The sequence below is a fragment of the Oncorhynchus gorbuscha genome, linkage group LG18 (assembly GCF_021184085.1).
Source record: "Oncorhynchus gorbuscha isolate QuinsamMale2020 ecotype Even-year linkage group LG18, OgorEven_v1.0, whole genome shotgun sequence".
In the NCBI taxonomy this organism is placed as follows: domain Eukaryota; kingdom Metazoa; phylum Chordata; class Actinopteri; order Salmoniformes; family Salmonidae; genus Oncorhynchus; species Oncorhynchus gorbuscha.
In genome coordinates, this window is record NC_060190.1 from 52,020,552 (window position 1) to 52,487,991 (window position 467,440).

A 467,440-nucleotide genomic window follows, 5' to 3' on the forward strand; every position below is an offset into this window, starting at 1 on the left:
CTGATTGAATTCGCAAAATCATCAGTCATCAATGTAAGGGAATGTTGTATTTTATTTCACCCAACTTCACAAATCCAATAACATGGTGAAATGTTTGTTGTTTTCATGTTGAATTCACCTTAGTGAACTCAACCAAATGCAAATCAAAACTAGACATTGAACTGAAGTCTGTGCCCAGTGGGATCATGTCATCATCAGTGGTGGAAAGTACTCAAGTTTTTTTTAAGTACTACTTAAGTCGTTTTTTGGGGTATCTGTACTTTACTGTTTATATTTTTTGACAACTTTTACTTCACTACATTCCTAAAAAAAAAGATGTACCTTTTACTCAATACATTTTCCCGACACCCAGAAGTATTCGTTACATTTTGAATGTTTAGCAGGACAGGAAAATGGTCAAATTCACGCACTTATCAAGAGAACATCCCTGGTCACCTGTACTGCCTCTGATCTGGCGACTCACTGAACACACATGCTTTTTTTCTGAATGGATGTGTGAGTGTTGGCGTATGCCCCTGGCTATCCTTACATTTAAAATAAAAAACAGTTGTTCCATCTGGTTTGCTTAATATAAGGAATTTGAAATGATTCATACTTTTACTTTTACATTTTCTTTTGATACTTAAGTATATTTAAAACCAAATACTTTTAGACTTTTACTCAAGTAGTATTTTACTGGGTGACTTTCCCTTTTACTTGAGTGATTTCCTATTAAGGTATCGTTACTTTTACTCAAGTATGACAATTTAGTACTTTTTCCACCACTAATCATCATTACATGGTACAAAACTTCAAAATCACCCATTGTCGTCCATTGAATTAGCTTTTGGAGAATATATTTTTGTGGAATAGATGATTCTGTATTTAGTTGTAATGTTATTAATGTCTCTTATTTATGTGCATTTCCATCATATTCATATAATTATTTTACACCTAGTGACTGGATAGCATGTTATTGTTTGGTTATTATTTAGATATTGTATGAGACACGACCACACATGCATTTTGGTTTGAATATTATTCAACAAATGTGTACTTCTAAAGTACATAACCCAAAATGATGCACGTTAGATCATTTGGTAAACCAGTTCATTTGCAATCCAAGAGGCCCAGTCATGTGCAGTTGTTGACGGCCATAAAAGGACTAGAGATGGTATTCAGGGTAACAACGTCATAATTACGCTGACCACTTTTCTGTGCAATTTTTTAAAAATGAATAGGCACTTTTCACAGTTTGACAGCAAGCAAAATGCATCTTACATGGTGAATCTGCAGTGCGTGATTAACTTAACACTGACATTGATTCCATTGGAAGCGGATACTCTCATGAGGACCCCATGCTCTTTGGGACACCAAGACGAGTTGTTCCTGCTGTAATCGTCTGTGACTCTTCAGTTAGAGACGCTCAGATGACCAGATAATGTACCAGGAAAGAGGTAGAAAGGATCACTTTAAGACAAGGCCTTAAATTAAATTCATTGTATATGTCGCGATCATAAAGAAATTATGATCATGTTTGAAAAGCTGATAATGGCTGCAAATAACACAGTGTGTAAATGCAGTTAACTGTAAAATATACCCAAGCTAAAATATAGCTAAGACTTAAAGGTCCCCTCCGGTGGATTGGACCAGACATTGGGCTTGATGAAAAGACATGACTCAATGGTCTCCCAGAAAGAGTGAACAGCCCATGCCGACTCAGAAAACAGATAGGTGGGTGAACTGACTCCGCGTAGGACCAGTAAGCCAGTTTCACACGTTCAATGGGATAATGTTTTAACCAGAATTTCTTTGCCAAATAGGCATTTTATCAGGCAGATTATTGAGGAGAGGGGGTGCCAAGGAGGCCAGATGAAGCTCCACACTCTCCCATGACGCCAATTAGATTGTCTGTTCTGCTAACATTTGCGTTTCACATCTTGACAGAAACCACCACATTGTCTTCAGTGTGATTTACAAGACATTTTAGAGTTACATTTTAGTAATTTACCTTCTTATCCAGAGCAACTTACATGAGCAATTTGGGTTTAAGTGCCTTGCTCAAGGGCACATTGACAGAATTTTCACCATCCGGCATTCGGTTAGTGGCCCAAAGCCCTTAACCACTAGGCTACCTACCGCTCGGCAATACTATTCCATCCGATTTTCTCTAAGTCTGTGCGCTACAGGAGCTTGAACTGAATCAGGACATCATCGTCGACAGAAAAGGACAGAAATAGATCATTATTCTTTTGGAACATAGTCAAATTTTTGAGGTTCCATATTTTCATAACTTTACTGGAGAAGTATTCAGATCCAAATCCACAGGTCTCTCTATATATGGCCGAGACCTGAAGGCTAAGTTAGTCTCAGTAGAAATAATCCCTGTCATAACCAAAACTCCTCAACCTTGTAGAACTTCTATAGTTTTCAGAGTGATAAACATGTTTAATCAATAACTCCCCACATCAATAAATGTCTGACCATCCCATCAGTTCATTTCAAAGTCTTGAGTCTGACTCAGTCCCCTGCTGTTTTAATTGTCTCTGTCCAGCTACAGTGGTGCCATCCACCCTCTACAGACCCATGGGCCCAACAGAGACAGACAGAGGGGAACTTTGGCTCTCACATGTTGAGGATCAAATGATGTATTTTTCCACAGAATGATCTCTCAGATGGATTCAGTGAGACTAATTGTGTCAGCATGCAAAATGGAAGCTGTTACTTTCATCTTCATTAAACAAAGGACTTGCTTTCTTCCGTTGGCTTTTTCAAAGAGAGGCTTCCTTAACTGATTAAGAGCAAAACACGACTAGTCCATCACATGCTGCTAGGAGTTTGTTGTTGCCTCTGACTGTCGAGCAGATAATGCTAAATGGATACATCCATCTCTAAAACAGCATCAACATCTTTATTAGACCATTTGTAAATGGACATGGTCACATGGCCTTCTGATGTCTTCTGGCATACATGCAGCACATCTTCTGTTTTAGAAACATGTACTTAAGCGCAAAGGCATGAAAAGAACAGATAACACTTTCAATCTATAAACCAAAATGATGTGCTCCGTGAACCACATTGTGAATATAGTGTACAGTTCAACAAATAGACGTGTGCGTGTGCATGTCTGTGCATGTCTGTGTATGTGCATGTCTGTGTGTGTCTGTGTATGTGCATGTGATGTGTGTGCAATATGTGAAAGAACCCTATGCTGTGTCACCATGCTCTGACGTGCATGCCAAATCCTCTCGTCCTCTCTCAAAATCAACCAGCCTTGCTCCGCAGCCTCCCCTCGTCCAGCAGATACAGTGGGGCAAAAAAAGTATTGTCAGCCACCAATTGTGCAAGTTCTCCCACTTAAAAAGATGAGAGAGGCCTGTAATTTTCACCATAGGTACACTTCAACTATGAAAGACAAAATTAGGAAAAAAAATCCAGAAAATCACATTGTAAGATTTTTAATTAATGTATTTGCAAATGATGGTGTAAAATAAGTATTTGGTCAATAACAAAAGTTTATCTCAATACTTTGTTATATACGCTTTGTTGGCAATGACAGAGGTCAAATGTTTTCTGTAAGTCTTCACAAGGTTTTCACACACTGTTGCTGGTATTTTGGCCCATTCCTCCATGCAGATTTCCTCTAGAGCAGTGATGTTTTGGGGCTGTTGCTGGGCAATACAGACTTTCAACTCCCTCCAAAGATTTTCTATGGGGTTGAGATTTGGAGACTGGCTTAGCCACTCCAGGACCTTGAATGCTTCTTACGAAGCCACTCCTCCGTTGCCCTGGCGGTGTGTTTGGGATCATTGTCATGCTGAAAGACCCAGCCACGTTTCATCTTCAATGCCCTTGCTGATGGAAGGAGGTTTTCACTCAAAATTTCACGATACATGGCCCCATTCATTATTTCCTTTACACGGATCAGTCGTCCTGGTCCCTTGCAGAAAAACAGCCCCAAAGCATGATGTTTCCACCCCCATGCTTCACAGTAGGTATGGTGTTCTTTGGATGCAACTCAGCATTCTTTGTCCTCCAAACACGACGAGTTCAGTTTTTACCAAAAAGTTATATTTTGGTTTCATCTGACCATATGACATTCTCCCGATCTTCTTCTGGATCATCCAAATGTTCTCCAGCAATCTTCAGACGGGCCTGGACATGTACTGTTTTAAGCAGGGGGACAAGTCTGGCACTGCAGGATTTGAGTCCCTGGCGGCGTAGTGTGTTACTGATGGTAGGCTTTGTTACTTTGGTCTCAGCTCTCTGCAAGTCATTCACTAGGTCCCCCCGTGTGGTTCTGGGATTTTTGATCGAAGGAGATTATCAGTGGTCTTGTATGCCTTCCATTTCCTAATAATTGCTCCCACAGTTGGTTTCTTCAAACCAAGCTGCTTACCTATTGCAGATTCAGTCTTCCCAGCCTGGTGCAGGTCTACAATTTTGTTTCTGGTGTCCTTTGACAGCTCTTTGGTCTTGGCCATAGTGGAGTTTGGAGTGTGACTGTTTGAGTTTGTGGACAGGTGTCTTTTATACTGATAACAAGTTCAAACAGGTGCCATTAATACAGGTAACGAGTGGAGGATAGGAGAAGCCTCTTAAAGAAGAAGTTACAGGTCTGTGAGAGCCAGAAATCTTGCTTGTTTGTAGGTGACCAAATACTTATTTTCCACCATAATTTGCAAATAAATTCATTAAAAATCCTACAATGTAATTTTCTGGATTTCTTTTCTCATTTTGTCTGTCATAGTTGAAGTGTACCTATGATGAAAATTACAGGCCTCTCTCATCTTTTTTAAGTGGGAGAACTTGCACAATTGGTGGCTGACTAAATACTTTTTTGCCCCACTGTATCTGTGGACCCTGGGATGGTGAGCAGGTCGTGACTCCTGACCCCTGAGGAGAAGTCACAGTGAGTGGACTGTGTTCCCCAAACATAATCCCTTTAACAAGCTGTGACTATGCAGACCAGCTACTCTCTGCACCACTCCAGACTACAGGCACATCTCAGACTAAAGCAGATTAAACTAAAGGGACCATCATGTCCATCTTACCCTTCACAAACCAATGGAGCTCTCATTCACCTCCTGGATAATGGATGTTTCTGTTTTGCTTCATTGAGCTCCATTGAGTTGTGAAGGGTATGACAGACATTTTGGTTTATAGATTGTTGCTTGTTTATCACTGTTGTCTTAATGAAGGTAACTGATGCCAAAGAGGTATGGACAATGTGGGCAATTAGCTTAGTTGACCACTACAGCAGGTTACAGACTGTGGTGAGAGGGAAGTGGAGTTTGATTAGAGTTTCAAATTATACAAAGTATTAATTAGCTAATGCAAAAACCACTCAGGATGTACACTGAGTGTACAAAACATTAGGAACACCCTCTTTGCATCCTCTTTTGCCCTCAGAACAGCCTCAATTCATTGGGCATAGATTCTACAAGGTGTTGAAAGCGTTCTTCAGTGATGCTGGCCCAATGCTTGAGTGTGAAAATCCCAGCATCTTTGCCGTTCTTGACTCAACTCAGTGCGCCTGGAACCTCCTTCCATAACCCATTAAAAGGCACTTAGATATTTGGTCTTGCCCATTCACCCTCTGAATGGCACACAGACACAATCCATGTATCAACTGTCTCAAGACTCAAACATTTTTTAGCCTGTCTCCTCCCCTTCATCTACACTGATTGAAGTGGATTTAACAAGTGACATCAATAAGGGACACAGCGTTCACCTGGATTCACTTGGTCAGTCTATGTCATGGAAAGGGCATGTGTTCCTAAAGTTCTGTACACTGAGTATACGTCTCTTGTATTAATATGCAAAGGGATTTAGTGGAATTTATCAGACATCAACCAAGAGAAATTAATCAAATAGGTTTTAGATTTCCACTTAAATTAGTCACAGAAATATTGTTTGAAATATTCATGCTCACATGCTCTCGGAATGAAATCTCATGCTTGCTCTGATCTTTACTTTGTGTTTTAGCAGTAATATAACTTTAATAAACTAACTCTTACTTGGCAATTATAATGAATTGATGGCCTCTTTAGAGAAGAAATGAAATGGAGATAATAGAATAACACTTTAAATATATACAATATATGGTCTAGGTCAAGATTCCGGGATGTGTTTGCAATCATAAAATGATAGTGTTTACTCATATACAAACCTGCGTCACTATTAAAATAAGGTAATATCTGCTCAATGTTTGACGCTTCCATAAGTTATCTTCAATTAGGCTTTCAGTGATACAACAAAAAACACTTAGACTGACATGGTCCTCCTCTGGTCAGGTTTGTGTCGTCTGGGACTCCTGACAGACAAACCAACCGAGTTGTTATCTCAATGACTCTACAGGCTGTCCTCCTACTCAACACACAGCAGGAACAGCCAGGACTTGTTTTACACCATTTACCTCTTATCTTAATGTTCGTGTGATGGTGTGATGCAAATCATCAAATAATTGTATATATGCAATTAAACAGTTTATGGTAAAATACCTTTCTTTGCAGATCTATGGGGAACAGGCATGATACCTCCACAACACTATACATACAGTGCATTTGGAAAGTATTCAGGCCCCTTGACTTTTTCCACATTTCGTTACGTTACAGCCTTGTTCTAAAATGTATTAAAAAAGATTTCCTCATCAATCTACACACAATACCCCATAATGACAAAGCAAAAACAGGTTTTTAGAATTGTTGGCTAATTTATAAGTACTCTGACCCTTTACTCAGTACTTTGTTTTTGCACCTTTGGATGCAATTACAGTCTTGAGTTTACTTGGCTATGACACTACAAGCTTGGCACTACTATATTTGGGGAGTTTCTTCCATTCTTCTCTGCAGATCCTCTCAAGCTCTGTCAGGTTGGATGGAGAGCGTCGCTGCACAGCTTTTTTCAGTTCTCTCCAGAGATGTTAGATCGGATTCAAGTCCGGGCTCTGGCTGGGCAACTCAAGGACATTCAGAGATTTGTCCCGAAGCCACTCCTATGTTGTCTTGGCTGTGTGCTTAGGGTTGTTGTCCTGTTGGAAGTTAAACCTTTGCCCCAGTTTGAGTTCGTGACCGCTCTGGAGCAGTTTTTTTTTTTAAATCAAGGATCTCTCTGTACTTTGCTCTGTTCATCTTTGCCTTGACCCTGACTAGTCTCCCAGTCCCTGCCGCTGAAAAACATCCCCACAGCATGAGGCTGCCACCACCATGCCTCAAAATAGGGATGGTGACAGGTTTCCTCCAGACGTGACACTTGGCATTCAGGCCAAGGAGTTCAATCTTGGTTTCATCAGACCAGATCATCTTGTTTCTCATGGTCTGAGAGTCTTTAGGTGGCTTTTGGCAAACTCCAAGCGGGCTGTCATGTGTTATTTACTGAGGAATGGTTTCCATCTGGCCACTCTACCATGACGGCCTGATTGGTGGAGTGCTGCAGAAATGGTTGTCCTTCTGGAAGGTTCTCCCATCTCCATGGAGGTACTCTAGAGCTCTGTCAGAGTGACCATTGGGGTTCTTGGTTACCTCCCTGTCCAAGGCCCTACGTTCCGAAGGCCCTGTACACTAACAAAGCACACGCAGACTCTAACTGGAGGGGCTATTTGAAGTGGAGTTGTAATTGACAGTAGAGCGATATTAGGGCAGCATTGGACTGTGTTAGTGTTTAACTGAAGAGGACAGGTAGGCTCTGCCACAATGCAATAAGGACCTTTGGCTATGCCAGGATCAGCTTGTTTGTGCCTCTGTATGTTGTTTTGTGAGAATAAAGGACAGCTATTCCTCTCTTTCTCAGTGGCAGGACGTTAACATCCCACACCTTTCACACACAGATAGGAACACCCAACTATTTTCCAAGTTAAAATGGCCTAAAACAAACTAGTTGGGCAGGCTCTTCATCTCCAATGCTTCTGTCTACTGCCAGTGCCATGTCTACTGTATACCAATCCAGTGAGCTTGTTATGTTATGATACGACAACAGGATTCATGCAATAATGAGCAGTGACAGGATGTCACCCACGCTGCCATGGATCACCCTCCACCCCCTTCATCCCCCACCCACCCATCCAGCTGGGGACACTTGCTGCCTGGCTGATGTCACCTCCACTCCCCCGCTCCTCTCTCCCCCCTCTTGGGGGATAGTGATGGAGTTCACCTGCCCTCCACTCCCCCGCTCCTCTCTCCCCTCCTCTTGGGGGATAGTGATGGAGTTCACCTGCCCTCCACTCCCCCGCTCCTCTCTCCCCTCCTCTTGGGGGATAGTGATGGAGTTCACCTGCCCTCCACTCCCCCGCTCCTCTCTCCCCTCCTCTTGGGGGATAGTGATGGAGTTCACCTGCCCTCCACTCCAATCTGTCATGGTCATGTCTATCTTGTGTGCCTCATTCCCTCCCCCTTATGATGTGCTTTTGATTTTGATATTGACATTGTCCAGTGTCTCCCTGGAGCCTGTGTCTGTCTGTCTGTACTAATGAGATGAGCATCTCTGTGTAGCACCCTCTGATTAATGAAAGCACAAAGTTTAGAAAGCAGCTCTCCTTCCCTCTCACAAGACTGTTTTATAGATATGCTCTCTCTCCGCATCCTGATCAAATAATTCCCATAAGGAAGCAATAAAACATTTGGATAATTCCAAGCAGATGTGAACATGCCTCAGCAAGTTAACAAGATTCCCCTGGACATGCAGAGCAGAGCAGACAGCGTCACAGTGTCAGAGCTGCAGCACCACGTTACGTTCTCTGGAAGTGGGAGGGCTGTCTCCCGAGCCTGGGTCTCCTGCCAGTGCTCTGCAGCAGTCACACCTGTCTGAACACAGACCAGGCCACAGAGGAGAGATAGAGACCCCGCTCTACCGTTCTATCACCTCTATATGGACATGTCATATATTTTTTTTAAGTAACATTGCTGTGTTTTTCTTCAACATGATCGTTTTCAGATACATCAAGTATAGCTCAAAATGAAGGAAACAGTGCATACAAAGTGGGGCCCACAAGCTGCGTGAGACGTCAGAGACTCCAGAGAGAAACAAATAGAGCTTTGTAGTATGAAGGAGTCTTTTCTTATAAGAGTGTAAAATAACAAGAAGCTCTATGATTACTGGTTAACAGCATATCTTGTGTTTTTCCAATTTTGGAGATTGGTCAAGGACCCAAGATTTGCTATTTTTCTTAGTGGGAAACAGTTGAATTGGTAATTCTGTATCCGATTTTGTTTTATGTTGCAAATATATTTTTCTCCTTTGCAGTGGGTAGTGTACACTATACAGTGTACACTTTGTTACAATTCAGTAATGTACACATTTTCACACCAACAAAATGATAAGCATTCCATATTTGCGCTGGAGATAGACGTTTATATGAAAGAGAGAACTGCACTGGGAAAATAGTCATATCTTAGGGAAGTGACACTTGGGAATGAATACTAACAGACGGTAACCCCACAAGATTAAGTGAAGCTTTTCATGCAATACTTGACTTTGTTCAGAAAGATAATGGTTAAATAGGCAATGCCTCTCACCAAAGGTTTTCTTTGTGTACTTCCAACATGAATAGCTAAATATTGTACAAGGCACACTATGAGTTGATGAAGGAGGGAGATAGGATGCCTTGCAGAGAAACAGCAGTATTCACCTATGAGCTAAAAAGAAACTTGGGTAATTGCCATGTCACAAATAATGAGGCTATGTAGCAAAGTGTTTGAAGAACAAACCCCTGATCAAGATAAGATTGGAGACAATATGATAAAATGAGAAGTGTTCTCTGGCTTGTGAATTTCAAAAAGAACAAGTGACAGTCCCTTCTTGGAATCAGATGCAGAGAGAGGGGCTGGATGTGAATACCCCTGATGGTTAACATGTTGTATAGCCTGGAGGACCAGTGTCAATCAACTGTCAAAGGTCACAATGAGACATCTTTCTCTGGACAAATACCCAGCATCCCCCTCCTGTGCTATGGCAGGAGGGCAGACAGAAAGGCTCACCAGAAATTATCCTGCATGTAGTAGTTTGCTGTACTTTCATCAGCCATTCTTTCACCTCGTGAATATAAGAGCACATAGAGAGGTGTTGTAAAGTTACGACATCGTCGCCCACTAGCGGACAGAGATCACCTCATTGATCCGTCACGCGCCTAAAAGTATTGAACTAATCATGCAGCTAAACGAGAACACAACGATGGTGTAAATGATATAGCGCACAATGCTTCATTTTCACTCGCCTAAAAAAAAAGTCTCACGTCTTTTGGTGTCACGAGTTCAGAAAATAATATTTTATGAGAACTCTCAATTTTAGTCATGTGGCTGAATTGTGGTTGTGGATCGCAAATAAATGTATTGAGTGATAATGCATGGCTGGTTATTTCGGTAGTGTAGTCGTTATTTTTACATAGCCCTTATTGGAAACCTAAAAGCAAGTGGAACAGACAAAACACACAATTGTATAAATGATATTGCCTGATAGTGTTGATATTCACATTGTTAAAACTATATTATATGTAGCATTGTTTTAAATAATATGAATCATTGTTATTATCATCATGGTCATCAGCATTTATTTATTTTTGCATTTGATTTAGGACTACACTAAAGAAAGAAGTGTAGATGGAACTAAATGTGAATGTTCACTGTTTATTGATTTTATAGTTCTACAATTAAAATGTTCCATATTATTTTACAGGAATTTCAAAAAAGCAAAGACACAAACTTGAAAGGACACTAAGTAAAAAACATCCTGAAGATGCCTTACATTATCCAGAGGTTCAAAATACACACTGGAGGGAAGGTGATTTACAGACATCTCTTTATCGAGAGATCGAGAGAGAGAGAGAGAGAGAGAGAGAGAGAGAGAGAGAGAGAGAGAGAGAGAGAGAGAGAGAGAGAGAGAGAGAGAGAGAGAGAGAGAGAGAGAGAGTGAGAGAGAGAGAGAGAGAGAGAGAGAGAGAGAGAGAGAGAGAGAGAGAGAGAGAGAGAGAGAGAGAGAGAGAGAGAGAGAGGAGGTACCCAGACCTTGTAGAGGGGCTGCGGAAGTTTCCATCTAAAGAATGTTTTTCTGGAAAACGCTTTTGTTTGGTTTTCAAGTGATTGATGCTTGACTTAATGCTCGGTGAGTCTTCCCAGGAGGGTGAGGCGGGCTCTTTGTGCCTTTTTATCCCATGTGAAGCAAACCAAAGCGGGAGAGTCAGAGTCATAGCTATTCGGCAGGGTACCAGGTCCTCCCCACCGGCGCATCTGCATGTGAAATCGCCATTTCACCCCTCCACACTCCCTAATTGTTGCAAAAATTATTTGTGAAATTGCCTTCCACCAGGAGTGTTTTCCACGGCGATTGTCACACAATTTTCTATGCACGGCAGGCCCACAGAGTTGACACACGCAACTCTTTCTTACTTAAGAATGTAATAGTTTTAACCTATTCATTTTATTACAATTGGCTTTAAGCTATTGCTATTCGAAAGATCCCTCTTGTAAATGTTTTTTTATGCCAACCTGTTGTTATACTACCACAATGGGTGGTGGACTATACCAATAAGCTTGCACGTATTACTAAAACGATTTGACATTCTTGACACGCAATTTTAGGCCTAATGAAAGTTAAAATGTTAACATCCAAAATTACATTTCTTAACCTATATTGTGCTATTGAATTCCACAGATGTATGTGGAGCCTAGGCAAGCCACAGGTGTCATCTGAAACAGAGAACGCTGATAACTAGTAGATCATACTGAATTAGCCTTTGCCAAATTTAAAAAAAATGTGTCTTTAAAAATGTAAGCTGTGCGTCAGATCATGATTTTGAATGATACATTCCTGTGAGCTACTTTCAATAGAAATCACCTCTAATAGCCTACATCTGTAAGTTAACTTTTTTAAATACTTTATTTATATTATATTCCATTTGCATTGTTTGAGTGCGTTGTACATACAATTTCACGTCAGACAATTGTTTCAATTCATTAAATTCCAATTACTTAAATATGCAATTGAAAAGTCGTTGAAACAGATATAAACCAGATAGGCCTTTACTAATCCCGATTATTGGTCATTGCATGCTTTGCAACTCACAGTTAGGCCACTTACGTTTTGCTTGTTGGGCCCCTTTCTACGATTTATGAGGGCATAGTTCCCTTTCAATAAATGAATGCAGCTTATTGGTGTGGTCCGGCGTCATAGCCCGCTGTGCCAGATTTCTTCAAGCTTGCTAAGACACCTCAGTCCCTCAACTTAAAGGTCCAATCCATCCCCATGGTAATGTGGGTAGCGATGCGCGATGGAATAGAGTTGCTTTTGGAGTAGGCCTGATATTTAGTGAACTTTAACCTTCCTTGCCCTTTAAATGTAGTCTTTTTCCCATAGTGTTACACCTCAAATCAATGTCTGATGTTATAAAAAGTTGACCTGAAGAAATCATTTCAACCTGGAATTTAGGCTACTAACGTATGTCTTCTAGACACACACACACACACACACACACACACACACACACACACACACACACACACACACACACACACACACACACACACACACACACACACACACACACACACACACACACACACACACACACACACACACACACACACACACACACACACACACACACACACACATAGGTATACACATACATAAAATGTGCTTTTATGAATATTGATGTAGCCTACAAACACACATGCAGATATGTATTCATAACATTGACACATCTGAATGATTGACTCACGTGTGGACAGAGCAAATGAGTCGTTTTTTCCCCAGGTACAAGGATTACTATCACATCTGTTTAATTTAGTTTCTTTGTTTTGTAAAGTAAAGGTAGTGATGCAATGAATTCAAAACGAAATGTGTGCTTTACGTCCTATGCCGTTGTGTGATTGGTCGGCAGGTCGGTGGCTATACCCACTCTCCCATCATGAATAAAAGAAAGACCGTCGAGCCTATCGGCGGGCTCTACTGTCTCCTCCTACAACGTGCGCCAAAGTTGGCCACTTACACTTTCAACCAGCAAGCAGACGTTATCAAAACTAGCTGTTGACCACTAAGTATATCAAGGCAAAGAATTAAATAACCTTTTGTCCATTTACACATTTGAGTGCAAGGTGTTTCCCCTCCCTTTACACACCACAAACCTCCTCACTATTGGGCTCTTCTTTTACCCCGGCATCTCTGCATGACTAACATCAACAGTTTTTATGTTGGAGGGGTTTTAGTATTTACGAGTTTCTCTGTCTGGGACTACGATTTATAGTTCGATTTTTTAAAATCCTTTTGAGAGAAGACATTTCGTTACATCCTATCCGCAAATACCTACATTTTCTTGTCTGGACTTTGCGCGAGTAAGAATTTGGTACCAGTGCCCACTAGGTGTTTCTCCAGTAGCTAGAATGGCTACTTTACCAGGAACAGTGCCTCGAATGATGCGCCCTGCGCCAGGCCAGAACTACCCCCGCACCGGATTCCCTCTGGAAGGTATGTCATATTTTTTTACTTGGAAAATCTTTCTAGAGAGTTGTAAGAAAAACAAACTCGTCAGCTTGGAGGAAGGTTGTAGATCATCTTTGTGAAATATTAGCCAATTGTGTTTCGATTTGTCTATTGATTTACGCCTACAAAGACATTGAAATTGTTGTTTTATATATCAGAGTAGACAGTCTAACATTGCTTGACAGGCCTACATGTTGATTTTAGAGGTATAGGACTAATTTTAAAGTATAATTTATAATGTTTACTTTATGCAAATGTTCAATGACAGTATGGATAATAAACATTTGACTTCATTTAATTTTTAATACGTAATAGACTATCTTCTTTATTGAAAAGTTACCAAACCAATGGTGACATTGTTGCTAAGATAATTGCATCAGTTAAATTATAAACTATGCAAGGAAATACAAACAATATCTTAGCATATTCGCCGGAAAAATACCAATTTGTATTTGCATGTATTTATGGGAATCGTTCCCAGTCACAGCGAGTTCGTTCGTGCTCAAGAGCTTTTAACATAAATACACAAAACCACGTAGCTTGCATGTTACTGACGCTCCAGGATTTGTTGGAGTATCCTGCTGCTACAAATGGAAATAAAATACACAGCAGCACAGAGATGGCTCAAAGGATCACATCAATATTTGTACAGCATGACTAGGAATAATCAAGGTGGAAAGTGTCACACTCTTTAGTGCCTCTTGAATACGAAATTGGATGCTCGAGTGCTCTATGGCTCTAATTATACATCCTGCAAGACAGGCTGACTGGGAATGAGTTTGTCTGCGTTCTCTAGTGAGAATGGGTGAGCTGTGGGATATGTTTGGAAAGTGCCTACATTATGGTATATTATCATAAACGTCACTGCTATTCGGCACGTCCATACAATTATTATTAGGCTAATGTATTATTATCATGGTTGAGACGACGAAAATGATTATTATTAATATTATAATTATTAAAATCATCATTATTATAGGTGTATGTGAGTAGCCTATTTGAATTGATTGCATTTGATTGTCAATAACTATACAGGCCTAGGACTACTAATTTTGATTTGAATTATTGTCTATGTGAAATAACTTTCAGTAAGATATCAATGAATTATATAGCACCAAACCAATTTCACATATTGAATTGTTTATCATAAGCCTATTTTCACGATGCCCTCTTTGTCATTGCATTGTTGTCTAACTTGATCTCTTTCGCATTAAACTTTAACAATATCAATATCATCAGGACAATATGCAGGACCTGAATATGTTTATTGTGGAACAGTATCAACCCCCCTTGGCCAAGGTCGGGTGAACCAGCTCGGTGGAGTGTTCATCAACGGGAGGCCGCTGCCAAATCATATCAGACACAAGATAGTAGAGATGGCACACCACGGCATCCGACCCTGCGTAATCTCGCGACAGCTACGAGTTTCCCATGGTTGCGTCTCCAAAATCCTCTGTCGGTACCAGGAGACCGGTTCGATTCGTCCTGGGGCTATAGGAGGCAGCAAGCCCAGGGTGAGTGGAGGACTAGTCTCTACATTATTTCACAATCGACAAACTTCAGATACACATTGACCTGCGATCCGTGTCAATGTATCTGTCTTCTTCTTCGTCTTCTTCGTCTTCTTCAGTTATTATGTCACGTGTATTTTACACACCTGCATGAATGCATGAGGCAACATTTTTAACATAGAAACATTAGTTAGGCCTATAGTCTAGAAGTTATGATTATAGGTATTGCATAGAGTAAAACACATGCATTGTTGTGTGGTATGATTTGTAAGGTAGCCTATGAAGACATGAACCATAGGCCTACAACTCGATAACAAAAAAGTCACTATGCTTACAATCAGGAAGTCGTCTATAGGCCTTGGTTTGTAATGTCGAAAGAAGGCATGCGCCTCCATTTCAAACTCCCCCTCAGGGAAACAAGTCTATATATCAGGTTTGTTATGTGTATTTGTATCCATATACATTACAATATCATGTTCTTCATGTGACTTAAAAATTGCTTCGACTTTCCCCTCTCTGTGTTCGGCCGTTGTACATTTTCAAACCCACAGCAGGTAGCAACTCCGGACGTGGAGAAGCGGATTGAAGAGTACAAGCGAGAAAACCCCGGGATGTTCAGTTGGGAAATTCGGGACAAGCTGCTGAAGGACGGGGTGTGCGACAGAAGCACTGTTCCTTCAGGTGAGGCTTCATCTGGTAAGCAACTTTTCCTTCTTATGGTGATTACTGTAAGACTTGTCTGGTATGCACACATTTGGAATGCAGTTTTTACTTATTTTACTTATTTTACTTATTTTTTGAGACTTCAGAATTGTTCACCTTGTCTTGAAATGAACCTATACATTTGAAGAAATATATTATTCACGTATACACAAAAGTACTAGGACTTCAATGTAATCCAAGGCTTGTTTTGTTTTCAGTGAGTTCCATCAGCCGAGTTCTGAGGGCGCGATTCGGCAAGAAAGATGACGACGACGATAGTGATAAGAAGGATGAAGACGGGGAAAAGAAAACAAAGCATAGCATCGATGGCATTCTCGGTGATAAAGGTAGGCCAACAAAGAAAAACGTCAGTTTATTTAGCTTTAAATTGTGACTAAATTGTGTCATTCATTTTTGTGGTATTAAACAATAATACAATGTACGGTAGCCTATACACACACACAATCATTCTCTATCAGGCCCATGATTCATTATTGCAATAGCAACATCATCAACAACCATAATTATTATTGTTGTTGTTATTATTGTTATTATTATTGTTGTTGTTATTATTACTACACTTTAGTAGATCCTGTTCCTATTATACAACGAAGTATTTTTACTCTATTATTTGGATGTTACGTTATTACACCTAATAGTTTAAGATTATCTTTTATCGTTTTCAACTAGGTCAACGATGTATTTAAAATCAAATTCTATATATCTCTTGGGAAATTCTTATACATTTACGGTACATCTGAAGAGCCTCTCACAGATTGGTGCATTCATTCCTGCTTTTAAGTCCCAGCCAGTCCTTACTCAATTACTCAATTATTTATGTGAGCCTGACGGAAGGTATTTAGCTCCAGAAAATTAATTTGTGTAACAAATTCCTCTCGCGCTCTTTTAACGATCCCCTAAACGACAGCTGACAGTTGACCCATTTGACAATCAATGTCAGTTAGAGGCTCTACATCTTCTGTCAGTTAAACTGAGACGAAGAGGGCAACTTCTCTGCAGCCATATTCCTCTAATACTCATGGCAATTACATTAAGGCATGCACACATTCACTAGTTTGTAACACACATTTTTCATACAAACAAACTCTTATTGTGAATATGTTATTTTTAACATTAGCTAATAGGAATGCATGACATTATTGATTTATTTAGCTAGTATTTTAAGATAACTCAGTTTCATTGTTAATTTATATTTTTATATAAGCCTATATGAAACACTTCATTGAGTTAGTAGGTTCGTGCTTTTTGTGCCACTTGTCAGTGCGCTCTCTGTCATTGAGTAACCTATAGGGAGAGAGAGAAATCACAGTGCTTATACAAACCTTTCCTGAAAGAGACAAAGGTCGCCCTTTAAGATGATCAAACATCCTTGAATAGGGTTTAGATAAGAGTTCACAAAAAGCTTTATCCCCATAAAAGGCACTGCCAAACTTCTTGAAACTTGAAGATGAACTTCAGTCGCACAACCTCTCTCATCCATCGACGCGTTTCGAAAGTGAAGATCCCAAGGTACAAAGGTACATCCTAGAAAGCATGGCAGCAAAAGGGTCAGTTCATTCTCATTCAAAAACCCGCAAAGAGAGAGAGATAAAAAAAAGTGTGGACAAAGGGCAGGGTAGATATAAAGGGAAATGAATTATTCAGTACACCCCGCTGGTAGATAGTTTTGTAATATTAAGGAATAGTCTGTTGGAGGAGAAAGCGCATTTGATGGTGCAAAACGGTTCTTTCTTTTTTTAATGGCTTGTGTCCATTTATTCATTTAGAGGTCGGACCATTGTGTTTCTTAGCTCTGTATGGTGTGCTTAATCATGGAAAAATGTTGGTCTTTCCGGTTCTAAACAGATATGCTTAAAACTTCAGACAGATGGACCCATTGTAAAATGTCGGTCTCTGATTTCACCTTGCAATCCAAGGTGAACTGTTGCCGAATGTTTAAGTGCATTCTTAATCTTATTGCTATTTTTTCTGATAATTTGAATCATTCTTATTCGATGCTTTATACACGAATAAAAAAACAGGAGTCTGTTTACCACCTTTTACATCGAACAATTTAATCGGCCTGATTTCTGATATATTAATTCTGAGATATGATTTTGCTTGCAACAGTGTCACATCAGAATGTTGGAAATGATCGCGTCAGATCTTTCCTCAATAGGTTAACTCAGAACACCAAATGTGCTTTTTAATTCATAAAAAGATTCGTCTTCTCCCTAATGCAGTTTACCATCCAAATTGCATTGAATAACGTTAAGACTTATTAGAGCAAGTAGGTCTAATGGAAACGGTGTCTGTTGAATAAGCGGCTGTGTTGGAGAGGGGTGTAATAGCTTGCAGGCATGGTAAGAAATGTATTTATCCCCAATCAGCCCCTCACTCTCTGAGTTTGAAGCACAAACGTTGTGTTGAAGGGTTTTAGAGCAGATTAAATGTAGCCTTTTATTTATTTTCACTTTCATCTCTGAGCGGGGCTCACAGTGACTCACCCTGGGCACACATTCATTACATTTCTGGTTCACTTCAGATATCTTTACATGTATTACACGTATTTATTTGTCTATTCATTTATTTTAGTTTTACATCACAGATTTTCCCTCTGTAATCTGACGTGATAAAACAAGTAGGCTATTTTATTCTGTAAAATGTCAAGCAAGTTGCAATAGGCTAAGACTAAATAAGGGCATGGAGATAGATCGCCATGGTCTGTGGAGATTTTACTAAGTTGTACTGCGCTTCCATGTTTGGAAATGGAACGCAGGCTCATTATCTCATTTTGATAAGAATATTCATCCATATATGCTTTCCACAATTAAAGAGCATCCACCTGCCATCTTCAATAACGCAGAGTGATAGTGAGGGGCTGCGATGACGGTGCCAAGTTTCAATAGGCGACCAACGGGGTGAAGGGGTTCCACAAAACGCCAAACGGCATGTTCTCAGTCTTGGATATATTGTTTGTGGATGACTGGTCAGACCGCCAGGGAAAGAATGAACCCGTTCTTTTAAAAGGGACCATCTGCAATTACTAAACCAACAAACGGTCCTCTGTAGCCAGCATGAATTGGCGAGGTGGAGGCAATGGACACTTCAGAAAATCGTCGGATTACCTGAGGTTCTCAATCTAATCAAACAGAGGCCAGACTGGCTTTCTGGGCGTTGGGAAGGGATAATGAGAGAGAGCATCGCAGAGCCACTGTGGTGTCAGGCAATCCGAGGCTCCGGGCTCGCTTTCTCTGTGCATATTCAATTAAATGACCATGGGTGCCGATTAAGAACATGGATGTTATATACAAAGGGCCAGGAAAGAATCACATCATCTATGAGATAACATAATAATAATAATAATAACATAACATGTGTAGCATTTTTGAAATGACAAACAAACAAAACAAGTTAAAATATGTAAAGACCTAAATAAATAAGTATTACAATTAGTGTCTTCTACGCACGCACGCACGCACGCACGCACTCACTCACTCACTCACTACTCACTCACTCACACACACACACACACACACACACACACACACACACACACACACACACACACACACACACACACACACACACACACACACACACACACACACACACACACACACACACACACACACACACACACACACTCTCTCTCTCTCTCTCTCTCTCTCTCTCTCTCTCTCTCTATGTCTACGGAAATATAATGTAGCTATATTTCGGGGTCTAAAGCCGTGCTGAATGAGAAGGACAGGGAATGAAGCGAGAACCCACTTCAAACAAATCCATCTGGAATAGGCTAGCGTGTGAGAGAGATTTAGTGAAAGTATGGGGAAGTTATTTAGCTATTATTTTTCCTCGGGCATTGAGAGTAACTCCATCTGCACTTTCTTCCAGCTATTTGGCTGGGTTGAAATAGAGGGATACCCAAATGTTGGGCAGAGATAACATACCCATCATAGCCCAGACCCTGCGATGTGCTTCACTGCATTAAACTCGGATTAACCTCCCCTTTCCCCGCAGCCTGCTCTCGACACATTTCACTGAAATTTACATTGGTGGATTTCTTGCACACAGAGGGGGCAAAAGTTTAAAGCCCTCGCTACAGCTAATCATATAATCGATTATGATATTATTGATAACAAAATATATTATAATAATCATATAATTAATAATTGGCCTAATAATAATAATTTCTGATTCTAACCAATATATTAATTCCAACTTGTAGCCTATAAGAAAGCGCATTATTTAGACACTTTAAAAAAATATTTAAAATCAATTATAGCCTACCAAATGTTGTCAAATAATGTAAATTAATTTAATACTAGCGTATATTATTGTAGCGTGTAATTAGCTATTTTATGGAAATGGACAGTCAAAATCACGTTAAAGACCATGTTTTAATCCTGGAACCAATCAAACACAGGAGGTTGGTGGCACCTTAATTGGGGAGGACCGGCTCATGGTAATGGCTGGAGCAAAATTAGTGGAATGGTATCAAATACATCAAACACATGGAAACCCTGTGTTTGATGCCAGTCCATTAACTCCGTTCCAAGCATTATTATGACCCGTCCTCCCATCAGCAGCCTCCACTGCAATCAAATTACCCAAACCAACCACAGTTTTTCATAATTGGAATTTAAACAGGTTTGTTAGGAAAGCTTTTTCTTGATTTTGACAGGACACTGAATTTTGAGTCTCAATACGCGTAAATCAGTTCAATCACTTGCAGGCTAAGATAGAATCCGCGCTCTCTAAAACGTACACAATCCTTTCTCATTTATGTTAAATCGTTTGCAGCGAAGCCGATTTCTTCGACAGTGAACGAAATTTCGCAGGGGTCATGGTTGACAAGCGCTTATACAATTAACAGTACATGGGCCCCTTTAATCATTTAGCCGCCACTATTTTTACTCTTCGTATTTGTATCTGTACACATAGAGATTTATGTCATGGTTTGCTTTTGTCTTCAGTCGTGAAACTTGAAACAAGCTGAGCAATGGCGGAATGGAATGGCATCTGGAGAGCCCCTGGCATTATTTCCAAACAACCACACGTCAACCGATGGTACAGGTTAAACGGATAGATGGCCATTTATACAGACAACCTTTGAACGATTCGTTCTCTCCCCGGGAGGAGCATTAACGCGCAATTATACCCAATGTTTTTGGCGACCTGTGAATTTGAGGAGGACCCCGAATGTTATGTGCAGTATTTTCGTTTTCCGCAGTCATGTTAAAAAGAGACAAATAAGAGAGAGCAATGGAATATAGAAAGTAGCCTAGGCGTGGACAGCTAACTGGAAGAAATGGAGAAGCTTTTGGAATTCCAACATTTTGCTTATCAGAAACATTATTGTGACGGCTCAAACACAATGGTCCCACTGATTGAATCAACGTCATTTCACGTCATTGCAATTAAATTACGTTGAACTAACGTAGAATAGACGTTAAATTGACGTCTGTGCGCAGTGGGGGAGTTCATCATTGCAGACAGCTCTTTCAAGCCTGCCGGTCTATTAATTAAAGCACTGCTTGTCACGTGGGACGCGTCCTATCACGCGCACACTTCTTAGGATAATGGTTTTTCGATCTCTTGTAAATGTGGGATTCTCCATAAGGGACAATCTTTCCTCTCCAGCTACTTAGGGGACATTGAGAAGTGTACAGACGAAGACATGGGGATTTTTATCTAATTTATAAAGACGAGTTCATAATCCTTTCCTGCTTAATAACGTAAAAAAAGGATTCAATTTCCCCTCTCATTTAGGTTTATGATCACACATTGTTATTGGATACAATAGTTTCATTTCAAGGTTAACATTTCATGCTTGAAAAATATTAAAATATTGTCCTATACTGTGTTATAGTTAAAACAATTCCGGACGTTTTAATCCATGCATGTTTTCGTCGTCGTTGTTGATAATGATGACGATTATCTGTTTAATCTACTGTAGACTAACTCGTTTCACATTTCCCTAATGTGGTCAATACTTTGAATGCGTCTTGTTAGCACCACGGTATTTAGTGTGCATGGGGGTCACAGAACCGTTACCGGGCCAAGACATACGGTACAAATTATGAAGGAAGTATATCCCTCAAGGCCCCCGCTCATAGCAGTAGTGTGCAGGATGTTCTTATCATTTCTATCTTATTTAGCCATGTTTTGACTTTAATGTTTGGTGACCCTATCACATGTTCAATGCTGATGATAAGTTGCTGCAGACATATTGAGTCAAGTCCTTTTTTTGTGCAATTCTTTTTCGATACCTTATTGTTCCAACATAATTATGACATAATGGAAAACAGATATAATTTTTATTTTTATTTTTTTTAGCAAAATGCTACTTTGTTCTATATTGCCTGTAACGCTTCAGTTAGCCTATTGCAACAAGTGGGCTGCATGTATTGTACACACGTAGGCCTATAGACTATCGATTACCCTCTATCGACAATCTCCTTATAGTACAATAATGAAATAGTAATCCATTTGATAACATTATACGACAAGTAACTCATGCCAAACTTTCCCAAACTAGTCCCCACAATGCTGCATGTCATATTTCAGTTACATTTTTATTTTTTCGTTTAACTTCAGCATGGCTGGTTTATACACCGCTGTGCAGGTATTTGACTGGTGCAGGGGCCCCTACAAATCCAACTCATTGCGGTTTCCCCTGTAATTCATCTTGGTATCCCAGGGAGAGGGCCCCAGGTACTCAAGGTATCTTAATTCTTTCAGCAAACTTTTCCAATAACTTGTCTCCAACAAAGCCTCCTCTGCAAGAAGGCACTGATTTCAGTTGACCTATCTATCGGCTACAGTGCAAGAAGGCACAGGTTATGTTGAGCTTTTTATAGTTTTTAGCAGTTGTGTGATTATGATGACGGATTACTATAATATATAACAGCTTGTTATAACACGGTTTGATTTCAGCAACGTTACCCATGAAATGTTAAAGGGTGGGGGGAACAAACGAAATATATTTGGTCTAAAGATTTGGTTCGTTTTCTCTTCCTGAGCTAATGTTGAGCAATGCATTGCATTATGTTTGAATTATTTATGGTTATTATCATTATTCATCTTCTTCTTGTTTTTTTTTAATGATTGTTATTCTGATTAAAGGTATCCATTGTTAATTAGCAATAATCGTATTTATCGTTGCATGCCTCTGTGACATCCTTAGCTTTCCGTTTGTTGGAGACTGAGACTACAGAGCGAGGTTGACAGGGTTTGCTAGGGGTCCCCTGTGAGTCTTACTCGGAAATCATAACTTGACCATCTTTTCCTTTTCTGAAACCAACTCGTTGAACTTGTCAGATCTAATCAGGACGTTTAAACGTTCAAGTGTATCGGTGGGAAACAGTAGGTGGTTGGTCAGGGCCAGCAAATGCGGCTTTCGAGCCTTTTTGAGGAGACGGAGAGGGGAATGAGCATGAGGACGCTTGGAAATGGATTGCTCGAAGGAGAGTCTTTTTTTCTCCAGTCTTTTCCCGCTACTGTGTCAATTATATGGCCATCCAGCGGGCTAAACAAGGCAGCCGGCGCATGAACTTTGGCAATGCGTGCCAATTAGCTATTACATTAATTAGAATAGACATCTATTAACTTCTTGAAATTTTGCCATTTTTTTTACACAGTTTAAAAGGTGTAACAGTGGGTTAATGGCTGACAGCCAATATGACATTTTATAGCATCCCCATGATGTGTGCTGCCCATCTAACTGATGTCCTAGAGATCCTTAAACCAAAAAACATACGTTTAATCGTTTTTCTAACCTGTGATAGGATTTTTCTATTTTTAAACAAAAAATATATAAAGTACCAGTCAAAAGTTTGGACACACCTACTCATTCAAGGGTTTTTCTTTATTCTCTTTTTTTTTACTGATTTCTACATTGTAGAATATTAGTGAACACATCTAAACTATGAATTAAAACATATGGAATCATGTTGAAACCAGTAAAGTGTTTAACAAATCAAAATATATTTTATATTTGAGATTATTCAAAGTAGCCACCTTTTGCCTTGATGACAGCTTTGCACACTCTTGGTTCTCTCAACCAGCTTCATCTGGAATGCTTTTCCAACAGGAGTTCCCACATATGCTGAGCACTTGTTGGCTGCTTTTCCTTCATTCTGCGGTCCAACTCATCCCAAACCATCTCAATTGGGTTGAGGTTGGATAATTGTGGAGGCCAGGTCATCTGATGCAGCACTCCATCACTCCCCTTCTTGGTAAAATAACCCTTACACAGCCTGGAGGTGTGTTTTGGGTCATTGTCCTGTTGAAAAACAAATGATTGTCCCACTAAGCGCAAACCAGATGGGATGACGTATCGCTGCAGAATGCTGTGGTAGCATTGCTGGTTAAGTGTGCCTTGAATTCTAAATTAATCACAGACAGTGTCACCTCCACACCGTCACACCTCCTCCTCCATGCTTCATGGTGGGAATCATACATGGGGAGAACATCTATTCACCTACTCTATGTGTCACAAAGACACACGGTTGGAACCAAAAATCTAAAATTTGGACTCATCAATCAAAAGGACAGATTTCCACCAATCTAATGTCCATTGCTTGTGTTTCTTGGCCCAAGCAAGTCTCTTATTATTGGTTTCCTTAAGAAGTGGTTTCTTTGCAGCAATTCGACCACGAAGGCCTGATTCACGCAGTCTCCTCTGAACAGTTGATGTTGAGACGTGTCTGTTACTTGAACTCTGTGAAGCATTTATTTGGGCTGCAATTTCTGAGCCCGGTGACTCTAATTAACTTATCCTCTTAAGCAAAGGTAAATCTGGGTATTCCTTTCCTGTGGCTGTCCTCAAGAGAGCCAGTTTCATCAGAGCGCTTGATGGTTTTTGTGACTGCACTTGAAGAAACGTTCAAAGTTCTTGACATTTTCTGTGTTAACTGACCTTCATGTCTTAAAGTGATGATGGACTGTCATTTCTTTTTGCTTTTTTGAGCTGTTCTTGCCATAATATGGACTTGGTCTTTTACCAAGTAGGGCTATCTTCTGTCTACCAACCTTACCGTGTCACAACACAACGTATAAGCTCAAATGCATTAAGAAGAAAATAAATTCCACAAATGAACTTTTAAGAAGACACACCTGTTCATTGAAATGCATTCCAGGTGACTACCTCATGAAGCTGGTTGAGAGAATGCCAAGAGTGTGCAAAGCTGTCATCAAGGCAAAGGGTGGCTATTTTGAAGAATCTCTAATATAACATATATTTTGATTTGTTTAACACTTTTTTGGTTACTACATGATTCCATATTTGTTATTTCATAGTTTTGATGTCTTCAGTATTATTCTACAATGTAGAAAATAGTAAAAATAAAGAAAAACTCTGGAATGAGTAGGTGTGTCCAAACTTTTGACTGGTGTTGTATGTGTGAAATTTGTTTTGATTTAGAATGGACCACTATCATGCACCTGTCACAATAGGGGCAGCGTAAAATAAAATAAAGTAATCTATGCACTTAAATTGCGAATCGAGGATGCTTTTCTCGTGGTTCATTTTCATGACAGCCAGTTAGGCTATATTCCTTTTGTAAAGATAAGCAATTTTCTTAATATTAGGAAAGTTGAGAAATAAATATAGTAGGCCTAGTCTATAGAATACTGATGGGATCCTCCTCTTTTTAGTAGAGGCCATGACTCTGTTTTCTCATGTAATTGCATAGCCTATAGAAATGTTGCCCAATATGAGCTCATGGGCTCTCATGAAGTGTTTGATTAGATTTTCGATTACATTTCCATTGATGTCAGCGTGATTAGAGCGACAATAGATGGCTGAGTACCAGACAGGCACTTTTTTGTTTACTACATGATTCCTCATGTGTTATTTCATACGTTTGATGTCTTCACTGTTATTCTACAATATAGAAAATAGTAAAAATAAAGACAAATCCTGCAATGAGTAGGTGTGTCCAAATCTTTGACTGGTACTGTAGCTAAAAAAACAAAGGTTTTGCTATTCCTAGTGTGTTTATAAAATTGTTATTTAAAAAATCAAGTGTAGGCTATTTCATGACTGATTACGCCCCACGAGACAAATATATTAACTAAGTTTGTGTATGTGTGTTTGTCTTTTGAGGATAGTTTTGTGTTTTTTTCCATTGAAAAATATACTTTGGACCTTGAATCATCCTCTCTCTGGTTTAGAAGAAGTGGAAATTCAATTGTCTCCATGCCCTTTTTGAAAGAATATTTTCTTTTAATTGAATACCTTTTTTCTTTTATTGGGACTAAACCCCTTCTGATGTCTGACAGCCTAGTCTCTCCATTGTCAGACGCATGAACACTAGAAGGAAGAGAGAAAGAAGAGGGAGGAGAAAAGAACCTTCTGTTATTTTCTATCTTGAGACTCGCTGCATAGGCTATTCAGGCGAGTTGATGAACTCCTCCAAAAAGTTTATTAAGGGGCTGAAAACAATAAGAACTAAAGCCTTTGGGCTCCAGGGCAGACAGTTTATAAACTAGCTGCCATTGTGCCTCAAAGGCAGATGCATGAATACTTTTGAATGGGGCCTTCAAACTGACACGATCAGGCTGGACAGCAACAGTTTAAAAGGAGAGGGTTCTTCTTCTGCAGCTCAGATCTCTCCTTTCCTGCATTAATGTTCATCTGCAGAGAAGAGGCAGGGGGAGAATGATCTGGGCAGGTATTGACTGTCATGGCCAGGGTGACTTTCTCCCTTTACATTTAGATATACATTTTACATGAATAAAAAATTATTCAATTCATTCAACTTAATATGACAAATTGACGATTGCCCTCTCCCAGGAGAAAACACCAGTGCATTTTCCCATTCCTCAGTCAGTTCTGTAAGGAAATTGCAACATAGATTAATGCTAAGACAATCTAATACGCTACATTTTTTTATTTTCTTATTTCCACTGTAAAAAAATAGATCAGCTATTGGTTTTATCTCAAACAGACGAAGTGGGAAGCAATGTGCTGGTTAGTTGTGTTTTAGCTGTGTTTAAAACATTTATTTTCTGTCTTTGCTCTGGTGGAAAGCAATATTTAATTTATCTTCTGTCTGGAACACTATTAATGTTCTTTAAAAAGTTGATAACAGATTACTGAGGAGCTTTTGATTTACTGTCATATTTGGAGAAATAGCACAACAACCTTGTTGTCTACATCTTGACACATTATTCTAATTTCTTTCATTAGAGAAAGGTGTGTCACTTTCTATCCCTCTCTCTATCTTTCACTCTCTTTCTCTGGCCAGCCCTTCTCTTTAGCCCCGTCAGTCTCTGGCTCTCTGCCTCCCAACATCAGAGGGAGTCCTGTGATTTGTGACCCCAGCGACCCATACTTAATCTGGCTAAAGAGGGGGAGCATCCAGCTCGTAGAGCGCAGGGCCCCAAACAGCCCCGGCCTGATCTGGCAGGTGTCAACATTAGCAACACAATCGCTCCCCAGTCCAATGCCCGTACGCTAGCCACAGCGCCAAACTGAACCCAAACTATGTGAGGCCCAGTGAAAGGAGACACATAAAGGGAGTCGGGAGGAGAGGAGAGGGGGAGGACAAGGGAGAGATTAAACTCTCAGACAGCTATTAGCAGGGATGAGGCTTTTCTAAACAAACAAAAAACGAGACAATCAATACTGTGTTAGTTTACCAAGTGGAGTCATGATGGGCTCTGGGGTATTTCTCTCTCTTCTATTGTTTTTCTCAACTTCTCAAACGTCTGTGGTTTGGTTCGTATTGGCAATCCAATTTAGTCTGGAGTCCTTGGAGACCTATTTATTTTGTGGCCAGTGCTTTGTTAATGGTTGGTTTGCTCCAGCCCGTGGCTAGTTCATTCATAGATTTAGAGCTATAATGAATCCTGGTTGGAGGGTATTAACGCTGATAGTGGACAATCACTGGGCTGTCCAGAGGAAAGCAACATTCAGTGATGACAGGACCACTGGCCCTTGGGGACCACAGCCCTTCTCTCTCATTAGACAGAGACAGAGGTGTCGCTTTAAACACATGAGAGGGATTGGAAAGGGAATGAGTTGACATTTGGACTGTTGCCGCTCTTGAGTGGGTATCTGTCTTGACAAGAAAAGCAATGTTTTTTAAGGCCCATTTATTTCTCACTCACTGCTGATTCTAGGCCAAGCCACTAGAAGAGACACGGGTTCTCCTCAGTGGTGGAGATTAGTTGGAAAGGTTTCAGTAGTAGGAGACCTGTAGTATTTGTTTTTGGAAGAGACAACAATCTCATTTAATTGTTTGGTTTGAGATGTCCCCTTGACACCCTCTTCCAGGTCTCTTGAAAAACAAATACAACATAGAGGGTTGTTATACCTGTGTGGTGTGTGTAGCATGTCCTCCACAACTCCCAGGAGGACCCGGTAGTTGTGGTGTTTGTTGGGTGCCATTCGTTGATCCTGCGGTAATGATAAGTCAACACAAACAACCCCCTGGAGAAAAGCTCTTTGGGAAGTTGCTGCAAACGCATCCTTGGCTAAGCCCTCACCATTGGCAGCAATAAACAAGCACACATTAACTCCCCCAATGACCTCCTGAGACATTGGGCGTTGTTGTAATGAAATACCCATCATAGTGTTAGCTAGCAATAAACTGGTGGTACGCGTTCAGGGTATTGAGAGATCACAAACCAGCGAGGAGTAGCCCCTGGTGAGGACATATTAGTCCTAGTAGCACTGCCCTATGAAATGTGTCTTCTGCATATAATCCAACCCCCCTGAGTCAGAGAGGTGGGGGAGGGGGGGTTAACTGCCTTGATAACTGCCTTGATAACTGCCTAGACAGAACAGCAGTTTTTTCCCACCTTGCCGGCTCGAGGATTCGAACCAGCAACCTTTCCAATGGCCCATGAATCTGTACATTTAACATTTAAGTCATTTAGCAGACGCTCTTATCCAGAGCGACTTACAAATTGGTGCATTCACCTTATGACATCCAGTGGAACAGTCACTTTACAATAGTGCATCTAAATCTTAAAGGGGGGGGGGTGAGAGGGAATACTTATCCTATCCTAGGTATTCCTTAAAGAGGTGGGGTTTCAGGTGTCTCCGGAAGGTGGTGATTGACTCCACTGTCCTGGCGTCGTGAGAGAGTTTGTTCCACCATTGGGGGGCCAGAGCAGCGAACAGTTTTGACTGGGCTGAGTGGGAGCTGTACTTCCTCAGTGGTAGGGAGGCGAGCAGGCCAGAGGTGGATGAACGCAGTGCCCTTGTTTGGGTGTAGGGCCTGATCAGAGCCTGGAGGTACTGAGGTGCCGTTCCCCTCACAGCTCCGTAGGCAAGCACCATGGTCTTGTAGCGGATGCGAGCTTCAACTGGAAGCCAGTGGAGAGAACGGAGGAAACGGTCATTGTAATTTGTCGGTCTCTGTTTTTATAGTGTGTCTATGAAGGCCTTACAGATCGTGAGCCGAGCCTAAGCATGCAATGGCCTCTTTGATTTCAGCCATATGATGGCTTCCATCAGATAAAAGACAGTACTATTAAGTATTTATGATCCCATTAGACAAAACACCTGTCTCTGTAACTCTCCCATTGGTTTCTGCTCCATTACCAGTGCTGTGTTACCAGTGTTTTATAGGGTGCATACATTACAGGACTGTGTCAGTAAAACAAGCAGCTTTCCACTTTCCCACTCAATGCCATCCATAGATCTATACTTGGGCTTCACATATGAGCTAGATTTGATGAATACCTAGAAATCTCCTCATCTAGGTTTGCTATTGTTTGTTTGTGATTCAGAGTCATGTCATTTGACTCTATATTCACTGCTACTCCATACATTGTCTCACTCAGTTGAACATATTGAAATATATGTTGTTTTTTTATTTTAAAATTCCAATTTTAGGAGTCTTGTTTTTTGTTGTTGAGGGATTTAGTTTCTTCTGTGTGGTCTATTATGTAGACTGTTTATGTAGATGGTTTGTGCTGCTGAGGAGAACATGTAGTGTAGACCACCACATGACTCCCATGTCTTTCTTATATAGTCATAACAACATATGAAGACAAACAGTGTAATAACTGAAACCACTGGCACAAATACATTTTCCTGGGTGATTAAGCGTTATTATTGAGAGAGTGGCTAGAGTAATGATGAATGTATATGACATATGAATTAATACAGTACAGCAGGCTATCTGGCGTTCTTGGTGGTGTCCTCAGTAAATGATAGATGTTCAGTAGATGTTCAGCTCCTGAGAATTGACTTAAAACACTGTTTCTTCTGATTCGCCTTGGCTGCCAGAATTGTCTGTGTTTGACAGCTGACACAGATCAGGACAGTGCGCTGCATTACACCAATCTGCTGGTTACCACAGAGTGGCATTAGAAAAGACAACAAGCATTTCTGGCTAATTTTATTACAATACAGGAATAGCCTCCATAATGTGCAACAGTAATTACGTTTAGAGCAGTGTGCCCAGCTCTCTTAGTGATGAATGAGAGACATTGACCATGGTCTGCTAGTTTAAAAATCACCATTAGCCTATGCTACTTAGGGCCAGAACATTTCCCATTTTATGCTCCTAATCTGCCTTGCAACTGCAATCTTCATTTGTTTTAATTGTCCATGTGGACATTTTTTGACACGCACAAAGACAATAAACATGTTCCGGTAAGTGTTGCAAATCAGAAATGTGTTTTTTTCCACCCAGTTAAAATGTTATGGAGAGTTGAAACGGTGGGGTGGAGCTGCCGTTCCAGCCTGCAAAATAACAACTTCAAATGGTGCCTGGTCCTCCATTTTCAACTAATGGGCTTATTTCTGCATCCTCTGTCATTCTCTCCTTGGGGAATATGTTCTCTCATTTCAAAAGCTTTGCTTCTTCGTTACATTGTAAAGCCACAATATGGAGTACAGAACTCAGATGTTAATATCAAGCACTGTGACGACTTACTGATGTCCCCATCCAACCCTCCAAACAGGAAATATCAATATATTTTTGGATCCTCAGGAACTATTTGGAGATACACTAGTGTGTGTTCAGTTTGAATTCACTGAATCTGAAAATGAAAGCGTGAATGAAAGAAGACATTTCACTTCTTTAATTCTTGCTTATAATATCATTGGGATGGTCTCTCATTTACCTGTCGGCACAATACATTTACATTTACATTTAAGTCATTTAGCAGACGCTCTTATCCAGACATTTTTGTTTTGTTTATTTATTTATTTGTTCACGTGTTTGTCCACATAGGTTATGACCTCAGTAATCTAGTGACAGAATCATGCTCAGCATCATGAATTGTTTATCTGTCCTAATTAGGCCTTGGGGTTAGCTGGGTCCCATGTGTGTTGTAATAGAGGCATCATTAGTATAGGGTTAAGCCCCAGGCACCATTAGGTAGTTATGGTCAGATTGATGGTGTGTGGTGTAGTGGTATGTCCCTCAAGCAAGACTGCCAACATGTTTTAAAATGATGGACGTTGTTTATGGATTATGGATATTATGTTTGGTGAATTTGCACTCACATAGACTGTGATCAAAAATACTCTTTCAGCTGTCCCCGGCACCATAAAAACCTCTGCACAATGAAAAATGTTTACGGCCTGGCATTGTCCAGAAAATTAGGAAACTTCCCTGGGGCATGAAAAATGGTTCACTGTGCATTCCTATTCTGTGTAAAGTAATCTCTCCTTGGCTTTGTTGAGAAAATGATTTGTTCCTCCCGGAGACCTCCACTCATAGCCCTGAGTTACTGTGTGATTTCCTGGGTAGGTTCTGGAGCCTTTGTTGGGGGACTGGGGCTCTAGTTCCATTGCCAGTTGGCGGGGACCCTGTGGACTCCATTTGCTCTGCGCTGCTTCTTAATTTCATTACTTTTACTGTGACCTCAATTAGCAGGGACCCTAGCCCAGGAAATGACTTTCCATTGGAAAGTGAAGCTGGGCTCAGTCGGCAGAGAGAGGGATACCGCTTTAATGGGAGAGTGCATTTTACTCCTGGCACTTAAAGTTTTTAGTCATTAGTCAGTTCCAAGTTAAAGTTATATAATTTAAATCAGACTTGTTTGTGAAAACTTTCCCAGACATCCTTCAGAATTGAAAGAATATACATTTTTGCTTTCCCTGTTTTGACAAAGAGTGAAGAAATACTCAAACTACAATAACTTTTCCTGTCAAGTTTGCCTTTGTACAAATATCAACAAGTGAAATCTTACGTTTTATAAAGACGTGAATATACCAGTTTACGCGCTTTCTGAGTAACAGTATTTTCTCTTACACAATAAGAAGTTGTTTCTGAAAGTAATACAATCATATTGTTAGTAATATCCCACGTCCAACCGGTAGAATGTATGCATAAAAAAGAAGAATCGCACCCTTCAAGCCCTTCACGGTTTCACACTCAGGCAGAGAGAGCAGAGCATAGGCCTGGGGAGTCAATATGTCAGCATTTATGGATGCCCTGCGGAGCTGCACAGGGCTGTCAGGCCTCTATTCATGCTCTAATGGCCCCCTGAGGAGTCTGTCTCTCTGGGCTGAAAGAGCCGGGAGGCCCAGTGGACGCCCTGTTGTTGAAGGTGAGCGAGCGCTCTCATGGACGCACCGCGCCTTCATCCATATGACAAGAACCATAAAAGAGTAGCGCTTTTCTTCGCTGCTTCTCCCTCTCTGCTCTTCGTTCTCCTCCCTTCGACATTTCTTGCCCGACCTCAAATAAAGAAAAGGGTGCTAATTGTTTGTTGTGAGAGCCAAAGATTATAGAGCTTCCCGTCTTTCTTCCTCCCCTTGCCCTTTTCTCCTATTTTGCAGGAATGGGATTCTATCACAGAGCAGAGCAAAGTAAACTATCAGAATTGTCCTTTGGTATGTTGATCAGAGGGAAAAGAGACTCATTTTGACAGTAGCAATGAGACACAAGAAAACAGTCTAAGGTTGGATTTTGGTTGGATGTGAGGCTCAGGTTTAATTCCAAATGAATGAGGAGGGGGGTCATAGGAAAACGTTACACGCATAGAAATCAAATCAAATTGTATTGGTCACATTGCTTGTGTTTCTAGCTACAGTAGTGCAGTAGTATCTAACAATTCACAACAATACACACATCTAAAAGTAAAATAATGGAATTAAGAAATATTAGGATAAGCAGTGTCGGAGAGGCATTGACTAAAATACAGTAGAATACAGTATATGCATATGAGATGAGTAAAGCAGTATGAAAAACATTATTAAAGTGACTAGTGTTCCATTTTTAAGTGACTAGTGATTCCATGTCTATGTACATAGGGCAGCAGGGTTGAGTATCCAACAGGGTGGTAGCTGGCTAGTGATGGCTATTTAACAGTCTGATGGCCTTGAGGTAGAAGCTGTTTTTCAGTCTCTCGAAAAAGGTTCCAAAAGGGTTCTTCTGCTGTCCCCATAGGAGAAGCCTATTTTGTTTCCACGTAGAACTCTTTTTGGTTCTAGATAGAACCCTTTTGGGTTCCATGTAGAACAGTCTGTTGTTATACCTGGAACCAAAAAGGGTTCTCCTATGGGGACAGCCAAAGATAACACCTTTTTTTCTAAGAGTGTATCGTCCTCTAGATCATAGTACTGACGTGGTGTGAGATGTACACTGGTGAGGTGGTTCCTACTTACTGTTGAGACTCTCGGGAGACACCTGCTTTTGGTCCTTAGACACCAGTTAATCAGTGGACAGAACTGATTTGTACGTTTGAGAGAGGAGGGGAAGTTCAATGCGATGTCATTTAAGAAAATGTATACAGTCAGGGCTTGTTTGAGAGTCCATTGTTGTGGACTCTCAAACACACTTATAATCTAAATTGTGCAATACTGTGACTCAAATGTTTTCATTTACAGTAGACACATGTTACTTTTGTTTATTGCAAGCAGATAACAGTAACCATACTAGAGGTTGCTCATCTCCAGATTCAATTAGTGATAAATGCCAAGCCAGGCTCTGAGAAGGTCACTGGTACCAGGGGAGATGATGATGATTCAAATTGATTTCAGCATACTAACATTAGAGGTTTTTTGGTTGGCGACCTAGGTAACTAACAGATAACTAACAGATTAGATTATTTTTGAAGAATTCTGCAAAATTAACCATTGAGGTTTTAATTTCAGTCTCTGGCTCATTGTCTATCTGAGTGTATAGTTCCTCATGTCCCTTGTTTTCATGGATTACTATAAGATATGTTTTAATGCAGTACTATAAGATTTGTTTTAATGCAGTACTATATGGTTTGTTTTAATGCAGTACTATATGGTTTGTTTTAATGCAGTACTATATGGTTTGTTTTAATGCAGTACTATAAGGCTTGTTTTAATGGAGTACTATCAGGTTTGTTTTAATGCAGTACTATAAGAAATGTTTTAATGCAGTACTATAAGGTTTGTTTTAATGCAGTACTATAAGAAATGTTTTAATGCAGTACTATATGGTTTGTTTTAATGCAGTACTATAAGAAATGTTTTAATGCAGTACTATAAGAAATGTTTTAATGCAGTACTATAAGAAATGTTTTAATGCAGTACTATAAGAAATGTTTTAATGCAGTACTATAAGAAATGTTTTAATGCAGTACTATAAGAAATGTTTTAATGCAGTACTATAAGAAATGTTTTAATGCAGTACTATAAGAAATGTTTTAATAGTACTAGAAATGTTTTAATGCAGTACTATGGTTTGTTTTAATGCAGTACTATAAGGTTTGTTTTAATGCAGTACTATAAGAAATGTTTTAATGCAGTACTATAAGAAATGTTTTTTAATGCAGTACTATATGGTTTGTTTTAATGCAGTACTATATGGTTTGTTTTAATGCAGTACTATTTGTTTTAATGCAGTACTTAAGAAATGTTTTAATGCAGTACTATATGGTTTGTTTTAATGCAGTACTATAAGAAATGTTTTAATGCAGTACTATATGGTTTGTTTTAATGCAGTACTATATGGTTTGTTTTAATGCAGTACTATATAAGATTTGTTTTAATGCTATAAGATTTGTTTTAAGTACTATGGTTTGTTTTAATGGTTTGTTTTAATGCAGTACTATATGGTTTGTTTTAATGGTTTGTTTTAATGCAGTACTATATGGTTTGTTTTAATGCAGTACTATGTTTTAATGGTTTGTTTTAATGCAGTACTATAAGAAATGTTTTAATGCAGTACTATATGGTTTGTTTTAATGCAGTACTATAAGAAATGTTTTAATGCAGTACTATAAGGTTTAATTTTAATGCAGTACTATAAGAAATGTTTTAATGCAGTACTATATGGTTTGTTTTAATGCAGTACTAGAAAGTACTATAAGAAATGTTTTAATGTTTTAATGCAGTACTATAAGAAATGTTTTAATGCAGTACTATAAGAAATGTTTTAATGCAGTACTATAAGAAATGTTTTAATGCAGTACTATAAGGTTTGTTTTAATGCAGTACTATAAGGTTTGTTTTAATGCAGTACTATAAGGTTTGTTTTAATGCAGTATAAGAAATGTTTTAATGCAGTTTAATGCAGTACTATAATGGTTTGTTTTAATGCAGTACTATAAGGTTTGTTTTAATGCAGTACTATAAGATTTGTTTTAATGCAGTACTATATGGTTTGTTTTAATGCAGTACTATATGGTTTGTTTTAATGCAGTACTATAAGATTTGTTTTAATGCAGTACTATATGGTTTGGTTTGTTTTAATGCAGTACTATAAGGTTTGTTTTAATGCAGTACTATAAGATATGTTTTAATGCAGTACTAGGTTTGTTTTAAGATTTGTTTTAATGCAGTACTATATGGTTTGTTTTAACAGTACTATATGGTTTGTTTTAATGCAGTACTATATGGTTTGTTTTAATGCAGTACTATATGGTTTGTTTTAATGCAGTACTATAAGGCTTGTTTTTTAATGGAGTACTATCAGGTTTGTTTTAATGCAGTACTATAAGAAATGTTTTAATGCAGTACTATAAGGTTTGTTTTAATGCAGTACTATAAGAAATGTTTTAATGCAGTACTATATGGTTTGTTTTAATGCAGTACTATAAGAAATGTTTTAATGCAGTACTATAAGAAATGTTTTAATGCAGTACTATAAGAAATGTTTTAATGCAGTACTATAAGAAATGTTTTAATGCAGTACTATAAGGTTTGTTTTAATGCAGTACTATAAGAAATGTTTTAATGCAGTACTATAAGAAATGTTTTAATGCAGTACTATAAGAAATGTTTTAATGCAGTACTATAAGAAATGTTTTAATGCAGTACTATATGGTTTGTTTTAATGCAGTACTAAAAGGTTTGTTTTAATGCAGTACTATAAGAAATGTTTTAATGCAGTACTATATGGTTTGTTTTAATGCAGTACTATAAGAAATGTTTTAATGCAGTACTATATGGTTTGTTTTAATGCAGTACTATAAGGTTTGTTTTAATGCAGTACTATAAGATTTGTTTTAATGCAGTACTATATGGTTTGTTTTAATGCAGTACTATATGGTTTGTTTTAATGCAGTACTATATGGTTTGTTTTAATGCAGTACTATATGGTTTGTTTTAATGCAGTACTATATGGTTTGTTTTAATGCAGTACTATAAGAAATGTTTTAATGCAGTACTATAAGGTTTGTTTTAATGCAGTACTATAAGAAATGTTTTAATGCAGTACTATATGGTTTGTTTTAATGCAGTACTATAAGAAATGTTTTAATGCAGTACTATAAGAAATGTTTTAATGCAGTACTATAAGAAATGTTTTAATGCAGTACTATAAGAAATGTTTTAATGCAGTACTATATGGTTTGTTTTAATGCAGTACTATAAGGTTTGTTTTAATGCAGTACTATAAGAAATGTTTTAATGCAGTACTATATGGTTTGTTTTAATGCAGTACTATAAGGTTTGTTTTAATGCAGTACTATAAGATTTGTTTTAATGCAGTACTATATGGTTTGTTTTAATGCAGTACTATATGGTTTGTTTTAATGCAGTACTATAAGATTTGTTTTAATGCAGTACTATATGGTTTGTTTTAATGCAGTACTATATGGTTTGTTTTAATGCAGTACTATAAGATTTGTTTTAATGCAGTACTATATGGTTTGTTTTAATGCAGTACTATAAGGTTTGTTTTAATGCAGTACTATAAGATATGTTTTAATGCAGTACTATAAGGTTTGTTTTAATGCAGTACTATAAGGTTTGTTTTAATAGAGTACTATAATGTTTCTATGTTAAATCCATCCTTCAGTAACACAACTGAATAATCTCCTATGGCTCTCCTAACTTGGCAAACACTGAGGGACACACAGACAAATGCCGCCTCATTCTCTGAAAAATGCAAATTGGGAAGTTGTCAGCTATTTGATGTTGCTGCATGATCCCCGCCCCCGAAAACATCCCTCTCCAGTACGTGGGGTTGAATCCCATGCAATCCTGGGGACAGGAAGAGATGTTTATATTCAGGCCTGGAGCAGGAGACAGCACAGAGACAGATGGATGTCAGAGATAGCAGATCCCAATCCAGGCGTTTGCTGCTTATCACAGGGCCTGTTTGCATAATTAGGCCTTTTGATATTCCTCCCCTCCGACTGACAAAAAGTATAATTGCAACATCAACTACGACAAAAGGCATGCACAAAATAAACAAGTAAACATAAATAGAAAGAAAAGATGGGCTGTTATTTTTGTCCTGTGGGAATGAAGGGGAAAAAACGACCAATAAACAAAATGTGCTGTCAGTCACAGTCAACTGGTGTGACTGGGTGCTCTGAGGCTGGTCCTGTGAATGCCTGCAGAACACTGAGCGTGAGGCCTGATTGTAATTATGCTGGAACTAATATGCTTTTCAAAATGAGCCATTATGAGCTAATGCTGCACTGCCAGAGCCCTGTCTGTTTTTGTCCCTCTGTCTTGGGTAGTTTGCAAAGGTACAGCTGATATTGAGGCCATTGGTTCCGGTATCAAAAACAGCCTTCATGGGACAGGGTTAGGGATACACACCATAGTGTTGTTGAGCTAATACTGACTCAGAGTTAATCTGAGAGACAAGGAATGATGCTTCCCTTCATCTCATCATGGAGGCTTCTTTATAACTTGTTATCTTTAAATACCTCACAGGTTTTACATGCATAGTCCAAGTATCCATTTCTGATCTATATTTTCTATATTTGACCTAAATATTCACTGACACATTGATGTGATTATATTGGTTAATATTTGACCATATTAGACATCTTGGCATTGTTTAGTTTTTTGATATCATGTGGAAGCGTTGCTACTAGCCTCCCGTGTTGTAGTGTTGTGAGAATCAGTTGCTAGTAGCCTCATGTGTTGTAGTGTTGTGGTGATCAGTTGCTAGTAGCCTCCCGTGTTGTAGTGTTGTGGTGATCAGTTGCTAGTAGCCTCCCGTGTTGTAGTGTTGTGAGAATCAGTTGCTAGTTGCCTCCCGTGTTGTAGTGTTGTGAGAATCAGTTGCTAGCAGCCTCATGTGTTGTAGTGTTGTGAGAATCAGTTGCTAGTAGCCTCATGTGTTGTAGTGTTGTGGTGATCAGTTGCTAGTAGCCTCCCGTGTTGTAGTGTTGTGGTGATCAGTTGCTAGTAGCCTCCCGTGTTGTAGTGTTGTGGTGATCAGTTGCTAGTAGCCTCCTGTGTTGTAGTGTTGTGGTGTTCAGTTGCTAGTAGCCTCCCGTGTTGTAGTGTTGTGGTGATCAGTTGCTAGTAGCCTCCCGTGTTGTAGTGTTGTGGTGATCAGTTGCTAGTAGCCTCCTGTGTTGTGGTGATCAGTTGCTAGTAGGCTCCTGTGTTGTAGTGTTGTGGTGATCAGTTGCTAGTAGGCTCCTGTTTTGTAGTATTGTGGTGATCAGTTGCTAGTAGGCTCCTGTGTTCTAGTGGTGTGGTGATCCGTTGGAATTGATGGTGTTGGAGTGTACCTAGATGCTTTTTTTGTGCGATCATTTTCTGGACTGTGATTGTATGTTGTCTCTGCTATTTTAGGGCTTGACATTATTGTTGCAATGTCCTTGTGGATCACTGGACCCCAGCAGTCTTTATTGACTCTACAGCCTTGGACACCAGTCCATCTATGCCATATTACCTGAGGTTCTCTCCTAGGGAGAACAGAGAGAGTAGGGGCTCCTCAGAAGGAGGATGGGAGGAAGAGAAGAAGACAGTCCATGGGGTTGGCGGGCTGGCTGGGGAGGGGGTATGGAGGGGTCGGGGGTATGGAGGGGTCGGGGTGATGCGTATTCCATCTGCCTGCAGTCTGAGCTCTGAGCAGACCATGGGGTCAGCAGTGAGGAGCATCAGGAGAGAGGGAGGACCATCTTTAAACCTCACACTAAACTCACCGCTAAACTATTAACCAACTGCTAAGCTTCTCAGAGACAAGACCCCTGTTGTTGGTTGTGTTCTGACTTGAGTTGACATTCTGTCTGACTGGATATTATTAGAAATCGCAGTGCTTTGTGAAAAAGCAATGATTTTGATTCTCATAAGTAACAGAGTGCTTAAACAATCTCTTTGGGAAACATATGGTTCCATTCATTAGTAATGATATTCAATTAAAGTATGTTAGTAAAACAATTTGCTCTTTTGGTATAATATGTTTACTTGTTTTCCTTTTTGTGTCCATAAAGGTTACTTGAATCGTAAACAAAACATTTCTAATTTAGAAGACATGGTCAATACCTGGTTAATTTCTGTTTAAGCAAAGCTGTATTTTTAAATCAGTATTGAGTAGGCCCTCAGAGGGCCCTGATGGAGGATACATGGCTGTCTAATCATGCCCACTGGATGTTTGCTACATAATTAGTCTCTAATTGCTATTATAACTGATGAGGCGAGGCACGAGTGCTTTATCAATATCCCCAGAACCTTCCAATGGAATTACAGCCGAGCATTATACCCAGGTCTAATCAGGATGTACCGTATTGTTTTAAAGCAGCGAGAAGTGTTAGAGAGCTGACCTGGATGCCCACAGGGATTGAGTTTATTCCAAGGTAGTAAGCTAATCATCCACCGTTTTGTCCTTTATCAACATTGACAGATTTGTAAACCAAGAAGAAGACATGTGTTATTCAAATTCAAAAGCTTTGTTGTCTTGGAAACAGATAATAAGTGTTTATTCTTCCATAATTTAGGCTGAGAGGCACCGCATCCATAAATATCTAACAACCATTTAAATAAAAAGATTTGTATTCTGTGTAATCCATCCAGTGTCATAATATATGTGTATGTAGATAGTGTTGTCTGCTGAAGGGTTTCGTAGGGTGGCCAAAAGTGCAGTTACAGTAAGATGCGTTAACCATGCAGCCATGCAACTCTGAGAGCAACCATATGTTTGACAGAAATTCTGTTTCTGTCACAACCCATTTTGGTACATGTGGGGGCCCCAGTGTTGTTGATGAAACTTGGCATCCCGTTCGGCAGAATGCTCTGGATAGAGATGAGGTTTGCTTCTCACATCCCTGTTTCCCAAACTCATTACTGAAAGGGCTGTTGACCTTCACCCAGAGCGTGCTGCCTGCTGCTTGTAGTTCGTGCACACAAACAGACGTACGTGTTGGCTGTGTGTGCCATGACACATATGTCACTGTAACCAGGGCTCAGTGACAGGTGGCAGTACATACTCATTAGTCTTGTTTGCCATGCAGTTTGTTTGTACATCCTGCAAAATGCTTAGATCGGAATATAGGGGGATGATTTTGTATTGGAATTTTGGACATAGCGGCTAGACGATATGCCACACTTGCACTTCTTAACCCTCTCACATAGATAAACAAAGGATGAGAAATATGAGCAAAAGAAAATAACTCAAGCCGAATTCTATGTCGTCGTTGAGCAGCCCTCCCCTCTGTCCCCCTGTTCCCCCCTCGCCCCCCTCGTCCCCCCCATAGGACACAGAGGTGACTTTGGAAAGTGATCTATGGACCGCTGTGCCAGTCTCAAGTGTTGTCATGGCTAGTTAGCTGCAAATCGCTCTGCACATCCTCATGAAAACCAACAAAGGGATATGCCATATATGTACATATTCAACTTTGTATGTTCAAGGGTATTCTCTGCAATAGTGGTAGCTAGTGTTGGAGAATCAATCTTTCTTAAAAGGGGTAAGACAAAATAATTGATTTTAATGAATGCGGCCTCATGTCCTGCGGCCGCATGTAATCCGCAGAGAATCGTTGAGCGTGAGCTCAGGGCGACAAAAAGACGTTCTCAGAAGACTCATCGAGTGGCCTGTAATGATAGTCTCCATATAATCCCATAATTCCTTGTTTAATTAAACTCCAGAGCCGGCCTTGAGACCCAGACAGATTTGGTTGCTCTTTTATTCTCACAGTTGTTATTTTGAGGCTATTTGACTTCCGTTTGTCCATGTGGTATGTTGAAACATTCTAGAGGGCATTGTTAAACTGAGTTTAGTTGTGCCCATAGCTATTGCAGGGGATTCACCTGGACTAACTTTCAGAAGACCGTTATGGTTGTCATTATATGGGTAGAAAGGGTTTCTGTAAAGGACAATGAGCTCTCAACAAACGCTCTACTTCTATATCTCTCATGTTTTGGTCTCTACCCTTCACTCCTTCTGGACTGTCTGATGAAATCCAACAAGGCCTGGAGCAACACTGGCTAGTCACACTGGCTTGTCAATGTCTCATTGAGCACATTTGTGAAAATATGAATTTTATAACAGGAAATGAAAAGGGCCATGTAGTTTGAATAGACATGCAGAGGAGGTGAAAATGATGCAATTTCCTCAATTCAGTTATAATGGTAATGCGCTGTGGTAATACATATTCACTGTCAGAAACATTCCTCTTGGCCTGGATTGGATGTCTTTGTGCAGTATCTATATTCCTCAAGCAAAAATGCAGGAGATTAGTTGAATGCCTAAAAGTATTGTAAGATATATTGTAATTCATTTATTGACAGCAGCATCATGGAAATACAGAATATGGGACTGAATGGTTCTGGCGCGATATTGTTGTTATGTTCTGTATATTCTGGCTGTGCTGTTGTTTGAGCAGCAGTGTGCCCTGGGCCATTGTGAGAGAATAGTGTGGTGAGGAACCGCAAGGTGGCCTGGGTAGATTAACCCTTCCACCCAGCACCCCCTCCTCCCCCCTACTGCCTGCAGCCCTCTGCAGCCCTCTGGGGCCTCTCCCTCTCTCTCTCAGGCAGGATTGGGTATCAGGCCTCTTATATTCTGTATAAATATCCACAGATTAAGATAATATTTGCTCTGTTGTGCTCAGAGAGAGGGAAAGCTGTCATTTGAATCCTCTTTGTAGCCTCTCCCCCTCAATAATATGATTCTAGCAAACGACATAGCCTCTGGAGTGGTTCTGCCCCCAAACTACAGAACGTGGCTTGTATGGACCATTTCAGGCTTTCACCCATACTTTTTACTGCCTTTTCAATGACATTGGTTAATCAACTATGTGACTCATTTCTGTCTGATCAGAGGCGTGTGGGTAACAGACAACCGAAGAGATGAATAACTAATAAAATGGACTTCCTTTTCATTGTTGCTAATTTCCACTGTATTATTCAAGTGTAATCCTAATATTAACTGAGCTGGCCTCTCCCTCCCTCCCCATTGGCCCAGGTAATCGTACAGACGAGGGTTCAGACGTGGAGTCGGAGCCGGACCTTCCCTTGAAGAGGAAGCAGCGTCGCAGCCGCACCACCTTCACAGCCGAGCAGCTTGAGGAGCTGGAGAAGGCCTTTGAGAGGACACACTACCCAGACATCTACACCAGGGAAGAGCTGGCCCAGAGGACCAAGCTCACTGAGGCCCGCGTACAGGTTAGTTAGACACACAAACAATCAACACATACACTGTCATGGCTGCTGAGAATTATCCAGGTGTTTATGACGCTGATGTAAAACACTGTTTTCCTGTACTTTGACACATTAGTTATAATATCCTGGTATAGTTTTACATCTAACCAAATCTGAGTTAATGGAGTTTACAGAGTTATTTTAGATACGTTTGGACTTAATGCTTTACATGTAATGTTTTTCAGGAATTTTTTTCAGGAACAGTTTATCAGTAGGCTATGTTCCCTATTAGCTCATCAAATGTAAGACAAACTACTTGTATCGGGGAAAGTTTATTTGGCATCCTTAATGCAATATGCTTCCAGCTGACTATAATGTGGTTTGGATAGATATGTTCCCCCCCCCCAAAAAAAAATCCAATTCATCCCACTTCACTGAAATCGAAGCCATCCATTTGCCATGACATCACTTTGGAGTAAAAAATGCTGCCAATGTATTTGCATAAATACATTTGAATGCATCCATGTCATGCCCAATTGGACCTTATTTTATATTCTTATTTTTCCATTTATCCTCTTCTTGGTCTCCTGCCGCCGTTTGTCACACATGGCGATGATATATTTATTCATCCCAGTGCAGTTATTTTTTCCCCCATATTTCTACCCCCCACCTCACCTCTGTGAGTTCACTGCTATCTGTGAGTTCTCATCTGTTCTAAGAAGGCCTTGACAGGGGATTCTACATTTTTTTCACACCCAAGACTCTACTCCAGAACCTGCCTGACAGCTTGTGTACCATTTGGTTTTATGTAACACTGAAGGAAAATACAGTAGAGTTATAGCGGCAGCTGTTCTGGAGGGAGAAGAGAAAGAGAGAGGGAAAAGAGGAAGAGAGAGAGAAAGAAGAAATAAAGAGAGAGAGACAGAGAGAGAAGAAATGCATTCCTTATGGATTTCTCATTTCGGCCTTTGGCCAGGATCTCTCTCCTATCACTTTCAAGCATGCCTCTGCTTGTAAACCCCTGTGCATATCACATAGGGTCTCTCATCCTCTCCAGGGACCCCATTCCCTGACAACAACATTAATCAATCAGACGTTAGTAAAAAAGGGCCGGGGCAACCCTCTCCTCTTACCACAGCCCCTCGCTCACTCCCCCCTAAACCTCCCAAACTCTGAACCACCCCGCGCGCTAACTGTTCCTCACACTCCAGACATGCGGTTAGGGGTAACTGATTCCACACATGTCTTTGTCTGTCTAGCAAATCCTCCAAACAGAAAGGTGTATGCCAAAATGGTTGATTCAGCACTCAGGATGATGCTGAGAGATTTATTTAATGTGTATTCTCTTGCGATATATTACGTTTTAGAATGTTTCAAATATACTTATGAGGCAAACTTGGAAAGGGAAGTGGGAAGGTCTTTCAGTTATTATTTGATGAATCTCTTTTTCTGACTATTACAGTGTAATGGCGGTGTCATGAAATACATCTGGAAAATACATGCACGTCTCATAGATTCTGAGTAATGACAGACGGGTTCAAATGCTTTCTATTTACAATGCTGTCCATTTGGTTCAATTAGTGTAAATGTAGCATCAATATTAGACCTTGTAGAGTGGAGCTGAATTCTTTGTGAAGCTCATTATGATTGTAGAAGAAAAGATCCAGAAAACCTGTCTCTGATTGGTTGAGCAGGCAGAGTGTCATGTGGGCTAGAGAGCACAGTGTCCTCTGTCTTGTCCATGTTCCAGGCACTTCACAGCCCTATTTGTAGGTCAATTACATTTTAATTTCAGAGAGAATCTCTTCAAGCATTTGCCTCTGGAGTATTTATGGAAACTGATGGTAATTTGAAGTCTAAACGCAAAGAAAAAATACATGGTTGAAAACTGAAAAGAAACTCCTGCAAGATAATAGAGCTTAATTATGTCATGTGAAAACCTGAGGTATTTGAGACAAGGATATAATTTTTTAATGCAGTTTTCCTCATAATCTAATTCTAAAACGCTTTTTAAGTCTCCTAAGGTCAACTCAAACTTAATTTTCTGAGAAGGTCACCCCAAGAAACTGACTCTGGAAGTAAATAATGGACATCAGTCTTCAATGTTGCTCAGTGGTTTGGCAAGTGAGTTGGGAGGAGGATTTAGGATGGACTATGGAGCCCATTGTATAATTGTTTCTTTTTCAAGAGTCGTGTGTTTTTTTCATTGGCTTTGCCAAAGTACTGCCCCATTGCATCTGCACGTCAGGGACTTCCCCTGCTCCTCGTCAGCCTGCTGAAGTACTCAGACACGTCCTAATTGGCCACACTGACCACTGCAGACATGATGATATAACAAAAACGGTAAAGCCTCTTCTCTAAAACTGCTCCCAATTGAATCAATACATTGAAAAAGACATGAGGCCAAAGGCTGGATTTCGATGTGTGAACTTGACAGTTTTAGTGTCCATGCGTTTTGAAGATGTCAGCCAGCTGGGGTTTCACATAGGTGCCCAAATGGCCAATCTCTGGGCTGGACAGAAGGACCTTTGGCCCGAGAGCCGACCTGCTCCAGCACAGCTGCAATGACACATCTTCCAGATGTCAGTGAGTGAGGAGGCGAAGAGGGCAGTAGGGGTGAGTCAGAAACCCAAAGCAGAGGGTCGGTGTTGTAGGATCTTAAAGATCCATCTCTTCTTCAGTAGGATTTGTGGTTGCGGTTACGGCTCACCCTGTTGGTTGTTATTGTAATAATCTGTTAACCCGTGTTTGTGGTTTACACTGCAGGGACACATAGTCAAATTGCTATTGGCGTGAGGGTATATGGGCCCACTCCAAGATGAGAGTTATTATGTGGAATGGTGCTCAAGAGGCCTCCTGGTTTAACGAGAAGTGACAAGTGTTTGGTTTACTGGTGACTCCACAGCCCAAACTCACTGCCCTATAAACTCAGCTAACCCAAAACCCCTCCTCTCCTCACCCCTGCCTGCCATCTTGAATCACACTATCTCATCCATCTTCATCAGGCCCACCACCCCCTAAAACCCAGCTCCCAGCAGCCCCCCCTGGAACCGCTACTGTTTTATCACCCCAACTGACAAATTAGGGGATCTGATCCACATCTTACAGCCATTAGTTCCAGGCTACCTGTCCCTATAAAGCTAGCTAGCTGTCTCCTGATCTGAGCACCCCACTCTCTGTGCTGCCCATTCTGCATCTGAAAAAAAAAACACTCATTCCAAACTGGACCAAGAGTCCTTCCACAGACTATTAAGAACAGAAAAGAGCATCACTTGTGTCTATTCTTCAGAGGTATGGGCCAGGTAGATGGGGGGGGTTCTGTTGAGCGAGGGAGGGCAGAGGCTGTAAATGCTGTAAATCAGTGTAAATCCTCTCCTCCTCACACTTGAAATGAATTACATTCTCTTCTATTTAGGCTGAGGTTTCCACCTCTGCTGAGGAGGCTCATCTGAGCGGCGCTTAGCAAATCTGACACATAGATCCCCTTTCATTCCCAATAAACATTCTAGATGTAGCTATTATAGTTAGAGGAATCTAATAAGGTATAAGCGTATCCTTTTATGCAGCGTAGAAATCAATTTGGCAAGACGTTTTCCTCTCTAACTGGAGAGTGTGCTCAGCGTCCGATGCCAACCACAAAACAGAGAGAAGAGGATCCTGCTTTGTTTGTCTCTGTGGTGCCCTCTCTCTGATCTCTGAGGCCTCTGTGGACACACTGAAAAAAGGAGAGATCCCAGCGCTTCCTTATAGTCCCACAGGAAATATTATTGACACTTTATTATATATATATATATATATATATATAAATGCTATATATGCAAAAGTATGTGGACACCCTTTCAAATTTGTGGATTTGGCTATTTCAGCCACACCCATTGCTGACAGGTGTATAAAATCGAGCACAAAGTCATGCAATCTCCATAGACAAACATTGGCAGTAGATCGGGCTTACTGAAGAGCTCAGTGACTTTCAATGTGACAGTGTCATAGGATGCCACATTTCCAACAAGTCAGTTTGTCAAATTTCTGCCCTATTAGAGCTGCCCTGGTCAACTTCTATGAGCAACTTCGGCTCTTCTGTGAAGTGGTAGGCCACGCAAGCTCACAGAATGGGACCGCCGAGTGCTGAAACGTGTAGCACATAAAAATCGTCTGTGGTCGGTTGCAACACTCACTACCGAGTTCCAAACTGCCTCTGGTAACTTCAGCACAATAACTGTTCATTAGGGGCTTCATGAAATGGGTTTTCATGGCAGAACAGCCACACACAAACCTAAGATCACCATGTGCAATGCCAAGCGTCGGCTGGAGTGGTGTAAAACTCGCCGCCATTGGACTCTGGAGCTGTAGAAACATTCTCTGGAGTCCGATGGACAAATCTGGGTTAGGCAGATGCCAGGACAATGCTATCTGCCCCAATGCATAGTGAAAATAAGGTCCATAGTTTGGTGGAGGAATAATAATGGTCTGGGGCTGTTTTTCATGATTCGGACTAGGCCCCTTAGTTCCAGTGAAGGGACATCTTAATGCTACAGCACACAATGACATTCTAGACAATTCTGTGCTTCCAACTTTGTGGCAACAGTTTGGGGAAGACCCTTTCCCGTTTCAGCATGACAGTGCCCCCATGCACAAAGCGAGGTCAATACAGAAATGGTTTGTAGAGATCGGTGTGGAAGAACTTGACTGGCCTGCAGAGGGCCCTGACCTCAACCCCATCAAACACCTTTGCGATGAATTGGAATGCTGACAGGGAGCCAGACCTAATCGCCCAACATTAGTGCCCAATCTCACTACTGCTCTTGTTGCTTAATGAAAGCAAGTCCCCGCAGCAATGTTCCAACATCTAGTGGAAAGTCTTTCCAGAAGAGTGGAGGCTTTTATAGCAGCAAAGGAGGGACCAACTCCATATTAATGCCCATGAATTTAGAATGAGATGTTCAACAAGCAGGTGTCCACATACTTTTATATATAAATATATAACTCAGGCAGACAGGCATAGAGGCATTCAGTTACTGTTCAATTGAACATTAGAATGGGCCAAACTGGTGACCTAAGCGACTTTGAGCGTGGTATGATCGTCGGTGCCTGGAGCGCCCGTTCCAGTATCTCAGAAACGTCCGGCCTGCTGGGCTTTTCATGCACAACAATGTCTAGGGTTTACTGAGAATGGCGTGACAAGCAAAAAACATCCAGTCAGCTGCAGTTCTGTGGGCAAAAACAGCTCGTTGATGAGAGGTCGAAGGAGAATGGCAAGAATCGTGCAAGCTAACAGGCGGGCCACAAACAGACAAATAACGGTGCAGTATAACAGTAGTGTGCAGAACGGCATCTCAGAATGCACAACTCATTGGTTTTTGTCACAGATGGGCTATTGCAGCAGATGACCACACCGGGTTCCACTCCTGTCAGCTAAAACCAAGAAGAAGCACTGGACAATTGAGGAGTAGAAAAACATTGCCTAGTCCGACGAATGACGGTTCCTGTTGCGTCATGCTGATGGCAGAGTGAGGATTTGGCGTAAGCAGCAGAGTCCATGGCCCTATCCTGCCTGCAGTTCAGGGAGACGGTGGTGGTGTAATGGTGTGGGGAATGTTTTCCTGGCACACGTTAGGTCCCTTGATACCAATTGATCAACGTTTGAACACCACACCTTGTAGAATCCATGCCCTGAAGAATTCAGGCTGTTCTGGAGGCAAAGGAGGGTCCGACTCGGTATTAGATGGCTGTACCTAATACTAACTGGCCACTGAGTGTATATTCCTTTAATTTAGTTTCGGATAAACATAATGACACTATAGAGATGTGAAATAGAGATTTACTAGGTTGTTGTCCTTCTAGGTGATTACCAATGGCAGGAGAGAACGGCATAGTAGGATTCACTAGTAACAATGGCAGAGCCCACCCAATCCAACAGTCATCCATGTTCCCACCAGTCTGGTTTTATGTCGGTTCCATAAAGGAATAAATAGGGGTTATGTAGATTGTGGAGGAGAAATTGTTGCAATACATCTGTGTGAATGTTCTAACAGTTTCTTATTATTAGAAATGAAATGACTTTCCTTCAGTCCCTCTGTATTCCTGATACTTATCGAGCTAATCCCACTCTCCTCTCAAATTCTCACTCCCAGCTACTCTAATTAGCATAGTGCCAGTCTGGCAGGCAGTGAGGCAGGCAGGCATAGAGAGAAACAGCAAGAGCTAGTGAGGGTGGGTAGTACGTGGTATAAAACCGATGAGGATTTCTATGTTGTTTCGCCTCTTTGCACTACTGTGTTCGTTGTCTGTTTGTGGAGTGCGCCATTGAAAAGACATGAGAAGGATGTTCGTCCTTGTTTTTGTGGCGCATTGTTCACTTTGTAGAAGGTGCACATGTGGCACCGTTGGCTTTAGAAACATATCATTCTGACAATAACTCCCTTTCAAAAACGCTCTTCACGATTGTCTTAAATTAAATGAAGACGATTAGATTCTATTTGAGACAAAGGACATTTTAGGAAGGGTTTGAATGCAATGTAATGTCATGCATTGCAGTGTTGTGTTATCAAGGATCAGTGATTACCGAATCAGATCCTCAGCTCTATAGATTCCATTGTGTTATGTTTATTATTGAGTGAGGCCAAGAGAAACGGTGGAATACAGACCCAGGCAAATGCCACTCTCTCAGAGAAGAGATTATATTAAAGGATATGTATATGCCACATCAAAGCTATATCAAAGCAACTGTTGTTAACACCTATCTCTCCCCACCTTCACTTCACTAGACCCGGGGACATGTTTCCAGGACCTTCAACTTGCCTGACATTCGTTCCAACCTTCATGTCCCCCAACCCCCGCTACAGTCCCTGCCACCCCCTCCATGTCTGTGCTCAGCTCAGCTCAGTAGCTCAACCACTTTAAAGCGGGTCTCTTTTTGTCTCCCAGGCTCCAGTAAGCTCTAGTCCTAGGAGATGTGGTGGTTCCCCAGGTTTTCTACCCTCCCCCACCCTCCAACTTCCTCCAGTATCTTGCAGGGATTCACACATAGAGTCCATGTTAGTCCCAGTATAGAGGAAGCCAGGCAACCAGCAAACCTCTTACACTGACAAAACAAAACAGGACTGACATGGATGCTGTAGATGCAGACTTTGAGGTACATATGGAGGGAGACATGGAGGAGGGATGAAGCTCTCTCTCTCTGTAGTGTAGAGGAATTAAACCGGATTGGGGAGAGCAGAGGAGAATCTGTCATCCAAGGTGACTTTGTGATCGGGTTCCAGAGTACAGCTTCAAATCCTCCTCAGCTGCAGGCTGTGTGTGTGTGTGTGTGTGTGTGTGTGTGTGTGTGTGTGTGTGTGTGTGTGTGTGTGTGTGTGTGTGTGTGTGTGTGTGTGTGTGTGTGTGTGTGTGTGTGTGTGTGTGTGTGTGTGTGTGTGTGTGTGTGTGTGTGTGTGTGTGTGTGTGTGTGTGTGTGTGTGTGTGTGTGTGTGTGTGTGTCTGACGCACGCCTGCCTAACAGACCTGGATTGAAATACATGTATATTATGGCATTTGTTTTTTAATACTTAAGGACAGTTCTAAATTCACTGGGGGAGGGTGGTCCAAAATAGGGGAGGGTTGTCAAACTTAATATTTTGCTTTGTGGAATTTCATGTGGTTTTTATTGGACACATGGGAGGGTAGTGCATTTTTTCCCTGGTTTACATTCACTCATCTGCTTGTATTTTCCCTATAAACAATGGCCTGACTTACTTTTGATATTACCTTAATAAAGTTTTTTTTTAATTTCTGAAGATTTGTTATGGTGTGGCTATTATTAGGTTTGAACTACTGCAAGGCAGTCCGCCCCAGCACTCCAAATGACTCCCATAATCTAACAATATAATGCTTATCTTTATACAAAATATTTAGATAGAAAATTGCCTGGAAGGCTAGCATTCCGGAGTCGCCTCTTCACTGTTGACATTGAGACTGGTGTTTTGCGGGTACTATTTAATGAAGCTGCCAGTTGAGGACTTGTGAGGTGTCTGTTTCTCAAACTAGACACTCTAATGTACTTGTCCTCTTGCTCAGTTGTGCACCGGGGCTGTTCACTCCTCTTTCTATTCTGGTTAGAGCCAGTTTGCGCTGTTCTATGAAGGCAGTAGTAAACAGCGTTGTACGAGATCTTCAGTTTCTTGGCAATTTCTCACATGGAATAGCCTTCATTTCTCAGAACAAATATAGACTGACGAGTTTCAGAAGAAAGGTCTTTGTTTCTGGCCATTTTGAGCCTGTAATCGAATCCACAAATGCTTATGCTCCAGATACTCAACTAGTCTAAAGAAGGTCAGTTTTATTGCTTATTTAATCAGGACAACAGTTTTCAGCTGTGCTAACATAATTGCAAAAGGGTTTTCTAATGATCAATTAGCCTTTTAAAATGATACATTTGGATTAGCTAACACAGTGTGCCATTGGAACACAGGAATGATGGTTACTGATAATGGGCCACTGTACGCCTATGTAGATGTTCCATAAAAAATCTGCTGTTTCCAGCTACAATAGTCACTTACAACATTAACAATGTCTACACTGTATTTCTGATCAATTTTGTGTTATTTTAATGGACAACAAATGTGCTTTTCTTTCAAAAACAAGGACATTTCTAAGTGACCCCAAAGTTTTGAACGGTAGTGTGTATTAAAATATTCATATCATACAGTGGACACCTAAGCCTATAGGCCTATGCTTGCAATTCCCTGATACATTTAGTTCCCGGCTCTCCTACAGCTGAACTGTGAGGTGGACAATTATTGTAGCATAAAAAACAAAAAACAAAATTTGCTATAGTTTTGCATATGCTACACACCGACAACACAAGGAATAGTGTTTTTGTCATTTGTTATAGCTGTTATTAAGGACATGTAAATGTGTCTCATTTGGCCAACATCCCTCGTTTTTAATGGCGCTGCCTGCCCCAGGTTGGATCTGAATGCATATGGATGTTCCTTAAATTTCTCAAATATACTGGACATTAAAATCTTCCCTGTCATGTGGTCTAGCGCCAAATCCTCCTAAAGGAAACTCTGATATGGCATATTGTTTACATGATATTCACATGAAAATCTGTCGCCATTTGGATGGAAACCTAACTATAGACACCCTAAAGACTCTGGCAAGTGCGCTAGTCCAGCGTCACTTTGATTATGCCTGCACACCATGGTTTACCAGCAGCCCCAAACATCTAAAGTATACGCTACCAGCTAAACAAGCTTGTAAGAATTGTACTTAAACTCTCCCCTCATACTCATCTGGAGGTTGAGCATGTTTTCGTATCTGTATCTATGTAATTGTATTTATGTAAAAAATAGGGGCCACAATGGAAATAAGTCCCCGACTTTATTGTACAATCTTTGAGTATATATGTATTTTTTAAACTGACAAATAAGTCAATCAATCCAAACTGTGCAGCAGCCAACAACACCAACCAGTTTAATGACATTCAGAGATTGTCAAGCCAAGCCTTTGATACTGGAGAAGCCTACAAGGTGGATGTATTTTCTGTTTGTCTAGATTGACATACTCAATTTATTGTGGTGTTGAAAACACAAACCATGATATTGAAGGGCCTGAAGTTGTATGCTTTGTTTATTGGTTGTGTGGTGCTTTGGCACAGAAACCTGTTGGAGGGGAATTCTTTGCCTATATTTGAAATAATGATCAATATAGCATCAAAATGTTGAGAATCTGATTCCCCCCAGGCTCATCATTGTCTGCAGCCGGCTCTGATCGTAATGTATTGAAACAGGCAGGGAGAGTGAGCTTGTCTGTTGTGGTCGGCAAACACTCAACCTTCTGGCCGTAGCCATGTGTGGCATCGACTGTGCCACAAAAGCATGCTGAAGTGGCAAAGTCCATATCCACGATTAGAAACACAGGGTCGCTACAGTTATTGTAATTTTTGGTCATAAACATTATTTTGAGTTCATTCAATGGGGGGAGGGTGTATATTTTTCAGTACAAGGGGAGGGTCATGTGAATTTGTATTTAAAAAAAATATGACACCTATTGGAAGTATTTTCAAATAATTTTCTTTAAATAGTCTACTACTTGAGTATTTTCAAATACCTGGGGTAAATGCATGGGAGTATATTTGAGTCAGTGTATTTGAGTATTTTCAAATACATTCCAATATATAACGACTTGTCTGTTCAAATGAAAAATATTTAAATGCTTACTTCCAAATGTCTTTGAAAGTAATTAGAAATAGCCTAAGTAGAATTTGGACCCAGGTCTTGTGTGTGTGTTTATCTCAGAGTCTTCTGCTGTAAACCCATGGCTGCTGAAGTAAAACATTCCATCTCCTCTGAAGCAGCACTGACGCATGACCCCCTCTCGCCCAACAATACGGTATTGACCTGGGCACATTGGGCCCAATGTTTGCCAGCTTTAACTCGATAGGGCTGCAGCCTTTGGCATTTTAGTTGACTTGAGTAGATCGGCGTCGCGGCGGGCTCGTTCAAAGCCTCAGAGTAAATTCACTTAGACAGATGCTCTTCACAGGCTCCCCTCTCATTAAGGTAGAAGGGTGGCTATGGAGACAACAGGGCAGGGGAGGGAGATGTTGAGACATCTCCATACACCACTCTTAACTACATCCTATTATGTATTTATATACTGACATGAGGATGAGAGGGACATTCTATCAGGAAATTGTGTGAATTATGTATCTGAGGACTTCATAAGACAAGAGTTTGGTAATGTGTTTTGGTGAGAGAGCAAAATGGAAAAAGAGAGAACAAAACAGAGTATTAGAAAGAGAAAAGTGAAGTGAAGGAAAAAGACAAGAGGAAGTGGCAAAGGCATTTCTGTGTGTTTTGTGTATGTCATGATGGAACACCTCCTGCCTGTGGCTAGGCTGACATAAAAAATAAGGACATTTAAAGAGGGGTGGGGTGAGCTTCAGAGGTTGGAGGTGAGGGTGGCACTGCAGGGCCAGGTGATTGGGCGTCTCTGGAAGGAAGGGGTGTGTCCCCATGCCCATCCCGGGAAGCAGGCAGCTGTTTGTCTAGCCCCAGCGGGAAATCAGCAGCTCCAGCTCAGAACCAGTACCACGCTCCACTACATCCCAATAGCAGTCATATCAGTGGGGGCAGCAGGGTAGCCCTGAGCCCTCGCAGTGCTTTATTTGGTCTGGAAGAGTTTGTTTGTTGAATGGGAAGTGTGAGGAAATGATCTGCTTCCAGAAGAGGCTCCCTGTTGGTTGGGGTTAGAAGTTGAGAGGCTTGATTCATGCGAGTACTTGTACAGTGGGGTATTTTGACATCTCAGTCACTTTTTTATCACACGGGGCGCTCTTGATGAAATTGAAACTAGATGCAGACATGATTAAGGCCTAAGAGATACAGTGCGTTGTATAACGCACAATTCAAACCGAGATCTCTCTTTTTGTGATTGAGAGATCTCTGCGTATGTGAGTTTATGTGTAGCATATGTTTGTGTTCAGGAGAAGGAGAGGCCCCAATAGCAGTGAGTGTGTCCCTGTGTTACTCCCTTGAAAGTTAGGCTCTTTAAGAGCTGTTTAAAAGGGACGCCCCCTCTTTGTGCCCAGTGTTCTGCCTGGCGTATGGAAGCCCTTTTGTCCAATCCTTTCATCTGGCTTCACAATAGGCCAGGCCGTTTGAAACACAACAGCAGATGAACTGCACTGACAGTGTATTAAACTCTGATGAATTGCCAGTGCGAGGCATAGATCAGTGTCCTTCAACCTTTAGCACATACTGGGCCCAGGCCCTGTCTTGGTTAAATGGAACAGGTTGCTGGCTGTATGGCTGCTCTTTTCAAAGGGCCTGATTATATTCATGTTTTGTTGAAGCAGAAGCCTTTTTAAAATGTGTAAATCACTGCAGTTTAAAAGGAGCCTCTTTAGTCTCTCCCATTCAGGGAGTTGACATTGTGAATTCGTGGTTGAAAGTTGATAATGGTGTTGGACATTTTGTGTGCATTTCGGGTACAATTCTACATTTGATTTAGATATCTTAAGAAGACTAAGAACTACAGGATGAGCTATTTACATGCTAGACTCTACAAAGGAATATTCATTTATGTTTTGTGTCGATTACAAATAAACTGCTAAATCCATCCACCTTTTATAATATAATTGAAATAATTGACTTGGTATATATTTGCAATTGCATGTATCTGAGAGAGAGAGAGAGAGAGAGAGAGAGAGAGGGAGGGAGGGAGGGAGAGAGAGAGAGAGAGAGAGAGAGAGAGAGAGAGAGAGAGAGAGAGAGAAGGAGGGAGGGAGGGAGAGAAAGAGAGTAAGAGTGTGTGTACTGTTGTAGTGGCATTCTTTATGGCCTCCCTCCAAATGTCTAATAGGTTCACAAACATACTTGAGATGTCTGATGCTGCTGCTTGTGGCCCCTACCTCTGACCCCTTAATGACTTCTTCCATCTGAAGAGGGCTTAGGGCAGCCTGTTGACACAGATCACAGCTTCAGCCACTTAAGAAGAAAAACAGGGACAGACCACTGAGCCTCCATGCCGGCTCTGGCTCCGGCTCCCACAGGGACTAGCTAGCTTCTCCACCACAACCACCACCACTTCTCACACAGGCAGATGAATCACAGCTGGCAGGACCACACAGTAAATTCATTTGGAGCATTCCGAGAATCATATATTCTAGTATGCACAACCTAGGGTTTGCTGAGAGAGAGTGCTTAGCTCTTACAGATGGTTTATCATAGAGAAGCAAACCTGAGGGGAAGTACCTCTCTCTCTCTCTCTTTCTCTCTCTCTCTGGCTCTCTTGCTCTGCAGTTTGTCCTCTCCATCGTCCTCATCTGTGTTTTTCCCTCCAGGTGTGGTTCAGCAACAGAAGGGCCAGATGGCGCAAGCAGGCAGGAGCCAATCAGCTGGCTGCCTTCAACCACCTGTTACCTGGAGGCTTCCCGCCCACGGGGATGCCCAGTCTACCTACCTACCAGCTACCTGAGTCCTCGTACCCCGGCACTACACTGTCACAGGGTAAGACACGTACACACACATTCGCACACACTCACACACAAGCCTCCACATGTGCTTATCCCTGAGGCTATGCTTCAGGTTCAAATGTTTGTTTATATGGTTGTGTTTTCATCTGATCTAGGTAGCACTTGAGCCATCATATAGCAGTTATATGTAACGTATAGGATCCATACAGGCAGTCGTTAAGTCTTTGTTACATGATGACAGGGAAACAGCCTAAGTTTTTATCGGAGTTTGCTACCAATTACAAGAGCAGAATATTTCTAATCGACATAAAGCACATGAAAAAGACACAAGCCACTAAAACATGACAATTTCAGAAGGTCTTTTTTTGAGCAATTATCTAATGCAACATTTGTATCTCTTTTAGTGGTTAGTTTTGGGGCATAAGTCTCTAAAGGCTGGGGTGTGTAAATCATTTTTCAGGATTGTGAACAAGGCTGAACTTTATGTGTGCAGTGTATTTGGTTGTGGTTCTCTTGTCTCACATCCTCACTCAGTGTTGTTGTTATTGGTTCAGATGGCAGCAGTACGTTGCATCGGCCCCAGCCCCTGCCTCCGTCCTCAATGCACCAGGGAGGACTCTCTGACGGCAGCTCCGCCTACGGCCTCTCGTCCAATCGCCACAGCTTCTCCAGCTACTCAGACAGCTTCATGAGCCAATCAGCGGCCAGCAATCACATGAACCCGGTCAGCAACGGCCTCTCCCCACAGGTCAGTTCAAGGCCAAGGGCACGTCTCCCTATTTCTTCCGTCTCACCTCTTTTGATGAATGAATGATCGAATGACATTTTCTTTGTCTATAAAATCGCCTGTTGGCAACCCATCTCTTACAGGATTAATTGACACATAAACAAACATTACAATGATTCACAGTGATAATTCACATTGATAATTCTTCCGGTGTTCTGTGCAGTGTGAAAATAATGGGTGAAACAAATCCATACATTTGAGTAGATAAGGTTATCCAAGCAGTAACAATAATTGATGTGTACCATAAGCCATGGCCGTGGGAAGATGTTTTGGGTTGGGGGTGCTGAGCAGTATTTATCTCCGCTAATACAGGACTAATACAGGACCAGTTCACTCATTTTGTGGTATATTGTTATTTAAATATTTTTTTTTCACTCATTGTATTTCTTTATTTTTATCAGGGGGCATTGCAGCACCCTCAGCACCCTCATTTCCCGAGGCCTTGCCGTAAGCTACATAAAGTTAAATTTTTACAAAAAAAAATCTGATATAGACATGGTATTACCATCTGACCATTTAAATGATTCAATGACCCAAGATTTAAATGATGTATATAATTGCAATTTGCTGAACCAGAAGCAACTAATAAGTAATAATGTATGTCGATCCATGGTCTTTTCTTCTAGCTTCTAAAGCGCTGGGTTTTCATTGGCTCTTGTAAATTGCTATAATGTTAAAACAATTGGATTAACATCAACAAATTAAAATTATTCTTGATAGAAGCACATCTGCTCCAAAACAGCAGTTTCCACTTTCCTGGGACACCAAAATCTTACTCAGAACATGAGAAACACATGTGAATAAAAGAATTAGCTAAAGCTTAGAAATGTAGGCGCTAAATCTTCTACAAGTAATTGTTTGGAGTTGGTAGATCTTAGTACTAAGTTATTCCATTCATCTTGTACCACTGTTCTTCAGCTCCCAGCCTGTACTGTGTCTATCTGTAGCTACAGAGCTACTGTAGGCTTGTAGAGGAGGGGCTGTGAATATGTGGGTGGTTGTGTAGGGCTACTCTGCTGCCCTCCATGGCCTCCTAACCCTCACAGTCATGCTGCTTCTCCTTCTCTCCTCTCCTCTCCTCTCTGCTCGGCCCTCCACACACAGTGAAAATACTGTGGAGCATTAGGCAGAGTAATTAGATGCGCTGCTGTCCTAATTGGGGTTTGAATCAATAGGAGGCATTAGATTCCCCTCTAACCGAGCAATCCTCCTCTGTCATATAAAATGCAATTGCTTTGCCTGTGTGTGTGTGTGTGTGTGTGTGTGTGTGTGTGTGTGTGTGTGTGTGTGTGTGTGTGTGTGTGTGTGTGTGTGTGTGTGTGTGCGTGTGCGTGTGCGTGTGCGTGTGCGTGTGCGTGTGCGTGTGCGTGTGCGTGTGCGTGTGCGTGTGTGTGTGTGTGCGTGTGTGTGTGTGCGTCTGTGTCTGTGTGTTTGGTTTTTTCACTCAGAAGTCCTCACAAAGATAGTGAAACAAGGAACATTTGTGGGGACATTTCGCCAGTCCCCACAAGGAAAAAGGCAATTTCAGGGTTAGGGGTTAGGTTTAGAATTAGGGTTAGGGGTTAGGGGTTAGGGTTAGGGTTAGGTTTAGAATTAGGGTTAGGGTTAGGGGTTAGGGGTTAGGGGTTAGGGGTTAGGGGTTAGGGTTAGGGTTAGGTTTAGAATTAGGGTTAGGGTTAGGGGTTAGGGTTAGGGTAAGGAGTTAGGTTAGCGTTTAGCGGTTAAGGTTAGGGTTACGGTTTAGGGTTAGGGTTAGGGTTAGGGTTAGGGTTAGGGTTTAGGGTTAGGGCTAGGGTTAGGGTTAGGGTTAGGGTTAGGGTTAGGGTTAGGGTTAGGGTTAGGGTTAGGGTTAGGGTTAGGGTAAGGAGTTAGGTTAGCGTTTAGCGGTTAAGGTTAGGGTTACGGTTTAGGGTTAGGGTTAGGGTTAGGGTTAGGGTTAGGGTTAGGGTTAGGGTAAGGAGTTAGGTTAGCGTTTAGCGGTTAAGGTTAGGGTTACGGTTTAGGGTTAGGGTTAGGGCTAGGGCTAGGGTTAGGGTTAGGGTTAGGGTTAGGGTTAGGGTTAGGGTTAGGGTTAGGGGCTAGGGCTAGGGTTAGGGTTAGGGTTAGGGTTAGGGTTAGGGTTAGGGTTAGGGTTAGGGTTTAGGGTTAGGGTTAGGGTTAGGGTTAGGGTTAGGGTTAGGGTTAGGGTTAGGGCTAGGGTTAGGGTAAGGAGTTAGGTTAGCGTTTAGCGGTTAAGGTTAGGGTTAGGGTTAGGGTTAGGGTTAGGGTTAGGGTTAGGGTTTAGGGTTAGGGTTAGGGTTAGGGTTAGGGTTAGGGTTAGGGTTAGGGCTAGGGTTAGGGTTAGGGTTAGTGGGTTGGGTTAGGGTTAGGGTTAGGGTTAGGGTTAGGGTTAGGGTTAGGGTTAGGGTTAGGGTTAGGGTTAGTGGTTAGTAAAAATGATTTTTAATGGGAATCAATTGTTTTGTCCCTAAAAGGATAGTAAAACAAACATGTGTTTGGTGTGTTTCTGAAAAGCTGGGGATTCCATGTTATCCTCTTTGGGCACCTCCACTAATAAGCATTTAAAACACCACTCTATGGAAGGGGTTGAGCCTTATGTAGCACAGAATTGGAAACATTTGTAGTGATGCAAATCGTGTCTGAGAAGTGAGTTATACACAATTACCCATCAATACTGGCCAGTCTTGCCCACCCTCGCCAACAAGATGTGGTTAACAAGCAGAAAATAAGATTGAAATGGTGTGTAAAGAGTTGAAAATGAATTTCAATGCTGCATTTGTCCACAATTACCCCCTCGTTCAGACGTGTTTTATTAGGATTTTTTTCTTCGTCAAATATTTCTCAAAGCAGATTGGAAACATTCTTGGTATTACCCCTCTTTCTTCAGAGAATAAATAATTAAGGATTTTGGTGACAAAACAGAGATTTCCTCTCCTGCTGGAGCGTCGGAGGATAACATGGAGGCTCACAGCGTGTTTGATTGTTAATCATGGCACAGGGGCTTTAAGTGCTAATGCTCTCACTGCAGACCTGCAGAAAACACCAGGAACATGGAATGCTTTTTCCATTAATGGCTCTCCAGTACTTAATACGGGCTGACGATACAGCAGCTCTCTCCCTTTCTTCCTAGGCATTCCACTATGTGTTTGGATAATACATGTTTCCTGTTTAGCACTGGGGATTAGGACCTTGGATAATCGTAGAAACAGGATTTTCAATATTCAATTAGTCTATAAAGTGGGTCTGAATTTTTCAAAATATTGAACCAGAAGAAAATATATTTTTTGTAGTTAATTTTTAGCTAAATGTGAGTTATTGTATGGTATTAGTTGTTATATATGTGGTAAAGTAAATAGTATGTAGCAGTGATGTTTATAACAGGAAAACATGTGGCTTTTCTATCACTCTTTCACTGTGGGGAGATGGATGTTCTCTGACAGAGGAATCAGAGTTCACACTCCCTCAATGTCCTGCTGATGTAGTAAGTGCACACACACACACACACACACACACACACACACACACACACACACACACACACACACACACACACACACACACACACACACACACACACACACACACACACACACACACACACACACACACACACACACACACACACACACACACACACACACACACACACACACACACACACACACACACACACACACACACACACAACTCAGCCTGTCTAACTCTATCTATCTGTAGTTTAACAGATGTTGTGTCCAGTTCATTCAGGCAACTCATCTGGAATGTTAGAGATTTGTTGTTGACATAGATTTAGTTTGACGTAGATTGAGACTGTGATTTTTTATTAGGTTGTTTATATACTGTATGTTTTCACTATCCTGTCTTCCTCTCCTCTATGTAATGGAAAAACTATACAAATAGACTCTCCATCGTGATGGAAATGAGAATTTTATATTGTGGTTTTTCAGACAGCATCTGTCCGGAGGTGATATGCCTGTGTGTTGGTATGTGTGAGCTATTTTCTCTAGTGTCTGGTATTGATGGGCTACCCTTTACTGGTAAAGATTGACAAAAATTCTGTGATTCCCAGTAAATGGGCTGCGGTGGCCAACTGCCAAGTTTATAATGGAATCCTGCTGCGTTCAGCATTGCCGACAGGTCCTCACACCCATCCCAATCCCATAACCTTTCCCGACAGCGCACATTTTCCCATTACGGCCGCTGGAAAAGCCATCCGCACCGGCACTGGGGTTGTTGTCGTGTGGGATATAAATTTGGTTGGTTTGCGAGAGAGAGGCGCAAGCTATGTCAGGGGTGGGGAGGTGGGTTAAGCTGTGCTTGGCTGGGCTAGAGGTATGAGCACAGAGATGTTGTATTGGTCCTGTTTCATCTAGTGTCACAGCAGGTGTTGGATAGAGGAAAGGCCAGGAGTATGAGGTGGAGGCAGGGAGCAGAAATATCAGCAGTTGCTGAAAGCATTATTATTGCTTTTTTGTTGGAGAAATATTTCTGTGTGTCAATCAACTCGCACTCTTTTGGTTTGAAGACCTGATAGGATTTCTTTCACAACAGATATTTCCCAAACTAATTTCTGAAACATTGTATTTTTGAAGTCTAAATGACCCTAAATACCCACAATAGCTAGGTTTCCATCCAATTGGTGAATATTCTTAAATCATTTATATCTAAAAATCAGCATTTTCCCACCCTGAGATGTTTCCCTCAAATGAAATAGTTGCAGATGAGAAACTGTTCGTGATGACAAAGTGCACATATAATAACTTTGCTTTTAAATTCCCATGGATCTAATAGAAAATGCAAGTTAAATGGGTTTCCATCGCATTTTCCACTCACAATTTTTTTTTGCGTTATATAGCAAGTGTGTCTACTCTTGTATTGGCACGTGCTCTCTAGCCAACAGCTCTATCTGCACACTGTTGGCTAGAGAGCACCTGATCAGATTATTATTATGGAAAAAGGGGCAAGATTATTTTTATTTGTCATCTACATTACTTGCATAAAACAGTTGGATGGAAACTTCGATAGTGACATATAAACAACTAGTTGTTTCAAGATAAATATATAAATCTGTGCTTTTGTCTCCGTAACCAAGTTTTCCATGCTGTGACGAAAGCTTCTGTTGCGATTCCTTTCACAGTGCCTTAAATAACAGTAATTGGGCAAATAGTTAAGGCATGCGATTGAAGAACTCATTACCAACAATTTAGCTCGACACATGTCCTTCTCTCTGCTCTCCATTCCTTAAAAACGAAATTACTTAGAGCACAATAAATACAATTGTACATTTGTCCTCATAAAATGTAGCCTTGTGTTTGTTCTAATTATTCCAGGTTCGAACAGTCGATCTGGTACACATTTTAAGCACAGGTAGTTGCATTGTATTTACAGAGCCTGCTGTACCTGGTTATGGCATGGTGAAACACAGGTAGTTGCATTGTATTTACAGAGCCCGCTGTACCTGGTTATGGCATGGTGAAACACAGGTAGTTGCATTGTATTTACAGAGCCTGCTGTACCTGGTTATGGCATGGTGAAACACAGGTAGTTGCATTGTATTTACAGAGCCTGCTGTACCTGGTTATGGCATGGTGAAACACAGGTAGTTGCATTGTATTTACAGAGCCTGCTGTACCTGGTTATGGCATGATGAAACAAAGGTAGTTGCATTGTATTTACAGAGCCTGCTGTACCTGGTTATGGCATGGTGAAACACAGGTAGTTGCATTGTATTTACAGAGCCTGCTGTACCTGGTTATGGCATGGTGAAACACAGGTAGTTGCATTGTATTTACAGAGCCTGCTGTACCTGGTTATGGCATGGTGAAACACAGGTAGTTGCATTGTATTTACAGAGCCTGCTGTACCTGGTTATGGCATGGTGAAACACAGGTAGTTGCATTGTATTTACAGAGCCTGCTGTACCTGGTTATGGCATGGTGAAACACAGGTAGTTGCATTGTATTTACAGAGCCTGCTGTACCTGGTTATGGCATGGTGAAACACAGGTAGTTGCATTGTATTTACAGAGCCTGCTGTACCTGGTTATGGCATGGTGAAACACAGGTAGTTGCATTGTATTTACAGAGCCTGCTGTACCTGGTTATGGCATGGTGAAACACAGGTAGTTGCATTGTATTTACAGAGCCTGCTGTACCTGGTTATGGCATGGTGAAACACAGGTAGTTGCATTGTATTTACAGAGCCTGCTGTACCTGGTTATGGCATGGTGAAACACAGGTAGTTGCATTGTATTTACAGAGCCTGCTGTACCTGGTTATGGCATGGTGAAACAGCAGCACTGTAAAAGGAAACATATCCAAAGCTGAGGTGGTCTACATCCTCCCCAGAAACAATGTCAGGTCATATACAACTCTATGGCCACTATCTTCAAATAAGCCTTTGAAGCCCTAGTTATTCTTGGGAGATGTGTTCTTTGGCAACCGTTTTGGCTGAATTCCTCTTTGTTGCATGACAGGGACACCTGCTGGGAGAGGGGAGAAAACAACTGCTGGGAGAGAAGAGAAAACAACTGCTGCTCATGAGGCTCCAGCAGTACCAACAGCTAGAGTTCGAGTTTGTGTTCAAACCCTACAAGGGAAGAAGCCCTCTGTAATGAAATACAAACATTGCAACGTTTTTAGACAAATCCCAGGGATATTGAAGTTGAGGATAACACACAGAGGGACACGATGCATCGTCTCAGAGTGAAATAACATACATCCATGTAGGGGAAAACTGCTACAAGTCAGTCTATCAACCACACTCAGGTGTACTGGGCTGTTGATCATAGCACATCTTAAAACCACATTTCTGTACCTCCAACAATTATGACTGTGAATAAATGATGAATTGACATATTGGACCTTTTTGATTAAACCTGGAATGGATCAAACAGGTCCACACACAAGAGAACTGATAGGGAAAAATAAAACTATTAAACATGACATAAAATTCAAGGCTTCTATGTGTTAGGAAGGAGTCTGAGCAATAGCTTGAAAAAAATAACCTACAGTACCAGTCAAAAGTTTGTACACACCTACTCATTCCAGGGTTTTTCTTTATTTTCACTATTTTCTACATTGTAGAATAATAGTGAAGACATCAAAACTATGAAACAACACATATGGAATCATGTAGTAACCAAAAAAGTGTTAAACAAGTTAAACAAATCTAAATATTTTTTATATTTTAGATTATTCAAAGTAGCCACCTTTTGCCTTGATGACAGCTTTGCACACTCTTGGCATTCTCTCAACCAGCTTCACCTGGAATGCTTATCCAACAGTCTTCAAGGAGTTCCCACATATGCTGAGCACTTGTTGGCTGCTTTCCCTTCATTCTGCGGTCTAACTCACCCCAAACCATCTCAATTGGGTTGAGGTTGGGTGAATGTGGGGCCTGGTCATATGATGCAGCACTCCATCGCTCTCCTTTTTGGTCAAATAGCCCTTACACAGCCTGGAGGTGTGTTGGGTCAATGTCCTGTTGAAAAACAAATAATAGTCCCACTAAGTGCAAACCAGATGGGATGGCATATCGTTGCCAAATGCTGTTAAGTGTGCCTTGAATTCTAAATAAATCACTGACAGTGTCACCAGCAAAGCACCCCCACACTATCACACCTCCTCCGCCCTGCTTCACGGTGGGAACGACACATGTGGAGATCCTTCGTTCACCTACTCTGTCTCACAAAGACACAGCGGTAGGATCCACACATGCGGAGATCCTTCGTTCACCTACTCTGTCTCACAAAGACACAGCGGTAGGAACCACACATGTGGAGATCCTTCGTTCACCTACTCTGTCTCACAAAGACACAGCGGTAGGAACCACACATGTGGAGATCCTTCGTTCACCTACTCTGTCTCACAAAGACACAGCGGTAGGAACCACACATGTGGAGATCCTTCGTTCACCTACTCTGTCTCACAAAGACACAGCGGTAGGAACCACACATGTGGAGATCCTTCGTTCACCTACTCTGTCTCACAAAGACACAGCGGTAGGAACCACACATGTGGAGATCCTTCGTTCACCTACTCTGTCTCACAAAGACACAGCGGTAGGAACCACACATGTGGAGATCCTTCGTTCACCTACTCTGTCTCACAAAGACACAGCGGTAGGAACCACACATGTGGAGATCCTTCGTTCACCTACTCTGTCTCACAAAGACACAGCGGTGGGAACCACACATGTGGAGATCCTTCGTTCACCTACTCTGTCTCACAAAGACACAGCGGTAGGAACCAAATATCCCAAATTTGGACTCAGGTGATGTTGAGATGTGTCTGTTACTTGAACTCTGTGAAGCATTTATTTGAGATGCAATTTCTGAGGCTGGTAACTCTAATGAACTTATCCTCTGCAGCAGAAGTAACTCTGGGCCTTCCTTTCCTGTTGTGGTCCTCATGAGAGCCAGTTTCATCATAGCACTTGATGATTTTTGCTACTGCGCTTGAAGAAACTTCCAAAGTTCTTTACATTTTCCGGAATGAGTTACCTTCATGTCTTAAAGTAATGATGGACTGTCATTTCTCTTTGCTTATTTGAGCTGTTTTTGCCATAATATGGACTTGGTCTTTTACCAAATAGGGATATCTTCTGTATACAACCCCTACCTTGTCACAACACAACTGATTTGCTCAAACACATTAAGAAGGAAGGAAATTCCACAAATAAACTTTTAAAAAGGCACACCTGTTAATAGAAATGTATTCCAGGCGACTACCTCATGAAGCTGGATGAGAGAATTCCAAGAGTGTGCAAAGCTGTCATCAAGGCAAAGGATGGCTACCTTGAATAATCTCAAATATAAAATGTATTTAGATTTGTTTAAACCCTTTTTGGTTATTACATTATAGCATATATGTTATTTCATAGTTTTGATGTCTTCACTATTATTCTACAATGTAGAAAATAGAAAATAAGAAAAACCTTGGAATGAGTAGGTCTGTCCAAACTTTTGACTGGTGCTGGATGTTGGATAATAAATCATGGTAGTAAGTTAACTCTCCATCTTTCTCTGTCCTGGAAATGATGTGTGTTTTGGAGTGAGAGGGACCATGGATGCCATGTGTGAGGAGAGCCTGTGGTGCTGTGGAAGTGGGCTGGGCCTACACGCACGCACCCACCCACCCACGCACACACACACACACACACACACACACACACACACACACACACACACACACACACACACACACACACACACACACACACACACACACACACACACACACACACACACACACACACACACACACACACACACACACACACACACACACACACACACACACACACACACACACACACACACACACACACACACACACACACACAGTGGATCAGAGACAGGCAGAGCTGCTCTCACCCTAGCCTCCCTTTGATCCGTGTCCCCAGGCCTGCCTGGCTACCCGCGCTGCTCTGCACCGCACCACGCACGCTGACACCATGCTATGCTCGCCTCGCTAGCGACTCCCCACAACTGTCTGACATAGATAAGCCAGGGGAGACTCCGAGCTGCCGCTGCCACTCTTCTCCTCCATTAGTGAGCACACTGACGCTTCTTTAAGAAACGGGATGAATTCCATTTCAGACGACAACACTAGTCGTTGCCAAAAAGAGGGAAAGGGAAAATATAGGAACAATCTAGAGGCTCTGGCTCCATTTCTCCCCCATCTCTGACTTCTAACAACACATCCTGCACCTGAATACCAATGAGAGAGGGAGATTCATGTAGTCCCCCACATTATTAAAAGTTGGGCATTAAGCCTCTCACCGGGCACCATGTCAGCTGGCAAGCTCTTCTGACAACTAATCAAAGGGGATGAACACATAGCCTGCATTCATAGCTCAGCCTCTCGCAGAGCAAGAGTGGGAATACATAGACGTTAATTAGAACTTCCATTAAAACAAATACTGTTTCAATTTGGCAAGTATAAAAAAATATATAAGTGGCTTTCTAAAAAAAAATTACAAAAAATAAGACCTGCTCTTGGCAGCTGCCAAGAAAATCAAGGGAGTGTAAATCATATCCACTGGCTATATGTTTCTGCATAGATTATTAAGGCTTGCTGCCTGTTTAACACTTCTGAACTCAGAGGAAAGGATTGCTGGTGTCACAAACATACACACATTGGCAATATGGGGCTTTTGAATGTATGTATCTAATTTAAATAGCATTTTTATTGTCTGCTAAGATTGAATAAGGTTTTAGGTGCCTTTAGTGTGTGTATGTTAAATGATGCAAGGGCAAAAGTTTTTCCTAAACAGGCTTTTGATTTCTTAACCAGTTAGTGGGCTCTCAGTGGTTGGTTCCATGCCTGTGTTCTCTATTGCTCAACCTCTAACCCCGCTAGAACAGCTAAGTTAAACCAATATGCTCTTTGCCTTCTTGTTTAACATAAATATCTCTGGATGTGGTTTTTATCTATTTTTCACCTACCAACCTGTCTCCTTTTTTTTGGCAACTCCTGCTAATAGTAGGTCTCTCTCTCTCTCTCTCTCTCTCTGGCTGTCTCTCTCTCTCTCTCTCTCTCTCTCTCTCTCTCTCTGGCTGTCTCTCTCTCGCTCTCTCTCGCTCTCTCTCGCTCTCTCTCTCTCTCTGGCTGTCTCTCTCTCGCTCTCTCTCTCTGGCTGTCTCTCTCTCTCGCTCTCTCTCTCTCTCTCTGGCTGTCTCTCTCGCTCTCTCTCTCTCTCTCTCTGGCTGTCTCTCTCTCTCGCTCTCTCTCTCTCTCTCTGGCTGTCTCTCTCTCTCGCTCTCTCTCTCTGGCTGTCTCTCTCTCTCGCTCTCTCTCGCTCTCTGGCTGTCTCTCTCTCGCTCTCTCTCGCTCTCTCTCGCTCTCTCTCACTCTCTGGCTGTCTCTGTCCCTCGCTCTCTCTTTCTCTCCATCACTCTCTCTCCCCCTGGTGAGGCAGCTCTACTCCCTGCGCCCAGATGAAAGGGTATGGCGACAATAAAAATGCTATTTAAATGCAATGGTGTTTGTGGGTAAAAGATATTTCCTGCAGAAAGTGAGCTGCTGTATCCTGATAAATAGTAAATATAAGGGAATGCGATTTACATTTATCTTGGAGAGGCAGCCAATATACATTTCACTAAATCCTAGAAGATTTAAGTAGGAAATGACTGAGACTGATTCACATGCTGTGTGTCCCACGCAGACAAAATGCCTATAAGATTGAGAATGGTATTGCCTTTATTAAAGTATAGGCACATACATCAATCCTATCTTGAATACCAATTACACACAGGCGTACACTGTGAAACATGCTCAAGACGTTTTTATTCCATAGATTTGTTGCATTATTTTCCATCGCTTAACAATGTTTTTTGCTTCTTCTACTTATTTGGTTCTTCTACTTATTATTATGATTATGATTATTATTATCGGCATCATCATCATCATCAATATTTTGTTTGTTATTATAATTATAATAATAATTATTATTTATTATTAGTATTATGCAGTCTCATACCTTCCATTTGTTGGGGCAGGAAAGGAGGCAGGTGAAGTGTGTGGTGTGTGAGGCATGCGCAGTGTGACCTCTGTGGGAGGGGTCAGGGGTGGCAGAGTCGCAGCAGGGCAGGGCTGCAGTCAACCTGCCCTGCTAGCTGTCCGTCTGGAGGTTTGGGATGTTGTCTGGCTGCATGTGTTTCCTGTTAGTTCCAGATGCCACTCTGACAGGTGCATGGATGTGATTAATACCTCTCTGGTCATCTCCCTCTCTCTCTCTCTCTCTCTCTCTCTCTCTCTCTCTCTCTCTCTCTCTCTCTCTCTCTCTCTCTCTCTCCCTCCCTCCCTCCCTCCCTCCCTCCCTCTCTCTTTCCGAGTCCTTCATTGGCACACTATCCCTGTTGCTCCCCTCCCCCTCCCCCATTCTAACCCTATGGTGCTCAGTGGAGAGATAGACCTAATCCAACACACCACCCACATATCTCAGCTTCCCACCAAAGTGAAATGGAGCCCAGTATTGCTCAGTGTTATATTTTACAGCATCTTTAAAACATTATTCTGATAATCTTGGACATCAAAGCATATTTGTTTTAAGCTTGAAACAAAAATATAATTTTGTTACTTAAGATATTTTTGTAAACATCACATAGAATGTTTCTCACTCACTCACTCACTCACTCACTCACTCACTCACTCACTCACTCACTCACTCACTCACTCACTCACTCACTCACTCACTCACTCACTCACTCTCTCTCTCTCCCTCACTTTCTCCCTTGCTCTCTCTTCCTCTTTCTCGTGGGCCAGTAAAATGAGAATGTGTGATGTGGTTGGGTCCCCAGCTGGTTGTCTGGAGCTGCAGCCCACTCCTCTCAGTCTCCAGCTGAGAGCTATTTCACTATTTATTTACATGTAATTATGGCTATGAGGTGCAAACATTAACACTGTCAAGAACAATTTGACCTGACATTTTTCACTAGGCCTGGCCCCTGCTGTTTTTAGCAAACAAACCCCCCAACTCCCCCCGACTTCCCCGCTCCCCAATACGCCTCTCTGTCCTCTCTGAGCTGCACCCTCCCTCATACACACAGCCCTGCCTCACTGAAACCACTCTGCTGGAATCAGAAAATCTGCCGTTTAATTTGGCAGACGGTGATGGTGATGCGAGGTGAGGAGAGTTGCAGTGTGTGTGTGTGTGTGTGTGTGTGTGTGTGTGTGTGTGTGTGTGTGTGTGTGTGTGTGTGTGTGTGTGTGTGTGTGTGTGTGTGTGTGTGTGTGTGTGTGTGTGTGTGTGTGTGTGTGTGTGTGTGTGTGTGTGTGTGTGTGTGTGTGTGTGCGTGCGTGCGTGCGTGCGTGCGTGCGTGTTTGTGTATTGGAGGGGGTTGCTCTTGTTCCTGGTGGCTGAATCCATCCCACAGTAACTCAAGCATATCACTAGCAGAGAATAGAGGATTGCTCCCCACACGTTCTCCAATTGCAGCCCAATAGACGGCATATTAACCTCTGTTTAGTGAGGGGCCCTGCATGCACTGTTGGATGTTTAGGAGGGAGGGAGACCTTTCTCTGGCTAGTAGCAGGCAGCTGTGCTCCATTGAACACAGGGTTAGAGAAGACGGGTGGGAGCCGGGGAAGAAAATGCATTTTGTCAAAACTATTATTCTCCAATGACATTTAATGAAACATTTTGGAATGAGTATTTATTTAAGATCATGTGGAATTTCATTTGATATTGTGTGTGTTTAGGTCTCGAGTTTAGCTGTTAGATAAAATAGTGCAGTTCAGTGTTTGTGGGGAGAAGTGTTAGAGAGCAGAGTTGAGAGACTGGGGGACACTGTGGTAGTATGGCTAACATGTTGTGAGAAGTGACAGCTTGTTCCAATGCCCGCTAATCGTCCTCATCTGTGCCCGGCTTGTCAATGCCCAGATTCTGTCAGTGCCAATCAGGCACTTAATTGAACACAATTAACCCCCCCCCCCCTCCGCCCGTACAACCCACATGCTTTAAAAACCTATTTCTCTCTCTCCAGTTCCCATCCTCCCTCTCACCCTCTCCTCATCCTGTCTCTGTCTCTCCTCGTCCCATAGCATTGGTGGCGGAAGACACTTTTCACTTTTGATTAACGTGCCGCGGCCAATTAATGCACTGACTCACAGGCCAAGGCCCGTCATCTGCTGCCTGCCACCAACACGTCAGTCTGCGGCACGGCCCCACACAGCTCCCCTACCACTGCCATCACCTCCACCGTGACCAAAACGCTCTAATTCAATTTATGCAATCGCTGTTATTTTTAAATAGTCATTATGTCTGCTCAGATGAGGGGCCTTACTGCCCGCTGGGCTGCTCCTCTCATGTGAGAAGGAGGGCTGAGGGGGGGGGGGGTGGACTCGGGGTTGCACTGGTCCATTGACTCTTTAGAAAAACTCCTTCATCTTTTCTTTTTAATTCTCTTTCCTAGTTGATTTCAAAATGAAGAAGTTGATGCTGTTGTTTATTTGATTTGTGCATAATAATTTTACCCTGCATCCTTCAATGTACAGTATCAGTAAAATGTTTCTACTAGATTTAGAGTAATATGTGCATCACATGTTTTTTTTAAATCAGTTCTCAGAAATAATTTGTAAATATTCAATATTTTATATGGAATATTGCACCCAATTTTAGCCGTTGCGCAAGTTTGAATTATTTCCAATCAACCAAGAAATACAATTCAGTGTACTCATACTTCTTACCTTATAGGTCAGTAAATTCAACAATACATTTACTCTCTGTAATGACACCCTAGGACTGACATTGAAAAAAACATCTACCCAAATTTGGTGTCATCGTCATCCCTGATCTTAAGTCATTCCCAGCTGAGGCGTGTATCAGCCAGGCAGATCTGCCAAGGTGTGCGATGTTATTCTGCGCCCCTCAGATAACTTCCAGACATTTGGAGTGCTTATTTTCTCCTCTCTGCCCCAGTGACCTCTACCGAACTTAAAGGTATGTCTTGGGGGCATTCGATTTGGGCAGAACGGGAGCTATCGGTGACAGGGGAGCTAATCCAGTCTTGCGCAGATTAAGAGAAGTGTTTGTGGAGTGGGGTGTGTTGGCGAGGGCGCTGGCGCCGAGAATGGAACACAGGGCTGTCCTATCAGCTCTCCAGGCAGGCTGGCCCTCAGGCCAACTCAGTCCTACAGGAGTCTTTGTACTTCCCAAAGCCTCTCTCACACACTCTCACTCTCTCTTTCTCTCTTCTCTCTCCTCTCTCCTCTTTCCTCCCCCCTCTCTTTATATCTATATACTCTCTTTATATCTATATACTCTCTTTATATCTATATACTCTCTTTTTTTATTTTCCTTATGCTGTATCACTTTCTTTCAGATGCAAAAACTTTGTCTGTGATTTTTTTTTGAGAACATGAAAAAAACGTATCATGAACATTTTCATCCAAGACTAGTGCGTGTCACTGGGTGAGCAGTGAGCACAGGTGCACTCTGACCTGATGTTGTCATTCAAGGGTTAAGATGAGCATAGCACATTACATGACCGTATATACATCATGTAAGTATTGTTTAGTTATATTGCACTGATTGTGTACTTCATATATAGTGAAAATAAAGGTTAATAAATAACATTGTGGCATAAGGCATCTCTTTGAAGCTGTGGCTTGAATATGTCACTGTAGGGAATTTAGTGAGTATTGTATGTAAGAAATTATGCCATTTTTTTTTTCATTTTTGAAAATATTGCCTTCCGCTTTCTCATTCAGTCAACTTCCTCACAGTAAGTCAAGTTATTTTATTCAGGAAGCAAATCCAACAAAGAGCAAAGGCTCGTCAAACATTTAAGTAGACAAAAAAATATAATTTGACTGTTAAGGAAATTAGCAGGGTATAAAAGAATGTATTTTTGTGTCGCAAATGCTCAATTTATTTTTCTGAAAGGATTCACATTGTATCAACTTCCAGTTCCCTGTTCACTCTGCCGCAGGGCTGGAGGGCTCAGAAGTTGAGAGAATTAATGAGTTTTTTATTATTATTTATAAAGTAATCTATCTGTATAGAGAGAGGCAGGGAACGCCCTGGAGCAGTGTCCTTTAAACTGGTCCTGGCTCACATTATCTCCTCCAACAGCCCTAGCACAAAGTCAAACAACAAACGAACACTGAGGACGCTGTACGGAGAGCGAGAGGGAGAGGGAGGAAGGGGTGTAGTGGAGGACTGTTCTGAAAGGGAGTGAGGGTGTTAAGTGTGTATTGAGTGGTGTTGTTCTGGAGCAGAGCAGGTCTAAAGGCCTGTTGAGGGTGTGTTTTACACCCTGCAGCTGATACTCAGCATCAGCCATATCTCCACCCACATCAGATCATAGGGGGAAGTGGTGAAATGGCATTGATTTTTATTTAGCTGTGTGAAAGCAGTAGGACATTACAGATAGCGAATATGAACCCAGGCTCAATCGAGGAGCTTACCTTTCCCCCCTCCAGCATCAGTTAACCAAAACCTTCTGAACAATTTTAGGAAGGGCATCTCAAGGATACAACCGTCCAGACAATACTGTCTTTTTACAAACTTTTTTGCAATCTTGTGGAAAAAAAATAATTGTCCATGAAAAGTGGCCATCTCTGTTGAGGAACTAGTGAAATCTATGAATAGTAATTAGGCTCAATTTAGCACAGCCCCTGATTGCTGGCCATTTTATTATTTAATGTTTAAATAAGGAAGCGATGTAATCAAGCTTCAATTAACTGATGACTATATCTGGCACCACCCCCTCCAGCTGTCTCCCTGGACCCCCAACTAGCACTTCCTCACACCCAGTCACATGACCAGCACAGCACAGTACACCACAACACAGCCCAGCACAGCACAGTACAGCACAGCCCAGCACAGCAGGGTATAGGAGGTTCCACACTGAGAAGGAGTCTGTTTTCCAGCTCCAGTCCATTTATGAGAGAGCGTCCCATGTGTCCTGCATGCAGAGAGCCATAAATCTCCCTCTTATGGATACATGTCACATGTTCTGTCTGAATAAGTTGTGGGGCTGGTGGATGGTGGGGGGTTTCCATCCTGATAGAATTAACATGAGGAAATCACTAAACAGCCTTTATGTCTGATGTGCCTCAAGTGCTTCATATTTCCTCAGAGACAGTTTTTGCAGAATAGGATTAATTTGTGGAATAAGATACATTTTCCCTATCCGGTGTGTGTGTCTGGCTATGTATTGCTGAGCAGTAGGGCTGCGTATGAATGAGGTGAAGAGGTTCTACAGTATAATGGTTGGATGTCCACTCTGGAGATTGACTGGAGCCCTGTCCTTCTGTAGGATATTTTGCACCACAGCATCAGCTCTGTGAACTGTGTTTAAACCTTGTGTGTGTGTGTGTGTGTGTGTGTGTGTGTGTGTGTGTGTGTGTGTGTGTGTGTGTGTGTGTGTGTGTGTGTGTGTGTGTGTGTGTGTGTGTGTGTGTGTGTGTGTGTGTGTGTGTGTGTGTGTGTGTGTGTGTGTGTGTGTGTGTGTGTGTGTGTGTGTGTGTGTGTGTTTAACCACCTCCATGATGGGCTAATTGGTTTAGCAGCCAAAGCGCCAAAGGCCAGCCCAGCGTAACGAGACAACGTGAACCTGATGTTGGGGAGGATGCTTCCATGCAATATAAGGGAAGCATGTGTGGGACCATTTCCCCCATTCACAATCTCCCCGGCCCTTTCTAGTTTTATAAAAAGGGACATTATAGTCCAATTCTAACGTTTCAATTTAGGCCAGAAGCTCAGTAGAAACCTCCATCTGCATTGCATTGTGGCGATGGTCTGTGCCTCTTGTCTCATGGAGATAATCATATCCATACCACAAGTGTATTATTTGTTAACTCATCATTGTATATTAGATGAGATTACAGAGTATTGAAATAAATGCACTCATGCTGTATAAATAACACCCCTAATACTTACCCTAGCCATAACCCTAACTCACACTAGCAGTAGGCCCTTCAGTGAGGCTAGTGGAGACTATTTCTGTGGGGATGTGATCTAAGAGGATCATTTACTGCTTCCAACGTCATTACTATTCATGAGATGGCTAGGCTAGGGGCTGGGGATTAGGGAGTCCCTCAGTGCTTGTTGTGATGTAGGCCTCAGGCCTCCTCCAACCTCCAGGCTCTGGGACATAGAGGTTCTGTCTGTCAGTGGCTCTATTATCACTCTAAGACCCTTCTGTCCCCACACTGTCCCCACACGGTCTCTGAGTTTAACACTGAACTCACTGGCATCACTAATAAAACAGTATTTTTGTTTCTTCACCTCTCTCACCCCATCTCCCTCTCTCATCCCATCTCTCTCTCATCCCATCTCCCTCTCTCACCTCATCTCCCTCTCTCATCCCATCTCTCTCTCTCATCCCATCTCCCTCCCTCCCTCACCCCATCTCCCTCTCTCACCCCATCCCTCTCTCTCACCCCATCTCCCTCTCTCACCCCATCTCCCTCTCTCACCCCATCTCCCTCTCTCACCTCATCTCCCTCCCTCACCCCATCTCCCTCTCTCACCCCATCTCCCTCTCTCACCCCATCTCCCTCCCTCACTCCATCTCCCTCTCTCACCCCATCTCCCTCTCTCACCTCATCTCCCTCTCTCACCCCATCTCCCTCTCTCACCCCATCTCACTACATCGCTACATCTCCCTACATCTACATCCCCATCCCTCACCCCATCTCCCTCTCTCACCCCATCTCCCTCTCTCACCCCATCTCCCTCTCTCACCCCATCTCCCTCTCTCACCTCATCTCCCTCTCTCACCCCATCTCCCTCTCTCACCCCATCTCCCTACATCCCTACATCTCCCTACATCTACATCTACATCCCCATCCCTCACCCCATCTCCCTACATCCCTACATCTCCCTACATCCCTACATCTCCCTACATCTACATCCACATCCCTCACCCCATCTCCCTCTCTCACCTCATCTCCCTACATCTCCCTACATCCCCACATCTCCCTACATCTACATCCCCATCCCTCACCCCATCTCCCTACATCCCTACATCTCCCTACATCCCTACATCCCTACATCTCCCTACATCTACATCCCAATCCCTCACCCCATCTCCCTACATCTACATCCCTACATCCCTACATCTCCCTACATCTACATCCCCATCCCTCACCCCATCTCCCTACATCCCTACATCTCCCTACATCTACATCCATACATCCCTACATCTCCCTACATCTACATCCCTACATCTCCCTACATCTACATCCCTACATCTCCCTACATCTACATCCCCATCCCTCGCCCCATCTCCCTACATCTAGATCCCTACATCCCTACATCTCCCTACATATACAACCCCATCCCTCACCCCATCTCCCTACATCCCTACATCTCCCTACATCTACATCCCTACACCCCTACATCTCCCTACATCTACATCCCATCCCTCACCCCATCTCCCTACATCCCTACATCTCCCTACATCTACATCCCCATACCTCACCCCATCTCCCTCTCTCACCCCATCTCCCTACATCCCTACATCTCCCTACATCCCTACATCTCCCTACATCTACATCCCCATCCCTCACCCCATCTCCCTACATCCCTACATCTCCCTACATCTACATCCCCATCCCTCACCCCATCTCCCTACATCTCCCTACATCCCTACATCTCCCTACATCTACATCCCCATCCCTCACCCCATCTCCCTACATATCCCTACATCTACATCCCCATCCCTCACCCATCCCCATATCCCTCTCTCACCCCATCTCCCTACATCTACATCCCTACATCCCTACATCTCACTACATCTACATCCCCATCCCTCACCCCATCTCCCTACATCTACATCCCTACATCTCCCTACATCTACATCCCCATCCCTCACCCCATCTCCCTACATCTACATCCCTACATCCCTACATCTCCCTACATCTACATCCCCATCCCTCACCCCATCTCCCTACATCTCCCTACATCCCTACATCTACATCCCTACATCTCCCTACATCTACATCCCCATCCCTCACCCAATCTCCCTACATCTACATCCCTACATCTCCCTACATCTACATCCCCATCCCTCATTCCATCTCCCTACATCCCTACATCTCCCTACATCTACATCCCCATCCCTCACCACATCTCCCTACATCCCTACATCTACATCCCTACATCCCTACATCTCCCTACATCTACATCCCCATCCCTCACCCCATCTCCCTACATCCCTACATCTCCCTACATCTACATCCCCATCCCTCACCCCATCTCCCTACATCCCTACATCTCCCTACATCTACATCCCCATCCCTCACCCCATCTCCCTCTCTCACCCCATCTCCCTCTCTCACCCCATCTCCCTATCTCACCCCATCTCACCCCATCTCCCTCTCTCACCCCATCTCCCTCTCTCACCCCATCTCCCTCTCTCACCCCATCTCCCTACATCCCTACATCTCCCTACATCTACATCCCCATCCCTCACCCCATCTCCCTACATCCCTACATCTCCCTACATCCCTACATCTCCCTACATCTACATCCCCATCCCTCACCCCATCTCCCTACATCCCTACATCTCCCTACATCTACATCCCCATCCCTCACCCCATCTCCCTACATCCCTACATCTCCCTACATCTACATCCCCATCCCTCACCCCATCTCCCTACATCCCTACATCTCCCTACATCTACATCCCCATCCCTCACCCCATCTCCCTACATCCCTACATCTCCCTACATCTACATCCCCATCCCTCACCCCATCTCCCTACATCCCTACATCTCCCTACATCTACATCCCTACATCCCTACATCTCCCTACATCTACATCCCCATCCTTCACCCCATCTCCCTACATCCCTACATCTCCCTACATCTACATCCCCATCCCTCACCCCATCTCCCTACATCCCTACATCTCCCTACCCCTACATCTCCCTACATCTACATCCCCATCCCTCACCCCATCTCCCTACATCCCTACATCTCCCTACATCTACATCCCCATCCCTCACCCCATCTCCCTACATCCCTACATCTCCCTACATCTACATCCCCATCCCTCACCCCATCTCCCTACATCCCTACATCTACATCCCTACATCCCTACATCTCCCTACATCTACATCCCCATCCCTCACCCCATCTCCCTACATCCCTACATCTCCCTACCCCTACATCTCCCTACATCTACATCCCCATCCCTCACCCCATCTCCCTACATCCCTACATCTCCCTACCCCTACATCTCCCTACATCTACATCCCCATCCCTCACCCCATCTCCCTACCCCTACATCTACATCCCTACCCCTACATCTCCCTACATCTATATCCCCATCCCTCACCCCATCTCCCTACATCCCTACATCTACATCCCTACATCTCCCTACATCTACATCCCCATCCCTCATCCCATCTCCCTACCCCTACATCTCCCTACATCTACATCCCTACATCTCCCTACATCTACATCCCTACATCTCCCTACATCTACATCCCTACATCCCTACATCTCCCTACATCTACATCCCTACATCTCCCTACATCTACATCCCTACATCTCCCTACATCTACATCCCTACATCCCTACATCTCCCTACATCTACATCCCCATCCCTCACCCCATCTCCCTACATCCCTACATCTCCCTACATCTACATCCCCATCCCTCATCCCATCTCCCTACATCCCTACATCTCCCTACATCTACATCCCTACATCCCTACATCTCCCTACATCTACATCTCCATCCCTCACACCTTTCATTTCCCCCCCCTTTTTATGTTGGTCCATGTTTCAAGATTAAAAGACAGTTTTTAAGTTGCCTCTGTACAACTCAATAGTGCAGTCACTCAATCTCATCCATGTGTTATTTAGTACCCTAGCCTTTCTAACTCCCCCTCTGTCTCCTCTCTGCCCTCCCTCCCCAGGTGATGAGCATCCTGAGTAACCCCAACGCGGTGCCCTCTCAGTCCCAGCATGACTTCTCCATCTCCCCCCTCCATGGCAGCCTGGAGTCCTCCAACCCCATCTCAGCCAGCTGCAGCCAGCGCTCTGACTCCATCAAGGGGGTGGACAGCCTGGCTTCCTCCCAGTCCTACTGCCCCCCCACCTACAGCGCCACCAGCTACAGTGTGGACCCTGTCACTGCTGGATACCAGTACAGCCAGTATGGACAGAGTAAGTACTGCATCTGCGTTTATGTGTGAATGTGAGAAAGTGTGTGTGTGTGAGTTTGTATATGAGTGGATGTCTTTTGCCTTTCCCATCTGACCTCCTTCCAAGTCTCCTGCATGTCTTCCATCTCATATTACATGGGACCAGTGGTAGTTAGAGGAAATGGTGCCACCACCACCACCTCCCAGGCCGGGCTGCCCCCTGACCTTTGACTCCTGGTCTGTCAGAGCAGACACGTGCTCCTGATAAAGGCCTCTGATTCCCATTCGGTGCTGTCTAGCTTAGTCACACTATGCTCTGCTCTGCTTGGCTGGGAATGAGGACAGGGCCACTTCAAAGGCACTAATACACCCTGAGGGGCCACACTGTCCTCTTAGCCACCCCTTTCTCTCTCTTTCTATCTCACACACACACAAACAAACACACACACACCTCAGGGCAGGAAACAGGCTGATCTATTAGATTAGCATAATTATTGACTGATGCTGTCACAAACCTTCATAAGGGGTAAACTGTAGCACACTTCCCCAGCCAGCCTCCTTTGGTCCCATGTGTATACCTGTGCGTGTTTGTTTAGGTGTGTGTGTGTGTGTGTGTGTGTGTGTGTGTGTGTGTGTGTGTGTGTGTGTGTGTGTGTGTGTGTGTGTGTGTGTGTGTGTGTGTGTGTGTGTGTGTGTGTGTGTGTGTGTGTGTGTGTGTGTGTGTGTGTGTGTGTGTGTGTGTGTGTGTGTGTGTGTGTGTGTGTGTGTGTGTGTGTGTGTGTGCGTGAGTTTGTGTGACAGTAGTGTTATCTGCAGCCAGCTTGCAGAGCAGAGAGACTGATGGCCGTGTGGATGTGATCTGATCTGTGGTTAATTAAGACAGTGATTGAGCACAGTGGCTGGCTAATGAATGGAGGAGAAAAGAGAGAGCTGCTGTCTACTGATGAAAATGATCGGGGAAGGGAAGTGTGGAGGGCATGAAATCAGAGATGCCAAGTGTAATGAAGACTGGCACACACAATACACTCTGGGACCATGCTGAGTGACAGCATGGAGACACTATGAGGTGGCACATGCCCGTGCCAAGTCTATGCCAACCTCAAACAGGGCATGAGAAAGAGATTGTTTTGTTTTCAAATTATTTCTCATTTTACTCCACTGGTTCTGTCAGAACTGATTTAGAACAGAGTCAGACAGAGAGATGAAATGAACAACAGTGACCAACAGGGACATAAGGGTTGGCCGTGTGTGTGTGTGTGTGTGTGTGTGTGTGTGTGTGTGTGTGTGTGTGTGTGTGTGTGTGTGTGTGTGTGTGTGTGTGTGTGTGTGTGTGTGTGTGTGTGTGTGTGTGTGTGTGTGTGTGTGTGTGTGTGTGTATCCCTCACATGCAAATGTGTGAATCTTTGTGTGTCTGTTCTCTCCAGCTGCAGTTGACTACCTGGCTAAGAACGTGAGTCTGTCCACCCAGAGGAGGATGAAGCTGGGAGACCACTCTGCTGTCCTGGGACTGCTGCAGGTGGAGACGGGACAGGCCTACTGAAACACCCAGCCTCTGCCTGACTCCACCCAGTCTAAACTCAACACCCCCCTACAGTACATACATCACGCTACTGCTGCCGCCCACCCTGCAGCCCATCCACTGCACCAGCACACATTCTCTCTCTCCTCACCCAGCAGGCAGTCAGGCAGTCAGGCTGTGTAAACCTTGGCTCTGCCCCTCCCCTGTACCATCCTCACCCCTGATTGGCTCTGTCCAGACATCCCAGAGACATTGGCTCCAGCCAGCATGGAGAACTGGCCCCTGGCTGCAGTCCAGTCCACACTCAGAGCCATTTCCAAATGTACATTGACCTTGTTGTTTATAGTAGTTCACTAAGCCAATGTCATTCAAATGATAATCCCTCTTGTTTTATATCAATATTGTTTATATTATTATTGCTGTTATGATTATGATTCATGTGATTTTGTTTTTTATTCTCTTCATGGCTCTTTTTTCTGTCAGTGTGATGCTAGCAGATGACTGAGGTGATACAGTGTAGTGTGGTGCAGAGTGTGTCTGTGTGTGTGTGTGGATGTGTGCGTACGTTCATGCGTGTGGCGGCCCAGTCAGAGAGAGATGCTCCCACATGAGAAAATACTACAGTTTACTATAGAATAATACAGTGCTTACTATCAAATTCTATAGTAAATTGTAGTATCTTGTAGAATACTATACTACACACTGTAGTATCCCTCGACCATGTATAGTACTTACTATTGAATGTTGTAGTATACTGTAGAACCCCCCCCAGACACACACACAAATCGTAATTTGTGCCACCCATAAATGGAAACCTACATGCCAAGTATAGAAAACATGTTTTGTCCCCTACAGGTTATAGAAGGGAACAGACTCTCTGAACTACGGCTCAGACCCTAGATCTACGTACCTACCTACATACAAGGAGAAAGCTTCCACTTCTAAACTATACAGTATTCTACAGTTCCCAAAACCACAACATTTATTCATGCAGTATATACTTTTTTTCTTACTACAGTACTATAGTTATCTGTAATATCTACAGTATACTTCAGTAAATATTACAGTAGATGCTACAGTAAAGTCCACAAAAACCCTACAGTGAATACTATAGTATTTTTACCATAGTGTACAATACCTGATTGTTTCCCAGACTGCTGTTCCTCTGCCTGTTCCCTGAGCTCTAATCTTAGTAAGCGTTTTGACCTTCTCACTTTCATATACAACTTGACATTCCTAAAGAACTTGGCCACTCTGTGGGAAGTCTGGCTGGGCGGATTCAACTGGGAATTGGCAGCGGTTTGGCGGCCAATGGCTTTCCCCCTCCCAACATCTATCCCATCCTTAGCTGTACTTCATGTGGAGGAGGGCATTGTTTGTAAAAACAGGATTGGGGAAATTCATTTTTGTCTGTTTAGAAATATGGACTTTGCCAATGAGGACTGAACCCCCTATCCCCCAAACCCCATCTACCACAGAGCTCTATGTGACTTTAAGAGAGGAAAGGAGATTAAATGACACAAACATACTGTCAAAGCTAATTCATAATTACCGTTCTCATTACCAGCCACCTTTAATATTCTCTTAGGATAATTAAGACATTTTCTAAAGGCACATGCAGCTGTTTACCACTTTGGTGTGGACCAAGTCCGCATTCCTGTGAAACATTCCTCCAGGATGGTTGAATAACTCAAGTCACATTCCTTTTCTGCTCATGATGAGATTAAGAGTACACAAGCTGTGCCAGTCACATGCACTTTGGCAAATCAAATAATCCAGTCAATTGTGAAAGGGCACAGGTAACAGCCCTGGCTGGCCCCCTCTCTGGCTTTGACTGGATACTCCCTCCTCCTAGTCCCCTGGACATTCAACTCCTGCTTTGACCGACACACTCACAGAAATGTACTAAAACAAACCATTTTTTTTTAGAATAGCAAATATGAAACATCTGTGTAGCACTCGTAGTTGACATTTAACACAATCTATTTTGGGCTGAATTCTAACTTGAGATATGTTTGCATAACTCCCTTTAACATCAGTGTGTGATTGTTCTGCTAGAGTTGGAGTGAGTTAGGTATGCATATTTCAAGTCAGTGTTTAGTCCGTAGTCGCGTATACATGGACATGATACAGTAGACGGGTAGATTGTGAATTGTTTGATTATAAAAAGTATGTTTTATACTAAAACAAGAACAATGTTCAGTGGTAGTTAAAGCAAGAGATCTGCGGAAGTCAGTGTATTTTTTATTTACTGGTTTCCTTCTGTTGTTTTTGGTTGTGTTATATTGTATTGATTTCTTTCAACAAAATGCAGTGTTTTGCGCCCAGCTAAGTAAGGAATTCTGTATATTAAATTAGGAAAAAATTCCAATAAATTTCCTCGATTTAATAATTGTATAAAAGAGGTTGAAACTCAACTGAGTGGATTTAAGTTAGTAGACAGAGAGAGAGAGAGAGAGAGAGAGAGAGAGAGAGAGAGAGAGAGAGAGAGAGAGAGAGAGAGAGAGAGAGAGAGAGAGAGAGAGAGAGAGAGAGAGAGTCTCTGACCAATGTGTTTTGATGGTGACCAGATGGAACCTATTATACCACACCTGTGCAGCCAGGAGCATTGGAAGGTGTATTCCAGCACTTGATCTTATGGACTCATGATCTGAGTGCAGACCTTACCGTGGACCATACATATCTATCTGACCTCTGACCTCTCAGTGTGAAACATTGTCGAGGGGCTCAGCAGCACAGCTTTGATGCCATGAAGGATGGTGACCTCTCCTTTCTGGGAAAGAGGTTAGAATAGAATGGTGGACAGACCAGTGTGTTCTCTGGCTATGTGTGTGTACAGCCAGGCTCCAGTGGAGAACACCTCACTGAAAGTAATGACTCTGAAGCACTGAACCCAGACTGGTCTAAAATATCTGTTTAAAAATGCCACATTATTGTGTATATAAAAAAATGTTTTTTTAAATGCTTTTAGTGTATCAAATCCATTTCTAACACCTGCGTTAATCGACATTTGGATATTTAAATCATTATGACTCTTCCTCTCCCCACCTTCTCTCTGACCCCTAACCTGTTTACTTGCTTTATGGCATCTGTGTTTTTCTTTTTTCCCTTCCTGTTCCGCATGTGTGGATATTACCATGGTATAATTTATTCTGCTGTATGAAGTATTAGAGTAGTGGGAACTTGTATTGGTATTTACTACCTTCAGCCTGTTGGTGTGTTTACTGTAACACTGGCGTAACTGTTATCAATTAAAGCTCTAAAACAGATCCAGCGCTGTGCTTTGTCCTTTTTGAGCTTTCGTATCAAAATACAATAATACAACATAAAGTCACATAGACTCCAAATTGGTCATTTTTTTTATGTATGAAAAATGTGTATCATGAGTATTCAGCCTGATGGGGATTCATCTGAACTTTTCACCTCTCTTTTCCCTACAATGCCCACTTGCTCTGTGTAGTGTAGTACACACGTGTGCATACATGGACACGTGCACATGTGTATTACATTCTATGAGTTTCAGGGAACATGTCTGTTTCCATCACAGTGAGCATTGTCTGAGAGAGAGAGCAAGAGAGAGCTGAGCAGTCCCAGAAAGAGGTACACCCTGGGGGAGCTGCACAGGACTGTTGCAGAGCACAGCTGTAGGAAGTCATTCATTCTGTACATTGTCCAGCAATGATCTCCTGTCTGTCTGTCTGTCTGTCTGTCTGTCTGTCTGTCTGTCTGTCTGTCTGTCTGTCTGTCTGTCTGTCTGTCTGTCTGTCTGTCTGTCTGTCTGTCTGTCTGTCTGTCTGTCTGTCTGTCTGTCTGTCTGTCTGTCTGTCTGTCTGTCTGTCTGCCTGCCTGCCTGCCTGCCTGCCTGCCTGCCTGCCTGCCTGCCTGCCTGCCTGCCTGCCTGCCTGTCTGCCTGTCTGTCTGTCTGTCTGTCTGTCTGTCTGTCTGTCTGTCTGTCTGTCTGTCTGTCTGTCTGTCTGTCTGTCTGTCTGTCTGTCTGTCTGTCTGGCTAGGGCCCATGTGCTCTGGAATGGTGTTTGTTAATGTTTGCATACAGTCACAGCAAATCTCAGTGGTATGCTAAGAGCATTGAGGAATCTGTCCAGTGTGGCATTGGGACTGTCATCTGTGCTGTATATTACAGTAGCAAAGCTCCTCTTACCATTCCCACTGTTAAATGGCATGGGGATACCGCTTTAGGTATGTCCACAATGAAACACATTCATTTTAAAACACTTGCACATTTCAGCAGTCCATTACTGAAATGTATTATATAGTTTTATTGATGGAGACAGATGGGAAATGAATGACAAGGGCAATGAAAGGGACATACTGTAGTGAGTAAAGTGATGAACTCTGTGATTGAACCTTTGTCTCCCGGGGTGATGTGTGGTCTGTAACTGGCAGTGCTGACACTACATCAAACTCTCTTACACAACACGTTTAATATATTGATTGAAAATGAACTGTCCACTATACCTTTTTCCAAAGGCATTAACACGGGTAAAGCAGTTGCAGTCTCCTTAAATGATCCTACTGATCAAACATTAACAAAGTGTTTTAGTTTTTTTAGAAATACAGCATACAATTGCCTACTTCTTTATAATACATCATACTGTCATTTATGCAAACAATGAAATGAATGACGAGGTATTTATACTCAGCAGGGATCCTGTGTATTTTATGTATTTACAATTAAAACACATACTTATCCTTCATATCTTGATTGTCCTCAAACAATAAAAAGTCAATGTTACACAACAGCAAAATATCATATTGCTGCACAGTAAATAAGCTATGTCATTGGGACCAAATATTGTCCATTTCAAAATCTATTTCAGAAAAAGAGTTTGATTCTGAAGTGAGAGAATTGAAGGAGTTGGTAGAGGAATTGGAAATGATCTTTTAATTTATTTGATAGAATTTGTTAAAATCTAAAATCATCTAATGTAATTGGACTGAAAAGAGTTGTGTGAGAAAATGGTGCTATGATTTGAGAACTGAAATACTGGTGGTTGTTACTGCATATCCTTGGACATTCAGCAAATAATTGGCTGTTGAGACTGTTCTGTAATTGTTTTTTCCCCATTGCAATTCACTACAAAACTGTATTCTTGTGTTGATTTTTTAAAAGAACTGTCATATATGCCAACGGACCTCTGCGGCTTTGTCCTGACATTGTTCCAATGTGCATTGTTATCAGGATCGTTCCTCAGTGTGTCATGGTAAACCCCATCCTTCTAAAGTGTGTGTGGGTGTCCAGATGAAACCCATGCATGTGTTCTAGTTGTCCTCTCTGGTCTGACGTGGTCCTGAAGCCCCAGCCTGGGACTGTTGTTTTCCTCTGGGCTGCTGTCACTCAGACAGGGACGAGGGCCGGGGTGGCAGCCCCAGCCAGCGGTGTATGGGTGAAGCTTTGTGACACTTCACTCTTCTCCTCCTTTGATCCCCTAATTGATTGACTACAGGAGCAGGGGATAAACAGAGCCCACAAGAGCCGATTCCCCTCGCCTCTCTGGAATGGTTTAGATAAAGTGCAGAGGGCCTGTCTATATAGTTCTCCTATACGGACGTAGGGCCATTGAAGGTGGCTGTGCGGTGTGCCACGGTGGCTTAGCTCTGGGCTGTGTCAGTCATTCAGCGAGTCAGTCCTGGGCCCAGGGCTTGTGTCCTGCCTGGTGCAGAGCTACGTGGCTGCTAGAGGTAATGGGTTTGTTTAGATCACAGGGATGGAAATGAAACTCCTGAGCCTCAGAGTGGAGAGAGAAGACCAAGGGGCCCTATCACTCAGGAGGCAGGGATGGACAGACGGAGAAGTCAGTGCTACAGTATAGCCAACCAGCCAGCCGCACACTTCCAGAGTGAGTCATAAAGGCTGTGATTCAGATCTAATTGAGGACCTTGGCCATGCTGTAATGTAAAACCTGCAATTGAAGAGCGGGCGATTGAGAGGCGTGGAGAATGAGGAGGAAAGGTAGGAAGGAAACAACCAGTGAGAGTTCTCCCTCACGAGGAAACCTGCTGCCTGTAATAACTCTAAAAGTTGATGGGACCAAAAGAATCATCAAAACATCATCTAAATATATAGTAAGAAGATGTTGAGGGGCATTTCAAAACTCCACAATGATAAGTGATGAATCCGGAATATGCTAATAGTTTTCTAATAGTATTCTCTGCAGGGGTTCAAAGCAGTGTGTATGTACATGCTGAGGAATGATTAAGACAGGCTTTAGGAAGACTGGGTTTTATTCTTTGAGCTTATGTGTCATGTGGACTAAAAAAGCTCCCAGCTGTCGCCATGAAAGCACTTACAGTATAATAATCCCCCAAATCCTGTAATTATTCCAGCATAGGCTGTGTACCTGAGCCGCAGATTTTTGCTCGACACCTCTAGGATCCCCCCGCCTACACACACACACACACACACACACACACACACACACACACACACACACACACACACACACACACACACACACACACACACACACACACACACACACACACACACACACACACACACACACACACACACACACACACACACACACACACACACACCTCCCCCTGAAGTAGTTTGAAAGGGAGATGAGGGAGAAAAAAAGGCCAAGTGAAGTTGTAAATCTAAGAGAGTGAGATAAAATCACTGTGAAGCCCAGCTTGATTTACATTTCAAATCTGTGCTGTGCTCTCAGACTAATTAATATTAATAACAAAAATGGAAATGAGTGCAGACAGTGGTGGCCCCTAAGTAAAGAACAAACTCGGTTCATTCAGTCAGGAGATATATACATAAGTCCTTTCTCAGGAGAAGTGGGCTCCTAACAGGCGTGACGCCTGGGCATAGACCGCCATAGACAGAGACAATTTTTCTAGATAATAGCCTATCACGCAGGATACAATTTAAATTAAAAAATGCAATTTTCACCTTGAAATGAACAAATGATTACAATTTCTATACAAATTAAGGCATCCAGGCTGTGCCTCAGTACTGTGCCAGGGCCATGAAACTTGACATAATTACCATGAAATACATTTTCAAATATTTGTATTTTGTCCATCGCTTTAAAACATGCAACTCTGCCTTCTGTGGGTTTGTGATCTCACCTTCTGGGGGAAATACATAAAAAAGAGAGAAAATCATCAGAGATGAAAAGCTCTTCAACCCCAGAGATAAAAACATACACAAGTAAGTCAGTAGTGTGGCTCTGCACAGCGGCCCCCGGAGCTATCTCTAAAAGCCAAATTACGGTTCCTTATCAAGGGAATCATATCTACTAGCTATCTGCTCCTGCATGAGATAGGCTCCTCTCTCTCTCTCTCTCTCTCTTTCCTCCAGCTCTGCTCTGCGCTCATTGCCACAAATGCTGTTTATTTGTGATTACAGACACCCTTTGAATAAATATGTTTTGTGTTTGAGATCCAAAGTTTCGGGAGATTCTGAACCCAAGAGATTCTTGAGAGAGGAGGGTTTCGCATTGAGCAGGCACCTTATTTGGGCAGTGGTGCTGGAAGTGGTCTGGGGAGGAAAATAGAAAGAAAGAGAGAGAGAGATAGAGAGGGGGGGGGGGGATGAAAGTCTAGCCCATGGGAAATATGAGACCTTAGACTGTTATGATGTTTGTATCATATAAGTGCTTTCTTAGAGGATTCATACAAAGATTGAGCGTTTAATTGAGAATAGATTAAGAAGTTGAGAAACAAAGTTTATGATTTTATTTGTAAAAGAAAATCCTTATACAACTGGCCATTTTATGTTGCAGACTGAGTGTTATTATTTTGACGGTAGTGAGAGCTAGGGTTTCATTTTTGCAGACCGTTGTGGTACATCTTTCAGCCAGCAGCATACCACCCTGCATCCCACTACTGAATTGCCTCAGAAGCTAATTAGGGTTGGTCCTGGATGGGAGACCAGATGCTGTTGGAAGTGGTGTTGGAGGGCCAGTAGGAAGCACTCTTTCCTCTGGTATAAAAAAATATCCCAGTGCCCCAGTGCAGTGATTGGGGAAATTGCCCTGTATAGGGTGCCGTCTTTCAGATTGGATGTTAAATGGGTGACCTGACTCTCTGTGATCACTAAAGATCCCATTGCACTTATGGTAAGGGTAGGGGTGTTAATCCTGGTGTTCTGGCTAAATTCCCAATCTGATAATCATGACCACCTGATCAACCCAGCTTCTAATTGGCTCATTCATCCCCCTTCCTCTCCCTTGTAACTATTTCCCAGGTTGTTGTTGTAAATTATAATTTGTTCTCAAACTAACTTGGATGTGGAAATAAGTGATGGCTCCATTGTGGTCAATCAATGCAGTTGTTGCCTATTTGTAGGATAGGGTGGAAGACCCCAGCCCTAGAGAAGTTCACTTGTAAATAGATTCTGTCCTTCCCCTCCCTGGCCAGTCAAGGCTCAGACAGTGATCACCTCTTTCTCCATCCTTCTCTCCTTTTCCCCTCAATATCTTAGACTCCCTCAGCCAGAAAGGCACACATCAGATTGAAATAGTTGACCTCTTAATACTGGGGTCAGCGTCGCACCAGCAGCAATTTCACACTCAAGATGGAAGGGAAATGAACAGTGAGGATGCTAGGGGTGACATGGAACCCTGACCACCCCAGTGGATGCCACTCTGACCTCTTTACCAAGCTAGACTGGGCAGGACAGGGTATATATAGAGAGAGTGGTACAGGAGCACACACCTGAGAAACTGGCACCCAACTGCCCTCTGATCCCGCAAAAAAACACTAGAGGGACAAGGAACTGACTTACAATCACTGCTACTGACAAACTGACCCCAAAGGTGGAAAGCTACAAGCTCCACTTAACCACAGCCAGAGTCTAATTGAGAGTTAGACTGACGCGTTGCTTTAAAAGACCCACCGTATCAGAGAAGGTGTAGATGTATCACTTCTCAATGTCACTGCTCCTGGGCATAAAAAATGTGTCTTTTTCTGTCTGTAATTTAAACAATCATAGGAAATGAAAAAACATTCAATCAAAATGTAAGAATTTGTATGTTATAATTATTAAAAATGTATGTTATCTGTTTCGAGTATGAATGTCCTTTATGTGTCAGTTTTGTGAATGAACACAGAGAAAATGATGACAGTTTGGTTACCCAGCCTCTGGGTTTGAGCTCCTCTGAGTAATGTATTGCTAAGTGGCTGTCAGGTTCATGAAGGAGGGGGGAAAGTGTGCAAATAGAGTGTCAGATCAGCACCCCAGGGAACAGAGGTGAGGAGAGAGTGTGTGTGTGTGTGTGTGTGTGTGTGTGTGTGTGTGTGTGTGTGTGTGTGTGTGTGTGTGTGTGTGTGTGTGTGTGTGTGTGTGTGTGTGTGTGTGTGTGTGTGTGTGTGTGTGTGTGTGTGTGTGTGTGTGTGCGTGTGCGTGCGTGCGTGCGTGCGTGCGTGCGTGTGTGTGTGTGTGTGTGTGATGACTGTTCAACCCACCTCACCAGTCTCAGGAGCCCTCTGCCCCCCTGTCTGTCCTCGCCCCTCCTCTGGTTTCCCGGCCCTGGCTGTCTCTCTGCCTCCCCCTGTCTGTCAAATCAAATCAAATCAAATCAAATTTATTTATATAGCCCTTCGTACATCAGCTGATATCTCAAAGTGCTGTACAGAAACCCAGCCTAAAACCCCAAACAGCAAACAATGCAGGTGTAAAAGCACGGTGGCTAGGAAAAACTCCCTAGAAAAAACTAGGAAGAAACCTAGAAAGGCCGGGTAGAGATTATAAAAACATGACCAAGATGTTCAAATGTTCATAAATGACCAGCATGGTCAAATAATAATAAGGCAGAACAGTTGAAACTGGAGCAGCAGCACAGTCAGGTGGACTGGGGACAGCAAAGCCATCATGTCAGGTAGTCCTGGGGCACGGAAGGTCCTCCGAGAGAGAGAAAGAAAGAGAGAATTAGAGAGAGCATATGTGGGGTGGCCAGTCCTCTTCTGGCTGTGCCGGGTGGAGATTATAACAGAACGTGGCCAAGATGTTCAAATGTTCATAAATGACCAGCATGGTTGAATAATAGTAAGGCAGAACAGTTGAAACTGGAGCAGGAGCATGGCCAGGTGGACTGGGGACAGCAAGGAGTCCTCATGTCAGGTAGTCCTGGGACATGGTCCTAGGGCCCAGGCCAGTTGAAACTGGAGCAGCAGCATGGCCAGGTGGACTGGGGACAGCAAGGAGTCATCATGTCAGGTAGTCCTGGGGCATGGTCCTAGGGCTCAGGTCCTCCGAGAGAGAGAAAGAAAGAGAGAAGGAGAGAATTAGAGAACGCACACTTAGATTTACACAGGACACCGAATAGGACAGGAGAAGTACTCCAGATAAACAAACTGACCCTAGCCCCCCGACACATAAACTACTGCAGCATAAATACTGGAGGCTGAGACAGGAGGGGTCAGGAGACACTGTGGCCCCATCCGAGGACACCCCGGACAGGGCCAAACAGGAAGGATATAACCCCACCCACTTTGCCAAAGCACAGCCCCCACACCACTAGAGGGAAATCTTCAACCACCAACTTACCATCCTGAGACAAGGCCGAGTATAGCCCACAAAGATCTCCGACACGGTACAACCCAAGGGGGGGGGGAGGAAACCCAGACAGGCCGACCACAGCAGTGAATCAACCCACCCAGGTGACGCACCCCCAGGGACGGCACGAGAGAGCCCCAGCAAGCCAGTGACTCAGCCCCCGTAACAGGGTTAGAGGCAGAGAATCCCAGTGGAAAAAGGGGAACCGGCCAGGCAGAGACAGCAAGGGCGGTTCGTTGCTCCAGAGCCTTTCCGTTCACCTTCCCACTCCTGGGCCAGACTACACTCAATCATATGACCCACTGAAGAGATGAGTCTTCAGTAAAGACTTAAAGGTTGAGACCGAGTTTGCGTCTCTGACATGGGTAGGCAGACCGTTCCATAAAAATGGAGCTCTATAGGAGAAAGCCCTGCCTCCAGCTGTTTGCTTAGAAATTCTAGGGACAATTAGGAGGCCTGCGTCTTGTGACCGTAGCGTACGTGTAGGTATGTACGGCAGGACCAAATCAGAGAGGTAGAAAATAGGTTGGCAACAAAACGCACAGCAATTCGAAAACAAGCCTGCAAGCTGTCCTCTCCTCTCCTCTGGTTTCCCGGCCCTGGCTGTCTCTCTGCCTCCCCCTGTCTGTCCTCTCCTCTCCTCTCCTCTGGTTTCCCGGCCCTGGCTGTCTCTCTGCCTCCCCCTGTCTGTCCTCTCCTCTCCTCTGGTTTCCCGGCCCTGGCTGTCTCTGCCTCCCCCTGTCTGTCCTCTCCTCTCCTCTGGTTTCCCTGCTCTGGCTGTCTCTCTGCCTCCCCCTGTCTGTCCTCTCCTCTCCTCTGGTTTCCCGGCCCTGGCTGTCTTTCTGCCTCCCCCTGTCTGTCCTCTCCTCTCCTCTGGTTTCCCTGCCCTGGCTGTCTCTCTGCCTCCCCCTGTCTGTCCTCTCCTCTCCTCTGGTTTCCCTGCCCTGGCTGTCTCTCTGCCTCCCCCTGTCTGTCCTCTCCTCTCCTCTGGTTTCCCGGCCCTGGCTGTCTCTCTGCCTCCCCCTGTCTGTCCTCTCCTCTCCTCTGGTTTCCCTGCTCTGGCTGTCTCTCTGCCTCCCCCTGTCTGTCCTCTCCTCTCCTCTGGTTTCCCTGCTCTGGCTGTCTTTCTGCCTCCCCCAGTCTGTCCTCTCCTCTCCTCTGGTTTCCCGGCCCTGACTGTCTCTCTGCCTCTCCCTGTCTGTCCTCTCCTCTCCTCTGGTTTCCCGGCCCTGTCTGTCTCTCTGCCTCCCCCTGTCTGCTCCTCACTGCTCCCGACTGGGCACAGCTGGAGAGCGGTTCCTTATTCATTCATGAGAGAAGCACCGGATAAATAAAAAGGTTCATTACCGCGCTAAAGTGTTACTAATGACATGTACCTGCCACCAAGCACCTCTGAAAATCTAATGTGACACACTAGAAAATGGAAAATCTATTCCGCTGCACTAGGGCCTCCAGTGATGCCGCCACATATTCAATGGAAATTTACCTCCGCATGCCCCCCATTTGTGTCTCTCTAAAACTAATATTTACAATCCCATAGCCATTATGTCCTACCAGGCCCTGTTCACCCGCTGTCACGACCTCCATATTAACTGAATATTGGACTCTGAGAACTTAGCATGGGAGGAGAGCCTCCTCTTTTGAATGAGAAGGGCAGCACCAGAGAACCCCCCCCCCCCCCCCCCCCCAAAAGATGAATACCGCCTTTCCCCCCTCTCCCCCGAACCCACCGCATCACACAACATTCCATCATTTGACAATCCAACATCAATACGCATGCGGGGCGGCAGGGTAGCCTAGTGGTTAGAGTGTTGGACTAGTAACCAGAAGGTTGCATGTTCAAACCCCCGAGCTGACAAGGTACAAATCTGTCGTTCTGCCCCTGAACAGGCAGTTAACCCACTGCTCCTAGGCCGTCATTGAAAATAAGAATTTGTTCTTAACTGACTTGCCTAGTTAAGTAAAGATTCTTTTTAAATGGTGATATGAAGTATAACCTACAAATGGCACATAACTACCTCCACCATGTAGTATATTCACAAATAAAAATGTGTTAATCAACTGGTGGACTTTTCTTTAAGTTCATGTAAATAGGCCTCCTCGCCCCGTGTTGAACAGCAGCCAGGATGTATGCTATTGTAATGATCTAATGAAGACTGTTAAATGCCTACTCCAACTTCTGTTACACAAGCAGTGCTGCATTGAGAAAGCTGTGTGGCTGCCATGGTAACGGGGCTTAAGAGTTTTTTTAAGGTGCACAAGAGAAATGGTGCATCAGGCCATGGTAATATTATCTTCTGATGGATGCTTGACATCCTCACAGCTAGTGAATGCAATTTTAATACATTTTCAGAAAATCGCAGTATGCAGATATTGTAGAATCTGATAACAAATATTACCCACATCGGTAAAAGGGAAATGTTGCACCAGATCAAGTTCTCTATCCAAAGCTGCATTACATGATCGTTTTCTTATACAAACTGTGAAATAATGATCGTAATTTATGTCAAAATACTAAGAAAGTGGACATGACCTGTGGAAATAATCAATGAGACTAAACAGAAATGAAGTAATGGACAATACACAGACACATTGCCTTCAGAAAGTAGTCACACACCTTGATGTATGTGTTACAGCCTGAATTCAAAATGGATCAAACAAAATACAAATCTCACCCATCTACATACAATAACCTATAATGACAAAGTGAAAACATGTTTTTATAAATGTTTGTACATTTGTTGACAATGAAGTACAGAAATATTTAATTTACATAAGTATTCACATCCCTGAGTCAATACATGTTGGAATCACCTTTGGCAGCGATTACAGCTGTGGGTCTTTCTGAGTAAGTCTCTAAGAGCTTTGCATGCCTGGATTGTACAATATCAGTCATAGATTGTTTTCTCTGCTACCGCACGGCAAGCGGTACCGGAGTGCCAAGTCTAGTATTGTGGCATAACTACAATGTTGTTGATTCTTCCTCAGTTTTCTCCTATCACAGCCATTAAACTCTGTAACTGTAAACTCTGTAACTGTGAAATCCCTGAACGGTTTCCTTCCTTTCCGGAAACTAAGTTAGGAACGATGTCTGCATCTTTGTAGTGACTGGATGTATTGATACACCACACAAAGTGTAATTAATAACTTTACCATGCTCTGAGGGATATTAAATGTCTGTTTTTATTTTTTTAAATTTTAGTTTAGTTTTTGTTTACCCATCTACCTTCCTTTGTTAGGTATTGGAAAACCTCCCTGGTCTTTGTGGTTGAATCTGTGTTTGAAATTCACTGCTTGACTGAAGAAACGTACAGATAATTAATTGTATGTGTGGGGTACAGAGATGAGGTAGTCATTCATGTTAAACACTATTATTGCACACAGAGTGAGTCCATGCAGTCATTATGTGACTTGTTAAGTTTTGCTGCAGCACCCTCAGCACCCCTACTTCCTGTGGATATGACTAAATATATTCCCTGTTGATATCAACGTCATTCTTAAGGGTATGTTTAACAGAGCAAATGAAATGTAACCATACCTTATACGTGATCTATCATAAATTATGCTATTTGGGCCTAAATAGCATTTGCAAAGTCATCAACAGCTATTGTTTAAATTCAACCCAGGGTTCAACTACAACTAGACAATACATATATGCCTTGGGTTTCAAGCTTTGTTTGATTTGACATTTCATTTTCAAGTTAATAATTAATAACTTGGATTCATGTCTCCATCTCAACCAAAAATATAAATTAAAGAATAGGACTAAATCAAATCAAACTTTAAATGCACTTGACATAAAAATGTATTTCGATTTAGTCCTGTACTTTAACTTCGATTCTTGGTTGAGATGCAGACGTGAATCCAACATATGTGGGGAGGCAGGTGGCCTAGTGGTTAGAGTGTTGGACTAGGAACTGAAAGGTTGCAAGATCAAATCCCAGAGCTGGCAAAGTAAACATCTGTCATTCTGCCCCTGAACAGACAGTTAACTCACTGTTTCTAGGCCGTCATTGAAAATAAGAATTTGTTCTTAACTAACTACTATTGCCTAGTTAAATAAATGTTTAAAAAAATGAATTATTACTTTGAAGACAAACTGGAATTAAAGTCAAGGGCACAAAATATATATCTCCTTCAAAATTGTATATTTGGTTGCGTTGACAACCAAACACAGTTTAATATCACTTTTGCAATACAGTAAATAGCCTATTAACAAATTATATGTTGGATTCAAGTCTCCAACTAAACCAACATTAAAGTTAAAGAATAGGATTAAGCCAGTGGCTCAGATGAAACTATACAAGCATTAGATATCCTTTAAATGTTTATATTTGGTTGCATTGACAACCAAACACAATTCAATACTACTTTTGTAATACCTTACAAACTACTGTCACAGTGTTTATTCAACCTTAAAATGAGTAACACATCCATGGCCACAGGTTAGCCTACAGTGACTATACCCGTATTCTAATGTCATCATAGAAAGAGTGCATGTTCAAGATAGCATGCAAATATCACAGGTCGGTGGAGAGCTTCACAAAAATCTTCACAAGTTCTTATAATAATCTGTGCAGAATCTCGAACAGCATTGCTCACTTGCACTATGTACTTTTAATGACATCCCAACCGCAATCCAGGTCATTTGGTTGTGCTATTATATGAAGCACAGTGATAATACATTAAGTTGTTGTATAAATACAACATATCTGACATTGTGTTCCCATTTGAACTTTGTTGTGCTATTAAATAGTGAAAACAGTGATAACACATTTAGATAACAGCTAAACCAAAAATCAGACATTGTTTTTCCACTTTGGTTGTGCTTTTATAGTAGATGGTTGAAAGCATACATAGTTGCATTGGGAATTCAACAAACCTCTGACTGTCTTTTTGAGTGGGTAGATAAAGGTTTTGATAAACTTCTCTACCAAATATTACCCACATTTCCACATTAAATTGACTTGGTGTACCCACTGTGCAGTCTTCATCCACCAATACATCATTATGTGTTTTATTTATAATTTCATGATATGAAACAGTAATGAATTCATAATTAAGCCCAATATTATTTCATTTAAAATGGTAAAGCATATGCAGCTCCTGCTGCTATCAACAATCAAATAATAAGTGATATGCAGCTCCTGCTGCTATCAACAATCAAATAATAAGTGATATGCAGCTCCTGCTGCTATCAACAATCAAATAATAAGTGATATGCAGCTCCTGCTGCTATCAACAATCAAATAATAAGTGATATGCAGCTCCTGCTGCTATCAACAATCAAATAATAAGTGATATGCAGCTCCTGCTGCTATCAACAATCAAATAATAAGTGATATGCAGCTCCTGCTGCTATCAACAATCAAATAATAAGTGATATGCAGCTCCTGCTGCTATCAACAATCAAATAATAAGTGATATGCAGCTCCTGCTGCTATCAACAATCAAATAATAAGTGATATGCAGCTCCTGCTGCTATCAACAATCAAATAATAAGTGATATGCAGCGAGTGTCCTGGAACATACAGTATGGTGCTCCTCGCCTGTCAGTCTGCATTAGGTTCCCCTGGTAGCCAGCTGCATATTGTTGTCCCCTCCGCGGCCCTCCCAGCCTAGAAGACCTGTTGGTTGAGTCTTAAGGACCCTCTAATTAAATCAGTGGCCCCATCAGCGTCTCAGCAGAGACTCAAATTACTGTTTGCTCAACATGTCTGCCATTTTGACTGATTAATTCATATGACGCCAAACCAAATGTTCTGCCTTGTTTGTCATATTACAACCCAGCTCTGCACTCTCCTCCCCAGCTATTTAATGTTTTCTGGCTCTGAGACTGTCTACATGAAATATTTCTAGAAATTTGTTAAATCAAGTTTAGGATGAATCAAGAAGACTCCTACCTAAAAGTTGCTAATTGAAGAATGTTATAAGACCACTAAAGGAAACATCATTTCTTAGAGTAGATTAGCTGGTAATTGCAGCTATTTGAAATACTACCAGGGAGAGATTAGGATGAGGTTGTTAATGTGAACATATGAATATCAGATAACCCACTTAAGTTAGAATAGTATCAACATATCCTCTCTTGCCTAACATGCAGACATGCATGGAATACTGTGTGGCAGGCCTGGCCATCCTATTCATGCATGGCCCTCCAAACACCTTGTGTAGAAGATACAGGTACGCCGAGCCTCTCGTCCTCTGTCTCTGTGTTGTGTATTTATTTTGGACATGTTCTTACACCATCCTATTCATGTATGGTCCTCCAAACACCTTCTATAAAAGGTACGCAGATACAGTATACAGTATAAAGAATAAAAGTACAAATAACGGTACTTTGCAAAATGACCTATTAAATTAAAACCAAAACAAAAGTCATATTATAGTTTGTTTTATTGCTTTGGTACTATTTTCATAGGTATGTGGTCAAATGTTCACAATACTTAGTACAAAACTCAAAACAGATCATCAAAGACTGTTTTTTCAAAACTTTAAGCACATTTGCAATTGACTAAGCACAACACACAAACTATCACAATAACTTTTTTCACTAAACCTAATCATTGTTTAACCTGGTGAACAAAAATGTTTGTTTGTAAAGTATAAAAATCTAAATGACATGTATAATACATGAGAACCATTAATAATGACTACTTGTTATGACTACCAGGCTGTAATACAACCGGACGTGATTGGGAGTACCATAGGGCAGCCCACAATTGGCCCAGGTTTTGGCCGTCATTGTAAATAAGAATTTGTTCTTAACAGACTTGCCAAGTTAAATAAAGGTTAAAATAAAATTAAAAATGTCTAATTCATTTCACATAGTGGTAACCACAATTGGTCGTCATATAAAAGGGGAGGTGTGGAAACTTGACATTTCTTTCAACATGGAGCAGGATAGACAGCAAGGGAGAGGAAGAACTCAAAGAGCTTGTGGACAAGGGGCTGGCAGAGAGGTCAAAGAGGTGGGCATGGGCCACGTCAAAGAGTTCAAAGAGGTGGGCATGGGCCACATCAAAGAGTTCAAAGAGGTGGGCATGGGTCACGTCAAAGAGTTCAAAGAGGTGGGCATGGGCCACATCAAAGAGTTCAAAGAGGTGGGCATGGGCCACATCAAAGAGTTCAAAGAGGTGGGCATGGGCCACATCAAAGAGTTCAAAGAGGTGGGCATGGGCCACGTCAAAGAGTTCAAAGAGGTGGGCATGGGCCACATCAAAGAGTTCAAAGAGGTGGGCATGGGCCACCTCAAAAGGGTTCAAAGAGGTGGGCATGGGCCACGTCAAAGAGTTCAAAGAGGTGGGCATGGGCCCCGTCAAAGAGTTCAAAGAGGTGGGCATGGGCCCCGTCAAAGAGTTCAAAGAGGTGGGCATGGGCCCCGTCAAAGAGTTCAAAGAGGTGGGCATGGGCCCCGTCAAAGAGTTCAAAGAGGTGGGCATGGGCCACATCAAAGAGTTCAAAGAGGTGGGCATGGGCCACCTCAAAAGGGTTCAAAGAGGTGGGCATGGGCCACGTCAAAGAGTTCAAAGAGGTGGGCATGGGCCCCGTCAAAGAGTTCAAAGAGGTGGGCATGGGCCCCGTCAAAGAGTTCAAAGAGGTGGGCATGGGCCCCGTCAAAGAGTTCAAAGAGGTGGGCATGGGCCCCGTCAAAGAGTTCAAAGAGGTGGGCATGGGCCACGTCAAAGAGTTCAAAGAGGTGGGCATGGGCCACATCAAAGAGTTCAAAGAGGTGGGCATGGGCCACATCAAAGAGTTCAAAGAGGTGGGCATGGGCCACGTCAAAGAGTTCAAAGAGGTGGGCATGGGCCACATCAAAGAGTTCAAAGAGGTGGGCATGGGCCACGTCAAAGAGTTCAAAGAGGTGGGCATGGGCCACATCAAAGAGTTCAAAGAGGTGGGCATGGGCCACCTCAAAAGGGTTCAAAGAGGTGGGCATGGGCCACGTCAAAGAGTTCAAAGAGGTGGGCATAGGCCCCGTCAAAGAGTTCAAAGAGGTGGGCATGGGCCCCGTCAAAGAGTTCAAAGAGGTGGGCATGGGCCCCGTCAAAGAGTTCAAAGAGGTGGGCATGGGCCCCGTCAAAGAGTTCAAAGAGGTGGGCATGGGCCCCGTCAAAGAGTTCAAAGAGGTGGGCATGGGCCCCGTCAAAGAGTTCAAAGAGGTGGGCATGGGCCCCGTCAAAGAGTTCAAAGAGGTGGGCATGGGCCCCGTCAAAGAGTTCAAAGAGGTGGGCATGGGCCCCGTCAAAGAGTTCAAAGAGGTGGGCATGGGCCCCGTCAAAGAGTTCAAAGAGGTGGGCATGGGCCCCGTCAAAGAGTTCAAAGAGGTGGGCATGGGCCCCGTCAAAGAGTTCAAAGAGGTGGGCATGGGCCCCGTCAAAGAGTTCAAAGAGGTGGGCATGGGCCCCGTCAAAGAGTTCAAAGAGGTGGGCATGGGCCCCGTCAAAGAGTTCAAAGAGGTGGGCATGGGCCCCGTCAAAGAGTTCAAAGAGGTGGGCATGGGCCCCGTCAAAGAGTTCAAAGAGGTGGGCATGGGCCCCGTCAAAGAGTTCAAAGAGGTGGGCATGGGCCCCGTCAAAGAGTTCAAAGAGGTGGGCATGGGCCCCGTCAAAGAGTTCAAAGAGGTGGGCATGGGCCCCGTCAAAGAGTTCAAAGAGGTGGGCATGGGCCACGTCAAAGAGTTCAAAAAGGTGGGCATGGGCCCCGTCAAAGAGTTCAAAAAGGTGGGCATGGGCCCCGTCAAAGAGTTCAAAGAGGTGGGCATGGGCCACGTCAAAGAGTTCAAAAAGGTGGGCATGGGCCCCGTCAAAGAGTTCAAAAAGGTGGGCATGGGCCCCGTCAAAGAGTTCAAAGAGGTGGGCATGGGCCACGTCAAAGAAGTGGACATCAGAGAGCGGGAGGCAGAGGACAGGGAACTGTCTGATGAAGTCCAGGACATCGTAGTTGACCATGTCAATTTGATCATGAGAACATTTCGCCAAGAATATGCACTATGCTTTACCATTACATTTACAGTAAATTACATTTTGTAATGCATGCAAATTGACCAAACATGTTACAGTACGATATATTGACAGTTTACCCCATGGTGGTGGCCGTGGTAGTGTGCTGACCAACCAGCAGGACTGGGCATGGGTGGAATGGTGGGGGCCTGGAATGACATCCACCATGCATAGATGGTTCAGGCATTGTTCCGGGCCCATCCCCCATATTTTTTTTCTGCCCCCTAATATCGCCATCCCCATGAGCGTGCCACCCTCCTTCTGGCTATGGATGAGGCATGCGATGACTTCAATGCAGACCAATGTCAAGCTTGGATTCGCCATGTCAAAAGCTTTTTCCCGTCGATGCATGAATGGGGACATTCACTGTGATGTGGATGAAAATGTATGGCCAAATGCTCAAGACAGGCTTGATGCAAATGAATGCGTGCTAAACATTATGTTTACTTTCATTGATTTAAGTTGTTTCATTTAATTTCTTACATTTGATTACAGACAGTACACCTGTGTTGCAATTATCTGAAAGATCGAATGTATTTCTTTGCATGAATGATTGTAGAGGACTTGTTCATTGATCACACATGGGATAGATACAGTATTATGGAAATTGTAGATTTTCTATACATTTTGTTGGGTAATGTAAGTGTATTGATTATTGTGATTTATTATTATGTAATTTACAGTATTGTAGCATATTACTTTCATCACTTCTAAGGGTGATTTGAAACACGTATCTTGCATTGTTTGCTATTGGATGAACTGGTAGTTAAAACTACTAAATTGAAAATATATAATTAAGTTGTGTTTTAAAGGTGAGTAAACCAATGTTCTCATTACATTTCAGTATAAATGTAAATGTTTAATCAATAGTAAGGTGAGAGATGTTTACAATCCAAAGGAATGCACAATGACAGGTTTTGAATCGTGACCAGTTTTGTACTGAAAATAGCACCAAAGCAATTTTAAAAACGGTATTTATTGTAGGTGTGTTACCATTACAGGCATGTTGGTACATACAAGTAATTGTCCAAAGCGAAAGAGATAACTGTGGCGTAATAGAAGGATTGCCGATTGGTCATACAATTATCAACACCTTCTGGCTCAAACATCTTTTTTTTTACTGTAATATGTAGACTTACAGTAAAATAACTCTCAAGGCTAAATAATATTTATGCACATCTCTTACTCCTACCTAAATGTGAGAGGATGTTTTCAACACTCTCAGATGAGTGATTTCCTCCTGGTATTGGATTCCCACCCTCCCTCGCTACACTAAGAGGGGACAACATCAAAAGCCTCTTTTCAGCAGCCTGGCACCCCAGGTCCCTAATTATGCCCATAATGGAAGGTAACTGTGCTCTGTGCTGTGGTTGCCAGTCTCTGCCAGGGGGGGAATATCCACTCCCCTCCCCGCTGCTGTGCCCGGGACCATGAGTGTATTTAGGGGTGAGTGCGTGTTTATGTGTGTGTATGTATGTATGTGTGCGTGCGTGTGTGTGTGTGTGTGTGTGTGTGTGTGTGTGTGTGTGTGTGTGTGTGTGTGTGTGTGTGTGTGTGTGTGTGTGTGTGTGTGTGTGTGTGTGTGTGTGTGTGTGTGTGTGTGTGTGTGTGTGTGTGTGTGTGTGAGAGAGAGAGAGAGAGAGAGAGAGAGAGAGAGAGAGAGAGAGAGAGAGAGAGAGAGAGAGAGAGAGAGAGAGAGAGAGAGAGAGAGAGAGAGAGAGGAGCCAATTGCTTGGCCAACTCTTCTCTACTTGGCCAACAGGCACAATAAGAAGATCAGTAGGAGAATGAGAAATGCTCAGTGTTGGTTAAACGCTCTGTGTGTTGTAAGATCGCAGGCCTTAAATGACAGCCATGGAAAAGAGCTTCCCTACGGTCCTATAAACCACATTAGCCACTAGCCAGGCAGTTGATTTAGGCTTATGTGAGGAGACCTCCCCTGAACACCAAACTGCAGTGCATCTGTGAATGAGGGATGGGAAAATGTTCTCCTATGAGTGGTCTGGTCGCTAGGAGAGTCGAGCATAGACATTGAGACTTATTAAACACACACTTCAGCATGTATGAATTTGTTAACTCCATTAACATGTTACTTTGCACTTGGTGATGTCTGTATATAGCGTTCATGGGATATGTAGGCCATCATTTATTTTTTATTGTCAGGCACAATCCTAATTTACATCATTATTCAATTCTGGATATTAGGAAATTAATTTAAACCTATCTTCTTCTGAGGTTAATGAATTGCCCATAAGAAGCTTTGACTACGCATGTGGTTGTTAACAGTAGCCCTTTAACCTTCTGCCCAAAGGTCAGTCTTCTACCTCACACTCCACACTGACGGGCTTCCTCAGTACATTCAGTTGAGAACGGAGTCCATGACAAATCCCTTACTCTCAGCAGATAAAGGAGGAGGGCTTAAACCTGTTACAGTCAGCTTCTCACCTGGATCATAAGAGCTCCCACTCAGGCCATGCAAACCAATCCCCTCTCTTTCTTTCCCCAGCCGTCTAGAATCCTCCAGGATGGTCCCTCACAAAGACCTGGTATAAAGTCCCCTGCGTATTCGCTTATTGAGTTACCTGCAGCTAAGCTCTGAGCGAGCACACACAATGCCAGGCGGTGATGACGGCGACAGGTCCTAACCCCTCGTCCCCGGCCTTTCCCCTGCCTCATTTCCTTGCGGCGGCTGCCATTTCACAGCTGTTAGCCAGCAACTCTCTTTGTCATGATTAGTGACAAATGAATAGATGCCTCCTGGTAATCAGCTTTCATTAGGCCTGTCAAAGCCTCAACGCCGTTCGCACACCGCCACTGGACACGGGGCGATCACCTCACCACCCTTAGACACTACAGTGGACGAGCGGCACGAGGCAGCACTGTCCAGTGCTCTCCACTGCTGTGTCCATGGTGGGGCTAAAGTGTTGGTAACCAGGGCATTAGCACGCTCCTCATTGGCCCAAGGGTTAGTTAGCAGTGCTCCGTGTGGCACTGCTAGATGGTGGTCATTGTGGGAATGGTATAAAAACTGGTCTTTCTGCTGGGGTGTAATTGGGCCTAGCATGCTCCAAATGGACTGTGAAATGTATGGGGGGGGTGTAAAATAATTGATTTTCCTCCAAATGCAGAATCCAGGGTAGGGCTGTTTAGTGAGTCATTTACAAGAGCAGTTCAACCCTGGCTGGGCTGACTGACAGGCATGTCTGTGGATGGTTTGTTCCCAGGGGCTCAGACAGAGATAACACACACCTGAGACCCCGGAGCAGAAGACCAGGTCAGACCCTTTACTACGGACAAGACTGCAAAGATATACTGCATGTGAAATGCATGAATGCACAAACTCTCTCTCTCTTTATCTCTCTCGCTGCAACACTCACATTAGCAGTAAGAATATTTTCCGTCTCAAATACAGAAACACTAACCTACGGTGAATGGAACGGCCATGAAAGTGATGAAAAAAAGGTCAGGACTCTATTGAATCATTCTGACTTTTGAATAATTCTGACTCAAATATTTGGCCTATTCAGTTTGTTTAAATTGCAGTACCCGAAATGAACCAACTCATCTCTCTTCCAGTAAGTTAGTGTGACAGACAATAGAAGTCGTCATTTCAAGATGCAGATTAGCCACTGTGGTCCTGTTGCGTAGTGCATGACCACCCCCACCTGCTGGAGAGACAGAGAGGGTTGGGATCGGATGGATGGGATGGTGGGATGGTGGAATGGATGGGATGGTGGGATGAATGGGATGGTGGGATGAATGGGATGGTGGGATGGTGGGATAGGGATGAAATGTGGAAGTCTGTAAAACAGGATATAGTCTCACCCTCCACATATTTAGTGATTTCTCTCCACTGGTGCCTGAGGCCACTCAAACAATAGCTGTACGTTAGCCAGCCTAATCTAACATACACTGACCAATGTTACAACAAAAAAGCATTTCATTCACTGTGCCAACATTGGGCTCAAAATACACACACAAGCTCATTGGAATGATCCCATGGCTAACCTATCTTTATGGAGAAAATTTGTTTCACCTCCGATTTGAAGAATTTCATGTCAAGCAAAAAACTAAACCAATTGCATTTACATACGGGACTCACAAATACTTTTTACTGCTTGTTTTTTTAGCTTTCTCAAGGCATGCATGCCAGCACAAATCGTGGTTGGTGGTCCACCTTAATCCAAGTGAATATTGCACATTGCAACAGTATGTTACAAATTGCATCAAACAATTTTCAAGATTTATTTTACCATCAAGACAATGGCCACAAATTCCATTTATTCAAACCCATATTGTGTAAGAGAGGGCCCTGTGTTTACATGAAGGTAATTACAGTGGGATTTGATGTAGTGATGTGCCCAGAATACCCCGGCTTTAGATCAGAGCTGGCTGCTCAACCCCATTAATACCATATGGAAACCCAGCTGTGATCACAATTGGAAGAGCGAGAGGGGAAATCGATTTCATTTGCAGGATTATTGGTGGAACCGAGATGCTGTTGGTATGAAACATAAAGTCTCATTTCAGACGTTAGGGACAGAAGTAGATCGAGTAGTCTCGAGTGTTTGTTTTATTCAATGAAACATTCATGAAATTGAGAAGACTGTATATAATATTTTTCCCCCCCTGCTTTGCACCTTAGAAAACCTTAGGAGAGATTTGTAATGCTTCAACATTGAACATGATTATTTATCAGTATATTGCAATAAACCATCATTTTCAGTTACCTGAAAGCTTATGTTACACATTTGGATTGAATCATGGATAAATATTAATGTGTTGTTGTTTATTTTATTTATATTTTACCTAGGCCATTAAACGTTATCTAAGTTAGCCATTTTATATGAGATAGCCATTTTATATGAGATAGCCATTTTATATGAGATAGCCATTTTATATGAGATAGCCATTTTATATGAGATAGCCATTTTATATGAGATAGCCATTTTATATGAGATAGCCATTTTATATGAAATAGCCATTTTATATAAGATAGCCATTTTATCTGAGATAGCCATTTTATATGAGATAGCCATTTTATATGAGATAGCCATTTTATATGAGATAGCCATTTTATCTGAGATAGCCATTTTATCTGAGATAGCCATTTTGGCAATGAGGAGAGAATTGCCATGTCCCTCCTCTCCCTTGTTCTCCGCCTGTTAACATGGGTGTTAGGAAGTATTCAGGCTGGTGTAGTAGAGAGGTGTTACTGTTCACTATACATGAAAAACTACAGTATCTGGACCTGCATGGCAAGACGAAAGAGAGAAGGAAGATTTTCCCAGGGTTCTGACAGCACAACAGCTGGGTCTCTCCACTCTACCCTCTCCTTTCTTCCCTCCATCGCCTCTCTCTCTCTCTCTCTCTCTCTCTCTCTCTCTCTCTCTCTCTCTCTCTCTCTCTCTCTCTCTCTCTCTCTCTCTCTCTCTCTCTCTCTCTCTCCCCCTCTCTCCCTCTCTCTCTCTCTATCCCTCTCTCTCTCCCTCTCTCTCTCTCTCTCCCCCCTCTCTCCTCTCTCTCTCTCTCTCCCTCTCTCTCCCCCCTCTCTCTCTCTCTCTCTCTCTCTCTCTCTCTCTCTCTCTCTCTCTCTCTCTCTCTCTCTCTCTCTCTCTCTCTCTCTCTCTATCCCTCTCTCTCTCCCTCTCTCTCTCTCTGCCCCCCCCTCTCTCCCTCTCTCTCTCTCTCTCCTCTCTCCCCCCCTCTCTCTCTCTCTCTCTCTCTCTCTCTCTCTCTCTCTCTCTCTCTCTCTCTCTCTCTCTCTCTCTCTCTCTCTCTCTCTCTCTCTCTCTCTCTCTCTCTCTCTCTCTATCCCTCTCTCTCTGTGCCCAGTGCCAGCTCTGTATTTCCCACATGTTTGAGACAGAAGTAGGAGTGATGCCATGCCAGGTGGGTATAGCTTTGCAGTTGTGACAGCAAGGGTTTGACACAGCACAGCCCTACAGGCAGATGAGACCATTTTGAAATAAGAAAGTTGAGAGCCATTCTTCTAGACAGAACTTTCTCTGAAGTGCCTATATACTTTTTACAGGTCCAATACTCTCAGTGTAAAGGTAGCCTCTCGTAACATATGAATCAACTAGCTGGCTAGTCAGCATACAAGATTTGGTTCTGGGTGCCAAGATTAGTATGAAGGTACTATACCTGTAAAGTATGTAAACACCTCATAGAAAGTGCTCTTTGTACGAATGCCTGTTAAGTTGCTCAATTCATAATAGTCCCATCTGTGATGTTCTACTGTTGAGGTTGTGGAGAGGTCCAGAAAGGTGTGAGGTTAACATTGGTAGCGAGGGTTAAGTGATACTTGTTTTTTTTGGGGGTCTTTCTTCCTGATTTCTTTTCCTTTGTTGAGAGCAGATGTTGTGTGTTCCAGTGTCCGTGTAAAAGCAAGCCTACACATGTTACTGTCACTGTACCATTCCAGCTGGAGAAGGACGTTATGTCATCAAGGGACAGCTGGCTCCAATATACACAACGGTGAGAAAGTGTGTGAGCTGCTCGGGGTGTAAAACCATCACTCCTTTTTTGTTGTTGCACATTTTCCTCTTCTTCCTGAACCTTGAGTGGGACACAGTTGAGCCCACACATGCATTCACAGACAGACGCAGATACACATACACACCATAAAGGCATGCACGCACGCACACACTAAGTGTTTCTAGTAATTGGTCCCACTGCTTTCCAGTGGGAGTGATTATTAATGATTATTAATGACTATTATTGATTATTGGTTCAGCCAACTACAAATAGGCTTGTTGATGATGATAACGGAAGATAAAGGAAATTGTAGAATTCCAGCATGCAGGCTCTGTATTTTTTGAGAGAGCCAAGTGAAAAAAAGAGGGTCTGTCTGGGAAAAAGAGCTGAAGCTCCGTATTGGGGCTTAAGTCTCCATCCATCTTAATAATAAGCAACTAAACAGCCCCCTCCCACTCTCTCTGCGTCTGGTCCTGGGAGTTACCTGGAGGCCCTACACAGAGCCCATTTAATAATGCTCTCCTCCATGTGCTTTGCTGTGGCATGGACTGCTGTCTGGAGAGGGCCTGGGGCTGCACTGGTGCACTCTGGGAAGAAAGAGGACCGTACCGGGCTTAAGGCAGTGTTGTGGAGGGTTAAATGTATCCGTCTTAACAGCCAACATATATATTCATAATTCAGATTTCATGAGTCATATTTCAGTATATTGATCCCCCCCACCTCTATTGATATTCAATTGCAGTTAAATGCAGTACAACTAAGTTTCAATAAATAATATAACCACCGTAAGTAGTCACCAATTCTGTTCTGCTTACACCTTGATGTGAATGGGAGGGCCACTTACACATTTACATTTACATTTAAGTCATTTAGCAGACGCTCTTATCCAGAGCGACTTACACTTGTTCTGATGTTGTCACTGTTTAACTGTAATGAAAAGTAGCATCCCTATTTGCTTTGCCTCCTGTTTGTTTGCAGATAATGCAGACAATCAATAGGGAGGGTAGTTAAGTGTATTATACATTACAGAGAGCCACCTCGGTCCTGGCCTTGATCCTGCTACTGCCACTATGGGTTATGTTCAGAGTAAAGTACTTTAACCAGGGATCATGGAGCACAACAGACTGCAGACATACTTTGCATATAAAGTCAACAGCAGCATAATATGGGGAGCCTTAGCCGAACTTGACGGCTGTACTGTACACACTTTGACATGTCCAATCACTTGAATTTACTACAGGTGGACTCCAATCAAGTTGTAGAAACATCTCAAGGATGATCAATGGAAACAGGATGCACCTGAGCTCAATTTCGAGTCTCATAGCAAAGGGTCTGAATACTTGTGTAAATAAGGTATTTCTATTTTTTATTTGTTCTAAATTAGCAAAACTTTCTAAAAATCTGTTTTCGCTTTGTCATTTTGGAGCCATTTTAGAATAAGGCTGTAACATAACAAAATGTGGAAAAGGTCAAGGGGTCTGAATACTTTCTGAATGCACTGTATTGTCTGAGGTCCACGTTACATGTATAGCCTACCTTAATGTCAACAACCATATACAAAAAATATACAATTATTAGTTTAATTGTATTGTTTTATAAAATACAGGAAGACTTAAATAATACAGGAAAATTCCACATATTGTTGGAGAGAACGGAATATTCAATGCTTAAACGCTTTGTTAAGGTTCGCTCTTCCATGTCCTCAAGCCTTAAGGTGAAGATCCATTACTTTCATTTTCATCTCAAAGCGTCTCAGAGCCCAGCAAACAAACTGTTGTATGGATGTACCATTGATTTCACATTCACACGTCCAGACTTAAAGGGACTATGGGATTGCCCATGAATCCCAAATCTGTGTGCAACCAACCCACAGCCTATCAAGTCGACATCCACTCTCTTCTGTAAACTGGCAAGATTATTCACTCAACAGGATCTCCCCCCTTTCATCCTGCAAACTACAGGCCAATCCGGCCGCTGACAGCCCAGTGATAGCATACAGATGGAAATGAAATGGTGGAGTGGAGTGGTTCTGTTTGTCAGAAACAGCAGGGCTGGCTGGCTGACTGGCTGCAGAGTCTGAATCCTCGCAGTACTGTACAATGCTGGGAAATGTACAGCCGGCGTGGCTTCTGATGAACTACTGCTCATCACTCAAAACAATGTACACCACACCGCTGCACGTGGCACACACTGTAACATAACTCATTATCTAAACATCCATATGGGCCTACTGTGACCATAAAAGTATCACTCCCACTCCTATACTGTACACCTCACTACATAACATCTCATGGAATGGCGGGGACAGTGAGGGGACACACACACAAACAAACACAAACAAACACAAACACACTCTAACACACACGTTATTTTTTGTTGTTGTATTGTTTTGTATTATTATATAAAACAAAATGTTTGTATTGTTTGTATATCGTAGTATTTTAAATGTCATGTTTTGTGTTTTTTTTTCTTCTGGAACCCAGGGAGAATAGCTGCTGCCTCTGCAAAAGCTAATGGGGATATAATAAACTAATAAACACCTCACAGAGTGAAAAGTGAACATATATGTTGAAATTGAAATCATTTCTGAACGATACACCATCCTGCCTTGTTAACAACATGAACAAGCGACACAGATGAGGCCTACTGTTCGAGTTGAGAAAGGCACTCCTCCCTCACCTCTTTTGCCTGTTCACGTCATGGGCCATAAACTGGTGCACCGTGGTTAATTTGAATCAAACTCCCTCAGCTCTCTTGCCTGTTCACGTCATGGGCCATAAACTGGTGCACCGTGGTTAATTTGAATCAACCTCCCTCAGCTCTCTTGCCTGTTCACGTCATGGGCCATAGACCGGTGCACCGTGGTTCATTTGAATCAAACTCCCTCAGCTCTCTTGCACGTCAACATCACACACGGTCTGAAGGACAGTGTATCGTTTTCTATGTAATGCATCTCAATAGAAAAATAGTGCTTTTACATCATGTAGAAACCTAATATTCCACAAATTACATTTTCATTTCAATGATAGGTATTTGTTTGAAATATTTTTGCTTTTTCTAATAAACAAATGTATTTACATTTACATTTACATTTAAGTCATTTAGCAGACGCTCTTATCCAGAGCGACTTACAAATTGGTGCATTCACCTTATGACATCCAGTGGAACAGTCACTTTACAATAGTGCATCTAAATCTTAAAGGGGGGTGAGAGGGATTACTTATCCTATCCTAGGTATTCCTTAAAGAGGTGGGGTTTCAGGTGTCTCCGGAAGGTGGTGATTGACTCCCCTGTCCTGGCGTCGTGAGGGAGTTTGTTCCACAATTGGGGGGCCAGAGCAGCGAACAGTTTTGACTGGGCTGAGCGGGAGCTGTGCTTCCTCAGTGGTAGGGAGGCGAGCAGGCCAGAGGTGGATGAATGCAGTGCCCTTGTTTGGGTGTAGGGCCTGATCAGAGCCTATTTACATGGTTATATATGACTTTCTAGGGCACATCATGCGCTTCAGAAGTAGCTAGAATTCATATAGGCAATATTGTATCTCAGTGGAAGTTAAAACATCTTATTTTCTGGTGCTCCTACATTTTATGTTGTGCTCCTAACTTTTAAAAATTGTGCTTCAGTAGCACCAGTGCTACCAATGAAACATTTTTATTTAGACTACACTACATTTTGAAGTGAAAAGTGAAATAGCAGAGATGGAAAACGCAAAAGGGCCAGTTGACCTTTGATTGACCATAGAATTAGAACACATTTTGAAACCCTCTGTATGTCCTATCTATAGCAACAATCTATGTATTGGTTTTCGTTGAGCACTCCATATTGTAACATGTTTTCTTATCTGTGTAGTTATCAGTTTTATTAGGAAAGACCTTATTGACCAATATGAGGAATATCTTCCTTCCATTTATAGTCATTATTATTCCAGTGCCCATCAGATTGCACCATTGGTGAAGCAATCACATCGACCATCACTGAATAATCCCAAAATGATTTAGGTCTATTCGCAAGTTCTCTCCTCCCTCTTATCAGCAAACAGAGTGTTTTTCTCTTTTCTTAGGGGTCGAATGAAAGGCCCCATCTCTTTTCTTGTGAATCAAGGCGGAGGAGAGGCCTGGTCCTGGACTGATTCATGTCCGCACACTGGCAGGATGTTATGCATGGATAATTGATTGTGGGAGCAGCATGGCCACCGTTGGATCTCGATGGTGCTGCCGAAATGTCACTTTACTGATGTTACAGCGGTGCAGATATTAAAGGCACTGCTCTCAAAGGCTTCCATCCCAGCCTCATCCTCTCCCACTGTGTCTGGGAAGACAGCGCTCTTCTGTTTGTCAGGGTTTCATTTCAGACAGGCACATCTCGCATGCCCAGCCTTATCTGCACCGGACAGCGCACCCCCTTCAAGAAGAGGCATTGAACATTTCCAATCATAGGAATATATCACCTTTCTCTTTTAAGTGGAAATCAAAAGTATGTGAATAGAAAGAGAAAAGCGGACATAATTAAGATACCACTGTATCTGTCCATAGGTACTTTATATCCAAATGCCAGGAAAATTACACTCCAAGCTGAAAGTGTCCATTCCAACAATAATAAAAAAGGGCATTCATTTCAGGAAAATATTTTCATGCTAGTTTTGAGAAGTTGTTGAGGGAAAATTGTTTGGAAATGTTTTAGACATTGAAGTCACATTTACTATAAAAAGTGTGGGAATAAATGTGAGGAATCCGGTTAATTTGAGCTGGAGTTAGTGGATAGAATAGCAAAAGCATACCAGGGACAGGTAAACTATGTTAATCTACAAGGTTTATACGGGTAAAAAGAGAATAAACCTGCATGCCTCTTCGCTTGCACAAAGCCCCTGGTTGATGCCAATTATTTACAAATACAAAGAAAGTAAGAAACAATACTTTACCTCCAAATTTCAGCCCTTATCAATAATAGAACCAAGCATCTCACTGGGCACAGACGTCAACATCTCGTTTTAATTTACATTTGGTCGAGTTGTCAACTAATGTGAATTCAACGTTAAATCAACAAAACATTTCAAATCATTGGATTTAGTTGAACATTTGGGTGAAAAAAAGACAACATTCCATTACGTTGATAACTTTTTGCAAATCTAATCAGTTTTCTACGTTGATTCAATATCATCACATGTAATTTTTTTAATGAAATGACGTGGAAACAACGTTGATTCAACCAGTTTTTGCCCAGTGGGATGCTACTCAATGAGGTAATAAAGTTATCTCGAAAAGTATTGGGACAGTGGCACATTATTTGTTGTTTTGGCTCTGTACTCCAGGACTTTGAATTGTGATTAAATGGCAGACTATCATCTTTAATTTGAGGGTATTTTCATCCAGGTGAACCGTGTAAAATGTGCAGAACTTTTTGAACATAGTCCCAACATTTTAGGAGACCAAAAGTATCAGGAAAAATGTACTTATATGTGTTTTAAAGTAGTACAAATTTCAGTATTTGGTCCCATATTCCTAGTGCGCAATGATCGCATCAAGCTTGTGACTCTACAAACTTGTTGGATGCATTTGCTGTTTGTTTTGTTTGTGTTACAGATTATTTTCTGCCCCGTAGAAATGAATGGTAAATCATGCATTGTGTCATTTTGGAGTCACATTTATTGTAAATTATAATAGAATTTGTTTCTAAACCCTTCTACATTAATGTGGATGCTACCATGATTACGAATAGTCCTGTATAAACTGTGAGTAATGATGAGTCGGAGAGGGGTATGATATTTGTGCCTCTGTAACCTTCTCAATTATCATTACTCACGATTTCATTCAGGATTATTCATAATTTCTAAACGTTTCACCCGAGATGGATGAAAATACCCTCCAATGAAAGCTGACAGTGGGCACTTTAATCTCACAGTCATTGCATTATGTATTATTTAAAATCCAAAGTGCTGGAGTACAGAGCCAAAACAAACCAAAAATGTGTCATTGTCCCAATACTTTTGGAGTTCCCTGTATGTATCATACTTTAGTGTGATCTAAATGATCATACAGTCAATCTTTAGTGTAGTTCTTTATGCTCTGTGGATCTGATAAGAAATAAGGAGTGGGAGTGAATTGAGGCCTCTGTTTCTCTGCCTTACCAATATATTTCAATCAACATTTAGAAGCATCGGCTTTCCATATAATCAAGTGTGAATGAACATGTAAGCTTAGCCAAGTATTAACAGAATTTGGCCTTTCCTCCACACACAGTGGGCCTTGCTGGCGTGTGAATCCACACTAGCGTGACTAAGGTAAAAGGCAAAAAGCTTGAGGAGGGGAAAGGACCTGAAACAGACAGGCGGGAGAGACCATAATGGGGTTTTGTATTGAAGAAGGGAGAACATTGATAGTCACCATATGTCTGTAGTGCATAGACTGGGGGTCTACAGTAAATTACATTACCCAAGCCACAACGTGAGCCAACCAAGAGATGTGCGTAACGTGGTCTGAGATAGCTATCGTGTGAAAAGTGGGCCGCTGTGTGTGAGAGCCATGCCCTGATCGGTCATGCTGTGTTTTTGGGGAGTGACAGAGGAAGCAGCAGCTGCATGGTTCACCTGTCCTGTCCTGTACACGGCTCTCCATCAACACTGGCTCTTCCCGTTTCATAGGCCGGCATCTTCCCTTGTGTACAATCAAAAGAATCTCACATGTAACACATATCTAATGTGACAACATTTACAAGATCCCAGTCCCACTGTTCTGCAGACATGTAGAATGATAGGGTTTTCCATTTGTTTAAGTCCACAGTGATTTAAGAATGATACGCATAAACATAGGCCCCATGACCTCCAGTCACCAGGTCACCAGCAAACAGATATGTACTTCAACTATATGTAAAGCCTAATACGGACATTTTTTAAACTGCACATTAATTCAAACATGCTTTCTCATTGCACAGGAAGAATGTTGTCAGAAAACCTGGAGAATCTTGCGAATGGAGAATTCAATTGTTTTCACATACAGTACATTTACTTGGTTAAGGGTAGATACTCACAGTACTTAAGCCACTTAAGACCACTGTCACTCTGTGCTTATCTAATGTGAATATTATGAATGCAGCCACTCAGAGTCTATCAGCGAGCCACAGAGCACCCTGTGAGAGAGGAGAGAGAGCGGACCAGAGGGAAGCACAGGCAGAGGAGACCTCAGCAGAGCAGAGCAGGGTCGGGGAGCGGCCCGTGGGCATGGCCTCTCTCTCTGTCACCACTTCGTTAGGCACGAAACACTAATCCTGCTAGTGTCTTTATTACCCTCTCTGTGGAGGAGCTAGGGGGGTACCGCTGCAGGGACCAGTCATCAGCATTAGTGTTTGAAGATAGGCCATGCTGCATGGCATTAGGGGATCTAATGGAGGCAGAGAGAGATATATAGACACTAACAGAAAGAGAGACTGCATACAAAATGGGATAGAAAGAGAGAGAGGGGGGGTGGGAGACAGGCAGTGTCACTTGTACCCCCCTCAAAATAGTTTGGGAGGGGGCATAGTCTGAGGGCAGGGAGATTACTGCAACCATAAATGGCTCTAGGGCAATTGTGTGTTTGAGTCGTTACACACACTCTAATCAAAACAGCACATTCATGAGCTGCTGCTTCAATTTGCAACATTGTCTCTGTTGGATGTAAACAACATGTTCTCAACTGGATTTACATGGATATCTTTGAGCACATAAAAACTTGGAAAATAAGTTGTGTGAGTGGTACAATTTTATTCTGTTTGACTTGATGATAAGTATTATGTTGTTTCTAACTTTTGTTAGACCAAGGGAGTGAAATTAGTTTTCTTTTATGGTATCCACTGGACTGCAAACACCGACAATATGGAAGTTCGGAAATCTAAGTTCCCTGAAATCGAGGTTCCTTGTTGAAAGTTGAAGTTACTGAGCTGGCGCCACCTTGTGTCTGTTGAATGGCCATCTGCTAATCCAGGTGTTTAACATTCACTCACTGTCACCTTGTTCCCCAGATCCCTCCACACACAGGCCTCCAGCTGTCACCTGAGCACTTGGTAGCATAAGGTAATATCATCGAGATGCAATCAAGATTATATGCTTGCCACTCATCGCCTGCTCTTGGAGGCTCACAATGCGTGAAAAAGACACAAGATAAAGCTTATGCACAGATCGGCAGATAAAATGTCACTAAATATTCATCCCATATTCAACTGTAGTGGTACAGGCTCTACCTGAGTGGGAGGAAAAACCCAACCAAGAGTAGTTACCATAGAGTAGTGGATGTATGATTTGAATCACACCACCACACTATGACTGAAATGTAGGAATTCAATGTATTTTCAAAACTCTCCTCAAATGTTTTAATCTCTCCCCATAGAGCCAATTTTACTGTGACCATATTGAGTAGTGGCACCTCTTTCCTGAGTTTCTGAAGCAGGGTTTGCTGCTGTGTATCTTAACCCAACAGGGCCTTTGCATGTACATTCATGTCGCAAAAACGAGTTTATTTCCATGTTTACACCGTTTCATATTCAGAGCAATGGTAACAGGATTACTTTGTGACAAACGGTAATTGGTGGAATTCCCTCATTTCAGTCAGTGGATTTTTTTTTTCTTTCTGAAAATGATTCTGTAGTGTAGAATCCCCAGTGGTTGGATTCCAGAAGCCCTTCAGGTTTATGAGTAGACCTCTGTGGTGTGCCAGATAAAGCAGAGCAGAGGGAAGGCCTGGCATGCAGGAGGCAGAACTCGCTGGGGAAAATAATAAGCTAGAGTTCACTGATCAACACTCATGCTCCTGCTCCTCTAACAGACATAGGCATGAAGTTATCATCTGTGGCCCAATGAGCAGAGAGAGAAATCTCAACAACAACAAACAAATGAATATGATATATACACAGAACAAAAATATAAGCGCTACATGTAAAGTGTTGGTCCTATGTTTCATGATCTGAAAAAAAATATCTCCGCAATGTTCCATATGCATAAAAAGCTTATTTATCTCAAACTTTGTGTACAAATTTGTTTACATCCCTGTTAGTGAGCATTTCTCTTTGGCCAAGACAATCCATCTACCTGACAGGTGTGGCATATCGTCTGAGACCAGCCACCCGGACAACAGATGAAACTGTGAGTTTGCACAACCGAAGAATTTCTGCACAAACTGTCAGAAACCATCTCAGGGAAGTTCATCTGTGTGCTCGTTGTCCTCACCAGGATCTTGACCTGACTTCAGTTTGGCTTCGTAACTGAATTCAGTGGGCAAATGCTCATCTTTGTTGGTCACTAGCATGCTGAAGAGATGGCAGACAACATGTATGGCATCATTTGGGTGAGCAGTTTGCTGATGTCAACTTTGTGAACAGAGTGCCCCATGGTGGAGGATGGGTTATGGTATGGGCAGGCATAAGCTACGGACAATGAACACAATTGCATTTTATAGATGGTCATTTGAATGCACAGTTACGAGGTCCTCAGGCCCATTGTTGTGACATTCATCCGCTGACATCACCTCATGTTTCAACATGATAATGCACAGTTACGAGATCCTCAGGCCCATTGTTGTGACATTCATCCGCTGACATCACCTCATGATAATGCACAGTTACGAGATCCTCAGGCCCATTGTTGTGACATTCATCCGCTGACATCACCTCATGTTTCAACATGATAATGCCCAGTTACGAGATCCTCAGGCCCATTGTTGTGACATTCATCCGCTGACATCACCTCATGTTTCAACATGATAATGCACAGTTACGAGATCCTCAGGCCCATTGTTGAGACATTCAGCCGCTGACATCACCTCATGTTTCAACATGATAATGCACAGCCCCATTTTGCAAGGATCTGTATGCAATTCCTGGAAGCTGAAAATGGCCCAGGGCCTGCATACTCACCATTGAGTATGTTTGGAATTCTCTGGATCGACAGGTACGACAGCGTGTTCCAGTTCCTGCCAATATTCAGCAACTTTGCACAGCCATTGAAGAGGAGTGGGACAACATTCCACAGGCCACAATCAACAGCCTGATGAACTCTATGCGAAGGAGATGTGTCTCACTGCAAGTGGCAAATGGTGTTCACACCAGATACTGACTGGTTTCTGATCCACACCCCTACCTTTTTTAAAGGTATCTGGGACCAACAGATGCATATCTGTATTCCCAGTCATGTGAAATCAATAGATTAGGGCCTAATGCATTTATTTGGATTGACTGATTTCCTTCTATGAACTGTAACTCAGTAAAATCTTTGAAATTGTTGCATGTTGAGTTTACATTTTTGTTTAGTGTACAGTCGTGGCCAAAAGTTTTGAGAATGACACGAATATTAATTTTCACAAAGTCTGCTGCCTCAGTTTGTATGATGGCAATTTGCATATACTCCAGAATGTTATGAAAAGTGATCAGATGAATTGCAATTAATTGCAAAGTTCCTCTTTGCCATGCAAATGAACGGAATCCCCCCAAAACATTTCCACTGCATATCAGCCCTGCCACAAAAGGACCAGCTGACATCATGTCAGTGATTCTCTTGTTAACACAGGTGTGAGTGTTGACGAGGACAAGGCTGGAGATCACCCGGTCAAGCTGATTGAGTTCGAGTAACAGACTGGAAGCTTCAAAAAAAGGGTGGTGCTTGGAATCAGTGTTCTTCCTCTGTCAGCCATGGTTACCTGCAAGGAAACACGTGCCATCATCATTGCTTTGCACAAAAAGGGCTTCACGGGCAAGGATAATGCTGTCAGTAAGATTCTACCTAAATCAACCATTTATCGGATCATCAAGAACTTCAAGGAGAGCGGTTCAATTGTTGTGAAGAAGGCTTCAGGGCGCCCAAGAAAGTCCAGCAAGCGCCAGGACCGTATCCTACAGTTGATTCAGCTGCGGGATCGGGGCACCACCAGTACAGAGCTTGCTGAGGAACGGCAGCAGGCAGGTGTGAGTGCATCTGCACGCACAATGAGGCAAATACTTTTTTAGGATGGCCTGGTGTCAAGAAGGGCTGCAAAGAAGACACTTCTCTCCAGGAAAAACATCAGGGACAGACTGATATTCTGCAAAAGGTACAGGGATTAGACTGCTGAGGACTGGGGTAAAGTCATTTTACTTGATGAATCCCCTTTCCGATTGTTTGGGGCATCCGGAGAAAAGCTTGTCCGGAGAAGACAAGGTGAGTACTACCATCAGTCCTGTGTCATGCCAACAGTAAAGCATCCTGAGACCATTCATGTATGGGGTTGCTTCTCAGCCAAGGGAGTGGGCTCACTCACAATTTTGCCTAAGAACACAGCCATGAATAAAGAATGGTACCAACACATCCTCTGAAAGCAACTTCTCCCAACCATCCAGGAACAGTTTGGTGACGAACAATGCCTTTTCCTGCATGATGGAGCACCTTGCTATAAGGCAAAAGTAATAATTAAGTGGCTCGGGGAACAAAACATTGATATTTTGGGTCCATGGCCAGGAAACTCCCCAGACCTTAATCCCATTGAGAACTTGTCTTCAATCCTCAAGAGGCGGGTGGACAAACAAAAACCCACAAATTCTGACGAACTCCAAGCATTGATTATGCAAGAATGGGCTGCCATCAGTCAGGATGTGGCCCAGAAGTTAATTGACAGTATGCCAGGGCAGATTGCAGAAGTCTTGAAAAAGAAGGGTCAACCCTGCAAATATTGACTCTTTGCATCAACTTCATGTAATTGTCAATAAAAGCTGTTGACACTTATGAAACGCTTGTAATTATACTTCAGTATTCCATAGTAACATCTGACAAAAATATCTAGAGACACTGAAGCAGCAAACTTTGTGAAAATTAATATTTGTGTCATTATCAAAACGTTTGGCCACGACTGTATATACACTACCGTTCAAAAGTTTGGCATCACTTTGAAATGTCCTTGTTTTTGAAAGAAAATTTAAAAAATTGTCCAATGAAATAACATCAATTTGATCAGAAATACAGTGTAGACATTGTTAATGTTGTAAGTGACTCTGGAAGCGGATGGTTTTTAATGGAATATCTACATAGGCGAACAGAGGCCCATTATCAGCAACCATCACTCCTGTGTTCCAATGGCACGTTCTTTAGACTAATTGAGTATCTGGAGTATCAGAATTTGTGGGTTTGAATTCAGGCTCAAAATGGCTAGAAACAAAGACATTTCTTCTGAAATTCATCAGTCTATTCTTGTTCTGAGAAATGAAGGCTATTCCATGTGAGAAATTGCCAAGAAACTGAAGATCTGGTACAACGCTGTTTACTACTCCCTTCATAGAACTGCGCAAACTGGCTCTAACCAGAATAGAAAGAGGAGTGGGAAGCCCCGGTGCACAACTGAGCAAAAGGACAAGTACATTAGAGTGTCTAGTTTGAGAAACAGACTCCTCACTTCCTCATCTGGCAGATTCATTAAATAGTACTCGCAAAACACCAGTCTCAACGTCAACAGTGAAGAGATTGACCCCCGGAATGCTGGCCTTCTTATATTTGGCAAAATATCTCTCTATTAAACAACAAAGGATTACTTCATAAAGTTATAAAATTCAGGAAAGATGTGTCTGCTCTGCAATATTTGAGTAGTTGTGGTCTTGCACAGATGGCTCAGAGACTGAATTTGCATTGTCAGTGTATCAGCCTAATCCACTTTCTTACCAGGTTACCTGGTTTTCAAATCACTAACAGGCGTTTCCTGAGTTTGATCATAAACATACCATGAGCTCCTTCTGTAAAGAAATGAGTAAATGGATAAATAAATCCATGTTTTAGGCAAATGAGCTGGTGTACCACTGTGGGTCTGGCTCAGTTGATCCCAGCTGCATTTGTCGGTAATCACCGGTGCCTTTTGGATTGGCTCAAAGGCACGCAACAAAAAAAATCCGCCAGCACCCCCTACACTTTGCCTAATCTGTTGTTTCACTGGGATCTTGTTCTTCGCACAAATGTGAAAGTGAATCTCTGCGGCAGAATGCACAGTTGCACATTAAACTGGGAAGAGTGTCGGCACACTAAAGCCCCAGACATTAAATCTGGGATTTACACTGGAAAATAATTCCCTGAGGTTCCTTAAGAGATGTCTTCTTCAATTGAGAGGGATTTGATGCAGAAGTTCTTCGACCGAGCTTCAAGTTTTTAGTTACCTTCATTTCCTCATTTCAGAAAATCTTGAGAAAATCACATATTAGTTTGAACTAGTTTTCTTTCAGATCTTTTAACCACTGTATAATAAACATTAGGGTTTTAAATAATGTATTTCATAATATAAACCTCAATTGCATTTATGTTTGGGCAAACACATGCTCGAAATTGATGGCTTGTTTTATAAACACCTATATTTACAGTAGTTTTATTGACAATTTATGGGTGAATGCCTCCCCCTGGTGGATATACTTGAACCTACCAGTGCAGATATGTTGCATTTTAAAGTGAATTATGTTGCATCATATCTAAATCAAAATGTATTATCGTATACTCCGCATAATAAATTACGTAGGACTACAAATATGCTACGGTGTATAGAAATGGTCTTATAAATTCTGTGATATTCTTTGATAAATTCATCCAAGCGTATTGTTTGTCACCACAGCGAATCCGTAGCTGTAACTTACGTGTATGAGTGTTCCTGCCAAGATAAAAGTCCCCTCACAAACAGTTGGTTTCCTGTTGCTGACAGTCACACACCCACTCTCTCAAGAATGGCAGGGAAAACGGCATTAGTAATCCTCTCTAAAGGTGCAGAAGAGATGGAAACAGTTATACCTGTGGACGTAATGCGTAGAGCTGGGGTTAGTAAACTTATCAAGTTAGCTAAATGGGTTGCGCACACTAAACACTGATATAGTTAAGTTGAGATTGTGCTAACGCTGGCTGGCTCAATTTAGCTTGCTAAAAGCTGCTTTTTAATTAGCTAGTATTTTAGCAGATATTTTATTTACCAAGCCACAGTCAAGTTGAAGCTGCAGTCCAAGTTCGACACGCATACATATCTCCTTTTTTGTTGCACTAAGTAGCTAACGTTACCTACCTTGCTAGAATACAGCTATAACACGTCTAGCAAGCTAACTTTATGTTGTACTACTTAACTATTATCTACCTTAGCTGGCCAAATATAACAGACATGATGAACAACGGCAGTTGTATCCATGGTTAGTTAGCTAATGTGTTGTCATTGTGTTAGCTAGCTAGCTAGTGTGTTGGCACATTCCAAACATGTAAGGTGAGTAAAAGGCCACTGCAAATGTCAACGGTGACTGCACTGTAACTACTGTAGGATAGGAAAAGTCCCATACTCCTTTGATTATTGGGAATTTATGGTTAAGGGGCAATGTCTGCTGATGGTCATTGAAGTAGTTGTGCTTTTGTTTGTGTCCACATCCTGCAGATTGCTGTGATGTTGGCAGGGTTAACGGGCAAAGAGCCTGTGCAGTGCAGCAGAGATGTCTACCTTGTTCCTGATGCCAGCCTGGAGGATGCCCGCAAGCAGGTCAGGTCCTGCCTCCAGACCCTGCAGTCATATTAGTCTACACAGCATGCTGTTCTCTGACTGCATAATGTTTACAATGCATTCTGAATCAAATGTTTTCCCACTTTAAAACTTTATTCATTGATTTAATGTACAAGGTTGATGCATCGGAAATTGGTACTATAAATGTGTTATCCGTGACCTTGTATCTTTTGATGCAGGGTCCGTATGATGTGGTTTTTCTGCCAGGGGGAGCTCTCGGTGCCCAGCACCTGTCAGAGGTAGGGATGCCGTTAATGTTTGGCATTCATTGCAAAAACTTTTAGCCGCATATTAATCTCTCCTGTGTGTCCCTAGCATTGGCAATATAATGTTGCAGGTAGATACTGTAACATTTGTCTCTTCATGTTTTGGTTAAAAAACAATAAATATATTTTCATGAACTCTTTTTCCTAAATTTTAAATATAATTTAATTTGTATGCTCTTGAGATTATTCTTGTTTATAAAAACAAGCAAATATATAGTGACTATATGATGCTTAATTAATGTTATGGTTTTAGCCCTTACAACTACAAGCTCTGAAAGTTGTTTCTCAATAACTTTAAATTGATTTTCAATCTTGCTGGAAACATTGACTCATCTATTGCCCTCAATATTTATCAGACTGTCCACTTACTGAAAACTCAGTGTTATAACACACATTCTGTATAGTGACTCAACTCTCTGTATGTGGCCTCCATGTTCTCTTGTAGTCGCCTGCTGTGAAAGAGGTGTTGAAGGACCAGGAGGACAGGAAAGGGCTGATTGCTGCCATCTGTGCAGGTACTGTTCCTTCTGCGAGAATGTACAAATCCACCTCTAGATTATGGCTCACACACTCTAGGATGTATCTGTGCCAATGACCACAGCTGGGGCAAGATTGCTTAGATTTAATCTCGAGTTAAATATGTAACCAGTGATTTCTGTCAGACAGGGAGTGTAGTATAAGGCTGTCACCTTTCCGTTATTAGTAAGCAGGAAATCAATACACAATGAGATTATGATAGAACGAGATATTAGTGCCACTGACAAAGCCCACTACCTCGGAGATTTTCTGCCTGCCTGTGCTGATGAAGGGCACTGAAAGGATGTTGTCAGAGCAGAGTAAAGGGCATCCTAGAAAACATCTGTTCCCACAGGAATATATAATGATCCTGCCAAATGGATGACCAGCAGCAGTGTCACATTGTGCTCTGCTTAAGTGAAAATAATGCTTTCTATTTCTAGTGTGAAAAGTGCTTTACTCAATTACTCCATGTATAGCAGGTAATGTCATAGACCCTCGGGTCTCCCATTTCATACTCCTCTTTCTAAAAGTGAAAAGACTAGAAGACTATAAGTTTGTGCATAATAATCTTCATTGTCATCTGAGAGAGGGATGCACTGCCTCCTGCTGTCCCAGCCCTGGCCAGGCACTCTCTCTGGAGACGGCCGTTTGTACAGCCTGGTGTCCTCAGAACGGAGCGGAGGCAGGAATGTAACAGGAGGAGCAGGGCTCTACTTAACTGGCAGGCACCTGCTCTGCCTTCCAGAGAGGAGTCTAATCTTTAGACTGCATGGGAAGGCAGCCAAGGACCATGATCAATAGCTTTCTATTTATTAAGTCGGAGGATGAGCTTACTGCAGTGCTAGGACATTGCCAATGTTAATGCAGCAGACACAAACTCCATTATTTTTAGTCTGTTTTCTCCCTTCCTCTAAATATGGTGTGCAGAGGTGGATTGAAACCGTATACGCTATGTGGTTAATTTTAGATCCTATTTTATGGTAGTGTGATGTCTATTAATGAGTCTGGCTTTTAGTTGGGATGTCACCTCAATGTAACATGCAAACAAAGGTTAAGGTGTATTGATTGTGACACCTCTGGGTTTTTGAGAAGGAATAATTTGACACATTTTGTTGTCCAGTGAGTGCCATGTCTGTTTTGAACAGTTTGAATTGAATACAGAGACAGATATTGGTCTAACTCCTGTTCCCTCCTCACCTCAGGTCCCACGGCGCTCCTGGCACACGGTATTGCCTATGGCAGCACAGTCACCACCCACCCTGGTGCCAAGGACAAAATGATGACTGGTGGTAAAGCTACACAAACCGCCTGGCTGTCACAGGGCTAAGGTTCAGGTTAGGGTTGCAAATGGCCAGAACCTTTCTGGGAAATTCCGGAAATTTTCCATGGGTAGTTAAGCCTAGGAATTTGGAATTTTGCTTAAATTCATTAAAAAAAGTTATCTTATAACAGTGAACCTTGTGTATCCCACAAAAAAAGGCAATTCTAGATCTTGTGGCATATTTTGGTGAAACTATCCTGAATTCGATGGAATTGCAACCCTCGCATGTGCAGTGCCGTCACGTGTGCAGTGCACTCTTCCGTCACGTGTGCAGTGCACTCTTCCGTCACGTGTGCAGTGCACTCTTCCGTCACGTGTGCAGTGCACTCTTCCGTCACGTGTGCAGTGCACTCTTCCGTCACGTGTGCAGTGCACTCTTCCGTCACGTGTGCAGTGCACTCACGTGTGCAGTGCACTCTTCCGTCACGTGTGCAGCACTCTTCCGTCACGTGCAGTGCACTCTTCCGTCACGTGTGCAGTGCACTCTTTCCGTGTGCAGTGCACTCTTCCGTCACGTGTGCAGTGCACTCTTCCGTCACGTGTGCAGTGCACTCTTCCGTCACGTGTGCAGTGCACTCTTCCGTCACGTGTGCAGTGCACTCTTCCGTCACGTGTGCAGTGCACTCTTTCCAGTGCACTCTTCACGTGTGCAGTGCACTCTTCCGTCACGTGTGCAGTGCACTCTTCCGTCACGTGTGCAGTGCACTCTTCCGTCACGTGTGCAGTGCACTCTTCCGTCACGTGTGCAGTGCACTCTTCCGTCACGTGTGCAGTGCACTCTTCCGTCACGTGTGCAGTGCACTCTTCCGTCACGTGTGCAGTGCACTCTTCTTCCGTCACGTGTGCAGTGCACTCTTCCGTCACGTGTGCAGTGCACTCTTCCGTCACGTGTGCAGTGCACTCTTCCGTCACGTGCACTCTTCCGTCACGTGTGCAGTGCACTCTTCCGTCACGTGTGCAGTGCACTCTTCCGTCACGTGTGCAGTGCACTCTTCCGTCACGTGTGCAGTGCACTCTTCCGTCACGTGTGCAGTGCACTCTTCCGTCACGTGTGCAGTGCACTCTTCCGTCACGTGTGCAGTGCACTCTTCCGTCACGTGCAGTGCACTCTTTCCGCACTCTTCACGTGTGCAGTGCACTCTTCCGTCACGTGTGCAGTGCACTCTTCCGTCACGTGTGCAGTGCACTCTTCAGTGCACGTGTGCAGTGCACTCTTCCGTCACGTGTGCAGTGCACTCTTCCGTCACGTGTGCAGTGCACTCTTCCGTCACGTGCACTCTTGCAGTGCACTCTTCCGTCACGTGTGCAGTGCACTCTTCCGTCACGTGTGCAGTGCACTCTTCCGTCACGTGTGCAGTGCACTCTTCCGTCACGTGTGCAGTGCACTCTTCCGTCACGTGTGCAGTGCACTCTTCCGTCACGTGTGCAGTGCACTCTTCCGTCACGTGTGCAGTGCACTCTTCCGTCACGTGTGCAGTGCACTCTTCCGTCACGTGTGCAGTGCACTCTTCCGTCACGTGTGCAGTGCACTCTTCCGTCACGTGTGCAGTGCACTCTTCCGTCACGTGTGCAGTGCACTCTTCCGTCACGTGTGCAGTGCACTCTTCCGTCACGTGTGCAGTGCACTCTTCCGTCACGTGTGCAGTGTCTGAGCAAAGGACTACATGCTTTCTGGTAAGTTTTGATCACAATACTGGATGGGGTGAAAATATTTTATGACATTATTTTTTGTTAACTAGTAAATAGTAGCCTACAGCAACGTGTGTTTAAATCCTTTCTAACTTGTTAACAATTCCTGCTAGTTTTTGCTACAATGTGGGTTTTTAGCTTGCAATTCAATTCATAAACATTTATCTTACAAAGGAGCTGTTTAATCTAACTGCTTAACTATTTATCTGTACATGGAATTGTATTTGTTTTTTTTACAAAAGAAAATCTCAATCTTTACAGGAAAATGCCACGGGCACTGCACTATCTGATGTGTGGAGACATTTCACTGCAGCTCATGTAGAAGGAAAAGCTGTGTACATTTGCAAATACTGTGCCAAATCATATGTGAATGCAACAAAGATGCAGAATCATCTGGCAAAGTGCATAAAGTTCCCTCCGTGCTCACAACAAGCAAACTCTGACAAAAGTCCCTTTACTTCTAGTTGAGGTGAAAATGATGAATCAGACACCTTTATCGATAGCAACGGCTAATGGTCCTCCTGGAATCAGATTTTGTTTTGTTGACACAATGGCGGAACGTAGTCAGATGAATGCTGGTGAATGTCTTGCTTGAGCTGTGTATACAACTGGTTCACCTCTGCTCACAGCCGATGTGTATTGGAAGAGATTTCTGAATGTTCTTCACCTAGCATACACCCCTCATTCAACCAGACATACTTTATCTACTTATTTGCTGGAGTTCAAGTGGAGGTCAAGCAAATCATAGAGAAAGCAGACTGTATTGCAATAATCTCTGATGGATGGTTGAATGTTCATGGGCAAGGAATAATTAACTACATCATCTCCACCCCTCAACCAGTATTCTACAAGCGCACAGACACAAGGGACAACAGACACACCATTCTCTACATTGCAGATGAGCTGAAGGCAGTCATCAATGACCTTGGACCACAGAAGGTATTAACACTGACAGACAATGCAGCGAGCATGAAGGCTGCTTGGTCTAAAGTGGAGGAGTCCTACTCTCACATCACACCCATTGGCTGTGCTGCTCATGCATTGAATCTGCTCCTCAAGGATATGGCACTGAAAACAATGGATGCACTCTACAAGAGCCAAGGAAATGGTTAGGTATGTGAAGGGTCATTAAGTTATAGCAACAATCTACCTCACCAAGCAAAGTGAGAAGAATAAGAGCACCACATTGAAGCTGCCCAGCAACACCCGTTGGGGTGGTGATGTCATCATGTTTGACTACTGCAGGGGAAGGAGTCTCCAATAAATGGCCACATCACAGTCTGACGATATGGACAGCCCCATCAAGAGGATCCTCCTGGATGATGTATTTTGGGAGAGAGTGGTAAGCCTGAAACTCTTAACCTATAGCAGTAGCCATTGCATGGATTGAGGGAGACAATCCAATCCTGTCTGATGTTCAGACTCTGCTTGCAGATGTAAGAGAAGAAATCCGTACTGCCCTGCCCACTTCACTGTTGCTCCAAGCAGAGGAAACTGCAGTTCTGAAATATATCAAAAGCGTGAAGAGTTCTGCCTGAAGCCCATACACGCTGCAGCATACATGTTGGACCCCATGTGTGCTGGCAAGAGCATCCTGTCTGGTGCAACGATCAACAAGGCATATGGTGTCATCACTACTGTGTCTCGCCACTTTGACCTGGATGAGGGCAAGGTTCTTGGCAGTCTGACGAAGTACACTTCCAAGCAAGGGCTTTCGATGGAGATGCTTTGTCAGTCGTGCCAGCGTATCATCAGGACTTTGGATCTGACGCTCTTTCCCCTGTTGCCTCCATCCTCCAAATACCACCAACATCCGCTGCCTCAGAGCACAACTGGTCCTTGTTTGGGAACACACATCAAAGCATGCAACAGGCTGACCAATACGAGGGTTGAACAATTGGTGGCCATCTGGGCAAATCTGAAGCTTTTTGAGCTCGACAACAAGCCATCAACAAGGTTTGAAAGTGACCGTGAAGATGGGGCCTCAGATTCTGATGTTCAAGAGGTGGACATTGAGGTCCAGGGAGAATAGATGGAAGCCTCAGAGGAAGACAACCAAAGCTTTAGTTTCTAGATCATTATACAGATGTATTTTGAAAACATATTTGGGAGATGCGATAGATCATTGGGGATCATTCAATATTCCCTTTATTTTGTTCTGTGAAATCCTCCCATGTGAAGAGTGAACTCATTTAAATAAAGTTAAATTTAACTAAAATGTTTTTCTTAATTTCTGTTGGAAATAATTTGCAATTGTATACTTAGAAACAATCCTTTTACCTTAATGTCTCCATATGATATTGTAAATATCAGGCTGTGTGGCAGAAAATGCAGCACAAGATCCCAAGTACTACTGAACAGTGGTGACAAACGATTGTGGTCCTTTGTGTCCAGCAGAGGGTGCTGTAACAATTTTCTTACTTTATGATAGTCATCAATACAAGGTCATTATGCACCAGCATTTGATCAGATTCAATCAGTAAACACTAACATAAATAATTCAAAGAAAGACTGCATATACACAAGTTAAATTACGTAATAAATGCAAGAAGGTTAAACCAATGAATAACTTGATTTGAACAAGTGGTACTAAATAATCCCCATTTGCAGAGTATTACACAATGGTGTTTCTCTCTCTTCACCACTGTTCCTCTCCACTCCCTAGGCCACTACAAGTATTCTGATGCTCGAGTCCAGAAGGATGGCCATCTGATTACCAGCCGCGGGCCAGGAACCAGCTTTGAGTTTGCCCTGGCCATTGTAGAGGAGCTCATGGGGGCTGAAGTTGCTGCTACTGTCAAAGCACCCCTGGTTCTGAAAGACTGAGTGGGGTTGAGCCTTTCAAACTAAAGCACTGTCAACTAAACCCTAAGTACTCTGCACTGTTCATCATGGTACAAATGCCAATTATTGTGAACAAAGAATAATTATTTACAGGATAATGTGCAATAGTAAGAACATGCATTTTTATTATTCTCTTCTATCCTTCCCTGGGACATGTTGCCCCTGCACTTTAAGCATCAGTGATTTGGGATTGTTATTGCTTTTGTATAGGAATATCACCAATGTTAAATTGTATTGATTTAAATATCAAATATATTGCTGTCTTCACTGTCCAAAAGCACTGATGTAGCTTCATCATTAAAGTCCACTGAGCCCCCTTCAGACTCTCGGTACAGTGACGGTATGTGTATATTTATAACAATGACACTGGAGGTAATATGAGAGTATGCATTCGACACGAGTCAGAAATAACAAGAGCAGTAGTTACTGCCCTTCGCTTTCGTTAGAATTATCATCAAGCCATCAACAATGTAGCCGCAGCATGAAATCAAAGTTATATTTGTGTTTCATCACACAAATAAATGGCTACCGATCAGGTTATGGCTGAATAATCTTACTGAATCGACAGTGCTGCAGGCGAAACAACAGATATGACTGATTGCAGTAAAATGGATTACGAAACAGGTGGGCGTGGGAAGCCTAGCTGCTAAATTGATTGACAACGAGTATAGCCAATGAAAAGCTTTACATGGTGGTGTGTAAATAGCCAATGAAAGCATTGCCCCAAATAAACCGGAGTGGGTCTGTAGCAGCGCATGGTGAGTGTCAACGCGGTAAAAACAAAGGGCTGGTGGTTCAGCATGATGAGCAGAGGATTTTAAACTAAATACAAAGGTAAACGCTAACTAATTGACGAGCAGAGGATTTTTGACAAAATACAAAGGTAAATGCACTACTGTATACGGTACCAAATCACGTTGTCGCTGTGCAATGTCACGAATGTTGTAATGTAGTATTGTTCACTCAGCCATTTCAACCAGTTAACCTCCAGAATACACGTTCTCAAGCAAATTAGTGGGCTAGTTAGCTAGCCAGCCAACTCGATGCTGGATAAACTAGTAGTTGTCTACAATGTAATATTGTATTAATTAACTAACAGCAATTTAACATTGTAAATCGGTATACAAAACATTACTTGTGCTTTGACTCGGGGTGTTTCGCTAGTCAGCTACAGAACAGTGACGTTATGTGCCACCACGACACGCTTTACAAAATAATAACTGCACGAGAGATTGGCATAAGGTTACACAAAATCTCTTTTAATGGATGCCTTTTTGATTTTGGGTCCGTACGGTAATCGCAGTCAACTAGTGATTGATTTTTCAATGCAAACGTGACCGCTCACGAAGCAGAGCCTTGTATGCCATTATGGGTTGTCTTGAGTCGGAACCAAAGTCTTCAGATTCACTTTGTAGAATCAATATTTTTTTTCACCGAGATAATATTTGTTTTATATTGAATATATTCGGTTTTCCCTCGTCGATAGTTATTCAATTAAGCATGCCATGACTGAATATTGTATATTCTGAATCGGGGATCGATGGAGAACTACAAACACCTTAAAACAAAATCATAGGCATTAATATGGAATAGGTCCCCCTTGACTTCTACAACAGCCTCCACTAATGGGATGGCTGTCCACTCGATGTTGGAACATTGCCATGGGGACTTGCTTCCATTCAGCCACAAGAATTAGAGGTCGGGCGCTGCTTTATTTTATTTATATATTTAACTAGGCAAGTCAGTTAAGACATTCTTATTTACAATGATGGCCAATGGTGTGCCGCCCAATGGGACTCAAAATCACGGCCGGATGTGATGCAGCTGATGTTGGGCGATTTTAGGCCTGATTCGCAGTTGCCGTACCAATTCATCCCAAATGTGTTCGATTGAGTTAAATTCACGGCTCTGTGCAGGCCAGTCAAGTTCTTCCACACCGATCTCAACAAACCATTTCTGTATGGACCTCGCTTTGTGCACGGGGGCATTGTCATGCTGAAACAGGAAAGGGCTTCCCACAAACTGTTGCCACAAAGTTGGAAGCATAGAATTGTCTAGCATGTCATTGCATGAATTAAAGTTAGGATTTCCCTATACTGAAACTAATGGGCCTAGCACGAACCATGAAAAACGTCCACAGACCATTATCCACCAAACTTTATATTTGGCACTATGCATTGGGACAGTTAGCGTTCTCCTGGCATCCGTTCTTAACTGACTTAACCTAGTTAAATAAAGGTTAAATGTAAACTTTTTTTTTTAAACAAAAAATTGGTAAATTGTGATTCATCACTCCAGAGAACGCTTTTCCAATTGCGGTGAGCTTTACACCACTCCAGCATACGCTTGGCATTGCGTGTGGTGGTCTTAGGTTTGTGTGTGGCTGCTCGACCATGTGCTGACGTTGCTTCCAGGGGCAGTTTGGAGTGTTGCAACTGAAACAGACTATTTCTACACGCTTCAGCTCTCGGCGGTACCATTCTGTCAGCTTGTTTGGCCTACCACTCCGCAGCTGAGCTGTTTCTCCTATATGTTTCCACTTCACAATAACAGAACTTATAGTTGACCTGAAAAGCTCTAGCAGGGCAGAAATTTGAGGAACTAACTTGTTGGAAAGGTGCCACCCTATGATGGTGCCACATTGAATGTCACTGAGCTCTGCAGTAAGGCTATTCTACTGCTAATGTTTGTCTATGGAGATTACATGGCTTTGTGCTTGATTTTATACACATGTCAGCAAAAGGTGTGGCAGAAGTAGCTGAATCCACCAATTTGAAGAGGTGTCCACCTACATTTGTATATAATGTATAGAGGTTGACCGATTCCAAGCCTTTTTGGACACAGATTATGGCAGATTACATTGCAATCCACAAGGAGACTGCGTTGCAGGCTGACCCTGTTACGTGAGTGCAGCGTCAAAAGGACCTTGTGGCTGCAAGGAGCTAACATAAGTTGCTAGCTAGCATTAAACTTCGTATAAAAAAAACTTTACAATCACTAGTTAACTACACATGATATTACTAGGTTAACTAGCTTGTCCTGCGTTGCATATAACCAATGCAGTGCCTTTTAATTTATCATCGAATCACAGCCTACTTCAACTTCGCAAACGGGTGATTTAACAAAAGTGCATTGCAGAAAAAAGCACAATTTTTGCACAAATGTTTGCCTAAACATCAATGCCTTTCTTAATATCAATACATACACATATTTTTTTACAACTGCATATTTAGTTAAAAGAAATGCATGTTAGAAGGCAATATAAACTAGGGAAATTATCACTTCTCTTGAGTTCAGTGCAAGCAGAGTCAGGGTATTTGCAACAGTTTGGGCCGCCTGGCTCGTTGCAAACTGGGAACCAATTTGCCAGAATTTTACATAATTATGACATTGAAGGTTGTGCAATGTAACAGCACTATTTAGATTTAGGGTTGCCACCCATTTGCTAAAATACGGAATGGTTCTCTATTTCACTGAAAGAATACACGTCTTGTTTTTGAAATGATAGTTTCTGGATTTGACCATATTAATGACGTAAGGCTCGTATTTCTGTGTGTTTTATAATTAAGTCTATGATTTCATAGAGCAGTCTGAGCGGTGGTAGGCAGCAGCAGGCTCATGAGCATTAATTCAAACCACACTTTCCTGCATTTGCAAGCAGCTCTTAGCAGTGCTTGAAGCACAGAGCTGTTTATGACTTCAAGCCTATCAACCTCCGAGATTAGGCTGACAATACCATAGTGCCTATAAAAACATACAATAGTCAAAGTACAAATGGTATAGAGAGAAAGTCTGCGTCATTATTCCAATAAACTACAACCTAAAACTTAACGGGGAATATTGAACCACCAGCTTTCATATGTTCTCATGTTCTGAGCAAGGAATTTAAATGTTACGTGGCACATATTGCACTTTTACTTCTCCAACATGGTTATTTAAGCCAAATTGAACATGTTGCATTATTTATTTGAGACTAAATAGTTTTTATTTATGCATTATATTAAGTTGGAGTAAGTGTTCATTCAGTATTGTTGTAGTTGTCATTGTTTAGTTGTCGTGTGTGTATATGTGTATATATATATATGAATGAAAATTGGGATATTAATTGGTATCGGCTTTTTTGGTCCTACAATAATCGGTATCGGCATTGAAAAATCATAATTGGTCCACCTCTAAATTTCCAGTCAAACGTTTGGACACCTACACACCTTCCAAGGTTTATTTTTGCTATTTTATACATTGTAAAATAATAGTGAAGACATCAAAACTACAAACTAACACATGGAATCATGTAGTAACCAAAACAAAATCAAATATATAATTGAGATTCTTCAATGTAGCTACCCGTTGCCTTGATGATAGTTTTGCACACTTTTGGCATTCTCTCTAACTGCTTCATCAGGTAGTCAGCTGGGATGGTTTCAGTTAACAAGTGTGCCTTGTTAAAAGTTCATTTGTAGAATTTATTTAGTTCTTAATGCCTATGAGCCTAGTTGTGTTGTGACAAGGTATGGGTGGTATACAGAAGAGAGCCCTATTTGGTAAAAGACCCAAGTCCATATTATGGCAAGAACAGTTAAAATAAGCAAAGACAAACAAACAGTCCATCATTACTTTAAGACATGAAGGTTAGTTCTTGAAATTTTCCAGATTGACTTTCAAAGTTTCTTAAAGTGTAGTTGCAAAAACCATCAAGCTCTAATGAAACTGGCTCTCATGAGGACCACCACAGGAAAGGAAGACTCAGTGTTCATTAGTTAACTGCACCTCAGATTGCATCCCAAATAAATGCTTCAGAGTTCAAGTAACAGACACATTTCAACTGTTCAGAATGAATCAGGCCTTTGCGGTTGAATTCCTGCAAAGAAACCACTTCTAAAGGATACCAGTAATAAGACACTTGCTTGGGCCAAGAAACACATGCAATGGACATTAGACTGGTGGACATCTGTCCTTTTGGTCTGATTATTCCAAATCTGAGATTTTTTGTTTGTTCCAACCGCTGTTTTTGCAAGACGCCGAGTAAGTAAACGGATGATCTCTGCATGTGTGGTTCCCACCGTGAACCATCGACAAGGAGTTCTGTTGTAACCAGCATGGCTACAACAACATTTTTCAGCATTACACCATCTCATCTGGTTTGCACTTAGTGGGACTCATCATTTGATTTTCCACAGGACAATGACAAAAAAAAACACCTCCAGCCTATGTTAGGGCTATTTGACCAAGAAGGAGGGTGATGGCGTGCTGCATCAGATGACCTAGTCGCCACAATCACCCGACCTCAACCCAATTGAGATGGCTTGGGATGTGTTGGACTGCAGAGTGAAGGAAAAGCAGCCAACAAGTGCTCAGCATATGCGGGAACTCCTTCAAGACTGTTGGAAAAGCATTTCAGGTGAAGCTGGTTGAGAGAATACAGTGTGCAAAGGTTGTCTACTTTGAAAAATCTAAAATTTATTGTGATTTAACCCTTTTGGTTACCACATGATTCCAAATGTTATTTCATAGTTTTGATGTCTTCCCTATTATTATTCTACAATGTAGAAAATAAACAAAAAACAGTGTGTGAAACATCCCTTTTTCAGGACTGTCTTTCAAAGATAATTTGTAAAAATCCAAAGAACTATACATGTCTTCATTGTAAAGGGTTTAAACACTGTTTCCCATGCTTGTTCAGTGAACCATAAACAATTCATGAACATGCACCTGTGGAACGGTCGTTACGAAACTAACAGCTTACAGACGATAGGCAATTAAGGTCACAGTTATGAAAACTTAGGACACTAAAGAGGCCTTTCTACTGACTCTGTAAAACACCAAAAGAAAGATGCCCAGGGTTCCTGCTCATCTGCGTGAACGTGCCTTAGGCATGCTGCAAGGAGGCATGAGGACTGCAGACGTGGCCAGAGCAATAAATTGCAATGTCCGTACTGTGAGATGCCTAAGACAACGCGACAGGAGGGACAGCTGATTGTCCTCGCAGTGGCAGACCACGTGTAACACCTGCACAGGATTGGTACATGAGGAACATTACACCTGCAGGACAGGTACAGGATGGCAACAACTGCCCGAGTTACACCAGGAACACACAATCCCTCCATCAGTGCTCACACTGTCCGCAATAGGCTGAGAGAGGTTGGAATGAGGGCTTGTAAGCAATGAGTGTTACACTGAGGCCTGTACTCTGGAGCAGGATAGAGGTGGAGGCTCCATCATGGTCTTCGGCGGTGTGTCACAGCATCAACGGACTGAGCTTGTCACTGCAGGCAATCTCAACACTGTGGGTTACAGGGAAGACATCATCCTCCCTCATGTGGTAACCTTCCTGCAGGCTCATCCTGACATGACCCTCCAGCATAACAATGCCACCATGCACAGAACGAGCAGTATAGCGGATTTCTGCAAGACAGGAATGTCAGTGTTCTGCTTGCGACCCCCCTTGTTCACGGACACATTATTCAATTTCTGTTAGTCACATGTCTGTGGAACTTGTTCAGTTTGTCTCAGTTGTTGAGCAAACATGTTAAGTTTGCTGAAAATAAACACAATTGACAGTGATAGGACTTAAAATGTACATACAAACCTGGTCGCTTTTTCTTTTTTTTCTTTGAGTAAGGGAGCTCAGTGCTTTCTGTGGTGGGGCAAGCCAGCGGAAAATACAGTGACTGGCTCCGTGTTCTGTCACTCATGGGGACACTACGTCACCCCCAAGTTTAAGGGTAGATATCTAAAATTCTAGCCCCTTGGGTGCTGCCATAGTTACATTAGAAGTGCCCATCCAAGAAGGGCTCAAGGTCATTGACCACAGATAAAATGACCTCAAATCACATTATACCTACAGTAGCTTTGATTGAACGTCATACTTTCTAAATCTTAGCTAGCAGTAATCATAGACACAAACACCAATTTTCTAAGTCGCTCTGGATAAGAGCGTCTGCTAAATGACTTAAATGTAATGTAAATGTAAACTGTTGCGTGTGGAAAAACACAGCAGCATTGCGGTTCTTGACACACTCAAACTGGTGCGCCAGGCACCTACTACCATACCCCGTTCACAAACACTTAAATATTTTGTTTTGCCAATTCACCCTCTGAATGGCACACATACACACTCCATGTTTCAATTGTATCAAGGTTTAAACATCCTTATTTAACCTGTCCTCCCCTTCATCTACTCTGATGGAAGTAGATTTAACAGGTGTCTCTAGCGTTCACCTGGTCAGTCTGTCACGGTAAGAACTGGTGTTCCTGTTTTGTGCACTCAGTGTACATCTATACTATAGCATTACAAAATCATAGTGTGCTATAAGCCTATACATAAATGATGCTGTATGTTATTCAAGCTTAGCCTACTGTCGTATTCATGTCACTACGCAGTCATCCTCTTTGATAGCTTATTTCTGTCATGTTAACATTTAGGGCTGTACAGTAGAGCAATGGAGGCCTGTATGCCTTCCATTTTCTGGATGGGTTGTTGCGGGCCAGGGTGAAGTCACGCCGACTCATTGGTTAAATGATGCAATTATGGAAGTCCTCTATTTTAAGTAAGTAAATATATTTTGAAGATGGCTACATGAACATTGTGTGCAGGCTAACTCAAATGATCTGCCAAGGTAATATTAGCATAACAGCTAAACTGGGAATTTATCAGACTTACCAGTGATGAAATGATTGGAGCAGACCCTAGGTCATCCTCCAGATCTTGATGGGCAAAACCATTTTTCCCCTTCTCTTGTCTGACAGGTCTTGAGTCATATCTCCTTGGTGTTTCAGCCTTGTTAGAGCAGCCAAATACTGCACAGAAGTTGACTGGCAATGAGACATCTAGTTTTAGGCATTTTTATCATTCAGCTTGGGTTAATCACTGTGTCAATAATTGATGCAGTGGTCTTCCAATATATCTGCCACGAGGTGTTGTACGTCAACTGGCAACCCTCTGTTTGTCAATCCAGATATACATATATGAGAGCCAATTGGTTCCAGGTGAAGACTGTCTTCGTACAGAAATGCAGGGAAATGCAACTTTAACAGGGTAGTGAGTGAGCGGGTAAAATGAATGGGTGGGTTTATTTATATACAGTTGAAGTCAGTTTACATACACCTTAGCCAAATGCATTTAAACTAAGCTTTTCACAATTCCTGACATTTAATCTGAGTAAAAATTCCCTGAATTAGGTCTGTTAGGATCACCGATTATTCTGACATTTCACCTTCTTAAAATAAAGTGTAGAGAATTATTTCTTTCTTTCATCACATTCCCAGTAGGTCAGAAGTTTACATGCACTCAATTAGTATTTGGTAGCATTGCCTTTAAATGGTTTAACTTAGCTCCACAAGCTTCCCACAATAAGTTGGGTGCATTTTGGCCCATTCCTCCTGACAGAGCTGGTGTAACTGAGTCAGGTTTGTAGACCTCCTTGCTTGCACACACTTTCAGATCTGCCCACAAATTTTCTATAGGATTGAGGTCAGGGCTTTGTGATGGCCACTCCAATACCTTGACTTTGTTGTCCTTAAGCCATTTTTCCACAACTTTGGAAGTGTGCTTAGGGTCATTGTCCATTTGAAAGACTCATTTGCAACCAAGCTTTAACTTCCTGACTGATGTCTTGAGATGTAGCTTCAAAATAGATGGCATCATGTGGATATATTGAAGTGCACTAAGCCCTCCTGCAGCAAAGCACCCCCACAACATGATGCTGCCACCCTCTTGCTTCACGGTTGGGATGGTGTTCTGCGTCTTGCAAGCATCCCCCTTTTCCCTTCAAACACAACGATGGTCATTATGGCCAAACAGTTCTATTTTTGTTTCATCAGACCAGAGGATATTTCTCCAAAAAGTACAATCTTTGTCCCCATGTGCAGTTGCAATCCGTAGTCTGGCTTTTTTATGGCGGTTTTGGAGCAGTGGCTTCTTCCTTGCTGAGTGGCCTTTCAGCTTATGTCTATATAGGACTCGTTTTGCTGTGGATATAGATGCTTTTGTACCTGTTTCCTCCAGCATCTTCACAAAGTCCTTTGCTGTAGTCCTGGGATTGATTTACACTTTTCGCACAAGTACGTTCATCTCTAGGGGACAACGTGTCTCCTTCCTGAGCGGTATGACTGCTGTGTGGTCCCATGGTGTTTATACTTGCGTACTACTGTTTTTACAGATGAACATGGTACCTTCAGGCGTTTGGAAATTGCTCCCAAGGATGAAGCAGACTTGTGGAGGTCTTGGCTGATTTCTTTTGATTTTCCCATGATGTCAATCGAAGAGGCACTGAGTTTGAAGGGAGGCCTTGAAATACATCCACAGGAACACCTGCAATTGAATCAAATGTTGTATGTAAATTAGGCTATCAGAAGCTTCTAAAGCCATGACATAATTTTCTGAAATGTTCCAAGCTGTTTAAAGGCACAGCCAACTTAGTGTATGTAAACTACTGACACACTGGAATTGTGATACAGTGAATTGATCTGTCTGTAAACAATTGTTGGAAGAATGACTTGTCATGCACAAAGTAGGATTTCCTAACTGACTTGCCAAAACTATAGTTTGTTAATTAAAAACCTCTCATGGCTGCGATCCCTGTACAGGGATCAACATCAGGGGAAATTTCAGAGTGACAACTAAAAATACAACATCGTAACATTAAACATTCTTGAAAATGCAAGTGTCTTACATCCTTCAAAAGATTAGTCTTGGTAATCAACCTACATTTTCCTATTTAAAATAGCTATTACAGAGAACAAATACCATGCTTTTGTTTGAGAAGAGCAATCAACAACAAACATTTTCCGCCATGACAGTTTTTACACATTCACATCTGAAGGTAAAATGATGACTTAAATTCTGATATCTTGCTCTTATCTCTTCCTGAGGTTCCCAGTGATCAAATAAAGTGATGTTTTCTTTGATAAAAATCCATTTTTATAGCCTAAATCGAAACATTTTGTTAACCATTTGTGCCGTGAATTCCATCTCTATAGATTTTTTTTATTTTTACGGAGCATTGGACGCAATTACACACCGTAAACCATCTTTTATCTAGTCATGGTTGGTTTCAGTGCATTACTCTGGATGTTTGCAACACGGCCAAACGTCATAGTTTTTTTTTGCGGGGAGTATTGACCGAAATTAACTGATTTGAAGACTACGAGCAATTACTTCCTTGCGCACCAATAATTTTAGCGACGCTTCATTGATTGACTATTTCTGCCCTATGACCACTGATCTTCTTGAAATCTAGCTGGGTATTTTAGCCAATGAGCTGATATAAACGCCAGTATGTAATGGCTTTGGGTTGGACCACCATTCCTTGTTTGTAAATGCACGCGTAAGGAACTCCATTCTCACCTTGACTATCAGAGGACTTGCTGTCACTCTTGTTATGCGCAGCAGTATTTCGGAAAGTTGTATTTTCAACGATTTCATTGAAGATATCATGGCGAATAAATCAGGAAACACGAAGTCAAAGTCTAAAGTGATGAAAGTGAGATTTTTTTTGTTTGAGGAATCTTTGAGTGTTATGATTCAAACAGGAACTGAGGAGCTGTTTCTGCAAGGACAGTACGTACTTCTGGAGGGGTAAGTGATAATGCCGTTTTATGAAGTGTGTATATAATATATATATATATATATATATTTTTTTAAATCAATGGTGTGTGGGTGATATATATATATATTCCATGTCCAATATACACTGCTCAAAAAGTGAACAGTTAAACAACACAATGTAACTCTAAGTCAATCACACTTCTACGAAATCAAACTGTCCACTTAGGAAGCAGCACTGATTGACAATACATTTCACATGCTGTTGTGCAAATGGAATCGACAACAGGTGGAAATTATAGGCAATTAGCAAGACACCCTCAATAAAGGAGTGTTTCTGCAGGTGATGACCACAGACCACTTCTCAGTTCCTATGCTTCCTGGCTGATGTTTTGGTCACTTTTGAATGCTGGCGATGCTCTCACTCTAGTGGTAGCATGAGACTGAGTCTACAACCCACACAAGTGGCTCAGGTAGTGCAGCTCATCCAGGATGGCACATCAATGCGAGCTGTGGCAAGAAGGTTTGCTGTGTCTGTAAGCGTAGTGTCCAGAGCATGAAGGCTCTACCAGGAGACAGGCCAGTACATCAGGAGACGTGGAGGAGGCCGTAGGAGGGCAACAACCCAGTAGCAGGACCGCTACCACTGCCTTTGTGCAAGGAGGAGCAGGAGGAGCACTGCCAGAGCCCTGCAAAATGACCTCAGCAGGCCACAAATGTGCATGTGTCTGCTCAAACGGTCAGAAACAGACTCCATGAGGGTGGTATGAGGGTCCGACATCCACAGGTGGGGGTTGTGCTTACAGCCCAACACCGTGCAGGACGTTTGGCATTTGCCAGAGAACACCAAGATTGGCAAATTCGCCACTGGCGCCCTGTGCTCTTCGCAGGTTCACACTGAGCACATGTGACAGTCTGGAGACGCCGTGGAGAACGTTCTGCTGCCTGCAACATCCTCCAGCATGACTGGTTTGGCGGTGGGTCAGTCATGGTGTGGGGTGGCATTTCTTTGGGTGGCCGCACAGCCCTCCATGTGCTCGCCAGAGGTAGCCTGACTGCCATTAGGTACCGAGATGAGATCCTCAGACCCCTTGTGAGAACATATGCTGGTGTGGTTGGCCCTGGGTTCCTCCTAATGCTAGACCTCATGTGGCTGGAGTGTGTCAGCAGTTCCTGCAAGAGGAAGGCTTTGATGCTATGGACTGGCCCGCCCGTTCCCCAGACCTGAATCCAATTGAGCACATCTGGCACATCGTGTCTCGCTCCATCCACCAACGCCACGTTGCACCACAGACTGTCCAGGAGTTGGCAGATGCTTTAGTCCAGGTCTGGGAGGAGATCCCTCAGGAGACCATCTGCCACCTCATCAGGAGCATGCCCAGGCGTTGTAGGGAGGTCATACAGGCACGTGGAGGCCACACACACACTACTGAGCCTCATTTTGACTTGTTCTAAGGACATTACATCAAAGTTGGATCAGCCTGTAGTGTGGTTTTCCACTTTAATTTTGAGTGTGACTCCAAATGCAGACCTCCATGGGTTGATACATTTGATTTCCATTGATAATTTTTGACTTTTTTGTCAGCACATTTAATAAGAATATAAGAATATTTCATTCATTCAGATCTAGGATGTGTTATTTTAGTGTTCCCTTTATTTTTTTGAGCAGTGTATATATTCATTTTTTTTAAATTCAACTGGAATGGAGTAGAACAGCAAACACACATGGCCGCTGCTGCGCCTGCTACTCCTGCTACTCCTCTCCATTTCCATATGAAATAGCCATTGGGTGCTGTTCAGGGGAGGGCAGGCCCACAACAATGGCCGGAGTTGAATGGAACAGCACTTCACCTTGGTGACTGTTCCCTCTGCTCTATACAATACATATGTTTATTTTATGTGATGATAAAAGGCTCATACAATACAATTTAAAAAAATGTTTTCTTTCACAGTGATAGTGACTCTGACTGGGAGCCCCCGGTGCCAAGCTGCCCGTTTTACCTCCATTGGTGTTCATTACTGCAGGCATGACTGCCTCAGGGCCAAAAGGGCATAGCATGGAGGTGTCGTTGTGTTCTGTGTCACATGAGCTGCACCACTTCTTCAGCTTGCTATGGGACATGGCACAGGCAGCAAAATATTGTGTAGAGGACTTCCAAAGGGTGTACTGTTAAACATTTTAGTTTTTTTTGTTTTTTGTGTGTGTTTAGAATTGCTTTTTGATATGTTGTATATAGTTATTTGCACTAATGTATATAGTTATAGGTCATTTCACCAATTTGGCCACTTGGGTACATTTGGGCAACTTGTGTGGGACACCTGGGTGACTTTATGCTAAATGCCATTCCTGAAGTTATCAGTCTGAAACTTTGCACACCTACAGTTGCCCTTGTGTTATCCATCAAAATTATCTCCAGCATCCTATCTGACTGTGGCTATTTACATTTACATTTAAGTCATTTAGCAGACGCTCTTATCCATATGAAAGATGCTGCTACAACAATAAAAAAACAATGTATTTTCTAACACCAGATCTACTGTGTTATATTCTCCTACATTCAATTAACATTTCCACAAACTTAAAGAATGTTTCCTTTCAAATGATACCAAGAATATGCATATCCTTGCCTCTGGGGCTGAGCTACAGGCAGTTAGATTAGGGTATGTCTTCAGGTGGAAATTGAGAACCAGGGATGCAGCCATAAGGTTAACAAGAGATTTGTGGAGTGGTTGAAAAATAAGTTTTAATGACTCCAGCCCTTCCAACTTCAACTGTGTGTGTATATGTGCCCAGTTGGTAGTGAGGAGGGCAAACACTTAAATGCCTGTCAGGGACAGGAGCACAGATGGTGCCCAGAACACCCTTATGTCATTGCCTGGCTCTGATCCAGAGGAGAACATCCTAATACACTTCAGACTCTCACTCTGGACATACAGCGCATACTCACCTGGGAACTGTGATCATGTTAATAATGGAAAAGGGTTTGAAGAAGCCCAAGCTGCATTCCAGTGGTCCTTCAACTTCCAATGGAGAGACATGGCATTTATGCCCCCTAGTCTTCTGTCTGTGGGACCCTGCTGGGACATGTGACAAGGGTTGACGCGAGGTGGTACAGCTGGCACAGAAGCTGGAGAAATGTTACCCCTAGCCCGATACTGCCACACAGCTCCCCTGGGACTGTGATGGATGCGATTTTAACTTCACTACACTTTCTAGAGCAGCGGTCACCAACCAGTCGATCTCCAAAGCATGCCTAGACGATCGATAAATATTTCTGCAAAAAAAAACAATGATAAAGCTTTCTTTCTTTTAGTGGTAGGTGCACCCAATTTCAGGTGCCCTGCACATGTGGTAGGCAAACTGCCATTTTTAACCATTTCATGTGGCTGAAGGCACAAACTCTGCCTCCTCGGCGGGATCGGAGAGCATATCAAGTGCACTATTATGCCTTCCACTGGCCAATTGGATGGCTCAGATTAGAGGTCGACCGATTTTATGATTTTCAACACATTATTGTAGGACCTAAAAAAGATGATACCAATTTAATTGGCCGATTTTATATTGTAATTATTTTTTATATATAATGACCATTACACCAATACTGAATGAACACCTTTATAATAATATAATACATCAATAAAATCAATTTAGTCTCAAATAAATAATGAAACATTTTCATTTTGGTTTAAATAATGCAAAAACAAAGTGTTCGAGAAAGTAAAAGTGCAATATGTAAGAAAGCCAACGTTTAAGTTCCTTGCTCAGAACATGAGAACATATGAAATCTGGTGGTTCGTTTTAACATGAGTCTTCAATATTCCCAGGTAAGAAGTTTTAGGTTGTAGTTATTATAGGACTATTTCTCTCTCTACCATTTGCATTTCATATACCTTTAACTAATGGAAATTCTTATAGGAACTATAGTATTGCGAGCCTAATCTTGGGAGTTGATAGTCTAGTCATAAACAGCACAATGCTTGAAGCACAGCGAAGTGCTGCTGGCAAATGCAGGAGTGCTGTTTGAATGAATGCTATCAAATCATAGACTTAATTATAATATAACACAGAAATACGAGCCTTACGTAGTTAATATGGTCAAATCCGGAAACACTAATTTAGAAAACAAAACGTTTATTCTTTCAGTGAAATACGGAACCATTCCGTGTTTTATCTAATGGGTGGCATCCCTGAGTCTAAATATTGCTGTTACATTGCACAACCTTCAATGTTATGTCCATAATTATGTACAATTCTGTCAAATTAATTCAAGTCTTTGTTCGGAATAAATGGTCTTCACACAGTTCGCACCGAGCCAGGCAGCCCAAACTGCTGCATATACCCTGACTCTGCTTGCACATAACGCAAGAAGTGACACAATTTCCCTAGTTAAAAGAAATTCATTTTAGCAGGCAATATTAACTAAATATGCAAGTTTAAAAATGGGTATTGATTTTAAGGAAAGGCATTGATGTTTATAGTTAGGTACACGTTTTGTGCAACGATAGTGATTTTTTTCGCGAATGCGCTTGTTAAATCATCACCCATTTGGCGAAGTAGGCTATGATTCGATGATAAATTAACAGGCATCGATTATATGCAACGCAGGAAAAGCTAGATAAACTACTAATATCATCAACCATGTGTAGTTAACTAGTGATTATGTGAATATTGATTGTGTTTTATAAAGATAAGTTTAATGCTAGCTAGCTACTTAACTTGGCTCCTTGCGGCACTCATAACAGGTGGTCAGCCTGCCACGCAGTCTCCTCGCGGAGTGCAATGTAATCGGCCATAATCGGTGTCCATAAATGCTGATTATCGATTGCTATGAAAACTTGAAATCAGTACTAATTAATTGGCCATTCTGATTAATCGGTCAACCTCTAGCTCAGATTACCATGTCTGCAGTAACGTAGCAGGTATAATGGAAAGCTACAGCAAAGTTGATACTGTAAGGTTTTAAAACATTTAAAACTGACTAGAGACTTTCAACGAATACAACAAAGCACTTCTGTTTGAGTGAGTTCATGTTTAGTGCTGAGTAAGAACTTGTCAACACTTTGTATTAAACACTTTTATAAGCCATAAATGCACGTTCCTATTTCTACTCAGAGCTACAACAAGCACGGGCAGCCTTAATGAATGAGAAGGAAAGTGTATGGATAGGCTTGAGTTGGTGTTATTAGCGGCTTGGGTATTAATATCTAGGAATATTTCACTTTCTCTGTTCATAGGAGTAAGAGCTTTAATTTATGCATGACGCAGAAGTAATGCGGTGCGACTCGAGTTTTGTGATCAGTGTCCTTTTTTAGTCCGTGGAGGAAAGGGAGAGCAGAGGGGTGTTCAGTCTGCGGCTCTCTCCCACACCTGAGACTGACCACCAGATGCAGGCACCATCAGCCCAGTAAAATAAAAAGCTAATGATTTTAATGTATGCTCACTCAGCTGTGCTTCACAAGTAATACAACGGATCTTTTAGCGGTGCGATCATATAGCCTACATAAAAAATATTACAAAAACGAACAATCCATTGGCAGAGCAATTCAAGCAAAGCCAATATGCAGTGATAATGTATTGGGCCAATAGGTTACGTCACAAACCTCATTGCTACAGTACTGTTTTTAATTGATTAATGTTTCATAGGCTTATTTTTTAAAGTCATGTTAAGAAAAATATCTGAGTGAAGGATCTCTGCTTGATCTTGACTCAGAAAAGGTTGGTGACCACTGTTCTAGAGTTTTCCCTGTTAACACTATCAACGTTTCCCTTTACTGTGGCAATTGTGTTTGAATCAACGCAATATTAGACACTTTCAATGCGACATACTGAAACAAAACCAACTATGCAAGAGATTTTGTTGTAGGCAGAACGCATAGGAGTAGGATTCTATTCCATTGACAGACACACAACTCCACCCATACACACAGACTGGTGCAGCATAACCAATCAGAGCTACATTAGGCCTATATACAAATGGATCATTGCCATATGGATCTGTGCCATTTACTTTAAACGGTACTGTGTTACAGCACGAGCAATAGTGAGTAGATGCACTTGTTTTGAGATCAAAGCCTTGCAGAGCAAGGGGAATAACTACTCCAAGTCTCAGAGCTAGTGACATTTGAAACACTATTAGCGCGCACCCTGCTAACTAGCTAGCCAGTTCACATCGGTTACACCAGCCATTAGGCTGATAGGCTTGAAGTCATAAACAGCGCTGTGCTTGCGAAGAGCTGCTGACAAAACGCACAAAAGTGCTGTTTGAATGAATGCTTACGAGCCTGCTGCTGCCTACCATCGCTCAGTCAGACTGCTCTATCAAAACATAGACTTAGTTATAACACACAGAAATACGAGCCTTTGGTCATTAATATGGTCGAATCCGGAAACTATTATTTCGAAAACAAAACGTTTATTATTTCGGTGAAATACAGAACCGTTCGGTATTTTATCTAACGGGTGGCATCCCTAAGTCTAAATATTCTTGTTACATTTCACAACCTTCAATGTTATGTCAAAATAGTTCGCAATGAGCCAGGCTGCCCAAACTGTTGCATATACCCTGACTCCGCATTCGCTTAACAGGCAGTCTCCTTGTGGAGAGCAATGAGAGGCAGGTGGTTGTAGCGTTGGACTAGTTAACTGTAAGGTTGCAAGATTGGATCCCCCGAGCTGACAAGGTGAAAATCTGTCGTTCTGCCCCTGAACAAGGCAGTTAACCCACCGTTCCTAGGCTGTCATTGAAAATAAGAATGTGTTCTTAACTGACTTGCCTAGTTAAATAAACGTATATAAAAAAAAATAATTGCCGCCCAAAAATACAGATTTCCTATTGTTATGAAAACATGTAATCGGCCTTAATTAATCAGCCATTCTGATTAATCGGTAGGCCTCTGGTTTATATTGTCATTCAGCCATGACTCCTTGAAGCATTAGATGTTCCTTTTTAATATTCCGTTGGTTGTTTTATCTTCCGTTTAACTTGTCAATTTTATTCTCCAAGGATTGCATGTTTGATGGCATGTTTTTTTTTCCGGATCGCCTTCTGAGAAAAAAGATTCTACTAGTCCGTGGTGAGTAATTGCAGTCCTGATGTCTAGAAGTTATTTTCGGGCATAAGAGACTGTAGTGGCAACGTTATGTACAAAATAAGTAAACTTATAAACAACGCAAATGAACGAACAAAAAACGCAATCGGCTGGGGGCACGTAAAACGCCTGGCGCCTTCTCCAGCAACAGCTTACACAATAATTAATAATAATAATAATAAATGTACTGAGTAAGAACAAACGTATCTAGCTAACATAATTAGTTATACAGCCTGATAATATTAGTGATGGTGTAGACCTAAATCAGCATGTTTGTGCAACAGTATCTAAAGAGGAATATGCAAAGCAAGAACAGCTACATGAAGTAGCTAAGAGAACATGCAATGCAGCCAAAGCTTATAGGGTCCCCTAGGAAACACTTAGCAACACTTTAGTTCCGACCCTGTCAAAATAACTCCTCACTGGCATTTTAATTCGTTGTCATCTCAAACACTGTATTCAAAGTTCCCACTATTCTAACTATAGAATTAGATTAGTCATATTTCCATTCCAACAGTTTTGCTCTAATTCGCAAGTCAAATTGCAACTGCAGCATTTGGTTAAAAAAATCCTAGATTATTTGCCCATATCATGCAAATATATATTTTTGATAACTTTTATTTCACTATATTCCTAAAGAAAATACTGTACATTTTACTCCATACATTTTCCCTGACACCTAAAAGTACTAGTTACATTTTGAATACAAATGCTTTGTGCATGTGTCTGCTCAAACGGTCAGAAACAGACTCCATGAGGGTGGTATGAGGGCCTGACGTCCACAGGTGGAGGTTGTGCTTTACAGCCCAACACCGTGCAGGACGTTTGGCATTTGCCAGAGAACGCTTCACAGATGAAAGCAGGTTCACACTGAGCATGTGACAGACGTGACAGAGTCTGGAGACGCCGTGGAGAACGTTCTGCTGCCTGCAACGTCCTCCAGCATGATCGGTTTGGCGGTGGGTCAGTCATGGTGTGGGGTGGCATTTCTTTGGGGGGGCCGCACAGCCCTCCATGTGCTCTCCAGAGGTAGCCTGACTGCCATTAGGTACCGAGATGAGATCCTCAGACCCCTTGTGAGACCATATGCTGGTGTGGTTGGCCCTGGGTTCCTCCTAATGCAAGACATTTACATTTAAGTCATTTAGCAGACGCTCTTATCCAGAGCGACTTACAAGACCATGCTGGACCTCATGTGGCTGGAATGTGTCAGCAGTTCCTGCAAGAGGATGGCATTGATGCTATGGACTGGCCCGCCCGTTCCCCAGACCTGAATCCAATTGAGCACATCTGGGACATCGTGTCTCGCTCCATCCACCAACGCCACGTTGCACCACAGACTGTCCAGGAGTTGACGGATGCTTTAGTCCAGGTCTGGGAGGAGATCCCTCAGGAGACCATCCGCCACCTCATCAGGAGCATGCCCAGGCGTTGTAGGGAGGTCCATACAGGCACCTGGAGGCCACACACACTACTGAGCCTCATTTTGACTTGTTTTAAGGACATTACATCAAAGTTGGATCAGCCTGTAGTGTGGTTTTCCACTTTAATTTAGAGTGTGACTCCAAATCCAGACCTCCATGGGTTGATAAATTTGATTTCCATTGATCATTTTTGTGTGACTTTGTTGACATTCAACTATGTAAAGAAAAAAGTATTTAATAAGAATATTTCATTCATTCAGATCTAGGATGTGTTATTTTAGTGTTCCGTTTATTTTTTGAGCAGTGTGTTTTTAGACCTGCATATTTAGCTAAAAGAAAGTTTAGCAGGCAATATTAACCAGGTGAAATTGTGTCACTTCTCTTGGGTTCATTGCACGCAAAGTCAGGGTATATGCAACAGTTTGGTTCTCCTGGCTCATTGCGAACTAATTTGTCAGAATTTTACGTAACCGCAATATATAGACTTAGGGATGCCATCCGTTAGATACAATACGGAACGGTTTTACTGGAACCAGTACTTCTGGCGCCGACAGAGATGGCCACTTCGCAGTCCTAGGAAACTATGCAGTCTTTTGTATTTTTTTACGTGTTATTTCTTACATTAGTACCCCAGGTCATCTTAGGTTTCATTACATACAGTCGAGAAGAACTACTGAACATAAGAGCAGCGTCAACTCACCATCAGTACGACCAAGAATATGACTTTCGCGAAGCGGATCCTGTGTTCTGCCTTTCACCCAGGACAACGGAATGGTTCCCAGCCTGCGACCCAAAACAAAGACGTCGTAAAAGGGAGAAACGGAGCGGTCTTCTGGTCAGACTCCGGAGACGGGCACATCGTGCACCACTCCCTAGCATTCTTCTCGCCAATGTCCAGTCTATTGACAACAAGGTTGATGAAATCCAAGCAAGGGTAGCATTCCAGAGGGACATCAGAGACTGTAACGTTCTTTGCTTCACGGAAACATGGCTCACTGGAGAGACTCAATCGGAAGCGGTGCAGCCAGCTGGTTTCTCCACGCATCGCACCGACAGAAACAAACATCTTTCTGGTAAGAAGAGGGGCGGGGGCGGGGCGTATGCTTCATGGTTAACGTGACGTGGTGTGATCATATCAACATACAGGTACTCAAGTCCTTCTGTTCACCTGATTTAGAATTCCTCACAATCAAATGTCGACCGTATTATCTTCCAAGGGAATTCTCTTCGATTATAATCACAGCCGTATATATTCCCCCCCAAGCAGACACATCGATGGCTCTGAACGAACTTTATTTGACTTTGCAAACTGGAATCCATTTATCCGGAGGCTGCATTCATTGTAGCTGGGGATTTTAACAAGGCTAATCTGAAATCAATACTCCCTAAATTTTATCAGCATATTGATTGCGCAACCAGGGTTGGAAAAACTTTGGATCACTGCTATTCTAACTTCCGCGACGCATATAAGGCCCTGCCCCGCCCTCCTTTCGGAAAAGCTGACCACGACTCCATTTTGTTGATCCCTGCCTACAGACAGAAACTAAAGCAAGAAGCACCCGCGCTAAGGTCTGTTCAACTGATTCCACACTCCAAGACTGCTTCCATCATGTGGACTGGGATATGTTTCGTATTGCGTCAGTCAACAACATTGACGAATACGCTGATTCGGTGAGCGAGTTCATTAGAATGTGCGTTGAAGATGTCGTTCCCATAGCAACGATTAAAACATTCCCAAACCAGAAACCGTGGATTGATGGCAGCATTTGCGTGAAACTGAAAGCCCGAACCACTGCTTTTAATCAGGGCAAGGTGACCGGAAACATGACCGAATACAAACAGTGTAACTATTCCCTCCGCAAGGCAATCAAACAAGCTAAGCGTCAGTATAGAGACTAAGTAGAATCTCAATTCAACGGCTCAGACACGAGGTATGTGGCAGGGTCTACAGTCAATCACGGATTACAAAAAGAAAACCAGCCCAGTCACGGACCAGGATGTCTTGCTCCCAGGCAGATGAAATAACTTTTTTGCCCGCTTTGAGGACAATACAGTGCCACTGACACGGCCCGCAACTAAAACATGCGGACTCTCCTTCACTGCAGCCGACGTGAGGAAAACATTTAAACGTGTCAACCCTCGCAAGGCTGCAGGCCCAGATGGCATCCCCAGCCGCGCCCTCAGAGCATGCGCAAACCAGCTGGCTGGTGTGTTTACGGACATATTCAATCAATCCCTATCCCAGTCTGTTGTTCCCACATGCTTTAAGAGGGCCACCATTGTTCCTGTGCCCAAGAAAGCTAACTGAGCTAAACGACTATCGCCCCGTAGCACTCACTTCCGTCATCATGAAGTGCTTTGAGAGACTAGTCAAGTACCATATCACCTCCACCCTACCTGACACCCTAGACCCACTCCAATTTGCTTAACGCCCAAATAGGTCCACAGACGATGCAATCTCAACCACACTGCACACTGCCCTAACCCATCTGGACAAGAGGAATACCTATGTGAGAATGCTGTTCAGCTCGACATTTAACACCATAGTGCCCTCCAAGCTCGTCATCAAGCTCGTACCCTGGGTCTCGACCCCGCCCTGTGCAACTGGGTACTGGACTTCCTGACGGGCCACCCCCAGGTAGTGAGGGTAGGCAACAACATTTCCACCCCGCTGATCCTCAACATTGGGGCACCACAACGACGAGACGGCCTACAGGGAGGAGGTGAGGGCCCTCGGAGTGTGGTGTCAGGAAAATAACCTCCCACTCAACGTCAACAAAACTTAAGGAGATGATTGTGGACTTCAGGAACAGCAGAGGGAACACCCCCCTATCCACATTGATGGGACAGTAGTGGAGAGGGTAGTAAGTTTTAAGTTCCTCAGCGTACACATCACAGACAAACTGAATTGGTCCACCCACACATACAGAATCGTGAAGAAGGCGCAGCAGCGCCTCTTCAACCTCAGGAGGCTGAAGAAATTCGGCTTGTCACCAAAAGCACTCACAAACTTCTACAGATGCACAATCGAGAGCATCCTGTCGGGCTGTATCACCGCCTGGTACGGCAACTGCTCCGCCCACAACCGTAAGGCTCTCCAGAGGGTAGTGAGGTCTGCACAACGCATCACCGGGGGCAAACTACCTGCCCTCCAGGACACCTACACCACCCGATGTCACAGGAAGGCCATGAAGATCATCAAGGACAACAACCACCCGAGCCACTGCCTGTTCACCCCGCTATCATCCAGAAGGCGAGGTCAGTACAGGTGCATCAAAGCTGGGACCGAGAGACTGAAAAACAGCTTCTATCTCAAGGCCATCAGACTGTTAAACAGCCACCACTAACATTGAGTGGCTGCTGCCAACACACTGACTCAACTCCAGCTACTTTAATAATGGGAATTGATGGGAAATGATGTAAAATATATCACTAGCCACTTTAAACAATGCTACCTAATATAATGTTTACATACCCTACATTATTCATCTCATATGTATATGTATATACTGTACTCTATATCATCTACTGCATCTTTATGTAATACATGTATGACTAGCCACTTTAACTATGCCACTTTGTTTACATGCTCATCTCATATGTATATACTGTACTCAATACCATCTACTGTATCTTGCCTATGCCGCTCTGTACCATCACTCACTCATATCTTTATGTACATATTCTTATCCCCTTACACTTGTGTCTATAAGGTAGTAGTTTTGGAATTGTTAGCTAGATTACTTGTTGGTTATTACTGCATTGTCGGAACTAGAAGCACAAGCATTTCGCTACACTCGCATTAACATCTGCTAACCATGAGTATGTGACAAATAAAATTTGATTTGAAAGAATAAACGATTTTGTTTTCTAAATTATATTTTCCAGATTCGACCATATTAATGACCTAAAGCTCGTATTGCTGTGTGTAATCAAGTCTATGATTTGATAGAGCCGTCTGACTGAGCGATGATAGGCAGCAGCAGGCTCGTAAGCGTTCATTCAAACAGCACTTTTGTGCATTTTGCCAGCAGCTCTTCGCAATGCTTCAAGCATTGCACTGTTTATGACTTCAAGCCTATCAACTCTCGAAATTACGCTGGTGTAACCAATGTGAAATGGCTAGCTAGTTAGTGGGGTGCGTGCTAATAGCGTTTCAAACATCACTCGCTCTGAGACTTGGAGTAGGCCTTCCCCTTGCTCTGCATGGGTAACGCTGCTTCAATGGTGGCTGTTGTCATTGTGTTCCTGGTTCGAGCCCAGGTAGCGGCGAGGAGAGGGACGGAAGCTATACTGTTACACTGGCAATACTATAGTGCCTATAAGAACATCCAATAGTCAACGGTGTATGAAATACAAATCTTATAGAGAGAAATAGTCCTATAATAACAACAGCCTAAAACTTCTTACCTGGGAAAATTGAAGACTCATGTTAAAAGGAACCAACAGCTTTCATATGTTTTCATGTTCTGAGCAAGGAACTTAAACATTTGCTTTCTTCCATGGCACTTTTACTTTCTTCTCCAACACTTTCTTTTTGCATTATTTAAACCAAATTGAACAGGTTTCATTATTTATTTGAGGCTAAATTGATTTTATTGATGTATTATATTAAGTTAAAAGAAGTGTTCATTCAGTAATTTTAATTGTCATTATTACAAAAAAAAATAAAAAGTCGGCCGATCAATCGGTATCCGCTTTTTGGGGGGGGGGGTCCTCCAATAATCGGTATCGGTGTTGAAAAATCATAATCGGTCGACCTCTAATGCCTACCACTGTTGTCATGGGAGAACAGGGAGTGCAGGAGGCGGCTGAGCACGCAACCCTGTGGGGCCCCTGTGTTGAGGATCAGTGTGGCGGAGGTGTTGTTGCCTACCTTCACCGCTTGGGGTCGGCCTGTCAGGAAGTCCAGGACCCAGTTGCACATTGATGGGTTCAGACCCAGGGCCCTGAGCTTAGTGATAAGCTTGGAGGGTACTATGGTGTTGAAGTCTGAGCTGTAGTTGATGAACAGCATTCTTACATTAGGTATATCTCTTGTCAGGGTGGGATAGGGCAGTGTACGGTGTGATTGTGATTGCTTAAGTCCTTGGATCTGTTGGTGATATGAAAATTGTAGTAGGTCTAGGGTGTCGTGTAAGTTGGAGGTAATATGGTCCTTAACAAGCCTCTCAAAGTATTTTATGATGAGACGTGAGTGCTATGGGGCGATAGGCTTTTTAGTTCAGTTACCTTCGCTTTCTTGGTTATCAGAACAATGGTGGACATCTTGAAGCAAGTGGGACCAACAGACTGGGAAATTGAGAAATTGAGTATGTCCATAAACACTCCAGCCAGCTGGGCTGCACATGCTCTGATGATGCGGCTTGGGATGCCCTCTGGGCCGGCAGCCTTGCGAGGGTTAATACACTTAAATGACTTTCTCATGTCGGCCACTGAGAACAAAGGCACACAGTGCTTGTGGGGGAGCCCGCATTAGTGGCCCGCCATTGTTTTCCTCGAAGCGGGTGAAGGAGGTGTTCAGCTTATCTGGAATCGAGGCATCGGTGTCTGCGATGTGGCTGGCTTGCCTTTTTTATAATCCATGACTATCTGGAGTCCCTGCCACATACACATCGGTGTCTGAGCAGTTGAATTGCGACTCCTCCTCTTTTTCCCTGTACTGTCGTTTTGCCTCTGATTGCCTTTCTGATGTCATAGTCAGTCTGTTTTGTACACATCCATGCATATTCCCAGTCACCATGCCATGGTTAAATGTGGTGTTTTTGGTTTGGATGAGTTCTAATCATCACAGTAGGAACAACATTGTCTATGCACTTCCTGATGAACGCAGTTATCGAGTCAGTGTACACCGCTACTATTATACCCCTCAAACCAGATGCCAAAAAGGATTGCGTAGTTTGCAGCCCTTGTACTCCGTCTAATACAAGATTTCATGTAATGCTTTGAGAAGAAAGGCAGTCAGATTGTGTAGCCTAATTGCTGTGTTTTCTCTCTGGAAAAAGGGAAAAATAATGTGGTGTCAGCCAGGCTTTGAACCCACTCAAGGCTTTTTTGTGCTTCAGTGATGAGCTACAAGCCTTGCCCTTGTCTCTGAGAAAATGGTTCCCTGCCATTGTCTCCGTTCTCTCCAATCATCGCTTTAATTCATTAATATTGGACAAAGCCGATTCCCGCTTCCTTTTTTTATTTTTATCACACTCGATCCGTTTCTTGCTCTCTCCCCCTGTCCCCCCGCATGCTCACTCCAGTGCTGCTGACAGTGCAAAAGGAGGTGTGAGGGAAGTAGGGGGTGCCTTTTAATGCATCTGTTCTCAGGGACTCTCACTGACTCGCAAGGTTCACTCATCACACACACATTCATTCTCTCTCCCTCTCTCTATCTCTCCCGGTCTCTTTCTAGCTGTCTCATGCTCATTCTCTCCGTCACTCAGTAACATAACCACTGACACAGGGACGCATACTAGAGGGGAGCCATCCACCAGTCCTGTCTCATTCATCCACTCTCTTGTCTCTCTCTCCTTCTTCTTGGAATCTTGCTATACCGTTCCTGCTCTGCTCTACCTCCATCCCTACGTCAGGAGGATCAGATCGCTGCCTGAGCAGAGGTAGGTGTTAGACTACAGCATCGTGGCTGAGGCGCCGCTCTCCATCTCTTTCCCTTTCTCTTATCTCATTCCCTCAGTGTGTGTGCTTGTAGCACAGCAGATGACATACAATTTGTCAGTAATTAGCATCGTATGGATCTAGTCTTTGGTTTGTTGCTCTTGCTTCACTGAGAGGCGTCTGTGCATACCATATGACACTGAGTGTATTTCTGCTCTGTCTCCCCACTCTCTCTCTCGGTCTGTCTCATTTTTTATGCATGACCTGTCCTCTTAAATTAATCCCGGGACTGGCCATGCTGTGGGATTTATAGAGAACCACCTTAAAATAGCTTTGCTGTGAGGGTACACGCACAACACAAATGCACACAGTCTGTGGTGAGTTTTGAGCCGGAACCCTTACCTGCTTCTGTCAATGCTGCAGTGCCCATCTGTTGCAGACTATGTCGTCTTTATGCAACACACCCCAGCAAGACATGTAAATAACCTGATTTGTGATGTTTGCAGTCCAGCGGTTGTGACAGTTGGCTGTGGCAGGCTGGCTGGCTGTGGGTTATTCCATCACCTTCTCATGCTGGGGCTGTAGCAGCTGACAGTGGCGTTGAGGCTTCTTCTGGGCTCTTGTCCAAGGCTGGGGTGAGCAGCGCAGGAGAGGCTCGCTGCAGGGGTTTGGTGCAGTAAGTTGTTGCATGTAGCCAGCAGCAGCAGAGAACGGAGAGCAAGGCAGATCTCTGTTTTGATACTGAATATCCTTAGGTGAGTTTTTACACCAGCCTTGCAGAAAGTGGTTGTCAGTTATACAGTTAGTATGACAGCAATGTTATGACAATTTCGTTAATGTTTTGTGCGCGGTTATAAATCTATTGAGATGACAGACTATGTGATGCATTTAGCCAACATTAACACTGTAAAGCTGTGATGTTCGGTCTGCCTTGACGAGCCCTTCTATAGGACATTGGAGAGGAACACTGGGTGTAATTGGAAGTAGATGTGTTATAGCTGATCTTTGTAGTCTTCAGAGACCGACGTACTGTGCAGCAGACTGCTGAGGGATGACCAGGCTGATGTACAGTACTCCCACAGAGGAGAACTTCCTGGATGCTCATGAGGGAGATTTCCCGAAACAGAGCTCTGTAATAATCCTCTTGTTGAGAGGTAGTGGCCTGTCTCATTAGCGCTCTTCATGGGCCACACATACATACATGCATACATACATGCATACATACATGCATACATACATACATGCATACATGCATACATGCATACATACATACATACATACATACATACATACATACATACATACATACATACATACATACATACATACATACATACATACATACATACATACATACATACATACATGCATGCATACATGCATGCATACATACATACATACATACATACATACATACATACATACATACATGCATACATGCATACATACATACATACATACATACATACATACATACATACATACATACATACATACATACATACATACATACATACATACATACATACATACATACATACATACATACATACATACACACATACATACATGCACACATACATACATGCACACATACATGCATACGTACGTACGTACGTACGTACGTGTGTATATATATATATATATATATATATGTATATGTATGTATGTGTGTGTGTATTGTCACACATCTGCCCAGCAGGTGTGTTTTCTTCCTCAGCCCTCTGTGGCTGTGATGCATAGTAGTCTTAACAGCAACCCACTGTGGGAGGGGTTTATATGTCCCTCTTAGGTGTAACGTGTACTCTGAAGTGTTCAGCAGAGCTGTATACCTTGACAGTTATACAGCAAACTTAATGCAACTCAATGACCCTCTTGCTCTGTCAGTGCTACGTACTGCCTTCTGTGCATCTTAACCAGTACATCTTAACAACACCACTCTGTATTTCCTCATATTGGTCACCTATATTCTAGTTGATTTGGTGAGAGTGGGTAAAATACCAATGACCTGCAGTTGACTTTTCTCTGTCCTCACTGAGGATTCCGCTAGCTAGCCTCAGCTCGGTTCCAGCTCTGTTGGATTAGTGTGATGTGATTACTGTGTTCTTTCAGAGGGCGACATACAGCCTCACACTGGTTTGGCTCTGTGACGATACTGTTGGTTGTTTCCCAGGAAACGGAGTCCACACGGCCAGAAAAGAACGGCTTCCCCAGAGGAAGCTTCCTCCTGGTGTTCTTCTGAGGATGCCTATAGCTAGGCTGTGTTAATCCTGCTATGAATTTTCACTGACTAAAAAGTGCCATGATACTAGGCCTATTGAGTACATTGCTTCGTCAAGTTTCTACAGAATGCGTCTTCCAGTGCTGGATTCGCTGTAGGGTTTGGTCCCCGAGTGGCCTAGAGGGCCCTTACTGCTGTCGTCATAATGCTGTGCCAGCGCCTCACACTCCATGCTGTGTGGCTGGACTCTGTCTTCATAGGTTTTCAAATCACCCTGATGACAGTGAGCCAAGCACTAAAATATAGCCGTTCAGTGGAAGCAGGAGGATGTCGTGGCTAATAAAAGGCTTAATTGATTCCCAGTGATAAAGTGCTTAGTGTAGACGTAGCTGCTGGATGGACTCCGCTCCACTCAACAGTTTTGGCACCTTGGACTGGGTCCTGACTGAAACAAGTAATGCAAGGTAAGGCCAAAATGAACCTTGAGCAATGGTAAATACTTTCTCAGTTCAGATGCATTACTAACACACTTTTCTGAATTGAATTGTCTGACTGAACTCTTAATGAGAATGTAGAAGCTCTGCATGGCCAATTGCCAAATGAATGACCTCCGTGGTAAAGTCATTCTGATGTTTTCTGGGGTGGTGTAGTAATCTCAACCTCCCACTCAGACACTGACGGAGCTGATCAGAATTGGAAGTGTTCACACCTCACAGGGGGCCTAGCTGTATATCGCACTGCAGCAGACCCTGGCCCAGCCCTGCACACAGCAGTCATCTCTCCACACTTCCACTTTCACAAGTCACAGAAATGACATTCATTCTCAGAATTTCCTACCCAGATTTTCACATGTGATAATGACTAACTTGTCTGTTCCAATGCAGAAAGTGCAATGTTTGACTTGGGATCCAATAGTAGGTACTTTCTGACTAGTAGCCTATATGAATAAATTCACATAGCCTAAGTGATATGTGAATTAGCCTAAGTGATATGTGAATTAGACTATTGACTACAGTGTATATAAAAGCCATGTGAATTCTGCCGTGTGTACAGTATACTTTAAACACCGTGGTACTTCTTTATACAGGGTGTGCTGGTCCTGCCTGGTCAAGTACAGCTGCTAGGCAATATTTTGTGACGCTGAATGATGATCTAACGTGGGTTAGACACGTCACTTATGTGACAATGGCATTTTGTGATGTGAGTTATAAGGGAAATGTCTGCTCCTGACACGGTGGCTTCAGATTGATTAGAACAGCTCAGTGTGGGCTGTGGATTCTACGTCTCTACTGTATGTGTGCTCTCTGGGTCTGTTCTAGGATCAGGTCCGTCCATGTAATCATTGATCTAAAAGACAAAACTGTTCCTAAATCAGCCCTACTACTCTGAGATGCTTGAAATATATATTAATATATATATATATGTGTGTGTGTGTGTGTGTGTGTGTGTGTGTGTGTGTGTGTGTGTGTGTGTGTGTGTGTGTGTGTGTGTTGCAGAGTTTCTTACTGGTCCTTACTGGTCCTTCTGTAGCTCAGTTGGTAGAGCATGGCGCTTGTAACGCCAGGGTAGTGGGTTCGATTCCCGGGACCACCCATACGTAGAATGTATGCACACATGACTGTAAGTCGCTTTGGATAAAAGCGTCTGCTAAATGGCATTTATTATTATATTATTATTATTATTATTATTACTTGCAATTCCGAGGTGGATGACCGTTCAAAATGTTTTTTTCAGTCAGAAACACTTATTTTTTTTTGTCTTCAGAATCAGTTGAGGCTTCATATGAATCGGAAAGGATCACCTATGCCCCACCCAGTGACCTTTTTGTGTTGTTTTGGGCTAACATTAGCTAAGTAGATAGCATTTAGAACATCTTTAGAGTAAACTTGAGTAGGTCTACACCTACGTTATCCTATAAACTGAAGAGTCACCTGAAGCTTGAGAGCAATGGGAGATACAGTAGTGGAATGCAGTGATGAGGCAGAGGGCTCATAATGAAGACGACTGGCTATTACTCTGAACTGTATGCGGTGAGCTTTCTGGCGCCTATAGCTGCTGAGGCATCACCCAAGCGGGTGCCATACATTGACATTTCTTGACACATTTTTACGGTGTTACTTTGGTGCCTTGTTGCAAACAGGGTGCATGGTTTGAACATTTCTATTCTGTACAGGCTTCCTTTTCACTCTGTAAACTAGGTTAGTATTGTGGAGTAACTAAAATGTTGATCCATGTTCAGTTTTCTCCTATCACAGCCATTAAACTGTAACTGTTTTAATGTCACCATTGGCCTCACGGGGATATCCCTGAGCGGTTTCCTTCCTCTCCGGCAACTGAGTTAGGAAGGATGCCTGTATATTTGTAGTATCTGGGTGTATGGATACACCATTCAAAGTGTAATTAATAACTTCACCATGCGCAAAGTGATATTCAATGTTGGCTTTTCAATGTTGACATATAAACCCCTTTGCGAGACATTTGAAAACCCCTCTGGTTGTGATTCTGTTTTTTGAAGTGGACTGTTTGACTGAGGGAACTTACAATTATCTGTATGTGTGGGGTACAGAGATAGTCACTCAAAGATCATGTTAACCACTATTGCACACAGTGAGTCTGTGCAATTTATTATGTGACTTGTTAAGAAAATGTTTACTCTTGGACTTCCATAAGAGGTTGAATACTTAATGTCTTTTTTATTTCAGCTTTCCAGTTTGAATTCATTTGTAAACATTTCTAAAAGCATAATTTCACTTTGATATTCTGGGGTATGTAGGCCAGTGACACAAAATCTCTTATTTAATCAACTTTAAATTCAGGCTATAACACAGCAAAATTTGGGAAATGTCAAGGGGTTTGAATACTTTCTGAAGGCACTATAGCAAGCTAAAGGCACGGCAGGCAGTAGATCTGTTTTCAAAGATGTAACGTTATGATGAAATAGTCCATTTTAAGGAGAACAAAAACGACTTCCATTTGAACACCACTGCCGACACTTTGCTTTTCGCCGTCTTCCAAATTGTTTACTTGATCTAGCTATCAAAAACTCACAGCCCCCCTCTTCTAATGCGTTGTGGCTGTGAAATTCTACCTGATGAAAAGACGAAATTGGTTTAACATCCTGGCATTTAACACACACGATTTTAGAAAATTCATACTATAAAACGTTATTTTTTTCTCATACTGAGAATGTGTCATGCGCAATTGCGTTGTTTCCTGCCATTTGTTGATTTCGGTAGCGCATCTTATCTAATTGATCAGCTGTTGTCATAGCTGAAATGACTACTGTATGACATCTGGTCATAGTGGTCATCTGGTCACTATTCTTGATTTTTGAAATGTCACATACATACTATTAAAGGCCTTACAATTTACGACGCAAGTATGTGAATTTGGACACGGCCACTGTCCCAGTATACAGGAAAGGCTGTCGGACATTTACAGCCAGAAGTGTGAAGGAGAATTCCACGATGGAGGGCTCACAGAATTACTGTAGGGCTCACAGATCTACTGTCTGCTCTGCTGCAGTGTGAGCTGTGCATAGGGTTACAACACCAGAGCTGGCAGAACACAGGGAGGGAGAAATGAGAGACAACACTTCAAGTTAGAAGGAAAGCAAGCGTAGATATAAACAAAGGGAGGCTTTGTGGAGAAGGGCGGGGCAGCGCTACTTTATTGCTGAGTAAAGCTATAGCTTACTGCTCTGCGGCTGGTCTCTGACCAATCATTGCAGAGCTGCATGACAACTCACCAATGGGCTGGGCCTGCCTGTTTGTTCTGTTACGTGGAGGACAGCGTGTGTGTTTGATGTGTGACCCACACCACCTTGGCTCTGTGCTGTCTCATGGATTTGGGGACTGCCAGCCAGGTCCAGTAAGGGGGAGAGATAGAGGACACATTGAAACTGTAGCTCAGTGGCACTGGCAGCCGCAGGCTGCGGACTCAGACTCTCAGCAGGACATGTGGAACACAGCCTGACATCACAGAGGATGTCTCACTGATGTTCACACTGATAGTCATACACTGATGGATACACACAGATACTGTCTTTATACAAACAGAAATATGCAGAGTGGCTTACTTTCTGTACACAGATGCAATTCACTATCATGCAATAGCCTGTTTTGTGTCCTTTGTAAAACGGACTCTCACCAATTCACTTTGACTTACACATTTTTTTCACATTAGAAAATATCTGAGAACAGTGCGGCATTCACATTGATCATAAAGATGTTCCATTCACATTGATCAGAAAGATGTTCCATTCACATTGATCAGAAAGATGTTCCATTCACATTGATCAGAAAGATGTTCCATTCACATTGATGCACCTCAACTCTTTGTCCAACATGGGGTACATTTGAAGTGTTTGACGTCTAGTCCTGTTACCCTATACTGTTTGACTGTAACACAGAACAGTGGTCTATTCTCTTATTGTGAAACACAGACTTGCACACTCTAGCAGTAGTCATGTTCTAACACTACAGCCCAGAAATAGACTGGGAAACAAGCACTTGCCAGGCCCCACACATTGATTGTCTGTGACACAGGTTACAGCCAGGCCTCAGGCATGTGGCCACAAACACGATGATGATGTTAGTCCCCAAGGAAGAATTCCATTTCCTCTCCTCTCGTCATGGACCATGACACACACACACTGTGCTGCTCGGGGTACCTGCTCGGGGTACCTGCTCGGGGTACCTGTTCGGGGTACCTGCTTGGGGTACCTGCTTGGGGTACCTGCTAGGGGTACCCGCTTGGCTTTCAGTTGGCAACATGCACTTGCAGCGTACATCAAAGCGCTCTTTGTACATGTTCCTTTTATACAGCAGGCTGAAAGATGAACCTGTTCACTTCCTATGCTAAATGGATTGTGTTGGACGTAGTGAGTCAGAGGGGTGTCTTATTAAAAAGAGCAGTGGGAGCCTGGCCTGTCCTGCGGTGGTGGGGTGTATGTGGAAAGTGACCCTGCGATGGCATCTGTTAGCGCGTGAGTCAGATGTGTGGACATGTATCAAATCAGACAGATGGAACCCAACAGTGTTTTTATTGTGTGTGCACTTGAGGATTTTGTTAAGTGTGTGTGTTTCTGGGACATGGCTGCCTGTGCTGTACCGTCTCACAGCTGATCCAGGAACAACTTCCCTCTGAGCTGCCTGCCTGCCATGTAGAGACCATTTGAATCAGATGGTCTGTGTCAGAGGCAGATTGTCAGTGCACTCAGGAATAGCCCGTGTATACTGAAAAAATATATAATCTGAACATGAAACCATTTCAAACATTTTACTGAGTTACAGTTCATATAAGGAAATCAGTCAATTTAAATCAATTCATTAGGCCCTAATCTATGGATTTAACATGACTTGGAATACAGATATGCATCTGTTGGTCAGATGGCCTTAAAAAAAAGAGAGGTGTGGATCTGAAACCCAGTCAGTATCTGGTGTGACCACCATTTGCCTCATGCAGCACGACGTCTCCTTCGCATAGAGTTGATCAGGATGTTGATTGTGGAATGTTGTCCCTTTAATGGCTGTGCGAAGTTGCTGGATGTTGGCGGGGACTGGAATGCGTTTTAGTACACAATCCCAGAGGATCTCAAACCTACTCAATGGGTGACATGTCTGCTGAGTATGCAGACATGTCAGAGTGCCACCATGGGGCACTCTGTTCACAACGTTGACATCAGCACACCTCTCGCCCACACGATGCCATACATGTGGTCTGCGGTTCTGAGGCCAGTTGGACGTACTAGCTCTAAAATGACTTGAGACAGCTTATTGTAGAGAAATTAACATTCCATTCTCTGGCAACAGCTGTTGCCTCAACTTGAGACCTCTGTGGCATTGTGTTGTGATGACAAAATTGCACATTTTCCAATGGCCTTTTATTGTCCCCAGCATAAGGTGCACCTTTGTAATGATCATGCCGTTTGATGAGCTTCTTGATTTGCCTCACCTGTCAGGTGGATGGATTATCTTGGCAAAGGAGAAATGGTCACCAACAGGGATGTAAATACATTTGTGCTGAACATTTGAGAGAGAAATGGATTTTTGTGCTTTATTGAACATTTCTGGGTTCTTCTATTTCGGCTTATGAAACATGGGACTAACACTTGTGTTTTTATTCAGTGTACATAGTACAATTTACATAGGGCTGGGAATTGCCAGTGACCTCATGATACGATATCATAATACGATATGTATTGCGACTCACAATTTGTATATGTATTGCGTTTCAATACTGTAATTTTATTGCCATTCTGTTCCAAACATATTGCTCAGCGTATGTCTGCTGTAGAGGGACAAGAGAAACAGTTCTGATCAGTCATGGAAATAAGTGCTGAAAACAAATTGCCTCCCTATTTGAAAAGATTGAGAACAAGCAATGGGAAAAATACATACTGGATATGCATAACCCCCCCCCCCCACCACCACCACCACTGTCACAAGTGTTTTAGATGTGTATGTATGTTGGTGTACTGAACTATGGATCTCTTTCCACTGGGAGACTGAGTGGGACTGTAGTGACGCATGGAGCCCAGAGGGAGTAGAGCGAGGTGAGGTGTGCCCAGGAGACACACAGGAGGGAGAGATGCATGGCCCTAGCCTGCCTGTGTGTGTTTGTAAAGCCATGCTGTAGCAGCACAGGGCTTCCCTCCAGACCACGCTGCTCTCTCATCCCTACGCAGAACAGCTGGCTGGGCAGGCAAGCTCCCTTCAACTGCAGTTTACAAAACCCCAAAAACATTATTCTCTCCCATTCATTTTTGTATCTTTCTCCTCCTGTTTTCCCCCTGGACTGTTCCCTTCACTAGGTGTGTGTTGGCCAGTCGCCGCAGGCTGGAAATATCTTCTGGGGGAGCTTGGTTCAGTTGGTCTGAACTTCCCGGGCACCGGCTGCATTGGCTGCAGATTTCATTTTGAATTCTGGACCATTCTGCTTTCCCCCATCTCAGTTAACAATGGCATCCATCAGAGTGGTTGTGGCGAAGTACTAGCAACCTGAGGGAAGAATATTCCATCCCTCCCTCCTCACTGGCAGCGCCGGTGGCTTATGCCGAGTTGAGGAAAGCAACAGGACGAAGATGTATAAAGAGCTGCTCCTGTGTGAATCATTTAGGAGGGCTGTGTTTCTAAGACGACGGTGGAGAACAGAAGGTGTGTTTCTTTTGAGCGCCTCGTTATCTGCTGCAGTGACTTTCTCTCTGCTCTCACAGGATCCTTCCCTCACTTCACAAAAGCTAAAACCAACCAGCAGGCAAGTTAAACAATAACGCTGTCCTGAATGTCAGAACCACTCTCCACATCTCCCAAGTTTGTTTGGCCTGGCCTGAGGCACTCAGGTTCTTATATAACAGGGCAGTGGCAGTGTTCACAGGCTGTATGTGCCCAGCCCTATGGGCACAGGACCAGCCCAGAAACCACAGCTCTCTGGCACTAAACAAGGGCTTTTACAATCACCTTCTCCCCTTGACCCCCCCCTCCCCCCTCTGGTTGTCAGTGTTCCATTTCATTCGACATTGTTTGTTCAGCTCAAATCTCTGTGCCCTCTGGCTAGAATAAAAATGAGGTATGTAATGTCAGGGGTCTGATTTGCAGAAGTGTGTGTAATACAGTCTGATACAGGTTTAATCTTAGGAATATAGTCAGTGTTTTGTTGTTGTTGAGGAGATGAACCATGTATGCTCGTATTCACTGCTATATCACTGTCCTCTCCGCTGGGCTCTTCTGGTTTCCATCTGATTGATCTGCTCTCCTCCACCATATCTGTTTGCAGCAGATATTTTTATGTCACCTCTGACTGTGCATTTTGCACACGTATGCAGAGATCTTATATCTTCAGTCTGTCTCCTCTGCTCTGCCCTCTCTCCCTTGCTGCAGTATGTGGTAGTTGGTGGTACTGTAAGGTGTGTGTGTGTGTGTGTGTGTGTGTGTGTGTGTGTGTGTGTGTGTGTGTGTGTGTGTGTGTGTGTGTGTGTGTGTGTGTGTGTGTGTGTGTGTGTGTGTGTGTGTGTGTGTGTGTGTGTGTGTGTGTGTGTGTGTGTGTGTGTGTGTGTGTGTGTGTGTGTGTGTGTGTGCGAGAAATAAGAATGAAGTCAAAATAAGTTTGAAATGGAAGACACTGTTGGCAACCTATGGACTTAAATGAGTGGAGTAGGAGTATGGTGGCTAGGTAGGCGGATGCCTCACTGAGGGAAACAAGGTTACAGTCTCTTAAACATTACTTCCCTTTGTCCCCTGTACAGTGACCGATCACACGCCATGTGTGAAGCTGGACTGCCACTATGGAACACTATCTAATATCGCACCTTTGGTTTGGTGAGAGGGAGAATGGTTGGTCTGAGGTTAGCCATACATTTTAGTACTGCTCCATAACCAATGGAGAAAGCAGCTCTCACCAGCCACTGATGGCCACTAGGGCTGGGAATTGTCAGGGACCTCCCAATACGATATCTATTGCGATTCTCACACTTCTATATTTGTTGCGATTCGATACTGTGATTTTAGTACGATTTGATGTTCCAAACATATTGCTCAGCGTATGTCTGCTGCAGAGGGACAAGAGACATGAGAAAACGAGTGTGACTCGCTATTTTAGAAAGAGCTATAATGGATAAATACTGGCGTTTTGGTGCATGTCCAGCCAATTAGTGTGAAAACAATATTGCGATATTCTCAAAAGAATATGATATATTGTAAATAATATCCCGATTATGTAACTGTTTTTAAAAAGGGAGCCAATTTGTTTTAAGCACTTTTTAAAAATTTCCATCACAAATAAAACTTGTTTTTTCATGGCTGTCTCTTGTCCTTCTGAAGCAGACCTATAGTGATCAATGTTTGCAACATCAAATCGCAGTATCAAATCGCAATACATATAGAATCGCAATACGATATGATATATGTATTTTGAGGTCCCTGGCAATTCCCAGCCCCAAGAACATAGTGTGTGGGCTGTCTTGCACATAGTACACATGGCATGCGGTGGTTTGTGTGTTGTAACTAACACGTTACATGTGAGCGATTTGCCAATAGCCCATCACAGAAGCAGAATGAGGTGCTGAGGATTGGTGAGTCGTCATCTTTGGCCTGTGACTGTTCATCACTCAGGCAGCACATTGGCTTTACCACTGGAGATGGTTTACTGGACATTATGATCGTTCTTCAGACCTCTCTGCTGTACACCCTACAGCGCTGGTCTGTAGCATGGTGGTTATGAAGCCAAACCATTATGGAGTTTATGCTAAGCAGCAAAGCTGAAGTAGATGCTAACAACATGAAGTGTTCCCTTTGATCCATTCATGATGCCATATTGAAGATCATTTTCCAAACTCTTTGTTTTGTATGGTTTAATTAATCTACAAAGTTGCTATCCTGAATGTAGGCCTCCATTAATGGTGCCTGACAGTGAGGCTCATGGATGTGCTTTTAACCCCAAACAGGGAGCAGATTGGTGTCAGACGTTTTCTGCAAAAATAGGCTACTTATGCAAATTATTTTCATGAGCATTTTTTTCCCCTCTGGCAGCGACTGACCTGTACTGCTTCTGTAATCAAGTGCTCTCTGCAATGCATGAAAAAGGAGGCAATTTTCACACTGCTGTGCCTGTTACAGCTCATCCGTCTGCTGATGATGATGAGACTAGGATGCAGTGACAAAGACAACTTTTCATAATTTATCAAATAATTATGAGAACCGTGACATGAATATAGCCGTTTTTGAATCCTCTGATTCTCCTTCTGGACTTTATTTAGATCCATATTGAGATCTCTTCAGTATTGTTATTTACCTGTCTGTCCTCTCTTCCAGTGCCATCTGGTGGCATCCATGTGTGTTTCCTGCTACTAACACTCTACTGTACATTCCAGGCCAGGACTGCTCTGCTGCCTACTTATATAAGCCCCGTCTCAAGAGGAATCTCTCTCAGGCTGGGTGTAGGTGTGGTTGGCTGGAGCCTATGGAAAAGCATAATCGTTTGCCTTTGACTCCATGTTGCCTTTTGTTGGACAGGAATGAAGGTAGCATTATGTAGGTTCCAGTATGTAAGACTGGCTAAACACTAAACAGGCAATACTAAGGCATTTGTTCTATTTGTCTTTATTCCAACCCCTCTACTTAAATCCGTCTCCACCCGGTCTCGTTGGGCCATCCTCCTCCTTCACACGACTTCTGTCATTTAGTCTGCCTGTCCTGATGTGTTTGGATCAGCATATGGTGGTGTTGGGCCTAGAGGGTGGTTCTGATCCGATAAGGGTCTGTCGAGCACCTCTGTCTCCCTGCCTGCAGTTTTAATCTGCAGAGTGCACCTTGGCCCATTAGAGCAGTAAATCTGAGCTCAACTCTCCAACTGTGAAGTGCTGCCAGGACGAGTCTGTACCGCAGTGCTGCAGTAAGTGTCTCGCTCTTTCCTACTGCAGCACAGCCGTCCAGTGTATATGCTTCTACCACACACAGAGGACTTTGATGCACCAATAGTAAACTGTCAAGGCAAAGGGAAAAACACTCAGCCTAACCTAACGGTGTGCTGAGGGCATAACACTTAACTGACTGAGACTGTAGGTCTCCTGAACAGGATAGGCTGAACAGGATGGGCTAAACACCATTTACTAACACTTTAGCCTTTGCTCCAGCCATTCAAGAATACAGTGTTGAGGTCTGGTACCACGAAACCATGCAGCCTCTTAAAGGAAGGGCCCCCAAATCCAACATGACAGCCCCTGCGTCCTCTGTTAGTGATCAGGGAGTCGGTGGCATTAGATATATATATATAGAATTTGTTGTTTTTAATAAATGACTCTCGAGCCAGGTGGAGTCCTCTAGAATCCCCTCAGTCCGTTTAGATCTACAACACAGCCCAGCTTCATCTAGTCATGATGCCATCATCACCTTGTAGGAGAAGGGACCAGGCAGGGGCGTTTGTTCCGTCCTGCCTGGCATGATTGAAGTGGTGAGGCCATCGAGCGTTAAATTAGTTTTTGAAAAGGGGACACCTTATTTTCTGTGATTGGTGTGAGGAGAAAGTCACCTTCACGTCATTAACAGCAGACCAGCGACTGCTTACGGCTGGCTCGCTCACATGATTTCAGTGTGTAGTGAAATAGAGGCTGATCAGGCTGAGATGCCTGTCAGGCAGCCGGTAAAAGACCTCGGTCTCTACTCCTGCACATACACACAGGGGTAGTTACTGTAGCAATGCTGTCCTATGCGAACTATAATGTAAAGGGAAATGGAACACAGAGTACAGTACAGCTTAATGCAGTTGTGATTTTTTTTGTTCACCAGGCCCTCTGTAGTCCTGATGGTGTCATGATAGGGGCTGCACCAAATGTTTGATGTATTATAATAATTGATTATGCTTATGTTGTATTAATAGAAGGGGAGGGGCTATTGGACCCCTCTACATGTATTGGGTCCTGAAAGTATTCAGCCCCCTCGAACTTTGCGACCTTTTGCCACATTTCAGGCTTCAAACATAAAGATATAAAAATGTATTTTTTTGTGAAGAATCAACAACAAGTGGGACACAATCATGAAGTGGAACGACATGTATTGGATATTTCAAACTTTTTTAACAAATCAAAAACGGAAAAATTGGGCGTGCAAAATTATTCAGCCCCTTTACTTTCAGTGCAGCAAACTCTCTCCAGAAGTTCAGTGGGGAGCTGTGAATGATCCAATGTTGACCTAAATGACTAATGATGATAAATACAATCCACCTGTGTGTAATCAAGTCTCCGTATAAATGCACCGGCACTGTGATAGTCTCAGAGGTCCGTTAAAAGCGCAGAGAGCATCATGAAGAACAAGGAACACACCAGGCAGGTCCGAGATACTGTTGTGAAGAAGTTTAAAGCCGGATTTGGATACACAAAGATTTCCCAAGCTTTAAACATCCCAAGGAGCACTGTGCAAGCGATAATATTGAAATGGAAGGAGTATCAGACCACTGCAAATCTACCAAGACCTGGCCGTCCCTCTAAACTTTCAGCTCATACAAGGAGAAGACTAATCAGAGATGCAGCCAAGAGGCCCATGATCACTCTGGATGAACTGCAGAGATCTACAGCTGAGGTGGGAGACTCTGTCCATAGGACAACAATCAGTCGTATATTGCACAAATCTGGCCTTTATGGAAGAGTGGCAAGAAGAAAGCCATTTCTTAAAGATATCCATAAAAAGTGTTGTTTAATGTTTGCCACAAGCCACCTGGGAGACACACCAAACATTTGGAAGAAGGTGCTCTGGTCAGATGAAACCAAAATTGAACTTTTTGGCAACAATGCAAAACGTTATGTTTGGCGTAAAAGCAACACAGCTCATCACCCTGACCACACCATCCCCACTGTCAAACATGGTGGTGGCAGCATCATGGTTTGGGCCTGCTTTTCTTCAGCAGGGACAGGGAAGATGGTTAAAATTGATGGGAAGATGGATGGAGCCAAATACAGGACCATTCTGGAAGAAAACCTGATGGAGTCTGCAAAAGACCTGAGACTGGGATGGAGATTTGTCTTCCAACAAGACAATGATCCAAAACATAAAGCAAAATCTACAATGGAATGGTTAAAAAATAAACATATCCAGGTGTTAGAATTGCCAAGTCAAAGTCCAGACCTGAATCCAATCGAGAATCTGTGGAAAGAACTGAAAACTGCTGTTCACAAATGTTCTCCATCCAACCTCACTGAGCTCGAGCTGTTTTGCAAGGAGGAATGGGAAAAAATTTCAGTCTCTCGATGTGCAAAACTGATAGAGACATACCCCAAGCGACTTACAGCTGTAATCGCAGCAAAAGGTGGCGCTACAAAGTATTAACTTAAGGGGGCTGAATAATTTTGCACGCCCAATTTTTCCGTTTTTGATTTGTTAAAAAAGTTTGAAATATCCAATAAATGTCGTTCCACTTCATGATTGTGTCCCACTTGTTGTTGAGTCTTCACAAGAAAATACAGTTTTATATCTTTGTTTGAAGCCTGAAATGTGGCAAAAGGTCGCAAAGTTCAAGGGGGCCAAATACTTTCGCAAGGCACTGTATATGTATGTATGTATATATATATATATGTTTTAAAATTGTTCCACAGTCTTTTCTAAGTCTTTGCCTCTTATGAAGAAATGTGTGAATTATTGCATGGGGTCTGTGAGAAAGCACTTCAAAGTTAAGCTTAGAGCCCTGCAGGGGAGTAAAATAGATGAGGCTAGTCCGACATACCTAAAATGAACTTGGGGGAGTGGACATTTACTGCTGAGGTTTTAGAAAACCCTGGAACTATTGTATCTCTCTTGCAAGTTTGTATAGCTGTGTATGCATGGGCTTGGTCTGACTGGTAGCAGGTAATGATGTATGCAGTGACATCACTGGGGCTGGACCTCGAGCTTAATAAAATAACTTGGGACTTTTCCTATGGGGCAGAACTCATGAGAGACATCAGTTGTATGTGTGTTGTTTGATATTTGACTTTTGTCTACAGCTGTATTTTGATTAAAATGGTTGATTTACAAGTGTACATTTTGAGTCTTCCTAATTTAAGTAAATAAAACGAAGCACAGAAAAACAGAACCCTCCCCTCCTCCCCTTGTCTCCCAGCTCTCCTCTCTCTTGTTATAGCCCCTTACTTTAGCAGTGCTCTTCCTGGGTGAAAACTGTTTAATTATTCATCAAAACTAGTCGTTCTGAGCGCACACACAGCAAGGGCAGGATGGGGAGGTATGAGGACGTCCATGACTTTGTAAATGTGTGTGGTTGGTCTGTGCATGTGGTGTAGTATATAAGGATGTTGTTGTAGTACAGGGCTTTGACATCATGTGGCTGCAGAGACCATAGCTCTGACTGGGCAATTTTTTTCCCCGTAGTTTGCAAAAAGAAAGAGTTAACATTCCCAGTTAGAGCCCACTGAGCCCAGAGAAGGCAGTCTTATTGGTTTGATATGCATTGAAGCTGCTGCCTGTGGTAACTGTGGAAATGGTGCCATCTAGTGACTGGTGAATAGTAGTGATATTCTATGATCTCTGAAATGAATATTTGACAAAAACAATTGAATTAGTAATGTATATAAGTTGTCTTCCTCGAGATCACTATAACCATCCAGACAGTATACAGACTGACTGTGTTTGCTCTGTCCCGTCCAGAATCCCAGTTTGGTGAGAGACAGTCCCCTGTCTTCCCGGTGTGAGAGACCCCTTCTGCAGGCTGGCCACATCCCCACCCTCCCGCCTCCATGTATCCTGAATCTACCACAGACTCACCTGCCCGCCTCTCCCGACAAACTGGCTCACCTGGCATGATCTACAAGTAAGTCCACAAATACGTACAGACTGTGTCCGAATACCCATACTTGCATTCTAAATAGTAGGCTTTTTGGTTATGCAAAATTATAATGTTTTATACCATGTGAAATTTCAAGACTTTTGCATGCTTTAAATGCAAGGATGTTATACTCATTTCTACTTTTCATCTTGTTGAATTTGCTGCATGCTATTCAGGAAGAGAATCGTCTTTTCACAGCCACATGTTTGAACACCGTTGATAATCAGAATAGGGGAGGGAGGCACTCAACACATTTGAGAATGGCGGGAAACAAGCGCGATAAATCCTCAGTATGTTGCGATTTATTGTTACTGCATACGTTTTTACTAAGCATTACGTTCTAAATATTAGTTTAGTATGTAGTAGGCAGGACAGATTTCGGACATGGCCACACACACACACACACACACACACACACACACACACACACACACACACACACACACACACACACACACACACACACACACACACACACACACACACACTCGGGTTGGTCTGATGGTGCATACAGTTAATTTGTCAAGCCTGATTAATAAAACAAATCATCCATACTTCATGCCACTTCCATTCTATTCAGGATTCTCACAGCAAGCAGTCGTGTGCCATCCAGTCCTTCTGTTTGTAGTGGAAACACTCATTTCTGTTCTAGCACATCCCCTTTCCTGCTTTTCCACATGCCACCAGCATGTGGTGCCAGAGAACCATTTTTCTTAGTGTTACGTGTCCCATTTCTGGTCTTTCTGTGTGCAGCATTTTTAGTTTATTTACTTTCCAAAACAATTGTCCACCTCCCAGTTCAGCTGTCGTAGATGAAAGTGTTAAATGTGTCAGGGCATTGCGTGCATAAAGGCCTATAAGCCTTGACGATAATACATGACAATAATACAAAATATAGAAATATAAAGAAAGAGAAACGTGGAAAGAACGAGGGGCAGCATGTTCCAACACCGAAATGCATTTTTGCTCTTGTCAGATAGGCTACCGCTATACAGATAACATTGAATGTACAAAACATTAGGAACACCTTCCTAATATTGAGTTGCACCTGCTTTTGCCCTCAGAACAGCCTCAATTCGTCAGAGCATGGATTCTGCAATGTGTCTATAGCGTTCCACAGGGACGCTAGCCTATGTTGACTCCAATGCTTCCCACAGTTTTGTCAAGTTGGGTGGGTGTGCTTTGGGTGGTGGACCATTGTAGATACACACGGGAAACTGTTGAGCGTGATAAACCCAGCAGTGTAGTTCTTGACAATCAAACTGATACCTACTACCATACCCTCTTCAAAGGTACTTAAATCTTAAAAATCCTTCTTTAACCTGTCACCTCCCCTTCATCTACACTGACTTGAAGTGGATTTAATAAGTGACATCAATAAGGATCATAGCTTTCACCTCGTCAGTCTGTCATGGAAACAGCAGGTGTTTTGTACACTTAGTGTATAGGCGTAGCCTACAGAAGGAGGCTCATTTGAAAATTTTCAGTCAGGAAGAAAAAAGATGATCATTATAATGTTAGAGTTAAAGGAGCTGGCCTTACACTGGTAGGCATTTAATGTTAGAGTTAAAGGAGCTGGCCTTACACTGGTAGGCATTATAATGTTAGTTAAAGGAGCTGGCCTTACACTGGTAGGCATTATAATGTTAGAGTTAAAGGAGCTGGCCTTACTCTGGTAGGCATTATAATGTTAGAGTTAAAGGAGCTGGCCTTACTCTGGTAGGCATTATAATGTTAGAGTTAAAGGAGCTGGCCTTACACTGGTAGGCATTATAATGTTAGTTAAAGGAGCTGGCCTTACACTGGTAGGCATTATAATGTTAGAGTTAAAGGAGCTGGCCTTACTCTGGTAGGCATTATAATGTTAGAGTTAAAGAAGCTGGCCTTACACTGGTAGGCCTAAAACGTTCTTCCTCAAGTTCAACTGCCCACTGCCTTCATTAGCCTGCAGTACATAAAGCTTGATTAGGGTAATATCAAAAGTAATTCAAGCAATTGTTTATAGAGAATATACGAACAACTTATAATATTGTGGTTTATTTTGAGGTTATTTTTGCATCCCTGCCTACTTGGTTTAACCTTTTTCATGGTTATTTTACTTCAATTTCTTAACTTTTATTTTACTTCTCACACGTTCTGTCTCCTCACCAGCAGGCACACGAGAGGTGAGCGGTCGGAACAAGTTTCAGCTGTCCCTAATCGATACGTTTTATTGAGTGTCAATTGGCTGACACTGATAACAAGCTCCTGCCGTTTTCACCTCACCCATTCAATTAACAGAGGCCGAGTCCAGTCAATAAATCACACATACCCAAGACCTGTGGCAGTTATATCAGATTTGAGATTTTTAAAAGTCCATTTAGGACCCAGACCCGCTCGGGTCCCGGTTCGGATCTGGGAATTTCGGGTCTAGTGTGGTGTCTATGTTCACCTCTAGTGTGGTGTCTATGTTCACCTCTAGTGTGGTGTCTATGTTCACCTCTCGTGTGGTGTCTATGTTCACCCCTCGTGTGGTGTCTATGTTCACCCCTCGTGTGGTGTCTATGTTCACCCCTCGTGTGGTGTCTATGTTCACCCCTCGTGTGGTGTCTATGTTCACCCCTCGTGTGGTGTCTATGTTCACCCCTCGTGTGGTGTCTATGTTCACCCCTCGTGTGGTGTCTATGTTCACCCCTCGTGTGGTGTCTATGTTCACCCCTCGTGTGGTGTCTATGTTCACCCCTCGTGTGGTGTCTATGTTCACCCTCGTGTGGTGTCTATGTTCACCCCTCGTGTGGTGTCTCGTGTGGTGTCTATGTTCACCCTCGTGTGGTGTCTATGTTCACCCCTCGTGTGGTGTCTATGTTCACCCCTCGTGTGGTGTCTATGTTCACCCCTCGTGTGGTGTCTATGTTCACCCTCGTGTGGTGTCTATGTTCACCCCTCGTGTGGTGTCTATGTTCACCCTCGTGTGGTGTCTATGTTCATGTTCCCCTCGTGTGGTGTCTATGTTCACCCCTCGTGTGGTGTCTATGTTCACCCTCGTGTGGTGTCTATGTTCACCCCTCGTGTGGTGTCTATGTTCACCCCTCGTGTGGTGTCTATGTTCACCCCTCGTGTGGTGTCTATGTTCACCCCTCGTGTGGTGTCTATGTTCACCCCTCGTGTGGTGTCTATGTTCACCCCTCGTGTGGTGTCTATGTTCACCCCGTGTGGTGTCTATGTCGTGGTGTCTATGTTCACCCCTCGTGTGGTGTCTATGTTCACCCCTCGTGTGGTGTCTATGTTCACCCCTCGTGTGGTGTCTATGTTCACCCCTCGTGTGGTGTCTATGTTCACCCCTCGTGTGGTGTCTATGTTCACCCCTCGTGTGGTGTCTATGTTCACCCCTCGTGTGGTGTCTGAGTGTCAGTGAATGACATTCAGGGTCCAGTTATTCACAAGGAATAGGTAAACGTAGTGTAACTAGGCTTTCCTCTCACATGCTGCATGTGTTCTACGTTATTCCCCTTTCTCTCTTGTAGCTTGCTGTTCCCTCCTCCCTCTGCTACATGTTAATCTAAGCTGTACTCTCTCCTCCTCTCTTCCCTCTTCGCTCTCTCTTAATCTCTTCCGCTTGCCTCAGCGCACGCTATGGGAGCCCCAAACGACAGCTGCAGTTCTACAGGTACCACTCTCTGTCTCTCTCTGTGTGTGTTTACAGTGGAACACGGCTCGGACTGCTGCCTCATACTTCTGTCAGTCTGAATCATCCTCTGCACTGATGGAATTTTTTCTAGTCACCGTTTGGCTAATTAGCAGTCAGATTTAGTCTCTGCTGGACACCCAATTGTACTGTTTGCAATGTTGTTCAAATGCTATGTTGTAGTCTGCATTGCACTCTGCCAAAGACTTTCAAATAGTTATTAAAGTGTTGCATGTAAAAATGACCTCATACTTCAGTTTAAAGTCTGTACTGTACTCGGCCCTGCCCAGTAGTGTGGTATCCGGGTTGTTGGTCTTGCTGTTTCAGGGAGGCATCATGTTTTATGGGCTGAGAGATGAAGTCTTATTCTGCTGATCTGGTTATAAAAAAATCATGACGCTGTGTATGCAGGGTAATGAGCTCTGTATCGGATTTTGATCTCCGAGCCTTCTCTTGCACATTTCTGTCCTTTTTTAAAAGTGCAATGAGTCCCGCTGCTACCCTTGCACAGAGAGAGGATCGATCACTGCTTCACTCTCTGTCAGTCTCACACAGACTGGCTAGAAGTGTAATGGGAAGGGCAGTTTACCACTTTTCAATCATTTCATCATTCTACACTAAATGGACGTGGCAGTTATTTTTCCGGGAATGTGTTGACCCGATGTAATGTGAGAGTATTTTGCATGGCACATTTGAGTGTGTGTGTGAAGCTCCCGACGGACAGTTCTTCTGGTGTCGTTGCTTCCAGAGGCAGTTTTCAGAAAAGAAATGTACCTTTTTCAGAAGCCTGTCTTTCAAAGATAACAGATCTTCATTGTAAAGGGTTTAAACACCGTTTCCCATGCTTGTTCAATGAACCGTAAATAATGATCATGCACCTGTGGAACGGTTAAGGCACTAACAGCTTACAGACGGTAGGCAATTAAGGTCACAGTTATGAAAACTTAAGACACTAAAAAGGTCTTTCTACTGACTCTGGAAAAACACCAAAATAAAGGTGCCCAGGGTCCCTGCTCATCTGCGTGAACATTCCTTAGGCATGCTGCAAGGAGGCCTGAGGACTGCAGATGCAATAAATTGCAACGTCCGTACTGTGAGACGCCTAAGACAGCGCTACAGGACGGACAGTTGATCGTCCTCGCAGTGGCAGACCACGTGTAACAACACCTGCACAGCATCGGTACATCCGAACATTACAACTGCGGTACAGGATGGCAACAACAACTGCCTGAGTTACACCAGGAACGCACAATCCCTCCATCAGTGCTCAGACTGTCCGCAATAGGCTGAGAGAGGCTGAACTGAGGGCTTGTAGGCCTGTTGTAAGGCAGGTCCTCACTAGACATCACTGGCAACAACGTTGCCTATGGGCACAAACCCAGCGTCACTGGACCAGACAGGCCTGGCAAAAAGTGCTCTTCACTGACGAGTCGCAGTGTTGTCTCACCAGGGGTGATGGTCGGATTTGCGGTTATCGTCAAAGGAATGCGCGTCACACCGAGGCCTGTACTCTGGAGCGGGATCAATTTGGAGGTGGAGAGTCCATCGTGGTCTGGGCGGTGTGTCACAGCATCATCGGATTGAGCTTGTCATTGCAGGCAATCGCAACGCTGTGTGTTACAGGGAAGACATCTTCCTCCCTCATGTGGTACCCTTACTGCAGGCTCATCCTGGCATGACAATGTCACCAGCCATACTGCTTGTTCTGTGAGTGATTTCCTGCAAAACCGGAATGTCAGTGTTCTGCCATGGCCAGCGAAGAGCCCGGATCTCAATCCCATTGGGCACATCTGGGACAGGACCTGTTGGGTCGGTGGGTGAGGGCTAGGGCCATTCCCCCCAGAAATGTCTGGGAACTTGCAGGTGCCATGGAAGAGTGTGATAACATCTCACAGCAAGAACTGGCAAATCTGGTGCAGTCCATGAGGAGGAGATGCACAGCAGTACTTAATGCAGCTGGTGGCCACACCAGATGCTGACTTACTTTTGATTTTGACCCCCCCTTTTTTCAGGGACACATTATTACATTTCTGTTAGACACATGTCTGTGGAACTTGTTCAGTTTGTCTCAGTTGTTGAATCTTATGTTCATACAAATATTTACACATGCTAAGTTTACTGAAAATAAACGCAGTTGACAGTGAGAGGACGTTTCTTTTTTTGCTCCGTGTGTGTGTGTGTGTGTGTGTGTGTGTGTGTGTGTGTGTGTGTGTGTGTGTGTGTGTGTGTGTGTGTGTGTGTGTGTGTGTGTGTGTGTGTGTGTGTGTGTGTGTGTGTGTGTGTGTGTCAAAATTGGTCAAGCTCAGTAAATTTCGTTGGAATTCATTATTGACTGCAATACTGTCTCTATTCAGGAGTGAGACTGGACCCCCTCAGAAACACTCAACACATTTTGTAAAGCCATTCTGGTGTGTCTTTGGCAATACGATTTGTGTACATGTCCCACTATACTAGGGTTAGGTTTTCTTCTAACCAGTAAAAAGCATACCCTTAACATGATGCTGCAAACACAATACTTGAAAATACATTGGGTATCACTTTGATGTGTTGTATTGGCTTTGACCAAAACCTGAAGTTTTTTTGTTTTAAGCCAAAAAGTTTATATCGTTGTCTTGCAGTATTATTTCAGGACCTTGTTTTGAACAGATAATTCAAAAATAGTTTTTTTTAACAAAGGCTTCCTTTTCACTTTGTCATACAGACCAGTAATGTTAAGGGAATGCAATTTTATGAAACCCTCTGTATTTTCAAGTATTGTGTTGATCATGTTATGGAATGCTTGTCACCAGCAGGGACTGGGAGGTTTGTCAGGATCAAAATAAATATCAGAGGAGCAAAGCCCAGGTAAAAAGTTTGAGGAAAACCTGCCTCAGCCATTCTGGGTTAGGTATTGAGAAGACTGACTTTAAATTCGCTTAAATCATGGCTTTCCATCAATGAGTCCCAACTAAATTTACTGAGCTTGAGCAATTTTCACAAAAACAATGGAAATGTTGACCTAAGCTGTGCAGAGTTGGTAGAATCTAATTCACAATCCAATGTAATCACTTTTTAGATTTAATTTTAAGGCAGCAAAACTTGACAGCTGTGCAAGGGGTGTATAGCCTAGACTTTCCCTATGCACTGTATCTCAGTCTGTGATGTAGTCTGGTCGGTGGTATTGCAGTCAAGAGATGGCCATTTAATGTTTACAATTTTACACAACAAGGCTTTTAGTATTTCCGGCTCTGACCCTCCTTAACCCTTTTACTATGTCCAGGGGAATGAGGGTGTTCCTGTCAAGGGTAGTCCCTCAACCCCAAACTTCTCATGTTGGCTACTCTGTCTGTCACTCTGGTATTTAGTGAGAAAAATACATTTTTTCAAATGTAGGCTCTTTGAATTTGATACTTCATCGTACTGTTTGGTTTGCACAAGGCTCATGGTTTTCCTCTACATATTTTTTTATTTGACCTTTTATTTAACTAGGAAAGTCAGTTAAGAACAAATTCTTATTTTCAATGATGCCTTGTTCAGGACAGATTTCTACCTTGTCAGCTCGGGGATTCGATCTTGCAACCTTTCTGTTACAAGTCCAACGCTCTAACCACTAGGCTACCTGCCACTCAAACATTTATGGACTAGGTACTGTGTAGTGATCTGGGTGTTTCTGTGAACTTCTTTTCCTGTTTTTACATGTCAGTTATAGGCTGACGTGTAGCCCAGCAGATGTATGATGACTGCTAGACATGTGCACGTACTTGACTGTACACACAATCATTATGTTCTGACTGGCTCTTGGTAGTCTTTCCTGTGGAACAACAGAGGCTTTTAGCACAAAAGCTTTTGTGAATAATTCAGGCCTGATATTATTTGCTGATGTTAGCAGAAGCAAGACGAGGCACTAAATGACATAAATGGATTTCCTCCATGAGATCTAACAGGGAAGGGGGGTATTGTTGCTGATGGTATAGGGCAGAGTGGTGGGAAGGCACTTTCTCATCCACTAATTGGTTTAGACACTTAAGACACTCCCAGTTTGGGTGGACACGCTGCAACGCTGCAGGCAGTGTGTGTTTATAAGAGCCGGCTGGCACTTTACCACCCTCTCATGAGCTGGCCTCCTAGAAATCATCAGGTGAGTTTGAGCAAAGACCATTGACCACTGCTTGTATATGTTTGAGTGCACTGTGTGTGAGGTTGTGGCTGGATGTGTATGTGTAGTTTGGAGCAGATGCATGCTGCCTGGCTTGGAACCCCTCTCCCTCTTTCTCTATGGGCGGTGGAGCCCACTGGCCTGGAAGGACAGGGGAAGCTGGAGAACTGGAAGACACCTACGCCCTTGATGGCAAACATGGAAAGACTTTTATCTAGCTTTTTTGTCAGTTGATTCTAAGCTGAGCAGGACATTAGATGAAGGCTGTGCTTTGTGGCAGGGTTAATACCACAGCTTTCCTTCAGCAGACTGGGAGAGAAACAAAGTGCTGTTCAAGTGTCTGCATCAGTCAATGTACTTTAGGGATCAATAGCAGTTTATTGTCTTCGGACTTCCGTTGTAGATCTACTGGGTAAAATGTCCTGAGTCCCAGGTGCTGTAAAGCTAAATGTTATTGTTTTCACTACAAAGGCAATGATGACAGGCTGACATAACTCCCAGCCTGAAAAGTGCTAATTTGTCCAAAATGGGCACAAGAACATTTTTGTAAGGTTCTTGTTCAGTGTTTCACCAGAGCGAGGATGGATGTTTTAAAATCGTAATTTGGAACATTTCAGGTGCTTTACTGGCACTTTTTGTTTAGCTATAGGCTACTAATAAAGTATTCAATCTGAGCTGAATTGTCACACTAGCAAAGACCATGTCAGAATCTGACATACTACTGAACATCGGCTTTTGAAAATGGCCATGGTATTTCTCTATTTTTCTACTGTGTTTTAGCTAAGCTATTTGTTGGACTAATTGTAATAGTTTATGTGAAATATGTTGCTTGATATTACAATTCAAGTTATGCTGTAATCCGTGTCAGATCATGCAATAATCTGTAGGCTAGCCCATTTTAAGATCTGTTTAGTCTTTTGTCTCGTTACTGAGGACATACACCGAGTGTACAAAACATTATGCTCTTTCCATGAGACTGACCAGGTGAAAGCTATGATCCGCTATTGATGTCACTTCAATCAGTGTAGGTGACGTTGAGACCGGTTAAAGGATTTTTAAGCCTTTAGACAATTGAGACATGGATTGTGTGTGTGCCATTCAGAAGGTGAATGTGCAAGACTAAAGATGTGCGCCTTTTTGAACGGGGTACAACTGCTGCTAGGTTTTTCAAGCTCAACAGTTTCTTGTGTTAATCAAGAATGGACTGACATTCAGCCAACTTGACACAACTGTAGGAAGCATTGGAGTCAACATGGGCCAGCATCCCTGTGGAACGCTTTTGACAACGCTTTTGAGTTCATGCCCTGACGAATTGAGGCTGTTCTGGGGGCAAGGGGGGAGCGGAGCAACTCAATGTTAGGAATGTGTTCTTAATGTTTTGTACATTCAGTGTATATTCTGCATAGCATTATCAAAGGGAAATAAGCTGTGCAGAAGTATTGTCTATTACAATACCTTTAACACTGCTGCCCACTAGTGACAGGATTGAGCACAGCGCTTTCCATACAGCATTGCTGATTGTAAAATAACGGTCTCATGGCCCGTTCGTGGTGCACGGGTCAACTATTTGTGCATCCGTCCACAATTGCTAATAACCCATCTGCAACCGCCTGAGTATGTGATAAAGTGTCAATCTGAGGCCCACTCCCGACCTAAACCCGCTAGTATAGAAAATGCACTGTAGGCTACAGACACTTTAAAAAAAAATGCAGTATTATTATTTATTGTGCCTGATTTTAGATATGTTTCTACCTATAATTTGCAACATTTTAGTAGGCTATTTGTGTCAATAATAATTATTTGTCTATAATTAGTTACATAAAGCTTTCTTCTGTCATATGCTGGCCTAGAAGACTAAATAAACACTTGCTCAACAGAATGTCATAAATCAATACACTGAATGCTTCAATCGAGTTGACATCAGTAAAGTGTTCTGTCATCTCTGCTTCTTTTGCAGAACAATGACGTTTAGGGACCAGGGAGAAAATGCAATTACTCAAAAAAACTGGGAAGATTTTCTGTGCGTTATGTCCAAATGGCTTGACAAAGGAAATAGCAAGCCGTGCAAACATGACACGTTTCTGATAAGAGTTCCGTTTTCCTTGGATGCATATTTTAGTTGGTTGAAATACTTACAGCTTTCATGATGCTGATAAAGATAGCACTCTCTACAGACGGTCCCTGACTGCACATTCGCATTCTCTCAAGATGCTTAAAGAAATAATTAATGTTTCTCCACTCCTGTTCCCGCTTCATTTATTTTTTTGCCTACATTTGGTGTATTTTTTTAGTGGAAGAAATGCTAAATTCTGCAGGAGTTAATATTAAGGCTACGTGTGAGGTTATAGACCAACAGTCAGTGTCCAGATATCAGTTTCACCCATCTGAACAGTAGGCAACAGTTCCCTTGACATGTCAAAGGCCTATTCCCCGTCTTGTGAATGTATAGTATAGTGATTCACAATCATCACACACATTATCACTGCTATCATTCTCTTTTAGCGCTTCACCAAATCTTTTCCAAACATGACTTTTCTGGCCCTCCCTTTCAGCTCTCCATTTAGCAGATTTTCTCTTATTGAATTAAACTTGGACATTTTTCCTTTTTGCTTCCATGGATCAATATTTTTTTTGTTGCCCTTTCCCAAATGCATTTGGCGATTGTTGTGGAGGCTATTTGGCATGTGTATAGTTAAGCCCTAAAGCTTAGGCATACGCACTAATGCCAGACAGCCTAAAATAATGATAGAAATGTAGCCTATAGATATAAATTGCGCTAGAATTATAAATGTATGGATTTAAGGTATTTTTTTATCAACAAGAGTGGATTTGATGTCTGATTGAACTGAGATTGAACTGTCTGACCTGAATGCCAAGCATCATGTCTGGAGGAAACCTGGCACCATCCCTACGTTGAAGCATGGTGATGGGAGGGTCATGCTGTGGTGATGTCTTTTAGCTGCACGGACTGGGAGACTAGTCAGGATCTAGGGAAAGATGAACTGTGCAAAGTACAGCGAGATCCTTGATGAAAACCTGTTCAGGACCTCAGACTGGGGTGAAGGTTCACTTTCCAACAGGACAATGCCCCTAAGTACACAGCCAAGAGTGGCCCAGCCAGAGCCCAGACTTGAACCTGATCTCACATCTTTGGAGAGACCTGAAAATATCTGTGCAGCGACGCTCCCCATCCAACCTGACAGTGTTTGAGTAGAATGGGACAAACTCCCCAAATACATGTGTGCCAAGCTTGTAGCGTCATAGCCAAGAAGACTCAAGGCTGTAATCGCTGCCAACGGTGCTTCAACAAATATCTGAGTAAAGGGATGCTGAATTACTTAAGTAAATGTGATATTTCCTTTTTCTCCCCTAATTTCGTCACATCAAATTACGATCTTGTCTCATTGCTGCAACTTCCAAACAGGCTCGGAAGAGGCAAAGGTCGAGTAACACCCACCCTCATAACCCGGAAGCCAGCCGCACCAATGTGTTGGAGGAAACACTGTTCAACTGATGACCGAAGTCAGTCTGCATGCGCCCGGCCCACCACAAGGAGTTGTTAAAGCGTGATGAGCCAACTAATGCCCCCTCGCCAAACCCTCACCCGGACGACGTTGGGCGAAACGGGAGGCCTCTTATTTATTTCTAAACCTGTTTTTTTCTTTGATGTTATTGGGTATTGTGTGTAGATTGATGGGGGAGGGGGGGGAACTGTTTATCCATTTTAGAATAAGGCTGTAACGTTACAAAATGTGGAAAAGGTCAAGTGGTCTAAATACGTTCCTGTGCGCACACAGTGGCAAGAAAAAGTATGTGAACCCCTTGACTTCTTGACTTCTGCATAAATTGGTCATAAAATTTGATCTGATTTTCAAGTCAGTTAAGAACAAATTCTTATTTTCCAATGACGGCCTACCGTGGCCAAACCCGAACGACGCTGGGCCAATTGTGCGCAGCCCTATGAGACTCCCAATCACGGCCGGATGTGATGCAGCCTGAATTCGAACCAGGTACACAACAGAGGCAGGGATGCCTCTTGCACTGGGATGCAGTGTCTTAGACAACTGCACCACTCGGGAGCCCATTTAAGTCACGACAATAGACAAACATAATAAACTATAAACTAATAACACACAAACAATACGTTTTCATGTCTTAAATTCAACAAACAGTGTAATCATTCACAGTGCAAGGTGGGAAAAGTATGTGAATCCTTGTATTTAATAACTGGTTGAACCTCCTTTGGCAGCAATAACCTCAACCAAATGTTGAGGATCAGACCTGCACAATGTCAAGAGGAATTTTGGACCGTTCCTCTTTACAAAACTTTCAGTTCAACAATATTCTTGGGATGTCTGGTGTGAACTGCGCTCTTGAGGTCATGTCACAGCATCTCAATCAGCTTGAGTTTTGGGTCGTTGTCCTGTTGCATCACCCAACTTATGTTGAGCCTCAATGCCTATTTGTTAGCTAAACATTTATTTTTATTTTTTTATTATTAATTTATTATCCAATAGGCCACTAACTTACCCACCCCCCTTTTGATACCTGGCTCAGCCCAGGTAACAACCTTATATACCCTAAATAATGACTTGGGGAGGATTAGTAAATTATCCTTATTTTCTGACATTATCATGTCAGCGCCGGATGTACTTCCGGCGCCGACAGAGATGGCCGCCTCGCTTCGCGTTCCTAGGAAACTATGCAGTTTTTTTTTTTTTTTTCCGTGTTATTTCTTACATTAATACCCCAGGTCATCTTAGGTTTCATTACATACAGTCGAGAAGAACTACTGAATATAAGATCAGCGTCAACTCACCATCAGTACGACCAAGAATATGTTTTCCGCGACGCGGATCCTGTGTTACAAACAGGTCAACGGAACTGATTCCATGCAGCGACTCCCAAAAAAAAGACTTCGTAAAAGAGGGAAACGTAGCGGTCTTCTGGTCAGACTCAGGACACGGGCACATCGCGCACCACTCCCTAGCATTCTTCTTCCAGTCTCTTGACAACAAGGTTGATGAAATCCGAGCAAGGGTAGCATTCCAGAGGGACATCAGAGACTGTAACGTCCTCTGCTTCACGGAAACATGGCTCACTGGGAAGACGCTATCCGGGGCGGTGCAGCCAACGGGTTTCTCCACGCATCACGCCGACAGAAACAAACATCTTTGTGGTAAGAAGAGTGGCGGGGGCGTATGCCTCATGACTAACGAGACATGGTTTGATGAAAGAAACATACAGGAACTCAAATCCTTCTGTTCACCTGATTTAGAAGTCCTCACAATCAAATGTAGACCGCATGATCTACCAAGAGAATTCTCTTCGATTATAATCACAGCCGTATATATCCCCCCCCAAGCAGACACATCGATGGCTCTGAACGAACTTTATTTAACTCTTTGCAAACTGGAAACCATTTATCCGGAGAATGCTGTTCATCGACTACAGCTCGGCATTCAACACCATAGTACCCTCCAAGCTCGTCATCAAGCTCGAGACCCTGGGTCTCGACAACCGCCCTGTGCAACTGGGTACTGGACTTCCTGACGGGCCGCCCCCAGGTGGTGAGGGTAGGCAACAACATCTCCTCCCCGCTGATCCTCAACACGGGGGCCCCACAAGGGTGCGTTCTGAGCCCTCTCCTGTACTCCCTGTTCACCCACGACTGCGTGGCCACGCACGCCTCCAACTCAATCATCAAGTTTGCGGACGACACAACAGTGGTAGGCTTGATTACCAACAACGACGAGACGGCCTACAGGGAGGAGGTGAGGGCCCTCGGAGTGTGGTGTCAGGAAAATAACCTCACACTCAATGTCAACAAAACTAAGGAGATGATTGTGGACTTCAGGAAACAGCAGAGGGAACACCCCCCTATCCACATCGATGGAACAGTAGTGGAGAGGGTAGCAAGTTTTAAGTTCCTCGGCATATACATCACAGACAAACTGAATTGGTCCACTCACACTGACAGCGTCGTGAAGAAGGCGCAGCAGCACCTCTTCAACCTCAGGAGGCTGAAGAAATTCGGCTTGTCACCAAAAGCACTCACAAACTTCTACAGATGCACAATCGAGAGCATCCTGGCGGGCTGTATCACCGCCTGGTACGGCAACTGCTCCGCCCTCAACCGTAAGGCTCTCCAGAGGGTAGTGAGGTCTGCACAACGCATCACCGGGGGCAAACTACCTGCCCTCCAGGACACCTACACCACCCGATGTTACAGGAAGGCCATAAAGATCATCAAGGACATCAACCACCCGAGCCACTGCCTGTTCACCCCGCTATCATCCAGAAGGCGAGGTCAGTACAGGTGCATCAAAGCTGGGACCGAGAGACTGAAAAACAGGTTCTATCTCAAGGCCATCAGACTGTTAAACAGCCACCACTAACATTGAGTGGCTGCTGCCAACACACTGTCATTGACACTGACCCAACTCCAGCCACTTTAAAAATGGGAATTGATGGGAAATGATGTAAATATATCACTAGCCACTTTAAACAATGCTACCTTATATAATGTTACTTACCCTACATTATTCATCTCATATGCATACGTATATACTGTACTCTATATCATCGACTGCATCCTTATGTAATACATGTATCACTAGCCACTTTAACTATGCCACTTTGTTTACTTTGTCTACATACTCTTCTCATATGTATATACTGTACTCGATACCATCTACTGTATGCTGCCCTGTACCATCACTCATTCATATATCCTTATGTACATATTCTTTATCCCCTTACACTGTGTATAAGACAGTAGTTTTGGAATTGTTAGTTAGATTACTTGTTGGTTATCACTGCATTGTCGGAACTAGAAGCACAAGCATTTCGCTACACCTGCATTAACATCTGCTAACCATGTGTATGTGACAAATAAAATTTGATTTGATGTCCAATTCTCCCTTGGGCATCCATTAATATCAATCCTGTATCAATTCTCTGTCAAGTGTCTTATCTAGTTTAAGAAGTATCTGTGCTATTTATATATGTTCTTAAATATATATATTTACCGATTTAAACAGTAATTCCTTTCTCTCCTGTCTCTCAAAATGCCACTAAGCGTCTCACTGTTTGACTATCTAAAATCATTGATTTTAGAAAAAACATATCTATAAGTGGCAATCTCTAAAGTCCTTACATTTCCTTAATCAATCTATCTTAATCCTTACAATAATCCTAAATCATCACAGATATCCTATATTCCTGTTAAATTTAATACTATTTAAAAAAACTCCTAATAGTCAAACAGTCAAACAGAGCCAAAATAATAATAATATCAAAATCCTTCCTACACTTACAAGCTCTTTCCTTCAGGGATCCTCAGTATTCTATCTGACAATAACATGAATTTAATATGTTGCATAGTGTGGAATACCTTATCTACAGTAATTTATCACCCCTAAGAACTGAAACTTACATATTTTAGATAACTTCCAGCCGTCCCGGAATAAGGATTCCTACTTAAACACACCAAAATACAATTTTTAATTAAGTTAAATCAAACCCTAAAATTGACCATAACCAGTAACCAAATAAACAAACCACTTTTATCAGCAAAAAACAAACTGTACAAAAACTCACTACGATAATGCTTCAGATGACAAAATTACTCAGACTCACGTTTACATCTCAATGAAACAAATCATCATCTGCATGTTCCTCAAAAAACAACTTGCCCCTGTTACAGATGTCTACGTATCAGAGGAAAAGTTGCAATTATGTTTTACTATAGAGGTTGCTTTTCAACATTAATACCCTAACATACCCTAACATTGTTCCACATTCAGTGCACAAATTCACTGGTGTGACATAAACAATCAAACCATTTTCCTTCTAAAAGACAAACAATTTTCTCATTGTTTGTGGCGAAAATAGTGTCTTGCGAGTGATGTCATCAACAAGCGCTCAACCTCGACCCAATCCACAATGACTTTCAATGAATTGTAAATAATTGTTGGCTGTCTGCAGCCACAGTAGTACGGGTTCGATAAACCAAGCCTAATTTATCACATCTGTTGAATCCTGAATTAGAATTTACAACATCAATCAATATCTCTCATCTCCCAATTCGCAAAATTTATAAGAATATTTCGATGGGCATAAATCACAATTGTCTCTTCGTTATAATTTAGAATTAATTTTGATTTAAGTAACTGTCTAGTCTTTGACTTTGCATTTTAATTACGACTCTATTCCCAATACATTATTCACTTGTCTAACTCCTAATAATCCATATGTGAGTGTATCGCTTTAAGATATCTTGTCTCTGGGAACAGGGAAATCCCCTTAACCCAAACTTTTACTACAACGAAACCTAATAATTATGATAATCCCTTCACAACATTTGTTTTAAATCCCTCGATGTTTCATGTAACTCATTCAGTCTATCTTCAAATTGTCGTCCCAAAATATTTTATACACTGCCATACACTCAAACCACTGTGATAAACGTGCACTGTCCCTTTAAGATAAGACATTTACTTGTTCCCCGTAATGAAAACAGATCATGTTTTTAGAATATGTTAACTTCTTGTTCGAATTCACTGGCGTTACCTAACCAAAAATCAATACTCGGGAAAACGATCACAACTTTTTACGATTCAACTATTCTTACCTATTTTATAGTCCAAAGGGGTGCACTATATAGCCCAATTGAATGCCTAGCAATTCCGTTGCTAGCTGTAGCATCTTTTCAGACTATCCTTACGATATTTAGCTCCTTTAAAAAAATGTATTTGGAACTTTTAGCCACTTTTGGAAATTAACTCTAAGCTATAATGCACGCATTTTCCCTCTAAATGCCACAACCCATTTTCTCTGTTTAAATTTGAGGAACGGTGTTGTCAAGGTAAACCGAAGCCGCAAGTCAGCCTGCCTCTGTAAAATATATATTCCATATTCAGATTGAGTTCTGCTTTAAATTCTATCAACAAAGTAAAACCAACCAAACTTCTCAACTTTCTATACCCTAACATGTAAACGTACCATGTTCTGTGCTAAATTTATCGTATGTCCGTCGATTCATAAAAAATATAACATCCTGGTTATCGTATCTCTCAGTTATTCCCTACATTTAACTTTAGGTGACTTTCTCTTCTATAATACATTTATTTAGATATGACTCCCATCTCAATACATTATTCTAGCAGATCATTTTGGGCAAAATAGCGTATTACATCGATTGTCTCGACATTATTTTGAATGACTTTTTTTCAATTCAATCGAAACAACATATTAACCGTTCAGTTCATATCTTATACAAACTCTAGCGACCGTATTCTTCAGGCAAAACATACAAATAGATGAATTACAATCTAAAATCAATTTTAGTCTTATCGGTTTCAAAGCTGAAATACGAACCTTGGTGTCCCGCTGTTAAAATGATTGAGTTTCCCCGCCAATAACTATATTATTATAATGTCTGTAGTCGCAAACTTCAACACAGAGAATTCTCAGAAAATCATCCTAATTTAAAACCCTTCCTGACTATATTAGTAATATCAGCTTCTATTCAGGTTCTTTGTTTGAGTCAGATTTTGGACGCCTCCCTTCCATTCTCTTTGTTCTCCTACAACGGTAATCTCCCGTTAGTTCCGGCACTTCCTTTGAGGAATTTCTACCCATCCTTAATCCTTACCGTTACTAGAAGCTATGGTATTTAATCACTTATCTATGCCTTTCTATATTTAATTTGACCTTCTATGTGCATGTATTTCTATGAATCTGCTATTTACCATTACTTAGTTACTTTAGTTGCTTTTCTGTCTGACGATGTGTGTGTCTCTTTAATGATAATCAGTATTTCTCCTTCCTGGAAACCTCACCTATAGATCACTTTTAATCGGACATTATATTTCACCCGTAGGATATTTTCCTTGGGACTTTCAACGTTAATATCTCATATCTCACTACTCTAGACTAAATTCCCCTCTCCTCCCCTTAGATATTAATTTCTTTCAGCATTGCACAGGTTAAATTATTCTGTTCGCCTAGAATTACCCTGCCTTCTCAACAAGCCTAATTTATCCTCACCTGTTTTAATATATCTATCTGCTACTTCTTCATAGTCAGACTACTTCCCATATACAGATAGGCTACTCAGGTTAAAACTTTATTTAGGTATGTTTTTTTAAATTAATGGCTATCCTATTTGTACGGAACAAGCGTCCTATTACTCAATGTGTACTATATCTCTCCTTAATAATCTTCCGGCTTGCAAAACCAGGATTTATTAAACTCTAGTTTATTTATGGTAGTGCACCTTACCACAGGTCAATTTCAGACCTGTTTCCTTCCTATTGATTTTGGTTAAAACACAAAGTAGAAACCCATTGTATTTGTTCAGAATATTCAAGCACCTATCATTGATTAAATCCAAACTCCTTTAGAACATTCAATCAAAAATATCCCAAATAATCCCTCCCAAATTCGAGAATAAAGGCTACTGACCTTGCTGCCGACTGGGAAAAGCACTGTTCGTTTGGATCTAGTCACCGTCCCTGTGGTCTGGGGTGTACATCGGCCTAGTCTTTCCCTCAATTCAGAGGCCAGGTATTAAATAACGGAACCAGACCCGCTCGTGCACGATTTATTCGGCGTACGACCTCCAGATGGCAGGGACGGATATTTAGATCCCGGTTCGAAGGACCAATTGTTACAGGAATTAAATTGCTCTATGTTTTAACACCCAATTAAAATTAAATACTCTGTCAATTCATAAGGATTTGTAAGACCCTTATTTTATAGTAATGGACAGAGCCCAGTGTTAAAGTCAAACAGCATAATTTATTCACGAGAGTACTGACCACGATACAGTTTACCACAGGTTATAAACTGAAAATGACGCCATTAGTTTTCAAACTGTCCCGTCTCTTCTCCCACCCTGGTACAAAGGCAGTATCTCAAGCCTTCCCACATAGTCTCCCTACCAATTTAATATAATTTATGACTGAGCCAAGGTCTTCCTGTGTAGATAAGCATTCTAGCCAGTCTGATGATAAGTTCATTCGTTTCTACCAAGGAACAGACAGTCATTGTTCTAATTCTTGATTATATTTACACACATTATATTCGTACTAGGATTGAAAAGAAAATTCATACATGTACAGTAACATAATAGTATTCTGATTAGTACATCCTGATTGAAATGTATACATAATTAGTCATTATTGATAAAAATTCCCATAACAGTATCGTAGACTTGTCAACAGAGATGTTCGCATGTTCCAGCGATTCCTGTAAGTCTTTAGCTGACACTCTAGGATTCCTCTTAACATCACTAAGCGTTCTGCACTGTGCTCTTGCAGTCATCTTTGCAGGACGGCCACTCCTAGGGAGAGCAGCAACAGTGCTGAACTTTCTCCCTTTATAGACAATTTGTCTTACCTTGGACTGATGAACATCAAGGCTTTTAGAGATACTTTTGTAACCCATTCCAGTTTTATGCAAGTCAACAATTCTTAATCTTGGGTCTTCTGAAATCTCTTGTTTGAGGCATGGTTCACATTGGACAATGCTTCTTGTGAATAGCAAACTTTTTATTTTTTATAAGGCAGGGCAGCCCTAACAACATCTCCAATCTCATCTCAATGATTGTACTCCAGGTTAGCAATTAGCTTTTGGAGATGTCATTAGCCTTGGGGTTCACATACTTTCCTCAACATACACTGTAAATGTTCAAATGATGTATTCAATATAGACTAGAAAAATACAATAATGTGTGTTAGTAGTTTAAGCAGACTGTGTTTGTCTTGTGACTTAAAATTAGATCTGATCTTCATCTAAAACCAATTTATGCAGAATTCCAGAGAATTCCTACGGGTTCACATACTTTTTCTTGCCACTCTACACTACTGGTCAAACGTTTTAGGACATCTACTCATCCAAGAGTTTCTCTTTATTTTTTACTCTTTTCTACATTGTAGAATAATAGTGAAGACGTCCAAACTATGAAATAACGCATATGGAATCATGTGGTAACCAAAAGTGTTAAACAAATCTAAATAGATTTTAGATTATTCAAATAGCCACCCTTTGCCTTGACAGCTTTGCACACTCTTGGTATTCTCTCAACCAGCTTCATGAGGTAGTCGACAGGAATGCATTTAAATTAACAGGTGTGCCTTATTAAAAGTCAATTTGTGGAATTGATTTTATTAATGTGTTTGAGCCAATCAGTTGTTGTGACATGTTGGGAGGTAATACAGAAGATAGCCCTATTTGGTAAAATACCAAGTCCATATTATGGCAAGAACAGCTTAAATAAGCAAAGAGAAACGACAGTCCATTACTTTAAGACATGAAGGTCAGTCAATACAGGGCAGCAGGGTAGCCTAGTGGTTAGAGCGTTGGACTAGTAACCGAAAGGTTCGAATCCCCGAGCTGACAAGGTACAAATCTGTCGTTCTTCCCCTGAACAGGCAGTTAACCCACTGTTCTTAGGCCGTCATTGAAAATAAGAATTTGTTCTTAACTGACTTGCCTAGTAAAATAAAGGTAATAAAGGTAAAAATTTTTTTAAATCATGAACTTAAAGTTTTATTCAAGTACAGTCACAAAAACTATCAAGCGCTATGATGAAACTGACTCTAATGAGGACTGCCACAGGAAAGGAAGACCAGAGTTACCTCTGCAGCAGAGGATGAGTTACCAGCCTCAGAAATTGCAGTCCAAATAGACTGCGTAAATCAGGCCTTCATGGTCGAATTGCTGCAAAGAAACCACTACTAAAGGACACCAATAAGAAGTAACTTACTTGGGCCAAGAAACATGAATAATGGACATTCGACCGGTGAAAATTTGTCCTTTGGTCTGGAGACCAAATTGGAGATTGGTGGTTCCAACCGCTGTGACTTTGTGAGACCACATACTGAAGGAAAGGCAGCCAACAAGTGCTCAACAAATGTGGGAACTCCTTTAAGACTGTTGGAAAAGCATTCCAGGTGAAACTGGTTGAGACAATGCCAAGAGTGTGCAAAGCTGTCATCAAGGCATAGGGTGGCATTTTGAAGAATCTCAAATATAAACAAATCAAAATATATTTTAACACTTCTGGTTGCTACATGAGTTTTGATGTCTTAACTATTATTCTACAATGTAGAAAATGGTAATAAAAAAATACAAAACTCTGAGTAGGTGTTCTAAAACTTTTGACATGTAGTGTATTTTTTTAATCTATTTTTTTTTATGGCAAATGAGACAACGGTCTGATTCATGCTAATCCATTGCGGCGGCTGAGACTAATCCTTTGCTGAGAAAGTAGAGAAAATCGAATTAGCTCAACCTTTGGTCAGATCCACGCGCAGTACAAATTGTGTTCACTGATGCCTTTTGGTGCATGTATTTTTAAAAAACTAAATTTTTTTACCATAACTTGAAGCTTTAACAGGGTTTTGGGTGCTGGCTAGTTGTCAGAAGGTTTGTCTCTTGGCTCTCCCCCTACATCCAAGTAGAAAACCTAGAATGGTGTCTGCCTGCCCTGGCCCTGCCCTGGCCCTACCCTGGCCCTGGCCCATGTCTGAATGTCTCCTCCTGCTGTCCCCAATGCACCTATGCCTCTTGCATGGTCCTGCTCCTTAGTTAACCACAAGGTGGTCAGCTGAATGCACCCTATCAGTGTAACCCTGCCATTGTGTGTCTTTCCTGGGGGGTGGTGCCGTGACTCTGATTACACGATGCATGGCTGTGTGTAGCTCAGTTGGTAGAGCTACACACAGCTCTACCAACTGAGCTACACAGCTCTACTACCCTGTAACGCCAGGGTAGTGGGTTCGATCCCCGGGACCACCCATACGTAGAATGTGTGCACACATGACTGTAAGTCGCTTTGGATAAAAGCGTCTGCTAAATGGCATATATGGCATATATTTATATATTGATGCTCTGCTCGGGGGCAGCAGTAAGAGAGCTCTTATGGGAGTAGTCCAGCGCTATTTAAGGAGGTGGCTGTGTCCTGCTGGCTCCTAGCTCCTGTCTCAGACCCACTTTTCGCTCTCACTGAGTGGTGGGTCGCTGCGGCGACAGCAAGAGTAGGGGGGGATGTTTGCGGGAGGGTTGTCAGGGGGTCATCCTCCCTGGGCGGCAGTGAGGCGTCAATCCATGTACGCTCATTCCGAAAACCTACAGATCCCCAAACCAGGCGGGCCGGGCAGTGGGATACGGAAAAGCAGCAGCAGCGGCAGTGGCAAGATGCTGTCCATGTCATACAGCGAGAGCATGCGGAGTGGCATTAGCCGCTACCACTCGGACCAGGGCCTGAACCAGCCACGGCCCACCGACCCAGGGGAACTGCAGCGCCTCAGGGAGCAGAGGCATGCCGCTCAGGTCAAGAACATGGAGGACTTCCTGAAGATGAATGGCCTGGCCCTGGAGGAGTGTGTGTCCTACCAGACTGGCATGAAGTACAGGTAAGGTCGGGGCTTACCTGGGGCTTGGTAGGTGAGACCTAATGATTGGCTTAATGGGCAGGTGAGACTTGAAGACAGGCTGCTGCTGACCAGGTAGAGTATACTGTATGGGTACAGGCAAGAGGAGTGGGTGTGAAGGTTCTGTAGACCACCTGAGGCTCAGGCAGATTATAATTGTCTACTTTGTGCTATGTATACTGCCCACCTTGCTCTGTCATTTTTTTTACAGGCTAAGGAGCTGCTTATTTACCTGTTCTGGGGGAAGTCTTTGACATAATGAATCACAGTGCTGATTAAATGTATGGATTAATGCCAACGTATAAGTATGAATAGAGCTGTTTCACTAGTGGTATGAAGCTGTGCAGTGTTGGACTCTCCTCTGGCCAGACTGTTCTTTATGGTACTTGCTCTCGTTGTATTTTAATCATCTAGGTCGCTGGCATATTTGCCCAACAAGATGGGAAGGACACACTGTTCCATAAGGATTTACCTGACCCTGTTTCCCCCCCTCCTTTTTCCCCCTGATCAGCCAGAGTGAAGATTCTCCCTGTCACTCTGGCCCCACATCACCACTCTGTCTGAGTAGTCAAATGGTAAATGGTAGACATGTTGTCGTGTTCTGAGAGGTTAGGTAACATACTGTACATTAACTATGTGATAACATGCGACTCTTGCAGTGTGGTTTGCGCATGGCTAACCCTAATCTGTTAACCCTAAATTAAAGTTTTGCGTAATTGGTCAGATGCTCGAGTGAGTTCTGGGTCCGTACTTGTTAAGCGAAGCGATAGAACGAGGATCCGAACCAGAATGAAGAGCTCTACCCTCTCTTTGCGGGAAAGTCTATGGGCCAAATGTCCCATTCCTTTCCGAAATTCAATAGATGCTAACACCTGTGAAATCGTTATTTGTCCAATTTAACCAGTGATGAAAAACCCAAACACTGGAACTAATGCTGCTCGATCTCGCACATCCTGTTGTATCATGACAGATCTATGGTACCATGAATGTTTACGTAGTCTATCAACGAGAGATTCATCTAACCCCTAACTTTCACCCCCAACCTAAACCAGAATGATGCAGTTCAATAAGGCTTCAAACTCAGTACTGTCTGGTATAATGTGTGCAGTTTGGTATTAACTGTAGTGTGGTCCACAACCTCACATTCTTGGGGCGGCAGGATAGCCTAGTGGTTAGTGGTTGGACTAGTAACCGAAAGGTTGCAAGTTCAAATCCCAGAGCTGACAAGGTACAAATCTGTCATTCTGCCCCTGAACAGACAGTTAACCCACTGTTCCTAGGCTGTCATTGAAAATAACTTCTTAACTGACTTGCCTAGTTAAATAAAGGTAAAAAATAAATAAAAATGTGTGTAGTACAGCCATGACTGCATCGTCACTAATGGCAGGGGTAGCCTACCTGCTGCTGTTTTAACCCAGTGCAGGGATGGTTGCTTTGTCTGAAGATGAGCCAGCTGTTTGGATGATGAGCAGGGAGTCCGGGAATACTGTTGTTGTTTTGAATAAGGCCATTATTGATGTCAATTGGTAAATCGGTGTAGATGAATGGGGGGGGGAGACGGGTTAAAGAAGGGTTTTTAAGCTTTGAGACAATTGAAACATGGATTGTTTGTGTGCCCTTCAGAGGGTGAAACAAAAGTTAAGTGCTTTTGAAAGGGTTATGGTAGTAGGTGCCAGACGCACCGGCACCGGATTGTGTCAAAAACGGCAACGCTGCTGGGTAATTCTCACTCCAGTTTTCCGTACGCATCAAGAATGTTCCGCCACCCAAAGGACATCCAGCCAACTTGACACAATTGTGGGAAGCATTGTAGTCAACATGGGCTAGCATCCCTGTGGAATGCTGTCGACACCTTGTGGAGTTCATGACCTGACGAATTGAGGATTTAAGTTATTTTCTCTTTATTCAACCCTTTGTTTATCAACAAGAGGAGTGGATTTGATAGCAAATAGACCAGTAATTACATAGTTAACCACTTAAGTACTGTGCATTTGGAAATACTTTTTCCACATTTTGTTACGTGACAGCCTTATTCTAAAATTGATGAGTAAAGTGTTTATTTAATCCATCTACACACAATACCCCATAATGACAAAGCGAAACAGGTTTGTAGAAATGTTTGCAAATTTCTATTTAAAAAAAGATCCCTTATTTACATAAGTATTCAGACACTTTGCTATGAGACTCAAAATTGAGATCAGGTGCATCCTGTTTCCATTGATCCTCCATTGATGTTTCAACAACTTGATTGGAGTCCACGTGGTAAATTCAATTGATTGGACATCATTTGGAAAGGTACACACATGTCTATATAAGGTCCCACAGTTGATGTTGCATGTCTGAGTAAAAATCAGGCCAGGATGTCGAAGCAATTGCCTGTAGAGCTCCGAGACAGGATTGGATTGAGAGGCAGATCTGGGGAAGGGTACCAGAACAATTCTGCAGTATTGAAGGTCCCCAAGAACACCGTGGCCCCATCATTCTTGAATAGAAGAAGTTTGGAACAACCAAGACTCTTTCTAGAGCTGCCTGCCCTGCCAAACTGAGCAATCTGGGTAGAAGGGCATTGGATGGGGAGGTGACCAAGAACCCGATGGTCACTCTGACAGAGCTCCAGACTTCCTCTGGAGATGGGAGAACCTTCCAGAAGGACAACCATCTCTGCAGCACTCCACAAATCAGGCCTTTGTGGTAGAATGGCCAGATGGAAGACACTCTTCAGTAAAAGGCACACGATGGCCCTCTTGGAGTTTGCCTAAAGGACTGACCATGAGAAACAAGTTTTCTGCTCTGATGAAACCAAGATTGAACTCTTTGGCCTGAATGCCAAGTGGCAAGTCTGGAGCTATCCCTAAAGTGCTGTGGGGATGTTTTTCAGCGGCAGGGACTGGGAGACTAGTCAGGATTGAGGAGAAAGGTGAACTGAGCAAAGTACAGAGATCCTTGATGATAACCTGTTCCAGAGCGCTCAGGTCCTCGGACTGGGGCAAAGGTTCACCTTCCAACAGGACAACGACTCTAAGCACACAGCCAAGACGATGCCGGAGTGGCTTCGGGACAAGTGTCTGAATGTCCTTGAGTGGCCCAGCCAGAGCCCGGACTTTAACCCGATTGAACATCTCTGGAGAGACCTGAAAATAGCTGTGCAACAACGCTCCCCATCCATCCTGAGATGATCTGCAGAGTAGAAAAATGGGAGAAACTCCCCAAATACAGTGTTCCAAGCTTGTAGAGTCATACCCAAGAAGACTCAGTGCTGTAATCGCTGCCAAAGGTGCTTCAACAAATTACTGAGTCTGAATATTTATGCAAATGTGTTCAGTTTTGAAAAATAAATTAGCAAAAATGTCAACTTGTTTTTGCTTTGTCATTATGTTGAATTGTGTGTAGATTGAGGGGGGAAAACAAATCAATTATAAAATGGGTGTTCGGAAATTCAATCTTGAGTGCCAGAATGCGTTCAGTTGTCAGATTGTTCTTTTGTAAATTCAGAGCGCTTCGCTCTCGGCTCGTTCAGAGCACACACTGGACGCTCTGGCCGAGGAGTAGGGTTTATCCGAGCGTTCTGACCACACAACTGGCTAACGTTGGCTAGCTTGCTACCTGCATCCAGAAACAAATGAGAGAACACCTCACACTGACCATTTTACTCACCCTAGCAGAGCTGGTTAGGTTGTTTTAATTACACTTTTTTTGCCCATGTTTACGGACACCGGCCATAGTCAATGGGTGTTGAACGTTCGTAAATTCCTCAGTTATTCTGCGCTCTGGCACACTCAGACGAGAGAGCTCTGAAATCCAAGTTGATAGCCAGAGTGAATTTACGAAGACACCCTTGATGACTGTTAGCTTGAATAACACAAAGCAGTCTGTAAAAAGAAACTTATTTTCAGCGGTTGTGTCACAGGTCTCAAATGTTTCATATAAAAGGTTATACATTGCCTCGTAGTCCTAGTCTATGGTTGACACGAAATACTGACATGTATAGGCCTAAGCTTACTTGGGTCTTGAGTGGTGGAGAAGGGAAAGTTGTCCAGTGCAGAGGGATAGGCATAAGGGGATGAGGTAAAGGAGCCATCCCTGATAGAATAGATTTGGTGCTAGTCAGTCGGTCTACATTTCTGAAAACATTACAATACATTTACAACAGATTTCACAACATATTAAGTGTGTGCCCTCAGGCCCCTACTCTACTACCTCGTACAGTATCTTCCAACACAAAATCCATGTGTTTGTATGCGTGTCTGTCTGTGCCTATGTTTGTTGCTTCACAGTCCCTGCTGATGTGTGTATTTGTATCTGTTTTTGAAATCAAATTTTACTGCTTGCATGACTTACTTGATGTGGAATAGATTTCTATGTAGTACTGTGCGCCTCCCATAGTCTGTTCTGGACTTGGGGACTGTGAAGAAACCTCTGGTGACATGTCTTGTGGGGTATGCATGGGTGTCTGAGCTGTGTGTTAGTAGTTCAACCGACAGCTTGATACATTCAACATGTCATTGACCTCATCAATACTTGTATTTGTAAGCGGTAATCTCTCCCACTTTGAGCCGGGAGAGATTGACATGAATATTATTCATGTTAGCGCTCTGTGTACATCCAAGGGCTAGCCGTGTTGCCCTGTTCTGAGCCAATTGCAACTTTCCTAAATCCCTCTGTGGCGACTGAACAGTAGTCCAGGTGCGACGAAACTCGGGCCTGTCCTACCTGCCTTGTTGATAGTGCTGTTAAGAATGCAGAATAGTGCTTTATTATGGCCAGACTTTTCCCCATCCCAGCTACTGTTGTATCAATATGTTTTGACCTTGACAGTTTACAATCCAGGGTTACTCCAAGCAGTTTAGTCTCAACTTGCTAAATTACCACATTTATTTATTACAAGATTTAGTTTAGGGTTTAGTGAATGATTTGTCCCAAATACAATGCTTTTAGTTTTTGAAATATTTAGGACTAACTTATTCCTTGCCACCTATTCTGAAACTGACTGCAGCGCCGTAAGTGTTGCGGTCATTTCAGTCGCTGTTGGTAGCTGACGTGTATAGTGTTGAGTCAGCCGCATATATAGACACACTGGCTTTACCCAGAGCAAGTGGCATGTTGTTAGTAAAGATTGAAAAAAGTAAGGGGCATAGACAGCTGCCCTGGGGAATTCCTGATTCTACCTGGATTTTGTCGGAGAGGCTTCCATCAAAGAACATTCTCTGTGTTATGTTAGACAGGTAACTATTTACCCACAATATATAGCAGGGGTTGTAAGGCCATAACACAAGTTTTTGAAGCAACTGACTATAATCGATAATGTAGCCGCACTGAAGTCAAAAAGATTGTGGGGGCTGTTTCGTTAATCATCAATTTCTCTCAGCCAATCGTCAGTCATTTGTGTGTGTGCTGTGCTTGTTGAATATCCTTCCCTATAAGCGTGCTGAAAGTCTTATCAATTTGTTTTACTGTAAAATAGCATTGTATCTACTCAAACACCATTTTTTCTAAAAGTTTACGAAGGGTTGTCAACAGGCTGATTGGTCGGCTATTTGAGCCAGTAAAGGGGGCTTTACTATCTTTAGGTAGGGGAATAACTTTTGCTTTCCTCCAGGCCTGAGGGCACACACTTGCTTGTAGGCTTAAATTGAAGATTTGGCAAATAGGAGTGGCAATATCGTCCGCTATTATCCTCCAGTAATTTTCCATCCAAGTTGTGACATGTAGGCCTATATTTGCTGCAGCATAGCCTATGCTACAGTAATATAAAGACCGAATGCGCGTCTACTCCATCTGGATTTAGGGGCTCACCTTGATCTTTTAATTGTTAAGGTTATACTTTTTTTAAATTGCAGCTGCAGAGTTTTTTAAAAACAGTCTGACTCAATATAATTGCTTTAAATCCGTCCACGCGTGAGCACTCTCTCGCAGTCTTTTACTTTCTCCAACTCCATTGAAATTCCATCCCAAATTAATAATCCTGTTCTAAATTGTTATATAGCCCTATATATAGATAGATATCTATCAATATTTCTATATGTCCTAGCCTACCGCTTTCTAATTTATTTATAATGGGTTATGCGTGATAAGCTTCTAATTTATAGCCTCTTTCTCCTGTGCAATACACAAGCAGCTTTTAGAGTCCCATGCAGGAAAAAGCTAGACAAGAATAGCTCTCTGAAAACAATTTTTTTCATCTTTCTTAAAGGTGATTCACCTTCCAGAATTGAATGTTCTCTTCTGCTTTGCCATAGTTTGAATGATGTGTGTAATTTCAGTCCGTATAATGCAGTACAGTAATACAGTTCACACTCAAATATTAGCCTTAGATTTACTTGAGCATATAGCTAGCTACATCTGTGGGCTTATGTTTTTCTGTCGTACGTAATGTGCAGTAGCCTATATGTATTGGATAATGGCACAATCATTTGGGATTTTGGGGGCTTTTGCTCATTAAATGTTAATGTAGGGATCATAAAATGTATTTAATATGTGGCTCATCAGGCTCCGGTAGCATCAGGTTAGAATTTTCATGCTAATCAAAGCGCTAATCAAAACCAGACACATGTATATGCTCTATAATGCTTTTGAATGGGAAATACCAGGTTACCTGAGAGAAGTGATTTATTCTCAGGATGGAACATTTGTAAAATACTGGGAAAATATTCAGACCTACTAGGGATATGGTTAGTACATAGTTAAAATGTTAATGATAGTCCATCTGTAGATGCTCTACAGACTATCCAAATAGTGTTACTATGGGAATTACTGAATTGGCCTCTTTTTCAACTGTATTTTTCATTCATTTCATGTTTCTTGTTTCTTGAAATGACAATGATTGACAATTATGCCTATTTGTAAAAAGTGAATTCTCAAATTTGAGTATGTCGTCACCTAATGGATGTAGTTGTTACAGCCTCCCAGACTGTAGAGTGCAGACTGGATGCTCTCGAGGCTCATGTCTCAGCAAACGGAGGTCTGAGCATGATATTGATCTCTTAATAATACTTGTTTTACTAAATGCAGATGCATATCATGGGTAGTGCATAGGCCTAACCAGAGTGCGACTTGCACCCTGGCTTTCGGGGGATCTTTGTATTTTTTTTGTAATGGTCCTAATAATGACGGAATTTAAACAGTAAGAATATATTACATTTTAATGTGGCATGAACACAACCAGTAATATTTTAATCTGATTTGTCAAACAAATCACTTAAAGTATCCGTTCTTCCACTCGAAAATAATTCCAGCATTCAAACTGCATGTATAGACTACTAGATCCATTTGATGAATGGAAATAGACATCTGCTGCAAACCACCAAAAGGTGTGAGTCATGACTAAGCGATTGCCATTGATTAGGCCTACATTAATTGACGTGTCTTGCTGACAAATGGACCTTTTTTGTAGCCTGAAAACTCGGGACACCTGCGATGGGGCTGAAACTGTCGTAGGAAAAACAGGATGGTCACCCTAACACACAAGGTACGTTAATGAGACTAGGCTACAGTGTGTATTCCCATGAACTTCAAATAGACCTACCTGGGATGTAGTGTTTAAATAAATAGGTGCATGGGTAAACTGATTGCCGGTCACTGTGAAAAAAAGTAATGCTCCCTATACTTTAAGTGCATTTTTTTTAAGGTGGGTAAATCGCATTTACTTACATTTACCCTTCACTGAGCCTAACCACTGCTGGTAGCCTACCCTCTCAGCCAAGGCAATTTTAAACACATGAACACACAGAATAGGTAGCCTACATTCAATTTAATACATGAGTTGAATTTTACACTAGTTCATGAGTTGGCCATAATTCAATAGTTAATGCTTGAAGTCTACACAGATTGTGTCATGTTGCCAATATTTTTCTTGAGTTGTAATGGGAGTTGTTGACCACTAGGTGGTAGAGATGTTCCACCTCCGATTTGGTCTGCTGTATTCTATCCTGCACCTCTGCAGTACTTAGGGCTGTCATCTCATTTCAGGGCTAATGGTTTGTAAGTAGCCATCTGTGATAATGGCTTACTGCAGAGTGCGAATTATACCGTGACATAGTAAAAACATGTATTTTAACTGTAAAGATGTATTGCCTTGTGGCATGAGCACAACCATATTAAACACATCACTTAAAGGCTACCAAATAATTCCAGTATCTAGCTGTGCACCTGCCATTTTGACGAATGGAAAGAGAGCTGTTAGAAAACAGTGTAACGACATTAGGTCATTGTTATTAAGTATACAGTCGTGGCCAAAAGTTTTGAGAATGACACAAATATTAATTTTCACAAAGTTTGCTGCTTCAGTGTCTCTAGATATTTTTGTCAGATGTTACTATGGAATACTGAAGTATAATTACATGCGTTTCATAAGTGTCAAAGGCTTTTATTGACAATTACATGAAGTTGATGCAAAGAGTCAATATTTGTAGTGTTGACCCTTCTTTTTCAAGACTTCTGCAATCTGCCCTGACATACTGTCAATTAACTTCTGGGCCACATCATGACTGATGGCAGCTAATTCTTGCATAATCATGCTTGGAGTTTGTGGGTTTTTGTTTGTCCACCCGCCACTTGAGGATTGACCACAAGTTCCCAATGGGATTAAGGTCTGGGGAGTTTCCTGGCCATGTACCCGAAATATTAATGTTTTGTTCCCCGAGCCACTTAGTTATCACTTTTGCCTTATGGCAAGGTGCTCCATCATGCTGGAAAAGGCATTGTTCGTCACCAAACTGTTCCTGGATGGTTGGGAGAAGTTGCTTTCAGAGGATGTGTTGGTACCATTCTGTATTCATGGCTGTGTTCTTAGGCAAAATTGTGAGTGAGCCCACTCCCTTGGCTGATAAGCAACCCCACACATGAATGATCTCAGGATGCTTTACTGTTGGCATGACACAGGACCGATGACCACGCGCTCACTGTGTTTTCTCCGGATAAGTCCTCAGCGGTCCAAACCCTGTACCCTTTGCTGAATGTCTGTCCCTGATGTTTTTCCTGGAGAGAAGTGGCTTCTTTGCTTCCCTTCTTGACACCAGGCCGTCTTCCAAAAGTCTTCGCCTCACTGAGCGTACAGATGCACTCACACCTGCCTGCTGCCATTCCTGAGCAAACTCTGTACTGGTGGTGCCCCGATCCCACAGCTGAATCAATTTTAGGAGACGGTCCTGGCACTTGCTGGACTTTCTTGGGCACCCTGAAGCCTTCTTCACAACAATTGAACCACTCTCCTTGAAGTTCTTGATGATTCATTTAGGTGCAATTTTACTGGCAGCAATATTCTTGCCTGTGAAGCCCTTTTTGTGCAAAGCAATGATGACTGCACATGTTTCCTTGCAGGTAACCATGGCTGACAGAGGAAGAACAATGATTCCAAGCACCACCCTCCTTTTGAAGCTTCCAGTCTGTTATTTGAACTCAATCAGCATGACCGAGTGATCTCCAGCCTTGTCTTCGTCAACACTCACACCTGTGTTAACAAGATAATCGCTGACATGATGTCAGCTGGTCCTTTTGTGGAAGGGCTGAAATGCAGTGGAAATGTTTTTTGGGGATCCCATTCATTTGCATGGTAAAGAGGGTATTTGCAAATAGCCTTCATACAAACTGAGGCAGCATACTTTGTGAAAATTAATATTCGTGTCATTCTCAACTTTTGGCCACGACTGTACGCTCCTGTAGCCTGTACTCCTGTAGTTTGCTGCAGGGAAATGACATTACTATGTGTAAACTGGAGTGATGGAGAAGTAGCTCCTCTTCCCAGCCTATAAGATGCACCCAATGCAGAGTAAGTTAACATTGGTCCAAATTGTTTCTTTCAGTTCTGCATGTTTTGGGCTACAATATAGGTCTAAAAGGGGCCTAAAATGGCCACATTCATCATGATTTTCTCAAATGGTTTGTGATACAAATGTAAAAAAACATGTTAAATATCATTCCTCCCTATAGACTGGTTGGTTTTTTAGCAACAAAACCAACTCGTGCACAACTATGGGGCAAGACAGACTGTTGGCTTAGATTGTTGACAGCATGTTAACTATATTTTGTCTGCAAATGTTTTTTGAAAACAAATACATTTGCACAATTAGCACTTGTTGTCTCTCAAATACGTCGTTACAGTTGTTGATTATCTAGCTAGCAAGTTTTTTGCCATATTAGCATAGACATGACACGAGTCAAAACACCTCAAAACAAGACATGGTATCAAAACACCTACGATTCCCCAGGTGGCAGCTTCATGTCATTGTTGCTTGCTATCTGACCATTCAGAATCATAACACATGGCCTTCTGCCTCATCGACATGTGCGCTTCAATTTCGTGACGTTATCAGCCAACAATCTGTCAAAGTTTTCAGGCCATTCTTTTTTTCCCCTTTGTCCTCTCTCAATCCCAACACCCCCACTCTGTCGGGCTTATGACCATAGAGCCCTTTTTTCTGCTCTACTTGCCCCTTTTGCCCATGTATTATTAAAGTCTCCCAAACCCTCCAGGGAGAATACAATGGATCCAGTCTAGCAGAAGCCACTTCTCCAGGCCTTGCGTAACTTGACAAATGTTTTAAAATAAATTCCACAATGCAGTGCCCACTCCTCCTACCTCGTATTGTGTGGGCCCAAACTCATCCTCCCTCTCCCTCACAGCCCCCCCTCAGATCCAGCCAACAAGGCTGTTGCCATACAGTCCTTTGCAGTGCTTTGCTTTTTTCCCTCCGTCGGCCCCAGAGTTATTTAAAGGCCTTGTGTCAGTGTCATTAAGCCTTGGGACCCTTAGCAGTACCACCAAAGTAGACCAAGCCACACTGAGACGCTGAGGAAGGTCAAAATTTTACTGGGTAACTATATAGCTGAGTGGGTAACAGTATAGCTGGGTATCAATCCAGCAGCACCCTCATCATGTGAGCAGAGTATATATTCCATTGCTGGACTTGTGACATTGGGTACCTGATGTCACAAGTCCACCCTAGAGATGTCAGAGGGTTACCCTATCAACAGCTGTGTATGGGAGAGCCAGCTGTCTCAACTTCAACTCTAATCTGTGTGTCGACACTCTCCAAGACCAGAGATAAATACACCAAAACTGGTCAACATAAGCTACACATTGCCCTACATTGGTTAGAGGGACTGGTGGTCACACCCGCCTGAGTGTGACACTCCAGATGGTTTCTCTTTTACGAGAGTAGCTTACCTTCAAGAGTTCAACACAAACTTTTAACTGATGTTGTCTTGGGTAGGACACTGACATTGTTAGGCACTTTGTAAGTAAAACTGAATTATAACTCGCTGCACTGTGATTATGAAACTCTTTAAGTGGCTTTAAAAAAACATAGGGTCTTACCTAGGGTTGAATGGCGGGAACCTGGTTACCAGGATTTACCGCCCAAATCTTTTCCCTGGATAAATAACTGCGAGAAACCGGAAAATTATAATAAATGTTTTATATGAACAGCATGGCGTAAAATGTAACTTTTTAAAATGATATGATGTGTCTAAATCTGGCTTCTCTACCTTCTGATGAATCAATGCTCAGGGTGGTGCCGACAGCCTGTCTCAGTATGGACTGCAGTTCACAATGCATGTAGTTTTCTTGTGACATGTAGGCCTATGTTTGCTGCAGCATAGCCTATGCCAGACGCTTTCTGTCTCCTAGAGTTGAACGTACTTTGGTGCGAAGAGTGCAAATCAATCCCAGAACAACAGCAAAGGACTTGGTGAAGATGCTGGAGGAAACGGGTACAAAGTATCTATATCCACAGTAAAACGAGTCCTCTATCGACATAACCTGAAAGGCCACTCAGCAAGAAAGAAGCCGCTGCTCCAAAACCGCCATCAAAAAGCCAGCCTATGGTTTGCAACTTCACATGGGGACAAAGATCATACTTTTTGGGGAAATGTCCTCTGGTCTGATGAAACAATAATATAACTGTTTGGCTATAATGGCCATCGTTATGTTTGAAGGAATAAGAGGGAGGCTTGCAAGCCGAAGAACACCATCCAACCGTGAAGCAAGGGGGTGGCAGCATCATGTTGTGGGGGGACTTTGCTGCAGGAGGGACAAGTGCACTTCACAAAATAGATGGCATCATGAGGAAAGGAAAACTGTGGATATATTGAAGCAGCATCTCAAGATGCTGTCAGTCAGGAAGTTAAAGCTTGGTCTCAAATGGGTCTTCCAAATGGACAATGACCCCAAGCATGCTTCCAAAGTTGTGGCTAAATGGCTTCAGGACAACAAAGTCAAAGTATTGGAGTGGCCATCACAACGACCTGACCTCAATCCTATAGAACATTTGTGGGCAGAACTGAAAAAGCATGTGCAAGCAAGGAGACCTACAAACCTGACTCAGTTACACCAGCTCTGTCAAGAGGAACGGGCCATATATTCACCCAACCTATTGTGGTGGGATGCTTGTGGAAGGCTACCTGAAACGTTTGACCCAAGTTAAACAATTTTAAAGGCAATGCTACCAAATACTAATAGTGTATGTAAACTTCTGACCCACTGGGAATGTGATGAAAGAAATTTAAAGCTGAACTAAATTATTTTCTTTATTATTCTGACATTTCACATTCTTAAATAAAGTGGTGATCCTAACTGACCTAAGGCAAGGAACTTTTACTAGGATTAAATGTCAGGAATTGTGAAACTGAGTTTACATACACCTTAGCCAAATACATTTAAACTTCCGACTTCCAACTGTAGATGTCCTAGCCTACCTCTATCAGGTAATGCATTCAATGCAGTATTAGCCTTTATATTTAGTTAATGAATGATGGGTAATGCGTTAAACTGAACTTATAGCCTCTCTCTCTTGTTAATGAATGATGGGTAATGCGTTAAACTGAACTTATAGCCTCTCTCTCTTGTTAATGAATGATGGGTAATGTGTTAAACTGAACTTATAGCCTCTCTCTCTCTTGTTAATGAATGATGGGTAATGCGTTAAACTGAACTTATAGCCTCTCTCTCTTGTTAATGAATGATGGGTAATGCGTTAAACTGAACTTATAGCCTCTCTCTCTTGTTAATGAATGATGGGTAATGCGTTAAACTGAACTTATAGCCTCTCTCTCTTGTTAATGAATGATGGGTAATGCGTTAAACTGAACTTATAGCCTCTCTCTCTTGCGCAATTGACACGCATCTGTGCTCCTTAAACATTCCTTATCTCGTAGTCCTATGCAGGAAAAGCTAGACTAGAATGGCTTGCTAGACTTTTTTTGTGCATTTCTTATACCAATAGACTATTCGAAGAGGGCTCTTTTTTCCCTGAATGTTAAATACAGCATCCAATTGAACTCACAGGTAATTTGAAAGAAACGTGAACGCGCAATGGCAGTAGGCTATAGCAGTTATGTATTCAGACCCATAACCATTCAGTCTTTGAAGAGAAGTGAAGTCCTTGTTATTAGAATGATGACGTTAAGGACAACGAAACATTTTTAATTTAACTGTTGAAAGGAAGGAATGAAGCAACAATAGAGAAAGAGGTAGGCTAATAACATTATGGGAAATATAATGAACTGTGTGTGTGCATATCCGTCAGCTGACTAGTTATACAAATAGGCCCTAATTTATTTATATTCCTAAATTAAAATCAAATTCGCTAGCCTATAATTTGTGGACCGCACGTGCTGCACCAGAATCACATGTTCTCTTCTTTATCATGGTTTGAGCGATGTGCAAAATTCCAGTCCATAATAGTAATAGTCATGTATTCAGCTTGCGCTGCACGCATGCATGCCAGTAGCAACCTGGCAATATACTGGTCTTGTAGTTTTAAACCATTTTACATGCCAGTAGCAACCTGGCAATATACTGGTCTTGTAGTATTAAACCATTTTACATGCCAGTAGTAACCTGGCAATGTACAGGTCTTGTAGTTTTAAACCATTTGTCAGCTGTGTAGCCACCGCTTCATGCTGTCTGGCCTCAATGGTTGATTATTCAGGGTACAGCAAAGACTACTTTCCACACCGGCAGCCCGTAAATTGAGTCCTTTTTTAAGCACTCTGGTCAAAGGGCGCATTCCATCACACCGGCATAATGTCTGTGCTCACGTGGGTGTGGTTACTGACTGGATAAAACTTTATATGAAATACAATTTGTCATTTAGAAGGCTAAAATCACATTGCTATCTTTTCACAAATAGTTTCATATTTAATAATATAATAATAATAATATATGCCATTTAACAGACGCTTTTATTAATCATTATGTTTTACAATATTTAGATGAAACTAACGGAAACATGGCAACTTTAAGAGCTTTCACAATGTAGATGTCTGTGTCTTAATGATATCACCAAACAATAAATTATCTGACATGATTGTTCTTGAAGTCCCCCCTGACCATTTCCCACATTTTTTGTGTTAGGAATATTGTTTCATTCTCCACTTTTGGATGTTGTAGTTTTGGCAGGAAGAATCTTCTTGTAACAAAAGGGTTATTTCCCCTCAATACTGCATGGCCATGGAGAGACAGTTCCTGCCAGGTATTTACGACGGTCATTAAACTTGCCAACCCCCTGGAGAGGAGGGTTTTGAAACCAAACCTTTGGTTAGCCGGCACCTTTGATCTACATCCAAGACGGCAAGTCATGACATGCCTAAAGAACTCTGTCCTTACGGTGCCTTTTGGCAAACTCCAAGGAGTTGCTTTCGTCTGGCCACTCTACCGTAAAGGCCGGATTGGTGGAGTGCTGCAGAGGAACTCTTGTACAACGCTGTGCACTACTCCCTTCACAGAACAGTGCAAACTGGCTCTAACCAGAATGGAAATAGTGGTAGGCTCCTGTGCACAACTGAGCAAGAGGACAAGTACATTAGAATGTCTAGTTTGAGAAACAGACACCTCACATGTCCTCAACTGGCAGCTCAATTAAATAGTACCAGCAAAACACCAGTCTTAACGTAACAGTGAAGAGGCGACTCCGGGATGCTGACCTTCTAAGCAGAGTTGCAAAGGAAAAGCCATATTTCAGACTGGCCAATAAAAATAAAAGACTATGATGGGCAAGAGAACACACACTGGACAGAGGAACTCTGTCCTTCAACCGATAGTGTGTGGACTCCTATTACCACAGTGTTGACTGTGACCTTCCACTATTATTATATTAAGCCAAGCTCCTCCACTCCCACTGAACACTGCAATTGTCTGACAGACTCCTATTAAGCAGAGCTTAATAGGAGTCCACACACTATCGGTTGAAGGAGTGAGGAGACCGTAGACGCACACGTTACAAGGAATCTAATACTGAACCTTGTCTAACCAGGCCCATACATCTAGTTGGTTCTGCTGGGAGAGAATTCAAAAGATGTTGTGATGAACAAACAGGCAGTAATGCAGTGTGGAGAAACAACTTCCATCAAAAGAATCCAGCAGACAAAGCTGCAACAAACTGACAGGCCTATTCTTAGAACCCTGAACTTTTGTTCACCATGACTTAAATAGAATCTGGGGGAGAAAAAGTGCACAATTTTGGATTTCACTGTACTGCTCCTTCTACAAAACACTCATCATTCAAACTGTAACTCCCAGCAACAGCTGTAGACACATCACATGGAGACCATTGAGCCCTTAATTTACACCCTCAGTCATGCTCGGTGCAACAGGGTCGTATGGTTGTTCTCAAGGTTCTGGTCAGGGTGCCTGACTGGAGGGCAGGGTGCTGGGGGAGCTCTCTCCTCTCATGGTAGTCCAGCAGAGTGTGAGAATGGGGAGCACACACACACACACGCACGCACGCAGCTCTTCTCCACCAAAAGCTGCGGAAATTTGAATGCACGTGGAGCTGTGCTCCAGGAGAATCAAGGAAGAGGCCGGGACCAGGGGACAGTGGCGCAGGGTGTCCAGATAGTGTCAACATGTAATCCACACCAGCCTACTCCAACACTTTAATGTGTTTTTGCCCCATTAAACTAGACGAGTGTTTCCCAATTCCTGGTTCTAGGGACGCAAAGGGGTGCACATGTTTTTGTTTTTGTCTTAGCACCAACGCACCTGTTTTCAAATCATTTGTTGAATAAATTGTAGTAGTGCTGGGCAATACTATGGTACCCCTATGGGTCCCCAGGACCAGTATTAAGAAACACTGGACTAGGCTATTGCAGACATGTGGAGGAAGGAAAGAAAGTGGGGGAGCGCCGCAGCAGAGACTGGGTGACAGGAACCATAGCATAATGAGCAGGGTGACTCTCCGCTTATGGTGTCTCACATTTAGCACGCTTGTCTCTGAGAGTTGAGGGTTGAATGGAAAAACAAGTCTGTTGGAATAAATATGTATGCCCACACAGGGGGTGAGCTCATCTCAATAGTCCAACTTGGCTTCTTCTTCTTGTCTCCACATTCTGGACGGAACACCCACAGCAGAGATCAGACCTGGGCAACCGCCACAAAGAAGCAACCGTCCATCACCACTTCCTAGTCTGCTGTTCCAACACATAGGCCTAATGACAATGCCTCTTCTCTCCACTCCTGGACCTCATATTACCTGGGCCTTGTAAGCAGCGAACTAAATCAACAATATGGGACTTAAAACAAATAAGTTTGTCATTTACAGTAATACTCTTATCCAGAGTTACTTACAGTAGTGAGTGTATACTTCTTCGTACTGGTCAATCTTGGGAATCAAACCCTACAACCCTGGCATTGCAAGCGCCATGCTCTACCAACTGAGCCACACGGGACAAACGGATAGGCAGGGGGATGTGCTTTGGGCTTCATTTGAAAAACATTAATTTAAGGATCGAGCCTTTTAGGTGTTGCTGTATTACACAATAATAATTAGAATGGTTATATCATACTCTAGCCATGCATACCCCACAAGACATGCCACCAGAGGTCAGTCCCCAAATCCAGAAAAGACTATGGGAGGCCCACAGTACTATAAAGAGACGTGACTACTTGGAACTATATTCCGCATCAAGTAACTCATTGAACCAATAACATTTGATAAAAATACATCTTATGGAACAACGGGGGACTGTGAAGCAACAAACCGACACATGCATATAAACACATGATAACATACGCCCTATACGCACGTACACATGGATTTTGTGTTGTAGATATGTGGTAGTAGAGTAGGGGCCTGAGGGGGCACACAATCTGTTGTGAATGTAATGTTTTTAAAATTGTTAAACTGCCTTAATTGCGCTGGATCCGAGTAAGGCAGCAGCTAATGAGCATCCATAAGAAATAAAAATACAATCTTGAGAGTACTGGCACTGCAGGCCTGTAGATTTAACAATCAAATATTTATTTCTGAAAACCTCCTTTGTCCTACCAAGAGTTTGATGGGCTTGCTTAGGAATACATGTCTTCCCTAGATATTTTAATCTTAGGATAAAGCACACCGTTGTGGTGGGAGATATAGACCTATCATCCTTACCATAAATAATGAATCAACAATTTATTCTATTGTTGGTAGAGGTGAAGGGAAGGTCTTGATGTCATTTGATTTTCTATGTCTATCAGCAGTTCAACAAAGCTCCTAACTAAAGAAAGAAATACATGATCTCCCTTCCCACATCCCCATTCTCCCTTATGTTGTGCTCTCTGCGTTCTCTCTTTGATTAAGAGCCCAACCAGAATTTATCCCAAATCTATTACGCTGCTACAATCCCTCCTGGACACTCAATCATTCTGAAGGGGTGCGGTGTGCTGATAGGGCCCACTCACTGAGAGTGGGAGGAAGAGGAGAGCGAGAGAGAGGAGCTTGAGAGGCAGTGACTAGGACAACGGTGCACACAGATTTCACTGATCACGACTACAGCACAGCGGCTAGGCTATAGTCCATACGTTCTTAGCGGCACAGCGATGAAGAGCTCTACAACCGAACACATTTCACAGCTAAAAATATACAATAGTAATGTGTAGAATCTCGCTCTCTGACCAACTACAGCCACTCAACATGGACAAACCCACCCAGCTGACAAATAAGTGTCTCTGGCCTGTCCTCCTTCACACTCCTGTCCTGGGCAGCAGGGAGCTTAGCCAATCGATGATACAGCCATATCATAATGACGCCTCTGGGAAGTCACTCCGCAACAACAACCTGTGCTGCTGACACGGACCCTGTAGAGCTGGAAATAGACCTGGCTAGTAGCCCGCTAAGATTGCATGATTATTATACAGCAAAAGCTATGCTACAGTACATAACATTATCTAACTGCCTAGCCTACTCTCAAGCATGCACTTCTTATAAACACAGGAGGAATAAAATAATAGGCACCACAGAACTACTGTGAGAACAATGTACTGAAAGGGACATTATCATTAAAAGTTGATAGACAAGTTTTTCGGTCTTTCTGGCACGCTTAATTTGTTCTCTGGGGTTGTAGCTAGCTGCATCACTGACAGCTACCACTGCAGGGGGCCAGCAAGGCCTGTGTGTGCACAGTAGCTCTGCCTGCCTGCCAGGCAGTCTGTGATGACTACTGACTACTGCACCGATCATCAGACGCAGATAAGAGGGATGCCTTTGAAGCCTGTAATCAAATTGGGGTATCATTGTCTTAAAATAACTTCTACTGAGTTTGGTATAACACTAAACATAGAACTCCCTCCCACTGTCTCATTCTGTGTCTCTTTCTCTCCATTCAAAATTCTTAGCTCATTGAGACAGTGTGAGGTATGGCTAGTCCGTGTTTGTTACTGCAGTGTGGAGCATAGTAGCGAGACATTGTTGCCATGTTAATGTTGGTCAGCTGGCCGAGAGTTTAATTGAAAAGCATTAGAGAGGATTGCAATAATTGAGTGAGAGGGTGTGATGGCAGGGAGGCTGTCTGAGATAGACATAACAGGGGAGGGGACACTGAGGCAGGGAATAGGGATATATTAGGTTAAGGTCCACCACTGCAAACCATGCGAGCATAGAGTGAAGCCAGCCAGATCAACTAGGGGTCATCTTTTGCAAAACCAAAATAAGAATAATGCTACAACTGTCTTAGCCTGGCAACATCTTGTAGAAAGGCAGAGTGTTGGGTTGAACACTGGATCTGTTACTTATCATTCCTAGTCCTTGGGACCCGGTTACTGCTTCCCTAACCACAGGAAATACCATTGCCCCTCTTCTCAAGGGACATCAGGGGTGTCATGCTAATCATTAGCATAGCTTACTGTTGTCAATCAGGATTTCTTCATTAGGAAAAATATCACCAGGAAAAAGTATATGTCAGTTGTGTTCAATGACTCTGAAAGCCACTGATCCTCATGAGATTGTGCCATACACAGCCCCTCAACTGGCCCTGCAGCCAAGTGGAGCAGAACAGAGAGAAGACCGTAGGAGGGGAGAGGGAGGCCTGCTTACGTAACGTGGCTGTATTGGTGCTGTGTCAGGGCACTGGTCCCTAGGGCTGGATAGGAGTGTATGAGAGAGACAGGCCACTACAGCTTCATCCCAGCAGAGAGGACATGAGAGTTGACAGACCTGCGGAGCATTCAGCGTGAAGCCTCACGTAACAAGGTGTGCAGCGCTGAACTCAACTGAACTACACAGGCCGGGGAATACGTCTGGTGCTAATCCAAGGGTAGAAAAGAAAGGGACAGGAATAATCTGTCCCTTCCCCGCAGAACATACCCTCTTCTGCCTGCTTGTGTTTAGCATCACTGAGGCTCCTCCAGGGTAAGACTAGGGTTGAATATTTTCCTGGTATTTTACAAATGTTCCATCCCGAGAATAAATCACTTTATCACAGGTAACCCGGGTATTTCCCACCAAAACCGGAAGTGTCATTCAAAAGCATTATAAAGCATATACAGTGCATTCGAAAAGTATTCAGCCCCCTTGACTTTTTCCACATTTTGTTACATTACAGCCTTATTGTAAAATGTAATAAAATAATTTCCTCATCAATCTACACACAATATCCCATATTGACAAAGTGAAAACGTGTTTTTAGAAATACCTTACATACATACACTACCGTCCAAAAGTTTGGGGTCACTTAGAAATTTCCTTGTTATCCATGAATATATTAATTTCAAAATTAATAGGAAATATAGTCAAGATGTTGACAGGGTTATAAATAATGAGTTTTAAAAAATTGAAACAATTGTGTACTCCAAACTTTACTTTCATCAAAGAATCCTCCATTTACAGCAATTACAGCCTTGCAGGCCTTTGGCATTCTAGTTGTCAGTTTGTTGAGGTAATCTGAAGAGATTTCACCCCATTCTTCCTGAAGCACCTCCCACAAGTTGGATTGGCTTGATGAGCGCTTCTTACGTACCATACGGTCAAGCTGCTCCCACATCAGCTCAATAGGGTTGAGATCCTGTGACTGTGCTGGCCACTCCATTATAGACTGAATACCAGCTGACTGCTTATTCCCTAAATAGTTCTTGCATAGTTTGGAGCTGTGCTTTGGGTCATTGCCTTGTTGAGGAGGAAATTGGCTCCAATAATTCAGCGCCGTCCACAGGGTATGGCATGTTGTTGCAAAATGGAGTGCTAGCCTTCCTTCTTCAAGATCCCCTTTACCCTGTACAAATCGCCCACTTTACCACCACCAAAGCACCCCCAGACCATCACATTGCCTCCACCATGCTTGACAGATGTCGTCAAGCACTCCTCCAGCATATTTTCATGTTTTTCTCCGTATCACAAATGTTCTTCCTTGTGATCCAAACACCTCAAACTTAGATTTGTCTGCCCATAACACTTTTTTCCAATCTTCCTCTGTCCATTGTCTGTGTTCTTTTGCCAATCTTAATATTTTATTTTTATTGGCCAGTCTGAGATATGGCTTTTTCTTTGCAACTCCATCATCCTGGAGTCGTCTCTTCACTGTTGACGTTGAGACTGGTGTTTTGCTGGTACTATCTAATGAAGCTGCCAGTTGAGGATTTGTGAAGTGTCTGTTTTTCAAACTAGACACTCTAATGTACTTGTCCTCTTGCTCAGTTGTACACAGGGGCCTCCCACTCTTTCTATTCTGGCCAGTTTGCACTGTTCTTTGAAGGGAGCAGTACAGTGTTGTATGAGATCTTCAGGTTCTTGGCAATTTCTCACGGGGAATAGCCTTCATTTCTCAGAACAAGAATAGACTGACAAATTTCAGAAGAAAGTTCTTTGTCTCTAGCCATTTTGAGCCTGTAATCGAACCCACAAATGCTGATGCTCAACTAGTCTAAAGATGGCCAGTTTTATTGCTTCTTTAATCAGAACAACAGTTTTCAGTTGTGCTAACATAATTGCAAAAGGGTTTTATAATGATCAAATTAGCCTTTTATAATGATAAACTTGGATTAGGTAACACAGCGTGCCATTGGAACACAAGAGTGATGGTTGCTGATAATGGGCCTCTGTACTCCTATGTAGATATTCCAGACAAAATCTGCCATTTCCAGCTACAATAGTCATTTACAACATTAACCATGTCTACACTGTATTTTTGATCAATTTGATGTTATTTTAATGGACAAAAAATGTGCTTTTCTTTCAAAAGCAAGGACATTTCTAAGTGACCCCAAACTTTTGAACAGGTGTGTGTGTGTGTGTGTGTGTGTGTGTGTGTGTGTGTGTGTGTGTGTGTGTGTGTGTGTGTGTGTGTGTGTGTGTGTGTGTGTGTGTGTGTGTGTGTGTGTGTGTGTGTGTGTGTGTGTGTGTGTGTGTGTGTGTGTGTGTGCGTGCGTGCACATACATACATACACACACAGTTGAAGTTGGAAGTGTACATACACCTTAGCCGAATACATTTAAACTCCACACAAATAGTGAGTGTATGTGAAAATACACTTTTAAAAATGTCTACCAATCGATTGGTCGAAAGAACAGACTACTTTCGGGTCAACCATTTTTGGGGGGGAGTTATACTGATTTTCATGCCATCATACCGTTCTTCTGCCAACTCGGGATTTACGGTATTAACTGCATAGCACACAAGGGAGCGCTAAGACAACAACAAAAATGATCCTCTTGGACGTCTTATTACCAGAATGCTCAACATGGAGAGACTCACCGATAAATGTAGAACTCTATGGACTTCACAATGAACACATGATTGGCTGCTGTTCTGGGGAACTACGGTGAGCTTCATAGTGAAGAATAATGTGACAGACTAAATGAAAAGCAGATAGCGGTTTATCTCCTAACGTATTGCAAAAGTCGTCTGCAGATATTTAATTAAAAAGTAGCTCAAAATATTCCAATGTATTCAAAAACGTCAAATGGTTTCAGCGGTATTGACGGTATATGAAAACCATCCCGTGGTTATTTCAAAATACCCCGGTTATAGATCAATAAGAGTTCCAAACCTCTGCCAATAACGGCTAGTTTCCCCCTCCCCACTCAGACCACTCACAGACAGTCCTAGTAAAAGTTGCTTGGGATAGTTTTTTTGTTACATTTCTTGCCCATTTTAATGGCAGTCTATTGCAGTAAGGTACTTAATTGTTACCCAGAAATGATTTGATATAAGTATAAAAACAACTGCATTGGGCCTGTAACACCTCATGTAGGCAGTAATTGAATACAGGCTATGTAGGCAGTAATTGAATACAGGCTATGTAGGCAGTAATTGAATACAGGCTATGTAGGCAGTAATTGAATACAGGCTATGTAGGCAGTAATTGAATACAGGCTATGTAGGCAGTAATTGAATACAGGCTATGTAGGCAGTAATTGAATACAGGCTATGTAAGCAGTAATTGAATACAGGCTATGTAGGCAGTAATTGAATACAGGCTATGTAGGCAGTAATTGAATACAGGCTATGTAAGCAGTAATTGAATACAGGCTATGTAGGCAGTAATTGAATACAGGCTATGTAAGCAGTAATTGAATACAGGCTATGTAGGCAGTAATTGAATACAGGCTATGTAGGCAGTAATTGAATACAGGCTATGTAGGCAGTAATTGAATACAGGCTATGTAGGCAGTAATTGAATACAGGCTATGTAGGCAGTAATTGAATACAGGCTATGTAAGCAGTAATTGAATACAGGCTATGTAGGCAGTAATTGAATACAGGCTATGTAAGCAGTAATTGAATACAGGCTATGTTCTATCTCTGTATTGTTATTCATTCTTACTGATGTAATGAAATGATTCAAATGAATAAATATGCCCAGAATAATTTATTTTCAGTTAATGGCGGTTGTCATGTTTGAGTGGGATCTGGGGAGAGACAACAATGCAGCGAACTCGGCTGTAATTCGCCTGTGACACTCCTGGCTTAGACATGCATCAGGGCAGATAAAGTTACATAATAAATATTTCATGCCCCATTGCCCAACCCATGTGAGAGCAGTCCCCTGGTCTGGGGCCAGTAGCCATTCTGCAGCACTGAGCATTCAGCCTACTCCTGAGCCTCGCTCATCTGACTCGACCAAGTTTAACTACTTGCCGCTCACTGAACTACCGGACTTGACTGGATCACACTGGACCTGAGCTGGACAACCCTAAACCTGACTGGACTTGACTGAGTCACACTGAACCTGGACCACGCTGGACCACCATGAAGTAGGCCTACACTCTGCCATAGTGACTTAGCCATGCTGGAGCAGGGAAGTAGATGAGAAGTGGATTAACAATACACTAGCCAGCCTCTCTTATGACAGCAGCTGTAGACACTGAGAGTCTCCCTCTCTTGGCCCCCTCATCTCTTCACCGTCTATCTCTCCTGCACTCGCTACTGTAGCTCTCTCAATATTCCTCTCGATAGCATCTCTCCATATCCCTCCCTCCCTTTCTCTTTCTCCTCTTCTCCTCCCTGTGCTCACTGCCTCTTTGCCGTGCGCGAGGCATACACATGTAAGTTTAATCCGGGAGGGATGGGAGTCTGAATGAGAGGTTGCCCTCTGATTGACACACAGATCTGCTGAGTTTTCACACAACCAGGACAGCTGTTGCTGGGAACTTATTGTAAAGGAACAGAATTTTACCTCCTGGAATAGTTCATATCCTCCTGCCTCTGTCTCTTTGTGCTGATGTCTCCAGTCTCAGATCTTTGCAGCGCGAGGTGTTATCTGTAGCACTGTGCTCCAGATTAAAAGGAAATTGCAGGACGACTAAATCTGCCTGTCAGCCTCTGATTCCTACAGAAAGCGTAAGGGATACAGACGGATGAGTCGAGGATAAGCCAGTCGGGACTGCAAAGGAAGATTCATTAAACTGCTTCACTCTTCATGGTACTTCTTTTTTGGAGAGTGCATCTTCGTCTGTTTTTGTGTCTGTGCCGGGACCGGGACGGTGTTCATGTGCCTGCAGTCTACAGCGGCCGGGTGTTGTTTTCTGAAGAAGACAGAGCACACAGGCTGAGGCAGTGTTGAAGCAGGACACCCTCTGTAGGAGACAACTCTCCTCGCTCCTCTCCTTTTCTCTTTTCTCTGCAGACATAACTGCCCACCCTGACACTGACAGCTGGGGGTGTTGGTGTGCTCTGTGCACAGATAGCTTGACCTGACCAACAGACTGTCCAGACGTCTTGTCGAGGCATCTTGTCGTACAGACTGACCCACCACAAGCTCTAACCAGAGCACCTTAAGCCATTCCAGGTGGCTCCCAGTCCCAGCCAGGATGCAGGTGTCGTTAGTGTGTACGGATCACAATCGTGGAGGGGTGAGCCGCAGTACAGAGGAACGGCTTAACCACCGCCAGAATGCCAACAGCCCCAACACAGGCACCCGCAGCAAGTTCAGGGCTGTGGCCATGGTGGCCCGTAGCCTTGGACAGGTCACTGTCCAGAGCCAGCCCACGTCCAGCGACCAGAGCATACGCACCGGCATGAAGTATAGGTAGGACAGACTGAATGACTTATAGGTAGGACAGACTGAATGACGTATAGGTAGGACATACTGAATGACGTATAGGTAGGACAGACTGAATGACGTATAGGTAGGACAGACTGAATGACGTATAGGTAGGACATACTGAATGACGTATAGGTAGGACATACTGAATGACGTATAGGTAGGACAGACTGCATGACGTATAGGTAGGACAGACTGCATGACGTATAGGTAGGACAGACTGAATGACGTATAGGTAGGACAGACTGAATGACGTATAGGTATGACAGACTGAATGACGTATAGGTAGGACAGACTGAATGACGTATAGGTAGGAATGACATAGGTAGAACAGACTGAATGACGTATAGGTAGGACAGACTGAATGACGTATAGGTAGGACAGACTGAATGACGTATAGGTAGGACAGACTGAATGACGTATAGTTAGGACAGACTGAATGCGTATAGGTAGGACAGACTGAATGACGTATAGGTAGGACAGACTGAATGACGTATAGGTAGGACAGACTGAATGACGTATAGGTAGGACAGACTGAATGACGTATAGGTAGGACAGACTGCATGACGTATAGGTAGGACAGACTGAATGACGTATAGGTAGGACAGACTGAATGAAGGTAGGACATATTGAATGACGTATAGGTAGGACAGACTGAATGACGTATAGGTAGGACAGACTGAATGACGTATAGGTAGGACAGACTGAATGACGTATAGGTAGGACAGACTGAATGACGTATAGGTAGGACAGACTGAATGACGTATAGGTAGGACAGACTGAATGACGTATAGGTAGGACAGACTGAATGACGTATAGGTAGGACAGACTGAATGACGTATAGGTATGACAGACTGCATGACGTATAGGTAGGACATATTGAATGACGTATAGGTAGGACAGACTGAATGACGTATAGGTAGGACAGACTGAATGACGTATAGGTAGGACAGACTGAATGACGTATAGGTAGGACAGACTGAATGACGTATAGGTAGGACAGACTGAATGACGTATAGGTAGGACAGACTGAATGACGTATAGGTAGGACAGACTGAATGACGTATAGGTAGGACAGACTGAATGACCTATAGGTAGGACAGACTGCATGACGTATAGGTAGGACAGACTGCATGACGTATAGGTAGGACAGACTGCATGACGTATAGGTAGGACAGACTGCATGACGTATAGGTAGGACAGACTGAATGACGTATAGGTAGGACATACTGAATGACGTATAGGTAGGACATACTGAATGACGTATAGGTAGGACAGACTGAATGACGTATAGGTAGGACAGACTGAATGACGTATAGGTAGGACAGACTGAATGACGTATAGGTAGGACAGACTGAATGACGTATAGGTAGGACAGACTGAATGACGTATAGGTAGGACAGACTGAATGACGTATAGGTAGGACAGACTGAATGACGTATAGGTAGGACAGACTGCATGACGTGTATGTAGGACAGACCAGATGAATTATTGGTAGGACAGACCAGATGAATTATTGGTAGGACAGACCGAATGACGTATACTGCAGGTAGGAAAGACTGTATGAAGTATACTGCAGGTAGGAAAGACTGTATGAAGTATAGGTAGGACTAGGGTTGCAAAGGGAGGGTATATTATTTTCAACTTTAAGTTTACCAGTGAACTACAAGAATTTTGGTATCACCTCTAGTGGCCCTTTTGGGTACTTCAGACAAGTGTCTAATTATCTCTGGCCCTCAGTGTGGCTTTATCACATGTAAAATATGAAACAATTAAATAAGATGATTTAAAAATAAACAAATAGAATGACAAAGCTGTAAAACATTATCCTAAATATAAACCACAAACTTAGAGAATATCTTTGGTGTTCAATATGAGGGTTTCAGCATGAAGTGTGTGTGTACACACTTTTATTTATTATACCTGAAAACTTCAATTAAATGCAGTCTCAAATAGCCGCCTGTCCCTTTTTAAATGCCTGGCAAAGGGATACACTTCTGAAAATAAACGCGCGTTTCAAATAATCGTCTGGTCTAAATGAATTATTTACGAGATTACCATGAATTGTTTGAGGTTTAATGTTTGATTTGTTACATTAAATAATTCAGTAATGAATAAGAAAAAATTAGGCCGATCATTTTTATCGCCAGTAAGAGACTGCTCGCCACTGGCTGTTAACAGCTGAGAACTGCTGGCTAATTGACAGGCACAAAAACAGTTCGGAGAACTTCGGGAGAACAGAGCCTGATGCACAAAAGTTCATTTTCCCCTTAAAGTTTCCTTAACTTTAAGTCAGTAGCACAAAACATTTTAATGCAAATTTCCTTCTTAAATTAAGTGAAAGTTAAGGGTGCCCATGAGGTCCCTTAAAGCTTTTTGGGCAACCCGACCAAATGCACATAGATATGCCATTCTCATTGAAAGTAAGTCTAGGAAGCGGTAGTTCTGTTCTATGTGCGCTGTTGCTATGCTCCCTGTTCTTAATTTTGGTTTTTGCGTCTTACTTTCGGTTTTGTACACCAGCTTCAAACAGCTGAAAATACTATATTTTTGGTTATGGAAAATATATTTCACAGCGGTTTAGATGGTACAATGATTCTCTACACCAGGCCTTGGCAATTCCAGTCCTCCGAGGCCTGCTTGTTGTCACACTTTTCTCCCATCCCTAGCAAACACACCTGATATAAACTAATTGCATTTTTAACTGAAGATCACGATTAGTTGATTATTGGAGTCAGGTGTGTTAGCTGGGGCTGGGTAAGCTTGTTTTGTCACATAGATACTGACATTAGGCATACTATTCGATTTTTTTACAACCAGGAAATGGCAGAACGATTTCTGCTTGGTGCATCTAAATTCAGTATGGATATAAATCTAAACTGCTTTTGTGGTGAATGTTGCTTTCCTCTGGTTTTGGTTTAAAAGGACAACAGCCAGCTACTTAGCTAAACAATGGAAGGTGCACAATCCATGGCTATAAAGCTAGCTAACTACCTACTCTAAGTTAGCATGACGTGCTAGAAAGTAATAGAAACAAGTTGAGTAGAAAATTACTAAAATAAATGCAATTCATTATCTTCTGAATCAATTTGTTTCTCCTGTTTTAAATGTAAAAGTTATATCTTGTGTTCTACCAAAATAAATGCGATCTCTGACAAATGTTCAGTCTGAATCAGGTCGTCTCCATGGTAACCAGAGATTCTTTCTGCGGTATATACTTTCAAACTACCGCAAAACCCTTAAATTATACCATTACCTAAAGAAATGTTAAAGGGGCTCTATGCAACACCCTTAAACAATTCCCTTAGGTAAGGGAAATTATTCCTTAAAGTAAACCCTTAAGGGAAACATTTCAGATGTTTTATGAAACCGGGCCCAGACCCCTAGAAATCGGCAGTAGCGAAATTAGCTGGCGAAAGTAAGATTGCTGAAAATACACAGTCAAAGAGGAGAATAATTATTCTGTCAAGGAAAAGTTTGCACATGAAACATTTTTATAGAGCCATACTAAGACAAAATAACCATGACTCATTGTTTAAATGATACACAGTGTGGGAAATTAAGATATGTATTAAACAATTAACTATACAAATGAGCAAAAGCTATGTGCATTAAGGAAATAAACGCCTGGCTAAAATAGAAGCCTGTCTTTAATAAGCACCTGTTGTGTTGAGTGAATTAAGAAATTAATTGAAGTTTTACGTTATGTCAATATATATATTTTTTTTGTCATTGTTTTGGCGTCAAACTGGTGCCAGTTGTGGGAAAAGTTCATATTTGGGAGAGTTACACAGTTAGTTGGGGTGGCAGGGTAGCCTTGTGGTTAGAGTGTTGGACTAGCAACTTAAAGGTTGCTCAAATCCCCGAGCTGACAAGGTACAAATCGGTCGTTCTGCCCCTGAACAGGCAGTTAACCCCCCCCCCTCCCAGGCCATCATTGAAAATAAGAATTTGTTCTTGCCTGACTTGCCTTGTTAAATAAAGGTACAGTGGGGCAAAAAAGTATTTAGTCAGCCACCAATTGTGCAAGTTCTCCCACTTAAAAAGATGAGAGGCCTGTAATTTTCATCATAGGTACACTTCAACTATGACAGACAAAATGAGGGGGGGGAATCCAGAAAATCACATTGTAGGATTTTTAATGAATTTATTTGCAAATTATGGTGGAAAATAAGTATTTGGTCACCTACAAACATGCAAGAGTTATGGCTCTCTTAAACATGCTTTCAATTCTATATAAATCGCAGACAGTATCACCAGCAAAGCACCATCACACCACCCCCTCCATGCTTCACGGTCACCTACTCTTCGTCTCACAAAGACACAGCAGTGGGAACCAAAAATCTCAAATTTGGACTCATCAGACCACAGGACAGATTTCCACCGGTCTAATGTCCATTGCTCGTGTTTCTTGGCCCAAGCAGGTCTCTTCTTCTTATTGGTGTCCTTTAGTAGTGGTTTCTTTGCATATATTCAACCATTATGGTCTGATTCACGCAGTCTCCTCAGTTGATGTCTGTTACTTGAACTCTGAAGCATTTATTTGGGTTGCAATCTGAGGTGCAGTTAATTGCCTGAGGTTGGTAACTCTAATGGACTTATCCTCAGCAGCAGAGGTAACTCTGGGTCTTCCTTTCCTCTGGCGGTCCTCATGAGAGCCAGTTTTATCATAGCACCTTATGGTTTTTGTGACAGTTTTTGCGACAGCATTTGAAGAAACTTTCAAAGTTCTTAAAATGTTCCAGATTGACTGACCTTTATGCCTTAAAGTGATGATGGACTGTCATTTCTCTTTGCTTATTTGAACTGTTCTTACCATAATATGGACTTGGTCTTTTACCAAGTAGGGCTATCTTCTGTATACCTGTATACCACCGCTACCTTGTCACAACACAACTGATTGGCTCAAAAGAAATTCCACAAATTAACTTTTAATAAGGCACACCTGTTAATTGAAATGCATTCCAGGTGACTACCTCATGAAGCTGGTTGAGAGAATGCCAAAAGTGCACAAAACTGTCATCAAGGCAAAGGGTGGCAACATTGAAGAATCTCAAATATAACATATTTTGATTTGTTTAACAACATTTTAGGTTATTACATGATTCCGTATGTGTTATTTCATAGTTTTGATGTCTTAACTATTATTCTACAATATAGAAAATAGTAAAAATAAAGACAAACCTTTGAATGAGTAGGTGTGTCCAAATGTTTGACTGGTACTGTATATGAATACATTTTTTACAAGTTATTTAAGTATAAATTACCAAGTTACGATAGATTGACAGATTTTCTGTTAAATACCAAACATACTAAAGGTTCCGGTAACTTTGGGCAATTACCGGTAGCTTTGCAACCCTAGGAAGGACAGACCATAGACCACAGGTGTCAAACTAATTCCACGGAGGGCCAAGTGTCTGCAGATTTTCTCTCCTCTCTACTTGATTTATGAATTAGTCACTAATTAGTAACTAACTCCCCACACCTGGTTGTCTACAGCTTAATTTAAATGAAAAAACAAAAACCTGCAAACACTATGCCCTCCATGGAATGAGTCTGACACCCCTGCCATAGGCACAGACCATAATCACTGTAGACCTGATACAGAGAATGTGGGTAATGACATTAGGATAGACTTAATTACTGGGTGAAAGCACAGTATGGAAGATCGAAACCTGGATATCTGATGGTGATTTAACGAAAATGGGACTATGGTATATAGATAATATATGTTTACTGGTATCAGATTGCATACAGGAAGAAGGGTTTCATGCTGAGTTCCCCCCCCCCCTTTACTGCTCCTTTTGCATAATTATTAATAGATTACATGCCATCCTCTAAATGTTGTATGGATATGATTGATGTGAATTGGAATTGCTCAGACATATTTGAATTGATGGATATGCATAACACAGCACAAATCATTCATATTGTTATGTTTCTGGTCTGTTCTGTATTTGGCAGTAAGCAGTATATGAAAATCAGGCTTGTCGGTACAATTATTCTTCAAACAGCTCCTTACTCTAAAATGTCATGTGCTGCCTTCTAACGCTTTAATAGTTTGGGATTGATGGTAGTTGTTCTCTTAAATGATTATAACCTAATTTTCCCCTGGCAACTATTAATAATTATTCTGTGCGCAGTGGACTGCAGCCTGAACCTCTCAGTAAAGATCAGTCCATCATCAGCAACTCTCTGTTCTAGTGGTTTGAATAAGATGTAAAAAATATTTTCAACGCATCAACTGACACCTACACTCCATTAGTTATGTTCTATGTTAGGCTGTATTTAAGACTCAAAAAGGAAGCTGAGCTGTGTTTCTATTATAACAGAACAGAGCCACGAATGAACCTATTTAGTACAAATGTCTACTGTGTTCTTAAAAAAAAATAGATGGCAAACTATTCACATTTTAAAGGTGGTATTTACTTGAATAAACACATGGCAAATGGTTTGTGTGAGGTGAATAATTAGTCATTACAGCTTCTTCATATAAGCTGACAGTACTTGGAAAGCTAGGGGGGGTGGTTGTCAAATGAAATGCCTTAAACCCACAGTCTAGGCTAAATGTCTATGGCTTCCTTAAGTTAAATTGATCTGGGATTGATCTGCATTGCCAGTGAAAGAGCATCGCTTTTGCATTGCTGCAGCACTCAGATAAACTGCAGATGTTTGCAGGAACAGGAGGAGTCTTTGTTAAGCTCAGTGTTTCAGGATATTCTTATTTACCAATCCTCAACTTCCACTCTAGCTGCTTCTGAATATCAGTCCACTGTTTAGCAATTGCTTTCACTGCAATTAAGATGGGAGGGTGCACTGAAAACTTATATGAACGGGCCAGATGTTGAATGGACCCGATTTTCAAAGTCTGAATGTGCAGAAGCAGCACTCTTATCTGATATGCTGGCGGCTGCTTAGTCATATTGACCAACACCATGATAATCGGGTTGAAAGGCCAAGTCAAAAACGTGATTTTCCTGTGTTTTATAAATATATCCACACTGAGGTTGGAATAATAATGTGCAGTTGTGAAAATTATGCTAATTCCATTTTAGTGTAAGAGCTATTTTGGTGGGATGGAGTTTTGGCCTTCCATGGTGACATCACCATGCAGTAAATTAGTTAATAGACCAATAAGAAAGAGTTCCTAACCTCTGCCAATAACAGTTCATTCAGTTTTCCCCTCCCTACTCAGACCACTCCCAGACAGTCTTAGCTAAATTCTTGCTTGCCCTTATCTTCTAAGAATATATTTTTTGTTTGTTTCAAATTAAATGGTCAAAAATAATAACAGTAAGGTAATTGTTATCCAGAAATTATTTGATATTGAAATTGTTTTCTTTTTAAATGGCTGCATTGGACCTTTTGATGATATTGAATGAGTGGACATGGGCTCAGCTCAAGGCAAAAACTAATTGTGTGTGTGTGCGCACGTGTTGAGCATTTCCTGGCTGTGAACATGTTTTTGATTGTGTATGTGTGTATGTGTGCGTGTGTGTAGCGTAGCGTAGTGTTAGCCCTGTGCCCAGGAGGGTGCAGGCTGGGCTACTCTGTGCTCTTGTCAGTGTGCATTTCCTTGACGTAAACTCTCCAGTGCTACAGAGCAGAGAACTGGGCCACTACACTCTCCAATTTCACATTTCAGCACAGGACCCAATGTACATGGGAGACCCCTCGCTCTGTGTTACAACATAGAATAGCAGGCGTATGGGTCACACTGCAGCTAATTTAAATTCTGTTTAATTTGTATTTTCCTTCTGCAAAATCATCTCACAGTGGATCAAACAGAGCCTCACTACTCAATCTTCTAAAAGAAACACAAGCTTTCCAAGCATAATGAAATTCTGTTTCTACTCATTAAGAGTTTCTACTCATTAAGAGTTGAATGTGTATTGTGGGGGGACAGACAGGTGTGCTGATGGAGACCCAGGCCAGGTGAAATTAAACCATAAAGATGGAGGAAGAACAGCTTTATAGTATTGTCCGGCTAACCTGTGCTTGACCTTGACCAGGAAGTCCCAAGGAGAGATTTCGGAAAAACCTTGTAGATATTGCTGCCTGCTCATTATGACTGGAGAAGAATCCCACCGTACCTTCTCCGCTGTGCAATCCGGTTTCCGAGCTGGTCACAGGTGCAGCTCAGCCACGCTCAAGGTACTAAACGATATCGTAACCGCCATCGCTAAAAGACAGTACTGTGCAGCAATCTTCATCGACCTGGCCAAGGCTTTCGACTCTGTCAATCACTGTATTCTTATCGGCAAATTCAATAGCCTTGGTTTCTCAAATGACTGCCTCGCCTGGATCACCAACTACTTCGCAGACAGAGTTCAGTGTGTCAAATCGGAGGGCCTGTTGTCCGGAACTCTGGCAATCTCTATGGGGGTACCACAGGGTTCAATTCTCGAGCTGTATATGTCAATAATGTCGCTCTTGCTGCGGGTGATTCCCTGATCCACCTCTACGCAGACGACACCATTCTGTATACATCTGGTCCTTTGGTCACTGTGTTAACTAACCTCCAAACAAGCTTCAATATCATACAACACTCCTTCCGTGGCCTCCAACTGCTCTTAAACGCTAGTAAAACCAAATGCATGCTTTTTAACCGTTCGCTGCCCGCACCTGCCCGACTAGCATCACTACCCTGGACGGTACTGACCTAGAATATGTAGACAACTACAAATACCTAGGTGTCTGGCTAGACTGTAAACTCTCCTTCCAGATTCATATTAAACATCTCCAATGCAAAATGAAATCTAGAATCAGCTTTCTATTTCGCAACAAAGCCTCCTTCACTCACACTGCCAAACTTACCCTAGTAAAACTGACTATCCTACGGATCCTCAACTTCTGCGACGTCATCTACAAAATAGCTTCCAATACTCTACTCAGCAAACTGGATGCAGTCTATCACAGTGCCATCCGTTTTGTTACCAAAGCCCCTTATACCACCCACCACTGTGACCTGTATGCTCTAGTTGGCTGGCCCTCGCTACATATTCGTTGCCAGACCCACTGGCTCCAGGTCATCTACAAGTTTATGCTAGATAAAGCTCCGCCTTATCTCAGCTCACTGGTCACGATAACAGCACCCACCCGTAGCACGCGCTCCAGCAGGTATATCTCACTGGTCATCCCCAAAGCCAACACCTCGTTTGGCCGCCTTTCCTTCCAGTTCTCTGTTGCCAGTGACTGGAACGAATTGCATAAATCGCTGAAGCTGGAGACTTTTATATTACCCTCACTAACTTTAAACATCAGCTATCTGAGCAGCTAACCGATCGCTGCAGCTGTACATAGTCCATCTGTTAATAGTCCATCTGTTAATAGTCCACCCAATCTACCTACCTCATCCTCATGTTTTATTTACTTTTCTGCTCTTTTGCAAACCTGTATCTACTTGCACATCATCTGCTAATTTTTCACTCCAGTGTTAATCTGCTAAATTGTAATTACTTCACTACTATGGCCCATTTATTTCCTACCTCCTCACGCACACACTGTATATATACTTTTTTTCTATTGTGTTATTGACTGTACGCTTGTTTATTCCATGTGTAACTCCGTGTTGTTGTTTGCTTCCCACTGCTTTGCTTTATTTTGGCCAGATCGCAGTTGTAAATGAGAACTGGTTCTCAACTAGCCTACCGGGTTAAACAAAAATAAAATTTTAATTAAAAAATGCCGTGATCTGAAGATAACAAATCCATCCCTGGGGGCAGCAGGCTGTTCACTTGAGGTTGACCTCCCCATAGACATGGAATTAATAAGTCAATGATGGCATAATGGGTGAATTAGCAGCTATTTTGAGTGTACCCATGTCAGGGAGTAAAAGACTGAAGTGTACCCTTCAATCTGTTCTGTGATTTGATTTGAGTCAACTCAAGACATTTCCAAAAATTAATTCCATTGCATGAGCCACATGAGTTAGAATCATTTTAATTAACATTCCAAAATACCATGGACGTTATTGTGTCACAATACCAGGTGAGGATGATGTCTCCGATGTAACGCACAGCGTTGAGATTGCCTGCAATGACAACAAACTCAGACCGCCCCAGATCATGACGGACCCTCCACCTCCAAATTGATCCTGCTCCAGAGTACAGGCCTCAGTGTTATGCTCATTCCTCCGATGATAAACGCAAATCCGACCAACTCCTCTGGTGAGACAAAACCGCGACTCGTCAGCAAAGAGCACTTTTTGCCAGTCCTGTCTGGTCCAGCGACGGTGGGTTTGTGTCCATAGGCGACGCTGTTGCCGGTGATGTCTGGTGAGGATCTGCCTTACAACAGGCTTACAAGCCCTCAGTCCAGCCTCTCTCAGCCTATTGCGGACAGTCTGAGCACTGATGGAGGGATTGTGCGTTCCTGGTGTAACTCGGGCAGTTGTTGTTGCCATCCTGTACCTGTCCCGCAGGTGTGATGTTCAGATGTACCGATCCTGTGCAGGTGTTGTTACACGTGGTCTACCATTGCGAGGACAATCAGCTGTCTGTCCTGTCTCCATGTTGCGCTGTCTTAGACGTCTCACAGTATGGCCATTGCAATTTATTGTCCTGACCACATCTGCAGTCCTCATGCCTCCTTGCAGCATGCCTAAGGCATGTTCACACAGATGAGCAGGGACCCTGGGCATCTTTCTTTTGGTGTTTTTCAGAGTCAGTAGAAAGGCCTCTTTAGTGTCCTGAGTTTTCATAACTGTGACCTTAATTGCCTACCGTCTGTAAGCTGTTAGTTTCTAAACGACCGTATCTTGGAAAGACAGGGTTCTGAAAAGGGGATGTTTCTTTTTTTGATGAGTTTATGTCACCTAGTTGCTAGAGGGAGTATTCAGCATTGAGTGTGTGAACTGGTGTTGTTAGCATCTCTGCCTTTTAGTTTCATATGGATTGATTTGAGACGGGTACAGCCAGCAAGCAGACTCTACCTAGCTAACTTTCATGCGCATTTCGAACTTCATAAATACGGATTCAACCGGCACAGAACACCTTAGCTAGCTAGTGAAGACTTGCTCATGGGAAAAAAGTCAATATTAGCTACAGGTTTAAGGTTTTGGTAAGATTAACTCGGACTCTTTTGAGGATGAATGGTGGTTCAGTAGATGATGTCACCTTTGGTAACATTTTCGAATGTTAAGACCGTATATTGTTGCCAAACTTTATTTTTAGCTATCCCATGAGTGTTTGTGAGTTATCAGACAGATCTGATTTGATACAATGGAGTGTACCCATGAGTTTATCAGTCAAATTGTCATGGTTAGATGCTTCCAAGCACATTCTATTCATTATTTTTCTATGGATCTCCTTCTCCCTTGCCCACAAGGCCAAGCAAAGCATCCAAGTGCAACACGGTTCACCAGAGTCTGAGCTTCTCCCTTATGTGACAGTGGGCCTGTATGACATGACTGGTTAATATCTCCACCTCCCCTCACTACTATCCAGCCTGTGTCTCATCCTCCTCCTCCCAATGGCTTTAGTCAGGACTGAATGAACACAAAATGGCTTACGATTATGTAAAGCAGCTGTCTCCACTTCTCAGGGAAACTCTAGAATATCCGACTGGCTGGCAGGGCAGGTAGGTAGTCCGTCCTATAAGATCTAGAGGCCCACTTTTCTCAGCCCAGCTCCATATGTTTCTCTCTTTTCTCGGCCCAGCTTCATCTGTTTCTCTCTTTTCTCAGCCCAGCTCCATGTTTTTCTCTTTTCTCAGTCCAGCTCCATATGTTTCTCTCTTTTCTCAGCCCAGCTTCATCTGTTTCTCTCTTTTCTCAGCCCAGCTCCATGTTTCTCTCTTTTCTCAGTCCAGCTCCATATGTTTCTCTCTTTTCTCAGCCCAGCTCCATATGTTTCTCTCTTTTCTCAGCCCAGCTTCATCTGTTTCTCTCTTTTCTCAGCCCAGCTTCATCTGTTTCTCTCTTTTCTCAGCCCAGCTTCATCTGTTTCTCTCTTTTCTCAGCCCAGCTCCATGTTTTTCTCTCTTTTCTCAGTCCAGCTCCATATGTTTCTCTCTTTTAATAATAATAATAATAATAATATATGCCATTTAGCAGACGCTTTTATCCAAAGCGACTTACAGTCACGTGTGCATACATTCTACGTATGGGTGGTCCCGGGGATCGAACCCACTACCCCGGCATTACAAGCGCCATGCTATACCAACTGAGCTACACAGGACCACAGTCCAGCTCAGTCCAGCTCCATATGTTTCTCTCTTTTCTCAGCCCAGCTTCATCTGTTTCTCTCTTTTCTCAGCCCAGCTTCATCAAGTTTCTCTCTTTTCTCAGTCCAGTTCCATATGTTTCTCTCTTTTCTCAGCCCAGCTTCATCTGTTTCTCTCTTTTCTCAGCCCAGCTTCATCTGTTTCTCTCTTTTCTCAGCCCAGCTCCATGTTTCTCTCTTTTCTCAGTCCAGCTCCATATGTTTCTCTCTTTTCTCAGCCCAGCTTCATCTGTTTCTCTCTTTTCTCAGCCCAGCTCCATGTTTCTCTCTTTTCTCAGTCCAGCTCCATATGTTTCTCTCTTTTCTCAGCCCAGCTCCATATGTTTCTCTCTTTTCTCAGCCCAGCTTCATCTGTTTCTCTCTTTTCTCAGCCCAGCTTCATCTGTTTCTCTCTTTTCTCAGCCCAGCTTCATCTGTTTCTCTCTTTTCTCAGCCCAGCTCCATGTTTCTCTCTTTTCTCAGTCCAGCTCCATATGTTTCTCTCTTTTAATAATAATAATAATAATAATATATGCCATTTAGCAGACACTTTTATCCAAAGCGACTTACAGTCACGTGTGCATACATTCTACGTATGGGTGGTCCCGGGGATCGAACCCACTACCCCGGCATTACAAGCGCCATGCTATACCAACTGAGCTACACAGGACCACAGTCCAGCTCAGTCCAGCTCCATATGTTTCTCTCTTTTCTCAGCCCAGCTTCATCTGTTTCTCTCTTTTCTCAGCCCAGCTCCAAGTTTCTCTCTTTTCTCAGTCCAGTTCCATATGTTTCTCTCTTTTCTGAGCCCAGCTTCATCTGTTTCTCTCTTTTCTCAGCCCAGCTTCATCTGTTTCTCTCTTTTCTCAGTCCAGCTCCATCTGTTTCTCTCTTTTCTCAGCCCAGCTTCATCTGTTTCTCTCTTTTCTCAGCCCAGCTTCTTTTTTTCTCTCTATTTTCTCAGCCCAGCTTCATCTGTTTCTCTCTTTTCTCAGCCCAGCTTCATCTGTTTCTCTCTTTTCTCAGTCCAGCTCCATATGTTTCTCTCTTTTCTCAGCCCAGCTTCATCTGTTTCTCTCTTTTCTCAGCCCAGCTCCAAGTTTCTCTCTTTTCTCAGTCCAGTTCCATATGTTTCTCTCTTTTCTGAGCCCAGCTTCATCTGTTTCTCTCTTTTCTCAGCCCAGCTTCATCTGTTTCTCTCTTTTCTCAGTCCAGCTCCATCTGTTTCTCTCTTTTCTCAGCCCAGCTTCATCTGTTTCTCTCTTTTCTCAGCCCAGCTTCTTTTTTTCTCTCTATTTTCTCAGCCCAGCTTCATCTGTTTCTCTCTTTTCTCAGTCCAGCTCCATATGTTTCTCTCTTTTCTCAGCCCAGCTTCATCTGTTTCTCTCTTTTCTCAGCCCAGCTTCATTTTTTCTCTCTATTTTCTCAGCCCAGCTTCATCTGTTTCTCTCTTTTCTCAGGCTAGCTTCATTTGTTTCTCTCGCTTTTCTCATCCCAGCTTCATTTGTTTCTCTCGCTTTTCTCAGCCCAGCATAATTTGTTTCTCTCTCTTTTTTCAGCCCAGCTTCATTTGTTTCTCTCTCCTTTCTCATCCCAGCTTCATCTGTTTCTCTCTCTTTTCTCAGCCCAGCTTCATTTGTTTCTCTCTCTCTACTCTGGCCACCATTCCCTGGAGGCTAGGCTTAGAACAGCCCAATGAACAGCAAAGAGGCTGGGACTGAATATCCACAGCCAGACAATGGACCGTTCATTATGTGTTTAAACTCTTGAGTTGACTTTAAGTGGAGGCTATTTGAAGCTGTTTTCTGAAATACAATAAGGTATTTGTGACTTGGGTTTGGATAGGCAAGCAGTAGAGGCTTGTCCCTGTTTTTACATAATTTACTGCAGTGGCCATGTAAATGTGAGGAGGAGCTGACTTGCTTTTCCCTGGATATACAGGATATACAGTGGGGAGAACAAGTATTTGATACACTGCCGATTTTGCAGGTTTTCCTAATTACAAAGCATGTAAAGTCTGTAATTTTTATCATAGGTACACTTCAACTGTGAGAGACGGAATCTAAAACAAAAATCCAGAAAATCACATTGTATGATTTTTAATTTTTAATTAATTTGCATTTTATTGCATGACAAGATCCTTCAGGTTTCGGGGCTGTCACTGGGCAATACGGACTTTCAGCTCCCTCCAAAGGTTTTCTATTGGGTTCAGGTCTGGAGACTGGCTAGGCCACTCCAGGACCTTGAGATGCTTCTTACAGAGTCACTCCTTAGTTGCCCTGGCTGTGTGTTTCGGGTCGTTGTCATGCTGGAAGACCCAGCCACGACCCATCTCCAATGCTCTTACTGAGGGAAGGAGGTTGTTGGCCAAGATCTCGCGATACATGGCCCCATCCATCCTCCCCTCAATACGGTGCAGTCGTCCTGTCCCCTTTGCAGAAAAGCATCCCCAAAGAATGATGTTTCCACCTCCATGCTTCACGGTTGGGATGTTGTTCTTGGGGTTGTACTCATCCTTCTTCTCTTCCAAACACGGCGAGTGGAGTTTAGACCAAAAAGCTCTATTTTTCTCTCATCAGACCACACGACCTTCTCCCATTCCTCCTCTGGATCATCCAGATGGTCATTGGCAAACTTCAGACGGGCCTGGACATGCGCTGGCTTGAGCAGGGGGACCTTGCGTGCGCTGCAGGATTTTAATCCATGACAGCGTAGTGTGTTACTAAAGGTTTTATTTGAGACTGTGGTCCCAGCTCTCTTCAGGTCATTGACCAGGTCCTGCTGTGTAGTTCTGGGCTGATCCCTCACCTTCCTCCTGATCATTGATGCCCCATGAGATGAGATCTTGCATGGAGCCCCAGACCGAGGGTGATTGACCGTCATCTTGAACTTCTTCCATTTTCTAATAATTGCGCCAACAGTTGCTGCCTTCTCACCAAGCTGCTTGCCTATTGTCCTGTAGCCCATCTCAGCCTTGTGCAGGTCTACAATTTTATCCCTGATGTCTTACACAGCTTTCTGGTTTTGGCTATTGTGGAGAGGTTGGAGTCTGTTTGATTGAGTGTGTGGACAGGTGTCTTTTATACAGGTAACGGGTTCAAACAGGTGCAGTTAATTTTTATTTATTTTTTCACCTTTATTTAACCAGGTAGGTTAGTTGAGAACAAGTTCTCATTTGCAACTGCGACCTGGCCAAGATAAAGCATAGCAGTGTGAACAGACAACACAGAGTTACACATGGAGTAAACAATTAACAAGTCAATAACACAGTAGAAAAAAAGGGAGTCTATATACATTGTGTGAAAAACGCATGAGGAGGTAGGCGAATAATTACAATTTTGCAGATTAACACTGGAGTGATAAATGATCAGATGGTCATGTACAGGTAGAGATATTGGTGTGCAAAAGAGCAGAAAAGTAAATAAATAAAAACAGTATGGGGATGAGGTAAGTCGCTCTGGATAAGAGCGTCTGCTAAATGACTTAAATGTAAATGTAGGTAGGTAAAAATGGGTAGGCTATTTACCAATAGACTATGTACAGCTGCAGCGATCGGTTAGCTGCTCAGATAGCAGATGTTTGAAGTTGGTGAGGGAGATAAAAGTCTCCAACTTCAGCGATTTTTGCCATTCGTTCCAGTCACAGGCAGCAGAGAACTGGAACGAAAGGCGACCAAATGAGGTGTTGGCTTTAGGGATGATCAGTGAGATACACCTGCTGGAGCGCGTGCTACGGGTGGGTGTTGCCATTGAGCATAGAGCATACAGGTCGCAGTGGTGGGTGGTATAAGGTGCTTTAGTGACAAAACGGATGGCACTGTGATAAACTGCATCCAGTTTGCTGAGTAGAGTGTTGGAAGCAATTTTGTAGATGACATCGCCGAAGTCGAGTGAAGGAGGCTTTGTTGCGGAATAGAAAGCCGACTCTAGATTTGATTTCCGATTGGAGATGTTTGATATGAGTCTGGAAGGAGAGTTTGCAGTCTAGCCAGACACCTAGGTACTTATAGATGTCCACATATTCAAGGTCGGAACCATCCAGGGTGGTGATGCTAGTCAGGCGTGCGGGTGCAGGCAGCGAACGGTTGAAAAGCATGCATTTGGTTTTACTAGCGTTTAAGAGCAGTTGGAGGCCACGGAAGGAGTGTTGTATGGCATTGAAGCTCGTTTGGAGGTTAGATAGCACAGTGTACAAGGACGGGCCGGAAGTATATAGAATGGTGTCGTCTGCGTAGAGGTGGATCAGGGAATTGCCCGCAGCAAGAACAACATCATTGATATATAGAGAGAAAATAGTCGGCCTGAGAATTGAACCCTGTGGCACCCCCATAGAGAATGCCAGAGGACCGGACAGCATGCCCTCCGATTTGACACACTGAACTCTGTCTGCAAAGTAGTTGGTGAACCAGGCAAGGCAGTCATCAGAAAAACCGAGGCTACTGAGTCTGCTGATAAGAATATGGTGATTGACAGAGTCGAAAGCCTTGGCAAGGTCGATGAAGACGGCTGCACAGTACTGTCTTTTATCGATGGCGGTTATGATATCGTTTAGTACCTTGAGCGTGGCTGATACAGGTAATGAGTGGAGAACAGGAGGGCTTATTAAAGAAAAACTAATAGGTCTGTGAGAGTCAGAATTCTTACTGGTTGGTAGGTGATCAAATACTTATGTCATGCAATAAAATGCAAATGAATTACTTAAAAATCATACAATGTGATTTTCTGGATTTTTGTTTTAGATTCCTTCTCTCACAGTTGAAGTGTACCTATGATAAAAATTACAGACCTCTACATGCTTTGTAAGTGGGAAAACCTGCAAAATCGGCAGTGTATCAAATACTTGTTCTCCCCACTGTAGTTAAAGATTAATTGGCTGCCAGGAATTAAGACTGCTGACGGGCTCTGGACACCCAGTGTTATAGTTGTAAAGTTGAAACTGAATCAGTGCCCAGTATAACTGACGGGCAGAGTCTGTGTGAACTAAGCAGATGGTGTTTAAATCAAACTGCTGTGTTCAGGTGTGAGCTAGCTATCAGAGATGGAGACGCAACACCACCCTGCTTCCACCAACCTATAAAACTGATTCAGCAGTCCATCTGCATTGGCTGTTTTACTTTAAAGTATTGTCATTTTTAGACTGTACCTGAGCAGATGGCAGTGTGGTATTTGTGACAAAAGGAGTGGGTGTGTGTGATTTGGGTGTCCTAACATAAGGACTTCATATTGCACTCCGAGAGGCTCTGCATGGGCTTTACTCCTACTTCAAATCTGTCTCTTTAGAGAGGAACACAGAGCAGGATACTTAGGCCTGTTGTACTGTAGCCACTCTACTCCAGTACCAACACTGATAGGACTGTATACTGCAGCAGCCTCAGCTACATACATAGGCTGGTGTTTAAAGTAAGTGGCTATCTTTAATGCACAAGAAAATAACACTTGCATCTGTTTGCTAGGGGCATGTTAGGGTGAATTGCCAAACCGTAGAGTAGTCAATTTATTGATGTGTTTGTGTGTGTCTCTCTATATGCATAGAGTTTGTGTCTGAGTAAGTACACTGTGTGGATGTGTGTGTGAGATGTGCACTGATGGGAGCATGTTTAGGTGAATGGGGAGAGAGCTGTTTTCTCCTTGCCTGACTGAGACAGTTTAATTAGAGCCTGTGCTGCTCTGAGCTGAGCTGCGTGTTTTTGCGTTAGCAGCACTCTGCTCTCATTTCATCCTCTCTCTAAGCGTGTTATTGTATTTATTAAACATACTGGAAATAGATGTATTAATCCATCCTGCTATGTGCTGCAAGGAATAGACATTTAGCTTTCATATCCGTCAGCAAATAGTGTCACATGCCAATCGCCTTTTCGCTTTCAAATATGTTTGTTGACAAAGACATCTGTTTCTTAGGCTACATCCCACTAAAGCACATCTGTATATGTTTATTTTATTTAAATTGATTTTACTAGGCAAGTCAGTTAAGAACAAATTCTTATTTTCAATGACGGCCTAGGAACAGTGGGTTAACTGCCTGTTCAGGGGCAGAACGACAGATTTGTACCTTGTCAGCTCGGGGATTCGAACTTGCAACCTTTCGGTTACTAGTCCAACACTCTAACCACTAGGCTACCCCGCCGCCCATATGTGCCAATATCTAAGCTGATGAAGGAAACAAAGATAGAATTATGTCATGTTTTCCACATTGTGTGAATAAACTGTTTAGAAAGACCATCTATGTTGGATGATGTTATATACAGTGCAGCGGCTTACATTTGTAAATTATTAGTGACATTTTTATATTGTTTGAGGATAGTATGTCAGTTATGTTGACAATCATTTTGTGTTACTCTCTGTAACATGCCTTTAAACCATCCATGTGACATGATTAGTGTTAAATGAATTGGTGCAGAATGGTTTAATAATATAGCATACCATGGGGAGGTACTTAGAGGCTTTATTTCTGTAGCTCAGTTGGTAGAGCATGGCGCTTGTAACGCCAGGGTAGTGGGTTCGATTCCCGGGACCACCCATACGTAGAATGTATGCACACATGACTGTAAGTCGCTTTGGATAAAAGCGTCTGCTAAATGGCATATATATTATTATTATTATTATATTTATTTAACCACAGGAAACGGAATGTAAAGGACAATGGACTGTAAATAGCACATTAAAGGCCCAGTGCAGTAAGAATTATGGTTTTGTATCATATTGTACAACATCTGATTTAACTTGCACTGTAAAAGTATGCAACATGTTTGTGTTATTTCCTGATAGTTGAACATACTTAGGGGTGTACTCACTTTTGTTGCAAGCAGTTTAGACATTAATGTCTGTGTGTTGAGTTATTTTGAGGGGACAGCAAATTTACACTGTTATACAAACTGTACACTCACTACTTTACATAGTATCAAAGTATAATTTCTTCAGTGTTGTCACATGAAAAGATATACTCAAATATTTACAAAAATTTGAGGGGTGTACTCACTTTTGTGATATGCTGTATATATCCAAGAAAGGAGAGTGATGGAGTGCTACATCAGATGACCTGGCCTCCACATACACCCAACCTCAACCCAATTGAAATGGTTTGGGATGAGTGGGACCGCAGAGTGAAGGAAATGCAGCCAACAAGTTCTCAGCATATGTGAGAACTCCTTCAAGACTGTTGGAAAAGCATTCCTGCTGTAGCTGGTTGAGAGAATGCCAAGAGTGTGCAAAGCTGTCATCAAGGCAAAGGGTGGCTACTTTGAAGAATCTCAAATATAAAATATATTTTTGATGTAACAATTTTTAGGTTACTACATGATTCCATGTGTTATTTGTGTGTGTGTGTGTGTGTGTGTGTGTGTGTGTGTGTGTGTGTGTGTGTGTGTGTGTGTGTGTGTGTGTGTGTGTGTGTGTGTGTGTGTGTGTGTGTGTGTGTGTGTAAAATTGTATTTATTTTAACTCAGTCGGGGTCTCGACTTACTGTTGAAATTATTTGATATTGAGATAAAAACTGCATTGGGCCTTAAAGTATACATATAAGATGATGTATGGTTATCTGTGTTATGAATATTTTTGTTCTACTCTACTGTAAATAGTGTCATATGGCACTAAATGATGCAGTGTGGTCATGATCTGTGCTCTAGTGAGTAAGCTTTTCTGCACCAGTTTTCTTTAGCGTATACAGTTAATCCCATGAATGATCCACCCCTCTCCTGCCTAGGATTGATCCATTTCCACCCCTATGGGCACCTTAACTCAGCCTCTTGAAGTGCCCAGCCCCAGGCAAAGGACAAATCCAGCCTTGGGAATGGAAAGCCTTCTGTGCCTGCAATCTGTTAATTTCCATGTACCCATCACTACTACATCAGGACGATAGAGACGGGGCGTATAGGTTTGCATTCAGACCCAGGGTGCATTCTCAGGTAGGATGCTGCTGTTTTTATGCTTGATGTAGGTGGTGTACTCGATGCTCATACAGGCTGAATTGATATTACATAAACACACATACAGCACAAGTCAAAAGTTTGGACACACCTATTCATTCAAGGGTTTTTCTTTATTTGACTATTTTCTACATTGTAGAATAATAGTGAAGACATCAAACTATGAAATAACACATATGGAAACATGTAGTAACCAAAAAAGTCACACACACAAAAAAAGTCAACAAATCAAAATATATCTTATATTTGAGATTCTTCAAAGTAGCCACCCTTTGCACACTGATGGCATTCTCTCAACCAGCTTCACCTGGAATGCTTTTCAATTAACAGGTGTGCCTTATTAAAAGTTCACTTGTGGAATTTCTTTCCTAAATGCGTTTGAGCCAGGCAGTTGTGGTATACAGAAGATGGTCCTATTTGGTAAAAGACCAAGTCCGTATTATGGCAAGAACAGCTCACATAAGCAAAGAGAAACGACAGAGGAGGCTGTGTGAATCAGGCCTTCATGGTCAAATTTCTGCAAAGAAACCACTACTAAAGGACACCAATAAGAAGAAGAGACCCGTTTGGGCCAATAGACACAAGTAATGGACATTAGACCGGTGGAAATCTGTCCTTTGGTCTGATGAGTCCATATTTGCGATTTTTGGTTCCAACCGCCGTGTCTTTGTGAGACACCGAGTTGGTGAACAGATGATCTCCGCATGTGTGGTTCCCACAATTAAGCATGGAGGAGGAGGTGTGGGGGTGCTGTGCTGTTGACACTGTCGGTGATTTATTTAGAATTCAAGGCACATTTAACCAGCATGGCTGCCACAGCATTCTGCAGCGATACACCCTCCCATCTGATGTGCGCTGAGTGGGACTATCATTTGTTTTTCAACAGGACAATGACCCAACACACCTCCAGGCTGTGTAAAAGCTATTTGACCAAGAAGGAGAGTGATGGAGTGCTGGATCAGATAACCTGGCCTCCACAATCACCCGACCTCAACCCAATTGAGACGGTTTGGGATGAGTTGGACCGCAGAGTGAAGGAAAAGCAGCCAACAAGTGCTGAGCATATGTGGGAACTCCTTTAAGACTGTTGGAGAAGCTGGTTGAGAGAATGCCAAGCGTGCGCAAAGCTATCATCGAGGTGGCTACATTGAATAATCTAAAATATCTTTTGATTTGTTTAACTTTTTTTTTGTTTGCTACATAATTCCGTATGTGTTATTTCATAGTTTTGATGTCTTCACTATTATTATACAATGTAGAAAATAGTAAAAATAAAAACCCTTGAATGAGTAGGTGTGTCAATTTTTTTCCTATTTTGTTGCCTTACAACCTGGAATTAAAATAGATTTTGAGAGGGTTTGTATCATTTGATTTACACAACATGCCTACCACTTTGAAGATGCAAAATATTTATTGTTTCACAATAAAAAATAAGACAAAAAAACTGAACTTGAGTGTGCATAACTTTTGCATCAATTACAGTTGCAAGTCTCTTGGGATATGTCTCTCTAGGCTTGGCACATCTAGCCACTGGACATTTTGCCCATTCTTCAAGGCAAAACTGCTCCAGCTCCTTCAAGTTGGATGGGTCCCTGCTGGTGTACAGCAATCTTTAAATCATACCACATATTCTCAATTGGATTGAGGTCTGGGCTTTGACTAGGCCATTCCAAGACATTTAAATGTTTCCCCTTAAACCACTCGAGTGTTGCTTTAGCAGTATGCTTAGGGTCATTGTCCTGCTCTCAAGAATTTCCCTGTATTTAGCGCCATCCATCGTTCTTTCAATTCTAACCAGTTTCCCAGTCCCTGCCAATGAAAAACATCCCCACAGCAGGATGCTGCCACTACCATGCTTCACTGTGGGATGGTGTTCTCAGGGTTTGTAGTCTCATCTGACCAGAGTACCTTCTTCCTTATGTTTGGGGAGTCTCGCACATGCCTGTTGGCGAACACCAAACATGTTGCTAATTTTTTTCTTGAAGCAATGGCACTTTTTCTGGCCACTCTTCTTTAAAGCCCAACTCTGTGGAGTGTACCGCTTAAAGTGGGCCTATGGACAGATACTACAATCTCCGCTGTGGAGCTTTGCAGCTCCTTCAGAGTTATCTTTGGTCTCTGTGTTGTCTCTGATTAATGCCCTCCTTGCCAGGTCTGTGAGTTTCGGTGGGCGGCCCTCTATTGGCAGGCTTGTTATGGTGCCATATTCTTTCCATTTTTAAAAATAATGGATTTAATGGTGCTCCGTGAGATGTTTCTGATATTTTTTAATAACCCAACCCTGATATTTACTTCTCCACAACTTTATTCCTGACCTGTTTGGAGAGCTCCTTGATAGTTCCACTTGCTTGATGGTGCCCCTTGCTTAGTGGTGTTGCAGACTCTTATGCCTTTCAGAACAGGTGTGTGTGTACTGAGATCATGTGACACTTAGATTGCACACAGGTGGACTTTATTTAATCAATTATGTGACTTCTGAGGTAATTGGTTGCACCAGATCTTATTACGGGCTTCATAGCAAAGGGGGTGTATACATATGCACGCACCACTTTTCCATTTTTTTTTTTAAATTATTTTTTTTTAAACAAGTTATTCATTTCACTTTACCAATGTGGACTTTTTTGTGTGTCCATTACATGAAATCCAATAAAAATCAATATAAATGACAGATTGTAATGCAACAAAATAGGAAAAACACCGAAGGGGTGAATACCTTTGCAAGGCTCTGTTTCTACTCCTAATATTGTACAATCTGTATGTCGCTTCATTGGCCTGGGCTATTATTTGTTTGAATTCAAGACTTGATTGATCTCAGTTTGTCAGTGTCAGAGTAGCCACTCATTTCATTCATTTGTGTGGTATTACAAAAGATTCAGCTCATGTCTCCTGTCATGTAAATGACATAGAATTGCATGAAATGCAGTTTTTTAAAAGGCTGATTCTTGAGGGGGATGCCCTGATTTTTTTTTTTTTTTTTTTTTAATCTGTAGAAATCCTAAAAACGCTTTTGCTCAACTTTTATTTCATTTAACAATGCCCCGGGGCCTATGATTTCTTAATCCGGCCCTGCATGAGGCCACTAGTACAAATGGCCCGGAGGCTCTGACTTGTCTCATTTACAGCCAGTAAAATAACTTTCACACAGTCAGTGGTCATTGAGTCCACTCACAATGTGTTGAGGCTACTCCTACTCCTGACTGTAGTGTAATGCAGTGTGCGTCGGTAGTCCATAATTGAACAGGGTAAGAGATGTAGGTGACCTTACTCTTCCGGTCTGTGTCCAGGGAGGTGTAGCAGCAAACTGACCCCAGATCAAACCAGCCTGCTACAGTACTGCTACCAGATTCCTGCAGGGGAGGGCATAGAGGTGAATGATAGCCCAGAGCCAACATGCAGTATCAACAGCCAGACTGATAAAATATTTTGCACTACACAGAAATGATAAAGGGCTGTATCATCTCTAGGTGAACAATGACATAGACCAGACTGGGTGTGTGAACTGTCGGTTAATTTTGTGAAGAACCTAACTCAAATTAACACCTGTCCTGCACTTGTAGTTGAACAATACTGTGATTCTGGAATAACAATTTATGGCGATTTGTTGTGACTGTAGTCCAGAAGCATGCTTCCCCATTTATCTGGGCTAACAGCTTTACTGTTTGCACGGAGTGTGTGTGAAGGCCATGTGCACCGTTCTTTTAATCTTATTAAGCATTTGTGTTTTAATGTATAATACCTCAAGCCATGACAACAGTCCTCACCCAATCGTTTCATCGACCACCTGATTCAGTGTCTACAGATGAAAAACAACAAATTGGCTACTGTACATACAGTAGAGAATATATATATATATATAAATAATAAAAACAATTATATTAAAGATTCAAAAAAGTTCTTCCACACCAATCTCGACAAACCATTTCTGTATGGACCTCGCTTTTTGCATGGGGGCATTGTCATGCTGAAACAGGAAAGGGCCTTCCCCAAACTGTTAACAAAAGTTAGAAGCACAGAATGTGCACAGAAACTAATAGGCCTAGCCCGAACCATGAAACCAGCCCCAGACCATTTATTCCTCCTCCACCACCAAACTTTATGTATGCAGGTAGGCTGCTCGGCCATGGTAACACATTTCATGAAGCTCCTGACGTTGTTTCCACAGGCAGTTTGGAACTTTGTAGTGAGTGTTGCAACCAAGGAAATATGATTTTCTATGCGCTTCAGCACTCGGCGGTCCCGTTCTGTGAGCTTGTGTGGCCTACCACTTCGCTGCTGAGCTGTTGTTGCTCCTAGACGTTTCCACTTCACAATGACAGCACTTACAATTGACCGGGGCAGCTGTAGCAGGGCATAAATTTGACTAACTGACTTGTTGGAAAGGTGGCATCATATAACGGTGCCATGTTGAAAGTTACTGAGCTCTTCTGTATGGCCATTCTACTGGCAATGTTTGTCTATGGAGATTGCATGGCGGTGTGCTTGATTTTATACACCTGACTGCAACGTGTGGCTGAAATAGCCAAATCCACAAATTTGAAGGGTTGTCCACATACTTTTGTGTATCTATTTGTCTTTATCTATCTTGATCACAGGTATTCGTGCCTGAATTTACAATTATTTAGTGTAGTTAGCCTCGTGAGACACAAACGTTAGCTAGCTAGCAAGCAAACAATCTGGTATATCGTTAATGTTATACTGGTTTCATCACCTGTATGTCTTCATCTGTCAATTCTTTCTTAATTTAGCAAACTTATCGGTGGCACCTTTTGCAAGTTTACTGTTCCATCTTCCTGCCATTGTTTTGAAAAGGCAACTTTCATTTTTATTTGCTGGAAAAATCCAGAAGTTGCCTTTCAAAAGTTGGACCAGCCAATGGACCAGACTGTGTGTCTGTGTACTGTATTGCACCAAATATTATTGTGTATACTTAGAAGATGCTGGAGTCTCTGCACTAACAATGGGAATGAATGGCTGCAAAGGCAGAAGGCAGGCGGGAGGAAGCGTGAACATTCTAGCCAATGAGATGGCAGATTCGGATGTGAACAACAGACACAACTACGGTATAAAATCTATTTTTGCAAAGTTGGCGCTATGTCAAGAACGTCCACTTATATTAGTACATTTGTTACAACCTTAGCGTTACGAAACTTCTATTCGATTATATAGGCCACACGTAGCAAGTTAGCAAATACATTTAATTTTGGACCAAATTCGATACTCTCATTGACCCCGGAACAAAAAATCCCCATGTCCATGCTTTATTTTCACACAGGTCGGAGTCGGCCTTCTCGCTTCGCCTCTTTCTCTCTTAGTGCGCTGGACTTGCATATAACACATGGTAAGATATCACGAGAGACCCTAAAGGACCCGACATTTGAAGAGAGAATCACCATTAACAAGTGCATATGCTTGTTAATGGTGCTGGTTTATTTTGAATCTCAGTCCGCATGTAAAGTGGGCTTTTTGGATACCCTTGCTTTTTCAGAGCAACATAAATGAAATGTTTTGTTCTTAGTCACCACAGCAATGTAGAAAACCTCCATGGTTTCACAAGACACCCACACACTCATAATCCTACACACACACACACACACACACACACACACACACACACACACACACACACACACACACACACACACACACACACACACACACACACACACACACACACACACACACACACACACACACACACACACACACACACACCCAGCCATGGCTACACTCTCATACATAAACACAGTAAGTGCGAAAATGTATTATCCAATAATAACCACATGCACACAATCATACTCCTACAAAATTAGACAGACCCCCCACATATACCACCTACACACTCTTCCTCCCACAACAGCCATTACATCATTCCATATCCCACACATCTTACTTACCTCCAGCAGAAGGCAACTCGAGGTTCTCTACTCATGGTTTTTAGTTGGTATGGTTCATTGTGTTTTGAGATAAGGTCACCTGCTTTAAGGATCTTTGGATTGGATTCTTCGTATTGAGAAGGAAGGAAGGAACAAGGTACATTGTGTAACCCATAGAAATACATGAAATGGTTTTACTTATTTCTGTGGTGTACCCGTTATGACAAGTGCAGCATTTAAGGTTGTAGCCTAGCGCCGCCTCAAATCGTCCTCTGTGGTTCGCTGTTCTGTGTTGCCTTGACAATGTTTTTTAAGTTATTGGCCATGACAAAGCTGCCCTGGTGAAATTATATTAGCCTGTTAAATGCACCGCACAGAAAGCTATGCAACCTTGAGGCTTTCGATCTTTTGAATACTGCCCAAATTAATAATTGAATGTGCTTGAAATGTTGATGGAGAAAATAAATATGCTTTTTGCGCCCCTGAATTTCTAACACTAGAATAAGCCTGTTACCTACTGCAGGTTTTCCCAGTGTATTATTTATTTTACCTGTGACTTTTTAGACTGAAAGGTAAAAGAGAACTTAACCAAACCTGTGTATGTCTGTCAGCAGTGGAGTCTGTGTCTGAGCTGCGATTTTTCTAGGGACTGGGATTTGCTATAGGGGTTTGAGCTGGAGTCGAAGCTTGTGATTGGCTATAGGGGATTGAGGCGTGGCCCTAGGCTTCCTGGTGTCAACTGAGATCTTCCACAGAATGTCATGCTGGGCCAGATTAACACACACTTCTTTTGTCAGCCCTCCTGTGGAATCACACATGGCCAGGCACATGCACACACAAAGTCACATAATCCTACTGTCTGCATCCGTGTTCCTGGTGGGCATCTGTGAGCCTGCTCCCCTCCATCTGCATCCAGAGTACAGAGAGACAACATGTTATTTTGTGAGCTGTCATGGTTGTCAACTGCCATAGTTGTTGCATCCTCCCAGTAGTCTGTGTCAGTGGAGACACAGATACATTAATTGTCATGAAGCACTTTAAACAAAGCTTGACTATATAAAAAACCTACAGCACTAAAAAGCACAGTGCAAGTATGAACACCATATTAAGGATCATGTTTTCTCTGTATTCTGACAGAAACCTTGGGAAGTCTGGCCTGAGGGTGTCCTGCCTTGGACTAGGTGAGTGTGAGGGGGGGTGTCGGAGGGGCTAGGAGACAAAAATGTGTTAGAGGTGACCCAGACTGCTGTTGTTTTCACTAGAAATACACAAAGTGAACCACAGAGGGAATTTATTTCACACCAAATAATTTTCCTAGCAGATATCTTGGAGAGTGAAGATATGCCAGAAATGCAAGCTGAGACCTCCATCTGTTGACTAACACTGTTATGGCAAACTCTGCCAAAGCCTCATCTCTTCCAACTATAATTAAAAAGCTACAGTAGTCAGTGTGTGGCATCACTGCCTCTTCAACACTGCTCTCTCTATGTATCTCTAGTCTGATAGACTACTAACACAGTCTCCCTGTCGTCTCTCTGTAGGAACATGGGTGACGTTCGGAGGGCAGATAACGGATGAGGTGAGAGCAGATGGATTGTGTTTTTTCTATCAGTCAGTCAACACTCCAATTTCACAACTATCTACATGCTTCTGCAGTCCACTGCTTACACTCTGAACATATTGACACACAGAGGGCCAGAGAAGCAACACGCGTGCCATCGCACGGAAGGTTACAACCCCATGCAGACCGGGTTTTAATAGTTGAAAACACTTAAGCGCCGATCAGTGATCTCTCGACCACCTCCCTTCCTCTTTCTTTCCTCTCCCTCGCTCCACTCTCCGGCCAACAGATGGCAGAGCAGCTGTTGTGTCTGGCCTACGAGAACGGCATCAATCTGTTTGACACAGCAGAGGTCTACGCCGCAGGGAAGTGAGTATCATCCAGACTGTCCACATCACATCTTCATGCAGACATCACTTAGATATCAATGACTGCTGAATCACAGGATCATACCACACAAAGCCACATAGCCAAACAAAGCATGGGCTAACACATGTACTATAGTGTGTTTGAATGAGCGCTGACCTAACAGGTGGCAATGAATGTATGAGTGTGTTAATTAATGAGATGGGGGACTCATCTAAATGATATGGTGTAGACTCACATTTAGTACCAATGAAGCTGGTGCTGGTCTCCAGTCCTTCCAGTGTGGTCGTGATGATTTAGCCGACAGCACGTTGAGGGAGTCTCCCAGGCCATCACACATCTTTAGAGAACTCATTCAATTTGATTAAACCTCTGGTTTGGTGGGTCAGAGGCTCAGATGAAACGCTCACTGATGCACTTACCATGAGTCTGTGCGCCTCTGCGGCCTCCCGCGTAGGTAGTTGGCAGGCATGTTTGCAAATACAAGGCCTTACAATTTTATCCACACGTGCCTTGGACAAGCCTGCAAAACAGTTTACATAAACATGAGTGATTAATTGCTCTGTAGCCTTGAGCTCCAGACCTGGGGGAGAAACACCTCATTTATAACATTCATCATACTGAGTTCTAGGGGTATTTTTGATGAGAGGTCAAGGGTCGATCATTCATGATGGCTTGAATACCAGTAGAACCCAAACAGTGATATTTTGCAAACTCTAACCTTTGTAGGGCTTCATAACATCTCCTCAGACAGTTGTATACACCATCCTGGATTAATGGATCTTTGTTGTGAGGAAGGATGAACTCCTTTCCAACAGTACCTCAGATTAACAGACTCTAAGTCTTCTCTAAATCCTCCCCAAGGAAATACTGGTCTCTCATTGTGGCGATATGGTCAGGCATATTTCCCAAGGTGTTAATATTATGTAAAATACTTTTTTTTGTTCATTGACCAACGTCGGATCAATTATTTTAATTCCATTGTTTGTTTGTTTTTAGCTCAATGCGCACATTGCGCTGCAGTTTCTCTACAGTTAAATCAGATCGCACCCGAACTGTATTTGGGAGTTGTCATTTCCAGCAGGCCAGTGTTCTACATAGTTTAGCGCAGAAAATGTGACAATTAACTACCATCATCTATTGCGCGCCTACTTATCCGTTCTGTGTTTCTTTGACTCCTGCTACATAAGAAACAGAAGAATGCGCGATCAATAGGGATACATAGAGAGCAGTTGCTTCGCAAGGATTTTTTTAAAAACTTGACTTAAAAAACATAAGCCTAAGGACCATTAACCAATTATAAACAGTACTGTAGCAGTAAAGTTTGTGCAGTAAAGTTTAGGCCCACTGTACGTTATCGCAGCATATTGGCTTTGCTTGAATTGCCCTGTCAATGCATTGTTGTTCAGGCCATTTAAAAACATGTATTTATGATCACACCGGTAATAGATCCGTTGTTGTATTACACCGGTAATAGATCCGTTGTTGTATTACACCGGTAATAGATCCGTTGTTGTATTACACCGGTAATAGATCCGTTGTTGTATTACACCGGTAATAGATCCGTTGTTGTATTACACCGGTAATAGATCCGTTGTTGTATTACACCGGTAATAGATCCGTTGTTGTATTACACCGGTAATAGATCCGTTGTTGTATTACACCGGTAATAGATCCGTTGTTGTATTACACCGGTAATAGATCCGTTGTTGTATTACACCGGTAATAGATCCGTTGTTGTATTACACCGGTAATAGATCCGTTGTTGTATCACACCGGTAATAGATCCGTTGTTGTATTACACCGGTAATAGATCCGTTGTTGTATTACACCGGTAATAGATCCGTTGTTGTATTACTTGTGAAGCACAGCTGAGTGAACATACATTTACATACTTTTATCTAAGTTATTGATAGTTGGTATTCAGCAGTTATAAATGTATGCCTTATTTACTTTGAAGAACTACTAAAATAGTGTATTTTGTCAGACACCATAGGTAGTAGCTCTATAGAGATGAGATGGTGACTTGGAATGAAGTAATAGTCATCAAATGAAACAAATGTAATACACACAACAACTGACATATTGTACTAAGTAGTAATGTAAATAAATAATGGTTAATAAGTGATAAGCAGTAATGGGCAGTCACTACCATCATAAGACTTTTATTCATTGTTTTATTCTGTGTTATTACAGCGTTCAACCTACATAGTGCATTTCATGTTTTGTTTTTTTACCGAAACCGAAAATTGTGAATACTTTTTAATAATCTATCCGAAACAGACCCAATCTCAAAAAGCGCTAATCACTCAGCACTATTTTGAATATTTACCTACATGTGGCTTCTGTAGCTGAGCTTTGGAAAGGAGATGATGTAGCAAACTGCAACATAAGGTAGTGGTGGCAGACTTGAAGGACAAGGGAAATAAAGTTGACCTTTACCATCATCATTCCACACAATGGTGACATTAGAACTGGCAGATCAACAGAGTGACAGATCTGTGTGCCATGCAAATGGACCTGACAGTCTGTCAGAACCCTGAATGTCTTCTTTGGGTGCTAATCCTGACAGCCTATAGCCTACTGCAAACTGCAGCACTGAGAGGCTTTACACGAGGTGCAGCACACACACCAGAAGAGAGGGACATCAATGCAGACAGAGGAGCACATATCTACCACGTTTCACACGGTCTCTGTGAAGCACCTGCTCTAGTAATATCAGGACCTCGTCAGTCAAACAGTAAAGTGGACTGAGTCTAGATATGGGTATAATTATGTGTTAGTGGCCTCACTGTTGATTTTGCCACAAAGTCAACATTTTGGTTTTGTAGAGTGGATAGAGAGCGGGAGAGAGGCTCCCAACTGCAGCCCCGCTACAGCTAAGGGCCTGGTTCTGTGGGTTAGTACGTGTGTGTTTGTTCCCTGGCACTATGACCAACGTACTGAAACATATTGACAGGCAAACACTGTACAGTACATCGACTGACAGCTAGCGTGTTGATCAACACACGCTTACAAACACACTGTAGTGTAGGTGTAGACCCATTTAGGTTTGACAATCCACTTCTTTACACCAATGTTCCCTCCACAAAAAATCAGCACTGAGCTAATTTCAGGTCTGCTAAATTCTGTGCAACTTCTAGCGCATTTACTGTGATCACTGAGGCTGTACCTGCTTTATGTTAGTTTTAACAGTGGCCAAGTAGGTTACTGTGGCTATTTGATCATAATGTAGGCCTACCAGGGTGGCCTACCATCAAAAACAATGGAGAAAATGCATCCCATAACATTTTAACATGGACATATCTGTTCTATCATTCAGCCTACAGTGGCAGCCAATATGTGGTGTTAAATGTAGGTCTACATTCCATGAGACTTTTGGGGGGGAAAAGCATGCAGGGCTGGACATTAACCTGTTTATCCACTTTTCCTTCAGACAAGGAGGTGACTGGAAATGTTGTGGTGTTGTTTGATGTTTAGATGCAAGAAATCACTTCACAAAATAGAATGCATTATTATTCCCATACCATTATTACAGAGAATCAGACAGATTATGCTCCCCTCTGCCTATTGGCTACTTGGCTTATTCAAGCCCGTCTCAAAATACAGCACTACCCCTTTACCTGACTCGCTTTTCAAAAATATCTAGAAATGTACATGTTTTGTGCTCTTGTGGGAAGTAATCACTCCCTTATTGCTGACTAAAAATGAGCTATAACTGGGCTAATAACTCACCAACTAGCAAAGGATATGAACTAAATGTGCACACGTGGTTAAATGCAGCTCTGTCTTTGATCTCAAAACAAGCGCATCTACTCACGACTGCTCATGCAGTAAACACAGTCCAGTTCAAAGTAAATGGCACAGATATAAGCCTACTGCAGCTCTGATTGTTTATGCTGCACCGGTCTATGTAGAGTACGAGCTGAGTAGTGCATGTCAATGCAAAAGAATCCTACTCCGATGCATGCCGACAACAAAATCTCTTGTGTCGTTTGTTTTGTTTCGGTATGTTGCTTTGAAAGTGGCTAATATCGTGTTGATTCGATCACAATTGCCACAGTAAAGGCAAACTCTAGAACAGTGAGTGAGCACAGCTGAGTGAGCATACATTTACATACTTTTGGGGGGGGGGGGGTGCTTCTTGTGCCTGATGGTCAGTCTCAGATGTGGGAAAGAGCATTAGACTGAGGGTCCACATCTCAACATCCCTCCACTCTCCCTTTCCTCCACTGACATTGACCAAAAAGTGACACAGTCTTCCAGATGATGGCGAAACTCAAGTTACACCGCATCGTGCACAAATTCGTGTTACTCCTATGAACAGAGAAAGTGAAATATTCCTTGACATTAAAAAAGACCACAAGCCGCTAATAATAACAACTCAAGCCTATAGATACACTTTCCTACTCATTCATTACTGCTGCACTGCTTGTTGTAGCTCTGAGTATAAATAAAATAACATTTTATTTGTCACATACACATGGTTAGCAGATGTTAATGCGAGTGTAGCGAAATGCTTGTGCTTCTAGTTCCGACAATGCAGTAATAACCAACAAGTAATCTAGCTAACAATTCCAAAACTACTACCTTATAGACACAAGTGTGAGGGGACAAAGAATATGTACATAAAGATATATGAGTGAGTGATGGTACAGAGCAGCATAGGCAAGATACAGTAGATGGTATTGAGTGCAGTATATACATATGAGATGAGTATGTAAACAAAGTGGCATAGTTAAAGTGGCTAGTGATACATGTATTACATAAAGATGCAGTAGATGATATAGAGTACAGTATATACATATGAGATGAATAATGTAGGGTATGTAAACATTATATTAGGTAGCATTGTTTAAAGTGGCTAGTGATATATTTTACATAATTTCCCATCAATTCCCATTATTAAAGTGGCTGGAGTTGAGTCAGTGTGTTGGCAGCAGCCACTCAATGTTGGCTGTTTAACAGTCTGATGGCCTTGAGATAGAAGCTGTTTTTCAGTCTCTCGGTCCTAGCTTTGATGCACCTGTACTGACCTCGCCTTCTGGATGATAGCGGGGTGAACATGCAGTGGCTCGGGTGGTTGTTGTCCTTGATGGTCTTTATGGCCTTCCTATGACATCGGGTGGTGTAGGTGTCCTGGAGGGCAGGTAGTTTGCCCCCGGTGATGCGTTGTGCAGACCTCACTACCCTCTGGAGAGCCTTACGGTTGTGGGCGGAGCAGTTGCCGTACCAGGCGGTGATACAGCCCGACAGGATGCTCTCGATTGTGCATCTGTAGAAGTTTGTGAGTGCTTTTGGTGACAAGCCGAATTTCTTCAGCCTCCTGAGGTTGAAGAGGCGCTGCTGCGCCTTCTTCACGATGCTGTCTGTGTGGGTGGACCAATTCAGTTTGTCTGTGATGTGTACGTCGAGGAACATAAAACTTACTACCCTCTCCACTACTGTTCCATCAATGTGGATAGGGGGATGTTCCCTCTGATGTTTCCTGAAGTCCACAATCATCTCCTTAGTTTTGTTGATGTTGAGTGTGAGGTTATTTTCCTGACACCACACTCCGAGGGCCCTCACCTCCTCCCTGTAGGCCGTCTCGTCGATGTTGGTAATCAAGCCTACCACTGTTGTGTCGTCCGCAAACTTGATGATTGAGTTGGAGGCGTGCGTGGCCACGCAGTCGTGGGTGAACAGGGAGTACAGGAGAGGGCTCAGAACGCACCCTTGTGGGGCCCCAGTGTTGAGGATCAGCGGGGTGGAAATGTTGTTGCCTACCCTCACCACCTGGGGGAGACTCAGGGTCTCGAGCTTGATGACGAGCTTGGAGGGCACTATGGTGTTAAATGTCGAACTGTAGTCGATGAACAGCATTCTCACATAGGTATTCCTCTTGTCCAGATGGGTTAGGGCAGTGTGCAGTGTGGTTGAGATTGCGTCGTCTGTGGATCTATTTGGGCGGTAAGCAAATTGGAGTGGGTCTAGGGTGTCAGGTAGGGTGGAGGTGATATGGTCCTTGACTAGTCTCAAAGCACTTCATGATGACGGAAGTGAGTGCTACGGGGCGGTAGTCGCTTAGCTCAGTTACCTTAGCTTTCTTGGGAACAGGAACAATGGTGGCCCTCTTGAAGCATGTGGGAACAATAGACTGGGATAGGGATTGGTTGAATATGTCCGTAAACACACCAGCCAGCTGGTCTGCGCATGCTCTGAGGGCGCGGCTGGGGATGCCGTCTGGGCCTGCAGCCTTGCGAGTGGTTGACACGTTTAAATGTTTTCCTCATGTCGGCTGCAGTGAAGGAGAGTCCGCATGTTTTAGTTTTGGGCCGTGTCAGTGGCACTTTATTGTCCTCAAAGCGGGCAAAAAAAGTTATTTAGTCTGCCTGGGAGCAAGACATCCTGGTCCGTGCCTGGGCTGGTTTTCTTTTTGTAATCCGTGATTGACTGTAGACCCTGCCACATATCTCTTGTGTCTGAGCCGTTGAATTGAGATTCTACTTTGTCTCTATACTGACGCTTAGCTTGTTTGATTGCCTTGCGGAGGGAATAGTTACACTGTTTGTATTCGGTCATGTTTCCGGTCACCTTTCCCTGATTAAAAGCAGTGGTTCGGGCTTTCAGTTTCACGCGAATGCTGTCATCAATCCACGGTTTCTGGTTTGGGAATGTTTTAATCGTTGCTATGGGAACGACACATCTTCAACACACGTTCTAATGAACTCGCTCACCGAATCAGCGTATTCGTCAATGTTGTTGTCTGACGCAATACGAAACAAATCCCAATCCACGTGAGGGAAGCAGTCTTGGAGTGTGGAATCAGATTGGTCGGACTAGCGTTGAACAGACCTCAGCGCGGGAGCTGAGGAAGAGCTGAGGAAATAGGAAGAACTCGCATTTTATGGTTTGTAAAAGTGTTGAATACAAAGTGTTGACAGTGCTGAGTAAGATCTTAAACATGAACTCACTCATAAAGTTGACAGTTTCTCTCTCTAATCATGGTTTTAAACATTTTGAAATCAACTTTTCTGTAGCTTTCTTTTATGCCTGCTACGTTACTGCAGAAACGGTCATCTGAGCCATCTGATTGGCCAGCGGTAGGGATATAAGTCAGTTTGTACCTTCAGACACATGAAATAGTTGAAAATGGCAACAGATGGCCTAACCAGCACGCAGGGCAGCTGAATCGGGTGCACCTACAGCAAACAGCCTAAGACGAATAATAATAATTTCTTTAAAGTAGGAACACAAGGCTATGTCGTTGGGTTTTTTACAGAAATGTTTGGCGATCGACTAGGAATGACTTGGACATCGACCAGTCGATCGTGATTGACCCGTTGGTGACCACTGCTCTATACTGTATTTTTATGTATATCCTTTTTTTACCCTGTACCCCGTTACCCTGTTCTCCCCAATTTTGTGGTATCCATTTGGTAGTTAGTCTTGTCTCATCACTGCAAAATCCTGTACAGTCTTGGGAGAGGCGAAGGTCCATAGCCGTGCGTCCTCCGAAACACAACCCAACCAAGCCACACTGCTTCTTGGAACAATGCCCACTTAACCCAGAAGCCAGCCACACCAATGTGTCTGAGAAAACACCGTGCACCTGGCGACTGTACTGTGCCACAGGAGTCGCTAGTGCGCGATGGGACAAGGACATCCCTGCCGGGCCAAACCCTCCCTTAACCCGGACGACGCTGGGCCAATTGTGCGCCACCCCATGGGTCTCCTGGTCACGGCCGGCTGAGAAAGAGCCTGGACTCAAACCCAGAATCTTTAGTGAGCCACTAGGGAGGCCTGCTCTAGAAAGTTGAGTGAAGTTCAATCTCGTTCTTCTCTCTGTGGGCTGATATTTTTGCACGGCAGACCCAAGGAGCAGCATGGCAGTCTCGGTGCTACTGAGTGTTTGCACAGCTTAGAGGGAACATTGATGGCATTAGCCTTCCAGAAATTACCCTCCCTCTCCCTCTCCGCTCCCTCTGCTCAAACCAGCAGGCTGCGCACACAGGCAGAGAGAGATCTGATTGGGAGGGGGAGAGAGGGATAAGGGAAAGAGAAGCAGAGAGAGGGGAAGAGGGGGTACAGAGAGGGGGAGTTCAGCCACTTTGTGCTTGCCGTACACAGAATTCACATTATAGGAAAACATGGAATTTGTTAGCCTTGTAGACCGGCGCTCCCTTCCTCCCTCGCAGTGACAGGAGTCATCCCAGCCCTAATGGAGGCCATGTTGGGCCTAATTGGCACCCCCACTGCTGCTAATGACTGATTGACATGGAGCCTGTTACACACTAGCCATACCAGCCAGTTCACTGAGTTTAACTGAGTCCACACACTGCAGGAGGGCTTTGTTATAAGTCTATAGAGACACTGGTGAGGGTTGTAAGAGTTACCACCACACTTTGTGATATCTTCTTTTTCAAGGGCTGATCTGTTTTCTTTTGCATCATGGTATGTGTAGTTGTTAGTTGACCATGCCCATTATCTGATCTCTCTCTCTCTCTCTCAGGGCTGAGGTTGTGCTGGGGAACGTCATAAAGAAGAAAGGATGGAGGTATGTTCGTACGGAGGTTACTCTCATAATGAGCCATGTTTCATTTCTGCGCCGTCACTCTCCCTCTCCTGATAACCGCTCTACCTTATTGGAAGGTAAGTGAGCAGTGTGGTGTACTCCACTGTGCACCGGCAGGCAGGCAGAGAGAGATAAAAGATCAGTCAGGCAGGCAGAGAGAGATAAAAGATCAGTCAGGCAGGCAGAGAGAGATAAAAGATCAGTCAGGCAGGCAGAGAGAGATAAAAAATCAGTCAGGCAGGCAGAGAGAGATAAAAGATCAGTCAGGCAGGCAGAGAGAGATAAAAGATCAGTCAGGCAGGCAGAGAGAGAGAGATAAAAGATCAGTCAGGCAGGCAGAGAGGGAGAGATAAAAGATCAGTCAGGCAGGCAGAGAGAGAGAGATAAAAGATCAGTCAGGCAGGCAGAGAGAGAGAGATAAAAGATCAGTCAGGCAGGCAGAGAGAGAGAGATAAAAGATCAGTCAGGCAGGCAGAGAGAGATAAAAGATCAGTCAGGCAGGCAGAGAGAGATAAAAGATCAGGCAGGCAGGCAGCAGAGCCATGGCTGTGCTCCTGCTCTTGTGTCCCTCAAAGCGACTGAATAATGGAATGAAAGTGTCTCCTTTACCCACTCTTTTACCTCATCAACCCGTGTGTGTGCACACTGTACTGTACTGTACTGGTTTGACAGTGATGTTGTGATGTCAACCAGTGAACCTTGGAACACCCTCTCTGTCATGTCAACCAGAGAACCTTGGAACACCCTCGCTGTGATGTCAACCAGAGAACCTTGGAACACCCTCTCTGTAATGTCAACCAGAGAACCTTGGAACACCCTCGCTGTGATGCCAACCAGAGAACCTTGGAACACCCTCGCTGTGATGTCAACCAGAGAACCTTGGAACACCCTCGCTGTGATGTCAACCAGAGAACCTTGGAACACCCTCGCTGTGATGTCAACCAGAGAACCTTGGAACACCCTCGCTGTGATGTCAACCAGAGAACCTTGGAACACCCTCGCTGTGATGTCAACCAGAGAACCTTGGAACACCCTCTCTGTAATGTCAACCAGAGAACCTTGGAACACCCTCTCTGTAATGTCAACCAGAGAACCTTGGAACACCCTCTCTGTGATGTCAACCAGAGAACCTTGGAACACCCTCGCTGTGATGTCAACCAGAGAACCTTGGAACACCCTCGCTGTGATGTCAACCAGAGAACCTTGGAACACCCTCGCTGTGATGTCAACCAGAGAACCTTGGAACACCCTCTCTGTGATGTCAACCAGAGAACCTTGGAACACCCTCTCTGTAATGTCAACCAGAGAACCTTGGAACACCCTCGCTGTCATGTCAACCAGAGAACCTTGGAACACTTTCTCTGTGCTTCATTGTCTATATATGTTTTGTGTGGTCTCACATGTAATGGGTTTTCTCCCTCTTCTCATGTAGACGTTCCAGTCTGGTGATCACAACAAAGATCTTCTGGGGTGGAAAGTATGTTGTCTCTTCTCTGGTTGTGTGTCTGAATGAGAAATATGCTGCTCTTTGTAATGTGTCTGGGGCTGTGAGTGATTGGCACTGTCATAGAGTATATATGTAATGCCATGCAGAGAATTCCTCCCTCCCAGTGGCCCTCTGGTTAATGTGATAATGTGTAGTCCATGCTGATGTTATTATCAAGCAATAAGGCCCGACGGGGTGTGTTATATTGGTCATATACCACAAACCCCTGAGGTGCCTTATTTGCTTTTATAAACTGGTTACCAAAGTAATTAGAGCAGTAAAAAGACATGGTTTGTCATACCTGTGATATACGGTCTGATATATCACAGCTGTCGGCCAATCAGCATTTAGGGCTCGAACCACCCAGTTTATAATGGGCTTTTAGTCAAGCTGAAATGTATATATTGGGATGTTACTGTGATGGACTGAATGATATGATGAAAATAAAATAAAGCCTTGCTGTGGCTCTGCTGTAATTAAACTGATTCTGAAATGTGTTTTTGATCCATAGAGCAGAGACTGAAAGAGGATTGTCCCGAAAACACATTATAGAAGGTAAGCTCATCCTGTCCTTGATCACGCAGAGCAAGGGCAGAATGAAAAATTAAATGCTGACATTGCATCAGACAACATCCTGATTAGTTATTTTGGCTCCAGGGAGAAGAGACTCCAATTTGATAATTGTGGACTCTCTTGGGGGATAGGAGTCTTGCTGAGAAAGATCCTAGTTCCTCTTTTCTCTGAAAAATAACACCTTATTAGAGTCACATTATTTGAAATTTCTACCTGTAATATTGAGCACTGCCTCGCAATTAGAGCCCAGGGGGGGCAAAAGGGAATGTCATGTTTATCTGAACACTTGCAGCCATTCTGACGATGCCATTCATGTCACAATGTAATAAAGCAACATTTAAGCCATATTTCTTTGACAATTGCTCTTTGGATTGGCTATTGTTAGGTTTTGTCCCCCAAAAACTGTTAATTGGCATCAGACCCAAAAAAACATCAGTTGGGCTGTACTCGCAATAGTACACTCAATAAGATATGACTGCAACCATGTCCCTGAACAATAATAGTGTGTGTAACTGTGGCTGTGATGCATGTCGTTGTAGGTTTAAAGGCCTCACTGGAGAGACTGCAGCTGGAGTATGTGGACGTGGTGTTTGCAAACAGACCGGACCCCAACACTCCCATGGAAGGTAAGGAGGAACATCTTGGTCCGCCTCTATCACTGGCTTCTGCTGTCTGCCTCTTCTCTATTCTCCTGCTGGGTTCTCTCCATCCCATGAGCTTCTCTTGACATGCCTACGTCCATTCTAACTCACTAGGCTACATGTTTCTGTGTAGTGCATGAAACTATGTCCTCATTTCACCCCATCCTTCCCTACTGGCTTGCTTCCCAATGCCCTGGGGAATGTTAAATATGAGTGAAAACTGCTGGAGCATAAAATAACACCATTAAAAAAGAATAATAATAATATATGTTTTATTGTCACATGCTGTACACCGGATAGGTGCAGTGAAATGTGTTGTTTTACAACACATTGTTTTTAAAACCGGAACTGCACGATCCTATAGAATGTTGGAGACAAGTCTGCAGAAGAGCTTTAAATGACAGAGTACTCTGTGTGTTCTCCCGTTGTCATAGAGTATTCATCTGTCCCCTATGGGCCATGCTACAGTAGGAAGGTTACAACACCCTCAGACTGTCCCTGTTACTGTTACTCTGCCCTGACACAGACCATCTCCGCTGTTGTTGTACCTAACATTGCTCCTGTCATTCTATTTCTGCCTCTCTTGAACCAGGGATAGCTGGTATGTAAAAAAAAAAAAAAGCATGAGCTTTGGATTTGTCCATTTCTTATGTTTTACCCATCTGCCCTTTTTAGGAGTTCAACAGTTGATAAACTGCAGTAGTTCACAGGGAAAGGTTTGAACCTGTACCTGAAGAAGTACTTTGGCCATCTGGTGCACCTCTCTGTCACTAGCCTGAGGACAGCACAGAGAGAGGGAGAGAGTGGTGCTGCTGCTGTGTTAATGTTACAGGCTCTCCTAATCACTCTTTTACTCTCTCTCTTTCTCTCTCATCCTCATTGTGTTTGCGCTTTCTGTTTTTGTTGCACACAAGCTCAAACATGGCCATCGGGCAAACTGTAAATCACTTGCTCATGTCTAACTGACTTGCTCTACTTTGGATCAGAACAGTTTGCTACACAGCATTTGTCTCTCTGCTCATTGTAGTGTGTGCGTGTGTATTGTTTTATTTTTGATTGACAGAGACGGTGCGGGCGATGACCCATGTGATCAACCAGGGCATGGCCATGTACTGGGGCACGTCCCGCTGGAGCCCCATGGAGATCATGGTGAGACAAACACACACAAACAGCCTCCTCTCCTTCCGGTCATCATTCTGCCCAGACCCAGTCTCAGCACCGGCAATGACATGACACCACTATAACATCCTCTCACTGACTGTGACATATTCTGATCATGACTTCCATAATATTGATTGATTGGCGTCACAACCATGGGACCAACATGTAAAGTGTTGGTCTCATGTTCCTTGAGCTGAAATAAAATATCCCTGAAATTGTTCATGCTTTGATTAGCCAATGCCTACTGTATAGTACTCTTCAGGCTAACCACTGCTGTTCCCTGTGTGTCCTGTAGGAGGCGTACTCTGTGGCGCGGCAGTTCAACCAGATCCCTCCCATCTGTGAGCAGGCAGAGTATCACATGTTCCAGAGGGAGAAGGTGGAGGTGCAGCTGCCAGAGCTCTTCCATAAGATAGGTGAGTGGAGCTGGTCTGGACACTGAGATAGCTATTAAAGGTAGACTCAGCAATATGACGTAGATGAACAAAGTAAACAGCATAGTGAGTCAATTTCTGCAACAACTAGGAGCCTTAAAACGCAAAGTTAAAATGAAACAAGCTCCTGCACATGCGCAGATACTGTGTGTGACTTTGTCTTGCTTCTTGCTCATCACAATATCTGCGGTGCTGCTCGTAGCAAATGTCATTTAGCTGAGTCTACCTTTTTAAATGATTACGAACAAAAATATAAACACAACATGTAAAGTGTTGGTCCCATGTTTCATGAGCTGAAATAAAAAATACCTGAAATTGTTCAAATGCACAAAAAGCTTATTTCTCTAAAACGTTGTGCACAAATTTGTTTCCAGCCCTGTTAGTAAGCAATTCTCCTTTGCCAAGATGATACATCCACATGACAGGTGTGGTATATGAAGAAGCTGATTAAACAGCATGATCATTGCATGGGTGCACCTCGTGCTGGGGACAATAAAAGGCCACTTTAAAATGTGCAGTTTTGTCACACAACACAATGCCACAGATGTTTCAAGTTGTGAGGCAGTGTGCAATTGACATGCTGACTGCAGGAATGTCCACCAGAGCTGTTGCCAGAGAATTGCATGATCATTTCTCTACCATAAGGTGCCTACAATGTTGTATTATCGAATTTGGCTGAATTTGGCGGTACGTTCCACATGTGGGCCTATGCCATCCCAGGCCCACCCATGACTGCACCCCTACCCAGTCATGGGAAATCCATAGATTAGGGCCTAATGAATTTAATTTGACTGATTTCCTTGTATGAACTGTAACTCTTATACGAACTGTAACTCTTATACGAACTGTAACTCTTATACGAACTGTAACTCTCTTATACGAACTGTAACTCTTATATGAACTGTAACTCTTATACGAACTGTAACTTGAAATTGTTTCATGTTGCTTTTATATTTCTGTTCAGTATAGATAGTATCATTATTATACAGTTATCGGAAGCTTTCATACACTTTAGTTGGAGTCATTAAAACTTGTTTTTCAACCACTCCACAAATTTCTTGTTAACAACTATAGTTTTGACATGTCCGTAAGGACATCTACTTTGTGCATGACACAAGTCATTTTTCCAACATTTGTTGACAGATAGATTATTTAACTTATAATTCACTGTATCACAAATCAGCCAAGACCTCAGAAAAAAAATTGTAGACCTCCACAAGTTTGGTTCATCCTTGGGAGCAATTTCCAAACCCCTGAAGGTACCACGTTCATCTGTACAAACAATCGTACGCAAGTATAAACACCATGGGACCACGTAGCCGTCATACCACTCAGGAAGGAGACTCTTTCTGTCCCATAGAAGTGAACGTACTTTGGTGCGAAAAGAGCAAATCATTTTCAGAACAACAGCAAAGGACCTTGTGAAGATGCTGGAGGAAACCGGTACAAAAGTATCAGTATCCACAGTAAAACTTCCAGCGGCATATCACCCTACATACCACTGCTGGCTTGCTTCTGAAGCTAAGCAGGGCTGGTCCTGGTCAGTTCCTGGATGGGAGACCAGATGAGTTCTATATATAACCTGAAAGGTCGCTCAGCAAGGAAGAAGCCACTGCTCCAAAACCGCCATAAAGAAAGCCAGACTACGGTTTGCAACTGCAATTGGGGACAAAGATCGTACAAAAATGGAACTGTTTGGCCATAAAGACCATTGTTATAGTTGGAGGAAAAAGGGGGAGGCTTGCAAGCCGAAGAACATCATCCCAAACGTGAAGCACGTGGGTGGCAGCATCATGTTGTGGGGGTGCTTTGCTGTACGAGGGACTGGTGCACGTCACAAAATAGATGGCATCATGAGGCATGAAAATTGTGGATATATTGAAGCATCATCTCAAGACATCAGTCAGGAAGTTAAAGCTTGGTCGCAAATGGGTCTTTCAAATGGACAATGACCCCAAGCATGCATCACAAAGCCTTGACCTCAATCCCATAGAAAATTTGTGGTCAGAACTGAAAAAGCTTGTGCAAGCAAGGAGGCCTACAAACCTGAATCAGTTGCACCAGCTCTGTCAGGGGGAATGGGCCAAAATTGTTATTATTGTGGGAAGCTTGTGGAAGGCTAGCCGAAACGTTTGACCTAAGTTAAACAATTTGAAGGCAATGCTACCAAATACTAATTGAGTGTATGTACATTTCTGTATGTATGCTGCCTCTACCAAAGGTTTCTTTATCAATTTTGTGTTTTTCTTGGTAAATACCGGATGCTGTCCTGTCTTCTATTTTCGGGCGACTTAGTATAGACGGAACAGCATATTTGGACTGAGTGGTGATGGTGACGGCGCTGACCCAATGTTCCCATGTTTTCAGGTGTGGGGGCGATGACATGGTCACCGCTGGCCTGTGGGATCATCTCAGGGAAATACGACAGTGGGGTACCACCTTACTCCCGCGCCTCTCTTAAGGTAGCGTTACCCACACCCCTCTCCTGCCCCCCCTGTTCACCTCTTTTGTTTCTCCTTTGGTCTCATGTAAACCCCTCTTCTCCCTCAGCCCTCTTCTTATCCTGGCTGGTTCCTGTCTTAATGGCTGTTTTCTGTGTCTTTCAGGTTCTAGAACTTGATGTCTCCTAGATGCGTTTGTTTTTGAGTCCCCTGTGACGGCATACTCTGTGTACCAACTCTGTGTATCCATTCTGTTTACCAGCTCTGTAGCAACTCTACCACCAGCAGTTATTTGGTGGTGTCAACACAAGCAACTTATCTCACATTTCACACACACACAGAGGCATGTGCATGCACACACACTCACTCACACGCGCACACACACTCACTCACATGCGCACACACACACACACAGAGGCACGTGCATGCACACTCACACGCGCACACACACAGATCAAATGACAACAATATGCATATACTGCATCACCAATTCAGCAACTAGGGCTTACTCTGTGCCTGTGTTGTTGCAGAAGTATGCAGGGTTGCTATGGTCTTTTAACCCTGTACAGTTAAGGAAACCATTTCTCCATCTAACTACGTGGATAATGTTCTCCTGAGTAGAGCTTTGCATACGGATCATTAATACGTATGTTGTGGTGTTGGCGCCTGATCAACGACAGTGTAGTTGGCTGATCCAATCACTGATGGGTTGCTTGTTCCTGATCTTGTCATTGGATTACACAGGCTATTACACAGGAAATTAAATCCCTTTGTCAAGGTTGCTTTTAGCCTGTTGAAATATGTTGACTGTACATTCATATTTAGAAGGAATTATACACAATCGCAACAATAATTATACATTTAGATCCTGGAACAAATGTGTGTTTGCACTGTATGTGTGTGAAACATGAGAGATGAGCCAGAGAGGGTCCTCCTTTTCTCTGCCTGCTGGAGGCTGTACAATAGAAGAGTGTTGACAACCAGACCCTGGTCTACCAAACAGAGTCACGTGTTTAAAAGCAGGCCCTGGTCTACCAAACAGAGTCACGTGTTTAAAAGCAGGCCCTGGTCTACCAAACAGAGTCATGTGTTTAAAAGCAGGCCCTGGTCTACCAAACAGTGTCACGTGTTTAAAAGCAGGCCCTGGTCTACCAAACAGAGTCATGTGTTTAAAAGCAGGCCCTGGTCTACCAAACAGAGTCACGTGTTTAAAAGCAGGCCTTGGTCTACGAAACAGAGTCACGTGTTTAAAAGCAGGCCCTGGTCTACCAAACAGAGTCATGTGTTTAAAAGCAGGCCCTGGTCTACCAAAAACAGTGTTTCAGGCCCGTAAAAGCAGGCCCTGGAAACAGAGTCACGTGTTTAAAAGCAGGCCCTGGTCTACCAAAAAGTCATGTGTTTAAAAGAGTCATGTGTTTAAAAGCAGGCAAACAGAGTCTGGTCTGGTCTACCAAACAGAGTCACGTGTTTAAAAGCAGGCCCTGGTCTACCAAACAGAGTCACGTGTTTAAAAGCAGGCCCTGGTCTACCAAACAGAGTCACGTGTTTAAAAGCAGGCCCTGGTCTACCAAACAGAGTCACGTGTTTAAAAGCAGGCCCTGGTCTACCAAACAGAGTCACGTGTTTAAAAGCAGGCCCTGCTCGACACAGGTGGTGCAGTGCCTCAGTGTTGGGCAGGGCTGTGTTTTTGAGCAGGCTGTTTCAACAGGGCTACCAGTGGTTGAAGGACAAGATCTTGAGCGAAGAGGGCCGGCGTCAGCAGGCGAAGTTGAAAGAGCTGCAGGCAATCGCAGAGCGGCTGGGCTGCACTCTGCCCCAGCTCGCCATCGGTACGCCGACACACACTGCCGCTCTCTCTCTCTCTGTCTGTCTGTCCGTTCCTCGTCCCTCTGGTGGTTATCAACTGTTGGTTTGTGTGTGAGAATGTTTGTCTGTATTATGTTGTATGTCTGTTTGTGGTAATCTAGTTCTTAGACGCTAGAGCAGCCAGGATTCTTTTCCTAATCCCAAGTCAGCCTTATCAAGCCAGTGGTAAAAACTTGCTACTGATTCTGTTGGTGAGTTTACTGTCGCGTGCACTGGTGTGTGTATATACGATGAGCAAGTGTCCCTATGCCCCACGTCAGCAGTAACATGGAATGGCAGACATAAATCTGAGCCGACTGGAGCGAGGGGGAAGGAGCCTGTTGACAGATTCCCAGCTCTGTGGAGGGCTATTAAAGCGTGGCAGATGAAAGAGGGAGACTGTCCCGGGATCACAATTCTATGTCACCCGAGAGTCACTACATTGGAAAAAAATGTATCCGTTAGTTACCTAGAGCCTGTTATTTTACACACTTGATAGCCTAGCTTTAGGGCTGTTGTATGTTTAAAGTAGCTGTGTGACGTCATAGATGGCATTGGCCTAAGGTGCGTTTGCTACATTGCGGAACAGTTTGTACTAAACGACACCTTTCCCCAAAACGTTCTGGGATGATCTTGAACAGACTTTGAGTTACATTTCTCCTGTTTGGTGGGTGTGGCGAGATGTGGCTTGAAGTAATGAGGGACATATTTAAAGGGGGCAGTGGCTATGCTGACAACCCACAACGCAACCCCTCCTCGTTTTTCAACTGGTCGTTCAGTACTGAATTGTTTTCGTTGAATTGAACGTTCCAGAACATAAAAACGCAGCCTTGGCCAGTGAGTGAATAATCCCTGTCATCTGTTTGACATATATACAGTGGGGCAAAAAAGTATTTAGTCAGCCACCAATTGTGCAAGTTCTCCCACTTAAAAAGATGAGAGAGGCCTGTAATTTTCATCATAGGTACACTTCAACTATGAAAGACAAAATGAGAAGAAAAAAATCCAGCAAATCACATTGTAGGATTTTTAATTAATGTATTTGCAAATTATGGTGGAAAATATGTATTTGGTCAATAACAAAAGTTTATCTCAATACTTTGTTATATACCCTTTGTTGGCAATGACAGAGGTCAAACGTTTTCTGTAAGTTTTCTGTAAGGTTTTCACACACTGTTGCTGGTATTTTGGCCCATTCCTCCATGCAGATCTCCTCTAGAGCAGTGATGTTTTGGGGCTGTTGCTGGGCAACACGGACTTTCAACTCCCTCCAAAGATTTTCTATGGGGTTGAGATCTGGAGACTGGCTAGGCCACTCCAGGACCTTGAAATGCTTCTTACGAAGCCACTCCTTCGTTGCCCGGGCGGTGTGTTTGGGATCATTGTCATGCTGAAATGACCCAGCCACGTTTCATCTTCAATGCCCTTGCTGATGGAAGGAGGTTTTCACTCAAAATCTCACGATACATGGTCCCATTCATTCTTTCCTTTACACGGATCAGTCGTCCTGGTCCCTTGCAGAAAAACAGCCCCAAAGCATGATGTTTCCACCCCCATGCTTCACAGTAGGTATGGTGTTCTTTGGATGCAACTCAGCATTCTTTGTCCTCCAAACACGACGAGTTGAGTTTTTACCAAAAAGTTATATATTGGTTTCATCTGACCATATGACATTCTCCCAATCTTCTTCTGGATCATCCAAATGCTCTCTAGCAAACTTCAGACGGGCCTGGACATGTACTGGCTTAAGCAGGGGACACGTCTGGCACTGCAGAATTTGAGTCCCTGGCGGCGTAGTGTGTTACTGATGGTAGGCTTTGTTACTTTGGTCCCAGCTCTCTGCAGGTCATTCACTAGGTCCCCCCACGTGGTTCTTGTGATCATTTTGACCCCATGGGGTGAGATCTTGTGTGGAGCCCCAGATCAAGGGAGATTATCAGTGGTCTTGTATGTCTTCCATTTCCTAATAATTTCTCCCACAGTTGATTTCTTCAAACCAAGCTGCTTACCTATTGCAGATTTAGTCTTCCCAGCCTGGTGCAGGTCTACAATGTTGTTTCTGGTGTCCTTTGACAGCTCTTTGGTCTTGGCCATAGTGGAGTTTGGAGTGTGACTGTTCGAGGTTGTGGACAGGTGTCTTTTATACTGATAACAAGTTCAAACAGGTGCCATTAATACAGGTAACGAGTGGAGGACAGAGGAGCCTCTTAAAGAAGAAGTTACAGGTCTGTGAGAGCCAGAAATCTTGCTTGTTTGTAGGTGACAAAATACTTATTTTCCACCATAATTTGCAAATTAATTCATTAATTAATTTGGATTTTGTGTACCTATGATGAAAATTACAGGCCTCTCTCATATTTTTAAGTGGGAGAACTTGCACAATTGGTTGCTGACTAAATACATTTTTTGCCCCACTGTATGTAATCTACTACACCCATCCTGTCCTGAGGATCCTTGGTTTTTAAATTAAATCCTGGGAAAGCCTGAGATTTGGTGGGTTAGATCTGTTCCTGGAAGTGGACTCTGTCTCATCATCACCAGTGTGTCTGGAGGTTCTAATCCCACACCGTGTTTGAACACAGTGGCATAAGGTCTCCGTACAGAAGTACACTAATCCTTTTAGACAATATCACATCTCCAGATCAAGATTAGTGAATACAGGTGGGGTAGGTAATGTTTATTGTGTGTGGTGTTGTATCTGGGGTGCATGTCTAGGAGTTATATTTTGTGGAGAGACATGATTAGGTGTTTGTGACACGTATGAGGCAGTGTTATACAGTACATGTGTCTAGCATGTTTGTGTTAGGAGGTCTATATGTGTTTAGTATGTTTGAGGCACTGGTGGGGAGGGACAGGGTTATGTGGGAGAGAAAGACTTGTGTAGTATATTGGGGTGTCATTGGTGTTTACCCGTCCCCTACAGCGTGGTGCCTACGAAACGAAGGGGTGAGCTCCGTCTTATTGGGGGCGTCCAGCACCGACCAGCTGATGGAGAATATAGGAGCAATACAGGTGAGACCACACAGTGAGGGTCCAAGTGAGACCACACAGTGAGGGTCCAGGTGGGTGTGTCTGAGCAAGCGAAAGTGTATAGATTTGCATAATTTGTCAATTAGTTTTGATAATCAATCAACATGTTTAATTGGTTCAAAATGCCACCCCCTTCGAGTCCATAACAATGATGTCACATTCCTAAAATGGCTCTCCCTTATGGCCCTTTTTATAAAGCAAAACATTTCAAATTTCAGTCGAAGTGGGATTTGTGAACCAGAACCTTCTGTGTTCTTATTTATTATGTACAACATTCAGTGTGGCATTGTGTTCAAAAGCTGTAACGGCTGTACTTTGTGTGTGTGGGCGTGGGCTTTTGCATGTGTGTGTTCAGCATATGTGTGGTCTCCCTCAGTGCATTTGATATTTAGTTTCCAAATGTTATGTCCACATTACCAGGGGCAACATATAGTACTATATATACAAATGGTACAAAGTATGTGTAATCTTTACAAGTGAACCACTACCTCTTGCCTTCTCTTGTTTCCTTCAATGCATCTGTACTTTCTCCTGCAGGTTCTTCCCAAACTATCCTCCTCCATCACGCACGAGGTAGATAGCATCCTGGGGAACAAGCCGTACAGTAAAAAGGACTACCGTTCCTAACGCTTCGCCAGTCAGCCAGGACTGCTCCAGGGCTGCTCCAGGGCTGCTCCAGGACTGCTCTAGGGCTGCTCTAGGGCTGCTCTAGGGCTGCTCCAGGGCTGCTCCAGGACTGCTCCAGGACTGCTCCAGGACTGCTCCAGGGCTGCTCCAGGACTGCTCTAGGGCTGCTCTAGGGCTGCTCTAGGGCTGCTCTAGGGCTGCTCCACGGCTGCTCCAGGACTGCTCCAGGGCTGCTCCAGGACTGCTCCAGGACTGCAGCGCAGGTCTATGCCCCACCTTTGCCTGATCCTCTGTTTGCTTGAGCTTTACTGAATGAGACCCCGGCGCATGAGTCTGGCCCCACCTTGGCCACCCTGGGGAGCATCATTTAGACTTACAGGGAAAAGAAAAGGATGATAAATAGATACGTGACCTCCGCAATGGAAGGAAGGATAGGTAGAAAAAATACAGAGAACAGGGGGTTAACTAGATGAATCCGTTATACATACAATTCAGCCGAAGCTGCAGTTTAAAAACCGAAGAAAATATTATTTCTAAAAAATAAAATAAAAAGCACACGCTTGCTTGGCAGACAGATATAATTGTATTTTTGGTGGAATAAAATCTAAATACTGAATGCTTACCAATGGAATTTAAGTTTATACAAATATACAACAAATACTCTGTTGCACATGTATAGCAACACATTTGTTTTGGGGAGTTCTGTTTCCAATTGCCTGTACATGTCCATAACAGTTTCTCTTAAACATCTGTTTTATTTGTGTGGTCTACATAATCTGTGTACTAGCCTCCTTGCAGGCAGAACAATCAGCACTTTAGTATTGTACAGTTCAGTCATTGAGAGGTTGTTGAACATTGTGAGAGGATGAAATAATTAAACAGTCTCACACATGGTCAGTCATTTCAGTGTAGAATCAGAATCTCCTCTCCTGTTTCAGTTTCCTATCTGTTCCCCTCAGTCAATCTGGTCTCCACAGTGCTGGTTCTGCCAGGCAGACTAACCCCTAGTCTGAGTCCCACCTCTGAGCTGCACTAACTGCACCAGCCAGGTGGAGCAGGGTGTAGGACTGCCCCCTAGTGGAAGGATTTAGCTCTGCTCTGAGCTCTGCTTCTCTCGTGCGCCTGTTCTGTCATCTGTCAATAAGAACCTTGAGCAGGCTAGTTGATTGCCATAGAAAAGGTTAATTACTGGCCATGTAAAATTATGGCTGTATCTGTATTTACCTTTGTGTGGCAGTGTTACTTTCTGAAGTTTTACTCTAACTGCATCAGACGTAATGGTCTTAATTGTGCTACTCAGTCAGTTTTACAGAACTCTTTATTAGTCATTTTAGAGCAAATTCTCATGAAAATGGCACATTACCTAAATTGTGCTCAATGTGTGTGTGTGTGTGTTGCCTTATTTAGGCTCATTTTGAGCTGTGCTGGGCTGAGACAGCAGGCCCATAGCTGCCATTGGCCGTCAGGGCACAGACTGGTCTTGAGCCCCGTTTATGCCTCGTTCGGATATAAATCCTTTGTCCTGATCTTGTCCACATTCTGATTGTGCCTACATTTTCAGACCGGTGTAGATGACTCAAAGACATATTGTGATCTTCCTGATCTACTCCGGAGGTAGTGAGGCACGCATTGTGTCTGGTGACATCGACCTACGGCATCAATATGTGTTTTAAAATGAATACATATTATTTTGAAAGAATAACTGTCAAATAATTTGCATGCAGGGAGGGACCAGGAAATCTGTGGACACAGTAGACTGATATGAGACACATTCTAATACCATGTTTAGATCTATTTCAGAAAATGTGGACACAATCAGATCATGGACAAGATCAGCACAACGGGCGCAAGTTATGAACAGGGCTTGAGACAGTAGTCCCTGGTATATGGAAAGACTCATTAGTTTTAGTGGCAGCTGTTCCTGCCCAAACAGAGTGAAGACTGTCGTGTGACATATGCGTGCGAGGCTTGCTAGGAAGAAAGGGCTGGTTTGTGTCAGCAGCTCAGGAATTTGGAACAGGGAATGTGTGTACTTGTTTGTATACCTGGTTAGTAAGATGTATTTAATGTGTACGTCTTTCTTTCACGTGTGGATGGGGACCTGTCCAATGTCCAATCGAGACATTTTCACGTGGCTTGAGCCAAAGATATTCCAACATCTTTCAGCGACACATCTAAGTGTCTTGTCGCTTGTTTGGAAGAGTATAGCGACCGACTTAAAATGCGTACTATCTAGCTTATTATCTATGGACTCTCTTCATGTGTACCGCATAATCACTTGACCATGCTGTTCTATGCTTATACCCACATATACAGTACACATGCATTGTACACTACTTATGGAATGATCCGTTTATTTTCAGTTGGCAGATGATAATCTATACATTTTCAATAATCGTATACATTGCACACTGAAGACATCTGACGCTGCCCTGGATCAGTATTCACTCTCAAGCTGTTGGGTCCTCTTACTGTGAGACAAAGTGGAGAGCATGTGATGCATACATCCTCCAGCATGAGCCCTCGTCCCCCAGCCTATGGGGATTATTCTGACAAGCAAGGGCATGCTTACAAGTGGAAATATAAGGAATACTCACTACCATCTCATTCTCAGATTCAATGATTACAGTTGTATAGTACTGTAGTGTCAGTGAGTATGACAAAATGTAATGGTGGGTGAGGTTTGGATGCTTCTCAGGCAAAGTGAAGAGGTGTGTATGCTTTGCTAGACCCTCTGGTCGGACAACAAATGCTCAAATGCTCCTTTTGTTTTTAGCATCTATGAGTTAAATATAAAATGTGCACATTTGATTTACTGTGTCTGGCAATGTATGTCTAAGTGAATTAGTAGAAAAGGCCAATGTGGTTTTCTCCAAAAAAATAGAACTCTGTTTAATATTTGTTCATGATTTTCTGTCTTATTGTCTTCAGCAGGGAAATTAGTGAAAAATATTCAGCACAGATGTTTAATAAATAAAATAGCTCAAAGGCATTGCCACAACCATGAGTGTTTTCCATTGACATATTTTGGTGGTCTGTGTCACAATATCAATTGAATTTGACATGTACATGCACAGAGCTGTGCACTGATTTGCCTGGTGATAGTTGTAATGGTGTTGAGTGCACCTCTAGGCTGCCCTGTAGAGGTTGATGAGAACCACAGAGCTCATCAATTTTCTGGCTTGCTCCTTACTGGCATATTGGGCTAGGAAAGCAGTATGAGTACTAGTAAAGCACTATGGATTTTTATTGCAGAATTTGATCTGAATATAGTAGTGTGTTTGACTTTAAACAGCATTGATACACCACACATGATGAACTACTGTCCGTATAGGTTTGCTGCATTGTGTCCACAGTAGAACTGGCATTCCTTGGGCTGCTCCTACCATCTCCTGGTCCATTCAAGCCTTTCCAGGAGTACCTGCTTGTCACCCTTGGTGGTCTAGGACCTGTGTGTGTGCGTGTGTGTGCAAGTCAGGCTGTTTAGTGAGTAGACTCATCATTGCAGGGTTAGGGTCTCTGTGTCCCAGTGTGTTTTGATCCCCTGTCCAGTAACCCCTCCACACAGCCACTGTAACATATTATAGTATTGATGTTACTATCAGCTCCGATCGCTATGACATCAGACCTGCAGATTAATGACGCTCATCTCACAGAATGCTGTATGTTAGAGATCATTTGTTTATGTTCTGGCCTTTCTTTCACCGTGCTGCATTTTCCTCTGTTAATATTGCATCAATGTAAATATTGACAAAAATAAGCAATTTGTTTGTATTGCGTATGCATTGTCTTATCTCTTGTATGTACATAGTTTGACCTTTGTGTATATAGTTATGGTTGTGATCACCTCTGCCTTTTCATTCTTTTTTTCTTTTCATTTGCGGTCATTGCTAACTGCACTGTGCTTGAATCTGAATTTAGACTAAATGTACAGGTTGGGTCTTTAATAAAATGACAATGGAAAAAATATGAATTTGAAAAACAACACTTCCATGTGTCTGTTTCATTCATTGGTTGTTTTTATCTTATGGGTTATTAACTGGGTGCCCTGATTTTAAAAATCCTGTCCATTGTCTTGACCTGTATACATTATATACTACAGAAATATAAATATATGTAAGAGCACTTTATACATGTAAAAACAAAGTACTGTATAATATTACCGGGATGAGCCAACTATCTACTCAGGTCATATGGTTCCTGATTCACTGCAATCCAAAGAGGTGAACTAAACGTTGAGGATATGGATCAAAATTGCCCAATCAAACACTGTAGTAAACAAATGTACTGAACAGAATGTAGTTAATCTACTGGTCAACATACAGTAGATTAAAGCACAATAGCACCAACGTGTATAACAAGTCAATTCATATACTGTACATCAAACATAACTACTGCATTTACTGAAAATATCTCTGGTGGACAGACTACGAACATCTGAGCGGATTAAACAAGATTAACTTGCAATAGACATATTATACGGGACTGGATTTATAAAGCACTTTTTCAGGAGCTCAAAGCGCTTTGCATTGTATGATATGGATTCATCATCTTCTACACTATATAGATACATGGATTTGTTTTGATGAGGAATGTATTGCCTTTGATGGCTTTGTAAGAGCAGATGACATACAAATGAAAAAATGACTGTATATGATGTAAAAACTAAACACATTTGTATAGTGATTGCTCTGACAAAAATGCCAAACATATACAGTGCCTTGCAATAGTATTCATCCCCCTTGGCGTTTTTCCTATTTTGTTGCATTACAACCTGTAATTGAAATGGATTTTAATTTGGATTTCAAATCCAATTTTATTTGTCACATACACATGGTTAGCAGATGTTAATGCGAGTGTAGCGAAATGCTTGTGCTTCTAGTTCTGACAATGCAGTAATGGACATATGGACATAATTGTAATGGGCCAAATTGGTTAAGTGAAATTACTTCTTTTTTTTTAAAGTGGTGCGTGCATATGTATTTCGCCCCTAAATAAGATCTGGTGCAACCAATTACCTTCAAAAGTCACGTAATTAGTTCAAATCCACCGGTGTGCAAGCTAAGTGTCACATGATCTCCGTATATATTCAGTTGAAGTCGGAAGTTTACATACACTTAGGTTGGAGTCATTAAAACTCATTTTTCAACCACCACAAATTTCTTGTTAACAAACTATAATTTTGGCAAGTCAGTTAGGACATCTACTTTGTGCATGACACAAGTAATTTTTCTAACAATTGTTTACAGAAAGATTATTTCACTTATAATTCACTGTATCACAATCCCAGTGGGTCAGAAGTTTACATACACTAAGTTGACTGTGCCTTTAAACAGCTTAGGAAATTCCAGAAAATTATGTCATGGATTTAGAAGCTTCTGATAGGCTAATTGACATCATTTCAGGCAATTGGAGGTGTACCTGTGGATGTATTTCAAGGCCTACCTTCAAACTCAGTGCCTCTTTGCTTAATATCATGGGAAAATCAAAAGAAATGAGCCAAGACCACAAAAAATATTGTAGACCTCCACAAGTCTGGTTCATCCTTGGGAGCAATTTACAAATGCCTGAAGGTACCACGTTCATCAGTACAAACGATAGTACGCAAGTATAAAAACCATGGGACCACGCAGCCGTCATACCGCTCAGGAAGGAGATGCGTTCTGTCTCCTAGAGATGAACGTACTTTGGTTTGAAAAGTGCAAATCAATCTCAGAACAACAGCAAATAGAACTGTTTGATCATAATGACCATCGTTATGTTTGGAAGAAAAACGGTGAGGCTCGCAAACCGAAGAACACCATCCCAACCATGAAGCACAGGGGTGGCAGCATCATGTTGTGGGGCTGCTTTGCTGCACGAGGGACTGGTGCACGTCACAAAATAGATGTCATCATGATAAATGAAAATTATGTGGATATATTGAAGCTACATCTCAAAACATCACTCAGGAAGTTAAAGCTTGGTCGCAAATGGGTCTTCCAAATGGACAATGACCCCAAGCATACTTCCAAAGTTGTGGCAAAATTGCTTACGGACAACAAAGTCAAGGTATTGGATTGGCCATCACGAAGGCCTGACCTCAATCCTATAGAAAATGTGTGGGTAAAACTGAAAAAGTGTGTGCGAGCAAGGAGGCCTACAAACCTGACTCAGTTACACCAGCTCTGGCAAGAGGAATGGGCCAAAATTCACCCAACTTATTGTGGGAAGCTTGTGGAAGGCGACCTGAAATGTTTGACCCAAGTTAAACAATTTAAAGGCAATGCTACCAAATACTAATTGAGTGTATGTAAACTTCTGACCCACTGGGAATGTGATGAAAGAAATAAAAGCTGAAATAAATCATTATCTTTATCATACTGCTAAAGCAACACTCGAGTGGTGTAAGGAGAAACATTTAAATGTCTTGGAATGGCCTCGTCAAAGTCCAGACCTCAATCCAATTGAGAATCTGTGGTATGACTTAAAGATTGCTGTATACCAGCGGAACCCATCCAACTTGAAGGAGCTGGAGCAGTTTTGCCTTGAAGAATGAGCAAAAAACCCAGTGTCTAGATGTGCCAAGCTTATAGAGACATACCCTAAGAGACTTGCAGCTGTAATTGCTGCAAAGGGTGGCTCTACAGAGTATTGACTTTGCAGGGGTATATAGTTATGCACGCTCAAGTCCTCTGTTTTTTGTGTTATTTCTTGTTCCACAATAAAAAATATTTTGCATCTTCAAAGTGAAGGGCAGGTTGTATAAATCAAATGATACAACCCCCCCCCAAAAAAAATCTACTTTAATTCCAGTTTGTAAGGCAACAAAATAGGACAAATTCCACGGGGGTGAATACCTTCACAAGCCACTGTATATGGTATATGCACGAATTCCATCAAAATTCCAGGGGGAAATTACAAAAAAAAAAAACATTAAATATTTTAACGTTGCCAAGTATACAAAACAAATATCTCAAGAACAGCAGAGTGAATCAGTGGATCTCTGAAATCAAGAATGTGTTAGTGTTGGACATCTCCACACACCGTAGACCCTGGTTCTATATACCGTAGGTTCTTTGTCCAGGATAGGAGTGTGCAGAGGAGGGTAGTCCTGGTAACACCTGACCTCCCTCTAACTACCAGAAGGAGGTCACAACATCCAGGACCTCAACACTGATGAGTCAGGCCATGCCTGAGTGGGCACCGTACATATATACTACACACACAATGAAAAGCCCTTCACTGTTCAAAACACAGATACGCACGCACACCAAAGCATTATCCACCCCAGAGCAAACTTCCCCTGAGAGTCTATTTCTCCATGTCTGTCATCCAGCTCCTGTGGGTGCAGCAATATGCTCCCCTGTTGGGGTGTGTATGTCTGAAATAATAATATCCACACTTTCAATCCACTTCAGTTCGGCTTCAGTGAAGCTTGTGCTGCTGCCTCAGTCTCATTGAGGGGATTGGAGCCTTCAACCAAAAGGGGGAGCTATAATGCGTTATTGTCCAGATGTGAGTTATCCTCCCTCCTGCTTCTGTAGGGGAGGCGTGGAGGCCCACCTGAGGACAGGACACACACAGAGGAGCTGTCAGTTTACTCTTTATCTCAGCACACATTCATTATAGACAAACAGCACCACGGAGGAGGAATGCAACCTCAACAATTCTGTGCAATTTCACTACAGACAAAACACCTTGTCAGCACTATAATAAGTTGTTCATTATAAACATGTCAGTTCCAGTCAACTTTTCTCTCCAGTCCACCTTCATTATACCCAGTCTTGTACTGTGTTGTAAGTGTGGTGTGTGTGTTGGGGAGTCACTATTACCTTCCTGACAGGTGAGTCCGATCCAGCTATTGAGACAGGTGCAGCGGCCGTTCCGATGGTCACAATAAGCCCCGTTGTCACACTCACACCTCTCTGTGCAGTCTGGCCCATAGCGGTTTGCTTTGCAGTCTGACAATAAACACACATGCAGGTAAGACAGACACAAGAATATAATTGGAAATAGGCTCAGATGGGGAATATTGGGTTGGCACTTGCTGCACTACCATCACACCGAATTTACTGAATGCTTCCAATTAAACATACAGTATTACTGGCTCTTACCAATGTCACATCTGGGTCCAGTCTTCCCTGAGGTGCACAGACACCTGCCACTCACAGGGTCACAGGGTGTGCCCTCCACACAGTCACATGATTTGGCACAGTTCACACCAAACCTGCCCTGGTGACACTCTGAAAGTTGACATGATGGAGAGCAACAACATATTTAGTCTTTCTTCTATAGATCCTGCAATTGGTGGTTGATCGTACATAGTATGAGGTCAGTTATGTGGCAGATGTCTCACCTCTGTGGCAGCGGGAGCTGTGGTACCCAGGGGGACACACACAGAGGCCTGTGGAGGGGTGGCAGGAAGCCCCATTCAGACAGTCACACTGGAGCTGGCACAGAGGGCCATGGAGACCAGGGGGGCATGCTGAGGACAGGCACAGGACACTTTTGATAGAGGATGCAATGCCAGTGGCTTTCACTGTTCTGACTGAGTGCTGACGTGTGTGTCACTCACCATTTTCACACTGACGTCCGTAGTATCCTGGGATACACAGGCAGCTTCCTGTCAATCTGTCACAGGTTCCGTTGTTCCGGCAGTCACACTTCAGCTGGCAGTTAGCTCCAAAAGTCCCTGGAGGACATTCTATCACACAAGCAGACAGACACGGTGAGACAGCAGTTAAACCCATCTCATCTCCTGGATGAGTTAGCCATTTCGTATGATTTTGCATAGGTGTACTTATTGTACAGTATCGCTCACCTGTATCACAGTGAGGCCCGGTCCAGCCCAGACCACAGATACAGCTTCCAGAGACAGAGTCACACAGTCCTCCGTTACTGCAGTTACAGTGCTGAGCACAGTCCCCTCCAAACCATCCAGGAGCACAGCCTGCCAATACACAGAAACTACACATTACAAACACACACATATTACAAAAATCTCTTTACCTTATAGACAGACAGAGACGCAAACAATCATATTGGTGTTGTAAAAATAATTCCGCACTGTGATCTGTTCAACTCGATTCAGTAGGAACCGTACCTTGTCCACAGTCCTCTCCTCTTTGTCCAGAACTGCAGTGACATATACCAGTGACAGGATCATTCTGTGCCCCCTCTCCACACAGCACCACGCGGGCACAATCATGCCCATAACGTCCCGCTAGGCATGCTGTAAAAAGAGTACAGGGCATTAGGGACCATAGTGTTAATGCAGATACTATGCTATTACTGCATATACATAAAGTGATTTAAAAAGCTGAGTATGAACTCACTGATGTTGCAGTGTGCTCCGATGAACCCTGCTGTACATTCACAGGTGCCAGTGGTGGAGCTGCACTTCCCCCCATTTTGACACTGACACTCTCGTTCGCAGTTGGGACCATACCGACCTTCCACACACCCTAGGAGCCAAAACAAAGCATTTGACCAACACACTAAAAGAGAGAAAAAAAATACTAAAATATTCCCTAGACCAATGACATCCCCTATGGAAGGTTATGAAGGTGTCATTACCAACAGAGGGTAAAGTAAGTAAGTGCACGAGCCTTGGCGTGTGTGAGCCGGAACTACTCAAAGGAGCCTATCTCCCGTTTCTGTAGTGTGAGGTAGCTTGCTGTACAAGTACACGATTGGAGGCTCCTCAGAGGAGGAAGGGGAGGACCATCCTCCTCAGTGAATTTCATAAAAATGTCAATTGTAGAACATTTAAGTTATCCCTTTTAGATAAAATTATACTAAATATAATCATGTCACCAAATAACTGATTAAAACACAATATTCAGTAGCAAGGTCTACAGTAGCCTCAGCAGCACTCTGTAGGGTAGCACCATGGTGTAGCCAGAGGACAGCTAGCTTCTGTCCTCCTCTGGGTACATTGTCTTCAATACAAAACCTAGTAGGCTCTTGTTTCTCACCCCCTTCCAAAGACTTACACGGTAATTATGATAACTTCCGGAGGACGTCTTCCAACCTATCAGAGCTCTTGCAGCATGACATGTCATGTTGTCCACCCAATCAAAATGAATCATAAACTACAGCTCGCTAGCACTGCAATGTATAAAATGTGTTGAGTAGTTGAATCAAAGAGAGAAAGACAATAGTTGAACAGAATTGAACAAATTAATTTCTTCCAAAATGAAGGTGAAGCAAGAGAGAAATAGAGATTGTCATTTTTTTTTCCATTTCAGTTTCACTTACTTAGCTAGCAAATGCATCTAGCTAGTTTAGCCTACATAAAAGACCCTGCTCAAAGAGAGGGATGCTATGTTAGCCAGCCGGCTATGGCTTTCCAACACAACACTGGAACTCTTCCAAGTCAAGGTATACTTTTGGTATCACAAATGTATTGCCACCGGGGCCCGCCAGTGTAACTGCTTACTGACTCTACACTCTAACGTTACCGCATGATTGTAGCAGGCTTACTAACGTGTTAGTTCTATTAATTATGCTGACTATGATGTTACTTTAGCTAATATGGTGACAACGATGTAGGCTGTTTGTAGAGGTTTGGCATGGAAAGGTTTTTTCTCCTGGTCACATACAGCTGATGTGTTGTGTGTTGAAGTCCACAAGCGAAGGGAAGAGCAGGAATACAACGTGGCTGTTTAGAGAGTGAACTCTTTTACGTGTGATCAGGGGAGTATTCATTCCGACGATTCTGTTTCTTAAAAGGAAGCAAACACGGGCATAAACATACTTGATTTTTTACCTTTATTTAACAAGGCAAGTCAGTTAAGAACAAATTCTTATTTTCAATGACGGCCTAGGAAGAGTGGGTTAACTGCCTGTTCAGGGGCAGAACGACAGATGTGTACCTTGTCAGCTCGGAGGGTTTGAACTTGCAAACTTCCGGTTACTAATCCAACGCTCTAACCACTAGGCTACCCTGCTGCCCCAATTTGTCCAATAGAACCTATTGTTTGCAACTGTTGGACTAATGATTACACCCTATATCAGCTAAATGCAGGCAGGATTATGCAGGGCGGTATTGAATGTCACTGTCTGGCACCTCAAATTTGTCTCTCAACGTGTGTGCACCTTAATTCTCTTTGATTGGGTGGACAACATGACAGTTCATGCTACAAGAGGGGGCTGTAGTTTCTGGGGGCTCCCAGGTGGTGCAGCAGTCTAAGACACTGCATCTCAGTGCTAGAGGTGTCACTACAGACCCTGGTTCGATTCCAGTCTGTATCACAACCGTCCATGATTGGGAGTCCCATAGGGTGGCGCACAATTGGCCCAGAGTCTTCGGGGTAGGCCATCATTGTAAATGAGAATTTGTTCTTAACTGACTTGCCTAGTTGAAAAAAATGTACCTTAATGCCTAGAGACACATCAGGTCCCTTTTTTCAGTGTTTGGTATGACTTGACCAGGGATCAAACTCCCAACCTTCCAATCTCAGGGTGGATACTCTAACAACAAGGCCTCTGAGTTGACCAGCAGAGGGTGGTAGTGTATAATATACATACCCTGGTTACATTTTGGACCATGGAAGCCTGGGGCGCAGTAACAAAACCCAGTCACTGGGTGGCAGAGCTGGTTGGTCTCAGAACACTGGCACACCTGGTTACAGTTTAGCCCATATGTCCCTGATAGACAGGCTGGTGGGGTAGACAGACAGACAGACAGACAGACAGACAGACAGACAGAGGTAAGCAACATGAAAAAGGAGACATTACAGCTGAAAGTCCAGATTGACAGAGAGGAGAAGAGCTGAGAGGGTAGTACAGTCCTCACTTTGTTCACAGCCATTGCCAGTGAATCCAGGGGGACAGCCACACTCCCCAGAGACATGGTGACAGGAAGTACCCTGGGGACAGGTGCAGCGTTGCACACAGCCCTTGCCATGGGTACCAGGAAGACAGGCTGGAGGTGAAAAGGAGTGGCAGTAAAAACCCTGAACATGTATGGCTGAAACTCCTTTCAGTGATAACCAGTGTGCAACAGGCTATGACAATATAAAAAGTTGTTGTCATTAAAACTAGGCTACCTTTGTCACAAAGGGGTCCCCTCCAACCCGGTGGACACAGGCAGTGCCCGGTGACGTGGTGACAGGGGGCTTTATTTTCACACTGACAGCTCTCTTCACAGCTAGCTCCAAACAGGCCTGACCCACAGGCTGAGGGGGAGGAAAACGAGAGAGGAGGAACTCAGAGACTGGATGAGAGAACATTCACTCACAAGAGGGTGCTGTGTTCACTGCTGTGTTCACTGCACCCAACATTGATGATCACAAAGACAGTAAATGTCCGCTTCTCTGTCTCTCTCTCTCACCTTTTTCACAGCGCTTTCCGACCCAGCCAGGACTACAGGTGCACTTGCCCGTCTGTTTGTCACACTGTCCCCCGTTCGCACACTGACACTGCTGCTGGCAGTCGGCCCCAAACTGCTCCGCTCCACACTCTGTAACGTCAACACACCATCCTGACATCACATCAGAGCAGTGAAACCAACCACAGGCTAACAGGGAAACCTATAGTATTTCTGCTGAGGACAGCAATACCTTCTCCAAACCCGGTGGTTTGACCTAGCAGAAAGTTGGCTCAAGGAAGTGATAACTAGCCACAGAGTGGAGTTGCTAGATAACACAGCAGCCGCATTAGAGGTTTCCTGTGCCTGGAGTGGAATAAGGGGCCTGGGGCTGAGTTTGGCATGGACGACCCATGGAAAGGTTTATATGGGTGCTATGGGAGGATAGTGTGTGATGTAGAGTAGAGTAGGGTGGTGAAATAGAGCCTCTGCGTTGGGTCTAGAGTGAGATGTTTACAGGGCAGACAGGAGACTGTGAGGTCTAGCAGACTGTCTGCGGTCTGAGGAGCAGCTCTGTGTCACACACACTGCCAGGGAACAGCACCAGGCAAAAACAAATGAGCTAAACCAGGACAAATTAGGATGGAGACTCATTTGTTTCCAGAATACAGTAAAACAAACCACAAGGCCAATGTTCTAAATGGTTTCTACCATTTCAGGTAATGCTATTCTTAGGCATGTCTGTCCAGACGACTCCAGACAGAGCCTTGATGCTTTTCCATAGCCTGCATTTCTAGTAACTGACTGGTACTGAATGGGGAACAATTATCTTGACTGGATAAATGCTTTAGGTCAACAGTCAAAGAACATGATATTATATGGTAGTAAGGCATGAGTATGGTGACTTAGGGTCATGGTGACTCCATGGCTGTTTCAGTACCACTCACCTAGCTCACAGGCTGCGCCCATCCACCCGCTGGCACACATACACTGCCCACTGATTCGGTCACACGTGGCTCCATTCTGGCACAGGCAACGCTGGCAGCAGTCTGTTCCATAGAAGCCTACTGGGCATTCTAGGGGGGAAAATGGTAGACCCATGTTCATTACTTTATAGCCCTACAAATATTTACAAATATATACAGGACACATGCAATGTATTGTGGATACATGCAATGTATTGTGGATAGTAAGATAGGAGTAGTGATCTGATCCTATTCTCCCTGTCCACACTCACCCTGTAAGCAGCTTGGCCCTGTCCAGCCTGGTGTACACACACACTGCCCGCTCGCCGGGTGGCAGCTACCATTGTTATGGCAACCGCAGGTTTGGCTGCAGCTCTCCCCGTAGAAACCAGCCTGGCATGCTGCAAGAAAAAGATAAGAAACTGTTTACTTCTAAAGAACAAATCATATCAATGTTAAACACATATCTGATATGACATGTTTTATATTGTAGGCTGTCTGAAGTGTGGGAAGTCCAATACTAACTCAGGTTGCAGGTAGGACCAATCCACCCTGCAGGACACACACACACCCCAGTGACATGGCTGCAGTGACCTCCGTTCACACACACACACTTCTCCTGGCAGTCCAACCCATAGAAGCCCTGGGGACAGGCTAAAACACACACACACACACACACACACACACACACACACACACACACACACACACACACACACACACACACACACACACACACACACACACACACACACACACACACACACACACACACAGAGAGCCTTTACTTCTCAGCAAACAATAAAGCATATCAATCCACAATGTTAATAACTCAATGATTCCTATAGGCTAATTGAACATAATTACAGATACAGTTCAGTCTATGGATACTATTTATAGTTTGGGTTCTGGATAAGGTTTAGAGAGATCTTGGGAGGTTCTCTTACGTTTCTCACAGAAGGTTCCAGTCCAGCCCACCAGACAGGTGCAGGCTCCGCTCACATGGTCACATGTCCCCTTGTTGTCACACTGACAGTGATGCAGACAGCCTAGCCCAAAATAGCCCGCTGGACACTCTGAGACACAGATTAACACAAGTACAGTAGGGAGTGATAGGTGTGTGTTCTGAGATAGTCTGCTAGTACTAAGACTAGACTGAAAGGAAACAACCCACAAACACCTGATATCAGATATTTTGGTTGAGGACTCTGACACACATACTGTCATAGCATTGTGTCCCGGTGTAGCCGGCCTCACAGTTACACTGGCCCGTCGCCGCATCACAGCTCCCATCACCATCCTTACAGTCACATTTCTCAGCACAGTCCACCCCCCAGTGCCTGGCATCACAGGCTGCCATGGAAACAAACAAACAGGAGACATTTTAATTTAACAGTTTACATTCAGTGAGCATAAGCTATATTTATTTATTTTGTATTCCTTCGAGACTGTGTTCAATGCCACACCCACTCTACCTTTCCTGCAGTTGTGTCCAGCCCAGCCAGGGGCACAGGTGCAACGGCCCGTGACAGGGTGGCAGCGCCCGCTGTTTTCACACAGGCAGCGCAGCTGGCATCCAACACCAAACCGTCCCGTCGGACATGCTACAGCACACAAACATACTGTATGATAGCACTGTGAGCCAAAGAGTCACGCATACTCTACATACTGTGAATACACATATTGGAATACCGTACGGTAAGTTCCCATGACACTGGTCGAAATGACATGCGAGCATCTGACGGCATTTAACAAGAAAACCGCTGGTTACACAAGAATAACATTTTCCTTCTCTGTGAAAACACGGCTGATGAAAACAGTGTTTATGACCTGTCTGTGCCTCAGACGGAGGGGAATGTGGCGTGGTTGATGTTTTAATGACCCACAACAAGCTCATCAATCTTTTAACGTCTCTTTCTAAAAATTAAACCACAACTACCACAATAATCTTTGATCACAGTTCTTCCATTGACTCACTCATACTCACAGTTCTTCCATTGACTCACTCATACTCACAGTTCTTCCATGGACTCACTCATACTCACAGTTCTTCCATTGACTCACTCATACTCACAGTTCTGACAGAGCCTGCCCATGTACCCAGGAGGGCAGGAACACGTCCCGTTGTGTTTGTCACACACTCCTCCATTCTCACAGGCTGGACAGGCCTCACGGCATCCCGCACCCCAGAAGCCCTTCACACACACTATAGCACAAATAAAGAGTATGAGTTAGCGTCATCATCAATATATCACAATGTTTTGACTTAGTTGTCGGGTGACATGATAAAATAAACTCAACTTAATGATCCGATTGTTCTCTTACCATTCTCACAGTGTTTTCCTGATGTTCCTGCAGGACACTGGCACTGGCCACTCACTCTGTCACATGGAGCCCCTGAGCAGTCACAGGCCTGAGTGCAACTTCGCCCAAACCTCCCCTCTGGACAGTCTAAAGGAGAGGACGGAGAGACAATGGTAGTCTTACTAAGAGAGGCTGCATACGATATTCCTACATAGTGACCCCTTGACGTCAGAGAATTATGCCCCTCCCATATGACCAACAGGACAACCTACCTTGATCACAGTTGTCTCCACGGCGACCAACCGGGCACAGGCGTTGGCACTGCCCGGTCACATGATCACAAGACACTCTGAGCGGGCACTCACATTTGTTCTCACAGCCTGGACCAAACGTGCCTGGGTCACACTCTGAGGAGGGGGCGGAGGAGAGGAAAGTTAGACACATAAATCCCTACAAAAGGGCTGCATCCACAGCTACAGCACAGTGTGTGATGTAAAGGGCTGCATCCACAGCTACAGAACAGTGTGTGATGTAAAGGGCTGCATCCACCGCTACAGAACAGTGTGTGATGTAAAGGGCTGCATCCACAGCTACAGAACAGTGTGTGTGCATCCACAGCTACAGAACAGTGTGTGATGGGCTGCATCCACAGCTACAGAACAGTGTGTGATGTAAAGGGCTGCATCCACAGCTACAGAACAGTGTGTGTGTGCTTGTACAGAACAAGGGCTGCATCCACAGCTACAGAACAGTGTGTGATGTAAAAGGCTGCATCCACAGCTACAGAACAGTGTGTGATGTAAAGGGCTGCATCCACAGCTACAGAACAGTGTGTGATGTAAAGGGCTGCATCCACAGCTACAGAACAGTGTGTGATGTAAAGGGCTGCATCCACAGCTACAGAACAGTGTGTGATGTAAAGGGCTGCATCCACAGCTACAGAACAGTGTGTGATGTAAAGGGCTGCATCCACAGCTACAGAACAGTGTGTGATGTAAAGGGCTGCATCCACAGCTACAGAACAGTGTGTGATGTAAAGGGCTGCATCCACAGCTACAGAACAGTGTGTGATGTAAAGGGCTGCATCCACAGCTACAGAACAGTGTGTGATGTAAAGGGCTGCATCCACAGCTACAGAACAGTGTGTGATGTAAAGGGCTGCATCCACAGCTACAGAACAGTGTGTGATGTCAAGGGCTGCATCCACAGCTACAGAACAGTGTGTGATGTAAAGGGCTGCATCCACAGCTACAGAACAGTGTGTGATGTAAAGGGCTGCATCCACAGCTACAGAACAGTGTGTGACAGGGCTGCATCCACAGAACAGTGTGTGATGTAAAGGGCTGCATCCACAGCTACAGAACAGTGTGTGATGTAAAGCATCCACAGCTACAGAACAGTGTGTGATGTCAAGGGCTGCATCCACAGCTACAGAACAGTGTGTGATGTAAAGGGCTGCATCCACAGCTACAGAACAGTGTGTGATGTAAGAAGATGATCATAACTTTTTCCTGCCACTAACCTTCCCTGCACGCGTTGCCTTGCCAACCGGGCTTGCAGACGCAGGTGCCGTGGCGACGGTGACACTCCAGAGTGTTCTGCTGGACACACTCACACTCCTCTGAACAGCCCGGTCCAAAGGCCCACTTGGGACACACTGGATAGGGAAGGAGATAACATGAAAAATATTGAATAAGACCTGAATGTTATCGATATACACTGAGTATACAAAACATGCTCTTTCCATGACATTTACTGACCAAGTTAATCCAGGTGAAAGCTATGATCCCTTATTGATGTCACCTGTTAAATCCACTTCAAGCAATCAATCAAATGTATTTATCAGCTGATGTCACAAAGGGCTGTAGAGAAACCCAGCCTAAAACCCCAAACAGCAAGCAATGCAGATGTAGAAGCATGGTGGCTAGGAAAAACTCACTAGAAGGGCCGGAACCTAGGAAGAAACCGAGAGAAGAACTATGACTGGTGGCCAGTCCTCTTCTGCCTGTGCCAGGTGAATATTATAACAGAACATGGCCAAGATGTTCAAATGTTCATAGATGACTAGCAGGATGTAGATGAAGGGGAGGAGACAGGTTAAAGAAGGATTTTTAAGCCTTGAGACAATTGAGACATGGATTGTGTATGTGTGCCATTCAGAGGGTGAATGGGCAAGACAAAAGATTTAAGTGCCTATGAACGGGGTATGGCAGTAGTTGCCAGGCGCATCGGCTTGTGTCAAGAACTTCAACACTGCCGGGTTTTTCACGCTCAACACTTGCATTGGAGTCAACATGGGCCAGCATCCCTGTGGAACGCTTTCAACACTTCGCAGAGTTCATGCTCAGATGAATTGATGCTGTTCAGAGGGAAAAAGGAGGTGTGCAACTCAATATTAGGAAGGTGTTGTGAATGTTTTGTACACTCAGTGTAGGTAGAGATTAGAGGTGAGGGGTCAGCAGTGTGAGTGACTCACGTAGATGGCAGAACCTCCCGTAGAGTCCAGGGTCACACAGACAGGCTCCGTAGGTGCGGTGGCAGCATCCGTTATTGGCACAGTTGCACTTCTTATTGCACTGTTTCCCATAGAAGCCCTTAGGACAGCCTACAGACAAAAATATATTGTTATCAGGCAACTGAACGTTTCAATAGCGTGTGAATAACTGAGAATGTTTTTTGTATGTACAGTATCTGTTAGCCAGTAGTGACTCACCATCCTGGCACATGTCTCCACTGACCCCAGGTGGGCAGCGACAGTTCCCATTGACAGGGTCACAGGTGGCTCCGTTCTTACACTTACAGGGGAATGAGCAGTTCTTGCCGAAGGATCCCTCGGAACAAGCTGTTCCGAGTAGAATAAAACGTTATATATTTATCCATTATACAGAGAGAGACGTGTTATTCCACAGAGAAACACAGACATAAGATTGATCAGATTACTGATGTACTGTGTTGAGAGTGCAGTGTCTGTGTACACTGTGTGTATATACTGACTCTGGTTGCAGATGAGGCCTGTCCATCCATCGGGACAGTGACATCCATCTCTCCCTGGGCCACACAGCCCTCCGTTAGAGCAGTCCTCACAGGTCAGGCTGCAGTCATGGCCAAACGTGTTGTTCAGACACACTGCACACAGGACAGAAGAGATTCCCGACTATAACGTTCTAGAAACATTCTGCTTGTGGTTAGGGATTTGCAAATCTTCAACTAAATTCTTCCTAGCAACCCCTGGTGAGATTACCTTAAATAATACAATACTGATTACTGTTTTCAAATTAATAAATCAAGGAACAACACAAAACACATCCTATGGCTCTCTGCCACAGCCCCCTGCCACAGTCTATAAGCTTCCCCATTACTACAGAGGTATACAAAAAACAGCCTCAGAATATGAGGCTCACCAATTTGCCACCTGCTGTGGGGTATTCAATTGCCCAGTAACTAGTAAGCAAATAAGGAGGTCTGGCAGTCTACCTCCTGTTGCTCAGACACAGAGGCAATAAGATACAGGCCCAAAGTGTCTGTGTTCGAGTTCAGTGGCTCACCAAATTTCTCTGCTAGCGTGCTCTCAGCCAGCAGCTCTCCAGCATCATCATCTTCATAGTCATCATAGCGCTCTAGCGGCTGGTTGTAGTCCTGCAGCAGGGCGAGCTGGGGCTGAGCCAGGGTCCCCACAATATCCTGGCCCCCACTAGACAGGGTCTCAACTGTGTTCCCCAGCACTGCAGAGTAAGAGAGTAAGAGAGTAGAGAGAGAGAGAGAGAGAGTAACAGGTTACCAGGATGTCCACATGGAGTGTGATGGTGCTGTGGCCCTAGGCAACAACATTTCATTTGATTGGTGTAACTCACGTTCACAGGAGCGTCGGTCCTCGCCCAGACGGAAGCCCTGGCGGCAGAAACACTGGAAGGAGCCGGCGGTGTTCTGACATGTGTGATCACAGCCACCGTTGGCCGCCAGACACTCATCCACATCTACACAATACACACACACAGAGTCCAGAGTCCAGTCACTTTACAAAAACACTGCTCCTCAGTCATGTTAATTGATATAAATGGCAAATTTAGAGTTGAATAAATGTTGTTATGTAATAAACAATGAACAGAAAATCAAAGAATACACTTCATTTTCAACAAACAAGCATTTCACTGTAACCTGTAACCTGTTGTATTTGGTGCACGTGACAAACTTTGATTTGATTTGAAACATGACTAAAATGTTACAGCGTCATGCACATATTGTAAGTTCAACTGGAAGCATTCCAGGTTCAACAGTTATATTGTATAATGAGTGCCCCACTAGATCACTATTCTAAGGTTATAGAGGGTGAACATACCATCACAGCTACATCCATCTGAGTTGAGGCGGTAGCCCGCTGTGCAGTAACACTCATAGCCCCCAGGGTAGTTGGTACAGTCCTGCTCGCAGCATGAACTTCCCTCTCCACACTCGTCCAGGTCTGCCAAACAAAACACACACAATGAAAAGCATTACTCGGATGATCATGATGTTGTGATATGTTACAAACCAGGCACATGTTAAACTGACCTGAGTTAAAGGGTAAAGATTCATCTCTAGACTGACCAACACCAATCTGAGCTGAATGGTCTCTAGATTGAATGGTAAAGGTTAGTCTCTAGACCAAAAGGTAAAGGTTAGTCTCTAGATTGAATTGTAAAGGTTAGTCTCTAGGCTGAATGGTAAAGTTAGTCTCTAGATTGAATGGTAAATGTTAGTCTCTAGATTGAATGGTAAAGGTTAGTCTCTAGACCGAATGGTAAAGGTTAGTCTCTAGATTGAATGGTAAAGGTTAGTCTCTAGATTGAATGGTAAAGGTTAGTCTCTAGACCAAATGGTAAAGGTTAGTCTCTAGATTGAATGGTAAAGGTTAGTCTCTAGATTGAATGGTAAAGGTTAGTCTCTAGATTGAATGGTAACGGTTAGTCTATAGACTGAACTGTAAAGGTTAAGACTGAACTGTAAAGGTTAGTCTCTAGACTGAATGATAAAGGTTCGTCTCTAGACTCAATGATAAAGGTTAGTCTCTAGACTGAATGATAAAGGTTAGTCTCTAGATTGAATGGTAAAGGTTAGTCTCTAGATTGAATGGTAAAGGTTAGTCTCTAGATTGAATGGTAAAGGTCGGTCTCTAGACCGAATGTTAAAGGTCAGTCCCTAGACTGACTGATAAAGGTTAGTCTCTAGACTGAATGATAAAGGTTCGTTCTAGACTGAATGATAAAGGATCGTTTCTAGACTGAATGGCAAAGGACTGATCTGAGCGGTAAAGGTTCAGCTCTGAATGATAAAGGTTAGTCTCTAGACTGATCTTAGCTGAGCTGAATGGTGAAGGTTAATCTCTGAATGGTAAAGGTTAGTCTCTAGACTGATTTTAGCTGAGCTGAATGGTGAAGGTTAATCTCTGAATGGTAAAGGTTAGTCTCTAGACTGATCTTAGCTGAGCTGAATGGTGAAGGTTAATCTCTGAATGGTAAAGGTTAGTCTCTAGACTGATCTTAGCTGAGCTGAATGGTGAAGGTTAATCTCTGAATGGTAAAGGTTAGTCTCTAGACTGATCTTAGCTGAGCTGAATGGTGAAGGTTAATCTCTGAATGGTAAAGGTTAGTCTCTAGACTGATCTTAGCTGAGCTGAATGGTGAAGGTTAATCTCTGAATGGTAAAGGTTAGTCTCTAGACTGATCTTAGCTGAGCTGAATGGTGAAGGTTAATCTCTGAATGGTAAAGGTTAGTCTCTAGACTGATCTTAGATGAGCTGAATGGGGAAGGTTAATCTCTGAATGGTAAAGGTTAGTCTCTAGACTGACCGACACAGGTCTTGAGGTCATCCTCCAGTCGGTAACCCTGGTTACAGCTGCAGACAGGGCCACCAGTGGAGTGCTGGCAGTGATGGGAGCAGCCTCCGTTGTTGCTCTCACAGCTGTTGACGATCTCCATCTCAATCCCTGTCACAGAAACACAAGATGACTCTCCCATTACTTCTGATTGAAACATTTTGTACATTACAGATCATTTCAAACAGGCAAAAGAGATGATGATGATTATAGGAGCCAAACTCACGGTAGCACTGGCGTCCGTCTGCTCCCAGCTCGTAGGCAGTGTCACACACACAGGCGAAGGAGCCCGGGATGTTGTGGCAGCCATGAGCACATCCCGTCTGTTCAGACTCACACTCATCAATATCTGAAACAGATAAACAAAGAATATATACGGAACTATTCTAGAACTTAAATACAGAGACATGATTGACACTGTATGAACAGTAGTGCAGTAGTCAACAGGTGGACATCTTACCCTCACAGGTCTTCCTGTCCTCTGCCAGCTTGTACCCATTTCTACAGTCACAGTTTGTCTTGTCACCATCAACAAGACAGTCTTGCTGGCAGCCGCCATTCTTATCATGACATGGATTCCCCACTTTAACATAGGAGACGCACAATGTTTAATGTTGACAGCACTTTATCTTGAAAAATATTTAACATTTCTCACAAATATAATTGAAAGGCGGCGCACAATTGGCCCAGTGTCGTCCGGGCTGGGCCGAAGTAGGCTGTCATTGTAAATAAGAATTTGTTCTTAACTGACTTGCCTAATGACATAAAGGTTCAATTTAAAAAATCAGTGGGAAGGGGGAGGACATTTATCTAAAATGCAGTTTACTTTGAATACACACTGACACAACTACTCAAGACAAAGGTCCCAACTCTACACTGGGCTGAGTATTTTTCTGCACATTTAAGTGCGTTTAACTTGTGTCTGCCTGTCCTGTACACTACAGCAGCTGGAGTGAGAAGCTTCAGCACTGCAGAAATTAGAGGAAGCTGGTCCTGGCCAACCATTACAATGTAAAAGCATCTAAAAGACAGTAATTATTCTAAAATTATAATCTTCCTTCCCTCAGAGAAAACTAGTCTACCTCAGCGCTGAGAGAGAGAGAGAGAGAGAGAGAGAGAGAGAGAGAGAGAGAGAGAGAGAGAGAGAGAGGAGAGAGAGAGAGAGAGAGAGAGGAGAGAGAGAGAGAGAGAGAGAGAGATGAGGGCCTTGGGATGTCAGAGTATTATGATAAATAACATCATAATGTTGAGAAAACAGGAAAGATGAATGAACACTTCAAATCAGGGTCGTATTCACACTAATTTAACGCCTCATCAATTCCAACTTACCCTTCCTCCGATATTTTGTTGGACATGAACTATTGGCAGCTATGAATTTATAGTGTTATGACACACCTTTCAAAAGGACACCTTAGATTCACAAATACCCTTCCCTCAACTCCCTAGATGCTGTCATTCTTTTATCATGCCTACACTCTCCCCTCTCCATCTATCCATTACTTAGACATGTTGCAACTGTATAGTTACAGCTTAAAGCTCCTGCAAGCATGGTTATCCACAGTTAGTTTCATGTCTGTATCAGGCTGCTTTCTCTCTTAGCTGCCTGTCACTCAACATGCACAGAAAGCTGCTCTCTCTCTCTGCACTTGTGGTTACTTTAGCCAAAGACAGTATGCATTCACGATCAGTAATGTAGCCTATATTTGTGTTGAATAAGAGAAAACCATATGTTTACAATAAAATGTGACATCACACTCTGTCAACTTGCCCGCTATGCAGTCTTTCTACTAAACATACTTCCTCTGCAGTTTCCCATGTCAGACCTGAGATCCAACGATACACTGGGAGAGTGAAAGGAAACGCCATTAAATGTGACGTGGGAGCTTATTTCTCATTTGTATTTAATTGGTTGAAATGTTATTTTCACATGGAGGGCATTTCAGTAATTGGCAAGTGCTCGGATAGATTAGTCATCTGTGAGTTAGTATGTGAGTGCTGTTGGGTGCATAGTAGTGTAGAAAGACCAGAGGATGGGTGCACTCACATTTGCAGTGCTTTCCATCGTCAGCAAGCACGTAGTTGGCTCTACAGCGGCAGCGGAAGGCAGTAGGGGACTGCTGTACACAGAAATGCTCACATCCTCCATTACTGATGCCACATGATTGGACAGCTGGACACAGACAGACAGATACAATACATTTGTGTTATATTGTCTGGAGGAGAACCATTCCATTGTCACAGTGACCCTTCTACCTTTTACTCTGCATCCTTTGCTCTTTCTGAAAGGCTGCAAGCTCAGAAGTGCTACCAACACAAACACTGTGCTAAACACCTCAGTGGTTTGTTCTACTTTGACCCAGTAAAGAGCCATCAACAGGCCTGAAGGGCCAATAATCACACAGACAGCGGAAGGAAGGTCCTCAGTGGTGAAGGAAACTCTGAGATGATGAGTTGAAGCCAGAGCCAGCTCACTGACTGATCTCTGCTTTCTACGTCTCTTTGTCTCTCCCATGCAGCCATAGCATGTCTCTGCTTGACCTGGTTCTCTGGGAGAACATTAAGTAGAGGTTTTAACAGCAGGTGTTGTTTAATGGTGTTTTGATAAAGCGAGGGACAGACCAGAGCCTATCCACCATCTGAAACTCTTAGATCCCTCCATCAACTACACTGGCTGGACACATTATGCATCCATCTGCTTGATTAGGTGGACCTCTCCTGGAAAGCCATGAACTGGATGTAACAAAATGCCTGATATGTTGAATTGATATGGGAAGACATCTGGGGTTCCTTTCCTCTCCTGTGTATGTGGCTATTGGTATGCATCTCTCTCTCTCTCTCTCTCTCTCTCTCGCGCAAGAGAGGGATGTACAGTATCCATCCCATCCAGTGGTAGAGCACAGCTCCCAGACCTCTGTCAGGAGAAAGTTATGCAGACTCACAGATAAGCATCACCCCTGAGACAGTCCACATGTGCATTGTGATTATTAGTGCAATCAGTCATCATCCCCTGTGCTCCACACTGCAGCCATCACATAACTCAGTGACACTAGGGTTCCCCTATCTATCCTGTTTCATTCCTATACTCATATCATATCCATTCTGCCAAAGCCAAGAAAAGCAGCATACATTTCCATTCTCAATGTCAGAGAAGGCGCCCTGTGTACATTCCTTGCTGTGTGCATTGAGATTGAGTTTATACTCATGTGCTAACAGCTGTTTTTAAAAGCCTTAGGGCTGTACACTGAGTCGTGCATCTCGGCGATGATAGAGACAAGTTACAGGTACAACGTAAACACACAGGCGGGAGAGCTGGAGAGTAAGTGGATCTTACACAGAGTTAGGCCAGCGGCCTCTATGATATTGCCTAAGACTTTAAATACCACACTGACAGAATGAAATGTAGAGAAGTATTGGCTTTTCAACTAAACTGAGACCTTTCTATACTGCAGTTCCTCAGGCCTATACTAACTCCCACCTGGCTCTGGGTTTTCCAAAAGCTTCCACTGACTAGAATGACACAATATGTTTGTGGTTTGTATATCATGATGATGTTGTATAACATAAGGTTATCAGGTTAATTGTCCACTGGGTGCTGTTGTTACTCACCGATGCAGGTGCGTCCATCCACATGGAGTCGAGAGCCTGGGTTGCATTCACAGTGATAGGAGCCCCTGGTGTTCACGCATCTGTGCTGGCAGCCCCCGTTATAGACCTGGCACTCATCAATATCTGCAGGGTCACGCACCACACACACACACACAGAGCGAGGAAGGGAATTTATAGCAATTGTCCTAAAGGTTGTCTCATTATCAGAAAGGTACCACTGAAGAATCAGCTCCAGAATGCTTCCATGTGCTGAGACAGGAATTTAGACTCAGCTTTAGGAGAAAGATACGCTCCTACATTTTTCATTTGCCATTTTATAGACTCTCTTATCCAGAGCGACTTACAAGAGCATTTGGGGTTAAGTGTAGGGCCGGTACGATACCAGTATCTTGATACTCGTTAGTATCATGGCAAGGAAATAAAACACAAAACGGATTTAACTTCTTCAGGAAAACAGCCTGTGTTCGTGTTTTAATTTTGACATGGAAACATTTTTGCAATACTGGTATCGTCCCAGCCCTAGTTAAGTGCCTTGCTCAAGGGCACATCGACAGATTCTTTCCCCTAGTCAGCTCAGGGTTTCAAACCAGGAACCTTTCGGTTACTGGCCCAATGCACTTAACCGCAAGGTTACCTGCCACCCTCCAAGAGGAAGGAGTAAGATGGATGAGGGTACAAGTACTCTGCCAGAGCACCAGTGCCCAAACAAACAAATCCTCCATGTGGTAACAACTACTGAACAGTTAAATCCAAATTAAAATTCCTGTACTCTGTCTATCGATCTCAGGGACATGTCACAGGAGCATTTGAAAACCCAAATCGAAGTACACAAAACATAGACATTCCACCAAACCAAATGCTGAGATTATAAACAAATTAAGACAGATGTTCTTTATCAGGGAGACTTAACACGGGAATAAAATACTACTTGTCCTTTCTGCAATGTCATTTCAAAATGTTAAAAACTCATTTCCAGTTTATAGCTCATGCAAGGGGTTAACAAATAATCGTAGGCCAGCCATAACTGACCCCCAGTGAGATCAGAGGTGAACCATTCTGTTTTGACTGGTAACATTCAGTATGTCGGAAGTTTCATACAGTCCTTATATTAGGCTTGTGAATCACTATGATGTGAACAGTTTCCGGCTAATCTGACTGTCTGTACAATAAGTAACACACCATTAAATGACTGATGGTTGGGGCCAGTTTAAATAACTACGGCAGAGTGAGTTATGTGCCACTCAGAGGAGTTCAGTAAGTCCACTCACAGAGAATTTATCTTCAAGAAGAAACTATTTGAAGAATTCAGCTTAACCTCTGTGAAAAAATGTGTTTTTTAAACAAGAGGAAAGATAGGGAAGACTTAGTAGACAAGTTTCTATAATATCATCCTCTTCCCATTGTTTAGTTCTTGTTATACAATGGGTCTAATCCTGGATGCTGATTGGTTAAAACTGCACTGGGGTTGCTGGATCGAATCCCTGAGCTGACAAGGTAAAAATCTGTCATTCTGCCCCTGAACAAGGCAGTTAACCCACTGTTCCCCGGTAGGCCGTCATTGTAAAATAAGAATTTGTTCTTAATTAACTGACTTGCCTAGTTAAATAAAGGTTAAAAAATATAAATATAATAATAATAATTCCAGCTGCTGTCTATTCCACAAGTTACCACTGGCTAGTTATGACGTTGAAATGCCTATCTACTCTGTTCCATCTGACAGCTCAATCCACTGTCTCATCAGCCCAGCCAGACCATTTATAAACTTTATCTCCACTATAAAAAGCATCTAGAGTCTAGATTCTAGACATTATCTTCCATTTCTTTTAGACTTGCAATTGGTTTTAAATAGCGAAGATTTGTATAAACCTTGCAGTCTGTCTCTCTGACATTTGCAAATTTGTTGGCTCCTAAGTGGCGCTGCAGTCTAAAGCACTGCTTCTCAGTGCTTGATGCGTCACTACAGACACCCTTGTTCGAATCCAGGCTGTATCACAACTGGCTGTGATTGGGAGTCCCATAGGGAGGTGCACAATTGGCCCAGCATCATTCAGGTTTGACTGGTGTAGGCCGTCATTGTAAATAAGAATTTGTTCTTAACTGACTTGCCTAGTTAAATAAAGGCAAAAAAAAAAAAAAAATGGTTTCAGAATTGAAATTTGATTTCCAGCTGTCCCAAAGAAATGAAGGTGTCGGGATGAAACAGACAGGTAGGCAGTTTTTCTCAGCCAGTTGAAATCATGAGTCAACATAATTGTTATGGATATACACAAAGAAATGTCAAATGAAACGAAGTGCCGCTAGTTTGCAGTCTTCCCAGCTTCAGTTTGAGGTGTTGTGTTAGCTGTGATGTTGGCTAGCTCCTCTGAACAACAGAGGACATTTTCTATGCCAGGTGTATTCTATTGATGTATCCAAATAAATGTCACCAGAAACCAGCTAATTTGTTGTTATTCTGGCTGCACTGTTTGACGTGACTATAAGTTAGCCGTAGTTGGCTAGCTAACAAGAAATGGACAAGAACGTTGCCAGCCAGTATGGCAATAGAACATTTAGAATGAAGGACTGGGTACCATCCATATACATAGAAAAAAAAGACTTAATGACTGAGTCGCAACTCGATAGAGAACGAACAACCAGCCAGCATGGGTAGCAACCCTAGATTTTTGTCAGGACTATATCTTGTGGAAGGATGAATAAATTATCGAAATAAAAATAATATGAATGAATTCATCAAAATATTTTTTTCTATGAAAATAGAAAATATATAAATCATTATTTGAATGTGTTGGTAACCCGTTGTATAAAAGTGATAATGCCTTCGAAGCTGGTGTTTGGAGGATATATCAGCACAGTTTGCCAGGCTTCGACATTGTCATGGGCCTAAAAACACCCGTACCAATATATCCTCCAAACACTGTCTTCGAGGGCATTATCACTTAATTATGTCATTGTGTTGTGCTTTGCATTGTGAACAATATGCAATTGTAAAGTCATGTGTTATGCACTACTCGAGTTATTGAAGGCAAATCCCAAATCCTTTGTAATATTCAGCAATAATAAACATTCATCACACATAAAAACCCTCATAACAATAATAAACTCCTCAATTGGAACAATAATGTAGTCATTGTGTGCTAATGTCATTACACTGTCATGCTGGCACATCCCCTTTTTTCAGTGGTGACTTAACTGTGCCTAACATGATCAATCATTCTCTTTTCATGCACTTGGAGCCATGGAGGGGGAAATGAGTTCCAGAGGCACAGTACCAGAAGGAGAGAGCCCAGATAACCCCCTCCCTGTCACGTTCTGTCCATCGTTCGTATGTGTTTTCCTTATTTTAGTGTTGGTCAGGACGTGAGCTGGGTGGGCATTCTATGTTGTGTGTCTGGTTTGTCTATTTCTATGTTTGGCCTGATATGGTTCTCAATCAGAGGCAGGTGTTAGTCATTGTCTCTGATTGGGAACCATGTTTAGGTAGCCTGTTTTGTGTTGGGTTTTGTGGGTGATTGTTCCTGTCTCTGTGTTTGCACCAGATAGGACTGTTTAGGTTTTCACTTTTCTTGTTTTGTATAGTTTGTTCATGTATAGTCGTCTTTATTAAAAACATGAATAACCACCACGCTGCATTTTGGTCCGCCTCTCTTTCACCAGAAGAAAACCCTTACAGAATCACCCACCAACCAAGGACCAAGCGGCGTGGTAAACAGAGGCAGCAGCAACAGCAGGAGAAGTGACAGGTGCAGCAGGAGCAACAGCAGCAGCAGCAAAGGCAGCAGCAGGAGAAGCAACAGAGGCAGCAGCAGCAGTGGGAGAGGCTGCACTATTTGGATAAATGGACTTGGGAGGAGATCCTTGACGGAAAAGGACCCTGGGCAGAGCCGGGGGAATATTGCCGCCCCAAAGCCGAGCTGGAGGCAGCGAAAGCAGAGAGGCGGCATTATGAGGAGCTAGCACGGCAGAGCGGCTGGAAGCCCGAGAGGCACCCCCAAAAATGTATTGGAGGGGGGGGCACAGGGAGAGTGTGGCAGAGTCAGGAGTCAGACCTGAGCCAACTCCCCCTGTTTACCGTAAGGAGCCATGGATGGAATTGGAGCTGTCGGCGAAGCAGAGTGCTGAGTCTGAGAGTGTGGAGGATGTATTGGACAGAGTAGAAAGAAAGCTGTTGGTTTGGCATAGTATGCACGGCATGCCAGTGCCAGCACCACGCATCAGGCCTACACAGCTGCAGTCCAGCGCAGCCAGAGTCTCCTGCCTGTGCCAGTGCCAGGCGCCAGGCCCTCATTCCAGAGGCACCAGTGCTCCTCAGTCCAGCGCTGCCTACCCGGGTAGCGTCTGAGCTACCCGTCTGCCCAACGCCGTCTGAGCTACCAGTCTGCCCAGCGCCGCCAGTCTGCCCAACGCCGCCAGTGCCGCCAGTCTGCCCAGTGCCGCCAGTCTGCCCAGGGCCGCCACTGCCGCCAGTCTGCCCAGCGCCGCCAGATCCGCCAGTCAGCCAGGATCCGCCAGAACTGCCAGTCGGCCAGGATCTGCCAGAACTACCAGTCAGCCAGGATCCGCCAGAACTGCCAGTCTGCCAGGATCCGCCAGTCTGCCAGGATCCGCCAGTCTGCCAGGATCCGCCAGGATCCTGCCAGTCGGCCAGGATCTGCCAGTCGGCCAGGATCTGCCAGTCGGCCAGGATCCTCCAGTCGGCCAGGATCTGCCAGTCAGCCAGGATCTGCCAGTCAGCCAGGATCAGTTAGATCCGCCATTCAGCCAGGATCCGCCAGTCTGCCAGGATCCACCAGTCAGCCAGGATCCGCCATAAGTGCCAGTCAGCCAGGATCTGCCAGGATCCGCCAGTCGGCCAGGATCCGCCAGTCATCCAGGATCTGCCAGTCATCCAGGATCCGCCAGTCGGCCAGGATCCGCCAGTCGGCCAGGATCCGCCAGTCGGCCAGGATCCGCCAGTCGGCCAGGATCCGCCAGTTGGCCAGGATCGGCCAGGATCTGCCAGTCGGCCAGGATCAGTTAGATCCGCCATTCAGCCAGGATCCGCCAGTCTGCCAGGATCCACCAGTCAGCCAGGATCCGCCAGAAGTGCCAGTCAGCCAGGATCTGCCAGATCCGCTAGTCAGCCAGGATCCGCCAGTCAGCCAGGATCTGCCAGTCAGCCAGGATCTGCCGGAACCACCAGCCAGCCAGGATCTGGTAGATCCATCAACCTGCCTGAGCTTCCTCTCACTCCCGAGCTTCCCCTCGGTCCCGAGCTTCCCCTCGGTCCCGAGCTTCCCCCCGGTCCCGAGCTTCCCCCCGGTCCCGAGCTTCCCCTCGGTCCTGAGCTACCTCCGTCCAGTGGGGCCCGTTGTTAGGTTTCCTAGGCCAAGGTTAGCGGTCGAGGGTCGCCACTCAAGGGACACTAAGGAGGTGGACTAAGACAATTATGGAGTGGGGTCCACATCCAGCGCCAGAGCCGCCACTGCGGACAGATGCCCACCCAGACCCTCCCCTATATGTTTAGGTTGTGCGTTCGGAGTCCGCACCTTGGGGCGGGGGGGGTTTCTGACACGTTCTGTCCATCGTTCGTATGTGTTTTCCTTGTTTTAGTGTTGGTCAGGACGTGAGCTGGGTGGGCATGCTATGTTGTGTGTCTGGTTTGTCTATTTCTATGTTTGGCCTGATATGGTTCTCAATCAGAGGCAGGTGTTATTCATTGTCTCTGATTGGGAACCATATTTAGGTAGACTGTTTTGTGTTGGGTTTTGTGGGTGATTGTTCCTTTCTCTGTGTTTGCACCACATAGGGCTGTTTAGGTTTTCACTTTTCTTGTTTTGTATAGTTTGTTCATGTATAGTCGTCTTTATTAAAAACATGAATAACCACTACGCTGCATTTTGGTCCGCCTCTCTTTCACTCCCCTTCCAGAGCCCTGGTGGCTGGTGGCACGCTATGTGGGATCTGGACTGGCACAGCTGAGCTCCATTGCCGTCATTACACGGCACCCCAACGATATCTATCTGACATGAAAGCAGCCTGATAGACACTAACAACCTGTAACCACATCCAGAACAAAATGTATCACAGTGGATTCTGAGAGGGAACAGAAGCCCTCCCCTGAGGGTTACAATACCTACACAATGGAGGGGGAGATTTTATGAATATTTATTTTCGGCCTTGCTGCTTGTAACCCCAACAGAACAGATTTAAATACTGTATAGTCAGAAACACTTAGCCAAGCCATATTGTACACTGTGCCGTTGGTTAGAGAAGCATGCAACCATTTCAATCCTTACTGTTCTGTATATCCTACACCACCAGTATTCCTCATCTCTAGTTCTGTCCATAGATGAACCCATTCACTCGTATTGGAGGCATCTTTTAAGATGGTGTTTTGGGACAGAGTACATCCTCTACACATTATACCAATTTAGCTCCAAACTGCTGCCAAACTTCAGCTCAGTTCCATCCAGGAAAGCTGGCAGGCAGATGGGTTCTCTCTTTTCTGTCCATGCAGCATGTTTGTGTTTGGTTTTTAATGAAATCACTCCAAAGATGTGGCGCTGTTTCCCTGTGGACCATGGCATACTGTAAAAGCCCTCTAGGCTGGTTTCCCTGTGGACCATGGCATACTGTAAAAGCCCTCTAGGCTGGTTTCCCTGTGGACCAAGGCATACTGTAAAAGCCCTCTAGGCTGGTTTCCCTGTGGACCATGGCATACTGTAAAAGCCCTCTAGGCTGGTTTCCCTGTGGACCATGGCATACTGTAAAAGCCCTCTAGGCTGGTTTCCCTGTGGACCATGGCATACTGTAAAAGCCCTCTAGGCTGGTTTCCCTGTGGACCATGGCATACTGTAAAAGCCCTCTAGGCTGGTTTCCCTGTGGACCATGGCATACTGTAAAAGCCCTCTAGGCTGGTTTCCCTGTGGACCATGGCATACTGTAAAAGCCCTCTAGGCTGGTTTCCCTGTGGACCATGGCATACTGTAAAAGCCCTCTAGGCTGGTTTCCCTGTGGACCATGGCATACTGTAAAAGCCCTCTAGGCTGGTTTCCCTGTGGACCATGGCATACTGTAAAAGCCCTCTAGGCTGGTTTCCCTGTGGACCATGGCATACTGTAAAAGCCCTCTAGGCTGGTTTCCCTGTGGACCATGGCATACTGTAAAAGCCCTCTAGGCTGGTTTCCATGTCTAGAACATGATTCCACAGAGCATGGTCCCAAAGCCTCAGCAGCCACAGGCTTACAGCAGCCATAAGGCCAGGAGCCATTAGGCCAGTTTTCACTATTCATGGAAAAATAGTTTAGCTTTGGTATTTATGGCTGCTGCAAGCATGACATCTACATGGATTTCTAGCTTGTTCTCAGTTGTGTGGTTTGAATACAAATTAGGATGCATCTGACTCATGCAGCCAGTTATAGGACAATGTACTGCATGTAAGATATTGGAACCCATTCACATAAACCAGAGTTTGACTATCTTCCAGAGCTGCACTAAAGTAACTCTCAAACTTAGTAACTCTCAAACTGAAAGTGTTTAGTCATTTTTTATAGTGACAAGACCTGTTATGTTTACAACTGGAGTCATGTCATATTTATGTTAGCATTACTAAACATGGGTTTCTACATGCATTATTTCTCTACTGATAAGTGGAAGCCTCCACTTCTACTGGAGTTATGTGGGCAGTACCGGGCTACACACAAGGGCACCAGTCCATCTCCATAGTAGGAGTAGACTGATAACACTGAGACTTCCTCTGCATTGCTGACATAACATAAAACACGATCCTACTAGAGTGCACGATAGTACACCTGTCATCCAACTGAAAGTGATGGGAAGAGTTGTTCAGGCTTGGTCTAATGATCTGGATGAAAATATTATATAGGGGAAAGCTTGACCCAGATGACCTCTTAATCATAAGGTATATTTTCATTCAGTTAAAATTACTCAAAACCAACAATAGTGTAACAGGCTTTTCCATATATGCCATAAACCCACTGAGATTTCATTTATAGGCAGTATTGCCCATGCAAGGGTAAATATAACAACAGAAGTGTGGAGAGTACTGTAGCACTCACCTGGCCCATGATATCCCTTGTTGTACCCATTGTAGCCATTATATCCATGGAAGCAGTCAGGCATATAGCAAATCCTTCTATGATAGCGGTGGTACAGATTGTTAGCACCCAAGACTGGATATATATGAGCCCCAAAACACCCCACGAGGAGCGTCAACCATCCTGACAATGCCATGTCCAAGAACTAGCCTACTATATATTCTCACAGATAGAAAAAATGTATTTATGGCCAAAACGACAACTACAATACTGTTTGAGATATGTTAAAACAAGACATGAATATACAAAATATCTAAACCCTGCTTTGATTTTTCATTTCAGTCACATCTTGTGTAAAGGCAGAACAACTTCTTGCTCCCTCTGATTTCTCCCCACTCTATATATCTCTCTTTTTAGTCTCTCCCTCTCTCAGTCTGCCTGCCTCCTCCACCATGTCTGTCTCCCATGTCCTGGACATTTAAGGCCCTCCCCCTCCTCCTCCTCCTCCTCCTCTCCTCCACACTCTCCTCCAAGTAGCCCATATGCTCAAGCCTATGATCACACATGCTACTATAATGTACCATTGGAATAATGATATCGTATTTGACAGAAATTACATTATTGTGAGTGTTAAAAAGCCAATATTTAAAAAGATAGTGATTTAGGACTATAGTTGGCAATGCTTTCCCTGCCACTTCAAAGGCTGATGTATGTAAAAAAATGTGATTGATTTATGGGATATGGCATGCAGGTACTAGAAGGAATGTTAAAAGAAGATTTATTATAAAATAGCTCAACTTTTCTTTTGATATAGAAATGTAAGAAATAACTGCCAAAGTACAATATAGCCAGATCTGTGCCAAGGGTACAATTTTATATTTCGAAACCAAACATCGGAGAAAAGAATGACCCCATCTACTCAGGAGCTCAGTGCAGTCTCTCATCCCTTGCCAACACATACATTTAAACAGTGGAGGCTGAACCATGACAGGTCTTCATTGGGTTGAAAAATAATGCATGAACGTGGTCAAAAACGATTGTCACAATTTGTACAAAAATGGCTCATATAAAGAACTCTGAAGCTGGTATGGGGCTATTTTCTACTTAAACATTCTCATTTAGAACCCAATCCCACCACTGGTGTGCGTGGCCAAACAGCTCTATTTTCATGTCATCTGACCATAGCACCCGTTCCAATCAAAGTGCAAATGTCATTTAGCAAATCCAGGCGTTTCCATTTGTTGGATAACATGACAATAGAGCTCTTGGGCCACGCACACCAGTGGTGGGATTGGGCCCTAAATGAGAAAAAGACTTACAGTAAAACATGGTGGTGGATCTTTGATGTTATTGGGCTACATTTCTGCTTCCACTGGTCCTGGGGCCCTTGTTAAAGTCAACGCCGTCATGAACTTTACTCAGTACCAGGACATTTTAGCCAAAAACCTGGTTGCCTCTGCCAAGAGGCTGAAACTTGGCCGCAAGTGGATCTTCCATCAAGACAATATCCCCAAGCACACGTAAAATCCACAAAGAAATGGTTTGCCAAAATCATAATTTGCCAATTGCCATCTCAGTCTCCAAACTTGAACCCCATTGAAAACCTGTGGTTTGTTTGTTTGTTTGTTTTGAAGAGGACAGTCCATAAGTGGAAGGATATCAAGGATCTCGAAAGACTCCGTATGGAGGAATGGTCTAAGATCCTTCCTAATGTGTTCTCCAATCTCATAAAACATTTTAGAAAAAGTCTTAGTGCTGTTATCCTCACAAGTTGAGGTATTACTTCTGGGTTTTTAGTTGAGATGGACAGGCCTGTAGGCCTGCCACATCTCAGACAGCTCAGCACTGTCTACAGAGACTGTCAGTCATACAGTAGGAATGCACTCACCATCCCTATGCTGTTAGACATACCATACACATACTGTATCTTCCTACATCCATTACAGTGCTGTCCACACAGGCACTGAAAGCAGGCTTCTTAGGTTTTTAAGTTCAGTAAATATTATGAACTTATTAATGAGCTGATATGTTTTTGTCCATTAGACATCAGAGCAGATGTCCATAGAGAGTGGTATTACCCACAGCTGTGATAACATGCCTATTAGCAGTCTTAATAACCAAAACATAAAGTCTTTCAAAAACATTTCAAAAATGGTTATTCAGCAGTCCCCATTGATGAACTGTTTATGGTTCCATGTAGAACCCTCTGTGGAAAGGGTCCTACGTGAAACCCAAAAGGGTTCTACCTGGAACCAAAAATGGTTCTTCAAAGGAGTATCCTATGGCAACAGCCAAATAACCCTTTTAGGTTCTAGATAGCACAAGTTTTTTCAAAAAGTGTGTCATTATTGTCTCCTTCAGTTAGCATTCATGCTGCACATCATTCCAAACAGGCTTCTCCTCAGGGCTGGGTATAGCTACATATTGAACTTATCACTGCCATGTATTCAACGAATTACAGACATTCTCCAATGGAAAACATCAAGCTGAGCAAAAACAAAAACAAAAAAGTGGAATTTTAGATATGTGTGGCTTATTTGTCTATTAGACTTGGGTTCAAGCAGTATTCTCTTTCTTTCTTTCCTTTGGAGGTAGTGGTGGTGATGGTGGTAGTGGTGGTGTTGGTGAGGGTGGGGGTGATGGTGGTAGTGGTGGTAATGGTGATGGTAGTGATGGTGGTAGTGGTTATGGTAGTGGTAGTGATGGTTGTGGTAGTGATGGTGGAGGGAGTGGTGGTAATAGTAGTAGAGGTGATGGTGGTGGTAGTGGTGGTGATGGTGGTAGTGGTGCTGATGGTGGTAGTGGTGTTGATGATGGTAGTGGTGGTGATGGTGTTGGTAGTGATGGTGGTGGTAGTAGTGGTGGTGATGATGGTAGTGGTTATGGTAGTGGTAGTAATGGTAGTGGTAGTGATGGTGGAGGTAGTGGTGGTGATAGCAGTAGTGGTGATGGTGGTGGTAGTGTCAATGGTATTGATTATAGTAGTGATGATCAAATCAAAATCAAATCAAATTTATTTATATATGGTACATTGATATCTCAAATTACCCAGCCTAAAACCCCAAACAGCAAACAATGCAGGTGTAAAAGCATGGTGGTAGTAGTGGTGTTAGTATTTATGATGGTAGTGGTGATGTGGTGGTAGTGGTGGTAGTGGTGATGGTGGCAGTTGCAATGATGGTGGTAGTGGTGGTGTTAGTATTGATTATAGTAGTATTGGTAGTGGTGATGGTGGTACTGGAGGTGATGGTGGTAGTGGTGGTGATGGTGGTACTGGAGGTGATGGTGGTAGTGGTGGTGATGATGGTAGTAGTGGTGATGGTGGTACTGGAGGTGAAGGTGGTAGTGGTGGTGATGGTGGTACTGGAGGTGATGGTGGTACTGGAGGTGATGGTGGTAGTGGTGGTGATGGTGGTACTGGAGGTGATGGTGGTAGTGGTGGTGATGATGGTAGTAGTGGTGATGGTGGTACTGGAGGTGAAGGTGGTAGTGGTGGTGATGGTGGTAGTTGTGGTGATGGTGGTATTGGAGGTGATGGTGGTGATGGTGGTAGTGGTGGTGATGGTGGTAGTAGCAGTGATGGTGGTAGTGGTGGTGATGGTGGTAGTGGTGGTGTTAGTATTGATGATAGTAGTAGTGGTAGTGGTGATGATGGTAGTAGTGGTGATGGTCATACTGGAGGTGGTGGTGGTAGTGGTAGTGATGGTGGTAGTGGTGGTATTAGTAGTGCTGGTAGTGATGGTGGTGGTATTAGTAGTATTGTTAGTGGTGGTGATGGTGGTAGTGGGGGTGTTAGTATTGATGGTAGTAGTATTGGTAGTGGTGATGATAGTAGGAGTGGTGATTGTGGTACTGGAGGTGATGTTGGCAGTGGTGGTGATGGTGGTAGTAGCATTGATGGTGGTAGTGGTGGTGATGGTGGTAGTAGTGGTGATGGTGGTAGTGGTGGTGTTAGTATTGATGATAGTAGTATTGGTAGTGGTGGTGATGGTGGTGGTGGTGGTATTAGTAGTGCTGATGGTGATGGTGGTAGTGGTGGTATTAGTAGTATTGGTAGTGGTGATGTGGTAGTGGTGTTGATGGTGGTAGTAGCAGTGATGGTGGTAGTGGTGGTGTTAGTATTGATGATAGTAGTATTGGTAGTGGTGATGGAGTACTGGAGGTGATGGTGGTAGTGATGGTGGTGGTGGTGGTATTAGTAGTGCTGATGGTGATGGTGGTATTAGTAGTATTGGTAGTGGTGATGTGGTAGTGGTGGTGATGGTGGTAGTAGCAGTGATGGTGGTAGTGGTGGTGTTAGTATTGATGATAGTAGTATTGGTAGTGGTGATGGAGTACTGGAGGTGATGGTGGTAGTGATGGTGGTAGTGGCGGTAGAGGAGGTGAGGAGGACTTACCTTGGCAGGTCTTGCCGTCGTCCTTCAGCTGCTGACCAGAGGGACAACTGCAGTAGAAGCTGCCGATGGTGTTGCAGCACAGAGCCTCACAGCCTCCGTTAGTCTCCTCACACTCATTAACATCTGACAGGGACAGACAGACGGATCAGTCTCACAGTAGCATACTTAATGGTACCAATGTTACAGAAACATCAATAGAGTACAATACTGTAGGAGACAGTGCTTCTAAATGACAGAGCCACAGTCATGACAAATAACCATGAATGAATTCATTAGCATCATGATTGCTGAGGAAATAAGATTGAAGAATGAGAAATAACCTACAAGAAATGAAAGCAGTGTTTGTTGTTATTCTTGAAATGAGAAAATATCTGATGGGTTAAGTGTTTCCTTTTGTTTAACTAAATTGGAAAATTACACACAACATCCATCATTATGTTCTCCCCCTAACGGGACATGCAAGAACTGCCAGAACACCAGCTAGTCACTTGGTAGAGCCAGTGATGAACTAACTTCCCTCAACCACAAAAGTAGAAAAAAAGCTTTCTCTTTCATTACATGTCAGATAGAGTTCAACTCCAATGTCTTCCAGGGATGAGTTTGGGTCTGGTTTGTGAGGTTTGGAAGAGCTGCTTTAAAGCTTACAGAAAGTCATGACAACACTTATCAGGCCAGTTTCCATCTTTAGGCAACATATTCAATCTCCAATGTAAGAAAACTGACTCTCTCTGTAATCCAATGTGGCACGTCAGATTTGTTTAAACAATTATTTATAATATTAGCCTAATATGTCTAGTTTGACTTACCAACCTTACTGTGAGTTTTCATGTAACTCAACTCTCTGAGATGTGTTTCAAATATATAGTCATAGTTTGAATGTAACCACAAGCTTTCAAGAAACCATCTTGGTAACCATAAAACCCCTGCCAGCGCCTTCATCAGCACATGAATAAAGCACACTGGTCAGATGAGAGAAACTCAGAATTTCAGCCAATAGAAACCAGACAACCAGATAGTCTGCCAATCACATAATGGCAATGCAATGCGCCCTTAAAAAGCAACCATGTTTCCATCTCATCTATATCCCTTACACAGCCTGTCAGAGATGTCATTCAACTGACCACATGTATTCTCTCTCCACTTCACTGTATACACACACGGACCGGATCAGGTACTGACAGAAACCCAATCTATCTTTAGCTGGAAAAGTGAACCTCCAAAGGTCATACAAATACAGTACAATCAGGGTATTGATGACTGTAAAGTAATATAACTGTCTTCAACAGGACTGCTTTTCTTTCTTCATACCATTGATGGAATGCTACAGTGCTGTGAAAGAACGGATGAGTGGGTGATGAGAAAGAAAGGGGGAGGAGGAGGAGGGTACTTGCTTGGCACTACTAATACTTTTATAGCCCACTCTATGTCCATAAACAGAGGAGAGTCATGGAGTGATTCTGGGACTGCCAGAGGAAATGGTGGTGAGTTGTTTTCCTGTTTCAATGTATTTTTAGTGCATTCAGCCACCGCCAGCACTAACCAGCCAATTACAGACCTGGTATTTCTCAACCAGTTTACAACGTCTGGACATGTAAATGCCAAAACACTGGGCTTTATATTCCCCATTCACCAAATATCAAAACAAATGCCTCTTCTGTAGTTCTACTAAGCATATACGGTGAGGATGATTTTCCACTCAGAGTAAAATTCCAGGGGAATAACACATTCCTGTCTCCTGCCTGTCAACAGAATGTGACCTGAACGTGACCTGCAGATTAAGGACCTGACTCCGGGGCCCTGGGGAAGTCCTGGCTGTTTTCATGTCCGTTTCTACGGGGTCAGGAAGAGTGGGGCTGGGGGGCTGCATCCTCCCCCTGAGGACACACACCTGAGTGGCTCCCAGGTTTCAAGCTGGGTTAGAGTCTCGCTAATGTGTCATTCTGCTCAATGGGAAGGAATGCTGAATTGCCATGGATCAAGTCCCACAAGGTCACAAGCTTTCCTGTCCTCACAGTGAAGGCAGAATGGAGAGGGGAAATGCTAAATAGATACTAACTAGAGTATGCTAAACAAAAATGAAAGATATTTCCTAATTGTGAAAGGAAAATGAGAGAAGGGAGAAGCCAAGATGTGTCTATGGGAGAGTTTGTAACCCTACGCCGAGACATATATTATTACTATTCATCATCAAGAACAATGATAAAGACTCCCTCGGTGTCAAAACAGGTTCCCACGATGATTAACCCAGTGACCTCTGAAATTATGAGTGGGTCGCCTGGTGATTGGTGCACAGGCTATACCCTCACCTGACTCCAAGCGACAGCAGTGGGATGCTCTTGTCTCCAGTGCTGGTACAGGTAACCTTAATCCACATTGAACCCACATTACATCTACATTGTCCCCCAACCCCTTCTTCCGTGTCCCCCAACCCCTTCATGGAAGAAGAAAACTCAAACGCAATGGACTACTGTCCTGCACATTTTCTGACCTTTTAATATCAAGAGTTAAGTTGAAGACTCAAGCTACTTTTTCTATACCCCTGATATCTGTCATGGGGGTACAGTATTTATCATTTCTCCAGATGAGTTACTCTGATGTTGGTGTGAGTTGAAGTAAACTCTGATCCCCAAGTAAAATGTCAATATCCTTCCATCCAGTCCAGTCCCTACCACTGTGTGGACCTCCATAGAGTCAGAGCCACCAGTCACACATAGCCTCACTCTATTATATTACTGTAGGACAAGCTGCCAATGTAAAGGAAAGGGCTACATTTGCTTTATTACTCTTTTCTCTCAGGAGGTAATTGGAACGGTTCATTGTACATATCATGAACACAGAGCCAACATAATTTGACCCTGAATCTGCTCCTATAACCACTACTCATAGTTTTATTACTGATGAACCACAGCTACTTCTACTACAATCACTGTATCTCTACGTTCTGTAAGACAAAGCAGGCTGTCTGAGGGCCCAAAGGCCTAGCCAAGCTTGCCCATGCTCCAGGTCAGGGTTAGAGGAGGCCTACAGAGCTCGACTCACCAAGCAGGCAGGGAAGAATACACAGCTATAATTACACGTGATGGATATCTGTGTATAGGGGTAGCTTGTAGCGTAATGACAGAGTGACATGAAATCTGGACACCAATACCCAATAGTTAACCCCAGTTTCAAAACATCCAGTTTGTTTAGTCAGAGGATTCTGAATGCTCAGAAGACCAGCCCACTGTCCAGAAGGGTATCAATAACCCTCAGTTTCTGATGCACAGAAGCACATGAATGTGTGTATGTCCACACGTACACACACACACACACAAACATACACATACACAAAGGCCTGTGTTCTCTGCTCTAGCTGTCTATTTAGCTGGTTCTGATCAGAGCTATCCCTACACAGTGAGAAGGCCTCAGTGAACTGTCCATCCTATGGTCCATACAATATAACATTTTAACAGGCCACCAACTGGACCTTCAGTGAGTCTGTCCTCCAATATATTCATGGCCCATTTATTCTTACTGCCAGTTAACGACTGCTGGCACTCACCCAGACACACACAGCAGCCCCCAGAAAAATATCATATCACTGAACATCTGCCCCTTCACTGTGTCCAACTCAGGGGGATATCTATACATTATACATATATAAAATCACAAGCCAGGACTCACATTATGTGCTGCTTTGTCAATTACTACTAAAGTGAAAACACACCAGACAAATATAAATTGTGTATTTCCCAGGAGTGGACATTCTGTTCCTAAATAAATAGTAAAAAAGAACAGAAAACAAACACTCTTTAACTAATAGCTACATTCAAAAGTGATTTGTTATGAACTCTGCCACATGTAAGAACTGGGTTACATTCGTGGGCTGTATTGTGTGACCTCCTGTGATAAGTATTACCGCCACTGTTCCTGTGGGGCCTGGGTTAATGTCTGAGTAGGACTGTAGGGGTCTAACACTAACACTGCACCGTACTGCAGCCTGATCATATCTTGGTCACTGCCCGGAACATTAGAACATTGATCAAGAGGAAGCCACAGATAGCCCTGGTCTGTTTCCTCTTATGGTCCAGATCTAAAAACATGCTGCTTTCATCTGCCTGACTGGGGTCCCCTCCTTGTTTGCCAGAGCTGCATTCACCAGGGGACAAGCTAAGGTGAAGCCTGGGACACCAGCTCATAGGCCTCAAAAAGGAAAGGTCTGAGAGGCAGGATATTAAAACTGATGATAACTTGAGGATATGGGAGAGTTATCCCTGGACTAGGTCAAGTATTTCAACAAGGTGGATTAGAAATACATGTTGTTAGATCATTAGATATGACCATAACTAGACCCTCAGACGAACCATCAAACAGGTAAAGCGTCAATACAGGACTAAGATTGAATCCTACTACACCGTCTCTGATGCTCGTCAGATGTGGCAAGGCGCAAAACTACCAGATGAGCTAAATGTCTTTTATGCTCGCTTTGAGGCAAGCAATAATGATGCATGCATGAGTGCACCAACTGTTCTGGACGACTGTGTGATCACGCTCTCTGTAACTGATGTGAGCAAGACCTTTAAACAGGTCAACATTCACAAAGCCATGGGGCCAGACGGATTACCAGGACGTGTACTCAAAGAATGCGCGGACCTACTGGCAGGAGTCTTCACTGACATGTTCAACCTCTCCCTGGCCAAGTCTGTAATACCTACATGTTTCAAACAGACCACCATAGTCTCTGTGCCCAAGATAGCGAAGGTAACCTGCCCAAATTATTACTGTCCCGTAGCACTCACGTCGGTAGCCATGAAGCGCTTTGAAAGGCTGGTCATGGCTCACATCAACACCATCATGCCAGAAACTCTAGACCCATTCCAATTTGCATACCTCTGATGCAATCTCAATCGCACTCCACACTGCCCTTTCCCACCTGAACAAAAGGAACACCTATGTGAGAATGCTGTTCATTGACTACAGCTCAGCGTTCAACACCATTGTGCCCACAAAGCTCATCACTAGGGTTGCACATTTTGGTGAATATTTAGAGGGGGAAACTTTCCATGGGAATTAACGGGAATATATGGGAATTAATGGGAATATATGGGAATTAACGGGAATATATGGGAATTAACGGAAATATATGAGAATTAATATTACTACCATTTAAATGTAGATGTTTCTTGCATTGGATATATTTACCATATCATATGGAAACAGAAACATATGTGAATGAACATGTTGTTGTGTTCGTTGATGCAAGAAACCACTTATTATTCCTGTACCATTATCACAGAGAATCAGATCAATTATGCTCCCTTCTGCCTATTGGCTACTTGGCTTATTCAAGCCCGTCTCAAAATACAGCACTGCCCCTTTAAGACAAAAAAAAGCTCTTCGCCTGACTTGTTTTTCATAATATCTAGAAATGTACACATTTGGTGCTCTTATAGGAAGCAATCACTGCCCTATTGTTGACTACAAATGATCTATAACTGGGCCAATAACTCACTAACTAGAAAAGGATATGAACAAAATGTTCACACGTTGCTACATGCAGCTCTTGCTTTGATCTCAGAACAAGTGCATCTACTGAAGAACACAGCTATAAACACAGTCCAGTTCTAAGTAAATGGCACAGATCCATATGTGGCCATGGTCTATTTGTGTATAGGCCTACTACAGCTCTGATTGGTGATGCCACACCGGTCTGTGTAGAGTTCTGGCTGAGTCTTGCTCAATATGATTGTGTTAATTAACTGTTAAGACTCAGTCCTGGGGGAGCTGCACGGCAGTCAAGGCTGCAGCTTAGAGGGAACCTTGTTCATGACTAACTATTACTTTTTTTCGTTTACTGACAAGGTCATATTCAGCGGGTCTTGCGCGTTCATAAATTCATCAGTTACTCTGCGCTCTGGCACACTCTCTTACCAAAAACGTTTGCAGACAGAGTGCAGTATAACTGTAGTACACTGAAGTGTAACTGTAGTTAAAGTAGAGTAAACAGTGGCTTGCGAAAGTATTCTCCACTCTTGGCAATTTTCCTATTTTGTTGCCTTACAACCTGGAATTAAAATGTATTTTTGGGGGGTTTGTATCATTTGATTTACACAACATGCCTACCACTTTGAAGTTGCAAAATATTTGTTATTGTAAAACAAACAACTTAAAACTTAGCCAAAAATATTTAAACTCCGTTTTCCACAATTCCTGACATTTAATCCTGGTAAAAATTCTCTGTCTTAGGATCACCACTTTATTTTAAGAATGTGAAATGTAGAATAATAGAAGAGATAATTATTTATTTCAGCTTTTATTTCTTTCATAACATTTCCAGTGGGTCAGAAATTTACATGCACTCAATTAGTATTTGGTAGCATTGCCTTTAAATTATTTAACTTGGGTCAAACGTTTCAGGTAGCCTTCCACAAGCTTCCCACAATGAGTTTGGGTGAATTTTGGCCCATTCCTCCTGACAGAGCTGGTGTAACTGAGTCAGGTTTGTAGGCCTACTTACTCGCACGCGCTTTTTCAGTTTTGCCCACAAATGTTTTATAGGATTGAAGTCAGGGCTTTGTGATGGCCACTCCAATACCTTGACTTTGTTGTTCTTAAGCCATTTTGCCACAACTTCAGAAGTATGCTTGGGGTCATTGTCCATTTGGAAGACCCATTTGCGACCAAACTTTAACTTCCTGACTGATGTCTTGTGATGTTGCTTTAATATATCCACATACATTTCCATCCTTATGATGCCATCAATTTTGTGAAGTGCACCAGTCCCTCCTGCAGAAAAGCACCCCCACAACATGATGCTGCCACCCCCACGGTTGGGATGGTGTTCTTCGGCTTGCAAGCATCCCCCTTTTTTCCTCCAAAGATAATGATGGTCTTTATGGCCAAACAGTTCTATTTATGTTTCATCTGACCAGAGGACATTTCTCCAAAAAGTACAATCTTTGTCCCCATATGCAGTTGCAAACCGTAGTCTGGCTTTTCTATGGCGGTTTTGGAGCAGTGGCTTCTTCCTTGCAGAGCGACCTTTAACTTATGTCGATATAGGACTCGTTTTACTGTGGATACAGATACTTTTGTACCTGTTTCCTCCAGCATCTTCACAAGGTCCTTTGCTGTTGTTATGGGATTGATTTTCACTTTTTGACCCAAAGAATGCTCATCTCTAGGAGACAGAACGCATCTCCTTCCTGAGCGGTATGATGGCTGAGTGGAGCCATGGTGTTTATACTTGCGTACTATTGTTTGTACAGATGAACGTGGTACCTTCAGGTGTTTGGAAATTGCTCCCAAGTACGAACCAGACTTGTGGAGGTCTACAATATTATTTCTGAGGTCTTGGCTGATTTCTTTTGAGTTTCCCATGATGTCAAGCAAAGAGGCACTGAGTTTGAAGGAAGGCATTGAAATACATCCACAGGTACACCTCCAATTGACTCAAATTATGTCAATTAGCCTATCAGAAGCTTCTAAAGCCATGACATCATTTTCTGGAATTTTCCAAGCTGTTTAAAGGCACAGTCAACTTAGTGTATGTAAACTTCTGACCCACTGGAATTGTGATAGTGAATTTTAATTGAAAATGAAAACAATTGTTCAGAAATTACTTGTGTCATGCACAATGTAGATGTTCTAACCAACTTGCCAAAACTATAGTATGTTAACAAGACATTTGTGGAGTGGTTGAAAAACAAGTTTTAATGACTCCAACCTAATTGTATGTAAACTTACGACTTCAACTCTAACTATTCACCTACCCCAAAGCCAATACTCTGTAGAGCCACCTTTTGCAGCAATTACAGCTGCAAGTCTCTTGGGCTTGGCACATCTAGCCACTGGGATTTTTGCCCATTCTTCAAGGCACAACTGCTCCAGCTCCTTCAAGTTGGATGGGTTCCGCTGGTATCCAGCAATCTTTAAGTCATACCACAGATTCTCAATTGGATTGAGGTCTGGGCTTTGACGAGGCCATTCGAAGACATGTAAATGTTTCCCCTGAAACCACTCGAGTGTTACTTTAGCAGTATGTTTAGGGTCATTGTCCTGCTGGAAGGTGAACCTCCGTCCCAGTCTCAAATCTCTGGAAGACAGAAACAGGTTTCTCTCAAGAATTTCTCTGTATTTAGCGCCATTCATCATTCCTTCAATTCTGACCAGTTTCCCTGATGATGAAAAACATCCCCACAGCATGATGCTCCCACCACCATTGTGTTCTCGGGGTGATGAGAGGTGTTGGGTTTGCGCCAGACATAGTGTTTTCCTTGATGGCCAAAAAGCTCAATTTTAGTCTCATCTACCAGTACCTTCTTCCATATGTTTGGGGAGTCTCCCACATGCCTTTTGGCAAACACCAAACATGTTGCTTATTTTTTTCTTTAAGCAATGCCATTTTTCTGGCCATTCTTTCGAAAAGCCTTGCTCTGTGGATTGTATGGCTTAAAGTGGTCCTATGGACAGATACTCTAATCTCCGCTGTGGAACTTTGCAGCACCTTCAGGGTTATCTTTGGTCTATTTGTTGCCTCTCTGATCAATGCCCTCCTTGCCTGGTCCGTGAGTTTTGGTGGGCGGCCCTCTGTCGGCAGGTTTGCTGTGGTGCCGTATTCTTTCAATGTCTGAATAATGGATTTGATGGTGCTCCGTGGGATGTTCAAAGTTTCGGATATTTTTTTATAACCCAACCCTGATCTGTACTTCTCCACAACTTTGTCCCTGAACTGTTTGGAGAGCTCCTTGGTCTTCATGGTGCCACTTGCTTGGTGGTGCCCCTTGCTTAGTGATGTTGCAGACTCTGGGGCCTTTCAGAACTGAGTCACTCACCGACTCCTGCAATGACATGACATCCTCCTAGCAACTAGCTAACTATCTGGCTAACATTATGCTTTTTGTTTTTAGCTAGCTACATAAATAAATACTCTAGCATATTAGCCACATTATGACTGACTTGTGATCATTACCCTTGCTAGTGTGGTTGTATTGACATTCCCAGCCTTAGTTACATTCGTCCGTTTTTGTACAAAATACTGAGTCATTGAAACTGAAACAGTGCATCCCGAATGGAGGCAGAAAACAATGTACCAGGCCAGCTGTGATTTACAACCTGATAGCAATATTTTCTGGTCTACCAAGAAATGTATTAGTGAATTATATTAATCATGCACTGAACTGCATCCATATATCCTGCCAACAATGTATATCATGGAATATTGAGTCAAATATAACCTCCCTTACAAAAAAAGATTGCAGTTTTGAAACTGCAGTAAAAGTGCAGTAACTGCAGTTGACTGTAGTCTTTTGGATGAAGCAATGGCAGAATAACTGAACTAGAGGTCGACCAATTAATCGGCATGGATTAATTAGGGGCGAATTGAAGTTTTCATAACAATTGGTAATCAGCCTTTTTGGGTGCCGATTATGGCCGATTACAATGCAATCCACGAGGAGACTGCTTGGCAGGCTGACAACCTGTCACGTGAGAGCAGCATCAAATGAACCTTGTGGCTGCAAGGAGCTAAGGTAAGTTGCTAGCTAGCATTAAACTTATCTTATAAAAAACAATCAATCTTCACATAAACACTAGTTAACTAAACATGGTTGATGATATTACTAGGTTATTCTGCGTTGCATATAATCAATGTGGTGCTTGTTAATTTATCATTGAATCACAGCCTGATGATTTAACAAAAGCACATTTGCGAAAAAAATCACAATCGTTGCACAAATGTACCTAACCGTAAACATCAATGCCTTTCTTAAAACCAATACACAAGTATATATTTTTTTTAACTGCATATTTTGTTAAAATAAATTAATGTTAGCAGGCAATATCAACTAGGGAAACTGGGACACTTTTTTACTTAACCTTTATTTAACTAGGCAAGTCAGTTAAGAACACATTCTTATTTACAATGAAGGCCAAGGAACAGTGGGTTAACTGCCTTGTTCAGGCGCAGAATGACAGATTTTTACCTTTTTCGGTTACTGGCCAAACGCAAGGCTACCTGCCACCCCGCTTCTCTTGCGTTCAGTGCAAGCAGAGTCAGGGTATATGCAGCTATTTGGGCCGCCTGGCTCGTTGCGAACTGTGTGAAGACCATTTCTTCCTAACAAAGGCTGTGATTAGTTTGCCTGAATTTTACATAATTATGACATAACATTGAAGGTTGTGCAATGTAACAGCAATATTTAGACTTAGGGTTGCCGATAAAGTACGGAACGGTTCCGTATTTCACTGAAAGAATAAACATTTTGTTTTTCGAAATGATGGTTTCTGCATTTTACCATATTAATGACCAAAGGCTCGTATTTCTGTGTGTTTATTTAATTATAATTAAGTCTGTGATTTGATATTTGATAGAGCAGTCTGACTGAGCAGTGGTGGCAGCAGCAGGCTCATAAGCATTCATTCAAACAGCACTTTACTACTCTTAGCCATGCTTGTTGCACAGTGCTGGCAATACTTAAGTGCCTATAAGAACATCCAATAGTCAAAGGTATATAAAATACAAATGTTATAGAGAGAAATAGTCAATGTGTCATAATTGTTATAATAACTACAACCTAAAACTTCTTACCTGGGAATATTGAAGACTCATGTTAAAAGGAACCACCAGCTTTCATATGTTCTCATGTTCTGAGCAAGGAACATAAACGTTAGCTTTTTACATGGCACATATTGCACTATTACTTTCTACACCAAAACAGTGTTTTTGCATTATTTAAACCAAATTGAACATGTATCATTATTTATTTGAGACTACATATATTTTATTTATGTATTATATTAAGTTAAAATAAAAGTGTTTGTTCATTCATTGTTCATTCAGTATTGTTGTAATTGTCATTATTACAAATATATATATATAAAAATCGTCCGATTTATCGGTATCAGCTTTTTTGGTCATCCAATAATCGGTATTGGCGTAGAAAAATCATAATCAGTTGACCTCTGAACTGTACTGCAGTTGACCTGCAGTTATTCTGCACTGTAACTGCAGTTACACTGCATAATTACATAATTAGGTGCAATGATCTGTAAGCTGCTCTGACAGCTGATGCTTAAAGTTAGTGAGGGAGACATGAGGCTCCAGATTCAGTGATTTTTTAAAATTTGTTCCAGTGATTGGCAGCAGAGAACTGGAAGGAAAGGCGGCCAAAGAGGAATTGGCTTTGGGGGTGACCAGTGAAATATACCTGCTGGAGCACGTGCTACGGGTGGGTGCTGCTATGGTGACCAGTGAGCTCAGATAAGGGGCTTTACCTAGCAAAGACTTATAGATGACCTGGAGCTAGTGGGTTTGGTGACAAATATGAAGCGAGGGCCAGCCAACGCAAGCATACAGGTCACAGTGGTGGGTAGTAAATGGGGCTTTGGTGACAAAACGGATGGCACTGTGACAGACTGCATCCAATTTTCTGAGTAGAGTGTTGGGGGCTATTTTGTAGACGACATTGCCGAAGTCAAGAATTGATAGGATAGTCAGTTTTACGAGGGTATGTTTGGCAGCATGTTCGACGAGCAGGTGTCCACATACTGTAGGTGTAACCGACCATCAGTTCTTGAGTTGACCTTGCTTCCAGAGGCAGTTTGGAACTCGGTAGTGAGGGTTTGCCTCCGAGGACAGACCGTCCGGTTCTGTGAGCTTGTGCGGCCTAATACTTCACGGCTGAGCCTTTGTTGCTTCTAGACATTTCAATTTCACAATAATAGCACTTACAGTTGACCGGGGCAGCTCTAGCAGGGCAGATATTTTACGAACTGCCAATGGTTCCATTGATCTCTTTACCGCATGTATTCCACGTAGTCCACAGGAACTGAGTGACAACTAACCTAAATGGTTTAGCAGGACACCCATTATGACCGTTGACCTCCGTTATAAGTGACCCTGAACTGTTTATTGTAGAAGACAGGTTTCCTTTTCCTATCCAACAGTGTCAAAAGGTAGTGTAACAAAAATTCAGATAAATATTATGAACTTCTTAGAACTTCACAGTCATCAAACAAGCTCAACCTTCACAAACTCAGCAGATGTCAATATATAGAAGTTGCCTACAATAGGACCTCATCATGAACCAATTCAAAACATATACGTATCCTAGTCCTTTAGTGTCCCAGTACAGACGAGCCTATATCAGTACTATTCCATGTTTCAATAGTGTCTTTGTTAGACGTGTTATGACAATCCATTTTGTTTGAATGCTTCCTTGTAACACCGCCCTGCCAGACTGCTGTCTCGCTGCTATCGAAATATTTGGAGAGAAAGCTCAGCCAAAGCATACAGACAAAATACCAGAAGACCTAAAGGGCGCAGGAAGACCCTCTCACCTTCCGTTTCCATGGACACTCATATACAGGTGAGTCCAGAGCTGATACTTTGGCCAAGGATGGATGACAGTGTTTTGATACTGATCATCACGTTCACACCAGCTAAACCAAACTGACCCACTGTTACTAACCGGTGTAGACGAGATGATTCATGAATGTCTGTAATACAGTAAGAATGGAAAGAGAAGTAATCCACTGGGCAAAGACGTCAATTCAACATCTCTTCCACGTTGGTACAATGTTATTTCATTGAAATGACGTGGAAACAACATTGAATCAACCAGTGTGTGCCCTGTGGGAAGAGATCGAGAAAAGAGTTTGCTCTGCATTTCTGATCAGCATGGATGTATGGCTACCAATTCCATTTAATAAGATAGAATAAACTCTGATAGAATAAGCTATGCATTGCATTGTACAATTCAGAAGAGGTGAAACACTGCCCCCTGCTGCTGGTCTCGCCACATGTCTGTGGGTGAAAATGTCTTCCTAGCCTTGCAAGCCGCTTGATCTCGCAAACTTACATGATGTTCACTACACTGATATCAGCGGTAATCAGTCTGGTAATTACGAGGCTAGTGTCTTTCTGCAGTGGTGTTCAACTGGAAAATCCACAGTCAGCATAGTCATTTGGAGGTGGCATATCCTGGTCCTAATCTTAACTGCCATCTTTGTTATTCTATTCGCATGCTTTGATAAGGAATTCAGTGCAGAGAAACTACTGTTTGTTTGGGTGTGTGTACTCCAAAAGTACTTTCCATAACTCATTCAGGATGGAAAAATGATAAATTAACTACATAAGTCGGGCAAGTATAGAATAGATACTTAATTTGTTAACTCCTCATTCATCTTTACAGAACAATACAGCTATTGACTAGATAGCTGCATATCATTCTCTTAAAACTAAACACATAGAATGATGTCATGGGCCCCATACCTGTCAAAGAACCAAAAAATTGAATCTTTCGACTAAATGTTCCTGTAATTGATTATATAAATTTATGTTTTCAGCGCTTTCAGAAGACAGAATCACATTTCATGCATTTCATTTAACTGAACATAATTGGAACACAGCTGCCACAACACAATTTATCTTCAAAGTAGACCACACTCCCTATTCAAAGAGATAAGTGAAGTAAATGTCTTTCACTTAGGTTAACCATGTTGGGTTCGACTGACATGTATAAAACGTATGATCACACAGGACAGCTAGAAAGCTCCCATCTAATGGTATGTGATGACTTCCGAGTGGCACTTCTGGCTGTGTGTTCCCACTGAGGGCCTTCTAATAGTGGCTGGTTCGGCAGCTGAGCTGTTGCTGGGTAGCACTGCCACTTGGATGTGGTGTAGCAAGCCTCTGATCCTTTGCCTTTTTCCCCAACAGAGCAGTTTAAAAATGGCCCGTTTACAGTAGGGAACTCACCACACACAGCAAACAGTCCTATGTGATACACATCTGAATCTACTCTCAAGGACCACTTAATCTTCCACGAAGCCATCAAAGCTCTTGATGACATTAGGGTTTGGTTAGTTGGTTACTGGTTGACATATGCTTGGTGGTAGTTTGACAGACATCAATAAAATGGAGATACCCTTAAGAAAAAAAGATTGCCGTTAGTGTGCAGTATAACTGCAGTTAGTGTGCAGTATAACTGCAGTTCGAGTGCAGTATAACTGCAGTTCGAGTGCAGTATAACTGCAGTTTGAGTGCAGTATAACTGCAGTTAGTGTGCAGTATAACTGCAGTTAGTGTGCAGTATAACTGCAGTTAGTGTGCAGTATAACTGCAGTTCGAGTGCAGTATAACTGCAGTTAGTGTGCAGTATAACTGCAGTTTGAGTGCAGTATAACTGCAGTTCGAGTGCAGTATAACTGCAGTTCGAGTGCAGTATAACCGCAGTTATTCTGCAATGACTGCGTCCAAAATACTACAGTCGACTGCAGTTACTACACTTTTACTGCAGTTTCAAAACTGAAATCTTTTCTTGTAAGCGTATAAGCAGAGAAAGTAGAAACATTGAGTTTACATTACCTTTACCTGTGGTTTAAAAAAATCTAAAATCACTGATCGTGTTACAGCTCACATTGATGTCCTTGTCAAACATGTAACAAGCATATTGATCAACATCTGATGGATCAAATATTACTGTGATTATTGTCATATTAGCTCTGATGGATTGTTGGGTCATGTATTTCTCATGTGAAAGTTCAGATGGACAGAGTGCACTTAAATTCTCCACATACAGTTGAAGTCGGAGGTTTACATACACCTTAGCCAAATACATTTAAACTCAGTTTTTCACAATTCCTGACATTTAATCCTAGTAAAAAATAAATAATAATAATGAATAATAGTAGAGAGAGAATTATTTATTTCAGCTTTTATTTCTATCATCACATTCCCAGTGTGTCAGTTTACAGACACTCAATTAGTATTTGGTAGCATTGCCTTTAAATTGTTTAACTTGGGTCAAGCGTTTCGGGTAGCCTTCCACAAGCTTCCCACAATAAGTTGGTGTAACTGAGTCAGGTTTGTAGGCCTCCTTGCTCGCACACGCTTTTTCAGTTCTGCCCACAAATATTCTATAGGATTGAGGTTATGGATTTGTGATGGCCACTCCAATACCTTGACTTTGTTGTCCTTAAGCCATTTTGCCACAACTTTGGAAGTATGCTTGGGGTCATTGTCCACTTGAAGACCCATTTGCAACCAAGCTTTAACTTCCTGACTGATGTCTTGAGATGTTGTTTCAATATATCCACATAATTTTTATTCCTCATGATGCCATCTATTTTGTGAAGTGCACCAGTACCTCCTGCAGAAAAAAAGTACAATCTTTGTCCCCATGTGCAGTTGTAAACCGTAGGCTGGCTTTTTTATGGCGGTTTTGGAGCAGTGGCTTCTTCCTTGCAGTAAAACGAGTCCAATATCGACCGCTCAATAAGGCCGCTCACATTTCAGGTTATGTCGATATATGACTCGTTTTACTGTGGATATAGATACTTTTGTTTCCTCCAACATCTTCACAAGGTCCTTTTCTGTTGTTCTGGGATTGATTTGCACTTTTCACACCAAAGTACGTTCATCTCTAGGAGACAGAACGCGTCTCCTTCCTGAGCGGTATGACGGCTGCGTTGTCCCATGGTGTTTATACTTGCGTACTATCATTTGTACAGATGAACGTGGTACCTTCAGGCATTTGGAAATTGCTCCCAAGAATGAACCAGACTACAATTGTATTTTCCCATGATGTCAAGCAAAGAGGCACTGAGTTTGAAGGTAGGCCTTGAAATACATCCACAGGTGCACCTCCAATTTACTCAAATGATGTCAATTAGCCTATCAGAAGCTTCTAAAGCAATGACATCATCATTTTCTGGAATTTTCCAAGCTGTTTAAAGGCACAGTCAACTTAGTGTAAGTAAACGTCTGACCCACTGGAATTGTGATACAATGAATTATAAGTGCAATACGTGAAATAATCTGTCTGTAAACAATAGTTGGAAAAATTACTTGTGTCATGCACAATGTAGATGTCCTAACTGACTTGCTTAAACTATAGAAATGTGTGGAATTGTTGAAAAACAAGTTTTAATGACCCAAGTGTATGTAAACTTCAGACTCCAACTGTATCTGCCTTTTCAAACAGCTGTCTTTTGTTTGGATACAATCGTCTTCCCAAGGCATATGTGTTGACAAGACACTGCAGACAAATAAGTGAGCCTCATCCAGGGGCTGAGAAGGACTCCCAACAGTTGTGACTGCTGCTGCACAGAGGGAATCTGAGAAACTGATTGTTCTCCTTTCAGAGGATATCAATCAACAGTCTTGGCAGCCAGCATTTGTCTCTATCCTATTACTGGAGCCATTAAGTTTGAAGTAGCCTACTCATATGTAACCAGTAACTACTTTGGGTTTATGTGACATGATGTAAGACATGACATGCTAATATTTTAGTTTGATTTCTGAACAATCTGAACAATCTGAATCCTGCATAGAATCCTAGATGTTTCCTCCACTCACCCATCTTAGCAGCTCCACAAGCCAGTGCCTACGCCCCAGTCACAGTGGGGTGCTCCTCTCGCCCCTTCCTCCCCTGAGACAGAGCTAAGCAGCACTAGGTTGCCGGTCACAGGGCTATGCCCCTGGGAACCAGAGGGGGAGATCTCCAGGAGATCCACAGCACCAGGCCCAGTGTTTTAGCTGAGACAATACTGAGATTCTTCCAGGGCATTGAAGCCTGGCGAAGGGCGGTCTGACTCCACAGTGGTAACATAATGAAGGAGGTCTGACAGAGCTATGCTAAGCCTTAGAGTCACCAGACATAACTCCCTGGCTGCCCAAGGCTTCTGTATGTATAATATTTAAGCCTTCACTCTTATCCAGAGTGACTTACAGTAGTGAGTGAATACATTTTCATACTGGGCCCCGTGGGAATCAAACCCACAATTCGGGCATCGCAAGCGCCATGCTCTACTAACTGAGCCACATGGGACCATATCTCGCTCAGTCTCCCATCCACATCCTATTCTCTAGCCCCTCTTCTCAGTCACGGGGCCTAGGCTATAGACAAAAGTAGGCCACCTTTATGACTGCAGATGTTTGGCTCTCTCATTAACATGTGTTTTTTGGTCTATAGGGAGTAAATGTAGACGAAATATGCCCCAGAGGGTAATGCCCTGTGCCCTTTAGCATGTGCTGTGTCTGTATGCTACCGCTTTGGGCCTGACGGTTTGACCCCTGACCTGGAAAGGGTTTGACCGGGAGCTCTGGGACAACATGGAGTTGCCACAAGGAAATGACTGTTATGGTTGTCAATGTGCCTCCCTCTTAGTACGTGTGCAATGTGCAGCGGCATGTGTCCAAGTCCACAGAAGTTGAAAAATGCCATGAACCATTGCCCTATAGAGGGAAAGACACAGCTCTATGTGGGTATAGAATGGCATGTCAGTGAATATTCCAGAGTATATTCTAATAATTAGGATTGACTGTAATTTAAGGGTGGGGACACAATGTCTCCTGACAATCACTGGCAAGATGACCCTGTTAAATTATGTTTCAATCCAATTTACTTCACTCCTTCACACCTCAGCACACATCTGCAAAACATGGGCTCAGAGCTAATCTGGTTGAGTAAATTCCCCTCAGGGACTAGACGGATTCCACACGAAGACACAGGGCAGAGATACTACAGGTGAACAGACAGGCCTACAGGAATCAGTGAGGCAAGGATATATAAAACAGAAGATAAGGACAAACAGTGCCAGATAAGATGAATCTGGGGAAACTAAAGTCAATAAACTGTGGTTAAAGTGAGGTAAGGAGAGGTAAGGAGAGAAGAAGTAAGGAGAAGTAGGGAGAGGAGAGGTTATGTAAGGAGAGGTGGGGTAAGGAGAGGTAAGGTAAGGAGAGATAAGGTAAGGAGAGATGAGGTAAGGAGAGGTGAGGTAAGGAGAGGAGAGGTGAGCTAAGGAGAGGAGAAGTAAGGAGAGTTAGGGAGAGGAGAGGTGAGGTAAGGAGAGGTAAGGAGAGAAGAAGTAAGGAGAAGTAGGGAGAGGAGAGGTGAGGTAAGGAGAGGTAAGGTAAGGAGAGATAAGGTAAGGAGAGTTGAGGTAAGGAGAGGAGAGGTGAGCTAAGGAGAGGAGAAGTAAGGAGAGTTAGGAGAGGAGAGGTGAGGTAAGGAGAGGTAAGGAGAGAAGAAGTAAGGAGAAGTAGGGAGAGGAGAGGTGAGGTAAGGAGAGGTAAGGTAAGGAGAGATAAGGTAAGGAGAGGTGAGGTAAGGAGAGGAGAGGTGAGCTAAGGAGAGGAGAAGTAAGGAGAGTTAGGGAGAGGAGAGGTGAGGTAAGGAGAGGTAAGGAGAGGAGAAGTAAGGAGAAGTAGGGAGAGGAGAGGTTATGTAAGGAGAGGTAAGGTAAGGAGAGATGAGGTAAGGAGAGGTGAGGTAAGGAGAGGAGAGGTGAGCTAAGGAGAGGAGAAGTAAGGAGAGTTAGGGAGAGGAGAGGTGAGGTAAGGAGAGGTAAGGAGAGGAGAGGTGAGGTAAGGAGAGTAGAAGTAAGGAGAGGTAGGGAGAGGAGGGGTGAGGTAAGGAGAGGAGAGGTAAGGGGAGGAAAGGTAAGGAGAGATAAGGAGAGGAGAAGTAAGGGGAGGAAAGGTGAGGAGCGATAAGGAGGGGCAGACAAGGAGAGGAGAGGAGATGAAGATTGAAAGTGTATTTTTTTTACCCACAGCACAACCGTTCATCAGGGCAGCGGTAAAGAGTCTAATGAGCAAGGCTGTGAGTCGATACCCAGCCAAGACTTTTCATTAGTACCCCTCTCATTAGAGATGGCACTCCTGATTGGACAAACGTAAGGGATGCTCACCATTGCCTGGGTGACACTCTGGACTTGACACCTCCTCCAGGATGTGCAGACACATAGAGGAAGGAAGAGGAAAGCCAGTTCCTGAGGGGAACAGGGATTCCCAGTTTGTCCCGAAATTGGGGGTAAAACAACATGCCAGTCAGAGGCACAACACAAACATGAGAGTCGGCGTCTCTTCCCTTCCCATCCTGACTGACTGCTGGTTTCTTCCTGGGCAGATTTAAGAGGGATTAGATCCCTTATCACAATGAAACAGACCCTGCTGGTTAGCTACAGTCAGGAATGTACAGAACAAGAGAGAGGGAGGGAGAGAGTGATGGAGTGAAGGAAGAGAGAGAGAAAATAGGGATTGGAGAAAGGCCACAGAGGCATTCAGGGAGATGTCTGAGCAGTGAATGCAGGGAGGCGGGTAAGGGAGAGCTAAGGGAGAAGGAGGAGAGGGGAAAAGTGTGAGAAATCTCTAAATAGGAACTCCCGAGACTGTTTCATTCTCTCCATGTACTCCTCTGCAGCCAATGTGCTTAAGATCACGGTACACTGAATGCTGCTCACAAAAAGGGATTAAATCTCCACATCATACAATGGGAAACATGTTATTACAAAGTAAATGGGCCATCTATTGAAATTCTGTGAAAGAAAATGTGGTATGCAACAAAAGCCAACAAGACAAGGGATAATATTAGAACATGATATTGGGGTGTGTTATTACCTGGCCTTAAAGTACTGGAGAGCCCACACTTCTTTCCTCAGACAGAGACAGACGCGTGGACAAAAACCATATACTGAGGCCATGCACACATGTGATGCGTATTATGCTTTTTACAGTAGAAGCGAATAGAAATGTATGCCTGTGTCATTCATCCATGTGGTCATTATGCCATAGTGTGAGATTCAGTTATTTCAGATTTGAAGCTTAATCAAAATTGTCCTAATGCAGTATGGAATTGTCAAAGCCAAAGTGCTATGTCTGTCACTGTGTGTAGAATGCTGTTTCTCATTCTCATGTGGTTCTCAAAAGCCCAGCCGGGCGGCTAGGGACTGAGAGGCCTCACACCTGCAGCCCCTGCTGGCTCTCATTGCTCCACAGTACATCCATGGGAGAGAACAATAACACTATCCACTATACTACCTGACTGTAGCAGCACTGTTGCTTCACTTAATACTGGAGTAATTAGCCTACTGTACTAATACTAAAGCAATACAGAGGCAATCTTGGTATCAACAAACAGAATGACAAGCACTGAAATGTTTGACAGACAACCACATTGGGAAACAAATCATTAAACAGGCGCACAAATCATTTCAAGGGAGTTTTTAAGTGCTCCATTTTTGGAAAGGTCTTTCCAACTCTTCCTCTGTTCTTCTTCTCTCAAAGTTAAAGCTCATCAACAGGACTCAGTACTCAAGCATTTATTTTTACAGTACCAAAGGTCCTGAGGCCAAAACACTCAGAACACCTCTTTCCTTGTTTTACATTCCTCAGTGCAGCGAAACACGGAGAGGGCAGTTATATATATATATATAGCAGAGGGAACAAAAAGCATCAAAGACTTTTCATGTCAGTCAACTGTCAGTCAAAGTCCTACCTGTCAGGGCTAGAGCATGGAATGGTTTATCCTCACAGTCAAAGTCCTACCTGTCAGGGCTAGAGCATGGAATGGTTTATCCTCACAGTCAAAGTCCTACCTGTCAGGGCTAGAGCATGGAATGGTTTATCCTCACAGTCAAAGTCCTACCTGTCAGGGCTAGAGCATGGAATGGTTTATCCTCACAGTCAAAGTCCTACCTGTCAGGGCTAGAGCATGGAATGGTTTATCCTCACAGTCAAAGTCCTACCTGTCAGGGCTAGAGCATGGAATGGTTTATCCTCACAGTCAAAGTCCTACCTGTCAGGGCTAGAGCATGGAATGGTTTATCCTCACAGTCAAAGTCCTACCTGTCAGGACTAGAGCATGGAATGGTTTATCAGTCAAAGTCCTACCTGTCAGTCAAAGTCCTAACCTAGCTGTCAGGGCTAGAGCATGGAATGGTTTATCCTCACAGTCAAAGTCCTACCTGTCAGGGCTAGAGCATGGAATGGTTTATCCTCACAGTCAAAGTCCTACCTGTCAGGACTAGAGCATGGAATGGTTTAACCTCACAGTCAAAGTCCTATCTGCCAGGGCTATAGCATGGAATGGTTTATCCTCACAGTCAAAGTCCTACCTGTCAGGACTAGAGCATGGAATGGTTTATCCTCACAGTAAAAGTCCTACCTGCCAGGGCTAGAGCATGGAATGGTTTATCCTCACAGTCAAAGTCCTACCTGTCAGGACTAGAGCATGGAATGGTTTATCCTCACAGTAAAAGTCCTACCTGCCAGGGCTAGAGCATGGAATGGTTTATCCTCACAGTCAAAGTCCTACCTGTCAGGACTAGAGCATGGAATGGTTTATCCTCACAGTAAAAGTCCTACCTGCCAGGGCTAGAGCATGGAATGGTTTATCCTCACAGTCAGTCAGATTATTTTTTTATCTCTCCGTCTCCACAACAGGAGCCAAGACCTTGACAGAACAGCAACATGTTTGTTACTGCTGCTCTCTCACATCACCTCTCAATGGCACAATGAACGTGGCAATAATAGTTCATCCATGTCCACAAACAGGGTGACAGGGCATGTAACAAACATTCCTGCCTTTATTACATGTGAGGCCATCCATGGTAAACTGCAGCTCGCCCTCAGACCTATAGGTTGGGTCCGCATGCCAGGTTCACCTCTGACCTCTCCGCTCCCCTGCCATCCTCACAGACAGCAGGGGGCCACACAAATATTTAATGGTATTTCTTTTTACATTTTTATTTAACTAGGCAAGTCAGTTAAGAACAAATTCTTATTTACAATGACAGCCTACTGTCATTGTAGCTGTCATCAAGGCAAAGGGTGGCTTCTTTGAAGAATCTCATATAAATTATATTTTGATTTGTTTAACACTTTTTGGTTTCTACATGATTCCATATGTGTTATTTCATAGTTTTGATGTCTTCACTATTATTCTACGATGTAGAAAACAGTCTAAATAAATAAAAATCTGTCACGATCTGACCTTTATTTCCTTTGTTTTGTCATTATTTAGTATGGTCAGGGTGTGAGTTGGGGTGGGCAGTCTATGTTTGTTTTTCTATGTTTTGGGTATTTCTATGTTTCGGCCTAGTATGGTTCTCAATCAGAGGCAGGTGTCATTAGTTGTCTCTGATTGAGAATCATACTTAGGTAGCCTGGGTTTCACTGTGTGTTTGTGGGTGATTGTTCCTGTCTCTGTGTTTTGCGCCAGATAGTGCTGTTTTTGGTTTTCCACGTTTATTGTTTTGTAGTGTTCGTGTTTATCTTTTTTTATTAAACATGAATCAATATAATCACGCTGCGTTTTGGTCCGCCTCTACTTCACCACAGGAATACCGTTACAAAATCATGCAATGAGTAGGTGTGTCCAAACTTTTGACTGGTACTGTACTGTATGCGTACTGCCAGCATCATCTAGACAAAGTCGCATCATTCCTTTGAGAGGTAGGACAGAGGTCAATCGTTCAGGACGGGTACATTTATAGGAGCAATTGCACTTGATTCAGTCAAGGGGGCCTTTCCTGTGACACATGCATGTGATCTGGATGTGGTACACAGTCACCCTGACTAAGTGTTAAACACTGCTCACTTATGGCCTGTTCATGTTCACATTGACATTATTGTCAGAAGCTATGCCCCAGAGGGAGCAACCCCCTGTAATGAAGCTCATTAAAGACTCTTATCCCACTGCAGTGGAACTCCCTGACGGTAGTGGGTTCTGTTTACCAGAGACTCCCTAAGCACTATCCCAGAACCGCTTCAAACACCCAGAACGATTTATACAGTATGTTGATCAAAACAGAACTTTGACTTCTTGTTTTCAAAAAGTGCAGGTTGTATCAAAGATAAACAAATAAATGCATGAAAACATGCTTGCTTAGAAGTGTGATTTATTGAACTGAAGGACCATCATTTATAACATCATTTACATACCAGATAATGTAAATATGTGGTATTTTCACAGAGAATATTCAAATCATATGGTAGGGACAGCAAAGGTTATTAAGTTGTAGTAATATAGACCAGCCTAAAGACAACATCAAAGTTCTGGCAGTGACAGAAGGTGCTACGGCCACATGACAGTTGAGAGACAGGTTCTGAAAAGCTACTTTGAGGAGAGGCCTCTATCAACTGGAGGTAATTGTAGAGTTCACCCACAGCTAATGGTTGGCAAACAGAGGAGATGATACACTTATTAACCTTGTAACATCTGGAATAACTCTGACTGACTACAGTTCTGCTATCCAGGTAACCACTCCTGCAACACACTGCAACACCAGAATATAATGCTTTTTCTTGAAGAACGTCGCTCTCAATAGACAATAAAAGTTAGAAATGGAAAGGCCATTATCCCAGCTGCAGAAAGACATATCTGAGAGGTACCAGAATTCACAAAGAAATCCAAATAAAATCTGGATAATTGTAAAACAAATATCTTGTGCTGCGTTCAGCACTATGATAGTCAAAGATCAAGTGTTCTTCAGTAATAACAAAAGCTTTAGATTAACAGAATATGAACATAAGACAACTAGGGCGAAGGCCAGTGCCAGGTTGTACAAGCATTGTCAAACCAGCGCTCTGTTCTCTACTGAGAATAATAGCTGTTGTTAACAGGAAAGTCCCTAGCTTCTCCTCTCTCTTTGTGTCGTCCTACTCATCCCTCTCCTACACATAGCCAAGAGGCCGTCTATCTTTTCAAACAGCAAATGTCATGACGACATGAGAAAAGCTAGCAGACTAACTGACAGACAGACACAGCTCCCCTCTCCTGTAACCTGTTAAGTGTCTCTCTTCTCTTCCTAGTCTGATCTTGAGCTTTATCGCTCTTCCCTAATTTTCATCATGCATAATCTGTGTAAAAGGAACCAGAGGCAAGTTCTCCTGGAGGTCACTATGACTGTATATGTGGTAGGGAAAAGGAGCATTCCTGTTCAACAAGGAGATGCACAGAGGTCATATAAATGAACACTGCAGCTACATTGATCTCTGTTGAATACTAAACAGATTCACTCGATGCACCGGTCTGTATGGCTGACATCTGTGAAACAGATCTCTCTGCGTGATGGAGGTTAGTGTGTGTGTGTGTGTGTGTGTGTGTGTGCGTGCGTGCGTGCGTGTGTGTGGTCTGTACCTAGTATCTGTGCGGCTGTGTGTGGTTTGTGTAACAGTAGTCCAAGACTGATGTACTGTTAGAGGGGCTCCAGGCGATGACCCAGATAACCTGCAGTAAAACTGAACCGACAACAGGGCAGAGACCACTCCGTTGGTCCCCATCTCTACAGCTAAACCGCTACCCCACCACTACCTCCCTCTACTTCACACATCCACAAGACCATGCTATAGGCTTATACACCTCCATTGAAACCCATTTTCCTCTGAAAGTGTGACCCTGCTAGATTCTGAGTCTGTCTAACCACTCTGTGCTGCTTATGGAGCATCTGATGGAGCGTGGTGTCCTCTCTGTCTTGCACATCTCAGTGAGCTGCTACTGTGACTGTCTGTTCCATCCCACAGGAGCCTGGCCACTGGACTGTGGAGGCCAGCATCAGCCTAACACTCTGTGCACTTATTCTCTGAGTCTGAGCAGCGCCATAGGCATAATTGACCCAACTGTTCCAAAGCAATGATTCGTTGTTTATGAGCCTACTGTAATGTTCAATACTTAAGTGTTACGGTTTTGTCACAGACCTGCTCAATATTGCATTACAAAGTACAGCATGTACTCATCGATTCCTTATTTCTAAGTAATGATATATATCCTATCTATTCTCTCAAACTGAACATCTTCTATCATTGTCATTACTGACCACTCCAATCAGTCCCTTTCGTCCTGTTATAAGTGTAGTGGTCCGGCCTCCTGTTATAAGTGTAGTAGTCCAGCCTCCTGTTATAAGTGTAGTGGTCTGGCCTCCTGTTATCAGTGTAGTAGTTCAGCCTCCTGTTATAAGTGTAGTGGCCCGGCCTCCTGTTATAAGTGTAGTAGTCCAGCTTCCTGTTATAAGTGTAGTGGTCTGGCCTCCTCTTATAAGTGTAGTGGTCTGGCCTCCTGTTATAAGTGTAGTGGTCTGGCCTCCTGTTATAAGTGTAGTGGTCTGGCCTCCTCTTATAAGTGTAGTGGTCTGGCCTCCTGTTATAAGTGTAGTGGTCTGGCCTCCTGTTATAAGTGTAGTGGTCTGGCCTCCTGTTATAAGTGTAGTGTTCTGGCCTCCTGTTATAAGTGTAGTGGTCCGGCCTCCTGTTATACGTGTAGTAGTCCAGCCTCCTGTTATAAGTGTAGTGGCCCGGCCTCCTGTTATAAGTGTAGTAGTCCAGCCTCCTGTTATAAGTGTAGTGGTCTGGCCTCCTGTTATAAGTGTAGTAGTCCGCCTCCTGTTATAATTGTAGTGGTCTGGCCTCTTGTTATATGTGTAGTGGTCCGGCCTCCTGTTATAATTGTAGTGGTCTGGCCTCCTGTTATAAGTGTAGTGGTCTGGCCTCCTGTTATAAGTGTAGTGGTTCGGCCTCCTGTTATAATTGTAGTGGTCTGGCCTCCTGTTATAAGTGTAGTGGTCCGGCCTCCTGTTATAATTGTAGTGGTCTGGCCTCCTGTTATAAGTGTAGTGGTCTGGCCTCCTGTTATAATTGTAGTGGTCTGACCTCCTGTTATAAGTGTAGTAGTCTGCCTCCTGTTATAATTGTAGTGGTCTGGCCTCCTGTTATAAGTGTAGTGGTCCGGCCTCCTGTTATAATTGTAGTGGTCAGGCCTCCTGTTATGAGTGTAGTAGTCCAGCCTCCTGTTATAAGTGTAGTGGCCCGGCCTCCTGTTATAAGTGTAGTGGTCTGACCTCCTGTTATAAGTGTAGTAGTCTGCCTCCTGTTATAATTGTAGTGGTCTGGCCTCCTGTTATAAGTGTAGTGGTCCAGCCTCCTGTTATAAGTGTAGTGGTCTGGCCTCCTGTTATAAGTGTAGTGGTCCGGCCTCCTGTTATAATTGTAGTGGTCTGGCCTCCTGTTATAACTGTAGTGGTCTGGCCTCCTGTTATAAGTGTAGTGGTCTGGCCTCCTGTTATAAGTGTAGTGGTCTGGCATCCTGATATAAGTGTAGTGGTCTGGCCTCCTCTTATAAGTGTAGTGGTCTGGCCTCCTGTTATAAGTGTAGTGGTCTGACCTCCTGTTATAAGTGTACTAGTCCGCCTCCTGTTATAATTGTAGTGGTCTTGCGTCCTGTTATAAGTGTAGTGGTCCGACCTCCTGTTATAAGTGTAGTGGTCTGGCCTCCTGTTATAAGTGTAACCTCCTGTTATAAGTGTAGTTGTCTTGAGTCCTGTTATAAGTGTAGTGGTCCGACCTCCTGTTATAAGTGTAGTTGTCTTGAGTCCTGTTATAAGTGTAGTGGTCCGACCTCCTGTTATAAGTTTAGTGGTCTGGCCTCCTGTTATAAGTGTAGTGGTCTGGCATCCTGATATAAATGTAGTGGTCTGGCATCCTGATTTAAGTGTAGTGGTCTGGCATCCTGTTATAAGTGGAGTGGTCTGGCCTCCTGTTATAAGTGTAGTGGTCCGGCCTCCTGTTATAAGTGTAGTGGTCTGGCCTCCTGTTATAAGTGTAGTGGTTCGGCCTCCTGTTATAAGTGTAGTAGTCCGCCTCCTGTTATAATTGTAGTGGTCTGGCCTCCTGTTATAAGTGTAGTGGTCCGGCCTCCTGTTATAATTGTAGTGGTCTGGCCTCCTGTTATAAGTGTAGTAGTCCGCCTCCTGTTATAATTGTAGTGGTCTGGCCTCCTGTTATAAGTGTAGTGGTCCGGCCTCCTGTTATAATTGTAGTGGTCTGGCCTCCTGTTATAAGTGTAGTGGTCTGGCCTCCTGTTATAAGTGTAGTGGTTCGGCCTCCTGTTATAAGTGTAGTAGTCCGCCTCCTGTTATAATTGTAGTGGTCTGGCCTCCTGTTATAAGTGTAGTGGTCCGGCCTCCTGTTATAATTGTAGTGGTCTGGCCTCCTGTTATAAGTGTAGTGGTCTGGCCTCCTGTTATAATTGTAGTGGTCTGACCTCCTGTTATAAGTGTAGTAGTCTGCCTCCTGTTATAATTGTAGTGGTCTGGCCTCCTGTTATAAGTGTAGTGGTCCGGCCTCCTGTTATAATTGTAGTGGTCAGGCCTCCTGTTATGAGTGTAGTAGTCCAGCCTCCTGTTATAAGTGTAGTGGCCCGGCCTCCTGTTATAAGTGTAGTAGTCCAGCCTCCTGTTATAAGTGTAGTTGTCTGACCTCCTGTTATAAGTGTAGTGGTCCGGCCTCCTGTAATAATTGTAGTGGTCTGGCCTCCTGTTATAAGTGTAGTGGTCCGGCCTCCTGTTATAATTGTAGTGGTCTGGCCTCCTGTTATAAGTGTAGTGGTCTGGCCTCCTGTTATAAGTGTAGTGGTCTGACCTCCTGTTATAAGTGTAGTAGTCCGCCTCCTGTTATAATTGTAGTGGTCTGGCCTCCTGTTATAAGTGTAGTGGTCCAGCCTCCTGTTATAAGTGTAGTGGTCTGGCCTCCTGTTATAAGTGTAGTGGTCCGGCCTCCTGTTATAATTGTAGTGGTCTGGCCTCCTGTTATAACTGTAGTGGTCTGGCCTCCTGTTATAAGTGTAGTGGTCTGGCCTCCTGTTATAAGTGTAGTGGTCTGGCCTCCTGTTATAAGTGTAGTGGTCTGGCCTCCTCTTATAAGTGTAGTGGTCTGGCCTCCTGTTATAAGTGTAGTGGTCTGGCCTCCTGTTATAAGTGTAGTGGTCTGGCCTCCTGTTATAAGTGTAGTGGTCTGGCCTTCTGTTATAAGTGTAGTGGTCCGACCTCCTGTTATAAGTGTAGTTGTCTTGCGTCCTGTTATAAGTGTAGTGGTCCGACCTCCTGTTATAAGTGTAGTTGTCTTGCATCCTGTTATAAGTGTGGTGGTCCGACCTCCTGTTATAAGTGTAGTTGTCTTGCGTCCTGTTATAAGTGTAGTGGTCCGACCTCCTGTTATAAGTGTAGTTGTCTTGCATCCTGTTATAAGTGTGGTGGTCCGACCTCCTGTTATAAGTGTAGTTGTCTTGCATCCTGTTATAAGTGTAGTGGTCCGACCTCCTGTTATAAGTGTAGTGGTCCGACCTCCTGTTATAAGTGTAGTGGTCCGACCTCCTGTTATAAGTGTAGTAGTCTGGCCTCCTGTTATAAGTGTAGTGGTCCGGCCTCCTGTTATAAGTGTAGTAGTCTGGCCTCCTGTTATAAGTGTAGTAGTCTGGCCTCCTGTTATAAGTGTAGTGGTCCGGCCTCCTGTTATAATTGTAGTGGTCTGGCCTCCTGTTATAAGTGTAGTGGTCTGGCCTCCTGTTATAATTGTAGTGGTCTGACCTCCTGTTATAAGTGTAGTAGTCTGCCTCCTGTTATAATTGTAGTGGTCTGGCCTCCTGTTATAAGTGTAGTGGTCCGGCCTCCTGTTATAAGTGTAGTGGTCCAGCCTCCTGTTATAAGTGTAGTGGTCTGGCCTCCTGTTATAAGTGTAGTGGTCCGGCCTCCTGTTATAATTGTAGTGGTCTGGCCTCCTGTTATAAGTGTAGTGGTCTGGCCTCCTGTTATAAGTGTAGTGGTCTGGCATCCTGATATAAGTGTAGTGGTCTGGCCTCCTCTTATAAGTGTAGTGGTCTGGCCTCCTGTTATAAGTGTAGTGGTCTGACCTCCTGTTATAAGTGTACTAGTCCGCCTCCTGTTATAATTGTAGTGGTCTTGCGTCCTGTTATAAGTGTAGTGGTCCGACCTCCTGTTAGAAGTGTAGTGGTCTGGCCTCCTGTTATAAGTGTAGTGGTCCGACCTCCTGTTATAAGTGTAGTTGTCTTGAGTCCTGTTATAAGTGTAGTGGTCCGACCTCCTGTTATAAGTGTAGTTGTCTTGAGTCCTGTTATAAGTGTAGTGGTCCGACCTCCTGTTATAAGTTTAGTGGTCTGGCCTCCTGTTATAAGTGTAGTGGTCTGGCATCCTGATATAAATGTAGTGGTCTGGCATCCTGATTTAAGTGTAGTGGTCTGGCATCCTGTTATAAGTGGAGTGGTCTGGCCTCCTGTTATAAGTGTAGTGGTCCGGCCTCCTGTTATAAGTGTAGTGGTCTGGCCTCCTGTTATAAGTGTAGTGGTTCGGCCTCCTGTTATAAGTGTAGTAGTCCGCCTCCTGTTATAATTGTAGTGGTCTGGCCTCCTGTTATTAGTGTAGTGGTCCGGCCTCCTGTTATAATTGTAGTGGTCTGGCCTCCTGTTATAAGTGTAGTAGTCCGCCTCCTGTTATAATTGTAGTGGTCTGGCCTCCTGTTATAAGTGTAGTGGTCCGGCCTCCTGTTATAATTGTAGTGGTCTGGCCTCCTGTTATAAGTGTAGTGGTCTGGCCTCCTGTTATAAGTGTAGTGGTTCGGCCTCCTGTTATAAGTGTAGTAGTCCGCCTCCTGTTATAATTGTAGTGGTCTGGCCTCCTGTTATAAGTGTAGTGGTCCGGCCTCCTGTTATAATTGTAGTGGTCTGGCCTCCTGTTATAAGTGTAGTGGTCTGGCCTCCTGTTATCAGTGTAGTTGTCTTGAGTCCTGTTATAAGTGTAGTGGTCCGACCTCCTGTTATAAGTGTAGTTGTCTTGAGTCCTGTTATAAGTGTAGTGGTCCGACCTCCTGTTATAAGTTTAGTGGTCTGGCCTCCTGTTATAAGTGTAGTGGTCTGGCATCCTGATATAAATGTAGTGGTCTGGCATCCTGATTTAAGTGTAGTGGTCTGGCATCCTGTTATAAGTGGAGTGGTCTGGCCTCCTGTTATAAGTGTAGTGGTCCGGCCTCCTGTTATAAGTGTAGTGGTCTGGCCTCCTGTTATAAGTGTAGTGGTTCGGCCTCCTGTTATAAGTGTAGTAGTCCGCCTCCTGTTATAATTGTAGTGGTCTGGCCTCCTGTTATAAGTGTAGTGGTCCGGCCTCCTGTTATAATTGTAGTGGTCTGGCCTCCTGTTATAAGTGTAGTAGTCCGCCTCCTGTTATAATTGTAGTGGTCTGGCCTCCTGTTATAAGTGTAGTGGTCCGGCCTCCTGTTATAATTGTAGTGGTCTGGCCTCCTGTTATAAGTGTAGTGGTCTGGCCTCCTGTTATAAGTGTAGTGGTTCGGCCTCCTGTTATAAGTGTAGTAGTCCGCCTCCTGTTATAATTGTAGTGGTCTGGCCTCCTGTTATAAGTGTAGTGGTCCGGCCTCCTGTTATAATTGTAGTGGTCTGGCCTCCTGTTATAAGTGTAGTGGTCTGGCCTCCTGTTATAATTGTAGTGGTCTGACCTCCTGTTATAAGTGTAGTAGTCTGCCTCCTGTTATAATTGTAGTGGTCTGGCCTCCTGTTATAAGTGTAGTGGTCCGGCCTCCTGTTATAATTGTAGTGGTCAGGCCTCCTGTTATGAGTGTAGTAGTCCAGCCTCCTGTTATAAGTGTAGTGGCCCGGCCTCCTGTTATAAGTGTAGTAGTCCAGCCTCCTGTTATAAGTGTAGTTGTCTGACCTCCTGTTATAAGTGTAGTGGTCCGGCCTCCTGTAATAATTGTAGTGGTCTGGCCTCCTGTTATAAGTGTAGTGGTCCGGCCTCCTGTTATAATTGTAGTGGTCTGGCCTCCTGTTATAAGTGTAGTGGTCTGGCCTCCTGTTATAAGTGTAGTGGTCTGACCTCCTGTTATAAGTGTAGTAGTCCGCCTCCTGTTATAATTGTAGTGGTCTGGCCTCCTGTTATAAGTGTAGTGGTCCAGCCTCCTGTTATAAGTGTAGTGGTCTGGCCTCCTGTTATAAGTGTAGTGGTCCGGCCTCCTGTTATAATTGTAGTGGTCTGGCCTCCTGTTATAACTGTAGTGGTCTGGCCTCCTGTTATAAGTGTAGTGGTCTGGCCTCCTGTTATAAGTGTAGTAGTCTGGCCTCCTGTTATAAGTGTAGTAGTCCGCCTCCTGTTATAATTGTAGTGGTCTGGCCTCCTGTTATAAGTGTAGTGGTCCAGCCTCCTGTTATAAGTGTAGTGGTCTGGCCTCCTGTTATAAGTGTAGTGGTCCGGCCTCCTGTTATAATTGTAGTGGTCTGGCCTCCTGTTATAACTGTAGTGGTCTGGCCTCCTGTTATAAGTGTAGTGGTCCGGCCTCCTGTTATAAGTGTAGTAGTCTGGCCTCCTGTTATAAGTGTAGTAGTCTGGCCTCCTGTTATAAGTGTAGTGGTCCGGCCTCCTGTTATAATTGTAGTGGTCTGGCCTCCTGTTATAAGTGTAGTGGTCTGGCCTCCTGTTATAATTGTAGTGGTCTGACCTCCTGTTATAAGTGTAGTAGTCTGCCTCCTGTTATAATTGTAGTGGTCTGGCCTCCTGTTATAAGTGTAGTGGTCCGGCCTCCTGTTATAATTGTAGTGGTCTGGCCTCCTGTTATAAGTGTAGTGGTCCAGCCTCCTGTTATAAGTGTAGTGGTCTGGCCTCCTGTTATAAGTGTAGTGGTCCGGCCTCCTGTTATAATTGTAGTGGTCTGGCCTCCTGTTATAAGTGTAGTGGTCTGGCCTCCTGTTATAAGTGTAGTGGTCTGGCATCCTGATATAAGTGTAGTGGTCTGGCCTCCTCTTATAAGTGTAGTGGTCTGGCCTCCTGTTATAAGTGTAGTGGTCTGACCTCCTGTTATAAGTGTACTAGTCCGCCTCCTGTTATAATTGTAGTGGTCTTGCGTCCTGTTATAAGTGTAGTGGTCCGACCTCCTGTTAGAAGTGTAGTGGTCTGGCCTCCTGTTATAAGTGTAGTGGTCCGACCTCCTGTTATAAGTGTAGTTGTCTTGAGTCCTGTTATAAGTGTAGTGGTCCGACCTCCTGTTATAAGTGTAGTTGTCTTGAGTCCTGTTATAAGTGTAGTGGTCCGACCTCCTGTTATAAGTTTAGTGGTCTGGCCTCCTGTTATAAGTGTAGTGGTCTGGCATCCTGATATAAATGTAGTGGTCTGGCATCCTGATTTAAGTGTAGTGGTCTGGCATCCTGTTATAAGTGGAGTGGTCTGGCCTCCTGTTATAAGTGTAGTGGTCCGGCCTCCTGTTATAAGTGTAGTGGTCTGGCCTCCTGTTATAAGTGTAGTGGTTCGGCCTCCTGTTATAAGTGTAGTAGTCCGCCTCCTGTTATAATTGTAGTGGTCTGGCCTCCTGTTATAAGTGTAGTGGTCCGGCCTCCTGTTATAATTGTAGTGGTCTGGCCTCCTGTTATAAGTGTAGTAGTCCGCCTCCTGTTATAATTGTAGTGGTCTGGCCTCCTGTTATAAGTGTAGTGGTCCGGCCTCCTGTTATAATTGTAGTGGTCTGGCCTCCTGTTATAAGTGTAGTGGTCTGGCCTCCTGTTATAAGTGTAGTGGTTCGGCCTCCTGTTATAAGTGTAGTAGTCCGCCTCCTGTTATAATTGTAGTGGTCTGGCCTCCTGTTATAAGTGTAGTGGTCCGGCCTCCTGTTATAATTGTAGTGGTCTGGCCTCCTGTTATAAGTGTAGTGGTCTGGCCTCCTGTTATCAGTGTAGTTGTCTTGAGTCCTGTTATAAGTGTAGTGGTCCGACCTCCTGTTATAAGTGTAGTTGTCTTGAGTCCTGTTATAAGTGTAGTGGTCCGACCTCCTGTTATAAGTTTAGTGGTCTGGCCTCCTGTTATAAGTGTAGTGGTCTGGCATCCTGATATAAATGTAGTGGTCTGGCATCCTGATTTAAGTGTAGTGGTCTGGCATCCTGTTATAAGAGTGGAGTGGTCTGGCCTCCTGTTATAAGTGTAGTGGTCCGGCCTCCTGTTATAAGTGTAGTGGTCTGGCCTCCTGTTATAAGTGTAGTGGTTCGGCCTCCTGTTATAAGTGTAGTAGTCCGCCTCCTGTTATAATTGTAGTGGTCTGGCCTCCTGTTATAAGTGTAGTGGTCCGGCCTCCTGTTATAATTGTAGTGGTCTGGCCTCCTGTTATAAGTGTAGTAGTCCGCCTCCTGTTATAATTGTAGTGGTCTGGCCTCCTGTTATAAGTGTAGTGGTCCGGCCTCCTGTTATAATTGTAGTGGTCTGGCCTCCTGTTATAAGTGTAGTGGTCTGGCCTCCTGTTATAAGTGTAGTGGTTCGGCCTCCTGTTATAAGTGTAGTAGTCCGCCTCCTGTTATAATTGTAGTGGTCTGGCCTCCTGTTATAAGTGTAGTGGTCCGGCCTCCTGTTATAATTGTAGTGGTCTGGCCTCCTGTTATAAGTGTAGTGGTCTGGCCTCCTGTTATAATTGTAGTGGTCTGACCTCCTGTTATAAGTGTAGTAGTCTGCCTCCTGTTATAATTGTAGTGGTCTGGCCTCCTGTTATAAGTGTAGTGGTCCGGCCTCCTGTTATAATTGTAGTGGTCAGGCCTCCTGTTATGAGTGTAGTAGTCCAGCCTCCTGTTATAAGTGTAGTGGCCCGGCCTCCTGTTATAAGTGTAGTAGTCCAGCCTCCTGTTATAAGTGTAGTTGTCTGACCTCCTGTTATAAGTGTAGTAGTCCGGCCTCCTGTTATAAGTGTAGTGGTCTGGCCTCCTGTTATAAGTGTAGTGGTCCGGCCTCCTGTTATAATTGTAGTGGTCTGGCCTCCTGTTATAAGTGTAGTGGTCTGGCCTCCTGTTATAAGTGTAGTGGTCTGCCTCCTGTTATAAGTGTAGTAGTCCGCCTCCTGTTATAGTCTGGCCTCCTGTTATAAGTGTAGTGGTCCAGCCTCCTGTTATAAGTGTAGTGGCCTCCTGTTATAAGTGTAGTAGTCCAGCCTCCTGTTATAAGTGTAGTGGTCTGGCCTCCTGTTATAAGTGTAGTAGTTCAGCCTCCTGTTATAAGTGTAGTGGTCTGGCCTCCTCTTATAAGTGTAGTGGTCTGGCCTCCTGTTATAAGTGTAGTGGTCTGACCTCCTGTTATAAGTGTAGTAGTCCGCCTCCTGTTATAATTGTAGTGGTCTGGCCTCCTGTTATAAGTGTAGTGGTCCAGCCTCCTGTTATAAGTGTAGTGGTCTGGCCTCCTGTTATAAGTGTAGTGGTCCGGCCTCCTGTTATAATTGTAGTGGTCTGGCCTCCTGTTATAACTGTAGTGGTCTGGCCTCCTGTTATAAGTGTAGTGGTCTGGCCTCCTGTTATAAGTGTAGTGGTCTGGCCTCCTGTTATAAGTGTAGTGGTCTGGCCTCCTCTTATAAGTGTAGTGGTCTGGCCTCCTGTTATAAGTGTAGTGGTCTGGCCTCCTGTTATAAGTGTAGTGGTCCGACCTCCTGTTATAAGTGTAGTGGTCTGGCCTCCTGTTATAAGTGTAGTGGTCCGACCTCCTGTTATAAGTGTAGTTGTCTTGAGTCCTGTTATAAGTGTAGTGGTCCGACCTCCTGTTATAAGTGTAGTTGTCTTGAGTCCTGTTATAAGTGTAGTGGTCCGACCTCCTGTTATAAGTTTAGTGGTCTGGCCTCCTGTTATAAGTGTAGTGGTCTGGCATCCTGATATAAATGTAGTGGTCTGGCATCCTGATTTAAGTGTAGTGGTCTGGCATCCTGTTATAAGCGGAGTGGTCTGGCCTCCTGTTATAAGTGTAGTGGTCCGGCCTCCTGTTATAAGTGTAGTGGTCTGGCCTCCTGTTATAAGTGTAGTGGTCTGGCCTCCTGTTATAATTGTAGTGGTCTGACCTCCTGTTATAAGTGTAGTAGTCCGCCTCCTGTTATAATTGTAGTGGTCTTGCGTCCTGTTATAAGTGTAGTGGTCCGACCTCCTGTTATAAGTGTAGTTGTCTTGAGTCCTGTTATAAGTGTAGTGGTCCGACCTCCTGTTATAAGTGTAGTTGTCTTGAGTCCTGTTATAAGTGTAGTGGTCCGACCTCCTGTTATAAGTTTAGTGGTCTGGCCTCCTGTTATAAGTGTAGTGGTCTGGCATCCTGATATAAATGTAGTGGTCTGGCATCCTGATTTAAGTGTAGTGGTCTGGCATCCTGTTATAAGTGGAGTGGTCTGGCATCCTGTTATAAGTGGAGTGGTCTGGCCTGGTCATCAAGTTCCACTTCTAATGACATCATGCCAGTCTTGTGCCCTTAAATCTATGACCAGTCAATAACAGGGGTGCAATGCATGCCTGGCGTGCTTTGATGCATAGCTATGTTACAGAAAGATGATAATGATGATCGCCATACCCAGAGAGACTTGTCTTGAGTGATGTTTGGAACTGACTGGCACGCTTGGCATTACAATGACCCCAAGCTCAGCCAAGACATGAGATCATGGTCCAGAAATAATTTACACACAAAGGCAAAAAACATAATTATTGATCAATGAAAGAAGGATTTCACTGGGGCATTTGACAGTTAGGGGCTATAACATGATCTACAGACAGAGAGATAACAAACATTTAGCTGGCTTTTAACAGCCGTGTGATCTGGATCTCTAGATAGTATGTTGGCTCCTATTGGTTGTTTCTTTGGGCCAATCTCCTCGTCACCGCTATGTGTCGATCCTCTTTGAAATCCTCCTACAGTGGCATCACAGTATACACTTTCCCTATTAACAACACTAATATATTTTGTGAGTTTTCAAGATGACTAATGTTACCTTTCACCCCAGAGAATGGCAGCTCAAGTAGCACTTAAAAGGCTGTTAAAGTATGATGGTGTTTTTATAGGACATAGAGCGTTACTGTGTGTTCAGAGGCCAGATGTTGGCCTTTGATGAAGTTGTCTGCCAGGAGTCTAAAAGACCTGGAAGCTCTATATGTTTCCCAAAGGACACCACTTGCCTGGCGTTGACAGGCTTGGCAGCGTGTATACACAAATCAAAATGAAATCAAAATGTATTTCTCACATGCGCCGATGTAGACTTGGTTTAGACTTCGCTGTGAAATGCTTGCTTATGAGCCCTTTCCAGAGTTATGCAGAGTTAAACAAATAAGAAAAATAACAATAGTAATACAAGAGGAATAGAATACACAAGGATGAATCTATATACAGGGAGTACTAGTACTATATCGCTGTGCAGGGGTATGAGGTATTTGAGGTAGATACCGTATGTACAGTGGGGCAAAAAAGTATTTAGTCAGCCACCAATTGTGCAAGTTCTCCCACTTAAAAAGATGAGAAAGGTAGACAAACAAATGAGAGAAAAAAAATCCAGAAAATGACATTGTAGGATTTTTTATGAATTTATTTGCAAATTATGGTGGAAAATAAGTATTTGGTCATCTTCAAACAAGCAAGATTTCTGGCTCTCACAGACCTGTAACTTCTTCTTTAAGAGGCTCCTCTGTCCTCCACTCGTTACCTGTATTAATGGCACCTGTCCACAACCTCAAACAGTTACACTCCAAACTCCACTATGGCCAAGACCAAAGAGCTGTCAAAGGACACCAGAAACAAAATTGTAGACCTGCACCAGGCTGGGAACACTGAATCTGCAATAGGTAAGCAGCTTGGTTTGAAGAAATCAACTGTGGGAGCAATTATTAGGAAATAGAAGACATACAAGACCACTGATAATCTCCCTCGATCTGGGGCTCCACGCAAGATCTCGCCCCGTGGGGTCAAAATGATCACAAGAACGGTGAGCAAAAATCCCAGAACCACACGGGGGGACCTAGTGAATGACCTGCAGAGAGCTGGGACCAAAGTAACAAAGCCTACCATCAGTAACACACTACGCCGCCAGGGACTCAAATCCTGCAGTGCCAGATGTGTCCCCCTGCTTAAGCCAGTACATGTCCAGGCCCGTCTGAAGTTTGCTAGAGAGCATTTGGATGATCCAGAAGAAGATTGGGAGAATGTCATATGGTCAGATGAAACCAAAATATAACTTTTTGGTAAAAACTCAACTCGTCGTGTTTGGAGGACAAAGAATGCTGAGTTGCATCCCAAGAACAACATACCTACTGTGAAGCATGGGGGTGGAAACATCATGCTTTGGGGCTGTTTTTCTGCAAAGGGACCAGGACGACTGATCCGTGTAAAGGAAAGAATGAATGGGGCAATGTATCGTGAGATTTTGAGTGAAAACCTCCTTCCATTCCACGTTTGACCTCTGTCATTGCCAACAAAGGGTATATAACAAAATATTGAGATACATTTTTGTTATTGACCAAATACTTATTTTCCACCATAATTTGCAGATAAATTAATTAAAAATCCTACAATGTGATTTTCTGGAGAAAAAAAATATAATTTTGTCTGTCATAGTGTACCTATGATGAAAATTACAGGCCTCTCTCATCTTTTTAAGTGGGAGAACTTGCACAATTGGTGGCTGACTAAATACTTTTTTGCCCCACTGTACATACAGGCAAGGTAAAGTGGCTAGGCATCAGAATAGATCATACAAGTAAAATAAAGAACAGATGAGCAGCAGCATATGATGAGTGTGTGTGTGTGCGTGTGTGCGCATGCTCTAGAGTGGCACAAGAGTCTAAGGCCCTGCATCTTTGTGCTGGAGGTGATATTACAGAGACTGATTCCAGGCGGTATCACAACCGGATGTGATTGGGAGTCCCATAGGGCGGTGCACAATTGGCCCAGCGTCGTCCGAGTTAGGGTTTAGTTGGACTAGGCTGTCATTGTAAATAAGAATTTGTTCTTAACTGCCTAGTTAAATAAAGGTAAAATAAACAGTGTGTGTGTGCTTATAGTATGTGTTTGTGTGAGAGTCAGCATACTGTATCTGTGAGTTAGTGTATATATAGTCTTGTGGTACAGTGGGCACACATACTGCACCAACTGACACAATCCCACAGGGGATATAGGGTTTAGGGTGGGGCATAATCTGACTGACTGAAGAGTTAGATAGCACTCCTATCTCTAAATATTTTCAGCTGAGAACTTTTAATGTCTGTTCATGGCCAATGGTCTAAGTATGACAAAACAAGGTCAATTCTTGATTAAAGAGACAAATGGTGGTTTCACTACAAGACTTAAGTCCATATAGCTGGCAGGTCAACAAGTGATGGAAACTAACATAAATGGTTATGACATGTATGTTTATGTTAGCTTTATGTGGTATGTATGTTTTTAATTTTACCAGGCAAGTTAGTTAAGAACAAATTCTTATTTTCAATGACGGCCTAGGAACAGTGGGTTAACTGCCTGTTCAGGGGCAGAACGACAGATTTGTACCTTGTCAGCACGGAGGTTTGAACTCGCAACCTTCCGGTTACTAGTCCAACGCTCTAACCACTAGGCTACCCTGCCACCCCTATAAATAAAGATATGTGCTTAATGTACATGTTTAGTGTGAAAATTACTATGATGAATGCCACTGCCAAATGGGGTGGCAGGGTAGAGCATTGGACTTGTAACCGGAAGGTTGCAAGTTCAAACCCCCAAGCTGACAAGGTACAGATCTGTCCTTCTGCCCCTGAACAGGCAGTTAACCCACTGTTCCTAGGCCATCATTGAAAATAAGAATTAGTTCTTAACTGACTTGCCTGGTTAAATAAAGGTAAAATAAAAAATATATATTAAAAAAGAATCCCTAAGGCAAAGTTACACTGAAGGACAATAGAAGTGAATAGAAAAACACACATCTGTTACAGCACACTTGTACTGAGAGTGGAACACTACTAATTATGAACACAACACTGATATTTTTCCACAAACACAGCAGAATCACATACCATAGCATGCCAAAGGAAGGAATGCACAGAGAGACAGCTGAGAGGAACAGACCAGAGTAATTAAACAATGAGGGGTATGCATGAGGAAGCACAGCACTCGTATCCAGCTACACAGTTTCCTCAGCTTATTTGTGAACATGTGATGACATGACAGAAAGCGCACCAGTCTGACAGTTCTGAGAAGGCACGTTATAATATAATAATAATATATGCCATTTAGCAGACGCTTTTATCCAAAGCGACTTACAGTCATGTGTGCATACATTCTACGTATGGGACGTTGACCACAACAGAAACTGGAATCATAATAACAGTCTACAAACACGACACAGGACAGGATCCACACAAGCGCCATGGCGCCTCTTTCTGTTTTGTAGTGGATGCCCGTCCTGGAATGTGCCAGAGTTACTTTTAAAAAACAAGTTCCTGAACTGTAGGTGGTGGACTCTTCATGAGGGAAGTACAAAGAGAGATCAGCCATTATTAAACAGAGGCATCTGCTCTAGAATGGATCACACTGTCTTTGTCCTCTAGGCCTGTAGCTGTCATTAGGACCTGTAAAAAAAACAGTGGTGAACTACAAAGGCCAACTCAGAGGTTGTCAGTGTCCACGTGTAACTCCCGGCACTGGAGGCGTTGCTTCAGGTCAGCCAGAACCAATACCTGCCCACACCCTAGACCAGTGGCCAATCAGTGCCAATCACATGACACTATAACTGCCACACCATTCATAGGATAATAGCCTGACAATGGGGAGAAGGTGCTGGGTCTTTATGTGTGAAGGGGAGGAGGGATAGCTAGCTGCTGGGTTCTTCTCTGACATTAAACAGACAGGCTAACAGAAACAAAGACAGAGAGCAGCAGGGGACCCCAGTGAGTCTCTGTGAATGGCAGAAGTTGATCATTTCCTGACGGTTAACCTCACTCTGTCCTTCAAAATATGGCTCAGCATGGGCAAGGAGAGCAACATGCTGCTTTCCATCAGGCTAGACATTTACTCATACATCCAACACACAAAGTACACACTCTCTGGTCTTCTGAGGGCCCCTGACAGTTTGCAAGCTTGTTCTCAGTGCTGAAGAGTAAAGAAAGGTCTAGCCACCACAGGAGAGACACGAAGCAATGGGTGTATTCCAGTGAGATCACAGAACATGGCTTAGCTCAGAGTAGCTTGATCAAACAAAGAGACTGAATTGGTTGAAAGATGGGATTTGGATTGCCTTATCCAGGGTCATTTTCTTCAGCATCAGGCTCCCCTTTCTCTGTCAGGTGGCTGTGGAGTGAGAGCCCTGGGATGAAGGGAGCAGGGCCAGAGGAGGGCTAGGTCCTCGAATCCACACTTCATCCCATCTTCATCCAGAATCAAAATAACACACTGACTTCTGCCCCATGGAGGCGTGCAGATCGTTTTTGTGACGTTGTTAGTTAACCCATCTCTATCAGTAATGGACCTGCCCCTACAGAGGAAAGCCCTGTGTTTAACATCTTGTGGAAAAGCTGGGAGATCAGACAGACTGAGCTGGGTCTTGTAACTTCATAAAGGGGACACCTATTGTTCCTGTACCTTTTAACTTAATGGAGCGCCGTTGTCGGTTACCAGTCTATGCTGTCTGAGAAGACCTTGACTGTATGAGAGACAGGCGACTCTGGTGAAAGGCAAACACTTGGAGGAATTTCCTGTCGTGTGTAGTTATCAAAAAAACAACGACATCCTCCACTCTAACGCACTGCTTCACCCGGCTTGACTTCCACAACGACTGCTGATAACATTCTTGGGCTCATGGCAACTGTTGATGTGAGGAGATTCACATTCATTCGTAGGGAAATGTGATCACTAAAGTTGAGTTCAGTGAGAATGCGAAGAGATTGGGTTGATATAATAGAGACATTATCTGAGGTAAAATAGCCAGAAATGTGTTTTTAATCAACTGACAAACTGCTATCCGTTTCAATTGATTCATCAACATTGAAGTGTTTTTGGTTTCCCTGTTCATAAGCTGTCTACTCTACTGCCTATTCATTCACAGTGTGAGGTAGTGTTATTATAGCACAATGTGATACTGTACATGATGTCTGCAAGTGATAAGGTAGAAGAAGTTTAACAGGGCTTGTACAATGTAAGTACATGGAGGGGGCCAGAGATACATGGATTGTTCCACAAAATGAGTGCCTTTTGAATCATTTGGATATTTTGAGAAGAAATTATGCACAAATATATAAGAGCGTCTGCTAAATGACTTAAATGTAAATGTTAATGGGTGGAGGAAACCAACAACAGCGGTGTCAACTGCATATTAATAGAAAATGTTTGGGCTGCGCCAGAGGCTTGACAATTGTTTGTGTAGCGTGTGTACAGTATCGGTGAATGTACGCAACCTTTAAGGGCTTCCGTATTCACCGTTCTACTGTAGATGTAGAGATGGTGGAATTAAACTTCACTTTTGAGTACGGTCGACTAAACCATTCCAACGTTTCTGCAACTACCTGTCATGACGTTGCCCTCTTTGGGTATAGCAAGCCCCATCCCCCTCTCCCTGCCTCCCCCTTTCCTCCTTCAACTAGGCTGCTGTGGTCAGAGAGACGTTGTAAATTCCTGAGGCTAGAGAGAGTAAATTTTGATGGAGAACAAAGGAATTTCTCCCACCTCACAGAACTCGATGTTCGAACAAATTTCATGTTCCGGAGAAAGTATAAAAGATCTGTGAAGAATCCAGCTACGAACTGGTCCATTTGTTACAACTTGACGAAGCTCATGGGAGACGGTGTGGCCACATTACCATAACGCTGTTTATATAATAGCCTCAGATATGAGGTTTACATCTAATTTTTGTATAAGATGAATGAGTGAGCATGACACTGTTTGTAAAATTGTGTAATATGATTTTGGACTGTTTAATGAAGGAAAATACAATTCCCTTTTGATATTAACTAAATCAGAGGACCGCCCCTGAGCCCAGTTAGGGTCAGGCATCCTGGGACAGCCCTTTTCTGCAATTCCGAATAAAACCCAACTTTGAGAAATTATAACCAGACCATGTTTTTCTCCATTAGGAGAGGACAGAGGTTGTAGACCATTACTGAATCTTTTAACCATACCACATGGTTAAATCCTAGACTATCGATACCGACAGAATAAGAACAAGTCTTTGATATTAATTACTAGTCTGCAGCTAGGAATTTGGTATCATTGAACGTGAAGAACGACAACCGCCAAAACATCCATTCTATAGCAAATTAATGAATGTCACTCTGAACTATCCCCTCTAACCAAGACAGAGAAAGAGAGAGAGAGAGAGAGAGAGAGTGGACTAAATCTCCAACAGAAACTTTGCAATTGTTCCCGAATGAGTGAGCGTTCATGTGCAAAGGATTAGCATTTCAATTGTTATAATTATCACTCTGTAGTGACTTCATAGTCGACCCCCACATCCCCTTTTGTCTAACAAGCCGACATGCAGGTTTAGCCCACTAGGGCACATTTAAGACATTTACATTTAAGTCATTTAGCAGACGCTCTTATCCAGAGCGACTTACAAATTGGTGCATTCACCTTATGACGTCCAGTGGAACAGCCACTTTACAATAGTGCATCTAAATCTCAGACATTCTCCTATCATTTCTTGTATCCACTTGTCATTCCAATCTCCTTTGCATTAGCGTAGCCTCATCTGTAGCCTGTCAACTATGTGTCTGTCTATCCCTGTTCTCTCCTCTCTGCACAGACCATACAAACGCTCCACACCGCGTGGCCGCGGCCACCCTAATCTGGTGGTCCCAGCGCGCACGACCCACGTGGAGTTCCAGGTCTCCGGTAGCCTCTGGAACTGCCGATCTGCGGCCAACAAGGCAGAGTTCATCTCAGCCTATGCCTCCCTCCAGTCCCTCGACTTCTTGGCACTGACGGAAACATGGATCACCACAGACAACACTGCTACTCCTACTGCTCTCTCTTCGTCCGCCCACGTGTTCTCGCACACCCGAGAGCTTCTGGTCAGCGGGGTGGTGGCACCGGGATCCTCATCTCTCCCAAGTGGTCATTCTCTCTTTCTCCCCTTACCCATCTGTCTATCGCCTCCTTTGAATTCCATGCTGTCACAGTTACCAGCCCTTTCAAGCTTAACATCCTTATCATTTATCGCCCTCCAGGTTCCCTCGGAGAGTTCATCAATGAGCTTGATGCCTTGATAAGCTCCTTTCCTGAGGACGGCTCACCTCTCACAGTTCTGGGCGACTTTAACCTCCCCACGTCTACCTTTGACTCATTCCTCTCTGCCTCCTTCTTTCCACTCCTCTCCTCTTTTGACCTCACCCTCTCACCTTCCCCCCTACTCTCAAGGCAGGCAATACGCTCGACCTCATCTTTACTAGATGCTGTTCTTCCACTAACCTCATTGCAACTCCTCCAATTCTCCGACCACTACCTTGTATCCTTTTCCCTCTCGCTCTCATCCAACACCTCCCACACTGCCCCTACTCGGATGGTATCGCGCCGTCCCAACCTTCGCTCTCTCTCCCCCGCTACTCTCTCCTCTTCCATCCTATCATCTCTTCCCTCTGCTCAAACCTTCTCCAACCTATCTCCTGATTCTGCCTCCTCAACCCTCCTCTCCTCCCGCTCTGCATCCTTTGACTCTCTATGTCCCCTATCCTCCAGGCCGGCTCGGTCCTCCCCTCCCGCTCCGTGGCTCGATGACTCATTGCGAGCTCACAGAACAGGGCTCCGGGCAGCCGAGCGGAAATGGAGGAAAACTCGCCTCCCTGCGGACCTGGCATCCTTTCACTCCCTCCTCTCTACATTTTCCTCCTCTGTCTCTGCTGCTAAAGCCACTTTCTACCACTCTAAATTCCAAGTATCTGCCTCTAACCCTAGGAAGCTCTTTGCCACCTTCTCCTCCCTCCTGAATCCTCCTCCCCCCCCTCCTCCCTCTCTGCAGATGACTTCGTCAACCATTTTGAAAAGAAGGTCGACGACATCCGATCCTCGTTTGCTAAGTCAAACGACACCGCTGGTTCTGCTCACACTGCCCTACCCTGTGCTCTGACCTCTTTCTCCCCTCTCTCTCCAGATGAAATCTCGCGTCTTGTGACGTCTGGCCGCCCAACAACCTGCCCGCTCGACCCTATCCCCTCCTCTCTTCTCCAGACCATTTCCGGAGACCTTCTCCCTTACCTCACCTCGCTCATCAACTCATCCCTGACCGCTGGCTACGTCCCTTCTGTCTTCAAGAGAGCGAGAGTTGCACCCCTTCTGAAAAAACCTACACTCGATCCCTCCGATGTCAACAACTACAGACCAGTATCCCTTCTTTCTCTTCTCTCCAAAACTCTTGAACGTGCCGTCCTTGGCCAGCTCTCCCGCTATCTCTCTCTGAATGACCTTCTTGATCCAAATCAGTCAGGTTTCAAGACTAGTCATTCAACTGAGACTGCTCTCCTCTGTATCACGGCGGCGCTCCGCACTGCTAAAGCTAACTCTCTCTCCTCTGCTCTCATCCTTCTAGATCTATCGGCTGCCTTCGATACTGTGAACCATCAGATCCTCCTCTCCACCCTCTCCAAGTTGGGCATCTCCAGCGCGGCCCACGCTTGGATTGCGTCCTACCTGACAGGTCGCTCCTACCAGGTGGCGTGGCGAGAATCTGTCTCCTCACCACGCGCTCTCACCACTGGTGTCCCCCAGGGCTCTGTTCTAGGCCCTCTCCTATTCTCGCTATACACCAAGTCACTTGGCTCTGTCATAACCTCACATGGTCTCTCCTATCATTGCTATGCAGACGACACACAATTAATCTTCTCCTTTCCCCCTTCTGATGACCAGGTGGCGAATCGCATCTCTGCATGTCTGGCAGACATATCAGTGTGGATGACGGATCACCACCTCAAGCTGAACCTCGGCAAGATGGAGCTGCTCTTCCTCCCGGGGAAGGACTGCCCGTTCCATGATCTCGCCATCACGGTTGACAACTCCATTGTGTCCTCCTCCCAGAGCGCTAAGAACCTTGGCGTGATCCTGGACAACACCCTGTCGTTCTCAACTAACATCAAGGCGGTGGCCCGTTCCTGTAGGTTCATGCTCTACAACATCCGCAGAGTACGACCCTGCCTCACACAGGAAGCGGCGCAGGTCCTAATCCAGGCACTTGTCATCTCCTGTCTGGATTACTGCAACTCGCTGTTGGCTGGGCTCCCTGCCTGTGCCATTAAACCCCTACAACTCATCCAGAACGCCGCAGTCCATCTGGTGTTCAACCTTCCCAAGTTCTCTCACGTCACCCCGCTCCTCCGCTCCCTCCACTGGCTTCCAGTTGAAGCTCGCATCCGCTACAAGACCATGGTGCTTGCCTACAGAGCTGTGAGGGGAACGGCACCTCAGTACCTCCAGGCTCTGATCAGGCCCTACACCCAAACAAGGGCACTGCGTTCATCCACCTCTGGCCTGCTCGCCTCCCTACCACTGAGGAAGTACAGCTCCCGCTCAGCCCAGTCAAAACTGTTCGCTGCTCTGGCCCCCCAATGGTGGAACAAACTCCCTCACGACGCCAGGACAGCGGAGTCAATCACCACCTTCCGGAGACACCTGAAACCCCACCTCTTTAAGGAATACCTAGGATAGGATAAGTAATCCCTTTCACCCCCCCCCCCTTTAAGATTTAGATGCACTATTGTAAAGTGACTGTTCTACTGGATGTCATAAGGTGAATGCACCAATTTGTAAGTCGCTCTGGATAAGAGCGTCTGCTAAATGACTTAAATGTAAATGTAATGTACTGTTTGTTTATGCAATTCTGTGAATTACTTAGTTAGTAATAAATAAATGATTTAAGACAATTGATGTATGGATGACTCATAGTGAAGACTGGGTTCGTGCAGATAACCAACAATTTACGACGTTTGGAATGAGACTAACGTGAGGTAAAGTAAATAATTAATCAATTTGAAGTTATTTTAGGAAATGATAACTTTGTAATCTGAATATTTTTCCTTGGTGCCCCGACTTCCTAGTTAATTAGAGTTACATGATTAATCAGTTTGATCGCGTAATACTAATTACAGAGAATCTTTGATAAAAACTATAAGTCTTCAATTTAGTAAAGACACGACATACCTCTCTCTAACAAGCAACGTTTGAAATATGTTCTACCATCTTGTGGCTTTGAGTCAGTGACTCTTATCACATAATGACAGTTTAAAGAATCTGTACACAATCAACAGCCTGATCAACTCTTCGCAAAGGAGATGTGTGGTGCTGCATGAGGCAAATGGTGTTCACACCAGATACTGACTGGTTTTCTGGTTTTCTGATCTACGCTCCTACCTTTTTTTAATGGTATCTGTAACCAACAGATGCATATCTGTATTCCCAGTCATGTGAAAACCCTAGATTAGAGCCTAATGAATTTATATTAATTTACTGTTTTCCTTATATGAACTTAATATGAACAGTAAAATCTTTTACATTTTTGCATGTTACATTTACATTTTTGTTCAGTGTATAAACCATCAACTTAGTGAATACCACCTTTATATATTTTTACACACTTATCTATTTGATTGTGTCAGTATGTATTTGTTGTCAATGTTTTGGCTTCAAACTGCTGGCAGCTGTGAAAAAAGTCAATATTTGGAAGAATTACAGAGTTAATTGGAAATAATGCCATTGTTGATTAGATGCTTTTTTCATTAAATTAGGCTATTTTCTCTTAAACCATATGGTTAATCTGCTAGAAACCTATGGGAAATATGAAGACCGACATAAAAAATGTATGCCTATGTTTTTAAATAGTTATATAAGTAAATATTACAAAAGTTACAATAGATTGCCATTGATTTTCTGTTAACTACCAAAATTACTGTAGATTCCGGTAACTTTGGTAAACTAACAGTAGCTTTGCAAACCTTGTTATATTAATTGAAATGCCCTTTAATATAGACCACATGGAAAATCCAATAAATAATATTTTTTATTTGAATAAAGACTTGCTAAAGTGCCAAACATCTGCATTTTGACTAGGATAGCTAGAGGGTGGCTGGAGGGTGGCTGGAGTCTTTGACAATTCTTAGTGCTTCATCTGACACCGTCTATTATGGAGGTTCTGGATGGCAGGAAGCTTGGCCCCGGTGATGTAATGGGACATTCACACTACCCTCTGTAGTGCCTGGCGGTCGTAGGCCCAGCAGTTGCCATACCAGGCAGTGATGCAACCAGTCAGGATGCTCTCTATGAGATTCTCAACCTCAGGCGAGCAATAGCTCGAGACTTACTTAGATATAGTGCACCAGCTGTTATTTACAAAAATACATAGTCCGTCATACCAGGCGCCGCTGTTCTATCCTGCCGGACATCATATAACCAGCCAGCTGTATGTTGATATTGCCGTCGTTCAGCCACGACTCCGTGAAGCATAAGATGTTACAGTTTTGAATGTCCCATTGGTAGTTTAATCTTCCCCGTAACTCATCGATTTTATTGTCCAAAGATTGCATGTTTGCTAGCAGAATTGAGGGAAGTGGGAGTTTATTTTATTGTCTCCGAATTCTCAGAAGGCAGCCCGCTCTCCAGCCTCTCTTTCTCCACCTCCTCTTCACGCAGATCACTGGGGTTGGGACCTGTTCCCGAGGGAGCCGTATATCCTCCGCCTCGGGTTCGTCAGAGTCGTGAAAGAAGAAAAAGGATTCTGCTAGTCCGTGGTGAGTAATCTCAGTCCTGATGTTATTTTCGGTCATAAGAGACAGGAGTGGCAACATTATGTACTAAATTAGTTTTTTTTAAACAAGTTACAAACAACGTGGATAAAAAAACAAACAAAAAACAATTGGTTGGGGACACGTAAAACGTCTGCCTTCTGCGCCATCGTATTATCTGAATTGTAATTTTAATATTGTAAAACAATTCCTTTTTTTTCTCCAATCTTTTTTAAGAAACATTGAGCATCTATAGACAAATTGTAGTGTAAAAGCAGGTGAGCTGTTTGTACTATTCTTGGTAACTTTCTGGTGTTTTGAGGTGGAAAACTGAGTGAGTGAAGCATAACACGTCAACCCTGTTGTAACTCATAGATAGGCAGGCAATTTTTCGTGAAGCTTGCATTCCATTGCCCCTCCCTGTTGCACACAATAAGATTCCAATTTCTTCTGTCACATAGAGATTTATGGCTGATTTAAGATTAAACTGTCAACCCTGTTATCGTCAACCCTGTTACGGTCAACCCTGTTGCTATATTTGGCACTTATTAGGAACTTCCTATAGCATTTTTTTTTATTGGGAAAATGTGTTTTTTTATTAAGTTGAACATTTGTTCTTTATGGCAGAATGTTAAATCACCGAGTTACACATCTCAAAAAGGCATCAAATTGGTGGAACGACCCACATACAGACACGGACAGGAACAGCAGGACATACTGTTGGAGCTACAGTACATTAAACAGAGAGTGTTGTACTCACCATACTGACAACGGGGCCCATTGAAGCCAGCAGGACATACTGTTGGAACTACAGTACATTAAACAGAGAGTGTTGTACTCACCATACTGACAACTGGGCCCATTGAAGCCAGCAGGACATACTGTTGGAACTACAGTACATTAAACAGAGAGTGTTGTACTCACCATACTGACAACTGGGCCCATTGAAGCCAGCAGGACATACTGTTGGAACTACAGTACATTAAACAGAGAGTGTTGTACTCACCATACTGACAACTGGGCCCATTGAAGCCAGCAGGACATACTGTTGGAACTACAGTACATTAAACAGAGAGTGTTGTACTCACCATACTGACAACTGGGCCCATTGAAGCCAGCAGGACATACTGTTGGAACTACAGTACATTAAACAGAGAGTGTTGTACTCACCATACTGACAACTGGGCCCATTGAAGCCAGCAGGACAGTCACAAAGCTGGGAGCTGGAGCGGGGGCTCTCTCGACACTGGCCCCCGTTGAAGCACACGCCGTAGCTACACACAGCTGGAGGATGGCACCGGGACGGGATGGATGGGGTAGGAGACGGAGAGAAAGAAAGAGGAGAAGAGATAAGAGGAGCAGAATCACCTGGCTGCTGTCACAGAATGTCAACATCTGCAGTGGGACGGTTTGACCTATCAGGGCCTCTTCAGTTCCCTGTTGACATCTGATTGAGAGGGACCTTGATGTTCCTGCTGTTACATTAACCACGCTAACAGGGCTCCCACCTCCAGTTGGCTCTCCTCAAGGATTTTTAAAAAGTAATCGTAATGTTTTTGGGAGAAAATGAATCAGCTGGGATAGTTTAACGCTGAGTGAAAGAAATAGACTGCATCTCTGCTAAGGACATAGTCAACCCCCCACCCCCATGGTCACATAGCAATCTGCTCTGAAACTGAATTATATGGCCCATGTCTCCACACAGACAAAGATCATGCATCCAGTACTATTAGCATGAGGTGAGGCAGAGAGTCACAGGGTGTGGGACATCAATCTAGGAGAGAGACGGCCCTATCTGGCTAAATCCCCAGAGTCGAACAACTTGTCTTGTTTAGACGTGTGAAATCTGTGAAATTGGAATAAACAAACCCCTCAAACCATTAGGTAGCCTACACCACATGAATCCAGCACATAGGTGTAGGCATCGCATTCTATACACTCATATAACTCACATCCTCTCTCGCCTTCACCTCCAAGCTATTGTGTGTGTGTGTGTGTGTGTGTGTGTGTGTGTGTGTGTGTGTGTGTGTGTGTGTGTGTGTGTGTGTGTGTGTGTGTGTGTGTGTGTGTGTGTGTGTGTGTGTGTGTGTGTGTGTGTGTGTGTGTGTGTGTGTGTGTGTGTGTGTGTGTGTGTGTGTGTGTGTGTGTGTGTGTGTGTGTGTGTGTGTGTGTAGGATCTCTGTACACTGCACAGCAAGGTACAGGAGAGCAAGCCAAGCCTCATGTTTCGCTCCATTAAGAAGGGTGCAGTCTACAGTGTGACGGCTACAGAGTACCAGAGGATTGACGCTTGTGTTTGCACACACCCATGTTGGCACTAGCAGTACTAAGGCTCAGGGAGAGGAGATGTACGGAACACCTAATCATGGCAGGAATGCCCGCTCTTCTCCAAGGCGATTAGACAGGAACCTCTCAAAAGATGTAGCTTCTGCCAGATCTACATTTTTCTGCTAATCTAATCCGATCGGCAGCTGCATGACCAATTACCACTCCCAGTCCTTTTTGGGGCCATATATGGGCCACATATGTGCCTGTTATTATTAATAACGACATGCCAACCAAAGATCTGAGGTGGTGTGCAGTTCAACATGGGCAATAAAAATGAGTGACAAGATATACTACCAACAAATCAGTGTACTTCTTTAAACTACAGCAAAAGGAGAAAATAGTTGGGCAGTCTGTAAATGCCTTCCTCGAAAACGATTAAAAACGAATAATTTTTCCTTTCAACATTCTGCCTAAGGAAATGTCCAATATGTCTGTGTTACTCATGATCTCGACAGGTGTTTTTTCTCTAGCTATATGTGTCAACTGTCATGGTAACAGCAGCTCCTCTCAATGCTAGACAGCTTCATAATGAACAGCTATTCATCTCACAGGTGGGTTACATCAGCATGAGAGGACACAGAGATGGGAAAATTGGAAAATAGAGCCATTGATATAAAGAAAACTAGAGAATGACCGATAATGTTCTGTTATAGTCTACCGGTCCTTCTTTATCGGCTTTGCCCATAGTCCCTCTACATAGCAAAACATCTGCTATGCCAGCCGCCACTCACCGGCTGAGCACTGCATAATGTCGAGGAATGTCTACCTGGGAAAATCATCAGCAAGCAGTAAGATACTGTAGCTCATTCTACAACAGAAATGTGCTGTATTGAGAAACGAGTCAACTGACACAGTGACCAAAATCTAACCTATATTGCAAAAATTAGTTTAATTCACTAATAATAAGGCTTGTGGCGACGTCAGAGTAGATGATTATCGTAATAGGGAAATAAGGAGGTGTACAAAATGCCTAAATAAAGGTTGACAATAGGTAAAGCTACCTAAGAATCTTGCTGCATGTTTATGGACCAAGAAAGCTGTAGATCAGCTTGCGCGTGTTCTCACTTCTCAAACTATGGGCAGATTTGAGTCAGACAGAATGTGCATCATTGTTTCAATGTTCTTTCCTACCCTCGCTCTCCTTGTTAGATATAATGTACATTAATGTATTGGTAGCAAATGTCATCGCCATTGATATAGTTATCATGGTAGAAGTAAACAGCAACAAATTATATGAACAATAGAGAGAGATGTGAAAGGGATCAGAGTTACGGCCTCCCTCTATCAAATCATAGCAGTAGGATCAATTTACAACCCGCCCATTTCTTGCCAGATGGCTGAACTAGCCAATTGAGTTGTTTTGATTTTCGACCTGGCAGCTGAGTTGTTTAGAAATGCATCCCGACAGCTGAAAAAAATACTTTTCACAAATCATGACGTTACATTGGACCCATTTGCATTGAACATATGTTCTTTTATATTCTCAAACTAACAGAAATGCCTATCAGGTGCATAGGCATGGCCCAGGCCCCTGCCCCTGGGGAGCAAGGCCTCCCCAATCAGACTAAGCATATCCAATGTTTATGCTAGTTACTTATCAGTGTTCCAAAAGGGACATTATTTGTCCTTTTTAACATGCAAACACCATCAAAGACAGTACAAGTCAAAAGTTTGGACACGCCTACTCATTCAAGGGTTTTTCTTTATTTTGACTATTTTCTACATTGTAGAATAATAGTGAAGACATCAAACTATGAAATAACACATTGAATCGTGCAGTAATCAAAAAAGTGTTAAACACATCAAAATATATTTTATATTTGAGATTCTTCAAATAGCCACCCTGTGCCTCGATGACAGCTTTGCACACTCTTGTCATTAGAGGCAGGTAGCTTAGTGGTTAGAGTGTTCGACTAGTAACCGAAAGGTTGCAAGATCTAATCACCGAGCTGACAAGGTGCAAATCAGTTGTTATAAAACTGCATATTTAGCTATAAACCCGTCACTGAGAAGAAATTATATGTGTCATTGCCAGGGGGGGGAGGGGCAGAATCATTTCAGTCCTCTCTCTCAACAGCTCCAGAAGACTCCCTGGAGTGTGAGGTGAAGTCTAAACATCTTGACGTCCTCCTGGCCCTGTGCTCAGACACCTGGTCAGCTCTGTGTCTGGGAGCAGCAGTCCACAAGTCCCCTCAGACCTCACTTAACAATACCCAACACAGTTTCAACACAACCCCCTCCGCCCTCAATCAACTAAGTCGTTTTTTGGGGTATCTGTACTTCACTTTATTTATATTTTTAACAACTTTTACTTTTACTTCATTACTTTCCTAAAGAAAATTATGTTATTTTTACTCCATACATTTTCCCTGACACCCAAAAGTACTCATTACATTTTGAATGATTAGCAGAACATTAAATTGGTCCATTTCACACTCCACCCTCACTCAACAAATACATAACATCAGTGCATTTGGAAAGTATTCAGACCCCTTGACTTTTTCTACATTTTGTTACATTATAGCCTTATTCTAAAATGGATTAAATACTTTTTCCCCACATCAATCTACACACAATACCCCATTATAACAAACCAACATTTTTTGCAAATGTACACTACCGGTCACAAGTTTCAGAACACCTCCTTATTCAAAGGTTTTTCTTTATTTTCACTTTATTCTACATTGTAGAATACTAGTGAAAACATAACTATGAAATAACACATAGGGAATCATGTTGTAACCCCCAAAAAAGTGTTTAAAAAATCAAAATATATTTTCTATTTGAGATTGTTCAAATAGCCACCCTTTGCCTTGATGACAGCTTTGCACACTCTTGGCATTCTCTCAACCAGCTTCATGAGGTAATCACCTGGAATGCATTTCAATGAACAGGTGTGCCTTCTTAAAAGTACATTTGTGGAATTTCTTTCCTTCTTAATGCGTTTGAGCCAATCAAGTTGTGTTGAGACAAGACAGGGGGGTAAATACAGAAAACAGCCCTTTTTGATAAAATACCAAGCATATTATGGCAAGAACAGCTCAAATAAGCAAAGAGAAATGACAGTCCATCATTACTTTAAGACATGAAGGTCAGTCAATAAGGAACATTTCAAGAACTTTGAAAGTTTCTTCAAGTGCAGTCGCAAAAACCATCAAGCGCTCTGATTAAACTGGCTCTCATGAAGACCGCAACAGGAATGGGAGACCCAGAGTTACCTTTGCTGCAGAGGATAAGTTTATTATTATCTGAGTTACCAGCCTCAGAAATTGCAGCTCAAATAAATGCTTCACAGAGTTCAAGTAACAGACACATCGCAACATCAACTGTTTAGAGGAGTCAGGCCTTCATGGTCGAATTGATGCAAAGAAACCACAACTAAAGGACACCAATAAGAAGAAGAGACTTGCTTGGGCCAAGAAACACAAGCAATCGACATTAGACCAGTGGAAATTTGTAATTTGGTCTGGAGTCCATATTGGAGATTTTTGGTTCTAACCGCTGTGTCTTTGTGAGATGCGGTGTTGGTGAACGGATGATCTCCACATTTGTATTTCCCACCGAAAAGCAGGGAGGCTTTATTTTGCTACATTGTAAATACTTCGCCACCATGGCCTATTTATTGCCTTACTACCTCCCTTATCCTACCTCATTTGCACATGTGCACTTGTTCTACTGTATGTTTGTTTATTCCATGTAACTCTGTGTTGTTGTAAGTGTCGAAATGCTTTGCTTTATCTTGGCCAGGTCGCAGTTGCAAATGAGAACTTGTTTTCAACTAGCCTACCTGGTTAAATAAAGGTGAAATAAAACAAATAAAATAAAAGGAGGAGGTGTATCACAGCATTCTGCAGTGATACAAAACTACATCTGCTTTGGGCTTAGTGGGACTATCATTTGTTTTTCAACAGGATAACGACCCAACACATCTCCAGGCTGTGTAAGGGCTATTTGACCAAGAAGAATAGTGATGGAGTGCTGCATCAGATGACCTGGCCAGCACAATGATGAGTTGGACCACAGAGTGAAGGGAAAGCAGCCAACAAGTGTACAGCACATGTGGGAACTCCTTCATGACTGTTGTAAAAACAATCCAGGTGAAGCTGGTTGAGAGATTATCAAGAGTGTGCAAAGCTGTCATCAAGGAAAAGGGTGGCTAGTTGAAGAATCTCAATTATAAAATATATTTTTTTACTACATGATTCTATATGTGTTATTTCATAGTTTCGATGTCATCACTATTATTCTACAATGTAGAAAATAGTCAAAATAAAGAAAAACCCTTGAATGAGTAGGTGTTCTAAAACTTTTGCCCGGTAGTGTAATAAAAGTAAAAACTGAAATACCACATTTTCATAAGTATTCACACTCTTTACTCAGTGCTTTTTTGAAGCACCTTTGGCAGCGATTACAACCTCGAGTCTTCTCGGGTATGACACTACAAACTAGGGCACACCTGTATTTGGTGAGTTTTTTCCATTCTTCTCTGCAGATCCTCTCAAGCCTTTCAGATTGGATGGGGAGCTATTTTCAGGTCTCTCCAGAGATGTTCGATCGGGTTCAATTCCGGGCTCTGGCTGAGCCACTCAAGGAAATTCAGAGACTTGTCCCGAAGCCACTCCTGCTTTGTGTTGGCTGTGTGCTTAGGGTTGTTGTCCTGTTGGAAGATGAACCTTTGTTCCAGTCTGAGGTCCTGACCACTCTGGAGCTGGTTTTCATCAAGGATCTCTCTGTACTTTTCTCAGATCACCTTACCCTCAATCCTGACTAGTCTCCCTGCTGCTGAAAAACATCCCCACAGCATGACAGTATCACCACCATGCTTCACCGTAGGGATGATGCCAGGTTTCCTCCAGACGTGACGCTTGGCATTCAGGCCAAAGATTCCCATCTTGGTTTTTATCAAACCAGAGAATCTTGTTTCTCGTGGTCTGGGAGTCCTTTATGTGCCTTTTGGCAAACTCCAAGTGCCTTTTACTGAGGAGTGGCTTCCGTATGGCCACTCTACCATAAAGGTCTGATTGGTGGAGCTCTGTCAGAGTGACCATCGGGTTCTTGATCACCTCAGTGACCAATTCCCTTTTCCCCCAATTCCTTGTTTTGGCATGATGACCCTAAGAAGAATCTTGGTGGTTCCAAACGTCTTCAATTTAAGAATGATGGAGGCCACTGTGCTCTTGGGAACCTTCAATTCTGCAGAAATGTTTTGGTACCCTTCCCCAGATCTGTGCCTTGAAACAATCCTGTCTCGGCGCTCCATGGACAATTCCTTCGCCTCATGGCTTGGTTTTTGCTCTGACATGCACTGTCAACTGTGGGACCTTATATAGACAGGTGTGTGCCTTTCCAATCATTTACCACATGTGGACTACAATCAAGTTGTAGAAACATCTCAAGGATGATCAATGGAAACGGGATGCACCTGAGCTCAATTTCAAGTCTCATAGTAAAGATTCTGAATACTTATATAAATTAGGTATTTCTGCCTTTTATTTATGATACATTTGCAAAAAATGTATCATTATGGGGTGTCATTATGGGGTTGTGCATAGATTGATGAGGATTTTAGAATAAGGCTGTAACCTAACAAAAAAGGTTAAGGGGTCTGAATACTTTGCGAATGCACTGTATACAGCTTTGTGTTCCCAAATACAGCTGATCAACTGATGCAAATTCATCAGAACAACAACATTATTAACAGCTGTGAAAGATCATCAGAAGTAGCCATTTTCCAATGCAATTAAAAACCACTGGCAAGGAAGCGAGTAGTCAAACCATCCTGAAGTTTTAAATATGTCACAAGTGACAAACAAGACGCTTGTCCCTTTCCCCCTCCAAGAAATGTGAGAAATTAACTTCTTGCAAGCTAACCATGGAGATCATTTTCCCGCCGCCCGCTCTCCACCCTTACACTGCTTAATCTGCCTTGAAATAATTCCTTAACTTGCCGTGCAGCACGGCAAACGGCGTACCACTCACTCTCATCTTTCTCTGTGATTGCCTCCACTCTGTTACAAAGACACCTTGTCTGAGCGGATTAGCTGCTTCCACAGAGAAACAGAGATAGGTCAATGAGTCGCACTGCCACCGGACAGACACTGGAGTCCAAGGAGCAGGTGTCACTAGCTCAGCCTCTGACATGGCCTCCACATCCTAACAGAAGCAGTGTATCTTTATAGTCAATGATAACGGTCTGTTTGTTTAGGTTGTGTCCATATGTTTAACCCCAGATTGAGAGACAGAGGGAGCAGATTTACAGTAATTCATAGGCATTTTAATTATATATATAAAAAAATATTGAATCTTTATTTAACTAGGCAAGTCAGTTAAGAACAAATTCTTATTTACAATGATGGCATACCAGGGAACAGTGGGTTAACTGCCTTGTTCAGGGGCAGAATCACAGATTTTTAACAATGTCAGCTCAGGGATTCGATCCAACAACCTTGCGGTTACTGGCCCAACGCTCTAACCACTAGGCTACCTGCCTCATAAAAGCACCACCTAGCTCTCACTGTCTGTGTTAATAATTGGTACACACGGAGAGCAGCACTATAGTTTGAGGCAGCAAATCATGTTTTGCTCTGCAGAGGATTGTATGAAATCAAAGGGTTCTCACAGTAGCCAGGATAGGCCAGGGGCAGCACTGTCAGAAGGTCCTCGTCATCAGAACAACTTTAAATACCCCTGAAGAATGGTTTCAGGGACATTCCAAAAATGTATATTTCAAGCCTGTCTCCTAAATCATGTGACTTAGTATGTAATGTTGATGGATGTATCTGAATGGGGATATCCCTGAAGGTAGGATACACAGATTTCCATGTGCAGTGGGAGGATGTGGGTGGGAACCTTGTGGCTAAACTGAATTACTCAAAATGTCTCCCTGTCTGGCAGTGTTGGGCACAGATAAGATAACAAGTAGTAGATACATGGGTGGAGGACAATAGGAAGAGGATATTGGTGGTACATTTTACACTTTCCTGCTTTTCATACACAGTGTTTATCATGGACATGATAAAATTAAATGAAAACATCCCAAGACAATGAGCTTGGCCTCTATGACTCGGAGACACCACGCCATGCCAGTCTGTTTTTGTATGTGCGTGTCTGTGAACAGAGACCTGGCCGGGTGGTGCCAAAATAACAACCTATCCCTCAACGTAACCAAGACTAAGGAGATGATTGTGGACTACAGGAAAAGGAGCACCGAGCATGTCCCCATTCTCATCGACGGGGCTGTAGTGGAGAAGGTTGAGAGCTTCAAGTTCCTTGGTGTCCACATCAACAACAAACTAGAATGGTCCAAACACACCAAGACAGTCGTGAAGAGGGCACGACAAAGCCTATCCCCCCTCAGGAAAATAAAAATATTTGGCACGGGTCCTGAGATCTTCAAAAGGTTCCACAGCTGCAACATCGAGAGCATCCTGACCGGTTACATCACTGCCTGGTACTACAGAGGGTAGTGCGTACAGCCCAATAGATCACTGGGGCTAAGTTGCCTGCCATCCAGGACCTCTACACCAGGCGGTGTCAGAGGAAGGCCCTAAAAATTGTCAAAGACCCCAGCCACCCCAGTCATAGACTGTTCTCTTTACTATCGCATGGCAAGCGGTACTGGAGTGCCAAGTCTAGGACAAAAAGGCTTCTCAACAGTTTTAACCCCCCCCCCCCAAGCCATAAGACTCCTGAACAGGTAATCAAATGGCTACCCGGACTATTCGCATTTCACTGTAAGGTTGTATTTGGTGCATGTGACAAATAAACTTTGATTTTATTTGATTTTATTTATCCCTGGGATGCAGTGTTTCTCCACACACAGAAAGACCACCCATGGACAGCCACAGTCTCCTCGTCCGTCTGGCCCGGTACATGTGTACATCCGCCAGCCTGGTCCCTCCCGCCACAAAAGGGGGCCAGTTCCCATTCAGCAGTTAACGAGGGCGACAAACTGGTGGAGCCATTGTCCCTGCTCCTCACTCCCTGTCACAAAGCTCATTGTTGCCATCAATCAACATAACTGCCCGCTTCCACTCTTGACTGTCCCGGGCCATTCTCCAGCCAACTCACTGGGGATGAACTCTTAGCTCATTGAATGGACCTTAGAATGGAGGAGAAGTGGAAGGAAGTCTCGAGAAGCACCATCAGCAAGTCAAGGACTCTTACCCTCAGGAAAGTCAGATAGTCATCAAGTCAATTGGTGCTTCTCAAAACACACAAAAATAAATATATTTCAATGGGTCACCTAAGCAACACTTTAGTTTTGAACCAAATGATGCATTTGCATGCACTTCCACATGCACATGAACAGTGGCAAATGGAATTCAGGCCAGTTAGAACACATGTCAGTGTGCACAGATGACCTCCTTGTGGAAAAGGTTCCTATTGCGTGCACTGCCCCAGGATTCTCAGTCAAATCAGGCCTTTGCAACCAAAATGTTGGGTTTTATGGCATGTGCTGGACAAAAAGGATGTCTACTACAGTCTAAGAATCCCAGCTATGCCATGTCACTGGGATGCTTTGCAAGTAAAGCTTGCCCCACACTATCTTAAATCAGGATTAGAAGGCAGGGAATAGAAAGACTAGAAATGGGGAGGAGGGGGAGGGACAGGGCAGAAGGAGGGAGCCGTGACAATAACCAGACATATTTCAAATGTTTTACCATTCTCAAGCCTTACATATGACCAAATAAGAGTATATCTTAGTAGAGGATGAGGGAGAACTCGACAAGAGGAGCCAGTAAGTCGGAAAATGCCCACAGCGAAAGTGAATAGCTGGACTGTAGATATGGCCGAGAGATGGGGAGACAAGAAGGACGATAGAAGAGAACCAAACGGAGGAGAGCGAGGGAGAGGGATAGAGAGGGTTGGAAAGGGGGCTGTTAGCATGGCTGCTCATCAATGTACAGGGCTGTTTCTCTACAGCATGATGTGACACTTCATTCCGCTCAACTGCCTCACAATAACAACATTAGCCTAATTAGCTAACACTGACTTTTTATTAGCGCAGACACACCACACACACACCACCTCCACAGAGACCTCACATGTGCCAGACACTAAATCCCTATTTTAATGCACAACATTCTCATTTCAATCTCTGGGGTTTTCGAAGGATTTACTAAAGCTGTACCTTTTGCGCTCTCTGCTATAGAGCTGATCTGTCTTCTTGGATGTCGTATGCACTGTTGAAAACAGTCCTATAGATTGAATTGCATTGAAGAACACCAGAGAAAACATAGGTCTAAGTGTGCAAGAGAGAGTGGGAGAGTGAGAGAGGGTGGATTGTGGTGTGAGGATCCTTTTATTCTGGTTCAATGGCTCAGAGTAAAGGGTGATTAGTTTGTCCCGTCTCAAAGTGCTGCCACATCTTAAGTTACGGACATAAAAGCCCAGCCGTGTGTCGAAGAGAGCCGACATTGTCATGCAGAAGAAAAACAAAACCCTGCAACTTAGTGAGGGAGACACTGGGCAGCACTGGGGAATGCCTGTTAGGACGTTTCCTTCTGTGGTGTTTTAAAACAAACCAGAGCTCAGGGGTTGAGCAGACAGCCTAATGCTTCCCTGGATAATTTAATACTGTAACCTTTTAACAAGAGACAAAGAGGGCTTTGAGGAAAGCATGAGACCATAAGGAGACCCTGCTGAAAGGCACATCCAGGGGATCATCTCTCACCCCTGTCCCATCCCAGCCTCTTCCCACCACCCCCTGGCACAGACAGTAGCCTTTTCCACAGGCATGAGGGGAGGTGAGGCACACCACACAGGATGGTGCTGGGGCCTGGACACAGGGGATGGGTAGGTGGAGGTGGGAGCGTTCCTCTGGGCGGTGGTGGGGAATGAAAGTGATGTCTGGGCTGTTTACTAGGGGCTTTGTCAGGGGTGATGTCTAAGGTATGCAGGCTATGCGATGCGGATCAACGGCCGTAAAATCCCATCAAAGGGCCCTGCCAGGTCTCACTTGCGTGGGACTAAGCCTGTCCACACAGAGTTGAGCAGGTCAAGGCCCAGTAGCAGACTCAAACCCAGCCTTATGGACCAGTACTGACTCCAGCCTCAGCAGGTGACTCAGCCCCAGCCCACCCCAGTCTCAATCCCAGTCCTGACTCCAGCCTCAGCCCCAGCTTCAGTCCCACGCCCAACCTCAGTCCCATCCCCAGTGTCAGCCCCAGCCTCAGGCCCAGCCTCAGGCCCATCCCCATCTCCAGCCTCAGCCCCAGCCCAGTCCAGAGAAACTGTACTCTCCTGTTACCGTGGCACCTCAGCCCAGCAGATCCCTACAACACGTCTCTCCATTACCAAAGCAGAGGATTAGAGTGGGGGAGATTCTGTTTTGACTCATTGTATAGTTTTCTTCTTGACTCTTTTCTGTTCAGGAAAATAACCTCACACTCAACGTCAACAAAACAAAGGAGATGATTGTGGACTTCAGGAAACAGCAGAGGGAACACCCCCCTATCCACATTGATGGAACAGTAGTGGAGAGGTTAGCAAGTTTTAAGTTCCTCGGCATACACATCACAGACAAACTGAATTGGTCCACTCACACAGACAGCATCGTGAAGAAGGCGCAGCAGCGCCTCTTCAACCTCAGGAGGCTGAAGAAATTCGGCTTGTCACCAAAAGCACTCACAAACTTTTACAGATGCACAATCGAGAGCATCCCGGCTCTCCAGAGGATAGTGAGGTCTGCACAACGCATCACCGGGGGAAACTATCTGCCCTCCAGGACTCCTACACCACCCGATGTTACAGGAAGGCCATAAAGATCATCAAGGACAACAACCACCCGAGCCACTGCCTGTTCACCCCGCTATCATCCAGAAGGCGAGGTCAGTACAGGTGCATCAAAGCTGGGACCGAGAGACTGAAAAACAGCTTCTATCTCAAGGCCATCAGACTGTTAAACAGCCACCACTAACATTGAGTGGCTGCTGCCAACACACTGACACTGACACTGACTCAACTCCAGCCACTTTAATAATGGGAAATGATGGGAAATTATGTAAATATATCACTTGCCACTTTAAACAATGCTACCTTATATAATGTTACATACCCTACATTATTAATCTCATTTGCATACGTATATACTGTACTCTATATCATTGACTGCATCCTTATGTAATACATGTATCACTAGCCACTTTAACTATGCCACTTTGTATACATACTCACTGTACATATGTATATACTGCCTATGCTGCTCTGTACCATCACTCATTCATATATCTTTATGTACATATTTTTTATCCCCTTACACTGTGTATAATACAGTAGTTTTGGAATTGTTAGTTAGATTACTTGTTGGTTATTACTGCATTGTCGGAACTAGAAGCACAAGCATTTCGCTACACTCGCATTAACATCTGCTAACCATGTGTATGTGACAAATACAATTTGGTTTGATTTTATTTTCATTTGCAGGTGGTCTCTCTCCTCTGGGATAGGGTTGGAAGAATCAGTCTTTGCCAAAGTCCATGGTGCAAGCCTCTGACCAGTACCACCAGTTACTACCACTCCTCTGAGTCTGCTGATTGGGAATATGGTAGCATGACTATGAGTGTGAGCCGAGATTTAACTGTGGAGCTCCAACAAAACTGGGAACCAGTCAGCACATTGGAATTGGCCACCCAACTGAACAAAGAGGATTACCTGTCCAGCCAAACCCTCACTTTTTTTGGCAGGCAGACACACCCACCATCTCAGGACACAAGGAGCCCTGCAGTGCCAAGTGTAGCTGAGCCAGAAGCAAAGGTGATTAGGTCTGGTGGTCAGTCAACACTTTAACATGTCTGTAAGTCCACTATCATCTTTGGCAGAATTTAAAACAAGATATTGCAATACAGAGCCAGTTTCAGCAAAAATTTCAACAGTAATTTATGAGCTTTCAAAATAACTTTACATATTGGCGCTTTCACCCAGTGTCTGGTCGGTTGTGAACGTCACAGTAACTGTTGCACTGATAGTGCTAAGTGATAAGTGCTTTTTATGGTTTCGTTTTTTTTATTTTTTATAATCACGTTTTTTATTTAGATTATTATTTGTTAACATTAAATGCATTATGAAATATGACCTTGAAATGATTTTAGAGCTTCTTAATTGAAATTACAAAGCCAAATATTGATGATATTCAATTGCCAAAACATTGAAAACATTCCGTGGTCTCTAACAACACAGAACAAAGAAATGAGTAAGAGACCCATGATATTACTGACTGCTCATTACTGCTTAACACTTATAAACACTAATTTATTCACATTACCTTACTTGAATCAAATATTTGAATTGTGTATATAATATTTTGGGGGTGACAACTTTATTATTTCATTTTTTAAGTCATCATCTCATCGCTGCTCAGGCAGTAGCAGCCAGCCAACCATCTAACATTACCTATGTGCTCCCCAATGAGCCAAGTGCCCCTTTTTAGCGAAAAGGGTACCCCGTGAGCATTAAGTTGCCACAGATGCCCATGCTGCAGAGCTGTCTGACTAAATCACTGATTTAGTAGTTCTTCAAAAGTAGATCAAGTATACTTTCAAGACTGCTACAACTATTAATCGGGTAGAGATACCTCCAAGTACCTCTTGACATTATGACTTCTTCCTGAATGCTCTCCCAACCACCGTCGGCTCCCGACCCAGGGCGATGGGTTTGACGTACCCTTCCTTCCTCTCACTAGCCTATGGAGTATCACCTCCACTCACGTGTAAGCGGGCGTCAATCCCGTAAAGATTGATTTACACTAATAAACATACAGTCGTGGCCAAAAGTTTGAGAATGACACAAATATTAATTTTCACAAAGTCTGCTGCCTCAGTTTGTATGATGGCAATTTGCAAATAATCCAGAATGTTATGAAGAGTGATCAGATTAATTGAAATTAATTGCAAAGTCCCTCTTTGCCATGCAAATTAACTGAATCCCCCAAAAACATTTCCACTGCATTTCAGCCCTGCCACAAAAGGACCAGCTGACATCATGTCAGTGATTCTCTCGTTAACATAGATGTAAGTGTTGACGAGGACAAGGCTGGAGATCACTCTGTCATGCTGATAGAGTTCGAATAACAGACTGGAAGCTTCAAAAGGAGGGTGGTGCTTGGAATCATTGTTCTTCCTCTGTTAAACATGGTTACCTGCAAGGAAACATGTGCCGTCATCATTGCTTTGCACAAAAAGTGCTTCACAGGCAATGATATTGCTGCCAGTAAGATTGCACCTAAATCAACCATTTATCGGATCATCAAGAACTTCAAGGAGAGTGGTTCAATTGTTGTGAAGAAGGCTTCAGGGCGCCCAAGAAATTCCAGCAAGCGCAAGGACCGTCTCCTAAAGTTGATTCAGCTGCGGGATCGGGGCACCACCAGTACAGAGCTTGCTCGGGAATGGCAGCAGGCAGGTGTGAGTGCATCTGCACACACGGTGAGGCGAAGACGTTTGGAGGATGGCCTGGTGTCAAGAAGGGCAGCAAAGAAGCCACTTCTCTCCAGGAAAAACATCAGGGACAGACTGATATTCTGCAAAAGGTACAGGGATTGGACTGCTAAGGACTGGGGTAAAGTCATTTTCTGATGAATCCCCTTTCCGATTGTTTAGGGCATCCGGAAAAAAGCTTGTCCGGGAAAGACAAGGTGAGCGCTACCATCAGTCCTGTGTCATGCCAACAGTAAAGCATCCTGAGACCATTCATGTGTGGGGTTGCTTCTCAGCCAAGGGAGTGGGCTCACTCACAATTTTGCCTAAGAACACAGCCATGCATAAAGAATGGTACCAACACATCCTCCGAGAGCAACTTCTGTCATGTTTGTCATTTATTATCATGTCTTGTCCCTGTGCTCCCCATTCTATTCGTTTCCCTCTGCTGGTCTTAGTAGGTTCTTTCCCTCTTTCTATCCCTCTCTCTCCCCCTCCCTCTCTCACTCTCTCGCTCTCTCTTCTCTCTATCGTTCCGTTCCTGCTCCCAGCTGTTCCTATTCCCCTAATCATCATTTAGTCTTCCCACACCTGTTCCCGATCCTTTCCCCTGATTAGAGTCCCTATTTCTTCCTTTGTGTTCCGTTCCTGTCCCGTCGGTTCCTTGTTTAGTATTCACCATGCTGTGATTGCGTTTCGCCCTGTCCTGTCGTGTTTTTGCTGTGATTGTGTATCGCCCTGTCCTGTCGTGTTTTTGCCTTCATCAGATGCTGCGTGTGAGCAGGTGTCTCTGTCAACTACGGCCTGCGCCTAAGCGACCTGCAGTCTGTGGCCGCTTCTCCTGTTATTCCCCTCTACAGACTAGAGGATTTCTGTTATTCCCTGTTTGGACTTGAATAAACTCTGTTTCTGTTAAGTCGCTTTTGGGTCCTCTTTCACCTGCATGACAGAAGGAACCGACCAAGGAATGGACCCAGCGACTTCAGACGCTCGTTACACTGCCGTCAAGATCCAAGGAGCCATGCTCGGCAGACACGAGCAGGAATTGTCTGCTGCTCGCCATGCCGTGGAGAACCTGGCCGCTCAGGTTTCCGACCTCTCTGGACAGTTCCAGAGTCTACGTCTCGTGCCACCTGTTACTTCCTGGCCTGCCGAGCCTCCAGAACCTAGGGTTAATAACCCACCTTGCTACTCCGGGCAGCCCACTGAGTGCCGCTCCTTTCTCACGCAGTGTGAGATTGTGTTCTCTCTCCAACCCAACACATACTCTAGAGAGAGAGCTCGGGTTGCTTACGTCATTTCACTCCTTACTGGCCGGGCTCGAGAATGGGGCACAGCTATCTGGGAGGCAAGGGCTGATTGCTCTAACAAGTTCCAGAACTTTAAAGAGGAGATGATTCGGGTTTTTGACCGTTCAGTTTTTGGTAGGGAGGCTTCTAGGGTCCTGGCTTCCTTATGCCAAGGTGAACGGTCCATAACGGATTATTCTATTGAGTTTCGCACTCTTGCTGCCTCTAGTGAGTGGAACGAGCCGGCGCTGCTCGCTCGTTTTCTGGAGGGACTCCACGCAGTGGTTAAGGATGAGATTCTCTCCCGGGAGGTTCCTTCAGATGTGGACTCTTTGATTGCTCTCGCCATCCGCATAGAACGACGGGTAGATCTTCGTCACCGGGCTCGTGGAAGAGAGCTCGCATCAACGGTGTTTCCCTGCTCCGCATCGCAACCATCTCCCTCCTCTGGCTTTGAGACTGAGCCCATGCAGCTGGGAGGGATTCGCATCTCGACTAAGGAGAGGGAACGGAGGATCACCAACCGCCTGTGCCTCTATTGCGGAGTTGCTGGACATTTTGTTAATTCATGTCCAGTAAGAGGCCAGAGCCCATCAGTAAGCGGAGGGCTACTGGTGAGCGCTACTACTCAGGTCTATTCATCTAGATCTTGTACTACTATGTCGGTCCATCTACGCTGGACCGGTTCGGTGCTACATGCAGTGCCTTGATTGACTCTGGGGCTGAGGGTTGTTTCATGGACGAAGCATGGGTTCGGAAACATAACATTCCTTTCAGACCGTTAGACAAGCCTACGCCCATGTTTGCCTTAGATGGTAGTCATCTTCCCAGTATCAAATTTGAGACACTACCTTTAACTCTCACAGTATCTGGTAACCACAGTGAGACTATTTCTTTTTGATTTTCCGTTCACCGTTTACACCTGTTGTTTTGGGTCATCCCTGGCTAGTATGTCATAATCCTTCTATTAATTGGTCTAGTAATTCTATCCTATCCTGGAACGTTTCTTGTCATGTGAAGTGTTTAATGTCTGCCATCCCTCCCGTTTCTTCTGTCCCTACTTCTCAGGAGGAACCTGGCGATTTGACAGGAGTGCCGGAGGAATATCATGATCTGCGCACGGTCTTCAGTCGGTCCCGAGCCAACTCCCTTCCTCCTCACCGGTCGTATGATTGTAGTATTGATCTCCTTCCGGGGACCACTCCTCCTCGAGGTAGACTATACTCTCTGTCGGCTCCCAAACGTAAGGCTCTCGAGGATTATTTGTCTGTGTCTCTTGACGCCGGTACCATAGTGCCTTCTTCTTCTCCGGCCGGGGCGGGGTTCTTTTTGTTAAGAAGAAGGACGGTACTCTGCGCCCCTGCGTGGATTATCGAGGGCTGAATGACATAACGGTTAAGAATCGTTATCCGCTTCCCCCTTATGTCATCAGCCTTCGAGATTCTGCAGGGAGCCAGGTGCTTTACTAAGTTGGACCTTCGTAACGCTTACCATCTCGTGCGCATCAGAGAGGGGGACGAGTGGAAAACGGCGTTTAACACTCCGTTAGGGCATTTTGAGTACCGGGTTCTGCCGTTCGGTCTCGCCAATGCGCCAGCTGTTTTTCAGGCATTAGTTAATGATGTTCTGAGAGACATGCTGAACATCTTTGTTTTTGTCTATCTTGACGATATCCTGATTTTTTTCTCCGTCACTCGAGATTCATGTTCAGCACGTTCGACGTGTTCTACAGCGCCTTTTAGAGAATTGTCTCTACGTAAAGGCTGAGAAGTGCTCTTTTCATGTCTCCTCCGTTACTTTTCTCGGTTCCGATTTCCGCTGAAGGCATTCAGATGGATTCCGCTAAGGTCCAAGCTGTCAGTGATTGGCCCGTTCCAAGGTCACGTGTCGAGTTGCAGCGCTTTTTAGGTTTCGCTAATTTCTATCGGCGTTTCATTCGTAATTTCGGTCAAGTTGCTGCCCCTCTCACAGCTCTTACTTCTGTCAAGACGTGTTTTAAGTGGTCCGGTTCCGCCCAGGGAGCTTTTGATCTTCTAAAAGAACGTTTTACGTCCGCTCCTATCCTCGTTACTCCTGACGTCACTAGACAATTCATTGTCGAGGTTGACGCTTCAGAGGTAGGCGTGGGAGCCATTCTATCCCAGCGCTTCCAGTCTGACGATAAGGTTCATCCTTGCGCTTATTTTTCTCATCGCCTGTCGCCATCTGAGCGCAACTATGATGTGGGTAACCGTGAACTGCTCGCCATCCGCTTAGCCCTAGGCGAATGGCGACAGTGGTTGGAGGGGCGACCGTTCCTTTTGTCGTTTGGACAGACCATAAGAACCTTGAGTACATCCGTTCTGCCAAACGACTTAATGCCCGTCAAGCTCGTTGGGCGTTGTTTTTCGCTCGTTTCGAGTTTGTGATTTCTTACCGTCCGGGTAGCAAGAACACCAAGCCTGATGCCTTATCCCGTCTGTTTAGTTCTTCTGTGGCTTCTACTGATCCCGAGGGGATTCTTCCTTATGGGCGTGTTGTCGGGTTAACAGTCTGGGGAATTGAAAGACAGGTTAAGCAAGCACTCACGCACACTGCGTCGCCGCGCGCTTGTCCTAGTAACCTCCTTTTCGTTCCTGTTTCCACTCGTCTGGCTGTTCTTCAGTGGGCTCACTCTGCCAAGTTAGCTGGTCATCCCGGTGTTCGAGGCACTCTTGCGTCTATTCGCCAGCGCTTTTGGTGGCCGACTCAGGAGCGTGACACGCGCCGTTTCGTGGCTGCTTGTTCGGACTGCGCAGACTAAGTCGGGTAACTCTCCTCCTGCCGGTCGTCTCAGACCGCTCCCATTCCTTCTCAACCATGGTCTCACATCGCCTTAGACTTCATTACCGGTCTGCCTTTGTCTGCGGGGAAGACTGTGAGAGCCGCCAATAAACGCAGGATTAAGAGTCCAAGGTATTGTTGCGGCCAGAGAGTGTGGCTTTCCACTCGCAACCTTCCTCTTACGACAGCTTCTCGTAAGTTGACTCCGCGGTTCATTGGTCCGTTCCGTGTCTCCCAGGTCGTTGCTTCTTCCGCGACATCTTCGTCGCGTCCATCCTGTCTTCCATGTCTCCTGTGTTAAGCCCTTTCTTCGCACCCCGTTCGTCTTCCCTCCCCCTCCCGTCCTTGTCGAGAGCGCACCTATTTACAAGGTACATAAGATCATGGACATGCGTTCTCGGGGACGGGGTCACCAATACTTAGTGGATTGGGAGGGTTACGGTCCTGAGGAGAGGAGTTGGGTTCCGTCTCGGGACGTGCTGGACCATTCACTCATCGATGATTTCCTCCGTTGCCGCCAGGATTCCTCCTCGAGTGCGCCAGGAGGCGCTCGGTGAGTGGGGGGGTACTGTCATGTTTGTCATTTATTATCATGTCTTGTCCCTGTGCTCCCCATTCTATTCGTTTCCCTCTGCTGGTCTTAGTAGGTTCTTTCCCTCTTTCTATCCCTCTCTCTCCCCCTCCCTCTCTCACTCTCTCGCTCTCTCTTCTCTCTATCGTTCCGTTCCTGCTCCCAGCTGTTCCTATTCCCCTAATCATCATTTAGTCTTCCCACACCTGTTCCCGATCCTTTCCCCTGATTAGAGTCCCTATTTCTTCCTTTGTGTTCCGTTCCTGTCCCGTCGGTTCCTTGTTTAGTATTCACCATGCTGTGATTGCGTTTCGCCCTGTCCTGTCGTGTTTTTGCTGTGATTGTGTATCGCCCTGTCCTGTCGTGTTTTTTTGCCTTCATCAGATGCTGCGTGTGAGCAGGTGTCTCTGTCAACTACGGCCTGCGCCTACCCGAAAAGCGACCTGCAGTCTGTGGCCGCTTCTCCTGTTATTCCCCTCTACAGACTAGAGGATTTCTGTTATTCCCTGTTTGGACTTGAATAAACTCTGTTTCTGTTAAGTCGCTTTTGGGTCCTCTTTCACCTGCATGACAACTTCTCCTAACCATCCAGCAACAGTTTGGTGATGAACAATGCAAAAGTGATAACTAAGTGGCTTGGGGAACAAAACATCGATATTTTGGGTCCATGGCCAGGAGACTCCCCAGACCTTAATCCCATTGAGAATTTGTGGTCAATCCTCAAGAGGCGGGTGGACAAACAAATATCCACAAATTCTGACAAACTCCAAGCATTGATTATGCAAGAATGGGCTGCCATCAGTCAGGATGTGGCCCAGAAGTTAATTGGCAGCATGCCAGGGCAGATTGCAGAGGTCTTGAAAAAGAAGGGTCAACACAGCAAATATTGACTCTTTGCATCAACTTTATGTAATTGTCAATAAAAGCCTTTGACACTTATGAAATGCTTGGAATTATTCTTCTGTATTCCATAGTAACATCTGACAAAAATATCTAAAGACACTGAAGCAGAAAACTTTGTGGAAATTAATATTTGTGTCATTCTAAACACTTTTGGCCACGACTGTACACTGTCTGTATCCTGATAACGGTAACAATCACTCCCTCCCACATTAAAAGAAGATCCCTCTCTGAAACACTAGGTGGTTGTGATACTTTAACAACAGAAACCTCAGTAATATGAAGCAATAGAAGAAAAGGGAAAGACTTACGATACAAGCAGCCAGCCTCTCCGTTGAGTTGAGACCATCCAGGACAGCACTTATACACGGTCTGGAAGTCTTGTCTGTAGATTTGTTTATATGCTGTGTAGTATGCCGTCCTGTTATCAAGGATACATAACATTATGAAAGGATACAAACTAGATAATATAAAGCTACACTATATAAAACACGTCTATACAATAATTAGAGGTTCAGATGTATGGCACAATGTCATGGTTCTTCTGTCTGTTCTTAGGGAGGGTGGAGAGGGTAGTCTGTTCTTAGGGGTTGGGTTTGCCATCCTGAGAGTGGGAGGGCTAGGTTGCTGATGAGGTTCAATGAGTAAGAAGGGGAAAAAAAACTTCAGATCCACTACGATAATCACAGAACATTTCCCACTCTTTTAAGTCACATACAGTATAATAATCAGGAAACATTTTCCCAGTCTTTTAAGTCGTCCATTTCAATGTGCAAGACTGGTAGACTATACTTCAGAGTACGGTGTCTATCCCTGTAGTTTAGAAGCCCTCTCACGGCTACTAGTCATTATGCGTCAGTTTGTTTACACCGTGTAATTAAGGGTTTGGCGACCTTCAAAGCTGCCTGCGTCTTTGTATTGTGGTAAATATATGGAGAAAGAGAGCCTCAATAGCACATTGAGAAACTCCCCAGAGAGTGAGTCAGGGGTAAGCCACAGGACTTTTCCTCACAGGTATGTACCTGACCTTTGGAGATGCCTCGGCTAAATAGATAGGTTAGCTAGCCCTCCAGGAAAGCTGTGGCTATACCTTGCACTTAGTGCTATATGAGAGGCCTACAAGACCCCGATTAAAGAACAAAAGAGAGGGAAAAGGATAGGAGACAGAAAAGAGGAGAGAGATGTTGACTGAGATTTAGGGGGCTGAGGATGGCACTCTTAAACAGCTTTGACATGATTTGATTACTGTTAAGACTGGGTCAGCAACAACTGCACAACACAGAATTATAGGCAATACATGCAATATAGAACATAATGGCTATCTACAGAATAGCATTCCTGAAAAATTCCTCAGAACAAACATAGGAGTCATGAGTATGTGAAAGGCTGACAGAGCTGATGGGTACAGAAGAGAAGGATAGAAAACTGGACAGGTGAATAACTAGTGTTGCTTTCGGATTGGATGGAGGAATACATGGATAGAAGAATGGATTGATTGATGGATGGATGGATGAAGAGATGGCTGAATGAAAAGTAGGACTCACCGTCTCTCATATCCCATGCACCAGTTCTGTCCTAGGCAGCCTTGCTTCCAGACCTTGACCATGCGCCGTGAAGGCCTGCACACACGGCTGCCTTTGGGCAACCAGCGTCACATCCCGCTCCACACACACGTTGGGCCTGAAAGAGGCCAGTGGCAAAAAACATTGAACAAATCAATATTCTGTCATATTCTGTCATTTTTTTGGTTTACAGTAAGAGGGTGTTATGAAGGATGAACCACTAAAGATAAATGGACAAGGATTCCATAGGGGTTAATACTGTGTTGAGATGCCTGTGCTGTCTGCTAAGACTTAAGGGGAATTCTCCATGCATTACTGTTTGACCCCTAAGCAGGGCAGCACAAGACACTGCCTGCAGCAAGACATCAAACAAACATTCTCTAAGACTTTACCTGATACTACAGTATATCAAAACATTGACCAAAGTAGAGCAGAATAACAAGATCATACAAACTGATTTGGAGTTTTAGAAGCCAGGTGCCATAAGCCAGGTGCCATGAGTGTCATAGATCCCATCGTACCATATTCCCTGCATTGTAGTCTCTAAGACCATCTCAAGCTGCCATACCATCCCTCTAACATTAAGCAGTGTTTTAGTACCTCTCCAGTAGCAGAAACTGCAGTACGTCTGAGAGAAGTCTCATCCTTTACGAGTAGCTCATTCATTCCATGTCCAAGTTTGTCTCATCTCTGGGATAGTGTGTATGTCTGATAGGTCTGTGATCACCTTCAGTTTGTGATGCTGATACTGTATCTATTTTTCCAAGACCGGCAATGGTCCCTCTGAGAAAATTCCCATTATTTTTCACTATCTGACATTGACACGGCCATTACAACTGAACAGAGAGTTATAATGAAGTCAGACTTATCAGAATCACCTCATCTCGGGAACCTATCTCACCTGTTACTCTGGAATGCTCTCCATTATATGGAAAACTTAGGAACATCTCAGGAATGCTTCAGGCATCATTAATCCACACCGAGATCATGTGTAATTATGTAATAACATTACAGTGCATTTTGAGAAAGACAGTAGAGTATTTTTATGAATAGCTCCAGGTGCATCATAGCTCCAGGTGCATACATTTCTGTGAAATGTACAAAATACAGCCCTAAGAGTTAACAGTGATTGTTGTCTGTGTCGTTTTAACTACAGGTTTATACAAGCCCAGGTATAGAACGCATTGTTCTTCTTTCAATGCAAACACCTTTTGAGTAAAACATTGAAACATGAAATTAATTCATTGATAAACAAATATCATATTTCAACTTGTGAAAGTTTTAAATAATCCTATTAACCGGTAGTTTGATATGTCAACAGATATTGGATTCTGGTTATATGGTTTTAAACTCAAATGAATAGCAGTAGCAAGTGACATGACTCTTAGCAGAAATGTTTTATCATGTAGGTTACTGTGACTAAAATATTTATGATGAAGTAAAAATATCAGCTTGTAAAAAAGACTTACATGTATGGTAGGAGAAGTCCATAGCTGGACACTGCGTATATCCCATCGATAAGTAAGTATTGAAAAACGATTAAAACGAAGATACAATCCATTTCCAAGTTGTGTTGAATGTATCAATATGTATGCATTAAAGCGCAGAAATGTAGTGGTATTGACACGTTTTAGTGAAAAAAGACAGAATGCACAACAAAAATCCGTAGCCAAATTACTGAAAAAATATTGGAAGAAGGCTTCACTGTTACACTAAAAAAATCTACCAGAGAGTGAGAAGTGTCAGTACAACACCTTCTAATTCCAAAAGTGATGCAGTCATACATCCCGTACAGAGTGGTGCTTGGAGGTCGTTCCTAACTGGTTTACAACATGCAGATGTTGAACGCACATGCGCGCGCAATGGTTAATAAGAGTAAATCGAAGCAGTCTGGTCTCATAGACTAGACGTAAAATAGTAAAAGTAAACCTACAACAATCAAATTATTATGGTTATGTTTGGTATGGTTACATAGTACAGAAGGTTACTTAAAGCTAAAACGAAAGTATGGTATTTGGTCGGGGTGGGTAGATGGGAGGATATCCTCATGGACAATTTCAGCATTATAGCTAATTAGCTACTTACTACTTTTCAGCTACTTTGCAACTACTTCGAATTTTAGCTAACCCTTCCCCTAGCCTACCTCCTAACACTAACCTAGCTAAACTAGCCTAGCTAGCATTAGCGTTACCCACCTAGCTAACAACAAATTGGAATTCGTAACTTATCATAGTAATTGTATTTCGTAACATATCATACTAATTGGAGTGTCCCGGATTTACATTTACTGTGTTATGTCTACCCCTGAGTCCAGATTGTTTGAAGAGATTATGGATAATTTCAATGGAATGGATTGGGACAATAACAGAGATGTTAGCTTTTTCCCCCAAAATGTCCTGGTGTTGTAACATGTTGCAAGTTAAAACTGTATTATTTTCTTCAGATATTCATGTTTTTTTCTCACCTTTATTTAACCAGGTAGGTCAGTTGAGAACAAGTTCTCATTTACAACTGCGACCTGGCCAAGATAAAGCAAAGCAGTGTGACAAAAACAACAACACAGAGTTACACATCGGATAAACAAACGTAAGTCAATAACACAATAGAAAAATCTGTATACAGTGTGCAAAGGAAAGGTAAGGCAATTAATAGGCCAATAGTGGCAAAGTAATTACACTTTAGCAATTTACACTGGAGTGATATATGTGCAGATGAGGATGTGCAAGTAGAAATACTGGTGTGCAAAAGAGCAGAAAAACAAAAATGGGGATAAGGTAGGAAGTTGGTTGGATGGGCTACAACAGATGGGCTGTGTACAGCTGCAGCGATCGGGTAAGCTGCTCTGACAGCTGACGCTTAAAGTTAGTGAGGGAGATATAAGTCTCCAACTTCCGTGATTTTTGCAATTCTTTCCAGTCATTGGCAGCAGAGAACTGGAAGGAAAGGTGACCAAAGTAGGTGTTGGCTTTGGAGATGACCAGTGAAATATACCTGCTGGAGCACGTGCTACAGATGGGTGCTGCTATGGTGACCAGTGAGCTGAGATAAGGAGGAGCTATACCTAGCAAAGACTTATAGATGACCTAGAGCCAGTGGGTTTGGCGACGAATACATAGCGTGGACCAGCCAACATGAGCATACAGGTCGCAGTTGTGGGTAGTATATGGGGCTTTGGTGACAAAACGGACAGCACTGTGATAGACTGCATCCAATTTGCTGAGTAGAGCATTGGACGCTAATTTGTAAATGACATCACTGAAGTCAAAGATCGGTAGGATAGTCAGTTTTACAAGGGTATGTTTGGCAGCGTGAGAGAAGGATGCTTTGTTGCGAAATAGGAAGCCGATTCTAGATTTAACTTTGGATTGGAGATGCTTAATGTGAGTCTGGAAGGATAGTTTACAGTCTAGCCAGACACCTAGGTATTTATAGTTGTCCACATATTCTAAGTCAGAACCGTCCAGAGTAGTGATGCTGGTCGGGCGGGCGGGTGCGGGCGGGCGATTAGTTGAAGAGCATGCATTTCATTTTACTAGCATTTAAGAGCAGTTGGAGGCCTCAGAAGGAGTGTTGTATGGCTTTGAAGCTCGTATGGAGGTTTGTTAACACAGTGTCCAAAGAAGGACCAGATGTATACAGAATGGTGTCGTCTGCATAGAGGTGGATTAAAGAATCACCCCCAGCAAGAGCGACATCATTGATATATACGGAGAAAAGAGTCAGCCCGAGAATTGAACCCTGTGGCACCCCCATAGAGACTGCCAGAGGTCCGGACAACAGGCCCTCCGATTTGACACACTGAACTCTATCTGAGAAGTATTTAGTGAAACAGGCGAGGCAGTCATTAGAGAAACCAAGGATGTTGAGTCTGCCGATAAGAATACAGTGATTGACAGAGTCGAAAGCCTTGTGAATTGATGTGAGGGTCCCTTAGACTACAATACAATTATGTCTATATTGTATGCCTATATTTGGCAGCAGGTAGATCAACAAGTAATTTCAGACATACAACATCACACTTCACACACATCTTAATGACATATCAGAACAGAGCAGTTTTAAATTCAGGGGCAATGTGTTATTGGTATCCACTGCTGCCTAATCCTACCCAAAGAGGAACCTATAGTTGCAATAGAGCAGAGAGAGAAGGGGGAGATATGCCACTTATGTGAGTTATGGAGGAAGACTGTGGGTGGTCAAGCTGCACAGGTCAGTGTGCAGGGCACAGCTGATGCTGCCTGTCGTCAGATGGGTCAAAGTTACTGCTGCTCTCCATCTAATCTAATGACCAAAGGCCCAGAGGGTCAATACCAGCCATGGTCTAATTACCACTGCAATGGCTGAAATGGTTACACACACAGGGACCATGGATTGTTCTGCAATAGTTAGGCCTACACATAATTTGAAGACTTTCTCCTGACATAATTGCCATTATTGCAGGGGTATTTTAATTTGAAATAGCCTACCAAATGAAATATGAATATAATAAGATTATTAGAATTTACTGTTTTAGTCATTGTGTTTCCATCTGTCTCAGTGAGAGCTTGGAGAAAATAAATGTGTATATGTGGGATTATCCCTCGTCTTGATACGGTGCTCTTATAGGCCGAATAGTTACGTACTGTTAGTGCTGACTTCTGTTGACAAGGAAGTGACACAATGGCACAGAGTATTCCATAGGCATAGGCCATGACTCAGCAAACATGCTGAAGTCCTCACATTGACATCAACATTAGAGGACTATGTGATGTATTTAGTAAACAGTGTAGCCTGTGTAACCTGTGTAAATGACAGGTTTATAAGCTAGGAGGGAAGGCTCATGAGATGAATGTGGGAAAGTATGTGAGGGGTACAAGATGTGTTTCCCTAATAAAGGCAAAGCTGTAACACAGGATAGTTATAGGCCTACTTTATAAAATATTTATTAAGGGTAGGCCTATAAGTAGTTTATACGTGTTTAATGATTAGTTTATAGATAGTATTAAAATCTGCTAAACAGTAACACATTGGTTGAAATTGGTGCTTGTCATGTAGCCTTGTTGCCTATGTTATATAAGCTATGTTGGTACTGTAGCAAATTGGGGGGGGGGGCTGAACGGGACTCAAACTCGGGTCCAGCAACTGTCAAACTAAAAACTAACACCTTCACCATTAAGCCAAGAGGTCCAAACCTAGTCGCTAGGTGTTGGTTCTTCAGGATCGGTGTCCCGTCCTCGGGACGGTTGAGCTGATGTAGGCTAATGCGATTAGCATGAGGTTGTAAGTGACAAGACAATTTCCCAGGACATAGACATATCTGATATTGTCAGAAAGCTTAAATTCTTGTCAATCTAGCTGCACAGTCCAATTTACAATAGCTATTACAGTGAAAGAATACCATGCTATTGTTTGAGGAGAGTGCACAGTTTTGAACTTGAAAAGTTATTAATAAACCAATTAGGCACATTTGGGTAGTCTTGAAACAATATTTTGAACCGAAATGCAATGTTTCATTGTATCAGTCTAAAACTTTGCACATGCACTGCCTCCATCTAGTGGCCAAAATCGAAATTGCCTGGGTTGGAAGAATACATTATGGCCTTTCTCTTGCATTTCAAAGATGACGGTAAACATTTTTTTTAACAGTTGTTTTTTTCTTTGTACTATCTTTTACCAGATCTAATGTGTTATATTCTCCTACATTCCTTTGACATTTCTTCAAACTTTAAAGTGTTTCCTTTCAAATGGTATCAAGAATATGCATATACTTGCTTCAGGTCCTGAGCAACAGGCAGTATAGATTTGGGTATGTCATTTTAGGAGAACATTTTTGGGGAAAAGGGGTGGATCATTACCCCCTTCCTTCTGCAAAGCGTGTCCCCACTCTTCTCTATAACAAGTCCCTCACGTGTACACTCCTCTCAGAAAGGGGTGGGGTAATGTAGCGACCTTATCGCAACACCTAGCAATCTTGTCAAGAGGTTCGGACCTCCTGACGTAACGGTTAAGGTGTTAGCTTGACAGTCACTGGACCCATCCCACTTCTGACACCATTGTAGCGAATTTAAGGGGTAGCCCCGACCGGGACACGACCCGGATCCAGCGACTGTCCATCACCGCTTGACGAGGTCGCTAGGTGTTGGGTTAAGGTCGCTACAGTATTTAGGGAAAAAATCTATTCAAATCATTGATGGAGTTCTGAATTATACTTCAGTGGAATCTGTTGTAGTTTGCTGACATCATCTGGTTGAAATGAGAACTGCATTAGGGACCACGCTGTTCCTAGTGTAGGAATTCAAATTATTGATAGAAAGACTCCGAACCTGGAAATCATTGTCGAACGGAGGTAACTGAACTCTTCACTGTACTTCCTGCTCCAATGGGAACCCGACTGTTTGTGACAGTCGGGTTCCCATTTTACGTACACGAAAGCGTTTTGCAACTTTAACACACTCCCCTACTGTTAGCTTGCGCGTCATTTGCCCTGTGCTCAGCTGACACAACGCGGTTTATTATGCTTTTGGGAGCAAGAGTAGGCTTGTGTGTATTTCACCAAAGACTCGCTTCAGGATCCAAGTATTTACCGTTGATTGTTTATCATCATCGCAACATGTCTTCAACTGGATCAACACAATTGAAACGCCCGATTTCACTACTGGGATCGATGGCTTTTGGGGAGCGTGCTGACGCGGAGACAAGCACAAACATGGTGAAAGCCTACTTGGAGCGCGGCCATAATGATTTGGACACTGCCTTCATGTACACAGGCGGACAGGCAGAAACTATCATTGGGGGAATGAATCTACCCAAAACGGGTAACGAACACAGCTTTAATAGCCTACTGTCTAGTATACTAACATTGTAAACAAAAGTAACATTATAATCTGAGTATGCTATGTTGTAGCACTGCTGCAAGTGTTTTTATTTCACCAGATTCCATGCATACTAGTAGTAACAGTAACTGTAGTTACATCGGCGAGTGCATTAACAGGTCAATCATACTGGTGCATAAAGTGTACCCAGATAACAAACTACAATGTTACAAACCACTGCTACATTACCAGTATGACTTCTTACACATGTTCTATGACCCGATTGGATCTTATCAGCCATGTTTGTGTTTATTGCCTGTATCTACAGTGAGCATTGCCACCAAAGCCAACCCCTGGGAAGGAAAGACCCTGAAACCAGAGAGTGTGCGTTCTCAGCTGGACACTTCTCTGAAGAGACTGCGTACACAGTGTGTGGACCTCTTCTACCTCCATGCTCCAGACCATCAGAACCCCATCCAGGACACACTGCAGGCCTGCCATGAGCTCTACAAAGAGGTACTGATCCGGAGGGCAACTCTCCTCACACCCACCCCATAATACAGGCACCTGAAGCATATTTCACACCACCTGGCTCTTTTGTAGACATGTAATTTATTGCTATGTTGGTTTTCAGGGTAAATTTAAGGAGCTTGGCTTATCAAACTACGCTGCATGGGAAGTGGCTGAAATCTTTACCATCTGCCGACACAACAACTGGATTCTTCCCACTGTTTATCAGGTAACACACACAGGAAGTCTGCATCTGTCACATACCACACTGCCTTCATTCAAAATACATCATATTATTAAATAGTAACTCACTTCTAAATGCTGTTTATCCTTTTCTTTTTTGACACCACACTCCAAAAAGCAAGTTTTGTCTAATCATGATTATTGTCCAGTCGTGTGCTCCAGTGCTGCAAGAAAAGACCTAGTTAAGCTGCAGCTAGACCAGAACAGAGTGGCATGTCTTGCTCGTCATTGTAATCAGAGGGATGATATATATACTATGCATGCCAGTCTCTTTTGGCTAAGAGTCTAGGAGACTGACTGCATGACTTCTTTCCATAAGAAATGTTGTGTTGAAAAGCCCAAATTGTTTGCATAGTCAACTTACACACAGCTCTGACACACACACTTACCCCACCAGACACACCACCAGGGGTCTTTTCACAGTCCCCAAATCCAGAACAAATTCAAAAAAGCATAGTATTGTAGAGCCATTATTGCATGGAACTTCGTTCCATTTCATATTGCTCAAATAAACAGCAAACCTGGTTTCAAAAAACAGATAAAGCAACACCTCTCCCCTATTTGACCTAGATAGTTTGTATGTAGTGATATGTAGGCTACATTGTGCCTTAAAAAACTAGTTATATCCTTGAGCTGTTCTTGTCTATTAATGTTCTGAATTATGTCATGTTTCATGTGGACACCAGGAAGAGTAGCTGCTGATTTTGCAACAGCTAATGTGGATCCTAATAAAATACCAAATAACTGTGCCTTTCTGTAGGGAATGTACAATGCCACCACACGACAGGTGGAGACAGAACTGCTACCATGTCTGAGATACTACAGCATCAGATTCTATGCATACAACCCTCTAGCAGGTACTGTGCATCTAAACTCAGCAACAAAAAAGAAACGTCCCCTTTTCAGGACTCCGTCTTTCAAAGATAAGTCGTAAAAATCCAAATAACTATACATGTCTTCATTGTAAAGGGTTTAAACACACTGCTTGTTCTTTGAGCCATAAACAATTAATGAACATGCACCTGTGGAACTGTCGTTAAGACACTAACAGCTTACAGACTGTAGGCAATTAAGGTCACAGTTACGAAAACATAGAACACTAAAGAGGCCTTTCTACTGACTCTGAAAAAAAACAAGATGCCCAGGGTCCCTGCTCATCTGCTTGAATGTGCCTTAGGCATGCTGCAAGGAGGCATGAGGACTGCAGATGTGGCAATACATTGCAATGTCCATACTGTGAGATGCCTAAGACAGGATGGACTGTTGATCGTCGTCGCAGTGGCAGACCACGTGTAACAACACCTGCGCAGGATTGGTACAGCCGAACATCACATCTGCGGGACAGGTACAGGATGGCAACATCTGCCCAAGTTACACCAGGAACGCACAATCCCTCCATCAGTGCTCAGACTGTCCACAATAGGCTGATAGGCTGAACTGAGGGCATGTAGACCTGTTGTAAGGCAGGTCCTCACCGGCAACACTGTCGCCTATGGGCCCAAACCCACCATTGCTGGGCCAGAGACTGGCAAAAAGTGCTCTTCACTGACGAGTCATGGTTTTGTCTCACCCGGGGTGATGGTCGGATTTGCGTTTATCATCGAAGGAATGAGCGTTACACGAGGCCTGTATTCTGGAGCGGGATCGAATTGGCGGTGGAGGGTCCATCATGGTTTGGTGCGGTGTGTCACAGCATCATCGAACTGAGCTTGTTGTCATTGCATGCAATCTCAACGCTGTGCGTTACAGGGAAGACATCCTCCTCCCTCATGTGGTACCCTTCCTGCAGGTTCATCCTGACATGACCCTCCAGCATGACAATGCCACCAGCCATACTGCTCATTCTGTGCGTGATTTCCTGCAAGACAGGAATGTCAGTGTTCTGCAATGGCCAGCGAAGAGCCCGGATCTCAATCCCATTGAGCACATCTGGGACCTGTTAGATCGGAGGGTGAGGGCTAAGGCCATTTCCCCCCCAGAAATGTCTGGGAACTTGCAGGTGCCTTGGTGGAAGAGTTGGGTAACATCTCACAGCAAGAACTGGCAGATCTGGTGCAGTCCATGAGATGCACAGCAGTACTTAATGTAGCTGGTGGCCACACCAGATACTGACTGTTACTTTTGATTTTGACCCATTTGTTCAGGGACACATTATTCCATTTGTTAGTTACATCTGTGGAACTTGTTCAATTTATGTATGTTGTTGAATCTTGTGTTCATACAAATATTTACACGTTAAGTTTGCTGAAATTAAACGCAGTTGACAGCGTGAGGACGTTTCTTTGTTTTGCTGAGTTTATAACGCCTTTAAAATGGCAAGATTTTGAGGATCATAAAAAATCTGTCTAGTGTGAGAACATGGTTTAACATTCACTCTGTTCTTCTGTGCAACCAGGGGGCCTTCTCACAGGGAAGTACCATTATCAGGACAAAGAAGGCTCTCAGCCTTCAGGACGTTTCTTTGGTAACAACTGGGCTGGTGCTTACAGAGACAGGTGAGATAACAGAATAAAATGGTATAAAAACTAGTATGGTCACAGTAGTTACATTAAAAACATGATTTGTCCAAATGAGCTTAACACTAGATACAATTAAACATTACATTTGGATGATTTGTGTTGTGTGTCAGGTACTGGAAGGAGAGCCACTTCCAGGCGATAGACCTTGTTCAGAAGGCCATGGAGACAGCGTATGGCTCAAACAAACCCTCCATGACATCTGCTGCTCTACGCTGGATGTACCACCACTCCCACCTCAAGGTAACCGACCACATTCAATAATGAACAGGGTCAACTCACTATCAGCTAGGTCACTTTGGCTGCATTTACACAGGCAGCCTAATTCAGACCTTTTTCCAGTAATTGACTAATTCCACTAATCAGATCTTTTGCCAGAATTGGGCAAAAGATCAGAATTGGGCTGCCTGTAATAAGTTAATTACAAATCTTTTTTTCTCTCTTTACAATGTGAAAAGGAACATTTCACTCAATGTCAGCAGTACTATTTAAACCATCTTCATAAGTTGAATAAAAAAAGTGTGGTGTAATGTAGTGTTAATTGTTAACTGCTGTGCATCTTGTACCTGGGCTTTGTCTCCACTGTTCCAGGGTGATTTGGGAGATGGTGTAATCATTGGAATGTCCAGTATGGAACAGCTAGATCAAAACCTTTCTGCCTCTGAGGAGGGGCCTCTGGATGATCGTGTGGTGGAAGCATTCAAACATGCCTGGGACCTGGTGGCCCACGAGTGCCCCAATTACTTCCGCTAGATGGCTCAACAACCCTGGCTAGTCTAGAGCCCACATCTGATCGACTATATCCACTGACTGTTGCCTTTTTACCAAATGTGCCGTATACAGTTAGCTAATTAACATGTAGTGAGATGTAGGTTTTCAGATTGATGCTTTTAGCGAAATTACAAAAAAAGTGCCGATTTATGATTTTGGTCCTATTATATCACTTAATGTAAATTCAATGAATTGAGGGTAGTTGTGTTCAGGAAACTTTTTCTGGTGGCTGTCTTAACTTCAATAAACTGTGGAGCAATTGGGACAGTGTTTTTTTTCCCTTAATATCCGCCGTGGCGTTGCGATTTTACAGCCTAGCTTAAAGATATACTTTGCATTAACAATTCCAACTTTCTTTTGTGGGATGTTTTATAGGACACAACCCAGCATACTGTACGTTTGTACTGTTGTATTTGAGTTGACCAAAAATGTATATAGCACAAAAATGTATATACACAATTCCATGAGTAACATTGCAATTAGGAAACACTTTCAAGTAGTTTGTTTTGATGTCACCTAAAAAAAAAGCACAGTATTAGAAACAAGTCTGAGAAGTCCATTGCTCTATCCAGATTCATTCCCTTCTTCCTCATCGTTCTCCTGCATGGCCTCTTCCTCAGCTAGCTTCTCAAAGTCGCTCGTTTCAGAGTTCCACATGCACTGGATCTGCACTCTGAATTCAGCCATCTCAATCCCAAAGAGTTTCTATGTTATGGAAAATAGGTTCATTTGATTAGATAAGACATTTATCGGACCATCTAGCAAAATGTCTCAGGTGTAGACTGGGGGATGCTTTAGAACTCACCAGAATACGGGCCTGTTCAGGGGTTAGTGTGTCTCCCTCTTTGCACACTTCATGGTCTTTCAGTAGCGTCACCACTCCTACGACAAAACAATGGGGTATAAGCCAACAATTGCAACATGTATTCCTTCTCCTTTGAAATGAATCAAAATAAAACCTTGGGTTAGATCAGAAGTTTGTATCAGAAGCATAAAACGTTCATTTGAAACAAACAAAACAGGTCACAAGATGGAGGTTAGGGACATCCATTCATTAGACTTAGGAAAGCGTTCACCTTTCTTGAGTGCTGTGGGGAGTCCCAACTGTCTCAGCTGTGGCTCCATGGAGTGAGGGAACTGTTCCAGGGGTCCTTCATCAAGTGTTAAGGCCATCCCTGCCTTGTTTCCTGCTCGTGCAAAATCCATCTCTTTGAACTGGCTGAAATACCTGAAGAACATTTATCAAGAGAAAAACTTATGAAACTACCAGAGGACAAGGAATCAGCCTCAGCAATGGATCGTTGCAAAAAAGGACTCAAGCTAATGACTGTACATATTTAATGGAAACGCAAAATATTGATCTACTTACTCTTGCACCTCTTCTTTGGTTTTATTTGTGAATAACACACCCACTTCTCCTCTCAGAAACCTGCTGACCTACAAAATAAGCAGGCCGACATTAATTGAACCCCTTGCAGTGTCATTGTGCAATTTGACCCTCACTTTATCACAGATTTGACATACCTTGTGCAAATTGTCTTTGTACTCGCTTGTTGATCCTTTACCTATAGCGATCATCATCACTTTGTTTTTTCCAAAAAAGAATCTGAAAGTGAAGAAAAACCTTAGTCAAACTGGCTAGTCAGCTACATGTATTTATACTTATATTATTATTATATTATTATTATTATATTATTATTATTATTATTATATTATTTATACACATAAACACGTAGGTGTCTGACCACTTGATTTGTCTTAATAATGAAAACCAGGCTGCATAGACTATTGTGTTGAGTGTTCTTACCGACTGTGTTTCCAGGCTGTCCTGATGTCTTTCAATTTGTTGTTCCTCATGTTTGCCACAGAGAAGATGAACAGGTGCTTGTACATATCCACACATTTCCGCAACTATAAGGCCACGGACATACAGATACAGACTATTAGTCAAAGAGTTTTAGCTGGATATCATTGTGAGACAGGAAACAACAAGCTAACTAACTAATTGAATGGTGAGAAATAGTTACCTCTTCTATTAAGTTCTGTTTTGTTTCCAGACCCTTCTTGGCTGTTTTTGTTAGTGAAACTGAGAAGTGAAAACGGCACACAATAAGGGTTAATACCTACAGGACAACAAAAAATGGTCAGCAATAGCCATATTTGCAAACATAACCTGCTTGCTATTAGCTTATGGTGCTAGACGGTTAGAGTATGTAGTTAGCTAGCTAGCGGGCTCCTCTTTCACCTCTTGATGCAATACACCCCCTGCAGATGCTATAGTAGTGAACTGCTACCTCAAGTAATGCATTAATCCAAACTATACTCAATATACTCTTCATCTACTGGATGAATCTGACATAAAAACCTACTTTTCTTGTCCCTCTTTGACTTTGGCATGGTTATCGCGTTGTAGAACAAGACCTAGGGAGGAAAAAGACTCCACGTGTTTCTGTCTACTGAATATAGCTGTCCAAAATATGCCCGACAATAATTCACGATTCACTTGCATTTTATGAGATCATTTTCTGTCGCATCATTGAATTTAAATGAGATATTGAGTTTGATAATAGGAATACATGATTTAATCATCTGTATTAAACGTGTAGAAAAATGTGCTTTACAGACATGTCTCATTTCCCCCAGCAGATGGAACCCTGCAAACATAAGAGTGCACAAATAAGTGTATTAACAAGGCAATCATAATAAAGTCATTAGAACAGTATTGTGTGACAGAAATAAGGATTTCCTTCTTTATTCTATGGAGTTTTCTGTTGAGTGTCAATCATGTAGCTACATATTTGCATAATTAGCGTGCTGCAATAACAGCAACATTGACAGCAGTGTCCCTTGAGTGAGATGTCTGTGGCATGTGCATCTCTGAAATGTGATTCAATGTAGGATAGTTAATCAATGTGTACTGCTTTAACAAAAAAATGGATACAGTGATAGCCTGCCCGGTTTGTGTAATAATTCTCTATGCCAGATGAGTTTATGTGTTACGTTATCTGTGAACCTAAAGTGAGAAATGCAGTAGCAAGAGGTGAAATCCCACATAGACAAATTACAGCCATATCCACAAAGCGTCTCAGGGTAGGAGTGCTGATCCAGGTCAGGACCAGTTTTTCACTTTTAGATCATAATGAATATGAATACTTGGACAGATCCTATAATAGACCTAAGTGCGAATGTTGTTCATTTACTATACCTTAGCATGCAACAGCACAGTCCCCTCCAAGCTTATCACCAAGCTCATAACTCTGGAACTGAAAACCTCCCTCTGCAATTTCATATTGGACATCCTGACGGGCCGCCCCCAGTTGGTGAGAGTAGGCAACAACACATCCGCCATGCTGACCTCAACACAGGGGCCCCTCAGGGGAGTGTGCTCAGTCCCCTCCTGTCCTCCCTGTTCACCCATGACTGTTCACTGCTCACGACTCCAACACAATCATTAAGTTTGCTGGTGACATGATGGTGATAGGCCTGATCACCGGCGTCGATGACACAGTCTATAGGGAAGGGGTCAGTGACCTGGTAGTGTGGTGCCAGGACAACAACCTCACCCTTAACGTCAGCAAGACAAAGAAGCTGATCGTGGACTACAGAGAGCCGAGCAAACCCCCATCCACATCGATGGGCTGTGTGACTCATCACATACGCTGCTGCTACTGTTTATTATCTACTGTATCCTGTTGTCATTTTACCCCTTACTATATGCACATATCTACCTCAATTATCTCGTACCCCTGCGCATCTACTCGGTACTGGTACCCTGTGTATATACTCAAGTTATTGTTACTCATTGTGTATTTATTCCTTGTGTTATTAACTTTCTATTATTATTCTATTTTTCTTTCTGCGTTGTTGGGAAGCATATCACTGTTAGTCTACACTTGTTGGCTACGAAGCATGTGGCAAATGGCAAATAAAAATAGATTTGATAATGTATTAGCATTTGTGGTACAAATCACATTCAAGTTATGGGACCGATATTATAATTTTTCACACATCATGTCAAAATCATCTGAAAGTATCTAAATTGATTGTGAAGATCAAAAAAGTCACTTATAGAGGTTTTGAGCATGATGTGCGAAAAATGTTGTTCTCAGTCCCATGATTTGAATGGGATATGTGCCATAAATACTAAAACATTAGCATGTGAAAACAGTGCCAGCATGGATTGCTGTCATACCTTGTGCATAGACTGCTTAAAGGGTAAGGAAATCAAATTGGTAATTTTGTAATTTGAGTGAAATATCCCTTTTTTTTACTTGTATGTCTTATAATAACGTTTTGGTGCTTGAGTAGGCTACCAGTCCAGACAAAATATGAAATGTTTTTAGAAGATCCAGATGTCAGCTTTCTGTTTTACTCAGATTATTCAATTTTGTCAGGATTTGGCCAGGGTTGTTCCGGTTTTTGGTCACTAGATGCCCCCATTGTGCTTTTTGACCTTTTGTTTTCCCTTGATCCCCATTATTATTTGCACCTGTGCCTCGTTTCCCCTGATTGTATTCAAACCCTTAGTTTTCCTCAGTTCTTTGCTCTGTGTTTGTATGTTAGCACCCAGCCCTAGTATTCTGTGAACTCTTGTTGATCCCGGTGGACTCTCTTGTGGAATTCTGTTTTTTGTTCTTGTTTATTTATTTTTTGAGTATCTTTTGAGGCTTTTTATGCTATACCTACCACTTTGTGGATTTACCTTTTTTGTCTTGGAGGATTACCTTTGTTCTTGTGGAATTCCTTTTGAGGTTGTGGAGTTACATATTTTCCTGAAGGACTTCACTTTTTACTTCATTAAATACACCGTCTCAAGTACTGCTGTGTCTGCCTCATCTTCTGGGTTCTGCCGACTATTCGTGGCTCAGTTGGTTAAGTGACTGTTTCTCACTCCGGAGACCCGGGTTCGTAACCGGGTCCTGACAAATTTCAGTTGTAATCATCATTATACTGTGAAAAGATGAATAAAGGCTGCTGTCTTTGTCTCACACATATATTTGGCAGACTTTGACCCTCTATAGATGGGAATCATGTTCAAGGGAAGCTTTAAAATATCACAATGCATTCCCTCTCCGTCATGTATTGTTCAAGGGGAAATAATATATGATGGGTGTAGTAAGTTATAGATTCCTTCTATATAAAAATACATGTAAAATCTAAATCAAATAAAATTGTATTTGTCACGCTTCGTAAAACAACAGGGGTAGACTAACAGTGAAATGCTTACTTACGGGTCCTTTTCCAACAATGCAGAGTTAAAGATAAAAAATAGAAAATAGAAAATATAAATAGTGACACTAGGAAGAAATCCACAGTGAAAAACGAATAACAATAACGAGTAAGAATCAAATGGTTATAAACAGGGAGTACTACAGTAGTACCAAGTCGATATGCAAGGGTACGAGGTAATTAAGGTAGCTATGTGCATATAGCTAGGGGTAAAGTGACTAGGCAACAGTTTTATTTGTATTTTTTATTTATTTTACCTTTATTTAACTAGGCAAGTCAGTTAAGAACAAATTCTTATTTTCAATGATGGCCTAGGAACAGTGGGTTAACTGCCTTGTTCAGGGGCAGAATGACAGATTTGTAACTTGTCAGCTTGGGGATTCAATCTTGCAACCTTTCCGTTACTAGTCCAACACTAACCGCCCAAAGCTCTAACTGTCTAACACTCTAACCACTAGTCTACCTGCCGCCCCTAACTGTATACAGTATAGATGATAAACAGCTGTAGCAGCAGCATGTGGAGCAGTAGCAGCACATGTGGAGAGTGTTAAAGTGTGTGTGTGAGTGTGTGTGTCTGCATATCCAAGACCTGGCATTTGGGGTGTAGTGATATACCCAATGGGCTTGACGGTTCTCTTCTCATCACTCATCTTGAAAAAACGTATACCAAAAACTTGGAAATCAATCAATCTGCCATGATTAACACAAACAATAAATTATATTATTTATTATTTAAAAGGAAATAGCATGGGCAACTGAGAAAAACAAATTGGTACAATTTAAGGCCAAGTGGGGGTATGATATTTGGGTTATGATATTTATGCATCTGTAACTTTCTCACTCATCATTATTCACGATTCATTCAGCACAATCCATAATCATGGTAGCATCCACATTAATTAGGAACATTAATTTCTTATTGACACTAAAAATTACTCTAAAATACAATACATTATTTACCATTAATTTATTTTGGCCACCAAATCATCTGAAACACAACCAGTGAATTTGTCCCAATAATTCTGGTCCACTAAAATGGGGGGCTATGTATAGAAATGTTGTAAACTTTAAACGGTTCACCCAATATGGATGAAAATAGCCTCAAATTAAAGCTGACAGTCTGCACTTTAACCTCATAATCATTGAACCACTTCAAATCCAAAGTGCTGGAGTACAGAGCCAAAACAACAACAAAAATGATCACTGTCCCAATACTTTTGGAGCTCATTGTATTTAGCAGCCTTGCATTGCAGTCTTATTGCTTGAGGGTAGAAGCTGTTCAGAGTCCTGTTGGTTCCAGACTTGGTGCACTGGTATCGCTTGCCATGGGGTTGCAGAGAGAACAGTCTATGGCTTGGGTGGTTGGAGTCTTTGACAACTTGTTGGGCCTTCCTCTGACCACCTGGTATAGTGGTCCTGGACGACAAGGAGCTCGACCCCAGTGATGTACTAGGCCGTACTCACCACCCTCTCTAGCGCCTTACGGTCAGGTGCAATGCAGTTGCTGTACCAAGCAGTAATGCAGCCAGTCAAGTTAATGGTGCAGCAGTATAACTTTTTGAGGATCTGAGGGCCCATGCCAAATCTTTTCAGCCTCCTGAGGGGGAAGAGGCGCTGTCGTGCCCTCTTCACATTTATGTGGGTGTAGTGATGTAGACACCGAGGACCTGCTCCACTAGTGATCAGTCCTACCACTGTCATGTCATCAGAAAACTTCATGTGTTGGAGTTGTGCATGGCCACGCAGTCATGGGTAAACAGGGAGTACAGGAGGGGAGTAAGCACACATCTATGAGGTGCCCCCATGTTGATGGTCAGCGTGGAGGATGTTTTGTTGCCCACACTCTCCACCTGGCGGTGGCCCGTCAGGGCATCCAAGATCCAGTTGCAGAGGAAGGTGTTCAGTCACAGGGCCCTGAGTTTGGTGATGAGCTTGGACGGGACTATGGTGTTGAATGCTGAGCTACAGTCAATCAACAGAATTCTTACATAGGTATTCTTATTGTCCAGGTGGGTGAGGGCAGTGTGGAGTTCATTAGAGATCTGTGGATCTGTTGCGGTGGTATGCGAATTGGAGTGGATCTAGGGTGTCTGGGATGATTGTGTTGATCTGAGCCATGACCAGCCTTTCAAAGCATTTCATTGCTATTGATGTGAGTGCTATGGGGCGATAGTCATTTAGGCAGGTTACCTTGGCATTCTTGGGCATGGGGACTATGGTGGTCTGCTTGAAAAAAGTTGATATTACAGACCAGGTCAGGGATAGGTTGAAAATGTCAGTGAAGACACTTGCCAGCTGGCCAGTGCATGCTCTGAGTACACTTCCTGGTACTCTGTCTGCAAATATTAGAGTCCTGGTATACAGTCTGCGAATATTAACCTGTTTAATTAAAGGTCTTACTCACATTGTCTATGGAAAGCAGATCACACAGTCATCCGGAACAACTAGTGCTCTCAAATACACCAAACTTTATGGATTTTATCATTTGATGGCCATCTATCACGCTGTCATCTTTTTTAAAGGTGATATTGTTTTGCTTCATTTTAAGGTTGAACAATTTGTGTTTTGTGCAGAGGTTGACTGGGAGCTCTGAAGCCCAAAATGCAGAAATATGAGGGAAAATACAGTTCCCCAAAATGTGATGAAGGACAAATTATCCCTAGAATTAGACTAAGCTACCTTGAACAAAAACGGTAGCCTAGTCTAATTCATTACATTTTAGGGAACTGTATTTTCCAGAATTTTCTGCACTTCGGGCTTTATTATTTATTTTTGTACTGTAAGCGCGTGAGTTTGTTTTTGCTCGTGAGGGGGCGTGACAGAGAATGGGAGGGGCGATGCATACGTTGCCCAGTTGAGCAGCTTGAAACATGATCCAGCGGCGCCTCGACGAGGCAGGGCTATAGACCAGAAGCATAGTGTTTTCACACCGCGGTAGCATAGTTCGGAGAGATACGTGAATAGGAGCGAAGAGAGAGAGAGTGAGAGAGAGTAGTGTAGAGAGAATGGGAAAGGGAGTAACTGGGAGCATTCAGCATCTGACAAATCAAAGGCACGGTGTCTCATATTCCTGCGTATAGCAGAGGAGGATGGAGCGTTGCTGGTTGAGCGGATAAGATCTGTTTGTGGATACCATTGTGTTTTTCTTCGCACCAATAGGAACATGTGTTTTCTGGAGGTTTGAGGAAAGCGATGGTTGCATCACCTTCAACTGCGCTGTCAATCTCATTTCAAAGAGCCACATCATAAGAAACTCCGTGGGGAACTGGCCTTTTGGAGGATATGCAGAAATAGGATCGGCTTGGTTGTTAAATTATTTTAGCAAACCAAGCATTAAAACCAGCGGTTATCAGTTTTATGTATACCAGTATGATGAACTCTTTTTTTGATACTTCGCCTGCTGCTATGATCGATACAGTTCCTGTCAGCCGTATGTCCACTTCTGGGTCGGGCGCGGTAACCAGTGCTCTGCGAAATGATTTGGGGTCCAATATCCATGTACTGAAGACTCTGAACCTGCGGTTTCGCTGTTTTCTTGCTAAGGTTCATGAACTAGAGCGGAGAAACAAATTATTAGAGAACCAACTGCAGCAAGCCTTGGAACAACAACGATACCAAGTATACACACGTGAAGTAGCTGTCCAAACCGACTCTACTGAATCCCGACTACCTGGTACCATTTGGAGTTTCACGCACGTGAGGAGACAGGGCGAGCGCTATGAGACTCTCCAGGGGCCCGGTGTGTCCTGGAATCACCCGGACGGCGTTGGGGTCCAAATCGATACCATCACACCAGAAATAAGAGCTCTGTATAATGTTTTGGCTAAAGTCAAGCGAGAGAGAGACGAATACAGGAGAAGGTAAGTACCAACAAACTACTGCATTCAGACAGTGACATCAGTGCGCATTTCCCATTGCAGCAGTTTTAGGCCTGACTGGAGCAGCAGCATCAGTCTACACTTTATTGCTGCATTTCATTCTAATTGGATGGTAATAATATATCCTGATTATTTGTCACCAGATAGGAATGAATGAAATGCGTCATTGGTAGTTTAATATAAAGAAACTGCAACTCTGATTCATTGTATATTTTGCTAGCCAAGCAGCAAGGGTATTGCAACGCTTGCCAAAACCATGCGATTGCGCGATACCCTCTAGACTTAAGTTTAGTTTTCACTCCAGGCAGATTTGTTAACTTTGTACATAATTGTTTAATTTTCACTCTACTAGGTCGGCAGGCGTTTTCCCCAACCCAGTACTAACACACCCGTTTGAAATAATGAACTAATCATCCTCCATGATTGGCTGAATCAGGTTTGTTACTGCTGGGCTGGACTCTGTACCTCCCTGGGACCAAAGTTAGGTACCCGAGAGCCGTCATTCATCTGTTCCTGCTGGGTGTTTTGTTGTTTGACACTGTGTCAAGTATAGGCTGGTTACATTCAATCCTATGGAATAGTAGAGATGAACCATTGTTTGAAATCTTCACTGACCAGTGACCAATGAGCAGTTATGTGGCTTCTAGGCCCGAAGGTGTTGTTATCATGGTGGGATGATAGAAATAAGAAAGAATATAGCTAAAAGCCGCCAGATATTATACAATACAGGTTGTTTGCAGTGTCTCACGTTGGTACAGTAATACATGTAGCGAGGATGCTGAAACTAGAGGCTATGTCCGATGGAAAATGGTGGGGAAAATCAAATTTTATTGGTCGCATACACATATTTAGCAGATGTTATTGCGGATGTAGCGAAATGCTTGTGTTCCTAGCTCCAACAGTGCAGTAGTATATAACAATTCACGACAATACACACACATGTAAAATAATGGATTTAAGAAATATATAAATATTAGATTGAGCAATGTCGGTGTGGCATTGACTAAAATACAGTAGAATAGAATACAGTATATACATATGAGATGAGTAAAGCAGAATGTAAACATTATTCAAGTGGCCAGTGATTCCAAGTCGATGTATATAGGGCAGCAGCCTCTGGTGCAGGGTTGTGTAAATTGGTGGAAGCCGGCTAGTGATGGCTATTTAACAGTCTGATGACCTTGAGATAGCAGCTGTTTTTCAGTCTCTCGGTCCCAGTTTTGATGCACCTGTACTGACCTCGCCTTCTGGATGATAGCGGGTGAACAGGCCGTGGCTCTGGTGGTTGATGTCCTTGATGATCTTTTTGACCGTCCTGGAGGGCAAGGTAGTTTGGCCAGACCACACCACCCTCTGGAGAGCCCTGCGGTTGCGGGCAGTGCAGTTGCCGTACCAGTCGGTGATATAGCCCGACAGGATCCTCTCAATTGTGCATTTGTAAAAGTTTGTGAGGGTTTTAGGAGCCAAGCCAAATTTCCTCAGCCTCCTGAGATTGAAGAGGCGTTGTTGCGCCTTCTTCACCACACTGTCTGTGTGGGTGGACCTTTTCAGATTGTCAGTGATGTGTACACCAAGGACCTTGAAGCTGTCCACCTTCTCCACTGCTGTCCCGTCGATGGGGATAGGGGCGTGCTCCTCTGCTGTTTCCTGATGTCCACGATCGGCTTCTCTGTTTTGTTGATGTTGAGTGAGAGGTTATTTTCCTGGCACCACTCTCCCAGGGCCCTCACCTCCTCCCTGTAGGCTGTCTCGTCATTGTTGGTAATCAGGCCTACTACTGTTGTGTCGTCTGCAAACTTGATGATTGAGTTGGAGGCGTGCATGGCCACGCAGTCATGGGTGAACAGGGAATGTAGGAGGGGACTGAGCATGTACCCTTGTGGGGCTCCTGTGTTGAGGATTAGCAAAGTGGAGGTGTTGTTTCTTACCTTCACCACCTGGGGGTGGCCCATCATGAAGTCTAGGACCCAGTTGCACAGGGTGGGGATCAGACCCAGGGCCCCAAGCTTAATGATGAGCTTGGAGGGTGCTTGGAGGGTACTATGGTGTTGAATGCTGAGCTATAGTCAATGAACAGCATTCTTTTTTATTTTTTATTTTACCCCTTTTTTCTCCCCAATTTCGTGGTATCTAATTGTTGTAGTAGCTACTATCTTGTCTCATCACTACAACTCCCGTACGGGCTCGGGAGAGACGAAGGTTGAAAGTCATGCGTCCTCCGATACACAACCCAGCCAGCCGTACTGCTTCTTAACACAGCGCGCATCCAACCCGGAAGCCAGCCGCACCAATGTGTCGGAGGCTACACCGTGCACCTGGCAACCTTGGTTAGCGCGCACTGCGCCCGGCCCGCCACAGGAGTCGCTGGTGCGTGATGAGACAAGGACATCCCTACCGACCCAGCCCTCCCTAACCCGGATGACGCTAGTCGTGGTCAGATTTGCCAAAGGGAAGGTGGGGCAGGGCCTTGTAGGCTTTTTGAAAACTTGAGTAGCAGTGGTCCAATGTTTTTCCATAGCGAGTACTACAGTCAATGTGTTGGTAGAACATTGGTAGCATTTTCTTAAACTTTGCACTGCATTTGAATTTCACACTGTCATTGCAATTACAAACCTGATTACACTGTCTTAATTAGAGGTCGACCGATTATGATTTTTCAATGCCGATACCGATTATTGGAGCACAAAAAAAGCCGATACCGATTAATCGGCCGTTTTTTGAGTGTGTGTGTGTGTGTGTGTGTGTGTGTGTGTGTGTGTGTGTGTGTGTGTGTGTGTGTGTGTGTGTGTGTGTGTGTGTGTGTGTGTGTGTGTGTGTGTGTGTGTGTGTGTGTGTGTGTGTGTGTGTGTGTGTGTGTGTGTATATATATATATGGGCTTTTGGATGGGTGTTCTTAAGGTGATTCCACAGGTTGGTGGTATTTTCTTATTTAGCCGTTGCTGACCCCATGCTTACATCTTTATCACAAATAAGACACCTTGCTTTCCCTGATGCCAATTCCATGTAATAGTCCCACACTGGTGCTCTGCTTTTCTCTGCCATCTGTAAAACACACACAGCTCTGAAGTGACAATGATACTGAAGAGTCTGCTTAGGAGACAAATACTCTCAACTGTTTGAATAAAGATAGAGTTTAAGTTACCTGTGATGAATGTTGAAAACAAAAATGTAATTTCTATATGCAGGAAATTTTATTTTAATCATGGACATGGTAAGAATTGACTACTAAAGTGCGAGTCATAATTCCCATGACACCTTGCAAAATCTGAAAAGTGGTTCATTCATTTATTCCATAGGATATTTTTAGTTTCACTTAAAATAAGGTCTGTGTTTCGTGTAGGCTTACACCACCTTGCCAATTTTATAACTGTAGATATCCATAGGACAAGGTAACTCTGATCAATATTGGCTAAATATAAGTGAAGATAAAAGAAATTGTAGAGTGCATTTATGAAAATATTTTGACAAACGTTACCTTATCCTATTGAGATTTACACGGGTATCAAAACGCTGAGGTGGTTTAAGCACGAAGCATAGACCTTATTTGAAGTAGATCAAGACATTCTCTATGGAAGACATGAACGGTAAAGTAACAAAGGAACCCCTTTCAAGTTCAGCCGCAAGTTATTACAGGAATTATAACGCATCGACTATTTCTCTCTAAACCATATACCTTTGACTATTACGAGCCTGCTGCTGCCTACCACCCCTCAGTCAGACTGCTCTATCAAATATCAAATCATAGACTTAACTATAATAAACATACAGAAATATGAGCCTTAGGTCAAATCCGGAAACTTTCACCTCGAAAACAAAACCTTTATTCCGTTCCGTGTTTTATCTAACGGGTGGCATCCATGAGTCTAAATATTCCTGTTACATTGCAGAACCTTCAATGTTATGTCATAATTACGTAAAATTCTGGCAAATTAGTTTGCAAAGAGCCAGGCGGCCCAAACTGTTGCATATACCCTGACTCTACGTGCAATGAAAGCAAGAGAAGTGACACAATTTCACTTGGTTAATATTGCCTGCTAACCTGGATTTCTTTTAGCTAAATATGCAGGTTTAAAAATCTATACTTGTGTATTGATTTTATGAAAGGCATTGATGTTTATGGTTAAGTACACATTGGAGCAACGACAGTCGTTGATTGTTTTTATGAGATTAATGCTATCCAGCACCTTACCTTGGCTTACTGCATTCACGTAACAGGCAGGCTCCTCGTGAGGCAGTTGGTTAGAGCATGGACAAATGTATTATTAGCAGCTCGTTATGTTTATTTTAATATCGAGGAATATTTCACTTTCTCTGGTCATAGGAACATGAATTTGTGCTTGAGGCAGATGTGGTGGTCCTCGAGTTTCGCCATCAGGTGGAAGGTTGTTTTTAAATGTCTCATATCTCGCAGGCAGTCACACTGTAGGCTAACTGACGTCTCCAGCGGCTCGAGTGCCCTTGTTGCCACGGTAACCTCCTGCCCTTAATGGGGCTGCTGAACATTTGTCTCACAAAAATGAAATTCAATTGAGCAATAGACCCAGGGGGCGCAACTGGTGTTAGAAGTGGGGGGTGGGGAGGCATGGCCCCATGGCCCTTCTAGCTGTCTCTATTTAGAACAACAAAAAGTAAGCAAAAACGCCCACAGTCATCAAGCTAGGTAAGAGATCATTATTAAATATGCTTAATTAATAAGACTGAACTAGATCAATGATAATTCAATAATCTATATTGTGTTGCAACTTTAACCAATAACCTAACAAATGATCAACTCTTACAAATAAAATACAAAGACTTACCTTTTGATTGACTTTATTAAGACATCCTCAATATCAAATTTCAGCCAGTCCGCCCAGCCAGCCCGTGCAGTTTGCATGTCCAACCCCCACCAATCTAGTCAATAACTCAACACTCTCCCCAACACAACTTCCTTCAAATATTATTTTACATTTCTCATGGGAAAGGTTTGGAAAGCAAAAGTTTCATAAAAACACATACTCCTACACATTAATACACAGAAACTGTACGTCCTCCATATAATTCATATCATAGGCCTAATAGTACTGTAGAGCTCTTTTTTAGTCTCCAGGATCAGCATATTTTTTAAAACTGGGAGAAGGGAGAATCTGCAGACATGCTGAGATAAAAGAACATACTTGTTGCCATAATTCAGCCAGCCTTCACAAGACCATAACATATGCAAATTTGTGTTTTACACCTCCAGCAGAATAATACAATTTCTGGGTGCATTATATTTTCTCACTGGCATATAGTGTAAGTTCTATGGATGGTCTTAAACTGCAGTAATTTATGTATGTGCTTATATGAACATGCCTGGGAATTCTAACATATCTGAATCCATTCCATCAATTTTGTTTGGCATTTTTTTGTGTCATTGGGAAAAGCCTCTATTAACCCTTGATACTGTTTGGAAATCAACTTTAGAAGGTTGTCAGACTGCCTTAAAATAGTTTGATCTTTGAAGCTTCTTGCTTGTCCAGTGTTTGCTGCACTGAGAGAATAAAGTGTTGTATCTGTGTAAGTTCACATCTGTACCGATACACGGGTCTTCTCTGGCTGCCTAATCCTGATGAGACCTAGGTCACCATCTGATCCTGCTCAAATGAGGCATAACAAAGAATTACCTTGGTGTACATTTATGCATTATAGTATCCAAGAATAAAATCAATGGTTCAGTAATTGAAGTAAAAATTATTCCCAGATCCCAGACTTTAGCCTACCCATCGACTCAAGATGGAATGTCACCATCTGATCCTGCTAAGACATGATGAGCATAGTGTAGTGTACTGACTGTGCACCATGACAGTGAAGCCTGTAGAGCTGTTTATACCGTGTCAGTGTGAAAAGTAGGAAATAAGATGGGGAAACTGACAGATCAATAACGTTACATTGTTTTCCTGACTAATAAAACTTGTATTGCGCTGAAAAAACATCAGAATATCAGTCTTCAATCGCTTTGCCGCTGGTTTCATCGGTTGATTCCGGTATAGCGTGATTGAGGCAAAAATAATAGCAAAGGTGAGCTAAATGGTTAACGTTAGCCAACTTTTGGCTAGCTCTAACTAATGGTACATCATTAAATTTACTTCTGTTGAAACGGGACAAATCAAAGGCTACAATACATTTCCATATACACAACAGATGTTAGATACTGCTACCTGACAGATAGCTAGCTAACACTGAACTGGCTGTGCTAGCTACTAGCTAGCTAACTAGCTGGTAGTAGTTCATTCACTTCAGTCGAGAGGGGATGAAACATTACCTAACATAACATGTCAGTTACACTATTAGCTCAGCACTGGGAATATATATACAGTGCCTTGCGAAAGTATTCGGCCCCCTTGAACTTTGTGACCTTTTGCCACATTTCAGGCTTCAAACATAAAGATATAAAACTGTATTTTCTTGTGAAGAATCAACAACAAGTGGGACACAATCATGAAGTGGAACGACATTTATTGGATATTTCAAACCTTTTTAACAAATCAAAAACTGAAAAATTGGGCGTGCAAAATTATTCAGCCCCCTTAAGTTAATACTTTGTAGCGCCACCTTTTGCTGCGATTACAGCTGTAAGTCGCTTGGGGTATGTCTCTATCAGTTTTGCACATCGAGAGACTGAAATGTTTTCCCATTCCTCCTTGCAAAACAGCTCGAGCTCAGTGATGTTGGATGGAGAGCATTTGTGAACAGCAGTTTTCAGTTCTTTCCACAGATTCCGATTGGATTCAGGTCTGGACTTTGACTTGGACATTCTAACACCTGGATATGTTTATTTTTTAACCATTCCATTGTAGATCTTGCTTTATGTTTTGGATCATTGTCTTGTTGGAAGACAAATCTCCATCCCAGTCTCAGGTCTTTTGCAGACTCCATCAGGTTTTCTTCCAGAATGGTCCTGTATTTGGCTCCATCCATCTTCCCATCAATTTTAACCATCTTCCCTGTCCCTGCTGAAGAAAAGCAGGCCCAAACCATGATGCTGCCACCACCATGTTTGACAGTGGGGATGGTGTGTTCAGGGTGATGAGCTGTGTTGCTTTTACGCCAAACATAACGTTTCAATTTTGGTTTCATCTGACCAGAGCACCTTCTTCCACATGTTTGGTGTGTCTCCCAGGTGGCTTGTGGCAAACTTTAAACGATACTTTTTATGGATATCTTTAAGAAATGGCTTTCTTCTTGCCACTCTTCCATAAAGGCCAGATTTGTGCAATATACGACTGATTGTTGTCCTATGGACAGAGTCTCCCACCTCAGCTGTAGATCTCTGCAGTTCATCCAGAGTGATCATGGGCCTCTTGGCTGCATCTCTGATCAGTCTTCTCCTTGTATGAGCTGAAAGTTTAGAGGGATGGCCAGGTCTTGGTAGATTTGCAGTGGTCTGATACTCCTTCCATTTCAATATTATCGCTTGCACAGTGCTCCTTGGGATGTTTAAAGCTTGGGAAATCTTTTTGTATCCAAATCCGGCTTTAAACTTTTTCACAACAGTATCTCGGACCTGCCTGTTGTGTTCCTTGTTCTTCATGATGCTCTCTGCGCTTTTAACGGACCTCTGACACTATCACAGTGCAGGTGCATTTATACGGAGACTTGATTACACACAGGTGGATTGTATTTATCATCATTAGTCATTTAGGTCAACATTGGATCATTCAGAGATCCTCACTGAACCTCTGGAGAGAGTTTGCTGCACTGAAAGTAAAGGGGCTGAATACATTTGCACGCCCAATTTTTCAGTTTTTGATTTGTTAAAAAAGTTTGAAATATCCAATAAATGTCGTTCCACTTCATGATTGTGTCCCACTTGTTGTTGATTCTTCACAAAAAATACAGTTTTATATCTTTGTTTGAAGCCTGAAATGTGGCAAAAGGTCGCAAAGTTCAAGGGGGCCGTATACTTTCGCAAGGCACTATATATATATTTTTTTTTTGTTTGTTGTTGCTGTCAAACAGCAGTTAACTTGCCATTGAGATCAGTCAGGTAAAGAGTAGCCAGTTTCTGCTCTGCTTGCTTTACAACTCATAGAAAATGTGCAACACAGACAGCAGCTGCCTCTGTTCATCTCTCCTGTGCTGGTCCTATACACCAGCCTTTCAGCAGCTTTGCCTTCACACAGCCTGTCTGCATGCTCTGTGGTGTGTGGTCCTATACACCAGCCTTTCAGCAGCTTTGCCTTCACACAGCCTGTCTGCATGCTCTGTGGTGTGTGTGCCGTCCTAAATCCAGCCGGCATGGTCCTAAAGCACACTGGTGCCGTGTTTTGTATCACAGTGCAATGATAAAACTGGGGGGAACAAAAATACAATTTCAGAATGGGGGGGTGGGTCACCATTTTCCCCGTCCCCAGTGAAAGTTGCGCCCCTGAGTATATCACATCACTTCTTACTAGTAATAGATGTATTGTTTTAGAATCATTACAAAGCATGGTCATCCATTTTTTGTTTTTGGTGTAATTATGGCGTACAAATATTTTGGCTGGTAAAAGATCTGAGTGGCTGGTAGATTTTTAAATCTACCTGCCACATTGGCTGGTGGACCAACAAATTAGTTTCAGGCCCTGAACTGATCTATTTTGTTATCCAAGCTTGAGTTTTGAAATATAATATGCTATCCATAATATCCAATATGCTGTGATAATGCATTCGGCCTGCCTACTGCACAAACTTCATTCCTACAGAACTGTTTTTATTAGGTTATAATGTTTTACATTTAAGTTGTTTTAAATGTTTTTTATCTGAGTGGTAGATCTCGCCTCATAAAAGGTTGGTCACCACTGTCCCAGAGGATTCCCTGCAGCATGCCTGGCCCAGGTCACTATTGGCCAGCTTGGCTGACTACTGCAGGGACCCTGTCAACCACCTCTGTTGCCCCATGATTCAACCAGGGAAGAATTCCGTAAGACCCTAACTGAACCAAGAGTTTGGCTATGGGACAGACTCGCTTCCATGCCCCCATACGGACTCAAACTGATGAAGTCATGAACTGTGTTTAGCAATCTTACTTTGGATGGTGATTTAAATACTAAAGTAGCCCATTTGAAACTCTGCTGCAAATGACCGACAAGGCATGGAACAATCTCGCAAAGCCCTGTTCATATTATTTGTAAATACCAGCTCCTTGTACTTTAGACATTTCTGCAGTTAAGGTAAAAAAGGCCATGCCTAATGCTTCCATTGCTAAATCAGGGAGTCAGTAGCTGTCAGTTGAGGGGCCAGATATATAACCCTGTTAAAACCACTCGTAGAGTCATACCTTTAACTGCTAGGCTTCAGACACTATTGATATTCATAAATGCACTTCAGCTAATAGCCCTCAAATAAAATAGCAATTCATTCTGAAAGGCAAGATTGCATTTCCTGCTGTTCCTTAATGAATGGACGGAACATTCAGGCATGATAACAACTCAACTGAGTAGGATAGTCTGTCAAAAGACTGGCCTACAGCTTACTAACTGTTATAACCCTGTTATAACTTGTAAATAAGACTTACATTCTCAACTGGAAAATCTCATGCAGAAAACCAGACATTGGTGATGTCATTTCATGGGTCAGTGACTACATGCATGACAGACTTTCTGGGTTACTATACTGTAGAGAAGCAGTTAATACTATTACCGTGACAAAAATTCCAGATTGTCTGCATAATCAAATAACATTCAGCTCAGACATCCATACATACCCCACAAGACAGGCCACCAGGGGTCTCTTCACAGTCCCCAAGTCCAAAACAAATTCACGGCAACACATAGTTTTATACAGAGCTATGATCGCATAGAACCCTGCCATCTTCATTTACTCAAGCAAACAGCAAAATAACCTTTTAAAAAATGTATTAAAAAACAACCCATGGAACAACGGGGACTGTGAGGAAATAAAAAACGCACACACATTCACTCTACCCTAGCTCAAGACCAAACATTCCCTCTACCCTAGCTCAAGACCAAACATTCCCTCTACCCTAGCTCAAGACCAAACATTTACTCTACCCTAGCTCAAGACCAAACATTTACTCTACCCTAGCTCAACACCAAACATTTACTCTACCCTAGCTCAAGACCAAACATTTACTCTACCCTAGCTCAAGACCAAACATTTACTCTACCCTAGCTCAAGACCAAACATTCACTCTACCCTAGCTCAACACCAAACATTTACTCTACCCTAGCTCAACACCAAACATTTACTCTACCCTAGCTCAACACCAAACATTTACTCTACCCTAGCTCAAGACCAAACATTTACTCTACCCTAGCTCAAGACCAAACATTCACTCTACCCTAGCTCAAGACCAAACATTCACTCTACCCTAGCTCAAGACCAAACCTTCACTCTACCCTAGCTCAAGACCAAACATTGGCTGGGGTCATTTTTGTTTGTTTTTGCTGTTCTCCAAATAGTATTTTAGAGTTTTTAAATTGTGTAGAAATGCAGTATACAAGCTTCCTGCTATACCCAAGATTCAGTTGAACTGCTACCACTGACCTTCAACCCAGTGTGCTGATTTCTTGAAGCTTTATATGTGTGGACACACCATGAGCTGTTTGGACCAGAATTCGTTTTTGTCAACCAGATTTGGAAAACTTTAGATGGATGTATCTGATACAGTATCTAGAGACATGGTAAGAAGTAATGAATTAAATATGCTAAACATGTCATGATAGGATTTGATATTACATGTTTACATATGGTTCCGCCCAGGGAACAGTACATTTCTTATTGCTCAGTTGCACAATGTTCATTGTTTTGCAGTTGTGCAACAGTCTCTGTTATTTCTTGGTAGCAAAGTTTAATGCCAGATTTGGGTTACCTGTTATCTGATTTTATAACAGACTTTTAACAGTCTGAGCATGACAGATTTACAAGCAATAATTATTTTGGGGATGTAGACACACTTTTATTATTTTATTTACCTTTATTTAACTAGGCAAGTCAGTTAAGAACACGTTCTTACTTACAATGATGGCCTAGGAACAGTGGGTTAACTGCCTAGTTCAGGGGCAGCACGACAGATTTTTACCCTGTCAGCTCGGGGATTCGATCTTGCAACCTTTCGGTTACTAGTCCAACGCTCTAACCAGGCAGGCAGGCAGGCAGGCACGCACACACACACAACATCGTGTCATGGATGGGTGATGGGTTCAGTAAGTCAGTGAGATTCCAGCATGTGGATATATGTGGACGGAAGGTTACATGTCTTTCCTGTTGACAAATGACAATAGAAAGATGGGCAACCAGGGTCATTGCTAGTGCCCCAGTTCAGATCGTCTCTCCTTGAGATTCAGCAGGAGTCGTGCTGTATATCACTGTGATAAAGATCAGACGGTTTTCAGGACAGTTGTGTGTGTGTGTGTGGTGGTTTTTCTCAAGGACTTATTCAGGATAAACTTCATGATGAAAAAGCTAATCAAAGCAGTGTGGCTGAAGACCGCTTGGTAACCTTTCCTTCACCCCCATACAGTTTGTTTATTTCTCTCCATTACTGTAGTCATAGAATTTATATGACACTATCATTTTACCATGTTGGCTGATTTAATGATCATGTAAACCAAGGTGAAAGTCATCCATACTAAATACCAAAGCGATGGTTGAGTATGAGAGAAACACAAGACTTAGAGATGCAGTTTTTTCTATCATGGAAATGGTATTTGAGCTCCATCCCAATCACTCACACGAGAGGAGAAAAGCAATGTCCTCCTTGTCCCTTCTTTTTATTGACAGTTTGTGGCAATAAAGTGTGTGTGTGCGTGCTTGCTTGCAAGTGTGTGTCTGCTGCGGAAGTATGCATTTTTTTGCTGTAATGTATTGTCCTTCTAGTGTGGTGGTGACACAATACGACATTGTTTGTGAGTTTTTTGTTGAATGGCGTGCAGGCTTCACACGGACTGTGTGTGTGGTCAAACCAAACGTGAAAGAGAGAATAAAAAGATGGAGTATAGTTGTAAATGGGCAATAAACTGATTCAGTCTCAAAGCAGTGGGATGTTACACAATTTCTATTTGCAATAACTGAAATTATGACTACCCAGGTTTCAAACCTGTGACATCTGACCAACTCAATGTCGTGTTAGGCCTGTGAGCTAATCCTTCCAGTAGGCATAAGCTTTGCGAGCTAACACAAGTCTTCCATTCTCAGGCAAGGTTACTCATCATGTGACCATAGTTCACTGAATCACCTCTGTTACACACTTCTTACTTCAGTTCAGACACAGCGTAGCCCTCAGACACATCAACAGTAAACTATGCCTCAGTTGGGATTTGAACCAGTGATCCTCGGTCCACACTTCCTAACTGTTTGGCCATGCCACTGGAGACGATCCACTGCCTTCCCAGATGCCCTTTGAAAAGGACCTGTTCCAAACCAAACCCCATGCAGTGCAGGCATGCAGCATAGCTCCTCGGGACAGTTTCTTCCAGCATTAATAATTGAAGGCAGCTGAATTTAGCTGCATCGCCGAGTGTGGATCAATGAGATGAGAATCCTGAGGAGACACTTTCTCTGTGCTTTGATCTCTCTGCTGCTGCTCAGAAGATGAAAGGACTAATTGGGCTTGTTGGGTCGGATTTAGCTGCCTCCCCAACAGGAGGATAAAGACCTGCCCACGTGAACAACCTAATATGGGTAATTACAGAGCACAATGCCCTCAGGTTGCAGGTTGGAACTGTATAACCATTTCTCTTGTCTATATCCAGTTTCAAATGATACATGATGATTCCCCAAATATAAACATATTTCTGCTGTATGTATGCACACCTTTTCCCACTGTTGTGGTCTGCAATATGTAATCTAGATCTGCTGTTCAGCTAGAACTTTCCCTGTACACAGCAGTCAATCTGCCCCAGAATGCACTGCATCCTGGCACTCAGCCCCTGCCGATAGCCCCTCTTTCTACCCCCTGCTGATTCTCTCTCTCTCTCTCTCTCTCTCTCTCTCTCTCTCTCTCTCTCTCTCTCTCTCTCTCTCTCTCTCTCTCTCTCTCGCTCTCTCTCTCGCTCTCTCTCGCTCTCTCTCTCTCTCTCTCTCTCTCTCTCTCTCTCTCTCTCTCTCTCTCTCTCTCTCTCTCTCTCTCTCTCTCTCTCTCTCTCTCTCTCTCTCTCTCTCTCTCTCTCTCTCTCTCTCTCTCTCTCTCTCTCTCTCTCTCCCCTTGTGGAGGTCAACATAGTGATATCAGACTTATCAAGGTCAGGATGTTGTCACAGGTATCTACTGTATGTCATTAGAAGCTCTGTTATCCTCAGTACAGTTGATGTTAAGCTGCTTCATTTCATGAGGCTGCAGGCTAACAGTAAGGTCAATGATAAGAGTGCATTGGTGTGAAGGAGACAAGGAACTGTGGTGTCTCTCCATATTGATTCTGGGGGAAACTCTGGGTGGGTAGTCACGTGATGGAATCGTTCTTCCTCATTTGCCTCTGTGTGTGTGCTTTTTCAGTGAGTGCACCATGTTCCTGATTATTCATGGGCATCGATGTAGCTGAGCGTGGTGGCACACTGCCATGAATGAAAGTGCAGGAATGCACCTGTCTTTTCTAGCCACTGTTAACCGCTATAGCAGGAGACTATGGACTAATCTAGCGGATAAGGACATTCAGTGGTACACACACATCAGGAGAGGCATTCTACTGCTGTACAATGGATGTACAGAGGACCTGGGTATCTATCTGTGCATGTTAGTGAAACAGACACTGTATACAGACACAGTCTATCTCTGCTGTATTTCAAGATCTTATTAACACAGAAGAACCAGTCTCTTGCTTGACAGCTAAGGAGCTACAAGACTTAGTACACAAAGAGACAGGCTCAATCACTTACACACCCTGGGCTTGGGGTAGAATAGCCTTTTTGTGATGGTGTGCTGGCGATTAGGGATCGATATGGGTCAGCGTATTTTGTGTCTTTATGGGTGAGTGAGCTCAGACAGGGATATTAGAGCTATCTCTTACATATACCGTTACATTAGCCCAGGCTAGACATATCTGTCTTAGAGACACAGTAACACTTAAGATGCACTTAATGCAGTGGGATGGAGGGCACATGAACCTTCAGTGGCAGCGTTTTCATTATGTCTATTTAAGTGGCTCACCATGCAAGGGCTGGTCATCATGGTGATGTAGACATGCTTTCTGTAGCGCTCTCCCAAACAGAGAGAGAGAGAGACAGTCTACACATGTACTGTATGCAATGAGTATCTATATGTTTATTATTGGTGCTCTTTAGTAATCATTCAGATATAGTTTGCTGTAAGTTATAATTTTGTGGGCAGGCACTGCGGTGCCACGAACCATTCTAAACTACCATTCAATTTATTGTCAGTCTTTCATCGTATTATCACTAAGTGATCTTTGTAACCTACTGTATATTGAATTAGGATGCTGTCGGTTTTGACCTACTGTACCTTTAAGCCAGGGGATAAACAACCATGATGGATCATGATGAGAGTGAGGGGAATTGAAAGAGGGATGATAATGGGGGGGAAGATGACTTCCTGTAAATACAGCTGTCATGCTTTCATGGGAGTTCTGATTTATTCTACACTTTATACAGGTGTGTGTACTTGGATGATAAAAGGGATGTGCCTTGGTGTATTTACACAGGGATAATGGAATGCAGATACATGGCTTTCCCGTGGTTTATACTGTACACACCCTGGTTTAAGGAGGATTTGTGCCAAAGGTCTTCTCTAATGAGTCTATCCACCCACAGCTCCACCCAAACCAGGCCTGAGCATGCCATGGGTGTGTGTCTCAGTGATGACATAATATATATATATATATATAAAGGTTACATTGAAAAAAAAAAAATATATATATATATATATATATATATATATATAATTTATTTATTTATTTTATTTTTTCAATTTAACCTTTATTTTAACTAGGCAAGTAAGAACAAATTCTTATTTACAATGATGGCCTAAAAGTATATTTCATAATATTCCCCCTCGTTTGTTAAATGGAAAAGCCCATTGAAATGCACCATTATTAAATTAAGACAGAATTTCAAAAGGACGTGCTACTTTTCCACCATGAATTATGTTTGACTTTTTCCCAGCTTTTGCTTTCATGCAGTTTAATGGCCCTCTATATCTCTTGAGTCAATAGCCAGGAGAGGACAGCCAATATGTTGGGCTCCAAGGTGGCCATGCAGGAAGTGAGATCTATATAGTGGAAACATCAGTACAGAGCAGGAGTGTGCTCAATTGTACTCAACTGAGGTTGGTTGGGTGGGCTGCAGGGTGATTTGGTTTTGCAGACCTAAAAAAATAAAATGATTTTCAGGTCACCACACCCTCAAGCCCCTCATAAATAACACATTGCATCAACGTGCTGGAAATGTTGATGTCCTTTCCTGGAATGAAAGTAACATTTTACCTTTTTTAAATTTTTATTAATGGTACGATACAATGAAATGGCCAGCCTGTGACTGTGAGGGAGAGACAGAGACATCACACACAACTGCTAAACCAGTTGTAGAAAACCATATGTTCCTTATGGATTGTAGAAGAGAAAAACAATCATCTATTCTGTGTGCCTTGTAGAAGTCTATTATTATTCAGCGTCTCTCTGTGAGTTAGCATTTATAGCAGTGGGTCTCAACCTTGTGGCCCAGACTTAGAATCCGCAGACTCAGGAGAAAAACAAAACATTCGGTGTGGATGCTTTGTAACATTGTCTCCTGCAGCTTGCATCAGTTTATGGTGTTTTCAAAATGGCAGCCTGTGCCAATGTGACAAGTCCCTGCACACCCATATTTAACGTCTTTACCTGGTTACATAAAATGTCAGCAGCCTAAAACTGTTAGTGTTAATTAAAAACGATGACCTGTGCCCTATAGAGTGTGTTTTTCCTCTGAGGCTGTTCTTTGATCACACCTGTCACGCCAGTGCCCTGTATTGTATGTGAGATTACCTGTCTGGCAGGCACATGAGGCAGTGAACCAGAGCACTGCCAGTCTTCTCACTGGGTGCCCCCCCCCCCTGTGGAAGAGCCAATAGACAGACAGTATACGCCCTTGGGGGTAAAGAAGGGCCATCATGGCTGGCTGTGTGGCTTAGTGATAATGTGTTTACACAGTGCAGAAACTGTAGACAAGCCTAGCACACACTGCTATTGTGTGGATAGTTGAGTGGTGTGTGGCGATGCATGGTGTTGGCCAGGAAAGGCCATGGGATTAGGACTGTTAAAATGTGGCTCCAACCCATCCGGCACTACACCCTCTCCAGGGTATGTCCTATGGTGTCTATACAATGTATTTTGTTGAGCTAGACTTTGATGAATTCAAAGTTACACTTTGTGGTTTCATCAGCAAATAGCTGACGGAATCAGAGGAAAGCCCTAAAAATGGTCAGACTCCAGCCACCCAAGTCATGGACTGTTCTCTGCTGCCGCACGGGCAAGCGGTACCGGAGCGCCAAGTCTAGGTACAAAAGGCTTCTTAACAGCTTCTACCCTTAAGCCATAAGAGTCCTGAACAGCTCATCAACGGGCTACCCAGACCCCTCTTTTACTCTGCTACTACTCTCTGTTTATTATCTATGCATAGTCACCTTAATAACTCTACCTACATGTGCATATTACCTCGACTAACCGGTGCCCCTGCACATTGACTCTGTACCGGTACTCCCTGTATATAGCCTCGCTATTGTTATTTTACTGCTGCTCTTTAATTATTTATTTTTATCTTACATGTTTTACTTAACTAACAATGCTTTAAAAAAGTGTTAAGGGCTTGTAAGTAAGCATTTCACTGTAAAGTCTACACCTGTTGTATTCAGCGCATGTGACAAATGCAATTTGATTTGAATCGTGAATTATGTAAGATCACTATTTACCACAGACTACCAAGGCCCTTCTCTGTATCCTAAGTGTACCCAGAGCCTGTTGTGTGTTGTCAACCTGCCTTTTAATGGTTTCTTAGTGCTGGGATGCATGGAAAAGGGAGTTTCGTTATACTACGATTTAGAATACATATATCAGCGTCCCTGGTTTTTCTTAATGATGATCTCCTGGCATTGCTTATAGGAAAATACCACTCACAAAGTGTATTTTGGTATTTGTTTCATTAATCCACTGTTGATGCAGTCCCAAAATGTTTTGCATGTCAGCAATCAAATTTTCAAGATATAGCACTTTCAAAATACAGAAAGTGTTGCAGTGTGAATCGTTTTGCAAAACTCATTATACTGTGACACTATCTGTATTTTGAAAGTTCTATTCCTTTAAGCCCTGTGTGTTTGATCTGGTTTCAAGTAGAGGTCGACCGATTAATCAGAATGGCCGATTAATTAGGGCCGATTTCAAGTTGTCATAACAGTCGGTAATCTGCATTTTCGGACACCGATTATGGCCGATTTACATTGCACTCATGAGGAGACTGCGTGGCAGGCTTGACTACCTGTTACGCGAGTGCAGCAAGGAGCCATGGTAAGGTGCTAGCTAGCATGAAACGTATCTTATAAAAGACAATCAATCTTAACATAATCACCTGTTAACTACACATGGTTGATGATATTACTAGTTTATCTAGCTTGTCCTGCGTTGCATATAATCGATGTGGTGCCTGTTAATTTAGCATCGAATCACAGTCTACTTCGCCAAAAGGGTGATGATTTAACATGCGCATTCGCGAAAAAAGCACTGTCGTTGCACCAATGTCTACCTAACCATAAACCATAGTTATGACATAACATTGAAGGTTGTGCAATGTAACCACAATATTTAGACTTAGGGATGCCACCCGTTAGATAAAATACGGAACGGTTCCGTATTTCACTGATTGTTTTCGAATTAATAGTTGGATTTGCCCATATTAATGACAAAAGGCTCGTATTTCTGTGTTATTATATTATATGATTTGACAGCGCAGTCAAGCATTCATTCAAACAGCACTTTTCTGCATTTGCCAGCAGCTCTCCGCTGTGCTTCGAGCATTGTGCTGTTTATGACTTCAAGCCTATCAACTCCCAAGGTTAGGCTGGCAATACTATAGTGCCTATAAGAACATCCAATATTCAAAAGGTATATGAAATACAAAATGGTATAGAGAGAAATAGTCCTATAATTCCTATAATAACTTCAACCTACTTCTTACCTGGGAATATTGAAGAGTCGTTAAAATTAACCACCAGCTTTCATATGTTCTCATGTTCTGAGCAAGGAACTTAAACGTTAGCTTTTTTACATGGCACATATTGCACTTTTACTTTCTTCTCCAACACTTTTTTATTGTGCATTATTTAAACCAAATTGAACATGTTTCATTATTTATTTGAGACTAAATTGATTTTATAGTTAAAATAGGTGTTGATTCAGAATTGTTGTAATTGTCAATATTACAGATAAATTTATATAAAAATTGTCCGATTTAATCGGCATCAGCTTTTTTTGGTCCTCCAATAATCAGTATTGGTATCGGCGTTGAAAAATCATATTCGGTCGACCTCTAGTTTCAAGCCGGTAACTACATGCAACTGACTCCTCAGATACAAGTAACTAGCTACAGTTACTGCCCGTCCCCATTTTTAAGGAGCAATAATACCCTACGTGTAAAGACAATACATTAATCAAACTCACAGCTTAGATTTTCCAATAGGTTTAACATTGAGGGGAGGAGGTTAAACATATCTAATCCAGTCCCCTCTAAAGTCGCATAAATAAGCACTATACTGTCTGTGGCTTTTACATCTACACAGGCATGCACGAACGAACACGCACGCCTCCACAACATTAGCCTGGGGCTTAAACATACAAAGCGTAAGACAGGCATGATACACACACACACACACACACACACACACACACACACACACACACACACACACACACACACACACACACACACACACACACACACACACACACACACACACACACACACACACACACACACACACACACACACACGGCATGCTGCTCTACACTTTTTAGCATCTTAGAAATACAGAAAATGTGTACATAAGGTTACTCTAGAGTCATGTCAGGCTTCACCCTCCTAGCCGCTTGTCCTTTTCAATGTCATTGATATGTGTGGAGTGAACATTGGAGGTTCAAGCTGGTTCAGCATGATCTATTTGAAGTGTAGTATTTATGGCTGTGGTCTTCCTCCCCAGTAAGGGTCGGCAGCAGAGGAATCTGCTGAGTCATATAATACTTACAGTGCCATTCAGAACTCAACCACTTCTCACTCGACCAGTATTGAACCATGTACATATCTAACCCAGTTTTCTAATGGGGATCAATATTCATTCACAATATACAATACTGCACCAAATCACCATCAGTAAAGATCTGATAGTTTTTTTCAGTTATTTTATTGCAATATGTATTATTTTGTATCTGAGCTGATAATCTCTATAATTATGGAGTAGTTTATGGACTGGAAATGTCAGGTTGTATAAAACATAGTTGAGAAGAAATCAATACAGTGAGTGCTCCTCTCTTTTATCACAATACTTATGTTAGTTTCTCATTCAGAATAATACATCCTGTTACTCCCAGCAGGCCAATGAAATGGTGCCCTGGGGACAAATACCATCACATAGCAACCCTCATGTTTTTAGTTTTGGCTGTGACTGTGGCCTGTCTGAGAGAGGAGTGCTATATTTAAGACTGAGTGTGGTACAGGTCACCATCATTTATTGAATGATGACCCCACCAGCTGTTTATAGGCTACAGTGTACACTACATGGTGGCATAAGGCATGATGGTACACTCGTTCTGTGTATCAGATGTATGCAGGCAGTGGCATGGTCTCCCTGGACACGATAAGGATACGAGGAGAAGGGTGATGGGAGGGGAGGAGGGGGGATGGAGTCAGGCAGGGAGCAGGGAATGAGATCAGGGCAAATCGAATGAGGTCTGACCTTGAGGGGTTGTTGGCTATTCAGCACAAGCAGACCTCCACCCAGCAGACCCCCACCCTCCACCCGGCCTGCAGCCTCTAGGGGGAGACTCTGCCGACCGAACAACCAACCATATGCCTGCTGCTCTACCCACACCACCACTGCTCATTAGTATCCTACATATGTCCCTGACTCTGTGAAAATGATAGATCACAGGGCCAGCCCGATGACATACAATCAATGACCCCCTCAGATGTATCTTCATCTCCCAACAGACAGCCTCTGACTCAAACAACCAACTCACCCCTTTTCAGGATTTTCCATCTTAACCCCTGTGTCAAACCCCTCTGCACCCCACCTTCTGCCCTCCCTGCGAGCTCTCTGCCCGCTCCTTTTGTTGATATTAATCTATGCTGGAGGTAAATTATGGCTGAAGTCCCCTCAATGCGATAGATATAATTGCATGGAGAGGATGTGGGATGCTGTCACGGAGCGGGCGATATACTGTATAGAGACATGGATGGAGCTCCATAGGATTAATCACATACAGTACATGTGTGTTCTGGCCTTGGTGGCTGGTGTGATTTATCTGTGTTGTCACCAGGTTCACCCTGGTCTTGTCTGTGTCAGGGAGGGTGATGATAGGCATGTTATTCCTTGACGGTACAGACATATTGATCCTTCAACACTAGCACCTCTCATATGGGCAGGATTGATGATAATTATGGTGATCTATTTCTAACAGTGGTCAATAATGACAAATTATAAAACAATGCGCAGTTTATCAGATTTTCACAATATCATATATATAGAAAAATAGTTTTGTGTTGCTTTTGGAATTGTAATTGATTCTGTAGTTTCTACCATTGGTCCCCAACCATTCCAACACCATGTCCTTTGAGAACTCGGAGGAAAGGACAGCCAGCCAATGTCCCTGCATCAGCAAAAAAAAGTACTATATTTTACATGACATTCATGATAGAGGACACATGGAATGCACTGTTATGCCAGAACTGTATGCACATGAAAATAGTCCTTGTGGATGTGGAAGACTAATTTCTCAGAGTGAATAGTTAACCACATAATTGTGGTTTACAGGGCGTAGAGGTGATTCACTGAGAACAGACACATGAATGGTCTGTCCCTCTGAATTCCAGAGTGCCTGTGTACTGTTCTCAGTGATGATGAGAGGCCAGAGCTTTACTGGAAAAAGGATGATCAGTTACTTCGATCTGGCCTTTTAAAGATGTTACTTGGGGAATGAATGAGTTGGCAAAGAGCACCTTATCCCTTGGGCATTTTTCCTTCATCAATGCAGAGCGGCCATCATAAATCTGACCATGTAACTTTGTTACTCCAATACCTGAAAATTGAACATGTCTAGACTTAACGACAACAACTTCTATGCGCCCTAAAAATGTCATTTTTAAACAATAACAAAAAACCACTAAAAACAAGAATATATCATCAGATGGAGAAACCCTGCTTGCTGGGTAATGGTTATGATTCCATGTGTCCTCAGGCAGAGTGATGAATAAAGGTTTAGACAGCTCGCGTGCTAATGAAGCTGCCTGGGCACACCACACTGGGAGGGAGTGTACGTTGGCAGGTCTTGCTGGAATTCTATTGTTCTGCAGAGAGAAATGATAGGAGAATCCCCAGCTCGGTCTGCCCTGAGCTGCATTATTTTACACTTGTTTAGAACCATTCTACAGTGTCAGACATTTTTTTTTTTTAATGGGATTTTTTTGTTTGTTGGGGTTATTCAAATGAAATAGTTGGTAGCCTTTACATTGTTATACATCAGATGTGAGTAGGAATACATATTCATAAATCATGTCTGTAGATATCAACGTATGAGTCCAGACTGTACTCTGGTTGTGTTACAGCAGCCTCACTGGAGGACAGGCATCTGGTCTTACACAGACAGATGTCTATGGGATGACACAGTCAGGCTAATCGTCTCCTGCTGTCTTTGTCCTTGTAAGGAGACTCCAGGTCGTTTCACAGACTCCAGCTAAAGGCTAAACTCATCCAACAGTCCTTTTGGAGCGGGGTTATGGCAGAAGACAGAATACCTCTCCCATGTTGTAGTGTCTGTCCTCTCTGTTTGGAAGAGTTATGCTAGAATGTTTATTTGGATGCCTTAGTTTCCACTCAGTACAGATCGAATGACTACTGTGATTCAGAGAATCTTTCCATAACCTGGAAGTGATGGAGCAACTCTGCCACAGGACCATTTCCTCTGTTGCTTGGCAGAGATGGAATGAATCTGAATGGAGAACACAGATTTATGTTGGAGACTCCAGTTTCCCACACAGTGTGAAGGAAATGACATAGTGCCCATTCGGGAAGTGGCACACAACTGTACCTAAATTGTAAGTGACGCAGAGCACATGCAGATGCTGTGACAGACTGTTTTCCTCTATCTGCCACGGGAGGATGTGTTGCAGTTGTGAACTCCAATGACCTTTGGAGTCCTACCGCAGCAGGCAGGGTGTTTGGACACAGTAAAGTAGCAGTGCCAGCGTTTTAAGAACAACACTTCAATCACAGTGTGAGCTGGAGACCGCCCAGCCAGGGATACTTCTCTCAAGCTAATTAGACCGTGTCGACAAACATTCAGTGGCTCCTGAAAATCAACAAATCTAGGTTTGTTCGATAGAAGTAGGCCTACGCTCTAGTGACATATTTTGTTTATGCTACATTCAATGGTGAATTTGAGAAAAATGGCTTTTTAAAGCAAAAGATGAGCTCTGAAAGATGTCTTCAACTCCATGGTGGAGTGATTGTTACTTGAGTATTTTTGTCTCTGGTCCTGTTGCTATGTTGAGGGTATGGCCGGAAAAAAAAATGTGCCAGCATTTCTGTGGTGTTTTGTTCACATCCCCCACCCCCATTGGTTAGATAGCCCATAAAGTGGCTTTGAGTCACATTGGAGTCTCTATTTTCGGCTGCCGTTAAGGCAGCACAAGTGTCAAATGCACGTTCAATGGCAATTTCAACCTGTTATGCCCCATTTTAAATCGTGACGTATTTGATTACTCCGGATGTCAACTTCATGCAATCACGTTCCACTACTGGTTGGAGAGCATAGGATAGTTTCACAAGACAAGATGGAGGAGAGCCTAGTCTCTCATCAGAAAACACATTTATTTTGGGAGATTGCAAAATGTGAGCTTTTCATTCAAGACAGGGGAAACATGTTTCAGTTGATAATAAAACATGTTTCGTTTAGTTACTTTTTCCTCAACTTGTTTCTATAACTTTCTAGCAAGTCAAGCAAACTGGCAAAATGTGTAGAATTGCAGGAAGTGAGCTGTAAAACTGCAACAAAATTTAACTTGGGGGCCCCCAAGAGCCAACCCTGTCTTTAACTGCATGTGTGGACCCGCGAGCCACTGCAGTCCCTAGTTCAGATTTGTTGTGGCCCCCACCCCCATCAAAGTGGCCCATCCCTGGTTTATACAAATAATAACTCTGAAGGTTTTCTTGAGTAACAACATTCCTTTTCTGGCTGTTAAATATTTTTAGATACTTATTCCAATGATAATCTCTTTAGAGATCACATACGTTGACATTAATTTCCAGATTCTTGCCCAAGCTGTAGCATGTGCTTAGTTATTCCCCTTCTGTGATGTGGATGGAAGGAATGTTTATTCCGTTGATGTTAGCCACTGAATTCCATGTAATGATGAGGCTCTGGTAGATGCCTTTTTAAAGACATGTGCCGGGTACTTTGTCGACTAAGAAAGTATTTTTTTAAACCTCCCGCTTTGGGCTGGACGTGTCTATGTGTAGTTCATACAGTGTCTTCAGACCCCTTCACTTTTTCCACATTTTGTTACATTACAGCCTTATTTTAAAATGGATTAAATTACTTTCCCCCTCATCAATCAATCTATACACAATACCCCATAATGACAAAGCGAAAACAGGTTTATAGATTTTTTTTTCCAAATTTAGTAAAAAGACCCTTTGCTATGAGACTGGAAATTGAGCTCCGGTGCATCCTGTTAACATTGATCATCCTTGAGATGTTTCTAAATTCAATTGATTGGATATGATTTCCAGAGTGGCGCAGCGGTCTAAGGCATTGCATCTCAGTGCAAGAGGAGGAGTCACAAGGCTGTATCACACAAAAACCGGCCTTGATTGGGAGTCCCATAGGGAGGAGCACAATTGGCCCAGCGTCATCCGGGTTTGGGTTTGGCCAGGGTAGGCAGTCATTGTAAATAGGAATTTGTTCTTAACTGACTTGCCTAGTTAAATAAATACATTTGGAAAGTCACACACCTGTCTATATAAGGTCCCAGAGTTGACAGTGCATGTCAGAGCAAAAACCAAGCCATGAGGTTGAAGGAATTGTCTGTAGAGCTCCAAGACAGAATTGTGTCGAGGCACAGATCTTGAAGGGTAACAAAAAATGTTTGCAGCATTGAAGTTCCCTAAGACCACAGTGGCCTCCATCATTCTTAAATGGAAGAAGTTTGGAACCACTTCCTAGAGTTGGCTGCCTGGCCAAACTGAGTAATCTGGGGAGAAGGGCCTTGGTCAGGGAGGTGACCAAGAACCTGATGGTCACTCAGACAGAGTTCTTCTGTGAAGATGGGAGAACCTTCCAGAAGGACAACCATCTCTGCAGCACTCCACCAATCAGGCCTTTATGGTAGTGGACAGACAGAAGCCACTCAGTAAAAGGCACATGACACCCCACTTTGAGTTTGCCAGATGGCACCTAAAGGACTCTCAGACCATTATAAATAAGATTATCTTGGCCTGAATGCCAAGCGTTATGTCTGGAGGGGATGTTTTTCAGTGACAAGGACTGGGAGACTAGTCAGGATCAAGGGACAATGAACGGAGCAAAGTACAGAGAGATCCTTGATGAAAACCTGCTGCAGAGCGCCCAGGACATCAAACTGGAGGGAGAGGTTCACCTTCCAACAGGACAATGACCCTAAGCACACAGCTAAGACAATGCAGGAGTGGCTTCGGGACAAGTCTCTGAATGTCCTTGAGTGGCCCAGCCAGAGCCCAAACTTGAACCCGATCGAACATCTCTGAAGAGACCTGAAAATAGCTGTGCAGCGATGCTCCCCATCCAACCTGACAGAGCTTGAGGGGATCTGCAAAGAAGAATGGGAGAAACTCCCCATACATCGGTGTGCCAAGCGTGTGGCATCATACCCAAGAAGACTCAAGGCTGTAATTGCTGCCAAAGGTGGTTCAACAATATTCAGTTGTATATTTTTTTTAATACATTTCCAAAAACCTGATTTTGCATTGTCATTTTGGGGCATTGTGTGTAGATTGAAGTAAATAAAACAACTTTAATCCATTTTACAAAAAGGCTGTAATGTAACAATATGTGGAAAAAGTCAAGGTGTCTGAATACTTTCCAAATGCATTGCATATGCATAATCATTGATTTAACCTCCATTAGCATCAGTCTCTAGTATTAAAAAGCGCTATTTTACCTACAGTTCTAGTCAATGAGCTTCAGCCCCTCGCATTTGAGTGAGTGAGACGTGGCACAAATAAACTGCATGACCAAAAGTATGTGGACACTTGCTCATCAAACATTTCTTTCCAAAATCATGGGCATTAATATGATGTTGGACCATTGCTGCAGGGACTTGCTTCCATTCAGCCATGAGCATTAGTGAGGTCGGGCGCTGATGTTGGGCAATTAGGCCTGGCTCGCAGTTGGCGTTCGGTGGGGTTGAGGTCAGGGCTCTGTGCAGGCCAGTCAAGTTCTTCCACACTGATCTCAACAAACTATTTAATGTCTTGCTGAAACAGGAAAGGACCTTCCCCAAACTGTTACCACAAAGTTGGAACCACAGAATCGTCAAGAATGTCATTTGATGCTATAGCATTAAGATTTCCCTTCACTGGAACTAAGGGGCCTATCCCAAACCATTAAAAACAGCCCCAGACCATTATTCCTCCTTCACCAAAGTTTACAGTTGGCACTATGCATTCTGGCAGGTAGCGTTCTCCTGGCATCCACGAAACCCAGATTCATCCACCGGACTTCCAGATGGTGAAGTGTGATTCATCACTGCAGAGAACGTGTTTCCACTCCTCCAGAGTCCAATGGTGGCGAGCTTTACACCACTCCAGCCATCCCTTGGCATTGCGCATGGTGATCTTAGGCTTGTGTGCGGCAGTTCTTGTGCTGATTTTGCTTCCAGAAGTATTTGGAGCTCTGTAGTAAGTGTTGCAGCCGAGGACAGATGGTCCCGTTCTGTGAGCTTGTGTGGCCTACCACTTTGGGGCTGAGCCGTTGTTGCTCCTAGACGTTTCCACGTACAGTTGACCGGGGCAGCTTTAGCAGGGCAGAAATTTGACAATGACTCGTTGGAAAGATGGTATCGTATGAAGGTACCATGTTGAAAGTCACTGAGCTCTACTGCCAATGTTTGTCTATGGAGATTGCATGACTGTGTGCTGGATTTAATACACCTATCAGCAACGGGTGTGGCAGAAATGGCTGAATCCATTCATTTAAAGGGGAGTCCACATACTTTTGTATATATAGTGTATGTCACACTAATAGAACTAAAATATACCTCAAAGGTCTATAAGGTGTATATATTACAATACTCATGTATAAGCATAGCCATGTAAATGCAGGTAACTGACCATCCGTGTGTTCTGTGTTGTAGATGGGAAGAGGAGCTGAACAGACGAGAGCATATGGAGTCCATGGTGGAATCCATGCAGGAGGTGAGTAGACATTAACCATCAATTCACTTTCATCATTACATCAATTTACCTTAACCATTACAACAATTCACCACCATTACATCAACTTACCATTTGGTCAATTCACCTTCACTATTAAATGTATTCACTCTAATCTCAACATCCAATTCTACTTTATTCCTAGCTACAGTATAGTGCCTCTCAAGGGGTCATTGTCGTAAAGAAGACAGAGACAGACATAAAGCCTTTAGGTGCTTGAAAAATATATTTCCTGCTGAATTGCTTACCTGTCCCCATCCTTCCTTTCTTATGGTCTTTTTACCCATAATGTCCTTGAGCAGGTGTCTGTCAACTGAATTTGGCCAGAGACAGTTAGCTAGCTAGGGAGATGTCAGAAAAGAAAACCTACAAACAGCCTAGATGGCTCACATAGCAGACCTGAATGTCAGTGTCTCACCACTATTCCCTGTGTATCTGTAGATAAAACGCATTAGTCCCCATCGATACATCAGTGGATAACATGGCGCCGGAGAACAAGGCTGAGGTTTATGTATTCCTAACCAATTGTGGGTCTTTTTTTTGTTGTTTCTTTGTGTTTAACATTTTTTTACTTGTTTTGTACTTAATGTTGCTGCTACTGTCTCTTATGACCGAAAATGACTTCTGGGCATCAGAATAGCGATTACTCACAACAGACTGGCAGAATCCAGCCCGATGTGAATGATATACTGCTTTCCCGTGAACAGGCCCAGTTCCCCGTCATTTGAGTGAAGAGAAGGCAGAGAAAAAGGGGCCAGAGGGCGGGCTGCCTTCTGAGAATTCATAGTTAGCAAACGTGCAATCTTCGGAAAATAAAATAATGACCTACGCGGAAGATTAAACTACCAACAGGATATTCAAAACTGTATTATCTTATGCTTCACAGAGTCGTGGCTGAACAACGACAGTATCAACATACAGCTGGTTGGTTATACGCTGTATCGGCAGGACAGAACAACGGCGTCTGGTAAAACAAGGGGTGGCGACTATGTGTTTTTGTAAATAACAGCTGGTGCACGATATCTAAGGAAGGCTCAAGGTCCTAGTAGCCGGGGACTTTAACGCAGCATCTTAAATGTGCAACCAGAGGGGAAAAAAACTCTGGACCACCTATACTCCACAAACCGATCCGCATACAAAGCTCGTCCTCCATTTGGCAAATCTGACCATAATTCTATCCTCCTGATTCCTGCTTACAAGCAAAAATTAAAGCTGGAGGCACCAGTGACTCGATCAATAAAAAAGTGGTCAGATGAAGCAGATGCTAAGCTACAGGACTGTTTTGCTAGCACAGACTGGAATATGTTCCGGGATTCATCCGATGGCATTGAGGAGTAAACCACATCTGTCATTGGCTTCATCAATAAGTGCATCGATGACGTCGTCCCCACAGTGACCATACGTACATACCCCAACCAGAAGCCATGGATTACAGGCAACATCTGCACTGAGCTAAAGGCTAGAGCTGCCTCTTTCAAGGAGCGGGACTCTAACCCGGAAGCTTATAAGAAATCCCGCTATGCCCTCCAACGAACCATAAAACAGTAAAGCGTCAATACAGGACTAAGATTGAATCGTACTACACTGGCTGTGACGCTCGTCGGATGTGGAAGGGCTTGCAAACCATTAGACTACAAAGGGAAACACAGCCGAGAGCAGCCCAGTGACACAAGCCTACCAGACGAGCTAAACTACTTCTATGTTCACTTCAAGGCAAATAACACTGAAACATGCATGAAAGCACCAGCTGTTCCGGAAGACTGTGTGATCATGCTCTCCACAGCCGATGTGAGTAAGACATTCACAAGGCCGCAGGGCCAGACGGATTTCCAAGACGTGTGAGCATGCTTTGACCAACTGGCAAGTGTCTTCACTGATATTTGCAACCTCTCCCTGTCTGAGTCTATAATACCAACATGTTTTAAGCAGACCACCATAGTCCCTGTGCCCAAGAAAACTAAGGAAACCTGCCTAAATGACTACTGACCCGTAGCACTCACGTCTGTAGCCATAAAGTGCTTTGAAATGCTGGTCATGGCTCACATCAACACCATCATCCCAGAAACTTTAGACCCACTCCAATTTGCATACCACTCTAACAGATCCACAGATGATGCAATCTCTATTGCACTCCACACTGCCCTTTCCCACCTGGACAAATGGAACACCTATATGAGAATGTTATTCATTGACTACAGCTCAACATTCCATACCGTAGTGCCCTCACACAACAGTGGTAGGCCTGATCACCAACAACGACGAGACAGCCTATAGGGAGGAGGTCAGGACAACCACCTCTCCCTCAACGTGATCAAGACTAAGGAGATGATTGTGGACTACAGGAAAAAGAAGACCGAGCACACCCCCATTCCCATCGACAAGGCTGTAGTGGAGCAGGTTGAGAGCTTCAAGTTCCTTGGTGTCCACATCCCCAACAAACTAACATAGTCCAAGCACACCAAGACAGTCGTGAAGAGGGTACGACAAATCCTATTCCCCCTCAGAAGACTGTAAAGATGTGGCATGGATCCTCAGATCCTCAAAATGTTATACAGCTGCACCATTGAGAGCATGGTTGCATCACTACCTGGTATGGCAACTGCTCGGCCTCCAACCGCAAGACACTACAGAGGGTAGTGCGAATGGCCCAGTACATCACTGGGGCCAAGCTTCCTGCCATCCAGAACCTCTGCACCAGGTGGTGTCAAAGGAAGCAATTGTCAAAGATTCCAGCCACCCTAGTCATAGACTGTTGCCTCTGCTACCCCCCTGTTACACCGCTGCTACTCTGTTGTTGTCATCTAATCTATGCATAGGCACTTAATTAACTCTACCTAGCAGCGGTGTAAAAGGGGGGTAGCAGAGGGAACAGTCTATGACTAGGGTGGCTAGAATCTTTGACAATTCTTAGGGCCATTCTTTGACATGTTACCTCAACTAACCGGTGCCCCCTCACATTGACTCTGTACCGGTACCCCCCTGTGTCTAGTCTCACTAATGTTATTTTACTGCTGCTCTTTATTTACTTGATACTTTTATTTCTTATTCTTACTCATATTTTTGTTTTCAACTGCATTGTTGGTTCGGGGCTCGTAAGTAAGCATTTCACTGTAAGGCCTACTACACCTGTTGTATTCGGTGCATGTGACTAATACAATTTGATTTGAGTTTATAGTATCATGGCCCAAGGCAGGCCCTATGCCACATCAAACCCCTCTGCAGGTGCTAGTATAGTAGCAACCCCATCTTTCTGCACAACCATCGAGGACACATCGATCAACGGCAGCATCTGTGTTTGTGTTGGATTATGGCTCAGCAGAATGCTGGAAGTGAAAATAATTCCCTGGGGGGCTCTTACCTCTCTGAGCTCACACAGGCAGATGTTGTTTAGCATGGAAGTGAAACGGGAAATCGGCTCTCTGATAATCAACTGATATCCTTTATCAAATGACTATGTAGTGGGATTAACTCTGTATGTAGTCCCCCTCGGCATCTACTGTAATGTCCTTAATCCATCTTTATCGCTTAAAGTTATTCCACTGAATAATGTAAAAATATAGATATAGGCCATATTCAATATCATGCTGTCTCGAATATGGTAAATAAGAATGTGTGTTAGTTTTTGCTGCATGTGTTTGCTTGTATGTGCTTGGGGCATGCGTTTGAATTGTGTAACTACAGTTGAAGTCGGAAGTTTACATACAGTTAGGTTGGAGTCATTAAAACTTTAAAACACTCCACAAATTTCTTGTAAACCAACTATAGTTTTGGCAAGTCGGTTAGGACATCTACGTTGTGCATGACAAGTAATTTTTTCCAACAATTGTTTACAGGCAGATTATTTCACTGTATCACAATTCCAGTGGGTCAGAAGTTGACATACACTAAGTTGACTGTGCCTTTAAACAGCTTGGAATATTCCAGAAAATGTCATGGCTTTAGAAGCTTCTCATACACTAATTGACATAATTTGAGTCAATTGGAGGTGTGGATGTATTTCAATGCTTACCTTCAAACTCAGTGCCTCTCATCATGGGGAAATCAAAAGAAATCAGCCAAGACCTCAGAAAAAAATGTGTAGACCTCCATAAGTCTGGTTCATCCTTGGGAGCAATTTCCAAACGCCTGAAGGTACCACGTTCATCTGAACAAACAATAGTACGCACGTATGAACACCATGAGACCACGCAGCCGTCATATTACTAAGGAAGGACACATGTTCTGTCTCCTAGAGATGAATGTACTTTGGTGTGAAAAGTGAAAATCAATCCCAGAACAGCAGCAAAGGACCTTGTGAAGATGCTGGAGGAAACCGGTATGAGTCCTATATCAACATAAGCTGAAAGGCCGCTCAACAAGGAAGAAGCCACTGCTCCAAAACTGTCATATAATAGTCAGACTACGGTTTGCAACTGCCCATGGGGGACAAAGATTGTACTTTTTGGAGAAATGTCCTCTGGTCTGATGAAACACAAATGGAACTGTTTGGCCATAATGACCATCGTTATGTTTGGAGGAAAAAGGGGGATGCTGCAAGCAGAAGAACACCATCCCAACCGTGAAGCAAGCGGGTGGCAGCATAATGTGGTACAAAATAAATACATTTATGTGGATATATTGAAGCAACATCGCAAGACATCAGTCAGGAAGTTAAAGCTTGGTCGCAAATGGGACCCCAAGCATAATTCCAAAGTTGTGGCAAAATGGCTTAAGGGCAACAAACTCAATCCTATAGAAAATTTGTGGGCAGAACTGAAAGTGTGTGTGAGCAAGGAGGCCTAAACCCTGACTCAGTTACCAGCTCTGGGGGCCGAAATTCACCCAATCTATTGTGGGAAGCTTGTGGAAGACTACTCAAAACATTTTACCCAAGTTAAACAATGTTACCAAATACTAATTGAGTGTATGTAAACTTCTGACCCACTGGGAATGTGATGAAATAAATAAAAGCTGAAATAAATCATTCTCTCTGCTATTATTCTGACATTTCACATTCTTAAAATAAAGTGGTAATCCTAACTGACCTAGGACAGGGAATTTTAACTTTTTACTTGGATTAAATGTCATGAATGATGAACAACTGAGTTTAAATGTATTTGGTTAAGGTGTATGTAAACTTTTGACTTCAACTGTTTGTGTGTGTGGTGTGTTCAGAGTGCTCAGGAGTCAGAGGAGATCCAGGATGAACTGAAGGAGAAGGTGGACAGGCTGAAGGCTGAGCTGGTAGTCTTTAAGAGTCTCATGAGCGATGTAAGTATAACATACACACCTTCCCTTCACACTCCACTGCAGCACTGTCACAGACTGACAGATACCACAGTCATATTCCTGTTCAAATGATGACAATTATATTCTCAACAATACAACAGCGTTGGTTGTATTGACAGTAGTATTGTTCTTTATAGGTGATGATAGATGTTGTCAGTCATACTGTAGAGGTCCTTAGGGCTTCATTCATCATACTGAACACTCTCCGAGACTGGGCTCCAGGACAGGCTAGCAGATTCACACCCATCCTTTTTTGGATTTTTACCCCGCAGTCCAAACATATTCTGCCGCAATTGCAAGAGGGCCTTTCAGACAGGTATTCATTGAATGCTCCGATAACAAGTGTTCATAAACACACAGTAGATAAGCAGGACCGTACACTATATTTGCGCAGCACCTTATTTTTCCCATGGAGCTTGCTTCTAGTGTAACGGCTGTAATATGTTGCAGCTGGCCAAGCCTTAGCTTTTGTTTGGTCAGGAGTGAATAAACAAAATTAGCTCCCTCTCTTATTTACTTCTGTGTTTAACTGGCCATGTCAGTTAGTGGCATTGTGGGTAATAGCAGCTGCCTCCTCATGACACATATCTGTAGTCAGAGAAGGATATATGCAGTACATATGAGGTAACACACAGTGTGACCTGATAGACCTCCAGGGTAGTGAATAAACACTGTGATTTGGGACGTGTCCTTTGAATAGGTGTACTTTGTCGTTGCTCACTATTAAGGGCGGTCGACGTCTGAGTACCCAATATGTCAGGAGGGATCTGGATATGAAAGTAAGAGATACCTCTATTCCTGCCTCCCCACTTCCCTTCACCCTAGAATCAGAATACTAGCTTTTCCCTTACTACACTACTGTGAAACAGTGTTGTGAGTATTGTAGACGGTAAAGTATAGAATTGTTTGGTCATAACTAGCATTTTAGAGTAATTGCAAGTTATTGAGTGACAAAAAGAAGCATGAGATGTAGCAGTGATGAAATTCACTTTGGAGTGTAGGATGTTTCCTTTGGACATTCACAGAGATGTTGCATGATGTGTTATTGACCCAGACTGACTGGATGTGGGTTTCTGCAGGGTCTGCAATCTTAACCACAGTGTATTCAGTTGACTTTAATAGTGCTGCAAATGGTCAGTCACACAGATATGAACTCAGCATGTGACTTCTGTTATTCATATCGGTCTGATGGCTTTGAAATGCCTTTTAGACATTTGTTGTGTACAGTAAGTGGAGGTTTTGGGTGGATGTTTCACAGCCAACAACCAACACCTCTCCTTCCTCTCCAGCAAATGTCTGACCTGGACTCTAAGATCCAAGAGAAAGCCATGCGGGTGGACATGGACATCTGCCGGCGCATCGACATCACCGCCAAACTGTGTGACGTGGCTCAGCAGCGCAACTCAGAGGACATGTCCAAGATGTTCAATGTCAGCCCGGCAAGGTCACTCCCAGAGAGGGTGTGTATCTATCTGTACGTTAGGTCTCAGTCTGCGATAGCTAACAGTGTACTGCTGCTACACACTCTTCTACATAGGCAGAGACACACAGCCACAAACACAATGCTCACTGACCCTTCCACCATACCAAATACACACACAGTCGCTGCTCAGTGGTGAACTGAAGCTTTGACTTTCCATTGCGCCGACATTGCTGGCCAAAGCCAAAATATTAATCCAGCCAGAATCAGACCAGAGGCTTTTTAGGTGGTGTATGGTACTGCCTAAATTATTAATATCAGAATAGACGAATTGCCCCAAATTCTGTCCTGCATTGATGCTCTGAGTGAGTAACCTGGTTGGGGGTGTGTGTGTTCCAGGGCGCCACGGCGTGCTGCAGGAAGGAGCGCAGGCCTGTGTCTGATGAGGACAGCTCTGAGATGGATGCAGACCCCAGCACCTCAGAGGAGGAGGAGGTCCCTCTTAACATCACTGATGAAATGAAACGAATGCTCAACCAACTGTGAGTCAGCCTTCACACGCACACTCATTACAGCCATCCAGAAAGACGAGCTGGCTTCGTTATGACCCCCTCCACACGTGCGCACACACATCACAGGAGGCTGCTGAGTGGAGAACGGCTCATAGTAATGGCCAGAACGGAGCATATGGAACGGCATCAAACACCTGGAAGCCATGTGTTTGACATATAATACCATTCGACTGATTCTGCTCCAGTCATTACCATGAGCCCGCTCTCCCCAATTAAGGTGCCACCAACCTCCTGTGACACACACATCCCAGTGGTGCATTGTATTTATATAATGTTGTCCTTTACTCCCATCTAGTGTTAATGCAGAGTGCGGCATTAATTTTGTTTTCAGTAGGGCCACCAAAAGCTAGATGAGAACATTACAGAATGTCTTCATTGTGTATATGTATGCCTAAAATGTAGTTTTGAATAAGTGTCAATAATAAAAGTATAATTTGTGTTTCACTAAAACTTCTGTCACTGTCTCAAGTCTTTCTCAAACACTGTGTGTATTCTGTTTTCCTGCATGTCTTCTCTATGGATCTTTCCTTCTGTGTTTGGACCTCTTGTAAATGTGTTGCCTGTTGTTTCTCCTCCTTTCTTCCCTCTCTTTTCCTTCCTGTCTCTGTTCCACACAGACATTGTTCAGATGATAATTGTGTTGCCAGGAGGGAGACGTTTGACATGGATGACGACTGTGACAGCCTGACGTGGGAAGAGAATGACGAGACCCTGTTGCTATGGGAGGACTTCACCAACTATAACATACAACCCAGTGCCATCACCGCATCAAACTGCACAGCCACCAGCGCAGCCAACAGCAACACAGAGGAGCCTGTGAGTCGGATTAGACACCACACAGCAAATGTCAAGGATACTTATGTACAGGAAAAATATAAAACAGTTAAATTACCACTACCTACTGATATACTAATGGTCAAGGATACTTATGTACAGGAAAAATATAAAACAGTTAAATTACCACTACCTACTGATATACTAATGGTCAAGGGTACAGGAGGGCATTGAGGAGTCGGATACCTCCCATACTTCCCATCCATTCATATTCGGCAAACACAAATGTTTGCAGTAAAATAACGTTTGTTCATTTTGACTTGAAGGTCAAATTCTGCCCATTGTTATGCTCCAGTTGAGAAATGAAATGAAATATCCAAATGATGAATGAGAGTGTTTCAGCTAATCCTCTATGCTTCTTACCAGGTCTCTCAGGATGGAAGCCTGGGCAGCCTCATAGATGAGACAGAATCACTATTCAAGACCAGAGAGCAGGAGTACCAGGAGACCATTGGCGCGATTGAGGTGAACAGGCTGTGTGTGCCTGCGTGTGTGTCTGAGAGTGAGAATGTGACAGAAACAGAGGTACAGTAACAAAAATAGAGGAGAATGAAATCCCCTGAGATGTACCTGCCTGTTAGAGATCTATTGTATCTAACAGAAACACCTGTCAAGTAACAGGACATAGGAGGACAACGACTGCCTTTTGATTTGTTGGTTGTTTTGTCCCTCTTGCTGTTTGGTTTTGATTTGTGACTCCGGTGACTATTCATCTGGCCAGAGTGACTCAGTCCCTGGCAGGGCTGGCACCTGTCCCAGCTCAATGTCACTGATGTCTCTCTCTCTCTCTCCTCCCTACCCTCTCTTCGGTCCTCCTTACTCTTCCCCCTTCTATTTCTCTGGCTTCCTTTCTCCTCATCTCCTCTCTCCATCATCTCTCTCTCCCTCACTCAGATGGAGCTAGCCACAGCAAAGAGTGACATGAACAGACACCTGCATGAGTACATGGAGATGTGTAGCATGAAGCGTGGTCTGGATGTGCAGATGGAGACGTGCAGGAGGATGATCAAAGGGGGCAGGAACTCTCCCTCTGTCAGCTCGGTGGCCAGCAGCGACTCAGGGAATACTGACGAGATCCAGGAAGAACTATTGGACAAGGACGGAGAGGCTGAGGTGCCAATCAGCTGATGGCTGTCCTGCCTGGCACCGCCCCTCACTCCTCCACTCACTGATGTATAGCTGCTCACAGAGCTCCACCCTGCTTGGGGGTTGACCCGTTTGGCACTGTTGGCTGGGGTTCCTGATGGGCCTAAGGGTCTGTCCCACTCTCCCAACTGGTGCTTATTGTCTCTGTTCTCATAGGGATGGCGGGGGACGGTGTTCCTTTGCTTCACAAGTATTATAAGGCAGAGGTGGCACATACAATACAGTGTCAGCTGTGCTCTCTTCCTCAGTGCTGCCTTGCTGGTTTCTTCAACCTAATCAGAGCTCCACAAGAACATCCAGCAAAACAGTCAACCTTATCAAACCAGTCGTACTGGCTCACTATTAGCATATTCGAAACAGTTGCACTGTCACCATCGTCAATCTGTTGGACTGAGGTGGACAGTCCATTTGATCAACAGGGAATAACATGCACAACAGTATTCACCAGTGAGAATATATGCCGGAGTTATTTTAATAATCACAAATCAAGAGCAATCACACAATTTTCTACTTGCATGTGCCCCGTGGATGCAAAAGGATCATTCACATACGGTACATGTACAATTGGGTATTGAAATGTTCTCACCAGAGTCAATACAAACAAAACAGCCTGACTGGACTCTCCATGGTTACCAGTGTTTACTGGGGAACGGAGCACAGCCCTTTGCTGCATAATGCATTGTTCAAGCTCTATGCAATTTAGCTAGCCTTATTTCAGGATGACCTTCCCTACCCTTCTTTTCCCTTACGATTAGCCTTTTTAAGCTGGGCAGGTGTTTTCTAGTTGTCATTCAGAGTGCTCATGTGTGTTCTCCGAAGTAGAAGGTACAGAATTGTCTCAAAAAAGGGAAATGTTGGAACAGTGACCCCTAGTTGTCTTTGTCAAAGTCATACCCGTTCCCTCCCTACCCATGTTAATTTAATGTCTGTAAACATGGAAAAGATGATTGAAAATAATATAGAACAAGGCGCCAGCAAATATGCTGTTTTTGATTTGTATTGCCTTTTGCTGATCACTATCATACTAAGCTTCAGCCAAATTTTGTAATTTACCCTAAAATGTATATGTTATGATTGTTAGAACTAAGTTCTTGATTGTCCCTTGGGCTACTCTTTGGTAAGTCCAAGGGGCTGTTGAGAGTTATTGGTCATCTGTTTGTCCTCTCAGAGAGAGGTTATGGAAGATATATTACAAAAAACAATCACGGAAACTGGCAACACCATGTACATTGGTTGCTAATACAATTCCTAACTTATACACTGTACAATGCCATATTTAGGTTATATTTTTGCCAATCTGGGCGACTAACCTCAAATGGCATCTCACAAACTCCCCTCCCTTCTGTCCAGCCTATCATATTCCGTTGTCCCATTGTCATGTGCCCTGGATTGGGCTTAGAATAGTTTGTACATACATAAGAGACACAGGAGGTTGGTGGCACCTTAATTGGGGAGAACTGGCTCATTGTAATGACTGGAGCGGAATAGGTGGAATGGGAAAATTCATCAAACACATGATTTCCAGGTGTTTGATGCCATTCAATGAGCCGTTCTCCCCTCAGCAGCCTCCTGTGATAAGAGGGCTGTTGGCATGTGATCGTATACCCTAGATGCCTTTCTGTTCATAATGCGCTATACGTAATTCATTTTGTTGTATTACATTCAGTCTAATGATTTTCATTGAACTAATCAATTAACAAAATTGATGAACGCACAAGGATTGGGAGAGGTTTTCTGCAAGTTATTTTTCAATTGGTTTATGAAATGTTGTTAGTTTGCAGAATCAAGGACAAAAGTGCTATTTGTATGATGAGGGTTTTAATAATTACATTTGTCATTGCATTGTGTCCTTGGGGAAGAGAGGCTATTGCATTTGGTTGTTTCTCTGAATTGTTTTACATTTGAACTAGAGGCACATCATAGTTGCAGTACAATAGTGTTGCAATTCTCGAAATCAATTCATGTAGCTTTAAATGGGCCTATAGTCCATGAAATTGCATTATACAGATTGAATTGTGAGTGTTGAGGCAAATGAAATATTCTCTGTATCATATTCTGTCAACATATGTATCATAATCCGTTAACATCATAGATGGTTAAAATGATCAGGACACTTAACTATTTCATCTGACACAAAAAGGCTGGCCCAATCAGTCTAGTGTATATTATTTCCTAAACCATAGTAAAATATTCAGACACATAACATTCAGGGAGAGGCCTTATTCCCAGCTAACCATCAAAATACATTGTATAAGATTTAAAACCAGCATTACGTAAGCCATGTTTTTGCTCGTCCTTTGTTGCACCATACAGTGTAGGCTGGTAACCATTAGGCCTATGCCCTTATTTCTCATGATGTCTCAGGATGTCATTTCTACAAAGAGAACAAATCAGATAACATACACCACATACACAAAAGTATGTGGACACCCCTTCCAATAAGTAGATTTGGCTATTTCATGCACACCTGTTGCTGACAGGTGTATACAATTGAGCACACAGCCATTCAATCTCCATAGACAAACATTGGCAGTAGAATGGCCTTACTGAAGAGCTCAGTGAATTTCAACATGGCACCGTCATAGGGTGGCACCTTTCCAACAAGTCACTTCGTCAAATTTCTTCCCTGCTAGAGCTGCACCGGTCAACTTTAAGTGCTGTTATTGTGAAGTGGAAATGTCTAGGAGCAACAACGGCTCAGTCGCGAAGAGGTAGGCCACACAAGCTCACAGATCGGGACTGCGTGTAAAAATTGTCCATCCTTGGTTGCAACACTTACTACCAAGTTAGTGGTTTAAGCTTGCCGCCATTGGACTCTGGAGCAGTGGAAACGTGTTCTCTGGAGTGATGAATCACGCTTCACTGTCTGGCAGTCCGACCAACAAATCTGAGTTTTGCGGATGCCAGGAGAGCGCTCCCTACCCCAATGCATAGTGCCAACTGTAAAGTTTGGTGGAGGAGGAATAATGGTCTGGGGTTGTTTTTAATGGTTCGGGATAGGCCCCTTAGTTCCAGTGAAGAGAAATCTTAACACTATGGCATAGTGTTCAAGATGATTCTGTGCTTACAACTTTGTGGCAACAATTTGGGGAAGGCCCTTTACTGTTTCAGCATGACAATGCCCCCGTGCACAAAGCGAGGACCTTACAGAAATGGTTTGTCGAGATTGGTTGGGAAGAACTTGACCAGCATGCACAGAGGCCTGACCTCAATCCCATCGAACAACTTTGGGATGCACTGGAAGGCCGACTGCGAGCCAGGCCTGATTGCCCAACATCAGTGTTCGGCCACACTAATGCCCTTCTGGCTGAATGGAAGCAAGTCCCCGCAGCAATGTTCCAACATCTAGTGGAAAGCCTTCCCAGAAGTGGAGGCTGTTATAGCAGCAAAGGGGGGACCAACTCCATATTAATGCCCATGATTTTTGGAATGAGATGTTCGACGAGCAGGTGTCCACATACTTTTAGTCATGTAGGGTATTTCCCATTGAACAGATTGCAGACATGTTGATTATGGCAGCACCCGCACCTCTCTGATTCAGACGGGTTGTGTTAAATGCGAAAGACAGATTTCAGTTGAATTCATTTGTACAACTGACTAGGTATCTCCCTTTCTTTGAAACATGTTTGGTCAATATCCAGGGGCAGTCTTCTGAGTACAGTCCAACCTAACTATCAGAACTGGTGCAAAAAATAATCTCTCGCCGTGAGTTAGAACACATCTGATGTGTACCTGACACATTGTTCTCTGTCCAGCAAGCAAACACAAATTGTAAATGTTTAATTGAACTAGTATGTAGCCTACCCTTACAGGACTATGATCATCCAGAAAGTCTGGCTCATTGAGCCTATATGGGAACCTGCAGTGGTTGGGATTAAATGTTTCATGGGTGTTTTATATGAGTGGGTTTTATTAATGTAGTGCAAGGGTCTAAAGTGTTACATTAGCCATTGCTGATATGTATTTTATATGGCTTTGTCACCATAACATACTGAGTTTGCCTGTAGTGGGTGGTTCTAGAGTATTGTAGAGATGGCAGTAGGTCAGAATCCCCAGTCAAAGTAGCCATTGAGGAAAGTACTGTCTTTACTATGACCATTGATGACCAGTGTATTTTTTTTTAGACATCACATTATGATGATGCTATTTCAAGCCTGCTGTTTCTAACTCACATTTCTGTCCCTGCATCTTATTTCAATGCATACCTCTGTGCATTGTAAAGTACAATGTTATTTTTATGTCATCTATCAGTAAAACTTTGCATTCATGGGGATTTAGGATATACTGTTGTTAAAAAAAAAAGAATGTACACTGTTATTGGTGTTGGGGGGAAATGAAATAAAATGGTGGATTGCCTTTAGCTTGAGTCTTTGTTCTCCTTTGGAGATGTAGCCTATCATGTTTAATTATACATATTACAATGTTTGATGTGCATGTAATTGCACCCACGTCATGCACACATGCTGGCATGCATTTTTTAGATGCATGCCAGCAAAGCCACTACACAACACTAAACAATACATTAATTGCACTATAATGGTGACAAATGGTGCCCACAAGCGGTTAGGGCCTACATAAAGCTGTTTCAAAAGGAGTGCTTTCTTAGCACCATGGAGTGAATCCTTCAAACTGCTACATTTGGCTAATCAGCAGATCCTTGTCTGGGAGCAAAACAGTTCATTCAGCATCATTTACTGCCTTTTTTAAAAACATGGCTGATCTGCTTAAACAAATGTGGTTTCTAATGACAATTGAGATGCACAAACTATGGCATAAGGGAATGATGAGTGGACAAAAGGCAATCTGTAATTTTGATTAAGACAATGAGAGAGCTAAAACTTTTGTTTAGCATTTTTTTAATGTAGAGTGACAGAATTCAGAACATAGGCTGTTTTTCCAGTATTTTCTCTGTATACCAAGTCAGAACTGTAGGATGAATAAAGGGGGCATATAAGCAGTAAATTAAATCTCGCACAATATTCAATTATGATTTCTCTAAAACTGGCTAGTATAGGCTACATGTGCACCACCAAGTCAGAACAGTAGCCTAAGTTATGAGGGGGAAATAGACCAAATTATTAGGGTGAGGCACATGGGCTACTAACACCTTACTACACAACATACACTTAGTATTTCTTTCTTAGCTATGGTATACAGTTGAAGTCGGACGTTTACATACACTTAGGTTGGAGTCATTAAAACTCATTTTTCAACCACTCCACAAATTTCTTGTTAATAAACTATAGCTTTGGCAAGTCGGTTAGGACATATACTTTGTGCATGACACAAGTAATTTTTCCAAAAATAGTTTACAGATTATTTCACTTATAATTAACTGTATCACAATTCCAGTGGGTCAGAAGTTCACATACACTAAGTTGACTGTGCTTTTAAACAGCTTGGAAAATTCCAGAAAATTATGGCTTTAGAAGATTCTGATAGGCTAACCTCAATTGGAGGTGTACCTGTGGATGTATTTCAAGGCCTACCTTCAAACTCAGTGCCTCTTTGCTTGACATCATGGGAAAATCAAAAGAAATCAGCCAAGACCTCAGGAAAGAAAAATGGTAGACCACATGTCTGGTTCATCCTTGGGAGCAATTTCCAAATGCCTGAAGGTACCACTCATCTGTACAAACAATAGTATGCAACTATAAACACAATGGGACCACGCAGCCATCATACCGCTCAGGAAGGAGATGCGTTCTGTCTCCTAGAGATGAACGTACTCCAGTGTGAAAAGTGCAAATCAATCCCAGAACAACAGCAAAGGACATTGTGAAGATGTTGGAGGAAACGGGTACAATAGTATCTATATCCACAGTAACAACGAGTCCTATATCGACATAAGCTGAAAGGCCCCACAGCAAGGAAGAAGACACTACTCCAACACCGCCATAAAAAAAGCCAGACTACGGTTTGCAACTGCACATGGGGACAAAGATTGTACTTTATGGGGAAATGTCCTCTGGTCTGATGAAACAAAAACACAACTGTTTGGCCATTATGACTGTCGTTATGTTTGGAGGAAAAAGGGGGAGGTTTGCAAGCAGAAGAACACCATCCCAACCGTGAAGCACAGGGGCATCATGTTGTGGGGGTGCTTTGCTGCAAGAGGGACTGGTGCACTTCACAAAATAGATGTCATCATGAGGAAAGAAATGTATGTGGATATATTGAAGCAACATCTCAAGACATCAGGAAGTTAAAGCTTGGTCGCAAATGGGTCTTCCAAATGGACAATGACCCCAAGCATACTTCCGAAGTTGTGGCAAAATGGCTTAAGGAAAACAATCAAGGTATTGGAGTGACCATTACAAAGCCCTGACCTCAATCCCATAGAAATGATTCACCCAATTTATTGTGGGAAGCTTGTGGAAGGCTACCCAAAACGTTTGACCCAAGTTAAACCATTTTAAAAGCAATGCTATCAAATACTAATTGAGTGTATGTCAAATTCTGCTGAAATAAATCACTCTCTTCTGACATTTCACATTCTTAAAATAAAGTGGTCCAAACTGACCTAAAACAGGGATTTTTTACCAGGATTAAATGTTAAAAAACTGAGTTTTTAAATGTATTTGGCTAAAGTGTATGTAAACTTCTGAATTCAACTGTATTATGTGACTAGTTAAGTCTATTTGTACTCCTGAACATATTTAGGTATGCCATAACAGTGGTTGAATAATTATTGACTCAAGATTTTTGAAAATGTATTTGGCTAAGGTGTATAAACTTTCCGACTTCAACTGTACATACCTCCCTGGCATATTACATCATTAATGCAGCAGCATATAATACATTTTTGGACTCGTTGTTCTGTGCTCACTTGAACAGGAAGGTGGTACAGCGGTCCTTCTTGTGGGCACATTTTGTCATGAACCTTTTCATCAAAGTCTGGCATTCTCTGGATTTATAGTGCTTCAAAACAACAGGGAAGCGGGAAAAAACAAGATTGAAACATGTCGGTGATCTTCAGGTCGGAGCTCTAGAAAGAGGCACGAGCTCCCGAGTTGGATGACCGTTCAAAACGTATTTTTCCAATCCGAGTTCCCACTTGTCTTTAACTCACTGAAGTCTGAGATTTCCAAATTGTTTTGAACACAACAGAAATGATCCTGGATTGTTAGCATGGCGAATGTTTTCAACCTTTTCTGGCCCATGGTGTTGCCTGTGTATGTTTATCCATTTAAACTAGGAAAAGAGACCCTTATACCCTGACTTGAAGCACACACCCTCACCGAATAGCAGGGGAAGCAAAATATGGATTGCTTTGCAACACTTGCAGTATTTTTGTTTTAGCTAAACAGGTAGGGGAACAGTAGACTACACATCCTCTACATTTGTCACAATTAAAATCATTCTGGTTAAGTGGGAAAATCCGTAATTGTGCAAAAGACGAAGGACATAACCTTCCAAGAGAAACGATGTACACTACACATTTGATCAGTCAGAAATAGAATTTCTCGATTCAGACATGACAGCGCTACTCTGATTGGCTAGGGATGTCTTCTCCTGAGCGCTAAATGGCTATTCACGGACTCGCCCCTCCTTGCCTCCAGTAAGTTTCATTCTGGAAATGAAAGGTGTGTTTACAATACTTCTTTCTTTGAAATATGAACAAGTAGGATTTTAAAACAGCTTCACAGTCTAAATCTTAAGAGTAAATTATGTAATTAATTATTCTGATGCAACACTATCACATACTGTGACAAGTTAGACGCAATGATGGTAATAACGATGGTGGGCTCCCTATCGGATATTGGTACGGCCTGAATCCTCTAAACTCGCGATACATGTAACCAGTAGGCTACATTCTCAAGATATCAGACCGTTTCGATGTGTCTTATCAGTTCTTGATACATTATATCGCTGGCAGTAGTGTGTTATTATTAGATTGCCCTTTCTCTCTACATCTTTTCCATTGAAACATGCTGCGTGTGAGATCGGCATTGTGTCATTCTTGGAGGGGGTATGTAATTTCACATGAACATACACGATACCAACTTACCTTAGCTTTGACTTTTCGTAGCCTAATGTCATTTGCATTATTTCGGTAGTTGATAGTCGATTTCTGACTTATGATTGTTGCTTAACCAGAACGTTTTTTTCCACACTGTACAATTGGCCAATTAGGACAATTACAAATAAACTTCAAATTAAAGGCAATAATGCTGAATGTGTTATGTAATGATTTAAGACATTTTTTCCTTGCCAGCCACCAGACCCTTTCAACGCGAGCTAAATGAGTTTAAATAAGTTCTTCATGATTTTGTTTCTTCTGGTTAACATTCCAAGGCGCATGCGTGAAAGTAACAGTTCACGGAAGTGCACATTCATTCAACAAGCAGCATTGTGACATAACTTGAGCTAAAAAAAAAGTGGTTAGTTAAAAGCCTGAAGTGGGACTGGTGTGAAATGGACTCAAGACACCTTGATATGGGCAAGCCAGCTGCATGAATTTCTACTCATGTTTGTTTATGCAGTAACCCCAATTAAAACATTATTGGAATTTTGAGTCTCTTTAGAGGTCTATGGTGGTGAAGATCAATAAACATTTATAAAGGTTGTCTTTTGTACACCAGATCACCCATTTTAAATATTTGAATACCAGCCCCTGTCTCCCCGGTTTGAAACTCTGACCTTCACTGACTGTTTAGTTTGGCGGTGTTGTAACTTTTCCACAAATAACTTTTAAATAGACACTTCACCCTGACTCACAGAGAGGAGTGTAATAAGAAAAAAAAGCCTTATTGCAATTGTTTGCTTGCTGCTATAGGGAGTCTCGGCCTGAGTAACTCATGTGAAATTACCTCTAGTAAATGACTTATTCCAGCTAACACAAGACGGCAGCTTGCCAACATGTAGCAGTGAAGAGGCAGGATGGAATCAGCATGGAGACCACCTGTATACTCATTAGACTGAGTTCAACATTGTACCATGACCACAGTCTACATGGCCAGTAAAGCCTTATTCAGGTCCAAAGCATTGTGCCTGGTTTATACAATGTGAGGATTTGGACTTGCCTCAAAATAAACTTGAATGGCATTCATTCCTATCCATCAACATATTAAAACACAGCTGTATAAAGGGTTAAGAGAATGAATTGCCAGTAGGCTACCTCAGGTATAGGGCTATAACACATTGAGGAACACATTTTTCAGGATGAGACACATTCCATCCAGAAATCTGATACTATGTGGAATTATCTACTGCATGCCAATGTCTGTCTTCACTTGGTGTGCATTGGTCTTAGCATGTGTGTCTGCTTGTGTGCAGTTTCAGGACCTTCCCCTGTGCAGCTGTTGAGGTGAAGAATGAGCCCATCCTGGGATTCAACGAGGGCAGTCCAGAGAGGGCCGAGCTGCAGAAGGTACACACACAATCATACATGCACACACTCTCAAGCAACATCCACCTGCACCATTCAGTATATGCCCTTCGTGACCTACAACAAGGTCATCTCTCTAAAAGGTGAGACACAATAATTGTGTGTGTGTGTGTGTGTGATAGGCCCTGGATGACCTGAAGGGGAAGACAGAGGAGATTCCCTGTGTGGTTGGAGATGAACATGTGTGGACCAAAGACATCAGATACCAGCTATCAGTGAGTAGAGTCAACAGCATGTCCCTAATCTGAGCAATCTATTTCTCTATGCTGCCTGCAAATATGGGAGCCTGGAGACTGAAGCTCTCACTTTTCACTCACACTGCTGCTCAGATACACAGCATACTGTCTAATCCAAACCGAAGCATTCAAGGCCTGTCAAACTGTAAATGACTGTAATACCGTTGGGTTATCAGCTGTGTGTTATCTTCTGTTTCTGATAAGATCCATTGACTATCATAAACTAACATGCTACTTTGCTGGAGGCCTGCCTGTTATTTCTACCTTTTGATAAAGACCAGTACCACACTCTTTTTACATTTTATTTCCTGAAGGTATTATAACCGTTTGTAATTTTATTTTCAAAGCCCTTCAACCACTCACACAAACTGGCCAAGTTTTGCTATGCTGACAAGGTAAACTAAGAGTACAATTCTTCTGTTTTTATGTGTCAGACATTTTCCAAGATTTACATGACATGACTGGATGGTGTTACCTCGGTATGATTGATACAGGACCTGCTCAACAAAGCTATCTTAGCCTCTGTGGCGGCGAGGAGAGAATGGGACCTGAAACCCATCCAGGACCGAGCCCAGGTCCTCTTTAAGGCTGCTGACATCATCAGTGGACCTAAGAGAGCTGAGATTCTGGCCAAGACCATGATTGGCCAGGTACAGTGAACTATTTAGCCTACATGGGGTTTTCATAGTATTACTTTATATTTGTGGTATTGTTGAATATCACCAAGGGGATCTCCTCTGTTTGAATTGAGTGATATTCATCCCCTCTGCTTTCTATTTAATTTTTTTTCCTTTTTTTTTCTAGGGCAAAACAGTGGTGCAGGCAGAGATTGATGCGGCTGCAGAGCTAATAGACTTCTTCCGTTTCAATGCGAAGCACGCTGTTGAACTGGAGAGCCAGCAGCCCCTGGACAGTGATGGTAGCACCAACACCATGCTCTACCGTGGGCTGGAGGTGAGCACTCACTGGTCCTAGCATTATCTGTTCAATTTAATAATAGTCAGTCACAGACAAAAACCTGTATACTTGGGGATATGTTAGGATTGATTTCTGGAACTCTGGACTTTTTATGTCAACACTTTTATTTCCCCTTTAACTATAGGGTTTTGTAGCTGCTGTCGCCCCATTTAACTTCACTGCAATTGGTGGAAACCTAGCAGGTACACCTGCTCTCATGGTAAGTCCCCTCCTACTAACAACAATACAAACATTTCCTTATAGTTGTAATTTACTTCACAATAAGTTCCTTGTGTGTTTTGTTGGTTATAGTCTGAATTGAACTGGACTTTCTTTGTTTACCCTGGCTCTGTGTTTGTCAGGGTAATGTAGTTCTGTGGAAGCCTAGCGACACAGCCATGTCAGCTAGCTACGCCGTATACAATGTTCTGCGGGAGTCAGGGTTACCCCCCAACATCATCCAGTTTGTGCCAGCCGACGGACCAGTGTTTGGAGACACCATCACTTCCTCTGAACATCTGGCTGGCATCAACTTTACCGGCAGTGTCCCGTATGTGTCCGTCTGTATAAGTTTATGTATATTCAAATCAAATGTATTTATATAGCCCTTCGTACATCAGCTGATCTCTCAAAGGGCTGTACAGAAACCCAACCTAAAACCCCAAACAGCAAGCAATGCAGGTGTAGAAGCACGGTGGCTAGGAAAAACTCCCTAGAAAGGCCAAAACCTAGGAAGAAACCAAGAGAGGAATCAGGCTATGTGGGGTGGCCAGTCCTCTTCTGGCTGTGCCGGGTGGAGATTATAACAGAACATGGCCAAGATGTTCAAATGTTCATAAATGACCAGCATGGTCAAATAATATTAACCTAAAACTGTCTGCCACTTTTCATTTAGACCAGTTTCACATAATGTGTGATAACCCCTGTATTTTCTTAACAGCCCATTAATCTTTTTCAGTACCTTCAAGCGCCTGTGGAAACAAGTGGCCCAGAACCTGGATATCTACAAGAACTTCCCTCGGGTGGGAGGAGGTGGGTTGGAGCAACACCGCCACACACTAGCTGTACAGCCCGTACACCGCCAGGCGCTAGCTGTACAGCCCGTACACCGCCAGGCGCTAGCTGTACAGCCCGTACACCGCCAGGCGCTAGCTGTACAGCCCGTACACCGCCAGGCGCTAGCTGTACAGCCCGTACACCGCCAGGCGCTAGCTGTACAGCCCGTACACCGCCAGGCGCTAGCTGTACAGCCCGTACACCACAACACAGTAGCTATTAAATTAGCTGTCCATTGAAAATTACATGGGAATATCATCTTTATTCTTATGCTTATGTTGTGGTGTGAATGTTAAAACACTTGAACAAAATTGGGATCGTTAAATGTTTTTTGTTCTTAGCATATTCATTGATAGGCCCTGCTTTACTTAATTTCAGAGACATTGCAAGCCTTGATATTGCGATACAACATTCCATTGTGAGATACAGCTTTTGATTGCCAATAGTTAGGCCAAGTGCACGATTCTGACTCCGTTTGCTTGGTAGTCGAGCTGCCAATACTGTGCCTGTCCTCTTTCTCTTCATCCCTCACTAGCTCGCTATGAAAGATGCAAGTGTTTGTGTTCTCGGAACTACGGCAACTAATCACTCTCCTCCGTTCCAAAAATTCTGAACCTTGGGAGGTGAAGGTCGAGTCATGTGTTGTCCGAAACATGACCTGCCAAGCCACACTTAACACCAGCTTGCTTAACCCAGAAGCCAGCTGCACCAATGTCGGAGGAAACACTGATCAACTGACATCCAAAGTCAACCTGCAGGTGCACGGCCTGCCACAAGGAGTCACTAGAGCGCGATGAGCGAAGTAAAGCCCCCCCGGCCAATAGTGCGCCGCCCTATGGGACTCCCGGTCATGGTTGTTTGTGACACAAACTAGGATCGAACACTAGGCTGTAGTGACGCCGCAACAATGCGGTGTAGTGCCTTAGACCACTGCGATGCAGTGCCTTAGACCACTGCGATGCAGTGCCTTAGACCACTGCGATGCAGTGCCTTAGACCACTGCGATGCAGTGCCTTAGACCACTGCGATGCAGTGCCTTAGACCACTGCGATGCAGTGCCTTAGACCACTGCGATGCAGTGCCTTAGACCACTGCGATGCAGTGCCTTAGACCACTGCGATGCAGTGCCTTAGACCACTGCGATGCAGTGCCTTAGACCACTGCGATGCAGTGCCTTAGACCACTGCGATGCAGTGCCTTCGACCACTGCGATGCAGTGCCTTAGACCACTGCGATGCAGTGCCTTCGACCACTGCGATGCAGTGCCTTAGACCTCTGTGCCACTCGGAAGGCCTATAACTATTGTTTTATTAGCCGTTTAAATTGCCCATTTGTCACATCCCTAACCTATATCACTCTTTACACATTGCTTCACTGACGTTCTCATCTGTCATGTCTTTCAGAATGTGGCGGTAAGAACTTCCACTTTGTGCACAAGTCTGCGGATGTGCGGAGTGTGGTGACTGGGACCATCCGCTCTGCGTTTGAGTACGGAGGGCAGAAGTGCTCAGCCTGCTCCAGGATGTATGTACCAGACTCCCTGTGGCCCCAGATCAAACAGGGGCTCCTGGACATCCACAAGCAGCTCAAAGTTGGAGACGTGAGTGGGCAACCGACCTTAGCTCTGAGGACTGTCAGATTCATCAGTGACTGGCACTAGGGTTATTTTGGTGGGAATAGATACAGCCAGTTGAGTTGTTCTGCTGTAGCAGTTCTTTAAAACCGTTGAAGTTTGTACTGTAAGTGTTCAATCGATGTCAGGTTGTTGTTAAGTGTCTTTCTGTCTCCACTGTCTAGCCTGTGGAGGACTGGAGTACATTCTTCTCTGCTGTGATTGATGACAAGGTACAGTACTGTGGCATTTTCACCACGCTGGATGATTGATTAGAACCAGCTTTATTACTTCTGAACCAGATTAATGTTTATATTTTCAACATTATTTCTTCTTCTTTTAGTCCTTTGCTCGTATTAAGAAGTGGTTGGACCATGCCAAGTCATCCCCTAAGTTGAACATAATTGCTGGGGGCCACTGTGATGACAAGAAGGGTTACTTTGTGGAGCCGACCATCATTGAGAGCACCGACCCACAGGAAGCCATCATGGCCGAGGTAAGACTTGATATTGTAGATCACTTCTTTCCCCATCACTGTTAGCCTATGGAACTTCATAATGTGACTCTGTTATGGACCCGATTATTAGACAACCTACTGTGATACTATACTTGTTGTGTGTAGGGGCCCTACGCTTGCCTAATTGTTCTGTAACCTGACTAGGCAGGTGCATTACTGTGAAAGTATGAATGTGCGGCCCGGGTTGGGTGTGGGAACGGAGTGTTTGCTTACTGGGGATCTGGGGGGACAGTTCCGGCGTGACTGGTCGGGCCAGCACAAGGGGGTCGTTGATGTAAGGTTGGTGATTTAAAAACTCCAAAAGGTCATGTCAAACAGAAGATCCAAAAGCTCAGTGGGTCGGTAGATAACCCTCGTTTAGTTGATTAGCTTGGTAATCCCTCCACTTGTGCGCACACCACAGGCTTCTTATGCATACCGGAGCTTCGTTGAATGGCCCAGAGTGCCACTTTCCCCAAGGGGTGGGATGTGTAACTGTGGCCTGACTGTGTGCTGACTAACTGGCCTACCACACATGCCTACTACATAACATTTCCAGTTGAAAGATCTCAGAATAAACATCTGAGAACCATGTGTTCTCACTTCTTTGAACCAACCTGCCAGAGTTATACCAGACATACATACCGAACATGTCAGAATTACTTGACAGACTCAGTTGGGTTTGAATTGCTGAAAATTACTGACTTGTTCATTTATCCTTGTCTAATAGATATTGCTGTTTTCATGGAGAAAAGGAGCAGGATTATTTTATCAATTTTAACTGAGGCCAGCGGTCAGGCTGAGGACTATGTGCTTGGATTGATTTATATACATGTACAATGCCTTCAGAAGGTATTCATACCCCTTGACCTTTTCCACATTTTGTTGGTACAGCCTGAATTAAAAATTGATTAAATATTTTTTTCTCTCACCCATCTAGACACAATACCCCATAATGAAAAAGTGATTATTTAAAAGGAATGTTGCCAATTGATTGAAAATGAAATACAGGAGTATCTAATTGACAGAAGTATATGCACACCTAAGTCAATACTTTGTAGAAGCAACTTTGACAGTGATTACAGCTGTGAGTCTTTCTGGGTAAGTCTCTAAGAGCTTTCCACACCTGTATTGTGCAACATTTGCCCATTAATTAATAACGTCACCATGCTCAAAGGGATATTCAATCATTTTTACCTATCTACCAATAGGTGCCCTTCTTTGCGAGGCATAAGAACAACCTCCATGGTCTTTGTGGTTGAATCGGTTTGAAATTCACTGCTTGACTGAGGAACCTTACAATTATCTGTATGCGTGGGGTGCAGAGATGAGGCAGTCATTCAAAAAAAAAAAAAAAAAAAAAATTCACTAAGTTGACTGTGCCTTTAAACAGCTTGGAAAATTCCAGGAAATGATGTCTTAGGCTAATTGACATAATTTGAGTCAATTGGATGCATTTCAATGCTTACCTTCAAACTTAGTGCCTCTTTGCTTGACATCACGGGAGAATCAAAAGAATTCAGCCAAGGCCTCAGAAAAAAATGGTATACCTCCACATGTCTGGTTCATCCTTGGGAGCAATTTCCAAATGCCTGAAGGTACCACGTTCATCTGTACAAACAATAGTACGCAAGTATAAACACCATGGGATCACGCAGCTGTCATACCACTCAGGAAGGAGATGCGTGAAGTACTTTGGTGAGAAAAGTGCAAATCAGTGTAAATCAATCCCAGAGCAACAACAAAGGACTTTGTGACGATGCTGGAGGAAACATACCAAAGTATCTATATCCACAGTAAAACGATTCCTATATCGACATAACCTGAAAGGCCACACTGCAAGGCAGAAGCCACTGCTCCAAAACCGCCATAAAAAAAGCCAAATTATGGTTTGCAATTGCACATGGGGACAAAGATCGTACTTTTTGGAGAAATATCCTGTGGTCAAAAATAGAACTGTTGACCATCATGCCCATTGTTATGTTTGGAGGAAAAAGGGGAGGCTTGCAAGCAGAAGAACACCATCTCAACTGTGAAGCGTGAGGGTGGTTGCATCATGTTGTGGGGGTGCTTTGCTGCAGGAGGGACTGGTGCACGTCACAAAATATGAGGAATGAAATTTACGTGGATATATTGAAGCAACATCTCAAGAAATCAGTCAGGAACTTAAAGCTTGGTCGCAAATGGGTATTCCAAATGGACAGTGACCCCAAGCATACTTCCAAAGTTGTGGCAAATGGCCATCACAAAGCCCTGACCTCAATCCTATAGAAAATTTGTGGGCAGAACTGAAAAAGCGAGTGCGAGCAAGGAGGCCTACATACCTGACTCAGTTACCAGCTCTGGGGGCCGGAATTCACCCAACTTATTGTGGGAAGCTTGTGGAAGGCTACTCGAAACATTTTACCCAAGTTAAACAATTAAAAGGCAATGTTACCAAATACTAACTGAGTGTATGTAAACTTCTGACCCACTGGGAATATGATGAAAGAAATAAATGCTGAAATAAATAATTCTCTCTACTAAGTTTTTAAATGTATTTGGCTAAAGTGTAATGTAAACTTCTGAATTCAGCTGTATTATGTGACTAGTTAAGCACATTTTTACTCCTGAACATAGTTAGGTATGCCATAAGAGGTTGAATAATTATTGACTCAAGAAATTTCAGCTTTTCGTTTTTAATTAATAATTACGGTAGGTCAATTAATATAGGAATGTATAACTAACTTTCTTATAACTCTGTTCTTGATGAACGTCCTGTAGGAAATCTTTGGCCCAGTTCTGTCTGTCTATGTTTACCCTGAGAACAACTACAAGGAGGTTCTAAAACTTATAGACAACACATCACCATACGCCCTGACAGGAGCGGTCTTCGCTCTTGACAAGTAAGTTAGAACACTCCATCTGTTTTTTTATGGTGTACCATAATTTTACTGTGAAAGGGTTGCTTGCTCCATGAAGACTGAATGTAATATAGTTATCCCTATACCTTTTCAGATAATTTCTTATGGATGCCAACCACGCCTACTATGATCTGCTCATTGTTAATAGCTTTGACTTTACACAGAAATTGACACTTGTCAAGAAAACGTCCTAATCCTTTAATCATATTTGTTCCAGGAATGTTGTAGATGAGGCAGCTAAGGCCTTGAGGAACGCTGCAGGAAATTACTACGTGAATGACAAGTCCACCGGCTCGATTGTCGCCCAGCAGCCATTTGGTGGCGCCAGAGCTTCAGGTAAAATGACCCATACACCACTCCAAAGCTTTGATATTCATTTGACTGTCAACAGTTCTATGAAGCAGGACTTTTCATGACTCCTGATGAGCTCTCTGTGTCTGACATAATGCCTTCTGCCGACATCATTTTTATTAATATGAAATAGGATGAATATAAGCACTTATAACAGCTAAAACGTGAACATTCTTGTCTGCATAGGTACCAATGACAAACCTGGTGGTCCTCACTACGTCCTGCGATGGACATCCCCACAGGTGGTCAAGGCCACCCACGTCCCGCTCAGAGAATGGAAGTACCCATACATGGGTTAAAAAGACAGTACTGTACCCCCTCTCCAAACATGTGGCCCTCATCCAATCCTAGCTTTGTAGAGGAATCTGTCGGCTTTTTGTCCTATCCCTTTCTCCAGTCAAGACTGACAATGAAATGAAGAGGGGAAACCCTCTCCTTACTCGTCCAGGTTTTAGTCCTTTTTAGCCCTTACAAGCCTGCACTGAAGCTAGACACAAGTACAAATGTAATTATTAGCTCAGGGTTTCCCCAACCTGGTCCTCGGGATCCCAAGGGCTGCACGTTTTTGTCCTAGCACTACACCGTTGATTTCAAATAATCAACTAATCAAGCTGTGATGATTTGAAATCAACTGTGTAGTGTTACGGCAAAAACCAAAACATTTTGGTTGGTTGAGTTGGGGAAATGCTCTATTAGCTGTTCTAAATTAAAAGGGGGAGCAAAGGCGCCCCTCTCTGGCACTTCATGAGATCAGCAGGAGCTGAGCCAGATCAGATGGCCTGCTAGCTATACAGAAGAATGGCACTATGAAACGTCCCATGGATCCACAGACAGTACCAGTCTAAAGTTTGGACACACCTACTCATTCAAGGGTTTTTATTCATTTTTTAAACTATTTTCTACATTGTAGAATAATGGTGAAGACTTCAACACTATGAAATAACACACATGGAATCATGTAGTAAGCTAAAAAATGTTTAACAAAGTAAAATATATTTTAAGTCATTCAAAATAGCCACCCTTTGGCTTGATGACCGCTTTACACACTCTTGGCATTCTCTCAACCAGCTTCATGAGGAATGATTTTCAACAGTCTTGAAGGAGTTCAAACATGTGCTGAGCACTTGTTGGCTGCTCTTCCTTCACTCTGTGGTCCAACTCATCCCAAACCATCTCAATTGGGTTGAGGTTGGGTGATTGTGGAGGCCAGATCATCTGATGCAGCGCCATCACTCTCCTTCTTGGTCAAATAGCCCTTACACAGCCCGGATGTGTGTTTTGAATCATTGTCTGGTTAATAAACAAATGATAGTTCCACTAATCGCAAACCAGATAGCATGGCGTATCACTGCAGAATGCTGTGGTAGCCATGCTCACTGAGCAAAGCACTATCACACCACATCCATGCTTCACGGTGGGAACCACAAATGAGATCATCCGTTCACCTACTCTGTGTCTCACAAAGACAAGGTGGGTAGAACCAAAAATCTCAAATTTGGACTCATCAGACCAGAGGACAGATTTCCACCGTTCTAATGTCCATTGCTTGGGTTTCTTGGCCCAAGCAAGTCTCTTCTTATTGGTGTCCCTTAGTAGTGGTTTCTTAGCAGCAATTCGGCCATGAAGGCCTGATGTTGAAATATGCCTGTTACTTGAACTCTGTGAAGCATTTACTTGGGCTGAATTTTCTGAGGCTGTTAACTCTAATGAACTTATCCTCTGCAGCAGAAGTAACTCTGGCTCTTCCTTTCCTGTGGCAGTCCTCATGAGAGCCCGTTTCATCATATCGCTTGATGGTTATTGTGACTGTACTTGAAGAAACTTTGAAAGTTATTGAAATGTTCCAGATTGACTGACCTTGAAGTAATAATGGACTGTTTCTCTTTGCTTATTTGACCTGTTCTTGTCATAATATGGACTTGGTCTTGTCATAATATGGACTTGGTCTTGTCATAATATGGACTTGGTCTTGTACCAAATAGGGCTATCTTCTGTGTACCACCCCTACCTTGTCACAACACAACTGATTGGCTCAAACGCATTAAGAAGGAAAGAAATTCCACAAATGAACTTTTAACGCACACCTGTCAATTGGAATGCATTCCAGATGAAAAATATATTTTGATTTGTTTTACACTTTTGGTTTCTATATGTGTTATTTCATAGTTATGATGTATTATGTTATTCTACAATGTAGAAAAGTGATGATAAAGAAAAAGCCTTGAATGAGTACGTGTGTCCAAACTTTTGACTGGTACTGTAGTTAAACTGTTTGGTCTACCATAGATTCTACAGAGATGTACTATTAGTTCTAATTAATCAATCTTCTGTTTTTAATTAAATGACTGCTGTATCTGAGCCTCCGTTTCTGACAATCTCAGTACTGACTGGTCCTGAGGCTGTTAAGTTTTCACTGTTAAGTTTTCCACATGTCCTGCTGTATTTCTATTATACAAAAGTCACTATATATAAGTATTAGCTGACCATCTGCCATGACAAAAACAATAACCCAACGTTTCCATAATATTTCATGACCGCTACGGTACAAGTATCAAAACCCAATGTTTATCATTTTAGGTTTTCTGTTCCCTATGATTGTAAAAAAGAGGATGGCTTTTACTACCATCCATTTTTGGTGCTAAAAAAGTCCTTACTAACCGTCCTTCTTAACCTATATTCAGTAAACATGGTTGTGTGTATCGAAACTGGAATAATGTGGTTTTCCTCACTGTGTTTTGGTTTGCTGTGTTATCACACTGTAATACTCAACCCCCTGACTGTCTCTGATAGGAAGGTGATTCACTTGTTACACTGAGCTATGGCTTGGCCTACAGTATCTGGCTATGAGGGTGCCATTGCCTTTTTACTTAAACCCTGCTTTGCCATCTAATCAGGTTTATTTCAGCAACAGCACACTAACTGTTTTAAAATTTTACTGAGTGTTTGTCCATTTAAAAAAAATGCTTCAACTGCATATGATTGCTCAGTCTAAATCTCAATTTCATGTCATCTTGCTTTTAAAACAAAAGTTGAGGAGGATATATTTTCATAAATGTGTTTTCTGTTAAATGTTAATATAAATTATTTGTCTAATGTGCCTGTATTGGCAATATTAGGGATTTACCTTAATTGAATTAGCATTATTATACATTTTCATAATTTCAGAAATGATATTAAACTTGTTTTTAATGTCTTTTTGTTTCTGAATGTGGCTTGCTTGACCATTTCTTATTGTTAATGAGACTGACATATTTTTAAGTTGGTCTTTCTTTAACCAATTTGACTAGTTGAAATTAATGTGACCAGTGGGAAATGGGAGCACTGTTCCACACTGAGGTGTCAAAGTACAAATCTGAGATTTTTACTGCATGTTGTTGGAGTGTGTCCCAGCACACTACCTTGTCACACTCACTGTGGTGTCTTTAGTGTCACACTCCTGTCACATCAAGGTCAGATGTGAAGAGACCTCATTACTGGGCCTCTGGCATACTCTCCCATTGTTCAAAGTGTTAGAGACACACTTCTACACACAAGGCCAAGCGTCAGTGCTGTAAGTGTAGACATGGGAAAGGGAACTGCCTGCCTGACACACCAAAACATTAAGGACACCTGCTCTTTTCATGACATAGAAGTGAAGTGAATCCAGGTGAAAACTATGATCCCTTATTGATGTCACATTTTAAATCCACTTCAATCAGTGTAGATGAAGGGGAGTAGACAGGTTAAAGATTGATCGTTAAGCCTTGACACATGGATTGTGTACTGTATGTGTGCCAATCAGAATGTGAATGGGAAAAAAAATATTTAAGTACCTTTGAACGGGGTATGGTGGTAGGTGCCAAGAGCACCGGTTTAGGTCCAGAACTGCAACACTGCTGGGTTTTTCACGCTCAACAGTTTCACATGTGTATCAAGAATGGTCCACCAACCAAAAGATATCCAGCCAACTTGACACAACAGTAGGAAGCATTGGAGTCAACATGGGCCAGTATCCCTGTGGAACGCTTTGACACGTTGTAGAGTCCGTCCGTGCCCTAACAAATTGGGTCTTTTCTGAAAATGGGGAGGGGTGCAACTCAATATTAGTAAGGTGTTCCTAATGTTTTGTACATTCAGTGTATAGGCCTACAGAACCTGCTCTCTTTTTATACTCAACTTTCTCATCACAACTTATTCCACTGTTTATGAATTGTAATGAGATAAGACAACCAGAGCCAATGTGCAGGCGTAGGCAGTGGTGCTGATTACCTAGAGGGAAATAGAAAGAAACGGATCGTATCCATCATCTAAACAAACCAAATGTTTTAAGCTCTTCACAAGCACATGTGCAACTCATTAGTTGAACATTTCCAAACCATCTGTACTGGACTACAAATGAAGTGTTGACCTACTATTCATATTGAAAGAAGTCTGAAGTATAATCATGTCAAAATTATTCAGGACAAATCCTGGGTACTTTATAGTGTCATTACAAAATTACGCCAAGTATTCCAGGGGCTGATCTAATTTGTGATACATACTGCAGTGGAAGGCATTGTTATGCAGATTTATGGAATAACATTATGTCTGTTATGCAGCACAATTGGGAGAGCTCAATGTGTGATGCTTCAAATAAATCCCCATCACCCTTTGAATTATATGATGTCCATTCTTCCCTTCAATGATCAGTAGGCCTATTAATATTCACTGGTCATATCCAACTGTTTATGGTATTGTTGTACATTTCAGGTTTATGCCATATTCACATGGAGATTTTTATCAGATTCCTTTTTTTAACCTTATGGCCTCATACCAGCAATAAAATGCCATGCGTGGGATTGAGAATGTTGGAGCGAAATTCGACACACACTTCTAATTGACAGTTCTGAATGGTGCGACTGTGGGAAAGAAGCTCAGGTTGCAGGTTAGGTAGGGCTTTCCGGAGGCTGTGCTAGCTTTCCAGAGGCGGCTGTGCTAGCTTTTGTGTTCTAAACAGCAGCTGTACCATTCAATTTGAAAATGTTTACACAACAGAGTCGAGTCATTCATGACTTCATTCTCCCGCCCAAAATCAACCTTCTGCTGCTTCTGGAGTGACAACACATTTAGAGGTTCTTCTGGTCGGGTTATATTAGAAAAATAGACCACTGCAAACAAAAACCACGAAATTACCGGGGAGTAATTAATGCCCTCGGCTCTTAAAAAGAATGAGCGTTACACAATATAATATTAGGATTTTCAGTAGAAAATGCGGAGACCACCTGTAGATTTTCATGGCTTCATTTACCCAAGTCAGTATCTAAAGTATTACTAGGTCTAAATAATTGTGTAGGCCTATTGGTAGATCATTTTGTAATGTGTAACATTGTCTTTTCATTCCATGACGTCAAATCACATACCTGGCCCTCAGGTGCCACTTTATTGTATGTGCTCTGCTGAGTTGTAGCCTAAGTGTTGTGTCTACAAAGCATGGTTAGACTATACAATAGTTAGAGATTCATACATAAATTGTAATTTCATTTATTTATTGGGAATATTGCCACATCAATGTGATAGACAATGTTCCAATCACAGTTTGTTTCAGGACAAATGACAGTTCAGCAACAATAGGGCTGAGGTATTTTCCCAGAAATAGATACACCAATATATTATAATAATATATTTTACAATATGTAAAAACATTTTACTTTGCAATTGTAAAGTTCACAATACATGCACAATAGAGGATATTCTACACAGAAGAATAACAATAATTTTATATTTTACGAACAAAAGATAAAATTGTATAAGGAAGAATAATTTCCAACAAGAAGAGAGCATACAGGGTCGTGCTAGACCAAAATATTATCTGGTTTGACATCGAAAGTTTCATTACTGAAAGTCTCCAAATAGGCTATGAGCATCACCAGGGTCTCCACATGGGCCCTCTTCCACCTGGGGTGACACGTTTCGGAGTGCTGCTGTTGTGAGGGACCGTTGCGCGGTTTGGACTCAGCACGACTCTATCACCGAGTTTCTGAGCGCGATGGAAGTGATTGAGAAGCTTCTGTTGTGAGCCAGTCGGCTGGTTTTTCGCTGAGAGGAAGCGCAGCGTCTCCTCCAGGCAGCGGGTGAATCCCTCCGCGTAGCTTTGGACAGGTGACGCTACGTTGAATGAAGCAGCAGGGCGCATGCTGTTGTCTTTCAGGTAAACCACAGCTGTCTCGAGAATGTCAGCCTTTTCCAGTTTCGAGTTGGGTTGGTGTGCTTGAAGTTCGGTTTTGAGGAGTGTCTTGAGCTGTTCGATGCTGCTGTTAATGCGGTCTCGGCGCATCTTTTCCACCACTGGTTTTCTAAGCTGGAGAAAATAAAGGATCTGATTAGTTTAATTGCATTTTTAAAATCATGTTAAAATTCAAACATAACGTATTAAATTGATGAAGATAGAGGTCGCCTATTTGTACTTACTTTGATTTTATCTTTCGTGGTCATCACCATGTCGCAAATATTGACAGGAGCCATTGCTGTCGGTCAGTTGTTTGTTCTTGGTAGATAGTCGTCGGATGTTAGAACTGTGGTTTGTCCATCTCGACAGGGCTTCTGTATTTATACACTCATCACACTGTAAACCCGTGTGGGTCTCAGTTTGACAGGAGTTTCACACACTTGCTGGCCAATCAGGAACGCAGACAGTACAATGAAGAGGCTTCAATTACTTCATGCTAAATTGACTGTCTATTGCCTCAGGACAATGAGCGTGTCCCAGGGGAACAGGTGGAGTGTGCAATAAAAGAGTGCTGTGAAGTAGTTGACTCTGTTGCTTGCAACTGCATTCCAAGATGTTGCATCATTCTCATGAAAGACTCAGACCAAAAGGCGGGAAAACAAGTCCTGAATAAGTGAATGGTCACCCAGAAGATTATTCAGTATCAAGGGACCTTACTGCTTTTTCGCGAATTTTTTTTGATAAATCAGTTATTTTGATGAATTCATTCAACCTTTACAACATATTTCAAATTTTCGCATATTATTAGGATTCTAATAGCAACTCTTATAAGGCCTACTATTGTATTATAATAAAAATATTTACAACAGTATTATAATAAATATAGGCTTATAATTATGTTATTCTAAAACTATTATTATTATTATTGTTCTTCATCTTATTGTTGTTGTTGTTGTTATATTGCTATATTGTATTTACTTCGCCACCATGGCCTTTTTTTGCCTTTACCTCCCTTATCTCACCTCATTTGCTCAGATCGTATATAGACTAATTTTACTACTGTATTATTGACTGTATGTTTGTTTTATTCCATGTGTAACTCTGTGTTGTTGTATGTGTCGAACTGCTTTGCTTTATCTTGGCCAGGTCGCAATTGTAAATGAGAACTTGTTCTCAACTTGCCTACCTGGTTAAATAAAGGTGAAATAAAATTAAAATAAATTGTTATTATTTTTACTATTGTTATATGTATGTTGTCACTGTAATTATATATATTTTCGATATAGGATATACAGAAACAGTCTGATAGCTTATGTGAACCTTTGTAAACTACTATTTTCTCTTAGTTCATTTTTTTCAGCAATCGGTCAACAATGTATCAACATAATATTTTTCCATATGGCCCCTTGGGAATTAGATGCCTCATTGAGAACCGTGAGTAATGCGGTATTGAGAAAGGCACACTTCCATTGTTGCTCTGTTGAAAGTGTGCTGTGGGAAAGTTGGAACAACACAGTCTACAGGATTAGTTTTTGAAGAGAGGAGCAGCTGGCTTCTGTGCGCGGGAAACCTCTGTCAGCTCGGGTGAACTTTACAAGACCTGTTTCCCCCAAATGATTTATAAATCCACTAGAATACTATTTGGGTGCACTGTGTTGAAGCCACCGTGCTGCCATCTTGGCACTCCCCCACCATTGTAAAAAATATTTTGGAAGTTATATAAATGCATTCATGTCTACATTAATTTTGTCACATTTATTATGTTACAGACAACTTAATGTATACTTTTAAATTATATTATGTCGTCTGTCTGTCTGTCTGTCTGTCTGTCTGTCTGTCTGTCTGTCTGTCTGTCTGTCTGTCTGTCTGTCTGTCTGTCTGTCTGTCTGTCTGTCTGTCTGTCTGTCTGTCTGTCTGTCTGTCTGTCTGTCTGTCTGTCTGTCTGTCTGTCTGTCTGTCTATAAACATTTTCCTTAATTGGGGATAGCGCTGTCTACTGCCCCCGCTGGAGTAATTGCGTGCCCATAGTAAACATAATTTTTTTTTGTCAAAAGTTGCTAATATATGCAAATAAAAAAATATTATTGAATAGAAAACACTCTAAAGCTTCTAAAACCGTTTAAATTATGTCTGTATGTAAAGCAGAACTCTCAGGGCAGTCATTCTCCCAAACTCTCTCTTGTCATCATAAAAGTTGGCCCAACTTTGACGTCATCGCCCCCACCCTTCCCAAGCAGTTACAGGTCTGGGAACAGTCTCTCTGTCTTCAGCACGATCTCAGCTTTCAATGGGGCTTCTCGCTCACGAGAGTTTTGGCGGCCGAAACCTTTCGGTCACGCGACTGTCTTTTTTCCAAGATCGATTATACAATGCATGCGTTTTCAATGCATGCGTCCTCACGATTGCTGTACACCTTTATAACATGTTAAAGCTTGATTATGAAGTTAGTTTGACAAGTTTAATCGACATATAATATGTAAGTTCGACGTTTTGGTGCACATCCACTTGACTTTTGGCTACATTTCAACCGAAATGTGTCGTGTTTGAGAACCGAAAGACACAGACTGCAAAACTAAACACTGTTTTTGGTAAGTATAATTCCTTCCAGGTCTTCTGATGGAAGAACAGCAAAGGTAAGGGAATATTTATGTGGTAAATTTGGGTTTATGTGGACTCCAAGATAGAGGAGCCATAATGCTACTTTTTGAGCGCCGACTCATAGTATAGCCTAGTGAACGAAACCTGTAACGTTAAAAATAAATGTAACACAGCGATTGCATTCAGAAGAAGTGTATCTAACTATATATATGTAGAACATGCATATTTAGTCAAAGTTTATGATGTGTATTCCTTGTTAGCTGACGTTATCTGCCGGAGCTATCGTCATTTCTCAGGACATTTGAGTAGCATTTTTTGAACGATGCATCATTGTAAATAGAGATTTATGGATATATATAGCATATTATTGAAAAAAACATAAATGTACTGTGTAACATGTTATATTACTGTCATCTGATGAAGATTTCAAAAGGTTAGTGCATTATTTTTCTTTTAATCCCGCGTTTGTTGATTGCATATTTTTTTCAACTTGGCTATGCAAATTAGCTGTGTCTTCGGTGGTGGTTTGACATAAATATGTGCTATGTTTTCGCCGTAAAACATTTTAGAAATCTGACTCGCTGGGTAGATAAACAAGGTGTTTATCTTTCATTTGAGCCATTGGACTTGTTAATGTGTGGAGGTTAAATATTTTTAGGAATATTTTTGCGTTCCATGCGCCACCTTCCAGCTGAACGTGGGGGGGGGGGGGTGTTCCAAAATTGGAACCCTAGTCCCCTTCTGGTTAAAGTATAATTACTTGTGTTACTGTCCCCACAACAACAAAACATATTTTAATGCATTTAATTTTGCCCCTGAAACATTTAGTTGAAACACTGTAAAATTCCATTAATTTCTATGGAGGACTGCCCCTACTGGAGTGTCAATATGGCCGACAGGTGGCTTCAAAGCCTCTCAATGGCCAATACATAGCATGGCAATCCAGGGTTTATATGCATTTATATGCATCTTTTTCATCTAAGGCACTGCATCGTAGTGCATCTGGTTCGATCCCGGGCTGTATCACAACCGGTCATGATTGGGAGTCCCATAGGGCGGCGCACAATTGGCCCAGCATCATCCAGGTTAGGGGAAGGTTTGGCCTGGGTATGCTGTCATTGTAAATAATAATTTGTTCTTAACTGAAATAAATACAAAATTATGTAGACACCCCTTCAAATTAGTGGATTTGGCTATTTCAGCCACATCCATTGCAGATAAGTGTATAAAATCGAGCACACCGCCATGCAATCTCCATAGACAAACACTGGATGAAGAATGGCCTTACTGAAGAGCTCAGTGACATTCACTGTGGCACCTTCATACAGTAGGATGCCACCTTTCCAACAAGTGCTGTTATTGTGAAGTGGAAACTTCTAGGAACAATAATGGCTCAGTCGTGAAGTGGTAGGCCACACAGGCTCACAGAATAGGACAGTTCCAAACTGCCTCTGGAGGCAACGTCAGCACAAGAACTGTTCGCCAACAGCTTCATGAAATGGGGTTCCATGGCCGAGCAGCTGCACACAAGCCTGAAACTACCATGTGCAATGACAAGCTTCGTCTGGCCGCCATTGAACTCTTGAGCAGTGGAAATGCGTTCTCTGGAGTGATGAATCACGCTTCACCATCTGGAAGTCCGACCGACGAATTTGGGTTTGGAGGATGCCAGGAGAACACACTGTTCCAACATATAGTGGAAAGCCTTCCCAGAAGAGTGGAGGATGTTGTAGCAGCAAAGGAGGGAGCAACTCCAAATGAATGATTTTGGAATGAGGTTCGATGAGCTGGTGTCCACATACTTTTGGTCATGTAGTGTACAGCCTTTGCTGACGTAAGGGCATTCATACTTCTTTCTCAGAGCTGTTGAGCAGAGCTGTTGTGAAGGAAGTTGTCAAGGAAGTTAATTTGTGTTTATACAGGACCTCCCGCCCCCACCTACCATCAACCAATTAATGTCTAAGCCGAGCTATATCAATCAAATTTATTTATAAAGCCCTTTTATCATCAGCCGATATCACAAAGTGCTATACAGAAACCCAGCCTAAAACCCCAAACAGCAAGCACTGTTACAAAATTTAGGAGGCGTACGGCTATGCAGTACAGAGCTCAATTTGGCCTCTGCATGGATCCAGAACCTTCACAGTTGCGTCACACCCTCCATACGGAGCCTCTGATCACATTTTCAGATCAAGCATAAAAGATGCTGCATGGTCAATCTGATGTCTGAATTAGCCGTACAGCGTTTACGGGGATATGGCCTCTGCAGAAGTCAGGGCATTCATACTTCTTGCACTTCGAGGAGCAGCACAGAGCTGTTGAGCAGAGTTGCTGTGAAGAAACTTATTTATTTTTAATGGGAAAAGTGTGCAGCAACAATTGCTGGCAACATTGCTCAGCAACATTGCCTAAAATAATTGCCAATGTATCATGGCCTTAAGTGCGTGTGTATGCCTATACTGTATAAGATAATGTAGCTAGAAAACCACATGCTGAATCAATAGCCTGTCTACTTCAAAAATAGTTGGGTGCCGCTGAATCCTCTTAGATCTTCTATAAAAATGAAATGGACAGCCCTCCAGCCATTTTTATATTCACCCTGTTTCTGTGTATTACTGGAGATTGTGAGATTGTCTTAACCAGCCTTGCGTCTCCCAGATGTATCCCTCTTCCTCTCCCGCCGAACTGGGCCATGTAAAAGGGCATAATGCATTCCTGGCTGTTTTGCTGAACCAGGCTTTGACTCTGGGTGCCCCTGCGAGGGCACAGCTCTCTCACAAAGAGAGGGGCAGGTGCTTGGCGTCACGCGCCTCATCAAGTAGGGGGGTATCCTTGTGACTTGAACCACACAGGGAACCTGGGAAATGCCTGACCTCTCTTTATACCAGAGAAATCCCCCTTGATGTGTGCGCCGGTCTATGGCATTCCATGGACATGAAATTCACAGTAAAGGCGTGCAGCGGACAAAGCCACTTGAAGCGGGAAATTGTGGTATTGTCAAATGTACGCCTTCTGTCTTAATCAAGGACTCTTTTAGTATTGTCACTGGGGCAGTGAGGTATTAACACACGCACCATAATACATCATCCTCTAGCTCTGCAATGTACCGCAGAAGGTTATTTCCATTAACTTGACCTGGAGTGTACAGGTTCAATATTCTGAAGGTATCATTGGATTGTGTATTTACTTTATGCTCATGTGTTTATTCCATTATATGACTTAACAAATAACAAACAGCTAACATTTCATTGGCTTCACATGATAGCAGTCACAAGTCTGATTATTTTTATTCCAGTATGATCTACCTGTTACTTCCTGTAGGTGTGTGGAGTTTGTGAGAGGCCTGGGCTCCCCAGCAGAGGTCCAGATGGTCTATTGAGGTCCAGGCATAATGAGGGTGTATGGATCAGTGGTGGCCGCAGCCCTGAATGGGGGCTTAAGTGTGGGAAAGAGGGGCAGGTCTGAGCTCTCACACATTCCTCACTGGAGAGGGAGAGGGCTTTGGCTGAACACAGAGGCATCTGGATTCAAAGCCATGGAGACTGTTTGGCGTGTGTGCGTGTGTGCGTGTGTGCGTGTGTGCGTGTGCGTGCGTGTGTGTGCGTGTGTGTGCGTGTGTGTGCGTGTGTGTGTGTGTGTGTGTGTGTGTGTGTGTGTGTGTGTGTGTGTGTGTGTGTGTGTGTGTGTGTGTGTGTGTGTGTGTGTGTGTGTGTGGAGGGGCTCATAATGAAGCCATCACTTTTTCTTCGTAAATAGATGGAATGTACACATTGGAATGTGTTCATACTCAAATGATGGGTTTTCATCTGCATAGTCATATCTCACTTAGAAATGTGTCTTAAATTATTTATTTTTAAAAACCTTTATTTAACAGTTACTGGCCCAACACTCTAACCACTAGGCTACCTGCCGCCCCATCTTTAAAGAGATAAGAAAAGACGGACCAGAGAGGATTTCCCTCCAAAAGATCCTTGCCATCTGTCTCTTTACACACATATTCGCATGGCTATTTATAAGGCACATCAAGCATTGACAAAAAAGTAAAACATTTTGTCCATTTATTTTAGAACAACCATTTGAGTCAAGTGTCTAGTAAGTTATTGAAGTATGTAGACATATACAAATTCTATTGACTTATTCAGGAGCGATAGGAGAAACACTATTTAGTAATAGCCTCTGAAATTATGTGTGATATTTGCAGGTTGATTTGTATTGTCATGAATCTTGTCCTGAAGGCAGAACTGAGTGATTCCTCCTTAGATAGGCCAGCTGCAAAGTCAACATTGTCTATATTGTAAAAATTAATGGAAACAAAAACAGACATTTTAGGTTGGGGTTAGGCATTAGGGTAAACAGTGTGGTTAAGATTGTATTACTTTATGACTGTGCTAGCTAGTGACCACTGCAGAGCTGCCTCCATGACGAAAAACGCTAACCTATGTAATGTTCACTGTATTGTACTGTTTGGAGGCTTCAGTGGGAGAAGATGTTTGACTGCAGGTTCCATGTATGTGAGGCCAGAGGAGATTAAAAGAGGAGAGGTGTAATCAGTGGGAGGTAAGTGTGCACACACACAGGCCAGGGCATGTGAACGAGGGCGTTAGAGGGGAACGCGCGCGCACCCTGGCTCAGTGGTGCCTCTGATCTGGGCAGCATGTTGAAAGGGTGTCCCTAGAGGGGGGCGAAGCGGCGGTGGATGGAGGAGCAGTGGGGTGTGCTCTAATGATCGGTGGATGTGTGAGTAGGATCCTGTCCTGCTTTCCCACACTCTCATTTATTAGATATTTTCTGTGGGGGCTGAGTGCAGGGGGGCGAGGTGTCCAACAATAGAAGTGTGCCTTCCCAGAGGGCGCTGGATAATTGTATAAATTGGCATCAACAATGGGAATGTTTCTCTCCCTCTCCCCCCTCTGGTGTACCTTTCTAATGCTTTCTGTTTGTACATGTGAAAGACAGAGAAGATGTAAATGGTAAATCAGTTATGTCAGGGGAGATACATTATTTAATTGATATAGCACAATTACAGTATTAACACAATATTGCAGTACATTCAATTTGATCTATTTGAATTCATGTTGATTTCAATTACCACTATGTGTTATGATATAGTAATAGTAATCCTTAATAGGTTAACATTAATTTCTGCAATGTGAAGTGGGCAATATCTTCACTCAGCAAAAAAAGAAACATCCTCTCACTGTCAATTGCATTTATTTTCAGCAAACTTAGCATGTGTAAATATTTGTATGAACATAACAAGATTCAACAACTGAGACATAAACTGAAAGAGTTCCACAGACATGTGACCAACAGAAACGGAATAATGTGTCTCTGAACAAAGGGGGTCAAAATCAAAAGTAACAGTCAGCATCTGGTGTGGCCACCAGCTGCATTAAGTACTGTAGTGCATCTCCTCCTCATGGACTGCACCAGACTTGCCAGTTCTTGCTGTGAGATGTTACCCCACTCTTCCACCAAGGCACCTGCAAGTTCCTAGACATTTCTGGGGGGAATGAACCTAACCCTCAACCTCCGATCCAACAGGTCCCAGACGTGCTCAATGGGATTGAGATCTGGGCTCTTCACTGGTCATGGCAGAACACTGACATTCCTGTCTTGCAGGAAATCGTGCACAGAACGAGCAGTAGGGTGGCATTGTCATGCTGGAGGGTCATGTCAGGATGAGCCTGCAGGAAGGGTACCACATGAGGGAGGAGGATGTCTTCTCTGTAACTCACAGCGTTGAGATTGTCTGCAATGACAACAAGCTCAGTCCGATTATGCTGTGACACACCGCCCCAGACCATGATGGACCCTCCACCTCCAAACCGATCCCGCTCCAGAGTACAGGCCTCGGTGTAATGCTCATTCCTTCGACGATAAACGCAAATCCGACCATCACCCCTGGTGAGACAAAACCGCAACTCGTCAGTGAAGAGCACTTCTTGCCAGTCCTGTCTAGTCCAGCGACGGTGGGTTTGTACCCATAGCCGATGTTGTTGTCGGTGATGTCTGTTGAGGACCTACCTTACAACAGGCCTACAACCCCTCAGTCCAGCCTCTCTCAGCCTATTGCGGACAGTCTGACCACTGATGGAGGGATTATGTGTTCCTGGTGTAAATCCGGCAGTTGTTGTTGCCACCCTGTACCTGTCCCGCAGATGTGATGTTTGGATGTGCCAATCCTGTGCAGTTGTTGTTACACGTGGTCTGCCACTGCGAGGACGAACAGCTGTCTGTCCTATCTCCCTATCTCCCTATCTCACAGTACGGACATTGCAATTTATTGCCCTGGCCACATCTGCAGTCCTCATGCCTCCTGGGCATCTTTCTTTTGTTTTTTTTCAGAGTCAGTAGAAAGGCCTCTTTAGTGTCCTAAGTTTTTATAACTGTGACCTTAATTGCCTACCGTCTGTAAGCTGTTAGTATTTTAACGACCGTTCCACAGGTGCATGTTCATTAATTGTTTATGGTTCATTGAACAAGCATGGGAAACAGTGTTTAAACCTTTTACAATGAAGATCTGTGAAGTTATTTGGATTTTTACGAATTATCTTTGAAAGACAGGGTCCTGAAAAAGGGACGTTTCTTTTTTTGCTGAGTTTATATGCCTTGAGGATCCCTTATCAAGTCTACTGTCTGACTCAGTCCCCATCTGCAAAGGTCTTACAGAGAATGTTCCCAGGTAATAAGAGTGTGACAGCCTGCTTGTGTTCAGTCTGTGCCTCTGATATCTGCAGTACCATCCCTTTGTTGGCCAGTTAACCATGATATAATTGATGCCTCTCCCATTGTTGTGTTTGCCTCGCCCACTGACCTCAGAGTGTGGGAAAGCTAATGCAGCCTGGGACTCATGGTTTTGTAATGATAATGTCTTCCTATAAATAGGGGAGTGGGCTCCTCTCTCAGCTCACAACTCAACTTCCTCAGAGAAGCACACACACTCTCTCTCTTTACCAGAATGGCTCCTACCTACACAAGCGGCTCTGCCAACACCATGCTCTCTGCTGAAGACATAGCATAAAATAAATATTATTTATAACATATGTTTGTGTCATTGTTTACTATTGAATACTTTTCTTCATGATTTGAACTTTAAGGACATAGAACTAACCTAATGCCCTCTTCTCTTCATCAGCTAAGAAAACCAGTTGGCGAGGAGATGTGTAGAGACCGCATCAACACCTGCATAGAACAGCTCAAGACCCTGCTGGAGAGGGAGTTCCACAAACAGGACCCCAACACCAAGCTGGAGAAGGCTGACATCCTGGAGATGACGGTGGGGTTCCTGACGCAGAAGCTACAGCCTCAGTGCCCAGTCCCCCAGAGGGCCCACAGTGAGGGCTACTCCCAGTGCTGGAGGGAGACCCTGCACTTCCTGTCTTCCAGCTCCATGAAGGACATGATGCTTCAGAACCTCCAGAGAGCTGGCCAGGACGTCTGCACCTCCTCACCACTCTCCTCCCAACATCAACACCACAGCCAGGGCCCAGTGAAGCAGGCCACCAGTGGTCACAAAACAGTGTGGAGGCCCTGGTAGAACCACTACTTGGAGACTCTCTATCTCACAAACTCACAAATCTTTCTTGCTGCAGGAAATACATTTCCAAACTTTATATTGAAATTATATTATTTTCTTGTTATATATGAAATGATTTCTACTGATGTGATTATTATTCTCTCTCAGAGAATAAGCTGAAAAACATATTTGTATCACTTTATAATGAAGAATATGTTTAATATTTTATATGTGTATGTTTACGCGTGTATGCATTTTGAGCTCACTTGATGCACCAATGTGTCCTTTCGTCCTTTCATTTTCTTTGAAAAGGATTGTTAAGGTTATATATTTACATTTATGGTTGCTTAGCCAACTGAAATCTTGCATTAACCATATTGTATGTACTGACCTATTGAAGGGTATTTACAAATGCTTTGATATGCCTTTTGTAAAGGCTTTTTGGGACATTGTTGTTCCACCATAGACACTGTTGTGCTGTGAAATGTATTGTTGACACTGTGTGTCTTTTATTCTCACTTGATAAAGTGAACATACATCCAAAAAGGATTCCAATGAAATGTAACAAATTTAACTGAAGTGGAAGTTAACAGGAAATGACAGATAATGCAAACAGGCAGTGTACTGGTAAATACTGTAGTTAAAAGTGCAGGTATCTGTACACATCAGCACATGAGGATTTATTATCGTGTTTATCAGTGCAATGTATCTACTCCTGGGCAGAGAACAGCCTCACTTCTGATTGGTGAAAAAATAAAGTAAGGATGATATGTAAAAAAAATAATAATAATAAATTATAATCTTTCACTAAGTTATCCATTTAATGCCCTTAAACCTAAGTTGTATGGTCGCAATTACTGTAATGGAATTCCCTATCTAGCCCATTACATTGAAGCTCTTGGAGACTTCTGTATTGCTGTGTGGGGCACCTATTTTCAAATGTAAGTGTTAAAAATAGCTGCCTGACAGAATATAGTGATCCACGTCTCGACACCAACCTGGAAATCTTGCATATAGTTTATCTGGACTTTTACATGACCATATTCGAGACAACTTTTTGGGGTGGTAGGTAGCCTAGTGTTTAGAGCATTGGACTAGTAACTGAAAGGTTCCAAGATCGAATCCCCGAGCTGACAAGGTAAAAATCCGTTGTTCTGCCACTGAACTGTTCCTAGTCCGTCATTGAAAATAAGAATTTGTTCTTAACTGACTTGCCTAGTTAAACAAAGGTTAAATTAATTGGAAGTAATGTACAGCAATTGGAATAATCAAGAGATCTGAATAAAGATATAAAAGCATTGTAACATGTTTATTAGTGTTTATTTGTCATGAGACATACAGTATCTGTTGGTGATGGAACTGCTTGTCTTGAATAGTTTGTACACTGACTGTGTAGGTCTGGAGCTCACCATGCTTTCCCACACTCCTCAACCATTAACAGCCCTGATTGGGACAATAGATAACATCGATGACTTAGTGTGTGAGTGTCAATGTGATTGAGTGAGTGCGCGCACATGCATGACTAAGAGTTAGAGAGATCCCGTGCATGGGCTATGGGTGGAGAAGCAGTCAGTGAGGCTAGAAGAGGGAGTGTGCAATGGTGGTAGTTGTGTGGGTGAGAGATGGTGTGTGTGTGCTCAAGGTGTGTAGACTTTAATCTATCACCTGGGAGCAGACTTGCCCTCCAGACTGACACCTGCTTGAGTTGGCAGATAAGATAGGTTTCCCACGACGAAACACAGCCAGGCCTGGCTACAGCCACAGGCGCATCCTGTCATATACATACTAACATTCACAATGTCTTCAAAGCGAGGCTTACCCTTCACAGCACTGTTGTGTCACTATGTAAATAAATTCTCTAGTCATTTAAGTGAATTCAGACTTTATTTTGTACACACTGATAGATTACAGAACAGGTTCATAAATGCAGGTGTAATATAATATATGTTTAAATTCATACTAGTTTGAATAAAATTGATGAATTAATTAAATTGAAACATAAATGCATGCTAGTTTCATGTATTGTGAAATTTGAAATTTGTACAACCAATATATATATATATTCAAATATGATGATCACTTGTGTTTAATGTTTCAGAAGGACATGATGATTAAATGAACAAGCTGGTTTGAAGGGGAGCGGCAGGAAGTGGACGGGGATCAGGATTCTCACATTCATGCCGAGAGGATAATTTAGGGCGGCACACTTCTTTTGTCCCTTCAATGAAAGGGGATAATGAAACGGGTTTGTGGGAAAGCCGAGGAGAGGTAGGCCCCACACAGAAGAGACGTGCCACACAGTTACACAGCCCGGCAGGCAGGTAGGCTGCGCCCTGGATCACCAGCTGTTTGATGAAACTAGAGCTGACAGAGTCAACTGCCCAACGTTAGCCTAGGGCTTAACATACAAACCCCAAGAGAGGCACGTTGGACACACACACACACACACACACACACACACACACACACACACACACACACACACACACACACACACACACACACACACACACACACACACACACACACACACACACACACACACACACATGCAGACACTTTTTCGTATTCAGACCCTTTGCTATGAGACTCGAAATTGAACTCAGGTGCATCCTGCTTCCATTGATCATCCTTGAGATGTTTCTACAACTTGATTGGAGTCCACCTGTGGTAAATGCAATTGATTGGACATGATTTGGAAAGGCACACACCTGTCTATATAAGGTCCCACAGTTGACAGTGCATGTTAGAGCAAAACCAAGCCATGAGGTTGAATGAATTGACAGTAGAGCTTCGAGACAGGATTTTGTAGAGGCACAGATCTGGGGAAGAGTACCAACAAATTCCTGCAGCATTGAAAGACCCCAAGAACACAGTAGCCTCCATCATTCTTAAATGGAAGAAGTTTGGAACCACTGAGACTCTTCCTAGAGCTGGCCGCCTGGCCAACCTGAGCAATCATGGGAGAAGGTCCTTGGTCAGAAAGGTGATGGTCACTCTGACAGAGCTCCAGAGTTCCTCTGTGGAGATGGGAGAACCTTCCAGAAGGACAACCATGTCTGCAGCACTTCACCAATCAGGCCTTTATGGTAGAGTGGCCAGATGGAAACCATTCCTCAGTAAAAGGCACATACCAACCCGCTTGGAGTTTGCCAAAAGGCACCTAAAGATCTCTCAGACCATGAGAAACAAGATTCTCTGGTCTGATGAAACCAAGATTGAACTCTTTGGCCTGAATGCCAAGCGTCACGCCCAGAGGAAACCTGGCAGCATCCCTACAGTGAAGCATGGAGGTGGCAGCATCATGCTGTGGGGATGTTTTTCAGTGGCAGGGACTGGGAGACTAGTCAGGAACAAGGGAAAGATGAACGGAGCAAAGTACAGAGAGATAGCTGGCAGCCACTGCCAGCTAGCCTACTTCAGCAGTACTGTATCATTTTAATCATTTTAGTCAATAAGATTCTTGCTACGTAAGCTTAACTTTCTGAACTTTCGAGACGTGTAGTCCACTTGTCATTCCAATCTCCTTTGCATTAGCGTAGCCTCTTCTGTAGCCTGTCAACTATGTGTCTGTCTATCCCTGTTCTCTCCTCTCTGCACAGACCATACAAACGCTCCACACCGCGTGGCCGCGGCCACCCTAATCTGGTGGTCCCAGCGCGCACGACCCACGTGGAGTTCCAGGTCTCCGGTAGCCTCTGGAACTGCCGATCTGCGGTCAACAAGGCAGAGTTCATCTCAGCCTATGCCTCCCTCCAGTCCCTCGACTTCTTGGCACTGACGGAAACATGGATCGGCACAGACAACACTGCTACTCCTACTGCTCTCTCTTCGTCCGCCCACGTATTCTCGCACACCCCGAGAGCTTCTGGTCAGCGGGGTGGTGGCCCGGGATCCTCATCTCTCCCAAGTGGTCATTCTCTCTTTCTCCCCTTACCCATCTGTCTATCGCCTCCTTTGAATTCCATGCTGTCACAGTTACCAGCCCTTTCAAGCTTAACATCCTTATCATTTATCGCCCTCCAGGTTCCCTCGGAGAGTTCATCAATGAGCTTGATGCCTTGATAAGCTCCTTTCCTGAGGACGGCTCACCTCTCACAGTTCTGGGTGACTTTAACCTCCCCACGACTACCTTTGACTCATTCCTCTCTGTCTCCTTCTTTCCACTCCTCTCCTCTTTTGACCTCACCCTCTCACCTTCCCCCCCTACTCACAAGGCAGGCAATACGCTCGACCTCATCTTTACTAGATGCTGTTCTTCCACTAACCTCATTGCAACTCCCCTCCAAGTCTCCGACCACTACCTTGTATCCTTTTCCCTCTCGCTCTCATCCAACACCTCCCACACTGCCCCTACTCGGATGGTATCGCGCCGTCCCAACCTTCGCTCTCTCTCCCCCGCTACTCTCTCCTCTTCCATCCTATCATCTCTTCCCTCTGCTCAAACCTTCTCCAACCTATCTCCTGATTCTGCCTCCTCAACCCTCCTCTCCTCCCTCTCTGCATCCTTTGACTCTCTATGTCCCCTATCCTCCAGGCCGGCTCGGTCCTCCCCTCCCGCTCCGTGGCTCGATGACTCATTGCGAGCTCACAGAACAGGGCTCCGGGCAGCCGAGCGGAAATGGAGGAAAACTCGCCTCCCTGCGAACCTGGCATCCTTTCACTCCCTCCTCTCTACATTTTTCTCCTCTGTCTCTGCTGCTAAAGCCACTTTCTACCACTCTAAATTCCAAGCATCTGCCTCTAACCCTAGGAAGCTCTTTGCCACCTTCTCCTCCCTCCTGAAGCCTCCTCCCCCTCCCCCCCTCCTCCCTCACTGCAGATGACTTCGGCAACCATTTTGAAAAGAAGGTCGACGACATCCGATCCTCGTTTGCTAAGTCAAACGACACCGCTGGTTCTGCTCACACTGCCCTACCCTGTGCTCTGACCTCTTTCTCCCCTCTCTCTCCAGATGAAATCTCGCGTCTTGTGACGGCCGGCCGCCCAACAACCTGCCCGCTTGACCCTATCCCCTCCTCTCCGGAGACCTTCTCCCTTACCTCACCTCGCTCATCAACTCATCCCTGACCACTGGCTACGTCCCTTCCGTCTTCAAGAGAGCGAGAGTTGCACCCCTTCTGAAAAAACCTACAATCGATCCCTCCGATGTCAACAACTACAGACCAGTATCCCTTCTTTCTTTTCTCTCCAAAACTCTTGAACGTGCCGTCCTTGGCCAGCTCTCCCGCTATCTCTCTCTGAATGACCTTCTTGATCCAAATCAGTCAGGTTTCAAGACTAGTCATTCAACTGAGACTGCTCTCCTCTGTATCACGGAGGCGCTCCGCACTGCTAAAGCTAACTCTCTCTCCTCTGCTCTCATCCTTCTAGATCTATCGGCTGCCTTCGATACTGTGAACCATCAGATCCTCCTCTCCACCCTCTCCGAGTTGGGCATCTCCGGCGCGGCCCACGCTTGGATTGCGTCCTACCTGACAGGTCGCTCCTACCAGGTGGCGTGGCGAGAATCTGTCTCCTCACCACGCGCTCTCACCACTGGTGTCCCCCAGGGCTCTGTTCTAGGCCCTCTCCTATTCTCGCTATACACCAAGTCACTTGGCTCTGTCATAACCTCACATGGTCTCTCCTATCATTGCTATGCAGACGACACACAATTAATCTTCTCCTTTCCCCCTTCTGATGACCAGGTGGCGTATCGCATCTCTGCATGTCTGGCAGACATATCAGTGTGGATGACGGATCACCACCTCAAGCTGAACCTCGGCAAGACGGAGCTGCTCTTCCTCCCGGGGAAGGACTGCCCGTTCCATGATCTCGCCATCACGGTTGACAACTCCATTGTGTCCTCCTCCCAGAGCGCTAAGAACCTTGGCGTGATCCTGGACAACACCCTGTCGTTCTCAACCAACATCAAGGCGGTGGCCCGTTCCTGTAGGTTCATGCTCTACAACATCCGCAGAGTACGACCCTGCCTCACACAGGAAGCGGTGCAGGTCCTAATCCAGGCACTTGTCATCTCCCGTCTGGATTACTGCAACTCGCTGTTGGCTGGGCTCCCTGCCTGTGCCATTAAACCCCTTCAACTCATCCAGAACGCCGCAGCCCGTCTGGTGTTCAACCTTCCCAAGTTCTCTCACGTCACCCCGCTCCTCCGTTCTCTCCACTGGCTTCCAGTTGAAGCTCGCATCCGCTACAAGACCATGGTGCTTGCCTACGGAGCTGTGAGGGGAACGGCACCTCAGTACCTCCAGGCTCTGATCAGGCCCTACACCCAAACAAGGGCACTGCGTTCATCCACCTCTGGCCTGCTCGCCTCCCTACCACTGAGGAAGTACAGCTCCCGCTCAGCCCAGTCAAAACTGTTCGCTGCTCTGACCCCCCAATGGTGGAACAAACTTCCTCACGACGCCAGGACAGCGGAGTCAATCACCACCTTCCGGAGACACCTGAAACCCCACCTCTTTAAGGAATACCTAGGATAGGATAAGTAATCCCTCTCACCCCCCCCCTTTAAGATTTAGATGCACTATTGTAAAGTGACTGTCCCACTGGATGTCATAAGGTGAATGCACCAATTTGTAAGTCGCTCTGGATAAGAGCGTCTGCTAAATGACTTAAATGTAAATGTAAAAACCTGCTCCAGAGCGTTCAAGACCTCAGACTGGGGCGAAGGTTCACCTTCCA

At 43.1% G+C, this 467,440-nt stretch overlaps 9 protein-coding genes and 1 pseudogene across 30 annotated transcripts; 7 read left to right on the forward strand and 3 right to left on the reverse strand.

Annotated features, from left to right (window-relative positions):
• The first annotated feature begins 12,926 nt into the window (after positions 1–12,926).
• Positions 12,927–82,532, forward strand: pax7a (paired box 7a). 8 transcript variants are annotated; one of them, XM_046310874.1, is made up of 9 exons: positions 12,927–13,434; positions 14,689–14,963; positions 15,512–15,641; positions 15,881–16,009; positions 42,215–42,414; positions 55,217–55,382; positions 55,903–56,096; positions 77,517–77,766; positions 79,169–82,532. In XM_046310874.1, the coding sequence occupies exons 1-9, from the start codon at positions 13,350–13,352 to the stop codon at positions 79,282–79,284; spliced, it is 1,545 nt and encodes a 514-aa protein (XP_046166830.1). In that variant the 5' UTR covers positions 12,927–13,349; the 3' UTR covers positions 79,285–82,532. The 8 variants fall into 8 exon arrangements, with proteins under 8 accessions (XP_046166830.1, XP_046166831.1, XP_046166834.1 ...); XM_046310875.1 differs by having other exon boundaries at positions 42,227–42,414; XM_046310878.1 differs by having other exon boundaries at positions 14,728–14,963.
• Positions 82,533–118,890: 36,358 nt separating this feature from the next.
• Positions 118,891–126,728, forward strand: LOC124003720 (Parkinson disease protein 7 homolog). The gene is made up of 6 exons (XM_046312265.1): positions 118,891–119,049; positions 119,646–119,747; positions 119,948–120,007; positions 120,480–120,549; positions 121,756–121,842; positions 126,229–126,728. Exons 1-6 carry the CDS (start codon positions 118,960–118,962, stop codon positions 126,387–126,389), a joined length of 570 nt encoding a protein of 189 aa, XP_046168221.1. The 5' UTR covers positions 118,891–118,959; the 3' UTR covers positions 126,390–126,728.
• Positions 126,729–127,130: 402 nt separating this feature from the next.
• Positions 127,131–264,412, forward strand: kcnab2a (potassium voltage-gated channel subfamily A regulatory beta subunit 2a). 12 transcript variants are annotated; one of them, XM_046310250.1, is made up of 18 exons: positions 127,154–127,290; positions 152,045–152,071; positions 168,417–168,579; positions 172,199–172,240; positions 242,702–242,745; positions 243,106–243,143; positions 243,415–243,494; positions 251,986–252,030; positions 253,481–253,525; positions 254,046–254,089; positions 254,647–254,733; positions 255,341–255,349; positions 255,812–255,897; positions 256,205–256,325; positions 258,711–258,805; positions 260,493–260,613; positions 263,553–263,641; positions 264,197–264,412. In XM_046310250.1, exons 3-18 carry the CDS (start codon positions 168,506–168,508, stop codon positions 264,284–264,286), a joined length of 1,110 nt encoding a protein of 369 aa, XP_046166206.1. In that variant the 5' UTR covers positions 127,154–127,290; positions 152,045–152,071; positions 168,417–168,505; the 3' UTR covers positions 264,287–264,412. The 12 variants fall into 12 exon arrangements, with proteins under 12 accessions (XP_046166207.1, XP_046166206.1, XP_046166204.1 ...); XM_046310251.1 differs by lacking the exon at positions 152,045–152,071 and having other exon boundaries at positions 127,131–127,241; XM_046310248.1 differs by lacking the exon at positions 152,045–152,071.
• Positions 264,413–270,779: 6,367 nt separating this feature from the next.
• On the reverse strand, positions 270,780–372,297 carry LOC124004176 (annotated as a pseudogene).
• Positions 372,298–378,092: 5,795 nt separating this feature from the next.
• akr7a3 (aldo-keto reductase family 7, member A3 (aflatoxin aldehyde reductase)) lies at positions 378,093–382,749 on the forward strand. Its single transcript, XM_046312134.1, has 7 exons — positions 378,093–378,447; positions 378,773–378,960; positions 379,079–379,183; positions 379,958–380,054; positions 381,593–381,692; positions 381,827–381,956; positions 382,305–382,749. Exons 1-7 carry the CDS (start codon positions 378,147–378,149, stop codon positions 382,464–382,466), a joined length of 1,083 nt encoding a protein of 360 aa, XP_046168090.1. The 5' UTR covers positions 378,093–378,146; the 3' UTR covers positions 382,467–382,749.
• Positions 382,750–382,878: 129 nt separating this feature from the next.
• On the reverse strand, positions 382,879–384,955 carry LOC124003647 (mRNA turnover protein 4 homolog). Its single transcript, XM_046312135.1, has 8 exons — positions 384,854–384,955; positions 384,512–384,570; positions 384,292–384,395; positions 384,009–384,090; positions 383,854–383,921; positions 383,561–383,712; positions 383,290–383,366; positions 382,879–383,189 (listed from the first exon to the last, which is right to left on the reverse strand). The coding sequence occupies exons 1-8, from the start codon at positions 384,879–384,881 to the stop codon at positions 383,049–383,051; spliced, it is 711 nt and encodes a 236-aa protein (XP_046168091.1). The 5' UTR covers positions 384,882–384,955; the 3' UTR covers positions 382,879–383,048.
• A 5,628-nt stretch (positions 384,956–390,583) lies between these two features.
• On the forward strand, positions 390,584–429,984 carry iffo2b (intermediate filament family orphan 2b). Of its 4 annotated transcripts, none has more exons than XM_046311676.1 (9): positions 390,584–391,573; positions 418,132–418,192; positions 423,365–423,460; positions 424,207–424,257; positions 424,768–424,938; positions 425,298–425,440; positions 426,088–426,286; positions 426,671–426,769; positions 427,199–429,984. In XM_046311676.1, the coding sequence occupies exons 1-9, from the start codon at positions 391,071–391,073 to the stop codon at positions 427,430–427,432; spliced, it is 1,557 nt and encodes a 518-aa protein (XP_046167632.1). In that variant the 5' UTR covers positions 390,584–391,070; the 3' UTR covers positions 427,433–429,984. The 4 variants fall into 4 exon arrangements, with proteins under 4 accessions (XP_046167632.1, XP_046167633.1, XP_046167634.1 ...); XM_046311677.1 differs by having other exon boundaries at positions 426,118–426,286; XM_046311678.1 differs by lacking the exon at positions 424,207–424,257.
• Positions 429,985–435,255: 5,271 nt separating this feature from the next.
• aldh4a1 (aldehyde dehydrogenase 4 family, member A1) lies at positions 435,256–445,410 on the forward strand. The gene is made up of 15 exons (XM_046311307.1): positions 435,256–435,422; positions 436,730–436,823; positions 436,964–437,056; positions 437,425–437,472; positions 437,572–437,727; positions 437,882–438,031; positions 438,180–438,254; positions 438,397–438,584; positions 438,993–439,066; positions 440,494–440,690; positions 440,888–440,935; positions 441,046–441,198; positions 443,962–444,083; positions 444,319–444,437; positions 444,639–445,410. Exons 1-15 carry the CDS (start codon positions 435,382–435,384, stop codon positions 444,749–444,751), a joined length of 1,671 nt encoding a protein of 556 aa, XP_046167263.1. The 5' UTR covers positions 435,256–435,381; the 3' UTR covers positions 444,752–445,410.
• A 4,531-nt stretch (positions 445,411–449,941) lies between these two features.
• Positions 449,942–451,037, reverse strand: LOC124004087 (transcription factor HES-5-like). The gene is made up of 2 exons (XM_046312867.1): positions 450,879–451,037; positions 449,942–450,768 (listed from the first exon to the last, which is right to left on the reverse strand). The coding sequence occupies exons 1-2, from the start codon at positions 450,930–450,932 to the stop codon at positions 450,334–450,336; spliced, it is 489 nt and encodes a 162-aa protein (XP_046168823.1). The 5' UTR covers positions 450,933–451,037; the 3' UTR covers positions 449,942–450,333.
• Positions 451,038–460,163: 9,126 nt separating this feature from the next.
• On the forward strand, positions 460,164–462,031 carry LOC124003971 (transcription factor HES-5-like). The gene has a single exon (XM_046312672.1). The coding sequence runs from the start codon at positions 460,352–460,354 to the stop codon at positions 460,772–460,774; it is 423 nt and encodes a 140-aa protein (XP_046168628.1). The 5' UTR covers positions 460,164–460,351; the 3' UTR covers positions 460,775–462,031.
• The last annotated feature ends 5,409 nt before the right edge of the window (positions 462,032–467,440 follow it).

What these genes read in the sequence shown, in the direction of transcription:
- iffo2b (XM_046311676.1), top strand. Translation starts at nt 391,071, where the DNA reads ATGTATACCAGTATGATGAACTCTTTTTTTGATACTTCGCCTGCTGCT. An exon ending in AAACGAATGCTCAACCAACT is followed by an intron (nt 425,441 to 426,087) that starts GTGAGTCAGCCT and finishes TGTTCCACACAG; the next exon opens with ACATTGTTCAGATGATAATT. An exon ending in ACAGCAACACAGAGGAGCCT is followed by an intron (nt 426,287 to 426,670) that starts GTGAGTCGGATT and finishes GCTTCTTACCAG; the next exon opens with GTCTCTCAGGATGGAAGCCT.
- LOC124003971 (XM_046312672.1), top strand. Translation starts at nt 460,352, where the DNA reads ATGCCCTCTTCTCTTCATCAGCTAAGAAAACCAGTTGGCGAGGAGATG.
- kcnab2a (XM_046310246.1), top strand. Translation starts at nt 190,602, where the DNA reads ATGCTGTCCATGTCATACAGCGAGAGCATGCGGAGTGGCATTAGCCGC. An exon ending in CCGAAAACACATTATAGAAG is followed by an intron (nt 254,090 to 254,646) that starts GTAAGCTCATCC and finishes ATGTCGTTGTAG; the next exon opens with GTTTAAAGGCCTCACTGGAG. An exon ending in ACTCCCGCGCCTCTCTTAAG is followed by an intron (nt 258,806 to 260,492) that starts GTAGCGTTACCC and finishes CTGTTTCAACAG; the next exon opens with GGCTACCAGTGGTTGAAGGA.
- aldh4a1 (XM_046311307.1), top strand. Translation starts at nt 435,382, where the DNA reads ATGCTGCGTGTGAGATCGGCATTGTGTCATTCTTGGAGGGG. An exon ending in CCAAGACCATGATTGGCCAG is followed by an intron (nt 437,728 to 437,881) that starts GTACAGTGAACT and finishes TTTTTTTTCTAG; the next exon opens with GGCAAAACAGTGGTGCAGGC. An exon ending in CAGGTACACCTGCTCTCATG is followed by an intron (nt 438,255 to 438,396) that starts GTAAGTCCCCTC and finishes TGTGTTTGTCAG; the next exon opens with GGTAATGTAGTTCTGTGGAA.
- LOC124003720 (XM_046312265.1), top strand. Translation starts at nt 118,960, where the DNA reads ATGGCAGGGAAAACGGCATTAGTAATCCTCTCTAAAGGTGCAGAAGAG. An exon ending in GATTGCTGCCATCTGTGCAG is followed by an intron (nt 120,550 to 121,755) that starts GTACTGTTCCTT and finishes TCCTCACCTCAG; the next exon opens with GTCCCACGGCGCTCCTGGCA. An exon ending in GGACAAAATGATGACTGGTG is followed by an intron (nt 121,843 to 126,228) that starts GTAAAGCTACAC and finishes TCCACTCCCTAG; the next exon opens with GCCACTACAAGTATTCTGAT.
- pax7a (XM_046310871.1), top strand. Translation starts at nt 13,350, where the DNA reads ATGGCTACTTTACCAGGAACAGTGCCTCGAATGATGCGCCCTGCGCCA. An exon ending in TGGCATTCTCGGTGATAAAG is followed by an intron (nt 16,010 to 42,214) that starts GTAGGCCAACAA and finishes CCATTGGCCCAG; the next exon opens with GTAATCGTACAGACGAGGGT. An exon ending in CGGCACTACACTGTCACAGG is followed by an intron (nt 55,383 to 55,902) that starts GTAAGACACGTA and finishes TTATTGGTTCAG; the next exon opens with ATGGCAGCAGTACGTTGCAT.
- LOC124003647 (XM_046312135.1), bottom strand. Translation starts at nt 384,881, where the DNA reads ATGCCAAAGTCAAAGAGGGACAAGAAAA. An exon ending in AACAGAACTTAATAGAAGAG is followed by an intron (nt 384,396 to 384,511) that starts GTAACTATTTCT and finishes GTGGCCTTATAG; the next exon opens with TTGCGGAAATGTGTGGATAT. An exon ending in CCCCACAGCACTCAAGAAAG is followed by an intron (nt 383,367 to 383,560) that starts GTGAACGCTTTC and finishes GTTTTGTCGTAG; the next exon opens with GAGTGGTGACGCTACTGAAA.
- akr7a3 (XM_046312134.1), top strand. Translation starts at nt 378,147, where the DNA reads ATGCTTTTGGGAGCAAGAGTAGGCTTGTGTGTATTTCACCAAAGACTC. An exon ending in TTCTTCCCACTGTTTATCAG is followed by an intron (nt 379,184 to 379,957) that starts GTAACACACACA and finishes GCCTTTCTGTAG; the next exon opens with GGAATGTACAATGCCACCAC. An exon ending in ACCACCACTCCCACCTCAAG is followed by an intron (nt 381,957 to 382,304) that starts GTAACCGACCAC and finishes CCACTGTTCCAG; the next exon opens with GGTGATTTGGGAGATGGTGT.
- LOC124004087 (XM_046312867.1), bottom strand. Translation starts at nt 450,932, where the DNA reads ATGGCTCCTGTCAATATTTGCGACATGGTGATGACCACGAAAGATAAA. An exon ending in CCACGAAAGATAAAATCAAA is followed by an intron (nt 450,769 to 450,878) that starts GTAAGTACAAAT and finishes TATTTTCTCCAG; the next exon opens with CTTAGAAAACCAGTGGTGGA.